The sequence below is a fragment of the Phalacrocorax carbo genome, chromosome 1, assembly GCF_963921805.1.
Source record: "Phalacrocorax carbo chromosome 1, bPhaCar2.1, whole genome shotgun sequence".
Lineage (NCBI taxonomy): Eukaryota > Metazoa > Chordata > Aves > Suliformes > Phalacrocoracidae > Phalacrocorax > Phalacrocorax carbo.
The window spans coordinates 146,129,523-146,706,238 of NC_087513.1; the positions used below are offsets into that span (position 1 = coordinate 146,129,523).

Here is a 576,716-nt window from a genome sequence, read left to right on the forward strand (position 1 = left end):
CATGTGCAATAATACCTCCCATTGTTGATTTCAGTGGAATTCTTTGGTTTTAAAACACCCTCAACTACCTTTAATTCAAACCTCCCTGGGCCCATCTGCACACGTGCAGCACAGGCTTCACCCCTGATTAATCTGAAAGCCTCACAGGAAGACAGGGAAAAGCAGTGCAAGCAATGCTTACAGGTCAGAAGACTTCAGAGACAAAGCCAAGCAGCTGTGCCTTGTCAGTCCAGGCCCAGGAAAGAAGATGGGTATTCTAAACCTGCCACAGTTGATCACCTGGGACAGACAGTGAGCTCAGGCAGCTCAGTTTAACACCCCTACTCTAATTAGGTTCATCTCTTTCAGAAACTAATATCCAAGGAGACACTTTTTCAGATGAAAACTCCCAACAATTGCCATACAATCTCTGTGGCTTGACAAGAACAAAACAAGTGTTAGATGACAAAGACTTAATCTTGTGAAAATAGCCTTCCTTTAATTAAACCTTATCTTCTGTCCAAAACCCATCTAATTTACATACATATTTGTAAGATATATGTTGTATTGTCCAGAACAAGTATCTCCTTCAACATTACACTTGTTTCTTGACAGCGTCAAGCAACCCTAGTCGGAACACATTCCTGTTTTTTAATGCTAGTACTAACGTATTAACTGGTTTGCAAACACTGTAAACTTAAAACATCAAGGTATTACATGGCTAATTATGCTTTTCTTTATTCCAGTAACATAATCATATGAAAGAAATTACATCTTATGTTTTCTTATACCCCAGGATAGGAGTTCTTATTTACAGCACCTCTAGCTGCACACCTCTTCTTGGATAGACGAGATTGGCTTGCACAGACAGGGACAAGAAGACTGGCACCTTTGAAGAAAGTGATGTGAAAAGGGTAAGGAGGCTGTGTGAATCCTGTGGCTTCTATTGCCTGCTCGTGTCAGGCATAGATACAAACAGTCTTTGAAAGAGGCTGCTTGAGGTAGCCTCAAGTTGAGCTGAGAACCAGAGAAAATGTACTCTCTTCCCTGCTAGGCATTAGCACAAATTTTATATTCTGGAGACAGTAACCGGAGTTTTTTGTAAGCTGCTACTATTTAAGCATTCATGGATAGAGCTCACCTTTTTGGAGATGAGGAGTGAGTAATACCTCTGAAATACGATCCCCACCCAAAGACAGAGAAGAAATTGGAAGATTTAACTTCCAGAAAAAGGGAGAAAATCTCTTTAGCAAGGCCTGTTGTGACAGGACATAGTGTAATGGTTTTAAACTAAAGAAGGGTAGATTTTGACTGGTTATAAGGAAGAAATTTTTTACAATGAGGGGAGGGTGGTGAAGCACTGGAATGGGTTGCCCAGAGAGATGGTAGATGCCTCATCCCTAGAAACGTTCAAGGTCAGGTTGGATGGGCCTTCAACTTCTAGTTGAAGATGTCCCCGCTCACTGCAGGGGAGTTGGACTAGATGACCCCTAAATGTCCCTTTCAACACAAATCATTCTGATTCTAAAATCAATGCAAATCTGAAGACAATCTTGCTGTGTGAAAGATATTTTTTCATTATCTAGTCTTTGTCCATTTCCAGCTTGTTAACAAATTATGCTACTGACATTTAGTTTCTGTACCTTCACAAATGCCACGGGCAGGTTCCGTGTATTTGGCAAGCCTCTGCGCATTTGTGTCAACTTGCTCGGTCTCCTTCTGAGCTCAGGAAAGCTTCTTGCATCCGGCATGTCCTGTGGCTGGCTCTCACATGAAGAATCATCCCTTTTACCCGTTGTGCATCTGCCTCTTGCTGGCATGACCCAACTCTTCACAGTTAGGAAAGTCAGTAAAGATCAACACCGACCAACTTTCTTTAATACCACTTATCAGTTTACAAACTCTTTTACCACAGGTTTGATTTTGGGTTTGGTTGGGGTTTTGTTTTGGTTTTTTTTGTTTGTTTTGTTTTTACCAGGCTGAAGAGTCTTAATTTGCTTGGCTGCACATTGCACAGCAGCTGATCACTCTCGCTCACCACAGCTCCCCCGTGTCCCCCGCCGCTCCCGCCCCTCGCAGCCGAAGCCGCTCGCACCACTCCGCCATCGTCGGGGCGCCGGCGCCTCTCCCGCCGTCCCTCCCGCCCCCCCCCGGCCGGCAGTCCCTCACGCATGGCGGGACAGCCCCGCCGGCCGGGCGCCCGCCCCCGGCACCTCTCACCTCGGGAAGCGGAAGGCCTTACGGAGCGCGCCGGGGGAGCGGCGGGGAGCCGTGAGTACCGGCCTCTGCCCCGGTAGTTCGGCCGGGGACGATGGCGGGTAGGGGCTGCGTCCCCTCGGTGCAGCCCGGCGGCGGGGGGACGGGGCCGGCTGCCGTACGGCGAAGGGTGGCCGCCGAAGGGAGCCGCTGCGGCGCTGCCTCTCTGGAGGAGCGGCCGCGGCTGAGGGGAGCACCTGCGGCGGGAAGCAAATGGCGGCGGGGCCGGCGGTCGCTCGGCGGAGCCCGCTTCTTCGCCTCGCCTCGCCTCGCCTCGCCTGGCTCGTCGCTGACCCAACAAGCTCGTCAACTGTGGCGCCCGTTTTTTATCAGATCAATGAAAAAAAAACCCCAAACCTCTAATAAAACCGGAGTACTAAAATCAAGTTTAGCAAAATACGCTAAGTGAAATTGTATTGGCAAGACTGTATTGAGTGAGGGGAAAATACACAGCTTAACTGCACTTCTTCCTTTGGTCTTCTAGGCACCACGGACTGTGAGAAGAAGCTACTCTGACCACCCCAGCTTTTACGTTAAGCCCACGCCAGGGTTTGAACGGCATCGCTAGCTTCAGGAGAAGCATGCCTTGCAACTCGCATCACTTCAGGAGCGTTGCTGCTTTGGAAGGGGCATGACTGCATCATGACTGCCACTAGCATTTCATTTCTGTCACAACAGCAGGTTGTACACTTGCCATGTCCAACTTTAGCAGATCAAGCATTCCTTCCGTCTGCTGTCTGGTTATTTAAAACATGGTACTCCAGTCATCATTAAAGAACTGCCTTCAGCTATCCTGCATCCTCAGGACTCCAAAAGCTGGCTTCAGAAGCACAACTAGTGGAGGCCTCATTATCCAGTCTGTTTCTAATGATGTTTACCAAAATCTGGCTGTGGAAGACTGGATCCACGACCACATGAATTTAGAGAACCGACAGGTCCTTTTCCTTTGGAGAAATTCCCCTGCTGTGGTAATAGGGAGACATCAGAATCCCTGGCAGGAATGCAACCTCAGGCTACTGAGGCAAAAAAATATAAAACTAGCCAGGAGAAGAAGCGGAGGAGGGACAGTTTACCATGACTTAGGCAATATCAATTTGACTTTCTTTACAACCAGAAAAAAATATGAACGAACAGAAAACCTGAAACTAGTTGTGAAGGCACTGAAAGCCTTGCGTCCCCAGTTAGATGTACATGTTACTGACAGATATGACATCTTGCTAGACAGGCAATACAAAATCTCAGGTACTGCTGCAAAGCTGGGAAGGACCACTGCTTATCACCACTGTACCTTACTCTGTAATGCAGACAAGTTTGTTTTATCGTCTGTGCTAAAGAGCCCTTATAAAGGGCTAAAAAGCAATGCCACTCCTAGCGTGCCTGCCTCAGTGAAAAATCTCTTTGAAGAGGATCCTAGTTTAACTTGTGAGATGCTCCTGGATGCCATTGCTGAAGAGTATGCTAAGCAACACCACATAGATCATCGTATCATCTTAATAAATCCAGCTGATGAGACTGTGCTTCCTGGAATTAATAATAAAACTAAAGAACTACAAACCTGGGAATGGGTGTATGGAAAGACACCGAAGTTCAGCGTTAGCACCTGTTTTAACATGGTCTATAAGGATTCTGTTCTTGACGTTAAAGTAGATATGGATGTAAAGCACGGAAGGATTGAAGTCTGTAACATTGATCTGCCGGAGCAGTGGCTGCCACCTGCGCTGTGCAGTGAACTGGTGAAGAGCCTTACTGGCAGTAAGTTTTGCCCAAATGAAACCACTACACTAGCAACAACATTGCTAAGGGTGTGTCCACAAGACGATGAGTTGCACAGCAGATGGAATCTGCTGTGTGAGAATATGGTAATGTTAATGTGACTTGCCTTTTCAAAATGTAAGCTAAATTTCTGCTGCTAAGTTAATTTATTGAAAACAAAATCAAAACATTAATTTCTACAAGATTAATTTTTCTCGTTTATTAGTCATTAAAGCTGTTTAATCTTGTGGTTTTGCTTCATGTTACCTACTGGCAATTAGATTTCACACTGCCTGCACCTGGGGTTCCCAAACTGTAGGATGTAAGCCACTGTAATAGGCTGCAGCCCTGTATCATTCTCTGCAGGCAGACGTCATTGCTGCTTAAACCAGGGAAAATGGTGGCGGCATCCCAGACTGGCTCTGTAGCAGAGAAAGTACAAATGGCTGACACGGGTGGGATGGGGTGGGTGGGCAAGGAGCTGCTGCTGTGCTGCTGCACCGGATCCCCCAGCCTGGATCCTCCTCCTTGCAGACAGTAGCTCAAAGGCCACATCTTGACCCCTGACCTATGTGGAAAGGGATGTCCCCCTGGTTTCTGGTTCCAAGTCCTTTCTTGCAGAGTGCTGGTGACCTTCTGCCCCCACTACAAGCATGGCAGTAAGCTAAAGTCGCCACTGCATAGTGAATCAGTCCAGCAGTTCCACCTGGGTTAGGTAGGGCTTTTGTCCACACATGTGCGAAAGTGGGGGAAGGATTAGGGAGTTCAGTGTGGGGGTTTATGTGAGAAGGGCAGGAGAGGCTACCTGGGACAGAGGCCATAAGTGCCTCCTTTGTACCTGCACTGCCTGGCACACAGCTGGGAGTCACTGCTGTCGTAAGTGCTGGTATCCGAGCTAAAAGTGGGAATACTTCTTCCGCATTAGGAAATACACTCACAAGTACAGATCTAGGAGAAACAGTTCCTTATGTTAGCACCTAGGAGAAAATTTGCTGATGAAAGGCAATAGTGAACTGAAAATGACAGTTTTCATATTAAATAAAAATAATAGCTCAAGATAAAGTAACATTATGAAAGAAAGGCTCAAGATGTATTTCACTGTTGTTGCCGAATAAGCAGAATGCAATTTTAATCAGGTCAGAACAGAAGCAGTTTATTGCTATAGCTGTAAAAGAGAACCCAGCGCAGCAGTGATAGACTCTGCTGATGTGAACCAGGCCGTTACAGAGTTTATATACCTTTATGTTACACAACTCTTTCTTCACTGAACTGCCCTCAAATAGTGGAGTTAGTTGAAGTGGGAGGTTCATCAAGCGAAAAAAGCCATAAATTCACCATGTCGAGGTGTGAGCACATCAAGGTAAACTCCATTCAGGGCACAATATATGGCACAAGCCAATTTACACAGAAGCTTTTTCCCAGAAGGTCAGCTGGGGTGGTGGGACTTAAAAGCAAAGCATGGTATCCAGAAATGAGGCAGATGATAGTGACAGACCAAGGGCTTGTTACTGGATGACATATGGGTTGTCCTGAAATACCAAGAGCATTTAGTATCTTCTGGAGATAAGGGAACTGCAGGAAAATCAGAGGCACATGAAGTGGATTGAGAAACACCAGTATCAGTTAGGCAAGAAAAAATCTTGCTGTTAATAGGGCAAGATAAATAAGGACCGGTCTGGCCTAAAAGAAGTAAAGGAGCAATAATGTTTATGTCCTTGGGGCTCTTCTAATCACATTTCTGAGGCTGTGGCACAAAGGAAAAGTTGGGTGGAAAGTTAGGGTGACTGGACCCCGCTGGACTTAAAAAGACTTACCATTAGGTCTCTAAAGACATCCTGACTTCCCGTGTCCTTGCCCATACAGACAACCCTCGTCTGAAGCTCCAGTAGGGATTTCAAAAGGTCCCTTACCTTTCTGAGTGGCACCAAGGGGGTTTTGGCAGGGATCAGTCTGCCGTCCTCCTGGGTAGAGCAGGATGTTTGAATCCAAGTCAGTAGCAAATTCTGTCACGGAGTAACTGGAATGCAATTTTCATCAGGTCAAAATGGCAGTGATTTATTGCTATAGGAGAGAACACAGAGCAGCAGGGACAGCCTCTGCTGATAGGATCTCTGCTGAAGGGAGGCAGTCACAGAGTTCAAGTACTTCTACATTACACAACTTGTTCTTCACCAAACTGTCAAATAAGCAGGATGTTATGCATAACAGCAGTGACTTAAATTCTTCAGGTAAGGAGGACCTAGAACAGATTAGGAAGCCCTAGGTAGTATATCCTTTTATGAATACTTTGCTCCTTTGCTAATTAAATCATGCAGATGAGACCATTAGCTTAAAGTATTTCTTAACAAGTGAGGCCTGCAAAGGCCTGTGAGGTGTTACTACGTTACTTGCACTGTCATCTTTAAAAGATGGCTGGTTGACCAGCACTCGGTAGGAGGAAATGGCATGGCAGAAGGGACCCACCTTTAGCTAACAAGAGCAGTCCGAGGGGGTGAATCCAGCCCTTGGCTAGGACTGGCAGTCACACTGCTGACTCCAGCTGGGAAGGTGGCTTAAGCTCATCTCCACAGATGATGCCAGGACGGTCCTGGCTGCACAATCCAGGTTGTCCTGACTATGTAAGTGCAAGTAGCAGCACAGAAGAACATGGCTTGGAGTCAGTAAAATGATTGCAGAACTGTATTCTGAGATTGCTCTGATAATTTTTTTTCCCCAGTCACTGATGCTGATTCCTCTTCATACATAGTGTTCCTACTGTCAGGGAAAGGAACTATGCAGAGTTAGAAGGCTTAAAGGTAAACATTGCAGTGTAGCGCCAACTGGTACGTCACTAAAAGCTTTTAGTTGCATCTATGTACAGATATTGCATATCCAGGAGATCTGCAAGGAAATCTGCAGCCTTAACTAGTGAACCAAAGTCTAGTTAGAAAACAGAAAAGGTCCTAGCAACAAACAGGCATGAGAGGGAAGTCCACCCTTGCCTCTTATGGTATTTGCAGACCACATCACAGGGGCTTACTACTCGAACAGAGACACGTTGTTACAAGATGCAGAAAGCAGTAACAATTTTTATTTCCAATTAAGTACTAAGATCAAGTCGATCTAAAATATTTAAGGTGGCTTTTTGTTTTGCCCCTGTATGTTTGAAACTGCTGGACTAGGATAAAAGGTGCAAAGCCTCACATTTGGGAAGCTTTCTGTATTTACAGTGATCCTTCTCCCAAAAATGGCTGATCTATAAGGCATTACCCAGCTTCTTGGAATTACCCTATGCAGGGCAGAGAAGAATTCAAACAGATGACTAAAACTACAAGTAGTAAAAAATAACTTTTATTCCCATTAAAAATAGGCATATATTATACACAACCAAATAAAACCAATGACAGTGACCAGAAACCTAGCATCACAGCAGCAAGCCGGGGAGCTTCTATGGAATGTCTGGGGGGACCGACTGGTAGCGTACAGCTACTGTGGCACGTATGTTATTATTTTTGCTGATGTAACACTGAAAAGCTGAGACACTATTATGCAAAAGGCTAAAGAAGGCAGACCACTGGCAAATTGCGACCCAGAGAACAAGGCAAAGGCTAGCTCTGTTTCTTGATAGCTCTGGAATAGATCTGTTGTGTTAGAGGCAAGACTAAAAGAATAGCAGCATTAGATGACAGAGGTGAAAGAAGAATAAAGCAAATAATAATTAAAAAAAGGATAACGGAACCCACCAGCCATCAGCAAAAAGAAACATAGGAGAGAGAAGAACTTCTAGCAATGAACATGCTACTACAATATGGAGGCATATTGTATTACAAGATGCAGAAAACGTAAGGCACCTATCAGTCCTGAGGCTGAAAAGATTTTGATGGGGCCTGTGAAAGAGGCCACTGCCTGTTCTTCATGTCAGGATATGCGGATTCTTGCTGACAACTATCAAGAACTCTTGTATTAGGAGAAAAAGAAGCAGCAGCTCAGGTGATACCTTCTTCTTTCCAGAGAATGAAGGGAAGACAAGAAGAGATTTGGTCTTTTTTCCAATTGGCATGTTCCTTAGAATCATTATTAACAAGAAAGTTTCAGGGTATCCAACTTCTGGGAGAATTTAAAAATCAATTATTATTTTTGGGGGGGACTATCTTAGTAGCAGGGACATACCTTACTGCACTTTAGACTGGCATGACTAGCTGGAAGGACATTAAACTTGGAAGTCTGGGAAGAAGATTGGGAGAGGATCATACAACCTTTTCACACTTAATGCGAAGGATGGAAATCAGGTATAGAACCATACATCACAGACTAAAAGAACATATAGGAGTGACAAGGAAAAATAACACAGATGTTTGCATCCTTTCCAGCCTAAAATCCATCATGCAGAGACACATAAGACGACCCTCAAATGTCTGTATATTGAACACTAGAATGTTTGCATGCAAGGAGCCTGGAAAATGGAATGCCAGATTTGGGGTTACTAGCAAAGTCTGTGAAATCAGGTATTAAGGGATTGACCAAAACACAGCAGAACAGTAGTCATAACTAGAGTAGCAGGACTAAAGGAAATAAATAAGCCTGCTTATAAAAGAGGACATGTGGCTGCCCAGCTTCAAATGTTTGTGAGATGCTCAATTAAAGATATAAAAACCAAAGGTTGCTCAAGAAAAAGAAATAAAAGTCAAAGGCGAAATGACAGTAAAGAGGCCTTTGAGCAACAGTATTGAGGGTCTGTTATAAAATCAAGACCAAATCTAGACACGGATTGTATTAAGATTATGTGAGAAGTACAGCGGAGGAATTGTACAGCTGTGTTTTCTCAGACTGAAAAGTCTCAGGTATTCTTAAACCTATAGATTATAAAAGTGTGCTGGACTAAGTACTTAGAAGAGTTGCTTCAGAGGGAGGACAGCTGCACTCAAGCCACATCTTCCAGTGTTACATTTTTATGCTTATAAAAACACTCAGTAAAAGCAGTCATATCTGATCACATTTTCTTTGTATGTTTAGTATGAAAGACATCCACTGTTGTTTCATGACAAGGTCGCAAGTCAAAGTCACAGTATCCAATGCTGAAACGACCCTGCAGAAATTAACAGAATTGACACGGTGAGCATAGAATGAGCTCTTCTACAGTGTAAGTTATTTAAAGAGGTCAAAGCATTCTTACCTGGGGTTTCTTAAAATAATCAAGACCCCTTCCTATCTTAATCATCCATCCATTGTTGAACCTGTTTTAAAAAATTCACAAATTTTAATACCATAAGTATGTTGAATTAAAAAAAAAACAAAAAAACCTTATATCCACCTGATGCACAAGCTCCTTGTTTCAATCACAGTTATTTCCTAGTGTCACCGATACCTGTATGAACCGTGGAAGATGCTGTTCTGTATAAAGAGACACATACTGTTATGCTCACAGTTAGAACACATGAAACTATGGAGGGCTAATTTTATCCAGTCAAGGCTACTGCCTTCCACTTTTCTTAACCACAGCTGGAATTAGAAATTGCCTCAAAAGTTAAGGTTAAGTAGCCTGACTTCAAATAACTGTCCTTCACTGATTTTTTTTTTATATCACCCACCTAATTTCACGATCATGTATTGAAGATGAAAATGCAATATTGAGTGTTACTTCATGGTTCCTCAATGATTGTTGTATTTCCTCCAAGCCACTGATCTGCTGACTCCTCCCGCTACCCTGTTAAAAGTAAAAATAATGTGGCAGTGGGGGGTTTAACCATATATTCTACTTCTGGTCACCTCTTCCTAAATTCACCAACACAACTTTTTAGTAACAAATTAAACCAAGAGAAAGTAACTTGGATGAAGGCAGATTTTCAGTTTCAAAGACAGGATAAAAAGCAGAGAGATCACAGGTACACTTGCTAAGGGACATGGAGGAGGAACTCACTCTCAGCCCTTTGAAAGTAGATATTAATTACTATTTGAGCCAAAATAAATGCAGTGACAGTTTCAGACGTTTTAGCTCATCAAAGCCTCTAAAATGACATCTATATACAGCTGTTAGGAAAGAAAAAAACCCCATATCTCAATAGATGCTTTGGTTTTGATGACATTTCCATCAACAAAATTTTCACAATAATATCTTTTCCATTTAAGATCCTGCTTACCAAGAATTTGTTAGAGTTATCAGAAAACTCTGAACTTATAAAATTACTTATGTTCAACTATTCCCTGCTGAAGGCATCAGAGCCTCAGTTTAACAAGTACTGGTAAGTAAGAACAAATCTATATTTTAAAAAAATATTTTATATATCTATGTACGCTCATTTGCATGTGGTATCACCTGAGTACGGGGAAACAAAAATGAAAGCTGAGATACTTACTTCATCAAAGGAAGTGAGGAGGTGGATTGTTTTCACTTTGCACGGCCCCTTAACTAGCATCTCGCAGAATCGCAGGAAGTTATACAACTGTAAAAGTTTAATTTAGTATCTTGGAATTTTTTCAGTAGTTACATCTGCATCAGTTACACTGACTATCTACTTGCCTGATGGATATGCCTAATGTATGGGTCCTCCACCCAAACTTCAGAAACAACCTCAGTAAGGTACTCTAAGAAAAGCTTTTCATAGCTGAAACCTGTTGCATTTTCCTCTATCCTGATTTGCTTATGGTATTTGCCATCTGAAAAGAAAAGAAGCTTCATTTTCAGTAGAGATCATAATTCCTGTGTTAAGCACCTCACCCATAAAATGTTCACATAACAACTGGTATTTAAATGGGAAGGGGTATATCACAGCTCCGTACCTTTTTTCTCTTTTTCAATTTGTTTCTTAATGTCTTCGGCTCTGGTCATGTACTCGGATATTTTCTGCCGGTAACGCTGCTTTTTTGCCTCATCTTTCGTGGCTGTGAATCGGAAGCACACAGACCCGTTCTCCTCCGGGCGGGGAAAGCACGGGGAGCTGAGCCCTGCCTGGCCCCCGCTGTGCCGGGGAGACAGAGACGGCCATCTCCCCTCAGGCGACAGGGGGGAGCGAGACCGCCACCTTTCCCCTCCCGCCCCATGAGGCGACGGGGGACCGGGGTCCTCGGCGGCGAGCGCGGCTCGTGGCTCCCCAAAACCACCCCCGGCTGGCACCCTCCGACGAAACCGCCGTGCATTTCTCAACTAACCGCCCCAACGGCTGTAGCAAACGGCTGCCAGACCGCCCCTGGCCCGGCCGCCACCCCCGCCGCCGACCCGCCCGGTACCTTTCACCACCTGCAGCAGGAGGTCGATGCCTTCCTGGTAGCACACCAGCGACTCCTGGAACCGAGAGGCCAAGTCCAGCTCCACCGCCCGTTTCACCATCTCCGCCCCGGCCCGCTCCAGCGCGGCGGTGCCATCGCCCCCCGCCCGCGACATGGGCGAAGCGGCGGGGACCGGGGCGGCGGCGGACGAGCCTCCAGCAGCCCGGCGGGCGGAGCTCGGCGCATGCGCGCCGGCTCAGCCGCCGCCGGGGAACGGACACCGAAGCGGAGGAGAAGGGGTGGGGAAGGGATTGTGTCTCACCGTTGTCCTTCCGCCGGCGCGGAACTGAAGTGCCGTAGCGTTGGTGCCCGGCCGGAAGGCTCCTCACGGAAATGGCGGCTGCGGCGGGCCGAGCCTGCTCGGGGCACGTAGGCGCTTGGAAGGTGATAGCGGCAGCTCTGGCCGGGGTTTGGCTCGGGCGCGACGGGGCCCTGGCGTCGCGCCTCCGGCTGTACGCGCTCCGCTGACGGCAGGGGGGCTCCCCCGTGAAGCGACGCGGGGCGGCGGAAAACGGGCCTGTCGGCGCCCCGCCGCCGTCGCTGAGAGGGAGAAGGAGAGAAGGGCGGTTACGGGTGTCGCCAGGGGCCAAACTTCACCCTGCTGCGAGCTTCGCGGGGCCTGGTGGGTGTCTTCCCTGAGGGGAGAGACCGAGGAGCTGCCCGGCGTTAGCGCAGTCTGTTCTTCAGCCACCCAGAAACCGAATAAACGCGGGTTACACGCTCACCCGATCTGAATTTGAGTGACCGTATAATCTGTTTGCAAGTATAAAGTGCTATAAGGAAAGTCCAGACAACTTATGTCTTGCCTTCTTTGCAGATGCTGGGGAAGAGGATGGAGGGAATGGTGTCTGCAGTGTGGGCTCGTTCTCTCTTTACCAGGTCGAGAATTCCAGACTCGGTATGTGCTATACTAGATAATAAACTGAAAAGTAGGTATTGGCCTGCTTAATTCTGTGCTTTCAGTAGTATGGGACACTTCTAGAGACTGAGATGAGCAGGGTCACGGTGCGCTGGGTGAAGAACTAGCAGAAGGGCAGAGCCCAAAATGGGGCTACATCTGGCTGGTAACCAGTCACCAGCAGTGTTCCTCAGGGTTCAATTCTAGGGCCAGTTTTGTGCAATATCTTTATCAATCATCTGGATGCAGGAGTTGAGTGCACTATTAGTAAGTTTGCTGATGATAACAAACTGGGAGATGCTGTTGACTCCCTCAAGGGACAGGAGGCTTTGCAGAGGGATCTAGGTAGACTGGAGCATTGGGCTATGATCAATGGGATTAAATTTAACATGGCAAAATACTGGATTCTGTACCTAGGAGGGAGAAACGCCGGGAGCAAGTCTAAACTAGGAGGGGAGTGGCTGGAGAACACCCCTGCTGGAAAGGGACCTGGGGCTGTGGATCAACAGCAGGCTCAATACAAGTTTGCCCAGAGGGCAAATCACATCCTGGGGTGCATCAAACAGCAAAGCCAGCTGGTGAAAAGAGGGGATTATCCTGCTGTACTCATCATTGGTGCAGCCTCAGCTTGGGTATTGTGTGCAGGTCTGGGCCCCACGATTTCAGAGGGATGTTAAAGGTACTTGAATGCATCCAGAGGAGGGCAGCAAAGCTGGTGACAGGGCTGGAAGGCATGTCCTGTGAGGAGCGGCTGAAGACTTTGGGTTTGTCTAGTTAGGAGAAAAGGAGGCTGAGGGGTGACCTCATGGCTCTCTACAGCTTCCTGAGGAGGGGATGTGGAGAGGGAGGTGCTGAGCTCTTGTCCCTGGGATCCAGCGACAGGACATGTGGAAATGGTTCAAAGCCACATCGGGAGGTTTACAGTGGACACTAGGAGGCATTTCTTTACAAAGAGGGCACTCAAACACTAGAACAGGCTTCTCAGAGAAGTGGTCGACACCCCAAGCCTGTCAGTGTTTAAGAGGCATTCGGACAATGCCCTTAATAACGTGCTTTAGCTTGGTCAGCCCTGAATTGGTCAGGCAGCTGTGACTAGATGGTCGTTGTAGGTCCCTTCCAACTGAAATAGTCTATTCAATAAATAACTAAAACCAAAGAGATGAGAAGTTTGACTTCTCATACATAGGATGTATCCTATGTTTTTACATCTACATTTTTAGCTTATCTTTCTGCAAGATGCTGCCTGGTGTCAGTTGACTCTTTTCCTTAAAATAACTCTTAAAGCCTTAAACTATACAGAGGCTAAGCAGAGTTTCTTTAATGAGGTGCATGTGAATTAAGTGCTGTGTTGGTATAGAGTGTTGTCCATGTACTTCTATGCAGTTGTATGGCCAAACTCAAGAGTTAATGTATATTCATCAGCAAACCATTATAAAAGTATGTTTGGCTTAATGGTATAGAAGCTAAATTTGAGATCACCTGTTAGTACTTTGACCTTCTGAAAAGAAGGGTAGTTAAACACGTAAGGATTTTTACCAAGGTTGAAGTATGTTTTAGAGAGTTATTTTGTTAACTATAATAATAATAATAATTCAGATATTTAGGAGAAAACCCTCTGTTTTTGTGAACTTCTTATTCTAGGTATTTCAGCCACGGCCTGGAGATCATGAAAAGTATGGTGGTGACCCTGAGCAGCCCCACAAAATCCATGTTGTTACTAGAATAAAAAGTGTTGTTGGTCGCCCATATTGGGAAAAGAAGATAGTACATGATCTCGGACTGGATAAAGTATGATTGTTGTTCTTTATACTTACTGCGTACATCAGAAATGTAGAAACATAGGGTAGAATTAAGGTAGTGTTTTGTTTTTTTTAAGGAGCTCAATTTTGCAGTCACAAAAGTTGGATTGCTTTACAGCTGCTATAAACGTAATTGAGAAAATGATGATGTGTTTAAGAGCTGAGAAGAACATTAATGTCAAATGCCTGTTTAGTGGGAATTCAGAATATCACTGTATGGTATTGTTTTCATGCCTGGGGAGAACTTTACCTCAAAAATTCTGCTAAAAAATTATAAAAATAGATCTGTAAATACTTCTAATTCAGTTTTTCTATGGGTATTGCAGGTACCAATTCAGATATTGCAGGTAGACAAATAAGACTTGTTTATTAATGAAAAGGCTTCCAAATCCAAGACTCTTAAGAGTTTGCGTCAAAGATGTTTATCCAAAATTTTTAGGCCCACTGCACGTTGTGCAAGGATTCATCTACTCAGTGTTATATTACAGAGAAAAAGAAGTGCATACTTGATCAACGTAAGATCTAACTGAAACAAGTGGTCTTACCCCTAAACTCCTGTATTTACATTTATAGTATTTTTAACAGTTGGAAGAAATTTGAATTTATTGGCAATCTAATGGGAGTAAAGCTGAATCTGTCATTTTACTGGAATTGAATTATATCAAGTTCTGATTTCATATTTTTTATGTATGTTCTTAATGCATGACATTTTTCTAAATTTTATATTTGGAAATGTTTATATTTTTACTGATAGCATGAAAAATTCAGAGAACAGAGATTTGGGTTTTGGCAATGCATCTGTAAAACCTGTTCTATCCTTCATGTAGGCGCATCAGCCAAGACTGCATAAAAACATCCCTTCTGTGAATTCCAAACTGAAAGTTATTAAACATCTGATAAGGTTTGTTAACTTTGTTTAATTTGGAACACTTAAAGTAACTCTCTTCTAGTCATAGGACTTCACTAAGCAAACTCTCTTGCCCATAGAATACAGCCACTGAAACTACCTTATGGATTGCCAACAGAAGAGGAAATGTCGGACACTTTTCTTACGAACAAGGGAGAGCTCATCATTAAACGGCATCTGAAACCTGTGGAGCAGAAAGAAATTAAGTCGTAAGGTGTGCTGGTTGGATTTGTGTTTTATAAAATAAATAATTTAATTCCTGAGTTAAGAGTTTGTGTATGAAATGTAAGCTTAATTCTTACCCTGTCTGGTATGAGTAACAGAGATGACACTGGTGCTTAAAGAAAGATTGCATGCGTACAAATACAAAATTCAGTATTGGTATGCATTTGCCTGAAATATTTAAGGAATGATAGGCTCTCTTTCCTTGTGTTTTAACTTTTTGGCTAGATGACTGCAGTTTATGGTTAGCTATTAGAGAACTTATTTATAAAGTCAGATAAGCAGAGAATTAAGTAGAATAGATCTAACTAATGACGATGAGGAAATTTCCCAGCTGACAGTAAAGGTTTACAATGATGGTGCATGACTTCGCCTTTACTGTGCGAAGGAAGGTACTGGAATTGAAAAGCCCTTTGTTTAACAGTTACACGAAAATCGACTGACTATCCACCGAGAGTGTCATTTGGTTGAGGCAGGTGTTTGGGTGACTTACCTCAGTCATCCAGATCTGGCACTTGTTCCTTAGCAGTCTGGCCTCCTTTGGCCTCCTCTGTAGCTTAAAAAGTACCTGAACTCCCCATTTGGGAGAAACAGAAGGAGTGATTCACATCCTGGCAGGCTGTATAATTTGCCTTTCAGGAAACATGCTCTCACTTTGTACATATTTCTTGATCCTAAACGTTTAATAATAATAGCCTAAGAGCTGCAGTCTATGTGAAAGTTGATGCTTTTCCTCTTCTAAAATTGCAAACTGTAGAAATCTGGAGACCCTGAAACATACTTTTTTGATGCAAGTTAGTAATTATAGGCTACAAGCTTATAAAATAGCACCTTCTACTGAAGGATCATGATCAGTACTGTGTGCATATTTTTATTGACAGTTTTAAGAATTATGGCCAAAGTTAGGAAGCCACTGCTAGTAGTTTTCATTCCAAGGAACCTAAGTTCCACAGTTTAACACACTGAGAGCCTCTCCCACACTAGATACACTGTAGAGGAGTTAATGACTGTATGTTGTGAGAAGATCAGAAGGATACAGTTGCTGAAAATGAATGTTTATTTTTTCTGCATGGTTGCAGAGGAGAGTAAACACCAGTAGGAGTTTGAAGGGATAGATGTATCAGTAGAGGAACACAAAAGCTGGAAACCACGAGCCCAGGAGGAAAAAAAAAGGATAGGCTATCCTAGTGGCATTGAAGGCTGTAATGGCTCCTATGAGCAGGCTGAAGGCAGAAATGCAAAACTGAGCGGAAAAACCTCAGTTTCTCAAGAAGATACAGGCTGTAGTCGGAAGGGCACAGAAAATACTGGTATCAGTCTGAAGTATATAGAATAGCAAGGAAAAAGCAAAGCAGATAAATGAATGTTACTTTTCTTCTCTCCCTCCTTCCTTCCACTAGCTGGATTGTCTTGCGCTGCAGTGTTATAACTGCAGTCTCTGTGTGGTGTTGACCACGATCCCACAGGGACATACTTAGTAAAGCTGGAATTTCAGCCCTTTTGAAGGACGTGTAGCGCATCCAAGGTCCAGGGTCTGCTTAAAAGAGATGGTACAAGTCCTACGCCCAGAAAATTAAGCAAACGGGTCTTGCTGAGGGATAGGAAATTAAGTCTTGTATCAGGCTTGGTGGCCCAGAGCACCAAAGCCAGGATCGCTCAGCCTTACCAAGCGCATTCAGGATTTGTGTCCACAGCTCTGCAGCTTGGTGAATCTCCAACAGAGGGAGTGCTGCCAGCTCTGTCAAACAGTATCTGTATGAATATGGATCTTCTATTCATTACTCTATACAGATGCTGCAACCTTCAAAAGTACTGCAATGTAAACCAGAATGTGTGTGTTAATGAACAAGCTTGCACAACTTAAAAGGCGTGTGACAAACTACCTAAGTGAGAGCAGAGCTAATAACTGCTTCCTGAGTACAGAAAACTGAAAATGCTTTAGATAGTACCTGTTATTTCTGGGTAAGATTCAGCTACAAGAGATTATTACAGCTGTCTTTAAAGGACAAGGTGGCACTGTTCATTAAAAAGGAAATTGTATTTTCTTAAAATTTTTAATATATATGTAGGTTTGTGTGTTTCTGGAATGGTATTTCCTCCAAGGTTACTATTGTCATACAGTCAATCTGCTATCCTAAACCTTCTCTCTATAAACACATGTTCTCTGATCATTTGCTCTCAGGTCTAAAACCTGAACCAACAGGGTGCACAAACACAGTGTCTGTCCACATCCTTTCATTACTGGAGCATTGTAAATGCTTCGTGTAAGTCTTCATGAATCACAGGCAAGCAATACTGCCTTTTTGTGCAGGGAACAAGCAGGCTGACTTAAGATGATAGCAAAATTCCAGTTGGAAGGTACCTCGCAGGTCTCTAGTCCAGCCTCCTGCTTGACGCAGGGCCAGCGCTGGGGTCACACCAGGTTGCTCAGGACTTTGTCCAGTTTGGTCTTAAAAACATCTGAGGACAGGGACAGCTCAGCCTTTCTGCTGCCTGACTGTCCTCATGGGGGGAAGGTTGTATCCAGTCTGAACCTCTCTTCTTTCAGCGTTATGCATGTTGTCATTTCTTTTCCCACCTTACACCGCCATGAGGAGCCAGCCTAGCTCTGTCTGCTCAGTTATCCCTCACAGGTTGGGTGCTGTGGGCCTGCTGTTAGGTACACCTGAAGCTGTCCCTTCTCATGGGGCAAGTGCTCCAGCCCCAACCACATTGGTGGCCCTCTGTTGGCCTTGCTCTACTTAATTGTTCTTTCTTGTGTCAGGAGGCCCAAAACTGGACACTACTCTAGACGTCGTCTAACAAGTGCTTAGTAGAGGTGTGTAGTCCCTTCCCTTGGTCGAGCTGCACTTCTGTTCATACAGCCCAGGGTACCTGTAGCTGCCTGTGCTGCTTGGGCACGCAGGCAGCTCACATTAAGCTTGCTTATTGGGTAGGAACCATTTGCCATGTCTACGTGCTATAGCGTTTAAAGTATATTCAAACAAATCTCTGGTGCGATATGTGGTAGTAATACAGAAATGTACTGTTTTAAGAATAAATTTGTATTTCTGTGCTATTGGTCTGTTGGCACGTTCACTGTTTCAGATTTGGTAATACTGTAGTCTGAGTAGATCAATACAATTCTAATAATAGTATCAGAGTGTTTTTAATCACAGTGACAAAATACTAGCTATAAAAAATGCACTATATTTCAAGCAACCAATACCCTCCCCGCCATGTTCTTTGCTATTTCTCCTTTAGCCCCTAGTGATATGCTTGAGGGTTTGTTTTTGTTTTTTGTAAACCACCCTAAACCACTTACTTTTCTCCCCTGTGTCTTAAAATGGCTGAATGAACCCAACAACTCTGAAGCTAGGGCTCCCCAAAAGCTTTACTATGCGGCTGATTAAAGGGATCAGTTTATTGTGCATGAACTTGCATCAGATTTTATAAACTATATGCCATTTTAAAAACATGATGGAATGCACGTATTCTTAGTCCAGACCCTGCACTGAAGCTAATATATAGCTTCAATAAAAGTATTCATTACACAGCAGCTTGAGTCTTACAGATTGGTTGCAACTGTAAAGGCCAAAGTGAAGTAGTATCAAGGGCAAAAAAAAGTTAAGGATAGCTTAGTATTTTCCTCCTGTCAGAAGAAACGGGCACTTTCGGGTCTCACCACCAAAGTTAAGAGCAATTATTCTGAAAGGATATGGTAAACTGTGATATACTCTTCTGGTAGGTTAAGCATATACAATATTTATTGCAAATATTCAATTCCAAAATTGCAAATTGCTAGCGAATTTTGTACTGCAGTTAGACAACATATTGACAGATGAAATATAAGGCAGATAAAGTCTTGTTAAGCAGTGTTATAACTTTCTTGCAGCATTAATCTGCTGCTTGAGAAACTGTAAGCACAGATTAAAATTTTGCTTTAATATTCTTGTGAAGTGAGAGAAAAAATAAATGGCAAAAGATAGGTTGCACTTTGCATTATTAGTAGTGTTATCTTTTAAAGTGTTTTTCTTTAGTCTTAGCTGAAAAAAAAAAGCATTGAAAGCTTGCATTTGTTTCTGGCTTCATTGCCCGCCCCATTCTTACTCTTTCTGGGGGAGAAATCCAGAAGTTTTTTTAATTAGAAGGAAAGTATGCAATCAGTGACTCAAATCTCATCATTAGTTGGACATCTCAGTATCCATTTCTCTTATAAAACTTGGCTCTTGCAACCACATCATTGGCGTAGTCATTGTGTGTTGTGCCAATATCCATTCTGTCGTAGCTCTGGACGTTGTTGGGGCCTGCATTATAGGCTGAAATCCCACCTGGAATGAGTGTGAAAGGAACACATAAACAGAGATGATACTTTGTCAGTAAATAAGCATGCAAACAAAAACCACAACTTAAATGTGTTGCTTTAGTTTGTAGCTCTCTTTTTTCCAGTATTGTATTACCATTTCCAGCTGTTTTTTTGGCACTGAGGTGTTCCTTTTGTGTTTTAACTTTGTGAAGAAATCATAATTTCCTCCTTTACATCCAGACTTGGTGATCATTGTTCCCTTGCTGTGTTTTGCTAATGTAACATCTTCAGTTGTATGGCTGTTTCCTTTTGTGCATATTCCTTCATCCCTACCCACGTTAATAACCTCAGACTTATTTATATTGTAGTTGGAATAAAGGGATCCAACCATGACAGCTTCAGCTGTAATCAGTGCTCAAGAATGTAACCCTGTTTCCTTCAGAGAGGACCATACATTTTCAAAATTCATGTGTTCCTTCTTTGGAGTTACCAGGATAGTAGCTGGGTATAGAAATGTAAAACAAAGGAAGTGGAGAGAGGTGAGGAAAACTCCACCCTTACTCCTTGCAGCTGAAAAATGTCATTGTATTTGCCAAGTTTTCCAAAAGCCTGCTAGAAAGCTAACCACATCTTCTTCCTCTGGTCCTTTTAGTGAGTGTCAAGGGATACTGTTCCACACGTCAATAAAATGAACAGGGGGGCTGGGATGTGTTTAGTTTTCTGCAGTGCTCAGTTTTACAGTGTTCTCGTGCTTGACTTTTATGTGTGTGAAGTGTTTCAAAGCCAACAAAACTCTACCTTTGAGCTGCTGTTCCTTTGTCCATTTTGGGAATTTCTTCTGGATTGTCTCGATCATTCCGCACAAAATCTGTGTACCTTGTGCTAAGTGCTCTTCACTGTCCCATGTCCCGACAATCTTATGGTACCGTTTGTCAACCTGAAAGTGAGACAGCAATGTCAGCATACCAGAAACCCCGATGTTTATGCAGAACTCTTCATTGCTTACAGGCTGCTTGTATTAATTTTGATCCTTAAGATCATTATTTACATCTTTCGTAATTGTACAGAGGGGAAGTAAACTTAGCTCAAGGTGCAGGCAAAGCCAGAGGATGTGTGAATAGCAGACTGTCGGGGCACTGAAGAATAATGCCTGCCCCACCTCCTTGCCTGTCAGAGCTTTAAAAACCCAACAGAGCTGCTGCTGTAAAGACAACAGGGCGCAGAAAGTGGGCTTACTGCTGTTTAAGCTCTTCCAGCTGCAAGGTGACTGCTCCCCTCCGCCCCAGCTGCATCAAGGGTGGGAAAGCCCGTTTCCTCTACGGATCTCCCCTTGATCTCTGCCTCAGTTCTGCTCTTCTTTTTCTCTCTCTTTTTCTCTCTCTTCTCCGCCACCCCTTATCCATGGGGTACTAAAGCGCAAGTCTGAGGGGACTGGAGCTGTTATGTAAGTGGATCCCAGTGCGTGCAGCAAATGTTTAGGACTTGTATGGATAAGCATACAACTTGGTAAACACGTAAGGTGTGAATGTAGGCATGAATAATGAAGCAAGATCCCCCCACTAGCCAGGCCCCTGTGGTGCATAAAGGGTAATTAACCTGACTGTATGTAGCTGCAGCCTACAGGCCTCTGCTTTTTTTTTAAAAAAATGCTTTTTGAAACAGGATTTTTTTATCTAAAGTATGAAATAGGAACAATTAGTCTCTTCATTTCCAAGAGAGTACTGGGAAGGAAGCAGCGGTTTCACAGTGCAAAAGCAGTCTGCTCATGCAGACATTCATGACATTCACTGGGGTCCGTCCCCAGTACTGGAGCTGACAGCTGGGTCAGTGTCAACTTTATTCTGGCCAAAGAGTTGTCTGAAAAGGTTTAGGGGGTTGCCTTGCAACAGGACCCCTGCATCTTGTCACATGCCCCCTTTCTGCTTCAAAAGAAAGATGAGGTTTGTGTTTTTAACAAGGTGGACCATACCTGCATTAAACCAAACCCATTTCCATGGTCACCCCAGCCGTCCTTCAGCGCTGCCCCAGCATGCGACTCTCGAGAGATAATACCAGCAATCACAGCTGGATCAACACACTTGCTGTTGCCAACTTTTTTAATCTTGGCTTCGTATTTCTTCATGTTCTCCAAATCTTTTTCTGCAATCTTCTCTGAGGCGGGAACTCCTACAACACAACATACATGACTTTTAATTTTTGAAATCAGAAGTAAATTGTTCTACCAGTTGTTATGACTGGGCTGACGTTTTGAATCTTTTTGAATCTATGTAGAGAGAAGCAATGATAGAATTGACCAATTTTGCTGAGGGGTAAGCGCCCTAGAAATCTATACATGGATGATATAAAAGATGTTTTTTCAAATACAGAGGACAGTTCTCTAGCATGCAGACTAAAAGGCAGGTCGTCTTGTTTTAAATCTAAGCCTTTGGGTGGATTAGTCCCAGATTTAGTTCCTTTTAATTTAGGACTATAATGGGGAAATGTTCAGAAACTTAGGTCATGACGGAAACCCCCTTCAGGGAGAGAGAAAAGAGGCTTGGTGGCAGGGGTTGGATGCACTCGTCAAACCTTGCATTTTCTCTGTGATAGTCTTGAATATTCCTTAGAACATCTCAAAGGCAACTCTGTTCCCAGCATAAAGTTATGTGTCCAGGTAGGATCTTTACTGGTTGTGAAAAAATCTGCTCACATGGCAATGACTGACAGCCAGAGACCAGGATCTGTAACAGGAATGAGCTTGTGCATGGATGTAAGGCAAAATGAACAACTGAATTGGAGCCTACCTGCGTAGCTCAGTCGTTCCGGTTTTGCGGTTGCCTCTGAAGCTCCAGTTGTGTCAACATTCAGTATATTCCCATAACGCTCCAAACAGCCTAAGTAAGAGCAGTATTTACAACCAAATGTCAGGCCAGCACAGTGTGTGATGCGTGCCATTAAAATGTTTTTAGATCCATGACTGAAACTCATGGTATCATTTTGATACTGGTGCAGGCATTTGTGCTAGCAGATGCAGTCATGTTATCATATGCTCTGGAAAGGATTACCGCTTGGTCAGGCTGGCATAAAGCTACAGTGTTGCTTGTGAGGTGAACTAGCTTGTGCACAATTCATCTCCTCAAATTTTAGCTTGCCTAAAACTTAGCTGTCTAGTCTAAGCTTGTGCCTTGGGCTGCCCATATAGCCTATGGAGAAAGGCACCCCCAAAAGGCAGTTTTTCTATTCCAAACTAAAAAAAAAAATCTATGAGAGTCAAAAGAAATCCTGCACTACTTACAGGTACCAGCTTGCTTTTCCATAGCTACCATCAACAGGAAAAATTGAAGGCAAACATCATTCAATTACATCCACTACAATTTATCTGACTTGCAGTTTGTTTCACTTGCAATTTATCTGCATTTCTCTGTTGCCTAAACACACTGTTGTAGAAGGGAAAACACACAAATAGCAACGGAAAGGAGCAACGCTAACCCGATCCCACAGTTAAATGGAAAACAGACTCTGGTACAATGAATTATTTACAAGAATATTAGACAAACATCACAGACCTGACATGTTTGCTGCAGGATGTCTCCCCACCTTCTTGCTGCACTTCCTAGGGAGACATGGGCTTTTTATCTGCTGGCAGTGTTTTGGAGCTGCTGACTCAGTGTGCTTCCTGCTCCTATTACCCACTCAAGTGCCACTTGTATTACGAGAAACAGGAACACCTAACAACTTCTTGTGCATCCACCCAAACACAATGAGATTTCCGCTCTACAGCATGAACACATTTACAACTTTAAAAATGAAATACCTTTTAATTTAATTTAAAACCCCGTTGCTAACAGTTTGAAACTAGGAGGTGCTTCGTCTGAAAACAACTCCCCCGCTTCAGTTGTTGAAAGCTAAAATTTGCTGACAACAGGAACCTGCTCTTTTGGATGTAGTAAAATTTTTGCAGGTGAAGACCCGCAACAATAGCATGATATAGAGCTGCAACCACTGAGAATTTGGATATGCAGAGAATATGCCAGGTCTCTGTTGTTATCCCCTCTTGTACAGCGACAACAGAGGTGAAGCCACAAACCCAAATTAGCAAGTGGCATTGATCAAAGCCACTGTAGCTGTTCAGCAGTAGGGAAAAAAGCCACTGGATGGCAGACCTCCCCGTCACTGCTAATCCATCCAGACATATGTCTCCCCCATGGCCTGTTTTGTGAGGGTGAAGCGCTGATATTGCAGATCCAGCAGGGTAGTCAAAGAAGGAAAGCAGTGGCTGTGGCTGTTAAAGGGAACAAGCTGCACCATGTGTTTAAAAACCCTGCTGGTTTTATTTATTGGTTTGGATTCAAAAGTCCCCAGTAGTTTTTGCAGAAGTTCTACTTGTCCCATCAGCAGATGTAAAGCCCCATGCTGGAGAATGCAAACAGGACTGAGGCATGAAGAATACACAAATTTTAGTGTCTTTTGTAATAAGTTCATTTTTTTTAAGCCGTGGGTATTGCAAGGCTGAACTGAGACTTTAGATAAATTCTCAAGTATCTTGGAAGTCTTGTTCATGACCTCACATAAATACAGCAAAGGCTATTCTTGTTATAAGATAAATACTAAACGAGCAATACTTAAATGCTTTGTATTCATTGTTGATTAAAATGAAAGCCAAAAATGGGAAACTACATGTGTTTTTGCAGTTATGTGTATGTACCTGCTCTACTCTGTCCACCTGAATGTCCACATACCTGTTTACATCTTTCCCTTTCCTGGCTGTCTATTGTGTAGGTGTAGGCACATACACCTGTCCTTAGCATGTTTTTTCTTGTCTAAGCCATCCCATTTCTTTAGTCTTTTCAGGCCACATTTTCTTCAGTTCTGATCATGGTTATTGCTGTGGTTTTGAGGTTCTCCAGCTGGTCCCCATCTTCGCTGAGCTGTAGCTACCTGAACCAAACATGGTCCTCGGCTAAGGCTTTTCTGGTCGTGATTAGCATGAAGACTTCACTTATCTTGCAGAGGAAAAACACTACGTTGTGCCTCCTAGTGTGGTGTTTGCCTTCGTACCGCAGCAGGATGCTTTTGCCCTCCCCACTCCAGTCTCCCACCACGCTGCCTTGCTCTAGCCCTAGGCTGGGGACACTGGTATGTTGGTCCGCAGGCTGAAGGACAGGAGATGGTAGATGTTGGAGACTAAATCACCTCTGTAACTGTGGGAAGCAAATCCTGGTGTGCAGAGTACAGCCTGCCTCAGTAGCGTGGATGGGGAAAAGGTGAGGTTGCCACCCACCCACATGGAGGGATGTCTGCAGTAACTGTCTGCTGTGAGGTTTGCAGCCATCTCTGCATGTATCTAAGGAGAACCTTGTGAAGAAACATACTGAGCCAGTTATATCTTTGCTAAGGAAAATTACAAAGCTTTGGATTTTTTTTCTGAGTAAGAAACAAAAAGGCAGGATGTTTTTCACATATATTTATTATATGACTACTGGAAAACCCCACTCAATCAATTGCCAGGAGGTAGAAAATACTGAGGTGCTCATGTTTAACTGTAGTTAAATGCCCAGCAGCCCTTACCTCACTTGACATTGGCTGTATGGGCTCAGTGGGAGTTAGTATGGAGATTGGCAGTGCTAAGACCTTGCCTTCAGACGTACTACTGAGCAATTTGGTACAAGGTAAGACAAGAGACAGCTTTAAAATGTGTATGTTGAATACAAGTAATATCATAGCAGCTTTAGCTGAAGTGTCAGCAAGTGCTTTCCAGCTAATGGAGCCTGTGGGTCAGTGAGCCCTGGGACAGGGACTTCCCTCCGTGCTGGTGCTGGGAACTAGTGGCATGAGGCATCTCCAGAAGTGATTGGTGAGAGTCAATTGGCAGAAGTAACAGGTAGTTCTCAGAGTAGAATAGTGTTCAGCATTTGTTACCTCTGGGTGATTTGTGTAGCCTGCATTTAAAAAAAAGTCAAGTGAATCACCTGGGTTTCCAAGGGTATGCTGCCAGACAGCCACTTCTCCAGTGTCTGCAATGAGGCAGGCACCTCCCAGCCTACCTTCCCATGCAAACTGCTCACAGCATCACATGGGCTGTGGTGATGGCAAGTAGGCTCTTTCCAAGCCAAGGTGACTTGCTCGGGAAAGTCCGTAGCTACAACACAGTTCAAGAGCAAGCCAGGAAGGCTTCAGTCTTTACTGCTAAGGCTGGCCCTCAGGCAACTCAGCCCTGAGATGTGAGAGAGAAAATCTGGAGAAAGGAGGCCTTCCCCTTGGTTGAGGAGGGTTGGGTTAGAGATCATTTAGGCAAACTGGATCCTTGCAAATCCATGGGCCCGGATGGGATACACCTGCAAGTGCTGAGGGAGCCAGCAGATGCTCTCGCTAAACCACTCTCCATCACCTTTGAAAGGTTATGGACGACAGGAGAGGTGCCCGCGGACTGGAGGGTAGCCAATGTCACTCCAGTCTTCAAAAAGGTCAAGAAGGAGGACCTGGGAAACTCTAGGCCAGTCAGCCTCACCTCCATCTCCAGGAAGGTGATGGAGCAGTTCATCCTGGAGGTCACCTCCAGGCATGTAGAGGACAAGAAGGTTATCAGAAGTAGTCAACATGGATTCACCAAGGGAAGATCATGCTTGGCCAACCTGATAGCCTTCTATGATGGCATGAAGGGAGAGCAGTGGATGTCATTTACCTCGACGTCAGCAAGGCTTTTGACACTGCCTCCCATAACATCCTCATAGGTAAAATTATGAAGCGTGGATTAAGTGAGCGGACAGTGAGGTGGATAAACAACGGGCTGAACAGCAGAGCTCAGAGGGTCGTGAACAATGGGGCAGAGTCTGTTTGGAGACCTGTAACTAATGGTATTCCCCAGGGGTCTGTGCTGGGTCCAGTCCTGTTCAGCATATTCATCAATGGCCTGGATGAAAGGACAGATTGTAACCTCAGCAAGTTTGTTGATGGTACTGACTTGCAGTGCAGCTCAGGTAAGGACCCAGGGCAAGTTCATGAGCTTAAATGCAGCTCTTGAGCTAGCAGGCAGAAGGTGCATGGGAAGGGAGAACATCTGAGGCTCCTCATAGTGCAATATCAGAGCTGACTTTCAATGCAGACAGCCAGATCCCTGCGAGAGAGGGGGAAGAGGCTGCAGACCCCATCAGTGTAGTCGGGGTCTAGACAGCATGGTCACCCCAAAGCTGACTCTTCTCCAGGCTGAGTGGACCCAGCTCCCTCAGCCTCTCCTTGTGTATCCTCGTGCTCCAGCCTCTGACCAGCTTGGTGGCCTCTGCTGGACTCACCAGTGTGTCAGTGTTCCTCTTCTATCAGGGAGTCCCAAACTGCATACAGTGCTCCACGTGTAGGCTCACAAGCAGCTCAGGGTGCTCTTAGCTACATCTCTAAGTGGGCCCATGGTGTCCACCAGGACCCCCAGGTCCCTTTTGGCACAGCGTGCTTTCTAGACAGTTGGCCCCAGCCCATACCGCACACAGGGTGTTCTCTCCCAGGTGCAGGGATTTGCCTTTGTCTTAACTGATCATCACGGGGTTGCTGTCAGCCCATTTCTCCACCCTCTCCAGGACCCCACATTAGGTATCAGCTGTGAACTTGTTGGGAGCGCTTTCTGTCCCTAGTCTGAATTGCTGCTGAGGACACAAAGCAGTACTGGCTGCAGGATCTTTCCCTGGGATGTGCTGCTAGCAACTGGCCATCGGCTCTATGTTGTGACACTGACCACCATGCTTTGAGCCTGGCAACTTCCTAGCCAGTTTTCTACCTGTCTATCCAGTCTGAGTCTCACCGGTCTGGCTGTAAGGATACTAAGGTGGGCTGGGGCAAAGACCTTGCTAGGTCAAGGTATACCATATAATCTCCTCTCCCCTTTTCCATGAAGCCAGCCATCTCAAGAAGCATCATCACAAGAAGCAAACAGGTTGGCCATGCGCTATTTACCCTGTTTAAATCCACGCTGGGTGTTTGCAGCATGGCCTCTGGGAGCTCCTGGGAGGATGTGTGCCATGACTCTGTGCACTGTTAATGGCTTTGGATTCCATTTTCCCATCCATTTAAGATGCTTGCAGCCAGTGGTTTTTCTAATTATTTGACATACAGTTATTCCCAGCCCCAGAAGGTGTACTCATCATGGAAGAATAAAGGAAGTTCCCTCAGCATGCAGGTAGATGCTGGTGGGAAAGGCATGGCTCGCACTGCCAAACCAAACCTAGCTCTTCCTTTGGCCCTGTAGAATGAGTGTCTCTCAGTCCATCAGGCATCTACACCTTCCCTTTCATTGCCTTTCCACCCTCCTACCCCCAAAATAGTTCAATTCCAGGTATAGAAGGGATAGGGGCACCAAAATCTGCTGAACTCAAGGACCGCCCTTTTCCTGAGTGTCACTCTTCTACAAGCATTAGAGGGGGAAAAGAATTTTATGATGCACAAATATGTATTTCATCCTTTTCCCTTCTCAGTTTCTCTATCTGCCTAAAATTGACATCGTGCTTATCCAAACTTTGCTAACACACATGACAATATGAGTACATTGGAGTCCTGCTTTATTTGCTAATACCACTTTTATTCAATTTCTGTTTGCTTATTTCTGTATGACTGAAAACATCTATCTCTAGTCTATGCATTTATATGAAAAATTAGCATTCAGAAAAAAATTACTACTCCACAGCATAATGTAAATATGAAGCAACTTTGAAAAAATAAACCATTAAGCTAATACCCAAGGAAGTACTTACTTTGCCTTTTGATTTCTTAAGAGAATGACAGATTTTGGCAGAAATGTGTTTTAAGATCTGTAGGGCAGCCAATTATCAATAGCAAAACAAGGCAGACCTTATAACTCAGAGAAATATGTAGATAGCAGAAAAAAACCATACTGCTTGTAAAGGAACTACATGACCGGTGCCTTACTGAATATTGTTGTAAAAATTGAGGGCTTTAGCCTGCTCATTCTTATTCATGTAAATCGTTCCTGTACATTTGCATCTGTGCGGATTTGCGGGGTGTGGCTGCATTGTATCTTGGCTCCCTCATGGCTGTCATGCAGGTGATGATAAGGAAGTTACTCTGTAGAGATTCCCGAGTCTAGTATCCGCGTTTCTTGTAATACTGGGCTTGTGCAACCACATCATTAGAGTAATCATTTTGGGTGGTGCCAATGTCCATTCTGTCATGGCTTCAGACTTGTTAGAACCAGCATTGTAGGCAGAAATCCCACCTGAAATGAAACACCAAAAGAAGTCAGACTTAAAAAAATAGGGAAAATTCCACCCTGATATGTTCTGCTTTTACTGGTTTTGAAAGCTCTCACTTATGGAGAGTTCAGAAGGGGAGTAGGTGGCGTTATCAGAGCTTCTCTGACTTAAGTGGGGCTCCGCAAACAGCTTACGGTTATTCCCGAGTCCACCAAAACACCTGAGGTTTTGTGTCCACAGATATTTGTGGTTTGATGAACTTGCACCATTTACCTGACCCAGCACAAGCCCTGCATTTACACTGAGCTTGTTAATATCGTATCAGTCATGTCATATAACGTATCATATCATATCCAACATCCTTGTAACTTCTCACTCATGCTTGAAAATTATGTTTAATTAAAAAAATTAACTCATAGTTAAAATTAATTACTTAAAATTAATTATTAGTTAAAACACATTCATACATTGCATTATTTTTGTCTCACAGCTGCATATGTGCTGCGCTGAAAAGCAGAGGTATCTGAGGTGGCTGTGAAACGAACCCAAAAGTAAAGATATTTGCTTAATAACTTTTAAAACTCAGAATTGTCTCTCACCTCTATCCTAATACAGACAGTATTACATCAAAATTTTATTTGCCTTGCCTCTGGGAGGAGGTAGATCATCACTTACAGGGATATTGTGCAGGCTCAGCAGCTAGTGTGTGTTCAGCACTTTGGAAATGTGAAGGATTTGGGATTATTTTGCCAGGGAGAAATGGAGGCCTCTGGCAGAAGAGGGATACTCACCGCAGTAAGATAAACCCTCTGGCTTTGCAGTTTTGCACGAAGCCCCAGAGGTTTTATTTCTGCTGACACTGCCATAGCAATCTGTGTGGCCCTGGGAGGAACCTGCAGAGGCAACATGAAAGGGTCAAGCAGTAAAAACCTTTTGTGACTGCAAGTAAAACCCAAGGGGAGGCTGGACCCTGGAGAGGGCGGGCTGCTGGGAGCGGGAGCTGCAGAGGGCTGCGTCTGTCACTCTTTGTGGTGGAGAGGAGGTGAGGTCCTGCCCTGCATCCTGCACCCTGCACCCTGAGCCCACCTGTCCCTCAGAGGCCACCCCTCCTTCTGCAAGACTCGCAAGGGGACCCGAGCACTCTCTCTCCAACAGAGTCTGGAGGCAACCAAGATTTTGGGGAGGGGGGTGAGGAGGTGCATCAATGTCTCCTGCTTCCCAGCTGTGGGGTGTGTGTCCCCAGCTCCTTGGGGCAAGGCAGCGAGGGACACCAGACTTACCCAGGAGGGCAGCAAGGCCCAGCAGCAAGAGCATTGGGTACATGGGGTGTTTCTTCCTGTGCATGCAGAACAGCCTGAAATTCAATCAGTCAGCATTGGCATGTATGAAGACATGAATATATCTCACTGCTTGATGAATAAACTCAAAGAAGCTCTTCCTGAGCTGATGGGTAATTCTCTTGTTGGGTAGGCAAAGCGATACATAAACGCAGTCGCATCTCTTTTTATGAGACCCTGACGGCAGCTCTCCTGCTCCAGCACAAACCAGGCTGCAGACGTTCATGAGAGACTTGTGGCCTCTCACTTCTGCTGGTGTTTCAAGGCCATGTCTTCTACAACATTTTGGAGACTTCCTCTAAATCTCAAACCCTAATATTTAAATCAGAAAACATAAAATTAGTGATGTTCAGTGCTTTGTGCTGCTGCACTCCCACCATGAGCGCCTTTATTCCCTGCCCATATTTTGTATACAATCCACCTTCGCCACACCTGGACAGCTTTGCCTAAATCTCCTGAGACTTTCTTTATACTCAGAAATCAGCATTTTCAAGATGCAAGCTGTTTAAATCATTGTGGCTATCTACATTAGGGGAGCCATGTGAGATAGGCTCACGTATGGATGAGAGCCATCTAAATTTAGGTGACCTAAATCCAGAACTACAGGACAAATCTCCATATCCTTATTCAAGCAGAAATCTCATGCAGCAAGAAGCTGCAGCCCCTGGGCCACCGAGGAGACAGTATTGGTGAAGGGAATGAGCTCTCACCCTGAGCAGTGGTATCTTAGCTACTTGTCCACGGCTTAGCGTCTGGCACAGAACTGAGGTTGGGGGAAGTTTAGTATATAGGGAAAGCTACCTTCCGTTCGGTGGTATTCCAACAACTGTGATGAAATGTTTCAGGGCTGTGGTTTTGTGAGATTTAACTGCATATTTTTCTCATGTAAACAGAACCTGTTGCACTGTAACCATTGGTGTGGTGGCAAGTATGTTCTCGGGAGTGGCATTTCCAAGATCTGCAAAGGTTAAAGAAACACCCTACTTTTCTCTGGGCATCTCTCCACCTACAGCTTATGTTTCACACCCTATTCCTGGAGGGAACCATGGTAAGGGCTGAAATGAAGGCCCAGCATCGAGCAGTTCTGCAGGTGTTTGCCTCAGTCCTGTCCCAGCATCCTGGGCTGTGTCCCTATTGCTCAAGAAAAGAGGGCTGGGACTGACCCTCAGGTACATTGCATGGAGGGTCTTGCAGCCCTACTGCCTGGGCTAGCAGTCTCCTGAGAGACTGGCCATGTCCACGCTGGTGGCCCACCTCCCCTGACCTGGGGGTTTCTCCCTTGACAGCGTGCTCTGCCGACATCGCTTGTCAGAAGGAAAAAATAATGTCACCTTGTTGGTTCAGTGGGGTTTTTTCATACTAGCTTTTAACGAGCCCAACATACCTCTGAAATGATTCAGACAACCCTTTGCCTCAACATATCTCTCTGCTGGGCAGGGCATATGTTTCTGGCATTTGCCTGCTTATGAGTAGAGGGACTGTAATGACCCAGGCCTTTCCAATCACCGAAACTATGTTTGCTACCTGGGGACAGATACCAATGCTAAGGATACTGGCATCAGGTTAGCCAGAGGTTACTTGCCTGCAGTTGCCCAAGTCAGAAGGTCTTGGAGCCTCTTGCCTCTATCCACCAAGCTCCTTGCCTGTCCTCAAGAGACCTCTCCCCCCCTCCACTCCCCAGCCATGTTTCTGCACACTCATACATTTTCCCCACCACCTCAGAAGCCACAGGGGCAAAAAGTAACACCCGCTGTGGGTGCAGGAGTCTGATCGGTGTCTTTGGGGGCTGTAGTCAGTCTCCAAAGGGTGCACGGGGGGCAGAAAGCAAAGTGCAGGAGGGTGTGTTTGGCACAGCTTTATTTGTGGTAGGACTGACTCATTCTGCTGATGCCTGCCTTTGCAAGGCCCTGTTTCCTTCAGTGGTGTGGATGCACAGGGTCTCGTCCCACCTCCAACAGCTTCTTCACAAGATGGAGCTATGTCGTAGTTCAACTCCAGCCAGCAACTAAGCACCACAGAGCCGCTTGCTCACTTCCCCACAGTGGGATGGGGAAGAGAATCAGAAGCATAAAAGTGAGAAAACTTGTGGGTTGATATAAAGACAGTTTAATAGATAAGGTAAAAGCCACGCACGCAATAAAAGCAAAACAAGCAATTAATTTACACCTGGGGTGTTGGCATCACTGGTTTTCTTGCCCATCCCTTGACAGACTGCTGCCTAAACTGTGTTGGTGCTCCCAGAGCCAACATGGGGAGCTCCTCTGCGCGGTAAGCTGCGCAGCATCCGTGAGCTCCTCCTTCATCATCTCTCACTGTGTGTGCTGAGAAGATTACATCTACATTTTCCATTCTCCGCCCTGGCTGCATCTTCACAGAGCCACAGAAGCACAGAGTGACCGAAGTTAGAGGGGACCTTGGGAGGTCTGTAGTCCAACATCTCGCTCAAAGCAGTGGCAACTTTGAAGCTAGATCAGGTTTCTCAGGTCCTTGCCCTGTCTTGTTATGAACACCTCTGAGGATGGAGATTCCCCAGGGTCTGGGGAATCTGGTGCAGTGCTTAACCACCCACCATATTTTGTGAAAAGCTCCTTTTCTTATATGAAGTCCAAATTTGCCTTGTTGCAACATGTGACTGTTGCTTCTTTCTGTGAACCTCCAAGAAAACTATGATTCCATTTTCTCTATAAGCTCCACAGAGGTAGCTGAAAATGCCCCCCAAAATCCTTGTCTTCTCCAGGCTAAGCAGACCTAGGTCCCTCAGCCTTTGCTGTATAACTTGTGCTCCAGATTGGTAGTGTGCAGTGGCCTACAGCATGTTAGGGTGTGTTTTATACCGGGGAGCCCAAAACTCAGCACGAATGCCAAGTAGATGGAAAGATCGCCTCCCTGGACCAGCTGGTGATGCTTTTCCTAATGCAGCCCAGAAGTCTGTTGACCGACTTCGCTGCAAGGGTGCCTTGCCCACTCACGGTCAACTTGTCCACCAGGAACCCCAGGGTTTTCTCTACAGAGCTGCTTTCAAACTGGCTGGTGTCCAGCATGTACTGGTGCCTGGGGCTTTTCCATCCCAGGCGCAGGACTCCACTGTGCCTGTAGTTGAATTTCATGAGATTCCTGTCCAACCTGTCCACGTTCCTCTGACTGGCAGTCCTGTCCCACCAAGCACCTGTGAACTTGCTGGGAGTGCTCTCTGTCCCTAGCCCACGTTGGTGCTGAGGACATTAGACAGTACTGGCTGCAGGATCGGTCCCTGAGGGACACCACTCATAGCTGGCCACCAGCAAGGCTCTGAGTTGTTGGCCACCAGCCTGTGGCTACCACTGTTGTAGAAGTCTAGTTTCTAGCTCAAAAGTAATCCAATATATAGCATTAGTGGCAAGGTTTGCTAAAGCTTTAGGCCACAGGCTGTGAACTTTCACTTAGATATGCTGATCCTATACTGAACTTTTACTTAGCTACGTGAAGGAAGGACCCGAAAGTGGTGCAAGATAAGGTAGCCACAACCATCACCAGAAGCTGCATCCATTAAGATAAGAAAAGGAATGTCCCACCTGGAGACAGAGGAAGGATCCAATAAAGAACAAGAAGACCCCAGCCCCAAATATTGCTGTTGGACCAAAATGTCGCATGAGGAGAGAGGAACTTATATTGTAAGGGTATAATTGCCCAGGGTTTTCTTTGTTTGGGGTCCCTCTCTGAAGGCACCCAGCTCAAGCTGTTCTTTACTGCTGTACCACTCAATAAATTAATCTGGTGTATGTAGTGTCAGAGACCCTGCTTCAGGAAAACCTAGGGTCAAGCCTGGGGGCAAAGAAGCACCCAAGAGTGAGTGTGTGTGAACAAGGAGCCAAAACGCAGCACTCATCGGCTCAGCGGAGCACCCCAGTCCTAGCAGTTAAAGCCTCGGGTGGCGTGTGAGCAACTCCCAGAACGGTGTGTGAATGATTAGGCTGCAGCTTCTCCTTTAACAGAACAGCCCAGCCAGCTCTTCAGCCTCCATATTCAGCAACCCAACAGTCCTACTACTGAAATAGCTCAGGTATGTGGTAAGTGCATGACACCTACCTATAGTACATATAGACAGGGCCATGATGACCCAGTCAATAAATAGTATTATTGAACTATCAGTAAGCAGCTCTTCATCAATCACAGCAGCTACATGGGAGAGACAATTTTGGTTTACCCAGAAGCAGGACTGCAGGGCACTGGATCAGGTCTGGTACCAGCTACTCCTTTCTCTCTGTGTCTGGCAGGACAAAACCCTCCTGAACTTTGTCACTTCCTTGACCTGAACCAACTGAGGTGTGGCTGAAGAGGCAGGGAATTAATAAAATAAAACCTGATGGAAAGGACAGAAATGGTATAGGAAACCACCTGGAAGACCAAGCAATTTAACACCAAGGCTAACTTGTAAGCCCCTGGAACAAAGAACTATTTGAACTACGTGGGCTTTGCAGAACATAATCTGACAGTCAGAGGAGAGAGCTGAGAGATAAGAATGCATTTGCTTTACAATTATTTCCTTGGAGAAGGGCTGAGAGGCTGATAAAATGGAACCTTCAACCTCAGCCGGGTGATAAAGTGTGAAGTCAGTCAAAAACTGCAGTAACTAGGGTAGAGGTGGCAGAGTGAGATCATGACCACTGACTCGGTTCAGGACTGAGAAAACTTGCTCCCCAACTCCTATAAGGAGCATGCGTGCTAATGTACACAGCTATTGGGGATAGCTAATCAATTGGCATGAGATGAAACTTGGAAAGGGGACAGGATCCCTTGAGCCTTTCCGAGGAACGTCTCAAAACACTCGCAAGATGCAAAAACCCTGGGGAGCAGTCCATAGTGACAGGTGGACATAAAAGGAGGAAGGCAAATGCCATTGTGGGGACTTTGAACGAGCGCACCTACCAACCAGATGCCCTCCGCTGGCTGGACCAATGCAGGAACCTGGACCAGTGATCCCTCTGTCCCTGACCCCGCTTCCCTCTTTCTTTCGTTCTTTCACCCTTTCTTAATAAGTAACACAAGGCTTGGGACAAATAAGTAGCTCAAGGCTTGAACTAATTAGGTAGTGCAAGACTTACTTAAGCGAAGAAGTAACTTCTACAATATTGTTGAGCCCCTGTCGTTACAATTACCATTATACATAGTAAAAGTAGTGATTGTGTATGGATGTTGAGTGTTGTTTCACCTTAATGATAATGTGTGTGTATGGACCTTGAGTGTCATTTCACCTTAATTCACACAGAGAGGACTGACGGATCTGAGTCACCTCTCCCTCCTTCCCTGGCGGGACGTGACATTAAATTGGCGTCATGGACAGGATCCCCTCAGTGTTGAAAAGCCCTTGAGGATACAGGCTCCCTGCCTGGGGGAGCTGGTAAGAGATATCAACTCTCTACTCGGTAAATATGGATGGGGAGAGATGGGAAGTAATCTCTCAGCAATAAGCCGGGAGAGGTTTGAGCAGGGATAAGCTGTGGCTGTCTGGGAAAGCAAGAGCTCAGCTGCTCTACTATTGTTGAGAAGCTGAAGGCTGTTGTTTTGGAAGGTCTGTAAGGAGGTACCGGTCCTCCATGTAGTGAGAGCAGGCAGGGGGAGTCAGGAGGTGATCTCTCAGCAATAAGCTGGGAGAGATCTAAGCAGTGGTGAGCCATGGCTGCCTGAGAAATGCCAGCACTTGACTGCTCCCCCTTTATTGAAAAACTAAAAGTATATTATGAATGCTTCTCTCCACTGGGAATGACCTGGGCCCATAATAATGGGTATAATTCAAAAGCTGTTGTGAAGGAACAAGAGGCACAACAAGGAAACAGAAGGACCATGGTGCACATGTTGGATACACCACCTGTGGCAGCTCCAGAGGAGAAGCACCTGATTAAACTAACTGATGGTGAAACAGTCAAAGCCTTGCAAGAACAAATAACAATTTTACAGATCTAACTGCTGAACGTAACACCACTCAGTGACTCCATGCAGCTCTGCCAGATGCATTGGACAGAGAAAAAAATGTTACAGTCTGAATTGAAGAAGGGAGAGCAAGGCTCCCATGACCCCGAGAATGAGGAGGTGGTGATGAGGCCATTGATTAAGACAGAAACCATGGATAACAGCTAACGTGGGGGGAGACCCCTGCAAGTTATCACCCAGACAGTGCCGTACGTGGTGACCGAAATGTCAAAAAACCAGGAAAAATACACCGGGTTAGCTCAAGAAACTGAGACAAAGTATGTATGGAGAGTGTCAATAGCTGGTGGCAACTGAGTTTTGCTGTCGGAAGGAGAAGCCCAGGGCACTGGGAGCCAGGCATTTTTCTAACTACTGACAGAAAAGTATCACAACAAATTTATGACAAATGAGACCAATTTTCTCCTTGCCTGCCTTACAACAAGAAGCCTTTCCAGTTGTTGGAAATGTTTCTGGAAGGCTGAGGGCTGCAGCAGGGTGGCTTATGGGGTAGAAGCACTAGAGTCTCAGGTCAGCTGCATCCTCCGTGTGTGGGTTTTTTAATGATCTTGAGCATTTCTCCTCTATTGCTAATTAGCTTAATAAGGGCAGGCAAGAAATGAATGGTTCTAATTATGCTTTCAGAGGAGGAAGTAGTCTGATATAAGCTTCCCAAAGCAATTAAGCCCATTTAACCTGTGCAAGGTTATCCAGCCTGTGGCATGGAGGTGGGATGCTCTGGGTGCCGGGAGCTCCCACACTGGGGACAGGTCACAGAATCATAGAATGGCAGGGTTTGGAAGAGACCTCTGGAGATCATCTTGTCCAACCCCCTGCTTGAGCAGGGACACCCAGAGCAGGGGGCACAGGAACACGTCCAGGCGGATTTTGAACGTCTCCAGGGAAGGGACTCCACAGCCTCCCTGGGCAGCCTGTGCCACTGCTCTGGCACCCTCACAGGAAAGAATTTTTTCCTCATATTGAGATGCAACTTCCTGTGTTCCAACTTGTGCCCATTGCCCCTTGGCCTGTCGCTGGGCACCACTGAAAAGAGTCTGGCGCCATCCTCTTGACACCTGCCCTTCATATATTTATAAGTATTGATATGGTTCCTTGTCCCGAGGCTGCACTGTGGCAGATACTTGGTGGAGGTTAGAAAACCAATGAGATACAGCATTGCCAGCCCTATAGGAATGACAGAGTAGGATGTAGAGGTGGAGGAAAAGAGAAGCACACTAAAAACCTGTGGGTGGAAATCCCAGTTGCTGTTGATAAAAATGCCATAGTAGGACTGTACTATTGGTCCTTTATGAGGACAGTGACAGTTGTCAGTGAGATCAGAGAAGCAGCAAATACGGGACAGTGTTATGAGTGGGAGCTTGTGTATAGGCTGGATCATCCCCTCATCAGGATGAGATGCAGAAGCAGAATTTATGGTGGCAATAAATCACTATACCCAGGAAGAGCTGGTCTGGGAACCCATAAAACCAAGTACTAGGGATTGGTACTAGAACTTAATTTGAAAAGTGTTAGCAGGAAACTGTTCTGAATCCCACAATATGATCACTTTTAGCACTGAAATGGGAAAAAGCAGGCCATGTGTACCCAGTATGGGAGTATTTGGTTTTAAGGAAGGCAAATAAACTGAGGCAAGCATTAGAAACAACAATCTCCAGCAAAAAGGAGCAGCCTCAAACCAAAGAAGCCTGCAAGCATCCTGGAGGCAGTTCAAAAATAGCATGTTAGAATCCCACAATAAAAGGATGCCACAACTCAAAAAGAAAAGAAAATGTTTCTCCCTCAAAGAAAAAGTTACGGTGACTGCCATAGGGAAAAGGTTGCAATGTAGGAAATGGAAAACTTGTCCATGTGAGAATTGGTGATAAACTGACACAAACCACAGGAGGACACTTGTAAAGAAGGAAAAGGACTGAAAAAGGTTTTGGAGAGTGCTTTGCAAGGGATGCTTGACCTGTCAGCAAAATGTCTTCAATTACATCAAAAGCAGCTAGGGGAAGGTCAGGGCTGCTCTGTGAAAAGGGTGTGAAAGGGGCACCCAGGAAGGACAAGGCCTCAGTAGTCCTTTGTAGTCTTCATGCCAGTCTTTACTGTGGAGAGCATGGGGAGGTTCACACTCCAGGACAGTTAATAGGAGCCAGATTAATTCAGTGTGAATAGTAAGTGCTGGAGCAAACAGCCTCCCCGTCAGTTAGTCTGCCCTGGCCAGGAAGGCTGGGGGCACAGTGCTGTGCCACGACAGAGCAGGCAGCCTAGGCAAGGGCTCTGCTGCCAGGCAGCCGCAGTGCCGGTGTGCCGGTGGGCGGCTGGCGCCACCCCCAACTGCAGTACTGAGTCCAGAGGGGTCCTTGGGACCGCGGGCTGGTACCCGTCCTGGGCAATTTAGTAGAGTGTATGTTAAAGATACAATCACTGAGGGGATGTATATACATGGTCACCTGGGAGAGAGTCAGCCCAACTCCCATAAGGGGCAATCCTGCCTTGGTCCCTGCTGGTCTTCTGGGACAGTATCAGTGAGTACATGGATTAAGGCCAGTGGGTGAAGTATAGATGGGCCTTCAAAAAGGATTTATAAAGATTCAAACCAGCATTATCAAGGCATCTATGGCCATGGCCTTGCCACCCAGGAGGCTGTGGAGGCTGACAGCACCAGCACATTGCCAAAGCTGTTGGATGGATTCATGGACAACAGCGCCATACAAAGGCTGGGTGTGCCTCTTGCCACCCCTGTTAAACATCTCGGGATGCTGGGCCCATACAAAGAAAGTGGAATACAGAAAGGAGCCAAGCTCGTGTGCCTTCCCCAGGCAGCATCTCCTATTGCTGCTGCTGGAGGCAGGCTTTGGGGGTGACTGACCACCAGTATGACCCGCACAGCGTTTCTCACATTCATCTGACATCTCCAGTTTAAAGGGGGGCCAGTGTTGCCCTTTCTGGCCTGGATGAAACATGAGGTTGTTTTTATCAGGAAGAACACCCCATGAGATGAGCCTAGTATTTTGTGGTGTGGTCCTGAGTGTGCCCAAGGCAGCCACCAGAGAAGCACCATCCTGGGAACAGGTCACTGGCTAGGAAATCCCAGCCCTCTTTTTCCATTATTAACAAAGCAGAACAAACTTGGTTATTCAGCACTGCATTGCTGTGGTGGCATTTCCCTTTATTTTTTTGCATCTTTCAGAGAGACCAACATGGATATATGGCTCCAGCCAATCCAAACCCAGTGTTCAGAGTCAGTCGTCAGAGCAATCTGTTTGCCCACGTGGCTTACAGCTCTGGCCCACAGGCACTTACGTTTGGCAGTGATTTCCTCCTGCTTCAGTTACCACTGAAACAGGTTGTTTAATTGCTCCCTCTGCCTGATGTCTGTGAAAACCAGTCATTGCAGCCCCAGACTTCCTACAGATCCCTGCCTGAGCCATGGAGGGATCAGCCCATAAATTCTGCAGATTAACAAGGGGATGAGAGAGAAAACTTATGACTTCACATTTGCTGTATATTATAAGAAGCACATGCTGACATCAGTGTAAAACCAAAGCTTAGGACCCCAACAGAGAAGATTTTTCTTCCCTGTCTGTAATTTGTTGTCTTTTTGATTCACTGACTGGGGATTCTGATGCAGCGATGTTAGTCTGGAAAGGTCCTTAAACACCTACTGCATTTCCCGTCTCTACAACAGTATGACATACAGCTACTTTTACCTGTTGGTCTTTGTTCTTTAGAATGCCCAGTGAATGTTGTATTGCTTCATTACTCTGAAAGTTTTTTGAACTATCCAACACAAACCTGCTGCCGAACTCAATGCTACTTGCCTTACCCTCAAGGGCAAGGGAAGGACGTGGGTCATTGCTCTCCGTTTCTTTTGCTTATTAGAAAATCATAACTGCGTCCTCTTTCTCTTTTCTGGAGAAAAAAGCAAGTCTAATTCCTTGCCTCCTACAGGCTGTACCTTCCATTTGAGTTGTGATCCTGCTGATCATGTTTTTCGCTGGTGCGACACACCCAAATACCATAGATGAGCCTCATTGTTGCTGGCAGCTGAACAGCTGAGAGGAGAATTACTCCAAGTGCTTCATACACAGTGCTATGATACAGATACATCTCCACAAGGGATTTTCCTTCTTTTTTTTTTCCTCCTTTTTTTTTTCCTCCTCCCCCACCTCCCCTGTCATGTACTCCTTTGGTTCCCACTGGACCCTCCAGGCCCTTTCCACAGGATGGTCACCAGCCCGTTCCTTCCCTGCTTATGGCTCCTGCTTGAGCTCCTTGAGTGTTTTGCACCTGCATTTATTACATTTTGGTACTTTGATTCCTAACAGGTTTTCATAGTTTTTAACCATTAGTGGAAGTGCTTGTGTTACCTCTCAGCAAGGTCGTCACCCAGGGTTTGAGAGCTTTTGTCCACCGTTCATTTTCCAACCACAAATTTGAGAGAAACTGATGTAGGGCAGACTTGTGTGGCTCGGCTTGAAATGCCTCACCAGTCTGACCGCAAGCTGCTGATAAATGGTAGGTTTTTGTACTTATCTTAAGGTCCTTCACAGATGAGGGCACGTCAGATTGCTGCCAAAAGCCTTATTAAGCTCATGATATGGCACAACCACAGCTCTATTGGCCACTTACCCACGGAGATAAGTACTTTGCTTGGTCTGAGGTGGTTTTTCCCTGCCAAGCCAGGCTGCCAGAGCCCTCCTGACTGTTTCTTGCTGCTTTGTCATCCCTCAGGTACTTGCACCTGACCCTCTGATTTGGCTTTTCTCTTTCCTTACATGTGCTTCTGCTTTTTCTGATATGTTAGTTGGTATTAGATCATTTACTCAGCAAGCTGCCTGTTTTTAATGGTCCATGGGTCAAAAGGATGACCAACAGCGCAACTGCAGCAGCCCAATATATACCAAGCAGACGAGTAACTTTCAGTAACATGGACATGGGTGACCAGGAAAATATCAGAGGGGAAAAGCAATCTCAACTCACTGTTTGTTAGGAAATCTTTTGCTCAAATTTTAAGGCAGTGTGCCAGTGTTAAACTGTCTTTAATTATTTACTCCTTCCTGCCAATTTGTCAAGCAATTATATTTCAACTCATTTTCCACAGAGATTTTCCTTACTTGCTACAAAATGCTGGTACCCTAAAATAATATTTGCAACAAAATATGGAATTGCCATAATCAGGACTTTAAATAGACTTTAAAAATAAATAATCCTTCATGGCAATGCTGCACAAGCCAGCAGACAGGTCTATAGTCCCTTGGGTGTTGCTACCATAACATGAAGCAGCAGCTTCATAGGTAATGCATGCAGAAACTGGACTCCTGAGGAGCTCACAGGGCCCCAGGGATGGCAACACCAGTACTGGTATTGCTGCCTGCTAGCAGCAATTAGGGGTGACATGAAAGGAACCAAAGAAAGTTCTCTTTGTTCAAGCTGTTCTCTTGTTCATCCTCCAAACTCAAAAAACAACTTTATACACATAGGCAGTGATGAGATTCCATGCCCAAAACCAAAAATGCATTCATAGGTTTTACATAGAGGTTTGTGTAACAGAGGGGTTTATATATAACATAATGCAGCAAAGACTTCAACGTATGGATTTTACGTAAGTTATTTCAAGTAAAGGCAATCAAACCGTGTGATATGTTTCACAAGTGTGTATTACAAAGTAATGATCTTACTAAAATTATCTTAATAAAGTGCAGGATTCACTGGAGACTAAATAATATATAGTTTAATACCTCTGGTTGCTCAACAATGAACTGTTTTCTGTAGTCTTAAAAAAAAAAATCAGTAACAGTAGAGATATCCTAGAGCTCCCTCTGGTCTCCAGAGATGACAAAATGTGTTTGATTGCAAATACTTCAATCACGCACAGTCCTTGCCATATCGGTAAGCAGATGAGTGACTGGCAAGACAAGGAGCGCAGCATTAAAATTGCTCCTCTTGCAAAAACTAACTCCAAATCAGCTCTCACACTGCCTGCATTGACCCTGCCTGACAATCCAGGAACATGTGGAGCACAGCCCCGTGCTGCCAGGCAGGGACTGCCAGGCACATCACTTCTGCATTGGCAATGGTGACACCCAGCAGAAAGGTGCCCTGACGCCTCCAAAAAGGTTATTCAAAAGGCTAAACATGAATGCCCTTATTCCCCTGTTCACAGGTTTGGGTGCAGCAGCCAGGCTCAGGCTGCCTAGTGCCCTGCTACCCAGCCCTGCTTTTCTCACCCACCCCAGTCTACAGCACCATTTTCCTCTCCCTGTGCTCAAAATTGAGGTTTAGACCCATTCCAAAAGGACTAAATTGGGTTATTCACTCAAGTTCCAGGTTGCCACCCACTGGGCCCCAGGAAATTAAAAAAAAAAAAAAAAAAGATTGGGATTCAACATTTATCTTTATTTTCTCTCTTATTCTCAGTAAACCTAAATTTGCACCCAGACCCATCCACATTGAAGAACACTTTCAAACAGAGCTTATAAACCCAGAGCTAATTCTCTCCTCATTAGAAGTTGGTATTTCTGGCAAAGGGACAGATGCTGAAACACTTTTAAACTCCGAGGAAACCCAGCATAAAGGTGCCAAAGATAAAGCAGGAAAAGTTGTGGGTCTTTTTTATGAACCCTATTGTAATATGGTTCCTGGGGAGGGTACATACAGGGCTGGCTCCTGCTCAAAGGGCTGTTGTCTAATGGAAAGGTGTTTTGCCTGCCTGCTGTGACACTTGTAGTACTTCTCATTTAGAGGTTTTCCCTTTGTGTGAGGCTGCTTTTCACCCTGAAGAGGTCTCCAGCCCCACTGTGGCCATGGGCTCCATGGTTTAGGAGACTAACAGAAATGTGCTTAGCATTGTCCCCCACAAGGCTGGCCATGGGAATACACAGCTAGTGCAGAAACATGCAGAGGCCAGAGGCTCGTCAAGAAGTCTCTTCATTGCCTAGTAGGTAGCACCATCAAGGGGAAGGAAGATTTCAACTCGGGGGCTTCTCCCTCGTATTGGCTGGGGAGAGGGAAGGTGGGTGAAGGAGATAGTAAGAGCACAGCCAATTCCCAGGGAGAGCTGCTTGCATGCCTGCACCTGGGGGATGTACAAGCAGCCCTGAGTTCAGCTTCAAACAGGAAGAAGCACCTTCCTCACCTGACACTTAAACATTGCTGGTCTGTCCCCATCTGCCCCAGGCTTGTGGTTTCTCATACCTGCGGGTCCCCTGGAAGGCACTGTTGAGCTTGCCCATTGGTGAGCGGGGAGCTGGGGACTGCTGGAGCGACTGAGGTGGTTGTGGTGCCAGTGCCACCAGCATCAGTCCTGCCAGGAACCCTGAGGAACTGCTCTGGGTACTACGATCACTACTGGGTTAGCCTGTGTAGAGGAGAGGCTTGGTGGCAGGGTGTGTTTATGAGCTAGAACCCATGACTCTTAAAGTAATGGGCTCGCCTAATCACACTGTTGGCGTAGTAGTCGTCTCTGTCACATGGGTCTTCCTCGTAGACCTGGAGGTTGCCCGTTTTTGCATGGTAGGTGCAAAGTCCCCCTGGAAAGAGTTAAGAAGGACTTGTTATGGGCTTATAAGTAAGAAATAGAGATTTAAAAGTAAAAGTTCCTAGCCAAAAGGACGATGCATCTCACCAAACCTACACAACCTATTGAAAAATTGCTAATTGTGCACTATTGTTGAAAAGTGACTGATTTTGCAAAATCCTTATTTCTGTAGTGAAGAAACCTATGACTCTCTCCAAATGCGGGTGGGAATGGCACGCTAGTCCCAGAAAAGGGTGTAATCTAAAAAGGCAAGGATGGACGAGCAAGAAATAACATAGGGTGAACAAACCAGCAGGCAGATAACATGGACTACAAGCAAACCTGGATCAGAAGCTTCCTTGACACAATCAACTTAACAGCCTGCCACAATAAGCCTGTTGTGTTGTGGTGACTCAGTTTCTGCCTTCCCCAGTGGCTTTTGTTTGGTTGGTTTCTACCTTATCTATCCATCTGACAGCCATTTCACTTGTAGGATGAACAGATAAGAGGATAACTTGAGACCTGTTTGCATTCACTGTGCACAATGCCTTTTCCAGGGAACTTAAAGAGGTCCTGGATCTGGCCATTCACCAGTGGTGGCTCAGACACTCAACGTAGTGGCCCTCTGTGGGCATTTGTCACTGAAGTCAAGGGGCAACCTGCCAAGGCTGCCCCCGACACCTTCGCGCAGCCCTGAACAGGGTGTTCCCATACTGCTGCGGCAGCTCTCAGGCTGGGCTGGTCTCCTGCTGCTTCCTAGCACAGCAAAGCTGCCAAGGAGCTTGGAGCCCCACCACAGCAGGCAGAAACATAGAGGCCCTGTGGACAGTGCTTTGAGCTGGGAGGCTGTGTCTACATTCAGACCTCTTGCTGGTCTGCTGTTTTGGGATTGCCTCTTTTAAACTAGAAAACTCTGTCAGGTTTGGTGTTTTTGGTTTTTTTTTCTTTGTAAGAGATGCTGTAAAATCTGCCAGATGCCAGACCGATGCTCTTTTTCCCTTAAAAGTGACACCAACAATTGCACAGCACTCCCATCATTCAGTGTGTCTCTGTCTAGTATATAGCCCATCATGTACCTCTCAGCTGCCGGTCCAAGGTCCAGGTAGGATGTCTTGCCTGTACTTCATTAATTGAAAGAACCAGGATAGTTGAGCCCTGGTTTATGTGATCTTCACTATCCCACACTCCAGAACGCTGGTATTGCTGCCTGTTAATCTAGAAAAGTCAAGCAAGAAAATGGGTTTCCCTCTGAACACAACCACCACTGTAGCTTCCTCTTCTTTGTACTCCCAGGATAACAATTAAGCACAACCTTTGATGTAGAGAGATTGTATTTCAGTGCTGTCTCAAAGGCAGAACTGTAATTTGCTACAGTAAAGCCTTGGGAGATACACACCATTACTGTTCTGTTACTCATACTTATCGCCCTGATGTACCTGCATCAAGCCATACTTCTGCTGATCCCGGTCCCAGCCGTTGTCCAGGAGCAGGCCGGCACGGCTTTCCTGCGAGATGACGGCAGCAATGAGTGCCGGGTCCAAGCACAGGTTTCTGGCTACTCTCTTAATTGGGATCTCATATTTCCTCAGGCGTACCATGTCTGCCTCAGCAGTCCTCTGTACCATGGCAAGTCGTGCTGTGTAGGAAAAGGCAGACTTACACACCCTCCCATCCAAAAACCTCACTTTCTGCTTGAAGAAAATGCAGCTACACCAAGTTGGGCAGCGGCACTTGAGGAGCAAGTGCAGCCCTATAGGCTCTGGCCATGGCCAGGGAGCTGCCATGCCAGTACATGAGGATCATGAGGTGAAGAGGGTGGCTTTTCAGGAGTTGGGACTGTGCGTTCGTGGTTCTTTTCTGCTGCCACACAGCTGGAAGTGTGGCTCTGTGGCTGGAAAAGTTATTTTTCAAATTGCATTTGAAAAAAATGAGAGATGTGTTACTACTGACCAGCCAAACTGCAGTAACAGCTACATTGGTAGTCTGCGTATAGAAAAATGGGGGTGGTTTTTTAAAAGTAATTTTGGAACAGTTTGCAAACAAGCAAGTGGATTCAGATCCACACCTGGACACCCGCAGTCAGGCGTCCAAGGTGCCTATGTCCGAGGCACGTGGCAAAGCCCCTTACAGTCTCTGGAGGTCTCAGCAGTATGAATCTGACGTAGTCAGCTGTGCAGTGACATGGGGCAATAACACAAGGCAAGAAAGAAGGAAATGGGAAGGAATTACCACAAACGGGTCACCCAGAGGTTGCATGGCTATAGACCTGGGGCCTGCAAAATGTGTCTCTGGCAGGTCACTACGGGCCAGATTAGCTGACATGCCAGCACTGAGGATCTGGTGCTCTGCACATCTTCCCCATCAAGCTGAGAGGCCCTGGGGTTTGGTGAGGATGCTGATGATAAAGTCCTGACTGATGAAGTAACCATTTTGACTGAAAAGGGGTTGTGCCATTTCCCTTTGCTTAGAGGCTGAGGATCCTGACTGTGGGACCTGAGGTTTGTCCTTCTGCTTCCCACCAGGTCTGGAGGCTTTGCAGCACTTGGCATTTTGAAGGAGGAGGTGTTGCTTTCTTCCTTTTGACTAATTGAATAGCTGCACCACATTTAATTTGGTGATAAAGGAAGGTAAAGCATCTCTCTGTCATGTACAAACAGGTTGACAAATCAAGCAATGAATGATACCTACCACACTCTGGGGCTCTTACAGATGTACAGGAGACCGTGGGGGCTTGAAGAGCACTTATATCACCATAGCAACTGTAACTCATGGATGGAGCTGAAAAATTAAACAGAGGTGTTTGAACACGTAAGATCTCAGAGCAATATTGTACTGCATGCTGCAAGTGAGTACAAGTCAAGCGTGAGGGATTTATCCAGACCTGTAACCCACATCACCTTGTGCTGGCCACTCTTGTGTTGTTGCCACTGCTCCCCATCAATAATGTTAGCAAAGAAGGTTAGAGAACAGAAATTTGTTCTTTTCTTATTTAATGGTTGAAACAAGTGCAACTAATGACAATTTACATGAACAGGCATCTGCCCTGTTAGGTCTAAAGGTTGGTTTGGGAGAGGGGAACAACAGCATCTGCATTTATTTCATAAAGGTTTTCCCATTCAGTGTTCTCCATTGTCCATGACCCCTCAGATGATGGCTGGTGGTACCTAAGCACCCTGGCTGGGAATGTCTCCTGTAAACCTCAGTAATTTGTCGGGGAATTAATTCAGGAGAGTGCTTGACCAAGCCTGGGCAAATTACCCTGCCTCCTCAGCAATTAAGGAATGAATAGCCTCCATCAAAGACCCTGTGACATTTGTGAGACCATTTCTGAGTAGGCAGAGAGATCAGATAGGGTGAGCTGGGAAAACCAAGAGGAGGTGTGTCTGTGACTCCCTTTTGGTGTCAGTCCCATACTCCAGATTCCTGTTTAGAGGATGCAGGTGAGCAGCAAGTAGCCTCAAATGGCAGCTGAGGACCTTCAGCCACACAGGGTTTTACAGCACCTTGCAGAAAGGGGACCTCAGGCCTGGCTGCACACCTCCTCTCCACAGTCCCCCTGCAAACTGTTCCCGGGGTGCTTTCGACAGCAAACTGAACCCAAACCCTGGCTCACCAACAAGGGCTGTAAGGCTCAGCAAGAGCAGTGTAGGGATCATGGCGATGGCTCTCCTCAGCTGCCCCAGGAGACCTGGAAACATAGTAGTTTGCAAAATGTGAATAAATCAGTGCTGATTTTCAACAGCCCTGTAGTAAAGTTTATGTGCCAAAAGCTCCCACCCTGAGGCCCCAGACAGGGATGGCATTAGCTGAAGATGGGTTGGGGAGCAGAGGCACCCTCTCCATAGCATGCTTTCCCCCTCACCCCAACATGGGGTGCAGCCACCAGCTCCAGAGAGCAGTGGTGGGAGGAGAAGCAAGCGATGGGAGCCCCATCTGCTCCTTATTTCCTCCTTGTCTGGGGGACACACACTTCTCCTGCAGCTGAATGTCTCCTCCATCCTGTGTGCCACTACACCATCACATGGAGACAGAAGGGCTGAGCCTGGAGAGCTTGGGAGCAGGGAGGTCCCCATCAGCAGCCTAGGCCAGCAGGAAATTTTCAGTCCCTGTCACTTCACATCGCTTGCTCACATGACCCCTTCCTGAACACCTGTAGCATGTCCTTATGATGAGAACGTACTGCACTTTTGCTTTAATTATATAGGTGTTTGGAGTCTAATGTGCTACAGGGTGCACACATCCTCTGTCTCTCGGTTCAAAAGTCAATGGAATCTTTGCCTGGCTTTGGAGAAATGAGTTTTCAAAAATCAAGCAATATCCCCCTCTCTGCTAAAAGCACGCAAGGCAAAGATTTTGCTGGTGAAATAACACTTCTGCATTATTTTCTGTGTGTGATTGCAGAGAATCACTTTAGTAATAAACGCATCTGTTGTGCTTATTAATAAAATCCCAAAATGCCATCAGATAGGTAGTAGCTATCAACTGGAAGAAACATTGACTGCACTTGCCTTGCTGGTGAATGCATATAAACTGAGCAATTTTTACGGCTTACAAATGTTTCTTTTTCCCCAAGAAGTTTCAAATACAAAACACACCACAAGTCTTGTAAGCAATCATCATGCAACACTATTAACCCTTGAACATGCCTTATTGATTTTAATAATGTGTGACCTTTTCTCTAGTCTGTATTTCTACTGCAAACCAAACTGTGTGGATGCACAAACACAAGTAGTCCACCAGTGTCATTGGAAAGACTACCTTGTCCTGCGTGAGCTGATTCAGGCCAGCAAACACCCCTGGCTGGAGCTGGGTACATGCAGTAGCTCAGTTTGATCTCTAAGGGTGAGTATTTGCAAGCCTGACCCAATACCTATTTGTTCAATGCCAAATCCATATAGGGTCCCATCAAAATCTACAGGCTGTAGCTATTTCCACATGCAGAAAATTGCCATATTATAAAGTTTTCAGTTATCAGCCTTTTTTGACCCTTCCCATCACAAAAATCACTACAGGCCTTAAGTAGAAAGAGCATAACAATCACGATATTGACAAAATGCTAAATCAATGCAAAATCAAGGCTTCTCGCTCTAAATAAATATTCTGAGTGAATTCAGACTCACCTGTCTTCAACCAGCCTTCCTCTGAGGCAGGTCACTTGATGACTTTTATATATATGTGTATGAAAAGGTACCCACCCTATGGGCTTTGGAATGTTAATTCCTACCTAGTGTGATGACATTTGTTTTAAAGTACAATAAGTAATATATATTAAGAGCTTAGAATTCTTACGATTCCTTTCATCCAAAGATTTGCACAAGCAGTGGTTAGTAAGACTCAGGGCAACTCTGTGAAAGGAAATAAATACTGTTTTTCCTCCATCAATAAGCACATTGATGCACAATAAATGACTTGCAGAAATCATTGCAGTGAATCAGTGGCAGAGGCCAGGAAAAAATCAGGTCCCTGTCTAGTGCTCCTCTTGCTTTACATCTTAGATCAGTCTGGACACTTTTCTGGAATGGTTTTTGCCTCATTTCCTCAATGATTTCAGATAGGCAAGCTTTTAACTGAGTATCACACTTTCCTATGAATTCAAAAAAAAGGGCAATTAAAGAAAAGCATCTAACTGCTTCGCTGCTTGCAGCAAGCCTAATTCAGGAGGGTCACTTGAATACTTTGAGAGCAGAGGCAGGGTTTGACTTTCAGATTTGGGGAGGCAGGATGCTGCAGCTGAAATGAGGAGGAAGGGAACTGGTCTCTCAGCAGCTGAAGCCAGTGGGGGCACACAGAGGGTCTCTGAAAGACTTACACCTTGTAGCTGAGACACTTTTCACATATGTAAAACATCTGAGTCACCTGGAGATAGAAAGATCATTTAGGAGGCCATTGCCCTTCAATCCTGTCCCCTTCCTCACATTTTTCTCTTCCCAAGACTCTGCTCAGCATGCATGGAGGCTAGGAAAGCAAGATTTTCTTCCTGTAGTTTTCTTTTAATTATTTAATACATCACAAATCCATCTATTCCCATTGCTCTCTTCTGGGCTTGTGATGTGGCCGGTAGGAAACACTGTTTTGGCCAGATACTAATTACCGGGTTCAAAACCAAGCGATGGTTATTAGTCTTTAAAGTACAGGAGGTGATCAAGTGGGCCTTGTCACCTTAAAAAATCAATAAACACAAATATCAAGGACTTAGATCCTGAGTTAGTATGAAGGAGGGAAGCTTCACTGGAGAACCTAGCCCTGTTGTTACAGGAGGGTTGGGATATTAGTTAAGGTGAGTCTTAAGTATAAAACTAATTTATTTGGGTGAAATATGGAAATAATAGACATCTTCCCAAAGATTACAACAAGGCTAGGCATTCCTTCTTCATGTACAAACCCGACATCTTATTGTGGTATCTCAGACTAGACTATCACTTAATTCTTTTACTGGGGTTTAACATTTTAAATAGTAAAAAATAACGTTTGACATAATGTAAGGTAAGAATCTATGTGGTATCTTTGGAAATAACAAGTAGAAAGTAGAGACATCACATGTACAGTGTGGCTTTAATCCTTTCAGAAGCAAACAGTGACTGAAGAAATGCTGGAGGGGAGGAAAGCCAGAAGAGCTGACAAAAGTCAGAGTGCACAGCTTGATGGCAACAAACCCAGTAGATATATTCATTTGCCTTCTATAGGACAAGATAATCTGTATTAGAAAGAGATGTGTCCTCTCAAATAGATGAAAATAATTTAGTATGAGCATCGAATTATGTTTTATAAAAACAGTATCGTGTTAGTGATAATAAACCAGTGTTCCTCCGTCACTGAACCTGTGTTCATGCCGATGACCTGGGACCCTTTTTTGAAAAGTAGCCTCTGACCTCAGGTAAGGTTTCTCTCCTAATGTGTTGGCCACTTGCCGACGGTCCTTAAGATAAGGTTTTGAATTTAAATACTGTTTGTCTTTGCTATGTATTTTCTCTCTCATCTATTACCCAAGTAATCACAGATTTTCTATATTTCACAGTACTGTCACAGAAACTCTTAATGCCTGCTCTGCATTGCATTGCTCTTTATTTACTCACTGAACAGTAGACGTTATGTTTTAAGTACAATTATTATCTGTGCTGCTATATGCTTTTAGGCCCCTGGGACAGATTCCTTGTATTCACACAATTTCCAGTATAAGGCCAAATAAGAGGATATTTTTTTCAGCAGCATTATGAATGGGACTTTTTCTTGCTAAAAACCTCTTTATCCTTACAAAATTTGCTGACTACCTTTTAGAGCGAATGCCAGAATCAGGCAACCTCTATGGAAACAAGGTTGTGCTCACATACATTGAACGGGCCAGGGCTGTAAACCAGTGCACTTGTCCAAGGCATTGCCACATAAAGGGACCTGCAAGATATTAGAAAACATGATCAGCTCAGAGGTCTTTGTGGGGCTGTAAACCCAGAGCAAGGAATTCAGGTGAAACTCTACATGAGAACGGGCTGCATCTGTCACTAGTACAGCACAGCTTTTTACTTTTATCCTAGATTTAATTTGGAAAATTATGTCAGAAGTGGGATAAGGTCTACCTCTGACAGCCCATAACCCAACAGAGGGTATGCATGCAGCTGTGACATGAATGCTACCTTTGATAGGCCAAAGAGGGGATGAGTTAGAAGGCATCTTTGTCTATATGACTAAAGCAGCCTTTTCTAGATGACTAGACTTCATAAAGAGATATCCAGGAATGAGCTGAACTGATGTCCCCCCAAAATGTTACCTTCTATCATAACACTACCATACCTCTCTCTATATTTTTCTTTATTATTCTTGGTATTTTGTTTAGAAGAACAGGTTTTGGATTTGTATGATATTGCGAGACTCTCATTTAGAAGGACAGTAAGTTGCTAGTCCTCCTGCTAGGTAGTAGGGAAAATGTATGAAAGCCATGGAAATATGAAGTTACTATGAAATTAATATTAAAGAAAAAGGACACAAATGTTATAATTAAAAAAACCCAAACCAACCATATAATTTTAAACTCCTTTTGCTATTGTGTAATTTTTAAACATAAAGGATGCCAGTACATGCTCCCCTTATGCTGGATTTTGGTCAGCACAGCGTGTGGTTAGGAGAGATGGGATAGAAAGCCAAGGAACGAGGATGAGTTCACTTATCAAATGGTATCTGCATCTTCCTAAACTTAAGCAGCAGAAAAGCCTCCTGGTATTCACAGGGGCACCCTGGCAATGAGCTGCAGTCAGTGACCGCAGTCACGGCTTCCCCATGGTCTTTCGCTGGCACCGTTAGTTACACTGAGCTAAAGGGAGTACAGAGTGGACAAAAAAATGCTACCCGACAAAATAGCATTTTCCACTTGTTTTACATAAGCTAGAATGGAGCATACCCGAGATCTAAAGCACACCAAGTTTCAATATCACCAGTTCTTTCCTACTTGCAGATTTTCACTTGATTTTTTTTTTCCTCATGTCAAGGGATCTATCAGGGTGAGGGGTTTTTTTAATTCCACTTAATGGAGATGATATCAAAATGGAGTATCGTTTTGAAAAGCATTATATATTGTGCATGCTGTTCTCCTTCAGGTTGCAGGTTACAGCACCAGGTTTCACTGGGTGGTGAGAATACTATCTAAAATTACCTGGAACAATACCCATAGTAATTACTGTCTCTGTTGTGAGATTCAACTCTGGTTTCATAACATCAACAGGCAGATACATTTCTCAGGTTGTTCCTTTTGTCTGGGATGTAATTATAGGTAACAGCAGGTATTCACAGACTTTGTAACTGCATTATAGGGAAGCTGCCCACAACAGCTGACGCATGTTGGATGCCTACCACTAACTGGCCAGTTAAAGATGCATCTGTAGCATCATCTCAAACAAACCCTCTAGAGCGGTCTTTCCCAACTTTTAAAGGGATACAGCCAATTTGATCATTACATTCCCACAGATTTTCTTTTCTACATCTACTATATGTGTAAGTAATGATAGCAAAGGTCTTCAAACTTGTAAGGCATGAGATTCTCAATTTTCACTGTGTTCAGAAGTGAACGGGTGGGTGCTGAGGGCCCCAGTCTCTTCCTTTATCTTGCCTTTCTGAAGAATGCAGGTGGGCATTGAAACGACATCCCACTCTGCACAAAGCATCTCTCCAGCCATCATTCAAAATAACTAAGACTTACAAGGGAGGAAAAAAGTATTTTCCTCCTGTTCTTTAAAACTAGACTTTGAATTTTACTGTAGGAAGGGTGTTCTAGCAAAGAGGTCACTGGACTGGATCTTATGAGGCCTCAGTTCACACCCCAGACGAAAGACAGATCTGTGACCCAAAGCGAATCATTTGAAGCTTGAGCCAGGAGAGGGTTTATGCTCATAAAGCACAAATCAAAACACCGTCATGCTCCAAAAGTGTGTTCCAAGTACTTGGTTGAAATGCACTTCTGCTCCTGTTTGAGTCTAAAGTGGCCCAGCCAGAGGAGCTTGGTCCCCACATCCCAAAATCTGGTTCTGGACTCTGCATCCCAATGCCAAAATCTCTGGATGAGTGGGAGTTTACAGCCCATGCTCATGCATTTACTCACAAAAGATGTCTGTGGTGCCTACTTTGTTTAAACCAGACATGGCAGAAGCAAGACCAATTTTAGAAGATAACCTTACAAAGGCAGAAACCTACACTAACCTACCTTTTGTGGAAAGCACTTATGTCCCTCACTGAGACTGGATGCACGTACATTCATTCTTCAGCCTGTTGAGGTTGTGTTACCGCACAGCAGAGAACACCAGAGCCACAGGGGAAGTTGGCGGGAGGAAAAGAGAATGGCCCTGAGCACCTGTAGGAACACAGCTGGATCAGCCTCATGTTCCTGAGACTGCCTTGGTGTTTCATATTGAACAGGGAGAGGGGAGAAAAATAATCAATTTAATATTTTGTAGTAAGTGTGAAAAATACACAAAGCATTGGGAATCACAGAACAGTAGGGGTTGGAAGGGACCTCTGGAGATCATCTCATCCAACCCCCCTGCTTGAGCAGGCACACCTAGAGCAGGGGACACAGAAACGTGTCCAGGCAGATTTTGAATATCTCCAGAGAAGGAGACTCCACACCCTCCCTGGGCAGCCTGTGCCACTGCGCTGGCACCCTCACAGGAAAGCAGTTTCTTCTCACGTTTAGGTGCAACTTCCTGTGTTCCAACTTGTGCCCATTGCCCCTTGGCCTGTCGTTGGGCACCACTGAAAAGAGTCTGGCCCCATCCTCTTGACACCCGCCCTTCAGGTATTTAGGTTTTAGAATAGGGAGGAGAACCCCATCTCCTCCCAAATCCATAAACTACAAAGCTACATTTTCTCTTGCTCCCTCTTTCCAGCCCCTCAAGCCTGACGCTCTGCTGTACAAAGCTTCAGAAGCGAGGGTGGAGAGGAATGCCGCACTTGGGTAAAACATCTTGTAGTAGCTCACTTTGGCAGCGCTCATCAGCTTTCTGGCTGCCTTGGATCCTGCCCCGGGGCACCGCCCGCTGGAGAGGAAACTGACACGCCTAATCCCAAAATCTGGACTCCGGGAAGAGACTGAAATTAGATACTGGAGCTCCTAACTCTTGATGTTCCCAGGTCCTTTGGCAGAGCTAGTCTCAATTTCCCACATACAAATTGAGAATAGGACATTCATGACTCACAGGGATGTCAAACTAACATTAATTATTAACTTTACCCATTAATCATGATAACTATTAAGAGCATTTCTGTGTGCCTGGAATTCATGATACAAAGCATTGAGTACTGTCAACATTTTAGAAACCAAACAGGAAACAATTTCAGACTTTTTTCTAGGGCAGCACACTAACAAAAGAGATAATTAGCAAGGAGGAAGATCAGGAAAGGAATTAATGGAGTTTTGCATATTACGATACCTGATTTTCATACAGTGTCATCTTGGGAAAAGCCAATGGTTACTAGAGATTGCATGGTTTGTGAAGCAGGTACGTTAATTTTTAAACCTTTTTTATAAGAGTCAAATGTTGAAATCATACCACCAGGTAGACGATGTCTGAACAGGTTGCGTTCACAAAGGCAAAGCATATTACCACAGATTCAACACCAAGTGGACACAGCTACATGGCTCCTGGATCAGCGGTGAGTTATTTTAGGCAGCTTAAGCCATGACTGTAATAGCTAATCCAAAAAAATGTAGCCTTAAAATATGTACCTCATAGGATCTCTACAAGCAAATTTGCTTAACAATTCCCTTTCCACCAACAGGCATCAAATACATCTCAGAGTACACACACTTAAAATTAATCCACCAAATTTGAACAAAATTTTTTTGGGTGATGCTCTGGTCCTCTGTGTAGTACTTTAGCTAGTTTGATGCGTTAACTTAAATTGATGAAGAAGGTATGGGCATATGTTTCCTTTTGCAGTGCATGATACAGAATGGTGCTCTCCAGACGGATGAATAACAAGGAACATCTGGGTGACTTGAACGTCTTGGATCACCACAATCAAATGAGTCAGACTTAACACCAAAGGATCCAAAGCATGATCCAAGAGAAAGGATAAGAGTAAACCTTCCAAGCAGTAATTTGCTCAAAAGTGGTTGAACCTATCTATATACCCTTTAAAGGCGGCTCAGGGGCAATGTCCCCCTCTGAACACTTCTAAAATATTCTACTGTAACATGAAGAACCCTCCACTTCTGATTCCTAGAGGGCTTTCCTTAAGCTCTGGAGTGTAACCCTCACTCTTGAACTGTTGTACGCAGCAGTTCTAAAGAGACAGACAATCAACCCACTACTGACAGAACTTTCCTTTAAAAAAGTGGAATACACAGCTATTGATTAGGCAATGAGTACAAGAGCCGTACGTTTTCTGCACCAGCTTGTGTATGTGTGCGTATGTAAGAGACAAAATGACAGCACCCCTGGCACCAAGTTGAGGGCACTGGCTTTACTCTTACATGGAAGACAAAAGGCCTGTTTTAGAAACTGTACCGGTCAAGGCCTGAATTTTCTATAGGCATTTCTGTAGAGAAGTACTCTTTTTAGAATTTCTAGATGGGAAATAGCACAATGTGGATTACTTGGAACCAAGGACTGGAAGGCATCAATTCACCTTTTGAGTCGGCCTCTCTCAGTGACCACTATTACACTTGCAGGCAATCCAACCTACTAATGGGGTCTGAGAGCAGCTGCTCAGTTGTTGCTCTCTCCAGAGTTTATCATCCCACCTCTTTCAGGGACCAGACTTCTTCACACTTCCCAAATCCCAGAGCTCAACTCAGCACTTAACTTCTAGGTAGATCTCTTGAGCTGACCGTCACAAGTGTAACGCAGGATCAATCAGCAATCGAAGAGTGCCCCATGAAGTCCAAATAATCGAGCGTTAAGAGCTGAACAAGACAGATCTTGTTTGGTTATTGTTGTCTCCATGCATTTCTTTAACGATTACTTCATGCAAGCATCAAGCACAGACTTAAGCACTAATCATTACTGAAGTTACATGCCGAGTTCATGCATAAGCCCCATAACTTCAAAAGCTGTACGTGAACATTTCTCATCTCTATTATATAATACCCTTTCATGGCTAACACAAGCCAGACCAGGTACCATTTCGTCATTAGTCTAGGCTCAGGAACCTTAGTCATGTCCTTACATACACTATCCATCTGCTGTAAGCAATTAATCACATGCAACCTGCATCCTTTCTAGATATTGTGCACCACCATCATCATCCTCACCTTCTCATCTATTGGCCATATTGGCACTAGGTTGCTGTTGACAAAGTTAAGTTTTGTGCTTTTTCAAGTCTGTACGGCTGACGTCTGAGTTGGTGTTCTCTGCATTGTTTACAGTTCTCGCTTGCTGACCCAGATCTTATTATCATGGACAGTTCATTATTTAATCTGCACTGTAAAATCACCAAGCTCTACCGTAGAAGAATAATTTGTTCCTCACTACTCAAACTAGAAGAATTTTCCAGTTCTTTAAGAATTTTTAAGTTTCAGCCAAAATAAAATTCACACTTGGAGTGCATGTGGCCATACTGCAAGCCAGATGAAGGAAGAGGTCCAACTGAAGATTAACCTAGAAAAAAATCAGCAGCTTAAAGTGACATGAAATCACAGACTCTGACTAGGCTTTGCATTGAGTTTGTAATGGGGCTATTCACACACGGAACTGAATAACCTCTAACAACACACCATGCTGGAATCCTGACAAGCCCACTTGTTTCCACACAGCACGCAACTACGTTACACATGGTTTTATATTTCCACAGCCTACTCAACATAATTAGGACTCAGAGATGAGTCCTGCTAAGGAAATCTTAAAAATACTGTTGGAACATTGGTTTCCTAATTAAGTTTCATGCAACTGAATGGGAAGGAAAAAAAACCATAAGAGCACTTTCTAGTGCATTTAGAGATTTTGTGCATGAAAAAGGAGGTCAATTCAAAGCAAGTCTACTTTATGCTTCCAGTAGATTAATGGGCAGCTGTGTACATCTTAAGCTGATTGCCGTCTCAAAGTGAGGTTAGACAGAACTGTATATAGTTTGCTAGAAATCTAGAAAGAGCACATGCAGCTTTCTGATGGACCTTATTAAGAGCAAAAAATAACCCACAGCACCTAGCCCACCTTATTTGAAAGGATGCATAAGTCAACGTTAGAATTAAAATAATTTTATTTCAATGTACATGAACAGAAATAAAGTATCATTTTTTAAACTTGGTTACAGAGATATATTGCTGGGCTGGCCTGATCACAAGTGTTCTCCACTACAAGGCAGCAAGACTGACTAGACCCACTTCACTGCATTTTGGGCCAACTGGATTGAAAGTACCACCTCAAAAGGGTCCTTCAGCACACAGCAAACTTTTTTTTTTTTTTAAACTAAAACAAAACTCATCAACTCTTCACCTAGCCAGAAATTTTACGCTGTGTTCCAAGGAAGACCTCCCTTGAAAACTCTGTCCATTACTGAAGAACAGTACACAGTATACGGCGCTATAGCTAAACTTAACAGATCAAGGTTTCTCCCAAATACTCTTCTCTATTCTACTCTCTTGTACAAAGCATCTGCTATAAAATCCCACATTCAAAACCACAGAATTATACAAACCTGCGAACAAGGCTGTTTTCAATATGCTTGTTACTATGTTACTATGTGCTATTACCCGCTGTATCAGCTTTAACATGCAGCATACATAGATGGTAAAAGGGCATTTCTCTTGACCATCTGTTTCAGAATTCACAGAAGTTATGACTGTTTTTACAACTTACAGTGCAATGTAGTTAAGTTATTCAATGTCATGATATGGCACCATAAGATAAGCAATCGTTCGTTAAAACGCACAATTCCTTTACTAATCATTTTGCAGTGCTTTACTGATAATGTAAGCACCAATAAATTTAAAAAGACAACTGGAAGAGGAACTGATAGGGGAAAATCTTTCAAAAGAGGTGTCTATCATCTCCTTTAATAAGAAAATTAGAAAAGGACCTGGAACTGAGATTAAAGGAAAACAATAAGAAGTAGTTCTCCACACAACACAGTTAAACTGTGGGTTCCTTGCCACATGATGTGGATGCTAGGACACTGTGAGGATTGATTTAAAGAGTCCTTCTTCCATGATTTTAACCAGCAAATGCTCTCAGATATGGATTTCCCCAAGCCACACATTACTTAAAGTATATTCTGGGGAAGCGTTGCGATCTGCTCACCCTGTTTTTGCTCTTCCTTGTGCACCTGCTTTTGGCCACTGAGACGGGATGCTGGGCCAGAGGGACCTTTGGTCTGACTTGGTACAGTTGTTTCTAACAGTTACTTCAGAACACTTCATAAACTTATACTTAAGACAAAGTTCATCATTTGTCACGTTATTTAGTTAGGACTCAGATTTTTGGATTACAAATGACTTCCAAAGAGGGGAAAAAAATATTTAAGCTTTTTTCTGCTATGACTCAGTTGTATAAAACTGTATAGAAAAATGAGCATTATGTGCAGATGTAATGAAAAGCAGTAAGCTTTATAAAAAACATTCTTAGAAATGTACCAAGCATAAACAAAAGATGATTTACAAATACATTTAGCTGTTCTTCTAGTCATCATCAGAATCTGAATCATATTTCTTTCCTCTGATGGTCTTCTTATCCAACTTTGTAAAGCTTGTTCCAAATTTCTTTTGGCTTTGAAAAGGTGGGTCCATCAGGTTCCCGCTAGAGGAAAAGAATAAGACACGTTGATTAAAGCCGTATTCATGGAGACAGTAAGTAGCATCTCTACCTGTTTCTCCAGGAGAACGTTGTAAGAGAACACAACCCCTACACCCTAAAGCCACCCTAAGTAGTGCTGTGGTGTCGCTAGCATAGCATATCCTGGACAAAATGGCCTGGATAACTGTAGTTAAGACAGGACCATGAGTGTAAACAGCACCTGTAAGCAGAGCTCTAGACAAAACCTGCCTGAAAGGGCTTTTGCTGCGAACTGATCGTGCTAAAGACAACCATCTGTCAGTTTAAACAGTAAACAGGGAATTAGAGAGAGACTTTTCAAAACAATTGAGGAGCCAGAAATACAAAAGAAGCTAAAATTTTTTAACAGGGACTTTGGAGTAGAAACAGATAAGTCAAAACTAGGTTTTGTAATGCTAGAAGTCACTTTGTACTATCTCTGCCTAGGCTGGACACAGCAGCTTCCCCATCTGACACTGTGCTCTAGTTAGGGGAATATGGCTGGACTCGCACCTTGGTGTGCATGACCTTGTAGGGGCTTCCTCACCAGCATGTCAGTCCATGGGTTGATGGGAACAGCAGATGCTCATGTCAAGCTGGAGCACCCACATCTCCTACAGCAGGGGTGAGTGAGGAAGGGAATCCCCTCCCCTGCTCAGAAAATATTGTGCTTGCTTTCACTCACATGACCTGCAAGGGGTTTGCAGCTAGGTGTCAGTGAGTGAGCAAGCAATTAGAACTTTCTGGAATTAACTAAAGAAGGGTGTTTAGAAATTCGTAGGTGTTAACATTTTCCAAATAACATTTTGCTGATATTGATCCTAAACATACAGTTCACTGATTGCTAGTTAATTACATGTCAGTAATAAGTCAATACACCTGTTTTTGGTCAACCAGTGTGACCTGAACAGTTTTTCCCCTAAATACAGTATATCCTTTCACCATCTGCTATCCCACAGGCTGAAGAAAAAGAACTGTTTCTAGGCCTCAGGGCGGACTATCTCCTTTTCAGGAACTCCAGAGAGCAGGACATTGTATTCAGAGCAGTGTGGAAACGCAACACTTGTACAGAAATGGATGTCTCCTGAAACGGGTCTCCTGGGCTGGGCGGATACCATGGCTCACTTTGCAAAGCCAGGGTACCAAACTCGGGATCTGGCAAAATGAACAAAGAACACAACTCCTCCCCCACTCCACAAGGAGCAAAGAGCAGAATACACAGTACTAAAAGAGCCAAGTAGGAAGTAAATTAATGCCATAAGCCAATGTACTAACATTTAGAAAATTCAACGCAGCTTGGTACAACTCCACTGAAAGACTTCTCCCATAAAAGGCTGTTGCTGTCTAGAACATATTACCAAGCTGCCTTTCTCTCCTTTGCGTATTTGCTTGTTACTGAACTGGGAAGTGGATATTACCACTTGTTTTGGACGACAAATTTCCATTTCAATCATTTCCCCTGAAGTCCAACAGCTACTAAGCTAAATTGAACAGTAGTTTCTTTGCCTTTAAGACACAACAATACTTCTTGCCAAAATTTGGAAATTAGACATTGAAATAAATTCAGATAATGAAATTTAAAATTAAAAAGAAAAACAAACCCAAACACATTCAAAACATAAGAGCAAAATTAACCTACAAAGATAAAGATGATGTTTTAGCTGCACTAGAAAGCAAAGCAAAGCAAAGCAAGTTCTGGTAATTGATTCTCCTGTAAAATTAGGCTATTGTGGTGACAGTTATCTTCTATTGCCTTCTATCCTGTGGGATTTATGATGATTATATTGTACTGTTACACAAATATTTTATTTGCACTTCTGCAACTCATTTTCACTTTCTGTACTGTTCATTGGGAAAAAACCCCAGATTCATGTATGTAATATGGACTAAGGATAACTTGCAGAGCTTTCTTTCAAGTGGATTAAAAATGCTCAAACTTTACTGCATTGTAACTGTGGCATTTAAGCATCTGTAGCTGATTTAGAAAGGATTTTATTAGATGCACTACTCTGAGAGGCCACATCAAAGCAGTGTAGCTACTCTACACCCCTCATGGCAAGAACTCCCTTTATTTTTATTACTGTACAAAAAGGACAATGTAACACTTATTATAATGTCTCAATACTTTACCAAAGAGATATTCTCTTCTTTCCCTTGCCAAAATATGCAGATTAAATAACTGGATTAAACTCTCATGTGTCTTAAGCATAGAAAATATCAAAGTTACAAACTTTTACAGATTCTCCTGTCTGCAACCATGTTCTCCCAAAAATAAAACAATCACAAAATAATTAATTACCTGTAATTAATTACATTTGCACAGCCTAATCTCCATTCTAAGGTCTCTGTAGTGAAGTCATCAGTGTTACCGAGATCAGTAAAGCCCACAACATAGTCTTGTGTTTTTCCATCTTTTACTAGTGCTAGAGTGGGAATTACTTTGATGCGCAGTCTCTCACACAAGAAAGGAGATTTTTCAGCATTTAATTTCAAGAATTTTGTCTCAATATGCTTTTTCGCCAATACAGTCAAATGTTTGTCCATTATTTGGCACCTGTGAAGAAAAACCAAAACCAAATATGTAAAGTGTTAGAATCAATAAGCTGAAGAACGCATATTTTAGAGAAAGTTTAAAAGTAACAGTAAAGAGCTAGTTCTATCATGTTAATTCCTCAGACACAACCTTTGTAATTAAGAATTTAGTTTTGAGAGAAACTGTGTTTCAAATAAGCAGGAATTAACGACTAATAGAATAACACCCTGGAGCACCTTTACTGCACAATTACACCACCACTTCTCTTATTTCTTCCTAATTACTCCAACATACACCTGAAAGCCTCTCTCATTTTTTGAGGCCTGCATTTACTGATGAAATTACCCTCTGACTTCCATTCTTCCTGCTCTATCCTTACTGCCTATCAGCTGGAAAAATTTCTCTATAACCAACTTTACATCTTCAGAAAAGTACTCTCAACGTGTTACAGCGTTTCGGTTTTTTTTCAGTCACCACCTCTAAAACTGAGATGCAGTAACTCATTGTACAGAAAAAAAAGTGATTGGCACAGACTGCTTCAGTAGTGTTATAGGCAAAAATATTTCATTTTTCTGTTGCAATGGAATAGGAGTGACCATACAATTTGGCAGAGGTTTGTGGATTGTCACCTGCAACCTCCACTTCCTGGATTGTTGTCTTTAACTGGTTTGGCTTAGCTGCACAAACTCTGTGATGTGACTGTCCTTTAACTCAAGAGGAGAGCCGAGCAGATAAAAAAAAAAGTTATACATTTATATTCTAATCAGGTATGTAACAGAGTATTTATCACTGCCAAATCATACCCAGATTAACTGGAATGAAAAAAAAAAATTAAAAAATCGAACATCTTGAGAAGGGAGCAAGGCTTGGAAAATGAAGAAATGTGAATACTTCTAGAAACGCCTATTTATTTGTGGGATTTGAAAGAACAAAAGAACATGTCAGTTTTTACAGACATCTATAAACAAAATGTCTCTTGAGCATAGCTTATTTACTATACCTGAAAGTTGTATCTCTATAGAAATGGCAAACCACGTTTTTACTTTCTTTTACTTCTTGGAAAAAGTCTCTCTCACTTGGGATTTCTCTGTATTCTCCATGTCCTTTTGAAAGCCACTCCTTTTAGAAAACATAAAAGGAAATAATTAGTTTGGAGTTTGTTGGTCCTGCACCTGTCATGCAAGCTCTACAGCTTTAAAGAAAAAGAGAGGGCCTGTCATGGAAACCCATTTCATACAGTAATAGAAGGAGAAAGAAATTACTTGCCCCCTTTTTTGAAAATACGCAAATGCCATTAGGATTGCCTGTTTCTCAACAACAGACGGGTGGCTGAGCAGTAAAGCTACCTTACCCATTTGGAAACACAATTCTTGCATATATTTCTGCAGTACAGCCTCTCAATAAGACTAGACTAGTTCAAAGAGAACACCAATGACAGAAAATTAGCGTTTGAAAACTGCTTGGGCTACTCTCTCTGAAATGTGTTTGTATACTCAAAGAACTCTTGTCTAAAACTGATTCAAGTCATTACATGTACTAAAATGGATTTATTCTGATTTTTCCCTGAATGAAAAAAATCAGTGAGAAAAGCACCTACTAACTCACCCGCAACAGATGACATTTATCAAATATACACTGAAGGTATCTTAATATGAGCCAGGCTTCCAGAAAACCATTCAGAAAATGCATGCATACCATCAGTTCCAAAATGTATGGAGAAACAGAATTTCACAAGCTAAAATTTACAGGCAACTTCAAAAACTGCCTGATTAAGCATGCAAATACAGTTTTTAAAAAGCTAATCGTCTAGATTTTCAACAAATGCACTTAAGAAGAAAACCCAGCTTCTACAATACTGGAAGTTAACTGTAGCATATTAAAACAAGTACAGACTAAGCTAAATGATTAGAAATAGTGCAGTATGACTTCACAGAGAAGAACTTGAATTGAATAGAAACACTAGAACTTGACAAAAAACTTTAGTTTCGGGGGAGGGGGGAGCGGGGGAGGAATTTAGATAAATCACTGTTCTTGATCTTGCAGTTTTGTCTTAGCAGAATGGGGAGGAGAAGGAAAAAAAAAAAAAAAGGTTTCCAAGCAAACCAAAAATACCCTGTAAGCTAAATTAGGACAGAACAAAGAATTTCATGACCATTGTAGACATTAACAATACATATAAGTATGAGCGCATAAAGAAGTCGTCATGACACAAATCAAGAACTGACTTATCTTTCAACAGTGGGTACGCATTAATTCTGCTCTGCACAATCCTATTCCAGAAGAATGTGGCAGTTTACTCCTTTTACTGAGTAGTATTCTACATCAAATTTGCATTTGAAAATGCATGAGAAGAGTGACTTAAGGTCAAGCGACATGAACAAGTTTTCGCACCTGTTCACATCTAAGAACATCCAAGTTTTATGACTTCTGAAAAAGGAAAACCCTAGAATCAAACAAACTGAACTTCTGAAGGCAAGCAAATAGCACACAACTTTCTCTACTTCCACATTTATAGAATCAAAGCCGCTAACACTGCCTGTTCTCCAGCATCCCAAACCATGCCATGACATTTTGCTGCATTCCTGTTTCAAAGCATAGCATTGACGTTTATGGGTTCCACCACAGCCAGAGCATCTCCTTTCAACCCGGTCACCTACCCTCCAATCCAGTCTATTTCTTTGTTTAAGTCTGCTCAGATGGAGTAAGCTATGAAACCTATGGCTTCCCTATTTACAATTCCGGTCTCACACCGCCTGTTACCAAAATTTTGGCGAGAACGGTGTTCAGAGAGACTTTCTGGGGAGCATAAAGACCACAATTTAGCCTGAGGTAATAGGGACAAAAGCAGAATTTCTTTCCCACAAGAAGAAACCAGCAGTCAAACAAAGACTTTCATTGGGTTAGGAGTGGGACAAACGATTTGACTCTAAGAACAAGGAAAGACCTTGCATCATTCTACAAAATAACTTAAGAGAAGAGCATGCATCACTTACATGCCATAACTAACAATCTCCAGAATTCAGAAGCTTAAGGAACCTACAGGCTTACGACTAGGTTGCCTACAAGGCTTATGCTTCCAGATAGCAATATTCAGCAAATATGGACAAACTCAAATCTTTGTGCAAGACTCTTTATCCTATCCTTACTGTAAACAATCACAGAAGTTCTCCTCTCCTTCTGTTAAAATTACAAAGCATTCACACACTGACAGACACTTGCTTTGCTGAATAATTTAAAATTAATAGCTACAGAAAGGTGAGGAAGAAAAGAAAACAACAACAAAAAAACCAACCCAGAGCAAAAAACCCAAACAACCCCAAAACACTTAGTTCACATATACAATTTCCCTAGGATAAAAGTCTGTTACGCTGTACACATCAAGAGTTTATATTGCTACAGGAATTACTTGTTTCTGCTGCTGGGCCTTTTTTAGTGCCTCAAGCCTCCTTTGTTTAAGGCATTCCAATTCATCTTCATCCATTTGATCCAGCTTCTGCAATTCAGCATCCAGATGTTCTTCCACAACCTTGGTAGTCTGAAGTATTTCATTCTCCAGAACTTTTTGAAGTATTTCAACAGAGGTATCGGCAGCCATCTTTAACTAGAAAGTGATCTCTTCAGAGCTATGGAAATAGTGATACATGGAATTAACATTTATACAAACAATTAATTAAAAGCCTGACCTCTCTTACTTGCAGTTCACACTGTAGAGAAACAAAATGCTATCCTATTTGAAGATAACAGTAGATAGTTCTTTTCTGTATTGCAACCCCCTTTGGAGAATACTTTCACAGGAAACAGATGGCAACAAAGATACCTGTCAAGTCATATTCTCTTGATCCTAAAGGCAGCTGCTGAAAGCACACAGTTACCTGAAATTACTTGTCAATATGGAGAAGTAAAATTCACCAGTTCCAAAGGAACACTCATCCTGGGCCAGATCCATGTACCTTTAATAAATATTCTGAAACTAGAAGATGCAATCGAAAAACTCCAAGCTGCTGGCAGGAGGTATAAGATGTCTCAGAACAAGCCTAAGCAATGCTCAGTATCTAAGTTTCTGCCAGTATTTTAAATTTAATTACTTTAAATACCTGATGCACGTTAATATATTTAAATCTGAGTTAACACTCAGCTAAAAAAAAGACAAGGTGCTCAACAGCAAACGCTTTAGGCCAATACACCACTTCAATTAGTACAAGAAAACTGATGTTGCAAACATCACCCTATGGCAGTAGCGAAAGGATTTAAAAACCCCAGCAACCACTACCTAATTGCTGTGTACAGAAACACAGCTAAAATATTTTTCTGTAAAGTTCTCCCAGCCCAAACACTTTAAAATGCACAAAATACTAAGACTGGAGTGCACGAAGAGGTGAGGCAGCATAATTGATTCCTCTCCCCAATAAATTTATGCTACAAAAAACTATCACTGTAATGAGTGAGTTTTGGAATGAGGACAATGCACAGTCACCCTAACCAGATTCTCAACCTGCAGGCCAGGGATTTGATGTACTGAATTTGGGTTGCAGAGTACTCCTGGCTGTATTTCAAAATAGCCACACTACCAGCGCCTTTGGCTTTGTAAGCACCTTGCGTACAGAAGCAAGGAAGCCTTTTAAGTAGCGACGGGCAAAGCACCAACACCACGGCAGCACTCCAAGCGTAACGCAGCACCAGCAGTGCTAAGCCTGCTGCCACGCTCCACTCCTGTCACGGCCACACTTGCTCTGACCCGCAGCACCTTGTCTTCAGCCCCTCTCCCCGACGCTGCCAACTATAGCGTCTCTCCCGTTAGCGCTTTCCATCCCCCTTTCTTGTATTTCCAAAGGAAATGAGAACCTTGCTAGCACAGATCAGAGGCCACTAGGTCTTCGGGAGAGGGAGGGCCCCCTGCTCAGCTGAGGCAAAGGAAGGCTTGGCCTCCAAGCAAACCAGAAGGAAAACGGAAAACCAACCCCAGCCAGTCTCCACCTCAGCCAGAGGACCCCAGCGGCCCCACTCCCGGCTCCCCCACCCGCGGCAACCGGGCTGCCACCGAGGCCCCTGTCACGCAGGAGGGGGCCGGCGCCCGGGGTCGGCTCCCGGGGGTCTGACCCACCACCCGCTCCGCCAGGGACGGGCGCTGAGGGCCCGGCCGGCACCGCCCGCTGGAGACAGTCAGCAGCTGGGCCGAGGGGCACCGGCAGACGGCGGGGCGTCGCGCAGCCGCCACACACCTCCGTAGGGCCCTGACGGACAAGGGTCGTCCGTCCGTCCGCCCGCCCTCCCTCCCTCGGCCACGGCACCGGCCCCTGCTGCACAATCACCGCTCACCCCTCCTCCTCTTCCTCCACCGCCGCCGCTCTGTTCCGCGCCTCGCCTCTCCCCGCCCACCGGTCAGCCTCGCCCCGCCAGAGTCTCGCGAGAGCCGGGGAGGCTCCCCTACCGCGAGCTCGCAAAGCTCCCAGACGCCATTCATTGGCCGGAGCGGCGGAAGAGTCCCCACGGCGGCTCTGCGCACAGCGCGCGTGCGCGGCACCGGTGTGGGTGTTTGCACCGGCGGGCGATAGCCGGGAGGGGCGGGGCTCACCCTCGGCCCCTCCCCTTCCGCGGCGCCGCTCCGCCCCGCGGGGGCGAACCGGTACCGGGAGGCGTTGCTCACCCGGCTCCCCTCCCATTGGCAATCGCGCCCCTCCCGCCGTGCGGAGCTCCTCTCCCCGCCTTTCCTTCCCCTGACCCGCCGGGGGAGGAGGTGGAGACCTCCCCCTTCCCGCTCTAGGCCGTCGGCCTCCTGCCGCCGCGCCGCTCTGGGCGGGGCTTGGCCGCGAGGGGGCGTGACCTGCCCCGCCCCTTCCCTTACCTCTGTGCAACGGCTGCCGGCGGGGACTGGGAGGGCTCGCCTCCGCCTCCTCCTCCCCCCTCCTCTCTGGGGGACTCCTCGGGGGTTGGGCGTGTGAGGCCTAGGGCGATCCCCCGCAGGGAGCCGGGGCGTAACGGCCGGGAGCGGCGGGGCCGGTCCCCTGGAGCGGTGCCGTGAGGTAAGGGCGGCCGGCACGGCGGCGCCTGGGCGGGGGCGGGCGCCGGGATGCGGCGCGGCTCGGCCGGACCGCTCCGGAAGGCTCGCTGAGAAGACGGAGGTCTCGGTGTAGCCGGGGCTCGTTGTGTCTTTGCTCTTCTTGGACGTGCGCTTAGAAGATCCACAGATTTAAATAATGGGATATTAAAGTGTGTTTTCAAAATAAAAACCCGAAGAAGTGTTTTGCTTTCTTGTTTCCTGGAAATCTGACTGCCCGGTACCGAAGTATGCTGGTGAGGAAGGTGGGGCGGGAAGATAAGCACTTGGCCTTATCAGCGGTCTGCTGGGTACCCGGGCCGGAGGGGCTGATACGGAGTTGTAGCTGTGTAAAGGCAGAGAGAAGTTAGCAGTGGAGGGGTTTATGGAGCGAAGCAAGGTGGAGGTGGTTATCCTGAGGCTGAAAGATGAAGGGAACCGTGAGACTTGCTCTGCCCGCAAAAAGAATTGCTGTGACGGGTTGATGACAATGACAGAAAACGTGCAGATCCCAGAGCATATTAAACAGCGTGATGTCTGTGACCGCTGTTCCTCCTGCTCCGTCCTGCCTTGCTCTTGAGAAAGGTGGCCGGGAGGAGACGGGGTTGCACCGGAGAGCTCCTCTGCCGTGACACACACCGTTTGCTGACCAGCTTCCCTGCCGCCTTCCCGTGACCTTAGGCCGCCTGTCCCGGCCCCGCAGCAGCCTCTCCTGTGGGAGAGTGCGGCGCTCTTTCAGCAGCTCTCGGGCTGCGAGGCTGCTTGGAGGGGAGACGGAGGAAAAGCTTTGTACGCTGAGGAGATCTGGCGAGGAGGGAAGGAAACGCCATACTTTTAACTTTGCTTCCCAGCAGCCAAGCTCTTTGCAGGGGAACTTCTCGCCCCGGAGCCGAGTGCGATCATCGCCTCCGTACTCGGCTCTAAACCCGGCCCCGCCTCCCTTGACCCCCGTTCTGGCTGGAGGCCGGTCACAGCAGCGGCCGAAGGTGGGCTTCGCCTCCGGCGCGGGCCAGCGCTGGGGATGAAGGACCCCCGGGAGCGGCCGGTGTCCCCGGCGGGCGGGACAAGGCGGAATCCGCCGGCGCCGGGCCCGCTCCCCCTCCGGTCGGCAGGGAGCGCTAGCGCTGGGAGGCGCTGCCCGTCTGGGCGAAGCGGCCGCCGCTCGTCGCGTGCCGGCGCGAGGCAGGCCGGGACGGCGGAGGCGGGGCGGGCGCGTGCGCGGCGCGCGGCGGGGCGGCGGCTTACCCATATGCACGGGGCTGCGCGCGAGCGGGCGGGCAGCGCGGAGGCGGGGGACGAGGGCCGGGGCTGCCGCCGCCATGGGCAAGAAGCAGAAGAACAAGAGCGAGGACAGGTAGGGCGGTGCCGCCCCTCCCCAGGCCTCTTCCCCACTTCCCCCCTCCACGTTAACCCCGGGCCTCTGACAGCGGCGGCGAGCGCCGGTGCCGCGGCGCTGAGTCAGGCCCTGCCGCCGGGGCTGGCGGCCTCTTCTGGAGGCAGCGGGCGGGCGGCGCCTCGCTAGGCCTGGCCTGGCCCGGCCCGGCCGTCGTTGGTCGGGCGGCATTGGGGCGGAAGCCCAGTCTGTGCCCCTCACCCGGGGGAGCAGCGGCACCGGCTGCGCGGGCCTGGCCCGGCCGGCGCCGGAGGCCCGGGGAGAGGGCGGCCGAGAGAGTAGGGGGGTGGCGTGGCCGGGTGTCCCGCGGGCGGCGGGGCTGGGAGCTTGGCCCCCGGCACCGGAGCGGCTGCGTTGCTGCTACTGCCGCCGCTGCCTTTGCGCTGCCTCCGAAAGGCGCTTCCCTGAGCCTCCGCCGGCCTCCCTGGGAGTTTGTCCTGGAGCAGGCGGGGTAGGGCTGCCGCTTGCAGTGCGCATCTCGATTGTCGTCTGAAAAGTAGTTTCATGGGGCAATTGCAGTGCCTGAGGTGGCGTTGGTTTGTTCGGTTTTTTTTTTTATTTTTTAATGTGGGGCAGTGCTGTAGATCCTGCTCCAACGTAGTGATTTGTGTGCTTTTAATAAACGCGGATATTACATATTTTAGTGATTGCAGGATGAGAGGATTTCTTCTGTGGTTATGTGCATATTGTCTTGGAGTCTGTCCTCTCAGCAAACTATTTTTTTTGTAAGAGATTCTTAGACTGGCAGTTATATTAACCATATGGAAAGCTGACTGGATAACATTGTGTGCACATACACTAGCAGGAGAGAGCATGTTGTTACTTGTCACTATAAGATAATAAATAAGAAGATATGGCCAATTTGGAGAGTGTTTTAGTTCTTAATACTGACAAGAAGTTAAATGAAAACCGATGTCTTAAAATGCGTATGAGCTAGAAACAGTACAACTCTTTTACTTAGACAGCTCATTTTGTATGTCCTTTTTGAGTCATTGTTTCTTTCATAAAAGTATTCCCTGTGAAGGCTATTTCACAAAATATCACTCTCTCTCTAAGCCTTTTTTAATACCCAGATGTGCATTGCATTAAGAAGTTGATGTTAGTGACTTAAGGTTGTTACCCTTTACCAGGCCGGGGTGTAAACTTTTTAAATTTCTCTGGTGCTTTCTGGGTAATAGATATTTTGCTGGTGAGGTATTTTGCTTGTCTGATTATTTTTCTTCATGCTGTTTGTCATGTCATATGTGGTGCTTTATAGTGTCTGTTGCTACCAGCTTGTTTCATGGGCTCTGTTTCACAGGCGTATCTTGGGAGCTGCTCTGGTGTGGAGATGAATCAGGTGTGACTTGAGAGAGAAGAGGGAAAGGTTGGACCTTTGTGCTCAAGGAAAGAAGGCCTGGTGCTTATCTTTGTAGCTGGTGTGGTTGATGGCAGAATCATTCAGAAGCCTTTAGGTACTGAAGTGCTGCTGCTCAGGGCCATTCTGGTGACAGTGGCTGATGTGCAGGGGACACTTTGAGAGCCTTGGTGCCTATGAGATATCTTGTTCTCTTTGTGTTTCTCCACATGTGTTTCTGTGCCTCTGTAAATTACTGAGTGTGGGCCCCTGTTGGGTGCTATGGGCAAAATTTCATTTACGTCTAAATGGCAGCACACCTTAAAAGAGAGGCTAAGAATTTATTTTTAGAATAACTGAAATCTTAAGAGCCTAATGATTATTAATCCAGATCTAATTGTTATAAAAAGTTGGAGCAATAACGCAGCTTAAGGAGATGCTTACCATCTCACTGCTGCTCTGAGTCCGAAGGTCAGTGGTTTCAACCTGGTGGTGGTAAGCTGCTGTGGTGAGTTGTCAGCATCAGATGTCCTTCATGATGAGCAATATGGTCTTTCATGTTGCTGGCTTCATCTTCCTCTCTCTAGGATCCACTTGAGATCATTTTTATATGCTTGCTAATGTGCTTATATGCCTTTGCTCTTCATTGGTTTGCAGTGCTGTGTTACATCTACATATGTAAAAGGCGCTGTATGTCAGATAGTATTTCTTTCTTGCTTGTTACCCCTAAAACCAGTTTTGTCCAGGCCTGTATTTCTTTTAGCTGACCGCTGGTGAGTTGTGGGGCGTCCAGTGCCGAGTCCTGTATGAGCCATCTCTGTTTATCCCATGCCTGCGCTACTCTCTGCTGCATCCTGCATCTCTACTTCTCAAGGCCTCTGCTACCATCCCAGGCCTGTATTTCTCTACACTCTGTTGTTGTTGCAGAGTTGTGAAAATCTCATTCTATAGAGAGTAATTGCTTTCTACTGCTTTCTGTGTGGACCTGTGGTTGCAGCATGCCTGCGAAAACAAAAGTAGAACCAATTAGGCATAGGCACCTGGTCAGTTAGAGAAATTGCTATCACAGCGAAATCAAGTAAAAGTTTCAGGCAGGTCAAGAAGAGTTCAGCCAAAGTAAGCCTGGCAGGCTTTATTTAGTCCGAAGGCCTTGCAAATGCAGAACAGAGCTTGTGGTCTGCTACTAGCAGTGGCAATACCATGTTACAGGGCTATATAGTTGTATGGCAATGGGAGGGATGATGTCGAAGAATTATTCAAACATATATGTGTTTGAGAAGTAGGACAGGACAGTTAGGGTATATTTCTTAGTAGGGAGTTTGAGGGGAAGTGGGTGACGAGGGGCTTAGAAGGCCAGTGATGTTTTGGACTAGACTTTATCTGCAGAGATACCACCATCATCTGGTGGTGTTGGTTCTAGCCTGTGAATGTCAGGCTCCCTCAAGGGAGAGGCTGCGTCACATATTTGAATCTGAAGCTGAACTTTGTCATCTGCCATCAGTTCACCTTCTGTTCCCAGCAGAGCAAGGGAAGAATGGCACTGTGGAAGCAAAGGCTTCCAGTCGGTTTTGTCTCCCACATCTTCAGTTCTGTGCTGTTTAGTGTTACTTGTTTCCTCCTTGTTTTCTTCTCTTTCCTTCCCCAGCAACTACGTTACAGATACAGTCCCTTACATCCTGTTTGGCTGCTTCTCCCAAAGCAGGCAGCAGCTCAAGAGCTGCTTGCAGTGTGGAGGAAGCATGTGGGAAGATGCAGGTGGTACGTCTGTTGTGAATATTGGTTTGAGAATTGATGTGACAGGAAAGAGATTTTCTGCTTGTCTTCTGACATACAGAGACAAGTTACAGAAGGTACGAGTCATCTTTACTCTGCTTTTCTCCTCTCACCCCCATAGCTTTGACTTCTGTCATGTAGTTCCCCCCTCCCTTGTTTCTGCCAAGTACAGTAGAGGTCATGCTGGTGAGTATTGATATATATGGCCGGGAAGTGTGCTGGTAAATGAGGGTGAGGATGAATTTTGTCATGGAAAGAGGGTATAAGTACCCAGGGACAAGACCACGAAGGAGATGATAGCTATGGTGAGCAGGGGAAGAAGGGGAATGCAGGACCATAGCCTGTTATGAATGCAGATTACAACCTGAACAAATACACCTACAAATCTGTTTCTACTATACCAAGCATCTCTGGTATATTCCTCTGGAACTCTTTTACTGACTTCTGCTGCTTGATTGCTGTTCATCTGTCCATGGAGAACATATTTGTCTAGAATGGTCAGATATATGGTCGCTGTGGAAGTGTCATGTGTTAGAGAGGTGCTTTGTAAAGGTGGAGAGTGTGTTGGGTCATAAATAGCTCTTAAGCCATATGGAAGCTGCTTGAATTGTTTTGTCTTTGGAATTTTTATGGTTGTGTTGATCACTTATTTTCAAATGAAGCTTCATAGCAAACCTTTCAATAAAAATATGAGGTATCTGAATTTCCAGACTTTCCTAAGGGAAGAGTGGGTGTTCTGATGTGTAGTCTAGCTCTTCCTGGGAGTGATGTGTTATGCTTTGGTTCTTGGATAGAGCTGTAATGGCAGAAGGTATGTCAAAGTTCTCCCCGGCTGTCTTAATGAATTTAGTATAGGACTCTTTTTGTGTGTGTGTGTGGGAAGAAAGGCTGCTGTAAACTACAGAACTCTGCTTTGAATTCAAGCCTCAAACTGCTGCTGTAGATTTCCGAGTAAGTGTGCTATATACTGTATGTTACAAATCATTTCCTGGCTGGAATATTGATCTCTTCCCTGATGGTATTAGCTTTTTATGTGTTTTTCCTGTTCTCCCAGCCTTAAGTCATCATCATCTTCTCAGTAATTTTCCTTAGCTTCCAGTAGGTAGTCCTTAGGTGTGTTTATTCTTGTGCCCCTTAATATCTGGGAACTGTTGCCGAGGCATACCACTCTGATCATTCATGCATATTGCTTTAGAAGTTGCAGGTGCCAGCTGTGATTCTGCAGCCAAGAATGAATACTGCTGCTAAAATAAGACTTACAGTGCTGATGCTATATATTGCTTTCTCTTCTGCAAATTAAATTGCTGGCATTGTCTAGTCATTCTATTTGGCTCTTTTTTTATTAGTGTGTTAAGTAAAATCTTCTTAATGTTGTGTGGGAAAATTCTGTGAAGGCCAGAAAGCTGATGGATAGCTGTAGTTCAGAAACATTCTGTACACCAGAAAAATTATAATAACTGTTTCTATCTGCTTCTCAGAAATACTTCCATAAGCAAAGCTTTCTGCAGCTCTGTCAAGGAGAACAGCTGATAAACCCCTGAAATACTTGTTTTGCAAATCGCATGTGGAAGATGACAGGATTTTGTACAGAAAGATGGAGTAAAATAATGCAAAACATTTCTCTGTTACAGAAATTTATTGGCCTGTTCTATGCAAATGCATATTTCTGTTCCCAAAGCCCATAGTTTTAAACGCAGGCATTTCGTATTTATAAGAAAACTATTTCTACACACTTTGGATTTCTTTTTTAAGCAAAGCATCATTGTGAAAAGACTACAAGGATCTTCAGATATTTGTGGTAATGGCAACATAAATGAAAAATCACTACAGTAAACTAAGTTGATAGAAACAGCTTTTCATGTTGAAGTCTTAATTATTTTCATGTTACCTTCATGAAGGCTTCTAAACCTATCCATAACTGTTTATGGAAATAGTACATTACAAGCCAGCAGGAATTGCAGAAACTGTTCCTTCAGTTCCCTGAAGATCCCTGGAAAGCCTTGCTCGGAATAGAGAGGTTTATGGTAAGTTAAATGATGCTGCTGTTGTTGATACTCATGATATCAAGCCAGACAAGCTAATGGCTCTAATACCTTTGCCAGTTCTAATTGCATTAGCACTGTCATGTTTTTCTGGCTCTGGGCTCATGTACATTGCTGTACATTTGTTCTGTGCTGTTCATCGACTAAAGCTGCCTAGGAGTCAAGGTTACAGTTCTGGGCAAAACCTCCAGTTTAGTAACTTTTAATGCTTGCATAATATTTCTCTCTCTCCCTCTGACTCCCTTCTCAAAAATAGTCCCCTGGACTGGTAGTGGAAATAATTTTTCTGCAGGCAAATTATGTGTGCACATAGCTAATTCAGTAGTTCAATTTGGCTTGCTAAAAAAGAACAGTGCAGTCTGGTGGGTGTTCTGGTCTGAAAGCAGTCGGTATCTTACAGGAGATGTGTTTTGATGATCCTGGTGTTTACAGGACTGATGACTTTTTCTTGCCATATGTTTGGTTTTTTTCTTTTGTGGTAGTCTAGTGGAGATTTTAAACATGAATCTACTATCTTAACTCAAATATATTTCTTTAGGTACATGCTGTTAGATGAAGTATGTGCTTTAATTATGGTTAATGCAGGTGGGCATCCTTTGCTCTTCAGGTTTATAGACAATCTCAAGTGTATGTCATGAAGTGTTCCAAGTGGTATTTTTGTGATGTATTTTGATTTTATACAATGAGTTACACATAGGATATGGAAGTTGTGAAACACTGGACTTGGAGTTAATTTTTGTCATTTTTGCCCTTTTTCTAAACAAACCAACCGCAAAAGAACTAGTTGGGGAAGAACAAATGCTAGTTCTTTACCTAGTGCTTCATATTCCATGCTTTTAGTCATCTTGCTGTCTTGAGACATAAACACTTAACTGAACCTTGCAGAACTGCTTTCTTCCAGAGCTCTGTGTTGCCAACTGCTAGCCACAACAGAAGCAGCTTTTTATATTGAAGTTTTGCTATATCTTTGTTTAAATGGGAATTTTATGTTGTGGCGAGCTTTCTAATATTTTTCTTTTTTCTTAAATCTGGGTTCTAGAAAATATTTCCTCTTTTTTGAAAACCTGTTGGGGCTAAAAGTTATGATTTCTGTCTCTTTCAGAAGGCTTTCCTTAGCTGATAGTTATTCTACTCTTTTTCCCCACCCAAACTTGAAAGAGAAGGCATGACTTAATATTAAAAATTGAATCATTGTCTTGGGAGCCTGAATAAAAAGCAATTACCATTTTAGTCAAATTTTCTTCCGTGCTGTCTCATGTAATTAGGTAGTGTCACCAGCTTCCTTTATCTTACTAGGGAAAAATAGCTAAGGTGTAGATTCACATCACGCTTAATTCACTTGAGCTATCAGACGTTTCCCGCCTTAGGTGCTTACCCTGGCTGTCCCCAGCTGCATGCTCTAATTGCTTCCATTGCATTGGATCCAATGTTTACATGCCCACCATGCAACTCAGGTGTACGATTTGATCTGCCAGCTGAAAAAGTGTTTTCTGCGAGGACTTGTGGCCACAGGATTACCTGAGCTGATGAGAGGGGAAAGCATGGCTGGGGATGAGGAAGGAAGTCGCTGCTCCCCTCCCCTGCCCCATAGCTTGAGGAAGAGGCAAGGTGAGGGAGGCCTTTTTCTGGGGATGTGATTTTTTTTTTTCTGTAAGTGCTGTCAGCTGCAGTGGTGGGTTGCACAGCTGGTGCTCATCTGGACACTCCTTCACTTCTGGGGCTGAGGAAGGTGTGCAGTTCATTCTTTCCTGAATTTCAAACTGTCTTAGACATATGTAATTTAAATGTTTTCGGCAGGAAATACAAGGTGACTTCTACTTCTAAAAGAGAAGCTTGTGGTGTTCACATTCTTTGATAGGTAAGAATGAGAAAAAGACTACAGCTTTGTTTTTATATTTTGAATAGCCTTGCTGAGCCAGCAGATGCTTGCATTTTCAATTTCATAACCCACTTAAAGACAAGCTAGTGGTGTGTGGTTTTGAGAAATTAAATAATTATTTCCGAAGTAGTTTATGGTCTAGAGCATTTTAAACCAGTTGCTTTAAAAGAACTCTTTTTTTTTTGAAGAGAGAATGCCAATTTATCTTAATACCTACAAGAAAACCAACTACAAATATGCCATTCAGCACTGATAACTTGCTAATTTTGGGTAGACTTGTATTTAGAAATGCATCCTTATTACTGGGCTTATGACCCACATATACAGAAGGTTGGTAAAGTAGTAATGGTAAAGACCTGTCTAAAAGTATTTAGTTTTACTTTGGTTTTGCAATAGTTTTAGACAAACACATGGGAACAGATGGCTCAGCTTCTTTTCAGTCTTCCTGAAGTCAGTAGCTTTTTTTAAGCAAAACAAAATGACTTAATGACAGTGGTGTTCCTTTGAAGGTGGTTAGAAGAGCTGGTGTCATGTAGATGATGAAATATCTCCAAAGTTGCCTCAGCAAAAATGAGTCTTCTGATTATGCAGGAATGTGGGCAGTGAGTTCACAGTTGTGATGTGATTTTTCTTGCTGTGTTGACTTGTTGACTCTTCTCCATGTACATGAATGTTTGGGTTTTTAGTCTGTTTTTAATTGTGCAGTGTTTTCTGATACTTGAACTTCATCTTTACAGAGACAGCTTGAAACCAATCCGAACTAAAATATTTTGAGCCTAATTTGACTTAGCTTGTTATCTCAGTTAGCTGCAAGATGAAGGCAAGCTGTAGTAATCATATTTGTGTCGGTCAGTGCAGTGGATCAAAAAGTCCTTGTGATCTTTGAGTCTGCATGTACTTTCTAGTTTTAGTTTCAGCAAGAGAGCGTTATCATGTTGACTTTGCAAAGCTGGATGTTGGATTTCCAGTAGTTAAGGGCTTGTCTTCATTTTAAGTTGAATTCTTCCATTTTATTTCTGTGGTTTCATTTACCCGATTATATGATTGATATAAATGAGGGTAGTTCAGCTCCTTTGTATACTGCTAATTAATCCTTTTGCTCCACTCTTTCAGTTCACGTGTGGATTAATAGTTTCCTCTGCTCTTTATCTTATTGCTGCCTAGTCAGGATGCCGTCTCTGTCACATGTAGATGCACAGTGCCTATTTGTGATGAAGTTTTGCCCAGTGTTTGAGGATATGTATTGAAGCCACTATAAGAGGTGTACTCGGAGTCATAACTGTGTGTGATCTTAGGGAAGAGCATGAGGAAAACAGGCATGTTTGGTGGTCTTGCTAATACAATATGCTTGCCTGTTAGCAGAGCATCTGTGCAATGCTGTTGGTGTCAGTTGGCTTGCAAGGCTATTCTTCACTAGAACCTGCTGGAAAGCTGGAGGAGCTTGTTGGGCAAGGAAGGGCAGTTATGCATTTCAGCTGCAGAAGGTCACTGAGCAAAGGAAAGTACTAAAAGTCTATTGATTCTTATCTCAATAGCTGTAATCCTGTCTTCCCCACATTTGGCCTTGTTTTCCAGGGCAATTCCCAGGAAGTCTTTCAAGTTTCTGTGCCTAGATTTGTCTGTTACAGAAATTATATTGCATGCGGTATCTGTCCGTAGTATGGAAGCTTTACACTATGAAAATCCCTAGTGATGAATATATTAACTATGCCAGTACTTGGAGTAATTTTTTTAACCTTCTGTGAAAGAGAAGTCTGTTCTGAAATACTGTGTTGGTTTTTATCTTATTTCAGAGTTTTAAGTTTAAATCTTGATTTGGAGCATGACAGCTTCTGTTCTGGTGAGATGACCACTAATTAACCCCTGCAAAAGAAAAAGTAAAACTTAAAAAATACATATGTCTGTGCACAAGTGTTAGAAACTATGGAACTTTACAATTTAAGTGTAAGCAAAATTGCAAAGCTCACCCTTAAGAATAAAGCAAACCCTAGTATGTGGAAACTGGGATTAACATAAGCTTGAACATCTGTAAATCAAAGCGTGTGTTAGGGTGAACTCTGGCCTCGTGATGGCTTCCACAGGGAATTTCTAGGTTCTGACTGTTGCAGGCCATTGCATCAGAAAAAGAACTTGCTCCAAAACTATACTGGTTTCTCATGTTTTACAAACAACCTCCACCCCTTCAAAAAAAAGCCCAACACTTTAAGGTATGTGCTACTTCAATGTTTTTTTAGCAGATACTATGTAATAGCTGAGGGTTTTGTTGTGGTTTTTTGTGTGGTTTTTTTAAACTGGGATTCTAGTTTTAAGTGTTGCTTCCTTGCTTTACTAGCAAGAGAAACTGATGTTTCTACAGATCCTGCATCTATTAGTCATGGGGTTTTTCCACTTTTCTGACTCAATAGCTTGCAACTATGTGGGATCTTATAAGTAGGAGAGCTATTGGCTGTCTTCTTATGTCTGACTTAGCCAGCGGTAGGTGACACCTTTTAATCTATTTCCTAACTCTCCTTCAATTTTCACACTGAATGTTTCATACTTTCTCTTACAGGCAGGATTTGGGATTGTAGCTTTACTTGTCATTGGTTTTGCTTAACATGTAACACTAGTTTAGGTTGGATTTTGGAGTATCACTTTCTGATACTGGCCTGATTTGATGCTTTGATTGTGTGAGATATGTTGAATTTCCTTTGCCTGTGACTGTCTTAAAAATCTCTAAATGCTTACTTGGGATGATCCGAGTATATTTGATGCTGTTTTGGTACAGAATGGTGTGCTAGCACGGCATTAACTAGTGACCCAATGAATATTTGGGAATCTACTGATAAGTGGCTTTCCCTGTGTGCTGCAGGTTTTCAGTAGTCTATGCAGACAACATGTATTGGAATCCTTTTGGGCAACAGATGATTTCTTAATGTCATTTCTAGGGCAGTAAGGTCGGTATTTTTCAGTATAAAGTATGTAGATGTTTGTATATGCTACTTTTAAAATGCTTTGGAATATTTTGGTTTTACATTGTGTAATCCCTGCTTAAATGGCAAAAGGCAATGAAATTGCATAGGGGAAATGTAGAAACACTTTTTTTGATCAGTGATGTGATTGTAAAGAAAAATAGTTTGGCTTGGTATCTGAAATGTGGTGATCTCTGCATGCTTGTTATGGGTTACTGTCACCTCCTTTAATTAGGTGGACTGCTGTGTCTTTCCCCACTGCATAGTTTTGCCCTGTATTAGGCACAGACCTCCGTGGAAGAATGTCTGCAGCTGTTTAATGTTTTGAAGATTGCTTGTTTAAGTTTGTGAGTGAATTACACACACCTAACTCTTGCTGTAATTTACTGCATTGAAATGCTGATTGAGCAATTTCAGAACTCTCTTCATATCTGGCAGCAAATATAGAGGCTAGCATCAAAAGTATGTGAATATGGAAGGTGGCTCAGGCTTCACTTCTGAAATGGAGACAAAAGAAAATCAGGGAAATAACTCCTTCTCAGCAGTGCAGTAGCACTTTGTTTTCAGTTTCACTCTTTCCAGACCATCTTGAGCCTCTTGCGCTGGGGAAACATGAGGTTATCTGGGTGTGTGAATTGGATCAACAGCAAGCCTCCTTTGAGCCCAAAGCATTATGAGCTTGAATGGCCTAAGGTAGTGAGGCTGTGAAGTCTGTATACAAAGTCTTCATGTGAAAGCAATTTGAGGTCAGAACTGAAAACTGTTTGAGTGTACTGCTACTTTCAGGTTCCTGTATCAGGCACTCTTAGGGTTGGGGTTAGGACCCTTGTGAAGGCTGAGCGGAGGGGCAAGAAAGGATGGGTGGAGACCTTTTGGAGGACTTGGAGGAGAAGGTTCCTGGCAAGAGTATTTGGGTTTCTGAAATGTGTTTGTGAACTGCTTAAAGTTTACAGGAAAGTTTCCTAGGTGTGTCTTCCACTGCCAAGGCCAGGTTGGATGTGGCTTTGAGCAACCTGGTGTAGTGGAAGGTGTCCCTGCCCGTGGCAGGGGGATTGGAACTAGACAGTCTTTAAGATCACTTCAAACACAAACCATACTGTGAATCTATGAAATAAGCTCTCCTGTTATGTATCTAAATGCATTGGGTTCCTTATGCCATAAGAATCTCCCAGGAAGAGAGGGAGGGCACCTTCTCCATCTTCTTTTCAACTTCCTTTTGTTATGAAATCTTAGTGGAATATTGTTTTAAAAGGTAGGGAAATTCAAGGTCTGTATGGGAATAAACTCTTAGTGATGGAAGGCAATATTTGAATTCCTTGGCTTTCCAAAATATTCTTGCTGTACAGTTCTTAAGAATTATAACTGCATATGTTGCTGTATATATAAATGCAGGCAGCCTGAATTTTACTTTTTACTTCATCCAGGCTCAAATGCTTGAAGCCTGCTGTGTCGTTTTAGTAAATGGAAATGCAGTAGAAAGTATAGATTTCTTGGAAACCATTGACTTGAGCAGTGGAAGCCAAGGTTGGAAGGGCTCTTATACTATGTTTATGCCACTGTTGTGACAGCTGAACAGTCTTCATTATTATTCCTGAAGTGTTCTTGCTGGTGGGTGTTAGAGCTTAATAACTCTGGATTAGTTTTTTCAGTGTTTGATTTGAGATCTTTTTTTTAGCCCCAGAGAAGTTTTCTTCAAGGTTCAGTTGAAGTGAGTTGATTTTAAAAACAAATAAACCCCCACCCCCTTAAAGCCTGTATCCTGGAAAACATAAGGTGCCATAAGCATCCTCTTTTCTAATAGCATAAGAACCATGTTGTTTATGTTTGGACATAACTTTCTGTGTAAAGTTGCAATATGAAAAGTCAGCCTTGAGAATATCCATGTAAAATATAAGCTGTTTAAAGGCTTGGCTCTTTAACATCTCTACAGGCACATTGTTAAGATCCTGTAGTAGTGGGAGCAGTACAGCCACGGAAGAAGTAGTAGTGGAGCTTGTATTTTGGTCTCTTCAAACTATTTCAGACTTGGATTTGACTCAATCTCCTCCATTAACTCTTAGAGTAGGAGGAAGTGAGCAAGTGTGCTTAATAAACTGATATGCTGCACTTAATGCAAAAAGAAATGTGAGGCCATATATGCAGGCCTAGATGTAATATAGTTAGCCTGATATGTGGGTCTTAACTCTAGGTGTAGAGGTGATTGCTGACATTTTTATTTCAGCTGTATATGCTGCTGCGGGTGTACAGCCAGTTAAACTGCTTATAAAAACAGCTCTTAACAGCTGACTTGATGTTTCAGCAATTTATTAAGGTGGAAATGGCCCAAAAGTTTATTCTTTCCTCTTGGGGGAGGTGGGAATTGGTTTAAAATCTTACATTAACAATCTGCGTTACATTTTTTTTTTGAGAAATTTATTGCTTATGTCAGCATGTAAGTACTACTAGGTATATTCAAGACATGTTTTTTCTTCTCTTGACTAGAAGTATCTCTGGTAATAAGGATGTTGTACAGTGAAGTGCTTCATTGTACTGCTTTTTATTTGGTTTGTTCAGTCTCTATAGAAGAAAATGTAAGACCTTGAAAATACAAATGAGCAATCTTGGCCTTTAAAAAAAGTTCATTGTTGCTTACTTGTGCTATTGTCACATATAGACAGTGTTTGGTGACTTGCTGATGCCCAATTTTGGGGATAAAATGGGTTTGTGAATGACAGCATTCACCTAAACTTGTAAAATTATTCTCTCAACCCTCTCCTTTTGTGAAGGGAAATACAGCTTAGACATACTGAATTTCAGAATCTTTAAAGGAATAATTAAGTACTTGATTTTCTTTATTAATACTCAACTTCTGGGTTTGTAAATTGACAGTGCTGGAGCTCTGGTAGTTTAGAACTTGCTGATATCTTGGAGGTCCTGAATTTGGAAGAAATTTATTTCCCTTATTTTGTGGATGTGGATTCAGGTATTTGGTGGGTCAGCCATTGCCCGACTGATTTGCCCTAAGTGGGTGGTAATAACTGAGACAGTGAAATTGTGAAACAGAGTACAGTTTTCTGTTCACATATCTTAAGAGGGAGTTAGATGAGAATAATAGCATATTGATTAAATGGTTTTTGAAACTGCAGGCTGTGATAAAAGTAGCATCCTAATACTTTCTACTTTAATAGACCAGTTTTGGTCTGAGTACCATAGTTCTGTGTGTGAAGCAGGGAACAGGTAAGTCTCCTTTCTTAAAATTGCATCGTGAGTGTGATTAGGTGGAAAAAACTCTGGACACTAGAGTTACTTTGCTTAATTCTCATGGTACAAGTCAAGAAAAAAGTGCATCTGAACTACAGATATTGTTAAAGGACAGGGAAATGCCACTTCTCTTTAGTTGCAGATGAGAGGTTATTTATAGCAAGAAAAGAAAATGCTTTTGAAAGAGAAGCTTGATGTAATGCCATCGAATGAAGAAGGGTGCATATTTCAGATGCTTAGTGAAACTTCTTTTGGCTTTCTTGAGGTCTGGGAGAGGTAATCCTAAGGCAAGTGGTAGAAATGATTGCTTGCCAACTGCACTGGCATTTTTTATGATCTGCTTTAGAGTCTGGCTCGGGGCTGAACTGTGTTTTTCCATGTGACTTATTTTCTTGAAAGACAAGAATATTTTGAAAGACAAGTCTCATGGCAAAGCATAGGCAGCTGTTACCCTAAGTTGGAAGCTGTGAAGAACTTCCACTTCTTTGCTAAACAAAACCACAGTAGCTGTTTTTGTTTGCTAAAGGGTGTTTAAAGGGGCAGATAAGTGCTTCTTAATAGTTATTAAATTGGTTATTAAACTGGTTATTAAATTGCAAGATTTCTGCTATTTGTGCTTCTTATTTGGACTTTCATTGTGGGGGCTGCTCTTCTGTCAGTGGCACCTACTGTGATTTGAATGGCCAAACATTTTATCTTTCAGAGGAACAAAGTGAAACAGTCTAGTTACATTCTTCCAAGAAGTTTTATTAAATCTCACATCTAAACTTTTAAAGTAAATGTTGCAAGAACTGGACAAGTTTTACTGTTCCACCTCCCTTCAAGCTGACTAAATGTGTGAATGTTTTTCCTTTTCATCCTACTGGGTAGAGTAAGGTAATAGTGCATAATGGTGTGTTAAATGTGGGTTTTGCCCCTGCAATGCTTGTGTTTTGTGATTGATTTTACATTTTGAAGCTTTTGTTTTATGCAGATGGCTTCTACTTATGTAAACTTAGAGTTTGAACTCTTGATAACCCTGCTTGCCTTTTGCATTTTAGTGCAAAAGATGATATTGATATTGATGCCCTTGCTGCTGAGATAGAAGGTGCAGGAGCTGCAAAGGAGCAAGACTCTCAGAAATCCAAAGGCAAAAAGAAAAAAGAGAAGAAGAAACAGGATTTTGAGTAAGTTCAGGTTTTTTCCTCTGTCTTACTTTGTGGCAATATACAAAAACTCAGTTACTGAAGTACCATAACTTCTTTCTTATTTTAGTGAAGATGATATCCTGAAGGAGCTGGAAGAACTGTCAATAGAGGCACAAGGAGGGAAAGTTGACAGGGAACCTTCTACAGGAAAGGTGAACACTGAGAGGGAGGTGGGCTATTTAATAGGAAATATTTGGAATACGAGACACCTCTGACCCAGAAAAGTTCTAGTGTTGCAGTGTGGTTGGAGGTCCTATGTGAAACCTGGCAGCTAGTATGGATTCTTAATTATACTTGATCGTCTTCTCATAGCAAAGTCAGTTGTAAAAGATTTTAACAGAAGCCATGGCTTCATTATTCAAAGCTGATCAGAATAAATTTTAATTGTGGGTTGAGGTGTAGTACACTTGTCAGGAATAGTTATTGCTTTCAAACTTCGTCTTCAATAATAGAATTTTTTCTTGACATCTCGTGAGCTAAGTAGCAGCATTAAAACAGCAAGTAGTTTTTCATGGCTGATTATTTAATTGTTTAATTACCAGGTTGAAAATGACAATGAAGACAGCTTATCAAAACAAGATAAAAAAAGGAAAGGAAAGAGTAAAAAAACCAATCTGGAAAATGACTATGACAGTGAGGAAGTGGAAGATAAAGATAAAAAATCTAAAAAAACTCAGAAAGCAAAACAAGACATGCTTGCTGGCAGTGATGATGATGATCATGAGACACAGCTTAAGAAAAGCAAAGGGAGAACTCAGAAGTCAAATAAAAAGCATGATCTCTCAGAAGAAGATGAAACTAACATTAAGAAAAGCAAAGAGCGTGGGGGGGCAGTGTCTACAGGTGAGAGCGGTGATGACTCGGATGAGGTCTCCCAGTCCAGAAAAGGACAAAAGAAAAACCAAAAACCCAAGTCCACTCCTGCTGCTGAAAGTGGGGATGATGAAGAAGAACCTTCATTCAAAGTAAAAACAGTGGCTCAAAAGAAGGCAGAAAAAAAAGAACGTGAAAGGAAAAAACGTGAGGAAGAAAAAGCCAAACTGAGGAAGCAGAAAGAGAAGGAAGAACTAGAAGGTGGTAAAGAACCAGCAAAGCTGAAGGAAGTTCCAAAAAAAGCTGAAGAGAAGGCTTCTCCAGAAGTCATGGCAACCGCTGGCCCTGGGGAAAAAGGAGAGACTCCTGCAGGAACAGAGGGTTTGTAACGTGGTTTCTAAAACTGTAATTTAAACACTATAGCTCTCGTAAGAAGGCCAAAGAGTTGGCAGGCAGTGAGGAGGATTTGTTGCTTTATTCTGAATCTGGAATACCAGACATTTGGTAGCCGTGTCTGCCTCTTTGTGTTGGCTTACGTGGTTGTGTTTTTTCTGGCCTGTAGTTTGTTCAGGTACATGGGAAAACAAAAGCCAGATGGTGAATTCTCATTACAGTGTATGCTTACGGTTCTGTATTGCAAGCATACTTCTTTACTTCCCAGTTATTCTGTTACTTGAAGACTTCAGGACCTGACTTTGTAACTTAAGAGACAGTTTTAATGTTTTCTTAAGTGCTTATGTAGTAGCGAGTCAAAATGTTCCTCCTTTGGTGGTGCTTATCATATTTGAGATGTTAGTTGTATTTATAGTATCTTTAACACTTCTGGGATCTTTGAATGTATACCTCTTTTCTCTGTAGCTGATGACAATGAGGGGGACAAAAAGAAAAAAGACAAGAAAAAAAAGAAAGGTGAGAAAGAAGAAAAAGAGAAAGAGAAGAAAAAGGGTCCCAGTAAAGCCACAGTTAAAGCTATGCAAGAAGCCTTGGCTAAAATGAAAGAGGAGGAGGAAAGGGCAAAAAGAGAGGAGGAAGAACGTATCAGACGACTGGAGGAACTAGAAGCAAAGCGCAAGGAGGAGGTACCCTGTATCTTACCCTGAGGGTAGAATGAGGGAGAGGGTGATCTTAACCTGTACCCTTGCGGGTGCAGTTGGCAGATTAGTCCTTAACATGTTTCTCATCAATAGAATATACACTTGCCCAGCTTTTGTGCAAACCATGCTTTAAAACTTCTGTATGTTTTTTTTAACCTTTTTCTAGGAACGATTAGAGCAAGAGAGGAAAGAAAGAAAGAAACAGAAGGAAAAAGAGAGGAAGGAGCGATTGAAGAAGGAGGGAAAACTCTTAACAAAAGCTCAACGAGAAGCCAGAGCCAGAGCGGAGGCTACTCTTAAACTACTCCAAGCTCAGGGTAAGCAGTAAAGTTTAAAGTAGTAATAAAATAATAAAAAATTCATACCCCTCATTGCTCTGTGCTTGTTTTTTCTATCTGCAGCTAGGAGAGCAAATACTGAGTGATTCCATGTAAAGCTCCTCTGTTGTCAAGGAAGGCAGTGTGTGCCCCCTTCCCCCCCTCCTTTTTTTTAAGTAGGTTTAAATGTCTGTACATTTTAGTTTTACTCTTTAAATATCCAACTTCTTAATACATTCCACTCGTGATTTAAAGAAGTTAGTTATGGAACTTAGGAAACATCACTTCTTTCCATCGCCTAGTCCAAAGGTCAGGGAAAGCAGATGGGCTGTGCTGCACATCTTGTAAGACCAGTGATCTGGATCCTCTTAGATTAATTCATGTGCTCACTTAAGCAAGTGCATTGTCTTGCCTCAAGTTAGCTAGTCCATGGGAACACTACATTAGCTTCTTTGCATTGCATGGGAGCTTTCCTGCTTTTCTGTCAAATATAATCTGTTTCCATTGCAATGAGTAAATATATCCAATGTATTGTAAGCCCGTGTCCTAGTTCCTGGTAACTTGTTTGTGGCTAAGACAAGAAATGAATTCCTGAGTGCTGAGTATCCTTTTTGTATTTGTAGAGAACACTAGCTGACACTCTGCTGGTAGGTGGATGTGTGAGGGTAAGAACCTCTGTAGCTTGTAAAATGTTCGGAGCTTTTAAACATACAAAAAGGCCATTTTTCTTCAGTTGTTTCTGTAGTTATTAAAATCCTTCTATTTGTGTGCTGCTGTAACTGCATTCTTGTCACATGTACACTGTATATCACGCAGTACTTGAAGGAGTTCTGAGTGTTTCAGAAGGTGCAGCAGTAATGAAATTATTAGTTTGTCTTTGTGCCAAACTTCTGTTTTTAACTGAATCCCTTCCAAAATTACAGTACTGTTTTTTTGGTGAGGTGAAGATGACGCTGATGACTTGAACTTGGCATTATCTTAATACCAAAAAAAGGTCTATGTTCTTAAACCAAACAAACCAACCCCCAACACTGAGCAAAAGGGAAAATATCTACGGAACAACTGTAAGCTTTTAAGACGACCCGTGCTTCTTAACTGCTCTAGATTGTCTGAAACTAGGATGACTGGCAGACTGGTTTTAAGTTAGCTTTAGCACAGCAGCCTTTAAACTGACATATGCTTGTTAAACTTGAGGAATGTTTGTTTAGGAAATCCTCTGTAAGTATGTGATGGCTTCAAAACTGGAGACTTAAGACCAGACTGGGCTGTCCCAGTCCCCCCCCTCCCCCCATTAGTAATCTAACTTCTTTTTGAGAGCGTTCAGAGTATTTGAAGAACTATACTTTGTTCAAGTTTTGCAGCTTTTGAAAATCAGACTTTTTAACAAGATATGCATTAAACCTACTTTCCACTCTCTTCCTTCCTCCATCTTGCAATTCTGGAAAACGTGTTCTCATGTAAATCAAAGCTTACATTTAGTAATTAATCACTTGGAATTTTTTTCTAACTATTTTTTTTTTCAGGTGTTGAAGTGCCATCCAAAGACTCTGTGCCAAAGAAGAGGCCAATATATGAAGACAGAAAGAAAAAGAAGCAGCAGCAGCCAGAAAATAAAGAAGGTGCAGTTTGCCTGTAGGGAATCTTAATAGACTAGTTATACTTCTGGAAGTGCTTGTGGACTAAGTCAGCTAATCCTAAACTAATGGTGCTTCAGAGTGCCTGTGAGGTTCTTTTGACACCCCCACGTGCAAGTGCTGATGTATTGGGATCCTAAAGTTATTTTAAAGGCTGCTCATTTAATCCTTTGTTTTACAGTCTTACTTGACTGTTATTTTTTCCTAACCTGCGTATTTTCTTTAGAATTTATAAAGGTTGGAGGTGTACAGAATGTCAAGGCCTTTTACAAATGTGAGATTGAATGCTGGTGTGAATATGTAGGTTAAATACAATGTAGTGTAAATAACAATGACTTGTGATTAAGTCTAAGTAGATGCCCCAGGATGAAAGGGGATTGATCCTATGTTTAGTATGTTTAAGTTGGAGACATTTTTTTGTTTGTTGTTTTTTTTTTTCTTGTATATAAAAATAGTATTAAATTTCCAGGGCATGAGTGGTTCAGAGAGGTTGCATTTTTGAAAACATAGAATTTATTGCACTAGTTAGACATAGAGTGAATGTGTCAGAATTTTTTACTTTTGTGTGTTGTGGTTTTCCTGTAGTATTACTGTGTAATTACTGTAGTAATACTGTGGGGGTATTACTGTGACTCTTAAGACTATTCCTTAGGTTAAATGAAACAAAGCCTCCTTGCATCAGTCTTTCTTTGTTGTTTAGCTCTTTTTTTGGTTTCTTTTTTTACATATGACATGAATTATGTGGCTACTTACCACTTAACAGGAGTGTGTGAAAAGAATTGAGAGCAGTGCTTATCTGAATTGATGATTTTTTTTAAATACGGAACTGTGGAGCACGAATGAGTAGTTCATTAGTATGACTTCATTTTTATCTTGTATTTTAAAGAAAGTAAGGGTTTTCTAATGTTCAGAAGCAATGGTAATCCTCTTAGACAATAACTGACCTATCACATAAATCTGTTTAACTGCTTGGAAAGCCAGATGTTTTCCCATTAGCCACATGGTCTAACTTTTGTTTTAGCTCAGTAAGTGGGAGTTCAGTTAGCTTGGCATTAAATAAATTCAGATTTTGTTTACCTGTAACAGCACAACATAGAACTTAAATGTGAAGCTGTATGTCTAAGTTGATTTGCACTTTGAAAGAATGTAGCAACCAGTTTGCTTTCTTGCAATTTCAGAAAGTGTGGAGGTAACTTCCCCAGCTGAAGACGCTGTAGAACTGGAAACACCAGTAAAAGAAGACACTCCTCTTCCTGTAGAGCCAGGTTAGTAGTAACGCTAATGAACTTAAAACACATAATAAGACTGTGAGGCAGTGCTGCATGGTAGGCATCATACTTTGTTGTATGGGGACTGAGTAGCCATCCTTTCTTGAGGTAGTTGCTGGGTTTTTTTTCTCCTTTTCCTAAGGGTGGGAACCAATGGAATTTTATGGAATAAGAAGGCATGAAGCTTCAGAATGGGACTGTAAAGGTCCCTTATTCTGGGTGAACTCCAGTGTTCAATTGGCTTAGGCAACTGTCTCAAATAAGCACATTCAGTGCCTTATGAGTAGTTCTCTTGACTTATTTGCATTCTAAAAGGCTGTTTTGTCAGTTATTAGGTGGGGGTAGGGAAGAAATATGCTGCTTCTAGTGTTGATAGTGCAGAGTTCACAGTGATTGTATTCTTGATTCCAAATGTTTTGCTTTCACAAGTGCTGAATGCAGTGGATATGGGTTAGCTTGTGGAAGTGAGTATCAGCATAGCAAGTGACTGTTGCCCTAATTTTTACCTACTTGTACTTGTTTTGGCAAAATCACATTGTACTGGACTTCTTCCTCAGGAAAGGGACTGTTTCAATTTTTACCCTTATGCTTAAGTCAAACAAATACTGACAAAATTTCCAACTTTTTGAAAACAAAGCTGAGTGTGTACTCTAATTCTAGCTTGACTTACCTCTTGAAGGAGCAATTCCATTGCCATAAAAAGAAGGGCTTGCTGGCAGAACATTAGTTCCCAGTTAATATTCTAGCAGTCTGGAACTTCATTTCAAAGAGCTGAAATTTTATGACAGTCCTTGTGCTGCAACATATGTATTGTTTAATGCCACTTTTGGAGAGGGTTTAAAGTTTGCATTTTCCTATTTGTCTGTTATTAAAAGCTGCAGTCTCTTCATATATCTGACTGAATTCCTGCTGGAATGAATATATTTAACGCTTCTGGAATCCGCAGTATAATTATGTTAAGGCACCTGGAGTCCTAAACCAGCACTTTTTATAGACAACTTGTTATTTTCCCACTAATTAAAATTAATGCTGTAACCCAACGTGTTTTCTTGATTCTCTGTCACTTTGTTACATGTGGCTAACTGTTAATTGGGCAGGTCCTTTCAAGGAGCGTGGCTGTGGTAGAGCTTTGTGGCATGCATTAAGCAGGCACTCGCATTATATGTAGACAGGAACTAGATGAGTAGTTTAGCTATGTCTTCCAAAAATATGTTTTGCTAGGCGAAGATTCTAGCACTGTAAGATTTTGTGGAGAGAATTGAAGATTCTTTCTTAGGTATGCAGCATTTTCCATTTAGGGAACATGGAGATAATTTGGTAAAATTATGGTAGCAGCAAACTTGTAAGTTTCAGTTGTCAATATGTCAAAGGAAGGGGCATCTAAAAATGTTGTATGTTGCTGGGCTGTTTCTTTTCCTTTAATGTTGGATTTCTTAGTTTCAGAGGAAAAGGAGGAGGAAGAAGAAACGGAAGATGCGGGTTTGGATGACTGGGAAGCTATGGTTAGTGATGAAGATGGAGAGAAAGGTGGGCATGTAAATACCAAACGGATGCTTTTTCTGATTAAGGTGTTTCTTTGGGCTGAGTTTTTTGTTTCTGTAGAAAACAATATTGTATTTAGATTCTCCCCCTGCCCCATTAGATAAATTGTGAGGCAAGTGTGATGATACAGAGATACAAGTTCCTCTTCTCAAAGGCAGAACTTTCAGAAACTGTACAAATACTGCTCAGGAAGACCCTTTGGAAAGACTCCATTATTGGAGCAATCCAACTGCATTTCGGTGCGGTTATCTCTCAGTTGGATTTTTTTGCTCGTTTTTATGGGAGTAAAAATCCTCCTTTTAATATGTGCTTAAGCAACTTCTGGGAGTTTAGGGAAGCCTTTTACCTGGTACTGTGTTTCTCTAGTAACCATTCCAACGCCATAACAGCTTCACTACACAAATCTGGCAACATCTAGGAGAGTACTTTTGAGACAAGTTCTCAAAGAAGTGGGGGGCACTTAGATGGCACAAAGGTTAGTGTGCATGCATTATGGTAGCTTCTAGGTACCTTCCCTCATCTGCTTCTTTGAGAGGCATCTGTGGAAGAAAAGGAAGAATTGCCACAACATTCATATTCCTGTGCATACGTGCCAAAGCCCACTTTCTGTCTGTGGCCAACAATGATGTTTATGTGGAAGTTAGAGCTGCACAAGAATGCAGGAATAACTTCTCGGGTATCTTCTTCCAGTGGTGGAGAAAGCTGCCATGAGTCTTCCTGAATAGGAGTTGATTACTGTTCTTAGTGCTTCCGTGATGTGTCTCCGTTGTTCCTTAAGATCAAAGACTGTTCAAGTATTTTTTGACTTACCTAGCCCTGCACTTCTGGCACCTGTGCTTTCAAGTGTGTTGTTTTATATACATATGTATATGTACAGCAGTATGGATTTTATTTTGGCACAAGTGTGTGTTTCTGTGGTGCTGGACTCATCTATTTAGAGTACTGAGGGCTGCTTGCTTTCTTGAAAGTCTGTTTTAGTCTGTTGCCACTGTCCTGGGGAGAATGTCGCATCCCACTTGTTGCTTCTTGGATTTGAAGGATCTGCCAGTGTGATCCAGAAGAGCCTTTCTACGAATTAGACTTAGTATATTACTAAGCTGATGGATTTTCAGCATAGCAAGAAAACATAACTAATCTCTAAGAGCAGTGAGCCTTCTAGCAGCTCTGTAAGGAAGACAGTGTGTGGCTTTTAAGTGTTCATTAGCTTGTCTCTTATAATTTTGCAAGTATGATAAATAAGAAGAGTTCAAAGGAATTTTTTTCTCTAGTTCTTTTTGTTTGTTTACTGAGGTATTTCTCTGAAAAATATTAATCTTCTCTGAACAGTGTAGGAAAACCTTGATGAGACCTCTGAAGATACAGAAGAGATAATTTGTTCTGAGTGTTACTTCTGCTTAAGTGCATTCCTGATCAGTAATAGAGAATCCAAATTTTGTTGAATTTGGAGTACTTTGGCTTTCTGCTTAAAGGTGTTAGTGCATTTGTTCCTTTATGAAGAGTACACAGCTTTAAAGAATATTGACTTTATCTGAATATTTGCAAAAGATGTCAAGCATAAGTGTGCTGATATCGTTCCTCTCCCCCACCCCAAGCTCACTCTGCTAGCACAACTCTAAACAAAAGTCAGCAGGTCTGAACATGAAATACATTTTTATATTGAAAGTTGAAAAATGATCTTGACTAGCACTTCTTCAATGGAACCTACTCTCAGTCCTTACCCTTGTAGTCTCTTTTTTCTTGCCTTCTCCCCCATAAGTGTGGATTTAATACAGGATTTTTACTTTAGACTTTGATTTTTTTTGACAGAGAGCAAACCTGTCCACGTTGAAGTCAAAGAACAAAATGAAGTGGATGAGGAAGAGGAGGAAGATGAGGAGGAGGAGGAAGAGGAAGAGGAGAGTGAAGAATCTGAAGATAGTGAAGGGAGTGAAGATGAGGATGAAAAGACCTCAGATGAGAGAGAGGCAGACTCCCAAGCTATTGGAAAACAATCTATGGAAAAAAAGCCCAGCAAGGAAATTAGCTCTGATTCTGAGTACGACTCTGATGATGACCGCACTAAAGAAGAGCGTGCTTATGACAAAGCTAAACGGAGAATTGAGGTACTGAGATACAACTTTATTTGAACGGCTGGACTCTTGTGTTGTATAAGAAGGAAGTTAATCTTCTATTCACCAAAAGGCCTTTTAACCATATTTGTCAAAATAATGGCTATGTCATGACTAATATTTAGGCAGGTCCAAAAATAGAGTTAAGAAAAAAGACCAGTTCTTGCCTGAAGCTGAAGTATTTGATTTTAGGCAACTTGATCATGAAGAATGCCCACTTCAGTGTCGTTCCCCTCCACCTCTCCCCTGCCTAGAGAAAGAGGCCTTTATCCATTAGATAGGTATTTCACCAGTTTAAAAGATTTATTTCTAAACTGTTCAACATTTTTGTGGCTGCTAGTGTCCTCAGTTTCCTTAGCCAAGATGCTTCTTCAGAACGTACCATCAACAAAGCTACATGTTAGGGGATACAGCAACTTAGCCTACTAGATTCTAACCAAAATCAAACGAAAACTGTTTTAAATTTTTGATTTGCCCAAGAAGGGAGGACAGACCTTGAATTGTCTTGAAAGTTTGTGTCCCACAGTTAACTCTGGTTCATGTATGTATGTAACTGAGTCAAGTGGTGAGCTGTTGTTTTTGGCTTATACTTATCAATTTTTGTGTCTTTTACATAGAAGCGACGAGCTGAAAACAGCAAAAACATGAACACTGAGAAGCTCAGAGCACCAGTTATCTGTGTCCTGGGGCATGTAGACACAGGAAAGACCAAAATTTTAGATAAGGTAAGGTGTGGAATGTGAAGGCACTGCCTGTGCACCTTGTTTATGCATGTGGGTTTTTTTGTTGAAAATAGGAAGAATTAAGGTGTACTTAGATTATTTTAGTCTCTTACATGTACGTATTTCTGGTCTCTTTTTTGCCTTCAGCTCCGCCACACTCATGTACAGGACAGTGAAGCTGGTGGTATCACTCAGCAAATTGGTGCGACTAACGTTCCCCTTGAAGCTATTAATGAGCAAACCAAGATGGTGAAAAATGTAAGTTATAACACTTCAAAGACTGTTGTTTTTTTTTTTTAAATATGAAATGTAAACTAGTTAAGGCCTTGTGAGATTTCCTGACACTGTCAGGTGTGTCTCCCCCATCTTTAGTATTAGGGTTGGTGTTTTTTTTTAAATTCCTATCCTCTTTGCCCCTTCCCCACCCTGCAAAGGGGAGGCTGTCTCATTTTTCATTTTAGTTGATACATTTGGTTTCATTTAATGCATTGCCACTTCTTCAGAAAAATACACAAATACCGCTTAGTCTGTTCTGGACAGTACACATATGTACACAGACTGCTTATTTGTCAATACCTTGATTTGAAATTGAGATTTTTGAAACTGAGTGTATTTTCTCTTAAGGAGGTACCTTTTTACTCTGTGTGCTGAAATTGAGCCAATTCCTGGGTGATGAATTATATTATGTTACAGAAATAGTAACTGTTCCGTATTGCTTGTTTTGGATACTATATCCTATTTTGCTTGCAGCAGCAGCTGAGTGAAAAACCTTGGTAGTGATGGCTTTTTCCAAGATGTTACGCAATTTATCAAAAATGTAAAGTCAGTGGAGAGGAGGAAATGTTCAAGACAAGGGTGATCAATCTCGCTAGCCTGAACTATTTTTTCCTCTGTAGGCTGCGTTGTCTTTCAGATTTTAACTGAACTTAAGGCCACTTGATACCTAGGGGAATGCGCTGTGTTGTATTTTTTCTATATTGAAATGAGCCTTTGACTGATTTGGTTTAAGAAGGGTGATGGCCTTAACACGTGCAACTGTATTTTTGAAGTGAAGGTTGTCAGTAATGCTGCCAGCTCTTAGGTTTATTTTTCTTGTGTAATCTTTACATGATGGCTAATATCTTGAAATGTTAGTTTGACAGAGAGAATATAAAAATTCCAGGCATGCTGATAATCGACACTCCAGGACATGAGTCTTTCAGGTAATGTTTTCTCACAATATAGTACCTCCTAGAAGTGATGGCTAAAGCATCTAGACATATTTTTAACAAAGTGCTACATCTTTGCCAAATCCATTGTGTTTCTTCTCACTTCAAAAAAAACCAGTCAACCTAAGGTAGAGGAATAAGTAAATTTGTTTAGTTTGCAGGTGCTTTTTATAACTGGTTAATTACTGTCCTTTTGTATCTGATCAATTTTCTGTCTTTGTGCCAGTTGAGCCATGAACATCTGAAAAAGCATGTAAATAACTTTTTTTAATAGTTAGTGTAAGAGGAAGGATGGAAGCACAAAGCTAGCTGGAGAAGAAAAGGTGAGGATTTCAGGTGACCTAAGTACTCTGCTATGAAAAATTAAAACATCTGCCCTAGCCTCCAGTTCATAGCACCCCAGTTAAGGTAATTGAGTTCATAAGACTGGAAGTTACCAGTTGCACAAGTCAGCTCAGTCTTGGCAGAGATGATAAGCTGTCTAGGAACACCAGAGGCATGCAGGCAAACCACTAAATCAACTTTTAAATTTAAAACATGATATGCATAACTGTACTCACTGAGGTAGTGCTCGGTTGAAATCTCCAAACAGAAGGATTAAGACTTTGATGTTCTTAAACATAAACCTCTGCAAGCATTGAAATGCCATGTTTAGGGCACTTGGTAATGTTCTGATCAGTACCTTGGTATCGTACCACTTACAGCTCTTCAGCTTCTAGCCAGGTTTTGTTTGGCACCAAAGATGTCTGATAAGCTTAGTGTTTATGTAGTATTATATGATAAACTGTCTTGTTCAGATTTTGCACTGTTTCACTGGAAATATGTCTGTTATCAGAAAAAATCAGAACACAACTTGTAAAAATATATAATACGAAAACTCTTGGGAGAATAATAGTTTCTTATTTTTGCTTACACATACTTTAATATATTCTGTTAAATTGAATTTATACAGTGTCATTTGAATGCTTTTTTGAATATAATTTACGTTTTTGAGCGGAAAAATAATTACTTGATCAGCTTTAGCTTTTTGTTGGTCAATAATTTTGACATTGCATTTGGTGTTTTCATTAATTCTGTTGCCACGTGACTGATTTTTTTTTTTTCTCTTTATTGCCACAGCAATCTAAGAAATAGAGGAAGCTCACTTTGTGATATTGCTATACTTGTAGTTGACATCATGCATGGTTTGGAGCCACAGACAATTGAATCAATAAATCTGTTGAAATCAAAGAAATGCCCCTTTATAGTAGCTCTCAACAAGGTAAGATAGCTTTTTACTCTAATAGTGTGGTTTTCTACTCTAATAGTGTATTTGGCATCTGACAACCGCTGTATTTTCAAGATTGATAGGCTATATGACTGGAAGAAAAGTCCAGATACAGATGTAGCTGTCACATTAAAGAAGCAGAAAAAGAATACGAAAGATGAATTTGAAGAACGTGCGAAAGCTATCATAGTAGAATTTGCAAAACAGGTAAGCTGGAATATTCAGTGTCCTTTGGTTAACAAAGGTGATAGTGACAGTGGGTGGTCTGGTTTATGTGGGGGGTGTCTTTGTTTTGGCAGGTTTTTTCTTTTCACAAAACAGCTTGTAATATCAAGAACACTGTTGCATCTCTTCTGACACATTGGTGTTTACCCCTCATAAACCGAACTTTGTTGTTGCTAAATTAATCTCTTAACTGCTCCATCCTTAGAGTGCTTAGTTTAGAGAAAAGTAGCAGCTAAATGCTGTGTGTGGTCAATGGAGTCATGAACAGCAGATTAAGTTTGCTGTCCCTATTCTTTCTCTCTTTCGGAATTGCCTCAGAGAATCCCATCTGTCTCTTGTTCCCTTGGTTGCTGGCAGGGCGTGAATCGCATCTGTTCTGGGAACTTCTGTTGGTGACATACAATGCTGTCTAGAAGCTAGATGTGGTAATTAGCTTTGTAGAGTTATTCCATACTGCATCCAAGAGTGGGTTGAGGCTTCGTGTTCCATAGCATACACTCAGTGACAACTGGGTTTTTCTCTTTTTAAATTGGGATTTGAAAAAATGCAATAGTAATTGACTGGGGTTGGATGTTAATACTGATGTGTGTGTATGTTGTTCCCTATGTAACTGTTAATCCTGATTCCAGGGCTTGAACGCTGCCTTGTTTTATGAGAATAAGGATCCCCGCACTTTTGTTTCTCTTGTACCTACCTCTGCTCACACAGGGGATGGCATGGGAAGTCTGATAGCTCTTCTCGTTGAGCTGACGCAAACTATGCTGACCAAGAGACTGGCTGAGTGTCAGGAGCTGAGAGCTCAAGTCATGGAGGTAATTCAGCAGCTATTCTTTGAAATTCATCTAGAAATTTCTCTTCCCTGCCCCCTTCTTCCTGGTTAAAAAGGTGTGTTTGAAGTGCTGAAGTAGGGAGTAACTTTTTTCCCCCCCTTTCACTCAGGTTAAAGCACTGCCAGGCATGGGCACTACCATAGATGTGATTTTGATTAATGGACGCCTGAGAGAAGGAGACACCATTATTGTTCCTGGGGTAGAAGGTCCTATAGTAACTCAGATTAGAGGTCTTCTGTTACCTCCTCCGATGAAGGAGCTACGAGTTAAGGTATGGAAACTGGTTAGTGTATTGATGTTCAGAGAAGGTTTAGAAACAGGAAAAAAACCCCTAAGTTTTATAAAAAATGAGAATGTAGTAGAGTGCAGTTGTATTAGCAGTATCTATGGACAAATTAAAGGGGATGACGTTGCATGTCTGGTATTTTCATGAATGTAGTTGTATATACCTATTGATGTGTCTGTCACAGTGGCAAAGAAAAGAATCAAGGAGTTGTCCTGCAGTGAGCATTAAGATGTGTACGCTTTAGTAAGGGATTCAAGCGTGTGGCTATGTGTGAGGGAGGTACGCATCGTAAGTGGAAATTGGAGTGTAGTAGTACAACGAATTCTGAGTTAAAGTATATGTTGTTAGTAAAAATTATTAGTTTTTTTAAATAACAAAAATCATATACGCTTACATTTGAGAAAAGTGAACAAGTGAGTTTCTAGGAGTAGTTGGTGAGTGGCAATGACCAGGACTTCAGCAGAATCTGCAGCCTCTTGTCATTTTCAAGAGTTGTTGGGGGTTTTGCTGCCCTAGTCTTAATAGACTGGGGAGAGACACTGAATTGGAGATCCTGCCTCTCTTGCTTTCCATGAAAGGAAGAGGAGAGCCACAGAAACTAGAGGCTGTAAATACTTTAAAACATACGTTAATAGTAATACCTACAATTCAAAGATGATGAAAAGAGCTGCTCTGGTTTTTCCTGTGCAAAAGGGGAGGAATGCATGTCTAAGCCCATTTTGCTGAGGGCAAACAGAAAACCGTACAGATAACCTAGGTTGAGTGTATTAGGACAGGCCTTAAAGGTTTGGCTTAGCAGTGGAAAACTAGCATTGGAGTCCTAATCTAAGGCTGTAACAATTGTGTTCTTCACAATGTGTCACTGGAGGCCACTGCAGTCCTTACTGTTTAATCTAGTTCCTTCCCGTAAAATAGTACTAATTGCTGCGGCCTGGGTTTACGTTGCCGTTCTCTCTGCCACAGTGATCCTTGGTCATGAGACCATTGTGGCCTCAGAGGTGCTGAAGGGTGCAGAATTGACGTTGAGGTGTAGCCTGAGCAAGAGCTTCTTGGCCTGCTTTAAATAAGAAGATGAGCCAGTCCTTCCACTTGTGCGTGTAGCAGTCTGATACACCTGTGGGGTACGACAGTTGCCTCGGACAGTCTTAACTTGGGCTTCCTGCTCAGGAGTGCAGCTTTAGAGTAATAACTTGATAATGGCTAGAGAGTGGCAAAAGGAAAATTGATGTGTATGCTTAGACTATGTTCTCTGCTTTGTTGGAAGCTGTTGAATATATTCGGGTACCATGAGGAATGAATTGAAAGCATTTGTCTACTTGCTTCCCTTTATTTAAAGCAGAAGATAAACTGGTGTGTGAGACTCTTATGAGACTGAAGGGTTTTTTGTGGGATTGGACAGCAATGTAACAGATCACAGGTCCCCATCAACAAGATCTTCAGATGAGGTTCTGCACTTTGGTGGGAGATGGAGCACAGGGTACCAGCACCAAGACAAAGAACACTGGGTTGGGAACCTTTAGCTGGAGAAGTGGATCTAGGGGAGCTTTATTTTTTTTTTTTTGAAGGAGACAATGAGGATACGTTTTATTTCAGCCTGCCCATGGGGAATTGTCATCCTTAAAATAAGTCCCAGATTTTGGGGTGAAGGGCGAAAGAATAGAGGCTTGCAGGAACAAAGTGCTTACTGAGGAAGGAAGCTGCCTTGCAGTTTCAAGAAAAGGTTGGAACATTTCCTAAGCAAAAGAAATGAAGAAATAAACCAGAAAATTGCTCCAACGTTGATTTAAAGGTCTTCAGAAATAACTGCTGCTCTGATGCCTTGGGGCCATGCCCTGAGTGGGGAGAGATCTTCAAGGTTCCCCTGGGTGGGGAGGAGCACTTGGGGAATCAAGCATGGAACTATGTGTGGGAGAAGGCTGGATGGGAGGATGAGGCAGCTCTTCTCTCACAGGGCCTGGGGCTGTATCAGCTCTAGTGCTTTAGTTCAGCTGTCAGCATCTTCCCCTTACTTCCCTGTGGGGCTGAATTTGTGTGTGGGTTTTTTTTTAGTGAGCAGCTGCCTTCCCCTGCTTGCTCTTTTCTAGTATATATTCCTTTTTGGCCACCGTCTTTGTTTTTAGACTATTCCCCCTGCCCTCCTTGGAAGGGGCAGGAACGTATCTGATGGGAGGGGGAGCAGGTGGACTGAAACAGCATGTCAGGAATGTGAAGTAGAGAAAAACCAGTGATGAAGGACGGGAGGTGCTGGAGTTCACTGCCGTGCAGTCTGTTGTGCTTGCTGGTGGCAAGGTCTTTAGCTGCTCAGCACTACTCGGTGCTGCTGTGTAGCATCCACATGAACTCTTTGCTATTGCGTATTCTCCTTTTCAGAACCAGTATGAAAAGCACAAAGAGGTCGTTGCTGCTCAAGGTGTGAAGATTCTTGGGAAAGATTTGGAAAAAACATTGGCTGGTTTGCCATTGCTTGTAGCATATAAAGAGGATGAAGTCCCAGTCCTCAAGGTAAGATGGCTTATGCTAAAATAAGGCACTTAAACTGATGGTGACTGAGTCCTCTGGTGCTGACGCTTATTCAAATTTGAAAGCTCAGTATGCAAGTAACTTGCTTTTTTTGGCTGTGTGTTAAAAACTGTTAAAATAACATGCTATAGCCTTGTGTCCATGTGAAGCATTAGCGTGGTGATGGGTTTAGTATCTTGACCCTTGGCTTTTCCCTGATATTTTGCTGGGGTGTCTCTGCTGGTAGAGTAAGGTTTGAAAACAAGTATCATAGTGTAGTTGGACTATATGTTAATTACTGATCTGGTATTCATAGTAATTTATGCAGATCTTCCCATTAAATTGTTTTAGGCAAATATCTGCCAGTGGAGTTGTTCAAACCATCATAGTTGTGAAGCTGATTTAAGACTGCTGTAGTAAATGCCTTTTGACTTATACTTTAAAAACGGCAGAGGAAAGAATGTAGCTATCTCAAAATCAAAATTGAGAAGAGATGCTCCTGTTCTCCAAAGCCAGGAAGTTAGTTCAAAAAGGAAACTCTCATGTTGATAGCTTGCTTTCAACCATAGTTTTGCTTTAAGTAGACAGAAGGCTAACTTTGCCTCTAAAGGGAGGTTAGTCTTTCAGGCCCTCCAAATACAGACCTTGTTTCTGCGTACACATGAGTATGTAAAGTGTACTAGTAGTAGATATGTGAAGGCTTAAAGTAAATGGCAACACCCATTCAGTTGGCAGAGGAAAAGACCGAGTGGGTTTAAAAGGCACGGGCTCTCAAAACACAATTTTTTAACTTCTCTGAAAGCAGCAAAATGGCCTTGCTGCTCTTGTATCCTCTGTTTTGCACCCAGGCTTAAAGAGTGTTCAGAGCCCTTTCCAGCTCATGGTTTTAGGAACGTCTGCTTTTATTGTTGACCCTCAGTTAGGCAACCACAGATAGTGCCACACGCTGCGGGGCGTGGGCGCGCTCGGTCTTGCCAGTAGAAACTTAAGAGTGCTGGGAAGAGCAATGTGTAGTCTGTGGAGAAACGTTCCTGGCTCCCAAGATGGGCATCTGCTTTGTGCCACATGATCACCTTGCAAAACCCTCAAGTCCAGTTCAGTGCAGACTTTTCCAGTGCCAGAAATGGGCAGCGGTGTATCGCCAAGTACCAAGTCGGTACCTCTGGGTATGGCTGCCGCATCCTTTCAGCAGCTCATGAACAGAAAAACTTTGTACCCTGAGGCATGATAGCAATAGAACTAAAAGTTGCTTTTGCTTCTTTTTTCCTGAAGGATGAACTAATACATGAACTGAAGCAAACACTGAATGCAATCAAATTAGAAGAGAAAGGTGTTTATGTCCAGGCTTCTACTTTAGGCTCTTTGGAAGCATTACTTGAATTTCTTAAAACATCAGAAGTGCCAGTAAGTACTTCTGTGCTGTGCCTGATGTTCTTGTTTCTACGTTTTAGTTGATAACTGTTTCCTTTTGACTCAGAAAGATTAGTGACTGATCTGTGTGGCTTTCCTCTTCGTCAGTATTCAGGAATTAATATAGGTCCTGTCCATAAAAAAGATGTTATGAAGGCATCGGTTATGTTGGAGCACGACCCCCAGTAAGTAACTTCTTTGCTTTACTCTGTTAAACGCGTGGTGGTGTTTGAGGAAGGGCCGCTCTTTGGCTCTGTGGTCTGTCTAGTGAACCGCCTGACTTCTTATCACTTACAGATACGCAGTCATTCTGGCATTCGATGTGAGGATCGAACGGGATGCGCAGGAAATGGCTGAGAGTTTAGGAGTTAGAATTTTTAGTGCTGAAATAATTTATCACTTATTTGATGCCTTCACAAAATATAGACAAGACTACAAAAAACAGAAACAAGAGGAATTCAGGTAAGTAAGAGCAATCCTGTTCTGGATGCTTCCCAAATAAGTGTCTTTTAATTGTTTTATTACAAATGAAATTGCATTTAACATCTTGTTTCCATGTTGTTTTTTAGCATGTAGCTCTGATGGGAAGGAAGGAAAGGAGGAAGAGGGTAGGACAGTAACTCCAGTCTAATTGTGTACACCTGGGATTAGGCTGAGTAGGGTGAGAGTTGTGAAGCAGTACTAAGATTTAGCCAAAACTATTGTGTAAAGTTCTTACCAAGGTTCACTTTGTGTGCTTAGCTTCTGTTCCTAGTTTGTGACAGGTGGGTTAGTCTTGCAGAGCTAAGAGACAAAACTAAAGGCATTTAGATACTGTGGTTTCACATTTATGCAATTCCAGTGTACGGGGCTTAATTCTGACTGCAGTAACATGTATTTGCAATCATTTAAGAATTTATAGGTACCCAAAATGAATTTTTGGCATCTGTGTCATTAGTCCTCAGTAAAGTAAGGACAGACAAAATAAATGAGAATGTATTTCATTTCATATTGATCCCAGTTGGAGTTTGCGTACCTCAGTGTTCAAACGTATTGGTTCACTTTGCAAACAAAAATTTTGAATTTTTGGAGTCCGTGTGATGAGCTGAGGCAATAATATTTCTATTCCTGTGCTCTTCTGAGATTATGATTATACTGTAAAATTACTATTCCTTTGGTCTTGGTCTTAGTTGACTGCCCAAGGCAGTCAGAATAAAACCCATGCCAGCCGTGCTTGATTATTGTTCCCTGTAGTTCTTGAAGGTCAAGTATTGACTAGAATTACCGAGACTGGAAGAGCGTTTTCCTGCTCCATCTCTCTCCAGGTGACACTCCTAGAATAAATGCCCAAGGAGCATGGGAGAAAGCCAGACTGTTAATGTTGTGTACACTGCTCCAGTTATCTGTTTCAAAATGCCTTTTCTTTTGTCATCCTCCAGGCATATAGCCGTGTTTCCTTGCAAGATGAAAATACTCCCTCAGTTCATTTTCAACTCTCGTGACCCAATAGTGATGGGTGTGGTGGTGGAGGCCGGCCAGGTGAAGCAGGGGACTCCCATGTGCGTACCTAGCAAAAACGTAAGTAAGCGCCTCTTCTCAGTAAAGGTTTAATCTGCCTGGTGGTTCCTGGGATGACGCACTGGGAATGCTTGTGTGCCTTCCCTCAGCGTGCAGAGTTTTGGTAGGAGATGAGATCCAGACTCTTGGATCAAGTCTCTTTCCCAGTGATCTTGCTGTTCTCTGCTGGAACAGAGGCAAGTCCTGTAGCGGGGCCCAGCCTCTGGACTGCCGGCCCTGTGAGGAAGCACGGCTAGAGGGTGTTTGTCAGTCGACCTCCCTCCTCCCCTGCTGCCATTTCCCTGTTGTGGTATAAAGTAATAAGCAAAACTGTCGTTCCTGGTACCTCATAAGGGTGGGGGATGGACACCTCCTGACATCTTCAGGGGTGAAAAATTGACACTGGATGGACATGGAAGGAACTGTGGATGGTTTGACGTTGCTGCCCTTTTCCATACGATGTGCTTACAGTGCAGCGTGTATGGCTTTGCCAGTTCTGAGGTGGCCGCTCCGTTAGTGCGGTGGTCCTGTGAGCAATTCTGTATATGTAAACCTGAGTCGAGAGAGGTGTGTGTGCGCTGGGGTCTTGTGGGCGGGTGTTACAACTGCCTCATTCTATTACAGTTTGTTGAAATTGGAATAGTTACAAGTATTGAAATAAACCATAAGTCAGTGGAGGTTGCAAAAAAAGGCCAAGAAGTATGTGTAAAATTGGAACCTATTCCTGGTGAATCGCCTAAAATGTACGGACGACATTTTGAAGCAACAGATATCCTCGTCAGCAAGGTAAAAGCAGTCTGCATTTTTGGAGAGGGCTTATGACGTGGTGGTAGCTTGTGTGAAGTGGAAGTGTTGCACGAAGCCTAAAACGTACGCTAGAAACCTTCCATCAGAGACCCACAGGTACTTGAAATGGTTCATGTGTGGCATTATTCAGCTGAGTTTCTCTGTAGCCTTGTTTTGAGGCTTGTGCTAGTGCCCCTCAAGAGGACCGAAGGAATGATGCACTGCAGCTAAAAATACCTTGCAGCTTCCTGCACCTGAGAGGGTAAAATGCTAAATGAGCTATTTTCGTTCTGTTGTATGTAGCTTGTGCTCAGAGCAGCGTAGCAGCCTCCTGTGGCACGACAGCACGATTGTGTTTGCCTAGCTTTGAAATTGTGCAATAAATAGCAATACTTCAGTTGCTCTGATTCTGGAACGCTGGGATCGGATGAGGAGATGATCCCTTACTCCATTTTTCTGCTGTCAGAGGCGAAGCCAGAGCTCTCTGCACCCGCAACTGCCTTAGTTACTGTGTGGTGAGACGCACCCGCCACACACGTGCCACATGCGCTGGGGGCAAGTAGCCAGAGGGACTTTTCAGGTGGAGGTGCAGGGCCTGTTTCAGGGCCCGGGAGGTGGTGCTGGTGCTGCGGGCACCGGGGGAGGCGGGAGGTTCTCTCCGGCTGCAGGTTCAGATTCTTGCCGTACGGCACGAGGCCGTAAGATGGTCTGTGCTTCTGCAGCCTCCAAAGCCTGCGTAAGGGCTGTGGGGGGTAGCGAAGGGAAGTGACTGGGATGGGTTGTGCAGCAGATCTGTTGCAAAACTGGGATTCGCACCAGCTTTCCTGCGTGCAAATGGATGCCCTTTCTTCAGATAAATGGCTTCCAACACGCTAAAAGCTGCCTTTGTTAACATGTACCTGCACGTTTCTGATGGGTTTGTCTCGTGTGTTACAGATCAGCCGTCAGTCCATCGATGCTCTGAAGGACTGGTTCAGGGATGAAATGCAGAAGTCTGACTGGCAGCTTATAGTAGAGCTGAAGAAAGTGTTTGAAATCATCTAGATAACTTTTTACAGCAATGGGGAGGCAGGAATAAACGCGCTATTCCTGTTCTAAAAGTTACCAACAAAGTCGTATATTGAAGACAGTGTTGGATATATGTTTGCGAGGAAAATATGCGGATAAAATGTTTTCCATGAGAAACCAAGAAATTTACACTGGTTTGACAGTGGTCAATTTACATGTTCCCATGGTTCCAATGTGCCTGTTGACCTCTCCTACTGCCCTTCCTAATACTGGCTGCTGTTTTAAAGTTTGCCCTTCCTTCTCTCACACCTTCCTTCCACCCTCTTTCCTTCCCCCTCTCCAAAATAAAACAAAATAAATTGAATTTTTATTACAGAACTAAAGCTCTTTCACTTTTATACTGATGAGATCAGTACTGCAGTATTTGATTAACCAAGCTTCTGCAGACTTTGTGATTCTTGGGACATTTTTGATGTAAGAAGTACTTCTTTATTTATGCGTACCTCTTCCCTTGACTCTCTTTTCCAACATTCTTCTGCTTTGTGCCTATAGAAATTTTTTTAAATAGAAAATTAGGCAATTGGATATTTCTGTATTTGCTTTGTGTGAAACAATGATGTAAAGCATAGTTGGCCGCCTTTTACTGCTTGTACAGTTCATGAAAGTCGACCTGTAATCATTATAACGCAGAGCCGCAAATAAAGGAGATGGACATAGTAGCCCATTTGTTTTACGGTTTGCTTCAATAAACAAAGTTTTGCTTCATCGGCTGTGACAGGCATGGAAGTGCCAGGCGGAGGCTTGCCTCTCCGTGCCTGGCAGAGCAATGGAGGCGTGTTTCCAGCAAAGGCGTTTCTTCAAAGGTGTTTCTTTCTCTGGCTTTGCTTCCCCTCGCGGAGTGCGTGTTGTGCACGGTGTGATGCTGGTGGCTCATGTCTCTTGCCGTGTTCCCGAAGCACTGGACTTGCAGGCCCAGTGTTTAGCGAGTCCCGACTCCCAGAGGGGCTCTGCTGGGAGGAGCTTGGATGTGGCGTCTCTTCTCCAACGGCTGCTCGGAGTCGGGGTAAGCACCTGCAAAACGATTGTCCGCAAGCAAGCGCTGGCCTTGGATGCTGCATCAAAGCTCTCGAGTCATCAGACGCCGTGGGACTGAACCACTTCAAAAGGCCTTTGGTTAATGTGGTCTGTGATGACCAGGAGTTGGTCTGTCTGGAATCCCGGCATCCTCCTACCCCTCCTTCCTCCTGGTTCCCTGCTTCGGATGACAGCTTGACACACCTCTCGGCAGGTAGTCTCCCGGTCACTTACAGCTCCGGGAGTAAGCTGAACAAACGCTTTTCAGAAGCACAAGCTGAAACAAGATCACTATTGATTTTTCATGTAGCTGAGATTTTTAGCATTTAAAATATTTACAGGAGTTTAAGTTGCAATACGCAGTTTGGGATTTCTTCTGTCACTTAGGTTAATATTTTTGTTAGAAAAAATCTGGATTTTATAATTGGGATTGTGTGGACTCCATTACAAAGGAACATTTAATAACTTACCTCCTTTGGCAATGGAATTTAAATTACCAGGATTTTTTTGGTTTGTTAGACTTGAACCTTGCTGTTGCAAAGGACCTTTTCAGCACGGTCGGTGCGTGGTGCAAACTCGCATTGCTGGGTGTGTCGGAGGTTTAGTGTAGAATGATCACAGTGAGGTGACTGCATTTGTTATGATTTTCTTTTGCAAACTATGCAATCATGAAAACTACACTAATAAAAAGTTCTTAAGTTAAGAACCCAGATGTCAAACATTGTGGTCTTGATGTATTGATTGTTTCTGCGAATGCGGAAGGGTGCGCTTCCCACAGGTAAAAGCTCTAGGAAAAGGATCGCGCTGCTGTTGTGGAACTTATAAAACACCTTTGCTAAAAGGCTTTAGGGAAGCAGATGACTGCTGAATATAATATTTAAGGGCATGAAGCAGGGATCACTAAGGGAGAATGAAAATATAATTACAAATAACTGAGTAAGGTTAAGTAATGCTTTGAGGTTGTTTTTATTTTTAAAATCCTGGTTTCAAGTCTGTCTTGAGCAGCACTCGCACAACCCGAGCTGCGTACCTGCAACCAAGCTGGTAATGTACTTGCTTGAATTTCAGCAAATATTCCTCTGTGTGAACAATAAACATGCCAGTTTTCTTAAATAGGGGAAAAAAGAAAAAGCTTCAAGAGCAGCAACTAAAGAGGCTCTAAAGGAAAATAGTGGAAACCTAGAGACTTGGTTCAGGTAAGGTCCCTCTCTCTCGCTGTAGGTATCTATCTCCACACAGATGCTGTTAGACAGGCTCGCTTGAGCTGCAAAAAACCAGTCTTAACTTACCAGAGCCTGGCTGCCGTTGGAAGGATCTGTTGCAGTCAGCAAGTCCAACCCTTTCCTGTGTGCAGGGGAGGGGCAGTGGGAGCAGGTTCCACAGGACTCGTGTTGGGTTTTGAGCATCCCCACTGCTGGAGCAGCCACTACTCCTGTGGACAGCCAGCCTGCTCCAGGGCGTGCCTGGCAGGGTGTGTGTCTAAAAGGAATGTTTTGTGCTGGTTTTGTGCCCTTTCACTTGATACTGCAGAGCAGTGTCTGTCTTTATTCCCCTTCAGGTGCTTATGGTTAGATGAGATCCCCCTGAGCCTTCTCTTTTCCAGGTGGGACAGCCCCAGGTGGGACAGCCCCAGGCCTCTCAGCTCCTCCATGTTCTGTGAGAAAGCTCCCTGCCCGTAAGCACCTTTGGCCTCGTGTTGGCATTGCTCTGATGCCTGCGTCCCTCTTGTACTGGGCAGCCCAGAACTGGCCCCAGCACTCCGTGTGTGTCCCACCAGGGCTGAGCAGAGGGGAAGAATCTCCTCCTTTGACCTGCTGGTGATCTTCTTCCTCATGTGAGCTGGGGGCCTGTTGCCTACCTCTGCTGTGAGCCGAGTATCGCTGGGCTCAGGCAACCCACAGGGCCTGAGCTGTGGATCTGCTTTCTGGCCAGCTGGCCCCCTGTGCCTGGGGCAGCTCCTCCTTGGGTGCACAACTTTGTGCTGCTTCTTGTTGAACTTCACGAGGTTCCCACCAGCCCATTGCTCCAGCCGGTGGGTCTCTCCAGGTGCAGCACAGCCCTCTGCCTTATCAGCCATGCTTCCCTCCTCAGCAAAGTCGGTGAGGGTGTGCTCTGTCCCATCACCCAGGACATCAGTGAAGATGGTGAACAGGATGGGCCCTGGCACTGCTGGTGGGGTTACACCACTTGGGCCTGGCGCCTACAGGAGCTTGTGCCACTACTGGCCGTGCCCAGCACCTGCCTCCTAAGGTGACGTTCAGCCTGTGTCCCTGGCTCTAGCCCACCTTTCAGCAGCTTGTCTATCGGGATGTTACAGGAGATGCATCTACTGCCCTTCCTGCATCCATCACCTTGTTGTAGAAGGCTGCTACGTCAGTACCTCTCCCAGCGTGCATTACAAGGGCTGCCAAGGGCACAACCTAAAGCTCAAAAATGCTGTCGCTGCTGTAACCTGTGCTGCAGCCAGTGGCGTGACCGCAGAGCGACTGCTGCTCTAGCTGGTCTGTACTGTGGCTAATTCAAGTGCAGCAGCTCCTGCCCCGTGGTAGCAGAGATGCTTCTGGCCAGGCTGGTGGTGCAAATCCCGTTCCAGGGCTAGCTCCAGTTTGTGTTCCATCTTTCAATTCTACAGCCAGGTGTGTCCACACCCATCCAGGGTTATGTGGGTACTTCTGATTTCCACCCCACCCTCATAATTTCTTTAGAAAATGAACAGATTTTCTTACCACCTGTGTTTTCTTCAAGTGGTCTTCGTTCTTTCCAGGCACCTGAACAGTCTTTCTTTGCAGTATTGGGCCAAATACGGCTATAGGAGGCTGATGTGCATCTGGAAAAATCAGACTTGCCCACGACACACAGCATACAGCTGCAAGCATGCCCCTCCCTACCAGGGACACAACCAGCGCTGTTCATTTCACTTCTGCTACTTGCTACAGCCTATTTTGTTATGTTGCATAAAAGAAGCGCATGTCGCGGGCTGGGAAGAACTATGGTATTTTAAGAGTGGAACGTGGCTCTCTGCTGGGTAGGAGCAATGCAGAGGGCCAATACAGACTTAAACAGTGCTCTGTGCTGGCTTCTCCCTGGTGCCTTTATAGCACTTCTTTTGCGTAACTATTTAAAGAGCTCCATTTGTTCTCCTCTGCAAGCAGAGTCCACCTGAGAACACAGATCTTGGAGAGCAGTTACGCTTCAGCCAACACCGTGTGGGCTCTGGGCAGGGCTGGGCCACACTGGTTTCTGTCTTTGAAGGATGAAAGTGAAAATGAGCTAATGTTCTCTTGGCTTAAAATCTGTAATAAAGTCAGCGGAGAAGAAACAAAAAGCAGCCAGGTGACTGCACAGCAGTCTCGTAGGCGTGTTGAGGCAGATTCACGCTGTAAAACTTTGTGAAATGAATCGAAGCTGCAGCTTTAGTAAAAGGGGTTAAGTATATTCAAACTGAAGCATCACAAAATAGAATCAGTACAAAAATATACATACAGTTCTTTATTAAACAACTGTAAACACTTCACTGTAAAAATCCATAAAACTTTATAAACAAACATTTTGTAAATAGATTCTATACTACAATAAAAGAATTTTAACACAATTATTTACATGCAATACTGACAAATTTGGCACTTTCTGAAAAGAAATGTACAAAACACTTTGTTGTTTAAAAAGAAATTTGAAATTATAAAAACTCAGGGCATTACTATCATGCACTTTGCAAATACCTCACAAGCACTTATGGCACAGCTAGCAGAGAGCTCCAGGCTCTCATCAAGCTCTTTACTACAAGTTCAGATAACTTTTAATGTGCTTCCGTAAGTTTGTTGTAAAACTACCTGAACATTGTCAAGAATGAAGTCAAATGCCATATTCCAAACTGATTCCACAGATGACTGCATTAACCTGAAGGGGAAGAGGAAGAAGAGGGAGAAAATTACCATTACAGAACCAGGGCTTTCTACAGTCAGTTTTGGTCTTTAAACTAGAAAACAAGACCACAACAGTTGACGATGAGCAATGCTTTGATTCCATCTTGGTAACGCCCTATCTCTCCAAATATACCAGGTCTAATCTAATGCCACAGATTCCTCTGCTGTTCAGCGGTGAGATTTCTGATTTGAACGGTGTCCCACCGACTTGTACGGGTCACCCTTTTGCAGTGGCGGTAAGCCTGCCATGGAAGCAGAGACCATCTGCCAACCTCATCCTTAAGAATCAGAAATAGCAAGCTTCTGGATCCTGCTCTTTCCTTCCTCATCCCAACACATACACACTACTTTTTTCTTCCAAGGAATGCCAAGTGTGATTAAGACATTGAAATATGAGGTTTTGGGAGCCAAAATATTGTGTTTATTACTAAAACTGGAACTAAATAATGGAGGCCCACAGAGAGCTATGAGTTACCTCTACCATTCAGCTGTTACTAAAGCAAATTAAGGAAACGCCCAAGGAAAACAAAGTAGCTCTGTACTCTCCAAATCCCCTTCTAGATCACCACTACAGGAGAGCAGAGAGTTCCTACTCTTACAGCTTTGGAAGACCTAACATCAGTATCATAAGGACAACTGAGTATCACCAACTCCTGACGCCTTGTTAACAGGCTTTGGAGGAATGTGCTGCCGTCAGCGCACATCTCGTGCTGGGACCAGGAATAGGAGGTGATGCTTTCTGCAGAATTTTATAAGGATTTTAATATATAGCATTCTACAAAGCCATTAACTGCACTGTGCAGTTTGCATTTTCTGAGGCCCAAAGCCATCCCGTAATGCAGAAGCATAGCAAAGTTTTTACGTTGCTCTGGCCTTTTGGGTGTTGGTTAATTATTTTTGTGAAATAAACACTTTCCAGATATAAGACATGGAAAGCTGAGCTCCATAGTTAACTATCCTGGGCTGCATTAAAAGGAGTGTGGCCAGCAGGTCAAGAGAGGTTATCCTCCCCCTCTACTCTGCCCTAGTGAGACCTCATTTGGAGTACTGTGTCCAGTTCTGGGCCCCCCAGTTTAAGAAGGACAGGGAACTGCTCGAGCAAGTCCAGCAGAGAGCTACCAAGATGATCAGGGGGCTGGAGCATCTCCCTTATGAGGAAAGGCTGAGAGACTTGGGTTTGTTCAGCCTGGAGGAGAGAAGACTGAGGGGGGATCTCAGCAATACCTACAAATATCTAAATATCAGGATGATGGGACTGGACTCTTTTCAATAGTGCCCAATGACAGGCCAAGGGGCAATGGGCACAAGCTGGAACACAGGAAGTTCCAGCTAAACATGAGAAAAAACTCCTTCCCTGTGCGGGTGCCAGCGCAGTGGCACAGGCTGCCCAGGGAGGCTGTGGAGTCTCCTTCCCTGGAGACATTCAAACCCTGCCTGGCCATGGTCCTGTGCCCCCTGCTCTGGGTGTCCCTGCTCAAGCAGAGGGGGTTGGACAAGGTGGTCTCTAGAGGTCCCTTCCAACCCCTGCCGTTCTGTGATTCTGTGATCAGTTAGTAAGCAAGACATAAATGGAACTTGGGCCTCCTGACTCATGGGAAGAGTAATAGGAGCACAGGAGCTAAGTAATAAAAATGGATTTAAGAGGTTGGAGAGATGAGACAGGACCTGGATACAGCAGGAGAACTGAAATCAGAGGAAACAAAGGATTCTAAGGTGACATGATAAATGAAGGAGAAAAGGATGATGAAAAAGGACAATGATGACAAGGACTACATCCTTTGGAAACAAAAGACTTTGTAGCAAATACTATTAAATGCTATTATTAATTTTTCACAAATTACCTATTTTATCTGCCCAACTTCTTTCCCCCCTCCCCAGTTTTCGGAGAGAAATATTTACGCTTATGGATGGAATGTCTAATAGGCTTGTGGCCTCACAATGAAGCATCTAGGGCGTAAGTGCTAACAAAAACAGTCTAAGTGTCACAAGTACTAGCAAAAAAGCTACCTTTTCATGTACTTAACAACCAGATCTAACTTCTCCAAATCTTTTTCTTCTATTAGATCAGTACAATACTTCACAACCTGTAGAATGTCTTCTTCCATAGGATCTGTAATAGAAGAAGAGAGAACTTTTCTCTAAGTATACTAAGAACTCTAGATCATAGAATAATTGAAGTCCAATAGAAAGATATTCTGCAGTGTTCATGCATCAGGGGCTGATCCGACAACTGCTGTATTCCCGTACCTCCCCCCAACATCACAAGTTGTGTACATAAAAGGACTGCAAGGTCCTGAAATATCTGTCTTGTAGATCTTTTTTTTCCTTCAGTAAGAACAAATGACAGCCAAGCTAATATTAGCCAAAGGGAAAATAAATGGAGATTTAGAATGGAATGGCTGTTTCGAAGGAGAATAGTAATGTCCAGGGCATGACGGATCTCACAGGTCAAGTTTCCTAAGGTATTAAGGCATTGCTAATTGTTTGACATAATGTTAAAATTCAAATCACAATTTAGCAACAGTGTTACACTTCTGCACTTTATTCTAGAATTCTTTCTAGCAATTATTTGGAAAAAAAACCCCCTGCATTCCTTTGCGTCTAAAATGACATCTTCATAAAAGAGGAATTCCCTTGCAATAGCTTCCATCCTAATGGTTGTAACATGTTGGACAAAATAAGGAAAACCTCCCGCACAAGTAACATCAAGGCATAAGACAAGGGCCTGATGCATGGTTTGAAGAGAAAGCGGGCACATTTGCATGATGCTAAGTGAGAAACAGCAGCCGGCAAAAACACAGAGTAACAACTGAGTAGGAAGAACCAAGTTACTCCAAGATTTCAAGGCAGTGAGACTGCAAGATTACTGTGAAAAATAACCAGTGAAAGGAAGAGTGAAGGAAGAAAGTCCACAAAAGCCTGTTAAAAAAAATAGTTTTCCTTGTGATGCACGTGAGATCATCACTAGCATGACATCCTGTACCTGAAATAGTTGTAATCCATTCTTTCAGCAACGTCTTTACATCGTTGAATTCAACAGCTCCAGCTAAGTTGGGTGCTTGTGGCCTAAATGAACTGGGCTGTTCAGACTGCAGAGCTGAGGGGCCTGAAGAATCTGACGTTGATGGAACTGCTTCTGGCTGTTCCAAACATAAAAGTTGATAATGCTTAGTCTGACAAGTATGGTAACACCACATATATACACAGAGAAGCACCCAGTAAAGAAAACGAGCTGCGTTTGTGAACATGGACTAAGTCTAAAGAAACCAACACAGCTGTACCAAAAGCTGTTAGTGCTATAATTACCTGAGCAGCTGTTCCTTCTTGTTTTAAGAAACCATCTATTAGCTTCTGTGGACTTCCAGATGTAGCCAGCATGTTTTTTGCAGGGCTACCAATGAGTTTGTTTTTCAAAGGACTCTGAATCTTTTTTACAGGACTGACTGGATTTTTTTTCCTGATTTTTTTCTTGTTTTTCGTTGTTGCATGCTTCAGGTGTAGGAAAGGATTTTTTGACACTGAAAAACATAGGAATAGTCAGTGGTTGACACATTTAAAATTTAATACTTCACCATTGAAAAGGGGACTCTTTATCTGCCATAAAAATCTATGGATCAGTTGGGAGAATATAACCTAGATAAAGCAACTTAACACTCACATGCCATTCCAGATATGGGCAACGTTTTAAGTATCTGAAAAGCACTGCTAGACATTAGTGTACTCAGAGGATACTCGACTATTCATAAGCCTTTTAATATCAAGCATTTCAGTGCTTGAATATGAGCAGCTGGTGAAATCCGAAGCCTACTGGACAAATTGCTTTGCCTCAGAGAACTGTCCCACCTAGATACCCGCTAAGACTTCCCACCAGCGGCTACCAGCAAAACCAGCAGCAAAACGCCCCCCCAAACTGCTTTTACCGTAGTTTACCAAGGAAATCGCTCTCATTCCACCATACTAGCATATCTGCATTAGCCCACTGACTATGAAATCAAGGTTTGATTATAATAATGCAGTATTTAACTGGCAATGAACCCAATGACATTTCCAGCCTATTTTATGACAGAGCACATGCATAGGGAATTAATCTAATTTCTTTTTACTGATTATAAAAAGGAGACCTGGGTGATCGGCTCAGAGCAAAACCACCTGACTATCCGACATATGGTGAGATGTATCATATCTCTAGTTGCCTGACACCCATACCAGTGCTACGGGTTTCAGGGAACCATGAGAATGCTATCTGAACATAGTTTAACTAACTTAGGTACTGAAGATGCAACACTTCAAATCACAAGACATATCAAGTTTAGATTCCATTCTGCAAACATATGGACATGGGTAAGTTTAGTGCCACAGTCCCAGTGAATTGAATTAATTACCCATTTATGTAAAGCTCGGCATCTGTTTGCAAAATGAGACCACAGCTGGTTGTAATCAACAGTCTGTCAAAAATACATACAGAAATTCGATTCAACACAGCATTTTGATAGAAACTTTAGTTATATTTTCCAGTTTGTTATTTAGGGTTGCACAAATCTCTTCCAATAGTAAACAACTCCTATACCAAACTATTGTACAACTATATATACTCACCAAAAGTGTTAGCAGGTTGCTGCTCTGATTGCTTTTGCCTTTGATCATACGCATCTTTCAGCTCTGCTTGCAACTCAGCAGGTAGTGCAGCAAAAACCTCAGGGTCCACCTGAATGGCAACAGAAGATTCATTTGATTACCAGTGAGCCACACTGCTTGCTCTCCTCTCAATCACTCACATGAGAAAGGCATTTACATTTTAGGCCGAGCAAAAATAAATGAGACATAACTGAAACACTGTAAAATACGTTGCGCATTTTCTTCATGTACTTTAGCTTGTAAACCCCACAAAATTCTCCTTTTAATATTACTCTGCATTTATTATTTTACAAAATTACTATTTATAGGCCTATAATACACTAACTGTCTTTATTCACCCACTGATATACAGTACAGCTATATTAACAGCACAATTAAGCCTAACTCAAGAGAACACTCCCTTCAAATTTCCACAATCAACCATTGTGATGCTCAGACTTTCGTTCCAACTTTTCTTTTGATACTTTTATTTCCTGGAAGCTGCTATACTCCTCTAACAAAATAGCCTCGGAAAGAGTCTCACTTCTTTAAGGACAGGAAACGTAAGTCCAGCTACCTGATATTTTGAACCAGCACAAAAGCGTTTCATTTCTTTCTCCCACAGTTGTCCGCCCCTTTTTTGACTGATAAAAACGCAGTCCCTTCCAACTGTTCTAGGGGCTTCAGTTCTAGGCACGAAATCATCTGCTGCCAATTGCCATACACACTCATACGGACAAAATAAAATTTCATGTATTATCGGTTACATTCCCTCACTGTGTCTCTGAAGTAGCAAATTAGTGACAGACTAGTCTTGTATTCTGAGTTTCCCAATATTACTGGACAGTATTTTCAGCTCATAATCTGCAAAATCTAATTCAAAAAAGCAAACCTATCATTTAGAGGATTAGATCTGACCAGTGGGAGAGTGCTCTTCATTTCAGTGGTAAAACTCGGAGATGTGAACAAACAAAAAACAAATTCATTCAAAACTACTATTACTATTCTAGGGACACAATAAAATTTATACCATTATCTGAGATACTGTATTTATTACACACCAGTATGCATATATATTAAAAGTTACCTCTTATTTTCAATAGGGATTTGATCTTTTTTTAAACCAAAATACGTATGTTATGTCAGGACGGCAGGTTGTGCTATTCACACATATGATGCCTAAATTATATAGATAATAAACATGAACACGCTCCCACAGGTAAAACTCATCAATTTAGCACAACATTTTTTCCATTTTTAGAACTCCATGTGCCAACACAGATTTTTCACCACACAAAATATGCACTAATTAAAGGAAGAAATGGGGACTACTCTGACCTCAATTACTGCATACATTGCGCAGAACAAAGCACTGTAGTAGCATGTAGCCAATTAAGTCCAGAGGCTTAAGTTATTTTTTAAATATAAATTTTATTTAATAAAACTGTTTTAAAAAGGTTACCGTTCTCTCATTAAACATTTGAGAGTGAGGAATTTGGGAGGCCCTGAATTAACACTGGGTTTTGTGTACAGCACTTAATAATTAATGCATAAATAATGCAGTACAGGGAACTAGACATGTTTTTGTTACTCCCCCCATCATTGCCCTCTGAAAGTGTAGTATGTAAAAATTCAGGTAGAAGAGCCATCACTTCAGTTCGTATGATTTCTACACCGATTAATTGGAGTTTCAGGTAATTTACTGTACAGCCAGCATGCCCTAATGTACCTTTCACATAGCTGTATCACATTCACATTATGGACACCCTTGATTTTATAAATTCATGTATTACCTCAGCATACAGCTATCACTATTTTTGATGCGCTGTATAAATTTCCTTCGAAGAATCTATACCATGTTACAACAATGTAAGGACGAGGTGCGAATTTGCTACCAGTAATTAACTCCACTACTACAAATGTCACTCATTTCTAAGCACCTGTAATCTCCACTTCTTGCATCCAGTGCTTTTCCAGGGTTCAGCTGCCACAGAGGTACACAGCTCTTCTACATTTTAAGATTACTTCAGCAGCTGATGGAAATGAACGCAACCTATCTGGATTCTTTTTATAGGAGAACCTTACCCAACAAAGGACATTTTCCACATGTTCTTTAATGAATAAATCACTATCAGCCAATTAACTTGGCACCTGGTCACAGAAACATAGCTCAGACAAAAGGAATGAAGGGTTGAAAAACAAACCAAATTAAGCTATAAAAAGATGGCAGGGCATCATTTACATTTGCCGAGCTGATATAGCTGAAGTACTCACTCTGGAGTGGCTTACAATATTTCTATACCTGGAACCTATTACTACTTACTTCACTGCATCATGTGAAAGAAAGTAATCTTAAATGTTCATGTGCACTCATAAAATACACACTCCCACACTTTAACTATGCAAAAAAATTGTGTCAAACTATATTTAGACAAAGATGATATTTCTGAATGAAGTTCATGTTTGATTTTAACACAGAAAAAAAATCCTCCTCTATTAATGAACCAATTTTAGTGTGTTTTTTTCCTCCAAGCCTAAGGAAGCTATTAAATCATATTATTCTACATATACAACTTAGACCTAACTCAGAAAATGAAAATTGTAAATCTTAGTTCTCTTTTTGCCAATAAAGAAAGCGAAATGGTTTTCAGGAGAAAATTTGGAGTACAAGCATAATGCATTCTCAAATAGGTAGTATGGCTATACCCGACAAATAAATATGAAGTAGCCAATTCTTTCTGAAGTACATCTTCAAACAAAAAGGCTGCTCTGCTAAGCTGACGTTTTTGCATCAAGAGAGTCACAGAATGCATTAGAAGATAAGAGACGGGAAAACCAGTGCATTTGAGTGTGTAAATTAGATATTTCTAAGAAAATTTCAAGAAGTAATGCTGTTATAAAGAAAAACCAATCAATTCCCAACTACTTAATTAATAGACAGATAAAGCACAACACAAACTAAATGTAGTTTTTACAAAAAGCCATATGCAGTTAAAATTCACCCTGAAAAAGAGTAGCGAGTGGTAAAACAAGTGTGGAGGGGTGTACTTTAAAGCACAGCATAATTTAACACACAAGTCCAAGATAAACTCTTGCCTATGAATGAATATAACTACTTAAAACACCTGGGGTATGGAGAGTTCATATACAATATCTCCACAGGTGAAACTCAACTTTGCAGTTCAGGAATAAAAACTGACACAACTGTTTTTGAACTTGAATCAAGGTGAAGAAATTTTAGTAGTAGAATAGACTACACATCTTCTAAATAACAATTATGCATGAACTACTATTTACTGAAAACAGGTCAGGAATTTCTGTCTCATTTTCTCTGGATTCTTTGTCAGCTAAGCAGCATTATGCCTTAGAAACAGGAACAAATCTCACTCTGTAAATCTGATTAGGTGCTATCAGTTGTTTGAGAACAGCAATGGCACAGCAAACTGAAAAATAAAAACACTGCTCTATTTTAAATGATGCATATGCAAGATATTATATCTCTGGGTAATCCAATCTTTGAGGTTTGGTTTTTTTTTTACCCTACATTTGTTCAGCATCATCTTGGATTGAAGGGTGTAATATAATTAGAAGCATCATCACTGCTTCAGGCTCCTATTTTGAGAAACAACTTTGCACTTCCCTCATCCTGGACATGCTGTATATGAGCTCATATAGAAATTATGGAGTTATGCACAACCTTTAGCCACACCTGCCTTTCTCCCAGGAATGTGATACAATCACATCTACAGAAGCTAGGAGAGGCTGGCTTTACACTATCAAAACATCCAGTTAAACAGAGTGAGTCTCCTGTGACTAGCTAAGCAGATTTTAGGACTGCTTCAGACTGATGGTGCAGTGTAACTCAGCTGCAATGCAGGAAAAAAGCTATTTACACACTGGATTGCAAAGCAAAGTGTGAATGAGGAGGTTTTACATTAAACAGCAAAAACATAGGCATACTGATGACTATAAATCTTTAATATTAATGGACCATAAATAATTGTGGGAAGTCACAGATTCTAGTAATGCTGTCTCAAGAAAAAGCTGTTAATTCCTCCTACAGGTGGAAAGTTGATGTTTATTGATACCCTGTAAACACCCACCTGTGAGAAAGCTGGCAAGGCTATCACATTAATTCCCATATTGGTATTTGTTTCTTGGAGCTCTGGTAATTGTAAAAGCACTGTTCCAACTGGTTGTGACAGAAGTGCAGCGTTACATCCATTTATTGCCTCTTTTTTGCTATCTCCGTAATTCTCTCCTTGCTGAATGGTGTATATTTGCTCAACTTGTTCTCGGAGATCAGGTGGCAGAGCTTCTAGCACAGACTTATCTAGCTGCAAATATATAAAAGCTTTTAGTTTTTTCTGAGGAACAGATAAAATAGTTAATTTTACCCAAAACTAGTCCTACAGTTCTTGAATTTTAGAAAAAAAAAACACCTCATTTTAATCTGTGTACGCAAACATACTTAGGAACCTGACAGTTATATTCTGCAGGAGCAAAATGTAAAAATACCGTTTAAGACTAAGTAATTCGGTAAATAAGAATGCTAAGTTTTATCTTTTCAAGGTGCTCAGTGCTCTCATTGCAAATCACATATAACATTTCCTCTGCAACTACCTAGTGATATGGAAAATCAAATTCTGAGGTCAAATTATATAGGCAATATGTTGATACGAATACTAAAATGGTGTCTGGTACAAAGCAGTAAGCAATTAGTTTCTTTCTTTATATAGTTCTCAGACACATGCTACTAATTTACTTTAATGGTATCACGTATGTTTGTGTACTGTCAGACTCCTGTCATAGATTTTCATAATGAAATATGGTTTAGATTCAAATTTTTGCTTGCTGTTATTGGTACTTACCATCAAGTAGTGACTTGAAATAACTGAAATGAGCTGCACAAGTGACAGAGTGAATGTGACTGACAAGCAGATTTACAGCATCATTTTTCTCACAAGTAAAATTTGAGTAAAACTCTGTAGATAAATGCCAGTGTTTGCCTGTAAGCTCTGCTAAATGAGACTCCATAGCAGCGTTACAAAACTTTATCTTCTACTTTTAAGAAGAAAATTTGGGGCTTATGATTTACAGAGAAGAACTACAAATTATCTATGAAAAGATACTTGGCTTATGGTAACTGAGAGATTTCAATGAAAGCTGTCTGCATTATTGATCTCTGCAGTTATTCATTCTACATTCTGTTTGTGCTCCCTCATTCCAAATTGGCTACATATATACCTCTATAATCAGTTTCTGGAAATCCTGGGTGTAAAATATCTTGCTGTTGCCTTCCTAGCACACAGTACACAAACAGCAGTATGGGACTAACTCTCACCACTCCTCCTCTGTACTGAATGCCGTATTATATTCCATATTATAATATGGTTATAAAACAGAAGTATATTGTGCCAGAAGGCCCCAAAGCTTTAGAAACTCCACTGCACAGCTAGTGCATTTTTTGCTTGTTCATACATATTTGTCCTATAGCAGAATCTGAGTATATGGAGCTTCACATTGTTCAGTAAAGTTACTTTTAGATCCTGAGCTAGCTTGGGTATTGCATTATGGAAAAAAGTTTTCTGCCAAAAGCATAACTGGCTTCTAAAAACGTATACGTATTTGGTAAAGCTGTTAACAGAACATCAACAAATGCTTTTACAGATTTAAATTACAGAAATTAAAATTACAGATTTTTACAGAAAAGCATGTAGATCTGCTTATACCTAAGATAGCTACAGAAGTCAGTGCACCTTGCTCATAGCAGACCCTTAGAACAGATGTCCGCTTGAATAATGTGGGGTGGAAATAAGGAGGCTCTTTGTTAAAACACACAAAAAAACCCCAAACCCACAAAAATATTTTACTTAAGTAAAGATTGTCCTCTTCTCATCTAAAAGGTGATATTCTGTACAAATTTTAAATGTGCATCTTAGCTTCAATATTATTTGAAGAAAAGTTGAAAAAAACAGGAAGATGAATAATTAAATCTAAATACAAGTTTGACAGTATTTTAGGCAGAAACTTAGAGCACAACCATTGTAAAAGTACATGAGGTAGTGTAAGACTAGTTGCCGTTCGGTTCCTTCTCACTGACTGAAGCTTGAAGACAGATTTATAGTGTAATTTGAAGACTGGTATAGAACACATGGCTAAGAAATTATGTGGAGAAGACTACCTGATTATCATTTATTGGCATCTGTGGCAAAGAATTCTGCTGCTGTAAGGAGGGATGGAAAACATTCAGGAGTTCTATCTTTGTGAAAATGACACAAAGTACTTGTCAAACTTCTTGAGCCACTCATCAGTGATTAAGCTCATCAGAAATAATTTTTAAGAGCTAGCATAAGAAAAGGGCATTTACAAATCTGCACCATATCATAATCATATAAACACTTTAGCATTAACTATAGCATGTGGCTAATTCCTGTGATGGAATTTTTTCTAAAGTTTATTTCATGTTATTATAATTAGACTCTGGGCTTTGTTTGTGCAAGGTGGAAGGTAATGTTTTCTAATATTTCATCCTTGGCATCTTTTCCATTCCTGTTCTGCTCCAATTCTTTGGCAAGTGACGGGAAGGGAAAAAGACACTGGAAAATAAAACTTCTTTCCTTTGAAAAAATGTAAATTTTTTTGAGTTAGTCTACAAATGACAGCTCTGTAAAAATCTTTTTATTAAGGCAAAATAGTTTTGCATCAATAACAGTTGCTTACTGTGCATCACACTCTTTTTATTTAAAAAAAGTGTAATGTAACTTTTTTTGCTCTATCCAAATAAGGCAAGCAATCCCAATGTATTACAAAATATTGCAGATGTTTTATATTCTCAGATTTTACCTGGGAAGCAGATGGAACCTCAATACTCAAATTAAGCCTGGATTTTACGCTGATAGGAGAATGTACGCCATTCCATTTGATAGCAGACTCAGTGTTGTTAACATTAGAATTGAGACCAGATGTGAGATGGGTACCACGAGACGGAAGAAAAGTGCAGGTTCTTGAATCAGAAGAGATTTCAAGGTCCATAGCAGCCACAAATACTATACATATGAAAACAAAATACAGAATGATCATCTAATAGTTAAAAATACTCTGAAGGTTCAAGATACAGTGAAGCCAATTTCAACCTTTCTTTGCTAAATAGTTTATACAATATATAGCATAATTATTACACTTCCTACTTTAAAGTATTCTTTGTTACTATTAACTTCTAAAAATCATTGGAATAACCCTATACAAAGTTTTATTTGTAGCATTTTCATTTGCAGCAGCAAGATCTGCTCTCAAAGGGTCTATGTTCAGTAATTTGTACTGGTATAATATTGAATAAGTATTCCAAAAGGTAATCTATGTTGGAGCCCTTCAGAACTGATCACTATCACACATGCAAAGTACAGAGCTTACTGACCTTCTTTATGTTCTTCTTCTGAGCACTTTTTTGCTTTCTGAACATGAAAAAGATCAATAACTGAATGAGATCCACCAGGTAAGTGTCCAGATTGTACTGTTGAGCAAGCCGAAGTGGTTTTACTGATGGGAACTAACTGCTGTACCTGAATTCCAACCTAAACCCAAAACATTAATAGATTCATTTTATGAAGTTAAAAAAAAATATCTGTAATTCTTTCATAATAGCTTTGCCTTCTCTGAAATTGGCCGCTTGTTGTGGGTGGGGAAAGAACGAATAAAAGTATGTTGCAATACACATAAATAGCCACTAACAACATCCCAAACAAATCCCAGGATTATCCACCACAATCCAACAACTAAGAAATTACAGAGATAATACCATCTTAACTTCTCTGATATAGAAAAAATGCTGTCAGCAAGATCATGAAGCAATGCATCTATTATGAAATTTCTTAGACACTAACAAATATAGAAGTACTGATCAGGAAGTGATTAGTATTAAATCTGGCTATCTGTACAAGAAAGGAATGTTTTTCCTGAGGACAATCTATACTAAAACCATCACTTCAGTCTACAAATGAGAAAAATAATATTTCACTTGTAGACATGGTTCTTGCAGAGTCTCTATGGATGAAAGTACTTTGGTGAAAGCAGTCTGATAAATCAGACTAGGTGTTCCTCATTTTGAAAGACATCCTCACTTTTCATTAGCTTTTAAATACCAAATCAAAGGGGGTTCAAAAACTGTGCCCAACTAACAATGCATTGGTACTGCTAAACTACCATAATTATTAAGAAAAAAACCCAGCGCTTAAAAAAACAGTTCTATATGGGACTTAGAAAACAGGAAGGAACTAGTGCATGTATTTCCACCAGGTTGTCTTCCATAATCACATAGCAAGGATTTTGTTTGTTAACAGTTTTAGTTGCAATCAATGGGATATTAAATATCATTGAAAGAAGTTTTTTCTCTGCACATTTATCTTTGTGCTTTGAAATATTTCTAGATTTGAGTTCTAGAACTTCTAAGAAGCCTCTGGAATACTGTGCTTGCTGTGCTGTACAACAACTTTGCCTTTGTTTTTTTGACCCTTTCAGACAAGCATTTGAGTTAAAGTGTTAAGTCTACAGGACAAGTGAGTGGATTCATCTGCCCAAATGTGGGCACTAACAGGTAAGGGTATCACTTTAGGTCCTTTTCTAGATATTGTGAGAAAAAGGACACTTTAAAGCATGACTCCCCTGATGTATAAGTGAAGTTTAAGGGGATTAGTTCCAATATAGACAAAGATACTAGATGTGTCTAAAGTCACTTGAAAGGAACACCGCTGAGGGACCTTGGATATATCTGCACTTCCTTATATAATCTAGATATATAATGGCCCCTCTGGAACTGAACAGAGCCACCTGGTCAGAAGTAGTACCTTGTTTTGCAAAACAACATGTGCAACACCCACAGGATACTAACTTTAAAGAAGAACCCTCTAAAACAAGGGCTAAAGAAACCGGGTGAAATAGAATGATGTAAGAATTCAGGAAAGACAGCAAAGGAGACAGACAAGAAACTAGAAAAAGACAGGGAGAGGATAATAAATATTTCCTCAGCTACAGGAAGAAACCCAAGCCACGGAGCTGACTTTGCAAGGCAACATTGTGAATCAAAACCCTCCTTCTACATCTAGATGACCAATAAATGCAGGTTTGTTTTAGAAAGCCTCTCTGCTCTGTTGTAACAAATGGCTGATGCCAAAATAGTCTTATTATGGGTTCATATTGCTATGACAAAACCACTGAGATGACAAAGGTGTTCTAAAATAAAACATGATTCAAAAGAGCCAGCAATTCACCTTCAAACAAAGGCCAAACCATGGGTTACTAACTTTTTCTGGCTCTAAGACTTGCAGTCTAGAGCAAAGACTCCTCTGATCTGTATCTTTGATTTGCGTTACAAGCAGTATTTACATTAGTTACTTAACTAATAACTGTGTAAAAATTTACAGAAAATCCTAAGATGAAATAAAACTTACATGTGCTAATACAACCGTAGAAGATACAGTCTAATTTTGTTACTTCAGGCTGTTTTAAGTTGTGGATTAACCATACCACAACAAAATTTTCTTTTTTTCTACGTTTACGGCTTTGTAACTGTGTTTTTCCAAGGTAAACATACAAAACATAATACAACTGCAGAGCCTAATTTACATAAGCTTTGTATTACCTACACTTTTGCTTAAGTTTGGTTATCGTCTACCCTGGTGAACAGAAAAATTATGAAAGACAACAAAGAAGGCTGATAAAGAGAATAAATTTCAGTTTTCCCATTAACTCACCCCTCGCATATCTGATATGTTCAGTTTCATTGTGTGAAACATGTTTAGAGTTTCTTTCCCAATTACTTTTGCACTGTCTGTTGCATGATCTAGAGTCACAGTCCTACAAAGAATGAAAAAGTATGGTTAAAAAGAAAACTGTTCCACAAATCCTAAAGACAACAATTCTGTATTTATTCCAGAGGGGCCCTCAAAGAAAGACACATCATAATTTCTTGGCATACAGAAACCGAACACTGGTTTTTGTTCTGTGCTTTCTTTTTAAAGGCAATTAGAACTAAGCATGTTCTACAGAAAAAAAAAAAAGCAGATTAGTTACTAATAGAACATTCTCAGTGCATGGTCCACACATTAAATTGTCAAATATAGTATATATTTCTATATGTGCTATCTATTGAAGCCAGACAAAAATGTTTCACTTCACAGTACCTATAGAAATGCACTCATGCACTATCCTTCATGGAAGTTTGGTTCATAAAGACTTTTCTCAGCATTATTTCAGTTGTCAATTGTCAAATGTCTAAAGCAAGAGTTTCAGAAGGAACTCTGAGGGAAAAAAAGATATAGGCATGTGCATGTGGCTTACCAATAACAAAAAAATCGGATTAGTGGTAAGTAACTTTAAATAACATTCCAAATACACAACATCTTGTTTACACTCTGCTCTCCTAGAAAGGTTGGACTAGATGATCCCTGAGGTCCCTTCCAACCTGTGATTCTGTGAACTAGACTGTGGGCAATTTTCTGCAACAACTCCCACAAAATTACCTGGTTGTGAGTTTTCCAAATTGCCACCCGAGAGCTTGGCAGGGCAATAGCAGTGCTTGGTAATTCTGGATTTTCTAATGGCCTAACATTTGATAAGGACAGAATTTCAGGCAGCTAATGAAACATATGTGAGTGATGTAAAGTCTTCTCACTGAGGTAACTGATGCAGTTTTAACTCTGATGGAGTGGGCTCTATGGACACCTTGGTGTTTTGACAGGGTGCCATCCTGACAACTTACTAAACACTTTGATGGTGTCTCCTTAAATTTTACTCTACTTTTGAATCTGTCAGAAACCACCATGTACAGCCAAGTGATCTCCAGAAAGGTGTGGTTCTGCCAATATGAAAAGGAAAAACCTTCCTGCTGTGAATGATATGAAGGCGTCCCTGAGCCGTACATGTTAACATTTTTAAGAAAAAGGAGATCAGTATCACCATGAAGATGCAACTATCCAAAATATTAGGGAAAAATGCAGGATGGGTCTAAAGGTACACACCATTTCAGGAGAATATTTTTCAAAGGTCTATGCTGTACTATAAGGAATTCACCTGTGAGGTGAGGGGGTAAGAAATGGGTCATGAGCTATAGCTACAGAGAAAAACTTAAACTGAAGAGAGAAGCTTTTAGCTCCAGTAAATAATCCCAAACAGTTGGAACTATGCTATACATAGGGAAAGCACACCTGAGGGAACATCACCCTGAGGTACTAAACATTTGCCTGGATGCAACTTCCAGACTTTCCCCTGCTGCTGCTAAAAAACCTTTCACTGGACTGAACAGAAACGCTCTAACAAAGACAAGAACACAGCACCTATATCATCAAATAGCATAATTTGGAATAACTGGGGTTGCCAAGTTCATTAGTAAAGCCAGAAGCAGAAACAGAGACACTGCCAAATGAGATCCTGGCATCAGAACTGCTTCCGCGATGTGTGAACAACTAAGCATTCTTGGGTGCCTCCTCATCTTACGTAATGAAGACTTTATGAATTAGGGAAATTTCAGGGCACATGTACATTAGCATGCCTCACCACAGAAATGAGGTCCAAAGCATTGATCTGTTAATGAGAAAGCAGTCTGGCATTAGTTCCAATAAAGGAGGAATAAAGCTCTATCTCAACACATCTCAGTCCCAAAAATATGTTCTTAGGCAGTTAATAAATCTTCAGCTCAAAGAATTCAGGACAGCCAGACGACAAAAGTACAGACTGCTGGATTTTCTTCTTGATACACCAATGCCAAAAGGTGATGAGCTTCTGATAGCGAAAGGTGAGTTTTTTAGTTTCAGTTTTTAATACAGCTGTCACAAGCTCACAAGTATGAGACAGACCCTATGCATGCAAGTCCTACTGTTGAGCTCTAACCCCCTGAAAGAACACCCCCATCTCTTCCATTATCACCAAGCCTGAGCAAATGACCCTTCAGTTCAGGAGGGATTAATTTTTGCAACAACCTGATATGGCGGGAAAAGTAGAAAAGACCTATCTTCGAAGACGCCAAATGCACCCCCATATGAAAGCCAGGATCAATTCTTTACCTAAGGTACAACTGTTTTGATACAGAAGTGTCTGCCTGGGGAATAATGTGTATTTAGACGGTTCTGAAATGGTCTTGTATGGAACAGCACATAACTACATGATGCTCTATGCCGAGATTTCATTCTTGTGTTTCCAGTACACAACCATATATAAATAAATACATTTATATGCAAGCTCAGGGAGAAGAAACAGTTCACAGCAGCAGGACATTTCAACTCAGCTGGTCACTGAAAGAAATAAAAATGCTGCTACATGTGTGTCATAGCGCAGGATGTAAATATGTCTTCTACAAGTACTACAAAAGGAAAAACAGCTCCAATATTGAGCAAGCTGGAGAAATATACACCAATGATATACATGTAAATATGTGTTATGTATTTGAAAGATCAAATGCCTTTATTAGCTAGTATTTAATACACTTATCAGATTAAGAACAACCTTAAACTACAGAATAAGTCAAAAAGAAGAGAAAAAAAAATCTACCTCCCTACCAAGAGAAATGGATAGTCACAATAATTCATTGAAAATATTTCACTACATCACTTCAATTTTTAAGTAGCATCCACAGACATGCAAAAGTGCATTCTCTCAAGAAAGCAATTTCAAACCACAAAGAATGCACTTGTGGAGTCAGATTCCTTCTTTCCAATTCCTGCTTCCTCCAAAAAGCACAAATTGTTTCTTCTGTGCCCAAAACCATTTCAACTTCTGAGATATTTTCTTTTTTCCCCATTTTTCTCTTCGAAGAAACTCAAAGGCAGAAGACGACTGTTGAAATTCTTCTCTCTTTCTGAACTGGGCACCTTAGTCTCTTCCTTCTTTCTCCTCCCAACTTGCTGTGTTTTTAATCATTGGGGGACTTACATTCCATGCTAATGACCAAAAGGCCACATATGTACAACCCAAACACAGAGGACTTTTGATAATGATATTCTGCTTCTGATTTTGGTGCAGGTTTGGTATGTAGACAAAGGTGTACCAAGCACTTCAAAATTTCTGTCCTGTCTTCCTGTAAGTTTTGGTGCTCAACATCCTGCACAAGTGTGCTCATGCCTACTACTGACCATTCTTTTTTCCATGCATAAGTTACCTGGCAATATTATCACAGATTCCATGACCTCCGTATTTTGCAGGCTCCACTGGTGCCCCAGCCTTTCTGACCATAATTTTAAGGGTCAATCGTTTACCCTTCATACCAGCAGCTTCAAGTCTACGTTGGATTTCTTCTGAGAGGCTCAGAAGGAAAGCTTCTGCTTCCTTAGGCTGAAAGGGAAAACAACAAATTTAGATAATTACTAGTTTTCAAATATTGAAGGTAAATCATTAAGGCTTAATGTAATCCAGACTGTGTAAACTGAAAAGAGCAAGCTGACTCACAGGCAATTGTCTTATTTAACTTCAAGTGTTTTGTTTACATTGTAGGCTGCTGAAGTTAGGTGAGATGGTAGATTCCTATCTTAACGCTGAAGTAAGCAGGAAATATTAAGTCCTTTTGGAAATAAGTCTTTGAAAACAATGTATTCAGAAACCCAGCACAGAATTGCAAGTCTAACTTTAAGCACACACCTAGAAGATGAAGAGCGTAGGGCTTATAAGGAAAATCTTTTTCACCATGAGGAAAGTCAAGCAGTGGAACATGTTGCTTAGAGAAGTTGTGCAGTCTTCGTTCTTGGAGGTTTCCAACACCCGACTGGATAAAGTTCTGAGCAACTGGTTGGATCTCATAGCTTCCTCTGCTTTGTGCAAAAGGCTGGACTACATAAGGCTGGACATCACAAGGTCTCTCCCAACCTGATTCTTCTATAATTTCTATAAATGCTTGAGTTCTCAACAAAGAGCCACATTATTTTTTTAAGACAGTTTTGTCAACAACACTCCTGCCCTATACAATATTTGTAAAAAGTCTAATAAAAATGTTGTACTGGAGCAGCTGGCGATGGTTTCGGGCACTGGCATCTTTGAATAATCAGCATTTAAATGAAAGAGAATGCTAGGTGCTGACAAACCTACTGCAGTTCTCTTTTTCTGTACCAGACTTGTACAACGAATGCAGAATAGCCAGCTACTTTTCTGCAAGCTTCTTTTCAGTCCAATACTTTTGCAGTCTCTCCTCCCATTTTATCGTTTGGTCTCCTACTTCTTCATTTTCCTCATTTCTATTTGGTGGCTAAGATGGTGCTCTAACAGATGAAAGTGTAAGTGAAAATAATCAGAATATGAGAAGATTCTTCTACAGCTGAAAGAAGTCACTGCAGAAAAGAAAGTAAGTTTGAATTTACCTGCGTAAACCTTATTCCATAGTTGATTTCTGCTGAAACAGATTTTCTTTCTTTTTCTGTACGAACAGGTCGATCATCCAAACCACGACAAAATCTGTAGAGCATTTGTCCTGTTTTTGGACCAAATTCTTTTTGTAGTTTTGACATTGAAGCACACTGCAGATCTCCACAGGTCTTAATTCCCAAAGAAGCTAGCTTAGATTCCATCGTCCTGCCAACTCCTAACAACAAAGCAATTAGTTCTGTTAACTCTACACAATTCAGAGCCAGTTAGGTTTCAAACAAATAAAATTTGTCTTTTTAATCCTACACTACGTTGTATCAAATTAATAAATAAATACACACCATAAAAAATAAATTCCACTCAACAAAACATGGTTCAGGTGGGAACTTTTGTTGTCTTCACCTGTATTTCTTTAATCTGTTTTATATATTTAGTTTAAGATGTCAAACTATAGTGTGTTTCTTTATTTCTGGGTAAAATATGAATGACTCCTGCTTGCAAATCTTATTGACAAGGTACTGCCTGTTACAGAGTATATAGCTCTGAACACCACAACACTCAGTCCAAAGAGAGCATCCAACATGTAGTATGTTTTGCCATCATATAAAAATGATTTAAATTAAAAGAAAGCCAACAAATAAAAATTTTGACTACTGTTCCAATGCTTCCTAGATAGAAAAATAGTATTTCAAGTAGAAGTGATAGCATACCTGTATCACTTGTGCTTTGAATTACCAAACACTGGATATTGTAGGTATCCATGGCAACGGCACATATATAAGTGTGATAAACTTAAGTATATTTCTGGGTTTTGGAGAGGTGGCCTGTTACTTCCGAAAAATATTAGTCCTGTGAGATAACACTACCAAAGTCAGTGAAAGTTAGGAATCTCAGGTAATCAGCTTCTATCTTTCATACTCTGTTTCTTTGTCTAGGTGGCATTATTGATACAAACACTAGAAAGTTTTTACTGTGAACATGCAAGTGAATTCTGAAAACTTTAAAATATTCAAGTCAAAGCACAGTACTAGATGAATAATTTTCTGGAGGAAAAATATCTCCTATAAGTTATGCCAAAGAGAAATGGTGCTGTGCTGTAAATTATGTTTGGCTATGGAAGGGGATATGTAAAGTGAATTTCTGGTAAACCTACTCTATGTACGCTATTCCTACCATTTTTCCATTTCAGTGTCTATTGCTGTCTATTTTTTGTTTCCCTTCTCTTTTTTTTTCTTAAACAGAGAAAAATACTATTTTGAACACTGAACACTAAATATGTGTGTACACATGCAGGCTGAGCTCGGCTGATCACTAACATACAAAGCATAAATGAGTGCTTATTCAGCACTTTCTGCACAATGTCTGTGTCACATTACACTGCTAAAGTACTGAATAACAATACAATACAGAGTCCGATGCCAGGAAACACTTTAGCTTACAAATCTTTTAAGTATTTTCCTGGAACAATTAAAAAATACAATAAAGCCTGTTTTCATACAGGTGTATTCCACATGTCCTTGCTGTCTAACACTCTCCCAGCACAGTAACTCCAGCTCCCTGCGACCTCTCTGTGAATCACGCTATGCCTTGGAGAACCTCCTGAAAACCTGTGAGCCAGAAATGCTTCTTTCCTCCCCTCCAGCTCTCTCCTTGGTCTTCTCTATGTCCACAGGCATCCCACTCAATCGCTCCAGTTCTCCTTTACTGAAATACCCTTCTCCCTCCTATCGGACCAAGGAATGCAGGCCAGAAAACATGTGCTCTGGCTATATATGTGATGACTGGGAACTACTGCCAAAATGTACAATGGCTGAATATTGCTTGCCTGTCCCTCAAAGGATGTACCCATTTGGATCACTCCCTTCTGTCAAGCTGTCATTTTTCACAACTTGTGGAAACTTTATGTCACTAGAACTTCTATCTCTCAGTAACACTTGGCTGAAACTGCCAAACTGTTCATAAAATTATTAGTACTGTCATAATTGCAAATTATAAATCATAATCATTGTCACAATCATTTCTTCAGACGACTAGGCAAAAAAAGTTGGAATTTGACAAACAACTACTACTTTAAAAGAATCAACACATTCTGTCACAGTTTGCAGTACACCATTGACTCAAGATCCTTACACAAAAAAAAATAATTACTACCTGTGTAACAAATGCCTAATGTGTATTCTAGGTCTACCCAAACCAAGAACTGTCTATAGCTGGTTCCAGAGCATAGCAGTGGTAACACTCCCACAGTAGCCTTACCTTCCACCTTCCTCTCTATTTATCAGCCATTCTAATACAGCTCATGTTGCAAGCAGAAACACTAGTCTGGCAACATTCTCCTCTGCCAAATTTTATTTCTTCATTTTCCTTCTGTCCTTATTCTCTTCTAAATCTCTCAGAGTTTCTTAGATGCAGCAGAAATTAAACAAACTCTTCTCCCCTCTCCTTTTTCCCTTCATATACTCTCTACTTTATTATGGCACCTGTACTATTTTTTTCCAACTCCTGACTTCATACACTCCTTTTTAGAAAGAATACTTTCTTGGGCCAGTTCTCAGTCCTAAGGAAACCCTGCCTCTCTCAACGATAAGTACCCAATGTTACTGTTTTATTACATTCGTTATGATACATCAAGCTAGCACCCACTTGAAATGACCCATCTAAATAATCTTGTTAAAGAATATAAGGTTGTGTAACATACTAAACTCTGAGGAAGACTCCATTGACCATGCTGTGTGATCTGTAAAATTCTTTGCTAAAAAAGATACTTCTCAAAGATAAAAACGGTCACAGAGATTCTTTTCAGAAATTTCAGAAATTTTCAGAAATCAGTATATCTTCTTTTTTCAGATCATAACCATGGAATAGCATCTAATCTTGTTTGATCCAGAACAGAGATTTGTAGCTGAAAGGGTTTTAATATCAGGAGGCAAAACGTCCTGTAAAAAAGAGGAGTACCTGGAAGACTGGTAACAAGTTGCCCTCTGATAAAGTCATCCACTTCTTCAGGTTTTAAGTGATACTGTCCATCTGGTTTTGCTTTACGAGTTGCCATTCTGGCCAGCAGAATATTGGAACCTGTAAAAACAACAAATTAAACTATGTCTGTGGTAACTTCTGTCTGCTCAAGTAGGATGCTGCAGTTCAACAGTCAATGAAAAATGCAGAAAGTATAGTCAAGTTCTTTGTCTTTTACAAATAAATTAATGAAATATATTCATTTATAGTTGCAGTATCTATTTCCAAAATAGCACCTAGCAGTATTTGTGATTATGGCAGTGTAACTGTAGTGGTAACTGGAATTGCAAAGTTAAAACCAACCAACCAAAAACCCACCAAAAAACCCCAACTAACAGATAAGCGTGGGACACTTCACTAAGACCACTGAATTTTTTTGTTTTGGAAATGTTCTACACACGTAGAAGTACAGATGAACAGTGAAGTGCAAATGGCTGAAAATTTTGGAGTGTAATACTCTAACACAGCAGAACTTCAAAATATCCACCGTGGTCAATGTAAGTAATACTTAGGTGACAATTCTACCAAGTATATTATTATATGTGAAATACTGGAATTAAGCTAATATTTGGGCCTGAGCATTCACAAAAAAAAAAAACATCCAATGACTTTATTAAATGGTTACATGCACTTATAAAGTGTGGTGGGAACAAGACCTATTTCAGCATCTTTTCTTGCCTGTTTATAGACTTATCCGTGCCCAGCCAATAGGATCTCTGAAATGATACCCAAAGAGATTCATTATTGCCACTCAAACACCCTGTACTAAGATAAAGCAAACTCATAAAAGGTCAGGGCAATTCACAACTCACAGCACTGTGTTACAATTGCTCTTCTCCTCCCACCTGTGTTCACGTTCTTTTTGTCTATTCTAACATTTTAGTCAATAAGAACAGTAACAGTTTTATATGCACTGTTTCTCCTGAGAGGTTAAATTGAGGAAACGATTAATGACAGATTCCTCACCCAATTTCCTATTTAACTTTGGGAATCCATGTTTTGTCTATCTGAAGATTTCTGATCCTCTTATTTACCAAACATATCAACATAACCTCTAATACCACGAAATCTCAGTGATTTACCTACTGCAGTGTAATATTTCCACAACACTGAAGTAAAGGAGGAAAAAACTAATACCTTACTTAACAAATGAGAAACCAAGATACAGGATGTTCATAGTTGAGTGTTTAATCTTTCACTAGTATTGTTTAAATCGGTTTAGTTTAGCCACTAAAATCTCTATGGTAAAAATTAAGTTTACTCAACTGGCATAAGCATGTCCTTTTAAATTTATCTCTAATCAGACAACTGCATTGAGAGGAGATCTCGACAGTATAACAGTATCTATCCAGTTTATGTTTTATTATATTGGTAGAACTTTCCCACTGGACAACATATAAATCACACAAGATGTATCTTTCTGGCAGACCATGTTTTTGAAATAAGGTCTCTATAATCATGTCACAGTACAATTACAATTGTTTCCTCTGGCTTATTTATTTTACTTTATTTAATTATGAGTGAAGAGACAAAGTCCTTGTAGGGTGCCTACCGTATGAATTTCTAGATACCAAAATTGTTTTCCAGTATCTCACAGAAATTGATCATTAGAAAAAAAAATTGCTCATGGGTGTTTGTCTCTTGCAATTAGTAAGAGAACTATGATATCAGATTAGAAAGTAACGCTTTAAAAACTAATTCCGCTCCTTCTATAGAAAAAAAACCACTAAATAAGCATATAAAGAAGATTACAAACATGTTTCAATTCAAAACAAGACACAAACAGGAATCCAGGGAATTAGTCTTCATACTATGATATCATAAGAAATAAAGGAAGAATTCTGCTTACAATAATGAATTTCAGCTTGTCTCACAAGTGCATTCCATACATTTGTATACACTCAGTATGTTTATTTACAGATACTCAACTCTAGTATTAATGTAAAAAGAAATCAAGGAAGTCTTTTCAGATGTGTGATTTCATATACCACACCTACTACAAATCACACAAATCTCTGCTTTCAATACCTTATAATAATTATGCTACATCATGCCACCCCATAAACTCTTACTGCTATCTCTGATAAAGAACAGAATCTGTGCTCATTTTTCTATTTACTGGAAAGATACAGTAGCATTTCATAAAAATTAATGTAAGAATACCACATAGATGGAATTTTAGCATACCGTTCAGAAAACAAAGAAGTGATAGCAATGTTATATATTTTTACTTAAAACTTTCCATTTCTGAAGATTTCCTTGCATTTTTATTTATACTAATTTAATGTAAATGGCAATATATTCCATATTGCACGAACACTTGAAGAGTTTTAGCAATCGTACATAGTTTTGATACACCTAACAATAGCAGGCACTGCTTGCAAACAGAAATGAAGTTAGGTACTTACCCATCCCAACAGAAGCAGGGCATTTAGTTTGGGCCTTGATTTCGGTGCGGATAGCATTTGCAAGTTCATCAGGAGTCAATCTGGTCTCTGTAAGGATTTCAGTGATATCTACTAGTGCTTCATCACAACTGACTGCTTCGATGTTATGAGTATAGCTATCAACACAAAGTAAAGGAGGTGAAACACCAGCAACAGCTCACCATCTGTTAAAACAAATATGTAGCAAATAAAGTCTTCCTTTTGTGGTGGCATTTCCCTGCTTATTTGGTATCACACATCACTTACATATTAAAAATGCTAAAATAGCAAATTACAGTAACATTACTAATGTAGGACTAATTTCAACATGCGTGATTTTAAAGGAACAGCTGGAGAAGGAGTTGAATATTTATTTTTTCATTAACAATAATGAACTTCCAGTTTTGTTCAAGCGCATTTTAAACCAGAAAGTAGTTTCTAATAGATGTTACTCCAATAACGCTTTCTTAAGTTACTCAAACCTCTTGGAAGAATCTCACTACTAAGCAAGGATCTGCTTCTCATAGTGTAATCAGGAAAAAATTTAACAAGGACTCCTTTGGAAGTCAGATGTTGACTGTTTACAGGATTTGGCTCCAAGATAAAAGAATGCTCAGAAGAAGCATGGCGCTCAAAATAACAAAAATACTACAAAAGGAAGATCTCAAATAGGAATGGCTTTATTGAAGCTGAAGAGTAACATGGAGATGAAAATACTAAATCGAATAATGGCATTCAGGAGTGGCAAATAAAATACGCTTGATAACCTTCCCATGAAAGATAATGTAAATAAGCAGCATATGTTACCTTGCTAATATTTCATATACTGTCCGTGCAACTTCTTTGTATGCATCAAAATCATACGAAACTGCCTGAAGATTTGGACACAACTTTTTTGCTTGGCCAAAAAACATTCCATTCTTTATGCCGACTTGTCTACAAGCAAATAATTAAAAGAACCCCAAATAAACACAGTAGCAACTTTTCCACAAATTAACATGGCGTATTTCCAAATGAAGCATTTGTCTTTTCCCACAAATATGAATTATCTCTTTAAGCTTTTGAGATACTAATATAAGCCTGCCTATCCTAGCATGCTTGTGAAAGGTTCCAATGAAGGAGTAATTCCTGGAGTATTATTTCCATCAGGGAAGAAAACTGTATTTCCCACACTGTGCTTATATTTATAACAAGTTGTTTCATATTCTGAATATTTATAATCTATGTTATTGGGGATGCTCAATATAACCTGTGCAAGAAATGGTTTTAAGTTTAGTAATCACACTTACTATCTGATTTTAACTAAAACCTTCAGTGACAATGTGTTCTTAATTCCATAAAAGAATGCAATTTTGATACAAAGAAGTGAAGATAACATCATGAAATCAACAATATCACAGTGAATGGCATAAGGTTTTCATTAATAGCTTAATTTCAAGTAACGTGTGTTAGGTTGAGAGCTATTAAGAAGTGTTTAAAAGCAGCAACATCCATAGGGAAGACCTTGTGTTAAATTCTAACCTATATAACTACGATTTTTGAAAACATTAAAAACCATTCCTTTTAGATAAATTTAAAGGAACTGACTTAACAATTCCTATTTTTGGAAAATTTATGCCTCTCTTTATGAGATTTTCAAGCAACCTGATCAGTAACTTTTACTTACCTGGCTTCATAACTACAGGAAGCTATTTCAGCCATGGACAGAACAGTGAGATCAAAGTCAGCTCCATTTACATGTGTGGAATCCAGATGCTCCCAGACTGATGAGTCCACCTTATCAGGTACTCTAATTTCTGCTTGGAAAACAATATTTATATTGTTTTTTATGCTATTTTTCTTAAGAGTTCAACAGAATGAATGTGAATAAAATTAAAATTCTGGATTTTATACAATTTTTATACTGCTACCTGTTGATGAAGAGGTTCTTAATATTATATTGATTCATATCATGGTCCAGAAAAAAAAGTCCCAGACCCCTCCCTCGCCCATAGTAATATCTCTCTGCAGATAGGTTGATACACATTACTGAGAAGAACATTAAGCTACAGAAAAATTCTGTTTCTTCCAGAAGATTTCCCCGCAAATTACTACACAGCAGCTTGTTGGTGACTACATACACTATACTGTAAAATAAGACTGATCTCAGTTAGCTTTAATGACAATAAAAATGATCAAATGCTTGAGGCTAACTGCTACAACCATATCCTGTAAACAAATAAAAGACACTAAAAAATTTACCAGCTCCTTGGCTGAACAAGACACTTAGCTATATTTGCTTTTACAAAAAGCACAACTACCACCAGAACACAGAAATTAAATTCAGAATACAAACCCACTTTTTATCATACTTACAACCTATTACTTAAAACCATGTTTCTAACAGTCTAGATACTGCAAAGTGATTTTTAAGAAGGGAAATAACCAGAATGCTAATTAGCTCAAATTAAAAAAACACTAGCTATAAAGTTGTATTTCCTTTAATACTGTTATGTGGCTATTAATTGACAAAACTTCTGCTGCTACTTCCTAATAACTCTCTTATTAGGGTATGTCAACTTATTTCAAATATCACCACAGATTTATGTTGGATCAAAATGATACAATTATAAATACTGCAACCCCAGACTTAAAATGAGACAGACATTCCCTAATTCTATAAAACTTTACTGCATGCTCTTAGACAAATTTTAAAGAGTCCTCCAGGCCCACTGCATACTAGGTACTAGAACACTGGAACAAAGTAAAGCATTTTCTATTCCTTTCTATTTGCATTTTCACAGTATGTAAGCCTTGAAAGGTACATGCCTATACTCTAAATATAGACCAGCCTAACAAAATGGCTAGATGCAAAAACTACTATGCCCTCCCAAACTCCCCATGAGAATCAAAACAGCAAAGTATCATACAGACAAAAAGCTCTATTTACTTAAAACGAAATCCAATATGTATGTTATAGTTCTTTTTCATTACTGTAGTCTACTTAATACCATACACCTTTATAATACAATAAACAATGAGTTTTCTTCAGAGTGCCACAATGCCTTATTATTTTTTGTGGTACTAACAACTTATTGCAATTTGACTGAAAGGAAACATGGTGCTATGTGCACATACAAGTAGTTATCAGACCAGAAAAAGTGCTGTAATGAGTGAGTGGAGACAGCAGAGGTAGAGCCTGACTGGTGAAAAACTGCTTTTATTCAGTATTTCTGCTAAACTGGTGCACCTTTTAATGTCTTAAATATTTTAATGTATGATGAACTCAGTAAGTTACCTAAGATGTCTGCAACTGAAAATCAGAGCAAAATTATGCCCCAAATAAAGATAAGAATGACAAGAACAATTTCTTTAGTCCATGCCTTCCTGTGCCCTGGCCTGAGATGATGCTGTCATCTTGTCTATCTTCACTGGACTCGTCGACTTTTTCCACATCGCAGCAGAGCAGATCCCCCCATGAGCTGATGGAGTCACTTCATGTGAAATTCAGGGCAATGCAGAACACATTGTCCTCAATGGAAGGCAAGGTAGAGAACCTCTCATCAAAAGCTGGGAAACTAGACAGGCACATGGTGAATGTGGAGCAACGGATGAAGAAATCAGAGGCCAGGACCCAAGTCTGTGAAAAAGAAATCGCTGAGAATAAATCTGTGACTAATATGATGGTTAAAATCTGCTGCTCTTTAGAATGAAAAAAAGGGAGATACTAGGGTTGAGGGAAAGGAAGCCTAGAAAACATTCACATCTTGGGCATCCTGGCCATGGAAAAGAGACCCCAAACTATGAATCCCGATTAACATATGTTAATCTTCTATCTTTAGAACATGAATGTTAAAGATGGCATGTATGTAGAGGAGTAATCTCCACTACCCAGAAAGGCTATCTCCAATTTGGAGATTTAGGGGTGAGACTGATAGCAAGTTTTTTTAATTTAAAAGTTATACATTTTTGGATGAATTCAAACAAGAAAAAGAAAGTATTTCATGAAAGATTCAAGATTCTACTGTCACTAGATATTTGTCTAGCACTGCAGATCAAAGGCAGGAACCAGAATCACTAAAGAAGTAATTTGCAAAAAATAGAAGTAGCTGAAGCAGCAGAATTGAGCATTTGGCCAAAAGTGATTCATAAGGGGTTTGTTTATTTGGGTTTTTTAAATTTGGAACATTTTTTCTAATAAGCAAGACCTGGAGAAGGCAAAAATCAGAGAACAGTCTGGAAAGCATGAAGCATCAAAAAATGAAGTGGGCTCCATGTTGAAGCATGGATGTAAAAATATGCTCATTTTCAAAGTTCGTCCTAACTACATTTTTATTTCATTTATATAACATGTCCCCAAACATGTGTATGTTTAACAGCATAATTCAGCATTCTGGATTTTTGGTATTTCAGAAAAAGTACTTTTCCACGGGATACATGTGGCTACTGGGCCATATTTACGTCTGTCATGGCACAGTTAAACACATGCTGTCAAGTGTTTCACATACACTTTCTAAGATACTGTGATGTTAGAAAAGCCTAACTTGCAATTCCATCTTTTCATCTAAGACCATAACTAACTGTAATTTCTTTTCCCCAAAAGGAAGACAAGCCATGTATTTATGAGAATGCAAGCAGAAACAGATTGTATTTTTTGTTGATAAAAACTTTGTATGTGGAGAAAAAAATTTTTAAAAGAGACTAAAAAATATTATGAACTGCAGCTAATGAGGTAGAGACTATAAAAAGAGTGTTAGGAAAAAATCTTTTCACCAAAACAATATGTTGCACAGTCATACTAAATATCAAGAATGAAAGATCTAGCTGCCTGCCTGTGTGCAAGCCAGTGAGACTGGATGCTGAAGTTAAAGAAATGAATGTGTGGATATCCAGAAAAAGCTGCTGCAGTAAGAAACTGAGTTTGTTATACGAGGCTGAAATCTGCTGTACCCTTAAGCAGTAAATATAGTAGAAGAGATACTATTGAATCTGTGAATCACAAAGAACGTGCTAGGTATCAGCTAAACTTCCATAATTTAACTGCCCCACTCTCCAAACATCACTTGAGATTCAGTGCAGTCACACCCTTACCCAGTAAGGTCATAACAAAAGTTACGAAGTCACTGTACAAAACCGAACTACCAATAAATAGGTCATACACAAGCTACACTACAGAAAATCCAACTCCATAAAAACCACAGCTATTTGTAACAGACTTATACATGGCATTGCAAACAACACAGCAGAAGCTGTCTGGAGCATCCTGAAAAGTCCTTAAAAAGTTAAAGGCCAGTGGGTTCCACGAACATATATTCTACCTCAGTTTTGAACTGTCCTTAAACTACAGAAAAATACAAATAAAATGGCATGACTTCCTGTAACACCTTGTTTCCAAATATCTTTGAAAATTGGCAGAATTTCTTAGTTTTGGTTTTGTTTTGTTTTTTTTTTTAAGTACTGACATTTCAGGAACAACCATGGAAGAACAACTTGTCTTTTTCTACCTCTTGTATCAACAAAGTAACTCACGTAGGTGTAAGTTTGTAACAGTAGTACTTGCTACCACAAGGTTGGTAAAAAGTGCATACACAACGGGCAAAAGAGGATCTCAACTTCCAAATTTAAACTGAAAATAAATAGCAGGTGCCCCCTTGTATATGCACTGTTTATCAACCTTGTGGTAAAAACTAAGTTTCAAGCTGATTAAGCAGACTGAGAAAAAAAGAGAAACAAGTTGCCTGTGTTTATCAATATACTTGCCCATGTCCAGGCAGTATAATAATAAAACTTGTTAATTAAGGTTTTGTTTACATTAGTATACTACTACTTGAGGACACAGGAAGTAACAAATTTCTAAATTACTACAGGCAAGTAAGGAATTCTCAAACTATGACAGATGCTCTGGTTTTGAGGAAACAAAGTACCAGAGAGACAGAACTCACGGAAGTTGCACAGACTTTCCAGAAACCTAAAATGCTCTCAGGACTCCCCAGATTACCTCATTGTACACAGATATTGTACACACGCAATTCAAAAACCAACTTCAAACAATCAAATTCTCACTGGCCATGTGCTTTCACTTCTACTTTTATAGTAAAAAAGTTTTAGTAGCCTTTTAAAATTTATTTTGCATCTTCTTCTCTATAATAAACTTACTCAGAACGAAGTGATCCCGGACAATCTGTATTTATTTCTTATTTCAAATAATTAGTTAACATTATGTATTATACTCAACCTCAATGAAAGTGAGTAAAAGCTAAAATTAATCTAAAATAATTAACCCATACTGAGCAAAGCTAACAAGAAGTCACAGTGGCATGTTATTACTGAGGCCACAGAGCACCATGTTGTCCAAACATATTTCTTTTCTGAAATCCCCGACATAAAAAAAACAAATTTATCCACTGTGCACCTTATTAATAACTTTAAGGAAGAAGTCTTCAATAACAAAAGTTAAAAACATACAGACAAACAGACAGACTTATCTGTACCTGCTTTGCCATTCAATAGCTTATGCTGGTAATATTGCTGTTCAAGCTGGGGGTTTGCACCAGGGCGCAGCGGTGCCTTTCCTGCACCTCTGTTACTAGTAACAGCTACTGGTTTTCCTGTGGAGAAGAAATGCATGTACTTATCCGTCAACATCTGTAATAGCTTACATTTTAATAATAGCACAACTAGGGTAAGACCATAAAGATGTCTGCTTTACTTTTTTATAATTTCTTTCAAGCTTACACACTCTTACAGCATTAAGGAGGAAACAGCTATGAAAGTGACTTTGCACTGTGACTATTAATTTGCTGTCTTAATTGCAGTCACGTGTAAGGAAGAAAAGCTTTTGAAGCGTGAAAATACAGCCATTCTAGTTTGTCTTTAATAGCAAGTATAAATGGAAGCTGTGAAACTTCACCTATATCCTAATGATTCATTCGTTTAAGACACAGCAAACACTGCACCAATTTTAAATACTTCATGGTGTTTATTAGCTTAAGTAAACTAGAAGAGTAGATATACACCAACACACTCGGTTTCACTTGTTTAATTAACTGTACAAAATCAAATCTTTAGTAAACTTTTGACTTCTTAGTAATATCAACACCTCCACAATCTTTCTACAGGAAGGTAATTTATGCACTGAAAGTTCTGGCAGACTTCCGTGGAACAGAAAAAATATTTGCAGAACAGTCCTAGGTTCTTCATATTCCAGTAACGGAATTTGAAACTTGGCAGAATATAAAGTTTTAAAGACCCAAACATACCATGAGTATCTTTGATACAGTTACCCCCTGCCTTTGGACAGAAGAGAGCAGAGGAATTGCGTATACTGCTTAGTCTTCTTTCCCAAGGTCTATGACAGCTGGGTGTCACATGGTCACCACTGCAACAAGCCGTCAGACTTGTGCATCATCAAAGTTCAGTGTTTTAACAGAACAAATACTATCTCCTTTTCTGAACGGTACAGCTGTGAAAAACCACCCAAAGGTACTAATGAGCTCCACTAACTCTTCCTATGCCCTAAGGATGATCACACAACTCGGACAATGCCAACTGAATTGTTCACCCTCCAGGCCTTATAATATTTCATGTGTAAGACCATAGACAGGAAAGAGAAGGAGAAGCAAATATCTGTTGAAAAAGAAGAATGAGGCAAAGAGACAATTAATTCTCAGCCTTGACCTTTCCACTTTTCAGTTAAACAAAGCTCCTTACATTACTTCAGAAAAATTACTAGGATATTCCATACTTTTTTTTTTTAAACAGAGAGTGACCAAAACCCACTTTTGGTACAGCTAGAACTTGATCTCCAATGTGTAATATGGTAGATTTAAGTCTCAATAAGATATGTGCAATGTTATACTGAAAGGAGACAGCAAGGAGAATTCACGTTCTCTCTTCCACTCGCTTTTGGATTGTGACAAAGTAAGCAGAAATATGAAAATTGGATGGTCTGATTATCAAAGATCCCAGAAAAAAAGATTAACATTCAAAGTTCATTTTGTACGCGTGCAAGTTTGGTTTTGTTTTTAAAGGCTTAACTGAGTAAACTGTAACATGTAGAATTAAATACTGACCTTTGAGATCTGGTCTATTTCGGATAGCCACAGACACAAAGAAGCAATCCATATCCACGTGCATTATACAGCTCTGCGGCTTGGCTGAGCTCGCAACAGACACATTACCTAGTATGAAGATACACCAACAGAAAACTTGAACCCTAATTTATACACTTTGGTACTGCTCACAGTAGTCATCAAGGACTATTATCAGATTCTTATGACCTTAAATTATAAAGAATTTTGTTTCTTCTCACCAAAAAGATACTTACATTTACAAAATTCTTAGAGAAATGTAAATACAAAGAGTAAACAAACAGCCTCACCAATGTATCAGCCTAAAGTTTCTATTTTCTTTTCTCACAATTAATACCTTCTACCTAACAAGATCCCCCAACCCAAGAAGATTAATGCATGTTGTGGGAACTGGATCTTAATTTTGTTACATTAACACTGAATTTGAACAGAGAGCTTTACTCCCTTTTGTTCATCAATCAGAAGATATCCAAAAGATAAAAAAGCTTAGCTGCACTAAAAGCTACCATTAATTCTTCATGAAACACACCAAAATGAGTTTCAAACCTACCATGCAATTGGATTTTGGCATTGCTGTACCTACACTCACGCAAACGTTCAGCAAAGATGAGCAAGATAGCTCCAGACTGAAAAACCTACACACCTAAAGCACCAGCAATACTTGTGTCAAGTATCCCAGAAGTTTAAGCCTGCATGTCTAAGTTGCTTACCTACCAGAGGAGTCTGTATATAACAACAATGACAAAATATCTTAATCTGAACAACACATAAAGTGTAACAGTGAAAAAATATTTCAACACATCAAGTGAATTGTTCTGCTTAACATCTGAGTTAATTACTGAGCAATCAGAAAATATGTTTTCCTGTTTTTAATAATTTACCATTTGAACCCATTCTTTGAAAAATAAGGACTGTCTTATAAAGGGCGTATTTACAAATCAAGTGATCAAGTTAACACTTAAGAAGCTGCTACTTGCCAACTGAAACAGAGTCATTAACTATTTGAATACTCTAGGCCAAATCAAAGAGAAAATAAAAATATATTAGCTTATACCATATTTTGATGGAAAAAAATACACATTAAGGTAGTTTGTAAGCTAAAATGTTTTGTAACTGGGGTGTCCTAGCACAAACACAGAATCAGTTAATTTACTTATCTAACAATCATTTTTTAGGATGTGGTAATTTATCATCAAGCATATTTTCATGATTACAGGTGAATATTTTTACAGCACAACAGAATCAGAATCTCTTCGATGGTACAGAGCTAGCCTTTTAATTGAATAGAACTGTAAAAGAGAGATTCTAAAGATGCAAAATACTTTATCTATACTTGTAACACTTTGCTTCTCGTGAATTACACACTTTTTTCATTTTGGCCCTTGATATAATGACATAAAACATTTCTCTTCTGTCACAAGCCAGGTTCTGAAGTCTCATATGACACTGCTACCCATTTAAACAGACCCAGAGGTATATAAAATTCCTGCTAACAAAAAAAAATTCAGAATTTAGTTCACTTTCAAATGCTACTCATCTTTTAAATTATCACATTGAACTATAAGCAGCAAGTTTTTTTCTTCTGTTTTTTTCCCTTTAGATTTTCACACAGCAACCACAGACTTGTGTATTTAGATATATGTGATATTTTTCCCCTTGATCAATCCACAGATCTTGGAAAAATGCAGCTATATTATTTCTACAAGGAAGAACTGAATATAGACCAGAGTATCACATTAACTCATATTTTAAGTTAAAAAACGCCAAAGAAACAAAACCAAAAGGAGTTGGATCCTTCAGTTTTCAAGACACCGAAGTCACCATGCTTTTCCAGATAGCCTAACTGTAATGTGAATATTGAACAATACCTACTTAGTCTCAGTTAGACCTTCTCAACATAAACCTTCTTAAACAAGTATCTACCTGTGTCAGTTTTAAGTGCAGACCTGCCTGCTTTCCATTTTTTTAATTTTTCCCTTCCTGGAAAGACACCGCTGTTTTTTCTCTGCAGGCTGTTGACAAACTCTGTCAATTCACACTTCCATGTTGATATATGATGCAGTCTTGAACGTGAATAAAAGTCAGAAATAAAACTACAATCTGAAGGTTTGGACGCAGATAAGGAAGCTGCCTTGCTAGGAGTAGGTACAGAAGTGCTTTTTGTGCTTGAAGGCCCCTGAACAGTGGAGTGGTGAGCACCATTTATTTTAGCATTACTGTGCAAAGATGAAGATGAGGATGAATTACTCATAGTCCTATGTGAATTCCACGAAAAGTCTGTGTTTTTGTTGCTTTGCTGCAACTGCTGCGTTGTGCAGTCTCTAAAGTCAACCATGCCTTTTTCAGTCTTCCCCTCCTCCTGCACAGGGCCTGGAGAAAACCGACTTGCAACACCGTTGCCAGAGGGCACCAAGCAATCCTGTGTCTTTAAGGCACTGGTAGAAGTGTGTGTGTGTCCATTAAAAATGGCGGTGCTGTCTTTGTGAGACTGAATCCCATTTTGTTTCCGTCCAGGTAGGATCTGCTCCAAATCTGTAAATCCAAAATCATCACTTTCTTCTTCCTCTTCTTCGTTCCAGCTACTTACTCCATTGGGTGTGATCTCGTTTTCCATCTCACATTTTTTAATATGATTTCTGAAACAGATATAAATATTTAATTACATACCCTTGAAAAAAAAAAGGCACATTTACAGGTCACTTCACGCGCTAAGTATTTATCTTCCTAATTGTTATCAGTATATACTTGAGTAGTTTTTACATTCTCAGGACAATTATCTCAAACTCTGAGCCATGTCCTCTCAATGTCATAAAATACTGCATTGCTGTACAAAAGTTTTCACATATTTGGTGTGTTATTAATGCAGTACTACCAGGAGTTTACGTGGGAGTGACAAAAATGATGCTCACATTAGAAAAGGTATTTCCAGGGCCTTTAATTTGACCCGTAGTCTCCAACCAAATTACAATGATTATTTATTTGTTAACAGAACTGTACCACCATGGACATCACGAATGGTGCAGGAATATGCAAACCATTGGAAGGAGTTATCTTTTTATCAAGAGATGTGATTTTCCTTATCTGGTTACAAACAAACAAAAAAAGAAAGTATACATAGAAAACCTCCATTGTTTAGAAAATTATTTTAGATTAATGTGTTAGATTTATTTTATCTTCTCTCAAGGAAAAATCTGTTCAAGCTCTATAAATTAAACATATCCTTATCTTTTAACAAAAACCCAAACAATTAACTTTTCATCTTTAAAACATATAAAACAAAGTATTCTGCTACAAGTGCACTGGCAATTTACATTTACTCTGACGGTGTAGAGGTAAAGCTTTAATTAAAAAAATTTACACTGTAACAAACCCTAAGTGGAATTAAAACCAAAGCCTTCAAGAGTTGTGCGTACTCTTGATCTGCTGAAAAAAACCCAACCATCACTCCCAACTCCCAAAGGTAGCAATTTAGGTACACAAAAAAATAGGTGGGAAATAATTAGCTACTGAGTATACTAGTGAAACCAGAAAGCCAATTAACTGTGACAACAATTTGGTTAAGAATATCACAATCATAGATTAATTAAACATAATATTTTTGAGGAGTTGCATGGTTGAAAGTTGTATATTGAGTGATACATATCAAATAGGGCAGGCTTTTAAACTCATGCTTTTCAGATTGGTATTTTTGGAAGCCTGAATATTCTTCTCATTTAAAAAATATTAACAATGCAGTAAGAAGAGGTGATGGTGATTGTGTCACTCATTGTTTAAAATATGAGTAAGTAATACTGCTTAGGATATTAATTTCATGCCACTGGTTTTATTTTTCCTAAATATAGAGAAATCCCACTCATGGTAAAGTCTCAGCATTACGCAGAACTGGATTTAAAATAAATCAGCAGATTGTGGAAGAACACAAATCACCATTACAAATCAGGAAGTATAGTATACTGTACAGTATCCTTGGCCCTGTTTGAGCAGTAGCGTAGGACCAGATGACCTCCAGAGGTCTCTTCCAACCTCAACCATTCTATAATTTTATGATTCTTGCCTCTAAACAACAAACATGCTTCTGAAGAAGATGCAGGAATCCTCTTAAAAAAATCTACAGAACAGTAGAAGCAGAAGGTTTCTTTCCAAATTCCAATTCATCTGCCACTTATGAGTTTTGCTGGTGCTTTCTGTTCAATTCCCTTCTCAAGGTCTTTTAGGAGAATTTTTTATATTGCAATTGGATTTTTTAATCAATCTTCTCTCTCAAGCATGACTTAAACCTTGATGTTAGCATACATAAGGTAAGCTGTGACTTTTTTTCTAATAAAGAAAAAACTTAACAACTAGTATGAATTTACATTTATTCCTAGGCACCTTTAGCAAAAGCAATCAAATCATACCAGCTTTTTGCTTTTGAAATAAAGACCTACTTTTCAGTGTCACTAGTCAGAATCCTTTAACGTATGCCTGTTACTTCCATACAGACATGCAAAGTTGGTCCAAAGACTAGAGGCAAGGCTTGGAGTCAAGGTAACCGTAGTTCTGTCCTCACCTATTTATACAGCTATACCTTATTTTTATATTTCAGTGCCTCAGACCCTCCCTCTTATAAAGTTGAAATGAATTTTAAAAATACTATGTAGTTATAAATGCAAACCCATTATGGGTGAATGACTAGCATCTGCATTACAAGATCAGAAACACTTACACCCTGTTGAGATCTTTAGATATATTGCTTGGACCTGGCACAGCATCTTCAGGTTTGCATATGTTATTAAAGTTGAGACCTTTTTGAACACTTGACTGCTTGGTGTAAAGCTGATAGGGAATGTGCGAGAGGAGACGTCCAGCTTTAATGCTGTTAACAAAAAAAAAAAAAAAGGAACAGGTTACTACTTAAGACATTTTAAAAAACCACAACCTTCTATGCTAAAAAATACCTCATGTACAATAAACTATTACTTTGGTCATTACCTTTTGCTGTTCTGCTGTATTTACTTGCAGTCACTTCCACAACACCTTTCCTGCTACTAACTGGATTGAACTTAAATGTAATTTGTGATGTGGTGACTGGTACTATAAAAGATATTTGCACAGTTCTGTTGGTCAGTTGTCTACATCCATTTCTCTTCTCCAGCTGACACCCCCCCCCCCCCCCCCCCCCCCCGATATTTGATTTCAAAAACAAAATAAACAATGCCCAGTAAAAAAACCCTGGTGAGTGGTCCAGGTTATTCTAACTGAACAATGCTGACTGAGCTCTTTAACTTGGAAAAAAGCACATTCATGGGTCCCAAGCAAATTTGCATAGAATTTGAAGGAGGTTAGCTAGGGTGTGGTTCACTATTAAAGAGGAACTACTTTTTTTCTATTCCAAAAGGATAATTACCTCTTCTTGCGAGAAAATTCACTGAAGAAAGCTAGACAGAAGACTAATTTCCGAGTAGACCTTCCATAAGTATCTACCACAATCATTCCAGTTCTGTCCTACATGTTGCACTGTTATCTCCCTCTTCCTTTTCCACTGAAACTGCAATTCTACTTCAATAACTACTAAATCCCTTGGGAAGTCATGGTTGTTGAAGTGGAATCCTCTCAGCAGCATGATTTCATCTCTCCACCCCAACGCCTGTTGCTGACAGTAGAGATAAATAACAGCCTTCCCAGCCCATACTTCACCTCTTCTTCATATACAACTCTTCACATTGAACAGAGGGTCAGAGATGCTGAAACTTCTTACAGAAGAGGAACCTCTCTCGGATCAAAGAAGCTTAATATTAGCATTCAGTTTTGCAGATACAGTTGGATTCAAATTTTTAAAGATAATTTAGTTCAGTAACAGACACTGTTTTTCTGTCCTTCAATACCTGAATGCTTTCTCTCAGACACGTGATTTTTAACTAGCTCAAATCTGTACTACTGTCAAGGGAACTGGATGGTGGAACAAAAGCCCTTAGGAGCTTTCTTGCTGCAATTAGAGAAGAATATAGTGAGAGATCGCATTTCCCAATTAGATAAATTAAAACTAGTTAGGCATACACATAGAGACCTGATAAGGTTTCTATGGGAATGGGACAGTAAAAACAGCCCTAAAAATACATCAATTAAATATTGTTTGATACATGAATATATAGCATTCATAAAGGAACATCATCTACATTAAACATTGCCAAACAGTTCTGTACAGTTCTGGTCCCCTCCATACAAAAAGGATGTGGACAGCCTGGAAGGGGTTCAGAGAAGGGCCACCAAGATGATCAGAGGACTGGGAAGCCTGTCATATGAGGATAGGCTGGGAGAACTGGGTTTGTTCAGCCTTGAGAAAAGGAGGCTTAGAGGGGATCTCAACATGTACCAGTACTTAAGGGGTAGTTACAAACAAGATGGAGAGTCCCTTTTTACATGGAGTCACATGGAGAGGACAAGGGGGAATGGACACAAGTTGCTCTTGGGGAGATTCCGACTGGACACCAGAGGGGAATTTTTCACACTGAGGACAGTCACCACTGGAATAATCTCCCCAGGGAAGGGATTGACTCGGCCACGTTGGACACCTTCAAGAGTCGTCTGGACAGGGTGCTGGGCCATCTTGTCTAGACTGTGCTCCTCCTAGAAAGGTTGGACTAGATGATCCCTGAGGTCCCTTCCAACCTGTGATTCTGTGAAACAGAGTTAAAAATACACATGGTAGAGTTCCAAAGCTTTCTTCTGTGGAAAATGGTGATGCAGCAACTAAGCTTCTACAATGCCTGGTTAGACTGTTTCTCATCTTACCCTGTGAACCTGGGTGCATAACCACCCAGGAAATACTTCAAAATCATTACTGCAATTTCAAGATTATAAAAAACCCCACATTTTTTAAAGAACTTGCTCATGCTAAGATTTTATCTACTGGAGTAGCTGCTCTACTAGATCAATAGACAGTTAGTTTGGTTGTTTTCAAACTGTATTAAGATGCAGCAATAGGAATCCTAATTTAGATTCATCATTCAACATCTTTCCCCATTCCACACGCCCTGGATCACAGATTTCATAATCACTACAAAAATTAGGTTGGAAAGGACCTCTGGAGGTCTCTAGTCCAAACACTGCTCAAAGCAGGGTAATCTTTAAAGTTAGATCAGGTTGCCCAGGGCTGAGACCACCCACATTTTTGCTATCTCCAAGGGGAGAGATCCTACAACCTCTCTAGGCACCTGTTCCACTCCTTACTCTCTTTCACTGTGAAAAATATTTTCCTTATACTCAGTCACAATTTTCTTTGCTGCAATTTGCAACTATTGTCCTCTTGCTGTTTATCTTGAAGAAAAATCTGGCTCCAAGCTCTTTGTAATCCCTATATAGGTAACGAAAGACAACAATTAGACCCGCTCCTAGTCTTCTCTCCAAGCAGAACAAAACCAGCTTCCTGAGCCGCTCATCATATATCATGTGTCCCAGGCCCCTATTCATGTTGGTGGTTCTCCTCTGAACCCACTCTAGTTTGTCACTATCTTTCTTGTACTGAGAAGAGCAAAATCAGACACAGAACTCCAGCTTCAGAAGTGTGGAATAAATTGGAAGACCTGCTGGCTATGGTCTTGCTACTGCAACCCAGTATGCTGTTAGCCTTTATCTCCACAAGGGCACAACTGCTGCTCCATGATTAACTTGTAGTCCACCAGGACCCTCAAATACTACCCTACAAGGGTGTGCCCTAGCCAGTGAGTCCCTAGCCTGTCTGGTTGCATGGAATTAATTCCGTCCCATGTGCAGCACTCTGCATTTGACTTTGTTGAATTTCATTAAGTTTCTGTCATCCCATTCCTCCAGTTTGTTGAGACTCTCCGAAGGGCAGCGCTGCTCTCCAGTATATCAACTGTTCCCTTCTATTTGCTGTCATCCACAAACTTTCCACTGCATCACCAATGTCCATGCCATTAACCAAGACATTAAACTGCATCTGCCCCAGTATCAACTCTTCAGAAATGTCACTTGTAACCATTTGCTGCTTCAACTTGGAACTGTTGACCACTACTCTCTGAGCCAGGCAGTTGAGCCAGTTCTTCACCCAGCTGGCAGCCCACTATCCAATCCATATTTCTCCAATTTGATTAAAAGAATGCAATGGGGGACTGTGTCAAAAGCCCTACTGAAGTCAAAGCAAATGGTATCTACTGCTCTCCCACTGTCCAGTCATCTCACCATAGAAGACAACCAGGCTGATCAGGCATGATTTGCCACCCTAGATACAGCTTCCAGGAAGGTACCTTCCATGGCCTTCAGTGACTGTGGTGAAGCTGACCCTAGTGCAATTCCCTGGATCCTTCTTCTTTCCCCTTCTGCATGACATTTGCCTTTGATCCAGTCTTCTGGAAAATCTCATCTGATTGCCACAATTTTTCAAAGATGACAGAGTGTGATGTAGCACTGGTATCAGCCAGCTTCTTCAGCTCCCTTGGATGCATTCTATCTGGTACTGTAGAGTTGTATATGTCATGCTTCCTTAAGTGAATCATAATTTACGCTTCCAATACCTTTGGTAGCATTTTTTTTCTCCAAACTCTGCCACTAGGCACATGCGCCTTCAAGGCTTGAAAGCAGACCTTACCACTGAACACCGAAGAAAAGGCAGTACTGAGTACCTCAACTTTTTCCACATCCTTTGTCATGAGGTTGCCCCACCATTCAACAGCAGGCCTGCTCCATTTGCTTCCAATACCCCTATAAATGCCATCTCTTTCCCCTTTAACACTTTGCTAGTTTCCAATAAAGGTTACTGTGTTAAAGTAACATGGCACCTCTTCTGAAAGCTGTACTGTTTTAAGGCTGGTAGCTTTTATTTATTCAAATATTTTGCATTCTGAATCCTCACCAGAAAAAGGAAAAGAAGGGTGACGTACCAGACTAATTTTTTTTTCCTGGGGAAATTATCTTAAACTCTTTTCTTCAGGTTTCTGTTAGATTAACACAGATCTTTAAGTAAAACATTCACTCAATCTGAAAATCAAAATAAAGAATCCACAAATTCTACTGGTAGCTCATTTTAGTGGTTATTTATCCTCAATCTCTGAAAAGTGTTTTTATTATAAATGTTGAAGAATGTTTGTTAAAAGAATATTCAAATTTGAAAGTCAAGCTCTCAGATCACCTTAATTTGCCTTCCATTGAACACTGCACAACAACCTTTCCAAGCTACATAATTACATCTTACATTTTCAAATCAAGGAAGAAAGATTTAGAAAGGAGGTCTGCCTGCAAGTCTCTTCCTTCACTTGTTGCAGAAATAGAGCGGCAGCAAAAGCAGACAACAAGGGGAGTGCAGAAAGAATAATCTTGTCAGTAAAGCAACCATGCATTACTCTGCAATACTGGATTTTGCAACTACTGTTACCACAGGATCTCTATGTGATGCTAATTAAACGAAAATTCTAGAGCTACTTGCATTTAACAACAGGTTTATGCAAGTCTGACTTTAGCCCATAGTTCAAACTGTTCAAAGTTCAGAATATGGAAAGCTTTTAATGCAGCAATAAACTTCAACATATGCCTTACCATCCTTGTAAAATAACTCTGTAACTATCTTACATACCTTACATAATTCACATGGCATATTCCAAAATATTGACATTTTGGGGGCTTTACCTTAATGGCTCTCAAACAAAAAAATGAAAATAATAGCCATTGTAATAAGTGCCATGGTAAGCTCATTAATCTTTGGAAAGCAGACAGATGTTATAGTTATAAGCACCAATAAAAGACAGGAATTAATTATTCATTCCATTATCAGGAAAGAATTCGTGTCACATGCAGTAAGTAAGGAACAGGGTTACATTGACAAGAAGCAAAAAACAAGACACTGAATTAGCAGTTTGCAACCTGAATTCAATCTTTTCTGTGAAGAGAATGTGGCAGGTACCATAGTGAAAAAAGATGGCATGTGATCATGTAATTAAGGACTAGACTGTAATGTGGGCACACAAAGAAATAAATCAAAGCTCCAGACAAACGACCTTTTCATTTTGCAACCTTGGATGACAAGACTGAAGATCTAACAACACTGCTTTACCAACAATTTGTCACAGTAACATTTTAGGCTTGATTCTTAACCAAACTAAAAAAAACCCAAGCCCATCATATTGCGGGAACATGATGTGCATGTGAATATTCAAGAAATTTGGAACATCTACATCCACTGCACCAATTTTTACCATCTGATCTACTGAGGAGAACATCATTTGGTATTCCATACACAGAGCTAGAGTATTTAACCAATGAATGTTCTTCAATGCTGTTGAGAAGAAGGGAAAAATGAGGGTTTGTTGTGAAACTAGCTTTTATTCCAGATTCTGACATGAACCCTGTTCTACTGAGTCACTGAGTTCCCTGTCTCCTTGTGCCCAACCCATGTATCTGTCTATACTCAGTTCTTCTGACTTGTTCTACAGTACAACCTTCCAGAACCAGGAGATGCAGAACCTGAATACAAGACACCATAAGGAAAATTTTAGGAGATTTTGTATATTAGGTTCTAGCAAGTCTCTACCAAATGTATACAAATTGATTTTTCCAACTTGGCTCAAATCATGACAAGCTTTAATGGCATCAATGAAAACAGCCACATATTTCAAATAAAAACACACCTACCTACCACCAGTTTTCCGAGTCCTTAAACTCAGGGGTGAGGTCCTAAAACTGTTTAAAAAATGTACCTAAAGTCTTTTTCAAACTAAGGAACCTACCATTTCTGACTAAATCTCAAAAAATTTACCTTCAAGATACATGACACAAAACAGCTGAACCCAAAGGACTGAAAATCAGCAAACTGAAAATAGGAACTACAAACCGGATTTTACAAGTATGTATGCAGAACAGTTCCTTGCGTGTTTCTGCTGGTCGTCTAGGGAAGAGGCTAGTTAAGAACAGCATGACACTGACAGAATGATTTCCAGAATATATTCCTGCCTGTTCTATTTCCCATGGGTTCCTCAGATGGAAGAAGACAGATGCATGCCAGATTAACTGCTCTGAGCCTGGCTATGCTCTTTTTCAAGGACCTGAGGACAACTTTAGTTGATCCCATATATTCCAGTGCATGGAGGAACCAAAGAACATAAATTCTTTGTAAATAAAACTTGTGGGGCTTTTTTTTTTTAATTTGTTGTTTTGTTACAAAGTCACAACACAATAAATGTTTATATGGATTCATTTCAATTTTATGAAAATGCTTTTCAATTGACATTCTTCTTTATTTACAGAGGAAATTAAACTTATGCAATGCACAAGGTAAGAGGTTAAAAACAATCACCTGGTACGTGTTTAAACATACTGAGATGAAGGCTGGTCAATGGATTGAATATTAAATGGAATCAAAAGGATAAAATTCAGTTTCCTGATATGCCTGAGACCTTCTGAATGTTCTTAGTGAAGTTTCTTAAGGAACAATCACTAAGACGCAATCTTCAATGAAATAGTGGTAATTTTCTGCAGCTGTTGCAAGGACAGCTTTATTTTAAACCAAACCATACTCTCAAAATGCAATCTTCTATAATACTGTTTTTCTAGATCTTGTCTTTTTTTTTTCCAAAAAGAGAAATCTCCAAAAGCAGCAGACCTAAACTTACCTTTCCATGATCCACTCTGGCCGAACTACTTTTTCTCCTTTCAATTCTTTTATTTTGGCATTTGGAAGATTTGTGGCAATGATGTGAGTTGTTTTTGATCTGGAATAATACACATGGTATTGGCCTCCATGCAACATCATTAGCCGTCTTAATTCATCAGCTGAGGGATCTATAAAATTAAAACCAGAAATATTCCTATTTTGTGTCATCAAATACAGTAAGAAAAACTACTTTAATTGGGAAATATGATGCCATGATCAGAAAGAGTGCAAGCCATCTTTTTTCTCCTGAAAAACCTTACAAGTTCTTTGAAGAACAGATCATAAAAGCATTTCTGAAGAAATGTAGGGGACACTGTTTCTGAAGAGACTGATTCAAAATGTAAACATTCTACTTGTAACAGAGGATCTTTCCACAACATGTATGGTGGTGGTGGTGGTGGTGAAATACTCAAGCAGATTTAACGCTAAACTATGTCAAAAAACACTTTCCTTTCACCAGAGTTTGGGAGAGTAGTTTATACCCAGAAGTAGTAGAAAACAATTAATATAAAAAAGTTTTAGCAAGAGCACAGAACTCCTACGATAACATTTCTGGTTTACTGAAGCAGTTAACTCTTTCTTTACCAGGTTATTCTTGAATCATTACAGGGAGCAGAGAATACCTTAAAAACTAAGATCTCTTCTTATCCCCTCAATCATGTTAAAAAGAGTACTTATTTTGTAAGCAGAGGTGGAAAAAAAAAAGAAAAAAGTTTTAGCTTTTGGAAAACCTTTGCAGTGGGGTCACGCTGGCACCAAAAGGTTTGGGTCAGCGCAAAAAGAATGTTTTGAATAGCAAACCTGGCACAAGATACTAAAAAAAAAAAGAAAAAGGTTATCAATACAGGAAGGAAGAAAATTTTCTCCAGTTGTTATATTTCCTACTCCAGCCTTTTGGACAACCATCTTGCAGAGCTCTATTTAGGAACTAGTACCTTGAAGAATATGCAAATGCTAGATTTTCACTAAAGAAACTGCCTGTATTAAATAACCGATGTATTAACAGTTTAACATGTTGTCCACCTTAACCTTTTTCAGTACATTTGAGCCCTGTGCTCAAAGCAGCACTGCTCTGTATCACAGAAGCATCAGTTCTAGAATAGTCACAACATTCCTGGCATAGGTCCCTGAAAAAGGCTTCTGGGAAGTTTCAAGAAGGTTATTAAGCTGCTTTACAGAACCCAGGAGAAATATGAACATAATTATGGTAGATAAAAAAATCTTACTCCAGTTAACATACACTATCAGTCCATCACAGCCAATGCATATATATGTATTACCTCTTCTTCTGTTCCTTTTTCTGCTATTAATGGGTTCACTGTCTCAAGCATTATGCAACTCTGAGCAAGAAAACCCCAACACATCCACCCAAACATAATTTAGTGCACATACTCCAAGTCTAATGCAACCATCAATAATTTGGAAAATTGAAAATTTAAGATATATATAGGAGTATCGAAGAAGTTAAAAGGTTTAATTTCAAATAAGATGACCGCAGAAAGGCGGAAAAATTTACTCCTATTTGTATCAGTGACGATTCATGTAAATGATTTAGTAAAGTAGTATTTATATTTAGAACCTACATCTGGTTTTATATTGAAAACCTAAAACGTGAAATACAAAGGAACATAATATACTAAACATATACAGTAATTGTTATATATTTACTTAGCTGCAAACTCATGTGTTTTACAGTCCTTTACTCCACTTAGGATGGTAAACAGACACTAGGGAAGAACAGAACAGATCCTTAAATAAATAAAAGCTTCACCTGTCAAGCCATTGACATAGATGGCGACTCCACTAAAGATACTTGATGAATTTCCATCCCTCTGGTGCTGTATGGCTGAATCTGACCGGAACTGATCCTCCAATTTCTTAACCTTTGCAGACATGTACCCGCCCTAGTTTTTAAGTTAAAACAAAACAAAACAAAACCCATGATGCTAGTCTATTTTCCAATGTTTACAGACAGAAACTGGTCAACTATAAGACTTTAGAGGTAAGCAGCATTCCTTCAGATTGATTTTGGTTGACATACAAAAGACATATTCCCTTCCCAAATGAAAATCAGCAAATCCTCCACCCTAAATTCTTATCTACAAGATGACTGCATCTTGTTACCAACACAGCAGGATTTATTTCATACTTCTTTCGTCTTATTCTATAAGAAAAAGATTCTATCTCTATAAAAATTCTTACAGAATGAAAAGAAGAAAAAGGAAACAAGGGAATGATGCAAGTTTGGATGCTATATTGGACGCTCATCGCCTAAAGAAACAATATAGAGAATATTCATTAAGCTCAATGTATTTTCAGTCCTTAAATACATGAGACAGTAGTATCATATTTATGTAAATTAGGTGCCTTCGTTATTGTTTGTCCAACTATAAAGAATGTGGTGGAGACAACGATAAAGTTTCTAAATTATTTAGTTTAGTTTTTAAATGGTGATTTAAAGCTATTCAAGGGTCTGCACTTATTAATGATGCAATTTAGTGGATTATTGTGAATGAAGACTTCAAAACCTGGTCATTTAAAAAATTTCTTTTAAACTTAATTATGAGTTTTCAAGTGAAGCAAAAGGGTTTAATTTATAGCATACCTTTAGCATACACAACAAAATTGCAAATCCTTTTTAACCACAGTGTCATTTACCTCTAATAAGAAAAAAAAAAATCCTCTTGGTTTTGGACATACCCATATTCCCCAGCCATCGCCAGCCCGTTTCCGCCATCCACCCCGCCTCATACTGAAGCTTCTGCATAGGAAGAAAAATTCTTGATCAATTAGGTTTTTAGTAACATCATCAGTAGCATTTCAATTATGCATTACACACCATCTACAGATTATCACAAAGATTACATTTTTCAATGGGCTCCACTGAAGTATGAGAGTTACACGGTTAACCTAGAAATGAAAAATTGCCTAAAAACCTAGTTACGCCGTTTTGTAGTAATGCACATTGTAGTTCCTCCTATGTATCAAAAAACACACATACACGTTTTGTTCTGATCACCCAGAAAAGAAAAAACTCATTACAATGTTCAGTTTCCATTATGATTTATTAAATTCTTCCTGTTCATCATACATCCCCTATTTGAAAGGAGTAATAAAAGGTTCTTAAATACAATTGCTACCATTCATGCAAAATATTGCCCAAGTCAGGAACAATCTTCTATTTCCTAGTTGATACTATCCACAAGGTGGGATGCAGGCAAACACCTCCTGGTACTAGACACTGCGTTCATTTCACCAATGGCTTTACAGCAAATCATAAAAGGTCCAAACTCTTGTTGCTCCAATGCAATACATCACATAAAAGCAAAAAAAACAAACACCATCTTACAGTCAGTGAAAAGCCAGTTGTTTAAATGACCTAGTATGATCTATAGCTAGCTTTGTGATTTGTTTCTTTGGGTTTTTTTTGTTTGTGTGCGTTGCTTAATAGTAAATAAATAAATAAATATACCCAAATGCAGTTGAACTGAAACTGCAGTTTTCTTTTATGCAAGACACTCATCCCTGGACCATGAGCTGTACACAGCAGTGTCCCCAGATGAGCTATTAGTTGAGTAGAACAGAACTGGTGGAGAGGAAAAGAAACGTTTTGGACTGTGGCCAACTGTTCACTGCACTGAAGTGATTCACATTAGCTATAGCTGTTGTAACACTGATTTTAAAATATTGATTAATGATGCAGTAAGATCATGAGGTCACTGCCTGCTATTACATCTCACTTTCTTCTCTAACCAGTTCCCTAAATAAAAACACTGCTTTGTCTTTTAGAGCTATCAGATTTTAAGAGTGTGAGGACAGGATTCCGAAACTAAAAGGAAGACCATTTAAGCCAGTCACCTTTATTTTATGAAATATTTCTCTTCCTTTATCCTCCATAAAAATGCACAAAACTAGAGTTAGTACACAGAAGGAAGTCAACTGGTTATTTTCATCCTTGTCTGCTTTTTGAGAAGACACCTATTGTCTGGACTCTCCATGGCATCATCCAGTAACGGAGCACAGAAGCTTCACTCAGTCTCCAGACTACCAGAAAGCACATACCGCTGTGGATGGAGATAATAAAGCATTTTGGTCATTCTCCTATCCAGGCCTCCTACTGCACTGTTCTGGAGACCACCTCATTTATCACATTAAAATTTTGTTTCCTCTGAACCTGGCTGAAAGTTGAATTCTAGCTTTCATCTCTTAAACCTTTTTTGTTCTAGAGCTACCAAGCAGGCATACTCTGAAATCCAGTTAAGCCATCCTGGACTGCAGGCACATTTGATTTCAGAACAAGACACAGCTGCAGGAAAGTTTTCATAAATACGATAATTTTCATGGAATACTGCAAATATGCCGAATTAGGCAACCATAGAATTATAGTCAAAGCAGGTATAACTACCTCGAAAAGACAAGCTTCAGTTGTATGTTTCAGGACCTCTGCAAACACAGGAAGATCATGATGCACCTGGATCTATTCTTCTTAGAGTTGCTGAAATTCAATACATAACCTACACACATGTATATAATTATGAAGATTGTTCACTTGTCAAGGAGATGAGCTCTACACCAACAACCAAAACAATGCAACCCCTCCTCAGTACATTGCATTTTCTCTCTAGATACCTGCGTTTCTTACCCAGAGACCAATTTCCAAGACATTGAGCTTTCTGAAATTAGTTTTCAGTGGTTTGGATTATATCTAATAGATACCACAGAACTCTTAAGGAGCAGTGAGAAAAATGAGAGGAGATGAGCTAGATGACCACATGGAATACAAATTGACTTTTTCCCTGTAGAGGACAGTATGTCCTGATTTCCATTTTGGCTAGATGATTTCTTTCATATGGAAAATTTGTATTTTTCCATCAGCTGAAATCAACTGTAATTCAAATTTATCACTTCTAGCTAAGAAGTTCTTGGAGAAAACAGGAAAGTGTAAGTTCAAGAAAAAAAAAAATTCATTAAAATGCCATCTAGGGTTTTTAGATATCATAGGTATCAGTGTATGAGCTCATAAGAGACACCAGAATTTGAACTATTGATTGTCCTTTCTCCTTCTTAATAAATGATGACAAAGACTTAAAAGGTGGCTACAAAAAGTGCAGAGGCTCTCTCTTCACAAGGAGCCACATGGAGGGGACAAGAGGCAATGGGTACAAATGTACCAGGAGAGGTTTCATCTTGATGTAAGAAAGAAATTTTTTACAGTGAGAACAATCAATCACTGGAATGACCTCTCCCAGGGACATGGCAGAATCCTCATCGCTGGAGGTTTTCAATCTGCAATTGGACAGAGTTCTAGATAATCTCATCTAACCTAGGCTTCCCTACCCACGAAAGGTTGGACTAGATGGTCTTTTGAGGTCCCTTCCAGTCTAGGCTGTTCTATGATTATCAGTCTATTAAAAAGAAAATCTCATATGAAAAGAAACTCTTATTCTGAAAAAAGAACAAGGAACCTTCACGACTGTATGAAATGCACACTATAAGTCACCACAACATCAGTCCAATAAAGATGTTCTTTATTCCAATCACTGAATTCTTGAGAAGATATGATTTGATAGGTAGTTACTCTGACCCCTATACAGACAACCTATTGCTTGAACTAAAATATCTAATGCCTGACAAACTGAAGAACTGCCTTCATGAGGGCAAGCTTTTCTGAAACCTCAGAACATATTTAATTTTTGTTCAGGACACTGGGATGTGAGGATCTAAAAGCCATTAGATCAGAACACCACCACCAGTGGGGCCAATGGAAATCAGAATCATGGGTACATGCCTTGTTTGATTAAAACTAGAAATCAGAAAAACAAAACTAGTTCGGGTTAGCGTGTTAAAAACAGGCCATACCAACTGCTCAAAGGTTGTCTCTTCCTAGAGCCTGCAAAACTAGGGAAGCTAGGCTGTAATGCCTACTTAAAACATCTGACAATGATTTACCATTTCCTTGGCAGATGTGATTTTTGACTCAGCCAGTCCACTTAAATTCTAAACACACAAGTTAAGAACATGGTACTTCAGTGATTACTAGATGCCTCTGGCTCACGTCTTGAGAGTTGTGGATTATTTTCTTAATGCTGATATGAAAACCTGGGAGACTAATTTCTCCCTTTGTAGTTCCAGGAACTGAATGATGAACCAAGGTTTCCAGACTAAGGAGAATCCCCACTGCTAAAAACTTGTGCTTACAGTGCAGAATGAAGATAACCTCTACAGCTGCCTCACTGAAACTTAAGGAATGAACAAGCGTGAGAGACATCTTGCACAAGATATCAGGAAATCAGAGGAAAAGTTAAGCAAGATTTGAAACATGCTCACTGGTTCATGAAATAAGAAATATAAGGATAACACGATGCTCCCTCTGTAGGAGTCATAATGAAAGGATGAGCAAGAAAAATGCTTTGTAAAGAACCCTTGAAATAGGGGCAGGGGAGGGGGGAAATCAAGACAGGGGACTTAAACACCCATCACAAGCAGGCCAATTTCAGACAAGAGTTCATCTTTCTTGTGATTATAGTATTTAACTTGTTTCAGAACAGTTTTCTTTGTTTTCACAAATTCAAGAGCACAAATGCACAGTGACTCAGCGAAAGTGAACCACCAAGTTACTAGTTTTCATAGTATCTCCAGAGCCTGAAGGACAAGCTATAAAGTGACCCTTTGTCCAGAGAAAAGCTTTTTAAATAAAATTGAAATGCTCACATTCTAGACCTGGGAACACAAAGAAATCTTCAGCAATTAAAAAAATATCTCAACAAACTCTGAAACTGCACAAAAGCCTGTAAAGGTAGAAATAGTATTCTTAGGAATAGAATCCAAGCTTTCAGTGCAACAAGAACATTTCAAGAAAAAAAAAAGTCACTAAGAACTCCTGTGATCAAAGTTAACATAATTTGGCCCTGCATCTCTTCCAGACCACATACAAATGGTAAATCCTACCATTCTACAAAACAGGGTTCTTTAACTAAAACTCAAATTTCTATTGGGCGATCCTTTTAAAAACTGAAGCTAGAAGACAAACTCAGAGTTTTGATGCTCTGTACATGACTGGCGGCTCAGAAATCCTCAATATGGCCCACTAGGAAAAGACAGGTAACATCCCTTTGCGTACTGCTTCATAGGCCTGACATTATACTTACCAATCCACAACCACTTAACCCTGTTATTAAAGACTGGTAATCAAAACCTACAGATCAGGTAATGGAATGAAATCTTAACTCTACATTTTATGAATTGTATAAACATGTCTGTGTGTATAGAAGAGTTTTACAGCAACTGTGAGATTTCAGATCACAAAACAAGGAATGTAGATTGGAATGTTGATGTTAAGTTAATATTTGCTTTAATCTCATTTGTAGCACACACAGTGATGCAGGGAAGTTATTTCTTCAAAATACTTTGAATTCAGGATTGCATGGTTGTAAGAGAAGTGGCTTTCCATTAACTTGGGCAGTTGCCATAATACAGATAATGGGCAAACCCAGACCAAAACCACAAGTATTATAGGGAAATTGTTTGGGACAACAGACTACAGATCTCAATGACTCTGTAAGAAGTGAACATGGATCCTCATGGGCTTTTTAATTCCAGGTCAGTACTAGTCCGGTCCAAACCTGAGCTGTTTCTGCCATACGCCTCAGCATTCCCGTTCCCCAGTATATGGTGCAGAGCTGTTTCTGCTGCCTCTTCAAGTAGCCAACTTGGAGAGCCAACTTGGCAGAACATACACTTTATAGCTCTGCACTACAGGAAAGCATATGAACTATTTCCAAAGACAAAATGAGGCTGCACTGTGACTCATCAAATAACCCTGCCAAACTTGTGTCTAAATACATGGCACAAGTAACTTCCAATCCAGATAATCCAATTTCAGGTACTGAAAGCTGAGTGAAAGTATAACACAGTGTAACATTGTAACAGTGTAACACAGTGTAACAGTATTTTGCATTTCTGACCAGAGTGAACATCCAGTCAATGTCCTCTAATGCAAAAGAACTTGATTAAATTAACATACTCAAAGGCCACAAGCCTTATTCTTGAAGGTGTAACTCTACTGCTAACGGAAGTGTGGATATCTCGCGCCACAGCTAATGAGTATCAGAATCTTTTCCTTGAACTGTAGATTGAATCCATCCCAGCTCAGCAGGGCTTAAAAGTTGTTCCCATCAAGTGGGTATTTTGCGGCCTGTTTGAGTTCCATGCATCTACATTCCAGCTACCACATCAAACTCACCACTCCACTTGGCACTAGTCTGCAAGCTCTTTGAGGAAAGAACTGACTTACGTGTTTACACATTTCTCAGCACAAGAGAGTCCTATTCTTGGCTGAGTCTTCTGGAAAAGAGCTGCTGCTACAGGGTCTAAAACTGTTTTCTACCACATATTGAGAAGTTCAGGATCCAGCAAAAGAACTTAAAAATAAAAAAGATAGTACAATAGGGTTTTTTTAGGGTACTGTACTTTCAAATCCCCATGATTTCAGTCACTTCAGAGTTAACACTACTGTTCCCTATTGAAATAAACTAATTAGTATGTTACAAAGCAACTGAATTTTATTTTAGGTGGGAAATAAAACTCTCAGGGTGAAGTTTCGTAAGATGGTTGAGTCAACTGGATGGCTGACTGCCACCAAAAGGGATGGTTCTGGTTTTCAACCTCTGCTGACCTAATAGGCTTTATCCGATCTTCCCAACCTCTACACCACCTCCCTACTCATACTGGTGCTATGTACAATTCAGCTCGCTAAATCAACAGAAAATGGACAGAATTTTACAGGTTAGCTTCTTGCCAGTTCAACAAGCTGAACTGACTCACAAAAGCATCAGACAAAACCAAAGCAGACAGGCCAGAGAAGAGGAATGGATGGGAGCGTTCCTTTCATTGCCAGTGGGATCTTAAGATTACCTTAGGCATTTCTAGAAACCCACTTTTAGGGTCGTAGCTATAACCAACTAACTGTGATGTAAATGTGGATACGGAGCTGCCATGAGCTAGCTAGCTACTCTTCTCTAACTAGCCACTCTTCTCTAACTAGCCCTGTTTACAGTTTTTTCCCCCCAATAAACAGGAGGGATAGGCTATCTCACCTTTTCCATAGGGTAAGAGTTTTCAAAGGAAGTTACAGTGGAACAGCTCCCCATCTTAAGCCACATGTGCCCATACAATAATCACTTCTAACTATAAGCACCTGATGTTACAGGGTCAACCAGCAAGTTCTGTTTTGCAGTTCAATCTCTGGTGACAATTTAAAGCAATAGAAATGAAATTAGCTGAAGGACACTTTAAAAATATGTCCCCAAAAACACCCAACACACCCCCATCTCCTGTGAGAAACCTAAGAGTATAAATCAGGAAAAAAAGATCATTAAAATCTTGGGCAAATTAAGTATTAGGCACAAAATTGTTAGAAATTTAGAAACATCATTTTTCTAAAATATGAACATCCATGGCATTTGCTAGAGAGGTAAAATACTGTACAATCCACATACAGCATGGAAAACCCCACGTCCTTCAGAATCAACTCCTTATGTGTCGATGAATTCTAAAACTGTTCTATGCATACTTTCATTTAGGCTTGACAGCAAAGAAATGATACAATGACCTTCAGTTCAGTCAGTCCCCCAGAAAGAGACACAGGAGCTCTTTGCTAAACTAATCCAGTTTCCAAACTGACCATTTTTGCAACTGAAAATGGTCTTTATTTCAGATAAGTTTAACATCAAGGACTAAATACTTTAAATACAAGTAACAACTAAGAAATAGACATTTCTTTTGCTGGTGAATCATCACAAAGACCAAAGGAGTTGTACAGCAGGTAACCATTTATACAAGAGCTGTACAGGACAAAAGTATTTAGACCTTTTCACAACTGGCTTGGGGTCTGGGACAGATGATTGTTTCAGTTGTCACAACTTAAGGAATCAGGAGCACAAGGTACAGAAAACAGCATCACTGCACAGCCTGCACCAGCTTTGACCAATGTTTTCAAGTAGATACTCTTTTTGCTTTTATACATGGCATTTGAGATGGTTAATTCTTTGAAAAATAGCAAGCCAGATTCAATTTGAGACCAACTGTCAATGTTTCATTCTCCTCTAGGAATAACACTCAGTAGCAGCTATGGTCCATTTAGAGCTTGTCACAAGTAGTGATTTAACTTGGTTGAATTTTCCTTCTACTCGCAGACGACTCCGGCTTCAGTTTCAACATTTCTGCATTTTTTGGTAAAGTTTCCCCCCTCCTTCAGAGTGCCTCAGTGATGAGTGGCTCTTCTTCATAAATTTTCATTGCTACATTTAACCATGTAGCTCAATTCTCTTTTCAGTTCAAATATCACCTCTTTGATATAATCGCTCTTATTGCCACAATACACTGGCAAGTTTCGGCCGGCTTCAGCAATTGGCTTCATTATTTCCCTCCTGCACTTATATTCTTTTGGGGCTTCAACTCCAAGAGGACTTAGCACACTCACAATCTTTATGCCAGCTCCTAAATGCCTGGATTCAAAAAAAAATCCGTTAAGTAAAATCAGAATAAGCAGCATGGCTTGTGGAATTAGGACTCTCAATGCAACATGGTGAATGGACTGTAAATCACCAAAGGGAAATTATCTTTCTCTCTTGGATTTGAGTATCTGAAAGAGTGAGATGAGTATATAAGTTGGGTATTCTTCCTTCAAGTCCCTATGGTTAGCTGTCTATAGTATTTGAGAAGAGAGAACACTCTTATTTTCTTTGAAAAGGCAGGGTGGGATGTTCATTTTTCTACCTTATAAATCAATAGAGCTTGTTTAGGAAGTTTTTAGTTTGTGCACCCTCAATCTGACAACAATCCAGTTCCACAACTTGTGTCTTACACAAGCCTATGCTGAGGCATAGGTCAAGCAGTTGGTAGGTAGGTTAAGTAAACCATGATCCCTCCTCCCAAATAATGAGAAGCATTGCTGCTGTGGAATGATTTAGGACTTCCTAAGAATTCCTAGGCACAACTGAAGAAGGTGTCCTTGTAAAGCTAACGAAAAACTTATCCTGCCTTGTTAAGTGGAGGTATAATCGTTCGAAAGTAACTAACTGGAAAATTTTCATGAGGGGACCAAAGCAAGGAATCTGTGAATTGTCTGAACTTGTTAATTGAATTCAGAACTGTGCTGGCAAAATCCTCGGACATACACTATCTTCAGCTTCCCCAAATTCACAAACTTCAGGCCAGTAGACTGGTGAAATCTTGTCAGAAGAGACTACATATTTTTGATTGATTTAATGTTTTTGTTCAGTTATACATGTGTGTTTACATATATCTGTATGTTTGTGCGCACACTTGAGTGCATGTATATATACACCCATCCCCCCAAACTTATCTTTGCTGCTGACCGATTTGATTGCTCACTACCCAGATTAACAACTTTGGCAATAGAGAATGGCATAGAAACAACTCTGCTCTCTGGGCCAACGCTCTACCTACGGTAATAAGGAGGCACCACTAGTTCTCGACAAGTTACTTTTTTTTAGAAGTGCCCAGGACAGCTGTGCTTTATGCTCAGCTGAAGGCTTTCAGCGTACACTGAGCATGTGGTGATCAGGCCAGGCTTTTTTTCGGGGGTAGAAAGGAGAGATAAGACATCCACTTTGCATATCTCAAGTGGTAGCTGATGTTAGATACTAAGGAGGACTGCCTCTCTACTCACATGCAGGCAGCACTAAACACTTACAGCAGCAAAACCCTAAGAACTCAAGTAACTTTAATAGCAAAAGTTAGTGACTACAGATTCAGTATTAAAATAGGTAGATTTTCTGTTCATGGCAGCTTTTGAATGACATTAATTCCAACTGACATCGCACAGTCAGGTTCCCAAATGTTTTTCTGGATTCGCCTTTGAAAGTACCAGAGCTACAAAATACAAAATCTTTTTTGAAGTAAAATCTTCACAAGATAGGGCTTCTGTGCTTAGCCCTGAAATTTTAAGTTTCTACTCAAGTTTTCTACCTCTTTTGTTAGTCCATGGATATTACTTTTATCATCGACTCAGACCAACAAGACTAGGAGGAATCAGATGAAAGTAATGAGAAAGTAGTGAGTAGTAAGATCAAAACAAACAGAAATATTTTTTCTCATTGCCTAGTTTATTTGTGGATTCTCTGACACAGGAGACCAAGGATGCTAAAAGTCCATATGGGTTGAACAGATGAATGGAATAAAAAGCCATTAAATTCTTTATTTGTTATTTTTGAGAAAAGGTAGCAAACTACAGGAACTCAGAATATAAAGGCAAAGTATCTCAGTATGTTTCTTTTTATTACCTATGCGAACTTCTGATCTGCTCCAACATATTCTCAAGTTTCCTCCTAGATTGAGAGGAAAGTGAAAAGACAAGAGCACAGTGTTTCTGTGTTTTCCAGAAAAAACATAGTCCTAAGTTCCTGGGAGAAAACAAAAATGCTCTAATTCTTTAGGATCCCCAAATAAAACTCAAATCTGACTTGCATTCTTGGCCTGAAGTGGCTTTAAGTCAGTATTTTAAGTATCTCTGACACTGAAACAACAGTGTTACACTGCTGCTTAGTGGAGACAGATCAATACAAAAAGGCCACAGAGCAACAAGGGCCTCAGCCAGGCAAACATGAAGCTTGTAGAACTTAGGTTAAAAATCAACACAGAAATTATGGGAATCATTGTGGAGGGGCAACACTTACAGCATCAAATTCCTGATCAGCCAGAAATTAGAGTGAAGTCATTATCCCCCCTCCCCCAGTAGTGTTTTGTAAGAGGATTCATGGAACTGATGCCATTACAGCATGGAAATCTAGGAAACAGTGGCTGAAAAGCCACTCTTTCTAGTTTCCCAATGCTCTAAAGTTTCCTGAATACTACAGGCAGATTCAGAAACCAGGAACAGTATCTTTTTAATTTTAGTTCTTTAGTTCAACTGGGAGTTGCATTCAAAAGCACAAAATGGTAAGATACATTTACTCTATTTGGTAAACTGCACTAATCATTTACCTTACATGCCACGGAGTCATGGGCTTTCCTATTTGTAAGAAGTACCAGCATTTCATGATTTTCTTTAAACACCAAGAGCTGCTAGGTTTCCAAAATTACCTAAGTGGAGTACAACCACTTGTCCAAGATGCTGACTCATCAGGCCCTGGACTAACAGCTGATCTGAGTCACCTCAAAAAGATGAAGTCATGAGCATGGCCGACAGAACTTTATTTTACTTTGGATATTCATTGACAACTAGAACCTGACCAAAAATGTTAGCAACGGTCCTCAGGATCCTGCCAAAATGCACTGCATTCCTCACCCTGCCGCGGTACCGTCAATCTCTAAGTCAGTATCAAAAAACCTTAGAGCAGTTCTCAACCCTACTCTGCGCAGCTTCAGCACTGCTTTTGTGTTTTAGCATTCAAACCAATCCACCTGCATTTGTGCAGGAATGACTCTGCAAGGTATCTGAGTAGTGTCCTCTCCTAAGCAAAATTAGCTTTCTCTTTCTTAGGATTATTTACTTTCAGAAATCAAGAAGCTGACAAGATCTGCATGAATTCAAGAAGATCAGATAAGGAGGTTACAGCCGATAATTTCCTGATGTTGGGATCTGGTTAAAGTATTTACAGATACCTGGGAACAGAAAGCAAAACCAACACAGCAGAGTTAACCACAGTATGACTAAGCTTTACTTATGCAAGCAACTAAATTTCAAACCACTAGCTTCGGCACTATTAAAAGAGTAGAATGCCCACTGGGAGAGCTGAAGCTTTCAGGTAGGAAAGGAGTTCCCCCCTGCCCCTCCAAATTAATAAAATATTACTTTCCCCAGACTGAAATTCAGGGACCATGTTCTGCTTAGGCATTTATCACAAGGAGTATGGAATATACAGCAGTCCTTTCTATGGGTATAACAAACTAAAAGGATCATCTAGACGAATTTAACGGCCACAGATTCCTTAATTACAGAAGCAACAGCCCTTCAGTTAGTTTTGAAAATACAAGCCACAGAAATGGAAGTTATCGTCACAGCCCAGAAATTAAAGTTGCTCTACACACTCACCTCTTCCACAGAAGAGCAAGAAAGGGGAAGGGTGTCCTAATTCTGACTTCTGTGTTATGAGCACCAGTTACTCCACATGAAATACAGAAGTGGGGGTCCACAGACACGGGAGGCCCTCCTCCCTAAAAACATTTGTGTCTCCAATTAAAATGCTGTCTGGTTTCCACAACAGAGCAGAAAGCTGCTCTCAGGGAAAAGCACTACACACATTTATCTCTTAAAAAAAAAACAACCCAGAACACTTCCACAAGTATACTATATTACACACGTTGGGAGAATTCTTCACACTTTTTTGTATCCACTCAGATTTGCTCTCTTTCTTTCAACTTTCTTTATACCCCCATTGCCAGTCTCATTTCTATTTGCTTCCAGTTCTTCCTCATTTTGCTATGCATAGTAAACACATGGCACTATCACCAAATTAATCTACACTGTATTCTTGAGGGACATTTTCACCATTTGGGTATTTAGCTCCCTTGTTATATCCATAACAGGCAAACACGCTGCTAAGAGCTGACAGAGATCCTGGCGATAATAATATACACCTTTAATTAAAACATTAAAATGTTCAACACAAAATAATTCATTTTTTGTGAAATAAAACAATAGCTTGCAAATTAAATGGGGAAAGCACATGGCAGGGTCAGGCAAGTTATTCTTTTCCTGCTTGTCCTGAACAACTGATTTATTAAAAAGCGGTCCGTGTAATCACGCTATTTTTTTCTACCTACTCAAAACCTGGTTTTGTGTTTGAAACGGTCTTACTTTCTTTTTTTAATCTCTCTAGTATAATCAAAAGGAATGGTAGAAAGATTGAAAATTTGCCATGAAACTTCTTTAAAAGAGACATCTGGGTCAAGGGATCAGAAAGGGCTAATCAAAATCAGCACTCAGTTACAACACACTATCGCTGCATCAGAACAGGCTGTGACTAAGTAGGAGTACATACAGACTATCCAGAAAGACGGACTGGTGCCACGTCTGAAAGGGCAATTACTGAGTAATGCATTGAAGAGACGTATACTGTACACAGAAAAAAACATACAATCAGTTTACTATTGAGGCCTGAAATACACTAATGTATTTTTCCTATTAGAGCTTTACTTTTAAAACAATTTATCTACAAGTAGTTAAACATCAGTGAGTCACAAGGCAGGTGTCTGCACTCTGCCTCCACTAACACTGTCCTACCAATGACCTCTAGTCTGACAGTTTGGGATTATTTACTAACAGGGATTTGGTATCTTGTCCGGTGTAAGAAATGGACTGAAGGGAAGACCAATATGGTGGGAATGAGTAATAAACACACGCTTGAGACGAGATAGCAAAGGATTTGTTAGAGGTTTGGATTTCTGTGTTCAATGTCATAAACCTTAATAAGACAGAACTATTCCAGAAACAAATTTTAAATACAATCTCTTGCAACTGATAGTAATTAGGCAACCGTTTAAAACGGTTCTAACTGAGGGTCAATGGCATCTAAATGAATAAAGAATCTGGACTGTGAAATTACAATCCCCTGGTTTTGCTTCTTTGGACTACAGTATCAAATCTGAGATTGGACCTGGATTTTGAATCAAGATGCAGAAGACATCAACTAATCTTTTAATGAAGAAAATCTCTCAGTAATGCAAGCAGAGTATTCATAGCTCTGTCATTTGAAGACTTTGACGTTAATCTTAAAGCATCAGTAAGAATGGAATATTACAGCATACAACACAGATTTGCTACCAAAAAAAAAAAAAAAAATCACATGCCTGCGATATTATCTTTCTCTCCCTGTTTAAGGTTGACATGCCATTTTAACTGCACACCTCCCATCAGGGGCTTTTTGCTCAGTCTCACAGGTCAAGCAAATGGTAACTACACGGCAAAACGCATCGATGTTAGATGGGGAAGGGGTGAAGAAGCATCAGCGAACACATTTGTCCCTCGGTGTCCGTAAACACAGGTTTACTTCTAAAGCACAGGTCCTCCTCCTCCTCCTTTCCGCACACTGGTTATACCCAGCACTATTGCTCAGCAAATATAACTTGTGACAAACACGACGGAAAACGGCAGGCAGACACGCAGCGACGGCGGAGCGCCACAGCGCGCGGTGCGTTCCAGGGGGTAAGGCTGCGCCAGGGCTCGGGCTCTCCTCCTCCTCCAACCTATTTCCCTGCAATGACCCCTGAGCTGGCAAAACACCGGCGACATCGCCTCGGCGATGCCCCACTCGGGAGCCGTGTTGTGTCTGAGGCGCAGGCCCCATGTGACGGACCCGCGCGCGCACAGGTGCCGCCGCGGGCGGGGGGAGGGAAGGAAGGAGCGGGGCGGGGGCGACCGACCCCCACACGCACACACCTGGCACACCCTCGGCAACTTGCGGCGCGCGCGAGAGAGAGCGCGCCCCCGCGCGCGCCCCTGGGGGTCCGTCCCCCTCCCCCCCACCGTGGGCGCGCGCGCCCTCCCGCGCGCGGGCAACCGGGCCCCCGCGCCGGTTACATAACGCCGCGCGCCGCCTTCCCCCCCCCCCCCCCTTCCCCCACCCCCATTCCCCCTACCACTCCCTCCCTCCCCTCCCCGCCGAGCCCCGCGCCGGGGAAGAGCCGCGGCGGGGAGAAGGACGGGGACCAGGCCGCGGGCCCAGGGAGGGGCCGGGGCAGGGCAGGGCAGGGGCTGCGGGCCCCGCCGCTGCTTCAGGCTCCCCCTTCCCTCCCCCGCCGCCGAGCCGAGCCGCCCCCCGCACGCGCGCACGGGGGCGCGCCCGCGAGCGCCGGGCGGCCATGGGGGCTGGGGCCGCCGCGCCGGGAGGGGAGGGGGAAGGCGTCCGCGCCGGCAGCTCCGCGCCGCCGCTCACCTTTCGCCGCGTCCCAGACGCACATTCCCGGGTCGCAGCCGCCGCCGCCTGCCCTGCCGGGCGTGTGGGGGCTTCACATCGCGACTCCCCCCCTCCCCACCGGCACGGACGCACGCAACCACCGCCTCCTGCCCGCCTTCCTCCTCCTCCTCCTCCTCCTTCCTAGCTCTCAGCCCCGGCCGCACTCTCCCTCCTCCCTCTCCCTCTCTCCCTGCCTTCCTGCTTTCCTTCCTTCCTTCCTCCCTCCCTCTCTTCCCCCCCTCCTTCTCCTCCCCCTCTCGGTGTCCCCACCAGCAGCCCCTCCTTCCCTCCCCCCCCCGCCCTTCTTGCGAGCGCGTCACGAGAGAGTCTCGCGCCACCAACCGCCGCTCGGTCAACAAGCGGCGCGCGCCGGGCAGGCCAGCCGGCCGGCCCGCGCCCCGCCCCCCCTCACCAACGCCCCCGGTGGGATGGGGCGCCCCCTAGCGGCTCTCGCCCAGCTGAAAGTCGCGTGCGGCGCCGCCGCCGAGAGAGCTGGGGAGCGCTCGCGCCGGGCACGTGACGGCGGGGCGGGTGGGAGCTGTTCGCGCCTCTCCCTCCCCTCTGCCTGGGTGGGCTGCGGAGGGTGCGGGGTGGCGGCGCCCCCTGGCGGCCCGAGGGGCGCGCCGCAAGCGCGGGGGCTGCTGCAGCGGCGGCGGCCCGCATTTCACAGCGGGACGGGACGGGCATGGCAGGGGGGAGCGGATCACGGTGCCGGGGGTAGCTCGGCCCTCCCGCTTCCAGCTGCCGCTGGGAGTCATCGGCCGGCCGGCGGAGGCGGCGAGGGTCGCGCGCGTCCGCCCGCAGTGCGGCTGCGTCACCCCGTAAGCCCAGCAGCAGCAACCGGCGGCGGCAAGGAGCGGGACCCGGACCCGGGCCCGGGCCCAGTGCGGGCGGGCGGGCGGGCGGCCTGCGGGAAATGGGCTGGCAGCTCTGCTGCCCCCCCGGCACTGGCACGGCCCGCTCGCCGGGGGCTGAGCTGCGCCGCAGCGGAGGGGGAACCCCCCACATCCCTTCCGCCGCCCGTTGGTACTCCCGGGGCCGCCGCGCGGGGAGGCAGGGCGCGGCAGAGGCCCCCGTTGGGCCCTGCAGCACACCCGCCCCGCCGGGGTCCGGGGACGGGAGGGGAGGGAGGGCGGGCGGTGGCTGGCGGGCCCGCCCTGTCCCCGCCCTGGCGGGGTCCCTCTGGATGGAGCGGCGCTGAGTCTGCCTCAGGCCTCGGCAGCCTCGCACTAGCGGGGATTTCTACCGCAAGAGAAGGGCCTTCCTGTTCTCCTCACTCGCTGGGTGTGGGAGGAACACCCGCGGGTCCTCGCGTGTGATACTGCATTTTTAATTAGCCAGCTTTCTCAGAGAAGTGCACCGGTGCTGCCTGCTCTCCCCTGGTAACTTTCGAATCCAGCGGCCGTTTCAGCCCGGTTTGGCGGCGGGATCTCGGCCTCAGCAGTACGAAGCTCACAGGTTTCATTAGAAAGAGCAGCAGTGAGGTAGCATGAGAGCCCGAGATAATTTCCTTGCTGAGCTTTCTAGCGCCAGCCAGCACACTCCTGTGCCAGGCCAGTCACAGCATGCGAGGGCCCTTCTCCAGTTCTTCCCCAGTTACCGCTCATGGGAGAGCACTGGGGATACTGTGAAGTGTGTCTGCGGGGAGGCTGGGGAGAAGGGAAAACCAGTTGTGGGGGAAGACACAGGGTACGTAGGGATCCTTGCACAGGAAAGCAGGTGTTACTGTGGTATGGGAATGTAGGGGAAAAGAGACAAATTCTTAGGAAACCAGGCCTTATTAGTTGTACTACTTAAAGAAAATCTGTTTGTTATTGAGTTACCTGTTCTGTTTGTGCAGTTTGTTTTAAAAGTAGAAGATGGCCTGCGTCCTACAACTGTATCCACTTATGCAGATCGTCTAGGAGTCCCCATTGATACTGGGCAAAACTCCAGCTTGGCTAGAAGCACAGCAGTCTACCCACATGGACTCAGCTTCAGGGATGAAGGCGTACATATCTGTTGTGGTTCAGCCCCAGTCAGCCATTAAACACCACGCAGCCGCTCGCTCACTCCCCCCACCCCTGTGGGATGGGGGAGAGAATAGGAAGAGCAAAAGAAAAAAAAAACTTGTCAGTTGAGATAAGAACAGTTTAATAATTAGAATAAAATAATAATTATAATAACAATAATTATAATAAAAAGGAAAAGGGAAAAAAGGGAAAAAACCAGAAATACAAACATTACAACCGCTTACCACCTGCTGACCAACACTGCTGGTCCCTGAGCCATGATTGCTGCCTCCCTCCCCCAGCCAGCCCCTCCCAGTTAACATACTGGGCTTGATGTTACATGATATGGAATGTCCATTTGGCCAGTATAAATCTGCTGTCTTAGCTGTGCCCCCTCCCCTCCCGGCTTCTTGTGCACCCAGCAGAGCGTGGGAAGCTGGAAAAGTCCTTGACTAGTACAAGCGCTACCCAGCAACAACCAAAACATCGGTGTGTTATCAACATTGTTTTCATACTAAGTCCAAAGCACAGCACTGTGCCAGCTGCAGTGAAGAAAATTAACTCTATCCCAGCTAAAACCATGACAATGTCTCTCTTTGTAAGAATTTATGTGGAACCTTCTTTTCTCCACCTGCATTGCCAGAACAGAGTAACAGTTGTCCCGCTCTGTGAAAAGTATTACAGTTTCAACTGTTTTCATGTTCTGCACTGTATGATAAAACCAAGACCTTTATGAATGTCCAGCTTTTCCCCATAGCTAGTTACATACTGCTTGCTCAAGGCACCGAGGTAGGATAAGGATAAGTCGAGTTCAGGTCTACCTAGGTCAGCTGACCATCAGCTATTTTAGCCAGGATGCGGTTTCTTCATTTCACTTAGAAAAGTATTTGTAGGAAACCTCCTAGCACCTTCATGAGAAAACCCCAAGTATTTGGCTTTCACTCAGTATTTTAATGAAACTCCTCTTCAAAATGTGGGTATTCCATGCCAGAGGGAAGCACTACTGGAGTTTTGACCAGCTGGCTGCTTTCTGTCTAATTTTCATCTGCAATTATATTACCTAAAAAAAAAAAGGTTCTGAAGAAGACTTTGTTCAGAAAAGTTATGTTATCTGAAATATATCCATTTCTCTGGGCCAGCGTTTTCCAGATTTGCTGAGAAACGCTTCTACCAAACTCAGTCCTTGCCAGTCTGGAACAAACTAATTGTTAAAAGTACTGCGTGACTGGATGTGTGTATTATTTTTTTCTTTACAGAGCTATTTCTCTAGGGGGCAGTTGTGGAGCAGAAAGGCAGAAAGACAAGTGGAATGGGGATTAATTTAGGTTGGCAAGAACAGCTTTAAAATGGTTAGTCAATGATTATATTTTATTTTTAAATAGAAGCTGACATATAAGCAAATTAGAAGAGAAGCAACAATTATTTAGAGGCATGCGGGGACAACCATTTTGTGAAGTAAAGCTGGGGTAAGAGTTAACGGTGAAAAAGCCTGAAGTAGCCATACTATACTTTCAGCAAAGCATACAATTAGTTAAAGTAGGCCAATATGGTTTAAGAAGAAATAGGAAAAGGAAAGGAATTAATGTTAAAAAAAGGATAAAACCAAGAAAGTTTAGGGAAAGGGCCAAATACTAAGAGGAGTAAACAATCATCTTCTATGTCTCGTAAAGCCCTCATGTTGCAATGCATCTGCACCAGCAGGCTCCTGAGCTCTCTGAGAACAGAGAAACATCTTAGGTTATAGTAGCCAGGTTGGGAACTGGGTCATTGCTTATTCACTGGTAAATATTTACAGGGTAAAGCCTGGCTCAAAGCACACTGACTTCAGTGAAAGCATTCTTGCTGTCTTCACTGAGCTTGGAATCAAATCTGGGGCTGGGGAGAGATGCTGTATGTACAGGCCTCAGTTCAATGGGGCTGCGGTCTTAGCTGGGGCATCTCAATGAGCTAAGCGTTATTGTTGAGCAACCTTTACATATAAATCCCACTTTCTGAGTCAAAATCTGCTCCAACTTACAAAAAGTACATCTAGATGTCATTTCAGTAACTTCAGTACAAAGGAATTTCCAGGTGAAATATGAGAGGCTTGGCATCGTGCTACTCCCAGCCTGATCTGGGAGACGTGACCGAGCAGCGATGGTGGCTGCTATGGCCTCTGAAGGCTGCCGTAATACATACAGAACAACTCTGGGTCTCCTATTGTCAGGAACGGCATGGCAAGCCACTGATGGAAGATCTCTCCCCATGCTGATACTTCTGTGTGTTCCTTCTAGACTCATGTTTTTCGCAGGGCGATCTTGGGCTGTCATACTATGTATAAACACACGGGCCAACAGAGAGTCAACCCTTTGCTGTTCTGTACAGAAAGGAGAAAACTTGGCATTGACTATTCCATTCCTTGCTATTTTTCTGGTCTGTAATGTTTAAGGGGAAAAGTAGTGCCAGTTGCTTGACTACTAGAGCCAAGCTGATCATGTAGTAAAAGAAGGCTCACCGCCCTCATCCCGTCTCCAGAGAGGCTCAATAACGTGAAGCTGACAACCAGTTGCTGTTCTCTGATTCTTCCATGTCAGTCGCTGGCCTGCAGCTTCTGCAGCCCTTGTTCTGTGGCAGCAGTCCCCGACAGGCCAATAACCAGCTGAGAATGGCTGCAACGTGACAGCTAACAGGCTTTTTTCCTTGTCACATGGTAGGCATTTCCTTACTTGCTCCATAGTTCTCCTGGTCAAGGAGCTCTCAGAAGAGTCACCTGTGTTGAATTCATGGCAGGTGGGGGACTCCCTGACTCAAATTCAGTTTTCAGCACTAAATGTAGAGGTGCTTTTTATTCAGGCAGCACAGAGATGAGAATGAGGGATGCTGAATTCACCTCAAAGTTTTGCCTGGGGTCTCTGGACCTTTTAATACCAATGGGTTCAGCCCTGTAATTCAGCAGTTTGGTATGGCGTATCCACCCTCATCCCCCAGATGGTTTTTTTATGCACAATCCCTGCGATCCTTTTTGTACAGATGTGCATTAATTATTCCCCAGCCACACTCAATACAACAACCCGTGAGTCGTTCAGGCTGTGGCCGTCAACGCGGTGCTGTTTTATGTGCCAACACGTGTGTACGCACACACCCCTCCTGCAACAGCCAGCTGTGTGCAGCTGGAGGGATTCATCTGGGGAATGGTGCACTGTCCCTGACCCCCAGCCGGCTTGCACCCACTCCTGCACAGCAGGGTGAGCTGGCAGCCCACGGGTAAGGCGGGCCCTGGCATCTTGCCGTTTCCCCGATGGCCCTTCCCGATGCTGCAGGGTTATGGTTGAACAGCCCCGGTGAAAAGTCTGCTGTTCCCTGCCCTGCCGGTCAATGATCAGCCAGAGGGCTAGAGGAAAAGGGGAGAAAGTGCTCATCTGCAGTTTCGCACGTCTCTCGCAGGGTAGAGGTAATTATGAACGACAGAGACACATTTCACAACTCCTGCAATGCTGTAGGGACGCAGCCTACTGTAGTGATGCCCTAAATATTGGCATGTAAAAGCTGCAGGATTATTGCAGTAGTTTCCTGACCAAGCACTATTGTTTCATGGTAGCCAGTGAAACTGCTATTGTAAAATCCCATCTGCAGCGTTCAGTTCTAGCATTAACATGTTATGTAAGGCCTCTCGCTACGTACGCTCACTTTTTAACCAGGATGCCAATTTTCATTTTCTCCTAAAGCACAATGCAGTCAGATATTTTTAGGCGGAATATATGTTTTATTACCATCATAATCAATTAGGTCTGCCAAGCAGAGCTGGTCTTGCTCTTTCGACAGTGAAAGAAGCTAAGAAAGATTTCTAGCCAGGGATAGAAATCCCTCTCTTGCATGATTTTTAAACTTCACAGAAAAAAATGCAGGATAATCTGCATTTGCAAACAATTTTTTGTTTCTTTTTCTGAGCATGTTACTAAGAACAGTTCAGAAATGATAAAACAAGATCAAAACTGCAAAGAGCAGCAATCTACATTTGGGCCTGTCATTAGGGGAAACGGCTGTGGAGCTCTTTGCACAGAAGGCAGTCTCAAGGCAAGAACAAAGATCTAGGTAAAAAATGGTGGGAAGCAAATCAATTATGAAAAACAGACAAACTTGGCAAGGCTGTTGGAAAGGATCAGAGCCAAGAGTTAGCTCCAGGCATTTTGCTAATGATGGAGCAATATGGTGCTTACGTCACTGCTACAGTCCGCAAGGCCAGTGGTTGAAGGGAAAGGTGTCACCAATGGATACTTCTCCTGCGTCTTCAACCTGCCCAGCTAAGAAGAACAAAAATGCTGGCACTCTTGAGCCTGTTCTGATGGCTTTATTTTGCCAACCTACTTTACTCCCCAGTAGTCATTTCAAAGTGGTGCAAAAGTGGCCAGAATGGACCAATGCATCAGGCCTATTTTGCACAAAGTGTGGTTTTACTGTAGAACCTAAAGGTCCCTCAGTCCTCTCCTCCCCTCGCTCATTACCATTGATGGGTGCAACTGGTGCAGATTCTGTGGTCACAGAAGAATGGTGAAGGGTCCTCCCCCAGTCATTCGTCAGGGCTGCATCTGGCCTTAAAACAGGAAAAACTACAGACAACTAAGTTTTATTTTGGCTAATTTTGTGCTGAAGCAGTCTAGGACATGGCAGCGGAACTTATTTTAGATGAAAACTGCACATCTGCAAAGATTCCTGATCATGCTCTGGCATCTCCATTTCAGCAGCTCCCTCAATGCAAAATTGGTTTTGTGAAGAGCAAATATACATGAGTGGATTGCCACCTGCAGCCCCATTTTCAATTAATCTGAAACCATGACTCAGTACTCAAAGATATTGTTAGGTAATAATATACTATCTATATATAGATATAATGTGTGCCTTTATGCTGTTGACTTTTTCTTTTTGTAGTCTTCCTAGGCTAATATTCACTTATTGATTATAAGTTCTGCATCTCCACTTCAAAGAAAAGTCCTTGATTTCAGTTGCTGTGTTCCTTATTATAGTTTCTTCATCATTTCCAACCGAGCCTGCAGCATTGTTGGACACAGACGTTCCTATGGAGTTTTGCCAAAAGCAAGTGCTTGCTACAACACAGGATGCTCTATTCAAAACAACAAAGTCACTGTTAGGCAACTGGAAAAAAACCCAAGCCAACAATAAAATACTAGGTAGGCATATTGGGTCACTATAATAAAGCTGTGTCTCTCACCTAACTCCCCGGTTTCTCTATATTCAGAAGTGACCAAGCAGGTGGACTCCCTGCTGAGTGCGGGACTTTGCAGACCCTTGTTGGCTTGTTTGCAGATTCTTACTCTCTGAAATGTTAGTTTTCTGCTATAAACTCCAGGCACTCAGTACTTATGTTAAGGCAGGTGAAGGGTGGGTTTTTCTGTTACAAGGTCAGTTACCCCCAGTTCTTTTTTTCCCTTTTTCTACTTGGTGTCACTGTCTTCCTTCTCCTCAGAATTGTTCAAGATCTTAGTTATAGGGAAATCCATATATTTTACTTCCATTCAGTGCTGCCTGATTGGAAAAAAAACCCAAACATTTTTTTTTGCATTGTGACCATGGATTTAATGGGTGCCATTGGCAGCATTCAAACGGGCCTTCATATCCTCTTCTCTCTGCACAGATGGCAAGGCATTATTGCTGGGGCTCTTCCTCTATAAAGCCATAGAAGAGCTCAGCTTTTCAGTGGTGGAAATTAGTCAATACATTTATTCTGTCTGTCAAGGTTTGAGGTACCTGAATAATGGTGAGTGCCATATCCAGAAAAACAAGTTACAGAGATTCTATTGCAACTTCCAGTTAACAGCCAGGAAGGATCCTGAGGTGATTTGGAAGACAGAGCTGCATTTTGGCCTAATTTTGCATGATGTGTCTTGTGGTATCTCCAAGTATGCGAGTGTTGAAAAATGCCTTTGACTTCAGTGAAGTGGATGCAGTGGATTTAGTGAATGCTGACACAGAAGATGCAATTGGAACCAGAAATGAAGGATTGAATTGATTTCTCCTAATTTAGACACCTACAGCTGAGCTAGCCTTGAATGTACCTGTCTCTGCTGACTATAAAGAGGCCCTGGGGTGACTAGCTCATATGTAAAGGTCTATGTCTGGAATGTTTGATATTAACTAAGATGAATCTTACTCATAAAAGTCAGTCTTTTATATTCATCTCACCTTTCTGCCATGCATCACAGTCTTCTTACATGAGGTCAGATTATGGGCCACAGGATCAGAACCTGTCTGTCTTTTATTTGTGAAAGATAGAGGAAAATAAAGGGGCAGGGAGAAAAGAAACAATTGGATAAGGCAAAACAAATGTCTTTGCTACAAATCCAGGTATTACATATAACAGCCACCAGGGAAATGTGCTGCGGGAGAAATTAACGAGTCTGAAATGAGAAAAACTTGGTAAGTAAGACAACATCTTCAGACTCAACTCTGGATGCTCCTGTGAATCCTGTGAGCCTCAGTGCATCAAAACCACATTGAGGGCAATAGGGACCACTTTATCCTTTGGCTGTTCTGGGCTACTGGGAAACCCACGGACAGCTCCTGAGAAAGCAGTCTCTTGAAATAGTCTGGCCTCCTCTGGCTCTCAGCCCAGCGTGGGATCCCAGAGAGAGAACGGCCACGACACTTAAGGAAGGGATAATCAAGTAGAATGCGGGTGGTAACATGGGGGGAAGAGGACGGCATGTCAGCAGGATGAAATAGCACGAACGTTACAACTGAGCTAGGAGTAGAAAGTAGTAGAAAAGAAAAAAGCTTGTTCTGAGGCTTGAGGTAGGAAAAGATCTGGAGGATGTCTGTGAGCCAGAGGAAGAGACTGATCAATACAGGGTTGGTTTTGGTTTGGGGTTTTGGTTTTGGGTTTTTGGTTTTTTTTCCCATGTAGTCAGAGGCCTCTGCAATGCTCTTGGAGAGAATTTTAATTACTTTGAATGATGAGGTAGGGAAAATTATACTTTCATGGAGGGAATATTGGAATCCTTCCCTTTTTGCAAGACTCCTGTCTTAATTTCACTGGATACAAAAAGGAAAGCAAGACTGAGGTGCCAGGCTGTGTCTAAATGTTATGGTACAGGAGGTTTTCAAAAGTTCCGGTGAGTCAAATAATATTAGGGATGCATGCTCAAATCACACTTCTGAATTCCAGGCAGTTCTGAGGCCACATGCTGAAGAAATCATACAGCTACGATGTACAAGAACAAGTCTAAATGAGATTGCAGGAGTTTTATTGTTAAAAAAGGCTGAATTTTGGCTGTTGCTGTTCTTCTGGAATGCAAACTCTTCAGATGTGAAACTACATGAAATTTGGCTTGGAGTTTCATTCCCTTAGAGACCTGAGGCTAAGGGGAGGACTATGAAAAATCTTTCCACTCGTGCCTGTGGTTAATTCCTCTGACTTATGTATTAATAAAGAGTAACAGAATGCTGCCGTGAATGAGCAAAACTTTTTTTCCTACTACTCTGTTCTAGCAGAACAGAGGATTTGAGTGTAGTATGGAGCAAATGCTGATATTTCCATGCTCAAATAGAGGGAAAAATTGTTTTTCAGAAATGCTGAGCACCTAGAACTCCAGATGATTTCAAATGTGTGGAAAGTTTGGGTTAAAATGTAGTATCTCCAATCACAATTATAACCAAGGGCAAGGCTGGGTGTGCTGGTTTCCTGCCTGAGAAAGCCACAGCACAAGTTATTTCCTGTGATGTTTGTAGCTTATTAAAGATTTATCCGTGTTTTGCACTCCTAACTCAAATCATCATGTAAAAACACCATCAATGGGAGCAGCAAATTTTTGAAATCAGGCTCAGTCAGCCTATCTGAACTTGGCATTTGGAAAAGCCAATGCACTTTAAAGAAAAAATAGCTCTTTTCACATGTGGACCATAAAACGGCTGCAAAACCTTATCTTTCTGAACTGACAACTCTGTGGTCATTTTCCACATAAGTAAATTATTAGAAAATTTTCAAGTAAATGCACAGGTTGTCTAGTTCTTCTTTTACCTGAATGTATCTTGGGTAGGCAACTGATAATGCCTCAAGTGCGTGCAATGCTTTCAAGGGGAGACTGGAAAAGATCATCCAAAAGATTGCTCACGCTGGGTAATCCGAGACAATCTTTTTCCTAAATGACAAACAAAATAAGGTGAAGGCAACAGACCAGCAAGTCAGGCTTGCTGTTGCTAAGACAAAAAAAGAGTTTCCAGGAGAATGCCATGTGGCACATGCATCAGCACAGCATAAGGCTTGCCCATAAACCCTGCTTTAAAAGCATTATCACTTAGCCCGCACTATTCTGGTGCTCAGAGCTGGGAAAAGAGTATGTGTCCCCAGCTGTCCCCTGCTTCTGCACACGCCTGGCCTTCCACGCATGGGACACTTTCTGAGGGGATTCAGAACAAGTTCTTTGCAGTGGATTTTCAGGAATTGTACTGTTGGGCTGAGAGGAAATCTGTATTTTTGCCTATGGGCCACAGCAGTGCTGGTTTCTATATAGGTGAGGTCTCCCTTTGTTTCCATGTTCCTCCTTCCTTTTTTCCTTTCCCCATGCGCACACACGTGCAGACAGGCACACACACCTAAGCAGGATGCAGTGCGAGGAGGAGATGAGGCATGTGCCTCTCCTTCCAGTACCAGTAACGAGAACTGTGAGGTGGGGAGTGGAGTAGGTGCTGTATCTTGGTGTGGACACACCAGAGGGGGTCTCTGAAAGCTGCAGCAGCCCATTTGCAGTCTTTGGGATCCCTGGTGTAAGACACTGCCTTGCACTGTCCTCCAGCGCAAGGCCTGGGCTTAAAGCCATCCTTTATCTCAGGCAGCCTGAAGCATATGTGAGCCTAATTTTTGCCAGAGCTAACTCTTCTTTTCTGTATGAATGCAGCAAGTGGCAAATCCAGGCAGGATGCTCTGCCCAAGGTGTGAGAAGATCCTGTGGATTCCCATGTCTCTGCTCCTGCGCCTCAGCGGAGCTCTGTGTGTGTGAAGTCTCCGCTGGCTGGATGGTAAAACTGGAAGCACAGAGAAGGGATAAGGAACAATGCAAGCGGATTCAAAAGGGATTTAGATCATTTAGTTGATGAGCCAGCAGATGGCAAATGCTGCTTGGTATAGAAAATGAAAAGTAATTAGTCTGGGAACAAAGAGCAAATGTATGGAATGGGTGTTACATCCAGCACGCTGATCGGAGAAAGAAAGGGGTTACTGTGGGAAAAAAAAATCATAGAAACCGTCACTTCAGTGCACAGCTGCAATAAAAAAAGGCAAACAAGACACTAGACCGATGGAACAGTGAGCTATAATGCACCACGAAAGAGGCAATACAGTCCTCTGGAAGATGGTTATTAGGCCCCTCCAGGATACTGCACAGAGCATGGGTCACTGTCTCCAGAAGGTTGTGTTTGGAGAAAGGTGCATTATAAAGCAACTAGGCTCTAATGGTTTCGATGATTTCAGTTCTGAGGCAAAGTTAAGAGGCTCATTCTGAGGGGTCAAAGAGACCTTAAAGAGATTTTAAAATTATAGTAATGATCAGTAGTTACCAGAAAATACTCATAGTGCTACGAGATTATAAAAATTAAGGAAGCGGTACCGAGCAGAGGGCAGAAACTCCACAAACTGCTGCACACACAAAAAAAGACGGTTACCTTCTGACTTCATTGAGTTAGCTAAGGGTGAGTACAGCTTCAGGAATACATAACTCAGTCAAGTGAGTGATGCACAATTATGGTACATGGAACTGTCCTGTGGAACAAGCAAAGTAGAGGCCCAGATAAAAATAGCAAAATGGTTTGGGGGAAGAATCCCTGTTTCAGGGTTTGTTTTTATTTGGATTCAGATTGTGCAGGTTCCTAAACTGTATCTGTCTGCTAATAGAAAGATTGACCTTTGCATACAGGCCATAATGAATGTGGGCTCCCCCAACCCTCATTCAAAGAGGAGAAAAGGGGAGGGGAAGGTAATTGTTGCCCTGCCCTCTTGATCCTGCTCAGGATCATGCCATGTGAAGGTAAGCTAGCTTCAGGTCTAGTTAAGACAGAGAAAAGTTGTTGGGCTGCTGCATATGAGAAGATGGGGCAGCAACACACTGAATTTGAGGTCAGCAGGTAGTTTACAAGGCTAGGGAGGAGGGGAAAACCGGAAGCTTGTGTACCTGCAAAAGGGGATGTAAGCATTTAAACTGCAGTTAAATACGTTTCAGGCACCTAAGCCTACCAGAACGGTGCAGAAAAACTCTACTTGGTTGTATAGGCATCAGGGAGGCAATTTAAATAAATTTAATGACACGTGCTGCGGTGCAGATACAGAACTGCTGCCACTGCAGCTGGGCTGAGGTGGATGGAGCCCATGTCTCCTGCTAAGCCCTGAGGTCCTGAAGCTGGTGGATACAGGTTAGAACATACAGATTGACTATATGGACCTTGACAGAATGCTGGGCTCCTTTCATTTAGCACCATGGCTGGAGAGGACAGTATACCACTTCTATCAGAAAAGGTTAGTTCTTAGGGGTAGATTGTCAGGAAATAGGAGGTTCATATGCACAGGCCTCCTAACAGAGAGCTACTTGCTGTAGATTTAAGCCTAGGTTATGATCAAGCTTTGCCCTTTCTGGAAAAGGGAATACGAGACAGTGAAAAGGAGCAGGCAAGACTGAGCTTGAGTCTAGGGTGTCACTGCATGTCTACATGGCTGCAGCTCCGCAGTCGTAGCCACCCTACGTTAAAGGAAATTGTGTTGTGACAAAAATGCCTTGTGCTGAAAAACACAGGTTTGTATTTGCTGACGTTGTTGCAGCTAGACAAAGCTTTTCAGTGCCTCTGAAGGTGATGTGGAAGTGGGAAAACAGAATCAACTGCTTGCAAAAAAAGACAGAAGCACCTCAGAAAAAGATATGGGATAATCTACCGCTATAGAAACCTAATTTTAATTCTCCTATAGTCAGGTGCTGGCTTAAACTCTGAAAGCCTGTTGTTATACTTCTCTCAAAGTTTAGCATAATTGTTCTGACTGGATATTCCTGTGATCCCTATAACCGTCCAATCCTTCTTTGAATCCTGCACAGTTCTTGACCTCAGTGCTTCCTGTGGTGATACCTTCCACTGTCCAATTATATATTACGTGAAAAAGAATTTCCTTTGATCAGCTTTGAATACATGAGCTCTTCATTGAATTTGATTGAATGTTCCTTTATTCTTGTGTTATGCAGGAAGGTAAAGACAAGTGTCAGATACTTCTTCTTTAGAGTATTTGGTATTTTATCTTACTGTGTCCCTTCTTATCTGTCTCCTTTCTGAGACAGGCAAATCTCATTCTTTTCAGTCTCTTCCTGTGATAGTCCCTGCCTCTGCCTCCACTCCCCACTTGCTTATTCTCATTCTTACTCTCTGACCTCCACTTATTTCTGCAGGATCCTTTAGCGCTTGGGGAGGGGCACGGACAGTATGCCGGAGGAGAATTCAGCACTGATTGGTATAATGGGAGAATATGTTCTGTGTTCTTCACCAACTCATTCACTGAGTAGCCGAACATCTTGTTGGCTGTTTGGATTGCACCGTACGTCGAGCAGATGTCTTCACTGAGCTGTCTGTCATGGTTTTTAGGCAGTTGGTGCTGAGCTCATCACCTCAGACCTTAATTACTGTAACCAGCTCCTCTCTGGCATCTCTAACATTCATTCTTTCTCACTTCATTTAGCAGATATCTTGCTACCCAGGAAGTCTGCATTATCCAGTAACCTGACCTTATCTCACCTTCCTGAATCCTTTTTTCTACCACCACGTCAAGAAGAAATGTCTTGCCCTTATTTTAAAAAGGCCTTTTAATGCTTATTTCTGCTATCTGTCTGCTTTTATGCCATCCTCAAACTATTCATGTCTTCCTTTTCATGTATTAGTGGTTTTGACATGCTTTGCCCACCTTGTCTGTGCAGCTTCCATGGTAAGAGCTTTTCCATGCTGATCTACAAGATTTCTTATTATTACCACTTTGTAGTCATTCAGATCATCCTTAAAATCTGGTTTTCTGGTAATACCTCCAAGATGTGGTGAAAGGTGGTAATGCAGGGTCATCTGGAATTCCATAGTATGCCTATAAGATGCGCCCAGGTGTGAAAACGTGTGCAGCACAAGGAAGCTGGATGTCCCGTTGATACTCAGCAGGAGGTATATCCCTTCCAACATGGTCAGCCTAGGTTGATACATGGAGTTGTAACACAAGCAAAGCCAATTTGCACCTTCTGTGTCAAAAGAGCCACAACTACCTCACTAGGTATGTGTTTGCCCACATGTACTAAATGCTCTGATGGTGAGGGACTCCCATTTTCTGGCTATGCTTCCTTGGTCATGTGGATTGCTCCTCAGAAAGTAAAAAATAATTCCTGTGGGATTAGACAGTGCCCTCCAGGGCTGTCAGGGGTGTCAGACACTCAAACGCATCTTAGTTACGTAGGTTATCCCGCTCCGCATCCGTTATGGCTCAGTGTGGAAAGCTTTCTTGGAGTTTCGGAGCTGAAGGTGTCTCTCCCATGCAGCCCTTGTGGGCTGTGTTATCTGTATAGGAGCCGTGTTTGCAAAGTCCTGTCTTCTAGAACTAAAACCCCAAACATTCTAAAAGCAGAAAAAGGAATTGACTTTCAAGTGTTTTTTGAGCGTACTTCATACTCTAGTTCTGTTTTGCTGTGTTGGCTAGATAAACCAAGGTATCTTTCATATTAGTATGTAATATTGGAAACGAGTAAATTCTGAAAAAGGCAGGAAGTTGGGAGTGAATTAGAAGTTGACTGAGTGATGTTCAGGAGGTACCCGAAGAATATTACCTGGGAAAGCGCCACTGTGAGGATTTAGTGCTGAGGTCATGACACATTGTGCTGAAACCCACAAAGCATTTGTTTCTTCAGTCTACTCAAAAAGAAGCAGTAGAGATATTAGGGTCTGTCCAGTTAATTTTAGAGAGAGCAACTAGGATTGTGAACAATTTGCAACACTACTTAAAATTAGAAAGACACCGGTTAGCGCAGTCTTTTTATTACTCTAATAAATGCCATGTAATCTGAATGTTATCTTTTCATTATGAGCCAGTTGTGCCTGACCCACATGTTTTAAATTGGCACTTGTAAGGCAAATGGAAAGGCGAATAGAATAGCTGAGCTGAAGAAGCAAACCCAGTTGGATCACTTTTGTTTCTTTAGTGTAAAATTTTCAGAACACACACAATAAAGGTATAATCAAAAGTGAATTTTGGATTGCTTTCAGGGTTCCAACTGCCTTCCATCTTCTCAAAGCACCTATTTATGCTTTCACAGGAGCAGTATGAAAGCGTTTGAAGTGGGTATCAATTTACCCCTATCTTATGCTTGGAGGCAGACAATATAGCTTTATCCTCTTCTTGTGGCTTTGTCTGGATTACAATGAGGGGTTTTGTGAGACTGACCTAAAGCAGCAAGACAAGACAAAATAAATTTTTTTGTGTACACCTCATTCACTGAGTTTAAGCTTAAATCCTCCACTCTTGCAGTGTTTCAACTCAAACAACTTAATACACAGCAGAGGATGCCTTATCTGTTTTGGATGAGAAACTATTAACTCAAGCTAGATAACAGGACCTAAGCCTAGATCCTGAAATCCCTCCCTAGTCAAAATTTATGTTCTGATGAAGCAAGAACAAATTGTCTGCTCCATCTAAACCTTTCTGAAGCTTTGACTCCATGCAGCGTCATGAAGAGAGCTATAAAAAAAGTCCACTGAGTCCAGATTGGCCAGGTTGGAGCCACTTGCCAAAACAGATGATACCTTGTCTACTGTTTTGTGTCCTTGAAGTTTAAAGAACTTTTATCACTCTTAACTTCCTCTCTTTACAATTTACCGGCAAGTTTAGGTTGCCAGTAAGAACTACTCGATCGATCACATCAAAGGACCATTTAGCCTAATGAATTTTTTTTCTGACTGCTGCCAGTGTGGGATGTGCAAGAGCAGGCACAAGGATGGAGCACATGTGCTGTGGCGGTACATGTCCCAGGCCCTTGGCAGAGGGTGCCCTGTGGCTGGTGCCGGGACCATGGAGCTGGTCTTGGGAGCAGACAGAAAACAGACTTCTCTCAGGACCTCTCTTTGACCGATAAGGCTCAAAGTCAAACTCTCAGTGTTTTTCTCTTATCCTGTCCTTTTGAGTCTTCCATTCTGGGCTGCACAGCTTCAGTCAGAGTGGTCATGTGCAGCTTGGAGTAGGGTCTTTTCCTAAGAGAGAGCCTATTATGTTAAGAAAGGCTTACTTCCAGGCTGTAGCAATAGGCCTGCTATGCTGATCTTCAAGAAAAGAAAACCCAAAACCTGGAGCTATTGCCTCCTGGCTCACTTATTTCCTAAAAGATTTACTCTCTTCCCTGAAGAATGCCTGTATGAACATATTTTGCCTAGATCCGTCTGGGTGGAAAGGCTTGTCTGTGGCCTTGCATCAGGTCCTTTAGAAGGGACTGGAGTTTATTGCTTTGCTCAGCCACTGCCGCTTGCCTGGATCCAGGAGCTCTTTCCTCAAGTGAAGGTTTTTAATTGTTCATCCAAGTCATCCAGATCCCTCCACAAAGTGTATCAGGTGGCCTTGTGCCTGGCACAGGGTTCTGCACTCTGTTTGGGGCCAGGCACCTAAAATGATGTCTCTTGTTACAATGCCTAAACCCTTAACTAACCATAGCTGCAAAAGCTTGCTTTTAGCAGTTTTTGAGAAGCATGCTAGCAGTGAGACAGCTGGTGATACCTCTCAAGGCAGTCTTCCAAAGATGTGTACTCTTTCCCCAGCTGCTTTTCAAAATGGATATACTCCTTGTGCTTAGTGTCCACTCTCTCTGTTTTACCTGGAAGGATTTGTAAATCATAAGCTGTCCATAGCACTGTGAGACTGAGAAATTCCTTACTGGGGAACAGGAAAAAAAAAAAGAGCAGCTGTATCTGTAGGATTGGGTTCTCCATTATTTTATACTACATGTGGGCGTATGTGGTATCAAGTCATAGTTTTTGGCTTATGTAACCGTAGCTTCTTATAGCTACTTTGTAATACTGGTGTTTGAAAAATGACTACAGAAAATCAAATCAGTAGAAACTCACACTGTCAGGAGTTGCATAAATGGTCCCAGGAGACACTATGATAGTACATCTCTACTGATTTGCAATTATGTATATTGCAGGAGATTTCAAGCTAATAATCCCTATCCAGACAATTGGGCAGCCTGGGTTTCATTTTAAGAAATATCCACAAATGCTGCTGGTTCCTATTCTTAAATTAAAGAAAACACGAAAAGTTAAAATTAAAAAAATTTAAAGAGTTACATGGAGAGGACAAGGGGGATGGACACAAGTTGCTCTTGGGGAGATTCCGATTGGACACCAGAGGGGAATTTTTCACACTGAGGACAGTCACCCATTGGAATAATCTCCCCAGGGAAGGGGTTGACTCGGCCACGTTGGACACCTTCAAGAGTCGTCTGGGCAGGGTGCTGGGCCATCTTGTCTCGACTGTGCTCTTCCTAGAAAGGTTGGACTAGGTGATCCCTGAGGTCCCTTCCAGCCTGTGATTCTGTGATTATTATGAATGTGAACTTGATGCAAATGTGAAAGGACCAAGACAGAGTCTGCATTTCGGCAGTACTTGTTGCAATATTTCCTTTTGTGTTTTGCCTGTGGGCTTGCATGTCTGTGAATGAGATCACAGCCTGTTCTATTTCAGAACAGCAAATATTACTGTCTATACATACTTTCCTCAAATTAAGAGCAGAAAACTCCCCTAAAATGCAAAGTTTCCCCATATTCGCCCCCCCCCCCCCCTCTTTCAGTACACATATTCCATCTTCAGGTTTTGAGTTTTTTTCTGTTTGGCTTTGCAGTTAGCTTTGATACCATTCAAAGTGAAGCCCTCGGGCAGAATTTTTACCAAGAGCTGTGGTAAATTCTTCATTACTCTGTGTCTTTAAGTCAAGGTTGGGTGCCTCTATAAAAGGTTAGGCTTCTCTTCATCACGTTATTAGCCTTTGATAAAGGAATCCCTTGATGAAATGTTATGGCCTGTGTTTTCCTGGGAAGTAAGACTAGATCATCATAATGGGTCCTCCAGGTCTTCATCTCAGTGGTGCCTGATTTCTTTCCTGACCTTGAATTACACTGAGAAGAGAGGGTTTTCGAGGAACAAGTCAGGAAGTAAAATTCTGCATGAATATTTTGCAGGATCACCAGCAAACTGCTGAGGCATTCAGGGAGCGAGGCAGTGCTGAAGCAAGCAGGTCCAACCTAGCAGAAGTTAATGGAGCTGTGTGTGGTGTGTTGGACTGAACCAGCCCTGGTGTGGGAGACGGCAGAAGTGGGCTCACTCTGAGCCTCGGTGCCTTGGAGACACAGCTACATGTAACTGTCCCTCTAGTGCGTGGTACGTCAGCTCCTCAGCCACTGCAGGCAATGCCTGGGGAAGCTGCCTTCATCCTTTGATGATAGCAATGCCTGGGGAGACCATTCATTGCCTGTTCTCCTGTCCCAACAGAAGACGTCTGGCAGTGATGGGGAGCAGCAATGTCTTGTGTCAGCCCTTCATGAATCATTGCACGTCATAAGCCAGAGCTTGTTCCTGAAATACATTCCCTGCCCTCAGTAGCAAAAGCTCTCCATTTCCGTGCTTCAATACACGATGGCTACAGTCCATAAAAAGCACATGTTTATATATCGTGGTGAGTCACAAAAGTGCAGACCATTTTTTGGGAAGCTCATTTCTTCTGGCCTCCCCCTGAGATGCTCACCCAGTACCTGCCCCGGCTGTCAGATGCTGCTTGGGAAAATGTGGTTTCCCCAGTAAGAAGCAGGAAAACATCGACCCCCCGACTCCCCAGGTATCATCAAGCAGAAAAGAACCACCGGAAGCAAAACGGTCAAGTTAAAATAGCAGCATATAGGTTCTGGCCCCAAAAAGCATGCTGGAGGAGGCTGTAGGCATTGCGAAATAATTGGTGAAAAATGTGCGCGTGTGCGTGTGGACAGGGGAAGGCAGGATGGAGAGTGACTTGGTACTTGTATTTCTTGTGGTTTTATTGTAATACTGGCCTGTAAATTGTGAACTGCTGCTCTGCAACTGCTGAGGTTATGGCGCTCTTGGCTCTACTTACAGCCGTTAGTGGTCTTAAGGTACAGGGGCTTGTCTTCTAAATCTAAATAAAGAAAAGTTTGGATTGGTTATGTACTCATCCCGTGCCTCACTAAAATGTAGCAGCGACTCTGTTCTCCTTTCCCCAGAGAGCTGCCTCTTTTTCCCTATTTGGCTCTGTCGGACACCCCAGTTAAATCTGGTGCCTCGTTAATGAGATCTGCTTTGACGAACGAGCCTTTCCTCCTTTCTTGTGTGAAGGTTTCAAAGGAGCTCACCCATGAAGGAAGTATAGAGAAGGGTAGGTGGCTTAGGCACGAGCACAGGTGACTGTGATGGGACCCAAAAGCCGTAACACAAAACCAGGCAAATTTTTCCCTCAGAAAAAGGATTAAGAAAGAGACAGATGGGGCGTAATTCAGACAGAGGATGTTGAATTCATGGTTTATTGTCACATTAAAAAAGTAATCTTACTGATGAATTAATATTTGCTTTTTAATATAAAAGTGCTTATTCTTACAAATCCTTAAGGCTCATTCTGTTACATTACAGTAGGATTTTTCACCATCCCAGAAACTGTGCTACATGAGTTTCATATGAACTGTGGACATAGCAAAATCTCCAAACAGTAAAACAAGTCATTAATAATTTCATTGCCTTTGTACGCATGAACCTGTTTAATCGTGGAACATAATTTAACACGAAAACAAACAAAAGCAAAATTTTCTTGTATTTTCTAGTTTGACTTGGAACTGATCCCCAAAAGATTTTTGTTTTGCTTGAGTGAATGGAAAAAATACAATTGTTTTTGAATCTCAATTTTTCACTCGTACAGCAAAAAGGAATGAGTGAGACAGAGAAGCATTACGGATACAGCGTTTACCCTATGTTTATTACTAAAGAGAAAAGGGATGACTACCAAGCACAAGTACTGTTTATACGTGGTATATTTATTTTTGTAATGTCCCTGTGTTGAACTTTTACTTAGGTAAAGCTCCCACTGAAGCCAAAGTTTTGCCTGAGGGAGGAATAACACCAGGGCTTTCACGGGGAACACTTGTGATAAAGTAGTTGGGGTTTTTTTTCCTCACAATGGAAGAATGAAATGGGTGAAAGTTACTAAAGCTCTTGTTCATATTGATCACAAGTGGTATATGATTTCTGGCATACACTATGATACACAGATAAGAATATACCGTATTTATTTTTAATCATAATCAGAGCTATATTAGTTAGATGGGCAGTGAATTTGCTATTTCTACTTAAATTTTAGATACCTATTTACTGTAAAGACCAATTTTTTTCCAATAATTGGGCCAAAATGCAGTAACTAAAAAAATACCTAATGCAAAAGATTAAAATAATGTAAAGTATTCTGGAGCAAGGGGGGAATTGCTAACTGATCTAATAAATAAGGCAGTTTAAAGCATTTGTGACTGCTACTGTGATATATGTACATACTTTACAGCATAAATTACTGTACAGAATACTCTGTTTATTAACCTGTGTAAACAATATTGCCTGCTGTATGGGGACATATTGTGGGATTATGCTCATTGGAAAGATAAACTGCTATAGCTTTGGCTGGGGTGGGGGCTCAGGTAGCACACCCTCAGAGAGGAACATGAGTGATGTTTTATGAGCTGCAAATAAAGCCATCCTGACTCAAATAATTTTACAAAAAATCTGCTGATGTTTGTTGCTATAAACGAAATATGGTGATGAGTCTGAGGTTTGTTACAAAAATAATTCCAGTCATAAGCTGATCTTTGCGTACCTCATCTGGCCAGGGCCGCTTGCTGAGAAGTTTGCTGTGTGAAAATGAGAGGTGGGGAAGAGTCGCATCGCGGCAGTATCCCGCCATGCACTGTCTGCACTGCCAGCGCGCCCATCAGGCGGACGGGTTGGTGGCTGGACCCCACACTGGGACTGCCGCATTGCCTCTTCAGCCACGGGTGCTACACGCGGCGTGGGAGGCGGGGAGGGGATTGGGACTATGGCAACTGGCTAGAGGAGTAACGACAAAGTTACACGTCCTGGTGTTTTGGCTGCCCTGTACTGCCTTCCCTGCCCATTTGTTTCTCTCGCCCACCCACAGCGTGGTTTGGTTTTAGCTTCTGCATGGTGGCAACTCTGTGGAAAAAAGTCTCTGTGGGACGCCTACTGCAGCTTGGCCCTGCTCAGAAGACACCACCGCAGTCCACGTTTCCATTAATAATATGCCCAGGAAGGCAGGGAGTTGCTGTAAGCGAAGAGTGTTTATGTGTGTAGCCATGATTTCTTACACCAGCTATCGTTTCTGTCTGCCGCTGTCAGCACGGAGCGATGTCCCTGCTCAGGAGGACCAGGGGTTAGCCCCGGGCTGCCCGGAGAGCAGCTCTCACACCGCCGGCTCCTCTGCCTCGGCTCCCGCCCCTCCTGCAGCCGTCCATGGAAAGAGACAGCCCGCCAATGGCTCCGCAAGCACGCCTTAACCCGGCTTCTCTGAAACTCCCAAAGCGCCGCCGCTCTTTCTGCCTCCACCAACGGCAAGGGACGCTGCCTGGCCAGCCCCGGGAGCTGCTATGGGACTGCTGGTCTGCAGGCAGGCCATGAGATTTAGGTGGCCCTGGGCAGCCTACAGGCTGTTCATCGTGGATAAAATCACCATTTTCCCATAATGAATTGAAAAATGCTGTTGAATATCCATAAAAAAGAATAATATCGGCTTCATGTGGGCTCACAGCCAATCTCATCGCTTTCGCCATCTACAGAAAAACTCTTTCTTCTGTTTAAAGGAAGCTAGGTCTCCTTCCAGACAACCTAAGGAAAAAGTGCCTTCTAGTGTTTATATATTTCTGATATTTCAGTAACCTTAATAGAAGAAAGGTGCACATTCAGTCCTCAGGGAACTACTACTTTGGATTTGGGCCCAGTGAATTAGAGAGTGGGCAAGGGATAATCCAAGTCTAAAACATACGCTTTAACCATCTCAGAAATAAATGTATTTACTGCATACCTATTTTCCTGCCAAAGTGATCTTGGCCACATCTGAATCACCACATCCTAAGATATTTTATCATTTTTAGCAGAAATTCTTGTTAGCAACAGGTACAGTTGTAAACCTCGTGTGGGACTTACAGCACCAGTATATCTGAGCTCATCACCTAAATTCCCTTTGTAGCCAGTGGACAGAAACAAGCACTTCTAGGGTGTGATTCATTGCACTTACGTTAGACCTTCAGTACAAGATGAGGTGAATCCTCACTTCTGTGTTTAAGTCAGGACCTTTTTTTCTCTCACATTCCACCTTCTCCTGCTATTTAACCCCAGTTAATTTCTACAAGGCTGATTGTGTGTCCTCGATGGCCTAAAAAAGGTCCTTGCACAGGTGTGAGACCACCAGTCTCTTCTGGTTCTACTGCAGGACCATAAAGCAGCAACTCTCATTCGAGCAGATCAGTAACACGATGCCAGGCAATGGTGCTGGGCCAGGAGATGCTGCTGTATCCCCTCCAGCTACACCGCTGTTTCACACAGGGTATTGGAGTCACCAGCACTAAGGGACTTTGGTTCCCAGGTTAGTGGCCTCTCCTGTCCGCCTTTGGACACAGAGGAGAAGAGTTGGTCAGCAATTGTGCATGGAGTCATCAGCACTCACTGTTTCTTCCTCAGGAGGGCACTGAAGTTTCTTGCTAGGAATACATGGAGAAGGTGGGCACCAGTCCAACAAGTGGGGCAGGAAGAGAGGAAAGTAGAAAGCTTCTGAGCAGCTTGGAACAGCTCTGCACTGCCCTCCGTCCTTTTTCCTGTGAGTAATTTCAGTTCTCCCTTGTCCTGTATGTCATAAGCGCGGGCTGGGAGATGGGGCTGTGGAAGAAAATGCCTAGATCTGCAGGAATAGACAATTGTGGGACCAGGAGGGCAAAATGAAAGGCCGAGGAGATAAAAAATGAAGTACTGTATTGATCATGGCACTAGTTAGCTATGTGTGATTTGCTGGGGAAAGCCAGAAGTTCCCATCCTCCCATACAGCACCTTATGCAAATGGAAGACAGACTTGTCATGGGTGAAGGCAGGCCACCAAAGGCACCTTGACATTCAGAGGGACCTTGACAGGCTTGAGGAGTGGACCCATTTGAACCTCATGAGGTTCAACAAGGCCAACTGCAAGGTCCTGTGCCTGGATTGGGCCAAACCCCAACATCAATACAGATGGGGGATGTACTGATTGAAAGCAGCCCTACAGCAAGGACTTGGGGATATTGGAAGATGAAAAATTGGACACGAGCCAGCTATGTGCACTCACAGCCCAGAAAGCCATCCGTATCCTGGGCTGCATCAAAAGCAGCGTGGCCAGCAGGTCAAGGGAGGTGATTCTGTCCCTATACTCTGGTCTGGTGAGACCCCACCTGCAGTGCTGTGTCCGGCTCTGGAGCCCTCAGCACAAGAAAGACATGGAACTATTAGAGGAGGTCCAGAGGAGGGCCATGAAAATGATCAGAGGGCTGGAGAGCCTCTCCTACGAAGAAAGGCTGAGAGAGTTGGGATTCTTCAGCCTGGATAGAGAAAGCTATGGGGAGCCCTTCTTGCAGCCTTTCAATACTTAGAGGGGACTTATAAGAAAGATGGGGACAGACTTTTTAGTAGGGCCTGTAGTGACAGGACAAGGGACAACAGTTTTCAACTGTAAGAGGGTAGATTAGATATAAAGAAGAAATTCTTTGCTATGAGTGTGGTGAGGCAATGGAACAAGTTAGCCAGAGAAGCTGTGGATGTCCCAGCCTTGGAATTGTTCAAGGTCAGGCTGGATGGGGCTTTGAGCAACCTGGTCTAGTGGAAGATGACCCTGCCCATGGCAGGGTGGGGTTGGTCTAGATGGTCTTTCAAGGACCCTTCCAACCCAAACCATTCTGTGATTCTATGCTTCTATGATAAATCTGAACTGCAAATGAAAATATCCTTTTTCAATACAAGTATTTTCTAAAATGGAAGTAAGACTAAAAAGGGCCTATTCTTTGTTAAATGTTATCTACCACTAGCTTGTTCCTGCAGGAAGTGTTTCCCTTCATGTCTGTTGACAAGGTAAGAATTCCATATCTAAGAATAAGATGGAGTTTTCTCCTGGAGGAGAAAAGGATAACTAGTGCTAAGGAAGAAATGACTTGTTAGTATTGCCCAAATAATATGAACAGCAGTGGAAACATTTTGTTGATTTGACTGGTGTTCAGTCCTTGGTGAAATGCTTTACTGATGTCTTCCAGAACAGAGCTGGGAGCTTGGCCCTGGGATGCTGGCTAATGATGGTGTGATTGTGAAGTAGCCCCTGAACATTGTGCTCCCAACATCTCTCTGACCTCCCAGCTTAGGTACTGGCAATGTGCATCACAAACAGACACATATTTTGTTATGAGAGAGACATTTTTTTAATGATTCATTAAGTGACTAGTCTTCTCTCCAATGCTGTATTGGGTTTGTGTGGCAATGTTTTGGTAGCTACAGGGGTGGCTTCTGTGAGAAGCTGCCAGAAGCTTCCCCCATGTCCAATAGAGCCAGTGCCAGTTGGCTCCAAGATGGACCCGCTGCTACCGAAGGACAAGCCCATCAGCGATGGTGGTAGCGCCTCTGGGATAAGGTATTCAAGAAAGGGAAAAAGTTGCTGTGCAACAGAAAACAGCAGCTGGAGAGAGGAGTGAGGATATGTGAAAGAAACAGCCCTGCGGACACCAAGGTCAGTGAAGAAGGAGGGGGACGAGGTGCTCCAGGTGCTGGAGCAGAGATTCCCCTGCAGCCCGTGGTGAAGACCATGGTGAGGCAGGCTGTCCCCCTGCAGCCCATGGAGGTTAACAGTGGAGAAGATATCCACATGCAGCCCTTGGAGGACCCCATGCTGGAGCAGATGGATGCCTGAAGGAGGCTGTGATTCCATGGGAAGCCCACACTGGAGCAGGACCTGGCAGGACCTGTGGCCCTGTGGAGAGAGGAGCCCATGCAGGAGTGGGTTTGCTGGCAGGACTTGTGACCCCGTGGGGGACCAATGTTGGAGCAGTCTGTTCCTGAAGGACTGAATCGTGTGGGAAGGACCCACACTGGAGAAGTTTGTGAAGAACTGCAGCCCATGAGAAGGACTCACTTTGGTCATGGAGAGCTGCCTCCTATGGGAGGGACCCCATGCTGGAGCAGGGGAAGAGTGTGAGGAGTCCTCCCCCTGAGGAGGAATCAGTGGTAGAGACAATGTGTGATGAACTGACCACAACCCCCATTCCCCATCCCCCTGCGCCGCTGGAAGTGAGGAGGTGGAGAAATCAGGAGTGAAGTTAAGACCAGGAAGAAGGGAGGGGTGGGGGGAAGGTGTGTTTAAGATTTGGTTTTATTTCTCATTATCCTACTCTGATTTGATTGGTAATAAATTAAGCTAATTTTCCCCAAGTCGAGTCTGTTTTGCCCATGACAGTAATTGCTGAGCGATCTCTCCCTGTCCTTATCTTGACCCATGAGCCTTTCATTATATTTTCTCTCCCCTGTCCAGCTGAGGAGGGGAGTGATAGAGTGGCTTTGGTGGGCATGTGGTGTCCAGTCAGGGTCAACCCACTGAAATGCACCATTCTAAAAGAAAATATCCATTGATTTGAAGGTATCTGAAGCTGGATTTGGAATAACAAATTATTTGAATACTTCTGAGGCTGTTATGAGAAACACACTTGATAAAACTGGGGAGGCAAATTTCTTTCACAGAAATATGAAGTGGCTCAAAGACATAAAAAGATTTGAAATTCTTAGGATAGCTACACAGCACTTGGTTAACCTATGCTGTTTGTCCCATTATGTCCCGTTGTGATGCTTGCTCTCTACCAGGATCAAAGTTACAGATACTCTGTGAACAGCAGTTTCACCCAGGCTGTGACTCTACTCAGCACTAAGCACAAGTTTTATATACTCAGGAGCTTACAATGAGAGCTTACATGGTATTTAAGGATTTTGAGGGTCTTGTAGCTCTGGACTCAGGGGTGAAATTCATCCAGTGTACTTAGCAGTTTTTTCCATAGCTCCTCTACAGCACTTCTGAGGATAGAAAGTGATTTGCAAACATTAATTAATTCTCATAAAGCCCTATGAGGCAGATAAGTGTTAAGTATCCCTGTGTTAGTACATATGAGAAACATGAGACCTGAGTGCCTTATGATCCATGCTTTTCTCTATGCTCACTCCCAAAAAGGAGTATGTGTCTCGGGGCAGAGGAAATCCCTATTTTTTCGTCACTCTCTTGTTTTCCTTGGGCCCTCTGCAGTCCTTCAAGGGTAGCAGAGATGAGGCTGGGATTCAGGCTACAGCATATGAGAGTCAAGCTACACAGATTGGAAAAGAGAGGGAGCCTTGCTGTGTTTGCTGCTGGTTTTGTGGGGGAAAGCAGTGTCCCATATGCAACCTGTGGGTTATTTGCTCCACGCTCCAGCACCCTGTTTGAAAGGCAGCTTGGGCTGCCAAAGCAGAAAACACTCCTGAAACTGCAGGCTCACTTGCCAACTACCAAGAGCAATAGAGCCAGATAGTAAGCGGAGGCAGAAGAATTACTTGAAGAGACAAGCCCAGCTGAGTCTGGCCCGTCTCACTGAGGAAAACCACAGTCTCTTGAAAGAACGCTACAGCCTTGGATGCTCCAACTGTCAGTGTTTTTCCTTTATGTTGCTTTAGTGAGGTAAGCACAGTGCCTGAAGTGACTTTCTAAATTTGTTAATTAACCTCAAGAACAATTTACAGCATGGCAACAAGTATGGCCTTATTGAGGGCAAATGGCAACTTTATGAGATACATTAAAGTAGCCAAATTTTCATGCTAACATTATTGGGTGAGAGACATTGTTCTCCGGTTTTCAAGACAGACTAGGCATAAGATACAAATGCTTTTCTGAATGCACTCTGACAAATCTATCTACAGTTACATGCCTTCCCAGCCCTCGGTGCACAGCACATAAGCTAATGTAACTATTATAATTATGATAGTGATCAGACCTACCAGGCCTTTTTAAGACATAAAAATCAGACTAATTCTCTAGTTTCAAACACAATGAATTCAAATATGTGATGTAAATGCTAAAAAAAAATATTAACAGAATGAGAGGCACGTTAGGTCTGCGCCAGGCAAACTTCTATTGTTATCTTAACAAGTTCATATTCTTCAGGCATTGTTTGTATTTCTATTGTGCCAGGAGATTTTATTCTTTAGTTTGAGGATTCTCCCTGAATGGGGGAGGGAAACGTTGCTATCACTGTGAAAAAGAAACATTTCTTTCTGACATACTAAGCATTAAGCAGATTATGTAAAAGCGAGGCATACTGCAGAAGGAGATGTTCTTAATATAGCTTTGACCATGAACCCATGACCCTCCAGAAAATTTAGAAGAGTTAAAAAACCTATTGCTTTGACAACCTTTTAATTTAAAAAAAAATCTTCTTGTAAAAAGATCAAGGAATTTATCCACTGTTATTTACATAAAATTCAACCTTTTTCTGCTTAAAATAATGAATCATTTAATGTCACATCTGCAGGATATCTGGGGCAGATGCCATTAATCCAAGTAATTTCACAAATTCCAATTTCCTTTGGATTAAAACCTACAACTAAGTCAGTGAATAGTATATACTGTACACGCATTAAGGCTGGTGACTGCTAAAGTCTCTTGGGTAGATAAACTAAGCACAGATTAGCCAGGTCTAAGTATATGTCCTCATCTAGGGGAAAGAGGATATCCTGACATTTCAGTGATGTAGATTTGAATCAGTAGCCATGAAAAATGGTTGAACATTTGTATTACAAAAGAGATGCTATGGCACAGTCCCAACGGTGCATTTCTTATAAATTAATTAGCTGCACAAATTATTTTGATAACAGTTACTGCACTTCTGAGGTGATATGGCTGCTCAGTAATGAGTACTTGATGATCAATGGTAGGCACTAGTAATATCCTTCATGCTGAGTGACTTTTATTACTATTTAGATTTACAGTATGTACATATATGTTTGTATCTACACTTAGGGCTAGATCTTCTTAACCTCCTTTCCCTAAGGTCCTCTGTTCACTATGATCTCTTCCTTTGGAGCCCTGTGATATTTGGATAAAAGAAACAGGCAAACAAGGGGCTGGGGTGTCCTGCCATGCGACAGGGAAGATGATGCTTGGCTTTTGGCCACACTTGAACCTCTGCATATGCTTTGTTCTTACCTGTCATTCATGCCACCATGGAATACTATAAAGCATTAAGGCCAAGAGGTCTGTATGATCTTGCTGTCTGTGAGGATCCTATAGGCTGCTCTGCATTTGTTGCATCCACCTGCAATACACGGTTCCTTTGAATGCATTCCCGTTGCATTACCAACCCTGACTGATTCAGAAGCCTCCATTTGTAAGCAAACCACTCCCTCCAGGCATAATCCTTCTGGATTAGTACAGAATTACTTCTTACTTTCACAAAATGAACCTGAACATTGCTATGGCATAAAGAAGCCTGCATGTTCCTGGGCTTTTACAACAGACTACAAGTAAGTGTCTTTCATGGAACCCCAAAGAAGGACAGTCTCTGCGGGTCCCAGTCAGAACACACAGAGCACCTTCAACTCATGGTGAAGTACCTAAGACTATTCTGGTTCTTAATGTGGAACATACGCTTAACTGGACCAGACCTAAAAGCCACATGCACTTTTCCAGACCAGGCCCTAAGATGAAATAAAGTATTTGTTGTCATCACACCACATTCAGTCATCTAAACAGCAGCAACCATATACAGCAAATAGCCTGCACAGAAGAGTATTCTAAATAACCTCACCAAAATGGTATAGCTGCAGGAAACCCTGTGGAGAGAAGGCCAAACCCTCTAATCCATTTATATGTCTAGTTTGTTTAAAAGGCTGCCATTTCATCTTGTTACACCACCAGAAGCTAAGGCTCAGTGTGCTCATCAGACAACACAGATGATGCCAGAACAAAACCTAAAAAACCAGTGTGTTTTTCCATGGAAGCAATAGGTATTTTAGCTGGAATAGTTCAATATAAGAACAATGTGCAAGAAAGAACAATCATCTACAAGAGATCCTTAGTACTTGGAAATGTTACAACAGGTCAGCATTTGTAGGGGAATAGACAGGGATCGGCGACCGGAAGATTACGGGATGTGACGGAAAGATAGACTCCTCCCCATAGGAGTGGCAGGAACAGGAACCGCAAGAGCTATATAAGCGTGTGACGCAGCTAAATAGACGGACATTTTGCATCCATCATATTGATGTCTGTGCATCACTGTCCCCAGGGTGGGTAGAGCCCTGTGTCCTGGAGGTATGCGGCCCAAGATAAGTTCTCCCGTAGAAGCGTACAGCTACAAGCATTAATTCTTGCATTTCTTTGAAGTTTCTTGACATATTACATCCGTACAAAGAGTTCATCATGATTAAGAAAAATATCCCAATCTTAGTAAAATAAACATGCTTCAAAGTTTCATACTTGAAACTCAAGTGCCACATGTCTAATAAAACTAAACTCCATTTAAGGCAAGTAATATATGTCACTTCTAAAATTTCTCAATATTAAATAGCAGTAAGGTCTCCCAAACCCCCATCTTATCTGAAGATAAACATCATAGGCACCATCAAAGAAAACAGAAGCTAATCTAACTGGAATTTCACTTTCCTGATCTGAGGAGAAATCCCACAGTACCTTCATATAGTATTGAAGCAGCTGACAGAATCCGTTGCTACTGGTCTAGTAAATCACCACAGACGTCCACAGCCAGAGATCAAGCAAGTTATAAACAGAAAGGCACCAATCAAGTTCACCATACTTGTGACCAAACAAATTGTGTTCCTTCTGGGGTGGGTAACAGCCAGAGTGATGGGAGGACTTGGAGGATGTGTATTTTGTCAAAGGTAGGTCCGTGTTCATTCTTAAAGCCAACCACACTATAATACTCATGTCTGCGCTAAGAGGTGACCACAGCCTGAGCTCAGGACTTCTCTTGGGGGGAAGTATCTGAGCACCAATGGGTGCATAAATATTGGCCCAGGATGGCTTGGAGCTCAGCTACCCCGCTGAGCTGCTTCAAAGAACAGGGTGAATGCTCTGAGCCTGAGCAATAGCTGGAGTTACGGTAAGTATCCTCGACATAAGTATCCTCGACAAATAAATATGCAGGTACATGGGGCTCAGTGTGCTCTCAAGCCCACTCTTTACCACAGGGTAAATACAGCCTGTGTTACCAAAGATGTTTTGCTGAGAAAATGTGCCATATTGTTTGGTATCTTTCTTTCAAAATGCAGCTCTTCAAAAATGGGGGAAGAAAAAACAAAGGCAGCACAGACCAATCAATCAGCCATCAATATCAGTGGCTACTTCTACTTGTATCTTCTATTGAAAGAGTCTTTTGTACTCTCATTTCCTTAATGTATAAATTAGATTAGAAAGCGACAATCAAAGGGTCCAGTCAATGACTCAGACAAAACCAGTCCATTGAAGTCACTGGAGCTGCTGACTTGAGTCAAGGGCTGCAAATCTGATTGCAAAAAATTATGTTTCCAATACAAAAAAAGAAAACAAAATGCGTAAAACCCACTGAAAGTGAACAAAAATGCACTGAATGCAAGCACAGTGGATATGAACTGGCCTTGACCTCAGCTGACCCAAATTAAACTTCAATTATTGTGGGATTAATTCTTCTGGCATGAAAAACACAGCCTGTCAACAGGAACTGAAAACATCCCATAAATCAAGAAATGTTAAAGCCTAGTTAAGGATTATGCATGAAAAGTGAAAGGTTTATGATAGGAAACAGTTCTTAGCCTGACGAAGAGCAAACTCAGCTTCCCAGATAAAGGAAATTGCATGTAATGCTCCCATACAGCCTAGAAGAAAATGCTGCAAACTTTTGCTAGATGAAAAAGATATGAAAGTCAAAATCAGTAGGATGAAGCCTTCCCATGCGAAACCAACAACTGGTATAGATATCTCTCTGTCTCTGTGTACGCAGGTGAAATGAACACATTTTCTTTTCTAAGTGGATTGCAGTTTGCCATATTTTTTCATTTATCTGTTTACTGTCAGTAACAGAATACAATTTTCCACCATCTCTTTTAAGTTCTTGCTATCAGCATACCTCTTTTCAGGCTTTTTGCTTGATACTGTAGTTTATACTGTTGGTGAGGAGCTGAACAAGAGGTAAAGTTATTTAAAAAGACAGGAGATAAAGAAATGTGTGCAATTTGTTGAAACTTATTGCACATGAAGGAATGCCGTCGTTCTCCAACTTAATGCGGACTACACAACTCCTCTGTGTGCCCCAGTGGGGAAGTAACAGGGAGATGGCACGTTAATATTGAAAATTCTGTGACGTGTCCATGCTCGCAGTAAAAGTTCTCCATGTCTATGATTTGCCCTCATTCATTCCAGTTCAGGAAGGCCCTTCTGTATGTGCTTAAGCTCTGCTGAAGTCAATGGGATTTCAGTACAAGCTTAAAGTTAAGAGAGCTTTCCTGAATAGGGATCTGTGCTTATTGCACTTGGTTCAATCAACCCATGAGATTTTGGTTTCTGAGATTTTCACCACAAGAATAGAAAGGGTATGTTTTGTGCATTAAGATAAGTTCTTTCTAGTATTTCTAGTGTATGAAAATGTTTGGGGAGTGGTACAGAGCAATCCATTCTGAAGAGACACCGTGGTATATTGTATATAATCACACATACATGTCTACAGTCAGAAAAATTTTGCTCAGTATTGAAGAAATATTCACCTTTGTTTGGATCAATGCTGTGGTTGACTATTTCTGTAGCACAGTGTCCAGAATAACTGAATTATCCATGAAAGGTATACTGTCCATGTGAATGGCACACAGTCATTATGACAAGTGAGCGCTATTCCGCACCCAGTGAAGTCCTTGTTGGGTGTATTGAACTAAATGCTCCATACTGCTGTGCAAGGTGATAGGTCCCATCAATGCATCCAAGTCGTTAAAAAAATCTACAGGGAAAAAAAGATTCAGCATCAGAAGAGTGAAGCTGTATTTGCTGCATGTCACCCTTTAATAGATTTTATTCTCTTGCAAATTGAGGCAAGCTGAACATTTCACGGGAATGAAAGTTTAGTGCTGGTGAGATTAATTTTAAAGCCCTGTGGTTCATGATTTTACAGGCTGATGCACAACAATTTTCTTTTTAAAGAACAAAACAGTGAGTACTTTGGCTTTGCTTTTCATTAATTTCCATTGAGTCTTGATAAAGCAAACAGATGCTGGGCAAGATTTATTTTGAGATTAAGGACAACTAAATCAAAAAGTCTACACACAAGTGTCTGTCTATACATATGCTAGGTATCTAAGCTCCCGTGACAGACAAACAGAGGCCCCGTTCGACATGGTCGTCAAAGCCTAAAGAGTAATTTGGCTCACTAGATGCTAAGGACTAAATTCAGTTGCCTACTTAGAGGCATGTAGTGCCCACGTGAGATTCCCTCAGGCAGTTGATACGCACAGCCCAGACTGGCAGATCTAACACAGGACATACAGGAGACTTCTGGAGTGGCAGTGTAGGTAAGGATAACTCAAATGGCATTTGGCAGCTGTGGTTAGCAACTGAATTGTATCCCTGTGTCCCTTTCAGGCTGAACTGAACAGTTCTCTGAACTCTGCTGTTTGTATTGAACAAAGCTCCATCAACTGTAATGGGAGATTAGTCCCCCAACTCATATATACACACCTACTCTTGGTATTCATTCGCATTCATTTTGATTTGAATTCTGCCCCTGCCTTAAATATATAAATTAGCCTGAAAATCAAGCAATATTTGATCATCAAGTCAGATGCTGAGGCACTTGCTTATGGAAACCGGTTCAGCTGAGAGAAGTTTGCTCTGAAGACAGAAGGCAGCTCGTTCCCATCTGTGTCTGCTTGGATGGGGTGGGGGCGCTAGGGGATCATCATTCCTTCTGCAGACAAGAAGTGTGCTGCTGCTTTTTGATGTGGTCTGGCTAAATGCATCCCATCCAGCTCCACGACTTTGAGGGGCAGGAAGCTGCTTTGCCTCCCACAAACCCTTCTCTCCAGGATGGCACAAATGGCAGTGGATACTACACACAGCTATGTCTGTAACCTGTCTGTCACCAGTCCCGACCAGCCAAATAAAGAAAAAAATTAGATGTTTCCGAGTAAGACAGCTACCAAGATTGCCTTTTTGGGCTGTTTTGGAACAGATTAGGAGCAGACTGAAGAAACCTCTGCAGTCCTACTTTGCAGACAGGAATCCTATCAAAAGTTATTTTCCTGATCAAAATCACATGACGGTCTTCTAGAACAGTCCAGTGCCTTGACTCACTCACCTCTGTTTTCCTTGGCTAGGTTGTCAGCCATCTCCCAGTAGTCATAGCTGTGCAGGATGCTGTTGGTGATGCTGACGTGGTTGGCGGCCATCTGATGAATGCGCTGTGGGATGCTGATGATAGGAGATGGGGAAGGGGCTCCTGTGCTCCCCTGGGATCCTACAGAGCTGACTGGAGAAGGGCTAGGGGACATAGGTGATGGAGTTCCTGTGCTCCTGGAAACAGATGTTAATACAGTTGCTTGAAAGGGTGTTAGGATTAAAAACACAAGAGTATCAGAACATACTCAGGTAAGCAAATATAATTTCTGACTGCCAATCTGATGGAAATTTCTATGTGACCTGTGAACTTACTTTCCACTGGCACCCCAAGGAGATGGATTCTGGGCAGCTTTTGATGAATTCTGTAAAGGAAAAAATAATTCACAATGCATATAATTTATATAAGACTGAAATGAGGAACAATAAACAGTATAAAAGTAAAGAAGTGTAAAGAAAAAATTGTGCATACAGAAGTACTCAAGTGTCGTGATGCAATAAACCCACTGAGCCTTGTTGGGTGTTGTGATGAAGCGGTGCTGCAGCACAGACTCATATCACACTCTATTAAACCCCCTGGGATGGGGGCTGGTTAGGAAAACATGTTAGTTGAAATGGAAACTTTTCGCAGAAATCCTGGGAGTTCAGAAGAAAGTGCTGCCAAGACTCTTTGTGAGGTTTCACATAGATTTTCTTGTGACAGAGAAAACCAGGATTTCCTCCCACTCTCCTGCCCCCAAAGACAAATGTCATTCTCCTAGGACCTGCAAGACCATGCAAGTCTGCTCAGCCTGGCAGACCACAGGGATGTGAATCTGAGTCTCCCTCAGCTTGGGTGGGTGTTTTAACAACCAGGCTCAAGAATCTCCCTCACACTTCCTCCTCTTGGGGAGCCCTTGTAGAGTGGTCGTTCTTCTAGCTGAAGGGTTACCCAGAACCTCACCCCCAGAAGGGCACATAAGATCATAAAGTGAGATCTCTTATATACCTTCAGTCATTAAGACTCTCATTGGTATACTGTGCTTAGGCTAAAGAATTTCATTGCTGAGGAGATGCTACCTTGTACAAGCACTATGTTTACAGAGCAGGAGAAATTCAGGTGTCCACAACAGTGGAAACTGAATAGCTAAAATGATTCTAGCAGTTAATCTACAAGAGCTGGTGGGAATTTACTGGCAGGTTCCTGCTCATTTAACCTGTGGAAAAACTCCTCCCCTCTCACAAATGCTCTGGCTGATACAAACCTGGGCCTCTGAGAAAGAAGGATGTAAAAAACAGAAGTGTAAGAAACAAAACTTTTCTGGTCCATCCCATCTGCAGCCTCATGTTCAGCAATGGCCAGTTTCTAATTCTCCCATGGAAAGTGACCCCCTTGCACCCTCCCCTGAAACCATTCATCCAGATAATTGTGTGCTGGGGGACAACCCTCTCTCCTTGACAACCGTGGGAGACCAAGTGAAGTCCCGCAGCTCGAGATTTGTTTATTGTTTAAATGCAGGGCTGCAGGTGTTGCAAGCTGTAGGAGTTACAGGCGTTAACAGCAGTACAAACACAAACTCTCTTGGTCTCCCATGGCTTAGGAAGGAAAAATGATAAACAAGGGGCTCCTGAGCTTCATGGATTTCAAGGCCAGTAGTAATCCCTGAGGACACTCAGTCTGAAATTTTCCTTTTCCACCAATCATGGAACTTTTATCAGAAGCTAAATTAATTTTTTTTTTAAGGATAGCTAGTCATATAGAAATCCTAAGACACTATTTATCCTTCTTGTTCTCCTGTGTCCTGTGTCTAATGTTTAGCAGGCCTCACAGTTAGGAAAACAGATTCTGTTTCAGGGTTTCAAGACTGAATTTTCTTAACTGCAGTGCTAGCTTTTGGATTTTGTTGGTCTAGTGCCAGCAAAATCGCATGTCACCTGGTATTATCAGCTCTGTTTCCATATACACAATGATCATATCCTCTTTGAACATGTTCTGCAGTAAGCTGGACACATCTCCTGAGCCTCTCTTCAAAAAGTTTGTTTTCTCAGTTTTGACGTGTCCTCTGAACTGCTTCTTGCGTTCTCACATCTTTCATGTGTGCACCAACACTGGCTGTATTTTAGCAGTGATCAATCAGTGCTGTGTGTGCCCTGGCATTCTTCCTGCATTTTGACACTAGGCCTTCTACATCCCAGGTAAGTGGTATGAAAAATAAGCTTTGGAGTGTCCCACAGGGGGTTCTTCCTTCAATGGGTTTTCCTTTTTTTTTTTTTTTTGGCAGTGAGGGCTAAGGTGTGAAAGGAAAAAAATGAAAAGGTCTCATTTACCATTCTAAATAGAACCAACCTGGGAATCCTCAGCATTTGCTCCTCTTAACAGAATAGTTTCTTTTTTTCCCTTTTCTTTTCTGATCTGTCTCAGAGTTACTGGCCTTCATCTTTCTAGTGTAATGGAACTGAGTACATGTTATTTACTTACAGAGTTGAAGGCAGGAAAATATGAAAGTTGAAGTGGAGTCAAGGATACTTCTACTGTAAATGTAACCAGCCTTACTGTACAACTTCCCACACCTTTTTTCTCATGTTTTAGGTATATTTTCAGCCTTGTCTCTGTTCTGCACCAGAAGGGTGTGGGTAAGGATTCTAAAGAGTGTAATGTTGTAAGGGACCATCTCTTATCCCACTTTGCTTACTGCTACCCATTCTCCTGGTTTCTTTTTGCTGTCAAATATGTGTGACCCCTGAATATCTGTGTCTTCTTTTTAATTCTCTGCTGCATTAATTTTTTTTATAATGGAAATAAAATACCTAAAAGGAGATTTAAATAATAATTTTTTTTCTAAAAGAAAAAGTGTGTCACATTTTCCCTGCAAATGTGTGTGACAAGGCTTAAAATCTTTCTTTGATTGGTAATATATGTGGAAGTTCTTAATGCAGTCAGCATTTCACGTCACTTGGTTTTGAAAGCTTTTAGATAGCAAATATGAAATGAGTGGAGAATTTGCTTGTTTTCCACTGAAAATTATAGCAAATGGATTTTTTTCCCATTTTTACTTTCAAAGGTGAGAAAACTTTCTAATGTGAAACTACGCTATCATTATATCAGCAGGAGCTCTGCAAAAAACCAAGCTCGTCTTGGCTGTAGCAGAGTGTAAGTCCGTATTATGTTTGCTGTGAAACAGTTTCTGTCTGCTGGTAGGAGACATTTTACATGGTTGAGAGCCTGACCATCCTGTTCTTAATGCAGGTATTCTCTGAACTGGTAAAGAAAAATAAAGTGCTGTAACAGGCACATATTTCTTTCCCCTGAAATCAAGTCATTGTTAGAGAAACATAATGTTTTGAATTATATATTGCTAAATTTTTAGAAGCAATTACAGTGATTCAATTTCAGTTTGACAATAATGGATCTGTCAATTTCCTTCACTGTCTTCATGTGTTCAGAATCTGGTCATGAGCATTCATGCTTGTATTTGAATTTTTTTATTAACAAAATGTCAGAGGATGGATGTTTTTCATTTCAAGGTACCTCCCTCTGCAAAAAACAACTCAACAGACGAGCCCTGTGTTCAGAGACAAATGGCTGTTCAGGTCCCTCAAAAGAGTTTGTCTTAAAGCTTATACTTTGTACATACGTACTCGTACATATTAATTTTTAAATTAGAAACATAAAGACTAGTTTTGTGTTTGGAGGTGAAATGCTGGACTGACTTGCTAGGTGAGCTCCATCCGAAAGGTTTTGTTCCTCAGATACTTTCCAGAGAAAGGTTGCCTGTCGAATAAAAAATATTCAAATACTTTGAATGACTTCCTGTTTTATTCAAAACAGCCAGGGTTTGGACCTGGCAGAGAGTGGAAGACAGAAGCAGTAGCAGGCAAAGCAAAGCCAGAAGGGGAAGCTAGCAGTGCTGTGTCAAGTACATGGCAGGTGGTTTGGTTGCCCTCGTGATGCTTTTGTACAGCTCCCACCGAAGTCAGCGTGGGCTGTTTGCCAGTTCCTTGGGTAAGAATATGTCCCACTGCACTGTCCTTCCTATCGATGCTGCTAAGTGGAAGCCCTGCAGCTGAGGACAGCTCTAGATCAAAATCTTCAATTCACAGGTAGTCCAGGGGGAAATGTAATCCTGGAGGGGATTCTTAGAGCAAAATCTGCAAAACCTATTCACAACAGAGCTGGACAGCACTAGACAATCGACCAAGAATAATCTGAAAATATCTGTTTGCTAGTACAATAAATTTCTCATCCTTCATAGAGGAAGAGGGGCCCTTGTGAAGACAACAGATCAGGTGTTGCAATGGGAGTCTGTGGAAAACTGTGAAGTGTGCTGACTTCACAGGGGCAGAACTAAGCCCAGAACAGCTACTGTTTTAGTAAGATGTGGTATTTCCTATAATGACGCACTGATCTAAAAACATGTCATAAAGAATGCACCTTGAAATACTCAATAAGCGCTTTCGAATACTTGACCGCATGGTCTCTCTTGAGTCGGAACATCCTCCAGTACAGAAGGGCCAGGCAGCGGTAACTAGAACAAAAGGGAGAACAGAAGGTCAGGTTTGCCCCCTGAACAGAAAACCCAATTACTTATCTTAAATTCTCAAACTAAAAGAGAGTGGAAGGCTGACAGCACCTTGCTAATGTTTTTTATCACCATTTGTTTACAGTCCTTCACACTTCAACATGGACTCATGAGCAAGGCTAGGCATTACAGCCAGGACAGATCACACTGACAAATGCTACCAGTAAGGTACTAAACAAACCATACTCAGAAGGGTTTGCAGGTTTGGGTTCCCAGGCTTTGTCTCTGACTTGAAGTCTGCACACTTGACCAAAGGCCTCTCCTGCAAAAAGGTCATTACAGGCCTGGAACCCACCGTAGGCATTTTTTGGGGTATTTTTGTAAATACAAAGGTAGCCATTTGGGGTATCTTATCCTGGGGCTTTACTACAACAGCCTGGATCCTGTATGATGAACTAGAGTTATAATGGGTATATTTTGTATACACCCAGTGGTCTCTTCCAGCAGCTGGAGATAGCTGGGAAACCTCGGACCTGCCCAGATTTTACTGGCCAAGGTCCTCTGTGGGAAACCAGAACACAGATTGTGTTGGAGCGTGGAGGCTATTCCTAGGCCACCTGCCTGATTTGTTCCCCAGAGGAAACGAGCGGTGGGCTGAAAAACTCAGCGTGCTGTACTGGAACTGTCTGACCCCGTGCTCCTTGTTAGTCTGCAGAGAGCTGCACACGTTTAATGATATGTAATTAAATGAGGGTAATAGCTATTAAATGTAATTATACATCACAATAACTGATAATCAGCATTCAGGACACACAAACTCTTTTCTTTGCTGTTGGCTTTAGGTGCACGGGTCTATTTTCCAGATCAAGAATTGCCGCCACCTCTTCCCAGCAAGCTTTTTGATTGGCAAGTGTGGGATTGCCCCTCGGTAACACAGCTTCCAAAGCAAAAATCTGGCGTATTTTGCTTTTCTTTTGGCAGCAGAGGCCTTATTTTGAAAAGCAGTATTTAGTCTTGGAGCCAACCTAAAGCACGGGAAGGTGCCTTGAGTTTGGAAGCGCAGAGCGCTCCCCATCTCGCCGCGCCCAGCAGCTGCCCGCACCCCAGCAACCCCCTCGAGTTTGCAAATCGCTCTTGAGAAAAAAATCCCAGCCGAGGTTTCTCAGCCCGTTTCCCTCCCGTCCTGAAGGCAGAAGGTGAATTTCTGCCTTTGGCCGCTGGAGGACAGTCTGTCCTTAGGAGAGAGGAGCGGAGCCGGGCGCGCCGGCTGCCTGGCAGCCTGCCCGGCGGAGCAGGCAGGGGATGCGGTGGCCTCCCAGTCACCATAACTCTCACTCTGTCACCTTCACAGGTACAGCGCATATGCAAATGGTGTCAGTTCATCTGCTGGCTGGCAGACGGTGAGTTAGGATTGCTATTCATCGCCCAGAGAAGGCACCGTCTGCTTTCCCTCGCGCTAACCTTTCTGCTGAAACAGATGCAGTGGCTCCGTGAATTTGGATGCGGTTCTGCACACACCGAAGCGCTCCGGCAGTTCTGAGCAACCCTTCGTAACATGGCTTTATTTTTTTTAACTGTTCTTTAGTCGTTTTTCCCACCTAAGCGTTTTTAAAGCAATTGCCATGAATGCATTCTGCGCTCCTCCCAGCGGCACAGCAAACCGGTGACAAAGAAAGGGCATTAAAAAAAAAAAAAAATTGCATCTCAGAATATTTTGTTCTTTTTTATACAAATGACTAATTAGGACTCCTTATTTATGGAGGCTAAAGATGCATTTAATTTGGGTTTTTAACAGATGGTTAATAGATGTTAAAAACACACTTGCTGATTGTAAATGTCCACTTACTGAGAAGCAGTAACCATGTAATAGGTATTTTATGTATTACTACATAGATATTAAATTAAAATTTGATTTTAATAACATTGCAGTATTTTACTAGCAATCAGCAACCATCCTATAGATTCTAAGGTGCGTGCATATATATCTAGAAATCTCAATTTAGAAGGTAATCCAGGAGGCTTAATTATCACCATCACTGTATCTCCCTTCATATAATGTAAATATAATTTATGATTATTGAGCCTAAAATGTCAGCCACAAAAGAAATTACTGAGCTATTGGTACAAAAGTACATCACTCATAAAAACAACAAACCATCAGGCATTTAAAAATTAATTACACTGACGTACCATAGCTGACCTGTCACAATCAATAAGTATGAGCCGCTTATTTACAGAGACAGAATGCAGACCTGGTTCAGTTATACAAGGGCTGGACCTTCCCGGAGCAGAAAGTATTCTCTTAATTTCAATAGACAACATAATCCTATCTCCCTGCATCCAGCATCTGATTTTCAAGAACTGGCTCACTGCAGAAAAGAAGCCTTTTGAGGAAATCTTGATCTACTAACCATAATGCTGCCAGCTGTTTGTCTTCCGGCGTGGCGTTGGGGCCTGAGTGGGTTTTTAGTCTCACTGCATACCTTAAGCAAAGGAAAAAAGCCAATGTGAATTAACTGAGACAGCTTTATATTACTGATCAGAGAGCTAAGCTGGCCAATGTCATTTAATCTGCCCCCTTACACAGATTTGCTCAAGTTACCAGACAGACGTGCTTTTTCTGGTTGTGTTTCAGAGCTATTTTGCCATTAGCAGTGCCTCCCCACGCTCTTTAAACAGCAGTAACTCCCTTGAACATCCGTCGGTCCAGAGGGGAGCCTAGCTGGCGAGGTGATGCTGTCCTACCAAAATAACCTCCACTGCTGTGGAGACCCAGTTACACAGAGTTCATGCAGAAAGGTTTTTGCAGCATTGGAAGGCAGACAGCCTGCCTTGAAGCTGGTGCTGCCCTCACCCTGCCAGTTCTGAGTGCATCTACCCAGATTTGCTCCTCCAAGCGGAGCACAGCAGAGGGGGAACATGTGGCTCAGAGCTATTTTTGCTCATATGACATTACATTCAAATTCTATAAATATTAAACATCCACAAAGGTAGCACTGCTGTTTCAAGAGTGTATGTGCTATGCAATCACAAATTAGTTTCTAGAAATCTCAGCTTCCAGCTGAATACCTGAACAGTGCACAAGGTTAGGGCAACATGCAGCACTTCTGGGCTTGCTTCCAGAAAAATACCTGTTCCCTGTAATTAGCTGCTTGTGTTTTTTCTTATCTTTGCTTTCAAACTTTAATCCTGATACCTGGGTAAAGATTCAGTATGAACATTTTCTTTCAGCAGGCATACCTAGTAAACCACTTATTTTTCTGAGCTGCAGCAAGTGAGATCAACAGCAATTCACACTATAACACAACCACAGCTACACACATTATTGAAAGCTATGGATCTGCAAGCAAAATTCATTTCCAGAGTTAGAACCATATATTTACTATCATGAGAAAAGACAGGACAGACAAAGAGCTTTCTGCCTTTTGAAAAAAAGAAGGGAAGAATTGAAGAGATAGGATGTACTATTCTCTTACTGAAAAAAAAATAATTGATCTTGTTTAATAACCTTCCAGTTAGAAAGCTGGCCTCAGTCCACTGAAATGCATGAGAAGACAGCCCTAAGTGGAATAAAATGCCAATGGAATTGTTAACATGCGAGAAAACCATTGCATCAACACTAAGTCCAAAAGAACGCAATTGTTTTAGAAGCTTTGCCCCATTATGAACACTATTAAAAATTAAAGTGTTTTACTTCCTGTGAACTTGGTCCTGACAGGAGCTGCGTGGTTGACTGTCCTAAGGAATGATGCCATGGTCACTGACAGTGCTGCTTTCTCTGCTAGCGTAGCTGGGCTTGCTCTCTTGTGGACAGAGTCACTCAGCTGCTGGGATGATTTTGACCTTTGTGTTCTCTACCGACACTGTCAATAATGTTAACTATTGGTACCAACTATATAGGAGAAAAATATGTAAGAGACAACCTTTCTTGCTAGGATGTGAGGGTGGAATCGAATTCTAGACTGTCCTGTTTGGAGAGCCATGAAGGTGACTAAACGTAGAGGTCTGCTTTAGTGTGAGCTGGACTGCTTCTGGGACTCCACTGGCTACAGTAGGAGCATACACACCAAACGGACTTTGAGTGTCCATTTTTCTAGCACTGTTCACATCTTTTTTCAGGTAATCAGTAAGCAGCAGTCTTAATGTTGGAACATTTTGCAAACTATCACTGTGAGAATGTTTTGGTATTAAGTATTATGATTTTTCCCTTTTGAGTAGCACAGGACTTATACCACAAAACTCTTGAAGTAATTTGCAACTCAAGTAATACGAAAATCTTTGGGTTCGTTTTTTTTTCATTCTACAGTTTCCTGATTTAATTTCCATTGAAATCACAGATAATACATACATATTACATATGACTGACCAGGCACTTGGAAGGACCTCAATTCTCCTCTTTTACTGTACCTAGGGAATTATGTGATAATGTAGTTGAGCATGTTTGCACAAACAGAGTAAGCCCTGAGGTCATCTCCTCCCCTCCTACCTGATGAGTTCAACTGTTTCTGAATACATTGTATAAGGGGATTTAGATTCCATTGGGCCTTGTTCCATTGCATTTCCACACTCAATAAATGATAGTGCTGCTTCTGCATAATTCAGTGCCTTTCCAAACTTTTCCACCTAGAGGGAAAAAACAAGGACACAGAGAAACAGTGTAATCATCAAGATACGGTTACATTTGATGGCATTTTCTCAACATCAATTGTAAAGTTGACACAAGTCTGTATATCTTCAGATTCACAAATTTTCCTGCAAGAAATCTAAAACCCATCAAAACCTGTGCATCAGTCAAAATCGTAAGATACAGAAAGTAGGGCTGAAAAAGGCTACAAAATGTTATTTGGTCCACACTCTTGTGTCCAAAGAAGGATCAACTCTGGCTAGGACATTCCTGACAGATCTTTGTCAAAGCTCTTCAAGTGCTGGAAATTCCACAAACTCATCAGGCCTTTTATTCCAGCTTTCATTAAAAAGGGTTTCACATATGTTTGTAAATGTAGTTTTTTGTCACTCAACAAAGAAAGGTAATGATTATTGTGAACTAAGAGAATCAGAAATAATACTTTGAATACTAACTCTCTTAATTCAAGGGCTCATCTCTGTTCTCACGTCTTCTTTACCCCTACCATTTTCAGCACTGCTTGACCATACTCTCCTCCTGTCAGAAATTTGCTTTCTATATCTTCCTCCTCTTTCAGGGACTGCTCTGCTCCCTCAGCTTCTCCTGCCATCCTTCTTCCATGCCCCATTTCTTCACCTATTTCCAGTACTTCTTTGTCTCTCTGTGTTTGTATTTGTGTACTTATACAGATATAAGTACCTATATGTCCTCAATGGTGGTGTATATGCAAATGTGCACATAATGTTCGTATGTGTACACTTACTTACCACTTATCTGCTCTCAAAATTTCATTTTTGATGTGGGTAAAGATGAATCATACTAATACCTCTCTGTCCTGACTTCTCTTCCCTTCAGTCAGAACTCCTGCGGTACATAAAGCCCATTAATGGACTAGATGCATTTGGTTGAAATCTGATGCACACAGTGAAAGGTTAATGGACCTTATTCTTTTCCAAGGGATTTTAAATAGTAACATTGGAATGGCACACTGGCTTCAATCTATTTTAGGTTCTTATATGACTCCCATTGCGATCATACTGGAGAACTTCACAAACTTTTTATTATATTTCTCTCCCCGACGCTCTTGTGCGGGTGGAAGTGCTATTATCCCAATTTCACAGATGGGGGACTAAGGAGCAGAGAGACTTAGAGCAATTTTCAGGCTGCTCACTCTAAGTGCCTATGTTAGGTATTGCAGTGCCAAAGTAGGAGGTATTGAGCCCAGCAAGGTGATTCAAAGTGCCTAGAGGCACTTTGGCAATATGGCAATTCCTCTAGGATCCCTACACAGTCAATGAGGGGGAGGAAGTATCCGCAAAGAGTGATTCACAAGGTGTAAGTAAGGTGCTAGTCCACTGTGTACAGAAGCTGAATGTGAAGGATGTTTCAATCACCTAACACTGATGGGAGGCTATTCAAACTGTGCCTAAGTGACTCTCATGCAGGAAACTTGTGACAGAGCAGAGAATAATGCTTGCACCTCCTGTTTCTGGGAGTCTACCATAAAAACATTTCTCTTCAGGCTAAGAATTTCCTTTGCATATTAAGTGATTTTTTCCATTCTGTTTAAAGCAACACACTAAAATGCACCATTTGTACTCCTCCACAATATTTTCTGATTTAAGACTCACTTTAGAGTAATAGGGAACTGAATAAACCATGGAAATTTGTGCTAATAAACTCAGGTAGGGTGTAAAACTCAGTGTCCTAAATTAAGGGTGTGCTTCTGCTTCCTTGGCCTTTTTACGTTCTGCACAGCTGAGAAAAGAGGCGAAGAAACCAAGGCTCTGAGCTACCTTTCTTTCCTGCTGCTGTGACAACAAAGTACCTGTCTGACAGAGCGAGGCAGGACTGCAGCTACTCCCACCTGCAAGACAGCCATATTAATGCAGGGTCCCACCCCATATATTGCATCTGCCATCCCAGAGGCCTGATGTTTTTAAGGCTGTGCTTGCTGTGCTGGACAAATATAGCCTTGGAGAAAGCTGAGAGATGGCTAGGCCGAGCTCTCCTGGCACATTGCATACTTTGTTGCCTCCATTTGTTTGGAAAGACAAACATCTCTTTAGTGCTTCATATAACCTCAGATTCCCCCTTTTCAAGAGGGCCTTACCGGCTACATTTTCAGAGAGGTCACAGCCAGGTCCAAGAACCTGTTTGCTGCAACAGTCCTTTGTGTGCGAGGTGTTCCTCTAGAGTCACACAGCTTCCTTGTGTGCTTCTGGTTTTGTTAGGAGAGGTCTGCCATGAAACCAGGATTCTTTTGGCACTGAAGAGCCAAAGCTCTTTAAAGAAAGTACAAACACCTCAGCCACCAGACCAAATTTGGGAATAAAATTATAGGACCTAGCCAGCTAGTTAAACTGAGAAGATAGGTATGTGGATCCCTTACTCAGCCTCCATTACTATAGTTACTAATTAAAGCAAAGGAATAAATGGAAAGTTTTATTTATCCAGGCCTTTATCTCAGTAAGTCATTATTTGTTAAGTCATAGTTTATTGGGCTATGAACATTTGATTATATAAACATTTCTTAATTTAACAAGCCTAGCCATCCTTATAATAGATTTTATAATTACCCCAGCAATACTGCACTGATGAAGAAACTGCATTACAAAAATAATTTGGAGCAACATAACTGGAAAGAAAATGTTCTCACCATTGCATCTGCTTTATGCTTCTTCCGTTTAGCTTCCTGCATAAAGTAATCTGCATTGCGTGGCCTACCAGGGGAAAATAAGAAGACATTTTATTATTTTCTGACGTGCAGAGTATTTTCAAGTTATTTTTCCCTTATTTTAAACCTGATTTGCAAACATTTTTTATGAAGAAAATACACTTATCATGTAACCATGCATCTTCTATTTCCAAATTGCTGCCTGTGGAGACAATAGCATTTATGGCTCTTCTCATTCTTTAGAAGTCAGTGATTCAAAGCAAAAAAAAAGCTAATAAAATGCATTTTTATGGATTATATAAACTGCTTCCCAAATTAGTGCAGTTTTGAACTGCAAAACGGATGCAAGTGTTAAGCAGAACAAGTTATTCCGTCTTCTCCTCTCCCTGGTGCTTGCTTACCTCTTTTCCTACTCCTCTCTGTACATTGTCATTTGCCTTGGCTTCTCCCTCCTCTCAAAACACGTGTGTTTAATCTCTCCACTTTGAAAACACAGATAGCACCTGCTTGCCTCCACAACTACCATCTCACCCCCCTTCTCCCTCTTATCTGTAAGCATGCTGAGAATGCTGTTTACTTTTGCTGCCTGGAGCTCATCTCTGACTCGGTGCTGGGCCGCCTGCTACAATTCCACTGGCATTGCTCGTGCCAATTTCTCCGTTGATTTCTCCTCAAACAGATCGTAAAGACTCCATCCCTTCCTTAACCTACCTGACCTACTGACTGCAGGGCACAAAATCAGCTCCTGCCTCTGTGCCGAAATTCACAAGTCTGTTTCTGATCCAGACTTAGCCACTTCCACTCAAACTGAAAACACAAACTGATGCCTCCTTGGCAATGTCTGGTCATCACCTCAGTGAGCTCCTCATGGCTGAAGCAAATTTCTTCATCTCCTCCCACTAGCTCTCCCTATTACACCTTTCTCAGTCACTGTGGAGAATAGCCATTTGGCATGTCGTTTCAGGCCATCACCTGCATCTTCAGTTGCTGCCTCTCATAAGAGTCTTCACATTTCCTGACTCTGAAGATTCTTCTAGTCTCATACGAGGGAGATGGCCTCCTTCTTTCTCTGCTCAGCTAAAACATGTCCTGGTTCTTCTCAGCTCATACTGTGCTTACTCCCATATACTCGTCTTTCTGAGAGAAGGAAGTTTTGCCTTGCTAAATAGTTTTCTTAGTATTGGTTACAGTGTCATCCCTTTGCCCTTATCTAATGAAAAGGAGATATTCCTGAGTAGTCAGAGTATGAATTCTGATGTTTTTACCACTCATGCTTTTAAGTGCTTGGTGTTGTAAATGATACAGTATCATTGCCACTCAGCAATCTGTTGTAAGTTAACTCCAGCTGGCAGCTCAGCCCCACACAGCCGCTCACTCACTCACCTCAGCAGGATGGGGGAGAGAATTGGAAGGATAGAAATGAAAAAAAGTCATGGGTTGAGATAAAGACAGACTAATAGGTAAAGCAAAGCAGAATAAGGATTCATTCACTGCCTTCCATCAGGAGGCAGGTGTTCAGCCATCTCCAGGAAAGTGGGGCTTCATCACACTTAATGGTGACTTGGGAAGACAAATGCCATCACTCTGAACGTCCCCTTTTTCTCCTTCTTCGCCCAGCTTTTATTGCTGAGCACAGTGTCCTATGGTGTGGGATACCCATTTGGTCAGTCTCGGTCAGCTGTCCCAACTATGTCCCCTCCCAGCTTCTTGTGCACCCCCGGCCTGCTCGCTGGTGGGGCAGTGTGGGAAACAGAAAAGGCGCTGAAGCTGTGCAAGCACCGCTCAGCAATAGCTGAAACACCCTTGTGTCATCAATACTGTTTTGGTCACAAATCCAAAATACAGCACCATACAAGTAGCTATGAAGAAAACTAACTCTATCTCAGCCCAAACCAACACAATCCTAACCAGTATTTTTTAAAATTGGGATTTCTCAGCACGTTGTTTAAAAAAATGTTTTGTGTGAGTCAGAGAAAATACAGATCTAAAAACTCAAGTCAGTGGAATGGAAGAGTCAAAAATTCTCGTTGACAGCAGTAAGAACATGCTCAGATCCATAACTGAGAACAGTGGGAAGTGTCTTCCTCGACAGAAGAGGATTGCCATATATAGTTCCTTAAGACCATAAGGCTATTTGGCAGTGTGTTTACTTAGTCCATTTCTGTCTACTTATATGCACACAGTTTCAAAGACATTTCACTGTGTCGCAGGAAGTTAGTCATAGAATCATAGGATGGTTGGGTTGGAAGGGACCCTAAAGATTACCTAGTTTTAACCCCACCCTGCCATGGGCAGGGTCATCTTCCACTAGACCAGGTTGCTCAAAGCCCCATCCAGCCTGACCTTGAACAATTCCAAGGATGGGACATCCACAACTTCTCTGGGCAACCTGTTCCAGTGTCTCACCACACTCATAGTAAAAAATGTCTTCCTTATATTTAGTCTGAATCTACCCTCCTTTAGTTTAAAACCATTACCCCTTGTCCTATCACTACAGGCCCTACTAAAAAGCCTGTCCCCATCTTTCTTATAAGCGCCCTTCAAGTATTGAAAGGCCACATTCTTGTCTCCCCGGAGCATTCTCTTCTCCGGGCTGAAGAATCCCAACTCTCTCAGCCTGTCCTTGTAGGAGAGGTGCTCCAGCCCTCTGATCATTTTTGTGGCCCGCCTCTAGACCTGCTCCAACAGGTCCATGTCCTTCTTGTGTTGAGGGCTCCAGAGCTGGATGCAGTACTCCAGGTGGGGTGTCACCAGAGTAGAGGGACAGAATCACCTCCCTCAACCTGCTGGCCACGCTGCTTTCAATGCAGCCCAGGATATAGTTGGCCTTCTGGGCTGCAAGCGCACATTGCCGGGTCATGTTGAGCTTCTCATCAACCAACATCGCCAAGTCCTTCTCCTCAGGGCTGCTCTCAATCCATTCTCTCCCCAGCCTGTATTTGTGCTTGGGATTGCCCCGACCCATCTGCAGGGCTTTGCACTTGACCTTGTTGAACTTCATGAAGTTCACACAGGCCCACCTCTCAAGCCTGTCAAGGTCCCTCTGGATGGCATCCCTTCCCTCCAGCACGACAACTGCACCATACAGCTTGGTGTTGTCAACAAACTTGCTGAAGGTGCACTCAATACCACTGTCCATGTTGCCAACTAAGATCAAAAATAGTCAACCTTATTTTGAAGAGAAGGAAGGTTAAATATCACTAGGTGGAAACAGAGTTCAAAATCTGGCTAATTTTGAACGACCTCTGCACTAAAAAGCTTGTTGATATGAAGGAAAACAGTTCCTTTGCTCCAACTTTCTTTAAAATATTATTCTCCCTCAGGGTGGAATTTCCCCCCAGCTTACACTAGCCAGTAGGACAGAAAGGGGACTAAGGACAGATTTGTGTCCCAGTATCTCATAACCTACTGCAGCTGCAAATACTTCCTGTGCCCAGCAAGATGCTAACATTATCTTAATAATACGAACCATCTGGATTTGGTCTTGGTCAATTATGAAATACTAGACACTGAAACAGTGTTAGCTTGATGTAGAAAAATAACTGTTTCCAGAACCATTGAAAGAATTCTTAAAAAATTGTTAAGTCTTCTGTCTTCATCTTGTGCAATGACCTAGGTGAGATGTTTTACTATGAAGTGCCAAAAAGCAAAGCATAACGGAGCAAATCAACAAAACAGTGGTCTCATATCTCTGAAATGATGCAAGTGATGAACATTTACATGATCCTTTCAAACTCGGGTTATTAAAATACGTCCTTTGCAACGTTCCCTCCTGTGTATCACCCAGCACTATATGTCTAATTTGCTTGTTTGAAACACGGTAAGAGGCTGTAAAAACAAAGTGAGATAAGACAATGTAATTATGGCCTACTTATTTATAAGTTAATTGTAAAATGGTTTTCAACTTGTAGCAGGATTTATTCTCCCGAGTTATGATTAGCAATGAGGGTATTAGCAAGATGCATGCATGTTACTAAACCAAGAAGCCTGCTTTGAGGGCCCTGCTATGGAGGCGTTAACCATAATGCAATGTGCAAAAACTGAAGTCATTGGTTTGTACTAAGTCCAACTGTTTTTTGAGAAGCTTAATATAAAAAAGAAACTATTAAAAAGCCATTTTAAAGCAAAGCATATATATTCTCAATGTGAATGTTTAGATATTTCCATAGGAAAAATAAAAGATTGATTTACAAATCAGGGGATGCCTAAAACAGATTAAGATTCATTGGGAAAAATGGATAGGTTATGTTTTCTTCTTGTTTCTTAAACAGAGCTTGTTCAATAGTGTTAATAAACACACCAAGTCAAATTCTGATCTCTGTATGCCATCTGTGAAATACTATTCTTCAATTTATCACTACATGTTAATAAACTTCTGATTCAGGTTACAAATGTGCATGTTGGGTGAAAATGGAAAGCTGAACTGTCCTATAGATTTAATGTATGTTTATGTACATTGCATGCATTTCTTATATCACTTTAGTAACAAAATAAGGATGCAGTTGGATTTAACTATTTTCTGATTTTTTAATGAGAAATAAAGGTTTCAGATTCAGTTTTGTTTAGGTTCCCACTGCACATGAACATAATTTGTCTTTTTAAATCCAGTATACTAGTTTAAATAATTATGTCATGACATTAAAAAAGACAGAAACAAAACCCTTTTTCTATAGGCTTCCTGAAGCTAAGAGGTTACCTCAGCTCATGGACATATGAAGACACATGAGAAAGCTGATCCATAAATGAATTGCTCAGGATAGCTCTTCTGTGTACTGCACATTTTGTATCTATGAAGTTCACAAAAGATTGTTAATCGTATTCTGATTTTACAGGCCCTTAAGTTATAGTGACTGAGAACCCATATCTGTTACAAATGTGAAGGTTCATCCAAATTTCCTCTGCAGCTTGGCCTATTTAGTTACATTGGTGATAATCTCAGACTGGAGAATTTGCAGGTAATCTCATTGGATGCTATTTCAGATATTATATGTTATTCATGAGAGGCATCTTGAGGGGAAGCAAATCTGTTCTCCCACTGATGAGATTCAGAAAGACCTGTGGCTAAACCCCTTTTCAGGTCTTTGGTCTAAGGTTTGTGATCTCTCTGCAGACCACAGCCTTGCTATAGCCTGAGAAGCCAGAGAATAGAGAAAATTTCTACAGGATTAAAATGGTACCAGACTACTGGTTGAACCGGAGTGAATCAGAGTAGAAGAAGCAGCACTGGATTCTCTTGGTTAGGCCTGCTGGTCATGAATGTAAACTGAAGTCCCACGAAACGTTATTCACTGACTTCTGGTTTTCAGACAACTGAGTCAGATTATCCGCTTAAGTTATTTACAACTGTGTATATCTATTGGTGTCAGCACCGTCACTCCAGATTTACAAACAGAATTCAGGCCTCTTTTTTTAAAAAAAGGAAAAACTTAAACAGAAGTCTACTTCAAGTTAACAGGTAAAACCAAATGTTTTATCTCTATTAATAATCTTGACCACACAAGAAAGCCTTTGTTTCTGAATATCTCATTGTTGGTACTTCTAGAAATACAGACCTCTTCAACAAAGCCAAAAAGGGGTTCTAATACACTGCTCTAATGCATCTCATACATCTTTCTGAAAGGCAAGAGAAAGAGCGTAAAGCATCAGTGCCAGCTAAGTCAGGCTGCTGGTGAATTCTCCCTGGGATCAAGTGTCATTATGTGAAACTGGCTGCTCTCGAGGAGAATTTACCCTACTATGTTGATTGGGGAAAGCAATCGAGTACCGCTGGAACCAGTTCAATGCATTCTCAGTCAACACTAGCCAGTCACCTAGGCACTGCAACAGAATCCAGCCTTTTACAGAATAACCCCCCCATGGCTAGATCTGATAGTACAAACAAGGCCAGGCTTCCTTTGCAGCAGTGGCATTCAAACCATTTATGACTTTGACAAGGGCAGCCTCAGTAGCATGGCTGTGGCTGAATCCAGGATGAAATTTATCAAGCTACTGTCCAGAATTTCTCTCACTCGCCTTGCCACCGCTTTCTCTGGGAGCTTGTCGAAAACCAGCAGGAGAGACAGCATTTCCATTGCTTGTTATGTTGCGCGGGATCCCAGCGTGAGGTGAGATGGCTGCGGGCATGGTAATTACTCCCCTTCCAGGAGCAGCCTTTCAGAATTTCCAGGCTGTTGAGCTCCTAAGAGTGGTGTTGCCATTACCCAGGTGAAATGCTTGTGTGTGTATGTTTTTCTCATCCTATTTAGCTCTATGCCATTTCAGCGCATCTCTGCCACCTTTGTCTTTTGCTGCCTTCTCTGAATTTAATTTACTCCAGTTCAGCTGATAATTGCAAAAATGTAAACTCATGCAGTAAAAAAAGGGAAGAGAATCAAACAAAGTGAATCAATAAAAGCTTTACTTCATACAGTAATTTATCAGCATCTACTGCAACATAATTTCCTTGAAACTCAGCACAACCGCTGGTATTTACAGAGTATGGTGGAGCTTAGACTCCAATATACAATTTTAATTATAACTGCATTCAGAAACACATTTTTCATCTAATTTTTATATTTTATATGAACTAAATAGTAAACTATAGCATTTTCTGCTTCATTTACATAATCCACCACTTGTACATTATTTCTTACTGTGGTATGGTGCTTTATGAGGATACATTAAAAAAACCTAATAAAAGTTCAATTAAACATCATAAATGTAGCCAAGTGCATATTTTAATACCCTTCAGAGATAATGCTGCTGAAGCGTTATAAAAAAACAAACTAGTGCTTCCTCAGTGTACAACAATTGCACATAATAAAGGCAGCTTAAATCATAATTCTAAATATAGGACCAGTTTCACAAGTTTAGTAAACTAGGCCCTAAAAAAGTGAGTGCTCTGGAAGGGAGAAGAACACTGAAATAAGCAACTTTAAAATTTGATCAGAGCTAGGGGCAAATCAGAAGAAACTGGTGTAGCCAGGATTAGCCAGTGTCCAGTTTTGAAGCTGTGCCAGTAGGCCCTGAACTTTCAGTCCAAGAAGGGAAGAAAAATCTGTAAGAGCAACAAAACCATTTAAAGTGAAAGGTAGGTGTATACAGCCCTGCCTATTTGCTATTTCATACTGGGACGTGTGTCAGGAGCATGTCTGACATGTTGGGTCACAGATAAGGATGGTCATCTTGGGGTAAAGGACAGAGCTGAAGCTGGGGAGCAGCCATACAAACTAGTGTTCTCCCCTGATGTATCATGGCCTCCTGCCCATTCCACAACTTAAAATAAACACTGTTTTATGGGACATGGCACTGCTGTGTCTAGGGCATTGCACACACGGCGGGGGAGAGCCCATGGCACTGTAAAAGATGGGTACCCCCAGCTATGAGAGTGTGTACTCTCATGCACACTATGGCAGACACAGCAGGTCTGGGAAGTTCAGCAGAGGAGCATACAAGTGGAGAGGGCAGAGAGAGCCATTGTGACCCATTTAAATGATAATGCTATAGGCATTTCAGAAAGACAGGGACAAACAATCTGATGGGAGGCAGGTCAAATGTAAGAAAAATTTACTCAGTCATACAACTACACAACTACTATGTTGTCAGGCTTAGTATAACAAGGTCAAATTTTTAGATTAGATTAATAGATGAATAGTACAGATACCTAGAGAGGGAGTTACTGTTGAAAAAAATAGCAGAAAAAATTAAAGCCTGGCACCTAATTTAAATAAAATGAAGAAGGATAAATGAAGTGGAGATTCCTATTTTGGTGAAAATGCAAAATCCCTCAGCCTAACCATGTCAGTGTAGTAAAATACAAGAGGCCATGAGGAAGAGTCAAAACCCACTACAAATTCCTGGGCATGACCCAGATTCATGACTCAAAGATATCCATGTGAAATCAATATCCAGACTAAAACATGCAAGGGCGAAGTGTACAAGTGAAGAGAGAGGAATGAAAGAAGTATTAACAATAGGAACTTGAGCTCCTGTATTAAAAGCAGAGGAAGAAAACATTACAACCTTGCAGATAAACTACAATTGTGTCTCAATGTATATTAAGTAGACATTCTGAAATCAACTAATTTCAGTCAAAGGTGGAGTGAAGGCCTTTGCAGTCAGACCTAGGGAGAGAAGGCAGGACCACAGCAGTCCAGATTTATGTTTTAAAACACCATGGAGTCATACCTTGAATTCTCAAGGGGCAGCTGAGAAACAAAGGCAGAAAGATCTTTCTGGGAGAGAGACTACCTGGCAGCCAGCTCCTATGTTCCCGGCTCTGATGAGTGAGAAGCCACAGTGCAGGTGAAACCTTTGAGTGACAGTACTTGTGAAACCTGAGTCAGTGAATGGGGTATCTACACTGAAAGGAGCAGGCGATCCTGAAACAAAGACTCCACCCAGGGCTGCTGCCCTGCAATGCCTATCTAAGAAACTTCAGTGATTATAGGATTTGAAAGAAATCATAATCAGACACTAGAAGAACAGGAAAGCATCTGAGAGGGATTTTTGGAATTCATATTCCTCATGTGCATTAAGTCATCACATCCCCTTTCCAGCTTCATGACTGATTGTTGGTTCTCAAGATGAACAGGGTACTCCCAGGCTAAGAATGAGTTTGAACAGTCTACATATGATTCTCTAGGCCAGAAAGGTTATGATCATTTGCTAGTGTGGTTAGCTATCACTGGAAGATGAAAATATCCTTTATATGTTGAAGGAATGATCAGGAAAGCACCCAGGTTTTCCTTGGGGAATCACAGCCTTTACACCTCAGGGCCATTACAGTGAACCTTCTAGTCTAAAAGCAAAACATCTGGGTAATCATACCATGGAAAATAGACTCGAAAGCACGGTCTTCAAACATATGTAAAGATATTTTACACTGCCACATGGACAGCAAAGCTGACTTAGGAATTAAGCTGCTAACAGAGGCATTAGAATATCTCTTAAACACCACACCTGTGAATCCTGGCATTATGGGTGATGAAAACCCACAGTGCTCTGTGACACAGCACAGGAAGACAAACACTGGGATTGACTTTTAGGTTTTCGAGGAGAAACCAATGCTTGCCACCAAACCTGAGGAAAACAAGCTCTGTCAAGAACTAGAGGTGTGGGAGAACAGCAAACACCACGGGAGGCTGGATGAGCCTTCATATTCAGTACGAGACCTAGACTAGTCAAAGAGCTGCTGGGTTTGAAGGGTGCTCATCACCTGCTGTAGGCAGCTGCTCATTGCTGACCAGTTGCAGAGGTGAGGAAAGGCTGGGAGAGACTGGTGGGAGAGATTGTCCTCTCCTGTCTGAGAGAATCAGCTCTGCTGCCGGGACCTGCAGGAGAGCTTGCCGAGCCTTATTAGAAGACCCTTGTCCTGTTCACTGTTATGATTCATTGTGGACTAAAGATATCTTCTAGTCAAGCTGTAGAGTAAGAAAAAGGCACATCAAAATAAATGAATGCAGATGAATCCTCTTTCCCGAGTGGCAAAATTATCAAAGGCTCTTTCAAATCTGAGTCTGTCAATAAAACCATTCCTTGGCTATGTCTGTGCAAACAACATAAGCAGGGCAAGGATACCAGCTCTATCGTTTGATCAACCATGCCGTTTAATTGCTAATACTCTCCCTGGCATAGTTTTGAGGTCAGTCCCAGACAATGCTTGGGCACAGCTGGTGGACAGCATAGGCCAGGGACTGTTCTCAGGAGGCAGTGAGTGTTCTTTGTTTTGGGGGGTGAAGACAATTTAATCATATAAACATAAGCAGCGCTGGACCATTTGCCCATAGGAACAGAGGAGGGGCATGGATGTAGCTTGTAAGTTCAAATGAGGTCCACAGCTCTGGCTTTTCTTTGATGACAGGGAATAGTGGCTATAAATTCTTTATCCTGTGAGAGTCTCCTTCTAGAGCTGATTAAGCATCTATTTCCCACCAGACCAAGCACTCACAAAGTGTCCCTAAAAAGAAAGGAGGTAGGTGGTCTTGCAGAGAACAAGCAGCTTAATTATCTAATCATGGGAAGCAGTGTCTGCTGTCTAATAGTCTAATGTTATTTTCTCATGGTCAGTGTACACATGAGAAAATTCAGTGCCACAAGTAAGAAGGGAAGGAGAAGAAGAATGGGATGGTCAGATGAAGTCTCGAAATCCCCCAAAGCCAGGAAACTGGAAGCAATCCAAAGTAAGCACATTAATTTGTGAGGAACTTAGGGTAGTAGATGTTGGTCTCTCTGACCACTGATTTTTTAGATTGTTAATGAGAACAAAGAGGAGCCAAGCTCTGTTCCTTAACTGTGCTCATGAGGATGTGCTCAGCACTACAAAAGTCTCTCTAAATACTTCAGAAGACCAGGATTGTTTGAGGCATTTTGAGCAATGCAAAGTGAGATGATTTCCAGATGTTGATGGTAGTCACAACCCAAGAACACCTTTTTCTTTCCATTCTGAGGCAGAAGAACAAGGAAGAAGAGACTGAAAATGAGAGACTTGGGATTCAAGCCAAAACAAAGAGATGTGCCAAGAAGTTACCTTTTGAGGTCTTTATGAGCTCTATGCACAGGTTGAATATTTTCTGGGTATATGGTTTACGGGTTGACAAACACAGGCATGCTATCTCACAGCAGGATATGTCCCTTGGACAAGGTAGAGCTAGTGCATGTGTCTGGCCCCTAAATCCCTAAAGGTGGAACAATCAATCAACAAAATATGAATAAAAGAAAAAAAAAGCAGAAGGTGTATTATCTTGCTCCTGTAAGGCCAAAGTAAATGTCAGTGAAGAAAAACCACACCCCAAGTTTGAAAGGGTAATCCACAATGCAAGTGAGAAAATAATCCTGAGGAGCACATTCTGATTTAGTCATAAGGAAAACTGGGAAGCTGGGTATGGTTTGCTCATTTTTAGACCACACATGCAGTATTTCGAGGAGGGTGTTGGTCTGTGTCCTCAGGCACCCACAGCATGTCTGTGCTTATCACTTCAAGGGCAACAGACTTTTTTCCTAAATGCAGTTATTGGGAATTGTATCATTCTATGAAATTACAGCAGGACTGAATTTGGCTTGAAGCATTATTATGTAGCCTTGAAAGTATTCTCTTCATAGAGTCAGAAATGGCCAAAAATCCAAGAAATCTTGTTAAGAATTAATACTGGAAACAGCATTGGTGTCACTTATACATGTGGCATGCTGGGCACCTGGAAGCATATTTAGAGCAGACAGTAAACAATGGCAAGCCGGGGGAAGTAGGATTTTGCCTGCCTTTTGAAGACTGCTAGCTATATTCACTTTTATACTGCAATGTATGTGCATACAGCACTCTGCCAAGCAAGATATACTTTTTATTGACCTACTTGTGTTCCAATTTATTGCTAGTGACAGCTGTTGTCAATGATCTGGAGAAAATAAATTGAGAATAAAGCAACCAGACACTGGTCAAAAAATTAGTTGTTGTTTTAAATCAAATATAAGGGATTTAATCTCTTAAAAACTATAGATTCTGATTAAAATGAAGACTTTAAAGCAATAGCTGGATTACAGTAATTCAGAACTTGATAGATGATGAGATTAAATACTTCATAGGCATAATTTTGGACAAATGCTGCCATTAGGATGACTACATAATTTTAGGTCTACTGCAGTGCATATCTTCAAATCCTGTCCTGTGTACTATATGAATTTGAAAGACACTGGCTGCCATATTTAATTTGATCCTTCTAACATGTGAGTCAAGTTTGTTGACATTTAACATTTGCAGCCAGTCTAATCTGCTACATTTCAGTGACTTCTCTGCTCAGTAATTTCAGAATCAAGGTCTAGTATAGCTGGTATTCTGGTGTTGTCTCCCAGATACAGGTTGTGGATGACAGCCGTACCACAAGAAAATCTCCCTCCTCTAGTTATCACAAGAGGCATTTAACTGTTTCTGTTTTTTTTAAGGGCAAATTAAGACATATTTGATTCCATGTTTCATCTTATTTGGCTTTTCAGATTGTTTTTTTTAATTGGCCACAAGTTGTTTGGGGACATTCTACATGGAAGGCACTATACACGAACAGTTTTATTGTATCTCTCTCTGAAAAGGTGAAACAGTTTTATTGAAGATGCCTGCCAGAGAAATCACATGTATCACTAATGGAGAAAGCAAGTGATAAAAGCCTCTTAGATGATAGAAATACTTTTCCTATGACACTATTCTAGGGGATAAACAAAACAAACCACTCCCCTGGTTTTTGTCAACATCTTGAGGGAAAATCAGATGAAGATACAATAGTTCTGTTGTTGTAGCTGTTTCTGATTGTGTTTTTTCTAATGCAAACAGATGAGCATGTCCTACAATTTTGACTTTTATTAGGCACACTGATCTGCCTCATATGTACATGTATAAACTGCAGAAAAATCGAAGAGTTGCAAGTAAATTATAGATGACAAAGTATTCTAAGAGACACGAGGAGTTAGGTGGTACTTCTAAACAGTTTCAAATTTCATCAGTGGAGATTGTTGAGTGAATGCACTGGAATAGTTAAAAATAACATGAAGGCAAGTGGAGAAGGAGGGAAAATAGGAATATATACACCGGGGGAGTGTTCTCCAAAAGAGGCAGAAAAAATGATTACATTTATTCAACTTACATCTCCTTATGACTGCCTTGAATACACACAGACATTAATCTCACCAGTCTTTCCTTGACAAACAAAACAGTTACGTCCTTTTGAAGTTTATGGGAATTATTTATGCCTTGTAGCAGGGAACCTGGATTCTCTGTACGAGAGGCTGCCACCCTTCTAGTTGTCCCTGAGACCAGATGGTGTGAATAAACATTAAAATTATTATTATTATTAAATCCCAGTTCTCATAAAAAGCAGTTCCTGAGGAAATAGGGCTGTTTTTCCAGGGTTTCCCTTGGTACACAAGTTAGCGATGTTGTAGGTGAAAGTCTGGGAGTATGAAAGGTGCGTCAAGGTCACACAGCTTACAGAGCTGTGTTTGCTCCAGGCAGTCTGAGGCATAGCTTCAACAGAACTTCTTCTACACTAGAAAAATCAATATTTTCAGGCCAGAAAATTGCAAGTCAAAAAGGATCTGGATTTTCTAGATACTAGGATTTCAACCTTCAGTTTCATCTTTATGCCTGATCTAAATAATACCACATCCTAAATGACCTTGGGAAATGAACCAGCAATTTTAATTTACCAAAAGAAAAGAAAGACAATTAGAAGCTGAAATTATTTTCAGAGGAGGAGAGCAGGGGATGTTTGAAGGATGTAGTGGAGGTGGGGAGGGCCAGGTATCCCTCCAGGTGCTCATACCAACCACTGTTACTTTCTACTCATACTCACCCTGCCTTTGTGATACCTTTTTCTGAGCAGCGGTAGCAATGACAGCAGCAGCTGTCAAGGCTCAGGGATGCAAGGCTCACATATGTCCACTCCCCTTGCTCCGAAGGATGCCCCTGTCACCCTGCCTTGCTATGGTTCTGTAGATATTGATAGTCTGATGTGTGTGTAATTAATGCCAGCGTCTCAAGGGTACTAATAAAGCCTTGATGGCCCTGGCCTGCCTCATGTGGGCCCTCACCCCTCTGCCCATGGGCTAAAGAAATCCATTTAAGCTCAGATCTGGGCCTTCACTCCCTGTCCTACTCATTGTAAATGTGTCTGTATTCAGCCCTTTCACAGCCATGCTTGTGCCTGGCCATGGCCCTCATTGATCTGGACCCTGACCTGGAGACTGTCTTCCTGGCTGGAGCTCAGAACTCCCTCGTCACCAAGCCTGACCTGACTTCCTGGCCTCATCTTGGACCTACCTCATCACCATGGACTTGCTTGATGATCTATGCCCTTGGTTGAACCTGACTCCATGCCTGGGCCTGCCCTGCTCACCTTGCTTTGGTGTTGTGGGACTGAACCCCAGGCTGGCATGGCCCCTGCCCGGCATGGCCCCTGCCCTGCCAGCCATATTCTGCCCCTTGGCTCCTGGCTCCCCGTCCTTTAGGGAACAGCTGGTCCTCACTGCTCCCTGATGATTAGAGGCTTAATATATTATGAAAAATTAAAGAGTTTTTATAGTATGTCTCATTATTTCTCAATGTACAGTATTACTATAATACTTCTGGACACGTCTTAGTCCCTGTCGGACAAATTGCATTCTCTTTAAATGGAGAAAATGACATTGTTTTCTTTATTTTGAAGTCATCTGTACTTACAGATCATCAAAGATAAGCTTTGTCCTTCTGCAGTCCCTGGGTGTGCTGGACAGAGGTGACCAAGGCTCTGTTTGAGACTGGGGCTTATTGCAGAGAAGAACATTTTCTGAATTGATGTGAATTGCTTTCTAGACAACAAACAGCAGAGAAGTCATTGAGGAATTGGCTACTAACTTAAAAAATTCAACTAATAAACAACAGAGCATCTTTGCATTGTGTTGTAAATTGGCAGTTAGTTTTCCCTACTACTACTTCAGCAGGGAGTATGTATAACTGTCCTGTCACTGATAACCACAAATTTGCAGATATTGCTCAGAGTACTTTCTAAAGGGCTTGAGTTTCAATGTGATATATGGAAGAAATGGAGCTGAACTATTAGTAATGATCAAAACACTCTGAAACACAGTAGGTGAAATTATTAAAGACTAGATCTGTTGTGGTCATTTAGAAGATCAAGTTATATCTCTAGTCTTCAGCTTGCAAACTAGCATTGTACCTTGCCTTGGGAGAGCAAGGCTCACTTGTTTCACGCTGCACTGCTGATGTGCCTGTGTGGTATGAATTTGTAGGCCAAGGTCCAGGTTTCTTTCTGCTCTGGGACCCTGACCAGCCTGAAAGATCACTGCCCTGTGCCACAGTGGAAGCACATCTCTTTTGGCAGGGTCTCACACGTTATCTCAGCTGCAGCCCTGTTTTTCATGTGGCTTCACGAGCCCTTTGTCCCACAGAGTGACATGCTGTCTGGGCTACCCTGCACTGGTACAGTGCAAAGCAGAGGGCCTTAGCTTGGTTTTGGTTGATAACCACTGCCAGAAAACACTGTTCTGTTTCTGTCAGGTGACAGACAAAAACATAATAGGGAAATGGACAAAAAGCTTAAATGGATAGAAGTCACTCCCTGGACTGGGGTCTCTGACAGAAATTCAAAGGACCACTTGGGCGTGCCAGTTAGGTGCCAGATGGAAAGTTGGGATAAAACAAAGTTAACTTTAGCATTTATAGTTCATGAGCTCTTATCTCCTATATGACACATCCAGATCAGTTCAGCAGGCTGAAGTTTTCAGATGAATAACCAGATACATAAGAATTTTATTGCAAAGGTTGTTAAAATGTTGACCAAATGGTGCATTGCTAGGCTATGCAGAAAATCTCAGCAAAATGCATTTGCTAAGGGTGTGGATCATAAAGCAATCACCTTTTACTTTTGATTTCCAGCACATTTGCCTGTGAAGAAATTTAAATTGTTTTCAAGATATCCAGTGAATAATAATATAATTATAATTCTGAATGGGTTATAAACCTTTAAACTTATGTTTTAGAAGTTTAGAAAAATTTACATTTAATGCAAGAAAAAAATTAATTAATGACTATGATATATTAAAATGCCTTTTTACTGGAACATTTTATGTAATTAATTTTATTTAATTTACCAAAAGCACCTGCGAGATATTCTTGAAACATACAATTTATGATAACTTGGTTTTTAAAAAGTGTCCAACAATTAAGATTATAGTTACTGCTTCCCCTTCCACTCTGAAAAAATAAATATATTTAAGTATCTAAATATATGTTTAACATATACTGTGGGGCCAGTTATCCCCACAGCAAAAGGGGCTGGAAGACACCACTGCTACAACTCACATTGTTTTCCTGAAATTTGCTTAGGCACTAATACTTAGGCTTTTGAAGCCTTTTAGGTATCAAATAACAAATGCAACAAATAGACATAGGGTAAAATATATAAATGACTTTTCTAGCAAGGAGAGGACCATGGTCCTTTCTAGCAGCAGCAGCAGCGTGCCCTAACAGCTTGAATAGACACTCCAGCAGTGGACATCAATATGATGATATTGCTTCTTCTAGGTTTTTCACAAAAGCAGAACAGCTTCATGGGGAGGATGTGACAATATTCCGCCCTTGATCTTCTACCAGCAGTGTCCTGTAGGCTGGAGGGTAGGGTATGATTTTGACAGGTGAGAGAGAGAGAGATGTGAATTCCCTCAATCAGAAGAGCTAACAGGCTCTTTACTCCAGCATCCTAATCACAGAACTTGTGCATAAACGGGGGCAGCATCTATTCCTCTCTCTGTGCTCTGAAGGCAGCAGCTACCATGCAGTGTAGTAATATGGCCCTATCTGGAAGGGTGCTCTGGACACATTTAGCGTCATCAAGACTCGCTGAATACCTACCTCTTTTGTGTTATACTATCTGAATACCTGGGCTCTGATGGAGCTGAGTTGTCAGGCTGGTGCTAAGCTGTTCACTGGTGGCAAGAGTAAGTAGAAATGTCTGAGAAAGTTGGTTGTAAGACATGTAGGAGAACTTGTCTGCAGGCACACTCATGGTTAGGCAGTGGCTGAGCAGAGGCCTTATACAGGAGAGGCCTTACACACCACACTTTTGGATGTAGGGGCCTTGCATTGTGCCCAAGTGATACTCTGGAGGCCTAAAGCTGTTTGTTTTGGGCCATTAACTTTTACCTCTTGCTTATGTAGCCTTTGGTATTTGCTTGCTTTACAGCCTGCCCTCTTTACTTTCTTCCATGACTTGCTAAACTCCAGGTCAGAAAAAGCTGAACGTAAAATACAACATGCATTATTACAAGTTTTTTGCATAACATTCTGCAAAACTATCACGGACTGCAATACAAAGTGAAAAATATACAGCTAGGCTTTATATTGTGAACAACAGCATAAACTCACATTGAAGTCTCCGGGATGTGGCTGTGACTGGATTTCACCCTTATGTTTTTTGCTGGAGGAGATGGAAGGTAATAGACTGCTGCCATTAGGTCTGCTGGAGGAAGTTAAATCATCGTTGGAGTATTTGTGTTTTGATGCATCAGAGAGGGGAGAGATAGGTGACCGAAGCATTTTCTCATTTTTATTTATTGGTATTGCCAAGCTGGAAATGGAAATTACAGTAATGGAGTGTCACAAAGCTGGCTATGAGAAAGGTAAATGTTTTATATATTACCAAAACTTTGAATTTAAAACCTGCTGGCAGGATAAAGTCTATTGGTATCTGGAAACAAGCTTACAATATTGGGACCGAGAGTTCATTTACAAATTTGTATCATGTTTCTCCTCTTTCCCTTCAAGGCAAATTGTAATTCTGGAGTTAATATAAAGCCTGTATCAGAGTACTTGAAAAAAATACAGAGATAAATGGCCACTTGCTCACCATTCCTTAAGGGATAGCTGGAGACAAAGATTAGGCTCTGAAGTGTAAGTTCAGGTTATGGAGCCCTATTTCACCATTACAGGTGACAATTTATAAGCCATGGCAATAAAACCATACGTGAACTAAAACAGGAAATGTGTTTAAAGATGACTGGCTTGTCTTTGTGTTCGATGCCCAGCCTTTGGTAGCACTGTTTATACTAATCTAATACAGATTTTCTAGACAAAGAAAGATAGGCTGGTATTGCAGACAAAAGGAAACATATGCAAACAGTAGATGCAGAGAAATGTGAGCTGCTCTGCTTTCTAAAAAAGAAAGCTATTAACACCGACAGCATTTTCAGCTCTCATTTATTTAGGAAAAGCTTTGGATGAGGAGAAGTCAGACAGACCGTAAAAATAGGCTCAGAAATAAACTTCAGATGCACTAATTTGAAGAAAATACTTAGCTGAAAATCTTAAAGCAACACACACCAAAATAAAAGTTTTTTAAGGAATCAATTTGCATTAAGACTAAAACTGTGATTAAAGTCAGGCAGACTCTTTTAACACAATACCTTTCCCTGTCACATTTATTCAGCCTATTATTTTTTATGGACGTTTCTCACTTCTTTATAGTTACTGTATCAGAGAATATACACTTAATGGAATAGCAAAAAAAGAATATGGTACAAACTATACTTTATTTCTGCACATTATTTCAGGGAACAGAGCTAATTAAATGTGCTCTTATCATACATTTGTCCGTTTATCTGGCAAGTCTTTAAAAACTAGCTGTCTAAGAAGCCATGAATCATAATTCAGAACCTTTCCTGTTTCCCACAGTGTACTACCTTTAAAACACAACTTGAATTGTTTTGCTTTAATGACCAATGCTGTTTACGAAAGCAAGAATCAGGGTGTGTAACATGGACAACTGTGCCATTCTTCTCTCCCTAAGAAAAATAAGATCTCACTATTTTGAATGTGCAGGCTGATGCTGTCATTTCTTTCCCTCCTTTCAAACATAAATCCATGTTTTGACTAGCCATGTTTATACATCACTGCCAAAGTACAGGCCTAATGCATCCAAGAAAAGCCATATAGCTCTTTGGAAGTGTACCCAAGCCTCAAAAGCTTGGCCCAGAGCTTGTGAGGAGTACCTGAAACCTCTAGTTGTGCTGCAGACCTTCTACCTGGCCTTTGGCACATTGTGTAGGGCCTACCTAATTGTATTGTGAGCAGTCAAACTGCAGCAGCATAATCATCTTATACTGGGAAGCTGTGCAGAACAACCTGCAGTGAGCTCTGGTCTGCTTGGAGTAGGCAGATTGTGGCACCAGATGTAGATGCAAGATATTGGGGGTTTTGACATGTTTTGACACTGCAGCCTTTCTTGTCGAACAGGGCCTTGCTCAGTCTGCACCTCAGACTGTAATTCCACAGTAGAAAATGCTCATGTCTGAAGGTGTTTTTTGCTTCTCTCTTTGCTACCAGCCCTCAGCTGTGCTGACAAAACTGACTGTGTGGCTCTGCTGGGAGCTGAATAATAATAAACCGTCCGAAAAAAAAAAGGAGAAAGAGTTCTGGTTTCAGACAAGTTTCTTGAGTGAATTTACAGCAGAGCCTCACAGACAGCTATGTGCTATAACTGGAGGGGGGATGTGCCAGGATGAGAAGCTGCTGGTTGCCAGAGGGACAGGAGGGCCTGATGTCTGCAATGCTGGTTTAGCTACAGCCTCAGTAGCTCATCCTCAGCTGTAGGAATATTAGCATTTGGTATCATATCCTACAGTAGCATAAACCACAGAAACATCTTGGAAGCAGGGCAGACCACTGAAAAATTAGCAGGCAAATATACATGTAAGAACTTCTTCCTTGCTTCTTTAACGTACAGTTGCTACGAGGAGTACTGAATATAATGTCAAGCAAAACTCAAATTACTGTCCTGCTTCCAGGAAGCACAGAATTAACCCTATGACACAGCGAGCTATGACAGCCATGCTATTCTCTGAAAATGAATGCGATGTAAAACATATGACACTGCAGTAACAGGAATGGCATTCCTGCATGCAATCACCCACAATGAAACAAGCTGTTCTGTGTATGGTTTTCACTTTATGAAACGTGTGATGTGTCAGAACAAAGAAATCAAATGCGTATTTTTGAATAAGAACTGTATATATTAGTTTTCTCCATGATTTTTCCAGTATTAATGACAAGAATTGCTCATACTCATCAGTGATGGGTACAACAGAAAAGCCTACTACATTAAATACATCTATTATCTAATTTTAGCAGTTTGACCCCAAGAGATGCCCTGATACTACCAGAAATGTTGAAATGTTTTTTTTTTTAAATACTCATGACCAGCATGTACTAAGTAGCATGCAGCTGAACTCTGAAAAGATGCATGTCTAAGTCTGACTGCTGGAAGCCTCCAGAGAAACTCAGTATGATTGAGCTGACATTGATAGGGGTCTGTATTCATGAACCATGCCAGCAAATGCTAAATATTCATCATTTGTTTCATGTCCCGCATCCTTTGAAAATCTGATTGTTTTAAAGTCTGAGTTCCTTGTCCTAAAATACCCGCTAATTACACAGACAGGTTGCTTGCAATCTCAGAAACACTGGATCACCAATATATTTTGGAACTGAGTATTGCAGGCATTGTCATGAATATTTTTCTCAGTCTTCCATAGAGTTTATAGATAATTGTATTTAAACCATACATCCAGCCAAATTTTAAGTTTGAAACCTGTAACACTGTAAGGAAAGAAAAGGTTATAAGATGGTTGCTATGTGAATTGGTACCTACAACGCAGTGTTTGGGAATATGTCTTGGATGATCGCACTGCTCTAGCAATAATTACTCATTCCATGAGCCTTACACTTGGACTTACAACTTTGTGCAACAGGACAAAAATGCAAGTATATAAATGTGTCAGGAGCTGCTCACTTGTTCATTAAACCAGAAGAAAGGAGAATGCAGTGGGCAATTTTTCAACATAAAATGTGATAATTAAAATATAAATCCTATTAAAGCGAAAAATAACACACGGCGTTAAACCGCAACTAGTTGTATGAGTCAGTGGTAAATAAGAAGGAAAATGCTTACCTATTTTCATTCATATTGCAGTGATTTGCTGTTGTGATGCTATGGGCAGAGGCAGCTAATCGTGAAGAACCCTCTCTCTCTAAATGAGTCTTCTTGATATCTCTGCACTCTTCCTCATTCTCACACTGAATGAAGAGAAAAATAATAATCTTGTAGGTTTTGGATTTACTACACATCCAAAAGTATTTCAGCAAGTCAGGGGCTGGTATTTTCTGGCATTTTGGTATTAATGATGACACCTTCTTTGAGCATATACCTAATGGGGATCAGAGACGATAGGTTCATGTCTTAAGAAACTAAAATCTAAAGAGGCAGTGTGTAAATGAAGGAGTAAACTGTAAAACTTGGATTGATTCAACCACTTCCCCACTTGCATCTTGGGATATTTTTTCTTTGTATTGCCTTCCTTGCCCATCTCCTCTGTGCTTTTCTCTTGCCTAGTCCTCAACCTCATACCTCTTTTGTCTCGCTCCATCTTTCTTGGAATCAGTGACTATGCCAATACTAGTAAATACAAAAGACCAGCAACTGGTGCTGAGGCCAACTGGCATGGCCCAGCTTGTACCCGTGCACTCATCTCACTCCTCCTTCAAACCAGGGTATGCCACATTCGAACTGCCTTTTGGGAAGGGACCTTAAGTCTGTACGGTCCTGAGCGAGAGTCAGTGTTTGGAAGAACAGAAGTTGGCCCAGGCTAAAACCATGTTAGCAAGCGTGCTAACAATTAAACAAAGAGTATGAGTGTGTAACACCGCTTGGGGCTGGACCCTGGCCCTATCTGACCTATTTATATGAACACGGACAGTGTTTTCTGCCTACTTAATTTCATCTTATGTTCCTTAGGTTCCACCATTGTCTCCCAAAGGCGCTGCTTTCTCAGCCTCCTACAAAGTCCACATCCTTTTCCACTTCTAATGTTTCTCTAGTTGCCAGTACTGGCTGAGCTTTACTTGTGAACTGTTGATTCTCCTGAATTTATTGCCTTGCTGCATGGTAACAACATTTGTTGTGTTATCTACTGCCACTATAGCTGCTGCTATGGGGTTAATGTTGTAGCTTACGCTCTACAGGAGTGATGATCATCTCACACCTCAGTGCTTAACCATCCTCCTTTGTCTCTGTTGCCCATCATGAGGTTATGACAAAGGTGGAAGCAATAAGGACCTCTTTCTAATTTTGCAGTTATGTCTGGTAATCCATTCGTATTAGTCTTGTTCTTAAAGTCTTTTGGGAAGGGGGATCACATCTTGTGAGTTTGCATGGCAGCTGTCCCACTGAGGGTCTTATTCCAGGCTGAGGGGCAATTTGGTACTCTAGGAATGCCTTGTATTTATTATATCACTAAAACTACCAACAACAGCAATGCTTTAAGACAGGAGAATAAAAGGTATAATATGGGCTACAGAAAGTCGGATTAAGCATGTCTAGTGTGACTGCATTATTTTGCTCTTCTATCGTGTCCTCCTGTTTCCTTCTGTGTGTACAGCTTGGCACTATCATACTGGCATCTCCTATGCCACAAAACACAAATCTTTTGCTTCTGACACTCTTTCTTGGCCTCTTCCCCATCACTTTGTACTGTGCAATTACTATCCTGCTACTTCCTAAAGAAAATGCAGACAAATGCATCTCAAAGCTTAACAGGGATCTCTGTTTTGGCTCTACCAGTGGCCAGAACAGAGCCACCACATTTCAGATACTAAAAAAGAAGCCTGAAATGAAAAAAGATAAAAAAAGGAAAGCGTGCTTTAGATAAACAGTCACTAAAATTGTACAGATCAATCTGCACACGTACAGTAGCTCAGAGGGCAACAGATGACTGCACAGTAAAACTGTCCAGAAATTGGGCAGATGGTGATGCCCATTCAGAGCAACTTTTGGGGTCAGAGCAGTACCCACAGACCAGAAAGCCTCCTTGTGGACAGCTGTGGCCATGGGTTGGAGGGGGGCTTTCTCCCGAGCACCACCAGTGGCTCAGAGAGCCTGTGGAAGAGGCAGGGTGGAGGGGTGGATGTGACCGGAGGGCTGTGCCCACTTGGCTGCTGTAACAGTGCTGCTGGGGAAGGGGCATCTAAGGGGCTACACTCCCACTTCTCACAGCTGTGTGAGAGCCCCAAGGTAAAAGTGGGCTGCAGGGGTGCGAGGGAGGCATGTTGCAGAGCCTGGCAGGTCCCAGGTCTCTGTCAGTGTATCCCCCATGAAGCTGGGGCTCCCTGCCCAGACTGAAGGACTTCCCTCTTGTTGACAGTATGAGGGGGGAAAAGGCATTGCCTCTCCTTTTTCGACAAGTGCAGTGATACTGTGCAGACCATCACAAGACAGCCATTTATATTCCCTTTGCTGACCTGAGCATCACCTCCAAATGCTCAGGTTTTGAGAGAAGCCTCAAGATAGAATACTATCCTACTAAAAGGCAGTGCCTTTGCTAAGGCATGGAAAGTCGTGTACCAGCAGCAAATGCCATCTCCAAGGGACTGTGATCCCTCATGGCCAGGAGTTTCCTCACCTCCTGGGATGGCATCTCCCCTGGGGCTTGGCTGGTTTCTACACAGTGAGCAGGGACAAAGCCCAGCTCTGAAGCTCTGGTCTGGAGAAGACACCACCATTGAGCACTGGATGCAGGAGCAAGCAATGCTTGCCTCCCACTTGCTGGAGGCCCCCCTACCCGCCCCGATCGGTCACTCCAAAGCTCACCTTGCGTTTCCTTCTAGATTTCGGTAAACCCTTCTCTGCTGGGGGGTCAGCACTACTACCCTGCGGGAGGCTGGCCGCCTGGTTTGCTCCAGCGCTCATGGCCAGCGGCTCTTCGGGCAAACGCTCTGGAATCCTGGACAAAAGAGCCAAGTCAATGTTGACCCACAGTGACTTTACCTCATCACTGTCTTTCAGAGGAGACAGGAGCTCATTCCTACCGAAAGGAACCAGGGTGTAAAACTGTTCCTCCAGCTCCTTTGCTATTTCACTACTAGTCCTGGCATTAATGGAGCCAAAGGCACTGCAGCCACCGTGGGGTTTGCTGGCGGCGCCGGTCCCCGCGTCCTTGGTGCGCGGCTCGGCCCCAGCCGCTGCTGGTGCCTTGGGCAGCGGGCGCTCCTCCTGCTCTGACTCAGAGCCCGAGTCAGAGGAGGATGACGAGGATGAAGACTCAGTCTCGATGAACTCCTTGGATTTGGGCGCCGTTTTGCTTGGTCCCCGGGCCCGACGCTTCTCACTGGCTGTGGCTGAGCGGGGCTCCCGGCGATGCCCTGCTCTGCAGCCACCACCAGTGTTGCTGCCGCCAGGCCGGGCCCTCGGTGCCTCGCTAGCAGTGTTTTCTGGAAAGCTGTGACTACCGGGGGGCTCCTCTGTGCCAGGGCAGTGGGGGCCGTCCCCAGCAGACGTCCTCTCAGCCCGCCGCGGTGCCTTCTTCCCCGCCGCCCGCCTTGGAGGCCCGCTGTCAGCAGCCGGGGGTGATTTCTGCCGGCTGCCCTTGCTGCCTGGTGCTTTGTTGGCGGTCCTGGGCCGTGGTCCGTCCCCAACGGGGGTGGTGGCAGTGGCACGGCTCTCCCCACTGCGGTGCTCAGCTGCGCCAGCAACCACGGTCTTGTCGCTTTCCTGTCGCTCTGCCTTTACGCGGCCGTAGTAGGGATGCGCCTCCAGCGCTGGGCCGTCATGGTGGGTCAGGATGGGTGCTTTGTGCACTTTATTCAGCCACTTGTCCAGCTGCCACTTGTTGGATGAGGGCGGCTCGGGCTGAAAGGGAAACAGATGGCAATGAGCTTAGTGCCTAGAGCTTGCTGCCCTTGCCGCAGGGCTCCCTCAGGGGCACTGAAATGCTGGGCCCCTCCTTGTACTGCAGAGATTTTCCTCTGGTCAAAGAGCCACCCCCAAGCCATGTCAACCCCCTTGCACTGGCCCTGCATGGCAGGAAGGGAGATGTGGGTCATGCCACGCAAGTGGGTATATTTTTGGTTTCAGAATGAGGTTGGGAAGAAAGACAGTTTCCATGATTCATCATCTCTAAGGATGATTCACGCGGTGCTACTGGCATCGGCTTTACTGGGAAATGCTCCCAAGTTTCCAAATGGAAGAAAAGATAATGGTGATAGGAAGGGAGGAAAACAAGGCAGGTGTATGGCTGAGGCTAAGGGAGGAGGGCTAGTAGGAAAGCTAGGGATATGTATTTTGTGTCCTGTGCCATCGCAATATATAAGAAAAGTATTTTAAAAGCATACAAAGAGGCATATAATGGGGAGCTGGAGGGCTAACCAGGCAGTTCACATAATCTGTCTGGTATTGACGTTATAATCCTGTGGGATCCCACAAACACTTTTTGTGTGCTGGTATTGTCAAGTGCTCATTTTGTGAGTATTGTGTGGCTGTTAGTTTTTCTCTTCATTCTGTCACAACATGATCAAGTTATAAGACAGCATCTAAAACATAATGGTGTTCGGACAGTGAAGAAGTGGGATAATTATGATTTCAAATGTAACCACAGCTCAGACAATGTTATTTCAGAACAATGTGCAAGTGTTTTCTAGTGCTTCTTGCAATCAGTAATTTGAATGTAATAAAATAAGAGGAAAGGCAAAAAATCCCAAAAGAAATAAATGATGGAGTAGATGGCCAGCCATAACCTACCCCTGCAGAAGCCAATATGAATAGTCTTCTAATTTCCTTAACTGGAACCAAAGTTTGATCCACTATGCTATTGCATACAAATAATCATAAAGCATGTCACGAGTCTAACATGAAAACCATCAATGCTCTGGAAAAAAGTTTGTTCAAGAGAGAATATCCACATTCTCTAACCTAAAAGAGTCTCTAACCTAAAAGAGTCTCTAGAGGCTCCTAAAATAAGCAAGAAAGTTAGATATTGGAATTCATATGATACAAATATTCCTTCTCACAGAAGTGTCTAATTTACTCATTATCGAGCTAGCCAATACCTATGGGAAGTTTGCTGGATTGCCTTAAGTTTATTTTGTCCTAAGCATACTCCCTAATATCTTACATGAGGAATTTCTTTCCTGAGCTGTAAATCTTGAAAATGGATGGGCAGTATTTCTCTTGGATGAAGATATATTTTTACAACTCTTAACTCTTTATCTAAAATAAACAGCATTTTTTGATTGCTGCTGAAAATACAGATAGATTTCTTTGGTGCCATTCATTGTGCACTGAATTTATTAGATATATAATAAAAGGCTCACTGTACATGGAAGCCTTTCCACTGTTCAGGTGTATTTAAGAAAAGGACATACATCAGAAGCACGTGGGGAAAAATATACCTCTGCCCATAAGCATAGGTCAGAGTGAGGGCAGCTTGAAAATTCAAAAAAACTTTCAGCTTTTCTGTTACATCCCATTCTGTCTGTTTATGTACCTTGTAATTCTTGAAAACAGTGGTTCACAAAATATGGATTTCAGGGCATCACAGTAAACCAGCAGAAAACAGTGATTAACTGCTACAGTGTCATAACTTGGCAACGTGGTACATTCCTACCATAACATGTCTCCTATTTAGGCAGAATAACTACAGTCCCACCAACCTATAACCAACCATGAAGTCTAATAAAATGGTGAGCAGTGCTGCCAGCTTTACTAATTTTGTCAGGAGTTTCAGGACACTCGTTTTTTCTTACAGCCTCAGCTCTCAGAATCATGGGCTTAGATGCACAACCAGGTTTTATTTAAATAAAAATTGAAATCCTTGTGGTTGCTGAAAAACCCATAAGAAGTGTCTGCTAAAAAAAAACACCTTTAAGACACAGCTGCTAAAAGTAAAAAGTCTGCAGCCCATAAGGTAAAAGAATCCAAATTTTAAAAATCAGAATTTTAAAACTTTTTTCCTGATTTTTGGGCCCTGATAAAGTTTTGGAATATTTGAGATTGTCAGTTTAGATGAATGATACCAGTTCACTTCTGGAAGTAATTTATTCAATCGATTGCTCTAACTGAAAAGTACTGTACTTTGAAACCACTTAAAAAACCACAGTACCTTGCATGACAACCAAATCATCACAGACAAGAATGAAGAGCAGGCCTAGTGAAAAAAGGGACTGGGAAAATTAATTCGAAAGTTTTCACCAGTACACTTTACATAACTAACTGGAATTATTTGTAGGAGAAAAAGAAAATCCCTAATTCTCCAGTCCACACCACCCCCCAAGCAGGCTACATACCTTTGTATGGAAGAAAAGTTGGTTTGCTCAAAGTGGGGAATTTTCAGCAGCATGTAAGGATGGAAATATATATGAATATACACCCAGAGTGATCAGGTAGCAGAATGGCTTCAGTCCCTTAGTTTTTTGTGTCCTGGAAATATGCTGCTCTCAAGGCCTTGAAGAGAACTGGGTGGTTTTTAATTGGAGTAAAGCTGGTGGTGCACTGATGGGCAGCAGCAATAGGAATAACAGTCTGTGGTGAAGCTGACTTGCAATCAAATATGGGTTTGGCATGAAAACCGAAACCAGGAAACTTTATTAGACAAAGATAGTTCCAGGGACCAATGTACCACAGACGTACACATGTACCAGGCTTCATCAAGAAACAGAAGGATGCCATACACTTCCTTAAAAATTGTGGGTGGATTCATCTGTACAACATAGACACCTATATCTGAGCTAGTCAACGAGTTCCTTCTCCAGTCAGTGGACTACTCTTCTAGGGTGTGAAACATTCCCTCTTGAAATAGATATCTGAAATAGGCCAGATGAGCTGGGCCCTAAAAATGTCTATTCCTCTCCACCGACTGTAAAGGGGAGGCTGAGGTGATGAGCAGATGTAGGTATCTACAGTGCAAGTGTCCAAATTTAGGTGGGATGACTCCTACACAGCATGTCTATGTATCTCAGATTTCTTCAAGGCTACAAGTGCAACCAGAGGCACAAGTGGCATGCATCCAAAACAAATCCTTGTCAAAACATTATTCAGAAACACTTTCTGGGGTGAAGGGCTGTTAAACAACGTAAGTGTAATGGGATCACTCTATGCTAACTACTAAAAAAAGGGACCAAAGGTGTAGCTAATACCATGGCAAACTTGAAGCGTGAAACTTTAATTGAGAGATCAGATAGCCTATAATATGTGCATGTACGTAGCCCACTGTGGGGCAGGACTGAGCTATCACCCATCCCTGCTGTATACTCAGCCTACTGTAAATCCACATACTAATTTACTCTTATGATAGCTTGCTTGTGCTGCCCTGCTATCAAAGATTTCATTCGGGGCAATCCCCTTAAAAATGTGGTGCCTTTTCTTCTATTTAAGGCATAGATGATGATGAATAAGATGATGATGATGACTACTACTACTATATTGCTACTATTAGCACTGCTGCTAGCATTTTGTCAAATTAGAACTGGGGATTCCCATGTGTTAGGCACGGCACACATATACTGTAAGAGGTGGTTCCTGCCACATAAGAGTTTTCTGAAGGGAAGGGAGAATTTAGTTTGCAATCAATGTCAAAAATAGTCCACAGGACAACTAAAGCCCATGAATCCAATTTGCAAAGGTAAAGATAGTGTCTAGAGCTGGTCTAGTGGTAAAAGCTCCTTTCCTTCTGAGTGTACCCGTCAGGAAATTGAAACATGACTATACTGAAGATGGGAAGCACAAACTTTTTGGAAAAAAAGACAGATACAGAAAACATACCCCTCTTACCCTGCAACCCTACAACTACAACTCTTCTTCTCCTGCCTCCTTAATGAAATCTATCACTGAAGAAAGGCTGGCAAGGTGACAGGAGCACGCTCACCAGTTAGCTAGTCTGTTAGATGCACAGTTTCTTCCTATTTTCTGAGCTAAAGAGAAGAGAGCCAATGCCACAGAGCATGTGAGGGAACAGCAAGGATTCACAGGCAGTGGCTCCTCAGACAGTGGTACTGATGTCCAGGCACTTGAAGGACTTGATGCACAGTGGTCAGGAGATAGCTCTCTGCTGATGACAGAGGAGGGTGGGGAAAAGCATTTCAGCTTTGACCTGGTCAGTCAGAACGTGGGGACTTGAGGCAAAGAGTATATCCTGTGATGATGGAATAAGCATGGACAAAAAGTATATGTGAAACCTTGAAAAAGAGGAAAGAACTTTAATGGTTGTGAACTAGTCAAAACAGCAGAGGCTGCAAAGGACACTGCATCTGGTGCATGGGGCTGGCAGGGCCCAGGACACGCCACTGCTCTCTTCTGGCCTGGTTACTGTTGACTGGCCACTGATGCTTTGTCCCATGCTATGGCTTCTCTGCTTCCTTCCTGCCCATTCCACCCTCTAGTCCTCCCTGCATAGTGGGAATTCCCAGTTGTCCAACCAGATTCAGCCTTAATAAAGGTCTGCAGGATAATTCAATGGAACAAAGAACAAACAAACCAATTTCTTAGCTTTTGAAATGTAGCTTTTTCTATGGACTTGACACCCAAGTGTTTTTTCTGCCATCTGAAATAATTGCAAGGACAAGATGTCATTGTTTTCCAGAGTCCTCATTTATGATGTTAATTAAGGTCATGCAAAGGATTCATGACTCCAGCAAAGAAACAGGAGATAGAAGCTTCAGTCCCTTGTTCATAATTTCAGGTTTGGCAGTCCACAAAACTGAAACTACTCACATTAATGTCTGAGGCACCTTAATTTGTCCACATCACTGAAACCAGTCTGAATGTTGTCTCCTGTTCTAGCTCAGCCATTATTCTTAGTTTACTGCAGACATAAAGTGTAGACAGCTGAGCTAGTCACTACAGGCTCTAAATAGTCAATGGAAAGAAACAGACACTTTTAGGGTGCAATTCATCTAATCTATTTTATATGTATGCTTTACAATGAGCTGCTTTTACAATCTTGGCAACTGCATTTAGACACCTGAGAACAACTCAAAGATCTCAAAATGAGGTGAGGAAAAAATACAGAAGAAATGAAACAGCAATTGAATTTCTATATAACCTCAAACACAGAAGACACACTGTCCTAGAAATAAAAATCTTTGAGTATGTGCACATAAGATTTCAGATTATGGGGGAAAAAAAGCATGGAGGCCTCGTAAGAGTCTGCAGATTTCCAGATTAAGTTCCCCCTGACCTGGAAATATGGATTTCCTGCCCAGCATTGTCTGGAGTACTCAAGTTCATTGTACCTGAATTTATCGGTTTATGCTAAAGCAAAAGCAAAGATGTATTTGCTTTTTCTGTCTCATCCAATAGATGAAATTAATTTTAAGACTAGGACTGGAATTGAGTCCCCCACTTAAATTTAGGTGGACACGGTCTCCCTTTAAAGAGCTTCCAAGGACCTGTCTCTCTCCATTTACTGAGTAAGAACATGGCATATACTTCAGGGAGATGGCTTCACTGCTTGCATAAATATAAGTTAAAGCATTAATGTAAAGCAGACATCACTTCCAGTCAGACGCATCACATAAGCATGTTTTTAACTGGTTCCATCAGTCATATGATAGGCCTGGGAAAGCACTGGCCTTTGGGGAAAGCACAGGTATCCTACTTCCCTGGGATGCCCTGACCCTAGCCAGATGAATGTCATGGCCTCTCCCATATCCCATCAAGGCATGACCTATTAAAACTACTGCAGCCATCACATTTTTTTGAGTCATTTACATTTTCGTATAAGCGTGTTTCATACAGCGTGTCCTAGAAGGCAAACCACACAAATATAATGCAAAGAGACAAGCAATCTGTTAGAGCAGTGCAGCTGTTTCGTGACAATGATCACTAGTAACTCAGGCTCTGTACAAAAGTAGTTCCAAAGATCTCGAGAGGATATGTATAAAATGCTTAGGAGGAGGCACTTCCTCCACGTTTCCATGACTCTCAGTCCCCTGCTTGACTTTATGAAATCCACAGCCTGCCTCAGTTAATTAACTTCCCGCATTCCCTGGGGAATTGCTGGTCTCTGGTCCAAGCAGCATGGGTATCTGCCTAGATAGTAAACACTCCTCCCTTCCTGGGTACTATGCTTCTCCTCCTTTTATCTCATATTTCCTTCCCCCCAAGTGGTTCCTTCTCTTTCTTCTCTTTGCCCCTTTCTTCCACCTTCTGAGGTCCTGCAGGGAGAGGAAAGACTGAGTGCTAGATGTCTGCGCTAATTCCACTGGGGAACGAGGCAGAGAGAGAAAAAGGTCTTAACGGGTCGGATGAGAGAGCTCAGAATGGGAAATAAGACATGCGGTAGCACAGGGAGGGCAACAGGGAAGAGAGACTGGAAGGAAGAGAATAAAGACAAAAGGAAAGAGAACAAGAGAGAGATTTAGGAAAGGGACAAAGTGAGAGGAAAATTAACTGGAAATGGATCTGAAAGTGCTGTGGAGGAAAGACAGAAGGGAAGATAAGCATTAAATAAGGAACAAAAGTGACAGAACCTGAGAAAAATATATTAAGGATGTTTCTGTGAGTGCTGGATTTTGCCTGATAGGAAACACGGCCCCCAAATAATTGAGGAAAAGATGAGGAAAGGCTTGCTGGTTATTCAGTGTAATTTTTCAGCATGAGAGAATAAGTGAGGCATAGTTTTGGGGGGAGGAGTCTGGTGATTGGATGCTTTATGTGGAGTAGGAAAATACACTGACAGTATTTCATGTGTATTTACAATCTGGCTGCTAGATTTTTGAATATTTTTACATACATTAATGTGTGTGATGTGGCTGTGGAGCTCATGGTTTTATACTAAAGGTGTGTATTGACCAAAAGATTTAAAAATATCAATCCTGGTGGAAAAGCAGAGCAGAGAAAGCAGCCTTGTCATGTCTGTTGAGCACTCTGCAGAGGTGAAAGCAGAAGGTGGCATAGCACTGGCAGCTTAATTGTAATTTGGCTAGGGCTTGTCTACATGTGGAAATTTTCAGTACTAGCTTTCCAGATGACAAGTTTGTGCTTAATGTTTTGCACCATAAGTAATTCAGTTTAGTCCATTTTGGAGGTGGATTAAAATAAATCACACAAAGGCAGCAGTAGCAGAGAATAATTCACTTAGAGAGTGAGGTGAGGGAAGTGAGTGAGTGAAAACCAACTGTTTTGCTTTAAAAATCCACCCTCAAACTGATTTTATAATAGCTTCCCTGTGTAGAGAAGCCTTTAGTTCCCTTGCAGTGCTGGGAGCCCGCATCAGGACTTACGCACTAAGCAAGCCATGGAGGCAGAGTTGCATAAAACTTCAAGCAAGCTGTGAGCCTTGCAAGGTGCTCCACTCACCTCCAGTTTGAGGAAAACATCACAGGGTTATTTCTTTCTCCGTTTTTGTTTGAAATGCTTTAATCTGCCCCAGGATCCCCTGCTGCTTGCATTTCACAGCAATGCCAAGAGGAGGATCCCTGGGCCTTTCTCTTCCATTTTTTTTAGCGCGTCTCCCCACAGCCTCCTTGTGTTGGCTTGGCTGGAAAAAGGTCTGAGTGGGTGTAACAATGGATTGCCGCCCTAAATTGTAAAAAGCAAAGCCCTTACCTCTGGGCTGGAGTAATGCGAGGGCTTGCTGCCGTCACTCTCACTGGAGCTGCTTTCACTCTCTGAGTCAGACTCTGAGCTGGTCTCCGATTCACTGGAGCTGCTGCTGCTTGACCCCTTGCTGGAGAGTCCCGAGGCTCGGGCGTTGGACTGCGGCACCACCAGGCTGCCAGTCCCACACATAGCCCATTTGGGAGCGGGGAGGGAAGAGAAGAAAACAAGAACATAGAAAAGCCACATGTAAAAACCATGGTGGTTTAGGGAGCATACCTATCTGAATGCCTGTGAGCTTGTCTCTGCTGCTAATGGATGGTGAACTGAGTTCAACATTACATTATTAAAACTGGGAGGAAAATATGGGGTTACCCTCATATTCATTTAAATCCATAGCCTTTGCCATCTCTTCTTTATCTGAGGGAGGGTCAAGGTTTCACTTCAGCTGTCTCTTTCTCATTCAACAGACATTTTAGGATGTATTAAAAATATCAAATGTTAGAAAACAGAGTATCGAAAGCAGTCTTACACTGTCTAATGAACACTTTGCACAGAGGTGAAAGCAGGAGATGAAAAAGGTGAGCAGTTAAGAAACGGAGTTGAACTCCACAGTACCAGTCATTTATAAGTAGTAATAGCAATAACGATAATAATAACAATAATAATACATCCTCACTGGAGCTTCTGACCCCATCTTTTGTTCTGCACACTTCTTCACCTACCTGTAAACGATGTGGTTACCTGTATATACCATCTTGATACTGAAAACTGGAAGATGTAAGACTCTGACCCTGCAAAAACTTGAAGAGCTCAAGCTTGTGTTTTTGCACGTCAGCAGAGCTACTTGCCTTCTTGAAAGTTATGTTTGCATGCAAGTGTTTGTATTATCAGGCCTGACAGCAGAAGAAATGTATACTTTCCTGAAATAGTTGACCACGCATATTAAAAATATCACAGTCATAAAGACTTGAGTGTGAAATGTCCTATTAAGTCATCCAGCTTATTCCCCAGGCAGTGGAAGATTGTTCCCTATAGCAGGGTGCATTTTCTAGTGAGTTGTCCAATTTGATTTTAAATGACTTGAATGCAGCTTTTACTTTTACCCCAGGGAAACTTCTCTGCAAACTAACCCAAATTCCACTGTCAGAAATTTGTCCCTACATTCAACCTGGAGTTGCCCTTTTGAAATTTATTGTTGTTACTTATTATTTCATCCTATTGCTAATAGTTACTATGATAAATTATCCTCCTCCCTTTTTGCTTTCACATATTTGCAGACTGTTTTCCTGCCCTACTTCAGTCATCTTTCAGACAAGGCCGTACATATTTACTTCTTCTGATCTTTCTTCATAAGTCATTATCTCCAGGGATATGGGATCATTTTTATGGCTTCTTTCTGAACTCATTCCAATTTGTCTATATCTCTCTGATAACAGGATGCCCAAAACAGAGTGCAGCATTATAGATGGGTTCTAACTAGAGCCCTACAATGAAGGGCTATTACCTTCCTGCTCCTTGATGCGTTGCTTCTGTAAACATATACCTGGGCTGTGATGGAATATATAGTCCATTAACACTCCTACATCTCTTTCAACACTGCTTTCTCCAGAATTCCTCCACTGATAGCTACCTTTTAGATTATTTGCTTCCAGAGAGATTAGCTTGCTTTTTTTCTTCATACCAGATCTCATTTTCTTCTTTACCGCACATGATTCTAGCTCCTTTTGATTTATTTCTCTGCCCTCGGAGGTGTCTGCAGCGACTTCTAATTTAGTATCAAATGGAAACTTAATTAAATGGTTATTCACTTCCTTTTCCAGATCATTAATGAGACTGTTAAATAAACCCCACATGAAACACACCGGTACCCTAATAACCATCTCTTCCCAACTCCATTCACCAGTGTTTACCATTATCCTTGTGTATGCTCCATCAGTCCAATATTGCGGCTAAAGCAATGTGATCTTGGAAATGCATTCTGTGGGAAATAATATCTAATAATTAATTACAGTTCTGCTATGTTGCACCTAATGAATTGTCTTTACCTGCTAATGGTGCATTTCATTCTGGAAAACTGGTACCTGACACCTGACACAAGCAACATATGACAGGCAATTTCTGGGGTTTTGAAAACAGGCCAGGCCATCAGAGATGCAACTTCAACTCCACGATTCCCCACGGCTGCACATTTCCTAGCCCTATCCCAGCCTCCCCTAACATATGCCAACCCTTCCCCGCTGGACCACCTGTCTTTGCACAAGCCAATACTCCCACCACATTGCCTTTACTTGTAGCATTCCCTTTGCCTTTTGCTAGGAAGTGGCACAGATGCCCATGGCTTTCTTGCTTCAGAGAGTTTCTGGTTGTCTGGGGAATCGTGCTGCTGTTGGAGAGCTTTCTGCACCCTTCGAAGCGCAGTGGGGCCAGGCAGTGCAGAAAACCTCACCTGTGATCTCACCTTAATAATTAAATCAAGTAAAATAAACAGGAGAGGGAGGAACTGACATCCATTTATATTTTTGACCTTTATTTCCATCCTTGTAACTATCAGGCGGTAGAAAGAGGAGACAGTAAAAGGTCATGTTCCGGCAGGACGGCTTGGTGCCACATGCATGCTCGCAGAAGTGCGTGCCAGCTCTTGGGAGGCAAGAGGCCTGTCATCATGCACAGGCATTAAAAGCACCAATTACAACGAGTGCCTTTAAAAACTCGCCCTCTGCTGTTTTTGTTGTAATTCATGATGTCTCTTTGTCTAGCCAGGTAGGTGTGGTAAATACAAGATTTTCAGGCAGCCATTTGTATAACAGCAGTAAGGCACAGAGGTGCCTGATACAGAAACAGCTTATAAGCTTGTAAAAATTTTCCTTCCCAGAGAAGGAAAATCGGTGTTTTGTGCACTGCTGTGGGACAATGCAGTTTTCCACTTGTACAGGTTGCCCAGTAAACTCTAGATGTAACTTGCTCACTTATATTAACAGATTACGGTCAATCCCTTGCTAATAAAATAGTGAGACCTATATAAAGGCCACTGTGTGTAGGATTTCTGGTTTTGATTTTTTTTCTTCTATTTCTTTTCTTTTTTTTCTTAAGGGAATATGAAAAGGTAACTGTCTTTTCTGACAGTGTAGCTTAGGGAATGCTTTTGACAATGTCTGGCTCTGATGGATTTCCAGTCCTCTCCACAACAGCTTTCTGACTGTTGCCTGAAAAGTTCTTCAACATCACAAAACATCTGCACATTTATGTCCTGCCCCTAGTGACTATGGTTTTAATTTTTAAACCATCATTTTTGTTTGGCATTGACTGAAGTATCCAGAATTGCTATATAGGGGATGAGGGAGAAAAAAAACCCACAGTAATATTTCTTTCCTGTTGTGACATGAAATGTTTTTCTAGGCTGCTGAATAGAAATTGTTACTACAGCCATAGATATAAAATATAACTGTTGGACTCTTCACAAACATCTGGAAATCTATGTTTGCTGCTCTAATGGTAGCCAATATACTACAAAAATCTAACATTACAATATTTTCCCATTTATGCTGATACCGTTGAAGTCTCCTGTCCCTCTTCTACTTTTTCCATTTTTAAATACAGTATATTCTAATGAGGATCGTCATTATATTTTAGTGACCAGGGTGAAAACAGTTACATGTTTCTTCATGCATTCGTATTAAAAAAGGACCTTTATTTTAAACTGGTGACTTCCATTTTGGACTGTTCTTTCTAAAGCGTGTAAGCAGTATGTGATCAAGCAGTTAAAATAAGACCGATTTACATTTTAATGACTGGCACATAATGTTCATGCATATTTTGCTACTGGCTTATGCCCCAGAATTAATTGCTACATCATAGAAATATTTTTATTTTAAGCAGTTAAAAAACAATTTGAGTAAGAACCACTTTTCTTTAAAGCCCTTGATCAGAACATGCACCCTCTGACTTAAGTGAGAGAGTAAATACCTTGTAAAGTAGCCAGAAGTTCAGTAATAACGAATACACCATCTGAAGTTTTTGATCAGATATCTCCCATCATCCTGGCTACATGGGACTTGGGCACCTAAACCCCTTGCAAGTCTCCAACAACCTATTTTCCTGCACTGCCTGGTGGACAAGTCACCCTTCTTGGAAAAACTGCTAGATACCTTGTAGCCTCAATTTTTCTCAGATGTGCAGGTTCAGAAACAGAGTCATTCAGGGAGATCAATACTTCTTCCCTACTCAAACTAACTTGTGATCCAAGTTGAGAGGCGGAGCCATCTCAATCCCTGGAGGAGCCTGAGAGGTTAGTTGGGCTGGGACAAGTTATTAGCTCCATCAGACTGCATGGCCATGGCCAGCCTTTGAACAGCACCAAGGTGGTTTAAATACTTGCGCAGGAAGGTGCAGGTATTTACTATTCAGTCAGTGGAGAGACATTCCCAAATCAGATTGCCTCAGTGGCCCTCAGGAGACCTCCTGAGGTTAATCATGCTGGAACTGGGTCCCACTCTATGCTTCATATTAAGCTGCTGCTTACAGCTGCACTACTTTCCATGATAATAAATCATGGTGTTCAGCACTGGCCACGAGAAGTTCCTGGGCAGCTAAACATATGCTGCATTGCAGGAATTCAGTCTCAGTGTTTCAAAGGCAGACAGCAGGGATGCCTGATCAAGGTACAAGTAAACCAGGTGCAGTTCTTTACCAAACTGCAAGTATTTGGTAACAATATTAAATGGATTCAAAAGCGAAAAACCCCTCCTTTATACCTACTTTACAGAGGTATGAATGATTATCAAGAATGCAAAGCAAAGGAGAATCAGGCCTTGAAGAAAAGACCGTGCTGAGCAAACATATTGGAGTGAGCCTCTGAAATACTTTTCCAGGCACAATAAAGGCTATACAAATGCTCATGATTCATATTTTGGAGTCCAGTCAGTCTGTGTAATTTCACTTTGCAAGAATTGTATCCAAAGCCTTCTTATCAAAAAGCTCAGTAACACTATCAGACACTACCTGTTGTATTTGTTTTCATGTGTGGAGATGGGACAATATTTAGCCAGTGTCATCTACATAGCTGTGATCATCTAAACTATTTTTCTTCTAAAGCTCACCCTACGGTAGTGTCCATCAAGCATTGTGCAACTACCAAGTGGCCCTGATTCCCCATAGGAAAGAGTAATGCAACAATTAGTGTGAAGAGCTGCCTTGAATAAACAAATGCCACTGTCAGGGGTCACATTGTCAACGTTGAGAGGTAAACATGGAGAAGGTGATCTGAATTTGTAGATGTCACAAACGTTCAAGAAAATCCTAAGAAAGGCTGTATGAATGCTTGCATATTTGAAATATCCAGAAAATCTATCACTGTCTGGAAGATCAAGGCCAATTGTGGGAAAACAATACTCTGAAACAGACACCGGTCCCTTGGCTGACATAAACTGTCATAGCTCCATTGACTTCAATTAGGCTACACTGATTTAAATCAAACAGTAAATCTGACCAAGACTCTGAAATGATATTTCAAACTCAGTGATGAAAACATATTCCACGGTTTAAAGGAGCTCTGCTGGCAGAGTCTCTATTTTTATTCCATATTAAAGTATCTGAAACACCACTTCCTTCTTCCCTTGAAGCCAACCTAAAAACCAGCAAAGGTCTTTTATGGAAAACTCTTTATCCCTTTGTTGTGAGGAGCAAATTCCACATGGTGCTTCCTCAAAGCACAAACTGAGAACATTGTGCCAAGATCTGTGTAATTATCTCTGCTGCCTGGCACCAAAGAGATTGCACGTCTCCCATGCACACAGTAGGGAATTCTTGTGTCGGTAACTGTGAATGAATCAGAGAGGCAACGGAAATGCCCACTTCTTGCTGCTGCTCCTGTGTATTTTTCAAACTCTGTTTCAACGAAGGCATCTGAAGCATGCTTACTGCAGGGGTCTATCTGTACTTGCAGATCACGCATCCCAATGTTGTAACAGAACATATGGGGATATTTTCTAAGGCAACTGTAGAATGCCAAGAAATAGCGCCATAAGGATAGCCTACAGAATGAATGTGGATGTTGTCCATTCGTTTCAGGCCAAAATCATGCTGAGAAAAGGGAGATGATACCACAAACTCTAGAATATGCACCCGCTTGAGGACAGCCAGATACCTCTATGGTTTAAAATACGAAGGCTGGTTCTGTACTTAACATAGAAATGTGAGTATGAGGAGCCTTTGCTCTAGTTTTAGCTCTGCCATGTTGAGTCTGAATAACCAAATCAGTCAACCCTTCCAGGGCTCCAGGCACCATCCTAGTCATACGGGGGTGTGACTGAACTTGCCTACCTTCAGTGTGTTAGGAGACATCCTTCCTTATTCTTTAAAAAGCACTTGGATACCCTTGTTCCAAACACTGTATGGAAGTGACACAAATTTATGTTTTTGTACCTTTGCTAACTGAGAGCATGAAACCAATTAACTGTCTGAGTTCTTTACAGTTACTGATTGTCAGAACCTATCATTCACTAACAAAAAAAAGCAGCTAGCCCTGCCGTGGTTGGTTGTTTGGGCCCGACCGCAAAAGAATGAGGCTGGTCACTTCCCTTTCTCCAGGTAAAAAATTTCCCAGGAGTCTGTTAATATCTTTAGGAAACAGAGAAATGTTTTCATACCTCGTTCCTATAATGGATGAGGTATGAAATGGGAGTCATGATGAGTGAGAGTCCTGGAGGTTGTTCGGCTTGTCACAATATATAATGCTTCTGTGAAAGCACTGCATTACCTTAGCCGCACCACCTTTGCACAGCACAACTAATAAAGCACAGCTGCCAAGAACAGAGTTCATAGACTCCACCTATATTTTAACACTGTCCTTGGGAGTTGCTTAAATAGTTTGTGCTGACAAGACTACAAGTATCATCTGATAATGCAAGCCCAAGGTAAATCAGGTCTCTTCGGAGAGTCAGGTGTGCCCCATGTGATTGCAGCTGAATTGCCAGAATAGTTACCGAAGAAAACCAAATTGGTAGGAAAGGCTCTTTAGAAAAACAAACTATGAAGCTCATGCACACACACATACAAAAAACCCTCAAAAAATTCAGTCTGGCAAGGGGATAAGGCCTGGTTGGTACAGGAAGGAGCAGAATCACAGCTCCCACCTTGAAGGAATATAGTAGGAAAGAGAAAACCACTGAAAAAAAGCTTGGCTAAAAAAACCCTCCTAAAATAAAATGCTACATAACAATTAATAGTGACATCTCTGTATAAATAGCTCTATCAGGAGAAGCGTGTGCCAGAGTATCTGAGATGAAAGGGTCCAATAGACCTGGAGCAGCATTAGCGTGGGGATGAAGTGATTAGTCAGCAGGCTGACAGCTGTGCTAGGAGCCTGGTGCCAGATTCCAGTGTATGCTTTCCACTGCTGCCAAGTGTTTGCTTGTCGCTCCAGATAAATGGAGCATCAGCAGTGTTTTATTTGACCTGCTCACAAGAAAAATAAAGCAACTCTGACTTCCTCAGTGTGTTTCTCGATGACCTTGCATCAGCTGAATATGAGCAGAGAGATTCCCTGGTCCAGGAAAGTTAACTCTTTAGTAGAAGAGGAGTGATAGGGTCTTTTTACCTTGGTAGTATAATTAGTCTCTTAATGGCTCCAAGTACGGTGACTTAAAAAGAAAAAGTGACAGGCACAGGCTATGTGTCCTATACTGTCCTTGGAACATGCCCTTGGACCAATGGCCTGGAGAATGATGAACAGCTTTGAGAATAGAACGTGAACAGCCACCCTCCTGCCTCCAGTGTGAAATCAGGAAACCATTTCTACAGAGACTTTTTTGGGGAGGGGTGGTCTGGGAACAGAAATAAATTGTAAGTGGATGAAGTTGTTGAGAAGATTCAGTCAGACAGCGCTGCTTTCGATTTCCCCCCTGAGACCAAGGGCAACAGCTTTTGTGTGTTTTCCTCTATATGCGCCCCAGGAGTTTTATTTTCTTTTCTTCATCAGTTTGGTCATGTTAGGAACTTTCTGTTTGAGATCCCCTCTGTTGTCTGGCTGAGGCCAGCTTCTGCTGCTCAGTGGGAATCAGTCTTTGAATTACATGTCTGAAAGGGAGTGTAGAACACACACTTTTTTTGACCTTTAATGCCCTCAATGTGTGAAGATTGTCCTTCATGGTGGCTAAGAATGGCAACCATACCCTGGAAGCAGCGTTACTCAGACTCTCTCGGATGATATGCCCTTTCCTCTTCTCCTCCAGGAATCTAGCCATTACATTAGATCAAAAGGCCCAGGGAATGGATAAGAAACCTAGGCAGACTTTGCGAGAAGGAAAAAGGACTCCTTTGAACACTTGTAGATATATGGTACTAGTGGCTGTGGTCAGGCATAGTTTTTCCATATCCAATAATACTGAAGCTTTGGATGTCTTTCTGGCACTCATTGATTCCATGTAATAACCCAGTGCATTCTTCTGGATACTGCTACTTTCCAATCTTTCCTCTTTTCCACCTGTCTCTCCTCCCCTCCTCACTCTGAGGAATTTCCTCCTGGCAGCCTCAGGAGTTGCTGTACACAATTGCCAACAGTCTCCAGACAACATGAGTTCTTTTGCCCAAGGGAGATCAGGTTACTTAGGTTCACTGAAGAAGGTAAATATCACTACAGATGAGCTCTGTTCCACTTCCCATTACACGAGTTAAAAACATGCCCGCATTTCATTGGTTTGCATGATAAGCCAGATATGGAATAGGACCTCAGGGGTCAGCTGTCATAAGGTCTCATTAGAGTGGGCTAATGTGAAAGTAAAGATGTCATGAGGCTCTGCACAAGTGCTTTTGGTCACAGAGAAGCACTCGACATTCTGAATCCTACCGTCTGAAGAACTTCCGGACTGAGGGCTCTTCAAGAGAGAGGGAGAGCTCCGTAGGTGCCCCATTTTCACAAAATCTTGATGTCATATATGACAGTAGGAGGGGAGAACCTTGTGCTTCAGAAAAATAAGAAATTAGGAAGTCACAACTTAAGTCAATGAAAATAGAAAGGCACTAATTTAGTGAGGGGTGAATGGAAATACAGAGTGTAAAGAGTGACAAGGACTAAGGACTGTTTGTAAGTCAGCTGCCAAGAGGTCACTTAAAGACCCCAACCAAGCCAATTTTCTGACTTTGTGAACAAATAAGTAGTGTGATTCATACAGTCAGGACTCCACCTATTGTGCAAGGCTTAAAAATGACTGAAAAATAAAGTAGCTGAGTTAAATCAAGGTGGAATTGAACCGTCTTGGTCAGATCTTGATACAGCTGGCCAGTGGGGTGTAAGCGGGTCCATAAGCATATAGTTTTTCTGACCCCAATTTACACAGGGACCTAACTACTTCCTAACTTCATCACCCAAAAATGCCTTCTGGAGATTCCTACCTCTCTTTACAGACTAGAGGGAATCTAGAATTCTAACGGTTGCTTAAACAGTATGCCTAGTATGCCCAACACCATGTGCATTTTGATCTGGATGGGAAGCAAGGGAGGTTTACTTCAGACTCCTCTTCATAATTTCCCTCTCAGGGTTCAGTGAACTCTCTCCACTTCTCCTGAAGACTGGAAGTGGTATGTGATATGAAGACCTATATCCACTCCCAATTCAGTACTCCACTTTTTCATTACAGCACTATTAAAAGCTGTTCCCCTGCCAGATTAAAAGATATCAGTACTACCCATGTCAGGAATAGATCCTCCACTAACATTTTGAATGTGATTCCAGTGGCTTAGTCTTTGGTGGGGTAGGCTTCAACTCGCAGGGAGAGATGTTGCAAGGGTAAAGGTAATTAAGCACTAGAACAGATCATCAGTGAAGATGTGGAATATCAGTCACAGTAGTTTCAGAAACTAGGTTAGGCAAAGGAGCAACGCAAAATGTTCTGCAGAGTAGCATTAATCCACTTTCTTCAAAATGTCTCATCAGCAGAATTCAATACCAATTCCCTGGAAATTAACCTGGGTGTTGCTTTTCTTGTCTCATTTATTTCCTAAAGCATGAAGTATAGTTGTACTTCTGTCCAAGAAAAAAGCAATTTTTGCTTGTGAGTGACAGCTTCATCAAGCCACAGAAGACAACCACTCCAGTGCACACGAGGAAAATCCTCGTCTGCTTTGGCCTACCATCACCTTATTTCAGAGTTACTGTTAACGTAACTCATGTTGTGGCTAGCTATCTAAACGGACAGTGTTTTATAGTTTTCAGACACAGTTGTGCCTTGCTTCAGCATGGTAGTCTTTTGCCTCAGTCAGCAGGGCCCTGGGTATGGTTCTGCCTTGCAAGACCTCTCGCTAAGCTCTGAGAGTCCAAATACAGATGAACTTGTGCAGATAAAATTGCTAACTACCATAATGGCTGTCCAAATGGGTGCAATAAATTTCAGCGCGAGACAAACTCTCTCAGGTTTTACTGACTCTTAATGTTGCTGCTGCCAGCTTTAGTGTTACTCTTTGACTCAAGCCATATTCTGTTGTCTCCCAAAGGTCTTTTTGGCCCGTCAGCTCTAATCAATATGCTGCCTTAAGAAGGAGCTTGTTTTAAGGAGGTTTGCTCACCATAAAGAACCATATAAAGAAAATTTGACTTCTACTCCTTGTCAGTATATATCACTCGTATGCAGAGCAGCATTTAGATGGTCTGTTAGTTCAATCCAAGTGCTCTCCTTTATATGTTTCAAGAAATGACAAATGCCTGGAGAAAATGCATAGTTGTTCTACAGAAGACATTAGGCAGACTCGGGAATGGCAAGCAGAACAGCTAATAAAGCCCAGAATTGTAGCAGAGAGGATGTTAAAAGCTAGTTAGTTTGAGATTATTTTAAGACTTGTTAAAGGTTCTTCTGTTCTCCTTTCTGATGTAAGTACAGCCTGTTTTCCAGCAACATGCAAAACTATTTTAATATGATTTTAGAAAGAGTTGCCCAGGATATGCTGTTTACCTATTATTGACATACCAGCTCAAAATAAAGGATGTTTAAAACCAATTTTCAGCTGCTGAATATTTGCCTGTGGTGCAGGGGTCTAAGCCACCAGGTAAAAACCTCCCATTCTGACCAGGCTCAGATTCTTGACCCCTTATTCTGGCTTAGTTGCGTCGCACTTTACAGCTTGGATTGAAGCACCCAGAAGTTCTCATGAAGAGCAGGAATGCTCTGCCGAGGGAGGGTATCAGGATCTGACCCACTGTAACCCAGTAACACAGTGTGCAGGCACTTGATGAAGGATTTTAAAATAGAGAGCAGCCCTCCCTAGTAACCTTTGCTGTGCCTTCCTCAGTTATAATGTATTAAGGTGGCCTGTGAAAAACAAAGAATAAGAATGATAAGCACAAATATATACATCTATGTTAAGAACGAGTTATATAAATTGTCCTTTACAATTCAAAGGAAAAATCAAATGTGAATTGCATCCTTTTGTTAGATGTCATCCCTGGAAAGTGAACTTGAGGTTTGTTCATGCACGCACAGATGATGATGGGAGGCAGAAATAAATTACAGAGCAAATATAATTTTATTTGCTTTATTCATCTAGAACATGGTACCAATGTGTCTGGACTCAGTGGCTCCCCAGCTGCACCCTTCTGCAGGATGTTATCAATCCCTTATTTCTGTGAAATGTGCTACCAACTAGTAGGAAAAGCACTAGAAGTGTGTGACATTTTAATAAAAAAAAATCGGTCTTACACCATTCTGTGTTCTGATGTAGTTAAACTTATATCTTCCAATATACTTTTCAATCCATATCTCATATGTTTTGCTGTTCATTCACTGCCTTGCATATTTTTAGGTTTCTTTTCATATTAGCTTGCACTAAGACACATTTAGATGCCTTTGCCTATTCTTCAATATTTTTTTTGTTCTCCCTGCCTCTCACAGGGAGGCAGAAGGGAAAAACAGATGACAGTGGGGAGATGGAACTGGGAATATTGTTCATCAGTGTTGCTTCTCCCCCCCAGTGCCACAACGAGCTGTTGCTTCCTTGTTCCTCTCTCTGCCCCCAGGCAAATAGTCCCCTTCTGGCACTCTGGTCTTACTGCAGTACCTCATACCTCATACCATACCCTCTGCCTGCCTGAGGTCCTGCATGGTCTAGGATGTGCTGCATGAAGCAGTGGGCCTCTTCAGGGCATGAATTTACATCTAGTGGTGTGATCCAGCAGGGAGACTGTTAAAGGTGTAGGAGTCAACATGTGCTGCTGGTAGGAGTTCAGTGCCCAGCTGTGAGGATGTGCATTCAGTATTTCTTTAAAAGTGTATCAGGTCACCTGCCTGCAGCTGGGAAGCAGCTGGGGGAAAGTGGAAGATGCTACACAAGAGCTCTGCAGAGCAGATGAGATGGACAGATAGGTTTCCAGGAGAGTATGGATTTCCATAGTCAGTGCAGCAAGAAAGTAACTCTTCAGGATTTTTTACCACCCTGACATGACACTAAACCCTGCTAGACAAGCCTCAGCTTGGGGAGAAAGATCAAGTGTTGGGTCTTTGCCATTAGCTTAGACACCAGGGGAAAGGGCTAGATGACTTTGTTGATAACTAGCTTGAAGACCCCAGCAGGCCTTCAGACAGCTTTATTAATCATAAAAGTCATTAAAACCAGCCAGTTCCTCAGGGGCAAATAAAAAACAAAACCTTGGAAAACAGGGCAGGCATCTCCCATTCGTAAGAGCACTCTGTTTGCATTTTGCACAGGGAACTGAAAGGGAATACTTAGGAGTGAAACTCCCAAGCAACATAACCAAATGCTTTCTCAGGGAAGGGGCAAGCACTCTCTTATGGACTTAGACTGCAACAAGGAAAGATATTGATGGGCTTTGCGTACAGCTCAGAGGCACTGAACTTTCAGACATTTGACTCCGAGGCTTGCAAGTCACATCTAGAACTGGCAAGATAGTTTTCCCCTTTGCCTTTGCACTTGGCCTTTCCTCTTTCCCTTTTTTTTTGCTTTCTCCTTGCCTCTCCCTTTCCCCCTTATCTTTCCCTTTTCCCCTTGCATTACCTTGCTTTTTTTTTTTTTTTTGATGGATAGAGATATCCATTTAAAAATCCTATCCAAAAGATAGGATTTATTTGCCTCTATGCCACAGTCCAGTGCCTGTGCTCTATCGCAGCAGTCTCAGCTGCCTTTAGAACCTGTCAGGTCCCAAAGATGTCTTACACATCTTAGGCTTCTCAAGTGACTTTTGATGTCTGTGTTAAGGTACCTGAATCCTATCTCAACTTTGTCACCTCACAGTTGTGAAGAAATCCTTCCAAAGCAGCCCAAATGTGAAACAAAGCATTTCTATCTTCCTGGGTCTGCAGACAACCAGAATCAAGAACAGCTTTATAGGGAAGTTGACTGCAAAACGCAATGGTAGTTAAACATGAGCATTCATTTCTCTTAACTGGAAAGGTTTCAATGGTGAAAAGAAATGTGGATGAAGAACTAGGACATAGGGGAGGCAAAAAAGAGAATGGTGGAGAATTGTGGGTAGTGGGAGGGGAGGGAGCTTGCAGAGCAAGTTTTTCTGTGGCCTGTGGGGCTGGTGACTGAAACTTGTACAGCAGGTAAATTATGCAGATTTTCTGCCCAGAAGATCTGTTGCCTCACTGCAACATTAGACATAATTTTTGGACTTCTGTGGCCCAGGCTTGGGAAGACTTGGGCGAGACTCCATACACCAGTACAAGCAAAGGGGATCAACTGTCTGGAAAGCAGCTTTGCGGACAAGGTCCTGAGGGTCCTGATGGACACCAAGTTTACCATGAGCTAGCAATGCTCCCTTGTGGCAAAGGCAGCCAAGAGCACCCTAAGCTGCAGTAGGAAGACTGTTGCCAGCAGGTGGAGGGAGGTGATCCTCTCCCTCTACTCAGTCCTGCTGAGACACAGCTGAAGTACTGGATCCTGGTCCGGGGTCCCCAGTACCAGAGAACCACGGAGCAATTCCAGCAAAGTGCCATGAAGATGAGTAAGGAATTGGAGCATCTTTCACATGAGGAGAGGCTGAGAGAACTGGGAGGGGTAAATACCAGATTGGAGGCAGTAAAGAAGGCAGAGCCAGGCTCTTCTCAGGGATGCCCAGTGAGAGGACAAGATGCAATGGGCACAAACTGAAATAAAAGAAGTTCCCTTTAAACATAACAAAATAATTCTTTTGTTGTGAGAATGGTGAAGCACTGGGAAAGGTTGCCCAGAGAAGATGTGAAGTCCCCATTCTGGGAGATATTCGAGACCCAGCTGGACACAGCCCTCAGCAACTGCTTTAGCTAACCCTGCTCTGAGCAGGGTTTGGACTGGATGATCCCCAGAAGTGCCCTCTGACCTCAGCTATCTTGTGGATATCCTGTGGAACTAGCTCAGGTGCCACAAATTATGGTGCTCTGTTGGGAACACAAAGCTCAGTGGGGTGTGAAGCCCACACATGAAGCTGGATAACTATGTGGGCACTGAATTGTTCCTGAGCTCCATTTGGCCATTAGTGTCCCTCTGTTGTGTGTTTAAAGTTCACTCAAATGGCTACATAAGTCATTGCCCTGACTTGACTGAAGTGTAGACTTGGCCTTGGGCACCAACACTACAGCTGAAACCATGTGCCAGCTGCGTATCACATGTTGGCAGCTTTAACCACTGCTCCACCCTTTTGCAGACTACTCCATGCTTGTCAGAGTAAAATGGACTCTGGGGGTATTATTAGGTTCATTTGCTGCATTTGGTGTATCTTAGAGCAGGTGGAGGGTGCAGCAGCAGGAGCAGCAGGCTGGAAAACTTCCTTCTCCTTCAAACATTTCTAGATCTGTTTCCAAATGTGGCCGGCAGTGTCTGAGGCAGCCCATCAGGTCATGCTTTGTTTATTTAACTGTACTTTATAGCACCTCCCTCCTTCTACAAAACCTTGCTGTTAGGTGACTGCTTTACATTTTTTTGGGAGTATTTTCAAGTGCAGTTGTCTAGCATCACTGCCCAGAGCAGCTGCTGACAATGCCAATATACCGCAAGCTGCAAAATCCTTCCTTTCTGAAATCTAGAGTAGAAAAGATCATCATGAAATAATGGACTAATGTGGCCATTCTATCTATGCTGCTCATAAATTAGATTTTGAACCTGGCAATTGCAGGGTAATTAGGAGGAAAGTAGCTTTCGTGCAGGAACATATATTTCCTATTCTGCCCACCCGACACACTCCAGTTTAATCTTTCCTTTGTTCACTAAGCTCAGAGAATGGCAATTACCAAAGGTGATAGCCTAGTAGCAATTTTTGAATCATGAAGAGACTTAGCACAGAAATGAGAGAAAAAAAAAAAAAAGGACAGGTATCACTAGTAATTAAAATAATTTTGAATTAAAGGGACTATTTCAATAATTGCTTTTGTACTATAATCGTCACCACATAACCTATCCTTATGAATTACTAATACAGTGAAAGAACACTACTGTGGAGAGTGAGCTTAAAAAGACAGATTTCCTAAACACAAAACCTCATCAGTGGGAGATAAGTAACGTTTGAGCAGATGTTTCGGAATGGTAGGTGATGCCACGGCCCTGATCACTAACAGCCATGCGATTTTTAAGCACTCCTTCCCCTTTTGGCCCTGTCAGAGAGGCACAGGAAGCAGAGCAGGAATTCCCATCTCGGGTGGCCAGAAGAAGGTTTCACATTATTAAAATAGATGATTTCCTTCATCTAAGAGCCTCTGAGGAGCATAAATTACAAACAACATCAAAGCAAGTGAAAAGTTTTAGAGCAGATTGTCAAAGAGACTGCTGGGGTTTCCTTGGTAGATTTCCATTTTTAAGGAGTTTCAGCAATTTACTTTCTTTCTCAAAACAATTCCATATGTCTGTGGATTATTTACGGTTGTTTTGATTTTTGTTGTCAAGGGTTTTAAAGAAACAATATTGCAATTATTTAACATGGGGAAATAAAGTTAGACAGACAGCGCCTGCAGTAACAAATTACTGGGATGATCTCATGGACTAAAACTTTACAGACTTGCTCTGTGCTTGCCAGGGTTAGACAGCGTGAGTCTAGATACAAAGAAAAGCAGTATAGCTAATTCAAAATACGTATAGGTCCGATATCCTACAAACACAACAACTAATTATTCAGGTTGCCATCACCGATTTTACAGGTTGAAGCACCGTGGCAAGTGTGTGGCACAGGAATAAGGGCTGTGAGATACATTGGCCCAGATTTGAAGTAGACTTGAGAAAACTTCGTTTAACAATTATTGGAATTCATCTGACAAAAAGTGCAAAGGCCATCTGTGGTCCTAGATTACAAGTCATCAGGGCAAGCTGTGAACAGATTCATATTAGCTTCCTAACTTAGGGTGAAGTAGTGACTATTATTAGAAAAGGCATGGAAAGGCTACGTGCTGACGAGGTTATTAGCATGTCCTGAGGAGGTGGCTCCTGCTGGGTGTAGGTTTTAAGTGTTTTCCCTGCAGGGGAAGGTTGTCATTAGTCACAGGGACGCTGACCGTGCAGGAGACTGGTGTGTCACGCCTCAGCCTGTAGTTCCTGCCTGCAAGGCCATCGGTATATTCAGCAGGGACCTCCAAACTAGATACCAGGCTGTATTGACCACATCCACGAAACCAGGCTCCATCCATACAGTAAAGTAAGCAGCAAAAATGATGGGGAGCATTGTTGCATCTCTGGATCACCAAGCAGGAGATGCCAGTTTTAAGCTCTATCATTGCATTGGCCTAAGCTTCCGCTATGTTGTGCTGGCAACAAGCAACCATGTGAAATAAAGATCCCTAGGAGGAAGGCACAAGTCTGAACACTTTATTTTCCTTTAAGGGAAGGATTCATCTTTATTTCACATGTGCATGAGTGCATAGGTGTTTGGCCAAAGAAAGGAAAAGAGAAAAAGGCCTATATTAATTGTTTCCAAGCCTAGCAGCAAATGCCAGATTCTTAAATCTGTCATTTACTGACGGTGAATTGCTCCAAAAGTTATTCATAGTTCTTACTTAGTAAGTCTTCAGAAAGTATTTTCATAAATGTTGCATCAATTATTTAAAAGCTGCAACAGCATATGATTTTCAGAGTGACCTCTGATTTGGGTTTGATGGCCAGCGGAGGATAAGAGCAGAAGACTAATCATACATGATAATCACATTATATGAGAAGGAAATACTAAACTGTGCATTGCTAATGAGTTCACTCTGATGGGTGTACTTCCCTGGACTGAACCGTAACTGCACCAGTCCTCCATGCACCACTGGCAAGGACTGAAGAATATAGTCTTTGACTGCCTTACTCAATGCCTTGCGTTGAGTTGAATATTTGTGAGGAGCTTGGTCGAAACACGAGTTGGCTTCTCTTCAGTTTTTCCTGATGCAGAACTAACTGGATGTAGTTCTATCTCATGTCAAGCTTATAATTTAAAGTTGATTACCTTCTACATTGAATGTGTTTGTTTGATAACTCAAAGCTCTGATTCATTGGTTCAGGTCTTGATTGTGCCTTTGATTTGATGACTGTGTTGTCCATCATTAATTAGCTTGTGGTTCTGCTAATATGGTGATGTGTGTTACATTTGTTTGCTTATTTGTAGCATACAGGGATGGCTTATTCAGTCCAATTTTAACATGAGTCATGTCAACCAAATAACTTAAATAAGATACTTCCCAGCCATGCGGCCCTGCAACCAAATAAATAACTTTACCCCACACAAGAGGTATCAAGTTTAAAACAAAGCTATTTAAATGCTGTCTTAGTTAGCAATTAAACAAACAAAAAAACCCCTCAAGATTGCAATGCTACCTTTAACAAGCTCTTTACCAGGTGCAAGACAAACCTAAGGCAATCGTTTCCTAACTAAGCAAACCCTGTTTACATCTCAGCTTTGGAAACATATGTTGTTAATTTTAGAATAGTAGTTGCCATGTGAGCCGGGTGTCACTTCTAAAAGAAAAGAAAAGTGCAACTTTTGGGGATAATTATTTTTTCAGCACAGGTGCAGAAAGTGCATTTGAACACCCTAAACATTTTCACAGGCTAAGCTTTGACTCAATCAAACTGCAGCCTATCACAACCTGAAAACAGTATCATAAACCCTATTCTTTCAGGTGTGGTATGGCCTTAATAAAAAGTAGTGCAGAATTTCTTAACTTAACAGAAGCTCATCTTTTCTCCTTCCAGATTTTACCTGCCCTCCACGATCTCCCTTTTTACCTTGGCCAGGCTACTGACATGTTTCACCACTTCATCCTTACAGCTCTTGGATTAACTGGAGAAGTGACTGGCAGGTCCATGCAGTTATGGAGTTTGCTGTTACTGGTCGTTTCAAGCTAACCTCCCAGTTCAACAGCTGAACACCGGTGCATGATATCCCTGTGGAGCTCAACTCCAAAGCAGCCAAGGAATGTGTTGTGACACTGTAGGATGTCTTCTCTACGTGGGGCAGTGGGAATTCATTTGCCATACATTCCCTCATTTAACCAGAGAGTGTATTCATAGAGTTCGCTGTAACATATTTAAAAGGCTGATGTGGTAAATTACTGACATATGAGCAATTCAAGCTCTATGTCCAATTTACTGCTGCTCCACAGTGACACCAGACTTTTGGCCATAAAAACAACCCTAATATTTGGGTAGGGCAACTCTGTGGTAATTGCCTGGTCTAATCAACCTGGGAGATCTTACACATTCAGAGGAAGGCAGCAATGTACAGTGGCCAATGACAGAAATTTGTCATGGCTCTTATAATACTAATAAATGGTTAATGCTATGTTTTGACCAAATGGAAGAAAAGAATAAACCACATTTCTTAGAAAATAATGTGATGTTGGCTCAGATTAGCTAACTACATTGAATGCTAAGGAACTTGGCTGCTTTCACAGTGCCCTTTGTCTGCATGGATAAAGAATACACATGGCGATAATGCACAGCTCCAGGAGGGGGGCAGATATCCTTGCAACACAAGGGAGAAATTCCTTGATCATCAGGTGTCAACCTGGAGCTTTTCACCAGCATTAAATCCCTTATAACTATTTAGGAAAATACATACATTTTTACACAATACTCAGAAGATATCAGCAGTCTGAGGTTAAAAATTGGTGGCAACTGACAAGCTGGTAACATGCTAATACAGAAAACGGTATAAAAAGAGAAGCTGAACCAGAGGTCACGGTACATCTCTGTATCAATTAGAGAGTGATAATCTCAGAGGAGTGTTTAGGTTTTGCTGTCTTCTCAAACTGTTCTCTGGGTTTGCACAATGGGCTTTGCAGTTCTTGTTTTCCTCTTCAATGTAAACAGAGAGGTGTGCTGTGCTGTGAATCCCTCCAGCAGGAGGAGGAAGAGGAAAGCTGAGGGTGATCCAACAGCTGGAGGAGCCCCATATTAGGTTCTTCTGAGAGCTCCACCTTTCAGCATCCCTACTTCAAAAACAGAGGCTACAGCTTTCATGTTGGAAGCCTGCACTCTCATTTCTGTATCCTGTACCTCTTTCTGCAAGTCCTGGGAGGTGTCTGCATGAGGGGTTTGCACCAAAAAGTTTCAAACTGGAAAATGAATGTGCTTGTTATTAGGTTCAGCAGACTGGGAATCTGCCAGGCTTTTACAAAACTGTTCATTTTCTGAGTCTTAGCTCTTTTAGTTTTTGGTTTTTTTTTTTTTTTTTTATTGAGCAGAGGACAAGCTCTATCTTATTAAGTGAAAACAATAGAGTGAGAAGTTGGAAATTGCCAGGAAGCCTGGGAAAGACCGACACTCAGTTGAGATTTCATTCCATGTTTTCCTGTTGACCTCACAGGCTCTCGACACAAGAGCTCTGAGTACATTAAAGAAAGGCCACAGTCTCATTTGGTCCTGTGAACACTGGCAATATGTTATGGAGACAATATACAAGCTTGAAAGGGAAAAACCGCAGCAAAGTCCCCATGCCCTGGAGGTTTTGTCTGGTGCGATGCTGTTTAACCAGAGCACTGTGAGGTTTTAAATGGCCATATGAGATTTATAGTAGGTCATGACCAGATCTCTTTTAAGGGCAAAGTTTGAAAAGTCCATTTGTCTCAAAATTTAAAAAAAGAGTCTGGTAATTCTCCAAGGTTTTTCCTCTTCCTTCAGGCAACTATTTTTGCCCGGCCAGAGTTTCTAAACTCTCCACAAGAGCCCTTTTAATGTGGGAAATATTGTCCTAGTGTCTGCTATCAAAGGACTAATACTGAAGATACAAATATTTACAAACTTACTCTAACTCCACATGGTCAGTATCAAGCTTATTAAGTTTTAGAAAAAGGGACATCATGACCTTAAAAGAAGTGGCTTCAGGAAATCAGTATTTGAGGGCATTGTTATCAGGGAAGAGTGATGGTTATTGTGGGGAACTGAATGGAGAAGACTCAAGGTGCAGGCAGAAATCCCCTGTGTCCAGTGGATGGCGTGGCTGCCCTGTGCCAGGGCTGGTAGCAGAGGGGCAGCTCTGGCTGTGTGGGTGGTAGTGCCGGCCCGCCACCATTGCCCGGCTGGGCTACGTCCCACCACGTGCCAGCAAAAGGCATACGCTGGTGTCCGTGGGGCTGCAAAACAAGACAACTGGCTGGCCCCCCACCACGGCTCTTTCTCCTGCACAGCAGGAAGAGGGTTTGTCCCCTTCCAACAATGGGGGCCACGTCAACCTTTTGGCAGTGGGTGGTGTAGCCTCTGCCAGGCTTCAGTCGTGACACTGCAAGCCAGCGGGACTTGTCTCCCACTGTGTGGCCCTGAGGTTGGGGTCAGCTGGAAGAGACTCGTGGGAGATGGGGGTCCCAGGGAGGACTCCTAGCACCTCGGTGGGGTCAGGGTGGTTTTGAAGAATGGGGAAAGGGCAGGTTGGGCAAGCAAGATGGCAAGTGGTAACAGAAGCTCTTGGACAAGGTCTCTTGGGAAACATGGAGAGCCTATATCATGGATATCTGGGGCCAAGTGGGGGAAGATGCCTGTGATAGAGGCTCTGTGTCTGTTTTTCCTCTTTTCTCTCTAACGATCCTGGAGGAAGGAAGAAAAAGGAAGATGCGAATGGCAAGTGAAGTCCCACAGGGCTGCTGGGAGCCAGGCTCTAGCTGCCCCCTCGACAGCACCTGCACCGCCAGCAGCCATCACCTGCCTGGGTATGAACTAACACAGACCTCCCTGGGTATGTGCAACACCAGGGCCAGAGGAGATCCTAGCAAGAGCATATTAAAGTGTCTTAAAGGATCATTGCAAAGCAAGAAATTTACTTGGCAGGTCTCTATGACTTTTCTGGGGAGATTTTTATCTGTTGTGTAAATCATAATCATGGGATTCTTTAACCCCGCTCCCCTGTTTTTTTTTTTTATTTGACAAACTGTTTGTTCATTTAGGGCAGTTATGCTTGATTGTGCCAGTAAATAATAAGTGAGAGCTATTTGTGAATTATTTGGCTGCTAGATTTCCACAGAGAATGGCCTATTCTCTCCTGTGTCACTGTCTGTGCGAGAGGCAGTCCCTCAGCATGAAGAAAAGTTATGCGCCTGAGTCAAGAATGAAAAAGACCTTTAAATTCTTTATAGCAATCTAATACAGAAGATACACTGGTATGCAAAATAAATTTCATTGGGTATAAAATATCTACCTTTAAAATAAATAATTTTCTTTTTTCTAAAATGCCGGAAGATTGCAGACCATATTAAACATAGCATGTGTCTCATTTAAATCATACCCCATGGAAAAATATCTAATTTAATTTAAGTAATTTCTATTTATTTCTGCCTTTCAAAATGATATCATTTTCAGGTTATAAAAATGTAATGTCTGAACTTAGACTCTTTACACTTAGTTTCAAGCCAGACCTGATTTTACATCTAAGTTAAAAACACATGAGAGCACACAGTCATAATATGATCTGGCCCCACTCTGACTGCAAAAAGGGCATCCTACTATAAATAGAGTCCTTGAGAGAAGGAGGGTCTTCCATTTTGAGGAGGATTTTGAAATTTCATGCCCTTCTAAATTGGAACAAAGCTCTCCAATTTTGAATTTTCTCATGAAACAGAACCCCAGAAGAAAGCAATAATAATGAAAAATAAAGCAGAAAGTGTTTGTTCTGATCATTTGTAAAGAAAATTACCTCCTGGAAATGTTGACTGAGCAAAAAACCCTTACAACTTTGGCAACTGAGCCACTTGAGATTTTGGGGTCTTGGTTTGCATCAAAAAAGCTCCAGTAGTTCAGAAGCCCAAATACCTTCCCTGCGGCCCTACTCATCAGTTTGCCAGCAAGGGTTTCCAGGGAGCTGGTAGATAGGCTGAGTTGAAGTGGAACCGTAACCAGATCCTGATGTCTGAACTGCACACCAGGTGTGTTCCTTTAAAACAATTCATTTGTGAAACCTTTGGAGTGCAAATAGGTAGGGTTTTGATTTTTAAAAGCTGGAAATATTTTCAGAGTGCTAAGGTCAAATCCTTGTGGGTGAAAGATGGGAAAATGTGACTGAAATCAGTGAAGTTATTTCATTTTGTACCAGTGAAAATCTGGTCACTGAAGTTTAAAACAGAGTCTCTTTGGGTTTAAACTCGAAGCCTAGAGTCAGTGTAAAGTAAGAATCACTGCTAGTGTGCACTGGTCAGAGCCATCGATGAACCACAAAGAGAATTACTGTGGGACTCAAAATGTTAAAAAATATTACATGATTTAAGCTTTCATTTCATGCAGAAAAAAAATTGCTCAGTCAAACTAAACCAGAAACTTGTCATTTTTCTATTTTCTTTTCACATTTACCATGAAAAAATGCTCCCTGCTGCCACAAACTACTTGGGTAAAGCAAAGGTTTGCATGTAAAGCCAATTTGTCAGCATTGGCTGAAAAGTGTATAAACATACCTCCTCCTCCTGATGTCTGCATGAAAGGCTTTTCACATGCATGGAGAAAGTATTCCTCTTTAACCAGCTCAAGCCCTACAGCTAGGTGTAACATGCCTTGCTCGCCAAAAACTCCCAACAATTTTAATTTGGCATCTGGGTATATCAGGAATGCTGGGTCAAGTCCCTCCTTTGGAAGCTCTGCAGGGCATAGAAGTTCTCTGAATACAGCCTTGCTTCAGTACCTAGATTTCAATGCACTGCACAGAAAGAAAGGAGTTGGGTGGTTTTTGTTTGTTTGGGTTTGTTTTTAGGAGGAAGAAAAGAAACAATTCCTTGGATGGAACAGACTTTTGCAACCACTAGAATCTCCAGGACGCTGGGAGTAAGGCAAATGGGGATCTGTAACGGGGCTGTGGAAGAGTATCCCCTTCACAGACTCTTCAATAGGAATTTGGTTACAAGTACAGATGGTGGTCCTCAGGAGACTTAGATGGTATTTTTTTGGCTCAGAATCTTGGGTAGCCATGAGATGGCCTGCATATATCACCCAGTATGCACTGATTCTGATAAGGGAGGAAGATGAAAACATTGCCAAAGGAATAAGAGTCTGGGAGGAGACTAGAATAGTTGTGAATCTGATCCTTTTCTCAGAAAGGTCTGGATGCGAGTCTTTCCCAAGGCTTTCTTAGCCAAGGACTTCTCTAGAGGTGCTTCCAAACATGCCTGAAACCTTTCAGCTGCAATATTTTTCAAGGTAAAGCATTTGTTGAGATTTGGTGGATCACACTGAGCTATAGGACCCTAATGGACTGCCGCTGTACCTTCACACTGCCATATGTGAAAAAGCTAAGTGGGAAACTGCTCATCCATCCTAAGAGCTCTGTCGGATTTCACGAATGTTCCAGTTTTTCTCTGGGAGGAAACCCAGGCTGTTCAAAGATCACACTTACATTTTCTTTCACTGAAATTCAGGAAACCTAGAACAGTGTGAACCCTTCCTCACTGGCAGAATAAGTCCAACTCTTCTCCAAGGCAAGGAGGGGGGAAAGGATAAAAGTTTTCCTGCAACCTACATCAAAACTGAGGCAGTCAAGGAAAAAAAGGAGGAAACATCTGGATGAGACTGCATGGGAGAAGAGTATTTCAGCCCATGACAATGTGATCTCCTCGCAGGAGCATCTGAGGCCTAATTCAGCCACACACTAATCCCCACGGGGATTACAAAGGGCACCTCCTTCTTTGTATGTACTCACCTTTTTTTTTTTTTGCCTGCAAAGAAACCCGCCACTGTTCTGCTTTTGTGTAGCATCCTCTTCAGCCCTCAAGGAGCAAAGGGCCAGCCAAGGTACAGACTGTGTGTTGTCCCCACTGGGGCCACATGAAGACGCTGTACTGAGGAGTCCCTTGCCCACCCTGGGCACAAGCACAGCTTTGTCATGGGACAGCCTCCTTCAGAACACACCTGCTCTGCCCCGAAGCAAACCAGAGCTCACCTTTCCTTTTTGCCTCTGTTGTTGCCAGGGTGAGAACAACAGCAAGCAGAAAATGCTCTTGAAACTAAAATCAAAAAATACAGAGGGCAGTAGGCAGATAACCTTACCAGGGACAAAGGCAAACTCAGAAGTTCAGCTGGGATTTCTAAACCACCTTTGCAAGAGGCAGGAAAAACTGACTGGAGCGAGCATGTCATCCACAGAGCTGATGCCAGAACACCCTGTTGTGCCTGGCTGATTACCGAGCAATTAAAGCTTGAAGGGAGGGATCTCCTTCCATCTGCTGCATGGACTACTGCCTCACTGAAAGGGAACTGAAATTTCTCCTTTGCATTGATGCACCCACCCTGGAGACTCCCTGAGCTACAGCTAGGACATGAGTCACAAACACACAAAGGTCAGAAGTCCCAAGCTAATGTCCTGTAACTGGACCAGGCTGAGGTGCTGCTGCTTGCTACTGATTTTCAGCTTTTCTTAAAATGAGGTGGTAATGAAAGTGTGGTCATTTGTGGGAACAGCGTGGTCCCTTGTTTCCTGCTATTGGTGCTGTGTAAACCTGAGCTCTCTTTCTTCAGACTGCCAGGAAATAGATACAAATGTATTTATAATATTTCACTTTTGTAGCATAGCACTAAAAATAGCACAATACATCATTCATAGTACAGGTCTCTATTCTTTTATCCCACTGCTGAAGAAAGAAAAGCATAACGTTATCAATTAACTACCCTCCTCCCTCTTCCAATAAAGCAAGTTTCAGCTACTGGAATTACTATCAAGGTTAAAATCCCCTTTGTTTTACAACACGTTCATTGCTTAGGGGGACTGTCATTGCCCAAAGGGCGCGTAATGTTCAAGTCTCGTTGAAATATCGCAAGTAATATCAATAATAAGGAAAACAGAATTAATTAACAAATTCACTGCCCATAGCTATGTACTCATGATATATGGGAGTGGTGTTCAGCGCATCAATTCAACAATACTTTAAGTCAGTGCTCCTTTGACCCATGCTGATGAAGATGGACAGAGAGGTTAGACAAGATTATGCCTCCAAGGGTCATAAAAATGTAGAAGTTTCCCAACTGCAAACTGATTTTTCAAAGACAATTACCTGCACAATTTAACCAGACAGCCATTTATGCCTTCCAGGTTTCATATTGTTAATGTTTGTTTCCTCTTGGATTTTTGCTGTTTCTCCTACTCTCTTTCTTTTTTTTTTTTTTTTTTTGGACTCAGATACACACATTAAAAAACACTCTCATACTTCTTGTCCTATGTGATTTATTCCCAAGAAATTAAATTACATTTTTATAAGCCTGTGTTACCACAAATGATAGCTGAAGATTTGCTGAAAAAATTAATTCCTGATCTGTTGCCGTGAAGCGTCCTCGCTAGCACTGTACTGACTCTGTCTTTCAAAACCAGATGGAAGCAGTCCAACGGTATGATTAACTTCTTAGTCCCTGCAATTTCCTATTGCTCTACTTGCCCTGGATTTCAGGATTGACCTCCTGCTTCACTGCAAAATGCACAGTTGCTCAGTTTGATAAATCACATGAATACTTTTTTGATCACAGTTATCTACTATTTACTACATACCCAGTGAGGTTAATCATATGCTGAGGCACTTCATATGCTGCACACATATACGCTCTTCTTTCCAATAGCACTTTGCATATTCTTCATGCTGCCAGCCAGCAATGGGACCTGCTTTCTCCTTACTAACATGTGAAAGACCCCAGACCTGCACCTTGTCCCTTTTCCCCCAACGTTAATTCTGTAATTATCCACATGCTGATTCTTAAAAAGCCTGGCAAGCCAAAGAAAATACATGAGAAATTACTAGTCAGACCTAGAACAGATCGCCTCCCCTCAGGAATCTTTAGGGAGCTATTGAGAATGCATGGGATTGCCCCCAGGGAGGTGGAAAATGTTTGGCTGTCATGATCGCAAAACGCTATCACTTCCTTGAAGAAAAAACACATCTTAACTTTTCTTTTTTCTTTCTCTAAACACCAAAGGAATTTCAGTATTTAGTATGGCTAGCTAGGGCTCAAAATTGCTAAAATTCCCTGGGACAGCTCCGCTCCACATTCTTACTCAGTGTTGCAATACATCCAAATCACATCTCTGGTGTTATGGTAGAACAACTCTAAACAAACAACAGCAACAGTCAAGGTATGGGAAAACATCCAATAGAGAACAGATGAGTGCTACGGATCTTACTCAATAAGTTAAATAAAGGGAAATGGAGTCCCAGTTTAAAGGATATCTATTCCTTTTCACTCCAAGCCTTCCACACAGGCTCTTCTTCTAAAGGCCCTGTTCAGTAATTCACAACAGCCTCCAACACTGGAAATAGTGTTCTATATAAATAGTGTCTTTCTCCTTCAAGTTCTCTAACTAGGGTGGCTGAGAAACTCTACACGATTTCTGCCACAAAACATAGCAGCAGTCACCCTTTGCTATCCTGTACTGTGTAGGAGGGCTACAACTGTGGGACACCAGCATTTCCAAACAGTCAAGATTTCACATGAGGCATAAATGATAAATCCATATCCCGTCAGAGCTATTCTCTTTTTTCTTGCAAAGATAATCCAGAAAATATAAGCAATGTGCTAACACTGTGAGAGCCATGTGCTTGCTTCTGTGGCAGTGAATGCCGTGCATGTACACTCTTTTCCAGCCAACCTTTGCCTCCTGGGGAGCCCACGATCTCTGTTCTGTCATTCTCTGCTGGGACCCAGATCATCTGTACCGAGCCAAGGCTTCCCCTTTGACTGTCACTGATTACCCAGACCTGTCATGAAATCTTTCCGGCCAGCCAGCTAGCTGAGTCACTCCACTGATAAGGTGACCATGTAGCTTCTCATGTAGAGAAAGTGTCACGGTGTGAAAGGTGATGTTACCGAAAACCTCCGTCCAGCACAAACATAAGTATGTGAGTGACATGAAGCACGTATTTTTGCTAGCTGCCACTGGATTATTTACTTACTTCAGGGCATCACAAGTTTAACTGCTTCACTTAATCACAGCTCAAGCAGATACTTGAGAACAAGAAATCTTTGGCTCCGTCCACCGAAAATTTTAAGGCCGCTTGGACAGCTGCCTTCCTTGCTTAAGTGATCTATTAAAAGTCTAAATTGCCTCTTATTGTTGCCTTAAGGCTTTACAGGCAGTGCCTCCCCAGGTCTCCTAACCCAAATGGTGTATCTCAATATGGTTTTGTCTGAAGGAGAAGAGCCATGCTACAGATCCCACTAGACTAATTCTTGATCCTGTGGCTGCTTACAATATCAGGGGAATGGACTGGATTGTCCCAGGTCAACCTTTCCTGTTCGATTTTACTTTTGGCTGAGTGCTAAATGTGTGCATGCACCCGCAAGAGGTGGTGCAGCAGCACCTCTGCTTGCAAACGTCTCTCTCCCCACCAATGTGGGGCTCTGCTGCTTCACACGACCTGCTGCTCAGCTCCCTGAACCCCTCGCCACACCAGCAAGTATTTGTTTGCCCTTCAGCATCTTAAGTGCAACTGGTCAGACCATTAGGGTAAACCAGCTCGTGCCTGTCACAGCCCGCATTTCAATGTCCTAACATAATCAAACACGGACAGACAAGGCATGGTTACATAGAAGAGCGAAGTACTATCCCTTCCACCCGACAGGAAGGTGGACGGCAGCTCAGACAGGCTGTGTAACTCACCGACCATCATAGATGGGGCTTGCCTACACTGCCAAGTGGATGTTAGTGTTGTCTATCAACAGCCCAAGGTGGTAAATCAAAAAGGTTTATCATAGCCTGTGCTTGACAGTTCAGGTCTGGATGACACGTATATATTAACCAGATGCTCAGTGTCTGCTAGTGAGTTGGACCCTCTACAGGACTTATCAGCTGGGATGGGCAGGCTTGCCAGCACTGCTGGGCTGAGCAGGTTCAGCTCTCCCTCTGCCCTACACACCTGTGCTGAGCTTGGTGCGGGCACAGCTAGCAGGGTCTGCCTGCGTCCTCCACTGTAAGTACACAGAAAGTGTAACAGACCACAACTGTGAATTAAGAATGTCTCATAAGTACCACCCAAGCACCGCAGTGAATGAGTTATCTTTCCCCTATTACGACAGAGGAAATTCAGCGGTGGTACATCAGTACGCTTTCCTCTAAGGGTTCAAAACTCCTAGGCAGACCCACTTGGCCTACACTAGAGCACCGAGAAATAAAAGCAGCTAGGGGAATAAAAGTGCCCTAGGACCACTGTAAATCTTTACTTCATGGAAAATCTTATCTTGCACATGAATATGAGCTGCGAGTAAATTTAATGTGTAGATTAAGTACTGTGCGGTCTCCCTCATGGTGGGCTTTTCAGCCTAAAAAGAACAAAAGAATAATAATGAGTGTTGTGTTTGGGTATGATTACAAACAGCTGTAATTTACAGCTGGACATTCTCCATTGCAAATGTATCCAGCAAGCAAGTGCTTCTGGGTTAGTGGAACAGACTGCAAAAAACTAGCTTTTAACTTCAGCCTTAAGGTCAGAGTTCTGACACCATGGGAGTCAATAATAAAATCTATTTAGCTCAGTGGGATTAAGCAGGTTTAAGACCTGGCTTAACCACACTGCTTACTGTTAAATAACAACAGAACACACTGAATATTTCAGTTACAGACATTTTTCTTCATTTGAAAACTATTCAGGCAGTAGATACAGGAGTCAAACAATTGAAGATATCCTAGCGCTATACTATTAAGGTATATGACTTAAGCTTTTGTTCTTCTGTCCCAGAAACTGAGCAATTTGTACAGTTAGACCACTTTACTGAAAAGCATAATAAAATTAAAACCAAGCTGTGCTGCATAACCACCAAGGCTTTTTCATGAGAGAATGAAAAGCTTATGGGGCCAGTGCATCTTTCCTGACAAAATAGTCGGTGCATGTGCAGAGCAACCTGTCTTCTAGAAGCAGAAAAGCTGTTGCAGTCAAGCTTCTGGGTCACTAATCTTTGTGTTTGCACATAAATCTGCTGGGGGTTACTGTGTCATTCTGAAAACAAGACTGAGTGCAACACACTAAAGAAATCAATGGCTACAGGTTTAAAAACACTCTTTTTTCCTCTTTCAGTTTAGCTAACGGTTACCTTTTTAACAGAACCTCAAAGCAAAAACTGAAACAGGATCTGCTGAAGCATATTTTTCCAAAAAAATAATGGGCAAAATTACTGAGACCTTTATTTAAGCTGCCATTTCCCTTGGCGCTGGGAAGTGCTGGCGTGTGACTGAGTGCGCTTAGTTGCTGCTGGGACACAAATAATGAGCAGCAATATCGCAGGCATCCTCACTTTAGCCAAGACCAGACAGAAACTGCCGTCACAGTGTGGGTTTTTGGCCCCCTGCCCTCCCATTCGGTTCGTTCGCTGCACTGAGGCTACTGGCAGCAGGGAGGCACCCCCATAGGGTGCACCCACAGCCTTCCCAGGACCCCCTCCAGAGGGAGGGGAGGAGGGTGCCTCAGTGGCCAAATGTTTGCAGAGCAGGTGGGAAAGCTGTAGTCTCCAGGCATGCTTTTAGGGACAGAGAAGGGAATATCTGACCATGAATACAAAATCTGAGGTGTGACGGGCAACAGTTCAGCCCCTTTGCCCTGAGGACAAGGGCAGCCTGTGCCCAGCTCCCTCACCACCCCATAGGGACCATCTATCCATCACTGCCACTTTTCTTTCTAGGGGAGACAGAAAGCACAGCGAGGGAGCCTGTTAACTACCACCAGGGGCACTTCTGCAGGAATGTTCCTCATTCAGCCCAGGGGAAGGATGCTGAGAAAAAAACCCCACGTTTTCTTTGGTCACAGTACTGCCCCCACCAAGTGCAAAAGCTGTTTTGCCTGGGGAGCAAGCCTGCACACCTCCAGGGAGAGGGGCATAACGCTGACTCTGACTCCTCTTTCCTTTTGCATTCATCCCAGTTACAGCAAATACTTGCGTGCCCCTACAACCGCGCCAGCCATTTCACCCACGTCCCATACATTTCACTGGGGTATTTTTTTCCGTAAGCGCAGGGGGTGGGTGGGTGGGGTGGAATTCTAAACAAAATGGTGTTTGTAAACTTGGGGGGGGAAGGTTGATAATTTTGGCGGTCTTAGCCTCCAAGCAGAGAGAAATGTTATTCATCCATGCACAACATATAATTCAGCCTAAGTGACAGGCTCTGCTCTGGAGAAATCCTGGCCTGAGCTGGCTTCCAGAGTCAATTACCGCTTATTCCCAGGGAGGCGGGGGGCGGGGGGCCAGACGGAGCAGAGGGGGCTGCCAACAAGGCATGGGGAAATTTACTCTGTGTCAGCCTGCATGACACAGTACCTCATTTGTGGATAAATGTAAATCTGCTAGTTCTTTTTCACAGGCACTAAAATGTACAGTCTCTCCTCCCCCTTCCCTCCCCCCGTTCCCAAAACTGGAAAAGAAATCAAGACCGACTTAGAAAGCTACCTTATATTTCAATCAATCCTCTTTCATAAAAGTCATTTAAGGTAAATACCTGTGCAGACCTACGGCCCAACTATAACATTTACTATGGCCCAAATCCTGAATTCCACACTCGGGCAAGTTTCCCATTGAAATTAATGGATTTTTGCTTGAAAAAGAGCTGAGTAAAACCTGAACACTGTCGAAGGATTTGCTCCCCTGCTTATCTGCCTGGAGCACTGCTGCAGTTCCAGAAGAACTGAAAAAATGAATTAAATTCCTCCCAAATACCAATCCTTCAAAACTTAAGGGGTAAAAAAGGGCATTGTTTTTGTGCATAAAACGTACAGAGAATCTCATCAAAGTAAGAGTAATTCCCAGGGAAAGGATTTGGAAAAAGTCAGAAGAGAACATATCGGAATAAATGAAGTACTTATTGCTGAAAAATGAGCTCAGATATATCTCAGCAAACTCTAAAGCTCAGAATTTACTGCATCATTCATGCCTTCTCCAGTAAGTTTCTTATCTCTCGTTTGGTATCACAACAAGGGATTCTGCATACTCTGTATGAAATACAAGACGACTGTGATTTTTGCAGTAATAACCTCTACACATGCATGACAAATCCAAGCATGCAAAATGTTTAACATCCCAGTTCACAGATACTTTGGGGACAAAATCCGATTATGAGTTATATGCCACAATAAATAGGGCTCAACGTTTCATAAAGCAATTTATAGTTCATAAAAATGACAAAATGTACCTGTCAGATAGAACGCGGAGAGAAGATCTCTGTGCTGCCTGCTGGAAGAAAGGGCAGAGATGTTTATTTTATATTCTGACTTGAAAGTTACGAGCACAATCAACACTTTAAAAAATGCGTTACACACATTTTTGTCACGTGTCCAAAATGTTAAAGTACGAGCAAAGTAGCAGAGAGTCTATAGTCAAATGGACATTCCAGCCTAGTAAATGTAAGAACACTTTGTTAAGTACGCTATAAACCAGAAGATTGTCAAAGCACTGCACGGTATTTGAGGTCTGAACTACTCTATTTAGATGATTTTTTTCTGCGGGTCCCTGAAAACTCAGCAGGGCTCGGTTCTCTGCCTTCCCCTCTCCCCGCTTCCACACTCCCACTCCCTCTCCTTTACCATTAGTCTCCTCCCATTCTTCCACAGAAACAATCATCACATATTTGGTTCCTTTTGCGATGAAGCCCGTAGCTATAATTATAAATTTTGCAAATCTTGCCAGAGCTGCTGCAGACTTTTCATGAGCGCTGCCATGTTAATCTGCTGGCAACTTTTGACTACACAGTACAGGATTGACCTGTTGCTGGTTTGCTTCTCAGTTTTTGCTTAGTACAACTCTTTGGATGGGGTGGGGAAGCATGGTGCTTGTTCTTGTGTTAACCAGCAGTTCTGGGAATAGAAATCGTAGCCTCTCAAGTTTAATAGGGCTCCCAAGCCTATCCCTGAGCTAGTTTGCCACTTTATTATTATTATTCTTTCCCCTCCTTCAATCACTTCAAGTGGTGTGATTCATGGCTTCGGCACAGTAACCAGCTGCTAAGCAAAGGTGAAATCCATAATGTTTTGAAAATCTACTTTAAAGCCTCCATTCTATTTGGAACTGCTGAGAGTGTCCCCTTCCCAGCTGTACCTGTCCAGGCTGTGCCTCACCTGGCACAGGAAGGATACAAAGCTAAACAGTATGAAGAGTCAAGGGGTAGGGAATTAAAAGTTGATTTTCTCTCTGCAGGTATCAATAATTATGTTTTTGAAACCATTTTCCCTGGCTTCTCAGGCTGCTGGGGGCTGCATCCCTATCACTGAACAAGCCACACAGCTTGCAGGCATCCCGCTTAGCACTGGGGAGCATGGCGGTAACCCTTCTGGTTGGTTAGTCAAAGTGCTGCTGACAGGCTGCAAAGAAAAACTTGATAAAACCTGACTTGCAGCTGCAGTTACGGAGCATTTCACAGAAAGGTGTGAAAAGATCCCGAGTGGATCCCTGCAGAAATACTTTGGGAAGGGTTTCTACTTGATTTTGGCAGCACGATTTCTGCTCAGGGAACTTTCTGGAATAACTTGGGGCTCCTGGATTCCCTGAGGAGAAGTAGTTTGCTCTGTATCACATATCAAATCGTCAGGAGGCAAAGGCTATGCTGCATCCCCTTTGGCTGGCATGGATCACAAGAGGGGTTTTTCCTTAGCATTAACTTTCTGCAGTGGGAGTGTGCCCATGGTATGAACATGCTGGTTTTAGTGTTAGAAAAATAATATGGGGAGTCTGATATTTTTCACTGTCTCCTGTAGGTCATCCTATTTGCACGCATTTTGGATACAACCCTGTCCACGCCATCCACACCACTGAGTACAGCGCAGGCCTTAATGGGAGCAGCCATTCTCCAGTTCAGCGGGCTGGTACCATTTTTACTCTCTCCTCTGCAAAGGGCTCATTACAACAATTTTCATCCCACTTCTTGTATGCAAATGCAGGAGAGGCCCAAAATGTAGGTCTTATAGCTTAATCTCTTCTTTAATTCCCTGGGCCAATGCAAGTTCATCTCATCCCACACCTAACCGCCGTCACTAGCAGGAAGCTATGTCCATTTTGAGTTTCAAGCTGGGCAGCTTTGATGCTGACCCCTGTGCTGTGTTATGCCTTTGCCTACAAAACTCAGGAACGTCCTCTCACTATCAGCACCCTTTTCCATGGCCAAGTGTGTAGACACCATTCAGGTCACGTCTTCTTCTCTCCAGCCAGCAGCCAGGCCTAGTCATTCCCTCACAAGCAGCCACTACGTGGCAGTGCTAAACAGCACTTTTAATGTTTCCCACTCTTGGCTCAGGCCACCACAGGTGCTCATGCGGTTGTACAGTGGAACAGGTTGGAAACCAATCCAGCTGAAAAATAACATTTTTTCTTCTTTTTTTACTTTTACTTTTTACCCAGGTTATTTGCAAACTGGATCTCTTCTCTGAGCGGCTTCCCCAGGGAGAGGGTGTCGCATCGCAGGGTGCGCTGTGAGAATGGGAACAGGACTGTGCGGACAGCGTGCAGTAGAAAGCCTTGCTGCTGAGATAAGGGCATGTCTGCCAGTGAGGTTGCTTTCACCTGACATGGCTCTCACTCCCTCTGGGGAGCTGCAGAGCACTTCTGGAGCAAGGTACGTGATGGCTGCCATAGGCAGAGTGCACTCAAGAACACGGGCTGCTCTGTAGCCACAGGCCTCATGTACCTTACAGAGATCTCAAGAAAGAAAACATGGACTTTAGTGACACTAAAAGCCCCTAACATGGGGATGTGGGGTGCATATCCCTCTTGTATTTCCCTAAAATCACTGATTTTGAGAAAAGGAGAACCGCTGAATACTTTATCTTCCAGTCTCGGTGAAAGCTCCCCTGGGGAGGGAAGAGGAGAGGATTCTCGTCAGTGCTAACCAGGCCAGGCCATGTGGCATGGGACTGCAGCTTCAAGTGCCAGTCTTCTCTTCCCGTCTTGGTACATCCAGTCGTTAACAGCTTTGAAAAGGTGATCCCTTCTGGGCAAGAAAGTCGGTTCAGATGACAGGCAGGGCAGCAGAGAGAAATGTGCTAATGCTTTTCAGTGAGATCATTCTACTTTTTCAATTAGCTTCTCATTTTAAGTCCTGTAATAAATGTCCTTCTTCACCAGGATGCAATGCAGATTGCATGGGGCACCTCACTCTCTTCTTGGTGGTCACATATTCTATAAATGAGACTATTGATTTCTTGCTTACACAGTTTGAAAATACAACCGTGTTTGACTGCATATTTGTGTCACCCCCTGAGTTGGTAATGGCCCCATTTCTAAATGATGGGGGAATAAGATCCAGTTGCAAGTTTACTCTTCCTCCCTGGAGAAACAGATCTATTGCCTGCAATGAAAGGCAGTTAGCAACTATCCGGCAATTTTAATTCTAGCCTATATTGCTCCCCTCTCCTGGAGAAAGTGAGCTGCGGTAATTAAAAGTAGTTAGCAGTTCCCTAGCAAGTATAAATACTTGCAGCCACTAATTGCAGTCTGCTCTCTTGTTCCCCTGCTAGAGGATTGGGCTGCTCAACTTCGGGGGAAATGTCTGCCCTTGCTTCTCGCGAACAGCTTTTTGTGACCCCATTCAAAACCATTCATGAATCCCCATGGAGGGTCATGACCCATAGTTTGAGAAACTCCTGGCTAGGGAAACAGCTTTCTGTGATTTATTATGTTTCTAATATGCTGGTATTATCTATGTAACAATGTAAGCAAAAGGGTGGTACTTAGTATCATATACTGCCTGCATGACTATTTTTTTAATAGCTTGATTTTGATTGTGCTATTTAATTTGCATTTTATTTTACATCGTTAACAACTTTGCTGAGACCAACTCATCATCCATCAAGAAAGATAAGGATACGTTCTACAGTCTTTATTATTCCTGGAAGTGACTATGCTGGTTACAGAAATAGGGGATAAGAAATAATTTTGAAGTTTGATGTTGCTGACAGAATGTAAAGATCTCCAAGACTTACCACTGAAAACTGATTTATGGGAAGCTTGATATTCTCTTGATAAGTGATTGAGTTATACTTCAATGTGTTCACCAGTAATGAGTATGATCCTGAATTTTCAGTTCTTAGAATCAGTGGGGTTACTGATGGAGGAAGGTTTTCCTCTATAGGAACACGGATGCTGGAAGCCAACCTACCACATATTAACTTCAATGCTGAGTAGGAAGCAGGGAAGGAAAAAAAAAATCACTTAGATGACTCAGGCACTTGAGCTTGAGAAACCAGCCACAGTAAATGAGATTAATTACTCTTTTCACTACATCAAGAGTGGTAGATTACAGGATACTGGCTGGTTAGACTTCTTTGTCCCCCACCTGAGTTGGTTATAGATACATTTAGGGCAGAGTTTCATTGATCTGCCTATAGTTCATTAATCATTCATGAAAGATTCTAGCTGTACCCCAAGACTAGTGGGACAAAACAAGTTTTCAGCCAGCAGAAATCATGTTCAGGTTCTCAGTCTCAAGAAATTGCATCTCCTTTCTCTGTCCTTTACTGCAATGAGCCAGAGCTTGGGAACATAATCAGCAGATATTCAGGTTTCAGTGTGTGTTAAATGAGCTACCAAAATTACTTGAAGTGTCACAAGTTGCAATCTGTTGTTGAAGGGAAATCAAAGAGGAAATTAAATACTTTCATTGTAATTGGGACTGAGCAGTGAGCTAGTTCATTGTAATTGGGACTGAGCAGTGAGCAGAACGGGTTGAATACAGCTATTGAGCTGGAGATACAGGAGTGTTAAGAGTGGCCCCCAGAAATACCTCTTTTTTTTTCTTTTCTTTTCTTTTTTAATCTGGTTGGAGCGGAATTGCTTCATAAACTGCTGGGCTTGCAGGCATTTTTGGATAAGAAGCAAATGAGAACCACTGCGGAACATTCTGCTGGGCTTGAAAGAGTGTCTTGGAGGCGCTGCAGGCTGACTGTCGATACATTTTCATATACCTCACCCATGGCATGCTTTGGCAAATAAAAGCCAATAAATTGACCGTTGGCAGATTCAGACATTTTGTTTTCCATTTTTCCTGTCCTGTGGATTAATCACTGTTCTCACAAGAGAGCTCAGTTACAGCAATTGTATGGAGTTGGAGTTACAGCAGTTATACCAGAGACTTCACTGAGATGGTGCAGGTGTACACAAGGTGAGAACGTGAACCATTTCTTCAGCGATGGTGTAACAATGTGTACTACCTGTGCACGAGTAAATTGCATTGCTTCCAGAGCATCTTGTTTGTCTTCCTCGGGTGGTAGGTGTTGCCCTGGAACTGCAAAGTGAACCATCTACGCCCTGAGTGAGTCCCATATTAGCAACCCCCCAGACTGCTGTATGTCACCCCGTAGTGGACTGCAGTTAGCGAGCTGTAGATGCACTTTTCCGAATCAGGGTTAAGGAAAGATGTCATTACTATATACTGCCATTTGGGAACCAGATCAGAACAAATACTTCTATATCTTCTTTCTCGTTTCACTCTTCATATGTCTTCCATGTTGATTCTGTTTTAATTTCCTAAGGTTTTGTTTGTTTTTAGCTTAAATGCAGTTTATTCCTAAACTAGTGATGCCAGGAAGAAAATTTTGTGAAGGGCACAACCTGACTGCACACCTTAACTGGGGCCATAGGACTCTCCAGAGCTTTTTTCCTGCCTCAGATCTGGGAGCCATTGTGGACCTAGAGCAAGAATTCTGGATACATCCTTTTACGGCGAACCCACTTCAGTCCAACCACACACATAGTTGTTTGACCTTCCATGTTAAGATGCGAGTTTAGTCCAACTCTGTTTATAGGCACCTTCTTGTGCTGGAAGTTACACCTTTGCCTGTGAGATGGAGCTGCCTTCCAGCCTCACAGCTCTGCTCTCTGAGCAGGTGTTTATAGACTGGGACCAAGCCAGCCACCAGCCCCAGTTCATTGTGTGGATATCTTTCACTCCAAGGCATGTTTTCCGAAGGTGTTAGGCATCCTTCTCCCTCGTCTTGAAACCCTCTTCAGTTTTCAGCATTCTCCTTGAAGACTATTGCAATGATGCTCTCATCAGGGCTCAAAACAGAGGTAATGAAATCCTCTTGCACCTACAGATTTGCCCTGTTAAATGCCCGCGAGTGTCTTGTGGCCACAAAAAGTTGCCCAAGGAACTCAGGTCAGGCAATTTATCATAAGTGATTCCTAACGTGCCTTCTATCACTGCATTATTCTGTACTCCTCGCTGTTCCTAGGGGCTTTGTTTGAGGATTGCTTTCCAGTGTGGATTTCTGAGGGATTTAAAAATCACTTGTAAACTGCAGCCTGAGTGTTTCTCTGTAAATTTGCAATATAGCTGTGTGAATGTGATTTTCACTGTCTAGTTGATATTTATTTAAGATTTACAGGCTGTAAGTCTTAAAAGGGTCTCCCTTCCTTCCCCTTTTGGAGTTGGTTATCATCAGAGCCACATCTTTTAAGAAACTATAAAACCCTTTCTGGATTTCATGATTTCTGCAGGCCTTTCAACACCTCGGTATTCATTTTTCACCCTGGAGTTTTATTATTATATTTCTGGCATACATTGTTCTTTCTCCTCTGCTTTGTCCATTAATCCTTATTAATCTTCAGGGGCAGCACAGTCTAGTGACTTGAACATGGCACCTGGGAGTGAAAGACCCAAGTGCTAATCCTGGCTTTGCAGCTGACTTGCCATGTGGCTTCAAACAAGCCACATCTCAGTCTGTCTCCTTGTCAATTCTACAGAGATAATAATTCTTGCTTAGCTCTACCTAAATACCTCTCAGGGGCTTTGTATTAAGTAGTTAATACTTGTTAGGTGATTTGGATCTCCAAATTACTGTATAATCAACATGGGTATTAACCATACAGAGAATTCTATGTATCTGTAAATGTTGAGTCTTCTGTCCTGCATCTGTTCAAATTTCTCCTGCAGCCTGGCCCCAACAACCACACAGGGTTTCAGCGCAGATGAGTTAACTTTAATCTTTTTCAGTGGAGATGAGCAGAAGGAAAGTCCTTGGTACTTTACATTAATAAAATTATTAATTTTCAGTGACACTGGAGAAAGGTCTCAGTCATTGCAAGTGAAGCAGCAGTCACCTTGGGAAACCTTCTTTGTCTCCACAGAAGTAGTCTCCTTATCCAGGAAAAGGTAACTTGGTTGAAGTGCTGCTTACACTTAGGATATCGCAGGCTGAAAATGTGAGTGTTGTGCCACAGGCTTTACAAGATTTACTGGGAAGTCTGAAAGCTCAGAAATTAAAGTAGAATTCTTCTGGAAGTCCATATATGTGAAAATAGGGGAAACACAAGCCTGAATTCCCAAAATGGTGGTAACTCTGCCCAGTGAGGTGCTATGTCAATCGGCTATGATGCATTTGCTACTACCCAAGTATTTGCTTGGATTGTGCTAGGAAATAAAAAAGATGTGGATAACATCCTAAGTTGATCGAAATCAGTGGCTAAACTCCTGCTGACTTCAGAGGAGAGAGATTTCATCCGAGGTGCAGAAGAAATTGTAGTAATGATTCCCCAGTCCCTTTTTCTTAAATCCTAATTTTGACGGATTGGCTGCTGACTCTTTTCGCTTATTTCTCATTGTGTTCTAACATAGCTACTACTCCCTTTATAATGCCCTTTTTTCTCAATGTGTTTTCTTTATTAATTTCTTTTTTATTCCCTTAATCCCTTTCCCTTTCCATGTTCCTTTTGTTTTCTGACATGGTCTCAGCTGCCTCTTTCTCTGCTTCTGCTGTCATCCATCTCTGTGCACCCCATCTCCTTCACACAGCTCCTCATGCTGACACCACCCCAGCCTGAGCTGAATGGCCAAGAGAAGCAAAGTGAGCTTGGTCTTCTGCCTTGCAGAGGGCAACAGGCATCTCCTAGAGAGGCTGGGAGGCTGTGTTGGGGAGTGTGTGTGCATGAGTGTGTGCACTGACACATGTGTGAGAGACACAAGCAGAGTCCCTACAGCATTCCTCACTGCCTTCTGCTTCCTTTGCACAGGGAAAACCTGGGCTGATACTAAAACTACACAAGTTGAGAAGGATAGACAGGTACAACAACATAAAAATAACGGAGCAGGATAAGCTAGCATGTGCCCTTTGAGCTCCTGAATGTGTTGGGGGTATGTTCTCCTCTTACAGCCTGTAATAGCTGCAATATTACAAACGACAATAATTTGTGCTCTAAATTATTTGTGACTGCTTGTTATTTAACCGTTCTCTTACAGGCACACTAGAATGAATTTGCCTGAAGGCAAACAGATGCTTCGTGGCCACGCTTGAGTGAGGCTAAGGCTCAGGTGCAGTGGCTGGCTTCAGTGAGGGCTCTCTGCGGCAGGAGGAGCGGCGCATGGGGCTGAAGGGCTCATGTGAGACAGGGACAAGGGAAAGCCAGTCTGGAGATGTGGAGCCTAATTCTTTATGCCCCAGATTAGCTGACACTGCTGAATTGATTACATCAGTATATGTTCCCATGCCAGTCAAAACAGATGTTCGTACAGTAGTTCCAGTTGCAAGGGGAAAAAAACTAGCCCAAGATTTCAAGATGATGGAGTTAAGGAGGTTACAGTAGACAGAGAAACTGTTAGGCTTGGAAAAGGCAATACCATTGGAAAAGGACAGGCTTTGGAGATTTACTAGAGCTAAAACTTAGCTTAGTCATGGCATCCACATTAAGAGACAAGGAAGATGCCCGTGTATTTTGAGTTTATTTTCCAGTCTATTTTTAGAGGAGCATCGAGATCAGAGTGCCATGTTTGAACTTCCCCAAATTTCGTGCATGTCCAAGAGCCAGGCTGATCTCCAACCTTTTTCAGTGTCATTCATGGTGGTGGCATTCAAATTTAGAGCTTGATCCTGCCTGAATGACAGACATTGAATTTGATTTTGTAAGATAGGCAGTGATGTGAGCCAAGTTTGGCAGGACAAGACTAAGCTCTTATTTTCTTTCATCTGACAGTTTCAGTGAGGCAATCTTGGTCTTCTTGTCATGCCTTGTGGAAGTGCAAATTTAGATGTCACAGAGATTTTAAAATCAGAGCTGGCAAACCACAAAAAAATCCTGGCTCAGCTGGCTTAAATCTTACTCTCGATTTTAGTTAAGTTGGATACCAAAAGGATTGCTTCTCTAATACACAGGGAATAATGGACTTCCCCAAGTTAAGTAAGGCTGTTACAGTGGCTATTCCTCCAGTCTAAGAACACGCTCACATTATAGTGGCAGAGGGCTGAGCAGAGCATTTGGATTAAGTACAAAACCACCTGAGGTTCTAGCCATTCCTTAACCCAAAACTTAATTTTTCCACTTTTACTTATCTCTGCTTTGTGCAGTTTTGGTTGCAGTCAGACACGCACATGGCTAGACTTCATGAAAGTTTCCTGTGCTCAGTGGAGTGAGAAACTTCTCATCAGAAAGATTTTTTTTTTCCCAAGTTTATCAGGGCCTTTTTTTGAGAGAGAAATTCATTTGCAGTGATGAGGCAGGCTCTGTGCTTGTTTTTCCGGGGCTGAGTGTTCTCATCTCTTTTTTCACTCATTTTCCCTTCTGATCAAGCATCAAGTATTACACTGATGGAGAGGTGAATAAAAAGGAGCGCAATACTAAAATGACTTAATGTGGTTAAAATATTTGGACATGGCATATGTGAACGCAATTAGCACTGCCTAAAAATAGTTCTAATGATGAAGACAGCTATGCGGTGGCATGTTATAATTTGCCCAATATAACTCTTTTTTCTAGATGTACCTGACTCTGTGTTCTGCTTGGCTGATCTTTGACTTCAGAAAGTGCCATCCTAACAGAGGAGGTCTTATGGAAAGAAAGCTTGTAGTTGTTTTGCCCCTTTTTCAATTTGTTTAAATATTCATTACAGATGGCTTCAAATTAGCTGGAATATTACATTTCATATGCAGAAGTAGTGCTTATAAAGGCTCTACTAAATATTATCCCTCCTGGAAGAAGGTAGACACATGACCATTTATTTAATGAGAATTTTTATCTTTTTGTTGTCGGTCCATATGCAGAAGTGAGAGGGAAAAGTCCTACACATTATTAAAAAGATTGTCTTTACATACGTTATTTCTTATGTGTTTCTGGCTACCATTAAAGAAATGAAACATGATTTTATCACTTAAAAAATAAATAATTTCCTAATGCTATTGATGTAGGGACACGGCCACACTGATTGCCATGGACTTTTGTCCTGTTGCAAAAACAGGATGGATTTGGCTGGTCCTAAATACTTACACTGCAGACAGTCCTGCCGGGAAGATGCATTTCCAGTGCTGAGCCCTGGCATCCCTCAGCACATACGTGACGGGGATGAAATGTAGGCACGTATGTCCCCACCGGAGCTGTGGGTGCAACTTGAATTAGCATCAAGTTTTCTGGTTCAGCCATGGCGAGGGTGATGCTGAAGCATGGACAGGTTCCCCAGGGCCAGCTGCCCACCATGGCTGTCCCCAGGCTGTCGTGGGTGGGGGGCAGCCCGGGGACCTGTGGGAGGGTGTTGGGCTGGGTGGGCTGCTATCGCCCTGTGGGGCTTTGGTTGGTGAGCCAGACCAGGCTGTCAAGACTTGTATTTTATCACACTGAAGCTGTTTTTTGTGAACTTTGTTGAGGCTGCTCTTCCCCTGAGGTCTTCCGTGAAGGGACATTGCCTTCTGTTTGTCTTGGCTTGCCTGTGGAGGGGCCGGTTTTGCTCACACCGCTCAGACCCTGCAGGGCCAGCCTGTCCCCATCCCTTCTTAAGGAGGGCAGCCACTTGCAGGCAAGCGCTGCCTTCCCTCTTCCCTTGATGCAGGGCACATGAGCAAAATTAATGACCCCGAGCAGATTGTTCACTGCCTCCCTGTGCACTGCGTGGAGGGTGTCTTTAGCCCCCGCATTTACCTGCTGCTGCGGGGGGATAGTCATACGACTATTTAAAACAACAAAAAGAAAAAGAAGTACTAAAGTTGGATCTTCCCTTTCCAGATACAGCAGGGGCTAGAGTGCAGAGCCATGTCTCTGGGAGTGTGTTCTGATTGCTTCTTCAACTTCTGTTTATACAATTTTACAAAATTTTGGCAGGAATCAAGAGCACATACCAGGGTGTTGGCTTTTATGAATCCCATGGGATGTGAAAGTCAAGCTGACTGGATGAACTTTGGTTACATATTCCAGACAAGCACAATGACTCTATTTATTCAGACTTGGCAGCCAGAATGCAGATTGACTCTGTGGGTAATAAATTTTCACAGCCACAAAACTTCAGCGGCAACCAACCTGAGCCCGCGCAGAAAAAATGCATACAAGGAAGCAGACTTGGGTAGCAAAAATATGTTAGATTATTATTCCATGTATGCGTACCAGTCAGTTAATTTATTTGGCTATTGATTGACATGAATTGCACGAATGATGCCAGGGATCTTTTTCCCCTTAAAGGAACTACTTTCTATTACAAAATTTTCGTATTGTAAAAGGACAAGTAGGGGGGCAAAAAGAGAATTGTTCCTATTACAATTGACAATCTCCTTTTAATATTTCACCCAAGACTGATTTAAGTTATCCAGTGACCTCTACGGAGAAGAGCAGGGTATTATAATGGGGACTGTTTCATGTGCTATGCCACACTTCAAGGAACCAAAAGGCAATAACCACTACAATTCAGTACTCCGAACAATCTTAAGTACAATTTTGACATCTTCATGCTACAAAGCTTCAGATGCTTTCTGGGAGAGATGAGGATGAAATTATTACTCTCTGTGTTATAAATCAAAATGAATTGGCTCTTTAACTTGCAGATTTATGTTAACTACCTTGGTATCTGTTAATTGCATGCTCTTCAGATATTGATTGGGGATTAAAAAGTATATTTTCTTCAATCTGTGTGATGTAAAATATGCCAACAGGAAATTTTCCCTCTGCATATTAGATCCTATGATCACTGCCTGTAAAATTAAAATGATCAGTTTAAATGGATAAACTATGCTCATTAAAGAGGAAAAATACATTTATGTAATTAAAATTAAGAGACTAATATGTGTGGATAATGTAATTACTGTGGGCGCACACACACTCAGCTTAAACCCAGCCTCTTTTGCCTCTCCTGGGTCTGCGAATCTCGCTATCTTAATTGCTGACGTGGAGGGAAGGGTTGGGAATGCCTTCCCCACTGCTGGTCTTGAAGCACTTAATCATGTCTCTGTCTTGCATTTGGTCTCTCTCCTCCATGGCTCACGTTCCCTGGGTCAGTCACAGCTCTCCAAATACCAGCCCTGGGAGTGCAGGACAGCACCTGTCCTCCTTTGCACTGCTTCACAAACGTTCCGTTTGCTGCTTGGCCATTTCAGATGCAAATGCAAAATCTCCTCTGAAGTTTTCAAAGTTTTTCCCCTGAACTTCCCTGTTTAGAAATTAGCAAAATGGAAAGCTTCCTGGTTCCTGTACAGGTCACCTTCAGCTCTTCAAGAAATTGGACTACTTAGATGAGTCTGGGTGCTCAAAGGTTAATTAATAAAGGTTAAGAAATAGCTGGGAATCACTCATGTACTGTTCCTACCCCTTCATCTTTGATTTCTTTCTTTCCTGTTCCCGAGCTCAGGAGGAGATCTGAGATTAAAGAGCCTTAGAATTAGGAAATAAAAGAAAATGGATTCTTCCACTGACATTTAGACACAGATCCATGTTGTAATCTGGGCATTTTTTGACAGCAGTGGTCCGTGTTACTCTTTTTTTGGGCTTATTTCCTGCTAGGTCGATGGAAACTTAGTGTTTTGTTTATCCAGCAAGCATACTTATTTAGGATTGTTCAATAAGCAAACCTGTAGGTCTCAGCTGAGGTTCTGCAAAGCATTTCATATAGCAGGACCTAGCCTGTGCCTCTAGGAGATATTTATCTGTACAGTCAAGTTAGAAGAAAATGTGTCTAGGAAAGGGGACCAAGTCACAAAGTAATTGCCAAAGGCTGCTCGCGCTAGAGCCTGTGACGATTAGAAGTGAGTACTGGGATCTCAGCTTCGCTCTTTGCTGCGTGGGTGGCAAACTCTGTCCTGGCTTTGCAGAGCTTCTTAAGCACTGAGGCAAAAGACCAGGCTGTATCAGCTGTACATTAAAGCTCTGGTTACCGAGCAAAGACATTGCGTAGCACACATAATACTGAGCAATCCAAGCGCATGGAAGATGTTATAGTTGTAAGTGGTAGCACTAAACTGAAGGTGCCACGTGTGCATGCCCAAACAGCAGTCCTTTTCCACAGTCCCTTCTCCACCTAAACCTACTTATGTTCTTTTCTCTCCTGCCCCATAAACACTGTCATGAGTCCTTCTCTGCTTGCTAGGAAGCAAACCAGAATTCCAGCTCTGTGGCTCTGCCAGCCTGTTCCACGCTGACATCCATTACGCAGGATCCCATCTCCCTTCCTACCCAAATGACAAGCCACCTCTCCTGACCACTGGCTCCCCCCTCCCCTGCCACCCTCGCTGCAAGCACCACGGCATCTTGGAGTGCTATTGATATTCTTCAGACAGCCCTTCTGTCCCTCACTTTACTTTGCCCTATGCTGTCTATGCGCTGTATTTTAAACTATCTAGACAAGCAGGAAGAGTAATTAAATGTGAAGTGTTTCAGGATGAAATCATTAAACAAAAAGAAATTGCATAAATATGTAAATAATTGAATCTATGTGCTGAATCTTCTTAAGACCAAGAAGCTTTTCTCAAAATAGAGGAAACCATGGTTTAGTACAAATATTAAAAAGTTTTGATTTACCTGTTGTATGGAATATATATTGTAAAATAGAGACTTCTCATAACAAAAGCTAAAGAAAACCCTGGAAGAGCTTCATACTTACATACCTAGAATTATTTGTCTAAGATCCTGAACTTCAGAAGTCTAGATCAGAAGTCTAGTCTAGGTAACTAGTCCAGTTACCTTTGACTGAAATAATCACATTTGAAACCCATGTTATATCCAGGTCTGGAATTATCTGTGAGATGCAACCAGGGACAGTACTGCCCTCGTATGCTCTGGTGAAGGCATGGGACATGCATTTTAGTGCAAGAAGGAATGGAAGTGGCTCTTGCTCTCTCATCCCCAGTGAAATCACCCACGCCAGTATACTGAGAAGGAGACAGCATGACAGCATGGCATAGCAGTGCTTGGCACTGAGGCACTTGGCCGGCCATGGGAAAGGCAAAATCTAGCCCTATTCTAATGAGTACTTAATTATTTGGGCAAAATATTTTAAGGAAAAATTGGGACCCCCCCCCCAACAAAACCCATCTCTCCTGACACTTGAAAAACTCTGGCTGACGTATCTGCACCCAGTCAGGTAGTTTGGGGTCGTTAAAACACAGGCAATTGCCCTAAGTTATGGAGTGAACCAAACACACATCCAAGGCTTTCTCTCAGCTCTCCTTTGGCTTCTTAGCACACATGGGCCATGCAGAGACAGGACCAAGAGTGCTCAGAGGAGAGGCTCTAGGCAGGTAAGAGGTAAGCAGCCCGGCGGCTTATCCCTGGGGCCAGCTCATGATTGCAAGATCTGGCCTGAACCCGTAATCCAGAATTCCTGTTTCTCCCCTCCTTGGCCGCTCTTTAAAACAAAACAAAATCAAATCAGAAGGAGACTGATACAAAAACCTTCTGGGTCGCATCAAGGTAATAAATCAAGAGCACTGCAGACCGTTCCCCACCAATCCAGCAGTTAGCACACGCGGGCTGGCTCTGAGCAGCAACATCTGTTACTCTCGTTACAGTACTGCCATGTATTTTGATAACCTTTATGTATGTTTTGAAAAAGCATTAGCAAAATATTTGCAGTAGCTCAGTCTCAACATGAAACGTGCTACAAGTGACATGTTAGTTGTCTGGTTCTTACCTGGTCATTCTCTTCTTCGTCGCTGCTTAACTTGAGGTCATCTTCTAGCATCCTGGAAAGCAAGCAGTAGAATAAATTATAATTTACCAAAATGATTTAGAACTGATGTTTTCTCTGAGCTACTTTAAACATTTAATAATTCAAATAGAAAGAAAATATATTTTATCCCAGTAACTCTGTAGATGTGACACTTTATAATTTTTTCTTATCCAGTTGCTATCAACTAACTTCTTAATTCATTTCCTACTATTACTGCCTAGGGGAAAATGTTTACTAGAGCAATAATGGATTTTGCAAAGATTCTTGTTATTACAATCACTGACAAACAATTTTTATATGCTGAAAACAAAATTTTTGATGCTGACAGGTCAGTAGTCTCTCTGAAAGGAAAATTTTGCTCCATTGGCTTTGAGCTTACAAAACAGAAGTAGATATTTACACTGGCAGTACTGACGCACAAAATAAGCTTCGGTGATGTTTCCCAAAGGCCATTTTTACTTTATTGCATGTTTGATATAAAATTGACATTGACTGAAACAATTAAAACTAAAATATATTGTCTCAGTGCACAAGAGTATCCTCAAGGATTTCACTGTCATATAAAGATAGAAAATAATGCTTCTTTTCTAATGGGGATTTCATCCTCCCTTCCCATATCCTCTCTCAACTTGCTTAAAATGGCTCACAAAGAAGAGGAGTTTGTTTTTACCTCCATGCATTTTTTTTACAAGATAGGGTTAAGTAACCAGCAGTTAAAGGAGCTGAAGAGGTGCAAAGATTTCCCCCAGTGCTTGAAAGGTCTTCAAGAATGGGGCCTATTTTTAAAAAAACGCCTCTGTAATAATAATAATAATTCAGAAAGTTGCTAATTTTTCTTGCGTTGTGGGAAAAGAGAATCTGTAATTTTGTCTTGACTCCAGAAGAAAGCTTGGTGAGCAATTCAAACACATCCTGTGATGTGGGTGGTCCCTGGAGTGTAAATATCTCAAGAAGACATACGTAGTAATTTCAAACCACCTCCCTGCACTTGTGCCTAGATCTTCCAAGAGCGTGCCTGAAAAGCGTGACTTTTACATGGGCGACATGGTGTGCCGTGTCTTACAAGAGCACCGAGTCTAACCATCCTCTCCTCAGCTCCTTACTATGCGCACAGTCCCTGCCTGTTGCTGCCGGCACAGCTGCTTCCCTATTTCCATGCGGCACCTTTTGGGGAGCGTAGGTGTGTAAGAACAGGACTGGGGGTCAGAGCAGAAAATCCTACTAGTTCATCTCTTAAAGACTCTCATCTTGCTTTTTTCCCCACATTTCCTTCTACTTGTGCCAAGATTTTTCTCTGTAAAACCAACATATCAAATTCAGCAAAATCTCTTTGCAGCGCAGACACCTCAAATATATAGGACACCCGTTGCGTTAGAGGGACTTGACAATCTCACAGCAAGACTTGCCGATGTTTTATCTGGAAATATGTCCACAGGCAGGAAAAAGCTTGCTTTGCCATCTCCCGAGTCAGCAAAAACTCCAGTGGCCGTATCAATGCAGCCACCAGCCAAGATAACAAGCCCTGCTGAGAAGTTGGCGAATGAGACAGGTATGAATGACATGGCATATAGTTCCTAGGAGCTAAAATATGTCAGAGAGGCAAAGCTTCCTGTAAATATTGCAAGATCCATGTTGGCTTTGGATCCCACCACTTACAGGGACCCAAACAATATTATAATTGCTCATTGTTTTAAGTTAGATCAGTTTAAGGCATCTCTGAGAAAACAGTGCTTGAAAACAGAAAGCTCAGATCTGGGATTGGGCACTGTGTAATTAAATGTGGCAAAATCTGCACTGATAGTGATTTAACCAGAGAGGGATGCGCTTATTTTGTGAAAAGCAGAGCACCCAGGGTGTTGCTGCCTGCTCTCCCTTGACTTTGAGTGTGTGAATTTCTGCTAGTGAGGTGGCAGTTAAGTACATTATTTAAGATTTAGCAATTTAGCTCTTCTCTTAAATGGAAGTTGGAAAAACAAAAGCATATAATGAAATGGTCTAGGTAGCTCTATGTATTTATTAGCATTCTGGCTTTTTGTATCAACATCAAAAAAATGTGTATCATGAGCCTGTGATCAGAAGAAACTATGATGCTTCAAAGCCTTCAGGTCATGTGGAGGTGTGAGTGGAGCTAAGGTGAGACAGCAGGAGTGCAAGCAGGAACCATCCACACAAAAGGAACAAGAAACCGCAGTGCTGGCCCATCAACCTCTCCTCGCTTGTATGTTTTAGACTGGCTTTATTTTCCTGGTCTGTTTCTCATTTCAGAAGCACTGCTCTCCAAGAAAAGCACTGTCTGCCCAGGGCTCATGGCCCCTTTTGGAACTACCATCAGCACACAAACAATCTCCTAATGCTGGGTATAGGAAAAAACAGGTCATCATAAAATGCTTGCTTGCTTGCTTGCCTGTTTTCCGTAGAGTGGGATCTGACTTGCCTGATCCATGTATTTGTCACAAGGATGTATCAGGTTAAGACAGCTTGCCAATGTAGAGGTCTACCTTGTAAAGGCAGGTATAACGTCCATGCCTAAAAGTCTTCAATGGTTCCCAGACTGCTTTCACTGTCAGGTGAGGCCCTCAGCCCTGCTCTGCAAAGCTACATCCAGAGCAGGACATACTGTCACCAGTGACTTCAGCTTCATCTGCCAGCAGTCCTGGAGAGGGAGGCTGCTTGGACACGAGGCTGCTCTCACAGCCCAGCCTGAAGTACACTCTGGGTGAGGAGGAGGAGGTATTTGTGTTATAGGGACCCCAGTTGGCGGTGTCTTAAAGAAGCTAGATTGATTTTGGCTATGGATGCTTTTGAGGAATACTTCTCATCAACAACTCATTTCCACCATGACAGCAATGGCAGTTAAAAGAAAAAGTCCATAACTGGATCAGCAGAGCCCACTTGAAGAGAGGGAGAACAGAAGAGAAGAAAAATACTTTAAGCTCACAAGAGGCATTACATTAATTTGTAATTTATCCGAGAAGTACTTTGGCACAGATTCAGCAGAGAATGAACTTTGGTACACCGTACGTTAGCCAAGCACTTCAGATCATGTTTAAATCAGCCCCTGCTCACGATGGAATTTCTTTACATATTCTGGCAAACTAGTACAAGGATGGACAGACAAACACATACAAGCTCTTGTGCAGACACAGCCTTTTCAACACAGCCTATCTATAGATATTTTGTATAACGCCTTTTTCAGAATATAGAAAATCCAAGCCAGTAAGTGACTTAATCCATGGGCTTTAAGATTTTTTCAAAATGGACTAGGCTTTGATGTGCTCAGGCACTGGTAAAAAGAGAAGTAAATATAACTTTGTAAACAAAAGCTAGAAAAATTAAGTGGTACTCAAAGCAGCTCTGTAAAAGACACACTACCACTTAGGGCTTCGGCACTTGAAAAGAGTGCACACAGTCAGGAAGTCACTTTGCGGAACCTAATTACATATTTTTAGTGAAACCTCTGTGAGGTCGCGGAGGCAGCGAGGGGTGGGAAGCTCAGGTGGGAGCACTCACTGCACTCTAATTAACGCATTTGTTCCTTTCTCTGCAAAGAACCTGACAGGTAGAGACATAATGAAAGGAAATAAGGATGAGTTTGGGATATTGAGAAATGCCTCAGCAAGCCAGCTCGTTTCTTTCTCCAGTAACCAAGTAAGGGGTTGCAGCCTCAGGTGCTGGGTCACTCAGTTACAGTGGGAAAGGAGAGGGGTGAGGGGTTACTTACATGCAATGGAAAATAGACAGGAAGTCTTCTAGAGGGCATCGATATCCAACATCTGCCAATTTCAATGTGACTGTGTGTCCAAATCTTCTACATAGCTTATCTGAAAGCCTGACCAGTACTGTGTCCAGTTTTGGGCCCCCCAGTTTAAGAAGAATGTGGAACTGCTTGAGCAAGTCCAGCAGAGAGCTACCAAGATGATCAGGGGACTGAAACATCCCCCTTAAGAGGAAAGCCTGAGAGTCTTGGGTTTGTTCAGCCTGGAGAAGAGAAGGCTGAGGGGGGATCTTATCAATACTTATAAATATCTAAAGGGTGGGTGTCAGGATGATGGGACTAGGCTCTTTTCAATAGTGCCCAACGACAGGCCAAGGGGCAATGGGCACAAGTTGGAACACAGGAAGTTCCACCTCAACATGGGGAAAAACTTCTTCCCTGTGAGGGTGCCAGCGCAGTGGCACAGGCTGCCCAGGGAGGTTGTGGAGTCTCCTTCTCTGGAGACATTCAAACCCTGCCTGGACACGATCCTGTGCCCCCTGCTCTGGGTGTCCCTGCTCAAGCAGTGGGGTTGGACAAGGTGATCTCCAGAGGTCCCTTCCAACACCTGCCATTCTGTGATTCTGTGATCTGGGTGCTGCTCACTGCATTTGTTCAGTAGGCTACTGGGGTGGGTGACCATGTGGGGCACTGCAGAGGGACCCTGTGGAACTCCTGTTCATCCCAGCATGTCAAAGGGCCAGGAGGTGCTCCTGGTCAAAAGTACCTGGGGTTTGGGATGGGAGGCCATTGCAGGCTGCCTGGGAACCACCTTGCTCAAAGGGAATGGGCAAGTCGAGACTTGCAGCTTCACTGTTTTGTCTGTCTCTCTTTTTTCCTGATTTGTTGTTGCTGGAAAGACATGTCCCAAGCAAGGATTATCTTCAGCTCCAGCCAGAGTCCAGGAAGTAACATCAAAGTAAAGCCAGGGCCCAGTTCAATGATTTGGGGGTTTGAAAGAGCTGGAGGAGAAATTGCTGCTAGGGAAGGAGATGTCGATGGTGCAGTGTGTGTGGGAGGTGGTCTTCAACAGCAAGCTGGGAATCAGTTGCAACTTTTAATGTCTGTAGCCAGTCTGAGACCCTTCCAGTGTAGCCCTACTTAGGACGATATTTATTTTCTTCCAGGGTAAAGACAGAGCCCCACCTGGGAATTATCCTTCACCTCTGCTGGTGCACACGGAAGAAGCAGCAGGCATCACAACCTGCATTTTACTTTAACCTCTGATACATTTCACATTCCTTGGCCTAATGAATTCTTTCCTTCCCCCTTGCAAATTACTTACTGAGGCATAAAACTCTCAAAAAATGCCTCTGTGGTTTTGTTTTGTGATTAGGGAGATTCCCTTTTGGTGCGTAAATCAAAGGACAAGAGAAGAGGCCCTGAAGATTTTCAGGAAAGGTTCATGATAATTTTGATAGTTAGAACAAAAAAAAAAAATCAAGATGGGAGATGAAAAATATTGATAGCAATTAAATCATTAAGAATAATGCTTTAGGAGAGAACATGCCAATAGTTTGCAAGCCTGGGGCACAAATATATGTATGTTGCAGTTGTCATTTAACTACATTCAGAAGTCACCATCTTTGCAATTTGTGAAAGATCTCATGAATGTGTTAATCTGATCAAGTATATTGTTCCATTTTAATGCTAGGCAGCATCTCAGTCAGAATACTGTGTTTATTATGGACTTTTGTGATTTCTGCTCATTATGTAGGAAAGAAACTTCAGTAGTGGAAAAATACTTTGATATTAGCTGAAGAGGAACCCCACAAAGCAAAGAGTTGTGATGAAATATGAAAATCAGATAACTAAGTGCTCATTTGAGTTTATGCCACCACAATGTTTCATCTGAATGAGACTGTTTTTGGAAAATTATCTTATTTTTTAATGCACAATATTGACATTTTATTTTCTTTCCCATAAATGCATAGTGACCTTTCAAGAACTGGACATTAGTTTCAATATTACCAGAAACCCAGAAAGAAAATAGTTATTATTCTAAGTAGCAGTATGCTAGAGGGCTCCCAGACTGGCTCCAGATGTTTAAAGTCACAACTGATGCGCTGATACAGGAGAAGAAAAATATTGCTTCATGTTGGAGGGGAAAAAAAAAAACAACCCAAACCTTCCTGGAGGCACAACACTGTGCAAGGCCTTTAACTCTTGTTCCCAGCAAAATGAGAGAGAACACCAGGTGGGAATCTGCCTTTCCTATCCAGACAGTGCCCTTATGTTACTGGGATTATTTCAGCAACGAGTGCTCACGTACATAATGACTTAAGCTCCAGTAAGACAATTGTACCTTTGATTTCTGGCTGCCTTTGGTTGCTTTCTAAAAGAGAAATGCAAGGAAAAATATGCTGGTAAGAAGAATGAAGAATACATAAGAAATGTTTCCTTCCTTAAAAAAAAATAAAAAATATATATATAAAAAAGGAGGAAACTAATGCTATTGCTATTACCTTGGTTACTTGCACATAACAGATGGCTAGTTATATTTGCCACTCACCTACAGCCAAAACAGGTATTTCTAATAGCTTTGTTTACTAATCCTAAATATTGGAGTAGCTGTTTTTATACAGTAGTAATTTTTAATTAATTAGATTCTGATTGCTGAAATTATTTTTCACTTTAGTGCTATAACTGATGCAGATGGTTCACTTTAAAAGAGCTCATGCATTTATATTATCTGAAAAGTGTAGTATTTATTGGTGTTTTATATGAAATAAAGTCAAAAGCTTATGTATTGAGGTAAACAACTAGATCAAGAGGATATTTTACAAATGCTGTAATAGAGCTTTCAACAGGCTTGTAAGACCTCTGCAAGCACTGCTTGCAGCATCTAAAATTCACTCTGAATATATGATATTTAAGTTGTAAAAACCCCTCAACAAACAGTTTGTGCAAGTTCTGCTACACAGAAACATGTAGGAAAACATGATTATATAGAATACCATCAAATCTAATTAAAAACAGAGGGAGAAGGCCAGTAAAATCAGGCTGGTGAAATATTAATGTACTTAATGCTGGAATGAAGCATATATATCAATGTGAAATTTAATTCCACAGTGTAGAATTTAAATGCCTGAAAAACGGACTCAGTCTATAGAAATAGAATTAGCAATTCCAATAAAAAATAGATGCTCTGAAGGAAAAGTTTTCTGTCCTTGGCTTGAATCCATTTAGGATGGTCTAAACCATTCTCCAAAACCATTTAAGCCGGCTAAATGCTCTGCTAAATTCCCATTATACTGACGGTCTCATTAGAAATGCAAGGCAGTCCTCTCTGAGTGATCCAGCCATCACTCTCTTCTATAAGCAGAAGTTGAAATAAGATTTCCACTGCAGCAGCTGCCCCAGTGAATGACTGTGTTTGCCCCGGTGATGTTTCCCGCCTTTGAAGAATATACAGTTGAATCGTACCCTGAATTTTCTAACTCCTTGGCAGGGTGGCAAGTAAGTGCCCCACAGTCCGCAGCGCTTCCTGAGAACGACGTTTGGGCAGAAGGACCCAGAGCACCTCCTTAAAAATGGGAGAAATGCTTCAGAAAAGCAGGGGAACAAACTCGTGTGAGTTCACTCCCTGAGCAAGGCAGCCAATACTCAGTACATGAATACAATGCATGAATACTCAGAGAGAGGGAAGAGTGATGAGCGACGTACGGGCAGCTCACGCCTAAGCACCTGCCTGAGTAGTCCAATCACTCTGAGGACTTACCAAAGTTTCATGGTTAATCATGCTCTGTGTGACAGGAGGAAACACATTTGAGGAACAGAAGTTTTGAATGTACTGCTCGAAATTTTCCAATCCATTTCTTGCCTCCCTGCCCCTGCTCCCCCGAGGCTCTCTAGGTGTGATTAGCAGTTATTTACTAACTCTCTCCCTCTGATTTCCTTGCAATTGCTGATGCTCCCATCTACAAAATATTAATTTCAAATGTGAAATGAAATAAGGGTGCATGAACCGCACTACCTCCTTGTGTGTCAGCCGTTGTGGCGGAAATCTTGGGGAATTTAATGTGTCTGAGACAGTACTGCCACTGCGAAGTCTCCCCGCTGAAGGTGCAGCATCTGATTTTGTACTTGGTGATTATGTCCTTACAAATAGCCTCTTTCTGCCTAATCCCCAGCATTATAAGCATCAGTCCTCACGCTGGAGTCATCATCCCACACATTTTTATTCTCGTGCTCCCTTGCAGATGACAGCAGTCTTCTGTATATCGCTGACCATTCATTTAGCAACATTCATACCTGAGGCTGCAGTGGTGTTTATCCCTGTCTCACTGGTCAGGCAAGGGAAATGAGATCGTTTAGGCTAGAGGTTCTCAAACTTCCCTGCGCTGAAATGAGAAGTGTCTTCTATCGTCAAAGCGGTGGTGAAAGCAGCAGCTACATGTCCCTGTGTGATCCCCTGGGCCCTGCCCTGCACACCAGAGGCTCACGCCATCTCTCTGTGCCGGGGCATCCTGTGGGCGCTGACTCCCAGCTGCCTGCTCACTTCCATCTCTCAAGCATTTTCAGAGTTGCAGCTTCCCAGGGTAGAGTCCCCACTTAAAAACAGAGTCAGGAGGACGTTCTGGGATATGCAACTTTGTCTTGGCTTCTTTCAAGTCTCCTTTGTTTATGTGAGGCTGAATTATTAAATGATTCAGACTATTTGATAACCTGCTCCATCCTCACTCTTTCCTCCTCTGTCATCCTTCACAAAGTTTTACCATCAGTGAATATGATTTCCTACCATGCCCTAGTTGCCAGCTCCTGACAGAATGAAATAATTTGTGGTTGATAATAATTTCTATTTCTTCCCTTGAAAGTAAAACACTGAACACAAATAATTATGGTCTTACCCTTCAGATACTTAGTGGTGTTCAAAGACCCCTGTTTGGGCTCCCCCCAAACTTTGTGTGCAGTATGAGGTGCCAGACGACCCGTCCTTAAAACTTAAACTTTCTTCCTTGGCCTTTTGGCATATTGCACAGCATTGGCTGTCTCCTGGGGTTTACCCCACATTTCAAGGTACATCACAAATGACCCTCAGATTTTGCTAGCCAGTGGCCTTCATGGCTATATGGTAGCATGGAAGATCTGAGGCTTACGGATACTTGTATCTAGGGTAACTGAGTTGAAATATTTTATTGTCTCTAGACACTGTTCAGCTTCCTGCCTGTCTACTAGGCACCCTGCTTTTTCTCATATAAAAAAAATATTTATTGACTCTAATATTTTTAACAGCTTTAATATTTCTAGCTAACAAAGGGATATTGCTAGAATTTCTTTAGTGTTGTGGTTCTTTATATACCTTAAAAAAACCCCTCATTCTCATTGTCCTTGAACTTTCCTCTGGTATCCTCCACTCTTTTATCCTTCAGTATTTTAAAATTTCTCTTTTAGATTGATTATCTTCCCCTTTCATGTTACATGCATTTTATATTTCATCTCTATTGCACAATTGCTTTTTCGTTTCTAATTGCTACTTTGCTTCACCACTGAAGCTGAGCAAGCTTTCAGCAAGGTTGGGTTTTTTCTTGATTGTGGAAATGCAGCCTTTTGCTAACCTAACAAGCTCTGCTTAAAAAAATGCCAAACTTCTTTGTGTCTAAGTTTCTCTCCCCCATCAATTTCTGGTCAACAATTTCTTCCACTTTGGGACACCAGCCTTTCCTTTTTGAGACTCTCCTTTGTTTGTCTAGCTTGGATATAGTAAAATCATGATCTAGTTCCCAGGCAACCATGTGCTTCCCATCCAGTGACCAATTTATCTTTATTCAAAGCAGGGGTGGGTATGGTGAAATGTCCTCAGTGCTAGAAAAGTGTCACAAAGACCATCCACAACCTTTATTTTAATTTCATGGCCAGCTGCGCTGGTCCTCTGGTGATACCTTCAAAACTAAGACCTCTGGTATCCTCCTGATGAATCAGCCTTTACTTTACAGATGGAGCAGCTCCGTCCCCTCCTGTAACTGGAGTTGATATTCAATGATATTCTGGCTCTGGGATAAAGATTATTTGATATCCCCAGCTGGAGCTTTTCATGTCAATAAAGGCTAAAGGAGGGGAAGAACAGGAGAGTTTGGTTCCTCCCAATAGCACATGGCTGACAGGCAGATACAGAGGGGCTACTGCAGAATATATACATGGCACTGAGCAGCAGGACGGGAACATATGGGAACTATACCTCCTCCATAACCCCCCAAGCTCCAGCCAGCAGAAGCATGGCTGTGATGGACACACCAGGACCCCCAAAGTTTTCAGCATTTCCTTTTAAATACTTTTCCTAGCCATTTCCTGGAAAGCCACTATATGTATTTTACTCAGTCCCGTCTGCAATACTTATAGCTTCATTTAGTTTTAATATAGTTATAAATGGGCTGTAGCGGCCTGCTTCTTTTAATAACTAAGTAAATGAAACCCTGTCTGTAATAATAAATGAACCATCCATCTGGGAGGCCTCCAGTAAAAATTTCAACAGGTATTTATTGCTCCTTTATGTAAACAGTACTCTGGACAATACAAGTGATTATACTCTCTGTCAGCCCTGTCAGGAAGGAGACAGTATAGTTTTGGATGAGGTTCCATAGCGTACACACTGAATTTACAGGTTTATTTGACTAGATGGAGAAAAAATGATTAAAACAAGCAAATAAACAGACAAGAACCCAGTTGGCTACTGTGAAAGGGAGCATATAATTTCATTTAAAGATATGGGCTGTGAGGATAAAATAGAGAAAATCGACAGGTCTGTGGTGCTACAGACTCCTCACAAAACCAGATGCCTCAGAGACAACCCACTAAACAAAACCAACACCCCTCCCCCCCCGCACAAGTGGAAGGAGTTTCACTGTAAAATCAACACTTTATAGAGACTTTAAAATATATTGCACCCTTGTAGGTTCTCATGGTACGGAAGAGCAGTGCCTTGAGAGAACCCCTGGCTGGGGCGCAAGAGGCAGCAAACCACGCTATCCATCCCTGGGGGTCATCACTTTCACTCATGGACATTGTTGATCACACACCGGAAAGGGCAATAGCACGACACTTCTGCAGTAATGAAATTTTAATTAAAAAAAAAAAAATCTCATTGCCAAAATAATCTTCCTACCATTATTATATTCCAGCTCCTAATTACATGCCATTACATTCCACTATTGTTGAAATAATACAATGTCAGAATATGCTGTCAAATAATTAATTTAGTGTGTGGGAAGAGGGGGGAAAAAATAAAGAAACAAGGGGCAGAAAGACCTGAAAGCTCACGTATGGCCAGGTTCATGTGCCCTCACGTATGGCTGGGTTGATGCTGAGGAGTGAGCTGTAAACAGTTCTGTGCATTAAATATGTAGGGGCTGCTATGATTTTTGTCAAAATTTCCAGCCCTCAGATTTCTGCAGGAACAGGCTTAAACTTCTCCCATGAGCAGGTTTCTTAGTGCCTCTCATTTGCAGCCAAGCTTAGGGAAAAATTCTTTTTTTTTTTTTTTCTTTATGAGGCAGACTACAAAAGGAAACAAAAGTTCTTGGCCAAAATGCCAGGCAGCTCTCTGCCCCGTGGGGTGAATGGATCGCTGCTTATTATGGAGACCTGCACCCTGTGTGCTTGGCTCAGAGAAAGGGGCAGCGCTGCTCCAGAAGGGGCTACCTCCGCGGCCGGGGCATTTCTAACATTTTTACTAAACTCAGCACGCCAACAAACTATCAGGAGATGGTGCATTAGCGATAGTATTCTCTTCTCTCCTCTCTGCTTTTGTTGTGATCACAAGGTGCTGAAAGGGGAGAAGATAATCCCAACGGGGCACACATCTCCAAATTGATAGCAATGCCACCAAAATGCAGTAGTCAGGTTTTCCTGCAGATGGGCTGAGGGAGGGAAGGGGCTGCTCAGGCAGGGCCAGGGCTCGGGGCACAGCTGCCGCAGGGACGGGGGAGCTGGGGCAGGCGCTGGCACCTGGGGCGAGCTTGTGGCAGTGAGCTTCACTGCTGGGGGGCAAAAAACATGTGCAATCTGCAGTGGTCAGGTAGTTCCTTTGCTTCACATGGAGCTGCACTGAAGGGAGAGTTGCTGTGTGGGATCCTGTTAATTCAAGTTGCGTTTTGCAGCTGCAGTCGAGGTGTGCGCTTGGGTTGTCCATGGGCTTCCTGGCACAGACCCGCCGCTGCCCTGGGGTCTGATGGCGCCAAGGACTTCTGGCCTGCTCATTTTGCTACAAGAGAACTAAGAGTCAAAAATGGGACATTCTTTTTCTTAGGAATAATCTCCTTTGGGTATTGCAATAGCAGAAATAATCAACTGAGGGCTGCTCCTTCAGAGAGTGGAAGGGCTTTACTCCCAGCATTCAGATCCTGCATGTGCTGTGCAGAAATGCACCACCTGGACTGCAATATATATATATATATATTTTTAAAAAGTGTGTATTTTTTCTTTAAAAACACTTTTCGACAAAATTATGAAGTTAGCTCTGAAATAGTAAACCACACTATATCTCCTTTCTAATGTCTCTTTCTAAATATACACTGGGGAACAACTCTCATAACTCACTCGCCACACACTATCTCATGAGTTATAGGTCAGTCTTCTACGCACAGAGTGTGCGTGTTGCACTTCTACACACCGTTATGAATTTTCCATCCCTCATCATTCATATCATGTCAGAATATCTATTACAAACCCCCGTTTGCAAGAAGAGCTCCTATTTTCCCTTTTCATTTTATCACTGCTCTTAAATTTTCTCCCGGACACCAGCGTGGCATGCTGGCAGTACCATGCTGGGTTTCTGAGAAAAAGTCATATTCAGAAATCATATGTCAGGGCCATAATGACACTTCCAAAGAAATATCCTTTTTTAACTAATAGGAGCAGTGTATAAAAATGAATTAGACACAATTGTATTCTGATTGCCAAATTCTACTACCCAGCTGCTAACTTCCGCAACCATCTTGTAAAAAAAAAAATAATCTGGAAGCCTAAATGATGTCTGATAATGTTTTCTGCTGTCCTAAATCTTCGGAAGTGTTGAGTCATCTGAGAAAAATGTCGACAATCATTTTTCACACAGGCTTGAGCGCGGACGAGGCTCTAACTGAAGTCTTGTGTGAGGGATTTAGAGCTGAGGGGAATTTTCTGACAAATAGTTCAGCCATCAGAACAGTGTGAGGACCGGCCAAAATGCTTGGCAACTGCAAGATTTGAGAAATGCTTTTCCCTAAATAACTAAAAAAGTTTAATTTCTATGTAACACTGTTAACTTCAACATTTCTGAAATGTCGCGCTTTCATCTTCCTCTTTCAAAAACATTATTTTGAATTACGCTTGTGTCTAGTGCTGCAATATGGCTGTGCAAGCGCTTTCTGGAGTGGGGTAAGCTAAATGAAATGATTAGCCCTGAATGAATGTTTTTCATTTTGCTGAGAAAATGAATGAAACTTTTTTTTCAGTTGACCCATATGATTTTTTTATTGTATCAAACAAAATATCAATTACCCACACTGCTTCAGAAGATAATTTAATTCAGTTTCCAAAGTATTGAAACTAGCCTTGGTTTGACTTTCATATGCATCCACAAAACATACTGGCTTCTTTCATTTTTTTCCCACTCATTGGCTGTTAATTGAAGGTTTCTGTGAAATATTTTTTTCTGTCATCAGCTGTCAGACTGCCATGCACAGGAGCAAACTTCTGTACCATAGCAGTCTTGTAAGCAAGTGTTGGTATGAACCAAGCATGCAGGCAATGGATTCTCAGATTGTTATGTGACTGAAATTTGAGGATATGGGTTTTGGTTTGGGGGTTTTTGTTTGTTTGTTTGTTTTTGTTTTCCACAAAATCAGATTGGAATTAAGACCACGTGCTCAAATCTGCCCCATTATACAACTTCTTAGTTTGTTGGTTTGTATGTCTGAAATTTATGATTATCAGATACTGAGTTCCCAGGAACTAAATCCTACATAGTCTTCTACAGGCTCTACCTACGGCCTCCACTTTTGAAAAAATGGCATTAAGTATCATTTAACTTCTTGTTATTTGATGTCAGGTCAAGTCCAATCAGAACAATCATTATTACTTCAGAAGTACTTTGGGGTGTGGAAATAAAATATGCAGGACTTAATTTTGACAGAGGTGTGGGTAATTACCTGTTTGATATTTAAGTAAGAATAAACCCTACAGATAATAATGTGTTACTTTAGTACAACTGCAAATAATTTGTAAGCAAATATTGTGTCTGTATTATGAAATATATATTTTAATATTATATATATGAGGGATGAGACTTGATTTCTAAAGAATTCACTTTTATCGTAACCATGTTAATGGTCAAAAGCAGATCTCCTAAACTAAATTTATTGGGGTAGTTTCATCATCAGTGTTACTCTAGCAATTAACCCAATATATTGCCTTCAAGGCAAATATTTTTTAATGATAAGAAATTATTTCAGTTGTACATGGTTTATCAGGCATTAAATATTTCATTTAGACAGCTGATGAAAATCATTAATAAAATAGGCAAAAATGTAGGAGACTGGCAACAAAGACCTTTGAAATATGTAAATAACTTTCCAGGAGTTCTATAAACTTTTAGACTATCTCCAGCAGAGTCTTTTTGTATCAACATTTTGTATTTTTCAGTGTACTATTATCCTCACCCTAACAGCAGAAAAGTTTTTACTGTTCAAAAGATGCAGCAAACAGCCTTCACTACGTATTTTTATAAATGTCTTGTGCTTGAAGTCTTTATGCAATTTAAAGCTGTGTCAGGGAAGAATCAGGAGTGAGCAAAAGGTCTGCCAGAATTTTCTGATCGATACTTTCTCCTATTCTTCCTTCTAGCTGAACACCAAAGCACAGGACTTACTCTCCTTATTACCAGGATCATTAACTAGTATGAAATAGAACCCATCCTATCCAGACAGGTACCAATTTGTTATCGGGCTGTATTCTATCACACTATCTTCTAGTGAGAGATCTCTGCGTAGGTACATTTCCTAACACCCTATGAGGTCAAAAGTGAACAAACCCATCATTATTCTCATTCAATTGGAAAGAGGAAGCCGAGGCAAAAAAAGGTTTACTGTTTTCTTCCAAAGTCACACCGTTCAATCAGAACTGGGGAAGGAAACTCCAGGTCCTGACTAGGAACACATCGGCACTGCCTCAGGTGGACCTGTGACCCGACATCTTATGCTGTTCAGCCTCTACTTCACCTTTGGAGCCTGTGCTAGGAGGAAATTTTAAGTGAAAGAAGGCCGAAGACAAGGTGGGAAGGTGAAGAGGTGCCAAAACAGTATCTTTCTATGTACAACAATATCTTTTCTATCAGAGCACAGCATTGCTACTGGAGCAGAATATGTCAACATTTAAGAGTCTCTAATTCTCTGGCAAATATGCATTCCTGCCTGAAACGGGGCAGGGGGGGTTTATGTAAAGAACGCATCTATTCATCTGTAAAATGTTGCAAATAAAAAATAAAATTGGACCAGACAATTTGAATTTCTTCCAGAAGAACCCGTAACATTTGACCTATTTTGGTATTTTAAATCAAAATTTGATTATTTTAAGCTAGCTACATGTGAGAGACCATTCATTCCTAACAAGGATTTGTTATATTGCTTGTTTAGAGTAGGATTAAATAAACTTTTGTCATGCTGGGACTATTAACTCTTGACATCCTTTACTGCTATGCTCATGTAGTTATGAACTCCTAACAGTCTTTAGTTTGGGCTGTAATTGCTCCTTCCGTTTGTTCTCATGAGATCTGAAACTGCACTCAGAAGTGCCCTTTAAATATTTGTTGTTTGGTGGAGTTTTTCCCCCATCCTTGTGAAAGTCTTGACAATCCACTGCTAATTATTGTCATTAGATATTAAAAAAATCCATTTCAGCACATATATGAAGCAGCAGCAGATAGATGCTTTCTGCACCCCTACTTGGGACCACTGGGGCTGTGCGTGGGATGCCAACTGCAGCTGGGGTGATGGTGCCCAACCACCTGTCAGCTGGGAGGGGGTCCACTGCCATCACGGTGCTCCGTGCGGGAACCGGGTCTGCCTTGGCTCATCAGGGGTCTGCGACTGGGCGGGCAGGCAGGCAGGCACACCCAAAATCAGCCAAAGCTGAGCATCATGATGAGGGGTGTCCTTCATCATATTGAGAAAGGGTGGGTGAAAATTGGCTTGGAGGGGTGCCTGCACCCTCTGGGCTGCTCTGGGGTCTACTGGCTTGGGGATGAATGGGAGCGGTGCCCACAGCTTGCAACAGCCACCCTGCATTGGTCTTGGGGCTACTTCAGCTTCTGAAGCAGCTGAAATACCAAGTACAGAGACTTTTCCCCACAGCCCTGACTCTGAGGCTGATGAAGAGTTAAACTGGGACAAGTGGCAGGTGCCCTTTTCCAGCTGCTTGCAGCTCAGGGTCCATCCCCAGGAGTGCCGGGGTGGTGCTCGGGGCTGGTGCAAGGGGCACGGTCACACATGGCCTGAAGAACAAGCAGCACCCACACCGGGGGCTTGAAAAGGTTGAAGACCTGGGTGAAAGCTCACTGAAATGAGTGCCTAGCTATTTAACAACAAACATGGATATTTAGGACTAAAATCCAGGCCGTAGCCCCGTTTTGGGTTCAGGCACAACACGACCCTCTCAGGAACGGGGCTGTCCCACAGTTTTGCTCCGACACAGCTCCTGAGGTGCGAACGCCCTCTGAAACCCAACAGCAAGAAGAGGTAGGCAAGCAGGCGCTGGCACACCCCGCGGGGCGTCACCCCTGCATGCTGGCAGAATGACAGCAGCCACGCTGGTGCCAAGCTGCTCTCCATCCTCTGAGGACTGTGCCTCATCTGCTGTGCGAAGATTGAAACCTGTGAAGGAATAAGGAGGAAAGTACTAGCGCACTCTGTGTTTTTAATTATTAGCATCTTCGGTGCTCTTCAAAGACAGTGATGCTGCCGTATTGCATTAGCTCCCTGTATAAGTAATGAATGGGAGCTGCATACTGTGAGCATTACAGCGTCAACCTCAAAGAGATTTAGGGGGAAAAAAGCACGATACACACTGAAAAATAAATATATGCAGCCTGGGACATTCAAGTATGTCTCTTCTTCAGAATGCTGATTAATGTTGCATCAAATCACAATAAAAATAGCCCCTAAGGCTCATTTTCCTATTTATAAAAGGCTAATAATGTTTCTAGGGGGGGTGTGTATTCCAAAGAAATACTAATGACTGGAGAAGGTTGTTAGTTTGGGGATATTCTGCTGGACTGGCACCAAATCTCCTATGACACGCTGCCTAACAAATCATACAGCAGAGAGTGGACTTTCATCTTCAGGAGCTTCAGGCATATTTGAAGCTACTTAAATAAATGTAATTGCAAAGTCATTTTATTCCAATGTTTTACAGAAGTTTCCGTACTCTGCCAAAGGCAATACCAGGAAGCCCTCAGGAAGCTGCTGAGAGTGTTATGTTTTGTCAGGTCTCCTCCACTTTTTTGCACTAGTGGACTCATACCATCCCAGCAAACACCCCATCACACAGAACCACCACCACAAACCCCACCAGCAGGCAGCAAACCCCTAATTCCCCTAATTTATACCACCGGCACTTGGTCTCAGGACCTGATGAGGTGCTAACTATAGCAGGTCTGTGTGACACGACTATAGTCCTAGAGGTAATTTCCTACACCTTATTACCACATAATAATGGCCTCTTAACAACCAGGCTAATCAAGAATTAATGAGGCACTAAAACATTTTAAGGAACAATGAAGGATTTAAAAATTTCTCTTATGTGTTTTATTTAAAAAGTAATTCATTTAACAGTTACTGCCCTTACTTTGGAGTCATATAAAAAGTCTTGGTACTTATCAAACGTATCAGCTGAAAGGTTTTAGTAATTTATCAGTTATTTACTTATGTGGGGCTGCACATAACTGCAGAACTGAAGGAAACCTAAAGGGATCAGAACTACATTGGGGCTCTGTCTGCTTCCCTCACGTCCATCTGTCCATCTGCTCAGGCGCTCCCTTGCTCTCACATGGGAAGCCAGTTTCTCTGATGGTGAAGTGTGACACCAAAAACTGAATGAAGTCAGCCCAAATTAACACAACTGCCAAAGAGGATTTTGCATTATCTCTGGAAAGCTAACACTGCCTTTTTTTTTCTTCAGGAACAGAGGGTGCACTTTACTGGGGGAGCCATCCTCAATGGAGGTGTTCAGTTGTTTGAGAAACTCAGAATTAAGTAAGTGGGGTAAAAAAAGTAGGGATAATTTACACTAGTAAAGGATTTCATATCAGTAACTCAAAGCTGAATTAAAGCCTCAAAATATGTCATTTACCATCAACCTGGAAGGGATAATCAAAACAAAAACATGTTTAAATTTGACTTATTTTTTAAAACTTCCTTCTCTGGTGGAAGGGTGGGGGATATATCCTGGTTTGCTGAGCAAATCCCCAAATAGATCATTCTGTGACAGATAACTGTTATGATTATTAATTCCACTGTCGACATTGAAATTAAACCGATTCCCAACATAATGGATGAGTAAATAGCACATCAGAAATTCTCAAATGCTTCCACATTTCCTATGCAATCAAAAAAAAAAGAACTCCCTCATTAAATAATACACTGTCAGAAAAGGCAATTTGATTAAATAAACCTATCTGCCAATCATGCTGGAAGTTATAAAAGGAAAGCATTTTGTAGCTAAGTACAACTTTTCTCCATATTAATCTCTCTCTCTTTTTGTGACTCTTAAAAGAGAACTAATGGAAAACTATGTTCCCCAAAGGAAGACCAGGGCAATACCTGGGCACCTGACAAAGGAGTTAAAAGTTAGTCTTCAGCCCAGTGGTTTACTGTGAAGCAAAGATGACATGATGGAGGAATCAAGGGACAAAGCCAAAAACAGCAGGTGATGAGGCATATGCACTAATCCAGGAACCCGAGCCACCGTGGGTATATTTGTGTACCCCTTGTTACATGTATCTCTTTATTTCTTCTCTGTTTTTCAGGAGACATGGAGACATGCCTTGTGGGGCAGAAGTGGAGAAGGGGAGGGCCAGAAGAGGTGAAAAGCAAGGAGAAAGGAGGCTGCAGGTGATGAACCTGACAAAACCAGAGATGGGATGGGAGGAAAGCAGTAGAAAGGGTGCAGCAAGCAAAAAAAAGCAAGAAAGAAAAGCAGAAGGGGTGGTGGATAGCACAGGATGGACAGCAGGTAACAAGACAGGGAAGGAGAAATCAGAAATCATCCTGTGCTTAGGGTCTGAGGTGCCCAAGGATACCCAGAGAGCAGGCAGGGATGTGGGGCTGCAGAGGTGCTCTCAGGATTTGTGCTACTGGGCTCCCCTCCGCCCCGTCCACAGAGTCCCACTACCAAAGCAGCGAACACATTTTCTCCTGTAGCAGCACATGAAGCCACACACACCCAGATGCATTCCAACAACGGTGGGGTTAATTTTTCAAGCTATTTAATTTCTTCAACTCTGTGGGCTGGGGAGAGGGGAAGAGTTGTGTAACGTGGTGTGATGAGTGGAAAGTCTCCAAACATCACGGTGTCTGGTGGCCAAAGATGGGAACAGGGCCTGACGGCTCCCTCTCCCTGGCTTTGGGAGGCAGCAGCTTCTTAGGACATCAAAAACTTAATTAACTGAGCTGCAGAATTGCAGGATAAGACTCATGCAGTTGCTTCTCTGTTGGAAACTAAGAGTGTCAGCCTGGATTGCTCTGTTCTTGGTGAGTCTTTAAAGCTAATACAACTCATACAGAAGATGTTATTTGAAAAGAACCAGAGATTTATTTGGATAAAACTCTGAGTGGATGACAAGTTCATGCAAAGAAATAAAACGAGATTTTAATTTTTCTCAAGTAGAAAAACATAAGCGGCTTGAGCAAGAGGTATCTGCTTTCCAGTTAGGCACCAAGGCTTTTCTGTTCTTCAGGGCACAGAAAGAGTTGTTCTTCTCATCGTGAATTCATAGCTCTGCAACATCATTGAGCCAAATGGGATCATGCTAAAGATGTACTTGGCCACTTATGCTAGATAAAAATAAAATAATTTTAAAAGGAGGCCTGTTGCTTTTTATAATCTTTCCACAATGCCTGGAGATAATGGTTATTAAGTCATCCACCTACTGTAGCTTTAAGGAAATATATTCAAGTTGGGACTAATACTGATATTTTAAGCCCTTCTAACAATCTAACCTTCACCATCCAGCTTTGTGGTGGCCTCTCATTGTTGATGTATTATATGTCTTTGTATTTGTTTAGTCTTATGTGTTACACGTAATAATGGAACCTTTAAAATCCTATGTGGCTGACAAGTCTTCTGTTACTATACCTCTAATCTTCCCCTTTCTCTCTTTATTCCACTATCTCCCAGGCTTCAGAGGTGGAAATTTGATTCCTGACTCCTGGCTACTCAGCATCAATCACAGGAGGCTGCTGTGGGTGCTGCAGGGCTCCTTACGTTAGCATGCTTGCTGAAGAGCGATATCAGCTAACCACTCTTAGACAGCAATGAAACCTACAGGAAAGGCTCAGGGAGAGTTTTCTTTCTCTTGAATACAAAGCCTGAAAAAGTAAAGCTCTTCAGAGGAGAAAGGACGCTCCTCCCGAGTGACTGTCTGTCTCCTGGACTCGGTGCTGGACCGCTCATTCACCAGAGCTGCGCTGGGATTACTGCGTCGTGGGACACGATGGTCAGCACGCTAGTGGCAACTGTGAGGGATGGAGAGAAGAAGCAGACCTCTGTCCTGACAAACACAGGTTCCTCTTTTTTTTCCCTTGGTCTTTCTATGTGCAGTCACTCTGTAGCAGGCCACTTTTTTGACACACATAAGTCATCCTGCTTTACTGAGACTGCTCACAGTAAAGCACGCAGCTCACGAGGAAATGTTTTTTAACTGAACTGGAGATGGGCAGTATAGCATAAACACAAGTCTAGGTACCCCCAGGAAGTCTCGGTCTTTCAAACAATGATGCTGAAAGAAGTCCTGCTGGAAAGCATCATGCTTGTCTGTACTTATTTGTGAGATCAAAACCTTACTATGTGGCAGAGGAAGAGCCCAGGGTTTTTTAACAGTTTGTGGCAAAAGGCTTCATTCTTTCTTCCATAGAAATCTACAGAAACTGCTGTTGCTTACAGTGATTGCAAGTATTAAAGTTTGTGTCTCATATTACTTTTATTGTATAAGCTATGGGGAAAACGTGTGGGTCTTACATGAGCAGCCACATTAATTTTTTCTTAAGTCCAACAGTTAAAATCAGTACAGACCCGACTGATGACAAGTTATTTTTTGAGGTTACTTTCTGTGACGTTCTGGGGTTCCCAGCCAGACATTTTCCTCACTCTTTGCTGTACGGGGCCTCCATGTGAACTATGTCAAGGCAGGTCGCATGTCTGGGTTTCCTGCCTCATCTCTCTGGGGGACTTCAGGACAGAAGACCCCCTCCACCCCCCCAAACTTCAACCATTATAAATAGCAGAAAAATTGGTCATCAAACGAGGTACAAAAGGGCAATTTGCTCATCCTTTGTCTGAATCATGCTATTAAATACTTCTAAGAGATTATTCGTGCTGATTTCTCTGCTTTGCTTTGATAGTAGGAAAGCTGATGGTGAATGTACAGGATTGTCACCAATAATTGCACTAAATTCCAATACAGTTAAATACATAGTAAGTCCACATGCTTCTCAGGTAACAGATCAGTTCTGTTTTAATTTAGTATACCTGACCTATCGCACCTCCCGGAGTATATCTCTGAAGAAATATGTCAGGAGATTCCTCTCTCTACCTGCAATTGCTTACAGTTTATGCCATGAAAGGGGGAATCAGCACAAATGAATCCTGACAAAATATCTTACCAAACTAATAAAAATCAGCATGCAGAAATGCCAGCTGTAATTGCACTATTTTGCCATAAAAGGTCTGTGGGCCAATCAAACCATGTTTTTTCGTCTTGGAAAAACTTCGCTTTTATTTTTGTAAGTCAGTGGTACAGTTGCCTTGATTTTCGAATGATTTGTAAGTACAACCCTTTTGAATCTCAGGAACAATATACCTCATCCAAACCTTTGTCCTGATTCATCTCCAGCTTTGATAGCTTCGGTGTGTCACCCTGCTTGCTTGTCAAATCTATCATCAGTTCTAAATTGCCAATAAATATATTCCACATCTCTTTTGGGAGATGAAGCTTGACTGCATGCTAAACAAAGGACAGAATGCACAAAGCCGAGATACACACCGACATATAACATTCTCCCTCTTAAAATACCGCAAGTGAAATGATAATGTGGAAATATTCTTACCCTGACGAAGGCAGACTCCAGTTGTAGCTTAGCAAATCAAAGACCAGAAAACTTGCTTGCAATAACATCCTAACAAATCCAAAGAGGTTTTTTTTTCCCTCAGTTAAAAAATATCCACACTCTGACATTTAATCCAAATCCAGAGATTAAGGCAGAAGAACATAAATAATTTTAGTTAGGTATGAAAAGTAATTTGTCATAAAACCGTCAGCTTGCTACTATAAAGGTTTAAAAAAAGCATAGCTATTCATGGCTGAAGAGTAGGACTTTTCCACACAGGAAAATTAATCACCATTTCAGGTTTCAGTATCTTTTTGTTTTTGCATGGCAAATAAAAAGTTGTCCACCAAGCTTGAAAAGTCTTTTTTTTTTTTTTTTGAGTTGGTCACTCTGTGGGAGGAAGAGGCATTTCTTTATATTCCCTTAATTTGGTCTTCATAGTCGTAAAATAAGTTAAAAGCAAAATGAGGGAGCTTCTCATTCGAAACCTCACTTTCTTGTAATTAAAAAAATATATCTGTGTACCAACAAAGTAGAAAACTAAGGCACTTCAAATTCCAAAATCTTTCCATTCCTGGACGAGCTTTAGTGTTCAAATGTTAATAGGATGCCTGGATTTAAAAATAAAATAAAATAAAAAAAAAAAAACCACCAAAAAACTTGGCCTGTGTTCAGGCTCAAGAGTCTGTGAAACAGACTTTTTCCATACTATGACCTCAGTCTTAGGATTTCTCTTCTGCAAAATGTTAGTTATTTTTCTTGGCAGGTGGCCAGAACCCTGTATCTCTCTTACTCCCCCTCTCGCCCTCCTCCTCTCCCCACCCTCCAGGCACACACACACCTCTTGTCTTTCCACCACCCAGTGATTCAGCCCTGGGACGAGGTAAACCTCCACCCTTTGGCTGATGGGACATGGTGATGGTGTGGGGAAAAAAAAAACAGGTTATGAGAGCCTGGAAGTATAAAACGCTCCCAGTCACCTTTCTCTTCTTTTGGACCCATTTTATTTTGTTTCCCTGCCTAAAATCCCCCATCAAAGCCAGCAGCCCCCCGCACCCAGCAGTGGTGGTGCCCCCGCTGAGCATCAGCCCTAGTGGGTTTCAAGTTGCAGCAGCTTTCACCCAGGGTAGAGGATTTCCAAAATGTGTTACCCCAGCAACCAGGAATTTTAGCCCAGCAAAAACACCACCATGCACATCGTGACTCCAACGTGTGAGACGCTGAGCTTCCATTTATCATTTCCTTCAGAGACAAAATACGGAGCGGGGTCAATGGTGCCTGCCTTCCTGGTGGCATTTCCGATGAAATGCACTTCTTCCCAGGTATTTGCATCTCCTGATTTTCCTGGCAACCCCTCTTTAACCACCGTATTCAGAGCTAATATATAATATGTTCAAAATTCCCAATTAGTCCCTTACAAATGACAAAGTCCAAGGAAAACAGTGCTTAAGAGAAAAATAATATGCTTTTGGTGCAATACAGGAAAACATTTCCTCAAGCATGATGATATTTTAGCCAGTTAAATTGGTCAGCTTTATTCTAAGTGATGTTAAATGAACACTAGTATTACAGAAGCATTTTTGACTTTGTATAAAATTAGAAATAATGCCCAGCATTATTGTAAGTTTTCCAACGGGACAAAAGCTGCTGTTTTGAAGTCAGGGTTTCTCTTGCATTAAACCACTTTCCCCTTCAACTCTGAGCCAAGGGTGGCATCAAAACAAGGGCTGCTTCCCATGGCTAATTATTTTTCTCTCTGGTGTGCAGAGTACAGATAGGTAATAAAGGTGAAGGTGCTAAACAAGAGGGCCTGGATCAAGGAGACTTTATAAATAAAACTGCGCTGAGCCCTGCAGCGACAGGGTGGCTATCTCAAGCTATTGGCTATATCTGGTGAAAGAGAGGGCTGGCATTTAAAACTAGGACAGTGAAGGCCCTATCTCACCCCACGTAAGTCAATCACAAAACTCTCCCAGACCTCAGTAGTGCTTTTATTTAGCATTCATCTAGCCCTGTTCCTGTTGACATCTCAGATAAAGCTTTCTTTTTGTCTGACTCAAACTCAACAGAAGCTAAATTTTATCCCAGAAAAACCACAGCTGCAGTTAAGGTCAGTTTGGGCTTCCATGTGTTTTCTTTCTAAACCAAACAAATAAGCCCCATCTCATCTGCTTTCATAGACATCATTTTTTTAAGATCTTTTTATATAACTTTATATGTTATTTAAAGATTTTTTACCTATATCATCTTCAATTGCTATGTGTCTACAATTTTTACATGGCAAAAAAAAAAAAAAAATCACCAATAATACCAATTCATTCTTCCTCCTTAACTTTGCCAAACCTCAAAGACAGATTCAGTCAAGACCGGTGCGAGCAAATGTCTTCCAAGAAACTGTCTTTATAGCATTTGAAGAAAACAGATTTGTTGGTATCAACTTACAATAACTTTTTGTGAACTATCAGCAGTACTGTACAACGCAAATCCAAAAAATCTGTGCTCAGAAAAGGTTAGGAATTGGCAGGCAAGGTTCTCATCAGCATTGTGACAATACCGCAGTGGCTGTGATGCATCCCACTTTGTTTCTTGGAGCGGGAAGTTATGGTGGAATTGTGTTTTCTAATGGTCTGTATATTTAATACACAGAGAAATGCTCTGTACATGGACGAGGGTAATTCTTCAGGGAAAAGTACAGAAAAAAGAACTTTTTCATGGGAATTTGAGAGGTGAGGAGTGTTTTTTAAAATTTTAGCTGTTCTTTCTGGACTGGCTGAGGGGAGTAACAGTCTGGCAGCATCAAGGGTTAGTTCTGCAAGCTGAGGCTCAAGTAAACAGGTGGAATAGTGCAATGAAGCCAGCCGCCGCCTTCTGCCAGTGACTTGGTTCATGGATAAACACTAGACTTTCATTTCTACAGTTTTCAAGACCTCCATCGCTCTGTAAAACACTGCCTTCATTCAACATAGTAAGGTTTTTTTTCCGTTTGGTTTTTTTTTTGTTTTGTTTTTTTTTTTAGCATGGACTGCAAGACCTCTCAGAAACATCACAGATGTACATTAAAACCCATTGAAGCACTGGTGTTTTCAGAAACAATACATCTCAAAAATTAACCTGAAGGATGTCATTTCATATTGTCTACCATCCCTTGGAAGTTGTGTTTCTCAGCAGAGGAGGGTCATCTGTGGCTCATGAGCAGTCTGATGTGCTCATGACGCCCTCAACAGAGCCTATGGAGTTACTAAAAGAGATGTCACCAAATCATTGGCCAATGTGTCTGCTGCAGATGTCCTTCCCTTCTAAAATCCCCACCACTTGAGCTGTGGAAGACTGTTTGGGAAGTTGCCCTGGTATCTTAATCTGAAAGCTAAAAGTAGATTAAACCCCATAAAAGTTTGGGCAGCCCTTTTCTTGGAATCACGTCCACAGTTGCATGAATTTCACCCTTTCCATTGTCCTCTAGACCCATCTGTTAGCTATTTTCTGGTTCAATTGACTTGAGCCATCATGGTTCTTTTGGCGAACAAACAGAAAGATATCGACGATGTACCACTGGAGGGGATTCTTCCTCTGCAGCCTGCATGCTTTGCCCCTTCCATACTTGCTATCCCTCCCTCTGGTTCAGCAAGACAGAAGCCAAATCATTCTAATTTAAACTGGGTGACCCCTGTTCCCAGACTGAAACTCTGGGGGGAGGATGGGGGAGTGGTGATGGGGCAGGGGCTGCCTGTGCTCACCAGGTCTGCGGGTGCCTGAGAGAGGCAGCAGCTCCTGCCCTCCCCTTCTCCTTACACCTGGCACTCCTCAGGACGTTTACCACTTACTACCCAAGTCTGTCTTTAAAAACTTAAACTACCACTCATTTCCTTTACCGTTCTGGGTGAGTAATCCTTAGCCGTTTTTACAGAACATTGCATTTTTCAACACTTTGTACAAATATTAATGAGATGGTCTTCATGGCAGTCTAATTATTATTTTAGTTGGGGAAAGTCAAGGCTAACTTTAAATAACTTGCACCAGGCCTTTCAGTGAAGTGAGGTGGGATTAAGGCTCCCCTTCCAACTCCATTGCTCAGTCAGGTTGCAGCTGTTGCCTGAGAGACTTAAGGTCAAGACCACACGTCAGCCAGATGCAAGAGACCAAGCTCCCTTGGGGGCTGAGCTGGATGGTGCGTTGGCAGCACTTGCTCAAGATGATCTCCTGTATTTGAGACTGGTTCTCTGGAGGCACCTTGTAACCCCTCTGCCTCAGTCTTCCCATCTGCGGAAGGGGAAACCAGCAGGAGTTTCTGGCTGTTGAATAACTGTGAGTCACTGTGAAGATACAAGAGGCAAGACAGAAGAGAGGAAGGAAAGGCAAGAAACCCAACAGGCAATGCTCGTGCCAATACAGACGTAGGTCACCTCAAGCAAAAACAGCAGTGACATTGCTCCAAGTACCTGTTTCCTATTTCCTTCCTAAAGGACAATCAGGATGATGAGAACGATGAGCAGCTGCTGGATGGGCAAGAGACACTAGCACTAACGTCTGCAAATGGGCAGCTTGGAAGCTGCTGAATTTAGTACTGTTAATGAAGAGCCCCCTGAACGAACTATTCTCCAAGTGATGCTGGGGACTGGAGCAGGGAAGGAACAGAGCCAGTATCTATTTCTGCCTGGCAAAAGCAAACAAGCAAACACACACACCAAGATCGCTGCAATTTTCAGGTAGTATTCACAAAGGACAAAACTTGCATAACTGCCATAAATTATAACAGCCTCCCTCAATCTCGGTTAATTCTCTTGTAAAAAGGGAGGGAGAAATCTGGAGCAGCTCAGCATGAAAACAATTGTGGGAGGGATAACAAAGAGACAGTACTGAGGTATCTAGTTGCTAGCCCTGATATCATTAAGTAAGTGCACTAGAAATGTTGAGGTAAATGCATAGCAGTGAATCACAGTCAGGCGTGATTAACCTTGGGTAGTTTGAACTGGAAATCATTTACAAACACAAAGGTACTGAAGAACACCACAACAGACAGTACATCGAAAGTCATCCCAAGAGCAGGAGTCTTGCCGAGCGCTTTGTGTATTCGTGCCATTTTTGAATTATTGTCATATTTTGCATGTGGGAGGATGGAAGATTGCAGACCTCCTGCTCGGGGAAGAGTTTCTATGGCACCGCAAGGTCCTCTGAAACATGTGCACTGGTTGGAATCACTTTTCCTGGCACAGAAGTTTTATAAAATAAAAAGTTTTAATTGCAACGTTGCAAGGTTTACTGAAAGGATCCAGTTTTTGCCAAAGAAAGACTAAAATTCTATATCTGAAAATATTAAAGAACAAGAAAGAACTCTTTCTTCATCTTCCCCATGTTACTGTGTTACAGTCCTTCAGACTATAACTGGTAAAACCAGGGGGAGAAATGATTTTAATAAAAATAAGGTGTTTTTAACAAAATCTGTGAAAGTTTTCTGACCATTGAAAATTGAAACTTTTATCACAAAACCAAAAGAATAAAAGATTGCTGGATATTTCTGAGCAGTCCTAAAAGTTTAGAAATGCTCAGCGAAGCTGTAACCAGATGACCCATAGAGAGCTATATATATTAAGAGTACAACAACAAAAAAAAAAAACCTCAAATCCAGAATTCTTGTGCCTTTAAAAGCATTCAATTACAAGGAACATGAATCAACTGGGGAAGACTCCAGACAGCTTAACACCTTTGTATTGTTTGCACCTTTTACTGCAATTCTTCAGTGCCAGCTCAGGCGATTATTGCACATGCTGAGGCGGTGAAGGCCATAGGAACATTGTGCAAAAGGATACAGCTCTGCTCAGACTTCCTCCCTGCTTTTGCATCATTCTTGTTCTCCTACATTCATCTCAGTTATCTATAGCATTGTAATAACTGCCATTATTTACCTGCCATATTAGGATGTTACATCAATTAATGTGTATCATCTAATGCATACCAGTTTCTTAATGTTTAATATTATTATCAGTGGAGAGCTATGTCATACCTAGTCTATCTAGGGAGTTAATGCATACCGGAAAAAGCCCCTGTGCATAATGCTATTCAGAATGATGCATTTACCATACCCAGACCCCTCCAAACAGACCACCATGCATCCTGCACTCTACTCTCAGAGATTACAGGTAGCACTTTTGGCCCCGGGGCTCCAGGTCGCAGGGTAATACCTGTTTTTGAAGACCTAGAGTCCAGTGGACAAGGCAGGAGGAATGTCTGGAGGGGATACTTCATGTGAATGCTTGGTTCACAAGTGCCTCACTGCCTGATTCAGGAGGGTAATCAACCTGTCCTTTGATGCTGCATAAATAATGTTTGGATGGAGGTAGTAAATCTGCACCAAGGATGAATTAACTGCCACTGAGTCATATAAGCTTGGCTTGAGTGTGTGGCTTGTAAGATGCCTGAGGAAAATAAAAAAGACATTTGCAAGAAAGAAGCATTAATTTGCTCCTCCCCATCTTTTCTGTTATTTTTATCTGGGCCAGCATGACTTGCTTTGTGGTTTGTTTCGGGTTTTTTTTGTTGCTGTTTTTTCCATTTTCACAAGGAAACACTGATTCACAGTGAAACAAATCCACAGTTTTTCCTGGTCAGGCCTGAACGTGCCATCTCTCCTACAGCAGTGTCACTCCTTTTTAGCACCCCTGCTGGGAGATGCCAACCAGATTCCTTCAACACTCTCAGGGGAACGACACCTCGCAAGACAGTGCAGGCTTTTTTACTCACAGGGACCCCCTGGCAGCGTTTGTGCCCACTCCCACACCTCTCCCCTTGCACACCCCTGCCAGCTCCCAGCTGCAGGTCTGGGCAGTGCCAGGGCTCTCGGCCAGCTGCACAACGGCATGGTCTTCTCCATATATGCAGGGGAAGGGTATGTCCATTACTGTAGACAAACCCAGGCACATGCGCTCATGCATCCATGTGTACGTGTGCACTGTAGGTCCCTCCGGCTGTGCATCTTGTGCACAGGTGTGAGCTGCTACATCCCCAAAAGAGCAGAAAATGTCTGTATTCATGATTGCCTGAGAACCAGTGATAAAAGCCTGTCCTAGAAGAAGTTGGAAATGAGAAGAAACCTGGGGAAGGCCAACCGAAGGTAGCAGAAGGGGAACTGGGATGTCAGTGTGCACCTACACGTCATGAGTTAATTTACTTCACTGCAACATTCAGGTATCCAGCCTCCTATTCAATAACACATACATTTTGGTTTACTAATAGCTTTTGCTCATATTGCTCTCCCTTCTTTCTCATTTCTAGTGTTTGACCTCTGGTTTTCTCTTCCATTGCTCTCAGTTTTGTATCTCTTTCTGAAAATATGGCATTTGCAGTTCCTTTTCCTCATTCTTATTTGTACCCCTCTCATTTTCTTCCTCCTTTTTTGACATAACATTTGCTCGTTCCTCTCCTCTCATCTCTTCCTTTCTCTCTTGCCTTCTTTCCCACACAAACAATTTCTCTAACTAGAGGGGCTTCTGCTTCTTGAACACAGTCATTTATCAGTGGTAACCAGTTGTTTCTACTTCTAAAACTTGCTCTGGGAAGAATATCTGCTGTGGGGTAGCCTTAGCATATAGCAAAAATTTAAAGATAAGCATTTCAAATATACTATACCTAGTAGACAGCACAGTTTCAGACAGTTGTACTAAGATCTCTTATTAGGCAAGGAATTTTTCACACCTAACCAGATTCTGAAGTCTGCTGTATCTAACACAGCACACTATGTGACACAGTATGTAGTCTCAACCCAAAACCTTAAACATATCGGGGCATATCCCTGAACGCATAGTGTGGGTTCAGAGATACCCCTATTCTGGGTTCAGAGATTTTATGGGATTTTAATCCACTGAAGGAGAAGAAAGGAAAGAACATTCCTTATGAATAAAATAGCATCTAACAGAAAAACCACTTTGGAGGACGGCTTATGTTTTACATATTGCTAAATATCAGCAAAAATAAATGTGTTCATTCCCCAAAATACCTCCAGATGGCATTAAAACCCTTCTTGTTTCAGTCTTTATTACCATATTATTTTTTAAAATTATAATTATTGGAATCGTTCTATTAACCATTCCCAGCAATCATACTATCAGAAGGCATAAGGCTGCTAATGCTTAATTTATTTAATAAGTTTGGCTAAATATGCTCACATACTATAATTACATTCCACAACAGAATCTGCAGGACAAGCCATTTCTTACACCATGTCAAATCTTTTTCTAGATTCATTTCCAGAAGATTTTTAATGTGTATTTGCAGCAGAAATCAAAACATCCCACAATAAATCACCTTTATTGTACTTCCTTCTGTGACTACTTTTGGCCATGTAACAAATGGTGACATCTTGCAAGATTTACATGATATAATGCTCTGAATTTAAATAACAGGAATCAGAAAACATAAATTATGTGCAAGATACACTCTAAAATTCACATGACTGACTTGCAAGAACTTCCCTTCCTAAAATGGTATTAAAAAGGTGAATGGTTTTGCAGAAATTCATAATGCTCCTGCCTGGTAGTTATAAATGGAATTCACTTTTCTAGCTCAGTTTGGGAGACTGACGCTATTTATTTATTTTTTTTAACTTGCAGCCCATCTGTTTCATAGACTGGTTTATATTGGCAAAACAGTTCAGTCCTTTGTATAGTAGAGTTAAAAATGGTAAAAGCTTCTATTGTTGCACCAGAGTGAAGGTGAACACTGATATATTACAAGTGCCTGTTCCTATCTATTTCTTGACTTCTTTTGTTAATTCAAAAACATCAACAAAATCGTGAGAGACCAGAGATAGCTGTAATTGGATTTCAAGTAATTCAAAGGTGAAGCTGCAGACTGCAGTCTTTTAAAATTACATCAGTACATCAAAGGCATATGTGACATGATGTTTTTTAGCAAGTGTGACAAACTCCAGCAGCATTAAGGTAATGTTGAAGTCAAGTTGCAAAGGCCAGCCTCGCACACCCACAAAAACCATCTCATATCATTTCAGCTTGATGTGGAGCCATTACACTTGCAAAGATCTCTGACTTACCAGCATGAAAAGTTCTAGGAATAATTAATGTTTAGTCATTAGCCTTTTAAAGTCTTTTAAAGTTTTTAAAAAGTCAAAAGCCTTTTTAAGAAAAGCATCAGTGAAATAGCTTTATCTTAATGGAAACAAACAAATTATGTTTTGCCCAACAAAGCTGATAAAAACACAGCTGCCTTCTCCGATTTTAAACGCAAAAGTGACTTACGATGTATGGGTTGCGCTTTTCTCTGGACTCTTTGGCTCTACATCACTTTTCCCTTTAAAAGAGAAGAAGAAAGTGACATCAGAAATGGGTCAATATGGAAACTGCTCAGATGTGACACGTCAATGCTTTATTCATTGCTAACACCGACCACGCTTGCCACACGTGCAGACGACCTCCGAGGCAATCTCAGGGCTGTGGGGGCACTGCTGGAGCATTTGCAAGCAGGGAGTCAACCCTGACTTGACTTTTCCTGTCACTGGCACACATAGTCTGGAAATGTCAGGCAAGGAAACTCCACAAGAGAGGCTTCTTAGAGGATGCAAGCTTTACCAGGGATAGCAGACCTTGGAGACATGGAAAGGATTTCTGTAGGGCCCTACAGCTCTGCTTTTGATAATACACCCCATGCAACATGCACAAGCTCCAAAACCCTGCTCCAGAAACAGTAATTAGGGCATAAAAAGCAAAACAGCATCAGCGGAGCTAGTAAGGCAGTGATTAGGATGCAATTCTGCCAATAGATGTTTTGGTTCACATTCATTTTGACAGATTAAGCATCTGATCTTCAGCTCCAGTAAGTGGGGGCTGGGGAAACCCTCATGTCTATGTTGTGTATTTTGGCTTAGACACACAACCCCAGAAGAAGTCAGGTACCCAAATGCTTGAAAAGTATCAGAGGCCCAAGGGATGCCTCTTCACATTTCCTTATGACTCACATGGGTCCTGGCATAGCATGTTGGCTTGTGATGGTCCCCTTCGTGGGTGCAAAATCATATATCTGCCCAACACAACTTAGCTAAATAGCACAGACGCCAGGGAACCAGGCTGCTAGCTGAGGAGATGATACTGCTTCTGCTAAGCCAGGCCAAGCCCTTCTCCCTCCTTTCTCCCCCTGCTCCTCCAAAAGTAAGGCTGATGTTGTTTGCAATATTTATTGCTCTCTGAGTAACAGGAGAGAGTTACACTTCAGTGTAACTAAAGATTTTTGTTTAGCTCTACCACGGACGTGTAGGGTCTGCCGCTGTGCTTGAATCACCTTGAACTTGAATTCTGGACCTAGCGACTGTGCAGCTGCTGCTCCTCTTGTGTGTCGCTGGATGCTAATAGCTGTCTACAGATGAGTTTATGTTGCCTAGCAGACAAGGAGGCGCAGAGGTTGAGTGTGACTGGTTTACTGATGGATGTGTTTTTCTCCATTACCTTTTAATGAGTTTTTTTTAAAACCAAAATCCACCTGTCCCTTCTCAAAAAAAATGTGAGAAGTACTTATTTTGGTCAGGCTGTTTCACTGTTGTCTGATTTTCTGCTCATTGACTTGAGTTGAGTGCGATTTGGATCAGGCCCCAACCTATTCCATGCACATGAGCATTATGTATCATCTATTTGCTGCTGCCAAAGTCCTCACCCTCAATTTCCATACAGCGTTGGGGTGCTGGCAATGGCTGTAAGGGCTGTGCTTGTTTTGGCTGGGACAGAGTTAATTTTCTTCATAGTACCTAGTATGGGGCTATGTTTTGGATCTGTGCTGAAAAAGGTGTTGATAATACAGGAATGTCTGTTACTGCTGAGCAGGGCTTACACCGAGTCAAGGCCTTTTCTGCCTTTCACCCCACCCCACCAGCGAGCGGGCTGAGGGTGCACAAGAAGCTGGGAGGGGGCACAGCCAGGACAGCTGACCCCAACTGACCAAAGGGATATCCCACACCATATGATTTCATGCTCAGCATGTAAAGCTGGGGAAAGAAGAAGGAAAGGGGGGACGTTAAGAGCGATGCCATTTTGTCTTCCCAAGTAACCGTTATGCATGATGGAGCCCTGCTTTCCTGGAGATGGCTGAACACCTGCCTGCCAGTGGGAAATAGTTTTGCTTTGCTTGGCTGTGCAGCTTTTGCTTTAACTATTAAACTGTCTTTATCTTAACCCACAAGTTTTCTCACTTTTACTCTTCCGATTCTCTCCCCCATCCCACCAGGGGCGAGTGAGCGAGTGGCTGTGTGGTGCTTAGTTGCCGGCTGGGGTTAAATCATGACAGAGGAACCTCTGGAAAACTCTGTGTTGCCTTCAGAAGGGGCAGGGGTTTGCCACCAATGCTTCCACTGCTGTACAGAAGCAAGCTGAAGGACTTTAGACACCGGCCTTCTGGAAGTGGATGTCTTGCAGAAGAGATTCTAGGTATTGCAAACACCTTGCCACGGTGCTTTTAGATCTTGTTCTTCCCTGTGGAAGGGTTTGTGTCTACCCAACTGAGGTGCCTAAACTTTAGTGAACATGATGGGGGAAGCTCTGCATGACCTAAAACCACTGATGCTTCTCTGTTGTCCTCCAGGGAAGCTAAGCACTTACTGTAGGAGAACAGCTAAAGGCACCTAAAATTTAGGTACAAGCTGGGCATCCACACAGGATGGAGTACATCCACTCCATAATCTCTAGGGTACTTTTCACTTTTAGCAGGGAGCTCAGAAAGTATATCCAGATGATGAACTCACTGGTTACAAAGCTGTTGCTGCAGTATATGTTTGTCAGCCTTAGGGTTCCTGGAGCCCTGGAGCTCATCTGCATTATGGTAATTTGGAACAAGAAACCAACAGTAACAGTTGGCATATATTCAAAGATTTTCTATTCGTAACTTAGGCTTTTTATAAGTGATGAATTATTACTGTGAACACTGGTTTGTTTGAGTGTGAGGGGGAATATGGATTCCTGAGTGCTTTGCCAGCAGAGTTCACATCAGTTCTACTTTCAGCAATGTATGTTAATGCAGCAACAAGGGAAACAGCATAAGTACTGTGAGGAGGGAGAAAAGGGAATCTCTGTGATTTAGCCAAACTGGATATTAATGAATTACCCTACAGTAAGCATTTGCAGCTGCTTTTATGCTAATCATCACTTAACATACTTCTGTGTGGAAGGGGAGGATGAAGCTTGTACAGATGGTAGAAATGCATCAGTATGGCCTATCAGACTAGAAAATCTGGCCATTAATGCTTTATCAGTTCTTACCAAGTTTGCTCGCACTTGACTGAATCATAGAAATTTAAAAAATATCTATAGACTAAGCGTAGTTGAATGTCACAGATACAGTACAGATAAGATCTTTGGATAAGCGTATGTAAAAGGGAATTATCTGTCAGAACAACTTGGTTTTTTCACACTCACTCTTGGCCAGACTAAGATTTGTTTTCCATTCTCCATGTAACCTGCCAAATGCATGCAGCTACCATTGTGGGAGGCTGGCGTTTGCTGAACTGCTAAATCCTCTGTAGCTCTGGCTTCTTCTTACGGGCAAATGTGTGTTGTCCTTTCTTTTTCTTAGTCTTTCAGGAATTGACAGGGAGTACGCTACCCACCTTAACTCTTTTACAGGACTGTTGTTAACTCACTTTATTTCAGGTGCCTGTACGTCTTCTGAAATGTGTGTGGATATGTGTCTCTGTGTGGTGTGTGTATGTATGCACATGCCTCCAGAAACACACAGTGGAAACCATTAGTCCTCAGATCCTTAGCCACAGAGCTGGGAGTTCTTTGCTAGTTTCTACCTCAGCTCACACAATTCCCTTCCTAATCTTTTTAGGTACAACCAGATGAGATGTATCTAGATTTCTCCTGTCTCAAAACAAATTTCAAATTAACTTTGGCAGGACTTGCCTGTTGAATAGTAGGTGGCCAGAGCAGGATTCCTCTCACCTGAGTTGGAATTTGGGTGAATCACTCAAACTAACCAGGGCAAGTTTCCCTTTCTGGGTAACAGGGATAAATAATATTCCTTGTGACAGAGAAGTATAACTTTAGCCATTACAGGTTTTTAATTGTTTTGATTTCCTTGTGGAGGAAGGATGAGAGAAATGCAAAAGTAGTCCAAGAGAAAGACAATGTTTACAGCTGGAGTAAAATCATTGCAAATGACAGGCTTAAGAGCCACTCCAAAGAAGACATGGTGGAATGGCAAATAACAGCTAATTGGGGACTCTCAAGATGTGCATCTGGATAACACAGTACATAGACCAAGAGATGTCTTTCTCATATAGAGTAATTTGCTAGCATTTCCTCACCTTTTTTTCCCAAATTTCCTTTGAGTTTGATGTACAGGACTGGTAAGGTCTATGTCTCATTCTAACTGTGTCTTTTTCAATGTCTCATTCTAGCACCTTGCCAGGAATTCTCACAGATACAGGTCTCAGAGGTAGTAAAATTCCCTCTGCAACATCAGAAGAAGTGTCTGGCTGTCTGACAGCGACCCTAACTTTTGCCACCAATGAAGAAAATGATTCTGCATGGGTTCAGCTGTTCTTTGGTTTGGTTGCCATCAGCCAGGTAGTACCAAGTGCAGCTCCAGCCCAGATGCAAATATACGCTGATTTTGCTGAGAAGGATGAATGAGGAGATAAGAAGAAGCTGGAGGTACTGTGGTGTGGGAGGGCAGATGGGGGAACTGGAAGTAAAACAGGGTCGGAGACCACTGGAATAAGGAGCAGAGGGAAGTTGTGAGGAGGTAGGACCGATTTCCTAATCCACAGGAAAGCAGATTTCATTAGATTTGCAGAACAACCTAGTTTATTCAAGTGTTGAAAGAAGGAAATACTCAAAATGAAACTATGACCAAAGCTGGCCAAACACTATGCCCCCTGATGTCATCACGAAGCCCTCACCTCAGCTGGTGCGTTTGTCATGCTTGTGACACTGCATGTGTTTCCATAGCCCTCTCTATTATGGCCCTTTCGTGCTTCCTTCTCTCATTACTGTATTCATTATTTTCTGACAGAACCTCATCCCCTTTGCCTTTTATTTTTTCCTTAGTGCTGGTACTCGCAGCAATATCAAACTGATGCCAGCAATTAAGTGACACCACTGCGTGCTTCTTCACAACGTTGTCTTCTGCATGTTGACCTTTTCCCAGCAAAGAGCCACACTGTTTTAACAGCCTACATCTCCAAGCCTTGTCTCTCTGGATGTCTTCTCTCTCACGCAGTGGTGACCAGCCACTTTCAAAGCCCTACGTACCAGCTCAGGGCATTTTTCATCTTCAGTCACAGCCTGGCAATTTGCAAACAGGGCTTTGTGCTGGCTGACAGGTCAGGAAGCTAGCAAAATAGTTCTTTTGGTTGAGATGATTTTATGTTGAGAGCAGGACAGGATCATGTATTTTTAATATGCAAGACAACATCAACAACAGTCAGAGGTGTCAGGGGAGAGGATTAATATTTTGTTTCGCAGAACAATTCAATCTTTCCTTTCAATACAGCTGCTAAGCTTTTTACCATAACCAAATGTAATTAAAGTGCTGCTGATCTACACCATGATTTGTAAATTGGAGTCCACCAAAAAGCCCCAACCAGCAGCCACACAAGCACACATCACTCCCCTGCCCACACTGCTAGCCAGAAAGACCCACGGCCATATGGTCTTTGAGACATTATCTGGTGTGAGTTTGGCAGGAGATACATAGCTTATTACTGTGCAATAGCCACATAAGATACTATGGCCTATGGAAGATAAATAATAACAAGTCTTCCTGCAGAATTTTCTGGCAGTCTGGATCTGGCCATGAAACTCAGTCAGCTCTTTTCTGGCTTTCTAAAAAAGCCACTCTTTTGCCCTTTCGGTCTTTCTCATCTACATAATGAAATGGCCATAAGGCAATAAATTTTTTTTGTTCTTCCCAGTCCACCAGAAGAACTGGCATTTTGATGGTCACTCTTCAATACAGTTCTCCACATTTGGCCACAGCCGAGTACTGCCTGCTGAGGCTCTACACTGTCCCAGTCTGCTACTGGTTCCTCGCTCTATCAGTCACTTATTTTTCATAGTAATTGTCATCCCCTTCACCCAATGCAACCAGAAAATGAGTTGGTACTTACTTGTATTGCTGTGTCCTGTAGATCCCTGTTGTGGCTCCTACAGTAATAATAGAAAAAAGGTACAATGTGTTATTTTTACAGCAATTTTTAGCTGCAGTACTTGCTTGAACATTACCTTAACAATACAAACAGCATTGTTAATTGTTCATTCAGTTCCAAAGTAATTTTCAATTACAAGAATAAATCCAATATTTCTTTGAAAATCCATTAATTCTAAGGCTTGTAAACTTATTTCACAACAACCCTTTAATGGTGCAATTCCTTGTATAGCTATTACGACTCTCCTGCTCACTGTTCATTTATTGATCAGCCAAAACTCGTCTATTATCTTCTACAATTTAGATGAGAAGACAGAGGGAAGGCCAGTATTGTTTCATGGACCATTGGATTCCTGAGGTAGTAGCACAGCTGGTCTTTCCTTTTCACATGTTGATATTGACAGCACCGGAGAATGGAAATACAGACTTTAGTTCTGGGTCCGCAAGATTACAAGGTCAACCTTGTATCTGAACTGCAATATCTATGAATACGGTGCAATAGATCAGACCATTTTTTCCTCTTGTGCAAATGTTCACATATTCTGCTCACAGAATTTCTTTGCATTCATCAAAATATAAAAGAAGCCTAAAAATAGAAGGGCAATACAAATATAAACTACAACAAAAAGATATTTAAATTAAGGGAAAAAAAGAACACTTTGCTATGGATGACAGCAGGGAAGGTATCCTGTATGTAACTCTGCTTCTGAATAACCCAGACATGCACAGGAATACCACCTCATATACATGCTGCAGTTGCAACTGCAGTAAAGACTGCTCAGAGAGGTCAGGCACCCACAGCAACACATGTGGCCATTTTCAGTGAGGAATCAGGCACTGGACCAGATCCCTGGTCCACAGAGGGAGAGCAATGAGCCAAATGCACAGCTCATCAAGAAAGGAACTGCAAGTCCCCAGAGAGCTCAAGCGTGCTCCGACTCAGCTGAGCTGAGCTGATTTTGCTGCTGAGTCACTCAGAAGCATGCCTCAGGGGTTTGGGGCCCGAAGAGTTTCTTGGCATCTCTAAATGGAGGTTGGCTGGACCGCAGGCACTGGGGTCTCAAGGGCTCAGCTAGTCAAATCCCCTCGATCTTCACCATTTGCTCTGGAGTCAAGGCTCTCCAGACTGCATGGCTTTGATCTGTACTTTTTATGCTATAATACATATCTGCAATTCACTGCATTCTACGCACCTGAAATGTGAGACATCAAATTTTTGGGCAAGCCCTAAGAGTTTCTGTCTTCAACTGCAGCATGAAAAGATCAGTACTGTGTTTCACATGCAGACAATAATTTCTCAATAATTTCAAATTGTGTACTTTTGACAAATTGCCTCAGCTTTTTGTGAATGCTTCTGATGAAGGGACATTAAAGCCTGTTTTTTCTGGTGACTGAATATAATCTTAAGAAGTCAGGATCAGCTTGCAGTGGTGATGTAGTGACATGTACACTTGAGTTTAAATGCTATTCTAGTAGCCAACCAGGCTGCCAATAAAAGCAGGCTATTAGAGCATGTTCAGTTTCCAGAATAGTGAATTTGAATTTATGTACCTAGAGAAGTTTGAAGGAATACAATCATATTGATGGAAATACCCTCAGGTTTGTAAAAGTGTTTGAAACTGCTAAACAAGGTTCTTGCTCACTCTTTTACATTTTCACCAACCTCAGGAAGAATGCACCCTCCCCCTTAACTGCCTAGCACAGTATCTTACCTCTGCCATCGGCTCTGCATAGTCTCAAATTTGGCATCGGCAAAACAAATGAGCTAGAACATTTTCACTTTCCCATTTAACTGATTCTTTAAAATAAATGTCTTCATTCTCAATGAATTATTCTTGACAATAAAGGATAATGCAAAAATCTCATTGCAAAATAGAGAACGCTCAGACTGAGGCAGGAAAAAAGTACAACTTTATGTAACTTAAAAACCAAAGATGAAGTCCTCACTTCTGGAGATTATTTTCTAGTGCATTTGCTCCAACTTGTTAAAATCAACAAGAAAAGAATAAGTAAATGATTTGAGCACGTAAAGAATAACATCACTACGATAACTTAGCTACTGCTGAGAATAATCACCCAACAGCTTTGTGACAAGACACCAGTTCTCCTGGAGTGGATAAATTAATTCTCAAATAACAAAATGATGTCTGATCCCATAATATCACATACACATAACTAGAAATCAAAACCCTGATCAAACTTTCAAGACATGAAATCACAGTAAAAATGAAGAAAGAGAGCAAAGCAGGCAGCAGAATCAAGAGCATTTTGTTACTGCACAAGAGTAGAGAATTAATGCCTGAACATGAAAGCTCATTCACACAAGCATCAAGTGAGCTCTTATTTACCAAATTTAATTATTAATTTAAAGTTTATTTATTAAGATGTTTTTAATAAAATTACAATCAAATAATTCATACAGAGTGTGACAGAGACAGGAGAAAGGAAAGCACACTGATTCAATTATCCTTAAGCTTTGAAAAACAAGAAATAAAGAGACTGTCATTGCCCCTTCCTAGTAAACTCAAGAGTACAAATTAATTCCACAGAGAAAGAAAATTCAAAGTTAAGGATGAAATGTAACTTTGTGCCCTCTATTACATAAAGGACAGTTCCCTAAATATGCTCTCCCAGCATTGCTGTGCTGGGAAACCTACTGGGCACTGCTGCACGTGCCAAACAAGACCTGTACTTTCCCTCCATTCTTGTGCATTAATGCAGACCTCCCATGTTAACAAGGTCTGATTTCATATACAGGTACAGCATATGCACATACATCCCCCCCCATCCAGCGAGCATCTAGTTGCATGGATGGTCACACCCACATGTGCAGTTTCAAATATACAATTCTATTATATTTGTGATATATAAACCTCAGCAATTTAGATTTTATTACCAGACTGATTTCAAAGCCAGTCTAGCTATAGTTGCTGTGGCCTTTGCAACTTTAATAGCCTAATTAATAAATTTCAAGTTTCAAGCTGTCAGATCACTAATTACTTGAGTTGCAGGTTAAAAGCAGTGTGGCATGTATGGGAACTAATGATGCTGACACTCACTTTTATAGACAGGAAAGTAAGGATGATTTGCATCCTTGCAACAGGGCAGGAGTCCTACAAGCTCCTCTTTTTCTCAGTCCCAAAATGATGAGTATCTTTACACTTGGGAACTGCCTTCTGTTAAAAAGAATTGCAGCCTACTTGCTTCTCTGGCTGGAAGAGTCATTGCAAATGAACGGAACTAATCTCTCAACGCTGCCATAAAGATTGAAAATGAATTCACGGTACCATGTGTTGGTTAGGACTCAGAGACAAACTCAATGCCCTGAATTTAGCCTTTTAGCCTCTTTGCTGGCCATGGGCACCACTTAACTGTCAGGCCCATTTGTCTGAATAACGTGTGATCCACAACAGTTTGGTGTAGTCCTTAGGTTTTAACACGTTGGGACAGCTACGTAGCTTACCTGTGGGAAAGCTTCCTAAGACTTATGGAGACATGCCCTATGAGATCCAACAAAGATTTTATACCACACTTTGTGAAAAGCAATGGCTAGCTTATGAATGTTTCAAAAGCATGTTTGGAAAACTTGCAAAGCATTCTTTGCATTTTGGAGCACGAAGAGCAGATGCCTTCTAAAGTCTGCAACTGTACAGATTCAGAGTAAGCCACAGAAGTAGCCTTTAAGTATTTTAAAATATTTTAAAATAGAGATGGTGTCTAAAATTAACATGATCTATGGCCAGTAATGCAGGATTTTCCCAGGACTCTGGTGCGTTTTGTTAGGTACTTCTTCCCCTTCTCACACAAAGCACTCTGATTTCTAGCCATGCAGACCACCTAGGCCACAATACAGTTGTGACATTATATGTACAAAAGTATGCTCATATATCATTAGATGAAATCTTGACCACCCTGAGCTTAAATAAAATGGAAATTCTACTTTGGTAGGAGAAAAGGAAACCACCTAGAAAAGGCTCTTTAAAAATGAATGGTAGATCTCTGAAACAGCTCTGCAGTTCAAACTATTAGAATATTTCCCAGAGAGATGGATGAACAGGCAGAGAGAAGATGAGAAAGTCAATATCAATCATTATTCACATATCTTTGCCCTACGGTCTGTGGTTCTCCTATTCTATACTTATCAGAATATATTTAGTTGTAAGGAAGTGAATTCATGATGGCCACACAGATACGCTGATAGGTGCATACGTTGCCCATGCACGTCCGCACGTGTGCCAGGCAAGCACATCACATGGTGATAATTATGGCAGAAACTGCAGAGCTGCAAGCACTACTTCATTTTTGTCATCCACATCTGGGGACTTCACCTGCTTGTATGCTGCTGATCCATCTATCTCCTACTCGACTTACTCTAACGTAACAAGCCTCTAGCCCGCCTACCATCTTCAATCAGCTGTCTGCCTTCAATGAGCAAATAGACAGTGAGTTATTTCCTTCTTTTTCTTTCATAACATGCCAGAGATATTTTGGTTTACACCCCTGGTACTTCAAAATCATGACACTCTCATCCACAGAAAAGCTGTTCTACTGCAGGCAAATCTTGAAGGTTTCTTGGCTTTGTGGTTATAATTATTCCCTGCACTAAATTTTGCAGAATGGACTTAAAAGTTACCAAGTAGCTTGCTTTAACAGGAGAAAGGCTATAAACAGCATCAATACCATCTTTCAAGCTTGAACACTTCATGAAATATGCTTGTGGTGTATAAACAGTATATGGTGATACAATGTGAAACTTTTATTGGCTTTTGCATAGGATAGCTGATTTCATTCCCTCCTGACTCTCCAAATATATATAATGTGGTTTCCCCAAGCTCATGCCAATGAGTTTTACTTTGCCACACTGCATCCTCCTGGGGATATGCATACAATATTGGAGCTGCTTTCAAGGGACTACCAGCAGGACCAGTGGTCTTGGTCCCTTGGGGGACCAAAAACTTCCCTGGAAGATATTTCTGTGGCCCCTCTGGGCATCACGGCACTGGGCTGCCTGCCTCTCTAGCAAAGCTGCCCGTGAAGCCAGGCTGGTGGCAGCAGATATGTGCCCACTCCTCAGCCCCCAACCACAAAGGCCAGTGTATTAGTAAAGCCCAACTCAGACCTCAATGGTTTCAACAAAATTCTCAGCCAGCAAAGCCAAATGAAGCAGGAGCAATGGATGCGAGCAGGAGCTTCTTGACACGCAGCAGCTGTATGTGCCCTGAGGTGTCAGGAGCCTCAGCAGGTGCCTGCAGAAGGCACCACATTTGGACACTCCACCAGGAACACCTGTGGTTTTGCCTTGCAGTGAGGAGCTTGTGACCCACACACCAGCATCAGTGCTGCTGCCAGGAGATATGCAAACAGGACTGTGTAGCCCTGCAGGGGCTGTATCAGGGAAAAGTCAGGGGATACTGGCACACACACGGAGGAGGTCATCAGCACGGCATCAACTTCAGCCCAGACACCACACATTCTTAGTCAGGTCTCATGTAGGGCATATTCTGAGGTGCAGGAGGCATGGTTCTACATGATGTTTTGTGTCTTACCTTGTTTGGGAAGGGAAACTTGCTTTGTTCTGCCTTTCCTGGTGTGTGAATAGCTGACAGTGGTGGAGGCCATGAATGGGTCATCTCCTGAAAAACAATATTGTACAGCAAACTGTGTTTATCAAGTCGATGGAATAGGAGACAATGATAGTATATCAGTAGCAAGGATGCCTGGGTAGTGGAATATTTAGGTTACTGCAGCTTCTAGGAAATGCCCAGTGTACGTATAATATAGACAATACATGAGCTACATTGATTTTTATCACAGACTCTTGAGAGCAGTTCTTAAGCACCATTTCATTTTCCTAAATAGTTAATGCATCTTAAGTGCAAGAAGTTTGATTTTTCTGACAATCTGCAACCACATTTTAATCATGCAATGTATTCTGGCTGGTGAGACTTACAGAAGAACTTTTTTTTGTAGTATGGGAATAGAAATTTCAGTTCATGACCAAGTAATGGGGTACACGCTATGGATTAATCACAAAATAGATTTCATAGACAAGGTCAGAATGATAAATGCTTAACACTTGCTCAACAGATAATTCCTAAAATTGCCTTTATCATTGTAAAGGAGTTGAACAAGTTCTTAACTACAATGTGTTTGTGCCTTGCAGGACATGGACATGTAGGAAGCCCTAAACAAGGTGTGCTACACTCCACCTTTGTCTCCTCCCTCTGTTGTTTTGAAGGAGATTTTTTAATAGCTAAGAGACATATGTATCTTGATCTGACTTGTATGCACTCATCCTTGACACAGCTTTGGGTAGCAGGTAGACACACATTCATTACTGTTATCATTCAAGCCTGAATGAGTTGGTCTCTAACGCAAAGCTGCTTTGGGGGAGGTATAAATTAAACACTTCAGACAAGGAGTTTGTTAAGAGAGAGGCTTTGTAGTCCTCTCTAGTGCAGGCTGTTAAAGGATGGACATGTTTTTTGACATGTTCAGCACCAACAGCCATAATATTTGGTACACAGTAACTCAAGCGAATTAATATGAGAAGTAGTGCAGAGTGTGACAACCCTGAACAGTTGTCCCGTAAGTTTCAAGAGCTGAAGAACAACTAACATCCTGCCTAAGCAGGGGGCTCACTGACACTATCAAAAGTTTGCCTGGCAGATGCTTTGCTGGGTTTTGATACCATTAGCTGACTGTGGAATTGTTTCTCAGTGATATTCCAGGGAGTCGTGCAGAGATCCACAATAAGTCCCAAAATAATACTGGAGTTATATTTTCATGACTCATTCCTTTTTAAAGAGGAAAGAAAATGTTCTCGTTTGAAAAAAGGTGTGGGTGAGTCCCTTGCCCATCCTTTGTTAGTGCTGATGGAAGTGCTTCCTGACCTGGCACGGACTGGGCTGGGACATTTTTTACATAGAGGAAAGTCTCCGGCTGTTCTGCCAATGAAAGGATCAGCCCTTTCAACATAGTTTATTAGTAATAAATGTCACCTTTAAAGCATTCTTGATAAACAGTTTATTTCCTAATAAAAACTGCATTCTTTTATTTTACTTGAGGTTAAAAGTTACATGATTTATTATACTTCTGTAATCTGTGTGCATACCTCTAATCAGAGCATCATCTGGTTTGCAGTTTCAGTATCAGAATTGTTTTGCTTTTCAGTTCTTCAAGGCAGATTGTTCATCTTATGACTTCCTTATCTGATAAGTGCCAGCAGTAGCAGTATATAGTAATTTTTAATATACAGTAACTTCTTTAAACTCAGGCAAAAAAACTACGGGCAACCAGACTGCTCTTTACTACAAGTACCTGGCACACATGCTGTTGTTTTAAAAAAATTAAGGAATTACATATTGAGCAATATTCCAACAGTAAAGGTTTAGGGCAATAAACTGATGAAAAAGAGATTTGCAATGTGGACATTCAATGTTAAGGCTGTGATCTAGAAAAGTATCACTTTCTCACCTGCTTTCTCTGCTTTTCTCTTCCAGGACCATTTGCCTACTTTCTAGAAAATGGGATATTGTGCATATAGACTAAAGGTGTTTCCACCAGTAAAACCCCATTTCCAAATAAAGTGTTTTTTTCCTACAAGTTGAGGTGCTGAGCCCAAAAGTACATATAGGAATGAACTATGTGTCCCTTTCGTCTGAAGGGCAATGCTTTAAGTTATCTCTGTCAATTGAAGAACTGGGGCAGCCAGACTAGGAACGTCTGGTGGCTTTGACCTGAAGTATCCTACTTGTGAAATATGCTATTCAGTACTTATGATTTCCATTTGCCCAAGAAGCAGTTCCTTCAGGTTTTACGGTGGCTGACCTGCACTGTCACCTTCAGGGAAACATCTTCTAAGAAGTCTGCTATATGCCACGCAGAAACCAATCTGTTACAGCAGCAGAGCCCTTGCCTCCCACCTTGCCTGCCCGAGTCTGACAATGATGCCTTCATCCAGGGAAAGGACCAGAGGGCTGATTAAAAATAAGGGTGACCTTTTTTTTGACATGTCAAAATCTTTCATTTCTTCTTTCTCATCCACACTTCAATGAAAAATGGCCTTAATGGTTGTTCTTTTTTTTTCAGCTTGCTTCTCTTCTCCTTTTTTACCTCAAGTTGTGATATATAATAAAGCTTTCTACATAATTTAAATTTGATGTAACCCTTTCTGACACAAAGATTTAGTAAGACCACTGATATTTGCCAAGGTTAATAATTGCCATTATCATTAATATCTGAATGTGAATTTACTAGAATAATATTTTGAGTTGTGATCATATGGTGTATTTATCGCTACCCTTTGGAATTCAGACTATACAAACTACTCAAACTATAAAATGAAATCACATTAGAAAAAAAAACCCAGAAAACTAACACAAAAAAATATAGATTGTCACCACTGAGGGGTAGTAAGATTTAGATGCAGTAGAATATTATTTGAAAAGAGAAACATTAAACTATGTGCACAGCCTCCTTCTGGCTGGCAAGAACAGAATCTCAAAAATCAGGAGAGAGGATTTGGTGTCCAGCAAGTGTCAACACTTTGCAAGGTCAAGCAGAAACAAATCCAGAATATGGTGTGCGTGCAAATCTCATGATTTTAGACTCTATCCGAAGATATCTGAGACAGATTAAAAGCACTAGTGGTGACATATGATTATATCAAGATCTTTTTTTAGTGCATGGTGTGAAATGTTTGAAACTGTAAGCCCAAACAGCAACTATCTAACTAACTAAACAGAAGGGACACATCTTTTATTGTTAAAATAAACTTTCATGCACAGCTTCTCTTTTCTGCTCAGCTAACTTGCCTGTCTTTGGAGTTTGGGATTGGCAGTATTGGCGTAAGGCACCCACTGCACTGAAAACAATGTTTCAAATGGACCGATGAAAATTTAAATGTACTTAAGGTCCTTGGCACCTTCAAATTGGTGTTAGAACATAGGTTGACACAGAAGATTTTTGAAATTACAAAGAGAAAAAAAAGCAGTTTTTTTTTTTAATCATAAATCAAATGAAAAGTAAGTCTGAAATGCCTGGCACCAAAAAATGTTCCAGTCACTACAAGAAAATGGTCTAATTTAAAACCAATTTAGATCTTTCTCCAAACTTGATTAAGTTAACCTTAAAGTCCTGAAAAATGTTAATTAAAGGAAGCACTGAGTAGCCATTTGGGCTCCAGAAGTGGGGAAACCACGAAGATTTCTGGATCAAAGAAGGAAGCCCTGACTAGACTGCTTCAAAATACATGTGCATAAGCATGTGTGCCCAATTGCATGACAACTTGTTTTTGATGACGACAACTGCCCTCCTGCTGCAGCCAGATGCAGAAAATAGAGCGGTGGCTCTGAGCCCCCTCTTATTTTAACACACGTTTTTCCTTGTGAGGGTTGTAGTGATGTTGTTTCACACGGATGTCCTTGCGGTGGTCGTGATGGTATGTCTCATTCACACACATATTGTAACTCTACAACTCTACAACTCTACTTGTCTCCACCTGTAGTAAATCAGTTTTCAGCAGTTATACATAAATGTCTAGTTTTACAAGCTATAAAGGTCCAAGCCTAGTTAATCTTAGTCAATGTGCCAACTTTGCTTTTCTTCTTACTGAAGGGTAAACCTTCAAATAAAGAAATCTATAGTATCGTGTATCCTTGCTCCAAATTCAGTTTCCGCAGCAACAATTAAGTAACGAGACATTTCTTGTGGATTAATGACTGCTTGGCAGTGTTTTGTTTGGGGCTTTTAACCCTAGCTTGTAGGTAATTTTTCAGGAAAAGTACCATGCAGAGGTAAATAATAGTATTCACTCTAGACTTAAGGCAATGCTATTTATCTAGTGCCATCAATCTTGCTGTGTTGCACACGATACCAGGAATGGCTGAACTGATTCAGAAAAATTGTAATTAATAAAAAGTAGGAAAACCAGTAGCATATAGATTTAAAGTCTAGCTGCTTGTATTATCTTGCTGTTCATTCGCTGTTAAAATGAGAACTTATCATCAGGCCATTAAGAGAATTGACTGTTTAATCCTCCTCTTTGCTTGTGCTCACCTAGCCAATTTTTGATCCATAATATTTTGTCTCTCCACAGACTATGATTTAAGAAATGTTTGCAGTGTCTCATAAAGGACCTGGTCAAACACCTTTGAAAATTATTTTAGCTGGCTCAACTTAATCCACTGTTCTACTGACACATTACAGGAATTACACAAGATTGGTAAGACACAGTTTTCCTTTGCAAATACTCTGCTGGTTAGCTCACAGGGAATGCAAAGGCTCTCTCTTTGTAGTTACCTACACTAAAATGCAGATTTTAGGGAAGCATTAGATATATTTATTCAGCTGGAAGTCAAGGCCACACAAAGCTAACATAGAGCTTTCCAAGATCCTTTAGCAAGTGATCACGGGGCACAGTCTGAGAACTTCTAATCCAGTTACTCTCCTGCCTTCATAAAATAGATTTTTTTTTTAAACAGAGGAGACTCTCTCTTCAACTGCTGTCAGTTGGCAAAGATCCCTTTCAGTTCAGTGAAGCTACACTGCCACTAGCTGACAGCATGGTTATGATTTTAGTGTCAAACATCCAAAGCAAAGAGTCTGACACTGAAACTTTTGGAGACTATGTCAAAGCTGACAGCATTTCACTATGATAAGGTTCCCATGATGTGAAAAGCAAACTTCCTTTTTTAAAAATTGATTCCTCTAGTGTCTGTTATTGCTGCAACTTTTGTAACCCAAACCTCAAATATACACCTGTAAAATAGAAAGATGAAGCTGTTTCCTCTTGTTTCTTTACGATGTCACTTATCCAAACTACCTCTACTTCACTCTCTTTCTTCTTCCTCACAAGCCCTGTAGTTTCCTTTGAGCACTTGGTAATTTCCCGCTTTCCATTTGAGCATCTTTTATTTTGTCATTATCCTTTTGATAACATGTTATTCAGAACCACCACCACCCAACAAGATATCTTGCCGTTTTCCAGCTTCTGCTGTTTTGTGTTTTACTTCCTTTCCATCCACTTATTTGGGCAGATTTTAATTTATAGTTAATATTTCATGTCATATATGATGCCAAATGCTTTCTACACTTGAGATAAGTGATAAACATGGTTTCACCCACCCACTAACTGAAGGAGAAAATAAGGGGATTACTATGAGCTCCCTGTCATGGAGCTGAAGTAGCCATAAGGACACCATTTATGCTGAGCTGGGTGCCAGTTCAGCACTGAACCTCAGTTAGCAGTTCTTCTGTCTCCCCTACTCCTGCTAAAATGATTTCAAGGAGTCACTTTTTTTATAGCAATCTGCTGCAAAACACATTCTACCACATTTCCCCTTTGGCTCCGGTCCCAAGACCCTTCAAATACCCTGTTGCTTTCTGTAACATGAATTCCTTTCAATAGGCTTCATTGGTATAACCAATATATCCAAAGATATATGACAATCTGGGGGATAGTGCTTGTCAAGGAATTTTTTTGTTCTAAGCAAAGAAATAAAGGTAATCGTGTAGCTTGTGACTGTGTCATTTGTGCTGTGTTTGGCTCTTCAGACCTGCACGGATGGGCATCAGCTGAAATTGCTTGATAGAAACAGGACTCTGTGTGCATGTGCACGCCTGTGGGCTGGGGAGAAGGAAAGAAAAAAAGTGAAATTAGGCCCTTGGAAAGGGAGAAGGTCAGAGATTTTGCAGACTGCAGCATTAAAGAATGTGTTCAGCATTAAATCTCCAGATGTTTGGTATCTACAGAACTAAACCATTCCAAATCATGAACATTTGCAACGTGATCTGTGGATCAATTCACTCTACAGCAAATCACAAATGCCAGTGCAATAAGTTTCTGTTTGGAATATGTTATCTCTGCTTTAGTGGAACCATCCTGCAAATAACCTGCAACATTTAGTCAAGGTTCAGCAATCTGGGACAGATAAATATAAAAGGAGGCTGCAGCTGCTTACTTATCAAACTGATTTATTTAGGTCCTTCATTGTATGATTATAATTCTTTAACAAAGAGTCTTGAAAATTGTTATTCATTTTGGGGGAACTAAATGAGCCTATAAGTCCAGAAGAAGAACCCAAGAGAAATGTGGTTTGATTTTAAGAGCAAGTGTTAATTAGGGTGTAACGCATGCCATGCTTTCTCATATCAGAGATAAGGCAAAAAGATTTATCTCTAACTATCAGGAAAGGATGAACATGTCCCTTTACAGACAACAGAATTTAGAGGGTTTCCTTAAAAACTTTTAAATATTCTTCACCGAAATGAAAAAAACAAAAAGACAAAATTTCTCCTTTAGTCGCAATGATGAATATCTGTTCTTAGCTAAGAAGCAATGTTTTTAGATGAATGCATTGGACCACATGATATGACAAACTGTCTGATAACCAGCCTTGCCTCAGCAAGCTGAGATGATGTGGTTAATCAAGGTACAATCTTTATTAGTGCATTAACCTCCTGCACCCAAGGACTGTGGATTCTAATTCCTGAATTGCCATGCAAGACTGACGCAGCTAGTTTTCTAGTCTCAGTTGGCAGCAAGCTAACAGAAGTGGCTAATGAAGATGAATAGCTGCCTCTAGGGAGCAGGGGGAGGAGAAGGAGGAAAGGAAAAGACCTAGGATACTTCAAGGTCCAGATCTCTGCATGATTTCAGATAATAATGAAAAAGTGCACATAGTCGACATTTTCAGAGATTGTAACAAGCATGCTAATTCTGCAGTCTGCTAACAAAGCAATGGTAGTGGCCTCAGGATTGCTCTGGAAACATTTCAAGAATTTAAAACAAAGACTATTGAAAGTGAAGACCAGGACACTGGTCAGGGTCTTACCCTGTTTTTGATGAACGATTGTATTAATATGGACAAAAGAGCAGACAAAAAAATGCCCAAAGCTAAAAATCAGACACATTTACTAAGGAAAACATCTGCAGTTTGGAGAAGACAAAAATACCATCACAGTAAATATTTAGCAATACTGAAATATCTTTGCCACAAATGCATGTAATGCTCTAGTGTAAACATCCTTTTATTCCAGACAAAAATACACTGCTAAATGTAAGGAGTTAATTGAAGCAAGATTTGTGGGGGAAAAAAATCTACTTTTTTTCAAACTAGAATTTTTTTTCAAGCTTTTTATTTTGTGGGAGGCTGGAAGCTTTCTGACTGGTACGTTAGTGGTCCTGGTTCACCCCCTGGACAGAAGGTGAAATGGCAGGTCATCAGTTTGGCCTAATTTGGTTTTAGTTCCAGTCTTTCATACCCCTGAAGCCAGTTTAGGAGGACTGGGAGTACCATAAAGCCTTCCTTAGTTCCTGGGAACCCAAGGGCTTGTACAAAGACCTCTTTTGTGCATCTACAGTGGAGATTCACCAGTGGCTGTGAAGTGATAATTTTAGCTCAGCTTGTTCAGCCAGTTGATTGAGTATTTCAAGCTTCACGAACTTTTGGGTAACACAGTAGTGCCTGTGTGCTCTGTGGACAAGTTATGGGCAGACATTACATGAAGTAAATACCTTGTGCTCTGGGTTAAGGTTTAAGGTCCTACCAGAACGCCTTTTGGCTAATGTACCTGCAAAGGCTGCCAACCATAACAAGAAGAAAGAAAGCTTCTGTTCTGTGCTACTACAACAAACTTCTTGGTCAGTGTGAAAAGATGATAGAGAAGGTAAGAAAAGTCCATAGAAATAAAAAAGTCAGAATTAAAGTATTAGAAGTTAAACTGTTGTCAAATGTGGCTCTATAAAGCATAGCTCCGAGAGGTTTTGCATTTGTGGTTTCTTAACGATATTACACTAAATGTGCTCAATTTACAGGTGAAAATTACACAAGGCTGGGACCTCAGACTGTGGAGCTGAGCATCAAGGCAGGGACTCTCCTTCCCTTTTCCCTGCTGTAGCACAGAGAGGTTCTGCAAGGCAAAGCAGCCTGTAAATCCTTCCTGGACAACCTTGCATGGATGTGGCTGACTGCAATTAGCGAACAATTTTGTTTATGATGCTCTGACAACTTGGGGAATCTGTTCATATACAAGTCATTTATTCTGAATGAGATTAAGAAATCAGTGTAGCACTGCATGCTTCAGTGTATGTGAATTCAACCATCTGTTCTCAAGGTTGCATCGTGTGCCTCTTAGATCTGAATTGACAGAGAGATGTTAAATCTTGATGGTTTGTATTCTACAAGTAGTACAGTGGCACAATGTGATGGCTGAAGCTGACAGAGACCAGTTCAGCTAGGAGTAGAGAGTTGTACAGAGTTGAACACAGACAAACTCATGCCCACAAATGAAGAAGATCATATATAGCTGGTAGACTAGGACACTGGACCCAGAAAGGAGTTGAGATCACCAGAGGACAAACAACTGAAAATAATCTCCCAACATCTCATGCTCTTGCCCGAAGAACTCGCTCTATCATTGTGCATTTGAAAATGGAGAAGTAACTAGCACAGTAAAACCAGCGAGGCCAATGCTGGAACAGCCCGTTTAATTGACCACATTTCTTCAGAAATATTGGAAATTTTGAGAAGGTGAAAAAAGGAACAAAAAAAGATGACAGGTATTTACAGAGATCAGCCCTGTTAGACTAAGAGCTACTCTGCTTGATTTGCATAAGCATCTTCACAGGGGATAAAAAACTCTAATATGACTTTTAGAAAACTTATTTGTAGCCAACTGTCAAGTGTCCCAAGGCAAAAAGTAGAACCTCTACTCAACACCTTCAACAGGATTCACACGACATGACTTAAAAAATTATGTTTTTTCATGGTTAATAGGAGTCCATGTGTACAAAATTTCCAAATAGGTCTCAGTGGAAAAAGTTGTCAGTTCACAATAATAGGAAAAGATGAAAACCACTGACTTCTTGTATCATGAGCCAATGGACAGAAGGACAAAAAGGCAAACTGAAGTTAGGAAAAAAAGAACAACTTCTCATGAGCTGGCAGTTCACTGCTGGGATGCACTGCTATGGAAATGCCTGTCTTCATCTCTAGAAGTCTTATGATCAAGAAAGGATGTTTTTCTGAATGATATGCTTCAGCCAAATACAAGATAATGGGGTCAAAACAGAGAAGAGTGGCTGTAGTTATCTGGCTTGTTACAGAGGTCAGAACACTAGTCATGATGGGGGATAAAATACACCAAACTCATACCTAAAACATATCTAAGTGGGATTCTTGTTCTTTATTTTGGAGCTTCTTTTTCAGTCCACCAAAATCATTAGCATTCATAGCTCTCAATACCGGCTTTTTAAGTCAAGAAAACATGTGAACCATTTGTTTTCACATGTGAATGCTAGGTACTGACCAAAAAAAGCAGTGATTAAGAGAAAGGGATGTTCCATTGTGTTTTAGAAAAGATAGAAACAAAAGTCTGCTCTTTCCTTATGTAACAGTAATCTGCTGCCCAGAGTTGTCCCCTGTGGCTTTTGATTGTATAAGGTCCAGATGCATCACAATTAATCTCAGGGATTTTACTGAGGGGTCAACACGGTGAAGACATTTGCCTGACACTCTTGCTATAGTCAGCAGAAAGAGAGTCTCCAGCACAGGGCACATCAGCAGACCTAAGATCTGGAGCAGCCTCTGGAAGTGACTTTCTGTATTGTCTAGAGATGGAGTCCAGGCTGATGTATGCAGTCCTAAAGTGCCTCCAACAGGGGGCACTGAGTCAAGCTTTGTGCCTCTTGGAGCAAAGTTTTATTTCTACATGTTTGTATGGCACCCAGCACGGAGATTTTGATCAGTGCTGTGCCTCTCTAGTTGCTACAGTCACACATACAAGTTGAGGGAAAATCCAAAGATGACTTCCTGTCAGTGCTCTTATTTCAGCTACGCTGCCCTGATACGTTTTCTTAGGCCATCTCTTATGTTATGACCCTATCTCCAAACCTGAGAGTGTTACCACGGTTCTGTATCTTTGCTGCCTGCATATCAGGGTGAGAGTCAAGCACTCATAAGACCCTCTTCCCTACCCTCCCTGTATTTCTTGGAAACTTATATACTCCTTATGACCTTTTAATACCTTCACATTAAGAAGACATTGCTGTTCCAGAAAGGACGTCTGTGATAATCTAAAATGTTTTCCTTAAATATACAGACAGCCCAGTATCAGGTTTTCCACTTTTAAAGTTGTGGGTAGTGAAAAGGTTAGTCAGCTATCATCTTTTCCTTCTAAAAAGTCACATTTGGATTGTGTCTCAGCCTGGAAGAGCAGTTGGATGGCAGAGGAGAGCTGAGGTGCTCTCCATCTGGTCCCCAGCCTCGATCCCTGGAGTCGGGACCAGGGTGTGCAGAACAGTATTCCAGCAGGTCCATGTAGGCACAGCCACTACCCAGGGTGGCTCTTTGTCTCCTGTTGTCTTCAGTAACGTACATGCCCTCCTTCACCTGGTAGGCTTAGTGGAAAGAGGGTCTCTGTACTACCAACCTCTCACCTTGGGGCCTGGAAAATGAGCCCTGGCCAGAAGTGGGAGCCAGGTGCAAACACCCTCCTCCTCCCTCCAGAGCTCCCCAAGCAAACAACCCAGATTCTTCTGGAGCATCAGCCACCCACACTGGAAAAAATCCAGCAAGGTGGCAAAGCTGGGCTTGGTGTTAGAGCCAGAGGCTTCTGGGCCTGCTCCAAAGCTCTTTGTGATGTAAAAGGCTGGCCAGATCCTGCTGCACTTGAAAAAGTGAGTTAATAGCACTTCCTTTTCCCCATTTGTAATGCAATTCCTGTATGTATATGTAGGTTATAATCTCTCTGGGATAAGCACTATTTTGTAGCATGTATATGGCACTGTGCATACTTAGGCTATGATTTTGTTCAGAAGTTACCAGGAGCAGCAGGTTTCATTGACTTTTACAGTGGTAAAAATACCAGCACAAGTGGGCAGAGATTCAGAGGATAGTCCCTCTTAGATAAGTTACTAGAAAATTTTGTGGAAAACATTTGTAAATAATTAATTCACAAACAAAGCTTGCACAGTGCAATGGTAGAGGTTCTTTACCAAAGATATTTTGTCCTCTACCAAGGATAAAGTGTGTAGTTGAATCTCCTCAAAACTACTACTGCACCTTGAACTGTTCAACTTAGTGATCTGTGAATTGACAGAAACTTTTGTGGACAAGACCATCTGACAGTATTTTAGATGGGTGAAGTGATTTCTTTTTCTTTTTTATATCTTCTGGTGTTGAGGTTTGAAGGATTTTGTCCAAAATGTGTGTCGAAAACATATGGGATGGGAAAAGAGGAAGAAAATATGTACTGGAAGACTCCTCAAAATAACTGAATAATTTAGTAGAGAAGTTCGTGCATGCACTTTCCATCCAAAGTCCCTCAAGCACTTCCAAGATCCCCATCCATGCACACTGTGAACCCTGGCCAATGCAAGCTGGATCCAAAAAGGCTGGAGGTTTCATTGTTGAGAGCATAGGCAAAAATAAAGCCTGGAAAGTGATAAGACCCAAGTCCTGCTGCTATGTTCCACTTTTTGTTTGGCTTATTGGGGTAAAAGCAGATAATCAGGGCCTTTTGCATCACAGTCAAGGGTTTGGTAAGGAGAAGACACTGGGCTCCTATCATAATCATTTTTCACCTATTTTGCAGAGACAAAGCAACTAATCGGTAGGTAGAAACAGACTATTTTTTCACGTTAATCTGCAGGTTGTTTAGGATGTTTAGAAGTCCTGTGACAGGGCCAGTCAAGAGTGTGAGCGCATGGGGCACTGCCCCTGCTTGCAGAGCTGGCACGATCACAGTTCCTGCACCTCAGAGGCTGCAGGCTCCTCGGAAGAAAAAGATCCAGTCCTGCACCCTGAAAAGACTGGCAAGGGTGGGGAGAGGGCTTGAGGCCAGTCCCTTTTTGCTGTGTAGAAAAATATTAGGCTTGCCAGCAGCACGGTGCTTCTGGGAGACCTTGCGAGGGCGTTATGCACAGGCAGGGAGCCCGCCTGGGCTGCCATTTCTCATCATCATGTTCTCAGAAGCCAGCACCAGGAGCACAAAACAGCACTTGCCACTTCTCCCCGCTACATGGGGTGGCCTTCGGGAAGCTGTTGGAGGCAGGGAGAGCCCCTTTGTTTGCCCCAGTTGTCCCTAGGGAATCTGGCATTTCTCGTTAAAAATTATTTTAAATTGTGCTTCTCTCTAGCTGCAAATATGCCCATGGAGCAGTGAAGGAGACCGTTCTTTAGCTGTGTAGTTCACACTTATCTAGCGTTTATATTAAGTGCAGTCTCCAAAGCTATCATTGTCTCAAGGTCTGTCTGCTTTATGCCCTGAAACAATATTTAGTGCTTATTGTACACACTGGCTTTCATTTGCAAGGTATTCTGCAAACCTGAATTAAGCATTCCAGCACCCCTGTAATCTCTGTAAGTACTGTACTATTATTATGAGGTAGAACACATAAAACTGGAATTAAGGTTGAAAGAATCTTGAGTCAGAAAATCCCTTAAGAAAATCCCTGTCCCAGCACAAATGGTATCGAGGGTGACAATGCCATTCTGCAGCTCCACTTGGAAAAAATAGTAGAAGTATGAAAATATATACTGAAGCTTTAACTCTGCTCCTAAAGCATGTGTTCTGGCTTCATCTATTATACTGTTCATTTCATTAAGAAGCAGAGTAACACTAGTATCTTATTCATTATTGTAGGCATTGTCTGCATAAGGAATTTGCATCTATTTTTAAAAAAGCAATGGTTTTAAACCACCTTAACTAAAACCAAATACATTTAGATTTACCTAAATTGGTTAAAATCAAATTAAATGAATGGAATGATAAATAACTAGATCTTTGAAACAGTTTGTAAGCAGACTGATTATGAAAAAATTAAACTGGAACTGATGAAACACCTGTATGCACAGAAAGCCTACGCGGACTAGCGTATCATGTTGCCTCACCATTTCTAGGTATCCTCTGTTGATGTTGTACCAGACTCTCAGTACAAAGACAGCTTGGTTTTACAGCTGGAATGTTATGAAAGATTATGGTAACAAAAGTTTTTACAACTCTCTAAAACATTCCTCAAGATGTTTGCCAGCAAACAGTGGGTGATTATGAAATTACAGGCTGCACCGTGACAGAGGCATGCAAGGAAGTAAGATGGTTACAAATGCTTGTTTATTTTTGAGCATTTAACTACACATGATTTACTTATCCACTTTAGAGCAAAATTAACATTCTTTTGCTGTCATTTAAAAAAATGAGGATGTATATATTTTCTTTTTTTTTAACCTCATAGAAATAATGTAGAAAAATTAAAGTAATACATAAAGAAAAGGAAACAAGACGTACCATTACCACTTTTTAATTATGTTACCTATTTTTTGGAGAGCAGGGAATCAGGAGCTGCTGCCTTAGGACTGGAAACTTAAAATATTAAAAGTCATGAAAGGTTGTTTTGTGGCAGCAAATGTTAATTTCTTTTGATTTCTCTTCATGCGAACCATCAAACCGCAATTGACTGCAATAAGAAGGTCCACCTAATGTCTACATATCAATTAATTTCCACTTAAGCCTTCAATGACTTTCCTACCCAGGGAAGGATTTCACCCCTGTTGATTAAAGGTAGTCCTTTAGGTCAGTTCTTTTTTTACTTTGAAAAAGTTTCTTAGCAAAACAAAGCAGTGGATATATCTTTCAAAGCTTTAGTATACGCAGAATCCCATCAGAAGAAAGATCATAACATAGAGCTTTTTTCCCTACCAGCAATAAAAGCATAAATAAGAAACAACCTCAAAATGAAACGGAGACAGTTGGAGATTACTACAATGGTAAAAGAGTACTGTAATCATGAACATTTCATGCTTTTTGTGTGAGAAAAATGGGATCCTGGAATTATGCCAGGCAGCTTAAAATAATCTGCATGGGCAAGGCGATTGTATGCAACCAGTGCATGTTGAGAGGAGAAACGATGATCTGGGGTGACCCAACTAATGCAACTCTGTGTTCAGAATACCAGACATAAAAAAATACCAGCAGTACAAACCTGGCCCATCCCCAGTGCTGAATTACATCAACAAAAGGGAACTCTGGTTACAGCAAGGCAAAGCAGAGCGGCCTGCCAGGGGGTTTGCCGATTGTTCAGCAAATAGAAAGAAATACTCATAATACCTGTGTGCAAGGTAGACTGAAGTTTTAAGACATAGTGTGTTATAAAGTGAGATGAGAAAAGATAAAAACTGTGCTTTCAAATTAATCCTTTAATGCCAACTAGCAGTAAAGCTTTTAGTAGAGTCTGTTTGCTTTTATTGATAGGTTCAATGTGTTGAATCCCTATCCATATTTTAGCCCCAGTGCCTAGGTTCACATCGCTATTGGTTTCTGATGCTTAATCTCATTAGTACAGCTATTTGTATTGATATACCCAATAAGGTTGCTAATACTACCTTAGCTAAGTGTTATTTATTGTATCTGTATATACAACAATATTAACACAGTCAAGCATCAGCATCAGCACTTGAGGGCACCATTAAATTCACCCAGTGTTCAGCGAGAGATTTAATGATGGATTTAATAGTATTAAATAGGAAAAAATGCCCTCGGCCTTTACATTCTCATTTAAAAACATATGAAAGAGTAGTAATTCAGGCAGTTATACTTCCTTCAAAGATTTTTCCTTTAAATCACACTGAGCAATATGAGATCAGCTGTACTTTAGCTGTTAGTGTATCTTGACCAAAGACAGCAGCCCCTGGCCTATCAGAATTACCAAACTGTTGACAAATTCAGCTCAAGTTCCTACATTAAATATGGGTGAGTTTACTGCTACAACAATGAAGACAAAGATGGGGGAAAATTAGCACTATGGTGTTGCCTGTGAGCTACATTACAGAGACTTTTGTAGCAAATGTAAGCAGAGCCATGAAATAAGTGGACATTAAGTTCTTATGCTGATTTTTTTCATAGAATATAAATAGCTTGGGTTGGGGTTTTTTTTTTGTGCAGTAGTGTGCCTACTGAATTTTCCCATAGCTTTTAGCTGCATTTACCTTGCTTTCTTTCAGTCTCCAGATGCCTGTTACTGAATAGACCTACCGATATTCTCTAGCCCAACAGTGAGAGAATTTCACCCAAGAAGGGCATGTGAATAGCTTTTTTTTTCCTGTCTCTGAAGCAATTGCACCCTTTAGGTCAAAGGAACTAAGGCTCAGCCCGACACCTGAAACTTTCTTCATACGCTGCCCAGCCTAGTCTGTCCCGTTACATTCAGTTTGAAACCACTAAGTGAGTGGAAAAAAAAAGTTGGAAGACAAAGATGCTCTCTATTGACCCTTGCCAGTGATTAGAAGGTCACCCAAGCACCTGCAAGTTCTTCTTAAGTTCAGAAACAGTGGGCCATATGTGCAAGCTCTCAGTGACTTCCATATGTACAATTCAATTTATATCAGCATGAAAAAGCAACTGTTCAGTTTTAGGCTTTTTTTTACATATTTTCAGTGTCTATCACGAAAAAGATTATGCAAACACTTATAGTAGCAATATGAATACTGACAATTAAAAGATAACAGTAAAAGCATCATATCTGAATTTGAAACCAAATTAAAAAAGTTTTTTCAGTAATTTTGGCATTAAAGAGAATATGGATCAAATCAAAATTATATTTCCACACACATGGGTAATAACACTTAAAACTAGATCCTTAGCAGCAAACCATACAAAAAAACAACAAAAAAAGCCCAAGTGACTGTTTATGAGGGAACATTCACATTTTCCTCAGAAATTTCCCTGCTTGTGAATAGTTCTACCAACACACCTACTGGGGCATTTTGAACAAACTTGCTATCTAATATCTCACAAGATAATGTACCTAGTTTAAAGCATGAGTTATGCAACAGAGACAAAGAAAGGGACAGGCCATTCTCGTTTCCTCATACATCTAGTCACACTGGATTAATTATAGAGCATTATATAAATGTGGATGTGTTTGATTTCACAGTGCTTTCCAAAACAAGGGTAAAATTTTGCTGACGTTCAGCCACATCACTGCTGGGAAAAAGCCATATAGGATACACAGTTCACTGCACAACAGTAAGGGGCTGGGGGGTAGGTTAAAGGAAATATTATCCAAGGATGAGAAGAAATCCCATTTCTTATCAGACAAGCCCCCAGGTCTCTGATGTCATTTCAGAACATGGGGCTGTTACAGATACAACTAACATCCTCATATGTTGAAACATACGCTTCTCGGTTTATCCATTTCAGAAAAATGAGCCAATATGGAAAACTAGATTCCTGTTCATGCCATTAGAGCCAGGACTCCCGCATCCACCTGCACACTCTCATGATTTTGGTGCACGAGACCTTGGGTGGATCCGAAGCTAAGGCTTAGTTTATACATCTGTAAGTGTGGTGCATACGTAACGTGAATATTTTGCACAGTTATTTTGGATAAAGAGGAAGTAATTTTTAATTAATTTATAAAACAAGGATCTTAAGTGGTATGGTTTGCTGAGAAAGTACTAGTACAGGTACCACAGAGCTGTCTTCTCCTGCAATCAACACCAAGATTATTATTTTTTTTATCACCTCTAACAGCAGGCAATCCAGTATTAGGCATTCCTAAAATGGCTTTGTAGCACCTTGCCATCTTTGGATGAGGCACTTGTGGTGAGTCTTTCAGAGGCTCTAAGCTTTACTTCTGTCTATGGGTGCTCAGAGACAGCTCCCGCTGAAGTCAATGGAAGCTGAATGCCCATATATAGGAAAAAAAAGTAATTTTACTAGTAGCAGTAAGGATTTGAAAATGCTTCAGTAGGCAAAATCCCTTCTTCAAGCTGGCTGCTAAGATGATATACTTTAAGAGACTGAAAAGGTTCATCTAGAATTTGCTCTGTTGGTTAAATAATACTTACACAGGTTTTTGCATGCCGATTATGTATCAATTATTGTATAATTGCATCATTACTTTAATTAGATTAAAGTACATAATTGGGATGCCTAATTACAGAATGAGGGGGGAAAAAAGGTAACTTACCCGACACTAACTGTGGTTCTTGAAGAGGGGCTGTCCACACAGATTTTGCTCCAGGGGCAAGTTTCTTGTGCAGGAGACACCGGTTTCCTCTACAATGGCAACACCTGAGGTGGCCCCAGGTACACCATCCCCATCCAGACCCTTTCAGGAGCACCACCAGTAAGGTTGTCATGGGGAAGCCATTTATCACTTGGTACCTCACCAGTGAGGTATGCCAGAGCACTGGACTCCAAGACAGCGGGGGGGGAGGTGGGTCGTGGAGTCTGCGTGGAAAACTCTTTGTGAAAAACCACAGTTAGTGCTGAGGAAGCTGCTCCTCTCCTCCAAGTGCTGGTCTACAAAGACCCCATTCTTGGTAATGAACAAGCTGCAATTTAAATCCAGATATGGGAGGAGAAATCTTACCCAAAGAGCAACAGGGACCAACTTTATCAGCACTGGTCTCTGATTTACCAGCTGGAATTGAGTACTTGGAGAAGTAAATGTGTAAACAAAGCATTAGGAAGCAGGTCTGAGTACCTCAGCAAACCGAGTAGGACGCGCTCTCCTCTGGAGGATACTCGTTAGTAACCCATGGGAAATTGGAATACAGTACAAAATTTACCTGGGCAAGTTTGCATATTAATAAATTGGCTTCTAACCATTTCATACTGGATACCTGAGGAATTTTGGGGGGTCACATGAATGTGCCAATCCTATACACATTAAATGGCATCTCACCATCTTACTTGTGAGTGAACTGAGATTCTGGGGAAGAAAACAAGTAGAAGGCTAAACTGATGGAGTTGAAGATTAATCTGAGATCTGCAGAAGTCTCTAAAACTATCTGCAGGTGTTGAACCTGCATTGTGTCTGGTCTTTATTGAAAGCTCTCAAAAGAATGAATGCTATAGGGTGGTTTCTTCCCTAGATATACTAGTTTTAAAGAGTCACTTTTGTACCTTCAGAAGACACAGTAAGAGCCTGTGAGGAACTCCATCATGAAGCTGGAATGGCCTGGTAAAGTGGGGAGACCCCTGTGGGGACAAATGCCTCATGAAAGCGAAGCTACAGCTATATAATTTTTGGCAAAGGGACCTAAGATTTTGGGCTTCTCAGAATCTTTTGAATTTAGGAAACCATTTCAGATTAAGCTGAATTTTGTCCTTCAAAGGATGAGGCAGGGGGTGGACCATCAGGTCCTGGATCTTTCCCCCGTTCTCTAGGAAAGGCTCCTTTCAGGCTGTTGCAGGCCACGTTGAAACACCAAGACGAAGGGTCCCTCTTAGCTAGGAACACAAGGTCTCTGCAAATAATCTCACTTTGGGATGTGAAACTACATGATAATTGTGAATGAGAGGTGCAAATGCCTAGTTATGGTCTGGACTCCTGGTCTGGACCCACTCAGCAAAGCACCCCACACAGACACTGCATGAGCAGTTCCTGCCCCAAAGTGCTGGCAGTCCAAATACATGAGATGAAACTCAAGATGGATGCAGACAGGGGAAGCAATACAAGGAAACAATGACTTAATTTTGACTACCAAATAGTCTTAATCTCACTAAGATTATGTAACAGTATTTTGGCATCCCAGCTGCTACTGGGCATATTTGCTATTCTCATTTTTTCCCTAGAAATATCACAGTGCATTTAATATGTGAGCTGATCAAAGGCATTGTCAACCTCTGTATCCTAACCAAGAGATGATAAGTAAGTTGGGGGCAAGACCAGCAAGAGCCAAGAAGTGCCATGTTTGACAACATAGGAAAATGGATGCCAGCAAAAGCATCCCATGGTTGAAGCTGCAGATTGGCTCAGCCTTTTTTTTTTTTTTCACCTGGCAACTCAGGCTGAAATGAAAGTGGCAAGACCAAAAACATCATGACATGAACTGGTAGACCCTGCTGTTGGGCTCCAACAACAAAGCTGATAGATGTATTCTGACTGAGCTGATGAGAGAGTGCTGGGAAGCAATCCAGTCCATACACTTCTTACATTCAGCTTTGTAGAGGGTTCTGCACTTGGCACTAAGATGTTTTGAAGAGTGTTGGCCAAAAAACCTCGGACTATCAGGTGTTGGCTGGCACCAGGTGTCAAATTTGGCTCTGGTTCTGGGAGACTAAGATTCACAGAAAGGCAACAGACAGGGCTGGCGGATTCATCACGTCGGAGAAACAAAATTATCCTGATCCTGCCTACTTGAGTTTTCTAAGAATTATGTGCATCCAGAGAGTCAGGGGGGAAGCAGAGAATTTATTGGAGTAAAACATCCAGGTTTTTCTTAATGAAATGCATAGCAAATAGAAGTTGGCAACATGGCTCTTCCTGGTCACAGAGATTTTTTCATCCACAAATCCCTGTAAAGCCCTGAAAAGCTGAGTTGATGGGGGTAGGGCATTTTACGGACCGTGCCAGTGGGTGGCAGCCAGAAATATGCATCGCCTTGAAAGACATATGTCTCCTTGACAATATGGGAAAAAAACCTTGTTCCCTAGGATCCAGGTGAAGTGTTTCATGGCTGTAATGGCACAGGGCTAGGGTTGCTTGCCAGCACCTGAACAGTCCTGGAGTGGGGACTGGGCGGCTTGCAGTTTCCTGCCTGCCAGTGAGTTTCAGGGGGAGGCTGTCACTTCACCTCCTGAGCTGACCACCTACAGATAAGCATGAGGAGAGATACTGTGGTAGCTGGGAGAGGGGGCCAATGGGGATTCCCGCTGCACATCTTGTCTGCTGAGGTACCAGCAAGGATAGCATTTCTGAAGCAATGAGAGCCAACGGATCTCTAGTCTGTCTGGAAACCAGCACTGAATTTTTTATAAATGAGTGAAATAATATACAGTGTAGGTATGGGACACGATGTGGCATGTGAGTTGGAGGCATATCTTCTGTTTTGTTCTGAGGTATCTTCCATTTTGTTCAGGAGTTGTCGGGTGAGAAGTAACAGCTTTTTCAGTGCTCACAGGTGTGCTCTTGTTGTCCCATGGCACCGTCTCGGTTAGTTCTTTAATCTGAATGTGCATTAAGAAAGAATTCTCTGTCTTTTTCAGGGAGAAACAAGAGGTGATTGACTGAGCCAACTCAGCTACCTATGGCAGAAATTTCCTATGAATGAAACAATCATCCAGTTAAGCTGATTCTGACTGATAACTGAGTTCATTGGCCATGAGGGGATGCAACCACTTTTGCAGGGGCTTCTATATAGACCAAAGGAGCTAACAAGAGATCAACTGGTGAAACTGCTCAAACAACATATGATTTTATGGATAAACAGATACTAAAAGAGAGGCTGATTCCCCAAACTCCTTTATTCTCTGAAATGGAAGGAAGGTTCCCCTGGACACTGGCAACACTTCTTGGACTTCAGTGAGTTGCATCCATTTTAACAGTATCTCCTTAGAGGGATCAGAGATGGGGGGGAAGGAATTAGACCAAGCTGGTCAGGTTGGACATTCATCACTCGCTATGAACAGGGTCAGCCAGTGGTACAGAGCAGAGGAGTTGTTAGTGGGAAAACAATGCTAATGTTTTCTCTAATTCTTTTGGAAGAACAGAGCTAAAGCTGTTGTAACATCCAGGGGCCCAAATGTTAAAGGAAAATTGTGTGGTTAGAAGCAATGGAAGAGTAGTGTGAGGCCACCCTATCCCTTCCCTTGCAAGTTACAGGGCAGCAGATAGGGTGCAAATGGAGCCACGTGGTCATTCAGGAGTAGCCTTGTGTGTTCCAGGAGTGAAACCTGCATGTAGGCAGCTGTTCAAGAGCGAGGTAAGTACCAGTTTTAAAATGTTGTCAAAATTATTTGCAGATATTTTTTAGGAAAATACACTGTTTGAGTGTGAAGTTAAACATTTTGGCCTTTGCAATTTCTTTTCTTTAATTTACAACTTCATCTATTAAAATTTCACAGAAATAATTAGCCCCATAATAAATTAATTCTTTGCAGATTTTTCCTTAAAAAAATAGGATTCAGAGCATAAAAAGTCTTACAACTATTTTTAACTCTTCTGCAGCTTAAAAAATAACAGAATTAACTTCTTTCATGTTTCTTTAACTTCTCCCCTCCTCTGGAGCACAGGCCTTTAGAAATAACTGCCCTGATACCACATACCAAATTATGTCTTCCAAGGGAGAGGTTAGACAAAATCCCATTGATTTACTGGTTGTTGCTGTGTGGGTGTGTACTGAGGAACAGCATTTTTAAAGGCTTTTAGCATGCCAGCTTTTATCCAAAACAGCTTAATTAAAACCTGATATTATAATAGTACCGTTTGCCCCAAAATGAACAGTAGTTATACCGACCGCCACTGCATTAAGTCTGGTTAATGAAAGTAATTACAATATGCTAGTAACAAAGGTATGAGGGATGAGGATAATAAAGAGCCATTTGCTGCACACGGAGGTCTGTGGGAGCCCCCTGTTCCCCCCTTGCCTAGTGCTGGCAGCCCCTCCACGTGCCCTGACTCCACGTGAGCCTGTGGAGGCACCTGGGGGGCACATGTGCCAGAGCCACCCCTGCCTCTGGGGAGCACATACGGCCCCGGCAGATAGCTTTCCAACTCAACGAAGCTTGGGAGGAGCGGTAACGAAGGGAATAAAATGCTGGCACTCAGCAAAAATAAAATTGTTTGTGGAAGATACTTGCGAGCAATGCTGCCTGTTATTATCAATTGCTTTTTTTCTGAAATAGATTTGCCTTCTCCAGGCGAGAATGAAGTGAGGCAATGAAGTCAGCTCGGCCCCGTAAAGTCCCAAATCTTGCACAGCCTGACCCAAGCTGAGGCAAAACTGCCCCCACATTTGGGAACACTAATATAGCAGGAGTTCGCAACAGAATCATGCTGAAGCAGGAACCATGGATTAATTTGAAGAGAGAAAGAAATGAGTTTTAAAGGGAATTTCCCAGAACACCCTGGTAGCCCCTGCTTTTTGTTGTTGCTGGTTTTTTAAGCCTAGCTGTCATAGGCCATATCTTAAATACACCACTACTCAAATTACTTCTCTGATTTTGACTCCCAAGTGAACGGAAACACACGGCTCCCTGCATGAAAACAAATTGCGATGAAGGGGGAAACTAGAGATTAGCACTAATGCACATGCTTTAGATTTCAACCCCAAATTCAGTTAATAAAAAACCTGCTATATTTTTCCAAAACCTAACGGATGAAACCTCAATCAATAGGCATCCAAGGAAGCAGGATAAGATCAATAACAGAGCTAATTTTGCAGAATTAAGGAGCAACATGAAGATTTTTAACGAGGAAGCAGACACCTTTGCAATAACTGCACTATGATATGTTGCCTAGCAACAAGATATAAAAATGATGTATAACGCCAGTAACTTCTTTCACATATGAAAACAGCACCCTACCAAGACAGCTTCATAATGTACTCTTACAAACTAAAAATCCATAGAGACCATTAAAGCCTCCATCTTCTGTAATATACTCTGTTAAACAATCATGTGTTTTTGTTAATGCAGTAAAACACTGAATTTATTTAATGATTACCCAATGATACATCAGCAGCAGCAAGCTGGAATGTTTCTATTTTAAGCCTGCAGAATCCATCCCAAGATATCGCACTCTGACGGAGAACAAATGCAACGAGCCAGACCTGTGCAACGCCTGGGATGGCCGGGGAGGGAGATGCACCACGGATGCTTGTGGGGGGTGAATTAAAATCACCCGCTGTCTGATAAAAAATAGCATTATTGGAATGCATGGGAATGCATTTACTGCTTTTAACCACTTTTTTTTGTGGCTTGTAGCTTAACGCATTGTTGTTCCTGGAGTACCTCCTGCTTCCCAGCTCCCAAATGGGAAAGGGGAAGAGAGTGGCAGGGTGTGCCAAAAAGCAGGTTGTTACTGAATAATGTCTGCTATAAGTAGTACTGTAAAGATGGTTCGGCAGGACAGGGGGAAGGAGAGGACCATTAGAGGGCGAGCTGCTGAGTGCTGGTCGGGCCATCTGCAGCCTGGGCAGCGGGGAGAGCAGCTGGCACTGGCAGCCCCAGCCCCGAGCAGGAGCAGAGGTAGTGCTCGCCAGCCCAATTACGAAAGATGGTCCGCAGCCAAAACGCAAGCCCCGCAGCCAGAGGGCCGTGCCAAGACACCAGGTCCTCATCGCTAGGAGGGCTTGCGGGGAGACAGAGTAAGTGGGGAAGAACGCCATGCGCCCTGGGGAGGCTCTGGCACCTTTCCTCTGAGGCACTGCACCCGGCAAAGCGATGGGAAGAATGGCCTTAGCAGAAAAACATAGCAAGTAAAACCGGGCTAGAATAACTCAAAGTTTAGGGTCAGTAACATGTGTTAGGAGGCTCATTAGGAAGTCAACTTAGACATGGCTGGGAGTAACGAGGGTCTGGCTTATGGAGCAGTTTTTTCCAGGTCAGCGTTACACAGAGAGGAAAAAAGAGACTTCGCTTATCTGCTGGGAAAGCGGACTTGGCTCAGGTTATCACCTTGCACTGGTCCTGAGTACTCACGGTGGCAGGTTAGCTATGGAAGAGCCCTGCAGCCCAGTAGCAGCACAGCTCCTGTGGGAGAAGTCCCCTTCCCATGCACTTGTCCACCCTTCTCTGAGGTCCCTGGAGGTCCCTCCACTATCCCTGGAGAGTATCCCTGCCTCTCCTTTTTGAGAGTTATGTGCTGAATATTTCCAGACTCTGATACCTGCAGATTATCTGAGGTACATGTTATATATGTCTGGAAATGAAGCAGATGAACACGGCACTTAATCCTTCACTGATCTCATGCCTTGAATTTTAATCTCCGTGCTGCCACTGACTTGCTTTTTTACCTCGAGCAAACCACAACAGCTCTCTGTACCTCAGCCCACCCATCTGTTCAAACATATCTGGCGATGTGACCCTTTCTGGCTGACCCACATTTCATGGGATGGCTAGAAGTCTGCATTAACGCGTGATTAGATACTAGGATACCTTTGGATTAAAACAATAACCATATTGTTGGACAAAATAAGTATAAATCATTCTTCCACTGAACTGGTAAATGTATTAAAAATATGTTAAGGGTCAAATATTCCACAAACACAGCAACGCCAACCAGAACTGAAATTCAGATCGCTGGGATTTCAGTGCTGGGAGTGTGGTGAACTACAGGATCCCAGGTTTTGTGAGGAGCAGACTACAGAGACTCAGCAATTGAACCTGGGTCCTGGGTAAGTAGAGAGAGGGTAACACAGACAGAGGGGAGCAGAAATGGGCACAGTCCTATCCAACTGCCATGATAATTTCTGCTGTGAGACTTTGAAGGTGAAGTGCTGAGAGAAATTAAAAAGTCCCATTCTTCATGTAGTACCGGGGACCTGCAAAAGTCCAATGTCAGGAGACAAATATGATCAAAGAGAAGCTTGTGCGGTTTTCTTTAATCTAAGTGAAGGCCAACTTTTGAACTCCAACAGAGAAATTCACTGTAAAAGGTATTATTCTAGGCAGTTATGTGGATTAAAGGTAACTGGAAAGATGGAGACATTGGCAAGATATAGAAAAATATATAAATATGTAAATGCATAAAGGGAAGTCAAGTGTGACTCCCTTTCCTAATTGCCTAACATGATTCCCACTAGATGCATAAATTACAGCTCCTATTAACAGCACTATGAATAATAATCAGTTTACTTTCTGGCTTGTATCTAAATATACTTTCTATATGATTTCATCTTTTATTCAACTGTTTAAAAGCAGAACATCTAATTACAGTTCCTATTAGTCTACATTAATTTTTTTTTTTTTTGCCATAGAGCATGTGTGATGACTGATTTTCTAAAAACAGACAGAATTTTTTAGCATATGGAAAAATCATGTTATTATTAATACATTCCCACATGACTCTACATTTCAATTCCCTTAATTATTTAGTCATTGCTGATTATGTCTTTTCACAATTCATTATCCCATTTCCTGCAACGTGGGCATTTTATTCATTAAGTGTCAAAATGAAGGGCCTGACCTCCAGGAAGATAATCAGGAAATAAGTGGCAGATATAAAAGGTCTGGGTTTCCCTTAAGTGCTCACTTATTTCAGTAGCTATGCCATGCTTTTAGTGAGCAGTGACAGAAACAAACTGTTGTTGGTAACTGCAGAAAGGCGCGGGGCTGCCAGTCTGCATGAGCTGTGTTTTCCCCATGCATGGCACCCTCATCAGCTGATGGTTTCTGCTGTGCAGTGGCAAGAATGGGGTGGCACGACGGCAAAGAGGGAGCGCTTATTTTGCAATGGCACAGAGTAGTGCCGCCTTTCAAATATTTAGCAGCGGAGAGCACGGAGGGCAGAGAGGCTGGCTGGCGCTCTGCTGCCCGGGTCGACTTCAGGAGTGGGGACTCTGCAGGCTTTTGTCAGCCTCAGGTGTCTCCTGCCTTCCTGAAGGAGGCCTTCAGACCACACTAAATTTTGGGAAGGAACACTGCTTGCTCTCTCCTGTTGAAGCCAGACCCCTGGTGAGGCAGAGAAGCCCAAGCCGTCGGCCCAGCAGGCACGACGAAGGGTCACGTTTCCAGCCTAAGGCTTAGACCGTGGGGCTGGAGAGGGACAGCTCAGGGTTTCAGGCCAGGTGGTGTGCTTCAGGCTTTCATTGGATTAAAAATAGGTCCACAGTGCACCCAGACACAGAAACATGTGCCTCCAGACTTCTGCACAAGCCTAGCCTCAGGCACCGGTGGGCATATCAGTGTCTTAAAAACAGAATGCTGACTGAAAGACACCTCCCTGTGTAAGCATCACTCCCTGGCTTCCCATGTTTGCCGCCAAGCTGACCCATTCAAAGCTGACCCTCCAAAAAAGCTGAAGGAGCTCAGCAGACAGGCATGTGCCTTCTAGATTTTAAAAGCTGACAATATAACCTGTGAGGAGCAGAGATGTTCCATCAGTGCACCCCTTTTCTCTTCCCTCTGCCATAGATTTTTGTCAAATTCTGCCACAGCAAAAACACTGTCACAACATAAGCAAGTAACAATTATTCAGCACACACTTGCACACAGCAACAATTAAAATAAGAATTTGAAGATGATTTAATTAGCCTGAACAGCTGCTAATAACGCATGGTAATTTTGCAAAATTGTGACTGCATGTTTGTGGTATTTATAATATGTAATGCATACGTATGTGTATCCCCATGTGTGTGGTTGCATATATATAAAATGCACATATCATGTTTTATTTATGGGGTTTCTATCAGCAAAAATTAATTTGAAAAGCTTTAATAGACATTACATTAATAGACAGTAGTTTCCTAAATAGCCTCATAGCTAGACAAATACTTTGCCTAATGCCATTTCATTTTCTGCCAGCTGCATGTGATTTGCTTTTGATCTGGCACACGCTTCGTTATACATTATTAAAGAGCCAATCAGTGTGCCCCTGGAGTTACCATCCTGCCCCCTGCTTATTTTTTAACAAATTTCTTCTCTTCTTTCGTACCACAGTGATTAATCATTTCAGCTAACGGCACATTGTTTATGATCTGAGTCAGTGACTTCAGACCATCTTAATCTCCTGTTAGGCAGGTTTTAATGTGCTGGGAATTTACTTACAAGCTTTTATTTATAGCGCAGTATGCTCTCAATTTCATACAACAACAAAAACAAAACCTGCAAATAGCACTCGATTTCTGCTTTTAATGTTTCTGATGAACTTTTATGGGAGAGAAAAGCACAACCACGCCATGAAACAGAAACTAAAAAGGCAGCATGATAAATGCTTAATTTTCAAAACTGTCTCGGTTTTAATCCAGTTGTCTAGAGAGAACCTGTTGCCTTCCAATGTCTCTCTGCAGTCAGATCATTTCTGGTCTGGGTTATTTTGTACCCTCTGGTTGTCTGCAACAGTGCTTTTAGATGACTCGCTTATTAAAGCAGAGTCCTCTGGGGCTTCTAAAGTCCTTATTTGCAGCATCCTTATTTGCAGCATGGTTGGCAGAGAAGCAGCGTTGATTCTTCTGTTAATATTACAAATATTTCCAGCTAACTTTAAGATCTATGCTGAAATGGCTGACCTCTGTTCTATGTTATAATAGCAGTTCAAAAGACTCTTTTATTAAGCCAAGTGCCTGGCCATTATTGTTTTTTATTGTGCTGTAGTTTTGTCTAATATTAAGGGAAATGATTTGAGGGGAGAGATAAAGCACCAAATGGATTTAGTTATCAAAAACTTTATGGTATCTTAGCTTGCTGCAGGAGTAGTCTGAATAGATTTTTTTGGGAGGATTTTTATTCTTTTCTAAGCAAAAATTAGATACCCATTACAATGCTCTCCATCACATGGGCAGTGCCAAGGACTACAGGCTGGAGATCTAAGTCTGCTTAAACAAATACTGAGCAAAGCAGAGACAAGGTGTCTATAGAGCCCAGAGAGGATGACACAGAAATAAGATTACAGGGTCAGGATCTGTCATGCCACTTTCCCAGAGCACCCCCTTTAGAGCCAGCTACGGAATTCTACATTTCTAATCCCTCCAGGTTTTCTCTTTTTTTTTTCCCTTTTGCATCATAATGAACCAAACCTCAGGCCTTTCTACATGGGAGAAATAATAGGCAACATCTAAACTTTGGCACAGGGGAGGGCGCAGCTGCAAAAGCCGCACACACAGGCTAGGAGATTTATGGTCGATGATACAGGGAGACAACTCTCTGCTGCTCTGGGGAGCAAGGAGACTGAGCTCCTTCTGGTCCCCTGGGATGCAGGAGAGGTAGGTAGGAGCCAGCATCTACCCGCTTCCATCCATTGGTCACTTCTCCAACATTGTGTTTGCTTTTGTCTTTCTTGCATGTATTTTTAACCTCATAATCTTTCATCCACACTCGTCTCTGGCCACATTTATTCCTTTTCCTAAAGCCACTCTGATCATCCCATTATGGCTTGTCTATCTCATTGCTGCAGATCGGATATCAATGGCTTACTTTGATAGACACTTCTTCATGTTCTTAAGCTGTTCCCAAAGGCAGGCGATCAGCACAGATTGTAAGCTTGTGCTCTCCAACTATCCTTTTCTAAGCATTGCCAACCAAATGGCCGGCGGGCCAATCATAACCTCACAGTACTATTACTTGTTTCTAGCTTTTTTTCTAGTTGAAAAGTTTCCTATTTACCATTTCCCAACATCAAACTTTAATCCCACTTAGCTTTAGTGATAAAAAAATTCATTGTCCATTTCAGCAAATCAACTGGGATCCCTCTGTAGTCAGTGAGGAGAGACATCTTTAGAGGACAATTTGTCCCATCCTCTCTCCTGTGCCTACGTGGGGAGTTTAAATTCATAGCTTAGATTGGATAACCTATCTTCAAAAACTGCAACAAGGTGAGATAAATTCCATCTCAACTCATCACCTTACATTCATGCAGTAGAAAATACCTTATTTTAAGTGCTCTCGTTTACTTTAGGCTAAACCTGCGTAATTTAACATGTCACGTTTAGAACAAGGAACATGTTAGCGAATTCACTTTTACAAATTTAATAGCAAACTATCAACTTGTGTAGAACCAGCAAGATGAGTAATAAACGTTACAAGAACAGCTTTAGGCATTGCATATTAATAGCGGCGGTAGGATTGACTTGCAGTGCCTTGGTTCTATGATCAGCAACAAGATAATTAGTAAAATTATCCTGCAAATTCATTATCTGGATTCCTTCCACTTGTGCATTTTATTCATTACATATCAAAATGAGGCGCTTTGCCTCCAGACAGATAATCAGAATGTAAGTGTCAAACACAAAAGGTCTGAACTTTCTTTAAATATGCTTTGGTAGATGTGACCTTAAATAGTCTCCGTGCTACTGAGGAATTTGCAGTCATTATTCCCAACAGAAGAAACCCTGAAATTTTGCAGAGAAATCCAGTTGTGCATTTTATAGGCTTTCTCACACCTTAATTCTATTTTGAGATAAATGAGTTAAACATTGGATAATTCTGGAACATAACAATTTCTTTCTGGCTTAGCCTAAATTCACCTGTAGTGCTGTGCATCGCTCTCCATGCTCCTTGTCCTCCCACTACCCAGATCCAAGAACTGGATGAGCTGTATTGGGACTCCCTCCTACCCATGCATCCAGGGGGGATTTTGCACTCAAATTAGGGTGCAAGGAAGTTGCATGGACTGATGTGAGCAGGTCTGTTGCCCTGCTGTACAGTTAGGATGCAGCCAAACATGTGAGATTATAAATACCTCTTGGGACACAGATGGACCGACAGTGTTCTCTTAAATAGAACCTTACAAAGTGTTTCATATTTTAGATCTGCCAGGAGGTTCATGCATCCCTCCTGCTCAGAACTAATGCAGAGGGTTTAGCTGTCAATGCTGTGCCTGTTTTGCAAGGGGTGCTCAAACTGGCTGCCTCTGACACTGAACTCAGGACTAGGTGCCTGCTCCTTCTAGGAGTCAGTCAACGAGAGCAGGCGGCAGCATGAAGGTGATTCACAGTAGGAGCCTGACTTCTTGCACACTAAAAAAACCAGTGCAATGCTTGGCTGCACTGACCCTGCAGCCACCTGGATTCAGAAACAGCAACAGAGCAGTGGAAAGATGAGCAGACATGAGCTGGAAAGGAATGGCTGGGATGGCCAGGTGTATGATCAGCTACATTTTCCCTTTTACCTATGCTGGCTTCAGCATTTAATTCCCCTGATCTTCACCTCACAGAGCACTCCATTGTCATATACTTTAATACACTTTAAGTTGTAGGGTTCTTAAAGTGCTTTTGTTTTGGGATATGAGCTTTGTAAAAATGCATCTGCCAAGCCAACAATGCTTTAAAATCCTTGCTTTGTATTTTAAAGACACCTAAGTTTTCACTTTGAAGACTTGATTCTATCATTGCTGTAGGAAAACTCATGCATAGGGTGAGACATGGCCTTAAAAATTCAGTAAGAGCGGTATCTTCTGTGGAAAAGTTGAAGAGACAGTGCAATGGTTCCACCGTAATTAGGTACCTCTTGATGGCCCCAAATCCTGCATGGTTCCTAGGATATGCTCTGCAATGATTACCAATCCGATGGGCAAAACACAGGCACTTGAACAGACAGAACAAGATGCATCGTGGATCAGCCCATTACTGCATGTGTTTAGCTTGCTAGTACTCACATACACTATTTAGCTGGCATGTTTTTTGCAGTGCCATATGAATTTTGAATTAGCTTCTGCCGAGTGAAGCGTGTGAGAAGGGACATTCACTAGCTGGTTTTGCAGCCTTGCACATCCGCAAAGCCACTGCAGCCAGAAACGCTGCCAGGGGCTACGTGAGAGTACCCAAAGCACAGGCATCCCTAGGCAGGCTGGCTCCTTCGCTGGCATCATGGTTTCAAGAGATGAGACACCGAAACCAAAGACTCCAGGTCTGTGTCTGTCTCAGCTCAGAGCTCCCTCCACCTGTCTGTCTGACCTGTGTGGTTCCTGCTGGCAAAGAGGGACAGATAGAGGGACAAAAAAGCAGACTCCCGTTGGTTTGTTTTAAATCAGAACTCACTGAAATTACAAACAAAAAAAAAAAAAAAAAAATCCATGAAAGCTTAGATGACAAGATACGGAAAGGTACATACACCACAGAAACAATAACTGATAGGGAACATCATTTACAGAAGGGAGTGTTTGATGATTTGGGGAATCTGCCTATATATAATTTATGAACTCCTTATGGCTGTTTTTTACTGTGTAATGCTTTATACTCTGTGTGCTAAGAAGACAAGGAAAAGAAGTTAAAGTCTGTCCACAAAAAGGTCAATAGCTAAAGATTATAAGCACCTGAAGAGATCTTACCCAAGGAAAATAAAAGGTCAAGGGCCATTTTTTCCCCTGCCTCTCTGCAGGGGTCTAGATTCGGATGGCGGAAAATCCCAGACAAGAGAAAAAAAGGTATCAGATACTAATCCTGGGTGTTAAAAAAGAAATCACAGAGCCTAAGTGACTCCTGTGAGACTCCAAGGGCCCAGAGACAAAGGCAGCTTGTTTAGGAGAAGAGAGCCTGGGGGCAGCCCTCTGAGCAGGGAGACACCAGGGAGGCTGAAAGACGCTGCTGCCTGGGAGGGGAACGAGAGGGAAAGCTAGGCTGAGCCTGGAAGACAGGGTGGAAATGTCATCTTCAGAAGCAAGGGAGCTGAGGAGTGACAGCAAAAAACGATGGGGAAATTTAGATGAGGCAAAGCGTGCAGATCTTTTATTGTTACGCCTAGAGATGTATGCTGCTTCTCCAGTTAATGGGGAAAAGCCCCAACCGTATAGTTTTTGGAACTACTGCAGAACCTGCAGTGGTCACATAGCCTGGAAAATGTGATGCATATGGCAAATTTGGGAAGCCTGATCAGGCTAAGAGAAGCTTGCATGCCCATCAGCCCTGTGTGGTGGGCTCAAACACAGCAGGCTGAAAACTGTTCATCCACTTGGGAAAAGTCTGAAGTGCCTGAAAGTGCGAAATTGAGCTCATGCCCCTGTTCCCAGGAAAAAAAATTTCTTCAAGCATCATCTTTCTTACACTGTGAGGCTGCTGCAGCTTTCAGGTTCCCCATCTGATGAACAAGAGAGGGAACTAGCTGCCGTGGCAGCAACTATATTTAGCAGTCTATTCTGCTATTGATGCATATATACCTGGTTCGTATTGACTATAATGAGAATTATTCTGACAAACCACAAGGAGAATAGGCCTTTTAGGATTCAGTTCCTACTAATGAAATGTCTAAGGAAAATTACCCTCTTTTTGTCCATGCTAAATTATTCCAGCTTTTCATTAATACTCATTAAGTTTCTAAGGGTTGGCATTTTTAGCAAAAAAATAGTTTTCACTGACAGAAAAAAGCCACCCAGATAAATGAAGAAAATGTTTACTCAATTTAATAGGCATAATTTTCTCTTTTGGTGCTCAATTCAACATCAGGATCTGAAGTCAACAAAGGTTGGATCAGGGTCTGCAATTTTTTTAATTGGGCTCTTCTCATTTACACTGGAATATGTTGAAAACTCAGGGCTATAATGAACCATTACATATGCATACATGTAATGCTAGGAAAATTAATAATCTCTTGAATTTGCTTGGTATTTATTCAGCATTCATGAGTAAATACCAAATAACTTGATAATATTAATGAAAAAAAGCCTGTGGAAAACCCACACAGCTGGAAAGAAACTTTTTGACTGTGTGAAGCCCACTTGCTCTCCCACCAAGCTATTGTTGTTACACTGAATAACATTTTTTTCCCCCAAGGGTAAAGTGACAGGCTTGCAATTTCTATATAAAATTGCAATGGTTTTAACTGAAGTTTGTATGTAAGCCCTTTTATGTCTGGGTGACTTTAAGTGTAGTCAATATTATTGTAAAAATATGTATTTCTAATTAAATTGATTCTGTTTGCAAAAATGAAGTTTTCAGAAACTGTCAGAAATGTGATGGTTTATCACTGTCTTCATTAAAACCTGTACAGTGGTACTGTTTGGAGGACTGAGTCAGAATCCCATCATTTAAGATGATATCAGTAATTTGTACATGAAATAATTGGGTCTTTTCCAAGTACCTCACTTTTGAAGTACACCTGATAACATTTTACTTCCTAAGCTACTAAATCCAAAATAACTCTAAGAATGACACAATGCACCATACACAGTAAATGGCATTTAGCACTAATCATAAAGGACAGGTACTATGACATTTTGGTTGGTGAAAACTTGATCAGTATTCAGTCAGTCTCTCTTAGAATATTCTATTAACAGCACTTGTCTTGCCTTCAAAAACAGTTTTTACCTTTCACATTTTCACAGAAAAAAGCGACCCAATATGTCCCAAGGGCAACGAACTACAATGGCAAAAAGATGCCAAAATATGTCGACTAAAAAATGTTAAGAGATTTTCAATCACAGTTTTTGCACTGTGGCTAGTACTGTATTCTCCAAGGTCTTTGAGTTTGTACACAAGGCAGGAGGAAGCCCAGCACGTTGTATAGAAAAGCTGGACAACACCTCTCCTAACACACCGACAGGGCCACATACCCGAGCGCTGGCCCACTGCGCGTACCATTAAGTCACTGACACCAGCACGGTTTTGACCAGAGCCAGCTCTTGAAGAGAAAACCCCTGCGTGCCCAGGGGCCTCTCCCAACAGGCAGCGTGGCTGAAGCCACTCTGCTTCGTGGCTGTAAGAGAGTTCAGCTCTTTGGACACAAGCCATGCTATGTGGATTGGCCTCAGGGTAAAAGAACAGTTATTAGTCCATTTTACTTATTAATATAGACATTGCAATGGAATATTCTTGAAAGCGATTTAATTTCCTTTTAGCAGGCTCCTCTTTTCTCCCGCAATTTCCTTAAAGTCTTTTTGCCAAGTGAAGCTAACCGCTAACTCATGTGTTGCTCCTAAATATGATTAAATAAGATTAACAAAAGAATATTTGTCTCAGCTCCCAGATGAGGCAAGCTGCCTCTCATCAGACATAAACAGAGAGCTCACGCTTCCTGGTCAGACCAAAATGTGACAGTGGTGGGACAATTCCCGCTGATCATCTCCAGTTGTGGAAAATCAGGCGCCACAGAGGAATTTCCTCGATGTAAGAGCGTGTCTGCTGAAAATATTAGTGTAGGAGAAAGGAAAAGGTGCATGGCCGAAGTACGTGTGTAACGTCAGCCACTGAAACCCACAACTCGATCTAATGCAGGTTTCCACAGACACATCTGAAGGTGGGGATGGCAGTAGGTCTGTCACCCTGTGGGCTCACAGACCAAACCAGGGCGGTGTCCTTAGGTGCCAGGGACCGTGGAGCAACGATTGCCTGGCTCTGCACCCACGGCTGCAGTCTACAGCCCAGAAAACATGCACACTATCTCTCTCTGTCTCTCCCTCCCCTACTCTACAGCCATCCCTGGAAAGACGGCAAAGAAAATGGCAATGTTAACCTGGGTAGAAAACACATCATAGAGCAGCATCGAAGTGCATTGTCTGATGAGTCTGCTTCCTTAATGCCCATTTAACCAAGGAAGAAACCACTGTCACCATAGGGTTTACTGGAGGATGCCATCATCTCAGGTCACACCTCCTTTGTGGTCTCGCTTAGTTTTGAGTGACTCTTACCAAGGGGGTAGAAAGTAGGCTGTTCTCTAAAGTTGGCAGCTGAAGGCATCAAACACCAGGGTCCAGGCAGTGCGGATACCTGCCATTACCCAAATTCTATTCTTCTTTCATTAAGACTGATAGCACAGATCCTTTCTGGTATTAATATGCATAATTCTCTTGGCCTCAGAGGAGCTGTGGCAGGGATATACAAAATGAGGATCTATCTGGCCCTTTGCCATTAATAACAAGGAATCATTTCTCTGTATTGGAACAAGATGGTGATTGTGCCTCTTTTCCAGCTTTGTGAAACACTAAACAGAGAGAAAAATTAGTAAGTATTTTACTGTATCATTTTTGTATAGCAGAGAGGCTGGATAATTCATTCTGGATTCTCTCTTGCTTTGTCAAATAACTGGGTATACACACTCACTACAAAACAGCAATTTTGAAAATTAATTCCACCACATTAGCACGATAGTGTTTCACCAGCTCTTTTATACTGGCCTGCCTTTTCCTAACACAAAGCCTTTGCACGTCGGCTACTTGCGTTCTAAAAAGGGTACGGGTCTCTTTCCTCTGTACCACCCTATTTGATTCTAAACAGATCAGATTTTGCTGTATTTGAAAATATCAGTGCTGCAGCACATGGGTGGCTAATGCCACAGAAAGTGCCTCCATGTCCTGCACTGGGATCTGGAAGACTGAAAAGCAGATTACCTTTGAGTGGCATTTGTTCCCATCATAAGAGTTTCTAGCTTGATCTCCTGTTTCCACTAAACTATTTGTCCTTTTTGCCTTTTTAAGGTGATGTTTTTTCATTGACACCGAGATTTATTAAGTTCAAGGTTTAAATATGCAGCGTACTTCAAACCTCAAACTCCTTTGAGACACTATTTTCAACAACAGTGACAGCAACAAAAATCCAAGTGTGGCAATTCAGGGTGGCTGTTGATGTACAACTAATTAATGGTTGGCTGACATTACCACTGCTAGTATAGTATTTTAGTGCCGTTTTAGATGACACTCTGTACTTCAGACTCTGTAAGTTAAGGGCCAGGGAAGCAACGTTTACATGTCTAGGCTTAACGCTTTGGCTGTGAAGGTTTATTGCCAGTTGAAAAACACAATGTGGGCAATAAAAAAGATGTGCCATGCATGGTGCCCAAACCAGGAGCAGTTTCTGTTCAGATGAGCTGACAACAAGCAACAGATCACCTAGAGAGAGACTCTGATGATCTGAGAAAGCCCAAAAGGGGACAAAAGCTGGGAAAATTGAGGATTCTCCCCCGGGCTTTCAGATGGAGAAAGAGGTTAATGAAGAGGCCATGGCTGCAGTGGACATGCAGAGAAAGTCCAAGGCACACATATAGACAGTGTATCCTGGAAGTTGCCAAGTTGTGACTAGTCAAGGGGATGACGGAGTGCACAGGTATGCCTCCTCTGCAGTCACTGCAGCTTATGTGGACAAAGCCAAACTATCTTTAGCTAGCTCTGGTACTGCTGCTAATTTCGCTCTAGCAGCACAAGGTACCTTATGGACTGCTAATTCTCACTGAGAAGCTGGAGAAGCTCCAGGAAGAGAACTTGCTGGAGCTCCATGGTGCCGCCATCCACACTGCTAGTGGTACCCAGGCTGGCTGGAGGAAAGCTGACCTAGGTAAATCACTGCAGACAGCGACTGCTGTAGATAAGATATTATAAAAACAAGCTGGAGTGGTAAGAAGGTCAATGTTAATAGGTGAGTATTGGAGGTGGATTAGATGGGTAGAACTATGTCTCAATGTTTCTGGGATTTAGTGCCTTGGGTCAAACGACACGATTTCCAAACACTCTTGGGTATGCTTTTTCATTTATTTAAGTAAGAAAGACAAAAAGAATAATACTGAAGAAATGCAATGAACACTATACATCAGCCAAAATAATGCTTTAATTGCTCTGAAATCTAGGATACTAAAAGCAAAGCTGTGCTGTGAAAGTTCTCCTGAAAGACTGCAATTAAAACAAATGATATTTTATGCATCTGATACATTTTTAATATGATTTTGACACTTTGGAGTACTTCTGTATTCAATGAAACCGAGCAAGAAAGGTAGTGTCAGCAAATGGGCTGCTTCTAAATCTCCATTCCTTCTCTCTCCCCCATCCCCTCTCTTTTGCCTGAAGTTGCTGTGTTCCTCCTGAAACTTTCCTGAGAGTTTCCCCCTGGGCTCAGTCACAAAAGCCAACCCACATTTCCCCATGGAGGTGCCGTGCTGAGGGTGGCCTTCTCACCTCCCTCCCAAACTTGCCCAGCAATTTCTTTCCAGCAGTGAAACTGCAATAAAATGCTCTGCTAGTGCAGGGGTAGCTATTGCACTAGTGCCGTGCAGCAAAGTGGGTCTTGTTCCACCTGTAGGCTTTTTCCTCTGCTTTGGAAAGCAAGAGGAGTGTTTAGAAATATACTGCTGATTACCATATTTGTGTTCTGTAATTCTTCACATGTCCGACTCCACCAGGAGCTTAACTGCAGCCAGTGGGATCTTACAGTCATTAACATTTACAAGGCAGCAGTTCACAGTTGTTGAACTAACGACCTACCTCTAAGAAACTGATTTTTCTCCCCTCTAAGCATTGACACGTGCTCCACTGACTGTGATGCTTATTCACAGTGACAGTGTGTTTGGTAGGATTTCATGTTTTCACAGGATTTGTCTTGTGCAGACAGTTTCTAATTTACCTCTGCTCTTGTTTTAATTCAATCAGCTGATGGAGTGCAGCTGATCTCATGGCACATATGGCTGTTCACGTTTGAAAAAAACCCTGAATATTTGATGGGTTGATCCTTACTGCTTGCTTTCTGCTAAAGAATTAGCAAGTCCGCTAATGAGCCAAGGGAACCCAAGTGGGGAAGGGGAAAAATACAGAATTAGATTCTGTTTTCATTCAGTTTTTCACGTTGCTCAAACAAGAAGTACTGTGCTTTACATACTCTGATTAGTTTAACAGGGTAGAGAGATTCAAGTAAATTACTCATCAAAGCCATCACACTTAAAATGTCATGTTTTCGTAAGTGGATGTCCTGTGGCCATGGAGCGTCACAACCTATTTGCAAGTGCACATGTGGGTACTCTGCCCCTTGCAGGATGCTCGTGGCACCAAGCAGAGTTGTCCTTCACTGGGAAGGATGTTTGCAGCTGGAGTCTCAGTCTTTTCACTGCCTCCCCATCTGCTTTTTCTATCTTTCCTGAAATAAACTTATCTGTCCTCCACCCCACACCCCATCCTGCCTCCCCACTGCTCCACGCCATCCCTAAGGAGGTGGCTTCTTCCATGTTAACTGGTCGTGCTTGGTTTTCACAGAATCACAGAATAGTTTGGCTTGGAAGGGACTTCTGAAGATCATCTAGTCCAACCCCCCTGCAGTGAGCAGGGACATCTTCAACTAGATCAGATTGTTCAGAGCCCCATCCATCCTGACCTTGAATATTCCCAGGGATGGGGCATCTACCGCCTCTCTGGGCAACTGTTCCAGTGTTTCACCACCCTCACTCTCATTGTAAAAAAATTCTTCCAAATATCTAGTCTGAATCTACTCTCCTTTAGTTTAAAACCATTACCCCTTGTCCTATCCCTTCAAGCCCTACTAAAAAGTCTGTCTCCATCTTTCTTGTAAGTCCCCTCTAAGTACTGGAAAGCCACAAGAAGGTCGCCCTGAAGCCTTCTCCAGGCTGAACAACTCCAACCCTCTCATCCTGTCCTCATACGAGAGGTGTTCCAGCCCTCTTACCATTTTCACTGCCCTCCTCTGGACCTGATCCAACAGGTCCATGTCTGCCTTGTACTGGGGACCCCTGAACTGGATGCAGCACTGCAGGTGGGGTCTCACCAGAGCAGAGTAGAGGGGCAGAATCACCTTCCTTGACCTCCTCACCACGTTTCTTTTTCTGCAGCCCAGGATATGGTTGGCTTTCTGGGCTGCGAGCACATGTTGCTGGCTCATGTCTGGTTTTTCATCCACCAGTACCCCCAAGTTTTCCTTTAGTCTTTTCTCTGCATTCCTGTTGCTCTCCTCCATCAGCTTCCCACCATTTTCACATCCTGCAGCCAAATACTATTTGCAGGCCAAACAAACTACATCCGTCTCTCTCCAGTTCAATGACACCTCTCATGTCAACACAAAAAAAAGGGAATTCACAAGAAACATCTTCAATAATTAAAAGCTCAGCTTGCCTGTGGGTTTCCTTTCAACAAAGCCACTGCAACTCTAGGAAATCGCCATTAAGACTGTTAGAACAGCCAGATCAATCTCCAACTACTTATCTTACAAACCAAGAACCGCCGGCACCTGACACTCCCTTACTCCTTAAATCCATAGTAAATATATTCAGAGTGCATCTGGTATTTTGGTTGCAACAGTTAACTTAGTGGAGAGGCAGGACTCCTGCTGCTCCCATTTTTCCCATGTACTACAGCAAAATAAATATTTACTCCAAACCCCACCAGTCACAACAAAATACACAGTTCCACACACTAATAAAATAAAATAGAAATTAGCCAAAATTACTGATCTTGCTTAGCAAGCCTGTGTTTTAGATAGAAGTGGAGAAGTTGGCTTTGGCAGTGTCTCAGGAACTCAGGTAGCAACTGCTCAGGGCATGGTGAAATAAAGGATATTTGTGTAGCCTTAACTCTTATTTTCTGCTTCAAAGTTTTCTACCATGTCTTCCACCAACATTGAGAAAGTTTACAAGGAATTGCCTTTTACAGCTACCATCAAGTAATGCGGCTTTTCTCTCTTGATTTGACATTTGCTGGAGCGTGTCCAAAGAAGGGCAACAAAGTTGGTCAAGGGTCTGGAGAACAAGTCTTATGAAGAGCGGCTGAGGGAGCTGGGGCTCTGTAGCCTGGAGAAAAGGAGGCTGAGGGGAGACCTTATCGCTCTCTACAGCTACCTGAAAGGAGGTTGTAGCAAGGCCCTAGTAACAAGCAATAGGACGAGAGGAAATGGCCTCAAGGGGCGCCAGGGGAAGTTTAGGTTGGATATTAAGAAAAATTTCTTCACTGAAAGGGTTGTCAGGCATTGGAACAGGCTGCCCAGGGAGGTGGTGGAGCCTCCATCCCTGGAGGTATTCAGAAGAAGTAGATGTGGTACTTGAGGATATGGTTTAGTGGTGGACTGGGCAGTGATAGGTTAGCGGTTGGACTCGATGACCTTAAGAGTCTTTTCCAACCTTAACGATTCTATGATTCTATGATTCTATTTATCTGTAACGTGGTCTTACTGGAGTTATTTACATCGAAGGCTCTCTTAGAAGTTTCTCTATCCTCGATGTGTGTGACTGCAGCTGGACAGAGAAGTCACTACACTATGAAGAAGTTGCTATAAATTAGTGCATGGGGTTGGATGAGGTTCAGGATTCCTGCAGTGATTATAAACTCAGCAGGAGTCCTTACAACAGCTCCGATCTCAACAGGGTTACTGTCTTGTTAATCAACCTCCTTCAGGACTGGAAGCAGTTCTGCGTCTCAGTCCTTGGGGGCTTTCTTTGGAAGCTGCAGTTTTGTGCAGAATGATCTGCCAATTTACAAAGCCTCCAGAGCTCTGATACATTTGGTAAAACAACATCAAAAAAGGCTAGACTTAAGCCGTGGCACCCTGCATCGCACCAGGCAGCACAAAGATGACAAATTCTAGTCACAGTTAGTGCAAAATAAGATTTAGTGATTTTAAAGCCATGAATCAACTGATTTTGCAGTCCAGGGCCAGATGTTAGCTCTGGCCAAGTCCTGAAGCCAGAGGGTGACAAGATCCATGCACAAACCAGTACTTGCCTTCTGTTACCTGCTGGGGGAAGGAACCACAGGGAGCAGACGGAGCAGACTTGGGGCACACTTTCTACTGCCCTTGGTCTTGACTGAGGAAATACAGACATGCTGTGGAAGTAGCTACCCCTTGGAAGACCCACAGCCTGACATGTGCAGGAAGGACACTGTCTAGAAAGAGAGGATGTTTTCTGCTTTGTGATATGCAAGAGACTACTAAAATAGGGTGCAATGTTCCTTAAAAAGATAAATTTTAAGCATCTTCTTCCTTTTGCTGATGCTGTGTACAGTAGAGTGGATCTTCCTATAATAAACACATTTCAGTGTGACAGCAAAGAGCCATCTTTTCTGAGAGGAACACAAGGATTGCAGCTCCCGTGGCTTTTAATTGTCTGCCTCTGGGCACCCATACAGGAAACACTGTCCTAAAAGGAGCTAAACTTTGGCTTTACTATGTGAATAGCACCTCCAACGAAAACATGCAAATGGCATTCCTTATAAATAGTCTGTTTCATAACACCAGAAAATCTGTGTTAAAACTGAACGGATCTGTTCAGCACAAAAAGAGGGCATGAAGAGGTCTGGAACAGTGTGGATGCCAGTAATTTACAAAGTGAGTAGTAATGGCACATTATTACTATTGCTGCTTTCACTAATTATCAGTAACAGCAACCACTGCTGATACGGATTTGTATTGCAAGAGTACTTACAAACTGCTTTTGTACTATACAGCAGTTCCCTGACACAGAAAGTTCACTTTTCAGGACAAAAGAGAGCAGATGGACACATCTGGCCTGACCAGGCACTACAAGGGACAAGTGGGACTACAATGTTCAAGCATGAAGAACAGTGGTGTAGCCCTGACCTCACCACTGGTTTTCCACAGTCCGTGTGAAAAAGCTGGCTCTTAAGAGAAGTTCTAGAGGTAGGTATGGAGCTAATTGGAAAAGTGTTCAAGTCTGTTCCCATTTCTGATGGGAAGCATGGGAGAAATTAATTGATGTATAACTTAGCAACAGTGTGGCAGAGGCTGGCATCACCAGGTAAGCTAAAGTGGGAGCTAATTTGTCAGCATGAACTCCTAGACTTGAGGCCTTAAAATCAGAGACAAATAGCTATACTTGATGTGATAGAGAAGGAGGTGACAGTGGTGAGATGTAAAGAGAAATGTCTTTGGGCAAGATGTCAAGCTACAAAAATGATCTGCTCAGCAGCGTGAATGGCGGTGGGCAACATTACATTTGTCAAAACCAAGGAAAGGATGTTGCAGCAATCAAGGCATGTAATGAGAAATCGGACCAGAGACTTATACCTCTGTGAATAAAGAGCTTCAGCTAGAAATGTTATAGAGTACCACTTTGCAAGACTTACACATAGTCTTAGACACAGAGACAACAAGGAAAGTTCAGAATGGAGAGTGATACCCAGGCTGCAGACCTGGAGAATGGACAGATTGAAGAGGTCACCCAGACTGAGTATTCATGTGAGGACCAGAGCTGGAGGATGCAAATGGTGTGCTCTCTATCTTGGCCATACTAAGCCTCAACAGATAGTGAGATACTGATGCAAGGTGTCGCTTTTGAGATGTGCATTGTTTTATTCAGTTTTTAAGCAAAGTTAAAGAATTTGTGAATAAACTCTCATGAATAAAAGGGTCCTACCCATCCAAGCATGTCCTGAATGCTTCACCATGAAGCTTTGCAAAAATTTTCTTGAGGAATGTTCCCAAAGGAAAAAAAAAACCAACACACAACCAAAAAAGAGAGATCAGCAGCTGCGTTCACTGGTTTGGAGATGCACCTTACCACCCCTAGTCATACAGTGCATTTTCCTTCTCAGCTGGGGTCTCTTACATATCCACATTCCTTTGCATGGAAGGAAACATGTGTCTTCTACATTTTTTGGCTAATTGCACAAGCCCAATTGCACAACCTAAGGAGGAAGATGAGCTTCTTTGACTGTTCATTTTAAAACCCTTGCATAAAAAAGGAGCGAATGAGCCTTGCATCGCATCATATACTTAGCGCATCGTGAAAAATGTAAAAAGCTCTCATGAATTATACTATCTGCCACTAATTTGTAACAAAACAGCGGGGACTGAGGCTAAGGCTTGTTGAATATGCCGTTCAGCCCTACAAAAGCCTACTTTGTAAACATTAGCTAAGTAAAAGCTCTGCCAGTGAAATCATAAGCAATCCATCATAATCACCCTTTGATAAACTCTTTGTCCAGTTTAAGAATTAAAAACTGTATTTAACATATTCAGAGAGAATGGAGAACTGCCTTTAGAAACAACAGGCTTAATGTACTACTAATCTCTAAACCAAATATTTATAGCCCCGTAGTTTCTAAATAATCTGAAATATTTGGGCAGTGGCTATCCAAGAGGTGGAAGCACACACAGTAATAGGGAGGTTTTACCATTCCATCTGCCTTGTTCAGTATTTCACTCTCTATTATATTATATTTACAAGCATTGCAAATTACTGAATTATCACCTTATAAAAAGAACCAAAAAAACCCATGAGTTAAAATATATGGAAATGTTTTATTGTTTATAAATTTATCTGCCTCAGAAAATAATCAATATCAAAGCTGATTCAAGCCAAGATCTGCCTGGATGTGTATTAATTTGCTCCATATGAAAATAAACTAGAAATTACTAAGATAAAAGAAATAATAATGAAATATGGAAATAACTACGGATTCTGCACATTGCCATTATATAATGGACATAATGGACATAATGACATTACATAATGGATTCTAATTAAATCCAGGTGGAAAATGACCTTCCTAGACCTCTCTTCAAAATTAAGATTTTTGACAGTCATGATTAATGGAAACATGCACTTTGCATGGTTTGTAAACCTGAAACATCATTGTACATTTCAGTTTATAATTTATCCCATTATCTGCTTCTGCATGCATGAAGGTCAGCCGTACTGGCACAACGTAGCAGTGAAATCCAGTGGCTCTAGAAGGTTATTCTCACAGATTTTGAGATTATTTTTCATGAGGAAATAATTTTGCCTACTTTTTCCTTAGAAAGACGACAATATAGAAGAGTAATATTTTAACAGCAGTAATTACAATATTCGTGTTATTCTCTTGTCTTTTTAGAATAAACAAAATGGCACTGGAAGAAAATACTTTTTTAAGGATTCCTACCCGCAATATTTCTTCAATGCAGCTGTTATCTCCTGTTCCACTGTCCTGTAAACAAAATGAGAAAATTGTTTGTTTGTGTTTTAAAATGAAATAACAAATACCAGGTTTGAGGACATGGTTGTCACATGAAATATATTCCAACCTCTATTACAGTTTCAAAATGAGGCCAAGTCTTTGCAGCATCTAAAAAGTTGCACTGCTTGAAATTCTCAAATTATTCCCCATCAGCATCACAGAATACACATCAGGAAGGTGTAATATTTCCAGTGTTTACCTATGATTGCAACATATTTGTATAAATTCATAGGATTTTGTTTACACCACTTTTGGGCGCCGTTCCTGCTGTTTGGATATACTGCATATGAGTAAGCATAGGCAAGACAGTTATTGCATGTACATAGATCAAATACGGGCGTTTGTTTATATTAGATAAATAACATCTCTGCATCCTTTGTGCAGGAAAGACTCTGCAGTGACATTTCTATGTGAAGCGATGTACAGCATAGAGCAGCTGTGATGCTGAGGGAAGATCTGCGGAGACTGCAACACAGGCTGCAACACTGAGCGCAGGCTAGGCAGTCCAACAGTCCTGATAAGTCTATGATTTCCTAAAATGCTGACCCTAAATCGACCCCGTACATTGTAGGACTGAGGGCACAGAGGAATTCAGCTCTCCTGAAAGGTATAGCTTTCTCCAGAGCCATTCTGGAGAGGGGAAATCAGAGATTTGACAGACCAGCTATCCCCCTATAGGAACCATCTAGTTGGTGCCTCACCTCCCTGCTCAGCTTCGTTGTTCAATGGGACCCAAACTTCTTGCCAGTGAAGATGAGGCAGCACAAGACACCACTCTGCCATACTTACGCTCCCCCTGCCCCCCTTCCTGCCTGCCCCCTGCCCACAGTCCCTGTGTGCTGCCCAGCACAGCTGGGAAGAGAGGGCACACCACGGATGGAGGTGCTGATACTGAGGGGCGGCCTGTCCCCTGTCACTCTCCACAAGATACAGGTGGCTGCTGAATCAAGCAAGTTTTCTGGGTATTTACTTCACCATACTAAATGCCCTGATGATTCCCCAAAGAAAGGTTTTGTTCCTTTTGCAGAACTCAGGAGGCAGGAAACTGGGGCCTGAGGTCTTCCCATGTGGGAAGAGGGGATGGAAACAAAACCAGTATGTTTAATTACTGTCCCCAAAGAACTAGCAGGGAGGTGAGCTTGGTCTTTGCTTCTCATTTTCAAAAACCACCTGGAGGGTCTGAGTGCTCAGGTGCCCATCTGCAGAAATATCAAAGCAGTTTGATTTTCCAAAGCGCTGAGCTCTTGTCACCTGAAAATCAGTTTTCTCTACCGCATCTGCATTTGGGCACCGAAAAAATCATGAAGCACTTTCAAAAATGGATGCTTCTGTGCCTACCAGACCCTTCTGATACCACTAGCCAGTTTGTGCAAATCCTGGACACTGTCACCACCAGTCCCCAGCCTGAGCTGAGTCACTGAGTCTGGATCCACAGCCACTCGTAGCCTCATAGCAGCCTACGAGTGTAATCAAAGTCAGAAGTACAGAAGCCATGCATATGCAAGGGAACAATTGATGTTTCATAATTTTTTGTGGCTGTTATTTCATGCCAATTCATAGAAAGTCGTAAGTGCTTTATCGTCAGCACTCCTGCTAAATCTTTGCTGAATACTGCCCTTGATTGTTAAACAAATTAATTGCATTAACTCTTTTTGGTGCAACACAGTCATCAGCTTTACAGTTCACCAGGAGTTACGCCACTGATTTCAAAGGGAAAGGAACTAAGCATGCTATAAAGCCAGCCTTTGGAAAATCTCTCATATCTGATGTATGGATGCTGAAGAGAACCTGCAGCCCTGAGAAGATAGCCCTGTTCTGATCTCAGCCTTGTCCCCAAGGAGCTGCACAACACCTCGTGTGACCTTCCTGCTGCTGGAGCAGGGTGGAAGTGCAAGAGTTCATGCTGCCAGTGAAGCTAACAAGACAGACAGAAACACCACAACAATCCCTGGATGTTTAAGAAGTTAGAATTTATATTAGGTAATTTTTATTTCTCTCTTCTCTATTGCTTTCCCTCCATTTCTCCCTTTCCTCCCCCAAACCCCAGCCTGGGATTTGTTATCCCATTAACTACAGTGGAGAGTGTAAAGTCCTCGTCATGAACGCCTTGTTTACAGAGCAACAAATTTACTGCCCGACCTCAAGTTCGGTATTCTAGTCCATTGCCATCTTACAGAAGGAGGGATGAGATGACCTACCGTCTTATGCTGTATACAATACATTGAACATACGGTAAAATGGTGCTCTATTTTTGTGTGAAGACAGAACTACTGAAGGTAAATTTGGCAATAGGCTATTTCAGAGTAGGTTTAGAAACAGGCTTCTGTAATAAAATTAATATCCCTTCTAGAAGTGTAACGGAATAAGTCTGCAAGTACTCATCAGCAAGAAATTACGTTCTCCATTACCACAGAACTAAAACTATAGCTATTCTCCCTAGCATACCATATCTCTGGGAAGGGAGTAAAAAAACTTTACTTTTCACATCTCTCACTTGATAACATCACACTGCCTTTCAAACAGCAAAAAAAAAAAAGCTGAAAACAAAAAGCCAAAGACAAGATACAAAAATCAGAAAACAATATTTGGTAAAAACCCTCAGTTTCTGTATTGTCCTCTTTGTTCTTAATCTTTTGAATGCTAAATATAAATTATTAATTTATTTTTGGTTTGAATACTTGTAAGGATCTTACATTACTGTTGATATCAAACTTTCTAGAATAAAGCTGGGGAAGTTAAGAGACCATGCTCTGTGCAGAGCAAGCAACTTCAATTTCATATGACCTGGGGCCATATTATGTTTTTCTTCATGATATCATATAATACAATGCAGAGTGTTATGTGGGACCTAAGGTATGTCTGCAAAGTGTCTGTAGGTGTTGGTATAGAAAAGACTCCCCATTCTTATTCTAAAAGCTTCCTTCTCTGGTACATCTCTACTTATTCTACGGAAGAACCCTCACTGCCTGTGAATCTGGCAACCTGAATGTAAATTCATGGCCATATTTTAGTGTAGAAAAAAAAAAGACTGGTAAATGTTTCTTGAAGTCTGAATTAAAAGAAGAGATTGTATTATCTGCAGACAATAAATAGCACACGAGCACTCAGCGCTTTATTTGCATCAGTGGACTTGCCTGATCCAAATGCTATTGCATCAGTGCTGGCTGCGTGACGCAGCACCGGCGTAAGGCTGACGTAGGAAGTGCCGGCAATCTGCGCAAAGCAGTCCCTCCACCCTTTTGATAGGCTGCATGCCACAGTACACTTGTGCAATAAATGTTTTAATTATTTAAAAATAAATAAAAATTTTAAAAAATAAAGGTTTTGAGGCTGCTGTTCCCAACTAAGCCGAGGAGCGGCTACCCTGTATTTATTCTGACATTGATGAACCCAGCTCATTTGCCTCCTTTTGCATTTTGCGATCTGTCATAATAAACTTGCCTCACTGAACCTCCAATGAACCATCAGCAAAATACTGGCAAGTCTCGGGGAGCTGCTGGGGGAAGTGGGTTCCAGCCTCTTCCCTCTCCGATGCTGTGCCCATTACCTTCGTTCCTCAGTCAGCGCAGCCTGAAGAACGCCAAACATCTGCACACACGTGCAGCTGGCATACAGTCTGGCAGGAGGATGCGAGGAGCTGCCGCCAAGGATAACGGCAGTGGCTGCTGAAGAAATAGCCGGGAGCATCGCACCGCTGATAACACGAGCAGCTAATTACCATGCAAAGCACAGAGAACTGTAAGAAACAAGGCTCACTAAAGGCTACATTGAATTCTTGAGAAACAGGATGTCATTTCAAAAACAGCTACATCTGTACAAATTTTATTTCAGAGCATTTCTTTATTTTTTCTTCCCTTACCAACAGCTTTCACATGGTGATATATGAAGAAACCCCCCTAAAAGGAATTGCCTATATGTGATACTTCTCCCCCCTTTCAAATCTTTGTGTTAAGGAAAGAAAGAAAAGTCTTCTGCAAGTATCTATTTCCATTTCTGCCTAAGAGCTTTTTATGGTGAGAGCTTTTGCTGCTGTTATTATTTGGAACACTTACTTGTAAGTGTTCTTACAGAGTCTCCAGAAGTTATTGGATTTTGTCTGTGTTATAAATTAGGTGTGATTAAGATCTCCAGAAGGCCGAGGTATGCATTCAGCAGACTTGCTGGTCTCTTCCACTCAGTGGGAGCCAGGCTGGCTGTGTCAGTGCTTGAACGCCAGTCATCTGCAACCAGTGGCATGGCAGTGGCTGCCACGCATCCACCCTTTGGGTGCCACCCCTGCCTCCAGGGCAGCTCTCAGCCCAACTCTGCACAGGCACTGCACAATATTGCTGAGCGCGGGGCTGCAGGCCTCCAGTGAAGCTTCAGGCAGTAAATGTTGGCAGGCAATAACCTAAATCCATAATTACAAAAAATAGGAATAAAGGCAAAAAAGCCCACATGGATGGACCTTGATCTGAAAGCATATTAGAAATGCTTCTTTGCCAGGCAAGATCGTTAAAGTATGGAGATACACACACATGCATGCACATATGTATATATAACATTTTCTATACAATCCATTTGCTAGAAAAGACCTTCCAGAACTGTAAAATAAACAAGTATGGACAAGATAAGTACAGGGGATCCAGGAGATGTCGGTAAAAGGAAACAGCTGTGTGCTTAAAAGAAGAAAGGTATTAATTTTCCTTAAGAAAGGGGAGCTCACAGCCACCGTTACAGACCCTAAGTTTCTCTGGGCTCTCTGCAATCATTTCCTCTGGTAGGGCTGCATTCACACACACGTGCATCATTCATTGCATCACACAGATGTGCTTTTCCCAATCTTTATTTTTGTTAGACCAGGTAGTTTTCCTTATCTTTTTACTTGTTCATATGTGCGACGCCTGCCTGTTGGGTTGTGGAGAACCATCACCCTCAGCAAAGTTTCCCTTCCATCATTTCTCTGAACTGATATTAATAACTTCAAGTTGTGGAGCAAGATGATGAAATTTAATGGGGATACGTGCCTGAGAGCAGAGAGGTGACTTCTGGGGTTTCTGTGGAAACAAAACTGAGCCATGTAAACGAACATTTTGGGAGAGGTCATTTGCAGATGCCCAGGAAGGGTTTTTAGACACTCAGGGCTTAACTTGTTGTTGATTCCCTTTTATGTGCTACAGAAGGCTCTTTATGGGATGGCTCATTGAACCCACACTGCTCTGGAGAGAAAATACAGGACTTTGGACGTCAGAAGAGATGGGCTGGTTGAAAAATTAGACCTTGACCTGGTTAAAAATGCACTTTTTGTCCCTCAGGAAATGCCCATTTTTTGGAACATATTTCCATTCTGAACTGGGGGCCAAGAACATACATGTAGATTTTATCCCACTGGCAATGCTTCCATTAAAAATGTAATTGTGTGATATCATTGCCTTCAAAATGAAATTTTAAGAAGTGTTCTCCAGTTTTGTTGAGAAATGAAGGTTTGATCAAATCAAAACACTTCTACATCAAATTTTAAGAAATGTAAACAGAATTTATAGCCACAGGATAAGATACAGACTAAATCAAAAGTCATTCAAACAAAATATTGGAATGTTTCACTCCTACTCCAAATTTTACTTTAAGGAAATATTTTCTCCAAACAAGAATGAAAATAGATTTGGTCAAAATCAACACAGATGCAGACATTTTCAGTTCTGATAAAGTGGAATGTCCCATAGGCGAAGGACTGAGTAGAAAAAACCTCTGACCAGAACAGAATTTAAAAAGGCATTTCTCTATTTTATGGTGGGTTTTTTTTTTTTACTAACAAGAATGGCATTTCCATCCTGATGGGTTATGTGAGGCCTACCAGCAATGGTTAAAGTAAATCTACTTTAACAAGGCTGGACTTCAGGGAGCCAAGGCATACTGTAGTCCCCCTCATTTCAATGGTTGGCATTAGTAATGCTTGTGCAATTCACAGCCCTTAAACAGCAAAGACTCCTTGTCTGTCTCTGCGGATGCAGGCAAGCAGGGCTGAACTGGGCACGGTTAGACCAAGGGAAAAGAAACGAAGAGATGGCTCAGGAAGCTTGATTTTTTTGTTGTTCCTGATATCTGAAAGCTTTACATAGCACTCATGCTATTCCTTACTGCTAATTTGGAGTGCTGGTGGCCACGGTCTGTTGATACAGTAGTTTTCTCCTGTGCTTTGCATTGCTGTCAGTAAGAGCCATTTCGCTCTTACTACGAGGAATTGCTCCTGCTTCCTTAAGTACAGAGATGTACAGGATGGAGATGGGGATGAACAGCTGAATTCTCCTCAAGCTCTGTGTCAGAAAGTCTTGCACTAATTAAAGTTATTAAATCCATCTAATTTACAGTGACTGTTAATAAACTCTTACCCTTAATAAGCCCATTCTCTTTTGAAACGGAGCCTTCATATTTATTATGGGGATTATTTTTCCTACCATGGGATCTTGCAATGTTGTACTTGGTTCAAAAAGGAAGAGGGGAAAGGTTAACAAAGCTTTTAAAGAAAAAAAAAAAGAATAAAGGGCAAGTGATGAAAGTCATCTAACTTTGCTTTAATGAAAGTATCTGTCTATACTAATCGGGGGTCTCACTACAACTGGGATATCATGATGCCCCAGTCTTGTACCAGGAAGAGGGAGATGTCCTGGCCAATTGAAGAAGATGAATCAAAAAATATCCATAGATAGAGAGAAATGCCAAATGATCTGATAGACTTGCCGTGCACATGAGAAAGGAGGCGCTAATTGGACAAGAGCATGTTTTGCTCTTGATGAGCGATACTCGGAACAGCCTGCTCAGCAGGTCCCCCACAACTGAGGAGGACACCAGCTTTCGGAGAGCAGAGCATCCAAGAAAGAAGACTGCACAGGAATTTATAAAGCCATAATCCAGTGTGGCACCAGCCTCAGGCTGTGCTGGCGCTACATGCAGACCTGAGGGGCCTGAAAGGATCCTGTCTCTGAGGTTCAGGTTGGCATCTGTTGAAGGTGGATTTACTGTGGATGTATAAGTAAAGGCGTTCACTGCATTGTATTTTTTTTTTTTAATTGCAGGGAGATGAGGTTAGAGTGTAACTCCTCCAGTGCATGCCCATGGCCTGCCCCAGAGCTTTAAGCACATCCTGCCCATGTAGTGCCTGACCTGAGCTAAGTACGGAAAGCCCAGGGTCAGGAAGTGAGGTGATGCTGAAAGACCACCTTCTGGATGGCTACTGGGAGCTTCAATAGGTGCCTACAGCCCAGTTTGGAGGGGGTTTAGAAGTGCTGTGTCCAGCCTTGTCTTGAGAGGTCATCTTCAAACCGATGAGATGGTCTAAGTCCAAGTCTCAGTGTCCACACCACAAAAAAAATCAAGAGAATTAAAGGCCAAGAACCCTTCTGAATCCTCCCCACCCTCTCCACCCCTAAGGCCCATTGAACAATCGATGACTGGAGCTGCACCGGTAACATTTCATCTAATAAAAGATGCTTGGGAGCCTCAGACGAAACCTACCGGCAGATCAGTGGAGCAATTTTACAGGCTTTTACATTATATTCATAAAAATAAAAATCCAAACACGCCAGAATTACACTGTGACCCAGAACAATAAAAGGGAGCTGTAATGGAAAAGAACTGCTTTGTTCTATTAATAAAATATAAAGGTTTTATTGTTATTGGGAAAGATTGGTTGTATCAAATCAATACCATGTCACAGTATATTAATGTTTTTCTTCACTAATGAAAAAATAGGGTCTGATGTGATTACACTCTCTAGCTACCCATTTGCAATATATAATGGGATGGTAATAATGAAGATTGCGACTTGCAATTTACTCCCTGCTACATGCTTGATCCTGGGAGGTGCTGAGTAAGTGACCTCAGCTTTCAGTGAAGTCAACAGGAGCTAAAGGCAACTGGCATACACAAAAATGCTGTCAGCAACCCCCTGAATGGACTCCACAGCCTCTCTTCCCACCCAAAAATTGGAAAAAGGCAGTGGGGACTTCTGGAAATGCCTTCAGCGTACTACATTTTCTGCAGCACTGTATGCATGCTCTGAATGTATTAAGTGACTGCTCGCTTTACACAGTGGTCTTTTTGTTGGAAAGTTTTCATTGTGGACACCAAAGTCTTTTGGTTTTGCAGCAGGAAAGGCTTTTTAGTGAAGATACAGGCTTCTCCTCTCAGCCCATGCAGTCCTTCGACAGCTGACCCAAGGACCCTGCCCTGGGAGTGAGAGAGATCAGCTTTTCTCCCCATTAGATGCCTGTCCTCCCTGCTGTACGGATGGCCAATTAGTGTCAACTGGAATGTGGTATTTTTAGTGATGTGGACACTTGCCCGCAAGGACCTGGACTGAGACCAATTGATTGCATTTAATATATTGTCTGTGTTTGTTTGGGGAGAATATATGACATCTGTATAGCAGCAACAGTTGGAAAAACAAGTATTATGGAACTGTTAATCTTTTTGTGACATTTTAATATGAATTTACCATCAGCTAGTATAATATTCAATAAATTAAATGGATTATTTTGCCAAGAGATCCTTTAAAAATGTTAATTAACAATAAATCAATAAAAACTATTCAACATGAAAATCAATTACATCCCTGTTTACATTATTTAACTCCAAACATTTCTGTTTGTGTGCTTGTAATTAGCAAGCTATAAAAGATGCCATAAATAGGCGCATAATGAGAGGAACTGTTTATAAATGATAATTGGTATTCATTCCCACTGAGCTAAAGGTTATGTGATTACAAACTATCGTGCAGAAAGGGTTAAACCTCTTACAGATAGAAGGTTTCACAGTACACAACTCTGCAGAAATCTCTGCCACAAAAGGCCCCTGATGGAAGAAAGCCCCTGTACGTGAGTGTTTGATGGAAAGAGTAACATCTATCAGGCGTTCCTTAAAGCCTATTTACATCCATTTAGAAATGGCTCATGGGGAAAAATCTGCCCTTTCAGCAGTGGTGGAGGGAATAAGAAATGGAGCCTGGCACAAGGAATTCAATACTGATAGAATATCATAATCTGAACAATATCTTTACTAAGTCAAAAGGAAAGATATTAACGTTGAAATTATATTTAAAATCTGGGTGACCATCCTGTTAACAAAGCTAAGGACAGGACAAAGTAAACAAGGGTGTTTTCTGTCATGATGGATAACAAAGATGTTGCTCTACCCAATACCTCACTCAAAGATTAGGGCCAAAGGGGGTCTGGTTTTCACAGAGGGCTAAAAGGGGATTACAGGATCTTCATATGGCAGCTGAGAGCCCAAAACACTGAGCAGAAGCTTGTATCACCAGACTATTTCTCATTATAGAGCGCTACACAGAGCTGAAAAAAACCTGTTTTCTAGGGAGAAACAGCCTCTCATTAATCCCTACTGCTAAAACCCACCTTCTCAATTTTAGTGACTGAGACCTGATCTAGACTTAACAGGTAAAAAATGCCACAATCTGGAGACCAGAGAAATATTTGGCTTTCTACTAAAGCCTTTTGCTAGTCCAAGGATGTCACCAACATCTGACAGTTTTGGCTTTGACAGTGTGTCCTTCCCAGCAAAATTAATCTCATTCTTTCATGAGGGCAACAACCATCAAGAACGCTTGATGGAGCAGGTCTGAAGCATGGGCAGACCAGTGAGCATCTAGCGATAAAGTCAGCAGAGTTAAACAACCTATTTGCAAATCCAGAGAGAAACCACTTTTTTCTGCCTTGTCTGGGCACAGCTGATGCATATTTCCTTTATTTTCTGTATAGTGACTTAAAAGTGAATTAATTTTGGCCTGAGACACATATATTGTACTGCTTTCCTTGATTTGCAGAAAATACAATTGTTTCATGGAAAATATGGATTGGGATTGGGTGTTTAAAAAAAAAAAAGTCTATCATGTGTAAGGAACAGAGCATCATATGCATCGATTTGAGAATAACTGCTCAGTCTCATTGCTAAGACTGCATAAACATACTCTGGTCATGGCAATTACAACTTGGACACCTATTTGCCCAAGAGGGATATAATTTGCTACTGGATACCTGAAGCTTTATCAATGAAGATGAACTATTGTATGCATCAGCATCTTTAAATCAATCCCTTGACGCCTCTGGTCAGCTCAGGTGGATTCTCTTAAAATCCACAGGGAAGTTGATAAATAGCACAGTTCTCCAAGCTGCAGTGAAAATCTCGGCAGAACTTTATTGTGTTCTCAGCATTCCTTAAAGTCAAAAGAAAAGTCCAGCCATTTTGTGGTCACTGACAGACTGATGGAAACACACTCGCTGCAGAGCTACTGAAAATAGTACTCTCTAAAGGTTTTGCAGAGTTAATAGGATACATAAAATTTCAAATAAAGCATCAGCGCTGCAATGTCTTAGGGCTCAGACATGTACATTTCTTCCAGTTAAGAAGGTACACGACACTATGTATATATCAAGTTATACATAAACATGTATGTTTATGTATGTATACACCATACAAAATCCTCTGCAAAAATTTCCTGAAAACTGCCCAAACTAACCAAGCAAGTGTCAAATCTTTTCAACTGTAGCCTTAATATGGGAGTGAATAAATTCAGCAAATCTGTAAAATTGCAGAGTAGACAAATATTGTCCTTATTTTCCTGTCCTCTCTTACCCAAATCCCTCCAAAAGATTTATTTTCCCATCAATTCACCACGGTCCTCTCTGGTGGGGGACAGGAAGCCTTTGGCCATCTAGGCAGGAACCAGGCACTGCTGTGCTGCCTTGCAGCGGCCTTACCTCCGGACATCAGGATTCCTCCACATTTGTAAAACCATCTGCCCCAAGGAGTGGCAGCTGCCCAACACTTGTCCCTGCTTTCCTGTGGGCTCTGTACCAGCACCCTACTGTTTGGGCAATCACAAGACCAGAAGAAGGAGAATAAATCATGTCCCAGGTTTGGGAAAGGCTGTAGGTAGCTCCCAAGTAGTCGTATGCTACTAGTTAACATTTTTTTGATGGAAGCCACACTGATCCCTCAGGCTTGGAGGACAAAAGGCTGGCCTAAAATAATCTTAGTCCTTTCTCTTTTGGCTTTCATTTTTCTCTTCTTTCCATATATTCTCAGGTTATCCCCTTTTAAAGGGGATATTGTATCTGAAAATCACAATGCTTTCTGATTTTCTTTTTGCCTGTCACCATTAAATGTAACAGTGAAATACAGACAGAAAGTAGAAAGATAAATTGGCCTCAGCTTTTTCAGATTTTGTGTCTTTGAAAGAGTTTGCTTGTCCTTCCAGTGGAGTAGACATTTGCCAGTTCCCAGCTGTTTGCATTGAGCTCTCCCACACAGCTAAAGGCTAATGGAGCACCACTTACAAAACCCAGAACACAAAACTGTACAAACCACAACTATTTGCTGTGTTACTCAGGGGCAGTAACCACTTTTCACTGTCACATTAACAGTTTCCTTTTTAATACAGAAAACGAGCAGCAAGTCACTCTGTAACAGTGCAGCGTCATGGGGGCATGACTGGTGTATGGACTGCAAAGCTCTGGCTGGTGCCTACAGAGAACTGCTCTCCCAACAGCCTTACTGCCAAAAAATTATTTTAAATCCTGTATGCACCAGCATTCGCACACATGCAACCCACAATACAGTGAGGGGAAATGAAAGGAAGAAATTGACAGTCATGGTAGAGTTTAATTTTTACTGGGTTGCAGACCAAAACCCGTACCAACCGCACGAGAGGGGTTTGTGAATTTTCTCAGAAAGGTTAGGTTGCCCTTAGGTTTGGTTTGGGTTTGATTTCCAAAACTTTCATTGCTTCTATTCAAAAAGGTGAGCTGTCTCTTGGATTTCTATTTTCATTTTTTTTAACAGATGAGATGATCCTCCACTTAAAAACAGGTTATTTTGTCTCTAGAGAAAGAAATGTTCAATGTAGCCCCATTTCATTTTAAATAGAAGCTAAATGGAGAGAAAATCTCTAATACTGCCTCAGCTCACAGACATTTCCATCTAGGTCAAGTACAACAAATCTGCATTTTTTTAAGTGGCAGAGGCAGCTCTCTGTCCCTGTAAAAACTGGAAGGTCTTGTGGCACCCCAAATTATAACAACATGCAGAGAAAACAGGAGTACAGTTGGAAAGCCTTTGAGCCAAGAAGCCACATGCTTCCCTTTTGTTACGTGATCTTGATGAACTTATTTCTGTGGCTTTTATTCATGTTTCAGGACGTTGAATCTTGTTAGTATTTTCCCTTTTTATTGTTCTCTGCTGTCTTTCACTGTTTTATTTTATTCTTTTGTTCCCCCGTGTAACTGCAGGTAATGCAGTCCTGGGCCTATTACACTCCCACCTCTTTGATCTGGCAGTGGATATCAACAAAGAAGTTATTTGTTCTCAACACATTAAACCCTTCTGTGTAGCTTTTTACAAATTCTGTTATGCAACTTTGATACGGCCTGGAACGAGTTGTCAGGTACCGAAAGGCTGGGGAGCACAAAGACCTCTCCAAAAGTCACGCTATGAATGGTGTCATCTTGCTGTTTCACTTTCAAAGGTGGCTTATATGGGTTTGCTGAATAGGAATCGTTTGACAGCAGACATCTGAATTTGTATCGCAGACTCTAAGACACCTTTATAAGAACTTTGAATATCTTAGTTGAGTCCTGAGGATCAAAGCTCCTATGTAATAAACCTATCACGGGTTACTCAGGGAGATTTTCAGCATCAGTAACAATGGCAGCTGATTTGCCTCGCATAACAAGCTACGGATAGAATATAAGGGTTGTGATCAATACTTTAACTAGAAAGATAAAAATCTATCTAAAGCCTAGGAATTTTATTAAGGCCTCATAATTTACTTTATAAACCATCTCCTATAATTTTAAGACGCACATGCATCAAGCATTGCTTGAAATACATTAAATCTTGATTTTTCAAATCAGAATACTAGAATAGCAAGTGGAATTGGCAGCATAAATGAATATATTGCATAAAACACAAAAAGCTCTTGGCTGGCTTTTGTATACAGCATTAGAAACAGAAACACATTGTTTCACAGTGATCTGCATTAAATATATTTGTTGTGGGCTTGAAATACTCCAAACTATTTGTTTTGGATGAGAGAGGATGCTCTGCATTTATGATATATGATACCACATTGTCATCAATTGTCACGCTTTGTTTATTGGACTGAATAATTTGTAATCATCAGATTACTATGTTTAGTCTGCACTCTGCTTTTCAGAGAACGCGTATTAAACAGATAAAATCCTTGTATCTTTTCTTTATTTGTTTGTTTATGGATGGAATGAGGAGTGGTTCATTCCCCTGAGAATTAACTATTTGGTGAAGGGTTCCGAGTTTCAGGTGCCAGTTGCTCTTGGAGAGGGGAGAAGGGGAGAGTTGCTCTTGGGCTCTGATTTTCAATTGTGTGCCCATATTGCCATGTACAGACATTAGGTAGTAACATCAGAGAAAAATTAAGAAGATGCAAAAGGCTATGCATATTCTAAGGGCTTCTTTCAGCTTTCTGGGTCCCTTTCCCCAGCCGTACTTCAAGCAGCATTTCCTGCACGTTTGATCTGCAGATGTCACCTTAATTCACGTGCACCCCAGCTAAATATTGGGGCAGGTAGAAGACGAGGAAGCCCCACCAAAACATGGATGCTCCTGTACCATTTGCAGCAACAGGTAATTTGTGAGCAACAGAATGAAATGTTCTTGGCAAACCCCTCTCTTTTTCATAATCCTTTTTCTGCCAGCCAGCAAAGTACAGCTATGAAACAAGGTACTCTAGCAAGGGTTGGAGGCAAAGACTTTTAGCTGTTCCTGCACAGGGGAAGGCACAGCCATGGCAGTCAGGAACTGGCCAGTTGCTGTTGACTCTGCTGTAGGGCTGGTGGAAAAATCCACACGAAAGAGCAGTTCCTGCCTAATTTAAGTTTTATATACATTTATACTATAAACACAACAGGATTTTAAATACCTGCAGATGGGAAATCAGTCAACAGCTATGGGCTGAAAGCCTGTAACACTTAATCCATGGGGACTGTATAGGCACAGCAGCTCATCTGCACAAATCACCTACGCAGGTCTCAGGCACAGTAGAGTAACAGTCACTGCTCACGCACTGCTCAAGCTACCTTGTTGATGGCACTATATATAAACTCAAGATACAACAAAACAACGGGATTACTCATTCCTAGAAAATAATTACAAAATCAAGCCATCCCCTTTGCAAAAGCGTGATATTGGCTCATTTGCCAGCCAGCATATCTCTACCTCTAAGCTAAAGGAGAAAAAAACAGCAAAAATGACACAGAAGCCAAGCTTACACATCCGTCCTTATCTCTCTATACCGATACTCTCTTGGAGGTCCCTGCTTGCTAGCAGCTGCTGAATTGCTACAGTTTACAGTCTGGCATATTAAAATAAACTAACACTGATTTTGGCAATTTGCAGTCATGCAGTTGCTGCTGCTGCATAAACAGTTGATGGATCCTTACAGCAAAGGCGGGAGCTCTTCATCTCTGCCCACTTTTGCATCGGACCTCTCAGTCTGTACAAGCACTAACCACAGTGGAGACTGCAGTGTGAACATACCTAAAATCACCCGATATTTGTGTCTCATTGCAGTCCAGAGCTCGATCAACACTACCAACACACGGATGTGACTTTTGAAAGTGGCATATCCTGCCTTTGGATCAGATGGAAAGCATTACATGGGGATGTCTTGACTGAAAATAGTCTGCAACAATCTGCATTTTGTATGCACGCACATTACCATGGAGTGTCGTATGGCACTTTACAAGCACACAATCAGAAACACGTATGTAAACAGATGCATATGTAATATAGTACAACTAGATATGTAGTGGCATTTATAACTTTAGATATGGAACACGGGTATAATTCTATATGAACAACACTATGTATTTTTAGGAAGGATAACAGAAAGTACATTTTGCAGTCTAAAGGATTGGAAGTATTTTAGGTAGGCAGAATATAATTCCCCCAGAAAATTAGGGTAGCAACTGACAAAAGAAAAGACCTAACAAACCCAGAAAACCCCCCTTAAAAACCTAAAACAGGTATTCTGAAAACAAAAAGGCCTGTCCACAAGACCCCTACTTTTCCAAATCAAGACAGCAGACTTTAAGCTCAGACCTTCACGAGACAGGAGACAGGGCACGGTGCACACTGGAGCAGTATCCCCAGGGCTTTCACTCACAGCAGCTGGGTCTGGCCATGGGGTGCCGGCAAGAAGAGGTCTACAAGGACTCAGTAGCAGCTCTCCAAACAGCAGTCTGCCCCTGGTGCCCAGAAAGACCTCTAGCACATTTTGGGAGGAAAAGCAACCAAATGTTTCTGTCTGCACGCTGATTACGTGGATCAGAGTCATTCACAGTGTTACAAAATGTTCCCATAATTTTCCGCTATACATGTTTGCTCATGAAATATGAAACAGCAAAAATCTACAGCCAATATTGGTGGTTGACTGGTAATTTCTTCAGAAATCAAAAAGATAACTAAAATTGGGATCTCATGTTCCAGATGATCAGCACCCCCCTGCACATGGAAAAATCAATATGAGTATCTGTAGAATTAGATGTAAGGAAATACTTTTTCCTGCATACCGCTACCTGCTTTACTGTCAGCTGGACTTCTTGCAAGGAGAGGAGGACGGCTTTGGCAAGTGGATGGAAAACAAGATCAAACATTCCCACCTCATATCACAATAAACAAAGCAAAGGTGCATGTCATCTTGTTTTACGCGCTCTCACAAAAAGCTAACTGAGCAACTGATGCGCTCCCCCAGCAAGGCAAATGAAATCTCTGGTTTAAGGTGCTATCATTACTTCAGCTCGGGTATCACTACTGCTGAGCGGATCTGCTACTGGAAGAGTGGAAGAGGGAATGTAGGTGGAATTACAGTTTACACTCAGTAAGGGTCTAAACTCTAATGTTTGATACAAAAGCAGTGTCTTCTAAGACAAACCATAAAAATACAATTATTGTAATAGTGTATAATTTACCAAAATATTTTGACATTTTTCCAGAGGTAGTCTGTTTTCTGGTATTTGCATACCTTTGACTCTAGAGTATAGGCACGTATAAGCACTGAAGAAGGCAAGACAGCAAGTAATTATTTACTGATTAAGGAGTGGATGGGCTTGAAGTTTGAAACATTAGCATTCCTATTTCATCCTCGTCCTTCCAGAGGAGGAAGGAGACATGAAATAGAAAGTTTTCAACTTGTAGAGATTCCTAAGTCATGACACCAATGCCATAAATTCCTCCTCTTTGCTCTTTTGACTTACTGCCGTCTCCCGGTATGCCCAGGTCACATTTACTTTGCTGAGGTGGTAAAGGTTACACAACTCAATTTTTTTTTCCATTTCTAAGAGAAATGAATCCAAACTCAGCTAATTTGTATACAGCTGCAGGCAATATAAACATGGCTGCTTAAAATTCTTTATATAGTATAAGCCTTTGTACTCCATACTTCATGGAAGTTAATAAGTAGGTGTCAAACTCTGAATTAAAATTCCCAGAAGAGGACACAGCACAAAGGACAATAAAAATGATTTTTAAATAATCATAGGGATAAATAGCATCCACTTCTGACAAATGTAAGTGCTGGCATAAAATGTTATTAGGCTACAGAGATTTTCTTTTGTTCAGGAAGTATGTTTTATTCTCCAGCAGTGTCATTCATCATCCTAATGAGCCCTCAAAATGTAAATTAAATAGCAAAGACTGATTCATTCAAAAACATCTTTGTGCTGTGTGTTAAACCATTTTTCTACTTTTATCCTTATATATTGGTTCATTCTTTCATTGCAAAATAACCCCTCAGCCCTTGTATACTTTAATGGCCAAGTTCAAGCAAAGCATATTTTCAGTAAACACTGTTTATTCATTGGTGCTCATGGTACAGTAATTTAAAAAAAAACAAACCACACCTCATTTAAAAATGTTGTGCCCCTTAAATTATGTTTGATCCGGAAAATCGCAGAAACCTGTGCATGCATGTGGTTTTTGTTTTATTCAGCGTCACATAGTCCAGGGAAACCCTCAATGGAAAAGGATTAGCAGAAATTTCAAGCAGCTCTAATTTACTGAACTGAATACATTAACAACTAAGCAAACACCATATTTTTTGGTAATGGCAGGAAAAAAAAGAACCCAGGGTCATGAGCTAAATTAGTTCAGCTTTCTTGTTATCTGTTGATAAGGACATTACACATTCTTACCAGGAATGCAGAAAAGAGGTTTCATACTTGACCTGAATTTATGCATGAGCACACACACACACCAACAAGAGCCACAACGAACAGGGCTTCTCTGGAGCCAATCCAAACAAAAATACAACAAGAATGGAAAAAAACAGCAAAAGCATGTCTGGTTTTGGTACGATTAGTCTTCAGTTATCTTCTTCTCTGTCTCTTTCCTTCTCCTTCCCTTCCTCTAATGCTTCTGTAAATCATCTTCAGCTTATTTTGTGTGTATATATGTTTGTGTGTGCAAAATGAAGATGAAAATATTAATAGAAAGAGCAAAGTTTGCCTGATGACAAGAATGCTGTTATTAAACTGCATATGGAAGATTTAAAAGCCACAATCTTCAGAATAAATTACCATAAAATCTCAGCATTCAGTGACATTATGCTTTTATGAGGTCAAAGTGTTGGAGAGAGACACCAGGGGTTACAATGAAACCATCCAGCTGTGAAAGAGGTAAGTACATGTACGGTGTCTTGCTGCCAGAGATCCAAAAAATGGCCCAAGACCAATACTTCTTTTATTGCAAACCCAGAGAGAGATGAGTGATGCATTGGTGTAATTGAGTTAGGAGAACCTAAAGACAGGGTTAAGTGTTACAACTTTTAGCTAGAATATCTTCGATGACAGGTGACCTTTTGAAGGGTTTCTCCTAAAAAAGTTACAATGGTGATTTATGGAAGTTCAGTGATGGCTCCACACTGCAACTGTTAGAGACCATACATGTAATTAGGTTAAACTCAACTAATCAGAAAGAAGAAAAAAAAAAAAAAAAGGATCAGGATTATGGTATGAAATGTTATCACTTAAGAAAATTAAGCATCATGAACCCTAGCAGAGAGAACTTAATAAACCATCTATCATTTATCTTTGAGTGCTGATTCAGAAATCAGACCGGCATTCACAACTGCAGTGATTGATTAAAATAAATGTGTACAGTATAGTAGTTTATAAATGAAGACAGTAATTTACAAATTAAGGGACAGACTTTATGCCTGCAGAATAAGTTGCTGAAGCTGAATATAGATTTGAAGATACTTTAAATATTCACAAGTTGTAGGAAAGAGCAGTATGATGCAAAAGCTATCTGAGTTTATGTTTTGCTCAACTAGTCTTCAAACACAGAGAGGCTACTAGATGAAAGGCCTGCATTTCACATGCTTGTGTGTATACAGCACACCTAGGTACACTACCTGTACTATCTATCCTTTTCATGAACACCGATGTATTTAAGTACCTACTATTACCTCATTGTTTTACACTACAGTTGAAACACAGATCCATGGCTCTTGTATACTGCTGCAAGTGAGAGTCTCTCAAGTCAGTTGTCCAAAACCAAAGCACAAAGAAGGAACAAAGGCTCCAGAAAATCTTCCTGTTAGACCTTAGGCCACCCAAGAAGTCAGAAAAGAGAAAGCAAGCAATGGTAATCCTTTATTCTGACTCCCTTGTTTTCTCTAACATCCAGGAAACAGTGAGATTATGCATTCCCTCGTGGTCTTAAAAGAATAGTGTAAATTCACTAGTTGACAGCTCATCCACAATACCACAATTTTAATTGTATACTTAGAAATGGACAGGGCAAAGCTTTGCACTTTTGGGGTTTTTTTGTTTGTTTGTTTTATCTATTTGCATTTGATTTTTAAAATATAACAGAAATAGCAACAAAAGAAAAGTTATTGGGACTGATCTGCCCTTGAGTCTTCCTGGCTTTTCTTAGCATCACTGAAGCCTCAGTGCTTCCTGCAGTGGAGGGAGAGGTTACCTGAAGGTCAGCCGTCAGTGCTGCACAGAATTTGCAACTTATGCTCTTCCTTGGCACCTGCAGCCATTTAAAACATAGTCCAAAATAAATGCTGTCATCTGGGACTCAGGTATGGTCCTGACAACCAGTGGACTGTTTTGCTTCCTACCATACACTTCCAGAAGTGATGTACAGTGCAAGAAGTGGGTCAATAAATCTGAAATTATGTTTGCTTTTCCTAATTCAGGCACCAAGAAAATCACAGTCTACTGCTACAAGACGTCCTCCAGCTCCTGGCCGCATGCCGTGTGCGTGCAAGGTACGATGAGGATGGGCTAATGATGGCTTGGATTACCCTCGGGTGGCAGTTGCCACCACCATTTCTTGGACTGCTCAGTGGCAAAGTGAAACCTGGAGGCGTCACATTTTCCAAGATGAGCCAGAGACCATCAGTGGCAATGAAACGCCAGGGCTGAGGAGCCGTCCTCTGGACAGAAGGAGGATGGCATGCTGTAGCTCAATGCTTTCATCAATTCCTCCAAATTAAGGAGGAGGACAAAATCAGGAATGATTTTGTCAGATTAGCTGATGTTTGTTAATGACACAAATCCCCCGCAACCTCAGTCAACCCTGATTCAGCTGCAGTTGCTTACCCAGTATTTGGGGGGTGGACAATCAATGTCTAACAAAGGGCTTCTACAGAGGGGCCCTGTGGAGGAGTTGGCAATCATCGAATCACTCCACGCTTCAGCACTGCCCCGAGATCAGCAATGACAGGCACAGGCGGACCTTTCTAAGGAAATGACAGGACGGGAGGCTGATGGCATTGGGTCGGCAAGGGGGCCATATCCTTGCAGGATTCATCTCGCTGACAATGATGACAACATTGACAACAATGATGGAAGTGAAAAAGATCAAAACCAGAAGGAAGTAGTAGAATTAAGCTCATCTGTGTAAAATGTTCTCGTCTCCCCTGAGCCCATGCATCCTGTTCCTTGGCTGGTTTCATTTCTGCTGCTGGCTGCATGGGAGCTATTTGTGAGCCTCACTCTGGCAGAATTAGCTATGGCTCCTTCATTCACTCGAGGATTTTTTAGATGGTACAGGCTCAAAAAATGACTTGTACACAGAGAGTTGGGAAGAAAAGAGAGGGAGTGAGAAGAAAAAAAAATCTTTATATAGTGCAGTTTAGCAGTTTTTCCTATACTGGAAGTTATAAGCCTCCAAATATCCTTCTAGAGCACAAAGGAGTTAGAAGCAAAACCCAGCAAGAATGGGTAAAATGTGAATGCTGAAGAAGATTTTGAGAGTGCTGCAGGATGCAAATGGACATTGGATACATCAGACTCCTTTTTCCTCACTGCTTTTTGTCTTGTACTTGAAATATTAGAAACAAAACGAATGCTTACATGATTAAAAGCAGAGGTTTTGCTTCAAATAATGTGTATGTAGTTAATTCAGTGATAAACGAGGTCTGATAATATATTCCTTGAAATATTTTTAACATGTTTTCTGTCTCTACATGCCATTTTCACCGTATCTACTCTGTATCTATCGAAGATTTTTAGATAAGTTGAGTAATTGTACGATCACATATATGCATGGCCATGCTTTTAAGATATTGCAAATATGTATCCAATGGTTCTTAGTTCGGCCAAAAATATATGCTGCATTATTTGAGAAATAGTTCATGACCATAAAATGAAACATCAAATTACAATGCATAAATCTAATGAGAAAGAAATTAAGATTGTCATTAAGATTGCCACAACCAAAATTGAGTTACTGCTTTACTTCTGAGAGCTTCATTTTCAGCTTATTTTGTTCTAACTGGAGAAGTAAGCAAGCAGAAGGCAAGAAGCAGGTTCTGTCCCCAAAACACTTTGCCTGTAGGAAAGACACAGGGGACACCATGTGTGGAGAGGAACAAAACGTACCAAAAACCTGAGTGGACTGGTGACTGGCTCAGATTTGTCAGCCTTTTCAGAGTTTACTTTTAATGTGAGTAAGCAAAGCAAGGAGACTGCTGCCCCATCTCCGGTGGATGGTGTAGGCTAGATTAATTCCTTGGAGATCCTGAGTAAGGAAAGAGGGATGATCTTGTAGGTCATCTCAGCAGAGATGTCTCATTGTCCATAGTGGCAGGAAGAGTGGCAGGAAGAATGGCAGGAGACACAGTGTACCTGCTGCAGCAGGGCATTCGGCCCCTCAGGGACAAGGCTGGAGACAAGGGTGAGAACAGGCTTCTCAGTGGCATTAAAGAGGAAAAGAAGAAATGTAAAGTTGACCTGGTAGACAAGAAATGGGATGATGTAGCCAGATGGAAGGTGGTCTTTGTGAGGGGGGTTTGCAAGAGTAAAATGAGAAGATCTTGTCATGAGCCTGGAGATGAGCCACACCAAGCCAAGAAACTGTCAGGGTTAGACATGCTCTGTGAAGGAAGGACCATTATAAAGCATGGATGAAAGAGTGCACAGGATGAGAGAAAGAGAAGAGTCAGGCCAGTGCTGCAGTACCTCCAGCTGAAGTACATTGGGAACCTCATTTTTTTCCTGGCTGGCTTCCACTTACTGCCTGACAGATTGCCCAGGTTTTTGCAAACTAGTTGCAGGATTTAATAAAAAGCATAGTTTTGGCACAGAGTCATTAGCAGACCAAGTCACTAGTATCTCCACCTCTGTTGAGCTACAGGTTATTCATTCAGCAAATCCATTTTCTCCCAGACATGACATGACATGTGGCAGAATCTGGCCCTTTTTAACATAACACTGATAAAAGCAGAAGCATTTCGAATGTTGGCTGCGACCCAGTCCTACAGCCATGCTCATATGTTCGTGCATTTCATTAAAGGTGATGCATGAAATCACTTAGTGTACTTGACTCCTTTAACTACCTTGACAGAGTTAGGTAAATTGTGATTTGTTTTCTATACAACCAAAAGCCATGTTTGAATATACACATTCATGTGTGTTAAATTCATATGTGTGCAATTAAAAGTAATTGTTTTTACAAATTTAATTATATGACTCTCATGCCAAATATTTCACAGGAAAAACAGGCAGGAGAATAAACAAAATGGTATCAAATAGCCCATGCCCAAAGACTCTGAAAAACAATCTACACGGGGGCTTTTAAAAATACAGGCAATAATTTTGATAAAATAATGTGTTAGTTCAAGGGCCACTCTCTTCTTCAGCACACACAGTCAAGTCTTCTGGAATTCATGACCACTCAAAGCCTTTAATGAAAGCTGAGCCCATTAGTCAGAATAACCTAATCGCTCTGTCTTTGAAGATAAACTCAGCTTTTCTTGCTCATTCCCACATACACTGAAATGCAGAGACACTAGGAGTGTCATCATCATGTAAGACACTTGCTATTAAATCTATTCTCGATACAAGGATGACCTGAGGTATGTTTCAGAAATCTTTCTCTTTGTCTGCTCTAATCCATCAGAATCCTTTCAGCTAAAACTACCACATTTATACATCAAAACTGTATTTTTTAAGTAAAGCTGTCACTTTTAAGGCATGCATCTTTTCAGGAAAATGTCAGGGATGTTATACTTGGGTGTCCTTCTGCCCAAGAGGCCAACAGAGCCTGAACAATGAAGAAAACAAGACAGCTAATCAATAGCAGTCACAGCACTATTTTTTATCCTCCAACATCTTCATTTTCAACTCGGTACACATCATTACAATAGGAAAACAGGACAGTCAATCTCCATTAGGTTCAAGCACTGCATGAAAGAATTAATTTGGCTGCCATAAAAATGATGATACAACTGCATGCCCTTAAACCTTTAAAAATTATTCTAAATTTACAGAAAATACTTGGATAGGCAGATTGCCTAGATATGAAAGCAGGGGCACATTGACTTGTTTTTCCCTGTTGGCACCATTTATTTCTTACTGAGATGATTCCTCTGAGCATTGGAATACATCCCGTAAATTTTTTTTAGGCTTTGGTATAAAGCAATTTCACAAGTACCTGTGTAACTAATCAGATTGAAGGTTCACGATGCCAATTTCTCAGAAGTATGTCAGTGGCACTGAGTCTCGTGGCTAGCTCTAAAAAATATCCTTTAAATTTGGGATTTTCAAAGGATCCAAGGGATTTAGTTGTCCATAAGCCATTCAAATACGAGCGATGAGGACCAAACTCCCTTTGGCTATTTTGACAAATCCATTTCAAGTAACTACTCATTTTCACATTTAATTTGAGTTCAAAGGAGTCAAAGTTACAATCCTCCCCCTCCTCTACACTGACTGCTTTCAGCATCTGGCACTGAACACCGACCTTATGTCATTCGCACGTGTATGCATATATGCATGTGAATACACACACAAACACATACAGGCAAAATCACTGAAATGGGCCCGCATATGGCAAGAAGCCTGGCTGGTGCTTCAACCACATACGCTGTCACTTGCCACAGAGGAAACGGCATAGAAATGAAAAGCATGCAGAGACTTCTGAGTCTCCCTCCCTGTACGTCTGTTAACATCCTTATATTTCCTGTATTTAACAGAGGATGCACACAGAACAACTTGGCCCAGTACAACCTTTCAGCACCTGACATGCTAAACTGCAGGGGGAACACTGTTCATGCAGCCAGCATCAAAATAATTTTGTGTCCAGGGCTATTTTGAAGAAAAACTGGGTGGACTTGGAGTTCCTAATTACGATGTGGTTCTGCTTGGTCAGGCATGCTGATTTTAACTGAAAGTGGAGAAACCCGTTCATTTATAAATAGCCCCATGTTTCAGCCAATTTTGAACCTATCAGTAAATAGACTTTTTTTTTTTTTGTCTTCGGGCAGTACGCAATCAATACTCACTCTATAGGCATGAACTCCGAGAAACAGGACTTAAGCAGAAGAGAAAATATGAGGAATGTTCCTGTCTGAAAATTTATTCCAGATCTGCAATGTATGTGGTACTTTCTGGTGGTACTTTATTTAAAAATTTCAAAATATACTTGACTTTCAGCACATTTATAGCTACATGTATGACATCAGAGATATAGGACAGGCAAATAAGACAGAACTTTTCAGTGCTTTGGAGGAGCATCACACCAGGAAAGGCCTCTGGGAAAAAGACTATTGCGACATTTGGAGAGTAAAGCTCCATCATCTACCAGGCATTCTGAATGTTTTAGTCTATTTTGCTCTCTTCTGTCCTCTGGAAAAATTTTTCTCAATATTAGATTCAGCATGAAAATACTTGTAGGTTAACTTCACGTACACTGTCCTGTTTATAGCTCCAGGACATTACAATGACCGTCCCGACGCTTTTGAAACTTCTGGAAAGTTATCTGCTCCCAGATCTTTCTTCTGTAAGGCAGTTTTCTTCTAGCTATACACCCTGAAATAGTTTTGTGCTTCTGTTTTGTTTTGGTTTTAATATTATATATTCCTGATTATGCAAAGAAGTGAAGGTTATGATTAACCGTGATTAATGTGGACTACATGAATTTTATGCAATGACTAACTTTAAAACCATGCATACATTTTAGTTTTCCACTGGATCAGAACTTTTACTTAAAACTTTTCTGGTTTTCATACAAATTCTGAAAATGTATCTTAATTATACTGCCTTTTGAAGGAAAGTGATTTTCTGGTTTACATAGATCTAATGAAGCTATGGAATACCTTTTCTCTGGAGAAAATTAATCTTTTGGCAGGTCTTAAGAAGGAGGAAATGTACAGTGAGATAATTCTCTTTGGATGATTTAATGATTATCAAGGGATGCAGCTAGAAATGAATGGAAAAAAACACAGAAAATGCTTTTTTTTTTTTTTCTAATATTAGATGGGCTTGTTGAACACTTCAGCACCAGCAAACAGGAAAGAGTGAAAAGCCCTTTGAGGGAGTTTTATTCACAGAAGACCCATAGTTTACTGAAGTCTCATTGCGGTACCTACCAAGTGATGGCTAGAGCTTGTGCTGGCTTTTCACACATTTTGGTCTACATCCTAAATACGTATGCCTTGTTTTTTTGCTCTTAATAGGAGTGTTGGAGAGAAGTACACTTCCATCAAGGAATCCTAAACATATTTCGTTAGTTCTTACTGATGGCAGATTGTGTTTCTGTACAAGCGATGCCAACAGAAGCCAGAACAAACCTGTTTGAGATAAGGATTGAACAAAGTGACAGCTGAAGGCATGACAACCAAGTCAGAGCACTTACTATCAGTTATTTTTTTGGTGAAGTTTGGTGAAGAGTGTTCAAGATTTAAATCTAGCTGTGGCTTAAATAACATTAAGGTAGTTCAGAAATTAGCACATTTATTGAAGGCGAAAAGGAGCTGGCAAGTAATAGTAACTTTTCAAATTATGGCGCTTTTTTTGCCTGTTTCTAGAATTTTTTTCCAGGTCTCAAATATTCTGCTACTGGAAAGGCCATTCTTCCAAAATAACTTCCCTATGGAGCTTCAATGTTTTATATAAACATGCAGAAGCAGGTACCCCCTGTATACGCAATTCCAATTTACATTCCATTTTTTATGCACAGGTGAGTAACATGGGTGGTGTTCAGTAAGTGGCCAGGATACAAAACAGTAGGAAACCTGATTTATACCTTGAGTTTTCCACTTAACCCTTTCATTTCACCTATTGTCTTCATCCTTGTACATCTGCTCAGAAGGGCTAGCAGAGTCACATGAAATCACAGAATCATTAAGGTTGGAAAAGACCCTTAAGATCATCGAGTCCAACCACTAACCTATCATTGCCAAGTCCACCACTAAACCATATCCTCAAGCACCACATCTAGCCTTCTTTTGAATACCTCCAGGGATGGAGGCTCCACCACCTCCCTGGGCAGCCTGTTCCAATGTCTGACAACTCTTTCAGTGAAGACATTTTTCCTAATATCCAACCTAAATTTCCCCTAGCGCAGCTTGAGGTCATTTCCTCTCGTCCTATTGCTTGTTACTAGGGCCTTGCTACAACCTCCTTTCAGGTAGTTGTAGAGAGCAGTAAGGTCTCCCCTCAGCCTCCTTTTCTCCAGACTAAACAACCCCAGCTCCCTCAGCCACTTCTCATAAGACTTGTTCTCCAGACCCTCCACCAACTTCGTTGCCCTTCTCTGGACACGCTCCAGCACCCTGATGTCCTTCTTGTACTGACGGGCCCAAAACCGAACACAATGTTCAAGGTACAGCCTCATCAGTGCCGAGTACAGGGGCACAATCACCTCCCTGCTCCTGCTGGCCACACTAGTCCTGATACAAGCCCAGATGCTGTTGGCCACCTTGGCCGCCTGGGCACACTGCTGGCTCATGTTCAGCCAGCTATTGACCAACACCCCCAGCTCCTTCTCCGCCAGGCAGCTCTCCAGACACCCCCCCCCAAGCCTGTAGCCTTGCATGGGGCTGTTGTGACCCAAGTGCAGGACTCAGCACCTAGCTTCGTTGAATCTCATACCGTTGGCTCCGGCCCAACTATCCAGCCTGTCCAGGTCCCTCTGTAGGGCCTTCCTGCCATCCAGCGGATCGACACTTCCACCCAGCTTGGTGTCATCTGCAAACTTATTGAGGGTATGCTCAATTCCCTCTTCCAGATCATCAGTGAAGATATTGAACAGGATTATCTTCCAAGCCATGTAGTGCTTATTAGTCTGTCTTTGCCAAATGCTGGGACAGCTTCTCTACAACTCAGAGCACATGAGCACAGTATGACCAGGTTGGAATAGACCCCGATGGCCCCCGGCCCAGTTCCCCTGTGTCCACCTGGAATGAAGCTGCACTTGGTGCCTGCTGAACTTTGGCTTTCCAGACCATATCTGCCTCAAATACTAGACTGGTTTAGGACCACCTATCTTCCAAATTTTGATACAGTAGGCTCCTCTCAGTTTAGCACAACTGAGAAAATAAGTTGTTCTCTGATATATTCTGTGTAAACACTGTTTTGGTGAGACCCCCCAAATTGGAAACTCCACATTGCCCTCAGGAACTCCCTTGAATCTTACCTTTCTCATCCAGTTTTTATATGTTCAAAGCTTCCAGGGTTAAGACTGAGTAAATTTTCTTCCATACATGTGCATAATTCCTGTTAATGCTTACAGGAGTTAGATCTGTTTATTGGATGAAGTACGTAACCTGTTGTGTACTTTTTCATTTCTTTCCGGTCACTCATCTCTTCCATCCTTGTATCAAAATAATTGGTAGCAACGCAAGACTTAGAAACATCTTAGCTGTTGCACAAAGGCTTTTTGGTTTTGCTTTTGGGGTTTTTTTTGAAACAAAGGTCACTTACTTAGCTACAGATAAATAAAAATTCAAGCATCCCCAGAAAAATCAATAAAGGTACTAAAAATCTAAGTTGATAATAAATTTTTGTTCCCCCTTCACACAGCTCAGGAATGTCAGTATTTACTGGAACCACTGTAATATCAGATATTTCAGAAGAGTATTGATTTTACCACTGAAGTGTGACTAAAGGGATAAATAAACTGCTCTTGGGGTCAATCGATCCATTTATCTTTGCTGTTATTTTATAAAAAGTCAAAGCAGCATAAACGTTGATAAATAAATGTTATCATGAAAAAATACTATCGATATGAAGATTTTGAGAACAGTGTGAAAACATCTAGTCTGCCAGCACTGACCTGCAAAATCAGGATTATATTTATGCTGCCCTGAGTACTAAAAATGAGGACAAAATATGTTTTTTCACCAGTGATGCACAATGCAGAGTTTACAATTCTGAATGTAGCTCAGTGAATTAGGGTGAGTGTAAAGCAGAATATTCCACAAGACAAGATAGGAAATACTCACATGATAGGAAAAGGGAGAAGAGCCTTTATTTCTGTATTTGTAATGAATCTGAATCACAGTTGTACTGATGCATTCAGCTATTTAAAAAATAAAACATTTGGTAACAGCTGATGTAGTCAAGTTGATGAGATAAGTAATGAGAATGCTCTGAAGTGACTTTATGTAGCTTTAATTGTGAGCAGGATAATAGCTACTTCAAGAAGTCACAATGATATTGTAAAGATTACAGTGCAAAAGTCATGCAGAGCCTGCCACAATGTGATTATGATGTGAATTTAAGGTGGTAAGAGAATATTAAGACAAATATGAGGTTTGTGTAAGACATAAGAAAGTGCTGTCATTGTAAGAAACTATGAGTCTACTTTGTAAAGCTATATATGTAAATCAACAGAAAAAAAGTGCAATGACATCAAGATAAAATGACAGAGAAGGTGTATAACCCTCTTTTATATGATACGTAGGTAATAGGTGGGTGTTACCCATCCAAATTAAAGTATTTAGAAATTAGACACCTCAGCTCACGGGTAGTCACTCTCTGCTCTGCTCACTGTCAACAGAAAGAAGCAGTTTCTCTCTGAGAGCAGTTCTTCCATGGTCCGTGCCTCAGAAAGACCGGATGAACCACCCTTTGGAGGTACCTGTTTTGGTCTTTTGACTATAAAAAGAGTCTAGGCTAGACTTGGACATGCAAATATGCAACATGTCAGTGATAAGAAAGACATCCTAAATTCACCAAAGTGAGAGGTCAGTAGGTAGTTGTTCAAAAAGCACAGTTACCCTTCCTGTAGTCATCAAATTAAAAAAAAAAAAAAAGGCAAACCAAACCGGGACATACAGATGGTTTTAAACTTCAAGCAGTTTGAAATAGTTGCATGAGTTTGAATGAAGACATCATTGATGAGACTGGAATGAATCTCTTCTTGGTTTTTTTTTGTACTAAAATCTGGGTTAATGACTCCTCAGCAGGCTCCTAAGAAACCCAGGGAAGAGCTGCTGAAGAGATTACCACCCTTTTGCCAGTGGAAAAGCACAGGGTTGCTCAGAACAATCAAGGTCTTGATTTCACTTCAAGCAGCATACTAAAACTTGTAAGGCAGTGCCCCGCTCTCCCTGAACAGCAAGCATTCAGAGAAGCACTCCTTATCTGCAGCTACAGGGGAGAGACTGGGAGACAGGGAGAGGGAGAAACGAGGAGAGGCAGCTTTGTGAGAACTTCACCATGAACAGCCACAGAAGTCTACAGTGAGAGGCAGAGGTGTTTTCCTACAAAAGAAAAAAGGTGAGACGCAGAGGCTTTTGAAAGTCTGCAGGACTACAAAAGCACAGCTAGCTAAATAAAAGCTGCTGGTGGGAAAAAAAGGACAGTATTAGGCGGCTAATGGAAAGAAACTGAAGGGCATGAAGAAAAGGAGAGCTAACAAAAGCTGACAGAACTTAATAAACAAGCAGGTTTCCTTTTGGTTTAGCATGTAAACTTCTTCTATTGAAAGAAATACATTGACACAGTTCAAAACACTGCTTTCTAATCTCCAGGAAACAAACTCTGATTAGACATCTCAGCTGATCTCTGAGAAGTACCACTCTACCCTGGTCTTGTGAGACAGCCAATATGGCCTCCCTGGGTCCTTCCGGCCCTGCTGTCTAAGGTCAAAAGAAGGTAGCCCTTACATATCCTACAGCCTTACATAGCCATGCCACAGACAGGTCAGGGCGATGAGAGCTGACATCCAAGTTTCTTCTGATGGCATTAGGGCTCTATGCATCCATCCAGCTCTTTAGATGACCATCTAGAGCCACTGGACATATATAATTTGCCTCAGAGACCTAAGTGGAGAAGATCCTGGGGGCTGTTCACAAGGCTAGAAAACCTAGCTTACTGTGTAGGCTTTAACAGTGACAGAGCCTTAATGAAAGCCAATGAAAACAGCTACTGCTTTTGGCTACTGAGTGACAAACTTCACTTGCATGCAGGTGACCTCCCCTTGCGGAGCAGAGAAGACTACCAGACGACTGTCACGTGCAGTTTTCCTGCAGTGACACAGCTACACATAGGCTCCCCCCGCCATGAACTCAGCCAGGGAACTCAGGAGGGGAAGATAATACTTTACTTTTCAATAATGAAGATCAGCCAGCTTTAGGGTCCATATCAGGCACTCGTCATGACACTTCTTGATGAAACACACTTCATGAAAACTGTTCACGTATCTGAATCTGGCCACGTGTGTAACTTCAGCATGCTGAACCAACCAGGGCTGCATGCTAAAGAAAACTAACTACAGCCAATTCTTACATATTAATCTTGTTTAGAGACTAACAAAGAGCAACTTAACATCGGTTTGAAACATCTACCAGTACTTTATTTCATTTACAGTCAGAAGAAAGAAAAGGAGGCGGAAATATCGTACACAGCATATGTGTGTTTTACTGTCTGTCCTGCCAGTAACAGCTGCCAAGTGGTGATCTATTTGCTTCAGCAAACCATTAATTTTCCAACAGTAACTGGAAGCAAACAGCAGAGCTATAACGTTTCCCATGTTCTAGCAACAATATTCATATATGATACATGAACATTTTTCAGTTATCAGGGTATATATTCAGTATAAATATACAGCTGGTACAAACTGATTTCTTTCCCCCAAGTTTTTGCTGCTCCCTGGTTCATATATGACACAGTGCACGCTTCCTATGGCCTGGGATGCTGTTTTGGCTCAAGAACTGGACAACTATACAATTCTTCCCTTTCTGTAATGCTGTTCTGTGAAGATGATACGTATGTTTGGGAAAGACAGCAAATCAGCCACACCTCTGAAAGGAAAAATCAGTCCCGCAGCAGCTATACGAGATACAACTTCACTGCTGTGCTTTGATATAAACCTGGCTTAACACCAACAGATTGTCAAACGGTTGTTGTTGCGAAGCTTTGAAGAAGCAGCATGTTTCTGAGCATAAACACAAAGGACAGGGAAGGCAACTGACTCAAACAAGGACAGAAATTCTGTTTCCAGGGGAGAAAAGAGCCACCACGGGGTAGAGCTCTGCAGATGCATATTGGGACTGTGGCAGAGGGATAAGGGCACAGGCAGGCTGCAGGGAGATCGCCCACTCCCAGTGATGAGAGGTAAACCTTTCTCCCTGGCAAGGCAGATAGCAAGTCTCTGCTGACTCCCACGGAAGAAGGAGCAGGGGCAGTGAAGCTGCCTCGCCTGGGTTGTTTTGACATATGCTATACCCATCAGTTATTTTTAAATCATGCTGTTTGACAAATCTGCTGAATTCATTCACAATTTCTGATTTGCAAGCTGAATTTCTCTGTTACTTCTAGGAACCTATGCAAACGGTAACACGATGCTTTCTGTTTTGCTCTGTATTTTAACATCTCTGCAGGTTGTGACTCTTCTTACTTGTCTCTTCTATTTGCTGGCAACTGTGTTAAAGGCCGCAATAAACAAACTAAATAATTAACTCATCCACTTTCTTACACTTTAAGTGATGCATTATTTAAGAGTTCAGGCATTAGAGTCTCAGTCCTGAAAAGATGCCCTTGGGATCAGTTGCTTTGAAGTCACCTGCAAAGTTAGACAGGTGTACAAATGCTTGAAGGATCAGATCCTAAAAAAGTTTATCTTTACTGTAATGGTAAGCAATAATCATAACGAATCTGTTCAGTATTCTATCATACGTTAAAACATAGCACCTATTTGACTGCCATCAGAAAAGCAGTTGTGTTTCACTGTTTGTATTCTTCTCATTTGATAAATGAGTTTGCTTTATGCATTTGCTTTACGCAGTGAAAGAATATTAAAGCAGACCTGGTTAACATCATGTTTGGAAGTGTAAGAAAATTCTTCTTTGGGAGGTTTTACTCTTCCCAGTATTAAAGTGTTATGAAAAGCAAAACGAACATATGATTAAGCCAATTTAAATGCACTTCTGATGAACAAGTGAACCCACTTAACTGCATCAGTAAAAAACAAAAATTCCCAAATCTTCCCTTTTAGCATTGTCTGGCCATGTTTCCATCATGAACAACATGCATGTTATCAGCTTGACTTCTTATATCTCAAATAGTAAAAAAATCAATTAATTGGGAAGCCTGCTAATACCTCTTGCTTGGCCAAATAATAAAAAGCAAGTCATCAGGGATCTGGCCCTCGTCCCCAGAGAACAGCACAAGGCAGAATTTTTCTGTTGCATACACAGACTGCAAAACCCGTGGCAAGCGTCCGAGCTATTTAGGAAGGATGAAATCTGTCCTTAGATCCACTCAACTGGCCACCCACAGGTAGGGTTTATTTTGGCTTTTTCTTTCTTTGATATAGCTAGTGCTGGTTTTCTTTTAGTTAGTAGCAACATAAAGGCTGCTTAACTTTTTCGTAACACCTCCAGAAACTGAAGAGCTCTTCATTGCTCCTGGCCATTCAGATAAACTCTCCCCTTCCCCTCCAAAGAATCACAGTATCAGCACAAATTCCAGATAAAACTTAACTGTTACTGATTCAGTTTCCTGGAAAAAAACAGCACATTAAGGAAGCAGCAGATGTTACTCTGCTGAATGACAACTTGTGTTAAAACGTGAATATTCAGAGCACTATTTCCTCTTGGTCCCAAGCTGATTCTAGGAATCTGCTAAAGGGTCTTTAAACAATGAAATTCAGTGCCATGACTTCAAGGATTACTGTGCTTTGCACATGAACATTTGGGCAACAGATGCACAACAAACTCTGGCTGACCAAATCACAGTTGAATATTTCAAGGGAAGAATAAGAAGAAAAGAAAAGCAAAACAGCTCCCTCCTCAAACCCAAAACAGTCTAGAAGCCCAGCATGTAAAAATTATTCCGAAATTCATGCTTCTTCTAGACCCAAGACATATATAAGAAATATAGCAGGAAATTAATCATCATTAAACATCAAATACCTGTTTTGTTCAGTAAGGGCCTCAGTCCCTTATACCTGCGATTCATCCCTCCCTCCTTGCTAAAAGGGAATTATATTCCTCCTGCACGATGTCACCTGCAGGTGCTAAAGACTCAGTTAGGTTGAAGCATCCACACTCACAACATCTTGATTCACGTAAGAGTCACCAGAAAGAAATGTGCACTGAGAACATGTCACTCATCTGGCCTGTTGCCTGTTTTAGCTGTCTGCCTTAAGTGCACTGACACCAGAGTCCCTGTTTCTCTCCTGTGACAGCAAGGAGTCTAGATGATTAGCTTGGATGTTGACATTGAAAATAAAGATCTGATCAGATGAATCCTATCTTTGCAAACCATGGTGGAAAAGAGGAAATGGGTTGGGTTTTTGTGTGAGAAAATTTGGGCAATAACATCAAAAAGTTAAGAAAATCGAGCCTGAGCACGATGTAGGACAAGCTGTTGTACTGCCCTACTGGCCATTGGCTATTCCCAAAACCACCAAATCTGTATGGCTTTGCAAGGCACTCACAGATCAAATAAATGTTGTGAATAACTGTTGTTAAAAAAAAAAAATTGGCTGTGAGTACACTAAACAGTACTAAAATACCTGCTTTAAGTTTTTCTGTTAAGACTTTGACAGAAAAGGAAAGTTTATTGGGATCGTTAATGACTTAGCTTTTCACACAGAGGGAAGAGGCTACAGAAGCCTAAGCAGGAGTTTGCTTTGGCCAACAAAAGAAAACCATCTCTATGTAAAACAAGGCCCAAGATGTCTCCTGAGTATCACTGTCTATTCACCCATCTTTTCTGGAGCATGTGTGCCCAAACCGTTTGCAAGCTGCAAGCTGTCCTCCTCACCAGCCGCGCAGGTTCATGACCTGGCAGTGGGTCTCTAGGTCCCACTTGTAAACCCGCAGCCTTCTAGCTGTACCTGTCTGCAGGTGCCAATGTGTAACTTAATAACCTGTATTGCTGTGGAGATGAGAAACTCTGCCTCTCCTCTAGCTGAGACTCCTTTATGTGCTCTGGTCTGTTTAGAAGACGGTCAAAGAAGACAGGAAATTAACTTCATTGATGAATCTAAATATCCCAAATCATTTACATCAGTTGAACAGATGCCACTGAAATGACAGTATTTTTTGCAGGCATTTAAGCTGTTCAAAGTATACCCAGTTCTCCTCTCTATGAACAGGAAGAGTGACAGTTCATGAACTACTCATTAACCAGGTCAGCTGAATACCCTTTCCAACTGTGTGCAAGTCAATTTGAGTTAACTGGATAATAATCATACCTTAGCCATGTTTGCTGGCCTCAGATTTTATTCGGTCTGGTATTCATTTACAAACATCACAAATAACAAATGACAGAGCTTGTAAATACTGTAGTCTTAAATAACAGCTAGTATCCTAACATAACGTGGTACGTCTGACATGTTTTGGCTTAATGTGTATTGCAAATAATATGTAGGAACTTTCAAAATGAATGGCAATTGAGCAGCATCACGAAAATAGTGATGTTATTAATAGAAGTCATACACGAAGACAGTGGATAAGAAGAGGCAAAAATTATTTCATTCCACAGTCATCAATCTTATGTGCAATTAATTTTTTGCTGTCTTAAGTTGGTCTTTTCCTTACCTTTTTAACGATTTGATAGATTGATTTAATTAACCTGGATTGATTTGTGCATTTGAAAATCAGGTTTCCTTCTTATTCTGTCTGATATGTTCTTTCTCCTTCACCTCTTGAAGGTCTCTGGTCTCTTTGGCTGCCTTCTCCTCTTCTTTTCTCTTCCCTGCTCTCTTTTGGCTTTCTTACTTCATCTTTCAAATTCCCCCAAAACAGGCTTTCAGGTAGGTCTAACCTTTACTTATTATAAAAACTGCTGAATCAGAAGTTGTCAAGAAATTTTGATTTAGCTCTTCCACATTCTGTGGAACAAGCAGAACTACGTACTGACACTGTTGCTGAAATGCCAAAACAATGGTATTTATGCCTCTAGAAGCCATGATTCCATAATTCGGATAATATTATACTGTATTTTTATAATACAGTTTGTCTTCAGCAATGACAGCTATATAGTTTTGAATAATAATAGACATTTTTTAAAGACTATACTAATCTCTTATCTTCCCATTTGTTATTTCCTTGTCCTGCCTGTTACTACAATAGAATAGTCATGCATTATGGACATAAAAGGCACTATTCCATCATGAGATGTGCACTTCAGAGACATTGTCCCCACCAACTACGGCTAAACAAATTAAGCAGCACAAACATCTCCACAGCCATAAATCTCCTATGCTCCCCTTCAACTACTTCTGAAAATGACTTTTCTTCGGAACCCTGTGGGACCAGTGGGCCCAGGTGGTATATTGCCCATTGGTGCTTGCAGAAGCAGACCCCACCTAGACCAAGGAGGGCTTCAACATGGGCCAGATTTGACACAGATGCCATTTGCCATCTTTCCTTTGTATATCACCTATGCCTGAGTAAATACGGTCTGGCATTTTATTTCCAAGGGGCCTTGAACGGGACACGATCAACAGTGATCCAAGCAAATGGGACAGAAGTGGATTTTAATGGGATTTGTGATTTGGCAACTGGAATTCAGGGTCTTGGTATAGGTCTCCGATATCACAGGCATTTGCCCATTCCCCATCAATGCAATTTTCAGTCTGGACATTTGGGTCTTCCTGGAGCCTGTATGATGTACGACGAGACCCAGAAGTGAATCAGCAGCCAGTGAGAAGGACAGTGAGCTCTTTGCCAAGAGGAGCAGGTCATCACCTGCCAGCTGTATGACCCATCCTGCCATCAGCCCCAGGCAGGGCCATGACACCTCTGGTGCAAGCACCTTCTCCCCTGCCTACTCTGCATTCTGCAACGACTACCCTGCCTACATGTTGCAGAATGTGTGCCTTCCTACCTGACTAAAATGCCTGAATAATTACATTGTGGGCTGCATGGCATAATCCTTACTCTTGGTAGCTGTTTCCCATCTTTCTTGTTTCTCCCCTGTATCATGGCTAATTAATTTTATATTACAAACCAGCCACTTCTGAAAGATCTGTTGAGGTTCACATTAAATGCAAAATTTCAGCCTCCTTCATGTGCCCTTGATAAAGATGATTTTATAGCCCTTACGTCAGATGTTTTGGGCACTAACTGTGCCTTTATTTTATTCAGGTAAATGAATTTGCAACAGTTTGGGTTGTTTCCCCCCCACACCCCCATAAAGTACCAAGTACCAAGTGCTTGGTTTTTATTTTCTTTCTTATCTTTATTCAACTATATTAGATACAAACAGACTCATTACTGTGAAGTGCACAAACCAGAAAAAATATTTCTAAGTTTAAATCCAATTATATGATGATTTTCTGAGCATACCATTAAGCCTATTAGCAGTAGGACGAAAAAACATATAAATGCATAAGTTAACAAAGTGTAATAGACCAAAACAAAGTGCAATAACTGGACAAATTAGAATACACAAATACAGCTGATACAACTAAATGATCCAAGAAGGTCCCCATATTAAAAACAGAGAGAACCCAAACTGTCAGCAACTCACTAAGAGCAGTCTGTCACTTAGACTGAGTCCATGCAGCCACAGGCACCTTGATCTTTCCACTACATGGGAGCCTGGGGTCTTTAGAGGGATCTTTTTGCACCTAAAAGTTCCCAGTCCCTGCACACGCTGCATCCTTTTCACCCCTGGATGTGCCAAGATGATCAACACAGGGCTGCTGTGCTCCCCCCTTCCTCCCACCACCATCACAAGCATTTCTGTACCCCTTGCCTTGGGGAAAAGGGTTGTCCCTCAGTCAGGAAAATAATGGTCTATGATGGGATTTAGGTATCACCCAGTGTGGGCACCACAATTGCATTGAAGTGGCTCAGGCACCTTCCCATTCAGGCTCTGGAGACATGGCATACCCCGTAGCCCAAGCCAAAGCCCTGCAACGGGCTTCCCAGCCCGCTATTCCCTGCCTGCCAGTCTCACCATGAGGAGCCTTCTTGTAACAAACCTGCAGGGCTGGTACAACAAAACACATGACCTTCAGGAGTATGAGTGCTTCCTGTTAGCCAGTGCCTCCATGGCGAGGATGCTCTGCTAAGGTTAGGGAACATGGTGCCAGCAGTCTGAAGAGCCACTCTTAAAGAATAAAAAAAAAAAACCTGTGGGGACAGATTCAGAGCCATCTGCCCTCACGGAAGGAGCGGTAGCTGACAGATGCTGCGAGCATCTAGCGGACAGATAACACAGGCTTGAAAACCTGGCAGACCAAGGAGAGACTGGAAAATGGGCTTTCCCTTTGCCAGGTGAGCAGTCTCACTGTTGAGCTGCTGCTGGAGAGGGAGTGAGTGAAGGGGAAAGATGGTAACAGGGAGCACCTCAGGTAGCTTTGCCTTGGAGAGGAGCTTGCCAGGGTCTGTAGCGGCTCAAGCAAGTGATTTTGGAGTAGCTAGGTGCACCTATCTGCAGCCCAGAGTTAGAGGCACAAGACTTGGGGAGAAGAACAGCCCAAAAACACAGCCTTGGTTGTAGGACTTCCAGCAGGCTAGCTTTGGTTGGGCTTCGGCAATGTACTCCCAGACACATGGGCCTCTCCATGCATTGTGCTATCTAGCTATAATATATTGCTACTAACTTGAAAAGCCATGCTACAAAATAATAGCTATTAGAAATGTGAAGCGCAATGTATAAAAAAGTCTGTGTTCTCCTTATTATAGAGGAGTAAACTTTGATTAGTAGAAGTGATTAGTCTGTAAAATTTAACTTGCCGTTTATTAACTTAACAACCTAACAACCTGGTGTTATTAAATACTCAGGGTGGGAACCACTGTGACCTGTGGAAAAGTATTTGCCTGCAAAAGTGCAGATCAATAGTTCTACATTTAGCTAAAGTTTTATGCATTATGCCAAACAGAGTTCATAAATGTCACTTCATAATTTGCATTAGTAGAAATTATTAGCAAAGAGTCACACCTCTGGCTTGCCACACTAAAATGCATTATTAGTTGTTTCAGCAGGTCTTCTGATTTATAGTTACGCTTAATGATCCTGTTAAAAATACGATAAATAACTTTTTTGTTCTAATAATTTAGCATCTTTTTTTTCATGTACCGTCCAATGAGACAAAAGTTTATAACAGGCTGAAGTTTTAAACTGTTGGAAACTAAACTGAATAGAGGGATATAAAACCATAAAAAGCCATCAAGAAACCGACTTCCTAGATATATAAGATCACAGAATTAATCTAAAAATGTGATAGACTGAAAATACAAATTTGATTGATCTCTAAAAATTGAAAGGTCATTTTCTAGAAATGCTTTTTAAAATTTATTGCTTGAAACAGTACTTTTTGAAAAAATGCTCATAGTGATATTTTACTATGCATTCAGGTGTCCTATTCTAACTACTTTCCTTAATTATACCAAGGTTATAGACATTTTGAGTCTCTTATTCAGATATAGTATTCGGGGCAGTAACATTTGTGAGTTATGTACTGGAGATAGATCTGAACTTCAGATTCCACGTAGCATAGTGAGCGCACCTTGACAATTTTAATTGGGCACGATATCACCAAGAGGTCAGCTGTGAAATCTGTATCCCAAAGTTTATGGCTGTCATTTTATAGATTTTGATCTAGGGTTAGCGCTCGCACAGCAATTAATGATCAAACTGTGATATTTAAACTACTGGTCTCAAGTGCAGGCGCTCTTCCCGAGCAATCGGAGACCGTGACAAAACCAAGCAGAAGGTCACACCCTGCTCCTCTGTGCCGACGTCGTCCTCTCCCTACAGCTGGAGGCCGTAATCCTCCCAGTGTTTGCACTGGATGTCTGCAAACACAGATCTCTCCTGTCCTCCACCCGCCTGCCGTGGTAAGGACCAGATGCATCGCGGCCCAGGCCAGGTGTTAGGAAGGGGAAGAGAGAGGAGCTAAGTAGGGAAACCTTCAAAAGGTTATGTTCGTGGTGACAAATGCTGCGCAAAGGGTCATAAATGCACTTTCATGGAAACCCGCAGATAGAATGGAGCTTCTTGGGACGGTGCATTCCCCATCATTTAACACCCGTAATGGAACAGCGTCCTCGTATTTCTCATGACACTGTTATTCTTCTTCATGGGGATTAACAGTCTTTCATGTTATTTCCTGCCTAGATTTCTCAGGAACTAACATCCCCACATCAGATACTATATTAGCCAATAATAAGAATAAATGACACGCTGCGTAGCTTCTTGCCTGACAAGGGTGCTGCATTATCCCACCACACAAAGAGTACAAAGAAATTTCTGGGTTTTATTTATTGTTCTGGCTGTTACATAAAAATATTACAGAAATAAAAACTCTGAAGAACTAGTATGGTGTGGTATTGCTCCAGTCATAATGTGCTAGTACACAATCAATTCTTATAAAAGCTTTTCTTTTTCAGAGTAGTTTAGTTGTCCAAAGGGAATAAATAATTTACTGCTTGTTCAATCCAGTACTTCTCTCCTATTATTTTAAAAAATTTATTCTACTTTGCATTTACCACATAAAGTGTTCTTTGTTTACATTTTGACCATTTTAAATCTGTTTCCTCTGTAAGCACATAAAGAATGCCCTTGGTCAAGTGAGCTCACCGACATGATGCTGATGGCTTGAGAAGAGTTCACGTGTACATTTTATTCTCCTTATTTCTGAAGCCAGTATGGTATTTCAATGTAAATTTTAATGATTTCTGCATTTTCACATTAAAACCCTACATAGCTCACAGACGGAGACATGTATTCTTAATATACCTAAATACAAATTGGTGTTGTCAAACTGGTTCATCGCTGCCTAGAAACTACCCCACAGTTGACACAGTTGTCAGAAAACTCTGCAGAGAAAGGTTGGAGCAGCTTCCTGACACTCATGGTGACCATGTCTAAAAGAGGATCACACGGTGTTGGCCAGCAGAGACCCCTGTCCGGCACTGCATCCAGGCTGCCCACACTCTACCCACAACATAAGATTTCTTGGAGAGGAAAAACCTTAAATATTCAAGTACCTCAATTTTTAGAGGATGAGATTATGCTCTAGGCATTTAGTTAATGCTTCCATCTAGCAGATTTTTTCACATTTTCACAGATTCAGTACTTTCAGTAGTTCTCCTAAGAAAAAATACAGTGTTTCAGTTGGAGGCAGGCCTTAATTTATCATTAAGAAAGAAAAAAACACCAACTTGTACATGTTTTCTACACTGTCTTCCCAAATGTTTGCATCTTTAAAGTATTTGAGGAATAATCTTAAAAAGGTGAGAATGAAAATGAATCCATGAAGTACCAAAACACATGCCTGTATTAGTGGTATCTTCTCCTGAGAATCCCAGAATTCAATTTTTATTTTTAAATTGCCTTTTCAAACCATTTTACTGGTGGGGGAGAAGTCAGTATTCAGTAGCAAAATGAACAGTCTTTAGAGGATCAGATTTCCAATTCAACTTTTCTGTTTCACCTCCTCCCCAAACAGACATTGAACAGTGAATCTAAGAACTCCTGAGGGGTATTGCATGACCCATATAGCCTTCCCCTGAAATCTTTTTAATGACAAAGTCAGTCATTTGCTGTCTTTGGTATCATATGGAGATTCTGAACTGCATTCAAATCTCAGATGTCACAGTGTTTTAAATTAGCATGGTTACTTGATTATAAAAGGGATCTATGCTAGTGCATCACCTTGAAACAGGCAAGAGATATATCAAACTCTCTTCTAAATCTGTTATCTATGTTGGCTTTGCTGTTGGTGATTCCTGCTTAATTTCTTCTCCAGCCATCACTGGTGATTCTTGTGGTCATGGTAAGTGGCCCCTAGCTACATTTGCAGTGTTTTCACTAATGTGTTTTTCAGCTAAAGTGTGATGAATACACAGTGACCTGTGAATGATTTTGAGGGCTGACACTCATCTGTTGACCCTTAAAACTTTGAAATAACTACAGTGAAATATTTAAAGACAGGAATGAAAGACAATCTCTTTCTAAAATACAATTTAATGACTAGTGGGTATTAAAAAGCAACATGTGTGGTCATCCTAAAATACAGTGTCATCACTCCAACTCCAGATTAAAGGTAGTGAAACCCTACTACTAGTACTGGAATTAAGACTAGATTCAGTTAATGATTTCCCCATTACATTGCAAAATCTTTGCACCAGTGGCTGAAATTCCTGATCAGTTTTATGGCCTGCCAATGAGACCACAGGTCCAGGTCACGCTGCTGACTGAACCTTGGAACTGTTTCTTAGTTTGGATCTGGAGGTTAGTGAAGAGCAATAGAAATGGAGGTCTAATATATTTAATGCCTTTAGAAACACAATTTTCCTCTCTAAGAATAAAAAACTGGGCTTGGTTCCTGCAGCTTATTGACAGGAACATCATGCTGAGATCATACTGTGCAAGGGCTTATGGCTATTCATGCTGCTTCTGCATGGAGATTCAGCAATTGATCTGTGAAGTCCTAGACAACATGGGTCACATTCTCAAGACAAGAGATTGAAAATTTTAGGGTAGAAATATTTGACTGCACTGAAAAATTCAGTATTGCCCTTCACAGAATTATTTAGAAACTCACTAAATTGTTTCAGGTAAAAAAAAAAATCAGGTCTACCTTTACAAGACCATTGATAGCAATCTGTTTACCATTAGCCCCACTTTTAGCACACAGTATGTATGAGAACCAGGTTCAAATCCACTCACTAACTTGATTGATTGCAAGCAGGGATCGTGCCTGGATCATCACACTTTTTCTCCCTGTTTCACCACATGTTTAACTAGGGTGCAAAAATTTAATATCTCCCACAGAACTAACTGGGTGAGATTGGCCCCATTGTGCATGTTGCGTGCTGAGTAGATGCTCATCATCAAGGAAGGAGAGCTACGTTCAGATCCATCCTGGTCCAAGTAACAGTAAGACTGAATGCCCAGTCAGCAATGTGGAGATGGGCCATATGCAATTTCTCCGTTAAATCTGATCCACTTTTTCCACTGAATACTTAGTATTCATCAAGAGAGGGAGCAAGTAAACAACTCCTTTGCTTGATGGAGAATTCATTCAGGCCATAGGATGCCTGGGCTCTGTGCTCTGCGCCAGGTACCAGTTTGCAATGAGAAAGTAGAGCAGCATCAAAAGAAAGAGTGGAAAACCCTTCTCAGTCCTCTCTGGAGTATCCTACAGGCTTGCAGTCAGAGCAGTCTTTCAAAGGTTTTTAGGTAAAAGCACCTGTGCCACCTTTTCCTCATCCCATTTTATCAGTCTAATTTGACACCACCTTTGCTTTCAGCACAAGCATGTTCTACAGCAGCATTTTACCTTTGGGTTGGAGCAGGATGCTTTGTTCCATTAGAAATAATTCCCCTAATTTTTCATTCTGATGAAAAAAAAAATCTTTTCAATTTCAGCTAATTCTTAAACAATTACTAATATACTTTTATTTGGCTAGAGAACTGAAACAAAGGACATACAACTTACTCAAGGTCCTGCCCTTTCTTGAAATTTTTCTATTGCTGCTGACTGTGATGATAAGGGAACTGAACCTTCTGAGTTTTAAGCAAAACAGATCAGTTAATGGTTATTTCCTGAATGGATTTCCTTTAATTCGCTACAATGATTGCCTAAAAGTAGCCTGGGATCATTACAACTTGTTTGGGGTGGGAGGAGAGAAGGGACTGAGACACTCCAGAGAGGTCTGCTCATGACCAGCAGGAGCTAACAGCGGCTTCTCCGACAATTAAAAATAATTGTAAGGTTTTATGCCTACCCAAAAATGGCTAAGATCATGTTTGTAGGCACCCACACATGCAGCATCCTCTTGTATCCGGGAAAAGCGTGCCTTCCTGGAGATTGTTACCATCCCACTATAAACCTCCCTGGATTTGATATGCCTGGCTCTGGGTAGATCCCAGCACTGTCAGTGATGCTTGACCTCCCCCAGAGAAAGTGGCTGGCAGTGACACAGTTCCAATGCATGTCTCTGGGCACTGGACTTGGTTTGCTTCTGCTTTTTTGTGTGTGTTTTAGGAACCTCAAAAAATAATCTACCTGACTGTCTTCAAATCCCAAATTCACCTCTGTGAATTGATGGTATGGGTATGGTAGAATGGGAACATATATGTTTCGGACTAAACAGAACTTAAAAAAATAAACTGAATAGACTGACACAGAGATGCTAATATTAACTATACCCTCATAAATATTAAATGCCTTTTCTTAAGTGATGGAAACTTCTTGTTGTTATCACACAATGCTGAAGTGCAAAGGTAGTTGCTTGCTCAGCAAACTTCTTATGGCAAGACATACAGTAAGACACAGCCAGTATCTAATGACAAGAAAATAATTGTGTGGCTTGGTGGTCATGGCATTAACCCGGGTGTGAAGACTTCTGGTTTCTGATTTCTCTTCCCATGACCAGTTAATAAACTAAGTGTGGAAAAGGATCAAAACAAGAGACTGCAACCTCTTTTCTTGCTTTCCCCAAGGTATCCTGTGTATACGGATACACACACATAGGGACTGAGAATGGATTGAGAGCAGCCCTGCAGAGAAGGACTTGGGAATATTGGAAGACAACAAATTGGACATGAGTTGGTAATACGCTCTTGCAGCTCAAAACCAATCATATCCTGGGCTGCATCAAAAGCAGCGTGGCCAGCAGGTCGAGGGAGGTGATTCTGCCCCTCTACTCTGCTCTGGTGAGACCTTGCAGTACTGCATCCAGTTCTGGGGTCCCCAGTACAAGACAGACATGAACTTGTTAAAGCAGGTCCAGAGGAGGGCCATGAAAGTTGTCAGAGGGCTGGAGCACCTCTTCTATGAAGAAATGGTGTGAGAGTTTGGATTGTTCAGTCTGGAGAAGAGAAGGCTCCAAGGAAACTTTACTGCAGCCTTTCGATGCTTATAGGGGGCTTATAAGAAAGATGAAGAGAGACTTTTTACCAGGGCCTGTAGTGACAGGACAAAGCATAACAGTTTTACACTGAAAGAGGGTAGGTTTAGGTTAGATATAAGGAAGAAATTCCTTCCTTTGAGGGTGGTGAGACACTGGAACAGGTTGCCCAGAGAAGTTGTGGATGCCCCATCCCTGGAAACATTCTAGGTCAGGTTGGATGGGGCTCTGAGCAACCTGATCAAGTGAAAGATCAAGCATGGCAGGGCAGTTGGACTAGATGATCTTCTAAGGTCCCTTATGACTCAAACCATTCCATGATTCTATATACATATATACACATATACAGACATATATTTACATACAGTATGTATACATATATTTATACATCCACATACATGATTTTTGGAGTGACATTCAATGCATCTGTTTTTAATTAGACCTGGATATAGATCTCCATTACAACTTTTGCTATCTTGCAATAGAAATCAAACAGCTTTAATAAACTCTGCTCTTTATGAAGCATCTAAGGAATATCCCAGCACTTCTCTCACACATTTGTGTCCTATCAGTGGCCATAGATCCTAAGGATCACATATAGGCATGTGATAATCTCATAGTCAGTGCCTGATTTCTCTTTAACAGCACCACTATGGAAAGATATACCTGCACCATCCCAAGAGGATGATGGCTCACTAGGGCTTCCTATGTAACACCACATGGATGCTACTTCATGACCATAACGCTACACTGTTCAGAGAGGTTCTAGCCATCTTTTTTGTCATCAGATACTGGCTGTAGCCTTACTGGTTGTCCTTTCTGGTGCCCAATGAGCATTTCTGTGCTTCCATTACTAGCTTGCTGTTGCAGTTCCTTAATTCATCCTGTCACTTTCTCCACTATTATGGGTCTGAGAGTTTATTTGCTGCAGGCAACTGAGAGGTTGCACAACAGTGTGACATGAAATGTGGCACTAGGCTGCTAGTACCTACTGTTGGTGTGCTGCTCCAGTCCAGCAGCACAGTCTGTGTGTGTTTATTTCTTCAGTTTGCTTTCTCAATATATTTTGTCGGCAATCTTGACAGCTGCTTCTGCTTTGCCTTTAGACTGGGGGAGATGCTGAGAAGGCAAGATATGGTCAAAGCCTGCTGACACTGTACACTTCTGACATGCAAACTAAGGTCCATTATCCATAATAACTATTTCTGCAGCCCTCTCCCAGGTGAACTCAGCCTTATGGCCATCAGTGATAGAAACTGCTGCTTTTTTGTGTAAGGGATCCGTTTCCCAGACGTCAACAAAAGCACTCTGCATTCATTAAGGCAGGAGGTAAAAAATGAAGATGAGATGAGCTGTGGGGTTTTGTTTAACCTTGGTCCTCTGGGACACTGGCCTCTTTACAGCCGCCATCCTGTAGACCAAGTGCTAAGTAGCTCAAAGCAAGATGGCTCCCTTAGGGAACTAATGGAGTATTTACACAATGAGGCTGCTGACAACCTGTCTGTATTAATACTGGTTAAAACAAAAATTGAGACACTCATAGAGCACAGGTTGGCAATTTAGAACAGTGAGCTGACAGTATTGGAAAATAAAGAGAAAACAGAGAAAAGAAGAGAGTCTCAAAAACATTGTTTTTGCTGAAACACTGCTAAGTATCAATAGATTTCAAGGCCCATGACAGAATGAGAAAATAAACTTCTTTAAAATTACACGTGTTCAAAAACCAGCTTGGGACCATTTATTGTGTGAGGAGACCTACATCCCTAATGGAGGCCTAATGATTCAGCCATTGCCACCGCTAAAGGAAGTCCTTTGTACCTGTCAACTGACATTAGCCATGTTTTCACCAGAGACAGCTTTGCTACAGGTGTGGGTGTGCATGCCCTCCTCTCCAGGCTGCTGGAGACCAGGGAACTGCTAGGGAGCTTGTGGGGTGCCTGATCACCTGTGCACCTCCCTGGCCATGAGGCCAGCCTTCCCCCGCCTTGCCAAAGCCCTTCTGCAGCAGGGAAAGAAATCTTTGTCCCTCATGGCCACAGGGTGAATTAAATTGAGGTGCTCACCCTAACTGGTACTCAAGAATACTCCCCTTTTTGATATTACAGTCAGCATTTGCTTCAGGGGAAGAGGGTTACACTTCAGAGAAGAGAGAAAACACTCTTAGACAAGGTGCACAAGTGAATTGTAATTTTCAATAGCTCTGCTGGGGATATATCAGAACTTCTCCCCTCTTGCGCAAAAAAGGGAGGAAATCTTGCCATGTCTCTCCGCCAAGATACACCAATAGATGCAATTAGTTTGAGCAAACAGGTTTTCTCTGGACTTTGGTTTAGTTACTGACTAGAAGAGGGATCAGCTTCAACTAGGTTTTTTCATCTGTTGAGCTCCAAAAATGTTAAACTCACACTGAATGTAGAAAAGGCAGAGCTTTCAGAAGCTTTTGTTTCAAATAAATGAACGATGCTATCAGAAATATGAAGTATGGCATTCTGAAGTATGATACTGTGTTCCTATTCCCGTCAGTTGGGAATCTTTAATGATGAAAAGATGTTTATAAATTTAAGGCAATACTAAGACACTGTTTTTCTTTTTTATCAAAAGGAAGGAAATATTTACATTTATTCTCTTTTACATGATTACCAGGAAAAACAATATACAAAAATACTGTATGGGCTAAAAGGCTATAATTCTGCTGTGTTCTTATCTTTTATTTTGCATGGTGAATTTGTTTTTTTTTTCCCCCCCAGCTGCTGAAAGTCATTTAATGGATTTTATGTTGCCTAGGTAATCTTCAAGGTTTTAAACTTTTCATTTTCTCTTCTCCTTTAACACCGACCTCATTGTAATGGCAATTTTTTGTTTTACATCTGGGCCATATGTGTCATATGGAATGTGTCATATCATTAGCTTATTCACTCCAATCTCTGTACACTTGCTAAATATACTTAAAAGAAAGTCACCATGCTGTGAAGATTACAAGATGACAACACAAATCTACATTCGGTTTTACTCAATTTCAGGTACGCGGCACACCTGCAGGTAAAAGGTCACATCTAGTGAGATCTTCATCTTGCATCCCTTCCATCCTCCCAACCAGAGGAGATCAGGCTAGTTCACTTGAAACTAATGACTCAAAGACTTTACAATAGTCCTGCTCCTCTCCCTGACACACGCTCATTTGAAGAATAAACCAACAACAATTTAGTTGAGACTGGAAGTGTGTTTCCTTACAGCCTTGCTCATAATTCAGAACAAAATGCTACTTTAAAAAAAATACCAAGGTCTCTAAAAAATCTAAATGTCAGTGTGTCTAGGAAAAGTGTAATTAAAGATTTTTGGCTTGGTAATGCTGTACTGACAGACGAGCAAAATGTGTCCTGTGAAGTGTCAGCAGAACAACTTTAACATATGTCAGTGACATGCCCTTCACTGAAATACTGTGTTTGGTTATTGCTGTCTAACTCTGGGTTGTGTGGGAACTTGTCAGTTCTGAGGTCCTGATGATTGTGTCTTGACTGGAGAAGACCTGTTAATGCCCAGTTGTGCAACACCCTTTGCTTAGATTTTTTTAATCACCATCCAGGCCTTGGATTTCTAGTGAAAAAGTAGGTATGTAGCCAGAAAGGAAGCCACAATATTCTCTAGAAATCCCCTGATAACTGGGAGATCAGGACTGTGAAGAACCCTGAGAAACACAACTGCCCTACAGTTAGGACTGAGACCAAATGACGACAGAGTGAAAATAGGAGTTGAAATAGCTGGTAAAAATGATAAGAGGCATGGGTGGACTTCCAGATGAAGGTAGATGGTAAAGATTTGAATGGCTTAGCTGAGGGAAGAATGGGTCACAGATTATTGCAGCAAAAGTCAATTGGATGCTGCCATTTGCCTTTTCTTGCAATACCAACATAAAGGAACAGTTGATGACACTGAAGACAGATTTAACTTATTTTTAGGTGAAACATAATTAAACTGTGGCATTCACTCTCACGAAGTAATGAGAAAAGCCTGGAGCTTATCAGGATTAAAGAGGGACCAGACCTTTATATAGGTAACCAGAACACGTTCTGTTACATGAGTTAACAAACACAGTTTTCTTAATGAGAAGTGTAAAGCCTCACATTTCAGTGTATAAAGCAACTAGAAGCCTCAAGACTGGGAGGCAGTGCTCCCCCCAGGCAGGTTATTTTTCACCTCAGTGCCTTGCCTTGACACCAGAGGCGGGATGCTGGAGCAGATGGACAGCTGGTCTTGCCCAGAATGGCAATTCCTACATTTCAGTGTTTATATGTAAAAAGTAGGAGCTCAGTTATAACCAAAACAAATTTGAGTAAGATCAGTTGATAAAGCAAATCCAATCATAAAGAAGAGAGAAAGTATTATGTGTATACAGTAAATTCTTGTACAGGAAGAAAATAAATAAAACCAGTTAAAGTAAATACAGCCCAGTAAAACTGAATAATGTCCAAAGTGCTCAGATATAATTCTCACAAATGAAGGTGTCTTTCTGTTCCGGCAGCCTGTGCTGAGGCACACAGTGTATAATATTTTCTCCAACAGTAACAAGCAGTTGTCACAAGACCATGAGGCATTTTTCTGTTCTTCCTAGAATTCTTAAAGCAGCAGGTCCGGACTGGGGAAAAACACTCTTAGCCACAGAAGACTGCTTCCCCAGCCGGCGCAGATTGCTGCAGAGCCTTTGACGTCAATGGAACCACACCGATTTATACTAGCTGAGGATATTTCTGCTGAGTAAAAACCTTCAGTAAGATGGTGTGTGTCTCCCAGCTAATTTTACTAATTCTTATAACCGTGTTTATTTTCAAGCCTGATCCTAGTGCTTCAATGTGAGAAGGAATCACTGAAATTTAATTTTACAGCTCTGAAAAAAACATTTGTTCACATTCTCCGAGTTGTGAGATAGGTTTTATTCTGCTTCCCCATCAGTTCAAACAAATCTGGAAGAGAGCAGAACCATGTGTTTTTATATATATTTGCTGGTTTACCTTGCTTCTTCTTATTAGTTTATAACTTTAAAAAATAGCTTCCCCCTCCCAGCTTTAAAGGCAAATTTGCAAGTCAGTCCTATAGGACTCAGTCCTTTGAGGATTCTACTTACATTTTCTTTACCATTATGAATATTTATTATTTGCCCTTTTTTAAAAAACTAATGAATAGATTTAAATTAACTGAAATTTGTGGATCATTTTTACCATTCAATTTTTAATTTTGAGATTACAGAGGTCATGGCCACAGGAATCTCCAACACGTTGCTGTACAAAAAGCTCTACATGCTGAATAAAATGACATAATCTAAACAATTAAATCTTGGAAATGAACATAGAACAAAGTGGTGAAATTATATAACTGTGCCTCTCCTTAACTAGTGAAAGGCAGCCGTTTAAAGTTGAATTTCCACCATAGTCCCTCATAGTTCCCCTCCGAACACTCTCCCATGTAATACTGGATGAGCAAAGTAAAATGGCTTTGTATAAAGAATATTGAAAATACTGGTCTATGTCTTCTGACAGCAATCTGCATCTCGTGTTTCTCAGCTCTCACTTTGAATAAGTGTAGCCTTAGCTGCGAACAAATTACACTGCAGATTTGTAAATCCTGAGATAAATGGCTGTATACAGAGGAAGGCAAGCAGTACCAAGATTAAAAAGGAAGGCATTACAGTGTTTTGAATGCACAGTGCAACACCACCAACAGTTTAGTCCCATAAACCAGATTTAAATAGCGCAATTGATGACAAGACCAAAACCAGTCAGTGAAAGACCCAAGTCAAGCCCAACAGTTCCTACACTCAGAACATGAAGTTTGGGGTTTTCAAAAAGCCTACGCCACCTATCTGCCCAAATAGATCAGGGTGCGAGAGCAACTCTTTGGCTGCTTGCTTGCCTTTCAAAATTGATAAAGATCAAATTGACTGATATCCCTCCTGGAGTTTGAAAAGTGAACGGAATACTTTTTTCCTCCTTCCTCAAAGAAGAGATTGTGAAAAGCAAGTGGTTGAGCAATCACTTTCCCAAGGAGCATACCGTGGCCTTCAATCAGCAGCCAGCCAGTCCAGAGTGACTCACTTCACGTCACTGGAGCTATTTGTCTACAGTGATGCAACTCAAGTTCTCCAAGTTACTGTAGTTTTAATGCACAAGAGCCTTGCACCTGCTTGTGACACACAAGGTGGCAAGTGCACTCCCCATAAGGAAGCTCTGGAAGTGAGGGACTGCCTTATCCCTAAACACTCCTGCTTATTAGGATTTCAGTGCAGATATGCCATGCAAAAAAAGTACAGAAACGTGGATAAAATGTGGGAAATCTCACTACGCCAGATTCTGTGTGCCAGTCCTCTGAATGCTGTGTAACACATTTGGCAGCTAGCTGGAAGACTGAAACATCTGATCCGTTGAGCCCAGATCTGAGCCAGGAACACTGATGGATGCTCTTGGCTCTGCTAAGCCAGTCAAGAGGCAGTATGGTACCCAGTGGCACTGTGTGCTTCATATGGACCATCAGAGTGGAAGGAAAAGCTCCTCCAGTGTCCCTGTGTCAACTGGTCTCAGCAAAAAAGAGAGGTCAGGAGAGGATTTTGTCTCTTCTCCCCACCTGGGGCTGCTGGGGAGAGTCAATGCCCTGGCAGAACCCCCAGAGCTCTGTGCTCTGTTGTCGGGGGAGGGACAAGGAGGAGAAGGAGGAGAAGGAGGAGAAGGGCACCCTTGTGCTCTCAGTCCTGCAAATACTCTTCTCTAACTTCAGTGGGCAGCAGGAAATCTCGCTCCCTGTCACAAGGAGCCTTGGATGAAGACTGCGTAGGAAAGGAGGGAGGACGGGAAGGGAAGGAGAGAGGGAAGAAAGTCAGAGAGGCCCAGTGCAGAGGCTCTTTGTTCACTGCCAAGGTAGGGAAGGAGATGTCAGAGCAGCGAGGGGAGAAGGGACTGCCGTGGGGCTTCCTGAAGTCACCTCAATCGAGCAGATGAGCATGGACTTCTGTGTTTGCCAAATCTGGGTCTCAGTGTCCAGTGCCTAACATACTGCTGCTTGTCCTGTTGAGCGCCTTTTATTTGGGTAGTTAAGTGGAGAATAAAGCTGTTTTAGAAAAGATACCAAACATTTTCAGGCAGGAGCAATTATCCAAACCATGTCAAAAGTTGGTCTAGGCTCAGTTACAGATGATCAAGGACAATATGCTACTTCACAAGTTCAAAAGCTTTGATTAATATTTGCAGCTACTACGCAGCTACAATGCAATACAAGTCTAGCCTTAGGGCTTTTGTGTTTCTTTAAAGCATTAGCCATTAATAGGCTAAGTTTACCACTGGGATACAGAGCACGGGCCCGCAATGCAGCTTGAATGTATTTATTTTCCAATCTATGGTTTTCAAGTACAGTGTATCATTTCAACAAGGCTTTAATGAGAGCCAAGAGGTGTACATTATAAGCAACAAATTACTATTTCTAATGGAGCTCAGTTCAGATCAGAGAGTGATTTATTAGTTTTCCTCAGCTTTTACTTGTATTTTGCTACAGAGATCAGAAATTTAGATTTAGATCTAAAATTCACAGGATAGCATCAAGAGCCTGTTTTCAAAGCCAAGATTTTTAATCTTAAATTTACGAACGTTCCATCCTGCTTAAGGTCAATCATTCTGAGGAACAGTGAGTATCTGCCAGGCGCTCTGGACCCTCATTAAAATGAAAGCATTTAACTTCTAAAAGCAAAAAGTAAAGCATTTTTGAGAGCAGACATATTTAGTGAAAAAGCAGAAGTAAAGACTTTTATCTAAATAAGTAACTCTTAGCAAGATGTTTATTACTACAGTTCTTGTCAGTAATAACAGAAATAACAAGAACAACACTATGTCGCCAGCCAGCGGAACAGGGACTGCCCTCTCCAGCAGAAGACAAAGGCAGTGTCCACCTATCTGTAATCCATAAATTGGATGTAAAGTATGACCAATCCATGAAGCTTCATGAGTAAGTCCAGCATGCTGGGTCCCAACACAGCCAGCTAGCAAACGTCTAGAAAAGGCTGTCTACGGCTATGATAAATGGCCTAACATGATCACTGGATCATTCAGAGATTAGTTCTTGTGCTGAATGGTACAGGACTGAAAGGCAGGAGGAAAACCAGAATAAAGATGACAGGACCTAGAAAGAGCTGTTTACTATTTGAACAATTTACAAAGCAGATATTTCCTGGAGGTGGAATCAAAGAAAGCTTGCCACAGATAACAAAAATTGTTACTTCTGATTATTGAACCACTATAAAAGAAGTTCCCACTTGAATCAATTTTGTAATACAACACTTAGAATAACATCAAAATTTGAATATTAGAAATATAATGCCACGATGTGCTCTGAATATTACTTAAAGTGGTGTTAAAAACCCCACAAAACCTTCTTTCTTACCATCTAACTGAACTGAACAAGAAAGAAAAATATTAAAAGAAATAGAATACTAACAAACAGCATATGTTGGCTGTGATAGAAATATTAATGTACTATTTACCAGCGTCACCTATTTTATCCCTGCCCAATCCATTTATCTGTGGTTGTTACATTAGCATGGGTAGACTTTAATATGGAAAAAACTGAAAAGTAAAGAGCAGAGGGGCATTTTGAGTTTATGCCTCTTTCCGCAACATCTCCTTGAGACAAGAGTCCATGTCTGCTTATTCACAGCTCTCTTCTGTCACACAGACCTGTTTGTTCTTGCTGGAAAATCTGAGGACAGTAAGAGCAGAGTGACTCAAGTTTACATGAACAGATGAATTCTTTCTTCCTCTAATGGAAAAGACAGACATTAACTCATCCCTCTCCTTACATAGATTTATTATGTTCAATAATTGTCTGTTATTATTACTGTACATTGTAATCTATTTCTAATGAATCCCTCTTGGTTATGGTGAATCAAGTCTTGCATAATAAATTCTAATCTGTTAGTCATTATCTTTGTTAATATTTTACAGTCTACATTTATTACTAAGATTAAGAAATAGTTTGTACAGTGCTTGGTATTTTCACTATTTTTAAGTGCTATCTCTTCTAATTAGTGATCTCTTTGAACTTGGCTTTGCCTTCTTAGATTAGTACCAACTGCACTGGAAACATCAGTGTTTTCAGTCTTTTTTTAAAGTCTTCTGCTGGGAAACACAAGTTACAAAATTCCCATGTATTTTTTAGAATGGGTGGTTCTTCGAGTGCCGTATCAGCTCATTTGATTGATGCTGCTTGGGTTCAAGCCTACAAGCAGATGCATGGGACTGGAGCTGACAGGAGCAAAAGTGGCTGCACACAATCACATCTGGGCATTCTCCAGCAATTGCTCTTTCTCAGTTCTGGAAGACAGAGATTTCTTTGGGGGAAGTAGTAAATCTGCTCAAGCTGTAAAGCTGCTTCCCATCTACTAGTTAGAAGGTTTTGGAGTGCATTCTCCAGTCTCCTATCTGTAATACCTTTTACAGTTACAAATGTCTTGGCAAAGATATAATAACTGGGGAGCTATTTTCAGGTCTTGTAATCTCATTACAAAACAGCCATCACTGGCTTGATGCGAGTTAGCCATGGAAGAATCCACACTCTGCATTAAAACACTGAGGGATACAGTGTTCAGCCCCCATTTAATTAGATGCATGGTAAGAGTTTGTTTAACGTCACGCCTGTGAACATTACTGCAGTGAAGTGAAGGAAGGGGCCATTTCAGTCGGCTGAATAATTTCTGAATGGTGTTATGTTCCTGAAGAATCCCCTCGAGTATTTCATTGCACATCCTTACGTGGTGGTGAACATCTCTGAGCAGGCTGCCATCAGGGTTGCGTTTTGCAGAAGGGACCAGCAGTGCCTTTGCCAAAGCTATTTGTCCCTTCTGCAGTCTTTGTTCGGGCAAAGGATTAAGGGTGCATGAACAATGCTCACTTTTTGTCTCCCTACAAACATTTATTGGCATTTGGCAATTAGATTTGGCAATTAGAGCCTGTTGATAAACTTCTGATGATAAGCAATGGAAAATACCGATTTGTTCAAGCTTTTAATGGGAATATATTGGGTTCAGTTAAGTGTTTTTGGAAGGGTTCCTTAGGGCACAATGGACTTGTGGTAATAAATCGTAAGCCTTTGCAGCAGACAAATAATTAGGGACTCACCCAGGGTCCCACTCTGCTTCACTGGGGCAGAGTCTGAACTTTTATATATTGGGCAAATATCTGGTCTGATCTCATAATGCGTACTAGCGAAAGCATTCTGCCTGGTGGGACGCAAGGATGTCTCCATCACAGAAATCTTCAAAAGTCTCAAAGTGAACCTGTACCATCATCCTGCCGCGGTACCTGAAGGACAGCAGGACCGTTCTCTGTCCACCTCTAGGAACACTTCGATGAGTCCTGTAGTCCATCCGTAATTTCTCCTGGATGTCTTTCTGCGATATGATCTGTTTTTCAGAGCTCCACCTTTTTGTGGCATTTGTCAATGCTTTTAATACTGCTGGAAATAATTTTTGATTTATCTTTCCTCATCTCTCAGAAGAGATAATTTTCTTCAGGTTCCATTGCTCTATCTCATACACTGTGTAGAGCAGCTTTCCTTTCAGCTGTTGTAAAATGTTCTTTAATATGTGGTCAGTATATAATAATTTCTATTATTCCCAGTGTGTTCTTCATAACTGATGCCCAGTGAGCATTATTAAACCAGTGTGAGAAGGATCACACTGAATAGCTAACTCCTCAGCAACGTCTTCCCTGCTGGATTGTGGAGTCTCTGTCCACGTTTACACGCTGCATTGCAAAAGTCCACAGCAAAGTGGAAGGAAGCAGGAATGGGCAGCAGGCAGAGATGGCTGGGAAACACTGGCTGTCCTTCAACATGCAAACTATCCATCGCCAAATCTGACACGTCAACACTGGTTTACCATGGTTATATCAATGAAGAGGAATTGATGAGTGAGACAACTGAGGCCCCTTCCCCCATTTCACTGGTGACTCTGATCCCTGATTTATTTGCAAAATTCACTGTGGTGAACCTAATCATCACTGAAAGGAACAGAAAACACCTGGCAGTGAATAATAGACTCAAGAAGTCATGTGCAGCTGCCTTTTGCTGCGCTGTAGTATGGGCAAATATGCTAGAAAGGTTAGCTTTAAAAGCAGCACACAGCAAAACCCACACTGCACCCCATTTAAGCAGTAGTTGCTCCAGCTGAAGAAGCTTTCTTTTCTATGCATGTACAAAAACCCAGGTTACAAAGCTCCAGGACTGATTAAGGCCTTTGGATACTTCTGTAACATAAATGTTTATTAGGAACATAACTAGTCACAGCTGCCGCACTGATGGAAAAAGATCAGCCATGGAAACTGGGAAAAACTAAAGAAGAAAGGGAGTAGATAGTAATGTGTGCATAGCCAACAGATTTTCCATAACTGTGGAGCTGGCTGCCTCTGGAACTTGAGAATCATGCATAAGGTCACAAGTCTCCTGAGCTTGCTAGGAAATTATGCTTGGTCACCACAATGCAAATGGTGGTGTCTTCGTTTAAGAAAAAAAATTTCCAATAAATGATTGCACAGCTATTATCAGTTCTGTTGTGCTATCCTCATTTTCACGGGAAAAATTGACAAACATATGAAGGGTATGAAGATTTAATGAAAATTCAGAAATTAAAAACGTATGCATTTTTGAAAGAACAATTTAAATACAATTTTCATATTCAGGAAGAAGGGGAGAGATCACAGAGAGACAAAACTCTATGAGAAAGGGAGAGAAGAGAGACAAAATATCATGCTAGAGCTGTATAGCTTCTGAGACAGGGTATACACCTGGTGAAGAGTGAGAGTTAGGAGAGAGACTTCAGAGGAAAACAGAGGTTTCCTACTCCCTTTGAAGCGGGAAAAAGAGAGGAAAGGGAGAGGCCATTGAAAGATTAGAGAAAAGGAAAGAAAACCGAAGGAAGAGAGTTCAGAAATAGAGGAGTAAAAGTTGCAAAAATCATTCCCAGGGAAAACAGAAATGAAAGAGGAAGGAGGCAGAAAGCCAACAAAGAGGAGAAAGTAAAAATAAAGGAATAAGCAGAAAAAAGTCACTCATACATGTGGCTACTGAAAGCCATTGAAAATACTGTTCTGCGGTCATCAGAAATGTCTACCAGGAGACATCAAATATGTGTCTGTGTAGGAGAAAATTGGGAGATCTGCTTGCAGTTGTGAGACGAGCATGAGAGATATCATTGATAGCCATGGGAAAGAGGACAGCACATATGTTTCTACAGTCATCTGAGATGAGTCTCATATTTCCCCCTCTGTGAGAATAATGCACTCACTGGTTGCATATATGGACCCATGAAGAGTATGCAGATGTGTGCACACATGCACACACAAAGTATAGCATTTAGAAATGATTGGATTCATTCCAAGGTAGTTGAACAAAATGAGGCTAATAAAATATAATTAAACATTAATTACTGTAACTATCAAAAATAATTGACTTGTACAAAGCACAGCACTCCTATTAAAAAGAGACCTAAGGGTAATAAAAAACATATACTATTCTGTAATGCAGACATAATAATTGCTATGAAGCAATTAAATTTATAGGCAACTGTTAAAATTCTTTTGTGACTATTTAAAAGTATGAGCACTGGACAGATTTGGTCCAACATTGTCTACTATATGGCAGTCTTGGTATTAATAAGTAGTAAACATTACCATTTAAAAATCAAACCAAAGGTGCACTGCTGCTTGAAGCAAATTTGAAGTAAAACTGGCTGGAGCTGTCATAAAAACGCTGCTGCGTGTGTCCCAACAAGTCATCCTCCTTCCATTAGCTTTTCTTTCTAAAAATCTTTTGAGCATGAGAGAGCCAGAGCTGGCAGATGAAAGCAGGAGAGTTGAGATCTTCAGCTGGTGAGAAGCTACATCACTTCACTCACTTCCTCATGCTTTGCTGATTTTTAACAGTGAAGGAAAGAACTAGCCTCAGTGCAGCAGAACTGGGGGAAAGACACAGGCTGGTTGTACCAAGGTCACAGTACGTGAAAGAGAGCCTGAGTAAAGAAAAGTATTTCATCAGCAAGTGGGGCCGAAGTGGAGCTGTAGACTGAAACAGTTCATGCCGAGGACACCCCTACTTGCACTTCAGGGTGTTTGACTTCAAACCAGCGGTTAGTCTCCTCCTATTGATTGAGTGCCCATTACTGTCTGGAGTGCATTAGGTGTGTTTCTGGAATGAATTTTTGCGTTACTTTCATCCGAAAGGAATCTAGTTTGCACACCCTAACACTGTTCTGCAAGCCGAACCAAAGTCTGGTAAGTGGGGATGACCAAGAGATTGACTTCAGATGCAACCCCTGATCCAATCTAGGGCACTAATACAGACATACCTGAAAAACATCTTTATGCTTTTCTATTTTAAACTTTACTTTTAAGGTACAGGATAGGTGTTTCATTCCTTTGTGAAGAGCTTGTTCTCTTAGTTTGCCTTCAAGAAAAATAAAAGTTGAGCATTTCCATGGAATGCAGTCTTCCTGAGTTTAGAGGCAGTGCTAATGGCAGGGTACAACCAGAAGGGGCAGCGATAACCATGAAGATTGCATGAGTCTGTCTTGCAAAGACAAGTGACAGCACCACACTGCAGACAGCACTTCTGTGTATTCTCACTCTGGGAGTCCTTATTCACTCCCTCCACATCACCTTCTCTCCTCCTTTGCTTTGGCTGCAGCTAAAATTTACTACCTATTAGCTGTTCATCTCTCATCTTTCCCATTTAATCTCATATATTCTATTTACTTGGACAAGTTTTTGTTCTAGTCCACACAGAATAAAAGAGTTGGAATGGAAACAAACAAAAGGCAGAACGCAAAATTTCCTTTTCCTGAGCCTATCCTTTATCAGGGAAATAAGAAGTGTTGAAAATTTTAGAAAGAGGAAAAAGAATATGTTTCATGTATTTCTTAGGCTCTGCTCCTTCTCTACCGCTAGTGTGTTGGCAACAGCTTGATAAGTTAGTTACTTCACTCATTTTAAGAAAACACTGGCATTCTTACATAGAACAACGACTGAAACAGAGTCAAATTTTTAAGGCAGATGTAATATCTCATTGCGAGTTGGTGGAGATGCCATGATATGAAACATATTTGGCATATGGCGCCTTCACTTGCTCTACAAGAAAAATATTAAATGTAGCATGGTAAAGTCAGTTGAAATTGTGAGAAATTGTCATTACTATAAGACATTATCCTTGCTATGTTCAAGTTACTACAAGCCACTGATCCAACTTACATCTACCAAGCAGCTCTGCTTTTAGGACATTTATTCATTCATTCAAAGAAAAATGTGCCAGCCCAAGAACCGGCTGAAGGGGCAAAAAAGTATCCTGTTTTGGTTGCGTCTCCGGGACTCAGTGCTAAATCATACCATACCATGTCATATCGTATCGTATTGTACCGTATCGTGCTGTATCTTATCAGTGCATTGCATTGCATTGAATTGCACAGCATTGCATTAAAATGACAAGAAAGTGAGGAAAAGTCTTTTTTACTTCACCTATTCTCCCCAAATTTTCCATGTCATGCTATGCTTTCTGGGCATTGCAGCAGGTTGGGCTGCTCCTATGCTATAAATATTTCTCTTACATAACCAATTAATCAGCTAAAAAGTCAAAGAAAGCAACTATTTTTAGTATAATATTGCTAGTCATGCTTCTAGAGTGTTATTTTTTGCTTTTAAATAAAAGGACTTCTTCATTCTGCAGCTCTTTCCCATCAATGTGTGGGGCTGTGCCAATTCAAGCAACATTGCTGTATAAAGAACACTGATTAATGATCCAAAATTCAAGGCACGCTTTATTGTCTCAGTGTTGCTACTCAAACTGCTTGCAAAGTTTCTGCAAAAAAGACATAAGCTATTCATATATAACGTCCAAAATATTCTTCAGGCTTTGGCTCTTTCAGCCCCCCAAAAATGAACCAATCAAAGCATTTTGAAGAAAAATTATATTGTTAGACAAAAACTTGGTATTTAATCGAAAAAATCTTTTAAATACAAAATTTTACTAGCTTTCCTTCCTACTGGATATGGACTTGGCTTTTTAACTGTCTTCTGCCAGCTAACCAGAGACAAGAGCAATTACAAACTGGCTTATGGAGCCAAGCCACAATTACTTCAATCTGGAGTGACACGGTTTTAATTCAAATTGAGGCCTTAATTCTTAATTTTTAATAATTTTTAACATTACAAATAGAAACTGTATCCCTAAATCCTGTATTAAAAGCAAATCAAGGTTGTGATTTATGAACTCACAAGCTGCAGGAATTAAAGTACCTTCTTTGTTGACAGAGGAAAGACAGAATGGTAAAGCAAATTGAGTCTGAAAATCTAAAACCCAGAATGAAAAATTTAATGTCAGATGGCTTAGGTTCATGTAGTTCACCTAGTTTCAAAGCAGAACACTCCTTTGACTATATTACACCTCTGTCTTAAAAAAGATCTGGTGGCAGCTGCAATCCCTGGTCCACTTAGCAGTAGATTTGTTTGACCACTAGTGGGGTCTGGTACCATCTGAGGTACCAGGGGACCCTGAGGTCCCCTCAACTTCTGGGTCTTTTCCAGGTGAGCCTGGGTGCTATAGATCCTGTGTCATAACTGCCCACCCCTTGAGGATACCTCGCTGTCTTACATTTCAAATTACTTCAGGAGCACCTACCTGGGAGCACATTTCACTCCCACTGGATGTGAACTGGTGGATGTTCATATCATGGAGCTGTGGATAGTCTGGATGACACAACTGGCCCACCCTGGTCTCCAGAGTATAGGGCTCTGACTCCAGGATCTTTTGGTTTCACACCAAAAATATAAGGGTGCTTCTTGCCTCCAAGGGATGGACACTAATGAGAGGGATGAGAGAGCTCTTTCTACCCTACAAAGGTGCACCAGGATTAGAGGACAGAATACAACAAAATCAGCCCTACCTATGGGCAACATCTCCTCATTAAGACCACAGAATGAAGCAAATTTTTTTTACAAAATTGGTTTGGTTTCTCCTCTAGGATACAGATACTTTTTGAGCAAAGGTCTGTTTCTACAGAATGTTGTGGTCAGGAAGATATTGCAGCCTTTCTTCATTCAATAAATGAGTCTCAGATTAAATGTGCACCTCTATCATTCCCAAATATTTATCTACCACATGAGCTTCATTTTTATTAAACATTGTCATACACAATGAAATGAACAGAATTTTCCTGTATTTATTTACATGTAAGACTGGATTTGGAGATGGGAGATTAAGTACACTGGGGAAAAAAGAGCAATGGGCGATGGTGGTGACAAAAAGGGCAAAATAATTGCAGCCACAGAGCAGTATTTGAATAGCAGAGCCTCACCAAAGATGGCTTGCAGTTTTAAAAGGATCAAATAGCTCCCGTTAGGTTAAGGGTAACTTTCATACAAAGCAAGATGTGAGTGGCAACAGATTGTGCTGTCTGGCTGCCAAGATTTATTGAAGATAAAGGCAGCAAGCTAAATCATTTTCAGGGGAAATCCACCTCAGGATCTGCGAAGTTCTTGCTGTGTCTGATGTGTTTGCTACATCAGAGGCACAAGAGATGTGCTGGTCTTTGAAGAAGAGAGCAGTCTGTACAATACCGAGGAAGGCGAGCAGCAGGACACTATGATAGCCCTGTCAAAACCAGAATTTTCCTGCTAATACAAATCCCATCTGGCAGGCTGGGCATGTATGCCCTCTCATCCTGTCACAACCAACTGAGGCCACAGCTCAAAGACTATCATGCCAGGCAATATGCAATTTTGTAATTAGTTTTATGGGGAAAACCCAACAGTCAGAAATTCTTTGTCTTCTCAGTAGCTGTTGTTATTCTTTTCCCAAGGAAACTGGAGACAAATATCACTTTCAGCTATGTTAAATTCCTAAAAGAAAAAGTGCGAAAACTCCAGAGTGCAATGAAAATGGTTTAAAAATGCAAATAAGAAGTGACATACAACAGAGAAGAAGGGGAAAGCTTTTTCCCAGGGAACATCAACTCCATTATTGAACGTAATCCCAATACATTTATAATAAACCCATTTCCTTGAACAATTTCTCTTCTTTTTGAATAACCCTTAAAAATAGCTATAGATCACAGTAGCCCTATATTAACAGTTGACTTCTCTATGTGATTAACCTAATTGTATTATTGAAATATATTAAAAATGTATATACTTTCCACAAAAATGGGGCTATAATAAAAATCTGGTAATGTGAGAAAAGCCTTTCATATATATGTGTCTTAATCTCACCAAATTTAAACCTGCTGAAACCAAATCCTTCTCTTCAAAACACACACAGTGAACAGGGAGTTTTTTAGTTTCACGATTAACAAGAAAATTATTCCTTCAAAGCTAATTTATATGCTTTTATATATAATTTGCTGCTTTAGTAAAACTGAACTGAGCCAAGTGTGTTAAATTTCACCGGTGTGGTGAAAGTGATGTCAAGAAATAAGAAAAAATACCATCATCATGTTCATTTAATGGATAAAACATGAAGTGAGCAGCAGAGGAGATAAGCACCCTGGAGGCTGTTTGGTTTGTCACAACGTGCACATGCATGCAGTAATCCCTGACAGTCCTTCTTGGTAAAGAGGTTTGGTTTTTTTTCCTTGCTTTTTGCTAATGCAGAGCAAAGCTGTGGTGATTGCTGCTTACTAATGCATTAGACTTTTAACAGTGTAAACATGAAGGCAGTAATTCAGAGAACACTAAACTTCAAAGACGTAGCAGACATGTAAAGTTAATTTGATTTGCAGCATAATCAGGAGCAGAGTTCTTTTGCTTTTCCTTCCAATCTATATCTGAGCCTAGAAAAATCAAATTTCTGCCTCCCTACAAATGCAAGCAGCTTCCACTCCCTTGTCTTATGTGGATGTAAGAAGAGCCAAACTAGACCCAGACCTCAGTGTTCTTCAGGGGAATCAGTAATTTTGCTTTGCAACTTGTCTACATTACACTGCTATTATCATTGTCTTCATTTGTTTACTTCAAGAGCATTTCCAATACACCAGGCACTTCCCAAACAAAAAGCAGATGCTACCTGGATTTGAGTCTCTTAAACACTGAAGGTAGGAAGACAAATAAGAGGTGAGGTAGCAGCTAACATAATATAAGCACACACTTGAAAAAAACAAGCAAATAATTTCACTTCATGCTATGGCCACAATCAGTCAGCTCCTTTCCTCATGTCAGATGATGCTGTTACAATAAACACCCTGATTCTGCTTCTCTTATGACTGTTAGCCAGTTTCAGGCTTGATAGCTCAGGACCCCTCCTCCTTTGCTACAAGAAGTGATCTTCATTCCCCACTCTGCATATTTCTCGGTGGGGTTGGGAGGGCACAGTCACCGCAGGTGATTTCTGCACTTCAGAGGGTTGCGTTTGGCCTCCACAGAGGTGCAGGGCCTGACAGGGTGGGATGGGCTATGGAGGTTGATTAGAAAGAAATGTTTGAGGTGGAGAATGGAGACAACCTCTTGTAGCACAGGAGGATGGGCCTGAGCTATCCTGCTTGAATCTAGCCGGCTGCCATGAGACCAAGCACACACAGAGCTGCAAGCTTGGGCCAAATCGGAAGCATTTCCAAGGAGAAAATTTCAACCCCACTCAGCCCTTTGCCATGGGCCTAAACTCTTCCCTTTAGAGAGAAGGCACAGGTGGGATGCATGGTGCTACAGTGCATCCACCAAGTGGTGCCTCAAGGTCACTGCCTGGGAGGGGCCTCCTCGTGTTGGATGTGGACTGATTAGAAGAAAAGCTGGTGCCACTGACCCTGGACAACATGAAGCCGATGTTGAGGGACAACTGAAGCTCCTGAAAATAAAATATCACTGCCTTTCTGAGCTTCTATGGAGCAGGTACACTATAGAAAGAAATTGCCTAGCATTTCCCCTTTCCCCCTTCACCGTCTTAACACACCTTTGCCCCAAGTAAATAATTCACCTGCATGAATTTAAGCTTCTGTAAGGCAGATAGCCCAGGCATAGTGAGTATACTCAACCACATCCTCTCAGATGTTGCTGAGATGGTTTACAGGGTCAGCTTCCAAAACATCTATAGGCAACACTTTGTGATCATTGCCAGGACAAAAGCTCAACCATCTGATGCAAGAGCTATGCATAAATGGAGATAAAGAAAAGAAAAATGTACATCTGCACATGTGCCTGCTAACGATTAGACAGGTATCAAAACAAAACAGGGCTAAGCCTGGAGGATTGTACCACAGTCAGATGCATACAATACAGCATAGACCTCTACAAGAGAAAAAAACACTAGAGAGTGAATACACTAAAACAGAAGGCTGCAAAATGGAAAACACAGATAGCTTTGTGTAATGTGGAAGTGTCATCATGGAGGACAATGAGTGCTCCAAGAGGACTGAGGAGGACAGCGCTGGCACCCCTACCCCAAAGAAACAGGAAGTCTATGTGAAGAGACAAGGGACAGTCCTGAAATGCAAAAATGAAACGGTTTTGCATGCATATTCTCCATCCTGCTCTATGCAAGAGATGTGGACCTTTGAGAAAGCTGCCAGGGAAGGACTCCCAGCCTCTGAAATGAATTGTTTACAGGCAGTCGAGGAGATGGCACGAGAAACGAGATAATCACAGAGAGGATCTGTGTGAAGGGGAGTCCCTGACATGGTAATCAGGAGGAAGCATGAGCTGTTGGGCATGCTTGCCAGACAAAGGAAAAGGATTTGAAGAAAAAGACCACGTCCTTTGGCCAGAAAGATTTGGTGTGTTAAGTGATGAGGTGACATGGCAGAACATCTAGGCAACGCTTTTAAGACACCATGTGCCAAAGCTGGAGCCAGAGCCTTTCTAAATGAAATCAGGAGCTCACTGTGATGCTCACTAAGGTGTGACAGTGCTATCAACCTCCCTGCCAATCTGGGCTACCTACAAAACACTTCGGTGACCCGCCAGGCACATACCACCCACCTCAGGGAGCTGTCAGGGCATTCTGGTCAGTCGGTGGTGGCAATGTCCCTAGGCAGATAGGACTGGTGTGACTGAACCCTCTGACCTCTACCTGGCTGTGGTGGGGTAACTTCTTTTGGGTTGCCCTGACACCCTCCTTGCCTGCACTGCCTTGGGGTGGTCACAGGATGTACCCAAGCCTGGGAGCCACACGGAAACTGCTCTGGAGTTGAGGCACCTCAAGGCCACGATCAACCAGCTGTGGGGTGATGCAGAGAAGGAATGGGTGTCCAAAACCCGAAAGCAGGTACATTCCTTCACCTATATCAAGTCAGCTACAGAGAAACCGTACGCAGTCCCTTATCCTGGCCAGCCCAGGGTTTGCTCTGGCAGGCAACAGTGCAGCAGGGGGGCGGGCAGTGGCGAAGAAGACCACCCCTCCTGCAGAAGGGGGGCGGCGAGGCCAGGGACGTGCCACACCACTGCCTCATTGCAAGAGGTGTTAGCAGGCAACTCTGGCAAAGGCTTGAGCTGCACTTTCTCAGCACAGCTCCCAGGTGTGTGCAGCCATCCCACGCACACACGCGCACACAATTACGTGAGTTCAGCACCATAAGCGTTTTCCAGCCTGAAGAGAAATGAGATCTCCTGCACTGCCGTACATGTGGCATTTCATTCATCAGTTTTTCCAAACGGAAGACTTGTCATATAAACAAAATGGGGGGGGGGGGGGGGGTGTCATTTTACTGCTTCTGGATACACTGCAAGAGAAACATAGCAGAACGCATGCTATTTATCAAAGTCCTGATGGGGAGGAAGGTATTTTTGTTGCATCCCCTAAATATCTTCTATTTCTGCTACTTTCTCTGCTCTTAGTGACAGCAAACATCGCTTGACAGAGACCAGAACATGCTTGCTGTTTTCCCATCTCCAATCTAGCCCTTTTCTTAAAAAAAAAAAAAAAGAGTGAGACTTTCAAGAGCATTCTCACTGAATTCAACCTCCCTCTGCTCACATTTAAGTCAGTGGGAATTGAGGCCAGTGCTGAACCTGTAAAAATTTTTACCATGTATTTACATTATTCTTTTTCAGGTTTACTTTAAATAATAACTGTGTATAACATACACTGTATATATGCAAAGCACACTTTCACCCTTCCTGGCACTGAATTTACAGATAAAGATCCTCCAAAATGCTTGCCTTTGTAAGATGAGCCAGTGTCTGATATGTGTCTCGATTTCATGAAGAAAGGAAGTGAAGGAAAGGAACTGGACAGAAACCACACCATACTGTGGAAAAGGTGATCAGGAAAGGAAACAGACGGTCTGAAGGGTATTGATGAATCTTTGGCTCATCTATAAAATGCAACATTTTTTGAAAACACTACTTGAAATAATATGCATTAGAACTTGCAGCAAAATTCTCTCTTTCAACCACAGGTATCTGACACAAACATAAGTATGTTTCAGATTACATTAGTTCACTTAAGAGGAAGCTGTTGGAAGTACATCCATATTTGATACTAACTATGGAGCCAGTTTTATGCATAGCAGCTGGAACAAGGCAACTTGAATTAATAATGTACATTTAAAGCTTCAGATACAGCTCGGGGGCTATCTGAAGAGGGACCATGTTTTTGGAGTGCTACAGTTGTCTCACTATAGTACTTCTGAAAAACACTGTGAGCCTTAGACACACATCTCCCAAGCAGGGGTTCCCAGGCTTGCTTGAAGCTGGACTCATTTTTCACTAGACTATGTGATTCCCCAAAAGCTCACCAGGACAGGGAACGATGCTGCTGGGCAGATGAGCTGGGAGCAATTCCTGCTGGGCCTTCAGATTAGCCAGGTACTTTGGGAGCTGCCTGTATCCTGGTTGGAGAAGCTGGGATATGCCAAGAGAATATCTATGTTAAGGGGTGTTAAAAAACCTGTTCTGAATAGGAGTACGATGAATTTATGAAATATCAAAACTTAACACAAACTGGAAACTCATGGTTCCATGTGCCCCTCTTCAACCAGGCACATAGAGTCTGACTTGAGGGTGAGATTTCTGTTGTGCTCTTGAGGAGTGATTTGAGATTTCCAGATCTTCTGCCAATGGAATTAAGATATCACTCCTTAAAAGGCCAAGCTAATCACATCAATTGCAATGAACAGAACAAGTGCTGCCACATAAGAAGTCAATAAGCCACCTGCAACTGTTATGTAGCACCGTATCAGTAGACCTGCACCATTATTCAGAAGCGGTAATGACTGTCATACCTGGCCTTAATATTGCTACCAAAACACACTCTTACACATGCTGTGAAAAGCCACATTAACTCTATGTCTGCCCAGAAAATGACCCAAGGAAAGATGTGCAGTTTGCAACCCCCTCAAGTTTCTTGACATGCCTTATATATTTTTCAAACACTCTGAAGTTCCTTTGACCTTCAGATGTCGTATATTGATTGCTTAGTGAAGTTAAACCTGCTCCTCTCAGCATCCTCCACCCACACTCATCCCTGGCAGAACTTCTATCATCTCTTGTCATCAGCTACATGAGCAACTCTCAAAAGTAAGCCCTCTCTCTGTCTTGCAGCTTATCTCTACGTTAGTATTAACTGAATGCAAACACAGATAAAGGAGGGATTTTTATAGACACCCTATTAACAGAAGCTACTTACTCACTGAGTGCAAGCTTTCTTAAAACAAGCTCTGAAAGGATCATTTCCCCCATCTCACTCTGCTGAAGTACTGCTAATACTGCTAATTCAGACTAGATGATTTTACCCTTGCCTGAATCCAGCACAAGTCTCATGCACTTCTGCAGAGAGATTAAACAGGTTTAAGGTTTAAAGTGATGTTTAAAAGGCCGCCTCACAACTTTGCTCAGGGAAAGGTGAATTTTATCCACTACTACTGGTTTGGCCCTTGTTTATCTGTATATTCATGGGTTTGGATCTTGCCAAGGTTACTAGATAGCTTTTGCCAATTTTGTAGCGTTCAACATTTTTGGAAAACATTACCTGGGGTAATATATATTGCAAAAACAGACACTCTCTCAATCTTTTCCTCTCTATTTTAGTTTAAATGCAGTTTTGGTTGAAGCTGGTCTTATGTGTTTTTAATTACAAATAAACATTTTGTTCCCTCCTTTGGGTTTGTTGGTTTTTTTTTTGCTTTTCATTGAAACTAGCTGGTTCTTTTGTTTTCTATTTATGAAACCTTTTACAGAAAATGATTACTTCATGTATGGGTCTTCAGTGGCACATAGAGCTTCTGCAGATATTATTTTAATTAGGTTGCTTGGTTCCATTTCATTTTTAAATGGCTGTGGCAGGGACCTTGTGTTGTGATCTGCTGAATAGGAGGGAATGTCTGCTGAGGATTCTTCCCTTCTGGAAGTAGTGCATTAATGACACATTTTCTTAATAAGAGCCTGTGCTAAGTCTGGAATCAGAACACGAGAGACACCCAAACCAACAGAAACATTCATTAATTCCAGAAGCTGCCATTTCTGCATTGCATTTAAATATTATTCCAAAAGGAATTTAACCTTAGCAGTGATTTGGGGTGAAAGGATGTTTATGTATTACAGTGAGAGATACAGTTAGCCAAATTTATTGTGTCATATACTGATTGGGTTTCCTATCTATAAGGCTAGTCTTTATTTAGAAACAAAACCCCCAAGCCTGTTAGATATAGGGCTGCAGTGCCTTGGAGTAAAGAAGCAATTTAGTACAGGACTTCAAAATTATTCTTCAGTTTGCCCTAACCAACACTGAGAAATTAATTGGTGCCTGACTTTATACAATAGATTGAAATAATTCTAATTTAACACCTGTGAACTCTATTAAGTCTTTTCAAGCAGAGAAATAAGTGTGTTATTCAACACTTCTGACACAGTGGTGCAATATGATCACACCGTCTCCATCCAACTCTCCAGGATGAGAAGCCTAAACCATTAATTAAAACCCAGTCATATACCTCATCATACTACTGTAGCTAGAAGATAAAATCCTCCAGGGAGATTGAGAGACTGATCTACAAACTATTAACGCAAGTTCTCCTTTCTATGTTAAACAACCAATTGTATTAACAGCCCTTATGGAATTAAAAGCAAGCGAAGAATAGACAACTCAGAAAGGTATACCTGGTTTTGTAGATCTACATGTCATTATTTGCAAAGCAAGAAGAGCATGATAACAGAAATACATTATACTAGTGTTATAATCAGCATCGGATTAGGTTGCTGTATACAAATATTTCAAATAATTGCTAGCATATATACAATAGGTAAACAAAAAATTCCATTAATTTTGCCCAATATGTCATGAATGGGAGAAGAAAATTAAATTTTTATCACCAGATTTTGTAAGTATCATCTACTTGCATCTAATCCAAAATAGTTACTATAATAATTTCTTACCTTTGCGAGCTCACAGCTTTTCAAAATATTTACCATTTTGGCTAATATGGTTCACATTTGGCCTTATCTGATAAGTTGCTTCAGTTAAAACCCTTAAGCCATCTTTAAACCATGAACAAAAGTGAGTAAATATAGTTTACTACTGTTTCCTGAACAGGGAGAAAGCCCTTGAAACACTGGTAACATGGTAAGCATTTTTATCGGTTATAGTAAGTGCTCCTGACTTGAGGGAACTACAGTCAAAGTGGTTTAGAAGAGCACACTGAGGAACAAAGTACAGTATTTCCCAAAGTGTATGGATATCCACATACAGATACTGTCTGTCAAATGCACTCAGTAAAAAAAAGCAGCTTACTTAAGTGTAGGGATAGGTATGTGCAAAACCACCAGTAAAACACATTTCTCAGACCTACAGGAGAGGTGAGCAAGTCAATCAGCTGCAGAGCAAAGACTTATTTTCTGCAAACCAAGTACTACCTGTCAGTCTCTCTTATGCTTCTCTGCAGCCATCAAGGTTCATTTGAACAATCTGATTTGTGCATGAGGCATTATAGATCAAATTTGCCAGTGGTACAGAGTCTCCTTTATTTATCCTTTACAGAATAAAATAACTACTGAGATGACCTAGAAGTTCCCCTTCTCTCACTCAAAGAAAATGAATTTCTTGGGAATAATGGGCCTGATTCTCATTATCGCTAAACCATGCTTCTCCTCCTTCATCCTGACAGTGAATCTCTTTACAGTGAATGTAATGGAATTTAAATTGCAATTTCTACACTAATTTTAGGGCTCCTTTATAATGCCAAAGCAAGATAAAGGGGCCTTACCATAAATAAGAATAAGGCCATATATAGTTCATATTGATCCACCTACTTCCCACTTTTGTTTTTTCTGGGCATCGTGCTTAGGAAAATGATTTCATGGATTATTTTTTTTTTTAATCTGAGCCAGGACTTTCAAAATTAGACCCTCAAAGTATGCAGGGTCTGGTGGTTTTTGGTTTCAAGCCTGGGCACACATCAGCCTCCTGAGCTCCTTCCCACTCCAGCTGTGGCACTCCTTCAGCCACACTTCTTCGGTGCAGAAAAGAAAGTCTAAGGCTGTGTGAGATCCACAGAAACCATCTCCGGCTTACAAGGAACTAAAGCAGCAGCAAAAGCTGCCAAATTAGCACAAAAAGCAGGAATCCCCCAAACATGAGCCCTCTCAGCATTTCCTGCTCTTTGCAAAAACCTCTGAAAGTTTCATTTCACTTCTGCAGTCGTCACTGGGTGTGATGAAGGGTCGACAGAAGAAATCAGGTCAGTGCCTATAGGTGAGCGTTCCAAACATGGATATTGTGCAGCAGCAAGTGCTGCCAGTGTCCATGTTGGTCCACCCCTCTGTGCATGCTTTCCTACAGGCTCATGGAAAGCTAAGTACAAACCCCATGAGTGAAGCCACCTTTCTCCAGCTTTTCCAGTGCTGCTGCAGGAGCTGGTACTGAACTAGCACCAGAGCACCGCCACGGTCAGCAATGCTTTCCCTGCATCTGCAGCCCGACCGCCAGAGAGGTGGAAATGACCATCTGAGTGGGAACATGGCCAGTCAGCAACGCAGTAGTTGGCTTTTTCTTTTTTTTTGTTTGGGTTTTTTTTTTGTTTGTTTGTTTGTTTGTTTTTGTTTTTGTTTTTTTTTGTTTCAGTTGCCCCTGTTCTGTTCTCCTTCTTCCCTTCCATTACCCCCTTAACAATATATAAAGTGCACCAATGGATGCAGTTTGTGTAGCCAAAAGGCTAGGAGTTGATTTGCTAAGTTTATTCCAGAGGACACTGCTGACTGAAATAGAAGTTGTTTTTTCTAAATGATGATTACACATTGTTTTATCCCCTAAATCTTAACATAGGACTTACTGAAGTGTAACCAAAGGCATACACTTCTCTCGAGAAGCTTGCATCCCCCATGTCTTCAACAGCTATAGCTTTAGCTCTCCTCTGCCTGATACGGTGTTTAGGACTACTGGACCCAAGAAGCAACGCTGCACCTTGGTAGTAGAAGGCAGCCGCTCCGATTCAGAGGGAGGACTCCAAACACAACTACTTCTGCAGCCCTTACCACCATATTAAAGAAAACGGCAACTACTGTCCACTCCATGTAATGCAAATACTGTCCTGATGCTCCCGGAAAGGTGCCACTGGGTTCGCTCAGGGCAAAGTTGGGGCCTTTTCTATTAGCTTGTTCAGTATACAAAACAGCTATATTCTGGGTTTACTGCAATGCTTTCTCAGCAAATGCTCAAGAAATTAATCACTTTCCAACTTCTCTGTTAATTATTTATTTTCATTGTCACTTTTTCTTTAGGAAAAAAATGGATGCATTAAAGAAGGGAACGTCTCATCAAATACACACAATGTAAAATTCAAACACAGAGACTTATGACTGTGGGAGAACATAGATGGGAAATAGTCAAGTATGAGTTTAACAATGATACAGAGTTTAATTCTGCAAGATATCCTAGATTTCTGATGGGAATACTTCACAAATGAAAAACACTTTTCAATTTAAATTAAATTAAATTTCCAATTAAGTCACAGAGAGCTGTACTCCAGCAGGAAAACCTACTAAAAATCACATATTTCTCGGCCATGAATTAAACATTTAGTATAGTTCAGTCTACAGTGACCCAAGGTAGGAAGGACAAAAAATACCTTCTGGGTCCTCTCCCTCTTCTATTTTAAACCATATGTTTTATAATGAAATGTTTCTCACATCAGTTTAAGCAAGACTTTCTTCATTATACAGGGTTATATCTGTAAAGTTTACTTCAGAAAACAAATCTGATAGTCAAGCTACTTATGTCATAGAGTTTGATAAGTTCATGAACGTTTAAGATATTTTATGCAATATGCCCATCAAGTGACGGGCCAAAATAGCTCCTGAGACTTTACCATGAATTAAAAATATTAAAATAATAGATATTCCGGGTTGGCAGCTGAAGTGAAAATTGTAGAGAAAACTGTTCTTGTTTGAGCTGAATATCTTTGGTTTGTAGTTTCTTCAAAAAGGAAAGCAGGAAAAGTAAATTAATTATAGTACATCATCAAAACAATTGATTTTATTTGAAACCAAATGTTCTGGTTTTATGATAATTTTATCCCTCGAAAAACTAAGAAACAGGAAATTTTTGAAATTACAGAATTCTTTCATACTAAAAATTTGAAACGTTTGACTTTGAAATTTTGGAATTAACTATTTCAACATTTCTCTTTTTTATTTTCTTCAGTTAATGCAGTTTTCTCCTGTTTGTGTCTACGTCAGCTGCTTTGGAGAATCCTATTCACAAAAAGAAAATTAACCTAGCTCCAACAAAAACATGCCAAACTCCTTTAAAAAGTCCTTGTAGCTTATGAGGAATTTACCTTTGCCCTCAACGAAACCAGGTCTTCGCCTTTTGTCTTTATCTACACAACAAAGATAATGCACTATTTCTAGAAAGGACTGAGAGCAATCCTGGTATTCTGAATGTAGATTTTATGCATTATGCACTTTTCTATGATCTGTTATTTTTTTAACTGTAGTTACAGGAGTCATGTAGTTGTGCAAATCATCTGGGAGAAAAAACTCATGTTATCCAAGGGGAAAAAGATCCTTACAAACATCGTGCAGTGGCAATGGGGCTTACAAGATAACCAACACCGTAAGAACGAACACATCCCACATAGAGCGGGATACTAGAGGTAAGTCCCAGGGTATTTCTGTGTGCACCTCCACCGGGGACGCAGGGCTGTCTCCTTTATCCTGTTGGAGAAATGTGTTGTATTTGCGGGAATGTGGGGTGGTGGGGTGGAGAAGCAGAAGTGCAGCAAATGTTCCACTTTTCCATCCCTAGCCCTGGGGACTGTTACCAAGCTGCTGCTCTGATCAGCAGGGGACGCACATGGTTTCCTCTCCAAATTCCTGGCAGAACACGTTCCTTAACCATTTGGGTTTTGGGGTGCTGAATACAGGGCATCTTTTTGCCTTATCTGGGCTGACAGCCAGTAAGTTACCAGACAGCAGGAGGTGACATCTAGAGGTCTTTAAATCTTTCCTCTGCCTAAATGGGAAGAACATCTCTCTCCTATTTTCACACCAAGTCATCTAGGGGCATCAAAGATTTCAATGCCTCAAGTGCTTTACACCCCCAAGCACTGATCCAAACGCAGTATCAGACCTTTGGTTTTATATGGAATATATTTCAAAACATTTGCCAACACAAAAGTAAATGCTTTTTGATGTAATAAGGAAAAGGCATAAAAAGTTGGAACAGACGGCAGCCCCGTGAAGACGCCTTTTAAGAAAATTTTGTCACTTTGAAGTGTGATTACTTGAAGTATTATTATAGTGCAATTTCACAGTGTAATTAGTATCATATGCACCTCTTCTATTAAAGTACCCTCTGTAACATATGCTGAAGTCATAAGTCATAATTCACTGTATCCCATTTTCAATTTACTGTGTCAGCAAGTTTCAGCGACATAATGCTACAGAGCAACATTTCTGTATATTTATTACTGTAATCAAGATAATAAAGTGTGAAGACACCTTGCTAAAACCTATAACCTCTTGTAAATGGTGCTTTTTTTGGAGAAAAAAACACCACTAAGCGAATACTATGCAATACACAGCCACAGGCTCAGTGGCTACTGGTGAAAACTACTGTAATTTTTTAGGTATGGAACATGCTTGCTACAGCAGCAACAGAAAACAGACACAGAATGCAAGGCAGACAAACTGTAGACATCTACAGGTAGGCTGACTACTCTAGGTTCCCTTGCTGGTTGATGGAGAGGTTTAGATGATTTTAAGGATTTATCTTGTTCTAAATGGTCATTTGGGAAGGTCAGATTAATTGCACCTAAAAATAGCCTACTTATTTCAGCTGAGTGCAACAGGAACCTTGAGTCACTAGTTCACATGACCACGTCTGTATTAGAAACATCTAATGCTAAGTCCACCCCGAAGACAATAAATTGTCAAAACAAAAAGTCAGAGGAGACATATTTTAAATGTAACTTCGGTGGGAAATCCAGACCTTCCTCACTTCTCATGTAACTTCATGACGACTGTTGCTGCCCTCCCAACTCTCCGTCTCAGGAAAACAAACATGTGACATGGAAACATGCATGTGACATAGACAAGAAGTCCAAAAAATCCTTTTTATATTCCAGTAGCAATAGCACCTGCACTTCCTGATAGGAGATGAAGTACCTTCCCAAAGGAAGTCATGTTTAAAGGAAAATATGGGGGACCAGAGAGATTGATAGCTGTGTTCTAACACTTGGGCCAATGGGAAATATATATGGAGCTCAAAAGGGTAAAATTGGCCATGCACAGGCATCTTGGAAAGCTCAGAAAAATAAACTAGGAATTTGTAAATTTTAAGACCTGCCATTTATTCCAGTGACGATGCCCTGCAGTCACCCACCACGAAGCTGGCTGCACTGGCAGCAGACAGGCAGTGGCACACCAAGGTGAGACCTGCTGCAGTACACTTCACCCATCACTGGATAAAACACTATGTCTTCTTGCCTATCTGCTACATGTTTGTACTATTCCAGTTCCCCACCAGAATCCAGTGTATAATCCCCTTTCTCTTTTTTTTTTTTACCCCATCCTACCCATGCCTGTACATCAATTCCCAGCCTGGCCATCCCCACAACATTTAGGCATATTCTTCTACTGAGAAACAATCCATCAGTTAACTCATTTTATATTTACAGATTTACTACTTCAGATAGCTTAACTTTGAGATATCCTCCGTTTATAAGTAAGGTAAAGTTTACCTGCAGCCTCTCATTTTCTCATGTTCTTGCATTTCTTTTAGTTAAATGGAAGATTTAAAGGTCAAAATAGAAAGGAGAGAAGTTGAATCGCAGAAAATAAAGGGAGAATCTTTCTCTTAAGTGAAGAGTTATACAATCCACTGAACTTCTGTTTGTGGAAACAAAAGCAAGTTGCTTCTCTCAATAAAGAATGCCAAATTTCGCATAGATGTTCAAGGCCTATACCTGCTCTCGCTATATTCAGGGGCCAAGTCCGCATTGGTTTCAGCAATGCAGTATAAGGCATCAAAAAGTTAACCGAAAAAGGAGCGGGGCTGAAATCTGTTCAAATTTAGCGTGTCTAGATAAAAAAAAAAAAACCCAAGACATAAAATATTGTTGTGGAAACAATCCAGTGTGAAACAGACTATTAGTCTGTGATTGTAGGAAGACCATAAATGTTTCATTCAGTAGGCTCTTAGCACGGAAGTTTTAGTATCAATAACTTATGTCTTCTTTTTATTCTGTTTTCATTTGCACTGCAATTTTTGGCCAATTTTTCATTATGCTGTGAAGCATTCTTGGTCGTTTTCTGTGTTGATTTGCAACAGCATTGCCTCATTAACAAATTACTGTAAAAGATCATGTATTCAGAAAGGAGGGTTTTTATCATCCTTTTATAATCTTTCGACTCTCTCTCTTTCTTCCTATTACCAAAATATTGAGGAAACAGAGTATTAAACTCTCCGGCATTTACAAACTTCACTAATCTACAGGGCTTATATATGGAAACGAAATAATTGAGGAAGGAAAAATAAGCTTCCAAAGTGTTTATCAATACATTATATTAATGCCATCTGTCCCACAGCTATGATGTCAGACATTTTTTTCCTTCTTCATTAAGGCATAGTTCGTTTACATGAACTGCTGCTTAAGATACTTGCTGGAACACTTAACAGCTCCCTCATTTGTTTGGTAGTTTTATAGGCCTCTTGCGCTGGAGCAGAGGTACAACAGCTTGCAATGCAGCAAAAGAAAAGATAAAACTACCCCGCTGTGCAGATTTAGTCAATTTTCACTGGCTCTCGCATAGAAAACAAATTGCAACCCCTCACAAAGAGTTCTCTCTCTGCACTGGCAGCCCTGACAAATGCAGACAAAAATGAGTAAATCAGGCAACTTCACATCAGGAGGAAAAAAATGGCTACTGCTCCAACAGCTGCTATCATAATTAAGAACAGATTTCATCACTAAACTCTTGCTGGTTGTGTCTGCAGCAAAACAAATACACAGATGTGGCACATTTGCATACTGAAAAATGTGTGCCATGTAACTGAAACAAATTTGCATTTTCATCTCTTAAATATTCACTTTTTAATATGAAACAATGGGGGTAGTTTGCATGCTAATCCTCTGTCTTTGCTCATCAAACTCATTCAGTCAGTATATGAAATACAATGCAACACCAACACCTAGTAAGTCCACATTTCAGTCGTGCAATGCAATACCAAAATTGGTTAGCATATCCAATAAAACACAATTTTGAATTGCTTCCTGAACTGCACTCTAGCACTCCTATTTGTAAACGGCATGTTTAAAAAAGAAGATAAAAGAGGGGAAAATGTGAGAGCGGCTTCTTTTAGTCATGACATGCACTAAATTTATTGCTCCTTCATTTATCCACACATTTTAAAAGGTCACCTAGCACCATCCAGCAGAGAAGAAACGCAACCCTTTTAAAGTAAAAAGGGAACAATATCACACCCTGTGAAAGTAGGGTGGATTATTAATGCAACAGTGACGGAACCCTTACAACTGCAATGTGTCCATCAGAAGTTGCATGCGATATCTTGAGAGCCTCTCTTATAACACTGAACGACCCTCTAACTTCACCTCACTCCAAAGATACATCTTTCTGAGCTGTGGCTATTTCATAGCTAAAGAACCTAGCTGGTTTTATGCAAACTCTCATAACAGTTTTCTGGAATTGTTTTGTGTCTTTAAATCTGTGATAATTAAAGAGAATGTGATTATCGAGGTCCATAGTCTGTTTTAAGAGCAAATCTGCAGATCTGCTGATAATTTCAAGAACAGTTTCACCTCAGATGTATTTTAAGCCTTTCAGTCATGCCACTATGCTTTCCCTAGTGAATACATTTGTTCCCCTCTGCAGAATTAATTTGTTTAAGTATTGTGCAGAACTAGATGATTAAGTTTGAACACAGTTATTTTTCAGACAAATAACATCAGATCAAAGAAGACCGAATACAGCTCTTACCATAGGTCCTCAAACCTCCATGTCCTCAGTCCTCTTCTCTGGGACTCATTTCAGAAGCTGATACGCTGTGTATCATGGATTTAAAATCTGCACATTTCAGTGATATGCACCATTTACATTGGGACTTGTAAAGTGTTCCTACAGATATTTGCATGCACATCTTTGGGTGCTTACAAAGGAAAGTTATTGCTTGAGATCCAGTTTCTAGACAGTGACCACCTTTATAAAGCAAATAATTAATGCATCATTAGTGCATATAACTCTCTGCAAATGGTAAATGTCAAGATTTTAACAGCAAACCAGCGTACAAAGAATTCAGATGAAATCTCCATTAATGAGGGGACTACACGGCCAGGAAAGCAGGGTGGTGCTGGTGATATGTACGCTTTTTTTGCCATGTACCGTTTGTTTGTAGTCTGCAGTAAGGGTCTCCTGATAATATGAGATACTGCTTTTAGCCTTTCAGCTGCCTCTACCACTCTCACCCAGTGTGGCAACACTGACAAGACGATTTGTACAGCTTCAAAGACAGCAGCTGACCACTTTCTATTGCTGTTCTCTGGAAATACAGAGAGCTGGCCATGTCCTCCATAGGCAGCGGGAGATACCTGCCAGAAGGTAACGGTACAAGAAACACAGCCCAGATTTCCTGAATCTAACCAGTGCTGCAACTCAGTGTCCTCTTGCACCGGATTACATTGATCCTGCACCAGCCAATCCTTTTCTTTCTTGTTTTACTTGTCTGTTCAGCAAGAGACATGAGAGGTGTCACACTGCCCAGGTAATGTTATGTTTGAAGACATGTATAATGTCAGTACTGGTGTGCAGGGTGCTAGACCTTACGTGGTGACAATCTGTCACTTAAAATAAGTGGGCATCAGAACTTGATGCATGGGTGTACAAGCAGGTGATTCTGTATCTGTAACTGCATGCATAGAAGGAGGAGGCCAAATTAGGTCTTCTGCAGTCAAGGTTGAATCTGTTCCGCAAGGAAAATTCTTCAGCATTTTAGAATGAGCCCTGTGTTTGAACCATGAAATAACTTTGCAATGAAACTTGTTGGACTGATGTCTTGAAAAACACAGTTTTCCAGATCTGTGCATAGCTTTATTATTTGTTCTTTCATAACAATATTTTCATCTTGAAGAATGGCTCTTAAAAGCTGGTTCTTAAAAGCAAGAGGGCACAGAAAACTTTAGATATGGTGAAGGGCCTTTTCCACCTTAATGACAATCAACACACAACAATAAACAAGTAACTCCAGGATTCTGGAGAGTAAACAATCTCCAAAGGACCTGCCATATGAAGCAACTATGTTTTTGCATATCTCGCAGCTGTAGATGTGCAGTGCAAGTGACATAGAAGAAACAGCAAGAAGCCCATTTTTGTGCACATCTGGATTCTGTTTTCGTTATCAAGTCCTCATTCCTGTTTGTCTGGCAGATGTTGTGTGTACATTTTTAAGATGAGTTTGCAGAGGTTTCCAAGGGAACTCAGGGTCATAGGTTTGGTTTTTTTCATCTAGTCTGTGGTCCACTTTATCATAAAGGTTATATCAGTCAACTGTTCAAGCCTTTTGCAGTTGTTCCTTTTCTTTACTGTTTTCTTTTTTTTGGCAGTAAAAAAAGATAAGTAGCAAACAATCAGAAAGCATGCAAATGCCTATATAATCAGTGCATTTTCTTTCTTTTATGTATTTAAAATTATTAATTTCTTAGCAACCAGTAATCTCTGCAAAGCTATCTCCCCACAGCACTTAAGTACAGTACTTTCTGTTACATTAGTGCAAACAGGACTCACGAGAAATTGGTGGGTTGGTTTTAATATCAGAAGTCAGATAACAGCTCAGCTCCAGGACACTTGTATGAGTACTCCCTGGTGCATGGTGCATCAACAGCAGTCAGGGAATCCTTTTGCTTTTGAAGGACACGAGCTTTGGGAGTTGGGATATGTACAATCTAGATATATCATTGCAACACTGTTTGCATGAAAGTCAATGAAAGCTTAGCCCAAATGTATTTTTACTCAACTTATAAATTAAAATCCTCATGTTCTTAAAGATATTAATCTCTCTAAACTGTTCATCAGTCCCGACTTTATTTTGTCTGTATGCAAAGAACTGAAGACGAGGGTGGAGGTATGGGCTAGTCAAATCTGGACATTTTTGTCAAGCCTCATATTTATATGCATTTTGAAATCTGAAACAAATATTTGATTGCAAGTTATTGGGTCGGAGGTAGCCTTCAGTCACCAGGTATTGTTGTTAAAATGGAAAAATGGTAGCATTAGTTTAATGTATTGTAATAGCACAGGGTAATGATCCTTAGCTCGCTAGTACTGAAACACCTCGACAACAGCAGTTGAAGTCAATGGGAGCATTGCAAGTGCATATAAAAGTGCAGTCTGCAGACCATTAGGCATAATTTCATCAGATCTTTATTGGAATAAAAATTGTGCTTAAGCTTCTGCTGTTGTGTTGGCAATTTAGAAACACTGTATCTGTGTACATGAATTTTACAAAGCTCCTCTGTTAAACCAGAGATTAAACTACTGTTAGGGTGCATGGACACCGGGAACTTAGTTGGGTGGCTTCTTTGCATGTAATAAGAGATCAGCAAGTAAAGAGGTAAATTGCCAGTGTTGGTGGCATAAAGCCAATTTATACCTCTAGATGCCTTGGTCCACGGTATGTACAAATGCAACATAAATACATTTTGAGCTGGTCTAGATACTGAGATTTCAATCTCAGCACTGCCATGCTGACAGAGCAGAGACATTTATAGATCTGCCTCCCCTTGAACAATTCCACAGGTCTACTTATTTAATGAGGTCTACACAACAAAGAGCACCCTTGCAAACCATGCCTCTAAGGGTGTGCTACATGCTTACCCATGTACTCTATGTTTTTGCGTGAGGTTTACAAACAGATACAGCTCTGCTAAGAAAAGTTCCAGAGTCTCTGAGTCACATAAGAGTTTACCTCTCCCTTGACTGCACAGGGAGGGCTGCAGCCGGCTTGCTAACAGAAGAGGTGGTGCACCTGGAGTCCCTGGGAATCCCCAGCTGGGCACTGGGACGCACCTGCCTCTGAGGGCAGGCGGTGGCTGCTGCCAGACTTCCCTGCTCCGCCTTCCACGCTGCAGAAACCAGTGTACTTGGCTGTGAGCTGATGTAGCCCCTGACCCAGTTCTTGGCCTCCAAAATCAACACAAGCTCTGAAGCTTGTCATCCCTTTCCTGGTGTTTTATTGGAAATGCTTGTTTTACTGGAAACAAAACAAGTCAGAGAAAGACTTCAAGTACTTCACCATTTTTCTGAAACCTAAGGGGAAATAATGGCTGCTAATTTACTAGCCGTCTTCTGTGAGAGGCAGCAGAGAGAACACCGTCCTAAAAAGTCTTAACAAAAAAACACAGCTTCAGAGAAAAAAATCTTAACAAAATGCTTACACTACCAAAAGCCAAGAAGGCAAAGGAAATTCCTCTAGAAAATAGCCTCATGCCAATGTCAAAAGTCTTGACAAGCCAGGAATAAAAGAAAGCGAGGAGAAAGTAAAAGGAAAAGGCTTAGCTTTGTGTGGTCTCTGGAGGATGGAAAAGATAATTGTCAACATCTTTATCATCTGGACACAGCTATTTCAACTATGCAAAAAAGAGAGGGCCCAGTGACCCCAGACCGAAATTAGCACAAGGCCATTATGCATGTCCCCATTACTCGGTGGAACTACTTTCCATTTTTATCTTTCAGTAACACACTTGGGGGTTTTAACACCTTGTGCCTTGAATTGCAGCCAAACGATGCTAGCAGCTGGGAGTCACCGCAGCCGGCAATGGCACCTGTAGCACTGCCAGCCTCTGCTGACTCGCTGTAGGAAGTGAGCTGCCTTCAGTGAGCAATTACAATTTCCAAGTCTCACATTAGCTCTGGAACAATTGCATGCTTTGTGCAATGGGTAAATTTTATTGGGGGGGGGTGGACGGGACGGGAACCAAACCCACACCACATCTCTTCCTGGCTGATCTTGCCAAAGTCAAAACAATTCCACCAGGAAAGGATTGTCCAAGCTCCTGACCAGGCTGCAGAGCGCTACTGCAATTCCTTATATGAGGACAAAACCAACAAAATGCTATCACTGGGCTGCCAGCTCTATGCCCAGAAATTCTAAAGTAGACTTGATTACATAGGGAGGTATCAGTTTGTTCTCACATTCACAATATGTCATACCAGTGGGGAAAAAATGGCAATTAGCATGAGCTCCAAATCATTTGCTTTAGCGCAGCTTATTCAACACAAATGTCTTCATTTATTTCCTCCCCCTGTAAGGTCTCCAGCTCACACTGGTGGTTCTCCTCCTGTCTTATTCTGCACAGCTGCTGTATTTATTTCCACCCATCTCACATAAGCACCCGAACCATCCAGCCAGATTCCTTCAACGACCTGCCCTTCTCTGGGACAGAACTGTCCTTTCCGCTCCAAAGAGCACCCTGCATTATCATTAAAGGAAATGCAGCAAGTCCCAACTATCTCCTGCCCCTTTCGAGCCCTTTTGTTGGCTTTGCTTTGTACCAGACGAATGTCTCGTGTACCAGCCAGGCTGGGCTTTCAGCTTCACCTTCTCCATCCTCTCATCCTTGCCTCACTCTTCCTCCCAAGTGTGGTCTTTGCTCACCCTATTAAGACTTCCTCCTCCTGAACACCATCGATATTTTTCCATTTGGGTACTGCTCTCAGCATTGTCCCTATCTCCTCTCTCCAGGTGTGATAGGTTAATTTAGTTTCCAGGTTCCTGTTAACCTTTCCTGTGCCTTTCCAGGGTTGATAGGCTCTATCACAGGATACCTCTCGCTGTGTGCTTCGTACAGCACCTTGCATAATGAATCCTGACCTCAAGCTTTTCAAAAACATTATCAGGAATTTAAGCTTCTTGTCAAACCCAACAGAAAACTGTCCCACTGTAGGTTTGCTGAAGAATATGTGGGAAAGGAAGAATACGCAGAGCTGACCTGTCCTCACAGCTCTTGGCACCATCCTGCAGTTTCCCTCTATCCTGTGCGTTTAACCCTCAGCTGCAGTCATGCACCTCAAAAGCCTTCCTGAATCAAGACAGTCTAATTTTTAATCTGAGCATATCATGGTTTAATCAATATTTTTTTGTGTGCACCTACTACTTGTTACTTAATCTGTGAAATACAGTTCAGGGGAAGAAAAAAAATCCAGCCTATAAAACCTGTTGGTGTAAAGATAAGCACTTTATTTAATATCCAATTAAATGTGGTCACCGGAGAAATCACAGCTTATGCAACTTTATCAGAAAAAGATTAATCTATTTCAGGCTTAACCCAAAATGTCATAAAAGAACTCATGAATTTAGATAGGAATCCACTTATTATCCAAAGACATTTTCTTATTGAGTAAGAACAGCCTAAATTGCTGCCTATATTTATTCTTGGTTCAATCAAATTTCTGTACTCAGTAGCTGTCATTGATTTTTAGGACAATTATCAAACAAAAATGATGAACAAACTGAAGGAACATTATAGAGTCTTTTTCAACTCCACAGTAATCATTAGCAAATGCACAGCCTGCTCATTGATAACAGTTTAACGGCTCACACGGTGACATCATCACATTTAAAAGATAGTCACACCCGGAAGGCAGAAGATTTTTTTTTTAATAGCATTACAATTTGCCATTTTAAAGTTAATTGTATTTTGCTTGGTGTTTTAAACTACGCTGGCTGCATGGAGGTTACTTTGTTCATATTATGTGATCATGCCCAAAACCACGATTTTAAAATAAGAAGGCAAACAGTTGAACTTATTTATTTAAATTAGGCAGACTTCCTTGCCTGTCTAGAAACTGATACTCTTCAGTTCATTAACTGAATTTCCCACAGGGCCTGCAGAAAGCTTTTAATTTCTATACTGTTTGATTTGTGTAGTTGATTTATTTAAAGAAAAAAGTATTCAATATTAAAATTATTGAATAACTATTTGGTGTCATCTTTCCATATTAATTATTATGTTTAGTAGGACGCACATTTCACAGACAGTACAGAAGATTTTTTTTTTTAAAAAGCGCATAGGTGTATCCATAGAAGCAGCAGAGCAGCCGCTAGCTGCTGGGGTGCAGCACTTTTGATTTCTGTCTGCTGGGTCAATCTAAGGCAAAGGGTTCAAGCCCAATGGCTAAAAATCAGTATTAAGCAGTGATGTTTAATGGCCTACATAAAATGAGTTCAGTGATCCAGCCTCATTCCACCAAGTGCAAAAATACCTAGCTAAGTCAGTGCATAAAAGGTTTCATTTAAAAAAGCTACAAGAGTATAACGCACACCTGATTACAGCACATTTGCTGAACTGTCTCTCCCCCTCTACACTGTAAATTATTTTGTGGTGCTTTACAAATACGGCGCTCATTTGCAAATTTCCGCATGGATGTCAATTTAGCACAAATTTTGCAAAAAATCTGGAGGGTCATTTACATGGACAGCACCTTCCTGTCACTGAACCTAAGCTTCACGAAGAGATAGTGGACGTCCATTAGTAGAGCAGCCCATGCTCTGAATACACAAAACTCCAGTCTAAGGTAAACAGCAGCTTTATTTTGAGAGCCAAGCTCACAGAGGAGAAGATGGGAGTGGAAAATGTGACCCAGTCCATTTCAAGAGAAATAAACTAGGCCTGCATTTGGGTCTGTTTCAGGGCAGGCGAGAACCCAGCCTGGGCACTGCACCCAGGCAGCAAAGAGATGAGAAAGTGGGAATTGGTCCCATGCTGGTACACTTCCAACACCCCAGGCCCCCTCGATGCCAGCAGCAGCTCCCAGAGACGGCAGACCCATGTCCCAGCCCCTGCCTGGCCATGGCACTGGCCTGCAGGGAGCTGCCACCTCTCCCTACCTGAGCTCGCTGAGCTACAAAGGCTTCACTCAGCAGAGCTCTGCCATGAAGTGGCAGCAGCAGGATTCACTCCTCTGTGAACCTTCAAAGATTTGTGGCAGGTACTTTTTAGTTGAACTTCCTCTGTGTCAGCTCTTCATCCCATGCTCTTTATATAGCAGCAATTAGCATATCTGAGAAATCCCCATTCAGCGTGTTTTATGGTCTCTTCTCTGTGTATTGAGATAGTTCTGTAAGTTATGTGCAGGGATATGCCATAATTCCTAATGTACAACTGTCAGGAAATCACTCACACAGATTTATTCACTGAAGAGTTGGTGAGAAAACTGATTCTGAACAGGGAAGTAGAAACTTTAATTACAAGACAGAAAAAAATTACTCAAGCACCTCAGACTGGACAAGAAGCTCCTTCAGTGCTCTAAAGATATGTCCCGAAGTGAATAGATTAATGCAGCATAGCATTTCTGAACTGAAATGCCACCTTCTGCCACCAACTGTTATTCTGCATTACTATTGCTGACTTTCTTCAAAGTAATAACGATCTCAAAAAACAACCACAAGTATTACAACTCCGTTTCTGGAACAAAACAAAGAAAGATTGAGGGAAAAGGACTGTTTTCCCTCAAGCAATCTCTTCTTGACCAAAGGAAGTTCATACAATGTAAAAAAGAAATATTCATTCCTGTCAAATTTCTAGTGGAGCGTGTGCAGTGAGTAACTCGGATGGAAGTGGTAAACCATAAGTGACATAATCACTCAGGAACTGTCTCTGCCTCAAGTGACCTGAATGATAGGAAGAAATACAGTGAGAAACATTAATTCAGAGTTTGGCAAGAAGCCTTTACTTATGCTTCTGTGTTAACTTCTATTTCCAGCGCAAAGTTATGGAAGAGTTTCATGCACCGCTCTGCTATGTGGCAAGCTGTAGTGCAAACATCAGAACACAGAATTAAGGATTCAGCCTCTGCGGTTTTGCTCTCTGCTTTGACACTGACTCACCCTGCCTGTGTTTCCTCTGGGACTGTGGCCAGCCACAAGCATGTCCAGCATTGGTTCTGGGACAGGATAAGGTGCATGATCCGGCTGCACCATCCTGTCCTCTACCCCAGCCTCCCACATCATTTACCAGCTGGTCCCTCAGCCTGGACCACCAGCAAACAGGGCCAAGGGGAGCATGCCTGGTCTGCAGCATAGCTGCTGGTGGTGCCATCAAGAACAGTGTCCCCACCCGCCTGCACCTTGGCTAAGTCCCATGTAGCCAGATTTAACATATTCTTTTCAGAGTTGTCATTAATACTTATGAAGAGCTTTGAAACTCCTGAATGGAAGAGATACAGTAGTAAAAGACGTGGCAGTTTTGGTTTATTAATACGAATGCAACCAGGTATTATCAGAATCTATAAACCCTCTGAGTGGGGGGGGGGAGAAAAAGACTGCTGTGTTTCAGACAACGTCAGCTCTGTGGAGAGGCTGTTCACAGACATTTGGCACATCCTATGTGAGCGTGAGGTTTCACCTCTTCCACCTCCCACAGAAGCTATGTCTACACCCAAGCCCATCTTTGTGTGTATTGCCATACTGCTTATGGGGGGAGATGGGTAATGCATTTTCCTCCCAAGACAGTAATATCACATCTGTGAAGAAGGTGACGGCCACTGTCAAAATTATTGTCCTCATGGTAGACAACAAGCTTCTTTAGAAATAACTGCAATCATGCAGTTTGATTCTTTGTTGGGAGTGTCCTCTAGACATAGGTCCATTCCTATCTGGGAGCAAGAGCTGCGGGAAGGAAGGGTGCTCCCAAAGTCTTCCTCATGGGAACAAAAACACTGCAGCAAAAAACTGAAGTTTTGGGGCCTGCTCAACGATCCCTAAACTACTGAAAGATCTTGCATTCAGACTTTATCATAAATTACAACTGCTGCTTATGGTATTTTTCAAATTGTCCATCTCACATTGCACTTGGTCCTCCCATGAGGACAAAAATTTAGACCGTGACTAACCCCTCCTTTTCGGGGGGTTTCTCAAAGCATAATTTCATTCTTTTCTCTTTAGGCTCCCACGTAATTCTTTTCTCAGACTCCTTCACTCTTACGGGGCCCAGCTCATTCTTACGTCCTCTCTATCTATGCATGTTTAACTTTTCCTGCATGCTAAACATTTACGATTTGGTGCAAAAAAGACATTATTATATGCTTACAGTATTTTTCAAACTGCCCCTCTCACATTGCACTTGGTCCTCCATTCTATACCTTTTTTCGGGACCGAGTACTTCCGCTTTGGACTGCTTCTTCCGTGAAATCAGAAATTAACCAGCTAATGTTTTCTTGTATCAGATGTCTGATAATATGTTTACTTGTATCAGATGTCCCTGGGATTGTAAATAAAATCTGATAAGGCCTCTTAGAAAATAATGCATAACTGCCAGATCATGGCTATTCTATATACTTTGTATTAATATTGGTTTTGACTGCATTTGTAATCAATGATCTTGCAGCTGTCTTCCCCTTTTCTACTTCAGGTCTAGAAGTTGTAGTAGTCGCATAAAGCTGTACCTGTCTCTGCATCTGAATGCAGTTGTACAACTAGCTTTAAATAAATGCAAAATTTGATTAACAATAGATTATGCTGCTGGTATTTGAATACTAATAATCTCTAGCGTGTGCAAGAAAAAACCCCATCGTCTTCAACATCTCATTTCAAAATAGTTACAAAGCAGAGAGAGAGTTTTAAATCCCATCTCTCCTTAAACATGTGTTAGTGATAAGAGTTAACAAGAAATACTCCTGGTTTTCCTCTCTTTCTAGCTACACAAGCTTCCTTTACAGCCATTTGCAGTAAATGCGGAGGAATATGAAAAGAAATTTTTGCTTCTGAGAGAAAATGCTGGATCTCAATATTCCTGACCCTGTGGCTCACTGTCCTGAATGCTTTTTGTGGATTTATCTTGTGAATAAAGTGTGGTGTAAAGCCACCTCATACCGAGCTTCCATCGCTCAGAGAAACATGCTGGTGGGGAGGGAAAAGAGTGGGGCATGTATAAGGGAATTTGGGAAAGGAAATGCTTATCCTGAACCGTGCAAGAAGCAACCTCAGCCTTTCTGGCATGCTGGTTTTAACTCATGTAGTAAAAAAATGTACCATAGTTCAGAACATGCAATTGTTATATATAAAATACAATTAAGAGATTCGAAACTGCATGAATGTGTAATGTACACATATCTTTACAGATGCATTTTTCTCCAGACAGGCCGGTGCCTGCTTTAATTTGGAAGCTATCCATTTTCATACAAAGTTAACCAAGAATGACAGGAAATCAGACGCCTACATTATTTATCTTTTCTGAACTTAAAAAAAAAAAGCCTTCTGTTAATTACTTTTCTAGGAAGCTATTTTGTGATACCACAGGGATAGATCTTCCATATTCAGAAGTGCTACGAAAATGACAACTTTACGACATGCAGGGTGAATAAAGTATGTTACATGCAGATATTTAAGGGTATATTTGTCTTCATTTACTATAAGTGCATATGTGACCAACAATAAAGAATTTAACTGCTTCTGGCCTGCCTGGATGCATTTACAACAATTACTGGAGGCCTGACCTCTTTAACCTTATATATCAAGTGGCACATATACATTATTTATTTAGCTGGAATTAACAGTGATCTGTGAAGCTCGCTGTATTTTCCTTTGGTTCTCTTGCTTATCAGTCAAAACTGACCCCCAAGAGTATGTTCAGTGGTGACAGTTTCACGTCACTCTGATTCATGAAAGACCGGGGAAACTACAGAACAAAGCAGTAAAATACTTTTCATGGATATTTAAAAAAAAAAAAATTCTAAACCACCTTTACATCCTGCATGATCCCTTGTAGATGGCTGTGAAGACAAAGAGTAGACAGAAACGCTCTACCCCTGCTATAATTATTGGAAAGGAGAATGTGAGTTGGCATTAATAACTGCTCTGCAGGAGCAACGAAAGCTTGGACTCCACACCTGACTGCACACTGATACAACGCTCTAGTGTTGTGCAATTTAAGGTCTGAGAAGCAGAGTGCGTCTAAGTATTTCACTGGTAATCTGAAATCCACAGCAAGCCCACCCTCGCTCCCTGTCCGTACCCTGACCCTTTCTAAGCACTCCTTTGTTTAAAGAGCCACGAAGCAGATGGGGAGGAGATGCTCAGCCGAAGCCTCGCGCTGAGGACAGCTACTTGTGCTTGCAGGAGCACCGTGCCGCAGCGCACAGCTCCTGCAGCCGCATCCAGAAAAGGAACGCCTTCTCCAACTACTGAATCCCCTTACAGGCCTGGGAGCAATCCATGTTAATGGGGCCAAAGGTGGAAAAATGATAGCAATGCCATGTATCTTCTGAGGCACATTTCGCAAAGGAGGTCTATTAGACCACTTTGTTTCTGGTAGGGAGGATTTTTATTACATCCAGTTATCATCATCATAAGCACTACAATGGATTCAAAAATATCAGACAAAATGAGCAATTAAAAACCATTTTTTGTAGTTCTAGAAATCTTATTTCCTTCATCAATAACTTTAGTGCTTACCAAAAGGAACTAAAGAAGCAATTATACAGGGTTGCGGACATTTTTATGCACGCACTTTTGTATCAACTCCAGAGCTGATTCATAAACCAAACCATCCACTCTGCGGGGATAAAAAAATGCAAGAGGAATACACTTGTCTCACAATGAACCGTATTCTCACATCCACTGAGCTCTCCTTTTCCTAAAGTGGTTACTTTTCCAACTTTTGAAAAGATGGAAAGACCAGTTTTACCAAAGGGAGGATCTGACTTATGAGAGAACCCAATGAACTGCTCAAAATATTTTTTCAATAATTAGAAAAAAAAACAACCCCAGGGAAAACTGGCAAAAAGGCAGGTGCATGCATTAAGGAATTCCCTCGACAATCATAAGTTTACATCCAGTTTCAAAAGATTTTTCTCTGATGATAGTCATTGTACCAGTGAAAAACGATGAGGAACAACAAATGATTCACCATAGCAACAAATGCATAGCACATACCAGCTGGTAATCAGTCCATACAGAAAACTTTAGGCTCTATGTAAATAAATCCTTTATTTTCAAAAACCAACAGATGAGTTTAGCTAATGCTTTCCCAGGAAAAGATTTTGATATTTAATTCAAAGGGGTAAAGAAACTTGTTTCACTGAGGGTAAAAACAGTAAAACTAGGGAGCTCTAAAAGTCAAGTAAGGTGTCTAACAGTATTTTCCTTCTACAAGCCCTGCCATGCAAGAATAACTGTGTTCAGCGAAACTGCCCGCACACACAGTCGCTGTGTGCCTCGGCGACTGCAGAATGTGAGAAAGGCAGAGGCTTGTGCCACAGTCTGAAAACTATATCAAAAATCCATCTTTGCGCATTGTGGTCCCTGATGCATTTGTTAAGAGCATTTCAAATACCACTCTGTCTACTTAATACCCTCTTTCTTTGCAGTCCTAGTCTGTTGAACTCTCCAACATAAAAACAGGCAGTAATGCACAGCCCTCCCACAGACACACTCGAAGGTCCTGAATAACCCACGACTAGCAGGGATCTTTGCACCACACTGCTCTTGTTGTCCAGTTCTTCCTGTTTAACGTGGGAAAACATCCTTTATTTGTGGGGAAGGTCAGCAGTACCATTACAGGGATGAATTGAGCTGTGTCTTCTTGTAAATGCAGCTTGCTAACTCGTTCCCATGAACATCTGGGAATGAAAACATCTACAACTGGCTCATACTTACAATACTTACACTACTCAAGCGCTGTGATTGCTAACTGGCTTCTCAAGCACTGCAATGCTTCAGTAAAGTTGATTAATGGCAGAGGAGTATCAGCACGCTTAAGTCTGTGCTTACGTCTCCAGCCTCTTTGGGCATATCCTAGAACCAGTGCCGGAAGAATTCTGGACCTTTTTGCTAATGCATTCAATCTCTCTCTCCCTTTTTATCTAAAAGCATCTTCAACTGCTCTTCTATTCTCATTTCTGCTTTTCTGGGACAGAACTGAACACCCTGGGAAGCACAGAAGAAAAACCTGGATTCAACTCTTAGTTCTGCAGCAGTTCAACAGGCTCCATTGCAGCAAGAGGAAGGTGGCATCATGCCTCTGAGGAAAAGCACTTACTCAGATCTCCTCTAAACCCTTTTCCTTCCTCATGAGACACTGTCTCCCCTCTACTTTCCTGTAGATCCAGATATGGGATATTTCCAGGGGAAGCATGCACTGATCATGACCATCTTCCCAGTTTAGTCTACGCTGGAGCTTCTGTTGTCAAATGAGATGTAGCTGCACTTGTTTTTTTCACACGTGAACTTCCACCTTCAATTTTAAACTGGAATGGGACCACTTATACATGCTAGGCAGCAAAGCGCTACTTAAAAGAGTCTAGTTTTGAACAGATTACTGACATTAAGTCCATATTTGGGAGGGTTTTTTTCAGAGGGATGGAAGAAGGGGAGGAAAGAGTTGTGGGGTTTTTTGCTTTCCATTAATATATGGGGATAGAACTGACAGGTGAAAAAAAGATTGCAGATTTAAAGAACACTTGCTAGCACGTGTGCCAGATGCTGATAACTATATATAGACACTCGAACAAGAATGACTGCAGAGAGTATCTTATCCAGGCAAACAGAAATTTGCCTGAGTAAGATCAGGGCAAAAATGAAAAAAAAAAAAAAAAAATTCAACATTTAATCTATTGTGCATTACTTCTGCTGCTGGAGAAGCTGTGTAAGTACTCCATGAAGTGGAATAAGCACATGTCCTCAAGATGACTTTATCTACATTTCACATAAATGTGTTCCCAAATTGAACAGAACCAAATCTATCCTTTTTACCACCCTACTGCTAGTCATTCTTGAATACAGCCTCGATTTCCTTGCTCCATAACCCTTAGAGAAGTAAGCAAAGGACAATAGATAAGGCTTCTTCAGTGTAATAAAAAAGCAGCATGCAGCCTATACAATGAAATTCAAAAACAGAACTCAGATATAAAGAACATGATTTGCCATCTTAGGTTTTTCTTATTGTCTCACTCAACAAAACTTTAGAAAAGAGAGGCACTTGATTTTCCTGGCTCTTTTCCTCTACACCTTGGTATCAAATTTCTCTTCCCTTCTACCCAATACAGTGGGTTTTCACCTTCAGCAATAGAATTTCTAAGTAGTTCAAAATGTGAAATAGCAGTACTTCAGATGACGAGCTATCATTTCTACAGAGCAATATGATAATTTTGGAAGGACCGGGAGGTTGGGTATGGATTCTAATTAACACTGATGAACCTGGCTCCTGAAGATTAAATTCCCAAATGAGTAACTGCTACCTTTCTACACACAGGTCTATCCAAGTTGTTCTCATTAAAACAATTTATAAAAAATTATAAGCTTCAGTCTGTGTCAAGATATTGAAGGCTTTCCAAAACTGATTAAAAATATTAAATGAGGTATTGAACTACATTAAAAATCAACCTTTTTCATGTATTGAAAAGTAATGGTCTGTAATTTGTATTCAAGTGATTTTATTTCCAGTGAATAATAACTGTACTGGAGCCAACTTTGTGTGCTGCTTCTCTGAAAACCTCAAGGGATGTACAGAAGAGGATTTTGTATCCTGCTGAAGACACACAAGCTTTGCGTGACATTGCTTCTTATTCTTTAGTTCTTACAGGGAGGCTTAACTTTGTTTCATTATGTGTTTATTTTTCCACTGATGGTTCCTTCAAACTGGTAAACACAAATGAAAGTGCATAGGTATTATACATACTGATAGACTCGGGGAAGTACTATAAGCTAAATGCAAGTGCATGGAAACAGAGGGCTCAACTTGGGTGCATTAGTAAGTGGACTTGCAGATCAGGAGATTTATATTTATATTTATATTGTTTCCTAGTTTTCTCTGCGGAACTTGAAGTTGTCTATAGTCACATGATGTAGAAAACAAAACTGAAACATCACACGGAAGTGCTCATCACTTCATGTGCCCCAACTCTGCAGGAGTTGGGGAAACGGTCATTTCTCACCATTCACTTCTCTGCTTGGTCAGGCTAGGCAACTTCTACCCTGCCTCCTGCCCCACAATTTTTCCCTCTTTGAATCTCATGTTTTATCTCACACCTACACCCTGTACTCACATCTTGCTTCCCCTATTTGCACCTTCTTCCCTTACAGCCTCCTGTAGGTCAGTCTTCAGTTCAGTTAAGCAGCTGTAGAACTTGTCTAGGCCAGGTTGAAAAGTATAGGCTTTGGACCATGGTATCACTACGAACATATTTTAAGAGGTGAAAGTAGAAAAAAAAAAGTACAATGACAAAATAGGGCATGCAGACAGAAAGCAAAGGCTAAAAAGAGGTCCCAAGGGTCATGATCAGTGGCACAAAGTCCTGCTGGAGGCCAGTCACATGAGCTCTTTGGGGAAGGACCTGGTGGTCCTGGTGGACGACAAGCTGACCATGAGGCAGCAACACCTCACAGTGCTGCTTACACTAACCCCCAGAGCACACTAACTGTCTTACCTAGCCCACCTCAGCCACACACCTTTTATTTCAGCAGACATAAAGCTTCATTCCACCACCTGCACTCCAGATACCCTACCCCCAAGCTCTCTGCCACTCTCCTGCTTCCCATATTCTCCTGGCTGCTCTTAGTCAGCTTTCTGCCACTCTCATTTGTTTCCACATAGCTTCCCAGACACTGTTGTAGCCTACTTGCCAGACTGCCTTCCCTCATCATCATCCTGTATGGCATCTCTACTCTTCTCATGGCCACGAGGGATACAAGGTCTTTCCTGGTCATCACCTTTAGCCCCACCCTGAACAAGAGAGGCCTCATTTTGCCTGCAATATGTTCACAGGGCCATGACAACTTTTGGGTTGAGGGCCACTTAAAACTTCTGTCCCTAATAGGGGACAGTGAACTTCTGATGCAAAGGAGAATTTTTATGAGTATGAAAGCAGGAATTTAAAAAAATGCATGGAAATTCTTGCAAAACTGCACTAGGAGATGTATGATACAAATAACAAGAATGGAAAAACATTTAGAAATAAAAAGAAGTGTGACTGAAAATTAAAGGGAGGACGGATTAGGCAACACTGACTGAAAAAAACTTTCAGTCTTGGTCAATATTTCTCCCTGCAGCAATACCAGTGGGTTGCCAATTTCATCTGGTGCCACTTGGGCTGGAAAATGTTAGAACAAAGGAACTGTCAGGATAAAGGAAAAAGAGCTGGGCACTTTTATCACCAGGACTCTCAGCCCTCCAACGTGAGACCTAAACATTGTCTTTCATTAGCTCCACTTTCAAACCCCCAACACTTACAGTACCTACTATTTTTTTTCTGAGTAATTTGTCCATCTTTTTTTTATAATTGCTTAGCTCTTTTTTAACCTACCAGGCAATGTTTTTTGTCCACCACCCTCTACTTCAGTTAAATGTTTATATTGTGTTATCAAATACTGTTTCGTTAATACTGCATCCCATAAAATCTGTGAGAAGTTGGTGAACCCTTTAGTAGCTACCCTGCAGTCCTCTCTCTCCTACCATAGCCTACCTTGCCATCAGTAGCTAAGCAAGTTAGTTTAAAGCAATCTCAAATACATCTACATGTCTAGAAACTACAGTATAAATTTGCCCTTATGCATCAGCATGGATTACATACAACAAATGAAGGCTTTCTTTCCTGAGGTAGGTGAATTTGGAATGCAAATAGTAAATTCTGAATTTCAGACAAACAAATGCCTGCCTATCAGAACTCCCTTCCAAACTAGTCCTTAGAGTATTGCATACAGGTAAGAGGGAAAATGTGAAAGATCCAGGCAATTGCCACAGGCATCTTTAATTCTAACAATACTTCCCACCTGCAGATAGAAGCACAAGTCTGAAAGAGGTAATAATAGCTAAATGGATATTAGGATCAGCCATTACCTAATCTATCTACACAATTACAGCAGTTTGTGAATGCTAAATTTGCTTATCAAATCTGGCTTAAGAGCCTAAAACAACCCCTTTTCAGGAACAGCGTATCACCTACATGTTGTTTGGAACTGATGGAACTTTAACTTAAAGAAAAACCACATGGGTATAATGCCTAAAAGAGCTGAGAGAAGTAATTGCTTCCAGAGAGATTTCTTTCCCAAACCGAACCAATGGGGGAACAAAACAGTCAACTCCATTTCTGAAAAACAGGCATTAAGAGGCCAGAGAACTTCACCAAAAATTAGATTTTTTTCCTCTCCTTTAACAATGCCAGAAAAAAAATTGTTAAGACTGAAAGCATCTCAAGACACACCACAGCTGTCAAATAAGCATAAACAATCATTGTTTCTGCTCTGAGAAAGTCACAGTGATTCAGACAAATAGAGTCCTTTAGTCCTATAAATATCATAAATTGTTTAAGTCATGGGAGCTCTACCAATTTGCACAAGAGGATGATGTGACCATCTTTGTACTGGCATACAGACCTCTGAATACACCCCAGGAAAAAAAAATCGCTCCTTATTCTGCCAAAACGAACCATTTCCTCCCCATTCAAAAAGATCAAACAGAAAATCACAGGCTGTGTGAGTGATAAAGCAAGATGTCCTACTGGCATAAACGGAAAGTGAAATAAATGAACGTAAAATAAGTCCAAGCAGAAATCTTTCATATCTACTGCTGATAACAGAAATGTCTATAACCTTTTTCAGACATGTTCTCGTACTTGTAGCATGGCTGGGTTTCTACAGATGGTGGTTCTTTAGGAAGCAAACCTCAATCTTCTCAGAATTTGGTTTGAAACAGAAACAGATGCTATGAACTATAAGACGACACTCATTGCTGTATTCTCATCTGTTCCACAAATTTCATATTGTTTAACTATTTTATTTAGATTGCAAAACTACTTTGACATCATTGAGGATGGCAGAACTACTTCTGATCTCAAGCACGTCATTTAATTATTTCATTGCCAAAGAGAAAGAAGTCAATGAAATATGAACAGTTAGAAGTAATACATCTGCCTAGCAAAAAAGTGAAAAAAAAGATAAGTATCCAGACTATATATAAGGACACTCAGGAAAAAAAAGTCAGTGAAATAACATATACTCCTAGAAAATGTGCCATTGTAGGAAGTGTTATGGTCCTGAAGACAGCGAGCATTTCACTTTTGAGTTATCTTCACAGTACTGTGAGGCTATTTGCAACATACTATGACAATGCTAAAAAAACCAAAATTCAACATGCAAACTAGTATGTTAAAAATGTGTAAAGAGGCAGATGCAATTTGCAGTTCTAAGGCATCATCCATCCAAGGGGGTACGTCATAAAAAGCATAAAAACACTTACCTCTTCTTGCTTAGGAATGCTGAACTTGGCTATCTTTGACTTGGTCCTGGCCGAATCAGGCTTGTTAGAAGGCACTCCCCTATATGACTTGGTCGTCTCTGCTGGTAACTTCAGCTTTGGAGACTCATCAGGAGCCTGGTCTTGACCGTCCATTGGCCTTACATAAGCTGTTGGTTTCTGCTGAACCAGACTGGGTTTCGAAGCAAGAGAGGGTGGGAAGTTTTGGACGCAGTGTCCTCCACCATGCTTTGCTGGCCTCTCTTGTGCTTGAGCTCCTCCTTCCGAGCTACAGTTGAGCTTTGTTGGCTGCTGCACTCTATTGACATTGTCTCCTAGCGTGGCCCTCAGTGAGCTTTGCTGGGCAGTGTTGGAAGAGGAAGAGGAGGTGGGACTCGATGCATAGCGTTTTAGTTTCTCCAGACTGGATTTTTGGTTCGCCAGTTTGAAGTCACCCTTGTGTGACTCCAGCGACCGGTGCCCATGCTTGCTCGCTCTCTGCTGGCCATCTGAAGCGGCATTGTGCCCGGCCTTCTGCCAACCCATCGTGGTGCTTTTGCTCTGCTGGGCAGATAGGGATGCTGGTGTGGAAGAAGTAGTGCTGGAAATGGGAGGAGGAGGCGGAGGTCTTGAGTCTGCAATAAGATGTTCATCGGGCTTGGGGAGAGACGTCTGAGGAACTCCAGGTTTTGGAACCCCAACAAGGTGGCTCTGGTTTGATCGGTCAGTTAACAAGTCTTTCATTTCATCATAGTTGCCCAGTGTATTCTGGATGCGATTTGAAAGCTCATCCCCCTTGTTAGTCTGCAAAACAAAAATCAAGTGTTCTGCAAAAGTCAATGTAAGAAAAACAAAATTCCCTGCATGCTTCTGCTGAAATCTTTACTGATGTGGCACTGCCTTATTCAGCACCGTTGTTGAGGGATGAAATCAAAAATCCTTATTGTCTCTGAAGACACTTGTCAACATCTTAAATCTACCCTGAACTGGAAAAGCTATAAAGGGCCTTAGAGTATATAAAAAAAGAAATCTATCACTGGTATCATGCTGTAGTTAAAGTATATTACCTGGAAACTAGAAAATTTATTATTGCAACTACACAGAATGGTTTAGATTAAATCTGACCATGATAAAAGTTTTCCTATAGCCCAGTGCAAGCTCTCCTTCAGCCATGAATGAAAACACTGCATTCCCAATTTCCTTCTCTGCTTGCCTGAGTTTTCACACGGCATCTGGGAGGCCACACAGCATCCAGTGTAAGCACTGAAGGAACTCACCTGTGTAAGCCAACTAAATACTCTGAGGTGACCTGAAGACAGCTTGCAGGACAATGGGAAAGCTACAGGTTATTATGTCCCTTCTTTGAAAATACTCTGACAGGCTGCTCGCTCCAGGGCACACTCGTCTTAAAAAAAAAAAAGGGTGGACAGAACCCCTCAAATTCTTCACATTGCTCAGTCCTTGCTGTGTGCAGCTGGGAGAACACAGTCATCCTCCCTCCCCTTTAAGATTAATCATTGTCTTTAAAATAATCCATTTAATTCCTGACTGAAAAGGCAGAAGCTCCACAAAGAAATAAAACCAGCAAATAAAACATCCTGGAAAAGATTGAGAACTCTTGCTTTAAAAAGCCACTGTAAGAAAAAGGGTGTATCGTTAGCATTTATGCAGCAGATTTTTCTGAACCCTGCCAAAATTCAGGCATGTGATGTTCTTTGCTTTACGTTTTCAGAGGAAGACACTAATGAGCCAGTGGTGTTCTACTTTCTCTCTTCCAGACATGAGGTCTGGATGAGAAAACTCCCATTGGCTTCAGAAGGCCAAGCTTTCATCTCAAGACTCTCTGTTTTAGAGGAAAACAGAAAGAAGGAGAAAGAAGGGAGTAAAAGGAGTGGAGAAGACCCCTTAAAGTTATATGAAAAATATGAAAGATGTAGCAGCAACATCAGTTACTTTGGAAAATTGGGCACATTTTTGTTTTTAAGCCTTCAAATAAAATCGAGTCACTCAAACAAAGTGTAAGGGAAACTCCCCTATTGCAGAATCTTTTTCTTAGCATTTCCTATTAAAAAACCTGGATCCAAGCAAAAATGTCCTGTAAATGCATGCAGTGATTGCCACATGCTACCTGTCAGAGGACTACAATGGAAACATTCCTAAGTCAGACACTACAAGCAGTCCTCTCTGGCTTGAAACTTGTCCCCTCGATTTTCAGGGACACTACCTTGTAACTATGTAAAATACATTACATTCTGATATGCATTTGCTCCAATGCTAACAGAGGTTAATATATGTCAATAATATATATTGAAGGGAAGTGGGAAGGGAAAAACTCAAGTGTGTTGCATCCAAAACATTGCTTTGCAAACTTGGAATAAGATGATTCAACCACTAGAGCCTGATCTCTCTGCATATGCAGCTGTTGTTGTCACAAAGACAATAACCTGCTATGGAAAGAAATATGAAGCATTAATTCACAGACAGCAAGTGGCTTACAGGAATCATATTGCTGTCATAAAGAAGAGGAATCTATTTACAAGGTTTCAAAAGCAGGAAGCATCACACACATCTGAAAAGAAAGAAGGTTGGAGATATACTCATGTGTCTCCTGGGGTCAGTGAAATGACTTCTACACTTTGGCATCACCTTGACCAGCAGAAATTTTTCCTTTTACGCAGTGGATCTCTTCTATGCTTCTAGTCGATCCTCCACCTCGTGTAGATACCATGTAGAGAGATGTGTTTCCAGCTCCCCTCTAGGGAGGGAGATCCGCCCTTGAGCCTGCAACCAGCCTGATCCAGCCAGCATGTGTGTAGGAAGTTTCCTTCCCTGCCAGGAGCATGGCGACAAGGACCACCAAATGGAATGGTGCTCCTGACAACTACAAGTATCCTACAGCACAGACAGCTTCTGAGGCTGCTCTCCACCCAGCTGCCTCTAGGTCCATGAACATGAGAGAATTTATGTGCAAGTTTTGCCCCGGGAAAGTCCAACTTCCCGAATGAAGGCCCCTCCTTTCTGATGGCTGCTATTTGGATGGGAAGTAAATAAAAACCTAATTTCAGATTATATGTAGACTATCACTAGCCCAGGGAAGTCAGCAGATTGTCTTTCATATGGATGTGATGTGAAGGTCACGCAGACACACCTCATATTGAGAGATCCCAGATAACCACAAGAATAGCTGCAGCAAACCAATGTAATGCCTCTACCATGGCCCATGCTGGCAACTGGTCAGTGTTGTTTATTCCTTCTGGGGACAGCTGATCTCATCCAAAAGAGTTCACGTACATCCTTTTGGGAACAAGATGGGATCTGAGGTAAATTGTTATGAGCTTTAAATGCAACAGTTTGTCCTGTTATTTGCTCTGAAATATTGCTGGCCTTATTTAATCATTCACATAGGGAAAACCTGATCACAACATTAGTAAGTAGGAAAAGCATTCTGTGCAAACATTTCTAACTTACAGTGCTCTGATATTCTTCTGCAATTCCACATGCATCCATGCATTTGAAGACTGCAAGATTCAACACTTCTAAAAACAAACCTCATGGTTGCATGGAAGGTCATCAGAATTTTTTTAATTTTTATTTTTTTCATTAAAAATTCTGATATGGTTAATAAGGCAAGGTATTCTGTCCAGGAAATATCCGGAATGAAACTCCTACTTCTTACCCCCGTAAAAGACATTTTAAGTAAAAGATACTGGATTTCCTGTAATCCTTCATAAAGGGTTGCTATGGATACCCTGAACAGGATAAGGGGCAACCTGAAGAGTCAGGATTTTTCAGAAAATCTGATATTACAGGAGTAGTGATACATGTCAAGGTGAGTGAGGACATAAGATTTAAGACAATTCCAGTCTGTCTTTGATTTTCAGATATGGCCTTCTAAATGGCAAAATCCTTTGGCTTTAGCTCATGTTTCTCAAGCTGTGCAGAGGAATACTGAATTTAATCAGAGCTTGCAGTGAATGTCTGCTGTAACTTCATTCCTGTCTGGAAACACCTAAAACTTGAACATGATCTTTAAAGACAGTAAGAGTAGGTTTCAGTTTTACTTTCACAGAAAGATTTCCTCTTTTGCAGTCAGCCTCTCTCCATGATAAGATCAAAAAGCCCAAGCCACAGCTCTGCACCCCCACACTGAAGGTTCACAAATGCTTGGGTGAGTTCAGGCAGTGCAATGGTCCATTGCCAGTGTACACATGACATTCAGAGTATGCCACTGCTGAAGTTTTGATGTCCAATACTGTCAGAATGACTGGTCAACCCAAGCAGCTGTGACTGTCACATCAACAGAGCTGTGGGTGAATTATACTGCTGTCCTGGGCTTTGCCCTTCTACATGTTTCCTTGACAAAGCCAGCTGTAGGATGTATTTCTGCGGCACCTTCTTTACATGCTTGTCCAATATAGGGACATAATGTTTAAAGGCGAGAAGCATGGATGGCGCCATTACTCTGACCTCCCCATGGGATACCCACTCAGTATCCTCTCTGCTTCTAGAGCCGGCAATGATTTTTTTATCCGCTCCTGTTAAAGTTGATGGAATTATACTGTGGTTGCATAGAAGTGCCTTCAGACATCATAATTCAGACACTACAGGTGTGTCCATGATACAGGAAGTCTGTGCCATGACAGTCAGTACATTGGCACACAGGTAATAATCGAAGTGCACAAAATATTCCAACTATACCACTTTTATAAGTGATTTGAGCTTCACGATTACAGACTTTAGGTACCACAGACAAAATGGTATCAGGGACCCAGCAGAAGGACAGGCCCTTTTTGTGAAAGGTCTATTTGATTGGACCTACCAAATGGAAAATTATTAAGTCCCCATTACAGCAGAGCCCTCACGAAATGCCAAGACACAGCTGACTTAAGATTTTCAGGCTTTTTTCCATGGATTTGCCCTTGACTGGTCACACAGTAGACTTTCTCAAGTAGAGCCTTAAGGAGTTCCAAGACTTTCCCATGGTTTCTAAATACCTTTGTAATTAATCTGAAATTTGGGCAGCTGGAGGTCAGCTGCAAGGCAGACAGAGCTGTCTTCTATCAAGGGACATCATTTGAAAGTGTTAGATCTTTCTTTTTTATTAGGGGCTAGAAACAAACAACAATCTGGAAGAACAGCAAGTTAAAAGCTGACTCTGGAGCACAGACAGAAACACGGAAGCATGGAAGTCAGGTTAAGAAGCCAAATGCCAGGTCCCAAACAGGACTCCTGGAAAGAAGCACTAAAGCACCCAAAGCATCAAGGACAAGTGATGCAGCATGAAGGGAAAGGCTTCACAACCTGGTGGTGTAACAGTAACTTGGACATTACTGGAAGGATACAGTAGACAATATATGCTCTGATGCACACAAAGAAAGTCACTGGGTTAGCTGGGGGGAGGAGTAGCCCCTGTGGGATACCGCTCTCTGGTCCTGTTCACAAGGGATTGGTTTGCAGGCTTCTGCAAAGGGAAGGTCCTGCTTGATCCTTCTAACAGGGAGTACGGAAAGACAGTTCTGCCTCGTCACACTACTGTTACCATGAGGAATGAAACAGGGAATTGAGACTCGTAAGTTACTTCTGCCTTTGGAGAGGGCAAAACTTATCTAGCAGACAAATTTTGTTGGTAACACTTATAGAAAAAAAAAAAGCTAATGCCAAGATATTTCATTGCATTAACCTTGGCCAGAACACAATGTTTACTATATTGCTTGACCTTCACACACAATTCTAACACAATTGTTTTCTTCTAGGTGTTGCAAAAACAGGGCACCATCACCTTCACCTCCTGGTTTTAATTCCATCTCCAATATTGCTAGGATATTTCTAGTTGATTTCTTCTTGTGCGCTGCTCAACATTATAAGAAGCTTATATATACATATACATATATATATATTAAAAAATCCAATTCTCAATGAACCATAAATGTTCTCTGTGCATTTTGTGAGGCTAGCACTTGTGGGAGGGTGCTGAAACTTAAACAATGCCTTCTGCAGGCTGCATTTTTGTACTGTGGAATAAATAAATAAATAAATAAATAGCCACCCAGCTGGGAAGCATCTACCTTGTACGGTTCACTGAAGAGGGAGTAACTGGTGTTAAACGTGCCATCCTCCTGCTGGGCCTCCTGATTTCTCCTTTCCCATTCTTTCCTTCGCAGCACGTTTCTATCCGGCTCGTAGACGCTGCAGCAGAAAGAGGAATAGCTTTTTAAGAGTTAAAAGTTAGCGGGCAACATATAAACCAGTGCGAATTTAAAAGTGAAGAACTCTGGTTTGCAGACAGATGGCAAAAATAAGCAAGAACATGAATCAGATGAATGCCAGTCCAAGCAGGCTGGGGAGGCTCAGGTCTCTGGGAATGCTGGTGCTTTCTTCACACAGAGAATAGATAATTAAATTCTTACAGAAGAATAAAAAAGAAATCACAGGGCAGCATCTAGTCTGTGCACAACTTCTTAGCTTGAAATGTGACAAAGGAAATATCTAAGCAACTTTGACAAAGACTGAAAGTATTCTTAAGGCAGATGGTAATTACAGCTATGAGTAAATAGAAATTATGAACATATTTCCACTTATGACATATCCTCTGAGTGTTGTATGAGAATGCTCCTTTTTTCACATGGATGTGTTTCTGTAGTGATTCTTTCATTAACTAGCTCCCTAAAGAGCTGTTAAAACTACATGCTGTAGTGGTTTCCACAGTTAGGCTGCTGCTTCTGATCTCTGTTAATCAGCCAAGTTGTGAAACTACTACCGAAACAATTCCTCTTTCTGATGGATTTGACACTATCACAACTTCAGAGCACGAATAAATGAATACTGGCACGATAGTGTATGTATGGCTGGTAGAGTGTAACTGGAGAGAGAATAAAATCACTGCATTACACAACAGTATTAATTTTTGGAAATTAGTCTGGTTCCAATTTAGACATCCAGAATAAAAATTAACTTTTTTTTTTCAGAATTCTAGTTTAATGCATGACAACATAAAGTAGAGAATCCTTTCCCTGAATTTCCACAGAACAACACAGGTTTGCACATTTCAGTCTCTTATGTTTTATTCTCCTCACAAAGAAAAACAACGTGTCTAATAAGGTTTACGTGTTATTTCAGGACAATGTGGCGACTATGCTGATTGCCTATTTTGCTTAGCTCAGCTAATGCCTTTCTTCTGGCACTGTAAATCTGTAAAGTAGAAATATATATTAATGTCATGTAAGTGCACCATGTGTTAATAAGAAAAGGTTGTCTTGTTAACCCGCTTCCCAGTTAGCAAAACATATGTTGCATCAGCTACCCATGTGACGTTACCTAGTATGCCTCAGGCAAGGCAGTCAAAAGGCCAACAGCTATCTAATTCAGGACTTGAGAGAGCTGAAAATACATAGGATGTGTTAGACGCTATTAGTATTTAAAAACAATGCCTTAGAAGTCACCAAACGAACAGAAAATCTTATGTTTATCTGATTCTGATCTCCTATGACCAAATGACCCACCTAGTGGATGACGGAAAGGCTGTGGATGTTGTCTACCTGGACTTTAGCAAAGCCTTTGACACTGTCTCCCACAGCATCCACCTAGAGAACCTGGCTGCTCATGGCTTGGATAGGTGTACTCTTTGCTGGGTAAAATACTGGCTGGATGGCTGAGCCCAAAGAGTTGTGGTGAATGGAGTTAAATCCAGTTGGCAGCCAGTCACGAGTGGTGTTCCCCAGGGCTCAGTTTTGGGGCCAGTCTTGTTTAATATCTTTACCAATGATCTGGATGAGGGGATCAAGTGCACCCTCAGTAAGTTTGCAGAGGACACCAAGTTGGGTGGGACTGTTGATCTGCTTGAGGGTAGGAAGGCCCCACAGAGACACCTGGACAGGCTGGATTGATGGGCCGAGGCCAATTGTATGAGGTTTAACAAGATCAAGTGCTGGGTCCTGCATCTGGGTCACGACAACCTCCTGCAATGCTACAGGTTTGGGGAAGAGCGTCTGGAAAGCTCCCTGGCTGAGAAGGACCTGGGGGTGCTGGTCAACAGCTGGCTGAACATGAGCCAGCAGTGTGCCCAGGCGGCCAAGGCGGCCAACAGCATCCTGGCTTGTATCAGGAATAGTGTGGCCAGCAGGAGCAGGGGGGTGATCGTGCCCCTGTACTCGGCACTGTTGAGGCTGTACCTTGAATATTGTGTTCAGTTTTGGGCCCCTCAGTACAAGAAAGACATCAAGTTGCTGGAGTGCATCCAAAGAAGGGCAACAATGCTGGTGAAGGGTCTGGAGAGCAGGTCCTATGAGGAACAGATGAGGGAGCTGGGGTTGTTTAGTCTGGAGAAAAGGAGGCTGAGGGGGGACCTTATCACTCTCTACAACTACCTGAAAAGAGGTTGTGGTGAGGTGGATGTCTGTCTCTTCACCCAGGTCACTAGCAACAGAATGAGAGGAAATGGCCTCAAGCTGTGCCAGAGTAAGTTTAGGTTGGATATTAGGAAAAATGACTTTACTGAAAGAGTGGTCAGGCATTGGAACAGGCTGCCCAGAGAGGTGGTGGAGTCACCATCCCTGGAGGTATTTAAAAGACATGTAGACATGGCGCTTCAGAGCATGTTTTAGGAGACATGGAAGTGTTGGGTTGACCGTTGGACTCGATGATCCTAGAGGTCTTTTTCAGCCTTAATGATTCTTTGATTCTATGATTTCTATGTGTAGCAGCTGCTCCAGAAGACAAACATTGCAAAGAAATAATGCCCCCCTCCCCCTGCCCCTTCCTCCTCCTTTCTCTTAGCTTCTATTGCTGAACAGACATCATATTGTATGGAATGACCCTTTGGTCAGTTTGGGTCAGCTGTCCTGGCCATGTCCCCTCCCAAGATCTTGCCCACTCCCCGCCTACTGGTGAGGGGGGAATGTTGGAGACAGCCTTGACACTGTGTGAGCACTGCTCAGCAGTAGCCAAAACTCTGCTGTGTTATCAACACCTTTCTAGCTACTAATACAAAGCACAGCACTATGGGGCCTGCTATGGGGAAAATTAACTCCCTCTCAGCCAGATCAAATACAGCATATTATTCATGCCAACACCCTCTATTTGAAAAGCAGTGTAATGAGTATGCAATCACAGGGGTAGATTTCTGGGCATGGAAAATGCCCTTCTTCAGGAAGAAGGGAATAGGGATAGCGAAGGCCTCGCCATGGGACCTCTGTGAGTGGAGATCATCTGCTGCACGCACTGCCGAGGCCAGAGGCAGAGCAGTTGTCATTTACTGCTTCGTGAGCAATGGTCCTCGTACATCATGCTCTCTGAGCATACTCCCATCAGTAACAACCACCTCTGTGTCTAAAGTAGACTTTCTGCCACCTTGAATAATCATTGCTGGGCTGGGTTTTCCCGGAATTGCAGGGATATGCAACTTCACCCTCAGCCACGTTTCTCCATCCAGAACCTCTTGACTCTTTGAGATGCTTTGCATTTGGAGTCTAGCCTGCAGTCAAATAGAAATGGGCAGCTCCCCTGAGATTCATTATAATACTAATCTCTACCTGGTTTCTAGGAAATAAACAAGTGCAACATTCTTCACTAGGCCTCATACAAATTTAAAAAATGCACTGGTGTGATACTCCTAAAGTGGAAGGACATTTTTATCCCTTTATTTGATGGAGACATATTTGATAAAGACATAGAAGTTGTCAGATCTCTGAACCCTCTTCCTGAATGAGAAGTCCACTGTTGGCAATGCAATGCAACGTAATCCACAACCTGCAATAATTCAGAATGATTATGCAAATGGGAAAAACATGTGACAATGCTTAATATGCCATCAGTACGCAGTAAGCTAGGAAGAACTACAAGTTGAGAGTTGTATTATTGTGGTAATACCAGATGGCAAAATCTCTGGCATTCGTGGTGCTGCTCCTTATTCACATGAACATTGCAACAATCACATTTACTTGCATGTATGTAACCAAATGTATTTATTTCTTTATTTTGGTTTGAGGAGAATACTACCCACTGCTATAATTGTCTTTATTGCAAACACTTCAGTTAATGGAAAATGATTCTTTTTAATAGTTTGCATCCTTCTTTATTTTAAATTTGTAATTTAAACAATCCCCAAATGTACATGTACCTTTCTAATCATTTACAGTGTGTGTCTTTTCCATAGCTAAGCCACGAAGAACAAGTTCATGAAAATCTCAATATTTTTTCCTCACTGGGGCACGCATGTGTATGTGGGTGAGGTATGTATATATATGTTTTATATGCATGCTCACTGTCGTGGTTTTGGCTGGGATAGAGTTAATTTCCTTCACTGTAGCTGGTACAGTGCTGTGCTTTGAAATTATTATGAGAATAATGTTGATAACACACTGATGTTTTAGTTGTTGCTAAGTGGTGCTTACACTAGTCAAGGACTTTTCCAGCTTCCCGTGCTCTGCCGGGTGCACAAGAAGCCGGGAGGGGGCACAGCTGGGACAGCTGATCCAAACTGGCCAAAGGGATATTCCATATTGTATGACATCATGGTCAGTATATTAACTGGGAGGAGCTGGCCAGGGGAAGTGGCGATCGCTGCTCGGGGACTGGTGGTGTCAGTCGGCGGGTGGTGAGCAGTTGCATCACTTGTCTTTTTTCCCTGGGTTTCGCCCCTCTCTCTCTCTCACTGTTTTCCTTTTCATATTAATATATTATTATTGTTGTTGCTGTTGTTGTTGCTGTTGTTATTGTTATTATAATATTATTATCTCAAACTACGACTTTTCTTACTTTTGCTCTTCCAATTCTCTTCCCCATCCCACTGGGGTAGGGGGAGTGAGCAAGCAGCTGGGTGGTGCTTTATTGCTGACTGGGGCTAAACCGCGACACTTGCACATCAGTTTATTGATGAAGAGTTTTGCTAGTACGGGCCAAAATGTTGAAGCAGTTTTGCAAGACTTGAAAACCAAAGAACATGAAACCATTCATCTCTCAAAAGTCAGTGTCATTTACATTTGTTTCATACAGGCCAAACTCCAAAAGGATTAATTTAAGTAGTTTTTAAATGGTACATTTTTATTTTTTAAATACTGCATCTGTTTCAAATTCATGCTTAAAGGACATGAACTGAAGCATGAATAAGAAGTCAGATACTTGCAAAAGTTATATATGAATAAGTGTTGTATTATAAAAATTACACTATTTCAAATTTAGCACATTGCTTTAAAAGCACACTTTGATTTACCTCAGCCCTTAGATCTGCCAAGAGACATACTGGACTTACCAATGAATTATGTCTAATACCAGTGTCTCTGGCTCAAAGCACTTTCAGCACACCGTCACCACCACACGGTCACAGCAGCCTAGGATACTTTGATTAATTTCACTCTCAGGTAGTTCACAGATCAGAATTCCAATGGATCACCAAACTTCTCAGAGTAGCTATATTTAATAAATTTTGATCTGTTGTGATAACTTTTGGAAGATTACCTTGATGGCTACCCGCTCTTTGGCCGTGCGCTAGGCGAGCATGTCTCCCCATGAGACCAGCGTGAAGAGGAAAGCCCAGGTGCTCTGGTGCCTGACGGGAGGGCTGCTGTGGCACCAGCCTCCCCACGGTACTGACAGAAATGCTCATAGCTTTCTGCACGCTACTCCTGACATCAGAAGGAACTGCTTCCTTTAGTCCTTAATTAGAAATAGACAGAGACGGCTCAGGGGACATCCTAGGAGCAGAGCAATAACCTTACCTGAAAAACCTGGGACTGGATTTAATCTCCTACAAAGTCCAAAGAGTTATGTAGTCTCAGGCTAGGCTGAAAGCAATCCTATAAAAAGCCTAAAGTTTTAAGTGTTGAAGAATCTCCTCTCTTTGTTTTTTTTCTTTTTTTTAAAGCACGGTATTTCTGACTCAATTTACCTCCCTCAGACATCACTACTTAGAACAATTTAAAAAAAAAGCCTAATCTCCATGATGAACTGGGTGGAGACAATACGCCAACACATCCTCCTGTTCTTTAGTTTTAGGGAATGCCCAAGCTTTGCATTCAGAGGAAGATGTCCTTTTTCATAAACTAAAGCACTGCACCTCCACTGAGGAATCACACGCCTTCACAGGCGTATGGTGTGCATTAATGATGCTGCCTGACCTTTCCAGAGACCACAAAATTGCCACATCATCAAGAGGACATTCAGGAAGGATACTGTTATTTTGCTATAAGAGCACCATCCTCATAACAGCTGGCATCTTTGAGGCTGTAAAAGACACGGGTAGGTAAATCGAGGGAGAGACCACTGGTGCTCCTCTTGCCTTGCATCAGTTTATTTTCTGGCAAAGGAAGGGGGCAGCGACTCAGGCCGCCATACCAGCATGACAAAGAAAGGCGTTACCGTGCATATACACACACCTGGTGACAATTACTGAACTCTTTACAGTTTACAGTAACCTGCAATCTCACCTTTGCCTTTCCAGACCTTCCAACATCATTTTCCAGTCCAAAGATTTAGTTTATTATTCTCTGAATTGTGAGGGCTTTGCAACGCCGCCTCACACACACACCTTCCTTCTACCTCCCCAAGCACATAAATATTGTGATATAGATTTAGCAGGAGTAACCTGTTTATTTCCAGTTAATGTTTTTGACCTGGGAGGCTGATCCCCTTCACCCCAGCAGCTACGTGAGGCACTTTGCACAAAACTTTCAGAACCTGAAGTCTAGACACATTAATAACAAAAGCAGAGCTGTTGCCTCATGCTAAGATGCAACAATTTCTTAAACTGGCAAAACCAGAGCTCCTGCGTGCTCCTGGCAGGCCTTTGCTAGGGAAGACCTAGGTAGTATTTGCAAGGGCTGAGCTTCTTTCCCAGATTTTGTTAACTTCCCCATTTGTGCCCAGACTGATCCTTCTTCTTCCATAATCACCTTAAGAGGCTCCATACAAAACGCCATCAGACCGCAACACCCACTCCCAGCATCATGGAAATGATACCGTCCCCAAGCTGCCAGGTGGAGTCCCTGAATATCCCCTGGGAGTGTACGGAGCAGATCATGTTACAAACAAACAAACAAACAAACAAACCCAAAACACAACCCACACTGTACATGACTAAAAGATACATGTGTTTCAAGGATACAACTAGACCCGTGAACAGGTTTTCTGTGAGGACACATATATCTTTGAAATTAAATTTTAGCACACGGTCATTTCTGAATTATGAACAAAGTTGGAACTGCTTCAAAACCATGAAAAACAGGCAATATTTCAAGAAAATAAATTTTTAAATGGTTTACTGATTATTCCTAACATTTCCCCACAAATGGTAATCCAGCACACAAGTCAATATACTAAATTTCAGGCTGAAGTGAGGACATTTTCTTAAATATTTAATAGTCTAATTCTCCCCTGAATCACCGCATTTATGCCAAAGTAGCTAAAGAGCGCAACTCCAGGGAAAAACTTATACAACACAATAAAAAACCAGTCCTACCCTGATGCAGGCCAGTGATTATGAAACTGGATTCTGAATTTAAACATGCTGCCATTCCCGTATCTCTGCAATATTTTAAAACTCTAAAGGACTAACCAGCCTGAGACCTTGCAAAGGCAATAGCCCCAAATATTTTTAGAAAACAGTCTTAATTCTGACAATTTAATTATAACAGTTCAGGTTGTTTTGCTTGCTGAATTGCTGTGCTTAACATGGAAGCGCTATCATTTAATGCTTGTTTCCTGTTTTGCTATTCATGTCCATGGTTTTTGCTGGCCAATTTCTTGATACAGATTCCATTTTCAGCTGAGTATAAACAATGCCTGTTTGGGAACTAATAGCTAATGGGTTATGGGGAGCTCTTAGAGATGGCAACCTTACATTTTTGAGCATTAAATGTTTTCCCTAACAACATTTGAACTATCAGTTCGATTATAACAAAGGGGCTGCCTTTGACGAACAAGTGGCATAATCAATAAAATACCTTCCTAGGTTGCAACCAACTTTTTTAGAGTTTTTATCTAGCTTAAACAGCAGAAGTTAATTTGAGGATTTTTACAGTATTTTTTCCCATTTACAAACAGGAATGCCGTGGGGTAAAGCAATTACTCTGATTTACTGTTTTCACTTTGATTGAACATAAAGATGTAGCAGGGTCTCAAAAAAGCAGTAACTTAACAAACTGTGCTCCTATCCACAGACAGATAAAGTACCTACTTTGCTATTTCAAAGAGTTTACCTCCAGGCAGCAGCACAGAGCAAACATCAATCAATGACATGTGTCTAAGATGAGATTGATGTTTACTCTCACAGCTTTTCATCTTACATCCAATAAATTATTTTTCCTTCACCAAAATGCCTGGTTAAATTTCATTTTTCACTTTGCAGTATCAGTTTTAAAACTTTAGCTTCCAGCAATTTTAAAGCTAGGATTCATTGACGCTTCAGCTTTTACAGCCTGTTTATGATTTGTATTAACCATGAAACACTGCCGTCCAAACATGAATATGATCAGGGGGAGCTGAGCTGGGCCGGCCGCTTGCGCGGTGGCAGGTGCGGGCTGGAAGGTGCGAGATTGCTTTAATTATCTGCCTGGAAATTCCGAGTCCAAAATGGGGAGCTGTATTTTCAGGGGCAGATATATTGCATCCACCAAACAAATGCATATATACATATCATATCTGCAAAATCAGCATCTGAGCGTTCAAGGCAGGTTTTCTGAGGGCTCACGCTGGGCAATTGGAAGGAACCAAGGAAAGACTAATTGGGGGTGCAGTTGTTACCGTATAGGCACTCACACCCGACATTCACAAAATGCAGGTCTTTTGCATGCAACCTGACTGAATTTTAAATATATATTGAAATATTGAGAAAACCTAGGGTTGCAATTGAGACTGGGATCTAGGTTGTTGAGTCAAAGCAGTAAACATCACAACAGAGGAACATTAAAAAAAAATCCAATTTAGTTCAACATCTGCTTGTACAAAAGTACCTCTTCCAGCTCCACTACAGAAAAAACATACACATTTTCTTCCTTCAGTGAAGTTTTGCCCAATGAGATAAATTGAGACATAATTTCAATTTTTTTTTTTTTGTTTCAGGAAAAATAACTTCATCACATTATAAAAATCTAGCAGACCATACCTACAGTACACATAGATATCAAAAAATTCACCATTCAGTATTAATGGGTAATTCTATATTCAATACCTTACTATTTTCTTTTTGCTATTAAGTGCTGGTGCTCTCTTTTTATAACCCTAAAACTGCTAGCAAAAATATCTAAGATGGATGAAGATCTAGTAACAACCCTGAGCCAAGCTAGAAACAGAACATTACTATTACTTTTAATTTTGCACTGCTCTAACAAGATATTGTTTGAAAGTATATTCATCTTACACCTGGAATGGGTGTTTGTTTTCCTCCACAATCCAAAACAGTATTTAAAACATCCAGAAATTCAATGGAGATTGTAGCTGTCAAGAAACAGAAACTGTATATGAGATAGCAGAAAGTATTCCTTTTGTATCCTCATCCATATTCTCCAAGTGGGGAGAAAAAAAATACCAGGGCTGAAGAGAACAAACTAGACCAAGCGCAGCAAAACCCTTTTATTTGACTTTGTTAATGTTACTTTTATGTCCTAATTCAAAATTACAACAGCTGAGGGGTCAATAAGGAATCTTTTTTTTTTTCTGTCTAACCAAACACTGCTGAATTCCCTGGGCTGCTCCACACGGCCTTACCCAACTTGGCGATGCCTAGATCTGATCCAGTTTCTTCTTACATTGCTTCCCTGCCAGAGATGTCAGACACAACGCCCCACTTGTCTGTTTTTCTCCACAATGATTTCTGTTTTCCATGGTATCCTTATGCATGGGAAACTGTTCCAGTTATCATCTGCCAAGCCTGTGTGGTTTTTTTTCTTGAAACTTCTTCTTTAGGCTCCTTACAGTCATAATTAGTCAAAAATGATGGGGTTTTTTTTGATCAGCCATCCGGCTCATCTCTGTAGAGGATGTGCACACATAGGCAAATTATTCTTGTAGTCTTGGTGCATATCCTGAAGAGTTTACAGGCTTAATGTTGCAATAAACTGAATTTACTCCACCATTGTGTGATTCCTAGGGATGTTCTGAACATTTTAAATGTAATGAAAAAAATCTGGCCTTTTAAAAATCTATTTGACATTTTGCAGCAAGTGTTTAATACTTTATTCAAAATGTTTGTTGAGCTTCTTATTGATGCGTTTGCTGAAAACTGGATTTCAGTCAATAAAGATCTTCAGTGCTGGTTTCAGTAGTAAGAAAAAATGAAAACAAGTATCCTGAAAATTGTGAAAAATTATGTTTTGCTTCTATGATCTTTTTCTTGAAAAAAGGTCTTTTTCAGAAAAAAAAAACCCTCCTTACTCCTATTTTTCTCTAGCAACTTAAACAGCCTGTTCTTTCCATGGGGCTCTGAACAGTGATCCATCTACGCGCAGCTAACTGCAGGACTGAGAAGTACACTGAGGTATACTTCACATAACACACAAAAGTGGAAACCTCTGTAACTGGTAGAAAAATGTTATCAAGCAATTCAGCCTGGTGCAACTTGACTTAAAACAGCAAAAGCAAAGACTGTAATGAATCATTAAGGCCAAATCTAAAAGCACTTTGCCACTACAGAGATAACACCAGTGTCTATTAGAAAACACTCCTGGCACAGTAGCAAAAGGAGCAAAACTTTACAGACTTCCATGGATGACAAAGATGAGTAGTTTTAATTTATGTTGTTAAATGCATTCAGTGCTGCTAAGAACCCCTGTGAAACATGAGTGAAAGACACACACAGATTCAGTACCTAATGTAAAGGTTGTGAAAACTCGCCTGTATTTATATTCTGTGCACTTGATTTTAGCTCAACGTTCAAAATTATCTGATGTCCAAAGGGCACAAAAATACAGCACTGAAATACAGCACACAGGATTGCAGCCTTATGTAGTATTATACTTCATGGAAAGCCAAAGTACAGTATTTCATTATGAACGTGTCAGCTGTTAGTAACCATCAAATCTATGGCTCATGAAAACATCTATACATGTTTTATTAACAAAGCAACATTTCCAATTTGCTCTTACTATAATGGATAATGACTGAAGGTTCATCAGGGTTAATCAAGAAAATGATGTAAATTTTACATTGTATTATGTTTCACTTGGCTTAAAATGGAACTCGGGTGACAATCTTTTTTATGTGTTTAATAATGATTTACAGCATTATGGAAACCACACAACAGCCCCAGTGTGAAAAAAAATTATGATCAAGTCAGTGCATAAGTCATCAGATTTTATGTATTCACAGAAAATCATTTCTTGGGATCTTCAGTGGACAGTCACTGAGTTTGGTTTCTGTAGAAATAGAATCAATACGTTTTGAGATACCTTGCTTTAATTTATCTTTCTTTCATATTTTATAGAAAGAGAGAGACATTATTATAGCATTTTATATACTATAGAGGAACCATCACTACATACGGGTAAGGCTAAACTGAGTTTTAAACAGATGTATGTTAGCATGTCTACATGATAAAAATAAATTTGGATTATGTTAATAACTGCACATGCAGATAAAGCAACAACCAAAGTAGTTAAACCTGATGCCAACTGTACAGGTACAAAAAAAATCAGCTACTCTAAATGCCCAAATAATAAATCCACTAAAATCTGTGCTTTTTGCTTATATGAACACCTGAAATGTAGCTCACTATACGAAGAAATGATGATTGGGTTTTAGCAATTGTTTGTATCAGAGTCCATAAGCATAAAATCTTATTATGGGGAATTATGAGGTTCCATCTTCATTCTGCTCAACTGAGGTAGAACAACAGAAAATGGAATGATATATATATATATTTACATATAAATATATATATATTTTAAAAAATCTAAATCTAAATCTATGTACTTACTGCCTATGTAGACAGCTTGCTTTCACAGAACAAAAAGGACCACTGTAAGAAATCTGGGTTCAAGAACCTAAGAAAGTTGTGGTTTATATAAAACTTTAAGCTACAAACAGTGAAAAAAAATGCTTATATAGAGGACGTTTCACTCTCCTTTCACAAGAAACTAGTACAACGTTGGACACCTTCAAGAGTCGGCTGGACAGGGTGCTGGGCCATCTCCTCTAGACTGTGCTCATCCTAGAAAGGTTGGACTAGATGATCCCTGAGGTCCCTTCCAGCCTGGGATTCTGGGATTCTGTGATATTGCATTGCACCATACAGTTGACTAGTTCCCAGTCCTTCCCACTCAAAATGGAGAATGTAAACTGGACCAGAGGCTTATGCTTGACCAATTAAAATTATCACCACATTTCTTTGGGACCTGTATGAGAAAAGTGCACAGCATAGAGAAACCATATGACTTTTAGTTTCTATTTCATTATATCCTGCTTGCCCTGACCGGCTCTGTCACATTTGGACATGTCGCCCCAAGAGATACACAATCAAAATTAGGAAGATAAGTTAGCCAAAGCCAGCATACCCATGCTTAAAAGAGCATTTTATGTTCATACATGAATAAAAATGTATACATGTTAAAATGATGAAAAAGTTAAAACTTTTATGCCCTGTGACTGTTGTAATTCATGTAAGCTTCTTACAACGCTAGTCTCAATTCACTCTGCCCACGAAGATGACTATATCATAACTCATGCTGCCCACTTTCAGAGCTGCACAAAGAAGCACCCATACATTCCCTTCCTTAAGTGGCATGCAATGGGAGGCGAGGTATTTTATCTCTCATTATAGAAAAAAACCCAAACATTTGAAACAAACTTTTTTTTTTTTTTTGTTTGCACCTCTCCAGACACTCTGCTTCTGCTTAAGAAGGGTGGTGGTGATATGGCCATGCCCCAAATCCGAAACAAAATGTAACATGTCAAGAATACAAAACCCTAAACATAATAAAGTGCAAAATAAGCTCCCGTATTTTAACTCGCAGAAACAGCATGACTGTTTCAGTGTCTCACTTCTTTCAAGTAGGTTAAAATTTCTTTAAATATTTCTGAATCTGAAGAAAATTACATAAAAATGACAAAAGATTACCCAGAAACTTTAATGGTTACGACAGGCGCAGAAGCCATTCCAGAGATGCCCGTGCAGGAGTGGTGCCAGAGAGGCAGATGCTGTCTGCTGGAGGGGATCAGCCTGGTTCCAGTCCAAAGTGGGGAAGTGAGTGACCAGATGAAGTCAGATACATCGTCCCCTCACCCTCTAACAGCTGCCTCGCCCTGACTGCTTTTTCCCACCATATTTTAGCTTTAGCAACAACAACAAAAGCTTATGAGAATAATGCTCTATTTTTACTGTACAGTTTATCTGAAGTCTGTGTTCATAAATGCATATTTGTGTAACAGTAAATTATAAGGATATCATTTACCTGTATAGTGTAAGGTGTAAAATTATTCAGTGTTTCATTTTGAAAGTGGTAAGAGGTATCTAAATTTTACATATTGTTATAAAAGCATGAGGAGGGATCTAAATTGTATGTATCATTCTAAAAGCGTGGGTTTGGGAGATGTCGACTACATTTCTATTTGCATCTTCCATAGCAAAGATCCCCTTTTATTATGCTAGGAAGATTAGAAATCTCTGGGTCATTTTTCCTGCAAATTTTTTAATGTTTCAAAACATTGAACTTCAGTTTAATGTTCTCTTATGCCAGTGTTCAAGAACATCAAATTTCTGTGTCCCCCCAGAAAGCCCACTGGAGCCGTTTTCATGGGAACAACTTAGGAGGACTAAAATCCTTCTCATAGGTTGTGCATAAAAAAATGCCAGAATTTCATCTTCACCTGTTCCATTAGGGTAACAGAATATAACCCAAAGGAGTTAAACCACATATTTAAAAAAAAAAAAAAAAAGGCAGGGGGCGGGCGGGATGAGGGGACATGGCTGAAGGAAATTCCCATGATCTTCCAGTTCAGAAAAGCCAACAAAATGGTGATGCTTAAGGCAGGAGATCTTCTGCAATGGAAAAAAAAAAATCCATACAGGAGGAACCTATCCCGCATCTTTGTATTGGCAGATTATCAGCCTATGATCCCACAGCCCTCTGGGGATGGGATAGGATTGGAATGGATAGGATTTTGAAGACAAGACAAGCTCTGCCCCGACCACTATCCATGAAGTTCACTGAAACTCATGTTCCCATTGCTAAAAATCCAGCACTTATAAGAAAGCTAATTATGCAGTTTGGATTTAGCTGCTCACATGCTCTCAGGCTCTCTAGTCTTAGAAGTGATGGCAATCAAAACCCCCGCAGTAGATACCCAAATTCTTTTTAAGAAGCAACATTTGAACCTCATGGAAGGGGTTTAATATTTTAAAGACACAGGATGACTCTGGTAGCTTTAATAGCACTTTTTTTTTTCCCACTGAAAGCCAGCACATCTCTGCACATTGGAGAGGTGGTGTTCCTGGTGTGGGCTGTAACACAAGTGAACAGTAGAGTTACTCCATCAGTGTTACTTGCTGGCAGAAACCTGAAATAGCACTGAACAGAAAGGTGAAAGAGCTGATTGCTGTCCCCTCCCAACCCTGCTGGATGGGCCCACTGTGAGGAAAAATGACATGGATGAGGGTGGAAGAGAGCACGAAACTAGACCACTGTGGGTGAACTTGATTTTTATTTGAATCCAAACAAAGCATGGTATAATTCACACTTGGTAACTGGAATACCCCAGTGCAGAAAATAAACAGAAGCTGTTATTAGCAAGAGAATATTTTGTTGCTAGTGTGCCATGTTAAGCAGAAAACTGCTACTACATTTAGCCTTCCTTAAAAATTTCCTAAGCAGGAATCCTGATATAGCTTCTCAGTAACACAGAAAATGGCAGAGAATTATTTCCTTCTAGGTAATGGAAAGCAAAAGACTTATGTAAAGATATTCCATTTGGGTTTTTTAATACAAGTAAGGGAAAATAAGCTCAGTGAATTGTTCAATTTTAGATTTGGGACTGTTTCTTGGAAAACTGTGAAATAATTGTAATACCCATGTTCTATTTTGCTGTGAACCAAAATAGTATCTTAGTAACTCAATGACAAAGGTTTGTCAAAGATTTCTGAGTTTCTACTTAATCTTAAAGAACATTTTGCTGTTCCTGACATGGGAATTACCTACCTAATTTGATACTAATGACATACCATGAGAAATAAAAAGAAAACTTTATTAGAATCTCAGGAAAGAAGCCATGAAAGGGATAATGTACTAAATTGAAAGGAATTGACTAGCTGGGTAAACATAAGTATCAGCCTGAAGATAATATTATTTAAACTTATCCATTTCAAATTAATCTGTTCTCTAGCAATTTAAAAGCCTAGGTTTACCACCTTATAGAATCATAGAATCATTAAGGTTGGAAAAGACCTCTAGGATCATCAAGTCCAGCTGTCAACCCAACAATACCATGTCTCCTATATGACATATCTCATTCTATATACACAAAACAGAAAAACCATACTGCTCTGTGTATCTCCCCGGGGCCAAATTAAGCAAAACAGAAATTCCAGCACTTCATCTCCCTAATGAATCTACTTTGCCTGAGTGCTTGTGAAAATGCATAACCCTCAAACATTAGCTGATTCTTGGAAAGCACTCTATAGAGCTAACAGCCTCCCGCCTTCCAATGTGGGAACCATCGTATTGCATAGCCTTTCTGATGGCCGTGTCACAAAAGCTTGCAAAGAAGAGCAATCTCTCTGCAATGCACCTTCAAAGCCACACAGAACTTACAGCTGAAATACAACAGACATGTAAAAACTAGATCGGTCTTTGGATTGGAGAAGGTATAAAGCAGTAAGTTCCTGGAACCTGGTATGACCGAGAAAGTATCCTGCAGCAGAAGAAACAGCTGAATGATCCATGGTCCCATTTTAGCAACCCAAGCACACAAAACACTTCCTATCCTCCAGGTCTTCCTTTCATTCTATTCCTGTTGCCCATGTATTTTTGATAACAAACTTCATCCCAAACTGACCTGCAGCTGAGCACTGAGAAAACGCACTCACTAAGAGCTGGTGCAGCCCAGACGAGAAGAGGGAGATGGATAAAGGAGTGAGGTATGAAACAGGACAAACTGGGTTTGGCCAGTTTAGAAAAGAGAAGACTGGGACACACGTGACAATGATCTTCCCACCTATAAAAACTTGTTGCAAAGCAGACAGTGATTAATTGTGTTCTCTGTCTGCTAGGCCATGCGACTTAATTTGCAGCAGAGGAGATTTAGATATGATTTTAGAAATGCTATCTAACTTAAAAAGGAAGGGCTGGAAGAGGCTGGCTATCTACTCCACAGCCTCTTCCATGGCTTCTTTATTTCAGAACAGGTTGGTCGGTCCTCCCCTCAACCCTGTCTCCACCAGCAGACAGTTATTGTTAAGTTTTTTCTTTCTCAGCCAGGTTTAATACACAAAATAAAAAAGAATTGGAAACCTTCATCTACTGAAGATGCAGCCCAGCATTTGGAATAATTTTTTGGCTGTGATTTTTTTTAATATATGGGCTAAAGGACAAATAAATTTTCCTTTCTTCAGTCACTGAATTCAGAAACTGATCTGTAAGATGTGAGAGCGGGAACATCTTTTCCACCATCTCCAAATGAACCATGCTTAGCTGCTACAGAGACTTGCAGGGCATGCAAAGGGAGACATGCGGAAAACAAACAGAGCTTAAAACAAGCTCTGACACTAAAAGTTCTAGAAGGGGTGCTACTCATTGCAGCTTAGATTTGCTATTATAAATTTACTTTTGATCCCTCAAACTCTGTGATGCACAAAAGATCTGAATCCTCTTTTACAACAATGGGAAAGACAAGGGTTGAACCAGATGATTTTGTGACCAAACATCACAGCTGCTCCCTCAGTCACCAAACTCAAACTCCTAACATCTTCAAGTGATGTGAATGGTGTAACTCCAGTAACGTCAAGGGTGTTATTTTAATTTATTCTGCATAAGAATGGGATCAGATCTTAATTATGCCCAACTGTATATATAAAAAGCCAAGCACTAACCACCAGCCATTCTGAGCCAACTCACGAAGATTCTTATCAGTGTGGACTTTGGGGACACCCAGGATATATGGTTGAAAACCACGGCTGGCAAGAAGCTGACCACCTCAAAAGCTGAGCCCTGGAGCTTAAGTTCACTGTAGGCTGTACACTAAGAGGACTACTTTTTTGGCTTACTCTCACGATTTGTAACTATGAGGCAAATACAGTCTAACAAATTCACTTTTAGAATAGGAAGTCATGATGTTTGAGTTCTACCGCGTGCTGCAATTTACGACACATCAGAAGACATTGTATAAAAAATAAATTAAATTATGCTGATTTCCTTTTGGTAGGTGAGCTGAAAAAAATGACAACTCCCCCTGCCCCCACAGCAGAAAACTTTTTTTACTCTCACAGGTTTAGAAAAAAATCAAGACAGAGGAAAGCAAGTTGTCTGTATGATGCAGAGATACCATACTCTATTTTGGGATATGACGAGACATTTTCTATAATGTGAAAATTATGGCATCTTCTGTCACAAATTAATGTAAACCTTTTTTTTTTTTTTTTAATGGTTTGGATATTCTTGCTTACCTGTTCATAGCATTCTATTAGCTGCCATCATAAAAAGAAAATACTGTTGGCAATATTTATTTGTAGAGACAAACATCAATGCGAAGCACTTAGCAGTACATTATGTTCTTTTTGAGGATGCACTTGGGGGAATCAAAGTATTTTATTGCACAATAGATATTATTCTGTTTGTACTAGCATTCCTCCAAACTTAAACCATTCACAATGTTTTATTTCTGAGCATACATAACCAAGAACACTGACTGGGGTGATATTGTTAAGTATTCAAACAATTCCTGCACATCACTTACAAAAAGAATGCCTTTGGGTAGATATATTTTTCTTTGCCTTTCCTTTGTCGGTGCCCTTAAAGACATGTTCTTGGAAAAATGAACCATATTTGCTTCATTTACTGTTTAACAAAAATAAAGCATGAAAAATGTTATAAGCTATAAATAAAATAATCTAGTATTTGTATTGCACTAATTTGTCAGGGTTTGAATAAATGTTAATTATAGAGCTTTTTAAAAATCAAGACTTGTTAATGTCATTTTTAATTTAGAATGCTACACTGTAAATGTTTTCCATTGTGTTAATTTACACCTGTTATTACAGCCTCCATTATTAGGTTTACACTGGAACAGCTACTTTGTGCCACTGAAATTTGCTTAAAACAGCAGAAACAATTACTAATTAGAAGGGCATGTTTACTTTAATTATATTTATTTCCTAGTCTAGTTTTATATGTAGCACACTATGAAAGTGTATGATTCAATTAGCCAAACACATTTATCTCAGGCAATTCCTCAAATAAGCATTGCTTAGAAAGACAGCAAATTCTTTCAGCACTACTTTGCCTCATAAATTTCACAGGTGACAATAATAAATACATATGGTGACTGGGTATCACTTTCTATGTGACCTCACTGCTTTCTCCCATTCTTGCTAATGCTTATTCAGTAATTGGAGATTACCAGATTCACATTTTATCTAAACAACAAGCCCGACTGTTTTAATCAAATATTTCAAACTGCCTTCAGCATTCATAAACTCAGAACCAATACAAGACAAGCATTCAGGTCATTCAGTTATCCGCACAATGTGAAACTACTACAGATAGTCATCCACTGATATCTAGAGCTAGTCTCATGTATTACAGTGCTTTGTAAATTTGCAAACTAAGTGCAATTTAACTTCTTGGGACCAAAAAGTTAATGTCTTTTCCGTTACAAATATGATGCTCTGAGTAGTTTCTCCAGTGAAACTTGTATTATCTATCCACTCTCACAGATTAAGAAGGAGAGCCATGAAATTCTTTACAAATTACTTCCCTGAATCTCATTCCTAGTATAATGCTTTAAACCTGACGTGAGGATTTAAAAAAAAAACAACCAAACCAAAACAAGAGAGTTATGTCTCTAATTGATGGTTGCTCCTCCTAATCTATGTAAATTATATTGGCAGATAGTACAACATACTGTTGCTTTCAAAGAACATTATTTCAGTACTTAAACAAAATTCAGTACTCTGAAAAATAAAACTGAAGATAAAATTGTACAAGGTGGGGGAAACCCAAATGAGTTCTATATCGCAAGGTTCTTTGGCTCATTCAGCCATCCAGGTTAATGCATTTGTACCATCTCACCGTCACTGCATGCGAATAGCAGCTGTATAACATTCAAAGAGTGCAGCTGATGCTGTCAAAGCGGCTATTACAGGGCTATAGCTTCCCAAACAGGGGCAATCGTTGCCTGTGGAACCATGTACAACAGCTCTGCATGTCAGCAATGCTACCTATAATGAACAAGTAAGTGAATTTAGATCATCACGCTTTGGACTGCTTAGACCACATTTTATACCTTCCACCACAAAGGGGATTCATTCCTAGTTAAATTTCTCTTTAACATATAGAGTGTAACAAGAATGATGAAAATCTCAACTTCTAAGAATTAAGCCAGTATCTTGTGTGGCCAAAGATCACAGACCTATCTTCTCCTAATCCACTGCAACGCAGAAAAGAAAACAGTGTATAAATAGAAAGCTGATGTAATTCAGAAAAAGCTGCTATTAAAAAGTCAGCATTTTAAAAAAGCTAGCAGAGACATATCTCAGCTGAGGCAATTATTTTGTAGGTTAAGAGGGGAGAAATACTGCTGCAATTGAAGATTTGTCTTCACAGGGGTTCTCAGGAAAGTCAAGGCAAATCAACTGAGGGAATGAAGTCAGTTCCCAGTCAGTTGAACATATATTATGGCAGCTTAGACTTCCTGCGAGAGGAAAAGGGATCAACTGTACTGGTGTAAGATCACTTGAGAACAGACCAAGCATGTTCATGTAGGGGCTTAACACGCTTTAAGGTTTGCAGACTGACTTCACACATTTAGTGCCTCCCCTGCTCTGACATTGTCTTTATCCATGCTGCGTGGTCACTGATAATGAAGGCTGGCTTAATGGACACCATTTCTGACCTTTCACTAATGTCACCTACTCTTTTATTTACATGTGGGGCACCGGGAAGGGGAGGTTATACGAAGTGCACTAGCAATTTCTAAAGCTACCTATCTTTAATAATGAAGTATAAGATAACAAATCTAGCCTGAGTCGTAACTAATTAAAAGAAATGGGAATTGAAAATCAATGTAATCAGTCAAAATTTCTGAACAGTGCCTTTATTATAAAGTCAATAATTAAAATGGATAAATCAGTGTTTTGTAACATAATCAAGCCCAAACGCAAGCAACTTCTGGACTTTCTACAAGTGTCTTCGTTTTGAATAGCTCTGCTTTCAGAAAACTTGGATTACTATAAATGTTGTGGTTTTTCTTTTTCCAAAGAAGAAACTGATGAGACGGACTTAGTTATCTTTGCTGGGACATTGTCAGTAAAAGCTGCCCACAGTATGTGGTTACTGCCTCTGTGATTAGACTACTCTTTGCAAGAGCAGGGAAGAGGCATGATAAATTAAAACTGAAATAATGCTGGTTGCATTTTTTTTTGTTGAAGTCAGAAATACAAGTACTTGTATAGTACATACTGTTGTAATGAATCTGAGTTCTTAAGCGCTAGGATATATACATGCAAAGCAGGCATGTGCCTTTTAAAAAGGCCCGTAGGTGTTAAATCAAGCAGACTTCAGAAGAATCTTAGTTTATAAGAGAAATATATTGATTCACTCTAACATTTTCCCTCTGACATATACCTTCTTGTACCCATGGGCCGGCTCTTTCTAGGCTTGTTCAATACAGATCCCCCAAAAGGGGTTTTCTTATGCGCAACAATTGACTAAGAGCAAAAATATTGCTTTTCTGACCAAATATTCACCCTGGTCTCAAAAAAACCATAGAAAAGCCTGGTATTTTCCTCAGTGTTTGTAATGCTGGCCCACATCAGAGCCATTTAATTACTTATAACCAACATCCACCAGGTAATTTTACTCAGGCTCACTTAGCAGAAAGCAGCGCATCAGCCCCAGCTCTGCCCAGCCAGCCAGGCGCTCTGCCTTGCTGGTGCAGCTGGGAACCAGCTGGGTATGCAGCACTGCATTTACACTCTTCTTCTCCTCCCCCTCTAAAAATAAAGATTGAGATGTGACTGCCTTTTCCAAAAGAAGAAGGGGACGATCCAAAGGTATTGTATCCCATGGAAACCCCCACAAACAGCCAGCTGATGTATTACGCAGTCATATGTTCTTTATTACTCCTAGTAGAAAGCAATATTTTAACCCAGTGTCCCAGACACAGAGCGCGAAGGGGAAATGCACTTATCCTCAATTCGGGGCTGCTGGATAAGCGGCGACTACATTAAGCAGTGCCTGTGATCTGACACTATCTGAAATGCAAGGCTGCTGCCCGGGGAGCCTGCCTGGTGCTCGCTCCTGCTGCTGTTGTGCAAAAGGCTTCAATTAGTACTGACCTCAGCATGGGAATATTTCTCCCTGGGTGGGAAAGGAAATATCACAGACTTAAAACCCTCCTCTCTCAGAGACTGGGGTGAAACTGTGCCATGCCGGATTCACCTCCCTCAGACCCACACACGTAAAGGGTGAGCATCAAGGAGCAGCACGGTAGCACAAACTGAAACAAAGACACTGATTTCTTGGATATTTGCAATGCACGGGGACTATACCAACTTGGTGCTATCAGTATCAGTCCACAGCACGTGTGTGTGCACAAATATGCTCCCCTCCACAGGCTCGCTAGCTACCTTGAGGCAGTGCTGCTCCATACACACAGGCACAAACTCACACATACACAGCTGCATGTTACGCACAACGGGGAAAAAAATACAGAAAACTGAGAGAGTGAAAGATATACTCAGAGTCCACAAGGATCCTGAAAGCCAAAAGAAATGGCAAGAAAAAAAGGGGGGGGGAATATCTGAAAAGTGGCTATATTCAAATATTCCCTACACAAACAAATTTTTACTAAAACTATTACATTATCTTCTGAAGAGCTAACACTTCAAAAACATAGATGTGAGCACTACTGTAGTGGTAGAGAAGCTACTGAAAGAAAACGTTCAGGCTGCACTAGTCCAGTGGAGCTAAGATTACCTTTATTCCTGATTCACTCAGGGGAGGGCGGGGGGAACAAAACCCAAACATATTCTTGCACACAGTTGGAGGCCACTTTAAAATAGATATATGTACCCATCTTAAAAACATTAACAAACCCCGTTTTACCATAGGATTCTGGCTAGCATGGAAAACTGGGCAAGCACCATGGACTCAAATGACTAATAATGCATGAATTCTTCCAAATCAAAGGTAAAGCAAGCAAAAATGACAAGCAGAAGGAGAAAGCATCTTAAAAAAATTACCAGAGAGCTAGTTTTGGAACTAAAGGCAACACCAAGCCTGCCAACTTCTCAACAAGGCTGCCAAGAAGCCAGATGCCATAACTGGAAGGATATAATCCAGAGTTTTACATCTGAGTCTCATGAGTGCCTTTGAAAAAGGGCAAAAAAAGGGATGCTGGCAAGAGCTCAACTGTTTAATTTCTATCCCCACCCTAAATATTTATTTAAAAGTTAAATTGAAACCATTGCAAAAATTAAAGACAGGATGCGTAAATACAATGTTAAGTATTTACAATGACCCACAAGGGTGAGCTCGCCCTACCAAACTACTGGAAAACTCTCTGGGAACATGAATGAAAGACCTGAGGTCATCCCAAGCTCCTTGTTTGAGCTGGGCTTCACAGAGCACACAGAGTCCCTGAGGAAGACTTGTGACAACTGAGTTTATAAAAGCGGTTCCTTCCCCTGCAGGCGGGGTGGGCACAGGAGGACTCTATGCAGCTCCTCTTCCACCAAGTACAGCAGGCACATGGTTCACCCCATCACACGATGGGTTACACCTGCCACATTGTGGGCCCTACATGTGCCCCAGTGCAAGAAAGCTCAGCCCATTATAGGGGCTGGCACGTGGCTGTCAGTCAAGAATGATGCCTTTGTTTTCGCTGTGCTGGAGGCATGTTTGATCATATCACAGAGGAGGTGCTGACTGCCCTTGAGACAGAAGCCAGCTGTAGACCACCAGAACAGTTTAGATGAAGTTCTGAAGTTCTGCAGAAGTCAATGCAATGAGGAGGGTAAACAGCCTGCAAGCAACAAGCTGCAAAAATAAGGAGCCAAAGTGCCTCTAATCAGCAGACAGACCACAGGTTGACTACCTCCGCTCTGCAGCAACGTCCCACAAAGTGTAAGGCAGCACTGACAAACTGGATCTAGACCCTCTAATAAGACAGAAAGTGAACATAATGTTTGGACTTTTAGGATGAGAGGGAGAACATCTACAGAGGTCTCTATTGACCTGCAAGCCAAAACTCTGATATCACTTCATGTAGCCCCCATTTTCTGAACACGTAAGCACACACATTTAAAATACTTGAATAATTCCATTCAAATCACGGGAAGTCCTCCTGTGCATCAAGTCAAACACTTGCACAGGGTCCTGTTAAGTCAGTCTTGCACTGTTTATGTAGAAAATTTTTTGTAACCAGATTGATTTGTATATCCTGCCATCACTTGGCACCGAGCATTTGTATCCCTTGACGTTAACTGGCATCTGTCAAGCACTCTCCTACAAAAAAGTTATTCAGTTGCACACTTTTGTAATATGCAACTGCATATATTACTTGGGTAAAGGAAAGGCAGTTATTTTGATTTCTGCCATAAGATACAGCATAAGTGTAAACTATGAACTGCAGAACACAAAAAAATGTAATGACTTTTTCAAATACTGGCCAAGTAAGCAGTATTTTACAAGACAAGAAACAAATGTTCCGGTCAAAATTGCAAATGGAAGTGACCAAGCCTGCACTGGACTTGAAGGAGCACGAGATTCCCCCCTCAAGACTGTGATGGGTTAACGTCTCATCTTACTAAACACACCTGCTCTGTCTCTCCTTCTGGACCTTCTACAGGCTCAGTCGGATTCGTTAGGCCTTTGGGTGCTTATTTTTTAAGAAAACACCAGGTAGCATGCAAAAAAAAAAATTAAATACTGAATTAACCTAAATTCCCCTTTTAGCTAGTCCAAGCCTTGTTTATAACGTGCATGCACCACTTTGCATTTACCACGAGACTCCTCAATTAGTTCATAGACAAGTTAACCTCCTATCTCCCAGCAAATATAATTCATGCTCATTTTATACAACACAGCATTCTGCTGGCTATTATCCATCATTTACAAGTGTTATTTGTCTATAAAAATGACACTAAAAAGTTGAAAAATGATTCTGCTCTGCCTGCTTCTGGATGTGTTTTAACAAATGGTACCAATGCAAAAGGCTCTAAGTCATGTAAGAACCAATTAGTCAAAGAAGCCATAAATATTTTTTAAAAAGGATATAAATGATTACTTGCCAGATAGTAAAAGCTCTAAAGGTTGCTACATAATAAAAGGCTGAACCTACACGCACATATCTGAGTAACTTTACCCCTGTGTGCAATCCCATTAGGATGAAGAAGGTTACTCAAGCAAGTAACATTAGCCAGGTGACTGTTTGTCCTAAAATAGTTAAAATAGTATTCTTCGCTATTTCTCGTTAATAAAGTTAATCAAATTCAGCGCTACTTACTCATGCATGCATTAAATAGAAACCTGAACATGACATGCATATTTATGGAACAGAGATTGAAAGATCATTATCTGTAGGGAAGAAAATCCAGCAAAGAAAAGGATGCGTAAAATGTGTCTGTTATCTTATTAGAACATAAACTGTTTTGCTTAAAACATAAATATTTATTTTAATTAACTCAATTAACCTAAATAATAGCTTCCACACATGACAACTATAGCTAATGTATGAATTTTGTGATTTCTGATGAAGATGTAGGCCACAGCCATAGCTACCATCAACAAATTTATATAATTCCATGGAAGTCAGTGGAGCTCTACCAATTTATACCAGAGTGCATCTGGCCTGTAGCTCCCCACTAACTGCATCTCTTACATTTAACTGAAATATAATATACTGCATGCCACCAAAGACTAAAAAGAACAAAAAAAAATTGTTCTACTTACTTTTTAGTTAAAAAATAAGATGACCATTCTCCACTTTCATCTTAAAATTCTGAAATTCCAACTAAGGGGAATTTTTATTTTTAAATTTAGGTACCTGTATAGAGGTTTAGAGGCCAGACAGATGAGTTTGGCAATCCCAGAGAGAGAAAGAAGGATGAACGAACTTTAAAAGTGCAACTATTAAATATTCATGCCACTAGCATTCTGTACCTTCAGTGAAGTTCTTGCTCTATATGTGGAATGAAACCTATAGTTAAGCACGTGACTCCACTAGCTATCAGTTTTGGAAGAGTTTGCTATAATGTGAGGGGGAAAAGATTCTCCACATTGCTAAACGTACAGCAAAATACATTGAGAAAATAGGGGAAGAAAACATATTTCTGCATGTTCCTTGGCCTTCAAAAAATGACAGATCAATTTTGTTTTAAAAACTATCTTATTGTTCATACACCTGGAGAAAAACCAGTGCATTACCTTCAATCATATTTTCAAGTTCTAAGGTGATTTTATTAACTCCTTTTTATCGCCCAGTTTAAATATTCTAATTGGCACACAGCACACTTGCAGTCACTAGATATCCATTAGACTTTAATGGGTTTGAAATGGTCTACAGTATTATGGGGCTGGCAGACCTACCGCAGGCCCATTTACAATGACGCAAGGTAAGTGGGGCATAAAAACACAATGGTTAATGCCACTGCAAGAATTAAAAAAAAAGCTTCCTCCGGAGTGTATCTTTACGGATGGTTTTGTACAGGCAAGGGCAGTCTTCACAAGCACAGATGACCAAAACAAGGTCTACAAGAGGGTGTAGGTAACAGGAGGGGAGAGGAGCAGGTCTGTAGAGCAACACAGCTGCTGCCCAGTGTGTGTGCTGGGGCTTGCTTTCACCCCATGAGCTGTATGCCCACCACGACTGCTTCCCATATGGAGCTCTTACCCAACATATACTGTCACTGTCCCCTCTGCGGTAAGCGTGAGCCTTTGCACGCACCCACCACTGAGGTAACCTGCTTTCCCTGTGCTCTGAGTCACAGCAGGCCACGCAGGGAAAAAGGCAAAGCGATGCACTCCCCACAAGAAGGGTTTGTGTCCTCCTTCCACATCCCCCCAGAATCACAGATCCTATGGTCATTTATGTGCCTGATACGAGAAACAATTACATATTTCTTTCCAATACGTTGGAAAACTTGTTCAGCAAGGTGGTTCTTTTCTATAAACACTGTCTTTGTGATGACACCAAGGCCATTTGGATCCCATTTGGGGATCCAAATTATGGCCACTGCAGGAGAAGAAGTTGTTCATGACTGTGAGAAGCATGAAAGCAAGACTGAGATAGCCTGATATGCCTATTCATGGAAAAAGTGAGGGCTGGGCAGCCACATTTCTGTGAATGAGAAAGCCCTTCCCACTGACACACTGTAGCTCTGTAAATGACAGCCTCAAAAAAAAAAAATCCAAGTTCCACATGATAGTTAATTTAATTAATTTCCAAGCGAGAGGTTTAAAACATCCCATATTTTATGATACTTAGGAAATATTAATAAAAGCCTACACAAATCTGGCGATCTTTCTGCTACTACATAAATAATTCCCCTGCCTCCACTCCCAGGTAAATGCAAAGGCCACATGAAGATTCATCCCCTCTTTCCCCCTCCCCAGCTTTTCAGGGCACTTCAATGTGCAGGAATAATCCTGTTCCTTAACAGACTCCTCTACCGAGTCAAAATAACTGATTCCACACATTTAGTCACGGAATCCTCCTTTTATCCACTAATTATGAAGTGATGTCTGTCGAAATTAAAGTGGCGTCCTTGTAAATATTTTCAGGCACAAAGGAAGAAGCAAAGCCAGCTGAGCAATTTGGTAAGATGGGAGGGAAGAATATTCCAGACCTTCCGTATTCTTTAGTTACAAGTGATGAAACCATTTTTATTTGGGTGGTTTTACACAATAAATTTTAAGGAGTAGTTGCTTAAGTACATCTAAAGGTTAAACCTTCAAGCAGATAATCTGTATGTAAGAACAAGTAACTGTCAAATACTTAACCTTTTACAGATTAAAACTGTCTGCCTAACAGATGTGAAATCATCATTGTTGTAATTGTTATAAGTAGATATCTGAGCATTTTCTGGAGATAGATCATTCTTTTTTTGAGCAGTAATTTTATGCCCCAGGTCACTTGCATGTTCACGGCTGTGATAAAACCACTGCCTTCCATGAGAAGTTATATGCCAGGACTTTATAACTGCTGTACTGGTTTCCAGCACCAAAGTTATTGGTTGTAACGGGCAGTTTTAAATTATTATAAAATGAACTTGTAGGGTGACTGGAAATGTTTTATTGTTCAGTTGCCGAGAGTGGTTGTATAAGTGAATTTTCACAATAGTATGGCCAGGGCATAGGAGGAGAAAACTCTTCAATTTCTGATAAGCTGTAAATGTTACTATAAAATACTGCTTTTTGGCAATATTTGATAGAAATACACTCAGTTTTTAGAATATGTCTAAAATAATATTACATTATGTTTACCAGTTATAAGTATTAAGGATAAAAATGTTTCTTCTGTGGTAAGCGAGCATGGAAATGGTATTTTTTCCCATATGCTACTTACATAGAGCAGGGCAAACTACCTTGAAACCCTTCAGATACCACTAAGCAAATACATGTGGTCTACATTTAGGCCAGCATCTTGCAACTAGACCAGGCATTTTCCCCTTCAGTCACAGCAAAATGTAATCATCACGCTATCCAGCAGCCAAGTCAGCTTACATTCAGACATGCGGGGAGTGCGGGTATAGATTTTGGCTTGGCCCTTGTCATGTTGCTGAATATGCATTGGGAAAGCCAACCTGTCTCAGAGCGCAGTCCAGGCTTCACCCTGCTTTCCCCTTCAACTTTTTGTAGTTTGATATCATTTTAGCTGTAAATATCAGAAGTCAGGATTCTTCTGGTGCAAGATGCTGCACCGGGTCCAGCGCAGGCCCCGCAAATGCCCTTCACAACCTGTAGCTACCTCCCCCACTGCCATTCCTGAAAGACCACATTGACTCCAGCTGGAAATGTCCTACAACTATCTGTTTTGGGCTCCACGCCAAATACGCAACCTGCACTTTTATTTCCATCTGCCAAGTAAATACGGTTTTGAAACAAGAAAGATTTTTTTAGTATTATTATTTCATTTTAACCCAGGTCTGTTGCACAATTGATACATATTGCATGATCAGCGGGGCTTCCTAGGGAAGCAAAGCGTCAGACCGTGGTGTCTCTCTGTTACCTGCTCCCTCTTCCCCGGCTGTTACTTTGAACCTGCTAATCAACTTCAACCAAATCTGACAGAGGTTTCAAGAAAGTCCTACTGAAAATCAGCAGCTGTTTACGCAGTGCTAATAACTCAGTCCTTTATCCACGCCAGCTGACGGCAGCCAGCCCGTCCATCAGCACACGAGCACCGTTCAGTTCCGGCACAGCTCTGAAACCACCCCACCCACTGGTGTTTTCTCCCCAGGTCAACGAAGAGCAGTGCAAAGGTGATGCAATCACTAGCAAAGGGTTTATGCAGTGGGGCTGCTGGGTTACACGACACAAAACTATGGTCTAGTTTTGGTAATTCTGCTGCTCAGGGAAGCTTTTTTTTCCTACCTAGATAACTGATATTTTAAAAATAACAATAATACTAATACTAATAACAATAATAATGAGTTCTAACAATTGTCAGTGGTTTTTTTTAATACCTGTAAGTATTCAATGCCCAGTCACTAAAGACAGAAAAATGAGGTTTTGAAGAGCAACAAAAAATGCCAGCAAGTGCACACTCTCTTGCAAAGTATTCTGCAAATGACCCCTCGCACCTCCACTCATCTGAAAGGGAGATTGGTACATCACCAATGTAGAAGTTGGTACATCACCACCACCCGTATGAGAGGTCATTTCCAGGACACAGTGAAGCAGTATGCACTGACCTGCACTCTGCATTGATGCAGTTTCCGTGCAAGTTTATTTGTGAGCTGAACTTGAGCAGAGAATGCCAGCTGTGCCATATTGTAAAGTGGATTTGTCATGTGGATTTATCCATACTTTGTCCATTAAGTCACCCTTGGGAACGAGCACTAGTTAGAACTCTCTGAGAGATGTGAAGGGTTTTCATACAGATGGGGGGCAAAAAAAAAAAAAAAAAGAATGCAGTGATTCCAAGAGACTGAAGGAAAAAAAGAGACGTATTATTAGCACATCGAAAGGCATCTGAAATATAAATTATTTGAAAGCACATCACTTTATATATCCTGTTAATTACATGGTTAATATTATGGAATCTGACAACTCCCCATAGACACCAGGACTATTGATGAGTTCCATTTTATGTTAGAAATTCTTCTCTTCTTGTGCAGAATTACCTCTTTAACCTCTTTCAGTCCAATAAATTCACATTAAAATGTGACCAGGAGTGACAACCTTGGGAGAGGACTAACCTCTCCCTCTATCATGTCATTTTAGCCTCAGTCTCAAATTGGTACAGCACTCCCATAGCTATTAGCTCAGCTCTTCTCCTGCCTCCTGAGTAGATGAAGCAGTATGTCTAATTAATTTACAATCCTTAAGTACAAAGGTAGCCATCAGCAAAACTACATTAAAATCAACCTACCAATAAGGTAATTGTAAAATCATAATTTTCTGGGATGTTTTCACTAAATACCATCTTAGCTTTGTAGCTGAATCTTTTCCAAAGTCTAGCCTTACAGCTATGTGAAAGTCAAATATTTCATACATTACAGTGTATCTCACACCACAGAAAAAAAATGACAGATACTCTTTAATACAATGAAATGCAATTTAAAGCCAAGTCAATAAGATACTAACCTCTTATCCTCAAATGAGGGCTACGTTATACATCATGGATTAGAAGTTAAAAATGAAGAGAATGGTTCTTGCCACTCATAATTCAAAGAGTGTTGTCATAAGCTTTCTGTTCATAGAAATGCTATTGGTTTTATTCAGCTGGCAAAAACTGTGTGGTATTCTAAGTAGCTCAGACAGATAGTTTTTTTAGCTATACAGTTCAGAGCCAAATTTTCCTGAACAGCCTAAGGACTTGATTTTGCTAATGTATACATGTTGCGCTATACCCGGTTCCAGAAATAACTGGCGTCCGTGAATGCAGGCTGGGGTCTAGGGAGGATACATGCTAACAGCCAGATTCCCTATTTTGCTTTGTACTCAGAGAGACCAGACACAACCAGCAAAACAAGATTGCTGTGCTAAGAAGCCCCAACTGCACAAAGCTCCAGGAGGAAGCTGGGCTGCTGCCCAGCTCCCTATCTGCTTCTCACTGATGAGAAAATACTGAATATTGGGGGTGGGAGGCGAGGGGCACACTGCAGCACAGCAGCAATGGGCAAGGTTCTCCACTGAGCTCCAGCCACCTTCATGAAACTCTCCTTTTTGCTGAGGCCAAAGAGCTGAGGGACATGAGGAGCAAGTAACCTTCTGCAGGCAGGCATCCTCTCCCCCCAGTCTGGAGCCTGAGGAGAAAAGAGCTGAGGTGTGATATCTGAAGCCCCCTTCGCTCCTCCATTTTCTCTGGTTGTCAGACAAGTGATGCTTGCCAGCATCATGAAGGGCATGGGGAGCCTTTTTTATTCCTCCTTCCCCTGAATAAACCCCTTTCTGTAATTATGCCATTCTTGCGTGGTCAGGGGCAGCAGGAGAGGGGCTGAGCTCATCTGCTGTGAGGAGCTGTCAGCATCTCCCTTAAGGAGGGCAGGTTGCCAGACTCTCTGAAGCAAGTTATGTGGTGGTCTGGCCTTAAGCAACCCTCATTTCCCACTATCACATTCCCAGTCTCTGTCACACACAGGGAAATCCCGTACACCGCATCCTCCTTTTCCCCTATGGCCACGCCTGATCGGCATGACCTAGTCCTAGACTTGGTCCTAGCCCTTCATGGTCGATGAAGCTTATGTAAAAGACTGATAGAGGGAGCAGAAAGCTGGACCAGCCAGAGACTTCGCTGCAACAGCCCAGAGGTGGTTGCAGAGGAACAGATGAAGCCTTAGGTGTGAAAACTCATACTGTCTGCCTAGTGTTGTTTGGTGTGAGTGGCCCTGAGGAATGAGTGACTGCAGCAGGAACAGATAGAGATGTTCTTGCTTGCAGGAACAGAACAGGACACTTATTTGTCCCCATCTTCTTTCTGGAAGGAAATCATCTGCTACTGCTAACACTGAAATCTGTGCATCATACTCATGTCTGCACCAGGTTGAGGAGTATGACAGAAGTTGCCAATTACAGATAAAGGCTATCTTCAAAATTTGGATAGAAGCTGCTAATTTTGACTGCTCTACCATATAGTGGTGCTTCTCATTCTTACAAGAAATGCCTATAATTTGATACGGGCATTACATTAGCTATATTTTAAATCTATATAAGCAAATAGGGTTAAATAACTGCACATGTGTGTAATTTTCCACATACCAATGCCAGCACCCTGCAGACTGTACAGGAGGCTACTCAGTTTACATTCTCATGTATTTTGCTTGCTCACATATAGGCAGGCCCATAGTTACTGATATTCTTTTAGAAATCTGCCTGCTGCCTACTGGGAATTATTATATGTCTCACCAGAAAATACTGAATAGAGGATAGTTCCTGCAAGAGAGCTTAAGGACACACATGCCTTTACCCTTACGCACTGCACATGCCTCTTCCCCAGGCACATACCTGGCAGGTGCAAACCAGACCTTCATTTGTCACTCAGACACCGGTAATGGGCTCTCCAGAAATACACTAAATAGATTAGATTAGATGAGAATTATCTTCTGTCTTTTTAGACCATCTTGGCATTAACAACAAAACTTGGTATATTTTCCACGCAAATGTGCTTTCTCTGAAAAACTAAGATAGGACAAATGTTCCTGTCTCCTCTGAAATAACATTTACCAGTCCTCGCTAGCAAGAAGCAGCTGGCTTCAGCTAATCTGGTGGGATAACATTAAACTTAATAAATGTAATGACATTAACATCTAAACGTTCTTCTAAAAGACTTGGGTACAGGGATAAGCTGCACGGCTGGGTGCAGAGTTACGCACCCAGCTCCCGAAATGGATCTCAAAGTGCAGCGTTGGATGCCAAAGCTCCCCGTACTGAGGACTGGTGGAAGCCAGCACCCAGTGACCAGCTTCTCAACACCCACAGGTTACACTTGGGGCCAAACCCTATGCCTGCCAAAGGAAAATGTCAGAGAGAATTCATGGGTTTGACTGTGACTAGACTCCACCATGAAAGCAGGACTCACAGCCTGAGTCCCACCCGTGTGTCCTCTTGGGCATTTACATCAGACAACAGGGGCACACCTTTGAAAAGAAAACCAAAGGACACAGCCAAGTATACTGTTTGGATAACATCCTAGTGGTTAAAACACCAGCATATGAAAATGGGAAGCCCAGATCCAAGGATATCCCCAGCATGGGGTTCACAGCCGTAGATTCAGCCTCAAGGAACATGCACTACTAATTAGGCCAAAGGCTTTTCTGGGTGATGAGCCATTTAACACTATTCCTGGAGCCTGACCCCAGTATGGATCTGGGGATGGAGGGATCATGGGACCAGGAGGAAAGTGGCTGAAACATTCAGCTGGAAAAGGTGGAGTGCTGAGTTTCAGCCCTTACCTCCTGGGGTGCTGCCATCCCAAAGCTGTATAATGTGTGATGTGCAAGAAGTACAGACAGCGCGTGGCCACTGCCTACCTTGGACTTCTCTAGGCCCTTACGGACTGGGCTAACAAGCCTGCTAATCCCCAAATTGCCTCTAGGCATGTGCACTAGCAAAGCTGGAGTCTGAGCGTGTTTCTGCCAGAAAACAAGGGCGTCTTGGGTGCCTAGTTGGGTTGTGTGAGGTTTCTGGACTGTGGATTTTGCTATGTTAATTCTGCCTAAACTGAGCACATAAACCACGATGTTGCACCTTGCTTAAGAGCTGTAAAGACTGAAGTAAGTATCTACTCTGATGGCACACAACCAGCTAAATTAATCTCCTGGCATAAACTTGCGCTGCTTGCTTCAACGAACAAAATCAAAAACCAGTCTCCAAATAACTCAGAGGAATTTCTGGCTGATGTGGCAATCGTTAGGCATATTAAACGACAGATATAATGAAAGTGGTTTTTAGTGGTTCAGATAGATAGGCAGCTAGTATATTAGTCCTGCATTCAGCTTCCAACCAAGGTATGTCTCCAGCCTGCTAACAAGCATCCTTTGTGGATTACTTGCTGTACTTTGACCTTCTAGAGCTGCTTGCTTTTCCTTTACATTGGAGAGCTAAGATTCTTCTGTGCTCCCTTAGTCTGTACTCCCCATAAGCAATAAAACGATGTCTCTTGCCTTAACTGACTGACTTTCTCAGTAATCACACACCTTAGATTACAGGCTTCAGGTTTAGATGCTTCACTGTACGAAGTACTGTACAATGAGCAATCTACTGACTTTCTGTCATGCTTAGAAAATAGTCTCACAGATAAGTCCAGTTCCACCTCCCTCCTTTTAAGGCTGACAGGTGCCCATGCCCACAAAAAAAAAAAAGGTTCACCTGGCTCAGACCCTCCGGGCAGCTTTGGGCATGTGTACACAGCACAGCAGGGCAGAAACCCCCAAGCTAACAGAGATCAAGGCAGAACTTCACATATAGCACCCTGCAGCCCTACAGGCTTTGGTCGAGGAGAAGCATGGCTGTATTCACATGATCCCGAGCCCAAAATAGTTAGTTTTGCCTCCTGAAAAAAACATGGGACAAAGCTGATGAACACCGATGTTGTTCCCTATGAACACAGCTGAACTGCTTACAGACCTACTGACAAGACGTTCAGTGCAACTGGTGCCAAATATCACAGAGCGTCACTTGAGGTAAAAACAACCCCAGTGTTAATAATAATAATATCATTTGTTTTTCTCGTCACCCAGTGTATTTTTGTTACACTTTTCAATGCATCTGGCCTATATCAACTGTATGGTAATTGAGTGTTGTCAGTAAAATTTTGTAAAATTAATTTTGACACCCTTTCTCTGAAGTATCTTTTCTGTTCTGTGTCCTTGGAATGAAATGTTTTGATACCAGCGATTTTCTTCAGAGAAAATAGCTCCCCAAGCTCCTGTTGCTACCCCTCTAACTGCAGTACTGCCGAATATGTTATATCCAGGCTCTACCTTATCCTCTGCTTTCTGCTTAACAAGTCCACAGTTATTTTCAAAGATCCTTTTCCATGTCTTGCTGTTATTAAGAGAAGGTCAGTTTCTGTTCACTTGAGTAAAAATATGACTGACGATAATTTTCTGGTGCTAAAACCACGTCTCACACACTAAGAAAAGCATCAGGTGTACTCTTTACCTATCAGGAAAAGACTGATATCACATGTACTAAAGGCTTGACCCGAACATGTCCCATATTTGGTTGCATTACTTTTGCTTGATTTCTGAGAGCTGAATCTTTGCAAGTAGATCATATTCATGAATGTGTCACGCCTCACTATGTCATTGTGCCAGAGACTCATTAAAGATCGACTCAAAGCTTCCTTCCTAATTTATATTTCTTCTATGAGTTGCTTTGATTTGAGAAATCTCTTCTGCAAAAGGAAAGCCGTCCATTGTTTGGAGTCTAAAAGGAAATGTAGGTGTTTAATTGGTGGATGTGGTTTTCATTAGATTTTCCATCTCTACCACAAACCCTCTTCATAAATTGTGACAAGTCTGTTGGCAGCCTGCTGCATCAGACTGGAGGTAGCTGACTTGATAAGCATGTCTCCCAGCCGAAGAAAAACATGAATTCCCTCCAACTTTGCTCAGAATTGCTAATTAGCTTAAAGGCAGTGTCCTGAATTGGCACAGAAAACCACTGTGAGAAAGTCCTAGGGAGATGCGCAACTGTAACTTGATAGGGTCTAGTAATATCTCAAACACTTTTTGGTTTATTGAAATCATGCTGGCATCTTTGCTCTGAATATACTCCTTATTTAAACACAAGTGCAGTGATTTACAATCCAGTAAAGTCCCCAGCTTCATTCTTCTGCAGCCTGTATCATGATGGTAAAGAAGGCTCATTTGCCAGAGAAAGTAAAGAGGGAAATGTTTTCATTTTTATAAAACTAGTCACCCAGTCTTACAGGGCTGATGTCCTTTTGCTCTCAAACGAATGCAGAGGTGGGGATAAAGGAAGCACTGATCTGGCCAGTATTGCGATCCTCTGCTGCTGTTTCTCAATGGGGCTTGTTCCTGCTCCCACTCACACCGAAAAAAAAACCAACAAAAACCAAACCCTTGTGCCTGCGCTTAGCATGTCCAATAGCCAACTGGCAAGGAAGCATTTCCAATACTCAACTTGCATGCAGCCACCCTGTTTTCCACCACATGGAGATACTTTGTGCCAAGCCAGTTAGCCTCCAGAGCAGAGAGCAACCCTTGGCCCATTTTAGTATCTCCACTGTGGCCTGAAGTTCACCACCTTTCAATATCCTCAGACATCAGCATGGGACTATCAGGCTCTGATCTCCCCCCAGCTAAGACACCCTGACCTCCATCGCCCTCAGGAAGGTCCTCACACGTTCACAGCTCTTAAACTAAAGCTGTCCTACAAAAGTGAATGTTCTGGTGCAAACTGAGAGGGTACTCAGGAGGCTGATGCCCTGAAGCAATAAGAATGTTCACCTGACACACACAAAACCTTCATGCAAAGAAACTGGAGAATAAACTTGTAAGGATTTGAGGTATAATTCGCAAAAAATGCCTGAGTTGACAGAAAAAACATGTTTATGGGTGTGGCATTGTTTATATTTTCAGGGTGGTATCCTGGCTTGAATGAGTACGGACACACTCATTCAAGTGAAAAATAACGAAATTATTTTGAAATTAAAAATAGTGTTCAAGCTTTAGTCTCCCGGACATCCCACTCCCCCTGGACATGCTCTGGAAATGCTGACATGAAAAGAGGAAGTCAGCAGTTTTGCCAGGACTCCCAGGCAAGCCAGTCACGGTGGAAGCCTGACATCCAGAAGACCTGGAAAACGGCCAGTTTGTGCACAGCATGTCCATCCTGTGTGCCTGCATTCAGGTGCATCAGATTTATTATGCATGTGCAGATCACCTGATTTATTGCCATGGTTTATTACCAGGTGCATCAAGGCCAGCAGCATGTTCAGAACACGTTGGATTTACTGCACGTACACGGGACATCTGCAAATGCACACAATCACCTTTTCTCCTGAGACTTCCTAGGAGGAAATATGGGAACCATACTCAAACTTCTGGATTCACTTTGGTTAGTACTTGTCTGCAGGCAGAGACAGACTTTTGGGATAAAGTAAATGCAGCTACTTTAGCATACTCTTAGAGTGTTTTGTGAGAAAACTTGTTTGTACTTTTCAATCCTCAAGAGGGAACTGTGAGCGGATAAGGGGTAACTAGAAGCATTTTGATAGAGCTAGCCTGTTTCTCTACCACACAGCAGATACATTAGCGCCTAATGAGTTATGACGGCTTCAGCTTTAACAGGTGACTTTTCTTCCACCAACCAAATTATAAGCACCACTGAAATTTTCTTAGCTGGTTTTGCATGTGAATACGAGTTGAGGAAAGGAAAACACTTGAGTTACATATTTGTTAAAAAAAATCAGAATTCCATTTTCTTTAAGGCTTTCAGTGAAAGGTACATTTCCAAATCATTTCTGAAAGTGGGAATTAGAGTTTATTTGACTGGCATCCAGGTGTGGGCTCCAAGACTTGCTGTGATCCAAAGCAGCAGTACTGGAGTAGTACTCCATCCTAGTGTTGTAATAGGTATATTTAATTAGTTCCCATTGGTGCCACACGTATTCTGATGAGGTGCTGGAAAGCCTTGAAGAATACGCAATAGTTATCAGCATTTCAGTATGCTGAGCCCTCAGGAGTCTCTTTTCTCGCTCATTGTGGAAGGGCTCCCGGGCAAAAGAGAGGTTACTCACATCTCTGGGTACAGCCCCAGGGAGTGCTCCCACAACCGCAAGGCACTTCTCCAGGTACCATCCCTCCTGATCATACCCAGAGCAGGGGGCTTGCTACATTCACCCAGCCCATGGCTTTCTGCCCCCAGAACAATGTCTTGCACCTCCACCACACAAGCTCCTGCCTTCCCAGCCGTTCCTGCGGCTGAACCTGTTACCTTCAGCCTGACTCTGCAGCAGTTGTTTTCGGTAATTCTACAGGTTCCAGTATCATGTGCACGGAGGCAGCATTTCTTTGTGTCAGGTCCCGGACATTGCTCAAGTGCACTCCCTGCCTTTGATCTTGTATGACCTCAGGCTCCAGCCCTCTCACAAATAATTCCCTGGCACTGAGATACACGGTCCTACGGTATCCTACAGCCCTACCAGGGAAACTGCTGAACTTCAACACATTGGGACTATGGTAGCTCTAAACTACAGTGCATTACTGAGTGAGACTTAGCTTACCCATCCACTGAGACCTTTGGGTAAGGGTGTTGTTCTGCTGCTACACACACCTCAGTTTGCACAACTGGACTCCACAGCTGAGAGCCAGCTCCAGCTGAGATGCTGCAGCAAACAGCATTTCCCAGGCAGGATGCCTTGACTATGAGCTCCTCTTCTTTACAGCTCTTCATTGGTTTCCACTTTCCTCACCATAAAGGCCCTTTGTGGCCTATCCCCATCATTACAAAAAGTCACTACCAAAAGTTAATACAAAAAGGCTGACTCTAGTCTTCTCTTGACCCATTAGGGCAATTCGCTCTCCAAGTTTCCAACTAACACCTTCAGGGCATCGCTGTGCTGCCACTCATGCTTGGGAGGAGTCCTCATAAACATGCACAAAATCAGTTAATTTTTCTTTTTGGGGTTCTTGAAAATAAAATTCTGATTTTTTCCATCATGCTTACACTCACGCATTTGGCAGCACTGCCAGGCTGGTGGTTTGCTGCAACCACTGTTTCTTTGGATGATTAAAATACTACATCCTTTCTTTCTGACCAGTTTTGCTTATATCCATAATTTTCTCTTGTCTCTTGCTTTGTCTGCAAAGTTTTTGGTCCCTCAGCTGGCTCCGTGTGATGTGTCTGAACAGAACCTGCAGCAAATGATGCAAAGCCTAATGGTAATGCACCTGAATAACAGCAGCAACAGGCAGAAGGGTAAAATAACATAGCTACCATCCTCTCCCAGAGTCAGTGCAGAGCACTAGCCATTCCAGTCCACCAATGCAACATGGTTATTGATGGGAACATGAGGAGTTTCACTATTGCTTCTATTGGGGTAAAGAATTAGGATGTTTCCTCTTCTGGGAAGCCTTCACTGTAGTTTAATTTCAAATCATCCATGCTCCTGAATCAACTGCAACTTTCATTATTTGACTGTTTTCCTTCCTCTTTTTAACCCATATGATAATTTATTCCTGGGTTTTTTTTTTTAGCTATAGGTTACTTTGCTGTGTGCGAGTGTGTCACAGAACTCATTTTTCTAGTTACTCTGACAAACCTGACATCTTGCAGCTGTTACACATCTTGTTTCAATTACATCTCTAGATAAAAAGAATTCTTAAAGCCTGAAGGCTGCAGATGGCTTCCTGGTGAGGGGTTAACTCCAGCTTCATATTAAAGCCTTTTGGGGGTTCCTTTTCTTGGGCTGTTCTCTTCAGTCTCCTCTTATGCCCTTCTAATCTTGCTGTGTCACTTAGTATAACCCCCACTCCTCTCTGGTCACAGGAGAGGAACTGGAGCACCAGTGTCCGTCCCTGCCTCCTTCACACCCAAGTGTGAAGTATCTGTCTCTTGAACCTTATCTCCACATATCATGCAGGCTGCTTACAGCAGGGCACAGCTGAACGAGCACAAATCAGTGGAGTGACAAGTCGGACCACCACTAATCCCTAATAAATTCTGGACAGTCCCACAGACTGGGGAAGCTCTTGACAACTAGTGATGCTCTCAGCATCTGGCAAACCACTTGTGTCTAATTGGGTACCCTGAGATATTTACACTGTGCTTAATGGTTACAGAAGAGATTGATCACCCCACTCTTGGTATCTATCCAAAAAGGGTATATAAAATCCTTTGATCTTGCTAAGGCAGCAAAACATGTCTAACCATCAGTTATGTAAAGGTGGTTGTTATTAATTTGAATACTGCACAGAGAGGAAAGAACAGAAGTACCATATAATGAGATATATTAAGACTACAAAAGAATTAAGTGAAGCTGTTATGTTATGAATCATGATTTTATTGTTTAGCAGTCAGCTCTTGATGTAATTCAGATAATAATGAATGGGCTAATTCCTTACACCTTTAATCACGCAAAACTTCCATTGACTTCAAAGAGAAAGTTGCCCAAGTCAGGACTAGAGACTGCTGCATCTATCCCATTATTTGCAAATGCTTTTCTGAATATAAAGTGTTCCTTTATAATGGGCTATCGCCAATAACAGTAACATTTACATAATACAAACCTCTTACATAAGTGTCTTTCGTGTTCAGAAAAGACTTTTTATTCTTATTGCAAACTGCCACGTTAAAAGTTCTCCTGCAACCCCTAATATTTATTAAAGGATAGGAACATACAGAATTTCTCAGTGTACCATTTTAACCACCGTTCCTTCTGCTCAATATTTTTCATTTCATTTTACCGTAATTTTTTCCTCATGAGAATGTGTTATTTATTGATTACTAGCAAGGAGATGATTTATCATTGCAAATATTTCTCTTTACCATAGAAAACAGAGTGCCAAAAGTGGGAAAATGTGCTAAGACTTGTTACATTTTAACAGATGCCAGGAGTATTTGAGGAAACAAATGAATAAATAGTCCTGCATCACTGTTTCTCTCACTCTATAGTTCTATTTATAAGTTAATGCCCTATATAAGATTTCAGATTGGTACTTTTAAGTAATTCTTAAATGAATTGCTCAAACCTTGAAAAATGTGCTTAAGCGTAGTACTTTCTGTTTTGGTGAAGGCAGGACTCCTCAGATTATTGACACAACCAGAATTTTTTTCTCCTATTATAAAGTATGCACTTGCATCTGGAACTTATTTTGATATTGTGAATCCTAATGCCTCAGAAAAGCACACAGAACAATGGACGGGCACTACTTGATTGTTTTAAATTTAAATTAATTAATTATGAAATAGCTACAATAGTCCAAATTACTTATTTCCCCTTTCAGAGAAAATGAATTTACAGATGTTTGCAAAGCCTACAAAAATAGAGAGAGAGACAAGAAAGTCTGTAAGAGGGGAAGTCATGTAGAATTGTCTAAGATCTGTATTTCAAGAAAGTGAATAATTAATAGCTTCAAGGAAGGATATTAGAGATTGCTTTTTCTATTATACAGTCACATTGAGCAGTAAAATAATGCTTTACAACTCAACAACAAATACAGTACAGAACTCAGTAGGGTTTACCTTTCCAGATAATAATTTTTTTTCAGCTGAAACAGCGATTTTCTTCACATTAGAACCAGACTGTGACTTGAAAGAAGCTTCTCAGTCATTTAGTCAAGACAGATGAGCAATGAGTGTTAGAAAAGCTACCAAGGCATCAAAAGATCCACAGTCAAGGCCATTAAAGAATAGCTAATCTGTGCTAGTTCTAATTCTCCGCTAATGGGTTTCCTTAAATGTGCTTTACATCAGCTGTAATTAGTTCAAGATATTGCTACTTATATACTTCTAAGAACAACAACAACAAAAAAAAGGTTGCATTTCTACCACATTGTATGTAATCATGTTTGCGCAGCCGTGCACCCAAGCTAGTAAGTTCTCGTGCAACGCGAAGCCTTCAAGAGCATTGTAAAGAGATACTTTTATTGGATCTACAAAAGCCAGTGTAGGTCCCAAAGCAACAGCATTTATCTACGCTTCCCTTTGTTGGGGCTATCTCAATGCTGTTCTACATCAGATGCTGCAGAACTGACTGGACTAAATCGCCAGGGATACGTTAAGCCACATATATTGGAAATATGTACATTTTTCCTACCGATGCTATGGTTTTGGAACAGATTTTCATCATCAGTGGCAGTGACAAAAATTCAGACCCTAAACCCTTGCCACTTTTATGAAAGAGAATGGCTGGGTTTTGAAGGTATTCACTCCCTCTCAGAAAAAGGTTCATTTATCTGAGAGAGCAGCAGTCTGATCTGATGACCTAGGAGAAATGTATGGTCCTATGGCCCTTTTGGACCCATCTACACGGTGAAAGGGGTAGAGATGCACAAGCTAGCTGCAAGCACGCTGATATACGCAAGCATGCAAGGCAACATGGTGATACTAATTCAGATCAGTTGGGATCATGGTGGTTTTATTGTAGGGAGCCCAAGTAAATGGACTAGCACACAATCACCTTTTGTACTAAGAAATTCCTGACAGTCTTCAGGCCTAACCACAAACAAAGCACATTGTAACATTAATGTACTCTTTAAACTGGTGACATTTAGTTAACTCAAGGTCACCATCCTGCAGAAAATGTTACACTCTCCTTGCCAATCACAAATGAAGAAATGCACACTTAGCTTTATTGTTACTTTGTCCTCTAAAAACGGTGACATGATGGGTTCCCTCCCTGACTACTTCAGAAAAAAAAATGTAAAAAAGTGACTTCTACCAGAAGCATATCAGTATAACTGTCTTCTCCAGAGTATCTCTCTCATCAAACTCTTCATTTCTTCTGGACTGAAGTTCAACCATCTACTGCACTTGCTGTTTTAAGACAAAGAAGCATAAAACCATTAAAATTACATCATTCCCTCCTAAAGTCGACTGAGCTGAGACATTAACTCTCCCAGTCAATGAGAAGCGGTCATGACACAAAGAATCAGCTTTCTCCTGGTGCATCGGTAGGAGGTAGACACTGCTTAGCAACCTCAGAACAAAAGCTAAACCCCCACAGAGGAGGTTTAGGATATCTGCTAACACCTGTACATCAAAACAGGCTCCCCAAAACCTTCACAGTGACCAAAGCAAAGAAGGCAAGGATAGAAACAGGGAGATGGATTGTAGGAGAGACCACTGCTGGGATGGCTTCTGAATCCTGCAAATGCATACTTCACCAATGCTTTTTCGTCCTGATCTATCTGTCTTATTCGCATTTTTCACACCACCACAGGTCATCATATTACCCTGGCACCAAGCGTGCACCACTGTAGCAACGCATGGACTAGGAAGGCCACTGGTTTCTCCCTAATGGATTTCAAAAGTGATACATGCAATAAGAAGCGATCACACCTCAGAGCAATCAAAACATACTCAGTGTAAGAAGATACCACCTTCATCCGCTATTTGTCCGCTCCTGTCATTCAGTCAAACCAGGCTGAGCCACAAAGGACTCCTTCTTTGGTCTGAAACATGTGAAAACAACCACACAGAAGGACTGGGTTACATTAAGATGTTGTGCAGCTTTGTCAGATACAACCCTCTCGTTTGTTTTAAGTACTTACAGTTGTGGATCGTATAGCAACAAAAAGCTTCTTAGCAAAGATTTCTGGTCCCTTCTGCATAATTTTAAGTGTTTCCTGACTGCTGAGACCACTGCTGCTGCATTGGAACTAATTTATTTTTTAAAAAATACATAAAGAATCTCTGAGGATAAGTTTAAATTGCATTTCTACTCTCATATTTCCCAAGATACACCCATACCCAGGTCCTTGGTACATGCATGCAGGTTAAAATCTTCCTAAGAGGATAAAACACAGTCAACTTAAGTTACTAACATGTACTTTTTTGTTTGCTTAAGGTATTGGGAAAGCTGAGGTACCAAGCTGTGAGAAAGCAACACAAGTAGCTATATTATGCATTTTTACCTTTGAAAAGACATAGAAAACGCTTAGCACGGAATATTAATAATTGCCATGATGTTCATTTAACTGTTGCTACACTTCTTTCACTCTTTCTCCTAAATATAAATTCATAGTTCCCCACAAATTATTCAGAAATTATATTGATTATTACCTGGTTATTAAACTACAAGTGGCTGGGTTTACCCTCCCGGGGTCTTAGGCAGCACCAGTAAGCATAATCAGGTTCTCAACGTTGATTTTAAGGACAGAAGACCAGTGTGTAGCCCCCAAGGTCATGATGCGAACATGGCGGGTTCAGCCAGAGCGGGGGCCAGCGGGCTCCTGGGGAGCGGCCAGCCCACCCCCAGCAGCGGCACAGAAACGGTAACACCCCAGCAGGGCAGGGTTTATGGAGAGAGAGTTTTGTTCAAAATGGAGGAAGCTTGGTTACAGCTTTCCCTTTCCCTACTTTCAGTTGTTCATAAAGAACCTGCAGTTTTCCACTGGAATTAGCCTTACAGCCAACCAGCCCGTATACAAAGAAATTTTACCTGGGTTTCCTAGAAATCTGTTTCTTTGAAGTCTCATTTTGTGAGGATGTCATTTCAAAGTTACAATTTGATTGGTCTGTTAGATGAGACACCATCTCACACAGAATTTAACCTCCCTGTTTTCCAGCTGTACGTAATATCAGGTTTTCTTCATTTCTATTGATTTTACTTTATTATTCTTATTATTAATAAAGTTATAATCAGAGTTTAAGGTGTCTCTGAACATACGCTACAAATTGCTGGAACTCTTTTTATCCATGCTTTGTTGTTTCCTAGTCATAAATAGGACACAAATGGATTAATTTGTTACATGAGGTTAAAAACCTTGCCATTAAACAGTTGTTTTCTCTAATGAGAGCACTGTGGAGTTGAGTATGATGTTATTCCTAATATATGGATGACAAGATGTTCCCATAGCCAGTATTTCTTCTGTGTCTTTTTTTTTTTTTTTTTTTTTGCTTAATGGCCCATATTTCTCTTCCACTATTCTTGAGAAACCTGGTATTTTTCCTGAAATATTCACATAGACTTGGAAATGCGACGTGTACCTCATGCCCTCTTCTGAATTCTTCTCCAATAACCTAGTAAAGTTGCTGCCTGGACTTCTGATGGAAAACATACCCCTGAGGAACACAAATCTACAAGTCTGAGTGTTAGGAGGAAAGCCCAAAGGGATGTTCTCCTGCATCACACGATTGGGAGTGGGTGCTCAAACAGTCCTTGGCGGGGCGGGAGCGGGAGATGAAAGGACACTCACGGTCCTACTGGTGTATCAAAATTTCATTTATCAGACAAAAATAAAACAGAAGGTTAAAAAAACCCCATGCTTTAGAAAAGTGACTGAGTACTGCAAATCAGATGATGGGTCAGATCTTCATCTGCTATAAACTGGCAAACCCTCTGGACTCAGTGGAGACTTAAACCAAATGAGGAGGATGTGGTACATTACATCCAGCAAATGAGCACTCACATGGCATGACAGATGTCTTTTTAAAATATTATTATTTAGCTGATGGGTATAAAGTATTATGACCATGGAAAGCTTGCTCTTCTTATTAGTTATAATGTTTAGCACATACAATTTGTTCAGTGATGTAAGAAAAAAATCTTCAAACAACAAAAGTAATTCCTGACCCCAAGGGCTTCCAGCCTAAAAAACAGCCATCAGGATGAGAGAACGTGCTGTGAAAGTGGGAGAAGGGAACAGCCTACAGTTATTACTCGTGTTACTGTTCACTCACAACTTACAATCATCACAGAAAGAGCAAATTTTTAGATGGGATCTCAATGAGGGGAAGCTGGTAACTGTGAGTTGACACCGGGTGGAAGGCAGAGCGGGAAACACCACAAAAAATAGAAATAAGGAGACAAACAGGATTTCAAGCATTACTGGTAGAAAGAGGCCAAAAGCCGAAAGCAAAGAAATAAAGGACAAAGTCCAAGACACAGGCTGGAGTAGAGTTGTAAAGGAGACAGGAGATAAAAGAAGACACTAACTTTATTTTTTGTGAGAGGGAGGTGTTGCTGCGTGTTGTCTGCAAAAAGGGTAAGCTGGTCCAGCCTCCAACCCTACGGAAAGAACGGCTGGAGTGACCCCTCTGCCTGCAGAGTAGCTGCTTACTGTTATCTGAAAACAAATATCCTGATATTCTACTTTTGACTGACAAAGCATTTGTAGAATTAGCTTTCTAAAATTGTCTCCAGTAAACCCCACGCGACATGAGAAAAAAGAAATCTTGACTCACACAAATATAAAATGTAGTGACTAAAAGCCAGGCAACCTGGGATCAAGAAGTTACAAAAGGTTCATTTATAAGACTTCTGGATGTCTGGCCACTTTTTGTTAATAGCAGCTTCCAAACAAAACTCTCATTGACTTCAAATGGAGCAGGAACAGACCCAAAGATAGCAAATGAACTAGTAATTCAATATGTGGTCTGTAAAACACACTGGGCCACCTTACACTGTGGCATTTGATATCGATCTCAGCTTGGAAGCTATACAGCTATACATTTTTCACATGACTATCCAACTCCTGCAAAACTGATGCTAACTCAAAATATCCAGAAGTATCAGGTAAGTACCAAATAAGCCAATTACATACTTGGCTTCTTTTACCTAAACAAACACTGGGGTTTTTGTGGCTAACAAACATATTACACTCAAAATTATTTTCTTGTTTGGTACAACACAGTAAGTGCTTTAATAAGCCTGCTAATTGTTTTTAATGAATGGGAAAAAAACTCAGCCTATGCATGTATCTTACATAAGCATGTGAGGAGAGCCTTTACTAAGTGGTCTTCACCAGGGCTACCGCTGTGCCTAAACCTAAGCACAGAGTTCAGGACCTGGCTGAATTTTCATCCTGATTTGTTAAATAAGGCAAATAACAACATGAACGCCTGTAATGCAGAACTAGTCCTGGCTCTCCAATTACATCATTTGGTCTGCTCACTGGCTGCTTTCCATCACGTGTAGTATGTTTTCTGCTGTACAAGAGGCACATAAACCACCCCTAACAGAGACTTTTCCATCTCTTTCTGTCTGGTGTAAATAAATACAAAGATATAAGGCACTGGAGAATCCACATCCTTGAGTCTGGACAAGTAAAACTACACATACAGCATACAAATAAATGCATGGAGGAAGAAAAACAGGAGATGGGGCTGTGGCTCAAAGTCAGTGGGGCCGCGTGTTTGGGATAACTGTGTTAGTCAGCGGTAACGACACCTTGAGTTAAGTTGGGCTGCTCATCCCAAAACATTCCAGAAAAAGCTTACCAAATGGGCGCGAGTTTTGTTTATGCCACAGAGTGGTATGTTTTCTTAAAATTTCTATTTGAGTTTGTACTCAGCTTTCACTATTTGAATTATAGTAGTTTTCTGGGAAGCAGAAGTGTTACTGGCATCAATACAGCCTGGAAAAACTACTGTTTAGTAGAAAACAGCTTACAATATTCTCCCATTGCAGTTTACTAGTTAAATGCTGTCTTATAGCCATGACACAATATATTATTACATTTTCTATGTACAGCAAAGTAAAAGACATAGCACATATTAATTGGAGAGCAAATTCATTAATAGTATAAAAGTAACAATCAATGAGAATTGATTAGCATGCTGCTGTTCATCTGGAAACCCCTTTTGATTTTCCAAGAACATACCCAATAAAAAAAAGAAAAAAGCTCTTTAGAACAGCACGTTAATATTTAATTACTGTACTTTTAAGCAAAACGTTCACCAAATACTGCAAAAAGTGGATTTTCAGTCATAAATTAAGTGCGCAAATTGCCATTATGGCTACATTCAAAAGAATAAAGGACAACATTCATTCTCGCTGCAGAGAAAATTAAGTCTCTTAAGTGTTGCTCTTTGCCACAAAGTACTTCCTATCTATGTGGTATATTTTATTTCCCTTTTTGGCAACGACTGCGCTCCTTTGAAGGCGTCCTGAGAAGCCTTCAGAGCTTGAAATTAACATACCAGCTTTGTTTTGGTCAGTTTAGTGCAGTATCCAAAGCAGGTTTCCTGAAAATGTCCGTAACCTGCCCACCGCCGAGCGGGCAGCGGCAGGACGGCGGGAGGGCAGCGTGCCACACGCGCCCTGCCTGCGATGGGAGACCAACCCAGGGCCCTTTGCCACGGCCGCTGCAGCACCAAGGCGCCGCTGGCCTTCACGACGGACTTTGGAAGCTTTCTCTAAGTGAAAGTCAGTTTTTATTTAATACAACTTTTCAAAATGACTATTGCGAACCGTTTGCCAAAACAGCTGCTTCGCGATAAACTTCCGGACCACGATCTCAGAGGTGGCAAGCCAAAGCCGGTCAGCAAAACCTAGTGCCCCAAAAGGACACAAAAGCGCAGCAGCAAACACCTGCAAACCCCCTGCTCCCCCAACGAGCTCTGCGTAAAGTAGGCGCGATCCCCTCGCTAGGCGCTGCTCTGGACACTTGTGGGTTCAACCCCTACACAGGGGTCAGAGTTTAGCAACGAATGCAGGCCTGCCGCTACGCAATGGCTTTTAATGTGTTATTTGAAGCCATCCTGTTGAACCTACCTTCTAAACTGCAGCAACTATAGAGGAAAACAAACAACAAGACCTACAAAACCACAAGACTGTAATGCAAATACAGACATTTTTAAGCAGGTAATTTAGCTGGAAAATGGTTGATGTTTTTTGAATGCATACAGGAACTTTATGGTGACCACAGTCATTTGAAAGTGGCTCCACAATAGTCAAAAAACATGCTAAAAAGGTTATGAAGAGGAGCAATTGCCAGACACAGCCTAAAGCCCTAGCTTTGCAGAGTTATATTGTTAGCTTTTCAAATTCAATATTAACTCCAATAGCCAGCCTGCAGAACAGACTAATGAACAGCACGCTTTTGCTGGAAAATGAAAATTCCCCCAAAGTTTGTCTTCGTTCAAGGAGAAAGGGAAAAGCATTCAAACGTGTGAAGGTATTATTTCTCCCATTCTTGTTTAACAGAAAAACCATGTAATTTGATTGTAAAACCGTGCATATGGGCTGAAAACTTAAAATCAGGCCAGAGACAAACGTTATGATTTGGATATAAACTGAATATTGGTATTTATAATTGAAACGAGGATATAACCTTAACTTGTGTCACAGGGAGAAACACTGTAATGAAAAACTTTTATGGGGTAGTAACTAATTTTGTATTATACGTCCTCTTTAAAGTTCCCATAGCAATATAAAAGTTTTATTAGGCTGGATGTTATCAACGTATGCATTTATAAGCACCCGTATTATGCAGTGCAAGCTGTTCCCATCATCCCGAGGTCTTTTGTAAGAAGCGGCTCACTAATGGGACCGGCTGGTCCCGCTTTTTTTGTTACACCTGCCACCGAAGAGATAAGCCGGCGCTGGCGAACGCGCGCCCTACTGACAGAAGATACAGATCACCTAACATGGGGGGGGGGAAATATGCATGCCGTTCACTGATGTCAGGCAAAAAGTAATCTCAGCTCCCCAAACTACCGACCCAGCCGGCCGGACCCACACCGCCCCCGCCGCCCCGGCCGATGGCAGCGCGGCGCCGAGGCTCAGCGCACCCAGCCCGGCGGGGAGCGCACCCCGCGGGGGAAGGCGGGCAGTGCCTGCCCACGGGTGGGGGGCGGCGGGGCCCCGCGGCAGCCCACCCGCGTCCCACCGCGGAGCGGGGGGGGGTGGGGCGTGGTGGCGTGTCCCGCCGGCGTCGCGTCCCACGGCGGGCTCCCACGGGGTCCCACCCGCGGCGTCGCCTCGGAGGCGCGGTTCGGGGGCGCCTCCCCGCACAGCGGACGGCCCCGGGGGTCACCGCCGCGGAGCCCGTGTCCCCGTGTCCGTCCGTTCATCCGTCCGTCCGCCGACCCCGGCGGGGACCCGCCGCCCCGGGGCCCACCCGTGGCGGGGAGCGGCGGCGTGCCTCCCGCAGCAAACTCCGCGACTTGGCAGAGGCAGCGGCTTGGGGAAGGTGGTGCGGGAGGGGTGCGGGGCGAGCGGGGGGGGGGGGGGGGAGGGCAGCGCTTCCCACCTCCAGCCGCTAATGACATTTCTAGAAATTGTTTCCCCTCCTCCCCGGCAGCTCCGCACCCGCCGCCAGGGCGGGCAGGGACGGGGGTGCGCAGGGGGAGGTCAAGGGCATGCAATGGGGGGCGGGCGGGGGGGGGGGGAGGGCGGGAAGGGGCAGGAGAGAGCAGCGGAGAGGGGGCGTCGGGGGAGGGCGGGCAATAAAGGCGGCCCGGGGGGGAGTTGCGGGGCGAGAGGAAGGTGTGTGTGAAAGGGGCGTGCAGGAGGGATGGGGGATGAGCTCCGGGAGTGCAGCCCGGGGTGCCAGTGGCGGGTTAGCACAGGGCATTAGTGGGGGGAGGGTTGGGGGTGGGGGGGTGCAACAGACCCCGCAAACACCACATTCACCTCCCGGACCCACCCTGGCAGCCAGCGGAGGGGGGCACCCTTCCTCTGCCCCTCCCGGGCCACATATGCTGGGAGAGCAAGTGGCAGGGGAGACACCTCCCGGGGTACTGCACCCTCTCTTGCTAATGCACCCGCCGCCCCAGTTATTGTACCCCCGAGCCAGTCCACCCCCCTTACTGCACACCCACTACTACTGCACCCCCAATTTATTGCACCCCGGCAGGTAAGTGCACACCCACCCCAAATGACTGCACACACGCACACACAGACACACACCCCCAATTATTGCACATCCCCCAGTTATTGCACACCCTTCAGTTACTGCACACCCCCCCGTTATAGCACTCCCCTGTTACAGCACCCCCGGCAGACCCTGCCCCCCCCCCCCCCCCCCCCGCCCTCGGGTCGCTGCTCCCCGCGCCCGTGGGGGGAGGCAGAGGCACGACTCACCACAGAGAGTCCAGGTCCCACTCCTGAAGGAGAGCTAAGTCGAAGCTGTCCATGGTGAGCGATGTCAGCGCCGCCGCGCTGCAACCACACGGCGTCCGGGGCGCATCTTAACTGCACCGCGGGCAGGGCGAGGGCGCGGAGCACCCCCAGCGCCTCCGCCGGCCCCTCTCCGCACACGCGCGGGCGGGGACGGACCCTCCGCCACCACCTTTCCTCACCCCCACCCCCCCCCCGAAAAAAAAAAGCAACCCCGCTAAGAAAAGCACGCACACACACATACACCCAGTGCCGCCGCTCCGTTGCAAGCGGCGCGGCTGGGCTCGGCTCGCCTGGGCTCGGCCGCCGCCGCCGCCGCGCTCCGCTCCCGCCCCGCTCCCCCGCGCCTCCTCCCTCCCCCCCGCGCGCCGGGAGCGCGGCCGAGGCGGCGCCCGCCCCGCGCACGCTGCGCCCGCGCCCGCGCAGCGCGCGCGGGGCGGGGGGGGAGGTCAGGCCCAGCCCGCCGCACGGGGGGGGAGGGGGGGACTTGGTGGGAACTTGCGCCCTGAGAGGTTTGCCCGGCCGAAGTTGGGTTTTGGGGACGGGGGATGTCCCCCCGTCTTCCTCCTCCTCCTGCTCCCCCACGCGTGTCCGTGCCCCTCGGCAGGGCCGGGTGCCCTCGGGTGGGCCCAGCAGCCTCGGGGACACCAGGATGGGGACAACACTGGGGAGAAATTGGGACGGATTTATTGCGGGACAGGCCGCGGCCGCAGCCCCGCAGCGCTGGAAGGGGCAGCCCGGGGCGCCGGCGTGGGCCCTCTCTGCCCGCGGGGCCGGCAGCCCGTCAGCGGTTCGGGCGCGGGGTCCGGCGTTGGGTTAACGCGTTTTTGCACCGATTCCTCCTCAGATGCGCGATAAGCTGCACCTGTGCAAATCACAGCTCCTACAGGCTCCGTCTACCTAGATGTGCACAGCAGATTAAAGGTGCCTGGCTTGTGTGAAGCCTCTAAAAATGACTGATCTCTGGTGAAAAATAAAAGTACCGATCGCCAGTGCTTGCCACCCAAAGAGAGCAAGACGCCTCGCACTGTCCGGCCTGCGTGAGGCACTGGCTGTGATATCTGGCTGGCCAGGGAAGGCAGGCTCTCCTGATTTGTGGTTGCTGAATCACATTAAGAGAGGTTAATACACATTAAATACTTTCCAGAATATTGGGCTTTTCAGCTAAGCAGCGAGTAGCTGCCAGAGAAGTGCCATGTCATCACAGGCGGGCAAAAGAAATGTGCAAAGTCCATGATGGAAAGGGGGGGGGGTATTAATGTGACAGTGCCAATGCGAATATCCACAGGGTGATCCCACGCTGGGAGATCCCTGCCCTTGGAGACCAACCCAACCCAGCTTCTTGCAGCTGACTAGCGGCACCCCGTCGTGCGTGTAGCCCTGGCAGTCCAGAGCAGTGCAAAGGCTCAAGCGTTTATGCAGGCTTCTGGAGAGTGTTTGTGACTCTGTGGCATCCGTTCCTGAGTTAGGTCAATTTAATTGAAGGGTGGGTGACCCTGCACAAGCTGCAGCCGCAGCTTTGGCTGCAGCGTAGGCACTCTCCAAGGGAAAGGTTTGAAAACCCATAGGTTTGTACGCAGCTTTCGGCAAGTCATCTGAAAATCCTGAGCCGCTCCAGAGCTGCTTATGTTCCTTTGCACAGCCAAGGTGGTGCTGCCTCCTACTGCCAGAAGTTCCCCGACCCTGTGGATGCGGCGCATCTTCAGCCTGGAGGGACCCACAGGAGCCGGCTCCTGCCAGGTCTGTCTCCTCACCCTCCCCAGCGGGATGGAGAAGGACGTGTCTGGTCAGGAAGGCTGGCAGCACCCCCTGTCCAACCAGAGCAAATGAAGACGAAAATGAAAAAAAAAAATTAGGCCAGTTCAGGTGCCAGGCTTTGTCCAGTATTAATGGACACATAAAACCACTTGAAAACAGCCTTTTCTGTCAGCTGAGGTAAAGCTCAGCACGGCTGAAGGTTGAGCCTGCAAAGCAGGTAACATTCTCAACAAATATATTACTTACTTGTGAAGGGGTGAAGGGCAGCATATTTACACTGACCTTTTTAAGCCACAGCCTGTGCTGCCTCACTCTTCTGATTTTAAGGAGAGATTTTGCAACCCACATTGCAGCGTGGCCCTGATTCTTTCCCTGAGTCCCAGCTTGCACAGTGATTTGCAGAAGTGCTTAAATCACCCTCGAAATGGTATGTACCACAGGGGAGGCTTAGGCTGTCTTTATGGGCTAAATCACTGGAGGTAGACCCCGACCCCCTTTACATCAGCGCTGGAGCTGACCGTAGGTCATTCTGTAAAGCGTGAGCTGGACAGCAATGCTCACAAGTGGCAGCTCACAAACGCATGGTAACTTGGAAGTAAAATTCTGTAGGCTAGATTCATCATCCAAACTGAGATCAATAGAAAAAGTAAACAAACAGCATGAACAGCACTGTGTGAATTAAATTTCAAACAGTAATACATAATGATAGCAACATAGGCAGTATGTTTTATGTTTTTAATATGTTTTAACACACGAGATTTTGTTGGTTTTTTTTTTACATTTCTTGCATGTATATTATTATTGTGGTGTTCTTTGCTTTCCCATCATGGCCATGATTCTCTTCTCATGCAGAGCAGAGAACATCAAGACTAATTGCATTGAAATTAATGTCAATTGAAAAATCTCAACTGTTTTGGTTAGCTGCCAAGTGCTGGAAGATTTCCCTCTGCTTCTCTGGCCTCGATGGCATTTTTGAAACTCCTTGTATGTGAGACCTCACCTACAGGTTACCCTTCCACCCCTGATTTTGCTTCCTCTGTGGTGTGCCCGCCTGGGAAGGCTTGTGGCGTTGCTGTGTTCCTCTGCTAACTCTTGGGCATAACACCGTGGTCAGTGCCCGTGGCTGGAACATCCTCTGTGCTCCACAGTCTCTCACTCATATCCTTTCTGCTTGCCAGCATCGAACTGTAACCTCACCTGGTGCTTTCTTACTCAAAAATGTCCCATCTATCACCATGCGTGGTATGGCTGTAGCTGTAACATACATTAAATTAACCAGACTGTTTAAAAGGAGTTCCGGCCCATGCCTGAAGGAACACCTTCCATGCTGCCTGTTGCAACCCACGGCTTCCCCACAGCCACCGGTTCCCCCCGTCATCCCTTGCTGCGTGACTTGTCAACATATTTTCAGCTCCTGTAGGGAGTGAAGCCTACCTCTTTAGGAAAGCATGGCATTATATAAATAAAAATATGCCATGTGCTATCTAATCCTGCTCATTGTACATATATTTTTAATGATTCATGTAGACATTACTTGCCCCCTCGTTGTGCTCTTTCCTCTGTTAACAACTCTTCATTAAGAATAAGCAAGCAGCTGTGCCCAGTCAGGCAGACTTTCTAAGAAGAGCTGAAAGCCTAGGAACAATTCAACTCCATTACATAAAGAATGCATGTAACAAGGAAGCTGAACATCATCTTAAAAGTTGACATTTCCCACTTCTCAGACTCCCTCTCTTGAGTGTGGCATAGCAACTGCCTGAGGAAGAGTAAAGATAATTTTAATGCAACATAAAATAAGGGGGAGGTGAGAAATACTACATTCTTAGTCAACATCCTCTACGAAAAATATCGCCATAGTATCTCTTTGGAATAACCTACCTTTAAAACACGTACCCAGCAAGTAATGAATTCCCAGCGAATTCATAAGACCTTAGCTGGATGCTTTCAAAGAACAAGGGAGGAGTTCTGGAGATGACCGGAGTAGGAAATTCCGTAGCATCAGTATCGTGTGTCTCAAGAATGTGGTTTTCCACATCTTATCCCACCTTTGACACACCAATGCAGAGGTGGTGGGACGCGGCCAGACCTTTCTTTTGCCTGTGGATTTCAGCGGTTGCGGGGGCAGCCACACAGCTGTGTATACACAGCATGGTCCAGGACTAGACAGTGCCTGTCGCAACTTGTGGTTTCGAGGACAAAGTGGGGGCTGTTACATCTCATCACTTCTCACCAGTAAATCCATGCCTGCTCTAGTCCGAACAGCCTAATCCATGGGCAATTCCTCTGGAGGGCAGGTCGCTACCTTGCTCAGGGGGAGGGCTACAAAGCACAGTCAGGCTTGTTTCGGTGTGCACTGCACTTCGGGCACTGATTGCAAGGCAGTCCTCCCGGGGCAGCTCCAGCACCTGCTCTGAGCTCTTGTATAGGCTGGGACAGGACATCTATGGTTCCTCAGTGAGTGTTTACACAAAGCCCAGACACAAATCTCTTCCAGAGGATGAAAAAGCCAAGAAGCGTTATTTAGTCTTGCTTCAGCAACTCATCACCATACTGAGCAGAGCTGGGCACTGGCTCCACAGGGGCAAGGGATCCTAAATTAGAGTGGTTGTTGCAGAATCGGGCCTGAATCGGGCGTTGCAGTGCTTTAGGATATGTTTTGTTTGTCCAGGGGACTCTAAAGTAGTCTATTGAATATACTTCATAAGAGGTTTGCTATTTAAATTTAAATACAGTGTTCCAGTTTAATTAGATACTTATAGGCTTAAGTGTAAAGGAGTTTTAAATGTAGTTCTTTTCATAACCTCATAGTATTTACAGCAAGGCAAACCCACTGGATTATCTAGTCTAGCCACCTGTATATCACAGCCTATTCAGTCTCACTGTTTTTCCTGTACTCAGCTCAGTAACTTGCAGTCCAGGCAGTTGAACAGCCTGTAGTTTAGTACTCTTAACATAATAAAATGTACATTCATAAATAATTTTCCTCCCCGAATAGCTTTACTTTCCCCCTGTATCTATAGGTCTTCAACCCAATAGTGTCTCATTAAGTAACTGCTGAGTTCCGGCGCAATGGCCATTGTTGCTTAGGCAGAGAGTGAAATGAGCTCTGAATTGGGTTTCCCTATTCATTTAAACTTGCAATCTGCTTTGAAATTCCTTAGGATGAGAGTTGTGTTTATGTCTGACTGCTAACATATGTCTAACCTTAACTCTGACTCAGCACGTATTAAGTGTTCCTTGTTTCCATGCTCTTATATACCCCTTTATTGCATTATTATATGATATATACGTTAGGTGGTTCTTCTCTAGTCACTACAGAAGAAGCCAAAAAGATTGTGAATGATTTCTCTCCTGCAAATATCATCACAGTCTATTTATACACTGTCGCTTCTGAGATTTGATAAGACCCAAGTGTAATATGGCATGGATACAGATGCTGTCAAAGTTAAGTTAACACAACATATTTCATCGCCCTCCCACTTAACATGCGTAATACACAAATGGTTGCAAACTATCGCTCTTTTAAAGAAGCAAAATATATGGATTTAATTTTTAATGATTTAGCTTGGTAATTAATCCAAATTATTAGTTAACAATAGCTAAAACAGAACTATAATGGATTCTCTGGATAATGAAAATGTTTATTATTTTAATAAGTTGCATGGCTGGAAGTCTAAGTCAAGTCTTAGTCTACTGGCCACATATTGCTCTTGATTCACACGTAGGACCCCCACGGAGGTAGGTGGATGGCTGTGTCCCCGAATGAAGAAATATAAATTGCTGCTTCCGAGTATTGCTGACAACATCCATCATGTCAGCTGCAGAATTGATCCATCTTAAATTATGAGCCAGGGCTGAAGAAATTATGCCAATTAGAGAGAGACAGATTTTTTTTTTCTCTCTCCTTTTTCTCTTTCCTATAATATTTGCCCCAAACAAAAGGCCTCGAGACCTATTTATATTATGAAAGTCCTTTTGTTGCCTGAGACCCAAAGAAAAATTTAAAAAGAAAATGTAATTGCTGAGCAGAAGTGCTATGAGGGCTGTTTCAGGCTCAGGGGAGGGAAGGTCAAGTTTTTAACCTGGAAACAAAAGGATTGAACCCAGCACTGTGAGTGGGCTTTCCCTGGGGTCTGGGTCGAACAAAGCCCTTTTGCTGGACAGTGGCTTTCTCAGCGATGGGGAGGGCACGACCTGTGGCGCTGGCAATGGGCGCGGCAGGTACATGCTCGCTGTCCTCAGAGCAAGAGCTCGGCAAGGCGTCTGCAGGTTGGGGTCAGGCACGGGGGGCGTGGGGGATAGCGAAGAGGGTGTCCCTGGTGACACCTCCCCATCACCCATGCCTGCCAGATGTCTGGGGCCATCTCACAAAGTGGCCAAGGGAGCAGCAGACGGAGACCCAAGCTGGCTACCGCCACCACAATGCCCCTCAGATGCAAAAGAGAAAGGTTTCTAACCTCTCCTTCATCTTTCCTCCAAAGATTTCTGAATTTGTGAGCAGTGTCAGATTTGGTTAAACAATTACTACATATTTCCTTTTATCTTATGTTCCTGCCTTGTAAATGGCTTTAATAAATGCCGTAATTATAATTCTCAGTGACTGCACCAGTTTTAAGGTTGCATCCTTTCAGCATCTCTTGGAGCAGTGTCTCCCTGAAGAAAACCTCCGCGTGACTGAGGTTGCTGCCTGGCTGCCTTCGCTGAGCAGGCAGAGGCAAGCCAGAGACAAAGGCAGGGATTGCGCTGTGCACATTCCCCATCTCGAACTGCTGCCTGCACTGCGTGGGCAAGCCCTGAGCAAAGCCAGCACTGAGACATCTTGGAAAGATTATGTTTATATATATATATATTTATATATGTTTGGGGATAATTGCATTTACAAACCAAAACAAGGAGAGGCAGGTGGTCCTTGCTTGTTTGTACTTTCCAGGGGTCTCCTGCACTGCTGTGAGTGGGGTTAGGTACCAGCAGCCAGGACCAGCCGTGGGGCATGGAGTGGGGACAGAGTATGGCCAACATCACATTCCTGTTCTGGCTTCTTGTCACCTGTGGTGGTCCCCAGATCATCCCCTCTGGCATCTGGCAGGGGCTGACCCCCATTTTCTGTCCCAAACATGTCACCCAAACTGGGCATGGAGGTTGCAACCACAACCTGGCTTGAATACAAGTCCCCGGCAGCTACTCTTCTCCAAACACAAGTGAAGGTACTCAGCTTGGGAGGCAGGTCCTTTGCCTCCCATGCCTCACCCTGCTCTTTGGCAAGGGTTGTTAGAGTCAAGGAAATAGTCCAGCAGCATCATTTGGTAGGAAAGCGGGTGTGTATCTGGATTTCCCAGTGGGGTTATGTAGCTGTACGCTTCTACGGGAGAACTTATCTTGGGCCGCATATCTCCGGGACACAGGGCTCTACCCACCCTGGGCACAGTGCTGCACAGACATCAATATGATGGATACAAAATGTCCATTTATTTAGCTGCGTCACACGCTTATATAGCTCTTGAGCTTCCTGTTCCTGCCACTCCTATGGGGAGGAGTCTATCTTTCCGTCACATCCCGTGATCTTCCGGTCGCCGATCCCTGTCTATTCCCCTACAGGTTACTCCTAGAAAGGGGCATCTAATGGTGAGAAACAAGAGACGATGGTGGTAATGAACTGACTGGGTGACAAGGTGACTATTCAGAAATAGCAGGCACTTAAAAAAAAAAAAAGTTTAGGGTGGGATCCTTTCATCAACTGGTAGCACCTCAGGTGGTGACAAAGGACTTGCCATGGGTGCAAGTCAGCCAGCTCATCACTGCCCCGTTGAAATGTTTCCTCTGCCTTCTTCCAGCAGCTGCGGGCACTGGTCGGGCACTGAGCTTGCGGGATAGCTGTTTGGGTCCAGAGCAGCCCATCTGACCTTCCCTTGCTATTTTGATACCTGATGAACTGCATGCTCAGCAAAGCCCCAGTAAACAGCTCTCGTCTGAAGCCCTTGTTTCTGAGCTACCGGGAGCATTATCCAGGGGAACGTTTTGTTTCATGAGGGAAAAAGAGGCCTTTTGGAAAAGCAGCAAGGTGTCTAAAGCAATATTTCTGGACGTCTTAGTGGGTTTTTTATGTACAAAAGATTGTGTATCCAACTTAAAGGGCACAGACCTCAGAGAAATTCAAAGGATCTTTTGAAAAGAGGTTAAATATATTTAAAATTTATGAGTGTGCACCCATGCAAATTGGAAAAGGAAATTAAACTATATCTGCAGAAAGGGAAAAATAAATCTACTTACGTATGATGTAATTTAGAAAGTCAACTGTACCTTTGCATGATGTCTGGACGAAAGGATAAGGTAATGCTGAGGAAGGCTTAATATTTGGGCTTAAAAAGCCACATGGGGCCATAGGGAAAAAGGTTTTGCAGTATACCTGTGTACTCATTATAAAGAGTTTCTAGTAGAATGAAAACTATATCTAGATGGCTTTCACCTAAGAGAGAAAGACACACAAACAGAGAGAACAAGTACAGTTTTTTCAACCACATTGGTGTTTTCTGTACAACTAGATCCGTGTTCCACTTAGCTGATTTGAAAACCTACACGCTGATATTTTTTCCTAAGTCTGGTTAGTCTTTGTGGCTATTTCCTATGCTGTGCAAAATAAACTTCTAGTCAAAATAACTGGGCTGAGAACAAGGGGAAAAAATGATGGGAGAGAGACGTAAAGCAGAAGGAAACCATTTTTGTGGGTATTTGAGGGAGACGTAAAGCACAGACCAACCTAAAGAAAGCAACAAGAGTAATTCACAATATTTTCCTTTAAAATAAAGGTGGAAGGTGTCTGTACCTCAAGCCCAGCATGGCACAGGGAGTTACAATCCGTGTGCCACGTTAAAAGTGCCGGTGGTCTCAGCTCAATCCCTCATGAGGAGGTACTCACCGAGCAGTGCCGAACAATTGGGTCCCTGGGTAATAATTTTGTTGGAGAGGCCAAGAAGGGAACGGCCGCGGAATTAATATTGCTGTGCTGTGCCGTTCCGATTCTGAGGGCGAGAGAGGACTTTGCTTTATAATGCTGACACCGCAAATCCCTTAATGAGCACTAAATTCACTTAACAAAATTCTAACTCCCTCAGATTTCTGATGTAGCTTCGTGTGTCGGTTTTACCTTAGAGTTTTCTGTGTTCCCCTGGTCTATGCCATCACCCTGAGCACCCATAAAGCCAGTATTCCTTTTTATTCATTCTACCTGTTTATTCCTTAGTATATTTACCCTTTTATTAAGAGCTTCCACTTGGTTAAGACTTGTTCAAGTATAAACTCAACAGGAAGCATTTTCCTTTATACTGTAATAACTCTGTATTGTTGCCTAGAGGGTGACAGAAAGTAACGTAAGATTCATAAAAATATAACTGTCTGAGCCAAGTAGATAGAATTATGGTAAGCATTAACCAAAGCATATTTCTCTGTCCTATAGGGTGAAATCAGAACATCTTAATGTTTTCTTTCTTGGGTCACATAATTCTGCAGAAGAACACCAAGAGAAATGCCAGACTGCTTCTCCTTGATCGTTACATTCTGTACCAGCCTTTCAAACAGGTTTGCAAATAAAATTACTTTATTTCATTATGTGTCATTTTACATTTTGCCCATGTATCACCCCATCGAGACCATTTGGTTTAAGACATTTTTTTTAAACTATAAGCAACTGGAATTTTAAACTCATTTAAACTGTAATTCAGGATGCTTCTAGTAGCCCCTTTTCAAGTTTAACCATTAAATGAGTACATCCTTAGAAAAAGAAAAATGTGTGTCTTATCCTCATTCATGTTTTTTTATCCAAGTAATATTAAAAAACCCAAACCTCCAAAAGGCACACTGCTGGAGAAATTTTAACCCTATTGGAACCTGCATGGTGGTTTCTGAACACAACTTTTTTAGTTTGTTTTCTTTAGGTTGGATGAGGGAAGTGTAGACTTGGTAACTTTCCCTTCTTAGCCAAGGGGGGTGAAATAGCCCATGCATGTCTCTTTCTCCTACAGCAAAGAGGTGGCTGAGCTCCATCCTCCAGAAGACCACAATCCTTGCTGCTGAAAGAGGGGGTCAGTATTTTGGATCTGAAAACCCATAAAGCCATACTATTCCGTGTCAGCAGCTAGACCAGCTCCATTAGCATCAGCAACAAGCTTTTCGATAATGTCCTATCGTGCTACAGAAGAGCTACCCACGTACAGCAGCTGTCTCCAGAGAGAGGAAGCAAAATTATAGCAGTAGCAGGATAAATGTCACAGGCAAAGTCATAAAGGTGATATTTGTTAGCAGTTGCGGGTTGAGAAAGAAACCTCACACCTGAGAGACTGAAAGAATAAAGGATGAGATGGTCTATGATAGTATTTCCATTATTTCATTTCAATATTTAGTTAAATTAGCAAGCCTTAAAGAAGATGGAACCAGCTATAGTCGTGTTGACAGGAGTTGAAAACTCTAGGCCATTTTTCGCATCTCTAGACTTGAGGATTCTGATGTTTTCTTTGTTCTGGTTGCCTGGTAATAATTTAATATTTTTATTTCTATATTTACTTTAATTCTTAAAAAGCCAAGAGGTGGAGATATGTTGACAGACTGGAAAAGGAAGCTATTATTAATTAAAATTATTTTAAGTCTGAGATTAAAATAGTGCTCCTGCATATAAATTTGCTTCAATGAGCTGGACCCACTGTAATGTTAAATCACCGCATAAATTAGGAAATGTAGCAGACACACTGGCTGGGGACTAGATGGTGCCACCATTTTAGATGGGGCAGATTCTATATTCCCTGTACCCTTCCTATGTGCGCATGCAGCTTAGGTGCCACTAGGTAATTGCCCATCTCTGGTACAAATTTAATTTTTTTTAAAAAAGAGACTAGTCCAAAGTCCATGAAAATCAGCGTAAATTTCCTAACCAGCTTGACTGCAAGTCGGACCGGGCCCAGAAGGAAACAGAAGATGGAAATTTGGGAGGCACTGGTTATCTCTGTTGTTTGCTGGTAGAGCTGGAAGCAAATACCATGCTGCCTACTGTTCGTTATGTCTAATACATGCATTTACCACCAGCGAGCCTCTCAACAAGTCTAGCTTCGCCTGAAAAATCAAGCAAAGAGGAAAAAGCTACTGTGTAAGACAGCAAGACATTCCTGAAGTTTTGGTGTTTTGATGTCACTTCTCTGTAATCAAGTGAATGGTGGCAATCTTCTGTTGCTAGGTGTTCAAATTAAATTGCAATACTGACCACCATCAATCCAGCATATTAAAAACCACGTGATTCCACCTGCTCGGTGATCTGGAGTGGGGAGGAGCATGGCAATCTCTGCAATGACAAGCAGAGCCCCTGCGTGGGATACAACAGCCAAGGAGGGAGGTTTCCGTTGGGGTCTTTACATTCCCCATTGCAGAAGCAGCCCAAAACAGAAGTTGCCCTCCAAAGCCAGAGTGGGAGGGCTATGCCAGGCCCATGCTCAGCAGAGGGACCATTATGGCTAATCCTGGGGCCAGGATGTGCTGATTTACAGCAAAGTTTACTGTGACTTACATCAGCTGCACATGGCCCCCAAGACACCACCCAGCACTTCAGAAAAAGTGGTCTATAACTGTAACTTCTCCATCCTGTCCTCTTCTTGCCTATAACAAAACACTATCTGCACCGAGATGAGGTGACTTTTCCTCTTCCCTCTCCTCCATAAATGAATATTGTACTCTGATGCTGAGCTGGTCCATGGGAGGGGAAGTTTGGGGCAGGGGAGAATAAAAGGAGGAGGTCCTGGATCCTGAATCTTACACCAGCCATTCAGTTACAGAAATATGGAGGCAACAGGCAGTCTGCCAGGCCCTGTAGAGTCAGGCCGCAGAGACCTGAGACTCACAGGGCTACTGCAGTGACAGCTTCTTAAAGAGCAAATGGAGAAGAGGAAGCTATCCTAGTTCCTGGTGTAACAAACCCTCTGACTAACTTCTTCAAAAGTGATCTGTATTCCCACATGGTCTGCAAGGCAACCTATAAAACAAGCTGAAAAATAATCCTAATGAGAAGGCAGAGCAGCAGAAAGCACTGACAAATGTACTGTAGCAGAGCAGTCGGCAAGGGCTTCGCCTGATGTTGCAGGATTGCCTTTTTCTCCAGCACCACATGCAGATGCCCAGGCAAGATTAAAAAAAAAACAGGCCAAACCACTTCATCCTGACAATGCTGGTGCATGAAGGAGTTTATCGAGTCATGCAGGGACTGACTCTTACTTCATACAGGAGCACACGTGAAGTAGTTCAGCTGAATTCAGTTGAGTTACACCAGAATAATCCTGCACAGACAAGAGCTGATGAAGACCTTACAGAAATGCATATAGGCATTGACATTACAGATGCATAGACCTCATTTTATACGCAACCATTATATTAATTTTCTGACCAGAGGGGTGGCCTGTTCTACCCTGGGTCTTTCCGTCCCAGCCAGCCGAAGAGAAAGCACAGTGTGCCGTCCCATGAAGGAGAGGTGTAAGATGGCAGCACAATTCCTCACATTCGTGACCACAAAGTCATGATGTGGAGTGGGCACCGAAGACTTTGCTGCTCCCCTCCTTCCTTTCAGTGGAGGAGAGCTGGGACAAGGGACTCGATGGGATGGATCTCTAACAGCCTCTCTGGGACTAGTTATCATGTTGTAAGCAGGGACATATATCCCCCAAACTGTTTATTTTCGTGACTGCAGAGGAAGAAGAGGATTTGCCCCAAAAGCCTTCTTATTTATGTTCTCTCCTAACTGTTTTATTATGCCTAATTTGTCATCCTTAGAGGATGTCTCTTATCATGTGCAAATGCTTTTTAAATTATTATACTGACACAGAAATAATAGATGCCTGATTTACATTGTAATCTTCGGTAAGAGGGATATTTGTATTTTTAAAAGTGTTATGATTTTCGTTGCTTCTCTGTGGGGTTTTTTTGGCTTATGATGTTGTATTGCAACGTACAGAAAGGAAGAGGAGTTCAAGCATTCATTAGAGACACCTCACGACGAGATCCCAAATCCTAGTCCCCGCCTAGGACACCGCAGTCATCAGCACAGACAGCAAAACATTAACAAGCTCTTAAGTAAATAATGACTGCGATGATGATATAGTGGGAAAAGGAGTAAATTTTCAATTCACTAGGGTTAATAGTGATAGGCTCTATTGTCTAAACAAAGATTACTACCCATTCTCTGGAGCACACATACGCTTAATACACAACCGCAACATTAAAGCTGAGATAGGAGACAGATAAAACTCACAGCAGGAAGCTCCATACAATGCAGCATTTACAGACGAGCTCCCACCGTACTGTTTAAAACTTGTGCTTTGGCACTACCGCATTTAAGCCAAGAAAGCAAATCAGCCCACCTCCACCACGTAAACTGACCTTAGCCCACTTCACACTGCAGAGCTCTGTCTCTGAGGAAGTTATCACCTCTTCTGGAACAAACCCAGCTAATGGTTGCTCAGAAAAGCACATATATTTTTTTTTTAGCTCTCACAGTCCTTGACGCGTAGCAGTTTTTATCTCTGGTAACATTTAAAATGAGTCTTTTCCGTGTGAGGTTGCCTGTGTGAATTTGGAAATGAAGGCATCATGCCTGGCTGTGCACTGCCGAGGTCAACATTTGCAGTGAGGACATGTATTTTTCTTTATGATGTTCCAAGTCAGTCTCTGCACTGGGCCCTTCCCTCACCTTACTGAAGAAGAAAATTACTTGGGGAAGTGAAACTGATTTAGAAACACCTTCTTTTTCCATGGGATCAACTCCTTTCCCTGGCAGTAAATGCATCCTTTTCCTACAATTGAAAACAATACTGAAGAGCAAGGGCCAAAATCGAGCCAAAGAGTAGTTTAAGATCAAATGAGAGGGCAAATGGTTAAATTTCATTAACACTTTTCCCACTAACCACTGACCCTGCTGTGCTGCTCCTCCTGCACGTGAGACAGTATGGGATACCAGGAACAGGAATCCCATCTCTATTTCTCCAACAGGAGATCCATTAAATGTAAAATAGCAGCAGTTTCATTTTCACTGCAGAAAAAAGGCTTCTTTTATCTTTCATGTAGTTATTTAATGTCCCTCCTTTATAGGCCAGCCTTCAGAATCATGGCACAAATTATTTTACTGGCTATCTGACTGTCATTCTCTCTAGCACAGTCTGTGGTTTGCTAGTTGATGATAGCTTAAGCGGAATTTAATTGGTAACATATTGTCAGTTGAATTAGAAGCCATATGATACAGATTTAAACCTTGGTAATTTTTGCATAAAGAACAATCTGTCAACAAATCACAGCAAGAAAAACAGCCATAAATCAGTTTGTCAGGCGTATTGGTAATTGCAGAAGTTTTGTTGTCTTGTTTGGCTAGAGCCTCTCTTTCCCAGCTGCCAGAAAATGTTTCTCTAGATGCAGGTAACTTTGTAGGTGTGCAGATTTTATGCTTCCCGTGCACAGGGATGTACATAAACATATAGAGGGATGTAAGCAACTGCAGAGCACTGGAGATGATAATGACCTAGGAAGCTCCTCTAGCCCTGTCTTCCTAAATAGATCAAACTGCAGCACCGCACGTAGATGCAATGTAGAGTCATAACCACATACATTTAACCATGTAAGCTGAGGCTACATTCAGAGGAGGACGTTGCCTCTGTATTTCTCGTTGCCTCTGTATTTCTGCTGGCTGATTTTGCATCATTGTGCTTCTCCTGATAGATTAACTCTTTTTTCCTCTGAAGATTCATAATAAAACTTTCCTGCCTTGAAGCTGGAATATTGACACAGTCCTTTTCTTTTTTTTTTTTCCTGAAATGGTGCAGTTCTGAAGCCATTTTTCCAGCTCTGACAATATTCATCCCTGTGGAGCGTTCCCCTAGCATGGATTGTATTACAAGTGATCAAGCTGGCTTCATGACACGAAGCAGAGTTAGCTTTATATTGCGAGCCAGATGAAGGACAGAGAAAGATGGATTCACCTATAGGTCCTCATCTGTGGGGACTGTGTCCCTCACCCAGGAGACTGTGGAAACATGGCAAGGGGCCACATCTCCTGGGAAGGCCTTCTCAGGGGTGTCAGAAAGGGGCCCTGTAAGCCACCTAGCAGTGTCCCCTTATTTTTTGGTAGACACCCACTATCGGGTACACATACAGACCTTGTTCCTCTCCCCCACTGCACACCTTCTGATGCTAGCCTATGTCTGCTAAGCAGAAACTGTTCTCTACCCTACAGGTACACAGAGTCTCCCCTTCAGTTTGTGTCTAACAGGATTAATTTTTCTTAATGGTAAAGCAACTGCAAAGTAAGAGAAGGTAAGGCACCAATTGAACAGATATCCAGTGAGCATTGCTATGAAAAAGATGGGAAATCACAAAAAAAGCGCCCCATGAATATTTTATTTGAAAGGACACCTTATCTATTGCCATTACCCTTGGGTGACAGCGACTGACAGAGCATGTCTATCACTCACGATAAAAATTGCAGGGTGATCTGCACCGCTTCATAAGCGTGATATAAGGTACAGTAGTTGTTACAGCAGCATAATGATCCTGCGCAGTAACAAATATACTACGCAGAGACATGCACATAATTAAAACGACGCTCGCTGGCTTGCTAGCACCGTTTGCGAAAGAATAAGTTGCATGCAAGTGGATTTGCATACAAATGAGATACTGTCAGAACAATAATGGGGCTTTGATAAGACCACATACTCATGTCATTAAGTCACTTCAGTAGCTAAGGAATACTTAGTTAGCATTAAACGAGGATAAAAGTTGATCATTTCCCCTTCCCCCCCAAATTAAAACAAAAGCCAACAAGGTACATCCAGTTAAATAGACTCGGACATTTTTAAATTGAAAAGACACCCCTGTTAATGCCATTTTAAAAAAGTTTTATGATGAACTCTGGAATTCAAATTGTACTTTTGAACACAGAAATGAAATCTATTTATTGTCAAGAGCTATTTTCACTGAAACTCCATGTCACCTGCCTGCTTGGTAAGCACAGCTGTAGTATGCTATGTGATTTTTCTAAAAACAAATAGAACTTCTAAACAAAGGCATTTAAATTCATGCTTATATGTAGTTTCAGTCTTAAGTGTAATTAAATCAGCATAGATTAAATACCTATTGAAATCTTCTAGTGAATCAAGAGCCTTCAAACCCTCCTATTTTTTCTGCTGTACTTAGAGATCTCTTAGAAATGTCTGAACTTTGGACTTGATCCAGCCATGTTGCAATCATTGGGAATTTTTCCATTGACTTCTGTGAAAACAGGTCTTTTGGGAACAGTCTGAACCGAGACATATTGCTCTACTTAGCTGGTAAAAAAACCCCCACAACTTTGGAAGACCATCTCATGGCAGTCTCAAGGTCTCTACATCTTATGTGTCTTAGAAGTAAACAGGCTTACAGTAATTTGGTGGTTTTGCCTGTAAATAATCAGAGGAGAAGTTAAACACTAAAATAAGAAGTTTTCGAAGGAGAAGTTATGCCTTAAAATAGTCTTTTGCTGGTGGTGGGAGACCTGCTAACCCTGTAGGACAGGAAACGGTCTTGCAAATTCGTTAACTTCTTTTCTAACTTGAAAAATGGTGCAGGAGTCACTCAGAGGAGTGTAAAAATTAATATTAATGATTTCATTTTGACAGGAATGAACTCATTACCATGCACATTTCCAACGTTTTTCAACAGTTAATTTTAGCTGCTGAAAAAGACCTCTTTTGCTAACTGAAAATATGGTAATTTCACATTAAAAACTGTGTATTAAGAAGTCTTTCTTTGCCAAAGTTACAAGCGCTTGACAGGGTTTTATAAACCACACGGAGCACCTCACAAACTTTCAATCACACATTATGAGAGGACTAAAAAATCCAAAATTAAAATCAGTTGCCTGATTCAGTTTTTGTAATGTGTAATTTTTTTTAGTTACTGCTATTATGACAAAACAGCTAAGACATATGGAAGAAATACATTGCCCCATAAGATTCTCTAGATTTTTTTAAGACAGGAAATACAACATTATGTTATAATAACTGTCACTTCCAGTGATAAAAGGTGTACTTACAGAGAATATATTTACAGAGAGAAGAATTAGCAGTTATAAAAAATAAAAAGTAGCTGATGTCAGATGAATTCACATTAAGATGAATGTGTTCATTTACTCTTTGGCACGTTGAGTCTTGGGCACTACTTTTATGGTTTGCCAGCAAAACCTGTATTTGGATGCTGGTCAGCTCAAGATGGGTCCTGAGAAGCTCTAGGTGATGAAAGGTGTTTCTCTCCTTTTTTGGTCAAGGTAGACAAACTCATCCGAAGATTTCAAAGATTTTGAAACACTGCCACTAACAAATTGGCCATTTTAATCTGACAAAGTCTTCCAGAGGAGTTTGCAATGCATTCGAAAGGCACAGCAGGAAGCCTTCCCCAGCTCACTCTGTTGTCTCAAGGGCAGTTGGAAGGGATGGAGCAACACACCAAACAGCGGGGTTCGCTCCTCCGTCCCCAGTCGCTCCCCCTCCCCAGCCCTGCTGCCAATCCTCCTGTCATTTCGGCTTCCCAAAAGCTATGCTATAACTATCTGCTTGCAGAGCCTGGGGCAAGCAGTGCAGGAGCCCTCTCGGAGCCGCACGCAAGCTATGTACTGATAAAACAAGGCAAATATCACCCTCCCAGTGCTGTCAAACCCACAAAATACACAGCCCGCAAAACAAAGGAAATTGCCTTTATTTCCTTTCCATTCTAATCATCTTCAGGGCTATTTGTAACAATAGTAGGCATAACACTGCCAAGCACAAATGTGATTTCCAAGTTGGAGTTCCTTTCAGAAAATGGATTAGTTCAATTTTCCAGGTGTCAGACAGGTGTGCAGTTAAGTATACACTGAAATTCAGTTTTAGTGATTAACACTCATAATGACTATTTGGCTATGACAATCAGATCCTTATTTTCAAAACCTACCATTTATTGTTCTAGTACATTTACTTCACTTATAGCCACCAGCCAAATCCAAGATCAGCTAGAAAGAAATTAAGAACCAATTTATTATGCTTGCGCTGTTTGTACAACATTCATCATCACTAGAAGAAAGTGACTGCAAAAAGGAAAAGTAAAGAGTTTTTATGCCAATACGGAAAGAAATGATGATGTGTCATTCAGTTCCATGTGGTGGTGTTGGGGAAAAGGTGAAAGAAAATGCATTAAATATTTCCCTGTATCGCTTGCATCCCATGGCCCTTTGCTCTGCAGAAGTCACTCACTTCCAGAGCAACCTTAACCCCACCCCCAAAAAAACCCCAACATTTCCAATGAAGTGGCTTGGACTTGGAGTTATACAGGTCAGTATCTTTGAAAGGTTGCTCCTGCAATAAAAAATAAAAATAGGAAAAAATGTTTCTGTACCAGCTTCTCTGACAGGGCAACCCCTGCTCATGCTGGCTTCGCACATTCCATTTTGAATGGGCTGAAACTGGGCAGAGGAATTACAGGTCAGGACCAAATGTAGGGAGAACTGATCAAGGCACTAAAAGCTTTGCTTCCGTATCTGGATTCAACCTGTGTGTTTCAATTCTAGGCATCTCCCTATACCTTCATAGTACTGGACAGAGTTACTACAAAGTCATAGCACTTCAAGAAATTAATTAATCTATTTGAGCTAAAAGCAAATAATTTGGAAAAGCAGTTCTGTGTGGCCTGGATGTAGCAATAGATTTGGTTTCAAAGGAGTTGCCGGCATGCTTGAAGTCATGTAAATGTGAGTCAAGTCATATGTGAGAGAGTCTAGTGCTGTGGTTTGTTGTATTGCTGGTATTGATCCCAAAAGTATTGTTCACTGATTGCTGGTTAATTAGGTGCTGTTAATAAATCAGTAAACTGCTTTGATCCTGATTTGGTTTTTCCTGCAGCAGACATAATCTATCTTTAGCCATTATTGATAGGCAACAAGGTTGTGACCGCTCTATGCAGCCAGAGAAAAGAAGTGTGCAATAGTCGCTGATGAGAATTTTCAGTATAATGAAACATGTCTCCATCCTAACAGTGAAGTGAGGGTGTAAAACTTAAAGCTCATAAGTGGACACGAGAAAGAACTAGGACATAACAGAGGTCAATTTGGCTTGGTAAGCATGGCAAGTATTTTTCCAGTCTTGTTAAGACTACTGAGATCCGGCTCAGTCTGTCAGTCCCACACAGTTTTAAATCTGCTTCGAGTTCCAGGCGAGCGAGACTTCCTTGGGCACTTTCTTGCATGCTTCTCTCTTTCACAAACACACCTACGCAACATCTTGCTGGTTGTCAAGCTTCAACAGCCTTTTCTGAGCTTTCATAGCACTGCTCTATTTCATGGATGTCAAAATACCTTAACTTGACCCAGTCCCTCGGGAGGTTCTTTTAAAATTGCCTTACTGACTTTTTAACAAGGACCTTTGTATAAAGACCAAGTAAAGGCCGCTGGATGTGGCTGTTCCACTTTGCAATTTTTATGCCCAGATATTACAGTATTATACTTTATTTTCAGTGAGCAGAATTAAGACTTATACCTGGCAAAATACCAGATGGAGTTAAAAGAAAAAAAGTGAAATTTCCTTTTCCAATTGAAGGTAGACATTAAAAAATAACCTCTTCAGCTATTTTTCACTCATTTTTATTAATTTTGAGGATAGTGTCAGATGAAACACGGACTAGTTCTTTTCTGGGTCAGGCTCTGTGAGAGTGAATTAGTGTAGGTGGAACCAATAATAACTCTGTGGAACACTGTGACAGCAACATCATATAAAGGTCTCTCAGCACCTCTAAAGATGTGTTATGGGTCAGATCTCCTTCATTATCATTGCTTGTTTGAGCAATATGAGGAGAACTGGGCCTAGAGAGGCCCCTCCTGTCAGAGCCTCTCCTTTCTTAACATCAGCTCGAAGTATTACCCTGTTGCCCTAGCACAGTACTAGGGACGCTCGCTGGCCCAGAGCTCAGTGGTTGGCCCAGATTGGCAGAATTGACTCAAAGGTACCAGACCGACCCGAAACCTAACAAACAAAAGGCTCATAGGGAAAGGTGATTCCCTGTATTGAACATAAGGATCCAGGCTATCACTGGGAAAAGAAGGCCTTAGGGAACTTAAGAGAGCCTGAAAACTTGCCCACTTTTCCCAGTGATGTTGAGTGGTGCAGTAAAACGCATGGTACCCTGTGAGGACTATACCTACAGCATCACCAGTAAGAATACCATACAAATTCAGCTGATTTTCAAACAAAATGCTTTACTGGACTGAGCTTGCCCCCAGTAAAGCACAGGAAGACCTAACATGTGCGGGGGGGAGGAGAAGGTGAATAGGAAAGATGGAAAGGGAAAGCAAAGGTATGAAATAAATTTGTTTAACATTTAAATATCACAGTGATGAATATGACCTAGATGGGAGAAGCCCATGGGGCTTTTCACACATTTTAAGGTGTGAACCCACTAAATGATTCACTGGAACACATCCCCAAAATTTACTTATCTCTTTAGCAAAGGCAAACAATGCTAAATACTGAGCTTCTTAATGAAGTCAAGCAATTAAGAGAAAAGTATATTCTTAAGCTCACTATGCAAGTTGAGCCAATTATAATCCTAAAGCAGAATGGTGCCAGTGTTAATTAGCCAGAGAAGGGAGTCATCAGGTCAAATTTACATCCCAAAGAGCTACAGTAGCATTCCATGAACAAAAAGAAAAACTTTTTCACTGATTTTTCAAAATCAGGTACATTTTTTCCAATCCTACCTATGTTTTGGAATAGCCTTTAGGACCAAATCTGATCTTCAAAATATTTATTTATACTCTTTTGCAGCAATTATTTTTTAAAAAGAAAAAAAAAATCATTGAACTATGATCAAATGAGAGTGCCAGTATCATCCAATAATTGGTGTTGCCATTCAAAGTTGTTTCGCATTAGAAAGTGCAACAGCTTCCCCACCCCCACCCTCCATTTTCCATCAAGGAAGTTGTTTTTGTAAGATCACACATTCATTCAAAAACATAGTTCAGATGCAGTGGCTGGCTGACCCAACACCTCATTCACTTTTTAAAAAAGTGGTTTTATGTTTGTTTCTGTAGCCTGGTCTTTATCACTTTGCTCCTTTCATCCTAGTGGTTTATTCAACCTGACAAAGCTTTGGGGTTGTTTTTTCTTTTATTCAGTGCAGCTGAGAAAACCCTCTTACAATGTGTCAATTTTAATATTTGCTTACTCCACCAATGCACAAACGAGTATATCAAGGCGTCCCTTTGGGGAAGCAGCAAATGCAACCACACAGTGCTTGTAACAGCCTCTGGGTAGCTGGACTCCGGGCTGATAAACCTACCTGCTTCCTCAGGCTACTCGTTTCTCTCTTTCCTTCACCCGCCTCATGGTCTTCATCTTGCTGGCAATACTTGGAGCTGCTGCCTCAGTGAGCTGGACTCGTTCTGGTCTCATAGGAAGGTTTAGGGACCAGTAAATGTTTGCAATGTTTGGGCCACTTTCTGAAATCCTTTTCCACCAGTCTCCAAAGTGAATGAGGAATGCAATGGAAAGAAGCCTCAAAAACAAATTTAAAAATTAAAAAAAAGAAGGGGTGCAGTCGATCTGTTTTCTCTACTTTTTTTTTTCTACTAATTTGGCTAGAGTCGAAATTGTGGTGTTGGTCTTAATTTTCAGTCCATAGAGACTGATTTTGAGAAGTGCTGGATGCAGCCTTTCCCGCATATGGAATGGGGGGAGTTGTGGGACCTTTGGACCTCAGACCCTATGGTCTAATCCAGTTTAAGCTATATTCCCAAAGACCAGAGGAATTCAGACTTTCCAGTGAGTGCTCAAAAATTTCCTCAAATGTAGACAGGGACAACAAGACTGAGCACACAGGGGGAGGATACACTAACCAGTGCCTTTTTCTTTTTTTCTTTCCCCTTGAAATTGTCATGTGGAAAGCACTGTAGAAATGCAAAGTACTACTGTCACAGCTGTTGTCAGAGCCGGTAGGGTCATCTGCCTTTTTCCTTTGAGGCAAAACACATAGCTACAATTTTTTTTGTCTCTGTGGCTCCTACAAAGACAGTTGTCATATCTTATTTTATACATACAGCAGACAAGAATTTATTATTTTAAGATGTCTTTATAAATTGGTCATGTGATCAGATGACAGTTTAGTACCCAGTCATAACTTTACCTGTCCGTATTACTGATTATTTTGATAAATATTAAAATTAAGGAAATTACTAAAGGTTTTATTTTTAAGGGGTATATTTGATACTCCACTCATTACTTTTCTGCTCTATTAATCTGTAAGCTTTCATCAGTCACTTGAGTTATCTGGTAGTTTGTGTAATTCTTGTGAAAACATTTCGTAACAGAAACTTAAGTGAGCTATAGTTATAAGAGATTCTTTAGTGGAGAGAGAAGGTCAGGGTTTTTACTGCTTTATTGTTTACCTCTCTCTCATCATATCAAAATTACAAAATTGATCAACATAACCTTGGAAGACAGGGCCTGATGATTTTTAAGAGCACAGATTTTTAGTAAAAACTGCTTCTGTTATATTGACAAATACATTTACAAAAATAAAGGCACATGCAAGTCAGGTATGGTGTCTTGCAAGCAACTACTATCTAGTATAACACTATCACTGCAGAGAGACTTGTGATCACACACACACAAACACACACACTTATATGTTATGCATATGTGTCTACATACACTTATGTACTTTGGGGATAGGGAAATACATCTATATAAATACCCGTATATTATCCTTGCATGTAAGCCTGTCTTCTTTTAAGAATTCAGTATGAAACTATTATAAGATAAAGGTTTCATTTTGTCATCAGAAATTCTATGACGTGCATAAAATTAGCATTTACGAGATTTTAGGTTGGTTGTAAAATTTTCTGTTGTTGAAGTCTGACTTATGTAGAAGTAATTAATTTCGCTCAATTGGATTTTATAAAAATGCTTTTTTTGATTGCAACGGTATGAGATATTTTATGTAATTTAACTGTGGGTTTCTGAGGGGGGTTTCTGAGATAGAGTTGCCTATTCTCAAGCAAGCAAATTATTATACAACGTTATGTTTTGTGCTACTGTGTAATGAAACGCTATAATTGATATAGGTCTTTACCACACTGACTATCATACAGTACAATATAAAATAAATTACCAGAAAAGAACAGCATTTTTCTAATCCTATATGCTTATATAAAACATTTTGGATTGTTGCATTTTAGGGAAGTGACAATTATTCTCTCCATATTCACTTGATTCATGAATAGTGCAATTTTCAAGCATTTGTATTTGGTTAGCAGTCTTCAGAGAAAAAGCCCATAACAAATAGTCAAGTGGCTATAAACCAGATCCTTCCATGCTGACAGACTAATTAATCTGATCAGTCTTGAACACCAGTGTTTGTCATGTGAGCAGTCAGCATTCAGCGGCAGCCAGCTACAGCGGTCACCTTATAAACGCTCCCCAGTTGCCTTAGGGCTTCATGCTGCTCTCACCAAAGCCAAAGGCAAAATCTTTACTGATCCCAGTTTTTAGAAAATCAAGTAACATTGGCTCAGTAACTTCTACTTTCCCACAAAAAAAAACCCAAATAATTACAAAATGGTAAGCTGAAAATTTGCTTCGCAAAAGCTGAATTGCTGAGTTCCTAAGGACAACCACGTGCGATTCTGTCCGGCAGGAGCCTGTCCTCCCAAGAATGGTTCGTGAGCTGGAAGAGGAACCTGACCTCCTCTTGACTTCCTTGGCATGCACGAAAGGAGCTGTACAGAGCCTTGCAGCCTCCTGTGGCCATACCCAGCTCTGTTACGAGTGCAAATAGGTAGCTGCAAACTGGACTATTATGTGCATAGATGTTAAGTGACTGCGATTAAATGGTCATGCTGTAGTGTGATAACAGCTCAGATTTTTAAGAAAATCTATAAGAAAAGTATATTCAAAATAATTAAAAAAAAAAAAAAGAAAAAGAAAAACCTGTGGGCCAAAATGCTGCTCACGAAACAACAAATACTGTAAATACAGATGATCTGGGATTTTAAAGTAATATATTTTTAAATTTCTCCAATTCTGGAGCAATCTTTCTCAAAACTCATGCTGCAGGTCACAGCAGCAGGCTGGTAATTTTTTGCCATTTGAACAAAGCATCATGTACTAAAGCAAAGGAAGCTTGTATTAAATTCCTATCACCCTGAGAACACAGCAAATTTCTAGCAATATGCTACCAGGAATAATATGAAAAACATAAAATCAAGTTATAATTTCTGTTTTTATTTATTTATTTTTACAAAATTCTCATTAAATTTCATACCACATTATAAGCAGCAATTGCTGCTTTAGAAAAGCAACAACCTAGAGCATCAGATATTCTCTGGTGGATCTTTCAGACCCAAACCTGCTTAGCTTTTAAGATTAGACAAGATCAAGCCTACTTAGACAAGGAAGGCCATCTGTTTTCAAGAATCCAGCTGCTATCCCTTCAAACACAACTCACTGTGGACTCCTGTAATTTATTAATCCCAGGATAAACCTATAAGTCTGCAATATCATTATTTGACTTTTTTATACCATTAGCTTGAACATTTTATCAACCGCTGTGCAGGTAACAGTCAAAAAGCTAAGGAGATTTGTCAGCCCTCGTAATTAATATCTCACTTCTTTTAAGTCGTCAAGACTCCAGTTTAGCACAGACTTAAGCACTTTCTGTGTGTGGACAGTTTGGGGGAGAAGATTAAGGACTGGCACATGTTTATGATCCTTTCAATACCTGGGAGCCATGTTCAAGATGTTGCCTGTGCAAATTTGTTTTTGAAATTGGTCCATATATGCACACACACAGATATGTGAGCATGGACACACACAGTGCTATTTTGTTATTTCTAAATTTGTCATTTCTTCTTCAGAAAGGGGAAGGCTGAAGACTCCACTCGGTCCAGGTGAAACTGGTATTTTTTTCTTAAACCAAACAAGTCTGGAGTTATCTCAGCCCCCAGAATTTATGTGCTGGATTTAAAAGTGAAAATGGCTTTTTCTCAGTCAGAGAACTCCGAATTGGCTAAGTGACTGGATGGATGTTAATAAAACTTCCCTTTCGTCTGCAAAATGAATGTGTCTGGTCCCAGGTGGAGCATGATAAATCAATGCAAAAGCTGCTTTTCTCAGAAAGTTATGTGACTGAAAATAAGGGTTTAGAACATAAGTGCCATGTTACTTGCAGTTTCAGAGTGTTACTACCATGATGGTGTAATCCACCTGCTAAAAGCATATTTAACAAGATAAAATAAACACACCTTTTTATATATGCATGCATATATAGTTGGCAAATCCAGAACTCTGAAGTCCTTACAGTGTACTATCCTGGGAAGCTCTGAAGGAGTCTCTCATTCAGGTTTCTCACACAATTTTGTGTCTCCTAAGACCACCACGAAGAAGATGCACAGAGTTAACAAACCTTTTTGCCTAAGCAGAGCCAGTGGTCATGCTCTGCTGTGCTTTCTGCCTAGAAAACAGCCAGAGGAAAGGGTGGGTCAGGAGTTTCCAGTTTCAGGCTTTTCATTTCTGGCTCTTCCCAGATGTTTTTCTGAAGAAATGGAAAGTAAGCATGCAACAGTGCTTTGTCTTAGATAACTTCTGTCTAATTCCTTTAGCATCCCTGGCCCATATGTAGGTGAAACACTCACTCTCATCTTGCTGATCTTACTGTCACACTCTTGCCAACCCCTCTCTGCTAGTCCATCCTCCTCTCCCACCCTATTTTAACATGGTCAGGATCTCATGACGTTGAGCTGAGGAAGCCAGGGCACTCTCTGTGTCTACAAAAGTGGTGACGTGGCTGGATCTTTAATTAGCAATGGGAGGTAGCTCCACCTTTGCAGGTGCTGAACAAAATGCTTTTAGATCATCTGAGCTGTTGCCAGCACGTGCGTGGTTCTCCCAGGTAATGGTATATCATGCAGCATTGCAAACTGTAAGGGTTAAAAATCTTATATTTTTATTAGACTCCATTAAGAATTCTATCTATTGTTTTAATTATATATTCAACTCCTGAATCAGAATTCTCTCTCCCTTTCTTTCTCCCATTCTTTCTCTCTCTTTTTCTTTGACTGGCGTGTGGGATTCTACAAGACTACATGATTCTGGGAGCTAGTGTTTCAGATGAACTGAAAATACTGAAGAACTGACTGTAAAAAAAAAAAAAAAAAGTTAAAATCTATATTGATAATTAAGGATGCATCCCAACCAATATCAAAACAATCTGATTTGTGGTTAGGTCACAATGCTTGATATCCAGTGCAATACAAGGCAACATACAGGAATTGCCATAGGTTATGTTGTAAATCCCTGTTAGCAGCAGGGAAGCAGCCTCCACACTTTCATACGTCATTTCCTGACATCAAACGTTCTAAAGGTTTTCACACAAATTCAGTGAGGCTCAACAGATGTCCTTATGTTGTGAAAGAGCTGGTTACAAGCCGTACTATATAACCTTTATTGTTCTAATTATTGTGGACACTTACATTTGTCTGTTTAAGTGGTTATCAAAAGATGGTAAAAAAAAAAAACAAACCCCAAAGACATTTAAACTGAAACTGGATTCACTTTGATACTAAAGATTAATTCTGAGGGCTCCAGAAACTGGCCATGGTTGAAGTGACATGATCACTGCTGTTGCCACAGTGTGTGGACACGTGGGAAAGCCTGACCCGGAGATGTCTGAACTACCCTTCAACACTAACTGGGTAGTCACATATGACTAGCTATGGATATAGTCATATGAGAGAACATGGGGAAACATGGTCACAGAGCATCTGTCAGTGGGCTGCCAGCTCTTAGGAGGGTTTGGTAATGCCCAGAAAGGACTAAAGAACTTGTCCAACTTATGGAGAAAATAGCTATAGTGGAAGGACACTTGAAGAAGACTGCAACACTTTAAGCTAGCAGACTTGGACCAAACATGCTGCTTGCAGAATGACAGTGCAGTAAGGCCATAACATACACTAGGAAGAGCACTAACAATGGCCATGCCTTTCATTTAGGGAGTCAGTATATATTCTGTGTGCAGCCGGCAGCTTGGTGTGGCGATCAGAGAGGTTGCAAGCACCATCTTGTTTCAGCAGCAGAGTGTGGGTAGATGTGGTTCAGGATTTTCCTGCAGCACTGGTACTAAAGTACAGCAGGAGATATCACCTTCATGTGTGTCCTTCTAAGCTATCACTCTGACCTGCCCTTACAGTTAATGGAGTAAAAAATTCAGATCCAAAAAAGGGCAGTGAGTCATCTCATCCAACACAGGCGTTTAAGCCAGGGGAATCAGCCTCTTCTTCACCCTGTCTTTCTCCCCACAGTGAAGGGAGCCTGGGACAGACCCCCATAGAACCATTTTTGGTCAAAAAGGCCTGAGCCTGCTCACCCTGCAAACAGTCAGTGTCACACACTGGGGTGGCATCACTGCAACGCTCTGTCTCAGACCATGTGCAACAACTCTGACACTTTTAACACAAAACCCATAGCCTGAAAAATAACTAGTAATGCTGTGTGGATTTTAATCAAGCAGATCAGGGTTGCAAAGCCTTGCTCACAGGCCATGAGAAGTTACTCCCACAGTTACTGATGGCTACTCAGTGACCACATACATAACAACAGTGCCAACGTTTCCTGGCTTTGTACTGCTTGATTTCACCACCCCCCTGTTCATTTAGTACCATAATTTCCCTTTAAAACCATCCGAAAAACAAGCTAATCCAGAGTGGGGAGGGAAGCAGGTCTTTGTAAGAGGCAACTTAAAGAGATGATCTCCAGATCCTCAGCACAGAGGATAGGTTTGGGGGGATTACAAGAGAGCCTTGTGGCTGTATGGGGACTAAGCACACTTTTCCAGGTCCTTTTCCAAAAACTGCTGGATGATGCCACTGTGAGAAGATAGACTGCAATCTATCAATAACTGCATTTAATCTTTCCCTCCAAAATGGCTTGAATGGGTGTAGTCTTACAGAGGTGATCTCCAATGGGTGCAAAATCAAGATTTTTTCTGCTGCCCAGAGCACCTTAATAGTACCTCTATATTTACCAATCTAGTAACCTATAAATATAGCTTAGAAGGTGTAGGTCAACGTAGCTCCACTGGCTTGTCAAAGCAGTGCTGATTTACTCAAATGAGCATCTGACTTGGAAGTCAAGAGAGCAGAGGTACAATCAAGCAATCTTGTTCCCAGGTAGGGGATTTCTGCTACCACTTAATAAAAGTGCTAAAAAAGCACTAGGAAAGCTTATTTGTTTTATCTTTCAGTGGTTATTTTGCCTGGTAATTGCAAACATCCTGTGTTAAGTCTGACAAGAATTAACTTATGCTTTGGCAAATACTGGTGCTTTCCTTCATGTTCCCCCCTGATAAAGGTAGTCTGACTTTGATATTGCTTAAAGCAGTCATAGTCTTTGTTCTTTGGAAATGATAAAGCATTTCTAATTCTGAGTTTTATAATACTACAATATGGAGAGACAGATTTTATCTTAATAACATCTATATTATGATAAAGAACCAGCTACATGACAGGAAAGCGAACATTTCAGTTCATCTACAATTCTCCATCACATCAAAAGACACTACATGTGAGAATGATATGCTAAAACTTCCCATTATGCAGTTTGGAAACACATATATTTATTCCAAAGGAATTGGTATTGTTAAGAGTAACCTTAGTGGCTGATCTAGATAATGTTTTACAGCCCAAACTGATACTTTAATTACGGTGTAATAAGATACTGATCTTATTTCTGTACATCTTCTAAGATATTTCTGTGAGCAAGATGCTGAATGTAAAGAGCTGTTCCTGATACAATAATTGCAAATAATAACACAAGCTCTATCCCTCCCAGCTATGTTGTGACACCTAAACTGTTGTTAGTATTTAATGCAACCAGTGATGGAATAGGATGAACTCAACAAGAATTCTGTTTCCAGAAAAAGGTAATAATTTCCGTGAAGTAACAGAGAATCGGGCTGAACCATTCCTCACCCCAAAGAGAGAATTAGTCATTTATTCTATACAGAACGACATAATAACCAAAGTCCTCCGCACCTTCCAGTAATAGATGATGTGAAAATACACGGAATAAACCATATGCATGTGAGCTTTCACTTAATACACGCATTGGTAACTATATACTCATATTTTAAACAGCCCTCTCATATACGTGCTGTCATTCATATAGGTGAAATATACACTCACACATATTTACGATGGGCCCGATTTGTGCCTACCTTGCTCATATTGAGAGGCATCTTACCCTGCAGTAGTCCTACTGAAATCAAGCAGAGATAATGCTCTTCAATCTGAGTATGGATGGCAGATTCCACCTATATATAGCACGTCTATATTTATCTCCATTTTAAGTGGTTAATTTAGCTCTGTATCACTGAATTAAATATAAATTATCTGCTAGCACAAAAGCAACTTGGGAGCAATTACAGTCCCCTATCTCTCCCCACCCCAAATACACTAAATATCAATGTGTAATATGCAAATCCTGGGGTTTTTTTTACACTAACCAAGTCGAATTCTTAATACCAGACAAGGAGAAAATCATAGCTTAACATACACCAGTAGATGTAATAAATAATGAACAGCACTAACAGCTTAACATCATAAGGAAACAGATGGAAAACTTCCCTCCAGAGATCATTGCATCTAGTATTAGAGAATGAGTTTCTGGACGTGCACAGGGTGAACAGTTCAAGTCTGAATTACAATGAGGTTGGTAACACTTTTTTATTATAAATGTAGGAATTTCATGTCTTCCTTTTAGAAAGTACTGCTATTATAGCATTCATCTGTTTCACTGAAGACATGAAAAGCAAAAGGCAAAATCTTAAGCTGCTAAAGCGTGCATAGCACAATCAAATCAAGATCTCGCTCTGGGAGTACCTTGGCAGGGCTTGCAGAATACAGCAGGGCTACAATGCCATCATCTGTCCAGGAAACGAAACAGAACCCAACGTGGAAGCCAACTCTTTACTAGCACTGTTTACGCTACTGAAAAGTGCTATTAAGGCAATAGCTATTGTATTTGTAGGTCAATGACTTATATGTTTAGAGAATTATAATGAAGCGATGTCCAATCTGTTTCTCTGATAACACTTCCTTTTCCACATCAAGCGGCTTGGTTGTAAGTTCACAGTGCCTTTCAAACTGTGAATGCAAGAGATGGAGATTTCTTTGGTAAGTGAAGCACAGCTGTTCAGTTTGAGTAAACCACACTGGTGAAGTGCACCAATTATCACATTTTGCACACATTTGTTTGCATTTTTTTTCTCATGTGTAGTGTCCGAATAACATACACACACTATATCACTGGAAGCAGCCCAGCTAAAGCAAGATGTCATGCTTGAATCCTTCAGCTACACTCCCCTTAATGAGCATTTAGGCCCATGGCATGGCTTCCCCGACTTTCCAACAAGAATTTGTGCACATGTCTGTACTGCATGGATTACAACAGATCCTGTCTCCCTCATCTGCCACCAGGAAGGTCTCCAAGTATGGTGCAAAACTCCACCTCTAGGCAGACTCTCTTTCAAGTGTCTATTATAGCGGCATCTGTTTGCCATGCATGCAGCTATACTTCATATAGAGTTTTGTGCAAATAATAATAAATGAAGCTTCTCGAGAAGAGATTTTTCTCCCTGCTTCCATCCTCCATCCTCTTCACACCCACCTCACCCATTTTTATGGACTACAAAAGAAGCACAAAAACTAAATGTTCTCTTCAGGGTCTCAAAATACATTTCAGCAGAGCATGCCCAAGCCAGCTGAGATCCTGTTTGCTCTGCCAGCTGTTAGATAACATTGCCTCCAACATCAGAAGGATGCGGAGACCACTGCTTTCTATTATGGCTGAAGATATATAAACATAATTGAAACTTGTATTGATTTTGAAGCCAAAACTTCTAGATGACTAAAACACTGGGGCAACTGTAGGGTCAGCCAGAACACCTTTGGTAATAGGGTGAGGAGCGGAAGCTGATACTCTCCTGACATACCCGCTAAGCTTATAAATGTCTAGCACTCATTACATTATACACAATGCTGGCCAATAATTTCAGGTTGCTGTTCCAAGACACAAATTACTTCCAAATGCAGGACTATACAGAAATAAATGGAAAAAGTCCAACATCAGATTGTAAGAGACACCGAAGAGTTATTTCAATAATAAGACTACTCAATAATTTTATATTGCACAGTTTGATATTGAATCAAATAACTCTTCTCTACAGCACCTTAATGTAAAGGCACACGGTTACAATCCAAGGCAAACTGAGAGCTAGTGATGTACTCACAGAGACTGACTGTAAAAAAATGAAATAAGAAGTGGAACGACAAGTTTCCAAAAGAAAAAAAGGAAAAACAAACCGAACATTTTCTGGGATGCTGAGACAGCGAAAAATCCCTCCCCTGCATACAAACCTCAAGAGCATCTGGAGAGATGCAAGGTCGCAGGGCTGTGGAACAAGTAAGCCGCTTGCAGAGTTCAGCATTCACCTCCTGCCCCATCATGGGAGGCAGCACTGGCAGGAATGAGCTGCAGGCATGGGCACAGGGCAGGAGGCTGCCAAGGACAGCAAACCCGCTGTGATCCCTCCACAGCCCACTGCCTCTCTTGCTCCACAGGCTGGACAAGTGGACACTTCGTGGCTAGGAGGTGGAAACTGGAATTTTGCAACCGCAGTTGAAAACAGGTGCCCGGCAAAAGAGATTGCCCAGTTTCTCCATCCCCGCTCACTGGCAAAAGTGGGACTAGCAAGCCCTTCTCATTCAGGCTTTCATCCCTGCTCTCCATCTTGCGTTCCCCGTCTCCGGTGCTAAAGGAGTGGCCTGGCCAAGTGTAGCTCCACCTGGGGGTAACACTCAGTCCACCTTGGTGGCTGAGAAGCTTGGAGCAGGAATAGGTGGTTTATACCATAAGTTTCACCTAAAACTAAATGCAGCCAGTGAGCTTTGTATTAAACCCCAGAATGAACTTCAGGATCATGTTCAAGATCTTGCATAATGAGGTCATTGATTAGGATCTTCTTAAGGTCCTGTCCTGCCTTTGACCCTCACAAGGTTAAACTAGCATCCTTTCTGTACTCATCACCTAAGGCCCTAGAGCGACTCCAGGTCACCATCTTCACAGCACGCCAGGCATTCTGGTGCCTCAGCTAACTTTGGATCGCATGAAATTTCTTTCCAGTTTTCTTTGGCATAGCCAGCTTTGTCTGCCAAGCAATCCTGTGTGGCATTGCTGCTGACAACTAGGATGATAACTAAATAAGCTAACATGAGATAAAGAATGAAGTGGAATATGGTGAGAAGTAGCACACCAGTTTGACGCTGGAAGCACAGGTTCCCTTCTTCCTCGCTCTTCCCCTGCATTTGCCTCCATTTGGTACTCTTTCTGCCCCCTCTCATTGCTTTTATGCAGCACTTCCTCACACCTTTGGTAGCTTTGAACAAGAATAAAAAAGAGAGACATTTTCTCAGAGGCTTTTTCTTTCCCTTTCTCCTTACAGTTACTTTACTCTTGTTTCTCCTGTGAATTCAGAGGCCAGCTAAATTTTTTAAGTGCAGATTTGAGGACTTTGCAAGAGATCCACAAGAAAGTGATGCTCGGGAACTTGTCCAGAAACCTTGCTTGGCACAAGAAGAAAAAATTTCTCCCGGTGTGTTTGAGGCTTTCCAAGGAAACCACATATTTTGCGTCTGAGGTTTGCTCATGACCTTTCTTTTTTCCTTAGGCTATGACCCATTACCTGACAGTGGATGGATTTATCATCTATTAAATTAAATCCCTTTAAAAGTAAGGTACTTGCTGTACAACTTTGGGAAACCCTGGAGGATGAGGAACAGGATCAGCCAGAGAGAATGCTAGGGAAAGCTTTGAAGGCTGAAAGAAAAACCTGCATCTGTTAGGGGAGGGACCTTGAGCCTAAGCAGAGCCTTGTATCACCTGGTTTACTAAGAAAGTGAGGTTTAAACCACTAACCAGGTGGATTTACACCCTCCAGCATACGTTACAGCAGTCAAACATGTGCATGCTGTTAGGCTGTGACTACGGGGGCTGAGAAACCAGGACAAGGGCAGAAGTCAGAGGTTGTACTCATGTAAGCAGTTTCTCTGTGCGCAAGCGCCGGGACTAGTTCCTTCATTATTTTGCAAAAACCTGCCAAGAAACATGAAAGGTTGAAAAATGCAAAAGAGAAGCCAGCAACACTAACACGTATTTTTCTTTAAGGAAGACCAAATTCAAAGAAATTAAGTGAGACGCTAAGCTGCTAGCTTCAGTGCAAAGGAAGGGAGTAGAGGAGTTCAGGTTGTGCAGCATCACCATCTCCTTGCTCTTTCAGAGACAGTTTTGGGCACACCTGGGCATCTGCAGGAGTTTAATGTCAGCAGAAGGAACTCTCACCTTTCCTGCTTTTTCACATGAAAACTACTAAGGTTGTGTTCCCATGGCTTTTATATTTCACTTATTTGAATGCTGGTAAATTAAGCACAGCTGAAAACAGTTTTGCACTACTTCAGATCCAAGACACAGCGAGTATTTGGACAAGAGTGACCTACTTCATTTGGAGCGATGGGTGTTTATCCAGGAGTGGGATTCTGACCCGCTTTCCTGCTGGAGCAACGCAGGCACAATTTGTTGTGTATGTGCTCAGGTTGGCTTTGTAGACTGAAATCAATTGGAAGTATTTAGCAGCCATTAAGTCACAAATATTCCATATTCCTATTAATAAAAATAACTGCCTACAGAGTTCTCCATTTTCAAAGCTCTTTACTATTATTATCGTTACTATTAAATATTTATATTACCATACAGCCCACGGGGAATAGTCAGGATCAATTCCCTATAGCACTAGATTCTCCACAAGTGCATGAGATGTAAATATTAGCTCATATACATATTTACCAGTCACGTTACTTCCCAGCTTGCCTTCCTGACCACCCTCGCTCCTTCTCCCCAGCCGATGAACACTAAGAAACACCCAACCAGAGAAGGTTAAGCACTGCAACCCTCCAGCCACGCCACTGGCCGCTGCTGCACCACCATATCCTCTCATTCTCTCCAGCACCCCCTCAACAGCACCCCAAATGTCACTGCTTTCCAGTCACGCCTCTGCCATTACAGTCTGCTGCGCTCCCGCAACACCCCACCCTCCGCGTCTTGCTGGGGGCTCTGCAACCATATGCCACGATTGAGTTATTAGTCCAAATTTCCCGAGGGAGCACAGCGTACCCATCTGATGCCCCTGCATTTGAGCCTCTGAGTCACAGGTAGCAGACCAATGTGTGAAAAAAAAAAAATCATCACATATTCTGTTGGCAAAGCGCTTCCCGTGGTGCATGCAGCGCAAGTTGCTCGCGTGCACCACTTATTCCACTATGTCTATAGAATAAATTACGCTCCAGAAATTTGCTCTCAATGGCCTCTTTCAGATAGTAGGAATGAGTAAGATAAAACCTGCCACTTTATGTCAAGTCACACTCATCGAGTACAGATTCAGTAATAGTAATACTTATCTTTTATGTAGCACTTTACATTTTCCAGTTGCTGCACAGAGATTAATTAATCAGCTAGACATATATAAGCCAAGACTGAAGCACATATTGGAGGACTGACAGATGCTTGCACTGCTGTGAAAGCACAGAGGTGACCGCCTGACCTGCGCAGGCGCAGGTATGTTTAGTTGGAGTGAGGCACTGTCATGGGCCCTATGATCTGCTTGGATTTAAACAGGACCATGGGGGCTCCGAGGCTTTGCTTGTCTCCTCTCCACCCACTGAAAAAAATAAGTGTAAGAAAATACCAACCATTCTGCCACCCATCCTGCAAACCCTCTTTTGCAATTAGAACAGTTACTGTCTCCGAGGCTGGGAAATGTGAAACAAAGATGGATGGGTTTGCATCCCGCTTTTCATTAATGCTCGCTATCTGTGGCACCCCATTGAGAGCTCCCTTCGCCATGGCTTAAAAGTCCTCCCACCCGCGCCCTCCCAACCCTTGCTGGGCTTGTTCTGAAATCTCTCGGTGTGGTGGAGGGGAAGGGAATGTGGGCTAGGGCCCCCACCACACAGCCGCGCTATCGACTGAGCGCTCATCCAACCTGGCTGCCCGGCTGCTGATTCTGCTGCTGGTGGAGCGCTTCAGACATACTTTCTGAATTAAGCCAAGCCAGGATAATTGGCAGTTGGAAGCAACTCAAACATGAGCCAGCAGACGAGGGATCATGTTGTTTGCTGAATTGCTCGTTGACAGTGAAGGGAAGCATTTGTGGTGGAGTGCTGCTGCCTTCCGGATGGGAGCGCTGGCCAGCAGAGCAGCTCACAGTTCTGTGAGAGCATCAGTTTTCATCTCAAACTGGTTTTGTGCAGCTTTTCTTGCCCCAGACTATGCCTGAGGCAGCGCAAAGGCAGCCTGGTGACTTGCACTAAGGATGTGCCCAGCGCTACATCTTAGCTTGTCATAGACTTAAAAAAAAAAAACCAAGACAACCAACCCGTACAAGAAACCGCTGACATTTTTAATACTTAGGGATCTTCTTTTTTGACATCCACCTTCCTGATATCTTCAGAAAATTTAGGAAGGCATTAATATGCACATGTGGGATTACTCCTACCCTTATGTCTGTCATATACTTGCTATGGGAAGAAAAATCTTACTCTGAGCACGTGTAAGATGTTCAGATGAACTAAAACTGAAGCGTTCACGAAACCTGGAAAGTGTCAGCTGAATTAAGAGTCAAAAGAGTTTTAAAATTAATAAATGCGAGGCTCCTTTTAGTTTCTGAGTCCGTAAGTCATAATTTCAGGATATTTATACTGAGCCAAAAGGACTAGCAGTCCAATTGTTATTTGAAGTGAAAGATGACATTATCCCATAATCAAAAGACTCCAGCAACTGAGATTTTTTTTAAAGTCTCAATTAGCCAGCGATTCATAAAAAGGACTGGCAACACTGCCACGAGACGTTAAATTTTCCATGTTTTGACACTGTGCATGTTTATGTCTGTATTCACATAAACTTTCTTGCATTTAATTACAGAGGCACTTCTGTCATCCACAGGCGCTTTCCCATCTTGCATTTACTCTGCTCAGAGTGATAGAGGCTACAGAGCAGCCCCAGGTTCTTAGTGGTGCCCAGTGACACTGCTCGTGGAAATCGGTGATTTTGCACTGAAGCCAACTTTTAGGTACTTTGAACTGTGCTGTATGGAGACTTTCTGGTGCTCCACGTGCCTTGGGGTGCCTTCTCATCTCCACCTCCTTAGGCTGACACTGCAAATACGTATCTATCTCCTCCTCTTTGCTGGGGCTCAGACATGCCTGCCGTGCAAACCAGAGATCTGAGTCACGGAGCTGGCAAATGGCTTTTGTCCTGGTGTTTCTGAATTCTCCCTTGTCTTTGGAGCAAGGAGATAAGTGCATGCTGCTGCAGCATTAAAATTAAAAAGTGCCCAAAAGCCACAAAAGGAAAATACTAGATTGCAAACATAATGCCTTGCTGTGCCTCTGTTGTGGTTTAGACCCTGTCAGCAACTAAGCCCCACGCAGCCGCTCGCCCACTCCCCCGCAGTGGGATGGGGGAGAGAATTAGAAGAGTAAAAGTGAGGAAACTCATGGGTTGAGATAAAGACAGTTTAACAGGTAAAGCAAAAGCTGCGTGTGTAAGCAAAGCAAAACAAGGAATTCATTCACTACTCCCCACTGGCAGGCAGGTGTTCAGCCGTCTCCAGGAAAGCAGGGCTCCATCATGTGTAACATTTACTTGGGAAGACAAACGCCATCACTCCAAAAGTCCCCCCTTCCTTCTTCTTCCCCCAGCTTTATACGCTGAGCATGATGTCATATCGTGTGGGATAACTCTTCGGTCAGTCGGGGTCAGCTGTCCCGGCTGTGCCCCCTCCCAGCTTCTTGTGCACCTGGCAGAGCACGGGGAGCTGAACAAGGCCTTGACTAGTGTAAGCACCACTTAGCAACAACTAAAACATCTCTGCATTATCAACGCTGTTTCCAGCGCAAATCTAAAGCATAACCCCATACTAGCTACTATGAAGAAAATTAACTCTATCCCATCCAAAATCAGGACAGCTTCAAGTCTCCCCTTGTGTTTGCTTAACCCTTGCAAGGTGTGATTTAATCCTGAGACCCGGAGCTGTCTGTGAGCTGACCTGTGGGCAGCTGCCTGTGCTTTCTAGGGAGGGAATCGCTGGGGACCACGTCCCAGCTCAGCCCCTGTGGCTCTCAGAAGGGCACCTGGGGCATTGCTTTGCTCTGTGAAGGTGAGTGGCTCTTGAAACCCGAGGAGGTTATGCACCAGTGCAAGTCCCTGGTGCTCAATCTGCATATTCTGGCTGACCCTTATCTCAGACCTGGCACAAAGGGCTAGGTCTGGGACACTCTGGATTCACAGGTGTTGGTCTAAAGTGTTGTCAAATCTATGAGATAACCAGTTTTATTTTTTCACCATGTAACTGATTCCTTGTTGTATCTGGGCGTTCAGAGGAGAAGCAATCATTTTTTCTGAGCTTGCTTTATTCATGACTGTTATTGTGGATGGACGATTAAAGTGTGCATGCAGGCCTGTGACGTGACATTTTTCCAGAGTCAGAGCTCCAAATCAAAACCCCTTAGGTTATATTCAGAAAGGACCGTGTTGTGACTGTTGTTTCATGTATGAAAAAAATAAACCACTAAAACCAGAGGGTCGCTTTTAAAAATATCACCATATTTCAACTATGTCTAGCAGAAACAAATGTTTCTTCCCTCTTTTTCCCCCCATGATGAATGCCCCCCCAAGACTGTCAGGTTTTGTAAAGTCCTTATTATCACACTTCACTACATATCAGGATGAATGAAGAGAGCTGTGCAAACACTGCAGATATCTTTTCTTTATTACAGCTGCAGCCACTCCCCAGAGACGTTATTAATGTCCACAGCTCTCGTAGAGAGGCGGCGTATGCTGGCATCTGATTGCTATTCAGATCAGCAGCCTCCCTCCGTCTGTCTGTGAACCAGCACATTAGTAGGTACATAAAGGGCTCTCGCTGTGGGCTGAACAAGTTCCTAGGGCCTCCGTCATGAAAAGATAATGGCAGCCTGATTGCCAAAATTTTGTGGAAATTGTGCTAAGCCAAAGCAAAACAAAACTCAAGGTAGGGGATGCGTTTTTCCTGGGCAATTTATTATTTATCACTGCTCAGCAAACCCCTTTGTTCTTGCATATGGCAGTTACTCTCCATTTATAGCTCACTTGGGTGTATAATTCAAAAAGAAGATATATGATGTTTTTTAAGAATGTAGGGGTAAGTCTCATTCCCTGGACCAGGCCCAAGCTTGACAAGGGGTAGCTACATGAGAAATGAAGGTTAAAAAAAACAACCCACAAAGTCTATGGCCACTGCTGCCTTGGGGTTTCTGCGAGGAGAAACCTGATGCGTGGAGTCAACAGCCAGAAGTATTTCATGGATCAGAGAAGGCTCCTGTCCTGCCAAAAGCAGAGCTGCCCACCAGCAGTTTTGAATTACACATTGGATTGTGGCAGGAGCAATTAAGCAGCCACAAAAGGCAGCACCCAAGAACAGGACCTTGGTGTGAGCTGTGGGCCTGCCTTTCCCTGTGGCCACAGGGCCCTGTACGCTGGAGGACGAGCACCCACTGCTCCAGCTTCATGCCATCTGCTTGAATCCATGATAAATGAATCTGTGATAAATCAGAACCCATAATATCCTACTCCCAAGCCTATACTTCTTTGGTGTGAAGCAAGCAGCACGCCCATTAAGTGTCCTTTCAGCCTGGAAAACTAGTATATACCTATCCTCTTACAATACACCTATATCCTTGGCCCAGATATGTATGGGAGAAGACAGCAAAAAGATGTTTAGTAATGAAGAGCCAAGCAAGGAGGTTTGATTAAGGCAGTGTTCACACAAGAGGATCAGGAAGAGACAGCTGCTTGAGAAAACACAAAAAAAATGTAAATGCCCTGCTATCTTGTTCCCGACCCCACCACAGGAAGCCACAGGGTCCCTCACAAGAGCGAACATCCAAAATAAGCTACTTCATGTAGACGTTGCAAGACAAAAGAAGTGCATGACTACGTACGTGCACCCCACAGGCACTCAGGAGGTGCTCTTGGAAACAGCAATATTGACCAAAATTGTCAGCTAGTGACAGAGCCCACAGGGAGCAACCCAAAAAATTGATTTTTCAGGGAAATCTGTCTATATACAAGAGACATGCAGAACTGTGATGCATGTGAGCATGCAGCTGTAGTCCTCACAGGATGCAGGAGAAGCCCTATAACTACCTCTGCAAGAATGCATTTCAAAATTAAACCAGGCACTGAAACTGGAGCAGACAGGAGGAAACGTTCCACCCTCTCTATTGACTGAGACAAGGCATTCATTTTCTTTATAACAGGCCCTCAGTCTGCACAAAGATCAAGAATGAGAAAAACTGTAGTATCTTCTCTTTTCTAGAGCCCCCATGATAAGTACTAACCCTGAATATCAGCCTGGACCTGCTTTGTCTCATGAATGTACACAGGAGTGTAAAAAGCTCCACAGCTTAACACAAGCACTGCCCTTCCCCTCGCTGCCTACTTCCATGGCCCGGAAAGCATTGCCAGCTGCAGCGCTGGTGGAGGTTACCTGATATGCTGTCAAGGCACTTGTGTTATGAACTTGTCACTGCCAGGGGCTGCCACCTCCTGCCTGTGGCCTCTGAGTACTGTGCAGCCATGGGCTTCCCCCCTCGCTTGCTTTCCTCCCAAAGGAGGATGGAGAGACATACTGCTGTGCAGATTTCCTTCTAGCCATTCTAGATGTTATGTGGCAAGAGGCACCATTTCCTCCCATTAAAATAAAGCTGAAGGTTGCAATGAGCTGTGGCAATGACCTGATTCTCCGTAACGTCGCAGGCTGTCAGGGCAGAGATGTAGACAGCAGCTGCTTCAGAGGAGGGACTCTTGACTCACGTAGAAGATCTAAGATAGATAACTGCTTTTTCAGTGAAGGCCGAGTTTTTTCCCATGAATTGAAGTCCTGCCCCATTCTGCACCAGTATTAAACTGCCTCTTCTCCCCCTCTGTGTATGGAAATATGCTCCCCATGGGAAACCCATGAAGACTTTCAGGAAATTTGAAAAACCTGTTTTGTCTGCCTCGTGACAAAGATACACTGCCTCCGGATGCTACCAAGGAGTGGCTAGAAGTATTGGACAGAGAATATTTTTGTTTGCATATCCACATCATGAAATCACATTACATTTGCTTTTAAAGCTCTTGTGAATCTTCTTCCCTTCTGGTAAGCAGCACAGATGTACAAAAGTGACCTCATACCTGAACATGACAGGTTTTGACAGAATTCTTCTTGTTGTAAGTAAAGAGCTACATGCGTTTCCAAACAGCAATAAGCAACGCAGAGATTGAGGTGTTATTTGTTCATAATATAAATTGCAAAAATCGCTGAGCCCTCTTGGAAAATCATTTTGCTCAGAGAACAATGTATTTTCACGGAAAAGTTTTTGTTAGGCACTTCAGTACAATTACTTGACCATGTACAATGTGGCTGAGTTGCACTGAAAATTGATACTTTCCATAATGGTGTCTCATTACTGGTGATTCATTGGAGAGGTGCTGCCGTGATAATTAGCGTTTTATGGGCAAACGGTCCACACATTCTTTAAGTAGTCCACTTGCCTAACAATGATTTATTTAAGTGGTTGGTTTCTGATAGTCATGTAAATAAATACATGCTAATGGAACATAGCGACAGTGCTTCTGTTGACAGGTTTCTGTGTCTTACCATAAAGCAGCTGAAGAACTAAATCTGCATATACAAATCCATAATGGTTAGGGGCTTTTATGTGTTTTTGCAGGAGCAGTTTTGACTGAATGCACAAAAAGATGCAAATTCCTCATCTCCTTCAATTTTTACCTCCCAGGCTGGCTTCAAAGCTCACTTTTTAACTTAGATATTTGGAGAGGCTGATGTTGGATGAATGAGCACCACAATGCATCTGTTGACGGCCCACTGCCGCTTCAGAGGCTGGCTTCCCCCTCCCGCTCCATTAACACACTTTGTCTGTGAAGTGCGCTAGATGCTTTGAGCAATGCACTACCAAACCAATTCTGTAGGGTCAATAAGAGCAAGGATTTTAACACTGGCTATAGTGGATGATGGGGTAAAGGATGGGACACATCCTGTCCTGGCTGCTTCTGCTCCAGTGGCTGAGGTCACCAGGCCCAAGTGCTTGTCACCACTGCTTTGCTGGAAGTTACTGCCCCCCAGATTTACCAGCTGAGCTACCCATGTGAAGATGAACCAGGAATGGTAGGTCTCTGCTAAGTCAGCTTTTGAGGCTGACAGGGGTTAGGGATTGTGCACAGGAGCAGAAAGCTGGCAGGTCCAAGGGCAGCAGAAGCTGGGCATCTTCTTCAGGCAGAAATGCTGCGGGCAGGAAAAAATAAAAATAATTTTAAAAATCAGTTGAACCAGCAGCTTGGCAGGTTTTTACTTCACAGTCCTGGGAGCCTCGCCTCAGATCCGTGCAAGCCCTGCCTGAGGGCTCTGGGACAGGGTGCAGTGAGTGAGGCTGGCACAGCTCTTCCACTCTGTCATCCTCTGATCACCATGAGACAGCCAAAATAAGGGCTTACAAGCAGTCCTCATTCAATCAGCTCCAGAAAAAATGCAAATAAGCTCAACAACAACAACAAAAACCCCAGAATTTTTCTGGTGCAATTATGGTGCCTGTAAAAACAAACTTTAGCTTCAGTCTCACAGTTTATATTGCTTCTGGAAATTCCTGAGACGTGCATAATCTTATTGAGCAAAATCCTAGCCCCACATAAGTAATTAGCAAAACCCTACCCATTTCCATGAGCAGAATTTTGCATGCCATGAGCAGTTTTTGTTTAAATCCAGAATTTGAGCCTGAATGTATAAAATTAAGATAGATTATTATAGCTGTAATAAAAATATATACAAGTACATTCATATACTAAGAAAAAGGAAATAAAGGAAGGATATTTGCTAATAGAATACATAACAGTTTACATCTGCTGGTAGAGTTGCAGGGAATTAGACCAGATGTTGAAAGTCTGTCATCTTTTATTTTGAAAGATATTCTTTTAGTGTCTATAATCTGGTGTGTCAATTAAAATATGTTCAAGAGTAAATTTCTTCCTCAGAATTATAAACTTACTGTGACAGGGTGGCTGAGTCATGCTTGTCTGAATCGCTTCAGATTTTCTACGTTCCTTCAGCTGCACTTAATTCCCCGCAGACATGAAGAGGACCAGTTCCTTGGTCGCGCCAGCCGGGAGGGCACGATACGGCTGTCAAAGGCTGGCAGGCAGAGTGGCATGTCCTCCCCCTTAGTTTGTCACAAGCCTGTGTTCTCCCCAGGGACAGAAAGCTGTTTCTGCTTGAGGTGAGAATGGTAGCAGGCTCTTTTCATTGCTATCATTGAAAGCCTAAGATGTTTGGTGAATGTGCCCTCTGACTAGATGGAGGAACAGGGAGCAAGGCAAAAGACCGCCTATTTTAAGATAGGTTAGATGTTAAGGCTCCCCACGATAGCTCACTGCACGATACCTACATATCTTTGAGGCCTTCAAACTACGGGGCTCCACACAGCCCATGACTCATAGGTTTCTCCTTCCCAGAATTAATTCCTTGAGCACTCAGAACTTTAACTGGCGCTTTCTTTTTAAAAACACCATGCTGTAATTGTGCTGTTTGGTAACATACAGATAAATCTTGCAGAAATTTGGAGAGAGGTGCCAACCCAAACACAGATTATTGTCACACCGGCCTCAAGGTAGAAATTCTTACGTGCAGACATGCAAGGCAGGCAGCGCAGCAAGGTCCCTACTTGCAGCTGGTCCCTTGGCCCCAGCCACCTCCCAGGTGCCAAGCACAACTTTATATCTTTCAATAGCATTTTCCATTATTTTCTCATCATTCAGCAGGGGAGAAAGCAGCGTGTAAGAGCCCAGCATGGAAGAAAGGTGACTGCCCTGACCACCAGTTTCAGCAAAACTGTGCATGTCTTTAAACCTGTGCAAGGTCACCTACCACTTCCCTGACCCGTTTTGGGGTCTGCTGCGTGCAGGCTTCTCCCCAGAGATGCCTGTCTCAGCTCTTCTTCAGCCGCTAGTAACGAGGCCTGTCAACTTCTCCCGACAGCCCCTGCCACAGTGAGGGAGGGCTTGTGTTGTCTCTAACCTACACCACCATCGCTGAAAAATTGGTCCAGTCCTAGCTGTCTGCTCCACGAGAGGCATGAAGGGCAGTTTAGCTGTCTCTCCTAAGGCTAAACTGCTCCCATTTCTTTCAGACTTGGCTAACAGGTTGTGTTTTCTTGGCTCTTGCTTTTACCAGGGATCTCTTCTGAGTTGTCTCCAGGTGGGTCTCACCTTTCATCAAGTGCAGTACCCCAAACCTGACATAGCCTTCCAGCTGAGACCGTGCCAGTGCCAAATAAAGCTATAACATTACTTTACATGTTCTTATGTACATGTAGGAACATGAGGTTTATCTCTTTCATTACAGCATGACAGAGTAGACTCACATTCAGCCTCTGATCCACTACAGTTTCTAGATTTGTTTGATTTATAGATTTATTTATTTGCAGAGCTAGTCACTCAATTTAACATTTCCCTGCTAAATTGCATAATTTTTCTTTTTCTCTTTTTTTGGGGCCATATCTCAAATATATCAAACTATTTGAAGCCTGCCACCAGCACTGCAGAGGGTGCTCATCCCTTGCTGCTGTCTGTAAATGTGACAGGCTCATTCTCGAGTCCATCATCAGCACCGTTGGCTTCACTGCCAAAGACACTGAGCAATCACAGGGCCATAGCAGCCTCCCGCCAAGCCCTTCTTGGTCAAAACTTCCATTTTGATAATGAGCTAATCACTGGTACCCTCTGAGTAACGTTTTCCAGCCCATTTTGTGCCCACCATGCAGTAGATGTGTCTAGACCACACACTTGCTGTGCTTGCCTGTGAGCGCTCTGCGGGAGACGTCGTGACCAGACATGCATTTGCTTCTGTCAGCGAGATCTGTCACCCTGTCACATAAGGAAATAAGACCATTTTGACAAATCCGTGTTGGCAGCTACCCCTTCCCTGCTCCCTTCCAGGTGCCTGATTATTTGCTTCAGTATTTTTTGCAGAAACTGGGGTTGTTCTGATGGGTGTACACTTCCCCAGAGGCTCCTGCCCCCTGCCCTCAGTGATAGGCACCCTACCTCTCCTTTTACAGTCCTTCAGAAGATGTGGCAAGAGCTCAGCATTCATGAATTCTTATAGAAAATCCCCAATGGCTCTGAAATTTCAGGCCCCCCAGTTCTTTGAGCATCTTAAGATTTAGATCGTGAGGTCTAGACAAATTTGAAAGCACCATATTTATTTAGAAAGTATGTATTAACCTGGTGCTTTGAACTTGGTTGGAGGGCTTGTTTGTTTTCAGTGTTATATTAGTTACATAAATCTCTTTTTATGTTCCTGCATGAAAACTTTGCTGTCGACTAAGACTGTATACAAAGACTGAGTCACTTCCTTTGAGGCATGCTATGTTAAAACATGGGATGAGTGTCTGAGATCTCCATTTTGTTGTGAAGAGCTAAAATAAAGAAATCTTCCAAGAGCAGCTGGCAGAAAATATTTGTAATGAGTGCTGCCAATTACTAGAGGAAAGGGGCTTATTTATACAGGGCACCACTGAGACAGACTGAAGAGACAGACTGTGTTGGATTTAGAAAATTAAAAACACCTGAGTGGACAAAGCTGTAAAAACTATATAATATAAAAACTGAATCTTCTAACCCGGCAGCACCTGCATCTGGCAATCTCATTCATGCCTTCTGTAGGAGATAAACCTTCTTGCTCTATCAAATAAACCCCCTAATTACATAGCTTAAGTAGGATATTAAGTGGCATCATATTAAGCCATTACATGACCCTTGTCATCATCAGCCCTGCGAGACAGTGAGGATAGCTGTTGCTCCCTGCTGATTTCTCTGGGTATCTATTTAAACATACTGTGGTAATTAGAAGCATCTAAATAAAGCCCTGCCCAGGACTACAAGGGCTGAATGGAAGGAACCTTTATTTCTGGTGGCTACAATGCCCTTACCTGCTGTTGTTGTGTGCGCGCAAGCATCCTTGCCAACATCCCTCGTTTGATATGATCCGAAGCTCTATGGGGTAAGAAAGCAAAAAGGTTCAAAGGCAGCATCGTTTTCCTCCTCCGACTGATAAGAGCCTCTGCCACTGGCAAAGAGAATCTTTCCACAGGGCTTGAAAGACAAATCTGCTAATTCCCCCTGCTTTACTCCTTTATGCCTTTCTCTGAAGGGAAACCTGCAGGCTTCAGATGCCAGCTTCATTCTAGGCATCCTTCCTAATTACCTGAACTGCCATCATTAAATGCAGCACATTTATTGATCACTATCATGAACGTTGCCTTTCTAATATTCAGCGACTGTGAATCAAACTGTGTCACAGATGTGGATTTCAATGACAAGGTATATCTGAGTGCACCCTATAGATTTCCCTTCCTTATATTAACTATAGCTGAATCAGAAAAAAAAACCCACTCAAGTTCCTGTCCTTTAAATATTATCTAAGGTAATATGATTGGCTCAGGAGCATTACTGGGCACCTAGTCTTGGGAAAAATTTCAGCTTCAAGTGGGAGAAACCCCTTACCGACCATGAAGGGTGTTTGGGAACAGGCTTCCAGACTGGATTGCCTCCCAGATTTAGGAAACAGATGGCCTAGATTTACGTTCATTTTTCAAAGCACCAGTTTTTGCATTTTTCTTTCACTTAATTGTGTTTTAGCAGAACATTTCTTCACTTTCCTCAGGAAAACCACCACAAAAGGATTTCCAGCTCTGTGCTGTGCTGCCATCCCTGCTCTTCTCTCACTCACAAGATTTACCCCTCCGATGCTGGGGTTCAGATGCTGCTGTGCTTTCTAGCAACTGTAAAAATTGTTCATGAGCAAGCTCACAAACAAGCAGTACTTCATGTCGCTGTCAAGTAATTGTAGTGGTGGACACAGTTTGTAATAGTGCTTTTTTCACAGGGAAAAGTCACAGATATCAATGATCTTTGTCAAAAGGGAGGTTTAAAGATTTTCAGATACAAAAGGAAAAATAGAAGTTGTCCACTTCAATAGCAAAAGCAGCCTTATATTTTAAAGCCAAGGGCCAAAGCATAATGGGTTGAGGCATGCCAAAAATACAAATGATTTTGCCTGAACTGTTTGAGATAGTCATGTGAAAAGGACTTGCCTGAGACATATTTTGGTCTTAATGCATTGCCTGTTAACAACCTATTCCCTTGTTCCCCTCTTTCATGACTGGGTTGTGTTCTAGGTTGGGAGGGTTCAGTTCTAGCCATGAGATGGTCCAAACCATATGAAGTACTACAAAATTTGGCCAATATTTTACCCTGCGAGCAAGAAGAGTCACGCACCACTAAAACTTCTCAGTGCCTGGCCGCGTAATTTCTCCACATAATTGCCTAAATAGGTGCACAACTGCACACTCCCAGATAGCCTGGCAGGGGATATGTGAACGTTAGGTTAACTGGTAATCCTCCGGCCTTTTTAGACCAGAATAGCTATTCCAAAACAAACGTGCTGCAGTAGCTGCTCTGGAATAGCTCACCAGGTGGCTTTGCTTTCCTGAAAAAGATTATTTCTCCTGAATAATCACAGCCCTCTGGAAATACAGTGGCTTTTCTTCAAATAGCATGTCCTACTGGGAACTACTCCCAAGCAGCTATTGGGAGATGATGTATTCTGCAGCAGTTATTATAGCCAATTTGCTCAGGTAGAGAAGGTCAGTAGAGGTGTTGACTAGAAATGCTCTTGGACCAACTTACCTGGAGGTTAAGGAGCAATTTTCTTTGGTATGGAGTGGAAGATTTTACCTAAGCACTTTCTGTAGGTGCACAATTGATGCTGAAAAAAAAGAGCGAAGTCTATTTTTGTCTCTTGTCGTCTGTGCCTCAGTCACGGTATAGAATTACTCTGGTCCAGCGATTGCCTGCACGGAGAAGGGCCCATATTCATTCCACCTCCAGGGTTTCCATTAACACAGCAGTTACACTGTCATTTGGGCAGAAAGCCCGAGTCAAAGCACTGCTTCATTTGATCTGCATCTGTCCTAAAGTAATATCCCTCTGCTCTTTCCATCCTGTTTCCCTCTGAGGCAGCGGACTGCTGTTTTTGTGAGGAATGACTGCCTCCATTTGACAGCAGAATACTTTGAAGCGATCACAGTAAGCAGGCAGCGCCGCTGCTATGCATTACCATCTACAGCATATTACGGTGACCTCCCTACTTTCCTTTTCCATTTCATATGAAGACCTAGAAAGGAAAGGCACCCTTGTGTGCACGGTAATCATTCAAACATGCTGCTTTTCAGCGATTCTTTCAAGGTAACAGAAAGCAATTTTTTTGAAAGAGGAGAATGCTCAAATAACACAGATCTCACTCTCCCCTTGGGTTTGGAATGGTGGAATTTACAGGCAGCCCCTATATTTCTGGGTGATTGAAAATTAGGCATTCTGGGGGTCCCAGTTCAAAACCAGCCCCTTTTCACCACCAAATTTTATTGTCAGGATATCAGGTTACTATTTCATATAACCTCTCCCTAAGGGAATTTATGGATCTGATATTCTAATGGCTGTTTTTACTT

At 41.9% G+C, this 576,716-nt stretch overlaps 9 protein-coding genes across 24 annotated transcripts; 3 read left to right on the forward strand and 6 right to left on the reverse strand.

The window, feature by feature from the left end:
- The first annotated feature begins 2,111 nt into the window (after positions 1–2,111).
- LIPT1 (lipoyltransferase 1) lies at positions 2,112–4,237 on the forward strand. The gene has a single exon (XM_009501439.2). The coding sequence runs from the start codon at positions 2,988–2,990 to the stop codon at positions 4,107–4,109; it is 1,122 nt and encodes a 373-aa protein (XP_009499734.2). The 5' UTR covers positions 2,112–2,987; the 3' UTR covers positions 4,110–4,237.
- Positions 4,238–7,301: 3,064 nt separating this feature from the next.
- MITD1 (microtubule interacting and trafficking domain containing 1) lies at positions 7,302–11,589 on the reverse strand. Of its 4 annotated transcripts, none has more exons than XM_064438748.1 (8): positions 11,492–11,589; positions 11,191–11,245; positions 10,744–10,845; positions 10,484–10,620; positions 10,320–10,406; positions 9,555–9,670; positions 9,140–9,200; positions 7,302–9,052 (listed from the first exon to the last, which is right to left on the reverse strand). In XM_064438748.1, exons 3-8 carry the CDS (start codon positions 10,790–10,792, stop codon positions 8,957–8,959), a joined length of 546 nt encoding a protein of 181 aa, XP_064294818.1. In that variant the 5' UTR covers positions 10,793–10,845; positions 11,191–11,245; positions 11,492–11,589; the 3' UTR covers positions 7,302–8,956. The 4 variants fall into 4 exon arrangements, 3 of the variants coding, with proteins under 3 accessions (XP_064294818.1, XP_064294827.1, XP_064294807.1); XM_064438757.1 differs by having other exon boundaries at positions 11,201–11,245; positions 11,492–11,572; XR_010370674.1 differs by lacking the exon at positions 11,492–11,589 and adding an exon at positions 9,278–9,357 and having other exon boundaries at positions 9,034–9,052; positions 11,191–11,482.
- Positions 11,477–15,096, forward strand: MRPL30 (mitochondrial ribosomal protein L30). Its single transcript, XM_064438861.1, has 5 exons — positions 11,477–11,613; positions 12,047–12,127; positions 13,769–13,915; positions 14,754–14,827; positions 14,914–15,096. The coding sequence occupies exons 1-5, from the start codon at positions 11,563–11,565 to the stop codon at positions 15,044–15,046; spliced, it is 486 nt and encodes a 161-aa protein (XP_064294931.1). The 5' UTR covers positions 11,477–11,562; the 3' UTR covers positions 15,047–15,096.
- Positions 15,097–18,694: 3,598 nt separating this feature from the next.
- Positions 18,695–31,152, reverse strand: LYG2 (lysozyme g2). The gene is made up of 7 exons (XM_064445455.1): positions 31,014–31,152; positions 29,305–29,406; positions 28,429–28,536; positions 22,124–22,213; positions 21,310–21,506; positions 20,139–20,277; positions 18,695–19,365 (listed from the first exon to the last, which is right to left on the reverse strand). The coding sequence occupies exons 1-7, from the start codon at positions 31,150–31,152 to the stop codon at positions 19,232–19,234; spliced, it is 909 nt and encodes a 302-aa protein (XP_064301525.1). The 3' UTR covers positions 18,695–19,231.
- A 10,053-nt stretch (positions 31,153–41,205) lies between these two features.
- Positions 41,206–56,837, reverse strand: LOC104049215 (lysozyme g). 4 transcript variants are annotated; one of them, XM_064438832.1, is made up of 8 exons: positions 56,055–56,837; positions 53,004–55,706; positions 50,587–50,707; positions 46,932–47,006; positions 46,007–46,096; positions 44,755–44,954; positions 44,395–44,533; positions 41,206–43,331 (listed from the first exon to the last, which is right to left on the reverse strand). In XM_064438832.1, exons 4-8 carry the CDS (start codon positions 46,972–46,974, stop codon positions 43,201–43,203), a joined length of 603 nt encoding a protein of 200 aa, XP_064294902.1. In that variant the 5' UTR covers positions 46,975–47,006; positions 50,587–50,707; positions 53,004–55,706; positions 56,055–56,837; the 3' UTR covers positions 41,206–43,200. The 4 variants fall into 4 exon arrangements, with proteins under 4 accessions (XP_064294902.1, XP_064294911.1, XP_064294921.1 ...); XM_064438841.1 differs by lacking the exon at positions 50,587–50,707; XM_064438851.1 differs by lacking the exons at positions 46,932–47,006; positions 50,587–50,707.
- A 143-nt stretch (positions 56,838–56,980) lies between these two features.
- Positions 56,981–68,176, reverse strand: TXNDC9 (thioredoxin domain containing 9). Of its 5 annotated transcripts, none has more exons than XM_064438781.1 (5): positions 66,924–68,176; positions 64,488–64,704; positions 62,082–62,200; positions 60,848–61,102; positions 56,981–58,533 (listed from the first exon to the last, which is right to left on the reverse strand). In XM_064438781.1, the coding sequence occupies exons 2-5, from the start codon at positions 64,674–64,676 to the stop codon at positions 58,416–58,418; spliced, it is 681 nt and encodes a 226-aa protein (XP_064294851.1). In that variant the 5' UTR covers positions 64,677–64,704; positions 66,924–68,176; the 3' UTR covers positions 56,981–58,415. The 5 variants fall into 5 exon arrangements, with proteins under 5 accessions (XP_064294851.1, XP_064294841.1, XP_064294880.1 ...); XM_064438771.1 differs by lacking the exon at positions 66,924–68,176 and adding an exon at positions 66,398–66,554; XM_064438810.1 differs by lacking the exon at positions 66,924–68,176 and adding an exon at positions 66,301–66,322.
- Positions 68,177–68,313: 137 nt separating this feature from the next.
- EIF5B (eukaryotic translation initiation factor 5B) lies at positions 68,314–104,188 on the forward strand. The gene is made up of 24 exons (XM_064438729.1): positions 68,314–68,469; positions 82,770–82,895; positions 82,984–83,068; positions 83,459–84,110; positions 84,588–84,808; positions 84,990–85,140; positions 86,664–86,759; positions 87,953–88,039; positions 89,480–89,569; positions 91,391–91,686; positions 92,310–92,417; positions 92,562–92,672; positions 93,549–93,616; positions 94,742–94,883; positions 94,965–95,096; positions 95,744–95,926; positions 96,054–96,215; positions 98,601–98,732; positions 100,002–100,133; positions 100,248–100,324; positions 100,437–100,601; positions 101,558–101,696; positions 102,300–102,461; positions 103,398–104,188. Exons 1-24 carry the CDS (start codon positions 68,435–68,437, stop codon positions 103,503–103,505), a joined length of 3,660 nt encoding a protein of 1,219 aa, XP_064294799.1. The 5' UTR covers positions 68,314–68,434; the 3' UTR covers positions 103,506–104,188.
- A 3,831-nt stretch (positions 104,189–108,019) lies between these two features.
- On the reverse strand, positions 108,020–169,678 carry REV1 (REV1 DNA directed polymerase). Of its 6 annotated transcripts, none has more exons than XM_064438890.1 (25): positions 169,470–169,544; positions 156,977–157,085; positions 156,550–156,635; positions 155,272–155,332; positions 154,343–154,475; positions 152,531–152,699; positions 145,636–145,785; positions 142,854–143,566; positions 140,913–141,020; positions 139,332–139,448; positions 134,528–134,657; positions 133,669–133,797; positions 132,844–132,998; positions 130,376–130,495; positions 127,417–127,637; positions 126,228–126,400; positions 122,830–122,932; positions 120,498–120,654; positions 119,927–120,129; positions 117,184–117,417; positions 113,063–113,171; positions 111,773–111,984; positions 111,450–111,606; positions 110,474–110,576; positions 108,020–108,440 (listed from the first exon to the last, which is right to left on the reverse strand). In XM_064438890.1, exons 3-25 carry the CDS (start codon positions 156,567–156,569, stop codon positions 108,329–108,331), a joined length of 3,789 nt encoding a protein of 1,262 aa, XP_064294960.1. In that variant the 5' UTR covers positions 156,570–156,635; positions 156,977–157,085; positions 169,470–169,544; the 3' UTR covers positions 108,020–108,328. The 6 variants fall into 6 exon arrangements, with proteins under 6 accessions (XP_064294960.1, XP_064294942.1, XP_064294952.1 ...); XM_064438872.1 differs by having other exon boundaries at positions 134,528–134,660; XM_064438882.1 differs by lacking the exon at positions 156,977–157,085 and having other exon boundaries at positions 134,528–134,660; positions 169,470–169,571.
- A 29,188-nt stretch (positions 169,679–198,866) lies between these two features.
- Positions 198,867–479,783, reverse strand: AFF3 (ALF transcription elongation factor 3). Its single transcript, XM_064445545.1, has 21 exons — positions 479,752–479,783; positions 479,410–479,551; positions 473,348–474,148; positions 378,999–379,043; positions 335,584–335,670; positions 330,000–330,036; positions 324,145–324,196; positions 292,811–292,862; positions 278,147–278,187; positions 246,652–246,817; positions 237,922–238,959; positions 235,228–235,352; positions 231,648–231,849; positions 228,945–229,072; positions 214,748–214,811; positions 211,951–212,087; positions 209,876–209,947; positions 207,377–207,470; positions 203,281–203,330; positions 202,928–203,142; positions 198,867–201,574 (listed from the first exon to the last, which is right to left on the reverse strand). The coding sequence occupies exons 1-21, from the start codon at positions 479,781–479,783 to the stop codon at positions 201,453–201,455; spliced, it is 3,702 nt and encodes a 1,233-aa protein (XP_064301615.1). The 3' UTR covers positions 198,867–201,452.
- Positions 479,784–576,716: the final 96,933 nt, after the last annotated feature.

Coding starts and splice junctions, on each gene's coding strand:
- LIPT1 (XM_009501439.2), top strand. CDS start 2,988: ATGGTACTCCAGTCATCATTAAAGAACTGCCTTCAGCTATCCTGCATC.
- MITD1 (XM_064438737.1), bottom strand. CDS start 11,344: ATGTCGCGGGCGGGGGGCGATGGCACCGCCGCGCTGGAGCGGGCCGGG. Junction 10,846..11,190: donor CCTGCTGCAGGTGGTGAAAG/GTACCGGGCGGG, acceptor TCCGATTCACAG/CCACGAAAGATGAGGCAAAA. Junction 10,621..10,743: donor AATTGAAAAAGAGAAAAAAG/GTACGGAGCTGT, acceptor TTTTCTTTTCAG/ATGGCAAATACCATAAGCAA.
- MRPL30 (XM_064438861.1), top strand. CDS start 11,563: ATGGCGGCTGCGGCGGGCCGAGCCTGCTCGGGGCACGTAGGCGCTTGG. Junction 11,614..12,046: donor GGCACGTAGGCGCTTGGAAG/GTGATAGCGGCA, acceptor CCTTCTTTGCAG/ATGCTGGGGAAGAGGATGGA. Junction 12,128..13,768: donor GGTCGAGAATTCCAGACTCG/GTATGTGCTATA, acceptor TTCTTATTCTAG/GTATTTCAGCCACGGCCTGG.
- LYG2 (XM_064445455.1), bottom strand. CDS start 31,152: ATGTCGGCAGAGCACGCTGTCAAGGGAGAAACCCCCAGGTCAGGGGAG. Junction 22,214..28,428: donor GATGTGGTTGCACAAGCCCA/GTATTACAAGAA, acceptor GCTCTTACTTAG/GCTGTTTGGAGCGTTATGGG. Junction 20,278..21,309: donor ATGGGTTTGGTTTAATGCAG/GTATGGTCCACC, acceptor TCTCACTTTCAG/GTTGACAAACGGTACCATAA.
- LOC104049215 (XM_009509854.2), bottom strand. CDS start 47,016: ATGTTTCCAGGTCTCCTGGGGCAGCTGAGGAGAGCCATCGCCATGATC. Junction 46,097..46,931: donor GAGCCTTACAGCCCTTGTTG/GTGAGCCAGGGT, acceptor TTAATTTTTCAG/CTCCATCCATGAGTTACAGT. Junction 43,332..44,394: donor CTTGGACCGGCAGCTGAGAG/GTACATGATGGG, acceptor AACTCTTTCCAG/GGGGACTTTGCACCTACCAT.
- TXNDC9 (XM_064438781.1), bottom strand. CDS start 64,676: ATGGCTGCCGATACCTCTGTTGAAATACTTCAAAAAGTTCTGGAGAAT. Junction 62,201..64,487: donor AGGCCCAGCAGCAGAAACAA/GTAATTCCTGTA, acceptor GTTTTCTAAAAG/GAGTGGCTTTCAAAAGGACA. Junction 61,103..62,081: donor TATAGAGATACAACTTTCAG/GTATAGTAAATA, acceptor TTTTCTTCACAG/GTGCCAAATAATGGACAAAC.
- EIF5B (XM_064438729.1), top strand. CDS start 68,435: ATGGGCAAGAAGCAGAAGAACAAGAGCGAGGACAG. Junction 88,040..89,479: donor TCCTCTTCCTGTAGAGCCAG/GTTAGTAGTAAC, acceptor TGGATTTCTTAG/TTTCAGAGGAAAAGGAGGAG. Junction 92,673..93,548: donor AAACCAAGATGGTGAAAAAT/GTAAGTTATAAC, acceptor TTGAAATGTTAG/TTTGACAGAGAGAATATAAA.
- REV1 (XM_064438882.1), bottom strand. CDS start 156,569: ATGGAGAGTCCAGACAATAG. Junction 126,401..127,416: donor ATGGAATAAGGTTTACGCAG/GTAAATTCAAAC, acceptor TTTCCCTTTCAG/CCTAAGGAAGCAGAAGCTTT. Junction 111,607..111,772: donor AAGAAGGAACAGCTGCTCAG/GTAATTATAGCA, acceptor TGTTTGGAACAG/CCAGAAGCAGTTCCATCAAC.
- AFF3 (XM_064445545.1), bottom strand. CDS start 479,783: ATGCTGCCCTGTGATTTCTTTTTTATTCTTCT. Junction 474,149..479,409: donor TCTTCAGTGAACCGTACAAG/GTAGATGCTTCC, acceptor TTTGTTTTGCAG/ACTAACAAGGGGGATGAGCT. Junction 207,471..209,875: donor AAACAGCTGGCAGCATTATG/GTTAGTAGATCA, acceptor CTTTTGTTCTAG/TTACCGCTGCCTGGCCCTTC.